Genomic DNA, 576,716 nt, shown 5'->3' on the forward strand with positions numbered 1-576,716 from the left:
GGAAGAAATAACTAGAATGTCCATGATATTTTTAATTTTAAAAAAGTAAGAAATTTGATGATATTTAGTGCACTGGTTGAATTGGCACCCTCTCCGAGGTGACATGAGGCACATGGTAGGCACCTTATTCTGAGAGAAAGGAGGGAGTTTCAAATACAATGGGGACAGGAAGCAGATGGGAGGATTTCCAGGGGCTGGGGAGAGGCTAGAATGGGAAGTGACCATTTAAAAGTACAAAATTTCTTTTTGAGGTGATGGAAACATTCTGTAGTGAATGTTGTAGAACATTGCAAATATGCTGAAAATCACTGAATTGTACACTTCCAAATGTACATAAAATGGTAAATTTTATGTGATGTGAATTTTATCTCAAAAGAAAAAATTTTTAAATACAATGGGATGGCCAAGGCATCCTTACTCATTGACTTGCTGCCCATTCATTGTGAAGGTCTGAAGTTTGAACAGTCAGTTGGGTGGATTTATGGATTATTTATGGATTATGGATTTATTATATTAAATATCAGAATCTGTATAGAATGTCCTGATGTGATGGATAATAATCATGAAACTCTCTTGAACCATACAGGGAAGATCTTGTGGGAAAGAAATTTTTAAAGCAATGAAGCTTAAAGATGACTACCACATTTTTCTATTACTCTAAATAAGGGTTTCAAATTTATTGACCTTTACCAGGATGTCAAGTAATCCTAACTTTTGTTATTTAGCATAAGCTAAAGAAAGCACATAATTTATCCCTTGATGTTAAAAACTTGAAATTTTTTAAATAAATGAGAAATTAACTTCTTTATGAAAGAAATATATATTATGGAGAGAGCTTAGATGTTTGGAAGATTTCTTCGTTGTGCTATTTTTGTTGTAGGAAACAATGTGTATGGGTGACACATAAAAACTTTCATATCTGCATACATGAAAAAATAGAACTGAAATTTTCAAATCTGTTTACCTATCTTTCAAATGAATACATCTTCCAAATGTTACATCTTCTACTTGCTTTATTAGGACACTTTAACATTAAAAGATAGAAATTCACTAGTCAATTTTCAAATCTTTGCTTAATTGGCATATGGCTTGAAAAAAATTATTGTGATAAGTCAATGCAGCCAACAATCCACTTCTTCTTTTTGAATGGGCCTCTTTGTCAATGTCTTTTCCAGCCATGTCAAGTCATTACAACAAAATTTATAAAAATTAGAACCAGATATTCAAATCACCTTTTTACAAAGTATTAAACTAGGTTTATTCCAGTTACGAAAGATTAGGTCCATGTTCAAAAATCAACTGTGATGACCTAGAAGGATGGGATGGGGGAGGGGAGGGAAGCTCCAGAGGAGGGTATATATGTATAATTATGACTGATCAGCATTGTTGTATGGCAGAAACCAACACAACACTGTAAAAATTTTAAAAACAAAACAGTTATTAACTACTTATACTCTTGCTCATCTCTTAAAATAATAAAGGATAGTTTTGTGGGGAAAAATATCAATTCATGTAATCCATCACATTAATAGGCTAAAAGAGAACAATCATATGATCATATCAGTAGATGCAGAAAAGGCATTTGACAAATTCCAGTATCCAGTCATAATTAAAAGCTCTCAGCAAACTATGAATAGGAGGAAAAGTCCTCAACTTGATGAAGAACGTGTATGAGAAACCTACAACTAATATCATTCTTAATGATGAGAAACTTGAAGCTTTCCAACTAAGATTAGGAGCAAAGCAAGGAAGTTCCCTCTCATCACTCATTTTCAACATTGTGTGGAAGTCCTAACTAATGAAATAAGAAAAGAAAAGCAAGTAAAAGGTATACCAATGGGATAGGAGAAATAAAACTGTCTTTGTTTCTAGAAGACATGATTGTAGACATGATTCTACATAGAGTGTAGAAAATCTGAAAGCATAAACAAACAAAAAACTCCCAAAACTAATAAGTGATTTTAGCAAGGTTGTAGGATACAAAAGTCAATATGCAAAAATTAATCATTTTCCTGAACAATAACAGTGAACAAATGGAATTTGAAATTAAAATTTGTTTAAGAAAATAGAATGATTATAGTTTATAGCAGTGATCTAATTTTTTATGTGCATCACATCAGCAAAATATTTATAGAGTATACTTCCTCAGTGAATACCCATTTATCTTTTATAAATTTTATCAGCATTGACTGATTAACACATTGTGCGTTGTTGTTGTTGACTCACTAAGTTGTATCTGACTCTTTGCAACCCCATGGACTTGTAGCCCACCAGGCTCCTCTGTCCATGTGATTTCCCAGGCAAGAATACTGTAGTGGGTTGCCATTTCCTTCTCCAGGGTATCTTCCTGACCCAGGGATTGAACCTGAGAGTCTCCTGCAATGGCACACGGGTTCTTTACCACTGAGCCACCTTTACACATTGTGCACACTATAACAAATAAACTGAAAAATAGCATCCAAAATTTATTTTTATAATATTGCTTTTTTAAAAACTATTTTTAGTGTTTTTTGTTGTGATAAAAGTCACATATTATGAAACATACTCTTTAAGCCCTATTTAACTATATAGTCCAGTGGCACTAAGTAAATTCACATTGTTGTGCAACTCTCACCATCATCCATCTCCCAAATTTTTTCATCTTCCTAAACTTAAACTCTGTCACCACAAACATTAAAAGGGGCAGGGGGTGGGTTGGACTGGGAGATTGGGGTTGACATATGTACACTATTATGTGTGCAGTAGATTGCTAGTGAGGGTCTACTGTATAGCACAGGGGCGAAAAAGGTGCAATCTGTTTGTAGGACATGTATTAAGTTAACTTTAAAAATGCATTCTTGTAGAATATTGCTTATTTTTATGTTTATTTGATACTTTCAGAACTTCTAAGTGTATGTTTTATAGTATATATAATAATCATTAATATAACTTATAAATAAACAAATATGCATACATTAAGGGTAGGCTCAGAATTTTTATTGAAAGGGGTTCAAGTTAGAATCCACCTGCAATGCAGGACACCTGGGTTCAACCCCTGGGTCGGGAAGATCCCCTGGAGAAGGGAATGGCTACACACTCCAGTGCTCTTGCCTGGGAAATCCCATGGACAGAGAAGCATGGTGGGCTACAATTCATAGAGCTGCAAAGAACCAGACAGGACTGAGGGACTAACACTTTCACTTTTTCAAGTTCCAGCAGAAGCAGAGCTGAGACAAAACCTGGGTGCAGATATTTCATCTGCTAGGTGATACTGGAAGCAAGAGTAAAGAAACAGGGTATGTGAGATAGGGAAGATGTCAAAACTAATACATGGTTGAGTTGCTTAACTCTGTGGGCAACTGAGGCTCAGTCCTACTAGGAACCCTCTAAAGAACTAGCAAATGTGCCTTGGAAGTGTTCCTTCAAAGGTGGGAAGCTGAAACATTTACCTGCTGACTCCCGTCTCCCTGTAATGAAAGGTCCCTCCCATCCCTAATGATACCTCCATCCACACACACACTTCCAGATTGCTCTGTCTGGGCTGAATGAGTTCCTGAAAGCAGAGAGAAGAGAGTGACACTTGGGGTGGGACTCTCAATATGTATGGAAACTGTCCATTACAAGCAATGTGGTGTGGAGTACCAAAGGTATTTGCTACAAGGACTATATTAAAACAAAAGTCTGGAGATTCCTAGTTTGTCAAAGAAATGAATATAGGATTCCTCTTCACCCTGTAAAGCACACCCAAGCAAATGTCAATCACATTATGACATTCATTATTATTATTCTTTAAATATACATTTCTTTCCACTGTCCTGAAAGTGGTTTAAGAATGTTCTGACAACACACTGAACTTGTTGAATATTCCCTGATCCTTTTCTTACTGGCTATGTGAGTCTGAGAAAGTTACTTTCTCAGTCTCAGTTTCACCCACTGTACACTAGAGATAATAATGCCTACTTCAAAGCTAAAAGTTAGGATTAAAGTTAGATATATGTGTAAAGGACCTGGCACAAGAACATTGCCAATAAATAAGATTTGTGGTTTTCTTTTTTGATTATTTGCCTCTCTTACACCTGGATGCAGTAGTCATAGGACTTGGGGGTTCAAAGTATAAATCTTAAGACACAAAGGCTTAGTACAGAGCAAGGTTCAGCAAAGTACCAATTTCAGAACCTTGAGCAAGATCTTTCTAATCTTGTTGAAACTCTTTCTAGTGACTTAACCCACTTCTTTGTCTAAGCACATATAGAATATTGAACATAATTTAAACAAGGTGCCTATCACTGTACTTCACACTTGCACCATACATTACTTCTTGATTTTATTTTCTCTCTTGAGATTTAGGATCTCAGTGTCTTGGTTTATCTTTTCTTAAATTATGGAAAATTTTAAATAGATACAAAGAAAGATAATAGTATAATGAGCCCTATTGCCCAACTTCATGGCCTTCCCTAGTGGCTCAGTGGTAAAGAATCCACCTGCCAAAACAGGAGACGCGGATTCAACCCCTGGGTCAGGAAGATCCCCTGGAGAGGGAAATGGCAACCCACTCCAGTATTCTTGCCTAAAGAATCCCATGGACAGAGGAGCCTGGTGGGCTACAGTCCATGGGGTCGCAAAGAGTCGGACATGACCCAGCAACTGAGCAGCAACAAATTGCCCAGTTTCAACAACTACTTTTCTTTCATCTATACCCTCACTCACTTCTTCCTCTCCCATATTATTTTGCAGCAAATCACAAACATAAGATCATCTTATCTGAAAAGTTTCAATATGCATCTCCAAAAGATAAGGATTCTTTAAAATAAAGACTATACTATTATCATACCTTAAAAATTAGTAATTTCTTAAGATTATTGAATATCTAGTCAGTGCTCAAAATTCGTGTATCTTGTAAATCTTTTTAAACAATTTATGTGTTTGAACTACTAAACAAAGTCATCATATTATAATTGAATAATCTTTTACATCCTTTAATTCTGTGGATATACCTTCTCTTTTTTTTCTTTCAATTTGTGAAGACATTGGATTGTTTGTCCTACAGACTCCCCACAGTCTAGATTTTGCTGATTGCATCTTCATGGTGTCATTGAATACCTTTTCTGTTTTCATACTTTCTGTAAATTTGTAGGGGGATCTAGAGATTTGATCTAATTCAGTTTTTCTCTTTTTTAAGAAGACTGCTTCATAAATGGCAGTGCATTCTTCCATCAAGAAGTACATAATATATGATTAATATATGATTCTGTCTTTGTTACCAGCCATTGATCATCAATGCCCAGATCTATTAATTTCCTAGGGGTTCACACTGACATTCTAGGTCAATAATAAAGATTAAATAAGGACCCATCTTATTGCATCTTGGTTAGATACCTCTTTCATAAATTGGAAAGGATCAGAAAGGTGAACTTAAGCAGGATACTTTGCATTATCCCAACATCCTGTAGCTCATGATGTTTGAATCTGCTTGAACTTATTGAAATAACTTCCAAGTCCAGATTCAAATCAAATTTAGTGTGCTGCCAGCAAGCATTTCCTTAGGCTCTGGAACAAACTCATCACTAAATACCAAACATATGACATGTTCCACACTCTCTGAACATAGCATTTCTATACGTTACTGAAAGGGAATAGTTCATTGTGATAACATAAAGTGTTCTTTTTCAAAAACCATTCCAGGGCTTTCTAACTGAGCCAGCTGCAGGGGGAGTGGGCTTTGTTATCAGAAAAGTCCTTAATTAACATCTTTACTAATGACCTAGAGTAGATCAAACTACCCATGTGTGAGTGGCCACTGAACTGGAAATAAGGACAGGTCACGTCTGAAATGGAAAGGAAAATAACAATGTGGTGTGATGTTGTATGTGAACAAATCCCTTGTATAATGGTCTGGTCACAAGGGAATGGGCCAGACCTATTGCTTCACTCCAGGATAGGTAGTAAAGTGACTGGTCTACCAACTGGAAGGAGGTCTGAACTGAAAAAACTGTGTGAGAATTATTTTTTTAATGCCTGTGTAGATCTTACTTAACAAAAACTAAAGAGGGATTGCCTTAGAAATTACCAAACAACGCTTCATTTCTGTTTTTTCAAAAATATGGGAATAACATTGGTGCAAGATAAACTGCTAAGTTATAAGCATAAAATGGATACAGGAAAGTAATCTTCACAGCTTTGTAAGGAATAAACTCAACAGAAATTCCCATCTTAAATCACTGCCTAGACAATATATATAATTGTCCTTGACTAAAGAGCCTTTGATTTTGTCTGAAACAACAGATTCATTAGTAGACTAGAAAAATCCATGTGGTCCAAACCATACAATACTGGGGAAAGGGCACAAGTTCATACCCAGAGACTCATTATGAAAGGAGCAGTCACCAAATAGTGATCTCTTGGCTATGCCAAGCACTTTACAAACTCCAATAACCCTGACAGCTTTGTAAGGTTGCTATTATTATCTCCATTTTATTGATGAAAAATTGAGTCTCAAAGAGGCTAAATGGTTTGCTCAAAGTCCCTCAGCCAGTAAGTGGCACAGCCTATTTTTAAACCCTAGGTCTGTCCATCCAAGCATTTATACTACTCTGCCTTATGACATTTTGGAAACAACACAAGGACATGACATTTATAGAGCATTGTCATCTAAATTGCCCATCAAGGGCTACTACATAGCTTGCTTAAACCTGAACAAATAAACACAGTGATTCTTAACAGCTACAATCTACCACAAGTGGGAAGGTATTACAATACCTCGCACTTGAACAATGACCCTGAAGGTTAGCCTTTAATCCATTAGATGTTAGCTTTTACATCAGTGACCTGGGGGACAGAAGAAGCCTGTTCAACATATTTACACATAACAGCATTCTGGACACGGGGACTCCCAGGGAAGAAGCTACCCTGGAATCTAGGGACTATAGCATTGAAAGCCCCTAGTAAAACTCAAGGAATGGATATAAAGCAAGAGGAAAGAGATCAGCAAAGGTAATTGCTAGGACTCTAGGATTCAATACAATAAAATTCAACAGCCTGTCCATATAGGACTAAAATACTTGCAGACTTAATTCCTAAATGTGTCAGCTAAGTAGTTTTATTATTTAACAAAGGTCCAAGAGAGATATAAGCAGGAATATTGCATACAGGGTTTAAAGGATTTTTTCACTGTAGAGCATCCCCTTCTGATTTCTATCAGTTAAAAATACAGAAAATCTGCATGAAATGTTGTAGAGATGATTGAATAATTCTACTATAAAAGCTACAAAAGAAAGTGCAAGAAACCAGAAGTTTTAAGATAGCCAAAAAGAAAAACAGGAATAACTTAATCATGGGCTCTAAGGAAATTACAGGTTTAATCTTGTTGAAGATATTAGACTACAGCAAATTGAAAAAAAAATTGCTAAGCATTATCTTAATATTAATCCACTATAATTAAATAATTAGCTCTATCAAGCAAATTTTTCTTCTACTCAACCCAAATTCCAGATTTTCTTATTCTTTTTTCCCCTGGAATGGTGTGAGAAAGCAACTTTTTGTATAACTAATTCTTTAATAATCATTTTAATATATTCTGCATTTCTAGCCTCATCATTTTAAATATTCAAAGAAAACTAAAGCAAACTAATTGGGAGAAAGTCCTGTGGGAACTAAAGGTAATAAAATGTGAATATTTCTATTCAAAAAAGAAAGGCCCAAGAGTGAAAATAATCACATAGCACCAACGTTGTAGTCACATTGTTCTTTTCAGATGGGAGGTTGGTTCTAATTTATCCTTTTGGCTTAAGTTTGACTTTGAAACAACCCAGAAACCAAGAGTGAATAAGTGCAACACTAGTTTAGTTTTATAAAGCACTTTAGAATTTATAAATCATTTTTGCATTTTTTCCCATTTGATCAGCAAACTCACTCTCTGAGAGAGATGGTGTGGGAATTTTGGTTCTCTTCTAGCAGATAAAGGCCCTCTTTTCTCAGAAAATGTTGGCAAAATGGTTGAGATAGAACTAACAAGACATTCAATTGTTCCTTGCATTAGGATTCTCCAGAGAAACAGAACCAATAGAAAATGAGATAAACCTATATCTATTGATACATAGATAAAAGGAGATTGATTACAAAGAATTGACTCTGGAGATTATGGAGACTGAGAAGGCCAAAGAGCTACAGTTGGTAAGCTGGCGACCCAAGAGGGCTAATGGCATAGTTCACTTCAGTTCAGTTCAGTCGCGTCCAACTCTTTGTGACCCCATGGACTGCAGCACGCCAAGCCTCCCTGTCCATCACCAACTCCTGGAGTTTATGCAAACTCATGTCCATTGAGTCAGTGATGCCATCCAACCATCTCATCCTCTGTTGTACCCTTCTTCTCCTGCCTTCAATCTTGCCCAGCATCAGGGTCTTTTCAAATGAGTCAGTTTTTTTGCATCAGGTGGCCAAAAGTATTGGAGTTTCAGCTTCAACATCAGTCCTTCCAATGAACATTCAGGACTGATTTCCTTTAGGATGGACTGGTTGGATCTCCTTGCAGTTCAAGGGACTCTCAAGAGTCTTCTCCAACATCACAGTTCAAAAGCATCAATTCTTTGTCGCTCAGCTTTCTTTATAGTCCAACTCTCACATCCATACATCACTACTGGAAAAACAATAGTTTTGACAAGATGGACATTTGTTGGCAAAGTAATGTCTCTGCTTTTTAATATGCTATCTAGGTTGGTCATAACTTTCCTTCCAAGGAGTAAGTGTCTTTTAATTTCATGGCTGCACTCACCATCTGCAGTGATTTTGGAGCCCCCAAAATAAAGTCAGCCACTGTTTCCACTGTTTCCCCATCTATTTGCCATGAAGTGATGGGAAAAGAGGCCATGATCTTCATTTTCTGAATGTTGAGCTTTAAGCCAACTTTTTCACTCTCCTCTTTCACTTTCATCAAGAGGCTTTTTAGTTCTTCTTCAATTTCTGCCATAAGGGTGGTGTCATCTGCATATCTGAGGTTATTGATATTTCTCCTGGCAATCTTAATTCCAGCTTGTACTTCATCAAGCCCAGCATTTCTCATGATGTACTCTGCATAGAAGTTAAATAAGCAGGGTGACAATATACAGCCTTGACGTACTCCTTTTCCCATTTGGAACCGTCTGTTGTTCCATGTCCAGTTCTAACTGTTTCTTCCTAACCTGCATACAGGTTTCTCAAGAGGCAGGTCAGGTCATCTGGTATTTCCATCTCTTGAAGAATTTTCCAGTTTGTTGTGATCCACACAGTCAAAGGCTTTGGCATAGTCAATAAAGCAGAAATAGATGTTTTTCTGGATGGCATAAGTTCCAGCCTACCAATCAGGAGAAGGACTAACAATCAGAGAGCCAATAGCATAATCCCAATTTGAGGCCAAGGAGAAGACTAATGTCTGAACTCAGGTAGAAGAAGCAAATATTCCCTTCCTCCACCTTTTAGTTTTTTTTTGTACCATCAACTGATTGGATGAGGCCCACCTACATTGGGTAGGCCAATCTGCTTTACTCAGTCTATAGATTCAAATGTTAGTCTCAACCAGAATATATATATATATATATATATATATATATATATATATACACACACACACAATGGAATATTACTCAGTCATAAAAAATGAAGATGAATGAAGAAAAAGAATGAAAAAAGAATGAAGTGATGCCATTTGCAGCAACATGGATGGTCCCAGAGATTATCATACTTAAGTGAAGTAAGTCAAACAGAGAAAGATAAATATGATATCATCTATATGTGGAATCTTAAAAACTGATACAAATGAACTTATTTACAAAACAGAAATAGAATCACAGACATAGAAAATAAATTTATGGTTACCAAGGGGGAAAGAGGTAGGAAGAATTTGTAAATTAGGAGTTTGAGATTAACAGATACACACTTCTATATACAAAATACTCAACAAGGACCTACTGTATAACACAGGAAATTATACTCAATATTTTGTAATAACCTATAATGGAAAAGAATCAAAAAAGTGTATGTGTGTCTGTGTGTATATATATATATTCATGTGTATCTACATATATGTATGTATAACTCAATCACTTTGCTGTATACTTGAAACTATTACAACATTGTAACTTTACTTCAATAAAAAATAATGTGATGGTATAAACATGAAAAAAAAATTGACTTCAGAAATCTTAGTTTGCATCATCCAGAAACCCCAGAGAATTCCAGAGTAGGGATAGATGTTAGGGATTTTCTCCACCCTTCAGTAGCTTACCTGTGGGCTCCCACCACTCCAGCACCCTAGCCTTATTGAGCAGGCAGGTGAGTACTGTGCAGAGAAGCAGAGAGTAGGCAAGGACCCATAAGTGCATGGGTCTGAGATAGCTCTGGACAGGGCTGCAATGCCAGTAGGCCTGGTGAGGGAGGAATTCCCAATCTAGACAAAGTGGGTCCCAACCTGGGGCCCCAGAGTGAGTCTGAAGTAGGAAGCAGGAGTGAAGGAGCAAGGCAAGGACCTGGCTTATGGAACTCAGCGTCAAGGCAGGGCCTGGACAGGATGCATGGTCCAGCTCCCAGGAAAACAAGGAGGAAGATAATGGTTACGGATTAGGCTTACCCCGGAACCTGGGGTGAAATCAATCCTGGTTGAACACTAGAGCACACTTCTCAAAGGTTTGTTTTTGTTCTGTTTTGGGGGTTTTGCTTGTCTGTTTGTTTTGGCTATACCTTGCAGCTTGTGGGATCTTAGTTCCCTGACCAGGGAGGAACCTGTACCCCCTGCAATGGAAGCAAGTGTGGAGTTCTAAACACTGGACCTCCAAGGAAGTCCCTCTCAAAGACTAATATGCACATGAATCATCCGGGAATCCTGTTGAAATGCAGATTCTGATTCAGTAGGTCTAGGATGAGGCTTGAAATTTTGCATTTCTAATAAGTTCTCAGGTGATATCCATGGATCACTGGGATTACCAAGAACCTTCTAGAAGATGCACTGCATAGCAGCAGCCAGGTGACCAGGGTGACTCCTGGAACTCTTCAATTATCTGTTTCCTCTGAGTCTGGGTTCAGATGAAGAGAGAAGGGAACAACTCCCAAAATACACATACACACACAACTTTAAAGCCATGGAAATCAATATCCTATAAGCCCTTCTAAGAAACCCACTCCTATTTACTCAGGAATTAAAACACTGCCATAGATGGTGTTGCAAAGAGATTTATGGCTTTTAATCTTCTCATATGGCACAACTGCTAAATACAGCACAATATATGTGACAGGAATTAGTCCAGAATTTATTTAAGACTTTATCCCCTCAGTTCATATGTCAAAAGATTGCCATTTCCAATTATTTATTAGGAATGTGATGTTTTTCAAGGTGGAGGCATTACTGTTGTTATCTGCTTTCAATTAGCTGAGAATTTACTATGCTCAGCCAAATGTCCATTCATCAGCAAATTCCAGATTCCTGGCAGTCTGATTAACTTCCCAGGGATCCTCCTTTGGAGTTAAAATAAATGAGGCTGTCTGTACTCCATACTTTCTTGCTTATGGAAGGAAACAGAGTAGAATTTAGAACTGAGGAAGGAGGAAGAGAAGAAGAGGAGGAGGGGGAAAGGAGGGAAGAAAAAGGCTTCAGGCAATCAGGAAATATTATAAATAGAGATAAATGCCTACCTTAGACCAAAAGCTACTCTATACTAGAGTTTTTTTTCAGCCCTATCAAAGCTAGCAATTCAGTAATACAATGCCTTTAGCCAAGGGTTGAAGGACTTGAACTTGGCACATTATTGCTGGGAGGCAATGAACTCTGGAACCAATGGGGCTTGGCTCTTAAAACTGGGGCACCTGAGCAAAGTTTTCTAAACTCCATTTTAAATGCACTTAGCTTCTTTTTCTGGAAAATCATGGCAATAATGATATCTTCTTGTTTAGTCTCTAAGTCATGTCTGATTCTTTTGCAACCCCATGGACTGCAGCCCACCAGGCTCCTCTGTCCATAGGATTTCCCAGGCAAGAATACTGGAGTGAATTACCATTTCTTCCTCATTGAACCCGCATCTCCTATGGCTCTGCATTGGTAGGCCGATTCTTTACCACTTAGCCACTAGGGAAGCCTGGCAATAATGACTAACTTGCAGTTTTATCATGAATGTAACAATGATGTCTGGAGAAGGCAATGGCACCCCACTCCAGTACTCATGCCTGGAAAATCCCATGGATGGAGGAGCCTGGTGGGCTGCCATCTATGGGGTCGCACAGAGTTGGACACGACTGAAGCGACTTAGCAGCAGCAGCAGCAGCATTAGCAGCAGCAGCAATGATATCAGCTAAGGTAACCCTGCCCCTGAGTTTCAAACAACAGCCAGTGTGTGCCAAGGATCCCCAATCTCTCCCAGTCTCTCTGGGGACTTGAGGAGGAATTGAGGATAAAGGAGTGGGGATGGTGAATGTGTTCCAACCATAGATGACCACAAGCTCTTCTACCTCCCAAATAGTCCTCTTCCAGATTCCTCACCATATGGTCTACACAGGTCACCCCTGCACTGCCCAGTGTGTTAGCAAACATCCCCAAATCAAGCCACTCATGCAAGGTCATGTGTGTGTAGCAGATTTTATTACTGATGGTCTGAGAATAAAGAGGAGGTTTACCTTGCAGCAATCCCATACTTACTATCAAATATTTGCCACTTTGCATTTACCAACCTCCATCGCCATTTTTGTTAACTGACTTAGACCTCTTCTGGCCTTCTCTCTGTCTCTTCTTTCTCTTCTCTCTCCTGGGTCAATGGGGAAGAGGCAATAAGACAAAACCCAAAATATCTTGCCTCCCCTTACTCATATCAGTTTAGCTCTCAACTGGCACTGATCTTACTTTTGGGAGCCCACCTTGATCCTGAGTCTTGACATCTCACTGACTCTTTGATGTGCTCTTCCAAGGAGGCACAGTCCCTCATTCACAGGGGTTTCTGCCTGAGTGGTTCAGATCACTGCATTAGAGCCCAACATCTGTCAAACACACACGGCGCAAGCTTGATACATGGTACATGTTAATTACTGGACAAAAGTCACTCTCACCTTAATGTTTACTGAATACCAGGCCTGCCTTGAGGGGAGGTGGCAAGGCTGGTGAAATGTGCCTTCCATCTGATTTTCTAATTTTTTTCCCGTATTTAATTTCTTAGTATTTTTGTTGTATTTTCTGGGAAAATTATTTTCAACTTTATCTTGCAAAGCCACATACAACAACAAAGAGCCCGTGCACCACAATGAAGACCCAGTGCAGCCAATAAATAAATAATACACCAATATTTTTTTTTTAAGTTTGCGCTAGAATCACTGTTTCCCGAGAAAGACTCTTTTCATTTTCTACTCTTATGACAAAGGTATTAATAGTAAAGAGTGGGAAGAAGAGTGGAGAAACATAAGCCTGGAGGCTGGCACTCTTAGAGTGGGATAGAGAGAGAAAAGAGGTGGGGGTCTCACAGTTGAGCACAGGATCTTCAATTTTTCAGCCTTTCTGGAGTTCTATGTTATAGAGCATAATGTGCTCTACAACAAACTTTAGATCACATAAAGATAACCAGAAAGTCTTGCTAAAATACACATTGCTGGATCTTACTTCTGGAATTCTGATTCACCTGAGGAACTGACACAGCCCTGAGATGTTCTCCTCCACCAAATCCATTGGATAGTTGAAAGTGGCTGATGGGTACGCCACAAGACTATAAAAACAAAAACAGAAAAGTGTCCTCTCTTCCACCATCGACAGCAAATAAACACCCGGGGTGAAAGCGTCCTTCCTCTTGGTTAACAAACACCCCCTTTAAACTATGACCATTCATGGAATGTACCTCATTGAAGAGTGACATCTGTAACCCCTTTTGAGTTTAGAAAGCCTGATGGCTGTTTGGACCAATGGACTAGGTGAATACAAGACTGAGTAATTTCCCACTGTGGGTCAAAAAGATGAAGTAGCTTGTGTTTAGTTCTCCTGAACATTCACTCTTTGATGGTTCTCTGGGGACACTCCCTCTTGAAACTGAGATGCCCTGATCTGATGACCTTGAGCCACATGGAGAGACCACATGTAGGGGCCTCAGTTAACAAACCCTGCTGAGCCCAGCATTCAAGGCCTCCAAGCCCAGGCTCCCACTGGGTGAGTCACCTCCAGGTGACTGCAGCCCTAGCCTTCAAGTCATCCCAGGTGAAGCCCCAGATATCAGGAAGCAGAGACAAGCCATTCCCACCATGTCTTGTCCAAACCTCCAGTCTTCCTGTCCAGGGAAGACTCTTTGCTTCACACCTGCTCAGAGCAGCATGAACGGGAGCTGCAGGTTCACATGGACACAGATGGTGATGAGCCTTTCTCCTTAAGGACTGTGAGGTCAGAGACACACTGCTTTGTTCATTTCTTAAAACGGCACTTGGCATATGTAGAAGGTCAACTATTTCACCTTCTTTATTTATAAATGGAGCACTCTAAGCAAAGCCTCTCAATTACTGTCTTAATAGGTCCAAATTCTGCTCTTCACTTGGCTCAGAAGAACCAGTATTGTCTGGTGCAAGGCTCAGTGGTCACATAGCTGGGCTTTGAGGTTAGTCTCCTTGAATGTGAGGCCTGAGCTCTGCTTCTTTCTGGCTGTGTGACCTTAGCTGAGCTAAATGCCTTTCTGAGCCCCATTTTTCTCTGTAAAATGGAGACAATAATTGTACCTACCTTTTAGAGGCATTGGAAGGATTAGATACGTGTATATGTAATATGCTTAGTAAGCCATTTAACATTTAGTAGATATTCAATGGCTGCTGGTTTGTTTTTTTTTAATTAATAGGCTTTATGTGCATGAGGAAGTAGTTTTAGGTTTATAAAACTAGTGTGAAAAATAGAGTTCCCATATGTCTCCTCACCCACCCTAACTCTGAATTTCCTCTGTTATTAATATCTTGCAGTAATGTGGTACATTTGCTAAAGTTGGTAAACTAATATTGATTCATCAAGAGGGTGTTAGTTGCTCAGTCATATCCAACTCTTTGCAACCCCATGGACTATGTAGCCCACCAGGTTCCTCTGTCCATTGAATACTGGAGTGGGTAGACATTCCCTTCTCCAGGGGATTTTCCCAGCCCAGGGATTGAACCAGAGTCTCCTGCATTGCAGACAGAGTCTTTACCATCTGAGCCACCAGGGAAGTCCATTATGTTTATTTCAAGTCTGTAGTTTACATTAGGGATTACTCTTTGTTTTGTACATTACATGAGTTTTGAGAAATGTATAATGATTGCATCCATTCATTGGTTACAGTGAATATAACCATTTCAGTATCACTCAGAATAAGCCTTCATTTCACAACCCTAAAAATCCTCTGTGTTCCTCCTTATTCATCCTAGCCTTCCTCTCCTCCAACCCCTGCTTTCTTTACTGTCTTCGTAGTTTTTGCCTTTTCCAGAATGTCATATAGTTGGAATCATACAGTACATAATTATATTTGCTTCTTTTGCTTAGCCATATGCACTTCAGTTTCCTCCATGTCTTTTTGTGGCTTGATAGCTCTTTTTTTTTTCTTTAAATCTCTGAATAATATTCCATTGTATGGATGTACCATATTTTATATATCTGTTCACCTACTGTGGGATTTCTTGGTTGCTTCCAAGTTTTGGCAATTATAAATAAAGCTGCTATAGAACATTTGTGCACAGGGTTTTTTGTGGACGTTAAGTTTTCAACTCATTTTGGTAAATACCAAGGGATGTGATTGCTAGGTCATATGTTGAAAGCATGTTTAGGTTTGTAATTACCAAACTGTAGTCCAAAGTGGCGCCACCATTTTGTATTCCCACCCACAATGAATGAGAGTTCCTGCTGCTCCACACTCTTGCTAGGCTGCTAGTTATTTGAATATTATTGTTGTTGTTAGTATTATTACAAGGCAATTCTTCTAGGAATCAAACTGCAAATTCCCCCTTCTCATAAAAGCAGCTCCAAAAGGATGCTCCTGGCTCAGAACCAGCTGTTGCCAGTGCCCATGGCAATTCTCTCCACTGGGTTGTTTTTATGTGTTGGCCTTAGTTCTAAGGGGTCTTATTGAGTTTCCTGCTCAGCATGCATCTGCACATATCACGTGTGGCATTGGGGGCTTGTAAAATCTATTGCTTTTTACACAGTGACTCTTGGGTGTGCAAGAATCACCATGGAAGCTTGCTAAAAATGAAGATTCTAAGGCTCTGTTTTAACCAGTCTGGAGTAGGGCCCAGAAACATGCTCTTTTAATAAATCTCCCCAGGTAGCTCCAACACAGGGGTCCCTGGAAGCTCTGTTTCAGCAGATGGTCTCCTTAAGACAAACATCATCCAAACCTTGACATCACCACTGATGATTCCTCAAATAACTGGATTGGAGCTTTTCTCATTTTTTAACACAGAGTATCCAAAAATTCAAGAACCTCCAAGATAAACATATATTTAAACAATATGTTAGTTTCTATTTCAAATATATGCTCTGTACATTTTTTGCAAACTTCAGAAATCTTCTAAGGTGAAACATCCCTAAATTTAAAGCAATAGGTCCAATAGTTAATCTGAAAAAAGTTATATATAACATATTAAATATATGAACCATAAAGAAGGCTGAGAACTTTCAAATTGTGGTGTTGGAGAAAACTCTTGAGAGTCCCTTGGACTGCAAGGAGATCAAACCAGTCAATCCTAAAGGAAATCAACCCTGAATATTCACTGAAAGGACTGAGGCTGAAGCTGAAGCTCCAGTACTTTGGCCACCTGACTCAAAGAGCCGACTCACTGGAAAAGATCCTGATGCTGGGAAAGATTGAACGCAGGACAAGAAGGGGATGACAAAGGATGAGATAGTTGGATGGCATCACCAATTCAATGCACATGAATTTGAGCAAACTCCAGGAGATAGTGAAGGACAGGGAAGCCTGGCATTCTGCAGTCCATGGGTTTGCAAAAAATCAGACAAGACTGAGCAACTGAACAATAACAACATCACAGAAAGCCTAAAATATCTGGAAACACAGAGAAAAGAGTGTATTTATAAATATAGATTTATCAGTTAATAAATACCCTCTAGAATGTCCAGAAAGTCTAGAAACATTTGAAAATGTAGCTAACATACTGCTTGATAATAAATGTCTCATGTTTCCTGGATGTTCAGACACCTTGTAGAATGTTAATACATCATTATAGCTACATGGTTCTGACATATCAGGGCCCATATCAAGCCTCCCTCCCTCCCTTCCTTTCCTCCTCTCTTCCCTCCCTTCCTTTTCTCCTCCCTTCCATCCCTCTTCCTCTCCTTTCCTTCCTTTCTGCCTCCTTTCCTCCATGTCTTTCTCTTTCCTTCTACAATCATTTCCTGAGCTCATAAAACACACAAAGCACTCTGTTAGACTTGGGTGTAATGAATGTATGGGGATGGCGAGATGTGATCCAAAAAATAAATGGCAGAATCCCTACTCTTAAGGCACATTCTCCTTGGGGTTAAAATGTAAACATATGACACATTTAAATGTTATTATAAGCCAGCATCTCAATTAGGTGAGTGATGCAAAGAGTGTGTGCTATAAAATTCTCGGGCAGAAATGTCAGACTGCCCGGTACAATCCAGATCACTTTCAAGGCATTTCATTATGCTGTGGGTAGACTTTCTTAATTATCTCTCCATCTTGGAAACAATCACATAAAAGTCCAACACCAGACCATAAATGAGCTCTATGATACAATGAAAATGTTTTTCTAATTTTATATGGAAGGAGGTTTTAATTCAAGGGGACTATGCTTAATTTTCCACGCTGTGGGAGACTTGACCCCAATTCAAGGATGAGAACAACAGCATGTCCCCCAGTTTCTATTCCAAGGTTCTGATACAGATTTCACGTTGACATAGGTAGCAAAGTAAAATTGTTTTGATTAAAGTAATATTTATTTGCTTTTAATATTGTTTATGCATAATACTGGGGCTTCCCAGGTGGCGCTAGTGGTAAACAACCTGCCTGCCAATGCAAGGGACATAGATGTAGATTTGATCCCTGGGTCAGGAAGATCCCCTGGAGGAGGGCATGGCAACCCACTCCAGAATTATTGCCTGGAGAATCCCATGGACAGACGGGCCTGGTGGGCTATAGTCCATGGGGTCGCAAAGAGTCAGATAGGACTAAAGCAACTTAACATTCACGCATATATAATATTCACCATATTTACATAATATTACTCTTTTAGGAGGTTGGTTTGTATTCAGTTTTTATTTTTATTTTTTTGAGGCTATGGAGGCTTTTAAAAAATCTACTTATTTTTAATTTGAGGATAATTACTGTACAGTTTGTGTTGGTTTCTGCCTTACATCAACATGAATCAGCCATAGTTGGTTTACAAATATCATGTTAGTTTCAAGGAAGTAAATTTTCACATCTCATTTATTCTGATTCCTTTCATGAGATTATTGCTTTGGGGAGGTGAAGAGGTGAAGGAGATTTCATCTTCAGTCTCCAGAAGGCAGGAGAGAGGAGAATTTCCCTGCTCAAAATTATCATTCATCATTCAGTTATCCTGATTAAGAGAGTCTGCTGAGACAAAGCCTCTGACTTTTTACAGAGATCGTGCAGGATTCCACTCTCCATGAGAATTTGCCCAGAGCAGGGTTTCTCAATTTAGGCATGATTATCATTTGGGGCTGGATAAATCTTTGTTGCAGGGTGCTGTTCTATGTACTGGAGGATGTTTAGCAACATTCCTGGTTTCTACCCACTAAATATCAGTAGTACCCACCCCCAGCTGTGACAACCCCAAAATGTCTCCAGATATTGAAAAATGTTCTCTGGGGGTCAGCAGTTACTCTGGGGAACAAAATCACATCTGGGCTGCACAGTGGAGCCACCAGGGGAGCTTTAGAAAGTACTGGTGCCTGGGACTTTCCCCAAGAATGCCTGATTTGATTTCTCTGGGGGTGGCCTGCACTGCAGAGTTTTTAAACACTTCCCAAGGAATTTGGTGTGGACCAGGGTTAATCTCAGATTCATCTACAAATTCTGACTCTGACTGGGACCTCCTCCCAGATTGGACATCCAGCGCCATGTTAACCTGGTGGTTACCCAAGCTTGCATCCTCCTGCCTTATTGGCACAATGTTGGCTTTGTTCTTTCAGGTTAGAACATTGCCTTTTCCGCAACTGTTTGTCATTCACTTATCATGTCTTACTAAGGAAATTCAGAATCAACATCAGACCAATGGGGGGACATTTGGGGGGCAAGAGGTCTTTGTGACAGTCCTACAAAACACCCCAAGAAGAAGGCTTCTCTTTCCAACCCGTCTTGTGATAGCAAAGGCCGCATGCACATGCCTGGGTATGTGCACAGGAGAAAACACAAGAAGTGAAGCAACGTGGGAAAGATCACAATTTCTCCTCTTGGATTTTTCTGGACCAGCCCTGGTATGGCAACACACCAAAATAATGAGCATCTGTGTTTCCACATCTTTTAACCAAATATCTCCTGAATGATTTAGAACAGCTATTAAATCATCCTACTGCCCCTTATCTTCTGATCTAGGAACTCTACTCCTAGTACTCCACCCAACAGAAATGTGTACTTATATTACCAAAAGAAAAATGTTAGAATGTTCATAGCAGCACTCTCCATAATAGTCATAACTAGGAATTACCCAGATGCCCATCAATAGCAGGATGGAAAAGTAAATTGTGGTGTAGTCACACAAAGGAATACTACACAGCCATGAGAACGAATGAGCAATAACTTCATACAGTACATTGATGAATTTCACAGGTAGAATGTTGAGCCATAGAAACTAGACCCTAAAAGTGGGATATGTTGACAACTGACTTTATATAAGATCCCTCCCTCAAAGAGACAAAACTTATTGATACTGTTAGATATCAGGATAGGGGTGTCCCTCAGGGTTAGGGATAGTGAGTGAAGAGCATGAGGGGGCTTCTGTGATGTTTCAAGTTACAGTTCCTTTCTGGACCTGGGTATTGGCTAGGTGAGTGTGTTCAGTTTGAGAGAATGCATTAATGTGTACATTTATAATTCATGCGCTTTTCTGTTTGTCTTCACTTCAATAAAATATTTAGAAAAATTACCTTTTCTTTCTCAGCTGCTGCTTCCTCACTCCCAAACAGGGAGATTGGGGGCTTTGACATGATACTGATGCGTCAGGAACTGGGAAAGTCTCAGAAAGCCCCATTTGTCCTTGTCATTGTCCCACCCTCACACTGTCATCCTCCACTCAGGTGTCATGCATAGGCTGGAAGCAGATAACAGAAGTGAGGAGACTTGGTGTCCCATGGCCTGACTGCTGGAACCAAAACAATTCTACTGATGATCAACTCCCAAGACCACAAACAGTGTCCAGCTCCAAATTGGACAGAGAGCTATGCAATTTTTTTCTTTTAATTTAGATTGTTTATCCCTAAATCAACAATCTTGCAGCAATGACAGAGTCAGGCTGCAGCTCCAGGGTGGGATCCACTGGTGTGGCCTTTTGGCATGCACCACCCCAGCACGTCACACTCCAGACTGCACACCAACTCTGTCCAAGGGCTCTGCCCATCATGGCAGCTAATGTGTTTTTCCCGCAGATGATACCATTGTGTTTGTCCCAACAGCTGGGTAATATTCTGGATGGCATGCATAAGTGAATCGGGCATTTATTTTACTAGTGAAGTACACCTGCATCATAAATAGTGTATGCTGACATCCTAAATAGTGATGACTCTGCATTGAGACCTGGGTGAGAAGTTGTAAACCCAGGAAGTTCCTCCTTAGCAAGAAGGATCCAAGACTTTCCAATTCAATAAATCTGGATACTATTGAGAGAAGAGAAACATCGTTACAGACAGATAATGGTCCAAAATCCCAGCCAGTGATGATTGGGGAAGCAGATGTAAGCCAGGGTGATTTTTATATGTTCTGATAGCCCCTGCCAGGTGGGAGATGAAGTACGCAGAAAGTCTGATTGATAACTACATTTGGGCCACTGAGCAATTTCAGAGGTAGAAGCAATCATATTGCCTATGCTTGTCTGAGGAAAAGGATGGGGTTGACCTGCTAAAGGCAATTGATTCGTCACATAGCTTTATGTGCTCAGACATTCTCAAGCACAATTATATAATTCACCTAAGATGCTGCCCATTTGGAACAGTTACTGTCCCCCTCCTCAATGTATTCAGTCATTCAGCCAGTACTTCTGACATTAGAAAATAAATTTTTTTAAAGAATATTTATGCATAAAGTGAAGTGCTGGGAATGTGACCCCTGTCCCCTCAATTAGGTTGCTTGGTTATTGCCTGCTACATAAGAAGCCACCCCAAAACTTAGGGTTTCAATATGAGAACAACCAGGGTGACTGTCTTAGTCAGTCCAGGCTGTCCTAACAAATAACATACACTGACTGGGAAGTTTAAACAACAGCAATTTCTTCCCCACGTTCTAGAAGCTGGAAGTTCAAGATCAAAGTGCCAGTAGATTTGGTTCCTGATAAGAACCTGCTGGGCTTCCCACGTGGTGCTATTGGTAAAGGACCAGCCCGCCAATGCAGGAGACTTAAGAGATGTGGGTTCAATCCCTGGATTAGGAAAGATCTCCTGGAGCAGGGCACGACAACCCACTCCAGTATTCTTGCCTGGAGAATTCCATGGACAGAGGAGCCTGGTGGGCTACAGTCCATGGGGGTCACAAAGAGTTGGACATGATTGAGCAACTTTCACTTTCTTTGCCATAAAATGATGGGACCAGATGGAGTTATCTGAGTTTTTTGAATGTTGAGTTTTAAGCTAGTTTTCTCATTCTCCTCTTTCACCCTCAACTAAGAGATTCTTTAGTTCCTCTTCACTTTCTTCCATAAGAATGGTATCATCTGCATACCTGAGGTTGTTGATATTTCTCCCAGCAATCTTGACTCCAGTTTGTGATTCATCCAGCCCAACATTTTGCATGAGGTACTCTGCATGCAAGTTAAATAAGCAGGGTGACAATATATAGGCTTGTCGTACTCCTTCCCCAGTTTTGAACCAGTCAGCTGTTCCATGTAAGGTTACAACTGTTGCTTCTTGACCTGCATACAGGTTTCTCAGAACACAGGTAGGATGGTCTGATATTCCCATCTCTTTAAGAATTTTTCAAGGTTTATTGTGATCTACACAGTCAAAGGCTTTCACGTAGTCAATGATATAGAAGTAGATATTTTTCTGGAATTCCCTTGCTTTCTCTATGATCCAAGGAATGTTGACAGTTTGATCTCTGGTTCAGTAGACAGACTCATGGTATATCTTGGAGGCAGAGCTGATAAGAACAGCTACTTAATTGGATGTGGCACAGGAGAAAAATCAAGGCTGATTTCTAGGTTTAAGGCTTGGGCAACTAGCCAATGATGGTGACTTTTACTAAGAAGGAGAACACTGGAAAGGAGCAGGTTTGGAATACTAAATTTGCTCTCCAAATGTTTTGGGAGCATCTACTACATGCCAGTGGAGGGGTTCAGAATATGTCACCATGACATAATGATTATTTTGAACTGAATATATTTGAGATTCAACAACTGCAGGAAGAGACTTTTTCTAGCCTCCCCCTTATCTTTCTAAAAGCAAAGCCTCCTCAATTAATTCAACTCTCATAAATCTCCTTCCAGGCGTTTCACAATCAGGGACAACTGACTCTTATCACTGAAGAGGAAAAGTAAACACAGGTCAGCATCTGCATAAAAAGTCACTTAAACAGATCAGTTCACTTCAGTTCAGTTCAGTCGCTCAGTTGTGTCCGACTCTGCAACCTGATGGATTGCAGCACGCCAGGCCTCCCTGTCCATCACCAACTCCCAGAGTTTACTCAAACTCATGTCCATCGAGTCGGTGATGCCATCCAGCCATCTCATCCTCTGTTGTCCCCTTCGCCTCTTGCCCCCAATCCCTCCCAGAATCAGGGTCTTTTCAAATGAGTCAACTCTTTACATGAGGGGGCCAAAGTACTGGAGTTTCAGCTTTAGCATCAGTCCTTCCAATGAACACCCAGAATTTATATCCCTTAGAATGGACTGGTTGGATCTCCTTGCAGTCCAAGGGACTCTCAAGAGTCTTCTCCAACACCACAGTTCAAAAGCATCCATTCTTCAGTGTTCAGCTTTCTTCACAGTCCAACTCTCACATCCATACATGACCACTGGAAAAACCATTCCCTTGACTAGATGGACCTTTGTTGGCAAAGTAATGTCTCTGCTTTTTAATATGCTATTTAGGTTGGTCATAACTTTCCTTCCAGGGAGTAAGCATCTTTTAATTTCATGGCTGCAATCACCATCTGCAGTGATTTGGGAGCCCAGAAAAAGAAAGTCTGCCCCTGTTTCAACTGTTTCCCCGTCTATTTCCCATGAAGTGATGGGACCGGATGCCATGATCTTTGTTTTCTGAATGTTGAGCTTTAGGCCAACTTTTTCATTCTCCTCTTTCACTTTCATCAAGAGGCTATTTAGTTCCTCTTTACTTTCTGCCATAAGGGTGGTGTCATCTGCATATCTGAGGTTCTTGATATTTCTCCCAGCAATCTTGATTCCAGCTTGTGCTTCTTCCAGCACAGCGTTTCTCATGATGTACTCTGCATAGAAGTTAAATAAGCAGGGTGACAATATACAGCCTTGACGTACTCCTTTTCCTATTTGGAACCAGTCTGTTGTTCCATGTCCTGTTCTAACTGTTGCTTCCTGACCTGCATATAGGTTTCTCAAGAGGAAGGTCAGGTGGTCTGGTATTCCCATCTGTTTCAGAACTTTCCACAGTTTATTGTGATCCACACAAGCAAAGGCTTTGGCATAGTCAATAAAGAAGAAATAGATGTTTTTCTGGAACTCTCTTGCTTTTTTGATGATCCAGGGGATGTTGGCAATTTGATCTCTGGCTCCTCTGCCTTTTCTAAAACCAGCTTGAACATCTGGAAGTTCACAGTTGATGTATTGCTGAAGCCTGGCTTGGAGAATTTTGAGCATTACTTTAGTAGTGTGTGAGATGAGTGCAATTGTGCAGTAGTTTGAGCATTCTTTGGCATTGCCTTTCTTTGGGATTGGAATGAAAACTGACCTTTTCCAGTCCTGTGGCCACTGTTGAGTTTTCCAAATTTGCTGGCATATGGAGTGCAGCACTTTCACAGCATCATCTTTCAGGATTTGAAATAGCTCAACTGGAATGCCATCACCTCCACTAGCTTTGTTCATAGTGATGCTTTCTAAGGCCCACTTGACTTCACATTCCAGGATGTCTGGCTCTAGGTGAGTGATCACACCATCGTGATTATCTTGGTTATGAAGATCTTTTTTGTACAGTTCTTTTGTGTATTCTTGCCATCTTTTCTTAATATCTTCTGCTTCTGTTAGGTATATACCATTTCTGTCCTTTATCAAGCCCATCTTTGTATGAGATGTTCCGTTGGTATCTCTAATTTTCTTGAAGCGATCTCTAGTCTTTCCCATTCTGTTGTTTTCCTCTATTTCTTTGCATTGATCGCTAAGGAAGACTTTCTTATCTCTTCTTGCTATTCTTTGGAATTCTGCATTCAGATGCTTATATCTTTCCTTTTCTCTTTTGCTTTTTGCTTCTCTTCTTTTCACAGCTATTTGTAAGGCCTCCCCAGACAGCCATTTTGCTTTTTGCATTTCTTTTCCATGGGGATGGTCTTGATCCCTGTCTCCTGTACAATGTCACGTACCTCCTTCCATAGTTCATCAGGCACTCTGTCTATCAGATCTAGTCCCTTAAATCTATTTCTCATTTCCACTGTATAATCATAAGGGATTATGATCATAAGGGTATAATCATAAGGGACTATCATTACTCCCATCTGTTCTCTTAAGTGCCCGTTTGTTTTTACTAAAAGTCATTTGTTCTCCCAGAAGTGCTCCTCTGCCCTCCTCCCATCCCATAAAGGTGATATGTAAAAATTCTAACCACCTCCTCAACTCACATTTGTTTGTGAACTCCTGAGCATAGGTATTTAATGAAATCTGTTTTTCCCCCTCTTGCTAATCTGTCTTTTGTCAGTTTAATTCGCAGACCTCTAATTACTGAACCTAAGATGATAGAGGAAAAGTTTTTCCTTCTCATCAGTAGGCAATGTATTAGGTACTTTGGACATAGGTCTGAGAGACTCAATCTTTTTCACAAGAGGCTGAGCATTGACAATATTGTGGAGCTGTGAAAGTATCGAGAGACATCAAATGTCATCTCTGGGGAGGAGAGGAGTCAAAGAGACAATGTTGAAAAAACTTAGAAGGAATTCTAAACAGTGAAAGAGTTAGCTAGAAAAAGGAGCAGGGAAGTTTATTAAGGTAGCAAGTGCAAATATGCAGCATTGTGAGAAGGCTTAGCCCATAGAGTTTAGAGAGAAGGTAAAAGAAGGGAAAGAATGAAAGGAAAACTTCAGAAGTGGAGAGACCAGCCAAGTGAAGGGTTTTGTAGGCATGCTGCCATGTTTGCCCTTTAGCATAACAGCTAAGGGAGTCACTGAAGGGATTCCCCAAATGCCGTTTCCTTCTCCAGGGGATCGTTAAGGTCTTGGTCTTTGGCTATGCACCCTCTGCTGGATCCCTCTTGAAACCTAGCAGGACCTGTGGGGCTCCTGGGTACAGGAGACTTTTGGTTCAGTCTCCATGACCTTCCCTGAATTCCAATGGGACAGGTTCAAACAGTTGCTAATTAGGGAAGAGAGGGGATGTGGAGACCAGGGAGGAGCAGTCAAGAAACAATAGATCAGCCTTGGGGCATGGTCTTGGTTATGCCTCAAGTGATACACATAACATCATCTTTAAGCATTTCTGCAGAACTGAAACATCCAACAAATGGAAGATGTTAACTACTTGATGAAGCATTCTTCATTCCATTCTACTGATTTCAGTTCAGTTCAGTTCAGTCGCTCAGTCGTGTCCGACTCTTCGCGACCCCATGAATCGCAGCATCCCAGGCCTCCCTGTCCATCACCAACTCTCAGAGTTTACTCAAACTCATGTCCATCGAGTCAGTGATGCCATCCAGCCATCTCATCCTCTGTTGTCCCCTTCACCTCCTGCCCCCAATCCCTCCCAGAATCAGGGTCTTTTCAAATGAGTCAACTCTTTGCATCAGGTGGCCAAAGTATTGGAGTTTCGGCTTTAGCATCAGTCCTTCCAATGAACACCCAGGACTGATCTCCTTTAGAATGGACTGGTTGAATCTCCTTGCAGTCCAAGGGACTTTCAAGAGTCTTCTCCAACACCACAGTTCAAAAGCATCAATTCTTCAGTGTTCAGCTTTCTTCACAGTCCAACTCTCACATCCATACATGACCACTGGAAAAACCATAGCCTTGACTAGACAGACCTTTGTTGGCAAAGTAATGTCTCTGCTTTTTAATATGCTATCTAGATTGGAGATTACCTTAAGACCTGATTAAAGGAGTGGGAGCCCTGAATACACCCTGCTCCTTATCAGCAATACTTCCCTTGAACCATTGCTATAAAATTCCTCACCAAATGCCCCAGGAAAGGACACACAGGTTTAGAGAAAGCCACGAGAGTAGCTTGCCAGATCTTAGTTCTGAGACCAGGGATCGAACCCAGGCCTCCTGCGGTGGAAGTGCAGAGTTCTAAACACTGGACCACCAGGGAAGTCCCAGGGACACACAGTTTCGAAGGACGTGAGCCTACTGTGGCCCCATTTGCCAGGCAAAGCAATAGAGTTACTCTATTCTACTTTACCCAAAACTCTGTCTCTGATATTCGATTTGGTACCAGTGCACAAAGGCCAAGTTTTCAGCATCATTCTCTGCCCTGAAAGCCATAGTTCACTGTGTTTCATTGCTACCCAGCTCTAGGATGCCAAGAGCTGGGCATGGTCTTGGCCTCCCTGCTTCCTGCCAGGCTTTGAGCTCCTTGGCTTGGACTTTTAATTCCAGATTAGAGCCCAACCCAGGGTCCAGAGAATGTAAAATCTACTCAGTAACTGGCTGAACTGATTGCCTTTGAAATGTGAGAGAAGCCTGAAGCCATAGAGAACACACACCACCCATATCCCTGGGAAGAAGGCCCAGCTATACAGTCAGAAGAGAGAAGGCAGTGAAAAGCCATCAAAGACTGTCTAAGAGATCTTCACATCAGCCTCGACCCAGGAACATGGGAGCCGCTTTCCACTGAGTCCAACTACTCTTCAATTTCTGTGCCCTTGAGTCAGCTCTGTTGGGCGCTGGCCAGTGATATAGGCAGTTACCCACATAGACCCACCATACCAAGACCACCAACACATCACAAGACATGGCATTCATTGAAAGGCTGATATGTTTTGCCAATGCAGACCTGGGCTGGCCCTGAACCAATGGCTGGAGGGAGAAGGTGAAAGTTTCCATGTCTCCTTTTCTGCTGTTATTCCCTCTATACATATGGGATTTATTTTTTTACAGGTTTAAATCTTACATTGAAAATAAACTCAAGTGACCCAAATGTTTTACTGAACAATCCATAATAAAGATAAAAGCCACCTGCATTGGAGGAGGCACCAACAGCCAACTTTAATTGCTCTAGAGTTTGGAACTTCCTGAATGAAAATATTAAGTGCTTTCTGAACAATTTAAAGAACTCATCTGTCCAGGGTTGACTAGAACTGTCCCAAACCAGGCTCATTGTACCTCAATCAAACAAAAATGGAAGAAAATAAAACTCCCTGGAAAGATAGAAACAAAATGAAATAAAATACAACAAAGTCACAACTGTCCCCAGTGGATTTGAATAACATGGAGTTTTCTTATTCTTGTACAGAATCTAGCATATATATACATATATATGTATATATGCATGTATGTATGTATATGTGTGTATACACACACATATATACATACAGACACATGTATATACACATATACACAGACACTCATATAATTTCCCTTTTATTCCACTATGAAATCTCAGTCTAAGATCATGACCCCTCCAAAAAAATAGTAATGTAATGAAGAGACCTTTATGGTCATCTCTACTTTTATGGTCATCTTTATGATTGACCTCATAAAGTAATGTGAGTTATATACATACATGTACACATAGGCCAGATTCTCAACTGATGTAATTCTATGGGAATTCACAGAGTTATATTGGTTGAGAATTTGGCTTCAGCTTCACTGATTGTAGTAATTCCCATCAACTAGCCTGAGATGAGGCTCCACGCACATGGCCACAAAGCTTCATAGGCTGAGAATCTGGCTGACAGAGCATAGAATAATGTCCATCTAAACATCGGCTTGAATTTTATCTGGCCTTGATTTCCAGAGCAGCTTGCATGATGGAATGAGCAAATGCCTTTGGCCTCTGGAGCTTTACGAATCAGTGTGACCCAGTATGGAAAGCCCTAGGTTGTCTGTCCATTCTGGAGGGACAGAGTCATCCCCACCTCAGTCTATCCCTACCTGGGAATTGAGTGCAACAATTACTTGCTTGTCCCCTGTTCCTTTGAGCATTTTCTGCTATTTATGGAAATATACTTTGTAAATAGGACTCCCAGAAAATAAGCATTAAGAGCTGGAGTCTGGCATTGGTTGCCAGGGAAAATGCATTTATTTGCTAAGTTAGCAAGTGCCAACACCACTAATTGAATTTGTGCCAAAACATGCATTTTTGAAAATGTTGTTCTGTTCCATTCATTATTTATAGAACATCACCTAAGGGCAGTGCATGCTACAAGCCAAAAATCTCATCCTGCATTTTATCAGAAACCCATTGCAGGGAAGGGGAGAAGGGAGACGGTGGGAAACAATAAAATAAGATTTCTGGAAAAAGCTAAAGGAACTTGTCTGGCGTGTTTTGTCTGGACAAGCAATGCCCACAGGGCAACTTGATAATAATCTCCAAATGCAAGGGGACTGGAAAGAGTGGCTGCTCTCTCTTGTGACTCAGGGTTGAAGAAGAAATGAACCTCCACTGCAGCATGAAAGAGTTAGGTTAGATAGAAAGGAAATGTCTTTAACAGGGAATGCTACCAAGAGAAACTGAGAGCAGAGAAGAACTTCAGATGTGGGAAGTACCCCATATGTCCCAGATACTCTAAGGGTACGAAGTCAATTCAATATTTCCTCAACCCTGAGACAATGGATGTCCCTGGAGGAAACTGTCCTGGTCCTGATGATTTGTCATCTTATTAGAGGCAGAGGGTTTGGTATGAGACTTCTGCTTTGAAACACCACACTGGAGCAAATTACTTGACCTCTCTCTGCCTGCTTAAGCATTTGTAAAATAGGGATAATTATTCATTCAACACTATTACTGCACCAGGCATTGTTCTAGGGTAGGGGGTCCCCATCCCAAGGGCCATGAACTGGTACCAGCCCATGGCCTGTCAGGAACCAGGCCACATAGCAGGTGAGTGGCAGATGAGCAAGCAAGTCTTCATCTGTATTTATAGCTGCTCCTCATCACTCTCATTACCGCCTGAGCCCCACCTCCTGTCAGATCAGTGGCAGCTTTAGATTCTCATAGGAGTGAACCCTACTGTGAACTGCACACGTGACGGACCTAGGTTGTGCACTCCTTATGAGAATCATCCCCAAACCTTCCCTGCCTCTGACCGTGGGAAAATTGTCTTCCACAATTTTGGTGGAAGTCTTTAGTACAGGAAAAAAAAAAAAAGGCTGGGGACCTCTGTTCTAGGGGATGAGGATACAGCAGTAAATACAATAGATTTAAAAAAAAAACCTGCCTAGTCTAATGGGAGAATCAGCTTTATTATAATAATAAAGAATAAAAAAGTAAAATATACAGCACACCAGATGGTGATAAATGCTATGGAGTTAAATTAAGGAGGGAAGTGAATAGAGGTAGGAAAGTTTCCACTTTTAGTAGGATAGAGGAGGATTGCACCCTGAGATGGCATCTTCCAATGAAATATTTGAAGAAAGTGAAGGAGTGAGCTAAGAAGGTGTGGTGGGTTGAATGGTGGCCCCTAGAAGGTCATGTCCATGTTGTGATCCAAGAACCTATGAATGTGGCTTTGTTTGGAAAAATGGTCTTTGCAGATGTGATTAAGTTAAAGCTCTTGAGATGAGATCATCCTGGAGTATCTGGGTGGGCCCTAATGGCAAGCACCCCTATAAGAGAGAAGAGGAGAAGACAAACACAAAGAAGCCATGCGAAGATTGAGGCAGAGAGGGATGTGGTCACAAGTTAGGAAACACCTGGCACCACCAAAAGCTGGAAGAGGCAAGGGAGGATTCTCTCCTAGAGCCTTTGGAGGGACTATGGCCCCCAGAACTGTGAGAGAATCAACTCCTTTCATTTTAAGCCATTGAGCTTGTGTTTTTCATAGCACCCTTTGTCACTGTTCAGTCACTAAGTCATGTTCAACTCTTTGCAACCCCATTCACGGTAGCACACCAGGCTCCTCTGTCCTTCACTACCTCCCAGAGGTGGCTCAGATTCATGTCCAGTGAGTCAGTGATGCTATCTAACCATTGTATCCTCTGCTGCCCCTTTCTCCTTAGGAGCACCCTTAGGAGATTAATAAAGAGGATATCTAAGAAGCGGTTAAGCAAGAAAACAGCCGATGCAAAGGCTCTGAGGCAGATCTTTTGCCTATCTGCTTGGGAAAGAGCAAGGAGTCTTGTGTCTTGACTTTGCAGATGAAGTGGACTCAGAAGGAGTTAACAGCTGAAGATTCTCTGCTAATAGCTCTCCCCACAGAGGGACAGCAACTCTCTTCTGGAAAAGGCAACTCTGTGTTCAACACAAACAGCGAGTCTGGTGATAATGTCACTGCAAAACCATATGACTTGGACTAGGTTGATAGGAGTGGAAGAAATAAGATTCTGAATATATTTTTGAGGCATAGAGACAAGTGGATTTATGGTAGATTGAATATGGGATATAAGATAAAGAGTGGGGTCAAGAATGGCTCCAAGCATTTTGGCCTGAGCAACTAGAAGAATGGAATTGCCATCAGCTAAGTCAGGGAAGGCTGTAGATGGAACAGGTTTGGGGGAAAAGATCAAGAGTTTGCTTTAGGGTACGTTAGATTTAAGATGTTTGTTAAACATCCAAGTGCAGATATCAGATATACATATGGAAGAATTTTTAACTTGCAGAAAAATTCCTTCTTCCTGTTTGTACAGTTTTATGAGCTTTGAAAACTGCACAGTCATATAACTACCACCACAGTTAAAATACAGAACTGTTCCATCATCCTAAAAAAATCCCCCAAGTAACTCCTTTGTTCTCAAACTCACACTTCATCCTCAGCCCTTGGTGACCACTGATCTATTCTCCATCCCTAAGTGTTACATTTTCCAGAATGTTATATAAATGAAATCAAAAGGTATGTAGCATTTTGAATCTGATTTCTTTTGTTAGCACAATTTATTTGAGATTTATCCATGTCAGGTTTATTAATAATCCTTTCCTTCTTATTGCTGAGTATTGGTTCAAAATAGGAAAAGGACTATGTCAAGGCTGTATATTGTCACGCTGCTTATTTCATTTATATGCAGAGTACATCATGAGAAATGCTGGACTGGAAGAAACACAAGCTGGAATCAAGGTTGCCAGGAGAAATATCAATAACCTCAGATATCAATAACCTCAGATATGCAGATGACACCACCCTTATGGCAGAAAGTGAAGAGGAACTAAAAAGCCTCTTGTTGAAAGTGAAAGAGGAGAGTGAAAAAGTTGGCTTAAAGCTCAACATTCAGAAAACAAAGATCATGGCATCTGGTCCCATCACTTCATGGCAAATAGATGGGGAAACAGTGGAAACAGTGTCAGACTATTTTTTGGGCTTCAAAATCACTGCAGATGGTGATTGCAGCTATGAAATTAAAAGATGCTTACTCTTTGGAAGGAAAGTTATGACCAACCTAGATAGCATATTAAAAAGGAGAGACGTTATTTTGCCAACAAATGTCTGTCTAGTCAAGGCTATGGTTTTTCCAGTGGTCATGTATGGATGTGAGAATTGGACTGTGAAGAAAGCTGAGCGCTGAAGAATTGATGCTTTTGAACTGTGGTGTTGGAGAAGACTCTTGAGAGTCCCTTGGACTGCAAGGAGATCCAACCAGTCCATTCTGAAGGAGATCAGTCCTGGGTGTTCATTGGAAGGACTGATGCTAAAGCTGAAACTCCAGTACTTTGGCCCCCTCATGCAAAGAGTTGACTCATTTGAAAAGATCCTGATTCTGGAAGGGATTGGGGGCAGGAAGAGAAGGGGATGGCAGAGGATGAGATGGCTGGATGGCATCACTGACTCGATAGACATGAGTTTGAGTAAACTCTGGGAGTTGGCAATGGACAGGGAGGCCTGGCATGCTGCGATTCATGGGGTCACAAAGAGTCGGACACAACTGAGCGACCGAACTGAACTGACTGAGTATTTCACTCTATGGATGTACTACTGTTTGTTCACAGCAGGACCTGTTTGACAGCAGGACATCTGGGTTGTCTCCCCTTACTAGCAGTTATGATAAAGCTGGTACAAATATTCATGGCATTTTTGTAAACAAAAGTTTTCAGATTTCTAAAATATACAATGAGGAGTAGGATTGTTGGGTCATCCAGTGAGTATATGTTTTCTACACTGCCTACTGTTTTCCAAAGTGGTTGTACCATTTTGTGTTTCCTGCAGGAATTTAAATAATTTTAATAATTTAATAATAATAATTTTAAATTATTTTTTAATGTACTTCTTATCAACTCTAATAGATATATAATAGTATCACTTTGTGGCTTTAATTTGCCTTTCCCTAACGAATAATGAAGTTGAGTGTTTTTTCATGTGCTTATTTTCCATACAAATTTCTTCTTTGGTAAGGTGTCCATTAAAATCTGTGCCCATTGTTTAAATGGGTTATTTGTTTATACACTGTTTAGTATGGACAGTTATTTATATAGTCTGCTTATATGTTTTTTGTCATATGTGTGATTTAGAAATATATTTTCCAAGTGTGTAGTTTGTCTTTTTATTCTTTTAAAAGTGTTTTTGGCAGAGCAAAAGTTTTAAATTTTGATGAAGCCCAGTTTATCATTTTTTTTTCTTTTACAGAACATGATTTTGGTTTCATACTCAAAAACTCATTGCCTAAATCACAGTCACAAAGATATTCTCCTTTATCTTCTTTTAAAAGTCTTACATATTTATGTTTTTTATTTAGGTCTATGAAACATTTTTAGTTTTGTAAGTCTTGAGATATAGTCAAGGTACATTTTTTTTTTTTTTTGCATATTGAGTGTCCAATTGTTCTAGCACCATTTGTTGAATCTCTACTTTCCTTTTTAATTTTAATCTTCTTTAACATCTCCAGATAGGATCATTTCTAATTACCTGTTTTTAAGTTCATTCACTTTTTTCTCTATCATCTCCATTCTGCTATTGAAGTTATCCAGCAATTTTTTAAAAATTTTAAGATGCCATATTTTTCAATCCTAACATTTCAGTTTGGTTTTTTTCTTAATAGTTTCTATTTTCATCTTGAGAGTTTGTATCTTTCCATTCATTTCAAGAATGTTCACCTTTACTTCATGGAACATGTTATGATAGCTGCTTGAAAGTCTTTGCTAATTCAAACATCTGGATCATCATGTTGGCCTCTGTTTATTGTTCTTTCTCTTGAGAATTGGTTAGATTTTTCTGGTTCTTTGTAGGTCAAATAATTTTATATCACTTCCTGGACATGTTTGGAGACTGGGTCCTGTTAAAATCCTCTTGAGAATGGAATGTCAATGGATTTTATTGCTGTTTTTGAAGGAAATAAACACAGGTTAAGACCATAAGTTTTGTCTTACTTTCTGTGGGCAGTGGTTCAAATATCATTTCAGGATTCAATGCCATTGTTTTTATTGCCCCAATATAGGTGACACTTGTGGCTTCCCAGATGGTGCTAGTGGTAAGTAATCTGCCTGCCAATGCAGGAGACATACCAGACTCAGGGTTCAGTCCCTGGGTCGGGAAGATCCCCTGGAGGACGGCATGGCAACTCACTCCAGTATTCTTCCCTGGAAAAGCCCCTGGACAGAGGAGCCTGATGGGCTACAGTCCATGGGGTTGCACAGAGTCGGACATGACTGAAGCGACACGTGCAGGTGACACTCAGGACTGTGTTTGGGACTTTGGAGTGGTTTGTATCATAGCTCAGTTCTCAGAGATTTTACTCTGCTTCTTTTGAGTCTGTTCTGCTCATGCACAGCTTGGGGGTAAGCTCAGGACTTGTGTTAGTTCATACACAGTATTAGAGGGAGTCCCTTTTCCAATTCTTTGCTCTCTGAGATTTTCTCCACATTCTCTGACTTCCGAGATCCCCTTTTCCAATTCTTTTGGTCAGAAAAATGGACTTTTCTCAGACTTTTAGCCCTTGCTCCCCCTACTACACTGTCCTACAGTTCTGGGTCATTGGAGCCACCTTGAGGGAGAAACAGCAAGAAAAATAATAATAATGGGGCTTCCTCCAACACTCTTCACATGGAGGGATTCCTTTTTCCAGTTCCACTAGTTAGAGAGACAAAGTTCAAGTGTCTTCACTACCATGAACATCGTCCTCATAGCATCTGCAACTGGGGCTGCCTCAAACAAAGCCGAGAGAAACAAAAAGAAAAAAATTAGGATCCTCTGCCCACCCACCTGTACTCTTGGCTCTCATCCTCTGGCCAGAAAAAGTGGGATTTTTATTGGAGCTTTGGGTGTCCATCCCTGCTTTAAATTCTGTGACTCTGATCTCCAGGCCACCCTCATATCAAGTCTAGAGAAACAAGAGGGGAAAAAAAGAATCTCAAGCTTACTCTATCTTGGTTGGCCCTAGAAGATCTGGGAATTTTATGCATGTGTGAATGCATGATATTTATGATATTTCAACCGTTTAGATTGGATAGCTATGATATTAAAACAATTATTCAGATTAAATGAGATCACCAAAGCAGTGGGTTTAGATACAAAAGAGAGAAAGGGTACAAGAACTGAGGCCTGGGGCACTATAACAATTAGAAATCAGGTAAATGAGGAAGAAGGAGAAGACCAGAGATAAAAGGTGAACTCAGAAACAAGTGTCCTGGATGATAATAACAGTGTTTCAAGGAGGAGGAGGTGATCCATTGGGTCAATTACTGCCAATAAGTAATAGAAAGACTGAGAATTTGCCTTTGGATAATTCCAGTAGTTGTGGGTGGAATTAAGTGAGATGCTAGGTAGAACAAAATCAGCACAATTCTTTCTAAAACACTAAGGCCATTTTCATAGAAGTAGAGCAAATAACTTTAAAATTTATATGGAAACACAAAAGACCCCAAATAACTAAAACAATCTTGAGAAAGAAGAATGGAACTGGAGGAGTCATGCAAATCAGTTGTATGCTTTGGTTCTATCCTCCATCAGCTTCATCTCTAGATTAGAACCAAGTTTGGGTACATTGGCCATTACTATGATTTATCACTAGCTGATTACCTGATCAATTGTTCCCTTAGTGAAATAAAGTGAGAAAAATCAAATTAACCTTCCATTCAATGGAAGGTATTCAAAATGACAGTTCCCTTCACATGCAAGAGACTTCAGGCAGCTCAGCTGATAACCTGGTATGATCAGCACAGCTGCCCAGCTGGTACAACAGCATTGCCCAAGGACACATCCACCTACAATCATTTAGTGCTTCTCTTTGGCCATGTATGCACACACATTACAAGGCAGCCACAATAAATCAAAATCCCTAACATCAGGCACATGTTTATCCTTCTGTGTTAAGTTACTGTGGGATACTATGATTGTTGTTATTCAAATAAAGGGAGGTTACATTTATTTTCCTGGGTTCAGATAGGCAGGAATGGACATTTAAATCTCTTTAACAAAAATACTAAAAAAGAGTGAAGCCACACTGGTGGTGGAGATGGGAGTAGGGATGGAGGCTTTGGAAGTCAGCATCTCATCCAAATATGGCTTACCCAGAGGCTGACTCAGTCTGCAGGAAAACAGTACTAATGTTCAGTCTTCAGACATGGGATAGGCTTACACTTCTGAGTCCATAAAGCCATTTTAAGTCTAAGATTTGGCCTTGGTATTTCAATTTCAAAGCAACTACATTTCTGACTTGAAATCTGTAGGGGCATAAGGTGTGTCTTTTATCTCAATTGCTAAGAAATCTGCATGCAGGTCAGGAAGCAAAAGTTAGAACTGGACATGGAATAACAGACTGGTTTCAAAAAGGAAAAGGAGTACTTCAACACTGTATATTGTCACCCTGCTTATTTAATTTATATGCAGAGTACATCATGAGAAAAGCTGGGCTGGATGAAGTACAAGCTGGAATCAAGATTGCAGGGAGAAGTATCAATAACCTCAGAAATGCAGATGACACCACCCTTATGGCAGAAAGCGAAGAAGAATTAAAGAGCCTCTTGATGAAAGTGAAAGAGGAGAGTGAAAAAGTTGGCTTAAAACTCAACATTCAGAAAACGAAGATCATGGCATCCGGTCACATAACTTCATGGCAAATAGATGGAGAAACTGGAAACAGTGGCAGACTTTATTTTGGGGGGCTCCAAAATGACTGCAGATGGTAACTGCAACAATGAAATTAAAAGATGCTTACTCCTTGGAAGAAAAGCTATGACCAACCTAGACAGTATATTAAAAAGCAGAGACATTATTTTGCCAAAAAATGTCCATCTAGTCAAAGCTATAGTTTCTCCAGTAGTGATGTATGTATGTGAGAGTTGGACTGTGAAGAAAGCCGAGCACTGAAGAACTGATGCTTTTGAACTGTGGTGTTGGAAAAGACTCTTGAGAGTCCCTTGGACTGCAAGGAGATTCAGCCAGTCCATCCTAAAGGAAATCAGTCCTGAATGTTCATTGGAAGGACTGATGTTGAAGCTGAAACTCCAATACTTTGGCCACCTCATGCGAAGAGCTGACTCATTTGAAAAGACCTTGATGCTGGGAAAGATTGAAGGCAGGAGGAGAAGGGGACAACAGAGGATGAGATGGTTGGATGGCATCACCGACTCAATGTACATGAGTGTGAGTGAACTCTGGGAGTTGGTGATGGACACGGAGGCCTGGCGTGCTGCAATTCATCGGGTTGCAAAGAGTCGGACACAACTGATCAATTGAACTGAACTGAACTGAAGCTCCCTCAAGCCTCTCTCAGCAATCTTGTATGACTGTGGGAAGAGGAAAAGAACTGATAATATTGTTTCAACTAATCCTTATTTCCCAGAAAGCTCCCTGGATTTTACTTTGTTGCACTGAGAATTAGAAGGATTCTGATGCCTTCTTTTATTTCTGAAAGGGAAACTTTGTGGTATGTTCATCATGGGTAACCAGCCTGCAAACATGTTAGCTATCCTTCTCATCAGCACATCATCTCAGCTGGGAATTCAGACTTTCCTAGAGGGAGGAGCCAAATGTCAGGACAGAGCATTCACCCAGGTTGGCTAAAGATGGGCCTATATAGTTCCTTGATACCTATTTCAAAACTCCTCTGCATAAAGCAACATGGGAATATGCTTATAGAGGAAAGCAAAATTTTTAAGTGGCTGGGTTTATTTATTAGAAATTAATATGCCTCTATGGGGACTAGCTTTGTGATGAGTTGTGTCATTTGTAGGACTGGTTGGGGGTCCATACCCCACAGCTATTCATTTTCTCAAGTGCTGTATATTCCCCACGAGATAGTCTTTATCCGCCATTAGTCTCATCCCTAATGGCCTATATTAATTTATAACTGAGGAGTATTGCAAAAATGCACCATGTTTCAAAGAAGCAAGGTGAGCCCTTGCAACTCTCTTTAAGTCATAATAAATTAACCTGCAAAGAATGCCAATATTTATCTTCCATCATTTTTATAGTTACTGCTGCAGTGTTTCTTATGCTACCTTAACTAATATATGTCTTTGAGGGATTAACTTCTGTTGCAAAAAAAAGCAGATTAAAAAAAATAGCTTTGTTTTATTTCTGTGAATAAATAATAGGTACTTTGGGGTTGACCAGATGGTAGAAAGAGGTGGGGAACTCTAGCTTGGGAGTTTCATTCTGTTTCTACCTTATACTAGCCGGGTGATTTGGGTGTTACTTCCCCACCTCTGGGCCTTGGTTCTGGAAAAAAAAAAAGTTGGATTGGTGGTTCTTTGACCACCCCATCCTGTTGATAACTAAGCAATCAAGCCAATGGCAGCCATGTCCATGATGAAACTCACTCAAATAGTTAAAATATGAGTTAGTTTTTAATGACTGAATTGAGTAAGCCACTCAGTATCCAGATAGATTGGTCCACAGCTGGTTGTTATGACAACCAGAAACAATGCTGCAAAAGCCAAGGACTCAGTGGAGATAAAGGGTCATGACCAGTGGCCCCTCTGCTATGGGAGCTTTAAAAGGGCCAAGTTGGCCCTGTGGATTTGCTCTTTCCAGCCCAAGGCCAACACTGGGCCCATTAGTCTTTCTATCTGATATGGGATTTTGTGTTTACTCATTCTACAACAGCTTTGTATTTAATTTACAAAGCAACCCTGAAAAATCCCTTGGTGGAGCGAACCATAGCCTGCTCTTTGAGCTAATTATTTTTCATTGTTTACGAAAAAGTATGCATATGCCTAGTAAATTCTTGTCCATGTACATCTTTATTTTTATTAATTTTATGCAACATAGCTCAAGCAATTAATCAATCTGTCTGGTTACAAAGGACATACAATGCCCTTTTAAGGTTTTATGATCACAAAAGATTCCCCCTGTTTAGTTCCTCTTGAAAAGGCATACTTTTTTTCCAGGTCAAGGAGAAATAACAGAGCAATCCTTCCAGCCAGGCTCTCCTTCAACAGGCCACACTCCACCAAGCAGGACGTTGGCCGTCACCACTTACAGTAAATCACTAGACAGTGGAGCCATCTTTGCCAGTCAGAAATATTTCCCCCCACACTGGTTCTGTTTGATTGGTGCTGGGTTTATGCAGTTCCTGGCACAGGGAGTGCCTTTTCCTCCTCTGCCAGGTTTCTTTCAGCCTTGCTACAGCCTTGTTTCAACTCTGGCTTAGAATCCAACCCACAAAACTACCTTTCCAATTGCTCCTTTTGGCCCAAAGAATGTCATCCAGTTTCCAGTGAAGGCTTCAGTCAAAGGCCTTGTTGTTCTGGGAGCTGGTACCCCAGCAGGATGGGCTGTTGCCAACCACGTCTCCCTCACCCACCCCAGCCCTGGGGACTATTGGGGGACTTTGAGTTCCCACAGCTTCATAAGCAGGCAATGAAGGTCTAGGATGCCATCAGACAAGGTTGCAGGGCATAATTATGGGGTTTTGAAACTCATGACTTATAAAGACCTTGGTCAAGCTGACTCGGAAAATAAAAAAGAAAATGTTTTCAAGCAACAATAGATAATAATAATAATAATATGGATTATGACTCAAACTAACACAAACTAATTTGGAATTTCAGGGCCACTTATTCAGGAAACCTCCCATTCATCTTCCCAGACTCTATCCCTCCCTGTTGTCCACACACAATGTTCCCTTTTTCAGGGAGTAATTTCTGTTAAAAAGCTTTTATTGCTCAGTTTATGGGAATCTCTTACTTGGATTTACAATACTTCTCAGATTCCATACACAGAAGTCATGGGATCTTGATTTCTGAGGAGGGAGTAGCTGCTGGAACCGAGAAAGACATAATGCTGGAAATGCCATGTGGTCAGTGGTGGCTAAACCTCATATGAATTACATCACCTCTCTCCATCCCTGCCCCTCTCATTGCCACTCCCACTTATTTGATAATGGGATTGGAGACATCAGGCCAAATTATTTATTAAGCACATTCTGAATGCCAAACAAAGTCCAAGGCAAAAAGAATAGGGAGAAGGGAATCAAAACTTATAGTTCAGGCCTAGAGCCTAATAAAAGATCTTCATGCTGTTAGCATCTCCTGCATTCTCTAATCCAGTGGTTCTCAAATTTTAGGGGCATCAGATTTACCTGGGGGGAGATTATTATTAAAGCACAGGTTTTGGGGCCTCACCCTCAGATTGTTTGATTCAGCAGATGTGAGGTGGAGACAAGAATTTGCATTATTAAGTTTCCAGATGATGCTTATATTCATGGTCCAAGGACCATACTTTGAGGAGCAGTGCTCTAATCCATTCTTCTCCCTGTTTCCAGAATGATCCTCTAGCATAGGAGTCTAATCAAGTACTCACCATTCAGTCACCATGGAGTAAAGTCTCACCTCAACATGACATTGAGGACCTCCCCAGTGTGGTCCTGGGCTTCCCTGGTGGCTCAGACAGTAAAGAATATGTCTGTAGTATGGGAGATTCAGGTTTAATTCCTGGGTCGGGAAGATCCCCTGGAGAAATAAATGGCAACCCACTCCAGTATTCTTGCCTGGAGAATTCCATGGGCAGAGGAACCTGGCAGGCCCCAGTCTATGGGGTTGTAAAGAGTTGGACACAAATGAGTGACTAACACTCTCACTTTCAACATGGTTCCAGCTGATGTGTGCAGTCACAACCTCACACATACCATTTTTTAGCTTTTAGCCTGGGTTCAGAAGCAAACCTAGAGATAAGGATTTGAAGGGTAATGCCAGGAAGCAATAGTATAGGAGGCATTAATTAAGATGAGAAAAAAAGGAAACTAATACAGAGTTAGTTAAAAAGAAGATTACTGCTATAGATAACTGGGGCCCAGTCTCACTGGGAGCCTGCGGAGGACAGCACAGAACACCGCAGAGTTACCCTACCCAAGAGCTGAAGGACCTGGGGAATTATCCACCAATTTCTGCCAGTCTTTGGTTAACAGATACCTCTAGACCCATTAATTGCCTGTCACTTCCATTGTGTCCACATTAACTAACCATCACTTCTGGTGTGGCCCTGTACAAGTCTAGCTCGCTGTGGAGGCCAGAGAAAGAACTCAGGCAGAGCCCTAGGGGCTTGAAGTAGGAAGCCATCAGGTCAAAGTACATACGAATGCTGAGTTCTGAGGGTTCTTTGATGAGCCACTATCAGCATCTACTCTACAGGTCCTCTTCACATCCAGCTCTTTCACACTTCTCCTGTGCAGAGACATCCACCCCTGCCTTCTCCTGCTCTGGCTCTCTGACAGAGGTTTGGATGGGGCGGAACTGATTTTTTAGGGCTTGGATGGACAGCCGGCTGTGTGTTCCTCGGCTCAGTGCACTCAAGTCTGTGTGAACAGATGAAGTTAAAGAGCCCAGGGCAAGTGATGAACAGAAACAGGAGAACCAAGAGGGCCACAAACGCTAGGGAAAGACTGTGCAGGGTGGCGTGGTGGCATGAGGTGCTGACAAAGCAGCTGAGGATGTGTTTGCAGGCAGTCTTTTTTTTTGGAGGAATATTGTTTTACAGTGCTGTGTTGGTTTCTGTCCTGCTGCTGCTGCTGCTGCGAAGTCACTTTAGTCGTGTTCAACTCTGTGCGACCCCATAGACGGCAGCCCACCAGGCTCCCCCGTCCCTGGGATTCTCCAGGCAAGAACACTGGAGTGGGTTGCCATTTCCTTCTCCAATGCATGAAAGTGAAAAGTGAAAGTGAAGTCGCTCAGTCGTGTCCGACTCTTAGCGACCCCATGGACTTTAGTCCACCAGGCTCCTCCATCCATGGGATTTTCCAGGCAATGCTGCAGTGAGGTGCCATTGGTTTCTGTCCTACAACAACACAAATCAACCATAATTATACCTCTATCACCTACTTCTTGAGCCTCCCTTCCCTCCCCTCAAACCCACCCCTCTAGGTCATCACGGAGCACCAGGCTGGGCTCCCTACACAGGCAGTCTTTTGAAGTCATCCTTTGGGACAAATTTTGAGCCCTTTGACTTTAGGTCAGTGGTGGCCACCTGCTGTGCAGTGATTGTGAAATACTATGAAATGCAAGAGGAAGTAGTATAATTACATTATCCTATTGCCCAAATGGTAAGTCTTAGAGAAGAGCTTGCACAGCACTCATGGATGTGATTACTCTGACCTCCTACCCTGGCACTGAGGTGACGTGCTGCCCCCTCCCAAGTGCTATAGAATCCCCTCCTTCTCAGTCAGTCTTTGCCTCAGGTACTGAGCCTCAGAAATTGTTAATTTTGTGAGAGCTCAACAAGTCGAGAATACTCTCTCCCTTGATTTTCAGACAGACTTCTTGATCTGCTGTCAGGGTTCTAGGAGTGCAGAGTAATGATGGCTTAAAGTGATTTGGGGCAACAAGGGTGTGTAACGTTGATATGTAGGGGTGGGCAAGAAAGACAAGGATAATAAACAACCAAAAATTCCCATTTAATATTACTTTGATACTTAATATTTACTATATTAAAAAAGTCTCCTCTAAAAAGAAAAATAAAAAACATAGAAATTTTTTTCCTAAGGAAATCTTCTGACCAAAACAGTCTCGAGCTCATGAAATGTTAGTGAGTGACTGGTTCATATCCTAATTTTTAATCCCTTTATCCTTTTTAATCACAGTCAGGCATAAGAAAACATAATTTACTTGACATGATTTGGGGAGAGAAAAACTGAAATATATTAAACATCATTTAATCACATTATTTAGAAAGAAGAAAATCAGAGACACTAATTGCCCATGATGGCTATTTATACAGTGCACCACTGGAGTGAAGGGATCCTGGCTGCTCTAGAAATAGGCAGTTTAAATATGATCCAGAAGACAAACAGTGGAGCCAATAAAGACACATTATCTGGGAGGTGACATGTTTTCTCTGTTAAAGTTCAGCTATTGAAAGGGTAAAGAAATAAGAACAGGCCACAGTCAAGTCTCAAGTGAGACCACAGAGTGGAAAAACTTTGCCCCCTTTCCTATCTCATCCTTTTGCCTGATGTCTTTCCTTCAGATGTCCTGAAGATAACCCTGAAGTGTTCCAAACTCAACTGGGTGATGACTTCTGCTTTAGAACAATCCTCTCCTTCCTCCATATCCACCAAAATGCACCTGTTCTATGTCTTAATCTTCAAAAGTTTGCTTTGTGCTTAATTAGCTATCATCTATAATCTAATACACAAAGTCCCCATAAAGAGTCAAGGTCTAATGGTGGCATGAGGAGACTCCATCAATTTCTCATGTAAATTTGGGGATCCCATAGGGAGGTCTTCTTTTTCTTAATGCATCCTGTTACTATGAAAACTAAAACTGAAGTGAATAAATACACCCAAATAAAAATGCCTCAGTGTTTTAAGGATTCTCATACTTCCCAAAGAAGTTGTGGGGATGAATAGGTTCCGTTGTCAAATTATTTTGTTCGTGGTGTTGACATTTGAAGATCCCTATTAGAGAAAGGAGAAAGATCTATTTTCATATTCTTCCAACTATATAGGCTTGCTTGAATTTCTTTAAATATAAGTCTAAGGAAGTTATCTTAGAATTTTTCAGTTCTAGTAAATTGGAAATAAATTTTTATCTTTTTCTGGTGAAATTTAATTTCCAGTTTCCAATTTCTCAAATCATTCCTTTAGGCAGTATACCTGGAATGGCACCAATCTCTCTAAGACTTGAGGTATCTTTCTTTTGACCCACTGACAGGCAATATGAATGTCATCAGGAAAGTAAATGGCCGAAACAGCCACACAAAGGACACTAACTGATTTGTGCCAATGGTATGAAGGCTTACTCCTTAGGTTCTCCAAAAAGGGCCTATACCCACTCTCAGGTGCCCTTCACACCCAAAATACTATTCCTTCGTTCCCAAAGGTGTTGCAATTCACACTGTCAATTAAGATTACTTTGGAGATGGGAACAGAAACTACATCACACTAGTAGTATTAATACCTACAGTATACCAGGCAGTGTACTAAGGTGCATTCATAGACCTTTATTTCATCTACTAGTCCAAAACACTTGTAAAATTGTCATTATAATTCTCTAGTCCTTGAAGAGAAACCTCAAAAAGAAAAGGTGACTTGCCAAATTAAGTAGCAGAACCAAAACCGGCTCCAAGACCCGTGCTATTTTCTCCAAATTCAGTTCAGTTCAGTTCAGTCACTCAATCATGTCCGACTCTTTGACACCTCCTGGACTGCAGAAAGCCAAGCTTCCCTGTCCATCACCAACTCCCGGAGTTCACTCAAACTCATGTCCATCAAGTCGGTGATGCCATCCAACCGTCTTATCCTCTGTCATCCTGTTCTTCTCCTGCCTTCAATCTTTCCCAGCATCAAGGTCTTTTCCAGTGAGTCAGTTCTCATCAGGTGGCGAGAGTATTGGAGTTTCAGCTTCAGCACCAGTCCTTCTAATGAGTATTCAGGACTGATTTCTTTTAGGCTTGACTGGTTTGATCTTGCAGTCCAAGGGACTCTCAAGAGTCTTCTCCAACACCACAGTTCAATTAGTCATTCTCAAATGTGTGATTCCCTGGACTAGCAGCACATTCTCAGGCTTTGCTCCAGCTCCACTGGATGAGAACTCAATGTCAAAAGCTCAGCAATTTGTGTCTTAACAAGCCCTCCAAATGAGGCTGATACTCCTCAAAATTGGAGAAATCCTGTCCTAGAGCACAAATCCACATGCCTATATCCAGAGATGAGCATGGCATGGCCCCTACTAGGGGCGTTTCATTGTGACAAGCTGACTTTTCTGTAACCTCCCTGTTCTCAGATGATCTCTTCCTTAGTCGCAATAGCCATTATTGTCCATATAATCTTATCATCCATTTATCACTTATGTCTCATGACAACTCTTCCACTGGGGCCTGAAACTCTGAGACCTCTGCAGTGATTTCATTTTTCACATCTGTCTTCCACTTAACAGTGCTTGACAAGAGTGGCTTGCATATAGCTACAAGTTCCATAAATACTGGTTTCCATGATGAATGGATATATCAGAAGAATGGATACATGTATATGTATGGCTGAGTCCCTTTGCTATTCACCTGAAACTACCACACATCGTTCATTGATTTTACTCCAATACAAAATGTTTTTGGTGTTAAAAAATAATAATAATAAAAGAACAGAATATGAAATTAGATGTATCATTTCTCTCAACCATGATGAATACTATGCATATAAAATCCTGTAAATAAATGCATTAAAATTTTAATAGTTACTATTCTTGGGAAAAAAAAGAAGCACTAATAACCACCTTATATACCTCAATAACACTGGAATATTCTTCAGTCTGGAGAGCACCTACTAAATGAAATGCTGAGAAATGAGAATGTGTCTTCCCTGAGGCCAGTGCTTCTTAAAGTCTAATGTGCCCACAAACCATTTAAGGATCTTGTTAAGATGCAGATTTCATTCAAGAGTCTAACTTCCTACAAGCTCCCAAGTGATGTCCATACTGTTGGCCCACAGACCCTGCTTTGAGTAGTGTGGTTACAGTGCCCATGATCATGAAGGGTTTGAAAACTGAGACACAGGAGAAATAGTTGTGGTGGAGACCTCTGTGGTTGGATTTGAATATTTGGAGGTGAAGACAAGTCCAGTTACCCTTAGCTGGCCCAAGGGCAGTGAGGGGGCACTATACATTTAGAAGATTCCAATTTTAGCTCAATAAAGAGGAACTTGCAAACAATCAGAATTGTCTATGCAGTAAGTGGATTGCCTGAAAATATCACTGCCTGCCCCACCATCCCCAGCCCTAGAAATGTTGCATGGCAGATGAAGGAGCACTGGGCAGGGGCATCACAGAAGGAAATCCTGAGTGGGACAGTTGGACAAGATGGCCCCAGGGCCGCCGGTCCAGCAGGGTTTAAGTATAGTCTTACCTTCCACAATTGAGAGAAAAGACCACATCTCATTCTTATTAATAAGGTTGTCAATGTTTCTAATATCGGATATGCAGATATGTATGCAAACATACATTCTGAAGAAATTATCAATTCATAAAAATGCAAAGTGAAAAATAAATTACTTCCTATTACCCAACTGCTGTCAACATTATAGACTATTTCCTTCAAACTCTTCTAAGCATATATTTTTAAATGGTTGAAAATTTTTTATACAAATTTTGAACTCTTTTTTTCCCTCTTAGTATTTATATCTTAAGTAATTCCTCATGTTATTAAAAATGTTTCCTAATGCTTCTTAATGGCTGCACCATATTGTCTTGTATGTACTGAAATGGATTTAATCAACCCCTAATCACAGGCTATTTGTGCTATTTCCATATCCTCACTATTTTACATATTACAAAGATTAAGTTAGTGCAAAAATGTTGGTCTGCATATCTGATTATTTCCTTAGGATGCCTTACTAGAGCATGAATATTTTAAGGCTCTAAATATTAATAGATATTCTCCAACTGCTTTTTAGAAAAATTGTACCACCAGAAATGAGAGTAAGTATGGATTCCCCATTGTCTTCAGCAATAGGAAAATTGCCACTTTAAAACTTTTATAACATTTGGTTTCATAGAAATATTAATAGAATCTTATTATAGTAGTTCATTTATATTTCTTTGATTCCACTCAAGGTGAAATACAATTTTAGTTTTATTAACAATTTTTATTTCTTTTTTGTGACTGAGTTCTCTGCTTATTTTTCATTAGTCCTAGAATATTCCTTACCAAATGTGTATAATATTCTTTTTACAGGTGGTGAATCTGATAAACCATAATTTCTTATATCTGTTAAAAAGATTTATTATCTAATGTTACATTTTCGATGTTCCAAAGTTTTAACTGCATTATCAAATCTATTAATCATTTTCTTCTGCCTTCAATTTCTTTTATACTTGGAAAGTCTTCCCCATTCAGAGTATACTTAGTAAATGTTCAACCTTTAAGGCTTGAATTTTGACAGTGAACTTTAATCCACTTATAATTAATGTTCAGGTAGGCTTCCCTGGTGGCTCAGCGATACAGAATCAGCCTGCCAATATAAGAGATGCAGGTTCGATCCCTGGGTCAGGAAGATCCCCTGGAGAAGTGAATGGCAACCCACTCCAGTATTCTTGCCTGGGGAATCCCAAGGACAAAGGAGCCTGGCGGGCTACAGTCCATGGGGTCTCAAAGAGTCGAACATGACTGAGCACAGCACAGCACAGCAGGGCTACATAGGTTTCTTTTCCCAAGAGCTGTTTTCTAATTGATGTATTAAATAATGCATGTGTTCTCCCACTGAATTTTTTTACATTGAAAACTTTTGTTTGTTAAAGGTACAAAAACAGTTTTGTCAGTTTATTAATATTTTTAGTGAGAGCATATGACTATGCATCATTTTTTTAAAAATCTTGATTTAAAATTGGCAATCTTAAAGTCTTAAAACACGTTTACTTCTCAACTTTTCATTTTGAAAAATTTCAAAATTAAAGACAAATTAAAATAATGATACAATGAACACCCATATACTCTTCACGTATATTCACTACTTATTTTTTTTTTACCAATTGTTAATATTTCCTTTAAGTCTATCTGTTCTCTCTCCCCTCCCATCCCCTCCTCCCTCTCTTTTGTTTTGTTTTCCTGAACCACTTGATAGATGCTATCATTTTGACACTTGAACCTCACCCCCAAATCTTCACTATGTATCTCTAAAAACAAGAGCATCTTATTACATACACACACTACTATTATCGAATAAATTGTCCATATTTAAACTTCCTCAACTACATTCTTTATAGTTTTATTTTTCCTAATATAGAATTCAATCAAGGATTATGCATTATATTTAGTTATTGTGGTTCTTTCACCTCCTTTTCTTGTCTCATGATACTGACAGTTTTTCCAAGATTTCAGGCCAGTTATCTTACAGAATGTCTCACAGTCTGGCTGGTCTAAGAGTTTATTCACAAGTAGAAACTAGTTAAATATTTTTGTTAGAAAAACTTCATAGGTGGTATTGTGTCCTTCTCAGAGCATCACATCAGGAGACTCCTATTGATTTTTTAAAATCAGCTTAATCAACATATAATGTACATGCACTAAAATTAGCAAATTGTAAGGGTACAATTGAATGGATATTGACAAACATATAGTCATGTAACCACCACTTCAATCATGATTTACAGCACCTGCAACATCCCAAAAGATTCCCCTGTAGCTCTTTGCGAACAGTCTTCTGCCCACACTCTTGGCATCCACTGATCTGCTCTCTGTTACTATAGTTTTGACTTTTCTACAATGTCATATGAATATATCATACAGACTTTCTTGTCTGTCTTCTTTCCCTTAACATAATGTTTTGGGATTCATCCATGCTGTTGCATGTATCAATAGTTTGTACCTTTACATTGGTGAGTAGTACTCAGTTGTATGAGTGGAACATAGTTTGTTTATTCATTTACTGGTTGACTGACATTTGGAGTCTTTTTTTTTTTTTCCTGCTTTTGTTTCATTCTTTTTTTGGATGCACTGCATGGCTTGTGGGATCTTAGCTTCCTGATCAGGGATCAAACCTGTGCCTCCTACAATGGAAGCACAGAATCCTAACCACTGGGATTCCCTGGAGTCTTTTCAATTTGGGGAACAACAGACTGGTTCCAAATAGGAAAAGGAGTGCGTCAAGGCTGTATATTGTCACCCTGCTTATTTCACTTATATGCAGAGGACATCATGAGAAACACTGGGCTGGAAGAAACACAAACTGGAATCAAGATTGCTGGGAGAAATATCAATAACCTCAGACATGCAGATGACACCACCCTTATGGCAGAAAGTGAAGAGGAACTAAAGACCCTCTTGATGAAAGTGAAAGAGGAGAGTGAAAAAGTTGGCTTAAAGCTCAACATTCAGAAAACGAAGATCATGGCATCTGGTCCCATCACTTCATGGGAAATAGATGGGGAAACAGTGTCAGACTTTATTTTTTGGGCTCCAAAATCACTGCAGATGGTGACTGTAGCCATGAAATTAAAAGACCCTTACTCCTTGGAAGAAAAGTTATGACCAACCTAGATAGCATATTCAAAAGCAGAGACATTACTTTGCCGACTAAGGTCTGTCTAGTCAAGGCTATGGTTTTTCCTGTGGTCATGTATGGATGTGAGAGTTGGACTGTGAAGAAGGCTGAGCACCGAAGAATTGATGCTTTTGAACTGTGGTGTTGGAGAAGACTCTTGAGAGTCCCTTGGACTGCAAGGAGATCCAACCAGTCCATTCTGAAGGAGATCAACCCTGGGATTTCTTTGGAAGGAATGATGCTAAAGCTGAAACTCCAGTACTTTGGCCACCTCATGCGAAGAGTTGACTCATTGGAAAAGACTCTGATGCTGGGAGGGAGTGGGGGCAGGAGGAGAAGAGGACGACAGAGGATGAGCTGGCTGGATGGCATCACTGACTCGATGGACGTGAGTCTGGGTGAAGTCCGGGAGATGGTGATGGACAGGGAGGCCTGGCGTGCTGCGATTCATGGGGTCACAAAGAGTCGGACACGACTGAGCGACTGAACTGAACTGATTCATAGCATACAAAACTGCTATGAATATTTGAATACAAGCCTTTGTGTGGACATATATTTTCATTTCTCTGGGGTATATACTTAGGCATGGGATCAATGGTTCATGTGGTAAATACGTTTAACTTAAAAGAGATTTCCAAACTATTTTGCAACGTGATTGGACCATTTTGCATTTTCACCAACTGTTTTACACCTAGCCAGCATTATTAATATTCTTTTTTAAAATATTAGCTATTCTAATGGGTGTGTAACGGTGACACACTGTGGCTTTAATTTGCATTCCCTTAACAGCAGATAATGTTGAACATCTTTTTGTGTGTTTATTTGCCATTTGAATACTTTCTTTTGTGAAGTACCTCTTCAAGTCTTTGGACCATTTTTTTAAATTGCGTTGTTTGTTTTCCTAATCTTGAGTTTTGAAAGTTTTTTATATACCTGGATAACAGTCTTTTGCTGGATACGCAATTTACAAATATTTCTCCTTGTCTGTGGCTTTCCTTTTAATTTTCTTAACTATAGCTTTTGAAGAACAGAAGTTTTACAGTTTGATCAAATTAAATTAATCATTTTCTTGTGTGTTTCAAATTCACTAATCTTTTTCTTCTGCAGTGTCTAACTTGCTTTTAATCCCATCCAGTTTGTTTTTCACCTCTAGAAATCCCATGCTAGCCTTTGTAATATCTTTCTATCTCCCCAGCATGTTCATGTTTTCCTGTTTTCTTGAGTATAATAGATATATTTATACTAGCTATCTTAGTAATCTTCTTTCCTAGTTCCACCATCACTATTATATCTGGCTTCATTTCTATTGGTTACATTTCCCCTGGTTATGGACCATATTTTCTTGCCTCCTTGCATGCCTAAGTTTTCATTGGATGCTAGACATTTTGAATTTTACTTTGTTGCGTGCTATGCTTTTTAAAATTCCTTTAAGTAGTATTGAACTTTGTTCTGGTGTACCATTAAGTTACTTGGAGTCAGCTGTATCATTTGGTGTCTTGCTTTTAGAATTCATTAGGACAGATCTAGAACAGTCTTTGGTTCAGAATCAGTCTAGAGTTAATTTAGCCTTACTAATACAGCAATATATCTGAGGACTCTAACCAAGTCCTCCACCTGTGACAAGGTCTTTCTACTCTGGATAGAGGAAACACAAATTATTTCAAGCCTTTGAGGATCTCTGGGAATTCTTTGGCCTACTGTTGTCCAGTGATTCTTTCCCCAGACTTGGGTAACTTTTTCTCATCCATTAGAAGATCAGTACTCAGCCAAAGCCAAAGACTAGAGTTGATCCCTCTACAGATGAACAGCTCTCTCTTGCAGCTCCCTCATCTCTAGTACTCTCCCCACACATTCTAGACTCCTTGGTTTTCCTGCGCTTCAACCCTTGTCTCCTAACTTGATGGAACTACCAGGCTCTCTTTGGATTCCTCCTCCCTCTACTGTGGTATGAAAACTGCCTCAAGATAGTAATGAGGGACAATCATAGTTCTCACCTCTCTCAGTTCCTTAGCCTTAGGAATCACAGGCCTGCCCTCTTTATTGATGGATATCTGAAAATCATTGCTTCATCATTAGGTTTTCTAGATTTTTAGTTGTCTAAGGTAAAAGGGTAAATTTGGCCATTTAGTCCATCGTCACCAGGGAAACTGAAGTCTCTTTCCTAATGGTTAATGTTTCCTTTATAGACACACACACACATGCATACCCACATCTGTTATTAATTTCATAGATCTGCAATTTATTATGTTACTATCATACTACTTCAATTATTATAACTTTAAAATTTAGGAAGAGCTTCTGCTCATTAACTTTTCCAATGTCTTGAAACTATTTTTATATTCCAAATACATCATAATCATTTTATTAACTTCTCTCTTTAAACCCCATTGGGACTTTTATTTATGTTAAGCCTACATCTGACATCTTAACCATATTCAAATTTCCTTTTTCTCCACATGTCCTCATTTTTTTAATTGCTAATTCTCAGTGTGTTTCAAATGGTTACTACATGTTTCAAATTAAGGTTATTCTTCCTGGGTCTTTTAGAGGATATTATCTTTATTATAAAAGTGTTTTTTTTAATTGTGTTTTCTAAGTGGGTATTGCTTGTTTACCAGAAAACTGTTGATTTCTATATATTTATCCTATATCCAATATTTTTATGAATTGTCTCATTAATTCTAAGATGATCTTTAAAAATTATTCTCTTGGATTTTCTAGGTAGACTATCTTACCATCTGAAAACAAGATTTATTTTATCATAGGCATTGAAGAAATCTCCTTCTACTCTTACTTTGGTGGGAGTTTTATATCAGGACTAGATATTGGATCTTCTCCAATTCTTTTCCTAAATCTATTTAAATGATCATCCGATTTTTCCTTTTTAATCTTTTACATTAATGGCAGTGATAAACCAACTTTATAATCCTGAAGTAAACTCTATTTGGTCGTGATGTACTGTCATTTTTATAATTACTGGATTCATTTTTCTAAAATTTTGTTAAGAAACTTTGCATCGATATTCATGAAGGATATTGATTTGTAGTTTCTTTTCCTTTGAGTCTCCTTTCTTTCCTTCTTTTTTTAAAATCTGGAGTAATGCTCAACTCTTAGAATGAGTTGGGAAGTATTTCTTTCTTTTCAACTTTCTGGAATAGTTTATGTAGAACCAGTATTATTTCTTCATTAAATGTTTGGTACACCTCCCCAGTGAAGCCATTTTCCTTTTGCCAGAAGGACTACCTTTGCATTTCATATGAATTGTAGAATCAGTTTGTCAGTTTCTACAAAAATGTTTGCTCTCATTGTGATTAGGATTGCACGGAAACTATACATCAATTTGGAGAGAACTGCTTGTGATGAACACTGTCATCTTTCTTTATATCTGATGAAGTATTTTATCTCCCTTTACAAAAGTTTCCAACTAAACCTTTTATTTTTACCTAGTAGTAGATCCAAATGTAATTGTAAGAAACAACACAGAGCAATCCCACATGTCTTATACCCACTTCCACTAGTAATATCTTGAAAAACAATAGTGCTGTATCACAACCAGGATACTGACATTAACAAAATCAAGATACAAAACGTTTTCATCATCACAAGGATTTTTCATGTTGCCTTTTCATAGCCACAATCCATTTCTCCTCCTCTCACCCTCCACACTACCCCCTCTAACCCCTGACAGCCATTGACATGTTCTTAATTTCTATTGACACAATTTTTTTCATTTCAAAAGCATTATGTAAATGGAATAATACACTATGTAACCTTTTGGGATTGACTTTTTTTCAGGCAACAGAATTCTCTGTAGGCTTACCCAACTTGTTGCATTGAATTGATAGTTCATTTCAATTTTTATTGCTGAGTGGTATTCTACAGCACTGAGACTGTAGTTATAAACAAATCATTGCTAACGACTAACCCATTGAAGTTTAGCTGGGTTGTTTCCAATTTGGGACTATTATGAATAAAGATGCTATAAATATCCATATGGACTTCCCTGGTAGCACATATGGACTTCCCTGGTAGCACAGCTGTTAAAGAATCCGCCTACAATGTGGGAGACCCCAGTTCAATTCCCGGGTCAGGAAAATCCCATGGAGAAGGGACAGGCTACCCACTCCAGTATTCTTTGGCTTCCCTGGTGGCTCAGACAGTAAAAAATCTGCCTGCAATGTGGGAGACCTAGGTTCGATCCCTGGGTCAGGAAGATCCCCTGGAGGGCGGAATGGCAACCCACTCCACTATTCTTGCCTGGAGAATCCCCATGGATAGAGGAGCCTTGTGGGGGTCTCTATGGAGCCTCCATGGGGGTCACAAAGAGACAGCTATGACTGAGCAGCTAAGCACAGCACAGCACAAATATCCATATATAGGTTTTTGTAGGAACACATATTTCCATTTCTCTGGATTAAAGAAACTGCCAAGTTGTTTTACAGAGTGGTTGTACCATTTCATATCCCCATCAGCAAAGTGCAAGAGATTCAGCTTTGCCACATACAATAATTGTTATTATCACTATTTTTTTAGGGACTCTGAGAGATGTGTATTAATATTGCACTGTGACTGGTTTGCCTTTCCTTAATGAATAAATCATATTGAGCGTCTTTCTGTGTGCTTAGTTTTGTGTGCTTGTATGTTCTTTTTGTTGAAATCTCTGTTCATGTCTTTTGTTTCTTTTGTAATTGAGTGTTTGAGATTTCTTTACATATATCTTTTGTTGGACATACGTTTTGCAAAGATTTTCTTCTTGGTCTGTACCTTGTCTTCTCATCCTAACAGGGTCTTTTTCAAATCAAATATTTAAATTTGATGAATTTCAATTTATCTTACCTTTTTTTTTATGTAGCATGCTTTTGATATCAAGTCTAAGAACTCATCACATGTCCCTTATCCTGAATATTTTCTCCTGGGTATTTTTTTCTGGAAGTTTTATGGCTTAACATGTTAGATTTAAGTCCATGATCTATCTTGAGGTGATATTTGTATAAACTGTGAAGTTTAATTCAAAGTTTTGATTCTTTTTTTTTTTTGGCTTAAAGCTGTTCAGTTACTTCAGCATCATTTGTTGAAAGGCTGCCCTTCCTCCACTGACTTAGTTTTGTTCATTTGTCAGAGATCAGTTTGGTACCATTTGTTTGGGTCTATTATTGGGTTCTGTCCTCATTTTCATTGATTGATGTGTCTATCATTCCACCAATTACAGTCCAGATGATTATAGGTATATAATAAATCTTTAAATCAGATAGACTGATTCTTCCTACTTTGTCCTTTTTCAAAATTGCTATAGCTATTCTAGTTTTTTTCTTTTTCCATGTAAATTTCAGAATAATGTTGTTTATGGCTCCAAAAATTCATGCTGAAATTTTGATAGGAATTGCACTAAATCAATATACCAATTTGGGAGAATTCACACCTTTAGTATTTTGAGTTTTCCAGTCCATGCTCAACTGATATATTTTTATTGAGGTGAAATTCATAAAACACTGTTTAAAAGTGTAATTTCAGTGGCATTCAGTACATTCACAATTTTATACAATCATCACCTCTCTCTAGTTTCAAAACATTTCCATTGACCCAAAATGAAACTCTATCCATTAAGCAATTGCTCCCCAATCCTTTCTCCTTCGAGTGCACTCTGCATTCTGTCTCTATAGATCTACCTATTCTGGATATTTAATACAAATGAAATCATATGTGACTTTTTCTATCTGCCTTCTTTCATGTAGCATAATGGTTTTGAGGTTCATAGATGGTGTAGCATACATCAATACCTCATTTCTTTTAATGGCTAACTATTAATAATATTCCACTGCATGTTAACACCACAATTGGTTTATCCATTCATCTGTTGATAAACATTTGAGTTGTTTTCATTTTTTAGCGATTGTGAATAATGCTACTATGAATAGTGTATATAAATATTTGTTTGAGTAACTGTTCTGCCTTCATTTTTGAAAGATATGTTCACTGGGCATAGAATTCTACATTATCAGTTTACTATTTCAGTACTTTAAAGATGCTGGTCCACTATCTTCTTCCTTACATTTTTCCTGGTGAAAAAATCTGCTGAAATCCTTATTTTTGTCCCTCTGTGCATAACAGATCATTTTTCTGTAAGTGGTTTTAAGATTTTCACTCTATATCTAGCTGCTGTTTATGATGTTGTTTGGTGTAGTTTTCTTCATATTTCTTGCACTTGGGTTATCTGAGATCCTTACATCTATATGTTACTTATTTTCAAAAAATTCAGAAAATTTTAAGCCATTATTTTCCTTTCTTCTCACTCTATTATAATTGCATATTAGAGTGCTTTAAGTTGTCCTGCAACTCACCAATGAACTGTTCATCTTTTCCCCAATCTTTTCACTCTTTGTGTTTCATTTTGGATACTTTCTATTAGTATGTCTTCAAGTTCATACTTGAACTTTTTTTCTGCAAAGTCTAATCTGTCTTTAACCCATTCATTATATTTTTTATCTCACCTCATCCATTGTACCTTTTATCAATAGAAGTTTGAGCTGGGTCTTTTTTAGTCTTCCATGTCTCTCCTTAACTTTTTAATTACATGGAAACAGCTTAATAGTTGTTTGATTCTCCATTTCTGCTAACTATAACATCTGTGTCAATCTGGATCAGTATCTATTGATTTCTTTTTTCCTCGTTGTGAATTGAACTCTCCTTTTCTGGTATGCCTGGTAATCTTTTATTGGAGGCAAGACCTTGTGAATTTTACCTTCCTTGGGTGCTGACTATTTATATATTTCTATCAACACGCTTACCTTGTAGTAGGAAATGGCACCTCATTCCAATATTCTTGCCTGGAAAATTCCATGGACAGAGAAGCCTAGTAGGCTATATAGTCCATGGGGGTTCAAAGAGTTAGCTAAGTGACTAAGCACACACATCAATAGTCCAGCTTTTTTTCTGAGACACAGTGAAATTATTTGGAAATTGTTTGACCCTTTTAGGTGTTTCTTTTATTTATTTATTTTATTTTTTTAACTTTAAATTTGTTTTAATTAGAGGCTAATTACTTTACATTATGGTAATGATAACCCTGTATGCGAGACAGCAAAAGAGACACAGATGTATAGAACAGTCTTTTGGACTCTGTGGGAGAGGGAGGGGGGGATGATTTGGGAGAATGGCATTAAAACATGTATAATATCATATAAGAAACAAATCACCAGTCCAGGTTCGATGCAGGATACAGGATGCTTGGGGCTGGTGCGCTGGGATGACCCAGAGGGATGGTATGAGGAGGGAGGTGGGAGGGGGGTTCAGGATTGGGAACACGTGTACATACATGGTGGATTCATGTTGATGTAGGTGTTGCTTTTAAAATGTGTTAATTTTAATCTAAAGTTCATTCTTCATTATTGGGGAAAGAAACTTTTGAGTACAATTCTCCATGAATGTTGAGACTTTACAGCCTGGTTTGTTGAGAAGAGGCACTATTATCAGCTTTGTGTGAACACTAAGTACCATTCTCTGCTCCCGTCTTGGGTAGTTTCCTCAGACACATGTGTTGCTCAGTACTCAGCTGAATACTCAAGGAACCGTCTGAAGATCTCTGAAGTTTTGTTTCTGTGCAGTCTCTTCTCAAGTAATATTCCTTCTGAACTCTAGCAAACTTGGTATTTCTAGACTCTCGGTTCCATCTCTTCTAGTCAGAAAGGACATCATATTCTATTTGGTTTCCCTCTTCTTGTGCCATAGGCCAGAAACTTTTTCAAGGCAATAATCTGAGGCTATAAACCCTGCCACTTTGCAACAATATGGATGAACCTTGAAGGTATTATGCTAAATGAAATAAGTCAGACAGAGAAAGCAAATACTGTATAATCTCATTTATATATGGAATCTAAAAAGGTCAAACTCAGAAAAACAGATAGTGGAGAAATGGTTACCAGGGGCTTGGGATGGGGAAATGGTGAGATGTTGGTCAAAGGGTACAAACTTCTAGCTAACAGATGAATAAGTTCTAAGGAATCTAATGTACAGCATGGTAATTACAGTTAAAAACATTGTATTATATATGCTTAAAAGTTTCTAAGAGTAGATCTTAAATGTTTTTTCTGCAACAAAGGGATGGTAATTATGTGATATGATGGAGGTGATACCTAACATTACAATGGTAATCATCCTGCAATATATAAATGTATCAAGTTAATATGCTGTACACATTAAATTGAACAAAGAGAAGAACAAAACTGGAGAACTAAAACTATTAATTTCAAGACTTATTATAAAGCTACAGTAATCAACACACTGTGATATTAATATAGACACATAAATTAATGAAACAGAATAGAAGTCCAGACATAGATCTTCACATATATCAAAAACCAACTTTCAGCAAAGGTACAAAAGCAATTCAATAGAGAAATGATAAATCTTTTCAACAAATGGTACTGTAGCAATTGGATATCCATATGCCAAAAAAAAAAAAAAAACCTTGGAGACATATCTCTTATCATAACAAAAATTAGCTAGAAATGGATTACAAAACTAAGTGAAAAACCTAAAACTATAAAATTTCTAGAAGAAACACAAAAGAAAACCCTTGGGACCTTGGTCTAGCAAAGATTCATTAGGTATACCACCAATAGCACAGCCCATAAAAAATAAATTGATAAAATAGATTTAATTAGAATTTAAAACATTGGCCCTCCTAAACACCCTGTCAAGAGAATGAAGAGACCACCACAGGTTGGGAGAAAATATTTAGAAATCACATATCCAATGAAGGACTTGTATCTAGAACATATAAAGTACTCTCAAAATTCAATAATAAGAAAATAAGCACTCATAACAAGCTACTACTACATATCTATTAGAATGGTTAAAATCAAAAGGATTGGCCATACCAAGTATTTGCAGAAACATGGAGGAACTAGAACTTCCTACAATGCTGGAAAGTAAAATTGTACGATCACTTTGGAAAATAGTTTGTCAGTTACTGAAAAAGTTAAACATTGCTAAAAAGGAGAACATCATGAGAAATGCTGGGCTGGAGGAAGCACAAGCTGGAATCAAGATTGCTGGGAGAAATATCAATAACCTCAGATATGCAGATGACACCACCCTTACGGCAGAAAGTGAAGAGGAAACATGGTCAGACTTTATTTTGGGGGGCTCTAAAATCACTGCAGATAGTGATTGCAGCCATGAAATTAAAAGACACTTACTTCTTGGAAGGAAAGTTATGACCAACCTAGACAGCATATTCAAAAGCAGAGATATTACTTTGCCAACAAAGGTCGTTCTAGTCAAGGCTATGGTTTTTCCAGTGGTTATGTATGGATGTGACAATTGGACTATGAAGAAAGCTGAGCGCTGAAGAATTGATCCTTTTGAACTGTGGTGTTGGAGAAGACTCTTGTGAGTCCCTTGGACTGCAAGGAGATCCAACCAGTCCATCCTAAAAGAGATCAGTCCTGAGTGTTCATTGGAAGGACTGAGGCTAAAGCTGAAACTCCAGTACTTTGGCCACCTCATGTGAAGAGTTGACTCATTGGAAAAGACCCTGATACTGGGAGGGATTGGTTGCAGGAGGAGAAGGGGATGACAGAGGATGAGATAGCTGGATGGTATCACTGACTCAATGGACATGAGTTTGAGTGAATTCCAGGAGTTGGTGATGGACAGGGAGGCTGGGCATGCTGCGATTCATGGGGTTGCAGAGTCGGATACGACTGAGCAACTGAACTGAACTGAGCTGAAAAAGGAGAAAGCAGGAAGAAAATAATGTGCTAAACCCTATGTCAGAAAAACCAAGACTTAATACCTAACCTAATTGCAGTGTTGACCTGCCCCCCAGGAATGTTAACATTTAGCCAGTCAACCTAGAATTATCTAGTCAGCCCTGGTGAGGTAATCTCTCCTCACCCCCGGAATAGGCCCCTTCTGTTCCCCTTAGGGGGTGACCTTCCCTGAAACAATGCACTCCTTGCTAATAATTTATTTTCTCTGCCCCCTTTCCACCTTTAAAAACTTTACCTTTTCTATAGCTCAGCAGAGCTCCTGTGTGCTAGATGAGATGCTGCCCCATTCACGAGTCATTTAATAAAGTCAATTGGGTCTTTAAATATACTCATTTTTGTCAAATTTTTATTTTTTGTCAAAAATTTTGTCAAAATTTTGTTATTTAACAATATGTATCAACCATTAGATCCAGCCATTCTACTCTGCATTCTACTCTGGTTCCATTCCATTCCATTCCAGCCATTCTACTCTGGTTTCCTTAGTGACTCAGTTGGTAAAGAATCCACCTGCAAGGTGGGAGACCTGGGTTTGATCCTCATGTTGGGAAGACCTCCTGGAGGAGGGCATGGCAACCCACTGCCTGGAGAAGCCCCATGGACAGAGGAGCCTGATGGGCTACAGTCCATCGGATCACAAAGAGTCAGACATGACTCAGCAACTAAGCACACATTCTACTCTTAGGTATTTATCTAAGAGAAATGAAAACATATATTCACACATAAACCTGTACACCAAGGTTCACAGCAGTTTTATTTGTAATAGGTAGTTAATTGAAATAACCTAAATTTCCATCGACATCTGAATGAATTAAACTTTGGCATATCTATACAATGGACTCAGCAATAAAATGAAATGAAATACTGGTATATGCAAAAATGTGGATGAATCTCAAAACAATTATGCAGAGTAAAAGAAACCAGACCCCAAAAAAGTACATACTGTATAATTCCATCTATATAAAATTCTAGAGAATGCTAACTTTTCTATAGTGACAGAAAGCAGAGGGTGAAGACTAGCAGAATCACCCCTAAATATTCCTCTTTGGCATAAGAATTATTTTGAGCTGACTAGTCTGAAAAATAATCACAGCAGACACAGGAGAAGTTCTGTAAACGAGCTATCCTTCTGTAGAGACATTTATATCTATAATGGAAATCTCCATTTGTAAGGATGTCTTCCTCTCTGTACCAGGAAGCGAGAATGGCTCAAAATCACAAGAAACTCCTAATAATGAAGAAGGCATTGATTTCTATCTGCAAAACAAATCTTACCCTTGTTTACCTTGCTTTTCCTGATAATCTTCCATAAGGGCTCTCCTCCCCTCAACACACACCTTTATTCTATCTTTAGCTGAAGGTGAGTGGTATTTAAAGTAGTAGCTTAGGTCACCGTGTGCGTGTGCGTGTGTGTGTGTGTGTGTTCTCAGTCATGTTCAACCTTTTGTGTCCCCATCGCCAGGCTCCTCTGCCAATTGGATTTCCCAGGGAAGAATACTGGAGTGGGTTGCCATTTCCTCCTCCAAGGGATCTTCCTGACCCAGGGATCAAACTGTGTCTCCTGTACTGGCAGGTGCATTCTTTACCACTAGCACCACCGGGGACGCACCTAGGACCACTCTGTAGAGTTACTAATATTTTCTGGATATCTCCCACATTCTGGGGTTTTTCCTCTAGTAATCTGTCTTTTATTATATTGGGTTTCACCCGAGAGCTCAGAATGGTGGAGGGAGAATTATTTTTCCTGCCCCACAAGAGGAGGGATTTCAAAGGAGTGTGAGGAAATTTGGAGGGAAGAAGTTCATTATCTTGATTGGGTTGACGTCTCACTGGTATACAGATGTGTGAGTTTATCAACTTGTACACTTTAATATGTACAGTTCATTGTATGACAATAAAACCTCTTTTAAAAACATCAGTAATACACTAGACACTGTGATTCTCAGACAATAAGTACCCCTCTAGCCAATCTTACCTGTGCTCACAATGACCCTCAAACGTGCCAACTTCAGCCCTGGCCATTCTGCAGCCCTGTTCATCCAGTTGCCTTATCAACATCTCCACTTCTCTGTTCCACAGGCACTCTAATTTCCTATGCCCAAGGCAGAATTCTTGACTCCCCCTCAAATCTGATTTTTTCCCAGTATATCCCAGCACAATGATTGGCAACTCCACCTACCCAGCTGCCAAAATGACTCAACCCTAATTTTGATTTCAGCTTCTCCCTCATCTTCAACATCCTGAATGTGTCTGGAATCTATTCACTTTTTAGCAACCTCAAACCAGCCATCACTGCTCTGGCAACAGCCTCCTAGTCGGCCTTCTCACTGCCAAACTCATTCTCGTAGTTCACACACAGAGAGCAGCCAGAGATTTTTAAATGCAGACGTGATCTTTTCATTCTCCAGATTTAAAATCTTTTCAGTAACTTCTCGTGCCCTTAGGATGAAGTTCCAGCTCTTTAATGTGAGTTACACACACAAGGTGGTCCCTATTCTCCTTGGGCTCCTCTCTGCAATGGTCTTATGTCTTGCCATTTCCCTTCTTTCTCTCCACTCTGGTCATGGTTGAAACTGGGGCTATCTGCAGCAGTCTGAAATGGCTTGTCAGCTCCGGTTCTGTATTCAGTGAGTGGCTTCACAGCAAGGGAGAAAAAAGGCAGGCAAAAGTAATTTAATCAAGTTCCTATTTCAGTCAGCTGTTCTTGGACAGGCAAAGTAGGAAAAAAAGGAAACACAAAGATGACTTTGGTAGAACTCTTTATAAAGGAGAATGTATTTTCTGTTTTTCACCAAGCCATCAGCCCCTCTGGATTTTAATATTATAGTGGGGTCATAACAAGCATTTCCTCTATTGTTGGGTTTACACAGAAGCAAAGCGGTGCTCAGGAAGCTGGGAGATTGATGAATAGCTGGTTTGATGTGTTTGAACCATTCACCACTTTGAGTTAAATGTGCATATTCTGTTCAAAATAGACAATGGGGAATGGCGGTCCCTTTTTCCCTCTATAACTTGCATAACATCAGGCCTCACTGCTTAAACTAATGAGTATTTAGAAGTAAAGGCTCCTACTGATTCTAGCCAGTCATTAATTCTCCGCTTGCAGAGCCACTGTGGAGTTTTTCATCAGCCACATTTTTCAGCCGTTTCCAGTTGCTTCTGAGCAGCAGTGCTGACCCTTGGCTTCCTGTGCCATGCACCAGACACACAATGGGCTGGAAAGTTCCCTTGGAAGGAATTTTACTGGGGACCAGGAACAAACGCAAAGAAGATGTACATCCTCGCATTAGAACTCTTAGTTTGGGGCAACTTAATTGAATTTTAAATGAAGATGTTTATTTAAACCAATATATAACCTGGTAGAAGAATGTGAGTGGGTGTGAATTACAATTTCGTTTAAACTAGTTGCACAGTCAGTGCTACCCTTTGTAATAATGTTTGCTCCATTATCACTCCAGGCTTATTTGTTAAATAGCTTCATTGATCTTGCCTCAGTAGGTTTTCCATTTTTATACATCACATTCTCTTGGGAATTAAAAAGTACCATGTTTCCAGATGCTGTCAACTTGAAGAGACTTATTTTTGAAAAAGTCTTAACCTGCTTTCAACTGGAAGCAACACAAATGTGGCCCACACAAATATCAGGGCAGAGACTCATCACTTGAGTTTATGTTTAACACCATCATTTGGAAGCTGTTTGTCTGAAAGATCATTTACAGACCAATTCTGCAGGGTATTCAAATTCAGAAATCTACATTCTTAACCCAAAGCAATATATGGATAATTGGGAACATGACTATTCATTATTCCATGGATTCTGCACTATTCAGCATCATAAATATTTTGTGAAAAACCCTACTATTTCATTAAGCTACTAGTGAAGATGCCAACTGCCAAACTCAAGAGCAAAATCATAATATATGGAAGAATGAGTGGACAAAATGAGGAACAAGTGGAAAAGGCTATGATGAAGCAATCCTCACTCAAATTAAGATAAATAAACTGAAGTTGGAAAGGCAAGGTTGTTTTTTTAAAAATCTGGATATCATCTTGTTCAATAATTCCCTACTATTTTAAAGAAGGAAGGGCAATGTAAATATCCTAAAATGACGACTGAGGTATCCTTAAAGCCTGGAAGCAATATAACCTCCCCCCAAACTGACTTCAAAAAAAGACCGAGAATGGTGTGTGTGACATTAATTGGATCAGAGGCAATGCACACACTAAAGTAGGCAAACTGTTTAAACTACTGTAATACTTAAAAGTTACAATGCTCTTCATCTCTCTATTGTTTAAAATTTTATTTTAGTGAGGATCAGTCAACCAATCGATGAAGCCACTGTGGAAAATAACATGGAGATTCCTCAAAAAACTAAAAATAGAGTTGCCATATGATCCAGCAATCCCACTCCTAGGCATATATCAGGACAAAACTGTAATTCAAAAAGGCCCCATGTTCATAGCAGCAGTGTTTACAAGAGCCAAGACATGGAAACAATCTAAATGTCCACCAACAGATGAGTGGATAAAGAATATGTGATATATTCAACATATATACAATGGAATACTACTCAGCCATAAAAAAGAATAACATAATGTCATTTGCAGCAACATGGATGGACCTAGAGCTTATTATACTGAAGTATATTGTAGTGAAGTAAGTCAGAAAGAGAAAGACAAATACCATATAAGATCACTTATATGTGGAATCTAAAATATGACACAAATGAACTTATCTACAAAGCAGAAATAGAATCACAGACACAGAGAACAGATTTGTGGTTGCCAAGGGGGAGGCACGGTAGGGGAGGGGTGGATTGGGAGTTTGGAAGTTAGCAGATGCAAAGCATTATATGCAGAACGGATAAACAGTAAGGCTGTACTCTATAGCACAGGGAACTATATTCAATATCCTGTGGTAAACCATAATGGAAAATAATATAAGAAGAATATATATGTGTATAACTGAATCACTGTATTATACACCAGAAACTAACACAACATTGTAAATCAACTATACTTCAATACATAAATAAATCGACCAATAAACATAGCCACAAGGCTCTTCAGTTGGGTCCAAATGGTTTAGTTAGGTTAAAAAGCTGGGGGGGAAGGCAAATAAACACTGAAAATTAGTCATTTGCTGACAACATCCATACTTTACAACAATGACTCAGCAAACCATTAAAAGGGAACTGCAACAGCTTTTAATCAGTTTCTTATGAAAAGACACGATTCAATTTGGGCTTTCAAATGACTTTATCAATCATTCCCACAGTTCCAGGAATACTAAAACAAAAGTTAGTTCTTAGTACAAAAGGTTTGCCTATATTAACCTTCAACTCACCCAGACATCAAGAGGCAGCACCAGCTTTTCCATCAAAATGAGAAATATTAGCAGCTAAAAATATAAGTATATGCAAAGGTAGTGAAACTTCTTTAAAATATTATTACCCATGAACAATGACAATAGTTGTGATTTCTCTTCTTCAGAGGAAAGAAAAGAAGCAGCTAATAACCTAAGTGTGTGCAAAGGTGGTGAAACTTTTAAAAGGTATTACTATGGAATATTGATGCTTTCAAATTGTGGTGCTGGAGAAGACTCTTGCGAGTCCCTTCGAGAGCAAGGAGATCAAACCAGTCAATCCTAAAGGAAATCAACCCAGAATATTCATTGGAAGGACTGATGCTGAAGCTCAAATACTTTGGCCACCTGATGCAAAGAATTAACTCACTGGAAAAGACCATAGGATGCTGGGAAAGATTGAAGGCAAATGAAGAAGAGGGTGGCAAAGGATGAGATGGTTAGATAGCATCACTGACTCAGTGTACATGAAATGAGCAAACTCTGGGAGATAGTGAAGGACAGGGAAGCCTGGTGTGCTGCAGTCCATGGGGTCGCAGAGTCAGACATGACTTAGTGATGAACACACACACTCTGGAATAATGGCAATAGTTGGGATTTCCCTTTTTCAGAGGGTAAAGACCAAAATTACAGCCATCTTTCCCACACCTCCCAAAGATTTGAGTCACAGAGTTTATTTGTGTTGAAAACCAGAGTTATCAACAGCTTGAAACCTAAGCAGACTGCGTCAGCATTTCAGGACCACCTGGGACCAAGGAGGTGGGGGCTGGGAGATTTCCAGATGGATTGTAAGACAATTCACTGATATTTACATAACGAGAATAAATGTTTTTCCTAAGATAGCATTTCCCTTCAGTGTCTTGAGACCACCAGCAAAAGAGGGAGGTATAAAAATTCTATTAATAATCTTTGTTTTTATGGCTTTGGCATTTATTAACTAATGGGGGCTGTTTATTGGGTCATAAACTTTACTAATGGGCATATTATCTCTAAATTATAAATCTCCTTCAGTATATAGCTGTTATAAAAAGAATAATCATTTAAAGTGTCTGTATGACTACAATGTATCATGTTTATCCACATGATTCCTATAATGGCCATTTAATTGCTAATTGTGGACTTGTTCTGTGAATAACCAGGGCAGTGACACACACATGTATGTATCAGAACAAGCAGCTGTCATCCTACAAACTCAGGAGCATATCACTGGCTTGCTTCCTTCCCTTTTCTCCTCCCACTTCTCAAATGAACTTTATTACAAGCCTGTATCAGGGCTAAATTATCTACACATTTAAAATCTTGAGGGAAAGACTGAAGAGTTGAATAGGTAAGTGACGAATGTGTCAGCCCGAAAAGTTCCAGGAAAGTGTCATCCTTCTAAAAGCTTACTCTCTGGGGAATGGAAAATCTCAAAGTGACAAAATAGCTTGGCACTGTCAGCTGTCTTAAAGGAAAAAAAAAAAAAACCTGGGACAAAAATCAAGAAGTCAAAATTAGACTTTATGGGTAAATGGTTCTAGTATACAAATTGAGTATTCTAGTTTATTGGAAAATCCTATGAGATCTATTTTAACAATGGCACATGTAGAACTATCCTAGGTTTATATATAGAAATGGTTTACTGATGAACTTCAAATTTTAAAAATGAAGCAGTCATTGTTGTCGAGCAAAGTGGTACATCTGAGTGTCAAGAAGCCAGCTCATTTCTAGGCAAAACACTGCAAACGTAGGGTGAAAGAATAAGAAGATAGAAGAGGCCCTTGAGATGCCGTCAGTTCCTCTTCCTCCTCTCAGAGCAGTCCCTGGGTCAAGTGTTAAAGACCTTTCTCCACAGGCTTCCATCGTCTCTAAAAACACCAGGCAACTGGGTTTATGATACTCAGTACCCAACACTGAAGAACGGGGTAGATTGAGACAAATTTGTCACAGTGAATTCCCAGAGGTCCGTGATTATGAGGTGTAATCAAATGTACACTGCATGACCAAAGCTCTGCTGAGACTCATAATGCATAGTCCTAGAAGAAAAAGAGAACTAGAGAAAAGCAAAAGGGAAACATGTCACAGTCTTAGAATATTAAAACCTCTGGGTGGTTATGTATGTGTACATAATGAACCAAAAACAACCTCTCAGGATCCTCAACATTCGCATCCTTAAATATTTCAGACATAATACAGTTTTGGTCATACTGTAATTATATACACATGCATTAACCCCCTCCAGTATTCTTGCCTGGGAAATCCCATGGACAGAACAGCCTGGTGGGCTATAGTCTGTGGGGTTGCTAAAGAGTGAGATACAACTTAGTGACTAAACAACAACAACAATATATTCCTAAATTGTGTAAGTTTTAAAAAAATAACTGCATATATTCTACTTTCTCAAATTGTGTGTGTGTGTGTTTGTATGTTGTAGGGGAGGGGTCTTTTTTCTTCTTGTAGCTTTGTTAATTTCAGAAAAAATAAATATCTTCACTCTACAGAGGTTTAAGGATTATTTTGAAAAGGTGAATTGTTACAAAGTTTAATTATGTAAGTAATAAGTGTCTGTCAAAAAGATTTCAAAAAATGTTTAATAGAATCACAACTTATTGTTCTGATATAATTTGATTTTATATTGTCTTATATAGCTGTCAAAAGTCATTTTCTTTTTGTGCTGTAATGAATCAAATTACATTGGACAGAAAATTACTGTAAGGTTCTTGGTATTAATAAATCATATATATAATAAAAAAATGCTCAATGTTTCTTTAAATGGCATTTTTAATAGTGCAGGTACATCAGCAATATGAGGTTCTGAAAACCTGAAATGACAAAAGGAGATTAATTTTGGAATATGGATTTTAATTCAATATGAACCTTGTCTCTTTTGTTTAATGGAATTATACCTACTGAAATAAACTTGGCAAAAATTAAAGCAGGAAATTAGAAAATCAAAGGAAGTTAACCAAAACTGCATGGTTACTACTCTTCTAAGCCAAACACATCCTTTAAAAGGTTTAAATAGTAAATGTGTTTCACAGGAATAGGTGATGGCATCCCAAGCCACTCATCTTCACATCTCTGGGAAAAAAACACAAAGAAGGATATAATTAGAACTACATTTGAAAGTACAGTTTTATAAATGCAACATCAAATTGTTTGTTCCTTGTCATTTATATAAGCTCTTGGCTAAGTAGTTTATTTTCCAAGCAGACATTTCACTGACTTTCAGATCATCAGGACTCCGCAGTAGATTGGATTCTTATACTTGGTCCCTTGTCCTTCCCTGTATTAGAATTATATATACTGTGCTCTTTGCCGTGTGAATTTGCCGAACCTCCTATGGAATCCTGTTTCCTAAGGAGTCCTTTTTCCCTTTGGCATGAATTTGGCCACATGGCTGGCTCTGGCCTATGTCATCCTAGCAGATATACCACAAACAGAGGCCTTAATGTGCTAGAATGGTTTGGCTTGGCCTTTGTACCTCTGCCATCACCATGAGAAGAACATGGCCCAAGATGCTGCTGGTCCCAGAACCGCACAGGTGGAGAAAGCCCCCACACATGCATGCATGATATATCATGGGCTTCCCAGGTGGCTCGGTGGTAAATAATCTATTTGCCAATGCAGAAGACCTGGCTTCCATCTGTGGGTGGGGAAGATCCCCCGGAGAAGGAAATGGCAACCAACTCCAGTATTCTTGCCTGGAAAATTCCAAGGACAGAGGAGCTACTGGGCTACAGTACATGGACTCGCAAAGACTTGGACATGACTGAGTGAGTGCATGCGTACATACACACACACACACACACACACACATTATGTGATACATATATGTGTATATATATTTGCTAAACACCTTCACTCTAAAGAGGTTTAAGAATTATTTGCAGGATACAGCATGCTTGGGGCTGGTGCATGGGGATGACCCACAGAGATGTTATGGGGAGGGAGGTGGGAGGGGGATTCATGTTTGGGAACTCATGTAATTAAAGATTTTAAAATTAAAAAAATAAAAAAAATAAATAAAAATTAAATTTAAAAAAAGAATTATTTGGCTAAGGTGGCTTGTAACAAAATGCAATTATGTAATAATAAACGTGTTAAGGAGATTTCAAAAATCTTGTATATATAACTCTATATACACATAGCCATATACATACTTTTATTTATGCTGCAATGGCTAATTAATATTATTATCAATGGTGGAGGAGGTAAGTCCATAACTATAGCTACCTCTATTTCTATTGTCAAGGTTAACTGTTGTATATAAGAGCTGTTAAATCTCTCCTAGTGCCAAATTAGTATCTGGAGCCACAAGGTACCACACAAATACAGGTAAGGGCTCCATATTTCTATGTGATGTGGAAGCAACCTGAGAAAGTGATATTTCACTTGGGCTTTATGGGATGAGGAACAGTTTGTTGATGTGTTGTTTAGCTACTAAGTTGGGTCCGGCTCTTTGTGACCCCATGGACTGTAGCCCTTCAGGCTTCTCTGTCCATGGGATTTCCCAGGCAAGAATACTGGAGTGGGTTGCCATTTACATCTCCAGGGGATCTTCCCAATCCAACGACTGGCGTCTCCTGCATTGCAGGCGGATTCTTTACCACTGAGCCACCAGGGAAGTCTTGAGCAGCAAGCAGTTAAGCAGGGGATTAAAGTGATGAAGGCTGTTCCAGGCATAGAGAATAGTATAAGCAAAGGCCTGGAGACCCAAAAAGTCCTTTTTCAAGAAAGGGTGAGTATCCTGGTTGGTCTGGGGTACAGAGTACAAAGCGAGAAGAGAGACAGTTGGATGGAAAAGGCAGGGCCAAACTTGAAGCCTTCTGTGCTAGTTTATGCTTTATGCTATTGCTAGGGAAAGTCAACGGTGGATCTCAGTGAAACTGGATTAGAAGTTTATTAGGTAACTCATTGGATGTATGAAGAATGAAAGGAAGGAGGACAATCACTTTGGAGGTTACTGCAATAATCCTAGGGAGAGATGACTATGCCATAACCAGTGCAGCTGAGCCTGGGGTGAATAAGAACTAAATCTGAAAGACTCTGCCGCAGTAGAACACACAATACCTGGAAGGTGACTGATGCACAGTGGTGATAAAAGAAAGAGATCAAGTTATAGGTTGAATTGTGTCCCCTCAAAAAAGACATGTTGGAGTCCTAACCCTCTGATATGTCAGAATGTGACCTTATTTGGAAATAAGGTCGTTGCAGATGTAATTAGCTCGATGTGGTCATCCTGGAGTAGGTTAGGCCCCCTAATTCAATATGCTCAGTGACCTTATAAACTAATACAGATAAGGATGGTTCTAAGACTTCTAAATTTGGTAACAGCTGACGATGTCTGTATTAGTTTCCTAGGGCTTCCATAACAAATTACCACAAACTGAGAGGCTTAAAGCCACAAAATGCATTCTGTCACCATGAAGAGACCAGATGTCCAAAATCCAGGTGCTGGTAGGGCTGGCTCTTCCTGGACGCTCTAAGGGAGACTGTCCCATGCCCCTCTCCCAGCTTCCGGGAGTTGATGGCTATCCCTTGAGTTCCTTCGCTTGTAGATACATCACTCCCTTCTCTGCCTCTATCTTGTTCTCCGGGTGTCTGTGTGTGTCTCTGTCATCACATAGCCTTCTTATGACAACAATTACTGGATTTAGGGGCCACTCTAATCCAGTATGAGCTCATTTTAACTTTTAGTAGGTGTTTTAATTATATCTGCAAAGATTCCATTTCCAAATAAGTTCACATTCTGAGGTTTTGGGTAGACAAGAATTGAGCGACGTGTGTTGGGGGGGCAACATTGTAAAGAAAATAAAAAAGCACAAAGAAGATAAGTTTTAAACATATTTAACTGGGAAATAATGATCATAGGGAGAAACTAGGCTCAGTTTGGGGCATTTTAATTTGAGGTACCCCTAAGACAGCGAGGTAAAGATTCTGGTAAATATCTGGAAACAGGGTTCTGTATAGCACAGACCTAAACTCCAGAAATGGGCAAAGAGGTGGAAGTCACTGAAACATGGGTTATATGTAAAATGGTGATAATTAATAATGATGATGCAGAATCAGAATCCAAAGAGCACCAAGAACTGGCATCTCTAACTGAAGCATAAAGTCTTAGTTTAAGAGATGATTGATGATGACAATGATTATAAATTTACTGGTTATTCACAATATGACAGGTATTCTTTTAAGTGATATACTGAGCTATTTAATTGCTGCAGCTTAAAAAATTAATAAACAGAAACTTCAGTTAAATAGAGTCAGGAGACCAGAAGAGGAAGCCTCCATGTTCTCCATTACAAGCAGAACACAAGAGAAGAGGAGCAACTCCTCTTCTTCGCTGGTAAGGACACAGCCAATGAAAAGACATGGACCCTTTGTTTGCTACCACTTTTCCAATTTCCTTTTCCTCTCAAGTGTTCTTCCCTTGCCATGAAGGAACTTGTGCATGGCTTATCATGGCTGCAGACCCCCAAATGCACTTCTCTTCCTGTTGTTGTTTAATCGCTAAGTCATGTCTGACTCTTTGGGTCCCCATGGCAATTCTCTGATGATTGCAAATAAATTCATCTTCGCTGGAGAAGTATCCAGCAATCTATTTGATTTTAAGTCAACACCTGGATTTAGAAAAGGCACCAGAAATCAAATTGCCAACATCCGTTGGATCATCGAAAAAGCAAAAGAGTTCCAGAAAAACATCTACTTCTACTTTATTGACTATGCCAAACCTTTTGACTGTGTGGATCACAACAAACTGTGGGAAATTCTTAAAGAGGTAAGAACACCAGACCACATCACCTGCCTCCTGAGAAATCTGTATGCATGTCAAGAAGCAACAGTTAGAACTGGACATGGAACAACAGACTGGTTCCAAATCAGGAAAGGAGTACATCAAGGCTGTATATTGTCACCCTGCTTATTTAACTTCTATGCAGAGTACAGCATGAGAAATGCTGGGCTGGGTGAAGCACAAGCTGGAATCAAGATTGTTGGGAGAAATATCAATAACCTCAGATATGTAGATGATACCATGTTTATGGCAGAAAGCTAAAAAGAACTAAAAAGCCTCTTGATGAAAGTGAAAGAGGAGAGTGAAAAAGTTGGCTTAAAACTCAACATTCAGAAAACTAAGATCATGGCAATTGTTCCCATCACTTCATGGCAAATAGATGGGGAAACAGTGAAAACAGTGACAGACTTTATTTTCTTGGGCTCCAGAATCCTTGCAGATGGTGACTGCAGCCATGAAATGAAAAGACACTTGCTCCTTGGGAGAAAAGTTATGGCCAACCTAGACAGTATATTAAAAAGCAGAGACATTACTTTGCCAACAAAAGTCTGTCTAGTCAAAGCTATGGGTTTTCCAGTAGTCATGTATGGATGTGAGACTTGGACTATAAAGAAAGCTGAGTGCTGAAGAATTGATGCTTTTGAACTGTGGTGTTGGAGAAGACTCTTGAGAGTTCCCTGAACTGCAAGGAGATCCAACCAGTCCATCCTAAAGAAAATCAGTCCTGAATATTCATTGGAAGGACCGATGCTGAAGCTGAAATGCCAATACTTTGGCCACCTGATGTGAAGAACTGACTCATTTATAAAGACCATGATGCTGGGAAAGATTGAAGGTGGGAGGAGAAGGGGACAACAGAGGATGAGATGGTTGGATGGCATCACTGACTCGATGGACATGAGTCTGAGTAAACTCTGGGAGTTTGTGACAGACAGGGAAGCTTGGCATGCTGCAGTCCATGGTGTTGCAAAGAGTTGGACACGACTGAGTGACTGAAGTGAACTGAACAGCAGCAGAAAACCCTAAGCGGTAGGTATTATTATGATACTCATCTACAGAAAAGGAAACTGAGGCAAGAGAAGGGTTAAGTAGCTTGTCTAAAGTCAAACTGCCAGTAAGTGGAGGAGTCTGGACCGTAACCCCAGTCTGAGGGCTCCAGAGCTCTGCTTATCGGCTGGGCTATCCTCCAAATCCCAGGGAAGGAGCAGGCCTATTCAGAAGCAGCTGGCTCTCATCCTACATGACTACATTTAGTCCCATCATTTTCAACAAGAATAGTCAAGTAGAAAAAACTGTGATTCTTGAAGGGACACTATGCTTCTCTTTCAAGAATGCCTCCTGTTGGATGCTGGAGGCTGAGCCCAGACTACCCAACCAGCTGTGTAAAGAAGGAAATGACTATTCAGATGGATCATGGCTAAACCAACTCCTAGGGTGTATTCTGTGTAATTCATACTACATGGAACTTCAAGAAATGTCTTTCCTATGCCCTAAAGTAGTAAATCACTGTGTGTCTGAATGTGCATATACAAAATATGTGTGTATTTTATATGTGTGCATGTGTGTGTGTATGTGTATATATATATATATATATATATATATATCTTTTTAATCAATGAAGGCTAAGATCAAGTCATCCAATTCAACTATTCAACATGTCCTCAAAAATTTCATTATAAGACTTTAAGCAATTTTCACTCTTAAGTAATAGAGTAGTTCCTCAGTATCTTGGTTCTAGGATCTCCTGCAGATACTAAAATCTAAGGATGCTCATGTCCCTTACATAAAATGGTGGAGTATTCACATACAATCTATGTATATCCTCCTGTATATTTTAAATCATCTCTAGATTACTTAAAATACCTAATACTATGTAAATGTCATGGCAATAGCTGTAAATACAATGTAAACACTATGTAAATAGTTGGTGTGTGGCAGATTCAAGCTTTGCTATTTGGAATTCTCCAGATCTTTTTTTTCCAAATACTGTTGATCCATGGTTGGGTGAATCTGTGGATATGGAAGGCTGACTGTATTTAATTTTACCATGTTATAGAAGAACATTGTACAAATATGTACATTCACAATCACTATTTCCTGATAGGCTTTTTTTAAACAGAAGTTTTCAATACAAAAAAGAAACATACTATGTAACATATAACATTACAATGAAATTATCTTCTCTCATGAAACAGGTCAGTATTAGAAGATCTTCATTCTTTATTCGGCAGCAACATTTTTGAACTGTTTGGTTTAATTTTTGTTTGATTTTTGAGCACGCAATCATGATTTAAATCCTAACAACAAGAGAAAACTAAAGAGAAGAACTTCTATTGGAATAATGATAACTCAAGAGTTTGGAGATGAGAAATTTATTAGCAAAAAGCCAAACCTGGGTAAATGAAACTCAAGGAAAATGCCCTGAGATTTGAAGTGAAGGACAATTTAAGATGAAAAATTAATGTATGGGAGCAAAATCTGCCACCCCAAAATGTGCCTCTGGCATGAGGATTATTTTAAGTTGATTATTTTTAAGAAACAAAAGACTCAGGAAGAGCTTTTACCTCCCCCTTAAGTGCCTAAAAGAATTTAGATAAAGGGCTTGTTCCAAGAGAGCAAATAACTACCTGTGAAGTAGACAGGGAGGAACTGCACAAAGTCTGCTTGTTCAAATTTCTTTCTGTGTTTCATTGTTTCTGCATGGCCCAGCAAAGATTTCTTTACCAAACATTTGCTCTTTTCATCTTCCTGGGAATTGCTTTCCTTCCCTTTTCTTTTGCAGTCCCAGACCCCTAACCCCTTCTCCTTGGTCCTTTAGTCAAGAATGACATCTATAACTCATTCTACCTGTCTTTGGAATCTCTCATGTTTATATGGATTCCTCATATATAAGCAATTGTTTTTTTTTTACTGTTAATCCATCTTAACCTCATTTTAACTATTAAACCAGCCAAAAGAACCTAGAAGGGTGGGAGGAAATGATTTCCTACCCCCAACAACAATAGCCCATTTCTTTTAACTCTGACCACTTTAAATCCTGTGGCTCACACAATGCTTTCCTGACAGCTCCAGCTCCGCTACGCCCTTTCTCTAAAATCAATACCACTTCCCTCAAGTTTATTTACCTTTGTCACTTTTCTCCAGGTTCTAGATGGACATGATGTTTTCTGCCTAACTGCCTGAGTTTGTAGTGCCTGAGGAACCTAATATTTATACATTGGCAATATGATCTGGTGATTTATAGTAAGAAATGTATATTTGGTTTTGTCCCCATTTCTGGCACAGAGCTCTTGAAACTCTTCAGTTCAGTTGCTCAGTCGTGTCCAACTCTTTGTGACCTCATGGATTGCAGCACGCCAGGCCTCCCTGTCTATCACCAACTCACAGAGCTTATTCAAACTCGTGTCCACCAAGTCAGTGATGCCATCCAACCATCTCATCCTGTCATCCCCTTCTCCTCCCGCCTTCAACCATTCCCAGCATCACGGTCTTTATAAATGAGTCCGTTCTTCACATCAAGTGGCCAAAGTATTGGCATTTCAGCTTCAGCATTGGTCCTTCCAATGAATATTCAGGACTGATTTCCTTTAGGATGGACTGGTTGGATCTCCTTGCAGTTCAAGGAACTCTCAAGAGTCTTCTCCAACACCACAGTTCAAAAGCATCAATTCTTCAGCACTCAGCTTTCTTTATAGTCCAAGTCTCACATCCATACATGACTACTGGAAAAACCATAGCCTTGACTAGACAGACTTTTGTTGGCAAAGTAATATCTCTGCTTTTTAATATACTGTCTAGGTTGGCCATAACTTTTCTTCCAAGGAGCAAGTGTCTTTTCATTTCATGGCTGCAGTCACCATCTGCAAGGATTTTGGAGCCCAAGAAAATAAAGTCTGTCACTGTTTTCACTGTTTCCCCATCTATTTGCCATGAAGTGATGGGACCAGATGCCATGATCTTAGTTTTCTGAATGTTGAGTTTTAAGCCAGCTTTTCACTCTCCTCTTTCACCTTCATCAAGAGGCTCTTTAGTTCTTCTTAGCTTTCTGCCATAAGCATGGTGTCATTTGTATATCTCAGGTTATTGATATTTCTCCCAACAATCTTGATTCCAGCTTGTGCTTCATCCAGCCCAGCATTTCTCATGCTGTACTCTGCATAGAAGTTAAATAAGCAGGGTGATGATATACAGCCTCGATGTACTCCTTTCCTGATTTGGAACCAGTCTGTTGTTCCATGTCCAGTTCTAACTGTTGCTTCCTGACCTGCATACAGATTTCTCAAGAGGCAGGTGATGTGGTCCGGTATTCCCATCTCTTTAAGAATTTCCCACAGTTTGTTGTGATCCACACAGTAAAAGGCTTTGGCATAGTCAATAAAGTAGAAGTAGATGTTTTTCTGGAACTCTTTTGCTTTTTTGATGATCTGATGGATGTTGGCAATTTGATCTCTGATTCCTCTGCCTTTTCTAAAACCAGCTTGAGCATCTGGAAGTTCACAGTTCATGTACTATTGAAGCCTGGTTCGGAGGATTTTGAGCATTACTTTGCAAGTGTGTGAGATTAGTGCAATTGTGCGGTAGTTTGAACATTCTTTGGCATTGCCTTTCTTTGGGACTGGAATGAAAACTGACCTTTTCCAGTCCTGAAGCCACTGCTGAGTTTTCCAAATTTCCTGGTATATTGAGTGCAGCACTTTCACAGCATCATCTTTTAGGATTTGAAATAGCTCAACTGCAATTCTATCACATCCACTAGCTTAAAACTCTTGGAATGTCCTAAGTGATGACAGTGATAGGGTCTCATTTCTTATGTTAATGTGACATTTTTGAAAAGCACCTTAATGATGGAGGCTGGTTGCCAAAGGAGCCAACCACATGATTGGAGGGTTAGAACTTTCAGTGCCCCACCTCCACTCCCCACCCCATACCTCCAGGGTGGGGGCAAGGGGCTGAAGAGTGACTTCATTCACCAACAGCGAATGATTTACTCCATCATGCCTTTTTAATGAAACCTCCATAAAACCCCAAAGGTACAGGTTTTGGAGAGTTTCCAGGTTGGTGAACACGTGGAGGTGTGGGGAGAGTAGTTCAGCCCAGAGTGGAAATGGAAACTGCACCATTGCCCCACACTGTGCTTCACGCCTCTCTCCTCCATCTACCTGTTCCTGACTTATGATGTTCAGTTGCTTCAGTTGTGTCCAACTGTTTGAGACCCTATGGACTGTAGCCCACCAGGCTCTTCTGTCCACAGGATTTCCCAGGCAAGAACACTGGAGTGGGTTGCCATTTACTTCTCCAGGGGATCTTCCCAACCCAAGGATTGAACCCGAGTCTCCTGCATTTCAGGCATATTCTTTACCACTGAGCTACCTGGGAAGCCATTCCTGATTTATATCCTTTCATAATAAACAGGTTAAGTTCAGTTCGGTTCAGTTCAGTTGCTCAGTTGTGTCCGACTCTTTGCAACCTCATGGATTGCAGCATGCCAGGCCTCCCTGTCCATCACCAACTCCCAGAGTCTACTCAAACTCATGTCCATTTAGTCAGTGATGCCATCCAGCCATCTAATCCTCTGTCATCCCCTTCTCCTCCTGCAACCAATCCCTCCCAGTATCAGGGTCTTTTCCAATGAGTCAACTCTTCACATGAGGTGGTCAAAGTATTGGAGTTTCAGCGTTAGCATCATTCCTTCCAAAGAAATCCCAGGGCTGAGCTCCTTCAGAATGGACTGGTTGGATCTCCTTGCAGTCCAAGGGACTCTCAAGAGTCTTCTCCAACACCACAGTTCAAAGCATCAATTCTTCGGCACTCAGCTTTCTTCACAGTCCAACTCTCACATCCATACATGAGGTTATCTAATAAGTAAGTTGTTTTTTCTGAGTTATGTGAGCAGCTCAAGCAAGTTACTCAAACCCAAGGAGGAGGACAATGACTCAAGTATGGCTCAGATGGTAAAGCATCTGTCTACAATGCGGGAGACCTGGGTTCGATCCCTGGGTTGGGAAGATTCCCTGGAGAAAGAAATGGCAACCCACTCCAGTATTCTTGCCTGGAAAATCCCATGGATGGAGAAGCCTGGTAGGCTACATCCATGGAATTGCAAAGAGTCGGACACAACTGAGTGACTTCACTTAAGGAGGAGGACATGGGAACCTCCAATCCACAGCCCTTTGGTCAGAAGGACAGGTGACAACTTGGACTTGTGAATGACATCTGAAGGAGGAGAGGTAGTCTTGTAGGACTGAGCCCTTAGCCTGTGGGATCTGATACTATCTCCAGGTAGACAATATTAGAATTCAGCTGACCTGTAGGAGACTCAGCTGGTGCTGAGAACTGCTTGCTATGGGGGAAAACACACATTGGAATTGGTACCAGAATTGCAACTAACCCTCAATTTCTGGTAGATGTTCACAGTACTAGTTTAAATGGACTAACAGTAATCAAGTTGGGATCTAAAAGATGAAGGAAGCAGGACATAAGATTTACGAAACTCAGGGTAATGGGGCATTAATAAATTAGAGGGCAAAGGTATCTTCCTCATAATTTTGTTTGTAATTGGGTCCACCTAAAGGAATCACTCTGCATATAAGTTAAATAAGCACGGTGACAATATACAGCCTTGACGTACTCCTTTCCTGATTTGGAACCAGTCTGTTGTTCCATGTCCAGTTCTAACTACTGCTTCTTGACCTGCATATGCAGAGTACATCATTCGAAGTGCCAGGGTGAATGAAGCACAAGCTGGAGTCAAGATTGCCAGGAAAAATATCAATAACCTCAAATATGCAGATGACACCATCCTTATGGCAGAAAGCTAAGAAGAACTAAAGAGCCTCTTGATGAAAGTGAAAGAGGGGAGTGAAAAAGTTGGCTTAAAACTCAACATTCAGAAAACTAAGATCATGGCATTCGGTCCCATCACTTCATGGCAAATAGATGGGGAAACAGCGGAAACAGTGGCAGACTTTATTTTTGGGGCTCCAAAATCACTGCAGATGGTGAGTACAGTCATGATATTAAAAGACGTTTGCTCCTTGGAAGAAAAGCTATGACCAACCTAGACAGTATATTAAAAAGCAAAGACATTACTTTGCCAACAAAAGTCTGTCTAGTCAAAACTATGGTTTTTCCAGTAGTCAGTATGGATGTGAGAGCTTGACTATAAACAAAGCTGAGCGCTGAAGAACTGATGCTTTTGAACTGTGGTGTTGGAGAAGACTCTTGAGAATCCCTTGGACAGCAAGGAGATCCAACCAATCAGTTGTAAAGGAAATCAGTCCTGAATATTCACCAAAAGGACTAATGCTCAAGCTAAAGCTCCAATACTTTGGCCACTTGATGCGAAGAACTGACTCACTGGAAAAGATCCTGATGCTGGGAAAGATTGAAGGCAGGAGGATATGGGGATGACAGAAGATGAGATGGTTGGATGACATCACCGACTCTAGGGACATGAGTTTGAGTAAGTTCTGGGAGTTCGTGATGGACAGGGAAGCCTGGTGTGCTGCAGTCCATGGTGTCGCAAAGAGTTGGACATGACTGAGCAGCTGAACTGAACTGAAAGGAATCACGTGGCCAATCTCTTTTAGAGGTCTTTGGTAACATGGTAACCCACTCCAGTACTCTTGCTTGGAAAATCCCATGGATGGAGGAGCCTGGTAGGCTATACAGTCCATGGGGTCGTAAAGAGTCAGACATGACTGAGTGACTTCATTTTCTTTCACTTGGTAACGTGAGAAATCCCCTCACTACCATTGCCTAATTGTTCTAATAAATCTGCAAATGTTCCAATCATTACATAATATTTATGACTGGGCAGTGAGTTAAAAATATTCTTTGTCCTCACTGACCTTCTATTCATCCCACGCTACAAAATTCGAAGAAAACTTCAGATTATATTGTTTCCCAGCACCACACAAGTTTTAAATGGAAATAACTGCATGGTGATTTTACAACAAGACAGTTCATCCTCAGCAGTCAATCCCTCCTATTCTGGATGAGGATAAGCCTGCTTGTGTTTCTGTAAAACAGCCTGCCTAAAGGTGCAGGATCAGAATCTTAAATATCTGTATGTATCAGATGTTCTGCCATTACCTGTCCTGTTCCTCTCCCCCTTTCCACTTTGGTGCACACCAACCTAACCTCCAACCATCAGCACCTGCCTTCCTCTCCCCGAGAGCGCCCCTTTGGCCTCTGGGACCTGCTTTGGCTGTCCCTGTGACATGCCACGGGGGCTTCCCAGGTGGCGCTAGTGGTAAAGAACCCTCTTGTCAACGCAGGAGACATAAGAGATGCAGTCTTGATCCCTAGGTTGGGAAGATCCCCTGGAGGGAGGGTACAGCAACCCACCCCAGTATTCTTGCCTAAAGAATCCCATGGACAGAGGAGCCTGGTGGGCTACAGTCCATGGGGTCACAAAGAGTTGGACAAGATTGCAGTGACTTAGCACGCACACGTGATGTGCCACAAGTGCCTGGGAATTCATTATTTCCCCCCACTTCAGCAGCAGCTGTCAAACGATGACTGACAGGAGTTGATGGAGGGGATAACTCTGATGTACATATCAGGTTACTGGATCCCTGTGTTTCCCATAGACATTAAGTCCTAGTCATTCCCATTTTTACTGGTTTGATAATATGCCTTATATTTTTGCTCTTCCATTTCTCACTTCCCTGCTCCCTTGCTAGCATTCCCTTCACTTTGTCCAAAAAACTATTTACATGCAAATCTGTTGTCTCTGAGTCAGCTTCCAGAGGAAGTCAAACAAAGACAGTATGCAATTTTGCATTTATCAAAATTAATAGAATGTCTATGAAAGTCCTGGTACAGCTTGGAACAAAGCAACTTCTTGACAAACTGTGGATGGATCCAGAGTCTCCAATGTGACTGCCAGATAACTCTAGAGACAGTACCTAAATCTCAAAGCAAAATTCAGTGTAATCTGGAGTGTAAACAATATGTGCCACATAGCATTTTCTGGAAGAAGGAAGAACTACGAGATGCAGAGTGAAATTCAATAGTAATACAAAATCATGACTCTAAAATGGCTGGAAATCATTGTCTGCAAGAGGGCCCCATGACATCTTTCAATCTGGCTGTCACTGGAGCTACTTAAGATGTCAGAGAAGTTGGCAATAAATTACTTGTTCATCAATGGTGAAAAAAAAAAACGTAGCTGCCAATCTGTAAAACCACATATTCTTGAAATGGGAAGAAAAGATGGCACTGGATAGAAACCCAGTAAACAGCAGCTGCCCAGTGAGAACAGCAAAGCTGTGTGTGAGCTCATAGGCCCTGGATTTATTTGCTTTGACATTTTTAAAAGGAAATTTAATTGGATTATGTCTCCTTCTAGCTTAAAATTTTCTACTGTAGTACTGGCCACCAGATGCATGCGGGAAAAAGATCAGGAGCCAATTAAATTCCACGCTTCACTGAAACAAGGTTATTTTTATTCCTCCCAAATGTAAGGCTGCTAGAGTCATGTTAGTGATTTCACTCTATTACTCCCTCTTCGCTCAATAAAAAAAAAAAAAAGGATGCTATTTATCTATGAATTTGTAGAAAAATCCAGTGCTGTATGGAACTGAAATTGCTCCTTTCTTGGATTTTCTTTCTTCTACTAGGTTGACATGACCTCAGAAATAATCAAATTAAGTTGATAGAAATCATAAAAACAATTAAATTTCAGTAAATTAAATTGAAATTAATTTGAGGAAGAAATTTTGCAAATACTTGCTAAGATAATCAAGAACATTCTGATGACATAAGGGAAATCTCATATATAAAACCAGGAGACTTGTTTATGTTTCTATCCATTTCTGTCTTTACTATACTGCCAATATTTCACAACTGCATTTCTTTGCCCTACACCAAGCTCCAGTAGTTTTCAATTGTGTGAGTGAGGCTAAAAGTTGTTACTTTTAAACAAGAAAACCTTTCCTTGAAATTGCATTACAGGGCAAGTAAAGTTTTCAAGGAGACATGATTTTTTTTTTTTTAGTTTTAGTGATAAGCTTATTTATACAATTGAAGTAGACATCACCAAACCTTTTAAATGACAGTGGATTCTGGCAGTATTGTTCCCTACTAGGTCATTGCTTTGTGTTATGTAATCAGTATGTGTTTACCAGTTATTTTTTAAATCTAATGAGAATGACTGAAAGTGTTAGCTGCTCAATCATGTCTGACTCTTTGTGACCCCATGGACTGTACCCACCAAGCTCTTCTCTTCTGTCCATGGGGATTCTCTGAGCAAGAATACTGGAGTGGGTATCTGTTCCCTTCTCCAGGGGATCTTCCCGTCCCAAGGATTGAACCTGGGTCTCCTGCGTTGCAGGCAGATTCTTTACCATTTGCACCACCAGGGAAGATCAATGAGAAAGGTTAATAATCTTTTATTTCAACTGTTAAATTCAACCTGAAATATTAGACATAACTTTGCTTAAAGAGGTGGCACTAGCCCTTGACTATATAATCTAGACCTTTAGGAATGCCTTTGAGTCTTAGCTTCCTATCTATAAATTGGTAATGATACTTATTGCCACAATACGGTTGGGAAAATAAAATGCCACAGGGTATTCCACCCTCTACATATCAAAAGATCTTCAAAAGGTGGGGTGTCCAAAGACAGATACCAAGGTGTACCCTACCGTTCCCTATTCTACAATATCAAGGCTATATATCATCCTGTCGTGGCAAGAGAAAACTTCAGAGCCAATTGCTAATGTTTCTGCAGTGCCAGTGCTCATAGAAAGAAGCCACATCCAATTTTTCTCAGAAGTGTCCAAAGATAAGATGCCAGTCACACAGTGTGAGTTATAAAGTTTATATGAGATCCGATTTAGCATAATTTTTTAAAATGTGACTTCTGAGATTAACCAGGCAGGCTCTAAACAGTGGGAAAGCTTTTGCCAGTTTTACAGTTACCGTCTGTGAGCAAGCACAATAGAATGGAATTGGGGTCTCTAGGCTGTGACAGCTCCAGGCAACATGCTGAGACCATAGATAGTCACACAATGGAGTGAGAATTAAATTATTCCAATGGCTGAGGTGGGAGCCAGGCAGAGGCCTGGCTAAGGCAGCTCCTGAGAATCCAGACTACAGGCCACACTCAGCAGCCCTGGTGGGTGACAATAAGTTTCCACCCATCCACACAGGGAAAGTTCTCACCAAATCAAAGCTGGGCTAGCTACTACCACGGTGCTCTCTGAAAATTCTGCTTTTTTGTTGTTGGTCCCCAGTTCTTTCAGCTGATGCTATGTGAGGATCACACATAGGTGAGTCTTACTCGAGTCAGAGGGATCAGTCCTGACATCCAGTAGACCAGGCTTCAGGAGCTGTTCTTCTGGACTTGGCCTTAAACATTGGCTGTGACGGTTGCTCACTAGAGCACAAGTCTTTACTCTGGTAACAGACTGTGCTGGCTCTTTCTCCATTTGTCCCCCAAGACCCATTTTCTGCCCTTCACACCAAGCTCTCTGCCCTGGGAGGCTGACCTCTGCAGATTGCACCACTTCTTGAGCTTTCTCATTCTCTGCCTTCCGGGTGGGTCCAGCCAATGGGAAGCAGCGAGAGATAGGGGTATGGATTCTATTTCTTCTCTCCCTACCTGCTGCCACTGCTCTAGCACTTCTACTGGGCTCCAATAAGACCAGTCCCTCCCTGCTTCTCCAGACCTAGGGAGGGTAAAGGCTTCCCACTCCAGCTAGGCCCTGAGCTCTTCACTGCCCGAATTGGTTCCCTTGACCCTACACACTCCTCTGTCAATAACCCCTGTATTAAATCCATACCCTGACTCTTCTATGAGAGCTGTGAGTCTCGAGCTAGAACCTCAGTGGTATAGGGACTCAGCCTGCTCTTTCCCCTGGCCAGGGCTGAAGGTTTTAGTTCAAACCTGCTGACGGGCCCCCTCTGGTTGCTCAATAGTCCTAATCCCAGGATTCCCCAGCACTGTGCTCCCTGTTCTGGGGAGCCTCTCTGCTAGAGCTCCCTGATATGCTGCCCTTCCAATCCCTAGCCTTGTGTAGCAGACCACTCCCCTACTCAGCTTCTGGTTGGCTAAAGCTCATGGTCCTGTTCCTCTTGTTTTGGTCCCTCACTGCTCCCATTCACTGCAGTTAATCAAGCTTGGGAAGGTGTCCCAAATCCCCACCCCTACCATCCACCCTATCCGTTCATGCTGATGCAAACAGAACTGGTGCTGACTCTAGTACTGGGACCTGCCTAGCTTTCATCAGCTTCGCAGTCTCTTTTCATTTCTCAGTAAGATCCCCATTTCAGGGAAGACACCCTGTTAAGTGGACAATGATCAGCCCAAGAGTATAGTTACACACCCAGGTTCCAAGTGGTAGCTGGTGCCAGTAACTTCTAGAGAGGTGTTCATGATACCTCTAGAACTTCAGCCAGAGCTGACTTGTCCAGCTCATACACTGGGGAGAGCATGCAGCTGCCCCACTGCTGGCCTCCACCAGGGCCACACTTCCACACAGGAGCTCAGCCTGCCATTCCTTGTTCTCAACAGAACTTTAATCTGTCATGTCACAATCAAGGCTGCGTCACTTTCACAACCTGGTGGATCCTGTCCTAAAGTCCTACATTCAGTGTTTTGGCTACAGCAGACTCTCTAAGTATTGGCAATCCCCAAAGCTCTAAGTGAGAGGCTTTCTTTGCCTGAGTGGGCCCCACAGACCTATGCATCTGGTCCAACTACTCGAGCATAACCACTTCCTCTTCCATAACCATGGCATCTTCTAGCATGTCAGTTCCCTGCCACGGGTGAAAGCTCAGAGAGTAACAGAAGAGCAGGTGCATGGAGAAGGCTGTGCCACAGGCCAGGCCCCCAGTTCATACCAAGAACAATCAAGAGTGGTTGGCTGCCAAGACATGACCCATCTAGAATGCTCTTGAGTAAGGACTTGGTGGTCCAGCCTCTAGAAGACCCTTCAGGGGTTGCTTCAGCTACAGAGCTGTCTTGACTGCAAAGAGCCACGCTACCCTTTCTAACTAATTTCTAACTCATTTCTGACTCACTGGAAAAGACCCTGATGCTAGGAAAGATTGAAGGCAGGAGGAGAAGGGGATAACAGAGGATGAGATGGTTGGATGGCATCACCGACTTGATGGACATGAGTTTGAGCAAGCTCTGGGAGTTGGTGATGGACAGGGAAGCCTGGTGTGCTGCAGTCCATGGAGTTGCAAAGAGTCGGACACGACTGAGTGACTGAACTTCACTTACCCTTTCTAAACCAATGCACAGGGATAAAGTCCAGGTCATTTTGTCCTAACTAACTCAGGATGGCTCTGAGAAGCCATTCTAGCTCCAGAGTTCCCTGTGGACCAGCAAAGGCTGCCTTTGGATCTGCATCAAAGCTCAATTCTCCCTCTGTGCACTCCAATGTCCCCCTCTCCCTCCCATAGGTATTGATACCAAGGACATTTCCAAATAAACATCCTGCACATAAAACTCCATCTGCTTCCTGGAGAAGCCAACCTGTGACACAGCTCTGACCCATTGTGTCTCAGGGCATTATCAGATATTAACATTTATGTACACTTGTATGGGTCAGGAGATACTACACTTTTCTTTTTTTCTTTTTATTTTTTTGATACTACACTTTTCATGGCTCATTCTATTGTCTGAACTATGCAAATATTATGGTCAACCCATTCACAGTACATCTTTTCATATAGATTACAGACTCACTGGTAACATTCCCAGGCTATCTAATATCCTTTTTAATGAAATGATAACAAGCTTAGGAGTACCAGAGTGCTTCAGACTCTGCAGTTTAGTTAAATTCTCACTAAAGGTTAAATTGGTCAGGTGCCATTTTATATCTATGTTCTTCCTTTTATTTCTAAAGTGGCTGAAAAAGAACGGCCCCTTCCAAATGTCTCCTGAAGACTAAACTGTTTCCAGGCTTGGTCCTCTGGGATGGTAAGAGATCCTAAGAGTAAAGTTCTTCTCACCATAAATGAGTTAACAACTGGAAGAGTCTACTTACTGCTGAAGCACAGGCCCTTTGTGATGCTACATGCCTGTTCCGTAGCTGTTCTAACTCTTACCTTTAAGGATAGAATCACTGATCTTAGCTTTCAAACTTGACAGCTCAGGGCCCAGCCTCCTGACTTCAGGACTTAAGACATTGCCATTTTACAAACAATAGTAACGGCCACCATGTAAGCTGTTACTGTGGGGTAGGTATTGTGATAACTGTCTCATGTCTACTGACATAAGCACTACTCTTATCTCCATTTTTGAGATGAGGAAACTTGAAAGGTTGACTCACTTACATGAAGTGACCCAGTTAGTCAATCATAGAGCTAAGGATTTGAGTTCAGCTTCCTATGATTCCAGACCTTCCATTTTACACGCTCTCTCTAAAGAACCTGAGGCCCATTGCTCAATAACTATCCCTGCAGACAGAGTAGGTAAAAGATGAAATGGGGGGAGGGGTGGCTAAAGGGAAAGTAGATTTTTGGCTTTTGCACACTGACTCTCCTTCCAATGTAGGTGGTGATCCTTTTGCAGGTCCTTAGATCAATTTAATGGGTAATGGACTATATTCAAAAGAAAGAAAGAAGGTGGGGAGAAAGAAAGGAAATAGGGAGGAAGGAAAAGGATCATACATCATTGCATGTACTTAGAATAATATTGTTTCATGAAACGTTTGTTCTATTGTATATGTGCATGCTGGGTTACTACAGAAAAATGTCTTTCTTACTGTAGGTTGTAGTACCAAAAGGGAATTAAATTTCATTCAAACTCAATAGTCATCGGGAAAATGAAAATTAAAGCAATAAGATACCACATATTTTCAGAGGCAAAAATGTAAAAATAACATTTTTGTGATAACATTTATCACTAAATAACATTTAGTGATAGAGAAATGGATGAATAAATTATTCCATACTCATACTACAGTACTTAAGAATGGCTTAGTGAAGGGAGTGAAGTTGCTCGGTCGTGTCCGACTCTTTGTGACTCTGTGGACGGTAGCCTACCAAGCTCCTCCATCCGTTGGATTTTCCAAGCAAGAGTACTGGAGTGGGTGGCCATTTCCTTCTCTAGGGGATCTTCCCAACCCAGGGACTGAACCCGGGTCTCCCACATTGTAGGCAGATGCTTTACCGTCTGAGCCACCAGGGAAGTCTACACATATTAAACTAGAGAAATGTCCCATGGTGTACAATTAAGAAAAATACACAACAGATAAAATGCATGTGGTACAATTATATTTCTGTGCATTAAAATGATGAAACCCCAAAGCATAGGTAAACATTTGGGTGATGGATTGGGTAGAATAGAAAAGGAGAGAAGGAGAAAGTGAGGAGAAAAACAACAAAGGTAGTTGCTAACTAGCAAAAATAAGTATGTGTATCACTCAGGATCACAAAAGAAATAGAGGATATATGTGGGCTGCGCAAATTGAGAAAAGCTTAATAAAATGACTATTTACAAAGTTGTGGGAAATGTTCAGGAAAACCAACAAGGGATCCTCCAGACCCTCAAGGAGCCATTACCAGCACTTGAGGCTCAAGGGGCATGTGAGGGTGGTTGCAGCTACATGGAGAGAAACTCCAGACAGGTGCTGTGGACCTTGGAGGAGGAGGCAGTCAGGGAAGGAGATGACTTTTTTCTCTTCCCACCCTCCACTCTCCTGCTGGTGCATCCCAATGGCTCCCCCAACTGGAGGCCAGAGGGCTAGGGGACCCACTGATGAAGCTCACAAAGATCAGCTGCCTAGGACTCAGAGCAGGGTAGACGGGGCTGGAGCAAAGTCCCAATGGGACAAATGGATGCTATCCAACACAGAATACTGTAACATTAAATGAAAAGGTAGAACATAAACTCTATCCATCATTGTTCCTTTTACATGTAAAAATTACATATTTGTGTGGCTAAGAAATTAAGAGAGACTTCTCTGGTGACTCAGATGATAAAGAATCTGCCTGTAATGCAGGAGATGCGGGTTCAATCCCTGGGTCAGGAAGATCCCCTGAAGGAGGAAATGGCAACCCACTCCAGTTTGCTTGTCTGGAAAATTCCATGGAAAGAGGAGCCTGGCAGACTCTAGTCCATGAGGTTGCAAAGAATCGGACACAAATGAGCAGTTAACACTTAAAAGGTTACCAAATGACAGCATTAACTTGTTTTTGTGACATTATCTTGAACTTTAGTGAATTAAATCCAGTATCTTCAATAATAATTATATTTAAACGATTTTTTCCTTTTTCACTCTTTGTGGTAAAACAGATCTGAGTTAAAATCCTCACTCTCCCATACATTGGCTGTTCTTCTAACTTCCTCATCTCTAAAATGGGAATGATAAAAGTATCTACCCTCAGAAAGTTGCTCTGAGGATTAAATGAGCAAATAGATTTTGAGGTCTTAGAAGAGAGCTTGACACACAGTAAATGGTTTAAGTGTGTGCTGTTGCTATGGTGACAATGGATCATCAAAGAGCCTCTTAAGGGGTCTACTTGTCTCCTTGTCTTCTCTCCAATCTACTCACCACCCAGCCAGAGCAAGGGCCCTTTAAAGGGCATACCTAATCATGTCACTCTCTTCCTGAACATTTGCTCATGGTCTGCAGACTTTGCAGGATGATATGCAAACCTCACCCATGAGGTTATCTCCAGCCTCATCCCTTTCCTCTTCTCCTCCTTTGTGCCTTCATCCCAGCCGCACCTATTTTTCCTGGTTCTGACCAAGAGTCATGCTGCCCCTTGCCCTGGAGCCTCTGTTGGGAAGGCCACTGGGCATACCATGCCACTCTTCCTATCTAACTCCTACTATTCATCATCAAAATTTCCAGTGTCACCTCCTCTAAGACTTCTTGTCCCCCTGACCCTCCTCAAGGTAGCAAAAATGACTGTCTCTAGACCCCAGGACACAGCACCAAAACTGCTGACAGTGGATACTTAAATGTGACTTGTCTGAGAATTAAATTCATAAATTAATGAGTTAAGTAATTATCCCCAAAGTCACTGAGCTAAGCAAGCAGCAGGGCCAGAATTCAAGCCCAGCTCTGTTTAACTCCAAAGGCCACCAGTGTTTCCCCATCATCTGGAGGTTCTAAGGCTGCCTGACACTCCAGAGGAGCTGCATGCCTGAGGGAACTCCCCAAGGGCACTAGACCAGTTCAGGCCAGAATGAGCTGGTCAGCAGAGACCGGGAGGAATAAATGCCTCCTTTCTGAGAGTATTGACCACATGACATTTGCTTTATCAAGGGACTTTCCCAAGAAAATCAATTTCTGGAGCATGTTAAAACATAAACAAACCGCCACCCACCCATCCACTCCTTAAAGACAATTGGTCCAGAGAGCTTAGAGAATTCAGACAATTCCACAATGTTGAGAGCATCATCTGATCACAAGAACTTTGTTTTCCCTAACCAAGCATTTTTCTACTGAATTTCTATTTTGAATTTGGCCCCACTAGGAAGTATGCATCTCCACACAATACTGCTTCACCCAAGGCAAACCTGTGTGCACCGCCTCAGACACACTGGGTCTTCTTGACATATGCACCACTGAGGTTTGCTCTTGTGGCTTATGATGATATTACCAGAATCCCCTGATAACAGTGTTTATATCTATTTATAACTGTAACCTATAATCCTATTTTCCATATAATTGGGTACAACTTAGGTTAAAAAACATTCAGCTGCATAAGAAAAATCACGCTTTTATAACAGCAGATGTTCGCTCAGCATGGAAAGTGAATTAGCCTTTAACACAAATACTTAGAAATACACAGTGCTCTTTCCAAAAGCACTGATGTTAATATTCTACATTGAAAAATAATTTCAAAATAAAAGATGTTAAAAATGCAAGGGAGGTAGCTATGGCTTGTTTTTAAAACAGGTATTATTGTTAATTTTACCTCTTTAATGTACGATACCACTTCCAATTCAGGCACTGGATTCACTCTCCAGTTCAGGGCACAGAAAAATGACTCGTAATTTATTTGTTTTTCACTGTCTTCAAACCTAAAAATATAATTGTATGATTTGAGTCAATCTGTACAATTCAGGACCAAAATGTCAGCTTAAATCTACCATGAAAACATAATATTAGAAGTGCTTCAATACTGATATTTTTCTTATTTCTTCTTACTTTATATTTTGTTTTTAACGCTCCAGGCTGTAAACTCTTTGAGAGCAGAGACCTCACACATCTAATTCACCCAAGTATCCCCAGGACCTATGACCAACCTAGATAGCATATTAAAAAGCAGAGACATTCTTTGCTGACAAAGGTCCATCAAGTCAAAGCTATAGTTTTTCCAGTAGTCATGTATGGATGTGAGAGTTGGACCACAAGGAAGGCTGAGCGCTGAAGAACTGATGCTTTCAAATCGTGGTGTTGGAGAAGACTCTTGAGAGTCCCTTGGACTGAAAGGAGCTCAAACCAGTCAATCCTAAAGGAAATCAACCCTGAATATTCACTGGAAGGACTGATGCAGAAACTCCAATATTTGGCCACCTGATGGGAAGGGCTGACTCACTGGAAAAGACTCTGAAGTTGGGAAAGATTGAAGGCAGGAGAAGAAGGGGGCAACAGAGGATGAGATGGTTGGATGGCATCACCGATTCCATGGACATAAGTTTGAGCAAACTCTGGGAGACGGTGAAGGACAGGAAAGCTTGCCGTGCTGCAGTCCATTGGGTTGCAAAGAGTCGGACATGAGTTAACAATAACAACAGTTCCATATATGTTATCATGGAAATATTTTAAAAATATATTGTTGAGTGGAAAGGAGGTTATAAAATAGAATGCAGAGTTATGATCTCACTTTAGGTTTATATTTGTACAAAACAGCATTTAAAAAGTCCAGTAACAATACACAGAAGTATTAAGAATAGCTATCTTTGGCAGAGAGATTATAATTGTTGCTTTTTCTTTAAACTTTCTGTATTATTTGAATTCTTTTAAATTTATAATCAGGAAAACTTATGTCCATTTTCATTTTGAAAATTAAAAAAAACACAAATGATTAACCTGCATCATAAAGTTATGGGTCAAAAATAACTAATCTAGTTGTCTACTATTTCCTAATTATAGACATTGTCATAAGTTTATTCTTAACCATAATAGAGTTTTGGCCATTAAGACCTCAAATTTTCAAGGCAATTGCTACAATGTCCCCAACACAAAGTTCTTCTTATTGTAATACCTCAATGTTACCCATTCTGAATTTGACCATGTTCTGCCAATTTCTAAGGCTAAATATATACTGGTTATGTAACATGATTTTTGGAAGAAAAAAAAAAACAAAGGTAGTCACTAAGGCATTGTTCCAAGCACCCTGCTCCAGGTTCCTGCCCTTCTCTCAGCACCTCTAACTCAACATGCTTCCCCTCCCCTCTGCTCCCAACCAGCAAGTGAGGTGTGCAAGTTACTATTGCAGGGATGAACAGAGGATAATTAACTATAAGAAAACTCAGTGATAACAGAAGCAGGAAAAAAATAACTCATAATCAGTCAAAAGGCTTTTTTTCTAAGCATTAAGAAAAGAATAGGTCACATTCATAAACTAACAAAAATTAGCAGTAATAAATGAAATGTTACATGATGAAGTTACATAGACTCATCAACCTAAACAAAGTAAAATAAACAGAGAGATCAGAAGAGGGGAAAGGGAATTCAGTCATTTTTTTGTGTACATTTTCTTTGGCAAAGGATTCTGGGAGACAGCTCCAACATGCTGCCCCCTACCACTGTTTATCCTGTGAATTCTGGCTCACTCGTCATTTGAACGCCTTGAAAGGACATGATCTGTTTATGGAATAGTTTGTAGCCAAAATGCAGGACCATTATGTCTTTTATTTGCTTGTTTTGGGGGAGATGAACTAAAACTCAATCAATGAAAGATGTTTTGTAAGAAGCTTTCCTTTAGCATGCTTACCTCGAAGAAAAGTATTCCCTAATACTCTGAGTATGAGCTGAGATCAGAGAATGAGATCATGGAGTGCCTTTGACTTTCATACTAAGGACAGCTAAGAGCCACTGGAGTACATTGTGCAGAACAGTTATGAGATCTCTGTTATATTTTCTGAAGATCACACTAGTTGATATATTGCAGGTACAATGTAGGGGCAAGGCCACAGTGGCAAGGGTGCTTAGCAGTCTTCTGCAGTTTTCTGGGCAAGAGGTAATGGCAGCCTTGATGACAGTGGAGAGCAGTGAGGAACGCTAAAGCCTGAATATATTTTGAGTGTAGGATTCCTGACAGATTTTATAGTGTATAGGGGAGGTGAGGGGGAAAATGAATAGGAATGGATTCAGGACAACTTCCAGGGTTTTGCTTGAGCAACTGGAGTTTGGTTTTGGATGTGTTACATTTTGATGGGAAGTGAGCAGTTGGGTATATGAGTCTGAAGTTCAGGGAATAGGTTTGAGTTAGAGATCAAAATGCGGCAGTCATTAGCCTACAGATTGTATTTAAAGCCACCAGCCTGGAACACTGAATGAGATCACCAATGAAAGAAGTTTCTCTGTCTGTTCCTACAATACAGAATCTAATTGTTGCTAAATTCCCATCACATCATGACAGGAGGCATGTATTGAGTCCTAGAGGTTTCAGAAGTATAATATCCCAGTGATTAGGAAACCAGTCAAAAGACTATGAAACAGATTTAGAATCAGGTCTGACTTCACCTCTCATATACAGTCCACTAACCAGTTCTGTAGGCTCTAACACCTAAGCATGTCACAAGTCTATTTTTCTACATCTTTTCTATTCTAGTAAGCCACCATCATCTCTGACCTGGGTTACAGGAATAGCATTTGTATCATGGTCTTGCTGCTTCTACTCTTACATCCTCCACCAGAATGGTCTTTCTAAAACACAGATTGGATTAGTTACTTTCTCGCTGACAACTCTACAGTGACTTTCCAATCCACTTAGAACACAAGCTGAACTCCTTACCAGGGTTTATAAAACCACATATAATCTGGTCCCCCGCTGACTTCTCTGATCTCCTCTGAAATCTCTCTCCCTCTTCACCATCTTCCAGGTACACTTGCTTTCTTCATGCTCTCTGATCATACCAAGACTGTTCCCAGCAATGCAAGGCATTTGCATGTTCTGAGCCCTTTGTTTGGAAAGTCTCCATTCAGATGTTACTTCCTTAGAAAGGCCTTCCTGCTTCCACTTATTTAACCGAGTCCCCATGCCTAAGTCAGTCTATATTTGCTCCACATGATGGCACTGGATGGTACAGGAAAACTTCTGGAAGTCACCACTGAAGTCCTATTATCAGACTTCCTTACCAATCTGTCTGATATTTGCCTGTGATCACTTGTCAACCCTGGGCCCCTAGCACTTTTCCCTGCCCAACTCATGATAATGTCTGACTCAACACAATCTAACCATTCACCCATCTCAAAAGATATTTGGGAAGTTATTCTTGACTGAAATAATATTCAGGAAGGATCAAATGGTATTAATCAAAGAATACATACACAGCTTAATAATGATGTCTAAAACCTTTTTGAGGAAAAATGTTTGAAAGATTTAATCTTTCCAAAGTCCAAAGCCAGGCCTCAGGAAAGAGCTGAGCTAACGTGATAAAATGGGCTTCCCTGATGGCTCAGTTGGTAAAGAATCTCCCTGCAGTGCAGGAAGTACCAGTTTGATTCCTCAGTCAGAAAGATCCACTGGAGAGGGGATAGGCTATCCACTCCAGTATTCTTGGGCTTCCCTGGTGGCTCAGCTGGTAAAGAATCCACCTGCAATGCGAGAGACCTGGGTTCCATCCCTGGGTTGGGAAGGATCCCCTGGAGAAGGGAACGGTGACCCAATCCAGTATTCTGGCCTGGAGAATTCCGTGGACTATATAGTCCATGGGGTCACAAAGAGTCAGACATGACTGAGTGAGTTTTCCTTCACTTCACTTCAATGTGATAAAACAGCTCAGTTGATAAAGAATCTGCCTGCAATGCGAGAGACCTGGGTTCCATCCCTGGGTTGGGAAGGATCCCCTGGAGAAGGGAACGGTGACCCAATCCAGTATTCTGGCCTGGAGAATTCCGTGGACTATATAGTCCATGGGGTCACAAAGAGTCAGACATGACTGAGTGAGTTTTCCTTCACTTCACTTCAATGTGATAAAACAGCTCAGTTGATAAAGAATCTGCCTGCAATGCGAGAGACCTGGGTTCCATCCCTGGGTTGGGAAGGATCCCCTGGAGAAGGGAACGGTGACCCAATCCAGTATTCTGGCCTGGAGAATTCCGTGGACTATATAGTCTGTGGGGTCGCAAAGTCGGACACGACTGAGTGAATTTCCCTTCACTTCACTTCAATGTGATAAAACAGCTCAGCTGGTAAAGAATCTGCCTGCAATGCAGGAGACCCCAGTTCGATTCCTGGGTCAGGAAGATCCCCTGGAGAAGGGATAGGCTATGCACTCTAGTATTCTTGGGCTTCCCTGGCAGCCCAGATGGGAAAGAATCCACCTGCAATGTGGGAGACCTGGATTCGATCTCTGGGTTGGGAAGGTCCCCTGGAGGAGGGCATGGCAACCTACTTCGGTATTCTTGCCTGGAGAATCCTCATGGACAGAGGAGCCTGCTGGGCTATAGTTAGACACAACTGAGCGACTAAGCACAATGTGGTAAAATACTCCAAGTTTCTCTTTTCAGTTTTGTCTGTGAGGATTTAACTGGAGGTGGGAATCCCCCCAAAAGAAGCAAGACAGAAAAAGAACAAAGAATCTTTCAATGAAAAAGGATAAAACTATGCAGTGCTTCCTAGGAGAACCCTTTCCTCTTGGGAAGTGGGTAGGATGGCAGTAAATCACAATGGGTCACTCACAAGTACTTATCTCCTTTTTCCACCAAAATCTCACCCAATGACAATAGAGAAATAAAAGCAGGTAGTTTCCTGCAATGACAAAGATAGCTGGCGGGAAAAAGGCAACAGTGAATAAGAAATTTCAAACTCTTTTGCAAGATGGAAATCAGACTGGGATAACTGACTTGGCACAGTGGAGGAAAGGAAGCTGAACTCCAAATGTCTGTGGCAGAGACAGGGAGGGCACTTAAGAGATTAGGCAATGCGGCCTACAAAACTGCTGAGAGGCTCAGCAATTGTAGACTCCAGGTGCCAATAAAGGCAGGGATAAGGTGCTGTGCTTAGTTGCTCAGTCGTGTCCAATTCCTTGCAACCCCGTGGACTGCAGCCTGCCAGGCTCCTCTATCCATGGGGATTCTCCAGGCAAGAATACTGGAGTGGGTTGCCATGCCCTCCTCCAGGGGATCTTCCCGACCCAGGGATCAAACCCAGGTCTCTTGCATTGCAGGTAGATTCTTCACTGACTGAGCCACCAGGGAAGCCCAGGGATAAGGTGGTGGTGGTTTAGTCACTAAGTTGTGCCTGACTCTTGTGACCCCATGGAATGTAGCGTGCCAGGCTCCTCCGTCCATGGGATTCTTCAGGCAAGTATATTGGAGTGGGTTGCCATTTCCTTCTCCAGGAGATCTTCCTGACCCAGGAATAAAACCTAGGTCTCCTGCATTGCAGGCAGATTCTTTACTGATTGAGCTATGAGGGAAGCCCCAGGGATAAGGTGGGGTACTAAAAACAAGGACTGTTTGAAAGCCTGAAAACAGCAAGAGCAGCTGGACCCTCAAGAATCTGTCCTTGTACACTGGACTCTTCACTGTAGGGGATTGGGGCTTGTTTTCCAGAGAAATTCAACTAAAGAAGCTCTAGTCTTGGGTAGATGAAGCACAATGGAGGATTAAGAAGAACATTACCCACTGAACTTGGGTCTCTCAGACCCCTTCCTTCCCCTTTCCTGTTTTCAGAACATCAGTGGCTGTGCTTAATTTCTCCTCCTTTTCCTTAACCCACTTCCCTCCTAACCCTGCGGGAGAAGATAGGATTCTTCTCTTGATGCTCTGAGTCGCCCTGAGAGATCTCCAGATTGTGGTTTCTGAGGATTCCTTAATGAAAATGCAGGCTAGGAGATGACTCATACAGTAAAACCCACTAATCAAGAAGACCCACTCCCCAAAGCTTCCAACATTAAGGACAGAAGTCAAAGCAGCAACAGGGAAAAAAAGCTATCAGGGGACAAAGAAAATTCAGGTAGCAGAGGGAAAGATGTGACATAAGAAGATATGTTACACCCATGAAGAAAGAACAGAAGACTACAAAAAAGGAACCAAAAGTGTGCTCTTGGAATAAAAAATATGATAGTAGTAAAAAGATGCATTAGAAAGGGTGGAATGTAAAGTTGAGGAAACCCCTTGGTAAGGACATCCTAATGACAAAGAAAAACTTAATCCAGATTCAAGAGAGCCAAAATCTTAAAGATAGGAGTTCTCACAAGACAGAAACAAAAAAGGATGGGAGGAAATAATTTAAAAATTAATGGAAAATTTCTCTGAGCCAAAGGACAGTCTCCAGACTGGAAGGGCCCATAAACTGTTAAGCACAATCTATATATAGGCGTGTGCCCCCCCCACACACACACACCCAACAAGGCCCCATCGTGAATTTCCAGAACATCAGGAATAAAGACATGATTCTAAGAGCATCTAGAAAGAACACCAGTAATGGGAATCAATATTATATTAAATTCTCAAGCATCATAACAGGAAATTAGTACTAGTATCTAAAAATGAGAAATCCAGAAATAGCAGAATGTACATGCTATTTTAAGTTCTGTAGAAACAACTAGAAAGACTGAAAGGCTGTTTCTTGAGAATGGGTCTGGGAGGTGGGGAGAGATGTGGCTGGAAACTGCTCTTGTCAGAGTAAGTTTTTTTAGAATGATTTATTTTCTTTACTATAAGCATGTATCCGTTAGGCATAAATGAAAATATAAGAAGTGTGAAAAGCAGATGAGAGACAGTATAGAGTGCTTTCCCAGGTGGTCAATTCATGCATCAGACTTGGAAAGGCAGGAGCACCCTCATTTGGGGCACACTGATAAGGGAATCATCTCCTAGTCTTTCTCCCAGCTCCAAAACTCAGCACAGAGCTTCCTTGCCTGCACCACTGACAGCGTGAGATTTTTCACACCTCCATTTGCTACTATACCCTATATCTACTATATGCTACTGTCAGATGAGGTTGTCAGAGAGACAAGAATAGGATACAAAGGAGCACTCCAGGTTGGAGCAGAAGGAGACAAGGAGGAGCAGTTTAGAGTTGGACACAGGCTCAACTCTTACGGAGTAAGGACAAGTAGGTCAATTTCCCCTGAATATTATCTCCCCAGCAGTCCTCCCTGTCTCCTGACCACTGCAGGTCATCATTCACCAAATCCTATCCATCCTTTCAAAATATTTTGGGAAAGCCTATGTGTCATATAGAAGACAGATCTCTCTTACTTCAGGGTCACGCTGTGCTTCTGTTAAAAAAATGTGAGCATCCTCTTTCTCCACCTGAATCCACTACTTCTCTCCTTGCCAAACAACATTTGACTCTTGCTAAGACTCTGATTCACAGTCAAAGGATGAAGATTTGCCACTCTGGAGGAAATTCCTTTGAAAAGACTGTGAAGGCAATTCCAAAGAAGAACTTTGTATGGCGACATTGTTGGAATGAGTGCACAGCCTTCCAGGGTGACTGCCCTAAAGGGCAACGCTAATTCTGGCTTTTAAGTGTGCCTAAGCTTGTTAAAAAGTCAGCCTGCTTACTTTAAAGTCCTAGCTCACAGTGCTGAAGTGTTTTCCTAAAGCCTCCATAAATTCTTCTTTCCCTTTGATACTTAGGCAAGCCACCATTTCCCTTCCCTACACAAACTAAAGGACATGTTTGTGGAAGAAGAGGGAGGGGAAAGCCGTTTCTCTGGTTCCCCTCTCGATCATAATGACCTCCAAGTAGGCTTCCTGATGCCTTGCTAGGTGGGAGTTCTCAGAAGTGAGTCTAATGTGTCATTTGACGGGTGCTCTTGTTCCCACCTCCCAAAAATGATGAATGGCTTGCAAACCACAGCAGCCATCCATCTCCTTGCCATGGGGAATAATACTGATATGCTTTATTTCCCCCATCTGTGGAGGTAATAGGTGCAGCAGCAGCTGTATTCTGTGCCAGACTAACGTGGGTGTCCCTCTGCCACAAAGACCATCTCATAACTTAGGGGAGAGGGCTGGCGGCATGGCCAGGGCTGAAAGGGAGCAAGGGTAGTGAAGACACATGTTTGACTCACTTGCTTGGGTTTGGTTTCAGTTCATTACCCGACAAACCCCAGGGTGCACACTGAAACATCTGGTGGGAGTCTTAAAGACCAGACACTTGAGGGGAAAAAATGTGGAACTCTGGGCCGCTGTTGCCAGTTGGTCACAACTTAGGAGCTGGCAAGATGGCACTGCCAGGGTGCCAGTGAGTTAAGTTCCGTGATCTCAAATCACCAGGCTTCTAAATTCCAATTGTGATCCCAGCACAGATCTCCTTAGGGACCAAATCGCCTTATATTTGAAAAAGGAGAAACCATCTGTGTGTATGGTCAGGGTAGAGGGTGAGAGAGAAGAGAGGGAGAAGAGATGAACAGGGAAAGAAGGGGGGTTCTCTCTCAAAACTTCCCAGGGCACCGAACACTTTGCAATATGAGCAAGCACAGGGTTCCACCCCTGCCCCTCAGCTTCATGGCCAGGTAGTGCTGGTGAAATTACTTAAGCCCCAACCATGCCTCTGTAAGGGGAACAGGGGGAGAGGCTGGGTAGAACATAATAAGATGATTTGAAAGCCCTGTTAACTTTTTCCATTTTAACTAATACTTCTGGATGAGGCACCAGCTCCCCTGGGAGGCCAGTCCTAAGGCATTCTGTGGAACCCAAAGCCAACTGTAAAAGACTAGCTTGGGGCAGAGCTGCTGGGGAAAGAGTCACACCTGACTTCTAAGTCCCGCTTTGGAAGGCCACAGTCAGGGGAGGAGGGTGCCTCTTCACTCCCCAGGCCCACCAGGAACAGAGAACAGAATGACCTCAAAATTCTCCCCACCTCTTATGGTTTGAGAACCAGAATTTCTTGCTTATTAGTTCTGAGGAAACCTGAACACCCAAATGAAGGCTCAGTGGGGTTTATTCCATTTACAGGGATCACTTGGGCAGAAGGTAGTAGGGTTAGACTTCAGAGGCAGCTCTGATAGGTATAAAGCCCATGTGTTTCTCCCCCCTGCCCAGTGTAATAGCATGGGACACATCTCTGGGACTGCAGGGTTGAATGAGATATCGTCTCTACTCCTAGGGCCTGAGATAGAAACAAAGGTTGAGGGTATCTTAGGGGGCTGTTATTCTAATTCCATCTGGGGCTGAAGTACATTTATTCAGTGAGACAGCCTCCTCAAGAAAAGAGGTATCATGCCTACCATCAGCAAAAATGTAACTTTAAATGTGCTCAAGGATTTACAAAATATTCCAGGGCCCTAGGCACTGTTTCAGTACAGAGTGTCCCTCCTATTATGGGTAATAGCTATCACTACATCAAACACTTACATCTGATGTTCTGTGCATTAGTGAAAAATGACTGTTTGGTAAGGAAGGTGACCTCATACCGGCTGTGTATGCGTGTTAGTCGCTCAAGTGCATCAGACTCTTTGTGACCCCATAGATTGTAGCCCGCCAGGCTCCTCTGTCCATGGGATTCTCCCCGCAAGAATACTGGAGTGGGGAGCCATTCCCTTCTCCAGGGGATCTTCCTGACCCAGGGATAGAACCCAGGTCTCCTGCATTGAAGGCGGACTCTTGACCGTCATACTGGTTTCCACAGCACAAACTGATGGGGGCTGGGGTAACCAGATGTGAAAAGATTTTGAAGTCCTGATTCCAGCACGAGTTGTTCTAATAAGGAAAAGACCTAACTGAATCAGAAGAAAAATAGAAGTGGAGTAGAAGGGAAATCTTAGTACCCAAATGCAGGGTCAGGAGAAATATATAAGCAACAATCCCCGGGTGACAGAAATCATCGGAATCTTTAGCCATATAGTTTTTCATCTCCTGATCTGAATTCATAGGGGCTGTACACCTGCTCACCAGCTGCCCAGCTCCATCCCAAGGCAGGTAAAAATGCCCCTGGGCAGAGTGTGTGCTGAACCAAGTCAACAAACTCTGGGCCTGTCTCCCATGGGAGACTGTAGACGTCAGAGGGGCTCTGGTTTAGCATGCCACAGGAGGGCTGTGCAGAAAGAGAGTCTGGTCAAGGCTCTGGAAAGCCCTGTGGAGTCTGTGGGGAACAATAAGAATGCAGAATATAAATGTAAGCTGCAGGCTGATGGGTCCGTTAGGAATTAGGGCCGTCTTTGAAAGGAATCTGCGGAGATGATGCAAAACATCAAGCATGTGACCCAAATCGTGGCAGGGCATATTGGAGGGAGAGGGGAATGGGAATGAGACATTTTCTAATCTGATTAGCCTGAAGTTTCCCCTGAGTGTGGAGAAGGGTCAGTGCACAATTAGAGGCAAAGTTAGACTGAACATCGCCTGCTTAGTGGCTCAGAGGGATGACCTCCTTGGAGCTAAGCTGGGGCTCGGAGGCGGATGTGATCTGAGACTGAGCTGGCTTCACGGCAAGTTGGGGAATCATCTTTCTGCCTTTCATGTCAAATCGTCAAGGCAAAGACAAAACAGTCTGCTGAGAGGATGAGAGGATGATGACTTGGTGGCCTCAGTGCTGGATAAGAACCATCTAGGTCCCCCAGAGGCCAGGCTCCCACATTACTGGACTTTCCAGGACAACTCATCCCGAGGCCATCAAGAGATAATTTAATAAACATCCGCAGCTTCCTGACTAGAAGACAGCTTAATGTGTGAAAGGCATTCAGATCCAACTGTTTAAAAACAAGGCTTCCTCTATGTAGAAGGACACAGGTCTCTTCCAGTTCATTTCTAAGTCAGAGCGTGTGGTCTATGGTGTCTGATGAACACTTCTCTCCTAGTCTCCAATCAGGACTTAGTACCAGATGCTATGGCACTGGGGAATTTATGTATGTTATCTCAATTTGCCCCAAGAACCACGAGGAAGCAGGTATTGTTATCTCATTCTAGAGGTATGGAATCTGAGGTTCAGGCAGGTCAAAAAACTTGCACAAGATTACACAGCTAGCAAGTAGACTCAAAGAATACAGGAGACAAGGTAAGGGGTAAAATTGTCAAGCTGTGATAACCTGCTGCTTATTTTTAGGCAGTAAATCAAACAGGTTAGAAATAGGTCTCGGTATCTGAGTGGATCAGATGTCTACTCACAAATCTTCATTACAAGGTAAGAGACAAAAAAGAAAAAAAGAAAGAAAGAAACATAAATAGTGTTGTGAGAATCCTTAGCAGGAAATAATCACACCAGCCAACCAAATCCAAGAGGGCTTCATGGATACAGTGCTATGCAAAACAGGTCTCAAATGAAGAACAAGCTTTCAGCAGGTGAAGAAAACTCAAAGCTAGTTCCTACTGAAGAAACAGCAAGAGAAAAGGCAAAAAAGTGGGAAGGTAGGAGGTATACAAGTGAAAAGCTAAATGGGCCATTTGGCTGGACTACTGGGAAGAGGAGCTTTGAGAACGTGGTAACTGTGGAGAAACCAGACTCCTAAGCCTGCACTTCATCTCAAGCCCTTTACACCAGGATGGCCTGTTTATCCCTCATACTGCTGCTAGAAAATAAAAGCAAATAGAGCTGAAAGTCTAGAAGACAACCCCAGGTTATCCAATGCACACACACACAGCCACCTAGATTGGCCTCTTCTTGATCTGCTCCTGATACTAGGAGCAGAAGGACCCTAGCTCTCCCATGTGGGATTTAGTTTTTTGTCTGCTTCCCCTTTTTTTTTTTCTGTCTCAGATGACGATGCCCACTCCAGCCCCTGCTTGAGAATAATGCTCTAATGACAACCCTAAGCCCCACAATGGAGAAGGCGGAAGAGGAGCTCAGAGCTGAGGAAGCTGGTCATTCCTTAGAGAACAAAGAAATGGTACAGAAGGCTTGTGAGTAGAAGAGTGGCACTAGGATATTCTTGCTCTTAGAAGGTACTTAGCTGCTAGATGTAAAGATGGATTTAAAAATTTAGAGGCTGGTGGAAGAAAGGCCAATGTGGGGGCCCTGCAACAGTCAAGAAGAAAAGTAGGTCAGAACAAGAGTGGAGGTGGTGGGAATAGAGGGGAGAGGGAAGATGCAGGCAGTAGAAGTAGCAGGCAGAACAGGCAGGACATTCTAACCTACTGGCTATTTGTAGATAATAATTCAAAATGGTAAGAAGCAGAAGATGTGCATTTTAAAGGTTCAGAGGTTAAGTCACAGTTCTTCTAGACTATGTGACTTTGGGCGAAATCTTATCTCTCTAGACCTCAGCATCCTCATGTAAGATAGGAGGAGAAGAGCTCTGACCTCACCAAGCTATTCTCACAAAGTCAATGAGGTAATGTACTCAAAGCAATGATAACAACGCCTCGAACACAGCCCCAAATGTCAGCATTATCAAGATAAGTCAGACAGAGGAGGGGCTGGTGTCATGCCATGGGAAGCATAAAAGATGACCAGAATCTGGATGGCTAGGAGGGTGGTGCCAGGCAGTCAAAAAGTCAGGTTTGGTACAAGAAGAGAGGTGATTTAGAAAGCAGTTCACTGTGCTTTCCTTTGGCAACATCCTAACCTCTGCACTTGACATCTAGCACTCTTGCTCTGTGCTAATAACACGAGGTCCTCTAATTGCATGTCTTTAGCCATTAGAAACTACTGTTCTGAAAAACCTGTCTTAAATTTTAGATCTAAGACTCACAACCAAAGAAGCAGTTCATTTTCATTTTGTCCCATGAATCTGTGTGCACTTAAGTGCATCTTCATGTTAAAAAGTTCTAACGATAATTCATTAGAGGCTCTGTGACATTCACAATCATGACTAAGTTTTCCTTCTGTAACAATTAAATGGAGATGTGTCATCAGTGAAACAATACTGAGGTAAAGGGTAAATCAAGGGCAGTTAAAGGCAGATGTAAAACCAGGAACTGTCTCCAAAACAAAAACATGCAGGACATGGTCCATGAGCGTGGAGATCTCACCTACCTGGAGAGTAAGGATTCTAGAAGATCTTCATTCAAAGGTAATCTGGAGGACTTGCACAGCCTTTTGATGTCTTTGCTGGGTAACACTTTTTTCCTGCATTAAAACACAGTCAATGAGCTTTTCTATACTTCATGTCTCTTGAGTAATAATTACATGCTAAAGGAAAGAAAACATAGATGTGTCCTAAAAGCGTGTGCATGGAAATAAATACGAAAGCTGGTACTGGAATCATGGTAAGGAAAAACAGTCATATTGCATTTCACCAGCTTGTTTCCATTTCAGAAGTCACTAGATTCTGTCCTTACAAAGGCCGTTCCATCAAGATTCAGATTCTTGGTTGGTGATAGTACAGCCTGTTAAGGCTGCAGCCACGAGTGTTGCTCTAAGTAATCGATCTACATTCTTGACCACTAGTCAAAAATGGTTCTGATATTTGAAAACATCTCTTAATTTGACAGGCATCTAGAGCCTCCATCACAAGTATTATATGACCAGAGGGTGTTTTTCTAGTCTTTTCCTTGGACCCAAATCATATAACCTAGAAGCCCCAACTGGGACCTTAACATTCACCTATTTTTTTTTTTTCTCCAGAGCAGCCCAACAGTCATTTTCCCCAGCCTGCTGGGGCACAGAAATGCTTGTCTAATGTTCTCACCCTGCCAGTGTTCTTCCAGGCATCAGGCAAAATTAGAACTAACAGGAAAGAAAGTGGGCTTCTTTCTTAGCAATAGGTTATAAAATGGTAAGAGAATCTTTATGTCTAGAATTGGAACTTGTTGGATCTGGAAGAACCTCAGAGTTGTCTCATCAACTAGCCCCCTTTTTCCCAACAGGTATTCCTTTAATGAAAGAGGGTCACACTTCTCACCCTGGAGAGGGGTACCACCAGGCTGGAAGGCAAGGCCAGAGTCATACAAAGCTCAGGTAACATGTCTTCCAGGAGGCTCAGAGAAGCTTAAAGATTCAAGGAAGAATACCATTTTTATAGCAACTCAACAAGGGTGTATTATGGATTAGGAGATAAAAAAGATCCCTAGTAAGATAAACTGGGGGCATTCCCAGTAGCACTAGTGGCAAAGAACTCGCCTGTGAATTCAGGAGACACAGGTTGGATCCCTGAGGAAATGGCAATCCAACTCCAGTATTCTTGCCTGGAGACTCCCACAGACAGAGGAGCCTGGCGGGCTACAGTCCATGGGGGGCGGGGGGGGGGGAGGCGGTGGCAGAGAGCTTGACATGACTTAATGACTACAACAACAACAAATTAAGAAAAACCATGGGTCCTTCTAAGATATTTAGGGTACAGACTTTAGGTTTGGGGATGAAGGAAGTAGTAATAGGGTAAAGAGATGACAGTGGTCTGAAGTAACAAAACCAGTGGCTAGAGTTAGACCTAAGATTTTCTAACTCCAGATGAATATGCTCCCCCACCACTATATCAGATCTGTGGGTAAGATGAACACCAAAATCTACTAAGATGGGGCTCCAGTCATTTGTAACAATGACTGAATAAAGTTCAAAGGCAAACATGATAAATGTATTAGAAATACATTATTCAGAGTGTCATTATTTTTGAGAAGAAATAATTTCAAAGAGATTTTATAGAAAGTTTACTTGCAAATCCCCTGTCTGGTATATTATAAAACTCATATTTATAAATCCCACTTATTAATAAAATAGTGTAAAGAGATGCCATCTCAGAATTAAATCTTCTAATACTGATTTACTGTTTCAATTGAAAGCTTCTAGAAACCAATTAGAAAATGCAAAGGGGCCATCCTATTCTTTTGAAGACACAGAACTTCCCCTATTCCATCCACAAGCAAAGTTCACCATCCATCACTATGAAATATGTGTACCCAGATAATCTCCAAAAATGATTTAAGGTGGCTTTGCTACCTAGTGGAGTATGAGGAGACATGACAATTTTCTTTTTGCCCTTTTTGATACCATACAAATTCCTTCATTACTCAGCTTCACAGAAACATAAATGATTTCTTAGAATCAATAAAATAAAAGCTTACTTTTCCCGATCTTGGTATACACACATAGCAACGAGTCTCTCAAAACTCTCAAAACCATTTTTCTTGAGTTGTTCATGGGCCTGTGCAACTAGGACATTCCTATGTGGACACAGGTCCTCAGGCACCCGGTAATGACGTGCAATGGTTATAACTTCTTGGTCTGTGAGTTTCCCGACAGTTAGATTCATCATTATTTCTCTGTTTAAAAAAAATGGGAAAACACTCAAGAAATTATATCTAAGATTATTTTACCTTTCTATTAAACACACACACAAATCCCATTTTACAAAACTTTACCAACGGCCTACAGACAGGTTTTTTTTTTTTTTTAATTTAACTTATCTACTATGAGCAACCAGGAAGGTACTTATGCTAGAATGGAAAACTATAAGCACAGCAGCTTATAAATAAAATGGCACCTTGCCCAGAGTCAAACTTCTATCAGATAATAGCCTATAACCAGGAAGTAAATTCTTAAAGTCCTTGAATGGTCAAAAATTCTGGGACTAAACACATGAGTTCATTCAATGCCTATTAATCTTACTTTACACAAAACAGTAACAGACTTGGGGTTCTGATTTCCCAGGGTATGAAGCTTATAAATCAGTAAGTTAGAAAGATGTTTTGGAGATGGGGAAAGTGATTAAGCATATTTCTGTGGTAAAAAGTAAAAACTGACACATCCTACCCATGAGTGGAGAAAGAAATGGCAACTCACTCCAATACTCTTGCCTGGGAAATCCCATGGACAGAGGAGCCTAGCGGGCTACAGTCCAAGGGGTCGCAAGAGTCAGACATGACTGAGTGACTAAACCACCACCATCACCTCCTACCCATGAGAGAAAAGAGTAAAAACAGCTATGTAAAGGTACAGTTATCTGAATCTTTAGAAGGCAAAGGGCATTGATATCATTTGGCAGAGTAGTTCAGTTCAGTTTAGTTCAGTTGCTCAGTATTGTTTGACTCTTTGCAACTCCATGGATTGTAGCACATCAGGCCTCCCTGTCCATCACCAACTCCCTAGTTCACTCAAACTCCTGTCCATTAAGTCGGTGATGCCATCCAACCATCTCATCCTCTGTTGTCCCCTTCTCCTCCCGCCTTCAATCTTTCCCAGCATCAGAGTCTTTTCAAATGAGTCAATTCTTCGCATCAGGTGGCCAAAATATTGGAGTTTCAGCTTCAACATTAGTCCTTCCAATGAACACCCAGGACTGATATCCTTTAGGATGGACTGGTGGGATCTCCTTGCAGTTCAAGGGACTCTCAAGAGTTTTCTCCAACACCACAGTTCAAAAGGGTCAATTCTTTGGTGCTCAGCTTTCTTTATAGTCCAACTTTCTCATCCATACATGACCATGGGAAAAACCATAGCCTTGACTAGATGGACCTTTGTTGACAAAGTAATGTCTCTGCTTTTTAATATGCTGTCTAGGTTGGTCATAACTTTTCTTCCAAGGAGCAAGCATCTTTTAATTTCATGGCTGCAGTCACCATCTGCAATGATTTTGGAGCCCAAAAAATAAAGTCTGTCACTATTTCCACTGTTTCCCCATCTATTTGCCATGAAGCGATGGGACCAGAGAATAGCAAGAAGAGATAAGAAAGCCTTCTTCAGCGATCAATGCAAAGAAATAGAGGAAAACAATAGAATGGGAAAGACTAGAGATCTCTTCAAGAAAACTAGAGATACCAAGAAAACATTTTATGCAAAGATGGGTTCAATAAAGGACAGAAACGGCAGAGACCTAACAGAAGCAGATGATATTAAGAAGAGGTGGCAAGAATACACGGAAGAACTGTACAAAAAAGAGCTTCATGACCCAGATAATCATGATGGTGTGATCACTCACCTAGAGCCAGACATCCTGGAATGTGAAGTCAAGTGGGCCTTAGGAAGAATCACTACAAACAAAGCTAGTGGAGGTGATGGAATTTCAGTGGAGCTATTTCAAATCCTGAAAGACGATGCTGTGAAAGTGCTGCACTCAATATGCCAGCAAATTTGGAAAACTCAACAGTGACCACAGGACTGGAAGAGGTCAGTTTTCATTCCAATCCCAAAGAAAGGCAATGCCAAAGAATGCTCAAACTACCACACAATTGCACTCATCTCACACACTAGTAAAGTAATGCTTAAAATTCTCAAAGCCAGGCTTCAGCAATACATGAACCACGAACTTCCAGATGTTCAAGCTGGTTTTAGAAAAGGCAGAGGAACCAGAGATCAAATTGCCAACATCCACCAGATCATCAAAAAAGCAAGAGAGTTCCAGGAAAACATCTATTTCTGCTTTATTTACTAGGCCAAAGCCTTTGACTGTGTGGATCACAATAAACTGTGGAAAATTCTGAAAGAGATGGGAACACCAGACCAGCCCACCTGCCTCTTAAGAAATCTGTATGCAGGTCAGGAAGCAACAGTTAGAACTGGACATGGAACAACAGATTGGTCCCAAATAGGAAAAGGAATACATCAAGGCTGTATATTGTCACCCTACTTATTTAACTTATATGCAGAGTACATCACTTCATGGCAAATAGATGGGGAAACAGTGGAAACAGTGGCTGACTTTATTTTTCTGGGCTCCAAAATCACTGCAGATGGTGACTGAAGCCATGAAATTAAAATATGCTTACTCCTTGGAAGGAAAGTTATGACCAACCTAGACAGCATATTAAAAAGCAGAGACATTACTTTGTCAACAAAGGTCCATCTAGTCAAGGCTATGGTTTTTCCAGTGGTCATGTATGGATATGAGAGTTGGACTATAAAGAAAGCTGAGAGCCGAAGAATTGACCCTTTTGAACTGTGGTGTTGGAGAAGACTCTTGAGACTCTCTTGGACTGAAAAGAGATCCAATCAGTCCATCCTAAAGGAGATCAGTTCTGGGTGTTCATTGGAAGGACTGATGTTGAAGCTGAAACTCCAATATTTTGGCCACCTGATGTGAAGAGCTGACTCACTGGAAAAGACCCTGATGCTGGGAGGGATTGGTGGCAGGAGGAGAAGGGGACAACAGAGGATGAGGTGGTTGGATGGCATCACCGACTCAATGGGCATGGGTTTAGGAAGACTCTGTGAGTTCGTGATGGCGTGCTGTGGTTCATAGGGTCGCAAAGAGTCAGACACAACTGAGCGACTGAACTGAACTGATGGGACCAGATGCCTATCACGTGATGGGACCATGATCTTAGTTTTCTGAATGTTGAGCTTTAATCCAACTTTTTCACTCTCCTCTTTCACTTTCATCAACAGGCTTTTTAGTTCCTCTTCACTTTCTGCCATAAGGGTGGTGTCATCTGCATATCTGAGGTTATTGATATTTCTACTGGAAATCTTGATTCCAGCTTGTGCTTCATCCAGCCCAGCGTTTCTCATGATGTACTCTGCATGTAAGTTAAATAAGCAGGGTGACAATATCCAGCCTTGTCACACTCCTTTCCCATTTGCAACCAGTCTGTTGTTCCATGTCCAGTTCTAACTGTGGCTTCCTGACCTGCATACAGGTTTCTCAAGAAGCAGGTCAGGGGGTCTGGTATTCCCATCTCTTTAAGAATTTCCCACAGTTTGTGGTGATCCACACAGTGAAAGGCTTTGGCATAGTCAGTAGAACAGAAATAGATGTTTTGGTAGAGCAAAAAGAAAACAAACGACAACATATTCACATGAGACCTCAGAGCCTAACAAATTGGCTGACATATTTTCAGTACATTCTGTATGGGAAAGCCATAAACCATGTACCAGACATTAGAACGAACTTCAATGAAGTGGTTAAAATGCAAACTGTTATGGTACTTAACCAAAGAAGCTTCCATCATCTAAAAAATCCACTTACTGGAAATATTGGCCTGGCCAAAAAGTTCGTTTGGGTTTTCAATAACATCTTCTTGGGAAGCCTGAAAACACTTTTTGGCCAACCCAATAATTCAGTTTCCAAGAAGTCCAAATAAATGAGGGAATACGAGATTTTATTTATTCTGCTATAGACATGTGTCATGTCTTTTGTAATAATGGCTTTTAGTTCTTTTATATATTTCTTGCCATTTTCACTATCATTTAACAAATCTACAGGTTCTTCTGATCAAGAATTTCCTAAGATAGACGGTAGGAAATCCCACAGCTATGATGTTAACCTACCTAAAGGAACTATATTTCACCTACATCCACTTATTAGAATCTCTGGGTTTTTTATTTCACTTTACTTGTGTCTTCTTAACGGGAAATGAAGACCAAATTCAACCAAGAGGACCCCATCATTGTAGCAAGTCAGTTTGGGTTAGACCATCAATCAGTAACATTGGCCAGGGGCTCAGCAATCAGGAATAACATTATAGATGTTTCGGCATGTATCCTTCCAGTCACTTTTCTGTCAATATATATGTACTGGTATCCTTAGTTTCATTGGGATCATACAACATTGATCAACATAGCATGGACATCTTTCATACCCATAAATGCCAATCAACAGCCTACTTTTCACAGCTGCATGGTGTTCCATTTCGTTCATGTGTCACAACTGGTCATTCCATGACCAGTGTTGTAAATGAGTGAGGGGCTTTCCTTGGAGTGGTTTCACCTCAATATCTCTTAACCATAGAATGGGAAAGACTAGAGATGTCTTCAAGAAAATTGGAGAAAACAAGGGAATATTTCATGTAAAGATGGGCACAAAAAAAGATAGAGGTTATAAGGACCTAACAGAAGCAGAAGAAATTAAGAAGAGATGGCAAGAATACATGGTAGAACTGTACAAAAAAGGTCTTACTGACCTGGATAACCACGATGGCATGGTGACTCACCTAGAGCCAGACATCCCAGAGCGTGAAGTCAAGTGGGCTTGAGGAAGCATCACTATGGAGCAAGCTAGTGGAGGTTATGGAATTGCAGCTGAACTATTTCAAATCCTAAAAGATGATGTTGTTAAAGTGCTGCACTCAGTATGCCAGGAAATTTGGAAAACAGCACTGGCCACAGGACTGGAAAAGGTCAGTTTTTATTCCAATTCCAAAGAATGGCAATGCCAAAGAATTTTCAAACTATCATACAACTGCCCTCACATCATATGCTAGTAAGGCTATGCTCAAAATCCTTCAAGCTAGGCTTTAGCCGTATGTGAACTAAGAAATTCCAGATGCACAAGCTGGGTTTAGAAAAGACAGATGAACCAGAGATCAAATTGCCAACATTTGCTGGATCACAGAGAAAGCAAGGGAATTCTAGAAAAACATCTACTTCTGCTTCATTGACTACGTTAAAGTCTTTGACTGTGTGGATCACAACAACCTGTGGAAAATTCTTAAAGAGATGGGAATACCAGACCACCTTACCTACCTCCTGAGAAATCTGTATGCAGGAGAAGCAACAGCTAGAACTGGACATGGAACAATGGACTGGTTCCAAATAGGGAAAGGAGTATGTCAAGGCTATATATCATCACCCTGCTTATTTAACTTATATGCGGAGTACATCATGCAAAATGCCTGGCTGGATGACTCACAAACTGGAATCAAGATCTCTGGGAGAAATATCAATAGCCTCACATATGCAGATGATACCACCTTTATGGCAGAAAGCCAAGAGGAACTAAAGAGCCTCTTGATGAGGGTGATGGAGGACAGTGAAAATGCTGGCTTAAAACTCAACATTCAAAAACTAAGATCATGGCATCTGGTCCCACCACTCCATGGTAAATAGAAGGGAGAAAAAAAGGAAGCAGTGACAGATTTTATTTTCTTGGGCTCCAAAATCACTGCAGACGGTGACGGCAGCCATGAAATTAAAAGACGCATGCTCCTTGGAAGGAAAGCTCTGACCAACCTAGACAACATATTAAAAAGCAGAGACATCACCTTGCCAACACAGGTCCATATAGTCAAAGCTATGGTTTTTCCAGTAGTCATGTAAGGATGTGAGAGTTGGACAATAAGGAAGGCTGAGTGCTGAAGAACTGATGTTTTCGAATTGTGATAGTGGAGAAGATTCTTGAGAGTCCCTTGGTTGCAAGATCAAGCCAGTCAGTCCTAAGGGAAATCAACACTCAGTATTCATTGGAGGGACTGATGCTGAAGCTGAAGCTCCAACAGTTTGCCCACCCGATGCAAAGAGCCGACTCATTTGAAAAGATCCTAATGCTGGGTAAGATTGAGGGCAGGGAGAGAAGGGGTTAACAGGGGATGAGATGGCTGGATAGCATCACTGATTCAATACAGATGAGTTTGAGTAAACTCAGGGAGACATTGAAGGAAAGGCATGTACAGGACTGTAACCTGGTGTGCTATAGTCCATGGGGTCGCAAACAGTCAGATACAACTTAGCTACCAACAACAAATACCTATACGTAAAATGTCTCTTTTTTGAATTTTTATAATAATCAAATATTACTTTCATTGAAAAAAAAAAGCCTATTTGAAATCTTTTTCCTTTTGTGGGCAGAAAATGACATGAAGAAGTGGCACGCTCCCAAGAATGAGGGAACAGAGCATGTGCAGCAATAACTAGAAACTTTCCACGCACCTTTAACTAAAACTACTCTAGCCTGACCAGGTCATAAAAGTTTATTTTCCTTTTCATTGGATAAACTGAAATTATCCTGGCCTCACTGCAGTGAAACTTTATATTTGCTGGGTTTCTGTCTCCGTGGGTTATAAACAGCTTGGTACTCCATTGCTTTTCTTGACTCCATGTGAGGATTCCAAACAAGCTGCCCCCGACTTAAAACTGCCTTCAGTCGTGGAGGACACCAGGGGCCCCTGAGCAGCTGCCCCAGTAGCCGCTGCACCCACATGAGCCAGGTCCTGGCATCAGGGATCCCATCCAGGCAGTGCAAGCCTTGTCATGCTAAGGTTTTGCTCTGTTTATCACATGTAGCACCCCACCCTGTCAAATGTTACTGGGCTTCACCAAGAATGAAGAATCTTTTCAAAACTTACACATTCCGTTTCTTTTTACTATGGTGAAATATACATAACACAAAATTTACCATTCGTGGCATTTACTGCATTCATAATGTCATGCAACCGCCATGTCTATTTGTTTCAAAGTATTTTCATCACCACAAAGAAGCAATCACTCCAGTTTCTTCCTCCCCTCAACCCCAGTCTCTCTCTGCCTGATCATCACTAATCTGCTTTCTTTCTCTGCAGACTACCAATCTGGACACTTCATATAAATGGAGTCATGCAGTATGGTTTCTTGTGTCTGCTTTTGCTCATTTATCATAGTGTTTTCATGTTCATACATGTTGCAGCAGGCATCAGTACTTCATTCCTTTTTATGGCTGAATACTAGTCCATTGTACAAATATACCACATTTTGCTTATCTATTCATGCGTCAGTGGATATCTGAGTTGTTTCCCCCTTTGGGTTATGGTAAATAGTGCTGCTACAAGTTTTAGTTTGAATATCTGTTTTCAATTCTTTAGGTATTTTTACCTGTGAGTAGAATCACTGGGTCATATAGTGATTTTATGTTTAAATTATTGAGGATCCATCAAACTGCTTTCTGAATACTCCACTTTTGCAAGCCACAGTCATAAAAATGAAGGTCCAACTTCCATCAGATACACCCCTTTCTCACTTAAACCTTCAAGTTGTGCTAGTGGCTCAGTCATGTCAACTCTTTGTGACCCCATGGACTGCAGCCCACCAGGCTCCTCTGTCCATGGGATTTCCCAGGCAAGAATATTGGAGTGGGTTGCCATTTCCTTCTCTAAAACCTTCAAAGTGAACCTCAAATATCATCTGAGAGCAAAGCCTTATCTTGGTACTTCCTGGCCCATCATTTAAGAAAAATAAAAACGCACTTTAAAAAGAAGCTGGAATTGTATTGATCTAGAAGGCAATGGCACCCCACTTCAGTACTCTTGCCTGGAAAATCCCATGGACGGAGGAGCCTGGTGGGCTGTAGTCCATGGGGTCGCGAAGAGTCGGACACGACTGAGCAACTTCACTTTCACTTTTCACTTCCATGCATTGGAGAAGGAAATGGCAACCCACTCCAGTGTTCTTGCCTGGAGAATCCCAGGGATGGGGGAGCCTGGTGGGCTGCCATCTATGGGGTCACACAGAGTCAGACACGACTGAAGCGACGCAGCAGCAGCAGCAGCAGTATTCTGTGATTACTGTTGTTCATCTTAGAGACTCAAGTGGCAATCACCTTTGCCTTTACTCTACATTGCACTATGCTCCTGGCACTAATATTTTATACAGATTATCACAGTATTTAGTTAATCTTATAAAGGATGCTGCCATGATTTTCTCTCCATTTTTGTAATTAAAGCCTAAAAAAAAAAAAAAAAAAAAGCCAAACTGCTCTAGGGTATTGACGTTAACTAGGCAGAATTTAACATGAAATGCTAAACAGTTTTACAAGACATAATTCCATTAAAGTCATCCAGTCCTAATGGTGAATCAAATCTTCATTTTAAAGCTCTGAATCTAAGGGTATTTTGTTACATATTGAATTGTTAAAGTCTAAGCAATGTCTTTCAAACAACAAAAAATAAAGAATCAGTTTCAATGTAAACAAGGGCTTAAGAGACGAAGTTTTGTGTCCTAAGGCTTATAAGAAAATCTAGTTGAGCCTAAATTAAACCAAGAAGCAATTTTAATGACAATTATTTAGCACCCTTTATCGTCTCCTTCAATTTGATATTCAACAAATAAAATGTGTTTCAGTTTTTCTAATCAGAAGCCTGGCACAGCTGCTCACATCCTACATTGCTTCAGGTATTCTGTTACTTATGGGCCTAAGCTGCCTATAGTGAGCAGAAAACCCTGCCTTCCCATAACTTACGTTCCAGCCAGGCACATGATTGGACTAGTGTGCTGCCAGACAGCAGAGAGTAGTAGAGACAGCTGGTAGAATATGTGTTAGTAGAAGAAGAAATGGAAAGATAGATCAAATGGGGCCAGTACAAATGTCTGACCAGATTTTGCTACCAGCCTAACTACAGTTCAAAAGCATTTACAAAGCTCTTCAGTCTCATGGGGGCACAAAGCCATTACATTCAGCCATGTTGGCTGGGTACTGCCCACCTCCAGGGAGAACCTTGATATACTTATGGTATAAATGGTGTCCCCTGGAGTTGTATGACATGGTGGCCTCACCAGAGAAGCCGAAGAACTCCAGACAAAAGGGGGACAAAAAGGTCACCACAAGTGGGAGGTAATGTGGTTCAGAGGGAAAAATGTGAGCTTAGTAAGCTCACACCTAGTAAGCACTTTATATTAAATAGTTCTCTGAACAAATGAAAAATGAGGGTTAAGTTAGCAAAGTATGAAAAGCATTTAGCTTTCTACAGCACTATGTTGTTTTAGTTGCTAAGTCATGTCCAACTCTTTTGCAATCTCATGGCTTGTAGCTCGCCAGGCTCCTCTGTCCATGGGATTTTCCAGGCAAGGATACTGGAGTGGGTTGCCATTTCCTTCTCTACTATAGAACTATATGAATGCTCAATAAATGATAGCAATTTTTATTATTCTCATCATCTCACAATAGAGACAGTTTCATGTTGCATTAAACTGGAAGAGTTACTTCCTTTAAGTAAGTTCATCTTGGAAAAATGTGAAATGTCTTTGATGGATGAAATCTTAGAATTTGTCACAGAATATAAAGGGAAGATGGCACACTTATTTTAAATAGTCAAATTCAGGATTAAAGTCTGAAGTGATAAAGCAATAAGCTCCAGGTGTGCCTCCCTTTATATAATTGAATATATTTGAGAAGCTGCACAAATGCTTAATTCTTACAATTCAAATTACATGTTCCCTTCTACTCTCTATTACATTTAAAGATGCTCTATCTTCATCTTGGTTATTTTTAATTGGCAATGGCACCGAACACCTTAGCTTCAAATTCCTTTAATTTTTGTCAAGTTGTTAATAACAAGCAAGCACACTGAACTCTGAAATAAGTTCTTTGGAAACTAAAGAACCTTTTGACAGTGTAATAATTACTGCCAAATTTCTCTGCTTTGTAAACTGACTTTTTGATGTATTTTCTCAAAGAGAAGTGTATCTGCATTGAAAATCATTGACCTTGTTTTCTCATTCCAAATAAATGTAAGCAGCTTTTAGCTTTCTATTACTGCTCTAATCTTTATTTCACATCAAATTCTATGGCTTTTCCTGTTTTGACATGCAGTGGAATGTACATGATAATTTTGATTTATTTAGTTTGAAATCCAGTATGTCTTGGTGCACTCGACTTTGGGGCTATTTAAGTGTAGCCAAACAAAACGAAATCTTCTCACGCAGTTAACAGTAATTGCTATATATTATTTAAAATATTCTTCAAAGAGGTACAATTTTGGAAAAGCTCATCTAGAATTCTGCTACAATTTGGTACAATATGCATTTAAGTAAATGCTTAATTGCATTTCAGGATTTAGGCCTGAAGTGATAAAACTTTTAACCACTGTTAAAAGACACAGTGGGTTTTTTTGTTTTTTAAATCAGGTCAAGATTTTTTGGTAGAAGCAAATGGATGATGGTGGTTCACTTAAGATTTGGGTCGATACAAATGAATACGCCTTTCATTTACAAGCAAAATGATTTGTTTTCTACCATTTCCTTTTCGTTAGCACCCATCTTGTGTTCAGGGATTATTTGTCTCCAAGCAAACCTCACTTGAAGCTTCCCTGGTGGCTCAGTCAGTAAAGAATCTGCCTACACAGTTCAGGAGACCTGGGTTTGCTCCCCTGGAGAAGGAAATGGCAACCCACTCCAGTATTCCTGCCTGGGAAACCCCATAGACAGAGGATCCTGAAGGGCTGCAGTCCATGGGGTCATAAGAGTTGAACTCGACTTAGTGACTAAACCACCGTCACCACCAAACCTTGTTTGGCCTTTTTTTTAAAAAAACAAAAACAAAAAACAACTCTTTCTCATTGGTTGCCAGATGAGATGCTTTAGAGGCCATACTAATCCCTGTGACAATTAGTGGACCTTAATGGAGGGCAGCCTCATATAAGCCAACAGCTATTTACTGGTTACATGATCAGCTGAACACAAGACCAGATTTGTGCCCTCCAGTACTTCACTTCCCAATTCAAGACTTACTCATGTTAAAACATAGCAAACAAAATAGAATCAGATTCTTAATTCTTTCTGGGCATACACTTTAAAATATAAAATTTCTTGGCTTTACTCCATTATAAAAGGAACACATTTCTAAATATAGAGAATTTGAATAACATATAAAAGGAAGAAAGAAAAATCATAAACACTCACACCATACAAATATAATCAAGTAATCATTCTGGTATATTTCTTCATTCTGGTATATTTCCTCTTTTCTATGCATGAGTATCTTTTTTTCTTAACAGTTGTGAACATATTTTATAGTCTGACTTTTTTCCCTTTAACTAGTACACTTATTATCACTTATTTTTCTGAAACCAAAATGCTAATCCATTCTTCTATTATTGGGTATTTTGTGGGCTTTCCTCAAAATTTTACATAAATAATGTCATAATGCACATATTTATGCAGAAACATCTGTCTGTATTTAAAATTATTTCTGTTAGTATCCCAGAAGTAAAATTAGGTGGACAAAAGAAAAACACATTTAAAGGATCTTGATACATGGTGTTAACTTACTTTTACCATTCCACCAGCCACAAGAGAGGGGCCATAGCAATAGATATTACCCTTTTTAAAGGGGTTTCCTAATTCATCAGGTAAAAATGATGTCTTGTTTTAATCAACAATGATTTAAGTACTAATAAACTTAAATATGTCTTATTTGCTTGTAAATTATGTTTCTTCTCTAGCATTCTGTCAGCACGTGTCCCTTACCTACGTATTCATTCATTCAACACACACTCAGTAAGTCCTTACTCCATGTCAGGCCACATCAACAGATAGAGAATAAGAGAAGAATGGACTAGATTTGAGCCCCAACCCTCAAGGCCCGCACCCTAGAGTAAATCACAGACCAAAAGCAAAGCCAAATCAACAAAGTAGAAAAGGGGCTCTAATAAAGATATGTCCAGTTCAGAAAAAGTACCCCTCATCCAGTCTGGCATGTATACACCTCAAGGGGAAAATCTAGGAAGGATCCATAGCAGAGGTGGCAACAGAGCCACCTTTCTGCAGATGAAAGACAACTTGCTAGTCAGAAAGGTAGGGTGGGGAGGGGAATGAGGTTGGGAGGAATGGGGAAAAAAACCATATCCTCAAGATATTGGGTTGGCCAAAGAGTTAGTTTGGATTTTTCCATACAATTTTATAGAAGAACCTGAATGAAATTTTTGGCCAACCCAGTTCAAGGAGAGCAAGAGGATGGTACATTTTAGGACCTGTACAAAGTACTAAGAATAGGAGCTATCATTTATCACGTGCTTAGTGTACGCCAGACATTGATCTAACTGCTTCACACCAGGCTCCTCCATCCATGGAATTTTCCAAGCAAAAGTACTGGAGTGGGGTGCCATTGCCTTCTCCATTTAACTCCGTAACAGCCCTTTAAGTAGGAACATTGGTTATCCCCATTTTATAGATGAAGAACTAAAGTCCAGAGAGCTCAAGCAAATTGCTGAAGGGCGCATAGCTAGTATGTGGTAGAGCCAAGATTTGAACCCAGGATGGTCAGGATTCTTAGGATGACTGGAACACTGGGAAATGGAACAAGAGATAAATTAGAGAAATGGTAGGTGGGGCCCAATCATGAAAGGTACACATGGGGTGTCTGGGTTTTCTTCCACAGGTGAAGGGAATCTCCTGAAGTGTTTATAAGCAAAGGAACACTATGAATAGAGTTGCATGTCACAGCACTCAGGAAGCAATGAGAGCACAGGCATGCCAGCGAGGGCTGCTGGCCAGAGGAAACACGGTAAGGGGATGAGCTGAGAAGCATCCACTAGGGTTGGGTATGCTTGGCTGAGGATGGGACCTAGGTCTCTCTTTTTGTCCAATGTCTGAGAAACAGGGACATCCTATCCCCTTGGACAGCAGATGGGACATCTTTTCTACTAAGGTGAGAAAGGAGGAATGCAGAGTGCTGGATACAGGGATGTGGGGGAGGTTTGTATCTCAGGACCTCTACACTGTCTGTAAACTTGGAGATGAGGTTTTCTGTGGTGAGTGGGAGGGAAACAGTGAGGTTAGGAACTTAAGAGTGAGAAAATTTGAAACATTCACTGTGGAGAATGGGAAAAGGCATAACTATGCCTTGATCCATCCTTAACTGCTTGTTCATCTGTAATTGCCCAATGATTCATCAACTGTCCAATTTGTCATCTCTGCCTTCGATTTCTTGGTCCCAACTGATCCTTTCTCTTCGGCTTATAGACATGTTCATGTCTCCTGCATCTTTAAAACAAATGGCAAAACCTAGTCATTAATCTTTTAGCCAGCTAAGCCATTCCAGTGGCATCTACCAGCCAGGCAGAACCAGGCTCCCACAGCAGCCTCAGGACAGCAAGGAGCCACACCAGTGGTGGTAGGTAGTGATCTGACCACCCTCTCTGGACAAGTCACCTTCCTGGGGCTCCTGGACAACTAAAGGGGAAGTGAAAGGGAAGAGGCCTCAAAAAGACTATATTGATCATTCCTGATAATATGGCCCATGGGAGCTCAAGAATTAAATGGGAAAATAAAAGAAAGGTGATCATATGCCAGCCTCAAGAAGATGGAATGTGTCATAACGGCTCCAGGGGCGATCAGAGAGTTCACATTTACAGTGGAGGCTTCTCCCAGGACTCCCCACCACCCCATGCATCTTCTTGTTTTATATTTTCACTTTTTTATGTATTATTGCCATTACCTTTTATTGCTACTTGTCTTTTGCCATAAAGACTATACTAGGTTTGCTCTTAGGTTCTGCAATTTTTTTCCTAAAAAGGAACACTGTGTCCTATGCTTGACTTTGTTTCTTAGTGATAGATTTTTAAATAAAATGATATATCAAATTCAAAAAATATAAAAAGTTGTATAACGAATTTCCTCACCACCTCAAGCCCCAATCCCACTCCTCAGAATTCTTTTTCACTCATCTTTATTTGACATATAAATGAGAAAATTATATATATTTAAAGTGTACAATGTGATGATTTGATATACATAAGTACACTGTGAGATTATTATTAGGTTCTGCAAGTCTATTTGGAATTTAATCTTGGTTAAGTTGAAGTTGCCCTAAAATATTTTAAATTTATAACTACCTGATTTTCAAAGATAAACTTGAAATATGATTTTACTCTCAAGATGAAATATGAGGAATTTAGCCCTTAGATTTTTCCCAGCTCTATTTGGCTATTTTTATCTGTGGTATAAACCATGTCATCTTCCATTTTAATTTTTCTAACAATATTCATGTCTTGAAGTAACGTTTTATCCTTGAATTTAGCTGAGTAACCGTGTGTGTGTTTGTGTGTGTGTGTATGAAACCTGTTTAGTGTTCAGTGCTGTTCCAATCTTTCAAGATAAGATGCTCTCCTTGAGTTCTTAATTCTTATTTTCTGTTCATCTTTTAGAGCTGTTCATTAAAGTAATATAGTACTTTGAGTGATGTATTAAAGAGACTATATTATAGTCTGTTTTTTTTTTGAAGATTTGAAAACATTTCTATTGTCTCTATGTACAAAAAAAAAAAAACAAAAAACAACTTATCTCCAATTTGTTTATTCTCAAAGCACTGAAGACTTGATCCATTTTCTCCTCGCATTACTTAAGCCATTTAGGTCACTGGTCCTGCTGCTGCTGGGTGGTATTTTCAAGCTTTATTTTGTGTATGTTTTGCTTTGATGCTCCTTATAAGATTGTTTCTTCATATACGACCTTTAACTTTTTACCAAGGTATCCCTTTTTCATATATTTTGTTTGGAACAGAGTGAAATCTCTCAATTTCCAAACATTTTTTTTTTCACTTAGAAAAGGATTTTCCTTTAAAAACTGTCATTGATTATTACTGTACTTCCAGTTGTTCAGTTCCCTTTCTACCTCCATTACTGCTCTCTTCTTTCTTACCGTTTTAATCTTCTTGATTTGCTCCGTTGGAGGGCTATTTCTAAAGATAGTTCTCTTGAGTCTTCTGCAGTATCCGGTCACCTTTTAGTGCCTCCTGTTTAATGTTTAATTCAGAAAATATGTGTTTTGTCCATTTTAACACAACTCTTTCCCTATTTTGGTCCATGTGCTTCTCAAAATGGTCTGCTCTTGCTAAGACCATCAAACATCTGGTTGTGACCATAACTATGTTCTAGAAACAAATAAACAGAAACAAATTTCTCATATAATAAATCACTTTTAGAATCTGCATGGATTCTCCTACTCTGCACCATTTAGATTCTCTGTGTACAACCTTACAAAGAGGTTTCTAGAGCAGTCTGGGCATTGGTGGGGGGCTGCCTTTAACCAAATTCCACAGGCTCTGTCACAGATGGGGCATGTGTGTCTCTGTGATGGGGGGAGGAATTCAGGCAAGGAGGGATCTAGTCATGCCCATCCTCAATAAATGTGCTCAAGCCAACATGAAAGAGGGAGGGAGACAAGCTTTTGATTTAGAGACCAAGAAGCCAAATTTAGGGTGGGGAACTGGTAGGGAAAGAAAGGAGACTAAGTAGCGGAGAAAAGGCTGGGAGCTTGTCTCAATATCCCAACAGCTGATAGAGGGACTGTAAAGAGCCTCTCCATGCTTGGTGTTTCCAGAGCTGTGCAGTTCACCATCTGTACAACCTTTACAGTGGCCCTTCCCTAAGACAACCTAATGACATTGAAGCCCCAGGAAAGACTCTTTGGCTTATGCTCAACTGACAGATTGTCATTAAGGCAAGTGGGTCTCCTATACCAGGAAACAGATCAGAAAAGGAAGAAATATCTTAGTCCATTGATGAATACAGTGATTTACTTTCTTATCAGAATCTGAAGTAGGAAAATTTCTTACATCTCATTGTTGTGGCCTATTTCTTTAAAATTTGTTCTGGTCTTCTATGAAGAATTCTGAGCTTGGGAGAGGGCAGCACTGAAATGAGAATTAAATCACTGATCTGAATCAGAAGTCATAAACACAACCTAGGCAATTGACTGGACTATTTTGACAGTGGCTGGAACTATTAAACTTTGCAGTGTCAGTAAAAAATCATTTTCCGTCCAGATAATATTAATGAGAACTTGTTTCTGGTTCCTTGTTTTAAACACCTTGTGCTTAAATTATGTAATGAATCTTAATGTGTAACCATAGAACATCAGGTCTAAAAATAGCAGTTTTAAAAGTAATATAAGAAATCCATACATCTCACCCTCTCCTCCCCTCTCCCCATGTCCACAAGCCTATTATCTATGTCTGTTTCTCCATTGCTGCCCTGTAAGAAATCCTTATGCTGACAGCCTTATCTATAAAGCATAAAGGACTCTAAATAAAAAACAAATATGTTCGTCTATTGAGAGTTCGACATTTCTATAAAAAATAAAGAAAAATCAGCAGGAAACATTTAAGATAAAACAAAATAGGGAAGCTAGTTGTCAGTCATCAACCTAACTTCCCTGCCACTTCAGAAGCCACGTTCTCCACTATGGGCAGGAGGAAGTGTCTCCAGCAGGTGCCAGAACATAGTTCCTGTGAAGATACACAGTGGTCCCTCCCAGGGTCAAGTTCCCCCAGAGATAATGTGCAGCAACAGTGACAAGCCAGGGTCAGAATGACTTCATACCTAAGTCTCCTGCAGGCCGAATTAACCCACATGATGGTAGCAGGTACAACCAGAACACGGAAGAAGGGCTTCGCAACCACAGAAAACTCGAAGAGATACACACACCCTAATGTTCATAGCAGCACTATTTACAATAGACAAGACATGTTGTTTGTTGTTCAGTCACTAAGTCTTGTGTGACTCTGTGTGATCCCACGGAATGCAGCATGCCAGGCCTCCCTATCCCTCACCATTTCCCGAGTTTGCCCAAGTGAATTTGGACATGGAAGCAATCTAAATGCCCATTGACAGATGAATGGATAAAGAAGATGTGGTCTGTGTGTGTGTGCATACATACATATATATGCATACACACATGTGCACACACACACACACACACACACACACCAGACTATTACTCAGTCATAAAAAAGAATGAAACAAGGCAACTTCCAGCAACATGGATGGACGTAGACATTATCATATTAAGTGAAGTAGGCCAGACAGAGAAAGACAAATATTATATGATATCATTTATATGTAGAATCTAAAAAAAAAAAAAAAAACGAACTTATTTACAAAATAGAAAAAGACACACAGACATTGAAAACCAACTATGCTTACCAAAGGGGAAAGGGGAGAGGAGGCATAAATTAGGAGCTTGGGATTAAAATCAACATACTAGCATATAAAAAATAGATAACAAACAAGGACCTACTATATATATAGCACAGGGAATTGTACTCAATATTTTGTAATAATCTATATACATATATTTAAATACATATGCACACACATATATTAATATATATGTATACACACACACACATACATATGTATATATAGGGCTTCCCTGGGTCAGCAAGATTATCTGGAGAAGGAAATGGCGTGACTGAGCACATAGCACATTGGCACATATAAATATACATAAATCACTGAGTCACTATGATATACACCTGAAATTAACACAACACTATAAATCAACTATACCTCAACTTACAGCAAAAAGAACAGGGAGGGGCCCCATGGCTCAAAGGGGTAATGAGCTGTTCCCACAGTCATTTCCATCTCCTCTGCAGGATACTGTATCACTGTCCTCAATTCTCCATTTCTCCCTGTACCTGTACCCCTTCCCATGTGCCTCTGTTATTCCACCTTCCAAAAGGGAACAATTTCCTTCCTGCTCCTTGACTACCACAGGGTATGCTCTGGCCAGTATGGTAATGTGGAAGTCAAGGTTTGCCAGTTCTGAGTAGAAGCATGAAGAGGTCGTCCATGTTTCTTATTTCCTGATGGTACTTCTGCCATCACCCTAAAAATTACACGCTCAAGTGCACTCACTGCTTCCTGGAGAGGAATGAGGAACATGGAACAGAGCTGACCCAGACAGGCCCATGGTGTATGATACTTTTTATATATTGCTGAATTCCATTGCTAATATTTTATTGAGTATTTTCCCATCAATATTCATTAGAAATGTTGGCATGTAACTTTTTTTGTAGTGTCTTTGTCTGGTTTTGGTATCAGGGTAACAGTGGCCTCATAAAATGAACTTGGGAGTGTTCTATCCTCTTTAGTTTTTTGTAATAGTTTGAGAAGGATAGGTATTAGCTCTTGAAGAAAGTAGGGAAAACCACTAGGTCATTCAGGTATGATCTAAATCAAACACCTTATGATTATACAGTGGAAGTGACAAATAGATTCAAGGGATTAGATCTGATAGACAGAGTGCTTGAAGAACTATGGATGGAGGTTTGTAACACTGTACAGGAGGCAGTGATCAAAACCAACCCCAAGAAAAAGAAATGCAAAAAGGCAAAATGGTTGTCTGAGGAGGCCTTACAAATAGCTGAGAAAAGAAGAGAAGCTAGAAGAAATGGACAAATTTCTAGAAACATACAACATTCATTTCAAGACTGAATCAGGAACAAATGGACAATCTGAACAGGCCAAACACTAGTAGTAAAATTGAATTTTTGACAATAAAAACGTCAGGAAATAAAAGTTCAGGACCTGAGAACTTCACAAGGGAACTGTACCAAACATATTTGTGGTTTAGTCTCTCAGTCATGTCCAACTCTTTGTGAGCCCATGGACTGCAGCATGCCAGGCTTCCCTGTTTGACACCATCTCCTAGAACTTGCTCAAACTTATGTCCATTGAGTCAGTGATGCCATCCAACCATTTCATCTTCTGTCATTCCCTTCTCCTTTTGCCTTCAATCTTGCCCAGCATCAGGGTTTTTTCTAATGAGTTGGCTCTTTACATTAGGTGGCCAAAGTATTAGAGCTTCAGCTTCAGCATCAGTCTTTCCAATGAATATTCAGGGTTGATTTCCTTTAGGATTGACTGGTTTAATTTCCTTGCAGTCCAAGGGACTCTCAAGAGTCTTTTCCAACACCACAGTTCAAAAGCATCAATTCTTCAGTGCTCAGCCTTCTTTATGTTCTGACTCTCACATCAATATATGACTACCTGTTTTCTGGTTGTTTTTGTAGTTCTTCCCTGTACTATTCTTTCTTTTCTTCCTTTGTGACTTGATTATTTTCTTTAGTGGTACGTTTATATTCCTTTCTTCCTTGTTTTTGTATATCTACTGTAGGTTTTAGATTTGTGGTTACCATGGGGTTCATATATGTTAATGTATATATCTATTTGTGTGTGTGTATATATATAAATTGTTGGTGGGAATGGAAATTGGTGTAGCTGCTGTGGAGAACAGTACAGATGTTCCTGAAAAAACTAAAAAGAGGACTACCATCTCTTGATGGACACTTAGGTTGCTTCCATATCTTGGCAATTGTAAATAATGCTGCTATGAATACTGGGGTGCATGTGACTTTTCAAATTAGTGCTTTGCTTTTTCAGATATATACCAGGAGTGGAATTGCTGGGTCATATGGTAGTCCTATTTTTAGTTTTTTCAGGAACATCTGTACTGTTCTCCACAGCAGCTACACCAATTTCCATTCCCACCAACAATGTATGAGGGTTCCCTTTTCCCCACATCCTCAGCCACATTTGTTATTTGTGTTCTTTTTGACTATACTTTCAACTTCCTAGTTAAAATTCCCATTGTGTTCATCTAGTTTTCCCCTAACCCATTTAGCAGTCTTATTACTCATTCTTTGAATCTTTTTCTGGTAAATTGTTTATTTCTGTTTCAGGAGTTCCCCCCCGCCCCCCGCCAGAGGTTTTCTCTTGTTTCCAATTAAGACAAATTCCTTTCTTCTCATTTAGCTTCTCTTTCTCTGTCTCAATGACATTAGGTGAAACAGTTACCTATTTCTTGAAGATGTCTTGAAGAGGCATCCTTCTGTAGGAGCATCCTTATACAGTCTCTGTGTCCAGTGGCTTTGGTGAGAGAGCTGGATTTGACATGAACTGTGTTCATGTCTTTCCTCAGGGTGTGCTGACAGGTATCACCTTAGTAGGATATGGGACTGGAGAAGGAGGGGCTAGAGCCGAGCAAGGTGTGAGGGGGTATTCTCCTCTGCTCAGGGGCCATCAGCGGTAGAGTCAGGTCCCTAATTATTGAAGCAGAAGCCCTGAGGGTCGGGGCTCAGTTCCTTTTCAGTGTGTGCTGTTCCACCTCCCAGCACCACCACCCTTAGCAAGAGGGGAGCAGTGCTGGAGCAAGAAGGGCTGGTGTGGGTATTTGGTTAGGGTCAGGGCATGGGCTGTGGCAGTCTGGCTACTGCCAGAGATCCAGACTACCTAACCCTAACCACCTGTGTGATCACCAGAAGTGGCTATTCCCTCCTTGCTCAGACTCTGCCTAGGATTTGAGCCACCTCAGCATCTCTTAGCTAGACTTTTTCCTCAGTCACAGCAGCCCTCACTCCAGCGTAGAGCTGCAATGCAAGGCAAGCCATGCTGAAATGTTCTCTCAGCTCAGGCTGGGGGGTATGCCAAGGCAGTCACAGGAAAGCAATCAGCCACTTGTGTAGTTTGAATTCACCCATTCCACCCTGTGCTTCAGGAGCCAGCAAGCATTAATGCACTCCTCATGGGTAGAATCCATGCTTCCTACAGCTTTCCTATTAGCCCCATTGGCCCTCTACCTAGCCAAGAGGGCTTATCTTCTCGTCAGGCCCCAGGGCTGAAGCGCCCAATATGTGGCTCAAATTGCTCCTTTCCTAAGGAGGGTCTCCACCCATGTAATCTCCCTTTTCCTCTGAGTCCCCTTCCAGGAACCCAGGCTCCAACCTGATTGCTTCTGTTCCCTTCCTACCCAATTTTGTGCAGATCTTTCTTAAAGCCATGATTGTACAGGAGTCTTTCTGCTAGTTTTCAGTTTTCAGTGAGAACTGTTCCACATGTACATGTATTTTTTTGTTTGTGCAGGGAGGTGAGTTCCATGTCCTCCTACTCTGCCATCTTGATTTAGTCTCCAAACTTAAGTATTAGCTATTATTAAAATTATCAGTAGGTGGTAGAATGAACTGTCCTTCAAGAAATGTCAAAATCAGTTAAGAATTCCCTTTCTATAGAATCCTAACTACTATGTGAATGAAAGTTGAATCCAAACAAAGGTCATTGCCTTTGTTCATGCATGTATTCATTCACTTATTCTTCAACACACATGCATGAGGGAATAAAAAGACGTGCTGAGAGTGACACTAGCCATAAATACAATGAGACCCAAAAGGCAGGGATCACTGTGAGCTGGGGTGGTCAGGAACATCTTAAAAAATGTAAACTGGAATATCTTCACAAATAAGAGAAAGCTCAACAGTAAAGGAGAGATCCCTTCCAAAATGGTATGAAAAAAGAATGACATAAATTGGGTGGCCCAGAAACAGCAATGCCTGGTCCTACGGTAGCTGATCAAAGTTAAGAGATGAGGCTGGCATCTTCCAAGGGCAGCTTATTCATCTCTGAACATCCATCACCCACCATGGGACCTGACACAGAGTATGTACCTAGCATATATTTATTGAATGAATGATAAATGAACATGTTTAAACACCACACTGAGAGGCACACCCTCCATATCCAGTACTTTGGGTTGCAAAACTTACTTGAATGAAAAACAGCCAGGTAGGGCTTGCCCTAGAGTGTCATTGCCCTCCTGCTCTGTAGTATTCTCTCATTTTACAGCATAATTCTCCCTCTTAGGAACCAAAAATTAGCATATAGCTACTGTTCTCATTTTTTAAAACCAAACTGGGACTCTAATTAAAGAAGACAGCCTGGGTGGCACTAACTTGGTCATTTGTTAGCAACTAATGGCCACACAGTTGCCTTGCTTTTATTCATAGAAACTTCATTTAGAATAGAAACCATTAGAACATTGTATTTTGGATGAAATAGTAGTTTCACTGTTAATGACTTACCCACTCCCACAAGAATATAATCATGGAAAAAGAAATAAAAGAAACACAGTATAAATATATATGTATATATAAAACCTCAGAAAAAGAGTTGGTCCTTTTTCCACTCTTTAGAAACATAAAAAATAGTCTATCTGCTTTGGCACAGCATTATATGGTTTATTTATTCTAAAATGCCAAGAATTTTTTCTAGCATCCCATAAAACTCAAGGCTATAAGAATGGATATGCTTCAAAAATAGAGAAAAGCCTGAGAGTTATTAAGATTTTTAAATAGTGGAGCTGATTTTAAGTAGGTCTACATGAGTGAAGCCAAACCCACTTCAGCTTAGGTATTAATAATGATGTCATATCCCCAATAATGTGTCTAGTCTGTATTTTCTCCAGTGTAATTTTAGAGAGTCCATATAGCATGGTAAAGAGATTATGTGTGGCAAAATGGTAGACGAGATAGCAATTAAAACTCAAACTTCCAGCTGAGCTTGTGAAAAAAGGAGAGGAAATGTCCTAGGTACCAAAGGAAAGAGGTATGCGGTACAGACAGAGAGGAAGGTGTACAAGTTAAGAGGGTGACACCTGGGGAAGGTGGGAATCAAACACTATTAACAAGTAAGAGCATGGATTTTAATGCTCACTCAGGCACAAGAAACAAGGTTTCTGGCCAAAGGGAGTAGCAACGTGAAACTCCTACATATGAAAGCTATGCATAAAGCTAGAACTGTAAAAGGCTGCAATTGAAGTGAAAGGAGGATTGATAAACTCTAACCATTGTCTTAGGCAGCAATGGACCTTTCCTGAGTCTCTGTATACAAAGGGGGAGGACAAAGGAACATAGATAGATTACATGATAGAACTTAAAGCCAATATTCTGCCTAATAAGAATCTGTAGTACAGATTTATTTTACCCACTAACTATAGAAAGTTTCAAGTCAATAAATTAGATCAAAATTAAGATTGAGTTCAGTTTATAAGCCAGCCTGGAGAGGTAAAATCAATACTCTGAAAGTTCTACTTCTAGATGATAAAATTAGTGTTGAAAGCTTGAGAAAAAGCAGGATTTGCATAGTCTCAAAGTATCTCTCTCAAGATATTTATTCACTACAAAAGGAAGGATAGTAACCTTACAATGGAGAAATCTGACAAACACCATCTTAATAGAGAATAAGGTCAATATCCCTATAATGATATATTGATATCAAGAACTCCTTGATGTGATGCACTAAGAAGGTTGATTTATTTCTGTAGAATTCTTGCTCAAAATGCAGAAACTTAGTCCAACCATGAGAAAACATCAGAAAAATACAAATTGAGGGACATTCTACAAAATAACGGATTCAAAAAATGTACTCAAAAATAAAGGCTGAAGAACTGTTATAGATCACAGAAGACTAAGAAGAAACAACAACTAATTCCATGTAAGATAGATCCGGGGGTGGGGGGGAAGACATGTTTGTGGTGTTGTCCTAATGTTAGTTTCCTAGTTTTGATAATAGCACTATGACAAGATGCTAACACTAGGAGAAACTGGGTGAGGTGTTTCACCCTCAACTGGGTGAGGTGAGAGACATGACAGCTCTTCATACTATTTTGGAACTGTTCTAGAAGTCTACAATTAGTTCAAAATAAAAGGGTTTGAAACAAAACAAAAACTACTCTGAAAGGCCAACTCAATTACCAAAGGAACACTGTAGTAGGGGAGGAAAGTTCAGCTTAAGATGAGCAAAAGGAAACAATCCACCATGAGTAAGAGTCAGCAGATGCAACAGAAAGACTAGTACTCCCATAAATTTGGAACAACAGAACAAAAGTCAGCAACGGACTATGAAATCATTGTGTTTAAAAGTACAAAACAGATTTAAAAATAGAGAAACCATAAGAAAGGAACAAGATACCATGGGAAAGAATAGAAATATTTACAACACATATGAGTGCATGCACACATACACAGACATACACACAACTAAATAGCACTTAAGAACTGGAAGGTAAAGTCACTAAATCAATGAACATGATGACAGATATAAGGAAAATTCCAAGAATGCAGCACAGAATAAAAAAATCAATGAAAAGGATGAATAAGAGGTTAAAACACATGGAAAAGAGAAAGAAATTTGATAAGTATTAACAGGAAAACAGAAAACAGCTTGTGAGTTTGAGAAGAAAAACAGAATGGACAAGAGATGACATTTGAAGAGATAATGGCTGAGAATAATTCTTAAATTAAAGAATTACAAATAGTCCCAAGATTCAGTGAAATGAAACCAGAGAACACCAAAAACAAAGAGAAAGGCAATCAGAGGGGAAAAAGGCATATGACTACAAAGGAACAATTATATTAATAGGAGACTTACCAACAACCACAATGGAGGGCAGAAGACAACAGAATAATATATTCAAAAGGTCAAAGGAAAATAACTATAAATCTAGAATTATTTACCAAGTTAAACTTTAAAAGCAAGAAAAAAAATAGATACATTTCAGAAACTAAATTTATTTGTTCCTAGAGTTACTAAGCAAGTCTCAATAAACATCAAAGAACTGGTATCATGCAAACCATATTCTCCAAGTAAATGTAACAAAAAGAGCAAAATGAACTATAAAGCTAACATAACACACATTTGGAAATTTAAAAGCAAACAAATAATTGGCTGTTTTTAGGAAATATTTGCACATGAAGGACAATAACTAAACTAAAAACACTAAAGCTAAAGTAGTACTTACGAGGCAAGTGCATAGCCTCAAGTGCATTTCTCAGAAGACTGATAATCAGTGAAATAAATGTCTAAAGTGAAACAAATGCCCAACTCAAGAAATTAGAAAATAAAAAAAATGGAAAAGAGAACATAATAAAAATAAGAGTAGGAATTTATAAAGTAGAAGCTAAAGGTAAAAAAAGAAGATTAACAAATTGAAATCTGGTTCTTTTTCAAATTAATCAAATAACTAGTAAAATTGATTTTTCAAAAAACAGAAAAGGCACAAACTAATAGGGTTTAAAGGTGATACTTTTTAAAAATTAGACAAAATGGAAAACTTTCTAGAAAATATATATAATTTTCAAAATCAATTCAAGAAAAAACAGAAATCTAGAATAACATGTACTCCTTAGATAAAGTAAATCATTAGTTTAAAATCCACTCACAGGAAAAAAAATGAAATGGCTATATGGTTTTACATGCAACTTCTACAAAACCTTCAGAGAACTAATAATACCAAAATTTTACAGAGAATGAATGCTCTGAAACTTGTTTTATGAGACTATTATAAAATACTGATATCTCAACAGGACAAAGACAGTATGAGAAAGAAAAAGGATAGGCCTATTTCCTGTAAGAACAAAGACGTGAAAATTGTAAATAAAATTTCTGCATCTACCAAAAGCCTATGACCTTAATGGTGAAATATTACTTTCAAAATCAGGAAAATATAAGGATATGTGCTTTTTCTACTTATCACACATAGTACATTGCAGCTTTTAGCCAATATAATTTAAAAAATAGAAAGAAATCATGTAGATTAGAAGGGAAGAAGCAGGGACGTCATAATTTATAGTTTATATGAAGTGGTCCAAAATAAAATCCAAAAGACTCTACATACTCTGAGAACTCAAAAAAGAAAATGAGATCTGCATACAAAAAGTAAAATACTAAAATCAACAGCATTCACATACACCAGCAATAGCCAACTAGAAAGTGTAGTTTTAAAATTAAAAGGCAGTATTTGCAATGACAACAAATATTATAAAACAAGATATATCATATTCACAGATGGGAGATTTCTATTTCATAGTGACAGCAATTCTACCACTAATTAATCTATAAATTCAATATAATTTCAGTCAAAATCCAGTCAGGCTCTTTAAAGAACTAGAAAGTGGTTATAAAATTGATAAGGAAAATTAAAGCCTAAGATTAGTCAGAAGAAGAAAAATTAGAACCCTGCTATATATATCACAACTTATCATGATTCTATAGTAACAAATTTAAATAGACAAGTCGACAAATTTAACAAAATAGAGAACTTAGAAACAGATTCATATGGATATTGGACCATGAAATATGTCAGATGTTTCAACACAAACCTCTGAGGAAAAAAGGATAGACTTAATGCATGGCGCTGGAACAACTGGGAATTCATGTGGTAGTCATAATTTCTTAAAGAGGATGTAAAATTTACAAACCATAAAGGAAAAAAAATCCATAAACTCATCTATAATTAAAAAATTTAAACTTCCACATGTCAAAAGACACAATATAGGAAGTGAAAAGAGAAGCCAGGCACAGAATACATCTGTGATCCACATAACCGACTGGCATACAAAATGTAGCAAGAACAAAAACTTTAAGATTTAAATCTCAACAGAAAAATGAGCAATATGCAAAAGATGAAAATATAAATTGATGGCTCCACTTTCTAAGAAAAATTTAACAATCTTTAGTGAAGTTGAAGATACAGCCTATAGCCTAGCAATTCTACTTTTAGGTTCCTATTCTAGAGAAATTAGCACATATCAATAGACATGGATAAGGATGTTCTCTTGCAGCTGTTTATAACAACAAAATAGCTGTTCACAAGTACAGGAGACTGAAGAATGATCCCCAAAGATATCAGGTTCTAGTCTCTGGTACCTGTGGAGGTGACTTTATTTGGAAAAAGCCTCTTTGCCAATGTGATTAATTTAAGATTATCCTGGTTTATCCTGATGGGCCCAAACTGCCATCACATGTATCCTCACAAGAGACAGCAAGAGATTGCAATCTCTATCTCTCTCTTTTACACACACACACACACACACACACACACACACACGTGTGCGAGGAGAAGGCAATATGAAGTTAAAGACAGAGACTGGAGTAATACCACAAGCCTAGGACTGCCAGCACAGAAACTGAAGAAGTAATAATCAGATTTTCCCAGAGGGAACATCATCCTTCCAGCTCCTTGATTTCCCAGAGATACTCTGGGACTTCTGGGCCCTAGAACTATGAGAGAATAAATTTCTGTTGTTTTAAGTCACCTAGTTTGTTTTTTATTACAAAAACAATTTTTTGTTTTTTATTTCTGTAGCCACAGAAAACTAACATAATAAGTAAGAAACTGGTAAACTGCAATTTATTCATAAAATGACATATTATAAGACAATGGGGATAGTTCAAATGGTAAAGAATCTACCCACAATGCAGGAGACCCAGGTTCGATCCCTTGGTTGGGAAGATTCCCTGGAGAAGGAAATGGCAACCCACTCCAGTATTCTTGCCTGGAGAATCCCATGGACAGAGGAGCCTGATGGGCTACAGTCCATGGGGTCGCAAAAAGTCAGACATGACTGAGCGACTCACATACATATAAAACAATGAGAATAAATGAACTAGGGCTACATGTTTCAACATGGAAATCCTTACCAAAATCATATGTGGACTGAAAACGGCAAGTCACAAAAGGATATAAAGAGTGTTTACCACTATGTACATTTTAAAATGTACAAACAATATTATAAATTGTTTATGGATACATATATATGTGGAAATAATTAAGCATGGGGATTACATACCCATCTTGAAACTGGTATGGGAAAGAGATGTTGAGAGAGCAGGCATTGGTTCTATAATCACTTCTTAATTTTTAAAAAGAGATAAAAAGAAAATGTAGAAAAATGTTCTTTTGTTAGTTCTGGGTAGTAAGTATATAGTGCCTTTCAGCACATTTTAGTATATTTAAAAATTTAATAATGACACTTTCATTTAGGTTTTGAAATAGGACATCTGGAATCAAACAGACTTAGGTCTGAACCCCAGTTCTGCCCTGTGACCTTGAGCTGATAATGACTTTGCCTTGCAGGGCTATTTTAAGAATGAGATGAGTTTTATATAATTGTCTAATACAACCTCAAAGACTAAGAGCAAAGTGTCCCAGGGGGAAAGACTGAGGCCTATGAGAAAGCCTAGTCCTGATGCCCAAGAGAATTATGTATGGCATTGTTTCCAAAACTGCTTAATCAAGAACACCACTTTGTTAAAAAATTTTTGAGTAGTCACCCTCAATATATTTACCACATAGTAATAATATGCTTAAGATATTGTACTTTTATATATAATAAACCATATGTAAAATAATTTAAGGGATTAAATGAAGATAAATGTAAATCATGGGAAAATAAATATGAATAATAGAAAAGACCATTACAATGGAAAATAATAGATAGATCAATCTAGCCTCTTCCTTTTACAAGTAAGGAAATAAAATCCCAACAGGTAAAGTGACCAGGTTACCATTACAGGCAGACAACTCATTCTATGAGGTTTCATGAAAATAGAGGCAAAAACTCAAAACAAAATTTTCACAGATTAAATTACATGTGGAGTACCTCATGTGAAATGCCAGGCTAGATGAAGAACAAGCTGGAATCTAGATTGGTGGGATAAATATCAATAACCTCAGATATGCAGATGACACCACTCTAATGGCAGAAAGCAAAGAGGAACTAAAGAGCCTCTTAATGAGGGTGAAAGAGGAGAGTGAAAAAGCTGGCTTCAAACTCAACATTAAAAAACTAAGGTCATGGACATCCAGTTCAAGATGGTGGAGTAGGATTCTCTTTCTCATCTGCTCATCTCTTCCTGTGAGAGCACCAAAATCACAGCTAGCTGTTGAACAACCATCAACAGGAGGATGCTGGAACCTACCAAAAAAAGGTACCCCATGTCCAAAGACAAAGAAGAACCTGCAGCAAGATGGTAGGAGGGTACAATCATGAAAAAATTAAACCCCATATCCGTGGGGTGGGTGACCCACAAACTGAATAATACCAAAGAAGTTTTCCCACTGTTGTGAAGGTTGAGAACCCCATATCAGACTTCCCAGCCTGGGGACCTGACAAAAGGACTGGGCATCCCTAGAGAATCTGACCTTGAAGGACAGTGGGATTTGATTACAAGACTTCCACAAAATTAGGGGAAAGGGAGACTCCAGTCTTGGAGGGCATAAACAAAACCTTGTACATACCAAGACTCGGAGGAAAGGAGCAGTGACTCTACAGGAAACTGAACCAAAACTACCTGCTGGTTTTAGAGGGTCTCCTGTGGAGGCGAGTCAGCAGAGGTACACCACAGGGATGGGGGGACTGGCAGCAGCTGTCTTGGACAGTCCCTTTGGTGTTAACACTCTTGGAAGTCGCTATTAAGCTAACCATAGAGCCCATAGACCTGAGGGCTGGGTCACCTCAGGCCAAAAAATTACCACGGACGGAGCACAGCCCCATCCATCAGCAAATAATTGAATTAAAGCTCTACTGAGCAAGGCCCTGCCCACCAGAGCAAAAGCCAGATTTTCCCACCACCAGTCCCTTCCCATCCACCGGGTCACAAAGAGTGGGACATGACTGAAGACTAATACTCTAATCTAGTCCTTCCCATGAGGAAGTTGACACAAGCCTCTTGGACTCCTTCATCAGAAGGCAGACAGAAGAAGCAAGAAGAACCACAATCACACAGGGACTAAAACAAAACCACACTACAGAAAGTTAATCAGCATGAAAAAGCAGACAGTTACATGCCAGATGAAAGGACAAGATAAAATCCCAGAAAAACAACTAAATGAATTGGAGACAGGAAACCTTCCAGAAAAAGAAATCAGAATAATGATAGTGAATATGACTCAGGATCTCAGAAAAAGAGTGTAGGCAAAGATTGAGGAGATGCAAGAAATGTTTACCAAAGACCTACAAGAACTAAAGAACAAACAGAGAAGAATAATATGCTACAAGGAATCCACAGTAGAATAACTGAGGCAGAAACATGGATAAATAACCTGGAGGGCAGAACGGTGGAAATTACAGCTGCAGAACAGAATATGGAAAAAAAAAGAATGAAAAGAAATGAAGACAGCCTAAGAGATCTCTGGGATAACATTAAATGCACCAGCATTTGCATTATAGCGGTCCCAGAGAGAGAAAAGAGAGAGAAAGGACTTGAGAAAATATTTTAAAATGTAATAGCTGAAAACTTCCCTAACATGGGAAAGGAAATAAGCAACCAAGTCCAGGAAGCACAGAGAGTCCCAGGCAGGATAAACTCAAGGAGGAACACACCAAGACCCACAGTAATCAAACTGACAGAAATTAAAGACAGAGATAAAATATTAAAAGCAACAAGGAAAAAACAACAAGTAACATACTAGGGAACTCCCATCAGGCTATCAGCTGATTTCTCAGCAGAAACTCTACAAGCCAGGAGGGAATGGCATGATATATCTAAAGTGATGAAAGGGAATAACCTACAACCAAGAATGCTCTACCCAGCAAGACTCTCCTAAGATTTGATGGAGAAATCAAAAGTTTTCCAGACAAGTAAAAGTTAAGAGAGTTCAGCACCACGAAACCAGCTTTACAACAAATGCTAAAGGAACTTCTCTAGGCAGGAAACAAGTGAAGGAAAAGACATACAGAAAATAAACCCAAAACAATAAAGAAAATGGTAACAGGATCATAAGGGCTTCCCTCATAGCTCAGTTGGTAAAGAATCCACCTGTGATGCAGGAGACCCCAGTTTGATTCCTGGGTCAGGAAGATCCACTGGAGAAAGGATAGGCTACCCACTTCAGTGTTCTTGGGCTTCCCTTGTGGCTCACCTGGTAAAGAATCCACCTGCAATGTGAGAGACGTGGGTTCAATTCCTGGGTTGGGAAGATCCCCTGGAGAAGGGAAAGGCTACCCACTCGGTATTCTGGCCTGGAGAAGTCTATGGGGTCGCAAAGAGTCAGACACGAATGAGGGACTTTCACTTTCCAATAAGATCATACACATCAATAATTACCTTAAATGCAAATGGATTAAATGCAACAACCAAAAGACATAGACTGGCTGAGCAGATGAAAACATGTGTATGTACACACTTCTACTTACCACTTCACTCTGCTTGACACCCCAAATTGTATGCAATTATTTTATATTGTTATGTTAATCATGTTCCCTTTATGGCTTGCAATAGTATTTATCTTTTACTTTTTGTTTGGCTACTGATTGTGAAAATTGATAAACATCTTTTACTGTTGTGATTATATAACTATTATTCACTAAATACCACGGTATCATGATTGGTCAACAGAAAAATTATAGAATTCTATATCACAAAACTACCATTTAATAGAAAAACCTATAATCACTTTTTAAAATTCATATGCATATCAAAATATCTTGGAATTTTTTGAAAAATACAAATGCCCAGGTATTGCTTTTTTTGTTCAGAGTTCCAGATATGTTTCTAATGAGTGGTCATGTTTAAAAACAATTGGACTACAGAGGATGTTTTATCTAAATTGTTTCACTTTTTCTATTTCATATTCAGTGCTCCCATTTCATTTAGTTTATGTTTTCCAGTTTCTCCATCTCTTCTTTTATGCTCTTTCTCAAGCCTTTATCAAGCATAGGAGAAAAGCTTTTGTATACATATATATAATATGTTTAATATATATTTTCAAAAACATATGAATTTTTGCCTAGCTAAAAAATGTATGACACTTTGTACTTGTTTGACATAGTATGAATAGAATTTTAGACTTCTAATTTTAAAAAATAGATATGCAATAATGACAAAGGTTTACTCTATAGCACAGGAAACTACAGCCAATATACTGCAATAATCTATAATGGAAAATAATTTCAAAAATATTATATGTGTATATCTAAAACTGAATCACACACAAAAGAATTCTACTTTTTGAAATTTAGTAATTTTTTTTGCCAGTTTTTCTAAACATCCTATGGACATCTAATAACAACATATGAGATACAAAGTTTTAAATATAGGATGTGTGTAGGATATTAATCATATATGGATAGGATATGATTAATATAAATTGAATATAAATCTATTATATCTAAATTATTAACGGCATCATTCAAGATGCTCCTATTATTATTTTTCTGCACTCCATAAAATATTCTCAGAGAAATGTTAATATGTCTCACTATGATTGCATATTTATATTTCTTCTGATTTTTGCTTTATGTACCTTTGTTTCTTTGTTGTTAAGGTGTCTAATGGTTTACAATGTCTATCTTCTTTGTGAATTGTACCTTTTATCATTAAAAACATTCATCTTTGTTTCATTTAAAATAATTTTAAAAAATTAAAATCACGGCATTTGGTCCCATCACTTCATGGCAAATAGATGGAGAAATAATGGAAACAGAGATAGACTTTATTTTCCTGGGTTCCAAAATCACTGTGGACAGAGACTGCAACCATGAAATTAAAAGACGCTTGTTCCTTGGAAGAAAAGCTATGGCAAACCTATACAGCATATTCAAAAGCAGAGACATCACCTTGCCAGCAAAGGTCTGTATAGTCAAAGCTATGGTTTTCCCAGTAGTCATGTATGGATGTGAGAACTGGACCATAAAGAAGGCTGAGTGCCAAAGAATTGATGCTTTCAAACTGTGGTGTTGGAGAAGACTTGAGAGTCCCTTGGACAGTAAGGAGATCAAGCCAGTCAATCCTAAAGGAAATTAATCCTGAATATCCATTGGAAGGAATGATGCTAAAGCTCCAATACTTCAGCCACCTGATGCAAAGAGCTGATTCATTGAAAAAGACCCTCATGCTGGGAAAGACTGAGGGCAGGAAGAGAAGGGGGCAACAGAGGATGAGATGGTTGGATGGCATCATCGACTCAATGGACGTGAGTTTGAGCAAACTCTGGGAGATAGTGAAGGACAGGGAAGCAGTCACAAAGAGTTGACATGACTGAGCGAGTCAACAACAAAAGAAAAGGGAAAACAACATCGTGGCCAAATAAAGTTTATCCCAGAATGCAAGTTTTCACATTTGAAAATCAATCAACATAAGTCATTATATTAATAAAATCTGATCATTTCAATAAATGACTTGACAAAACCTAACACCCAACAACAAAGGAATAACAAGGAACTTTCACAACCTGATTTACCAAAAACTCTTAAGTGACATTACAGTTAATGTTAAAAGAGTATATGCCTACCCCTTAATTTTAGGAACCAGAGAATGATGTTCTCTTTACTGGAACTTCTAGCCAGTGCAAAAAAAGAACAAGAAATCAAATGAATGCAACTTGGAAATAAAGAAGTAAAACTGCCTTTATTTACAGATGACATGACTGCCAAAAAACTCAACGGAATAATAAAGAATGCTATTAGAACAAATAGGTGAGTTTAGCAATGTATCAGGATATAAGATCAATACACAAATAACAATACTTATATATACTAGCAACATACAATTGGAAATTAAAATGAAAAACAATACAATTTCCAAATATGAAATGTTCGTGGATAAATCTGACAAGAGATGTGGAAGAAGACCTGTACACTGAACACTATTATAAAGTATGTCTGAAATAAATTAAATCACAAACAAATGAAGCGATACACTATGTTCATAAGTCAGAAGACTCAATGTTGTCCACAAATTTATCTAAAGATTTAATGCAACTGAGTCAAAATCCCAACAGGGTTTGTTGTATAAATTTACAGGCTACAAATTTGATGCATGAAGCAGGGCACCCAAAGCTGGTGCTCTGGGCCAATCCAGAGGGATGGGGTGGGGAGGGGAGGGAAGTGGGAGGGGGGTTCAGGATGGTGGGACACATGTACACCCATGGCTGATTCATGTTGAGGTATGGCAAAAAACACCACAATATTATAAAGTAATTAGCCTCCAATTAAAATTAATTGATTAGTTAATTAAGAAATAAAATTTAAAAATTGACAGGCTGATTAAAGTTCCAAAGGAAATACAATGACCTAATATAGCCAAAATAACTTTGAAAGAGAAGAACAAAGTTGGAGAATGAACACTACCTGACTTCAACATTTATTATAAAGATATAGTAATCAAGAAAGTGTGGTATCAGTGACAAGGTAGACAGATTGACAGAACATAACAGAAAAAGGCCCATCATATATGGATGCTAATTTACAAAAACAATTCAAAGGCAATCTGGTAGAGAAATGATAGTTTTTTTCCTCAACAAATAGTGCTGAAAAAATGCATATCTACATATAAAAAACATGTACACCCATGGCTGATTCATGTCAATGTATGACAAAACCACTACAATATTGTAATTAGCCTCCAATTAAAATAAATTAATTAAAAAATAAAATCTAAACCTTAGATCTAAAAAAAAAAGAAAAACAAATAAAACTTCAATCCTTATTTCACACCACAAACAAAAAATTAACTTAAAGTGCATCATAGATCTCATTTAAAACTGTAACGCCTCTAGAAGAAAATGTAGAAAACATTCGTGACTTTGGATTAGTCAAAAATTTCTTAGATGTAATACCAAAATCATGATCCACAAAAGCAAAAACTGATAAATAGGACTTAATCAGAATTTAAAACTTTTTCTCTTCAAAAGACAGTTTTTAAAGAAATAAATCACAAGTCATAGACAAATATATTTGGAAATCATATATCTGATAAAGGACTTGTATCCAGAATAAATAAAGAACTCACAAAATAGGAACAAGAAAACAAGAAACTCAAAAAATGTTTGGGAAAAAGACCTGAAATCTCCTCTGGCTTCACCAAAGAAGATTTATGGGTGGCAAAGAAGTTCAAAAAAAACATGTTTAACATCATTAATCATTAGGAAAATTCAAGTAAAAACTGCAAAGAAATACTACTACTCCTCTGTTAGGATGGCTAAAATTAAACAGACAGACCATACCACGTGTGGGAAGCATGTAGAAGAACTGGAACTCTCAAAGACTCTTGGTAAAAATAAAAATGATACAATCACTTTAAAAAACAACTTGAGAAGTAAAAAAGCTGAAGAAACTGAAAAATCAACAACTGTTCTTAGATCCGTCTGAGAAGGGAGGTCACTGGGCAAACCACTGTCCCTCAAATTGAAAAGACAAATAGACACACAGATACAGAGCATCATGACTTAGCAGAAACCCACAAACAGAAACCAGCAGAAGCCTCTGTGGGAACCAGTAGCAGGATAGGAAAATCTGGACTTGGATAAATTTGATGTAATTGATGAATTTCTGGAGACTCCATGTGGACAAATCTAAGAGATAAAAATTCCAGGGGAAGCCAGTCATCAAGGGAGCCCTACATTTCTGTAAGTTTTATCTCCAGGAGCTTAATCAGGTTCTCATAGTGAATATCAAGGAAAAGTCCTCTCTGACTTCTGTTCTTCTTAACAAGGGAAACTATTTTACCAGAGTCTAACCTACTGGGGTTTATCAGAGACTAACCAACCTGGGGGAAGGAAAATACTCAACTCCAGCCCCATGGAACTTTCTACATAAGGGCAGGTAAATACCCATATCTAGCCCCCAATGCCCCCACCCCCGCCCGCCCAGCCATCCTATCACACCTAGAGGAGTGGGAGAGGAAATTAAAAAGTCCTTAAGAAATTCATGGCACGGGGACACGGGCACACTAAAAAGACTGAGGCCTAATCATAGCAATGGAGAACACTTCTCCCTCCATACCTTACCATCATATCACCAAAGGCCTACTTACCAGAGTTTCTTTTATCTAGTATATCATAGTCTGGCTTTCAGCAATAAATTAAAAGGCATACTAAAGGGCAAAAAACAGAGGTTGGAGAGACAGAGCAAACATCAGAACTAGACTCAGATATGGCAGGATATTGTAATTACCACTCTGTGAATTTCAAATGAGTAACATGGTAAAGGCTATCATTCAAAAATCAGACAACATATAAGAATAGATGGGTAACAGAGATGGAAATTCTAAGAAATAATCAAGAAGAAATGGTAGAGCTGAAAAACACTAACAGAAATCAGTGCAATAAAAGATGTAAAAAACAACAACAAGTTTTATAGTTTCTCAGAAAGTTAAACATATGCCTACCATATGATCCAGACATTTTTCATTCCTAGGCATATACTCAAGAGAAAGCATTTTCTCTAATTTGGCTGGGCGGGGGTGGGGTGGGGGGATGTTGGTGGTAAGGAGGCAGCTGTGGTAGGATTGATCTGTATCTTTATTGTGATGGTTGTGGTGGCACAACTCTCAGAATATATCACCATCATAGAACCCTAGGCACCAAAAAAGAGTGAATCTTGGTGTATGTAAATTTAAAAATAAATTAGTGTTTAAAAATTAAATGTGTTCTTGGAAAACGAGACCACATCTTCTTTGGATGGAAAAACATACCTAACTTCACAAAAGTACCCACCCCCACCTCACCTTGCCCAGTTCAGGTAGAAGGAAATTTTACTACTATTCTTCCAGATGGAAGGTACACATACAAAGGATAATTTCGATACTTTTTTTTTCCCCTACCATATTTTGCATATTTTGCACTCTAACTGATCTGGAGATCTTTTCACAAGAGTAACTTCCAAGACATGGCACAGGATTTCTCCACTTCTGCAATTAAAGAACTGGGAAGTCATGACTCTGAGGCACTAAAATATATCAGGCTGTCTCTCAAAAAATTAAACATCAAATACTTAATTCGAGGGCTGCATATTATCAGTATTCTAATTCTTCAAAATGTGTTGCTGCATGCCACTTCAGTAAATATGGCTGCTTAACAAATTGCTCTAAAAATCAACAGCTTAAAACAACTGTTTTGTTATGCTCATGGATTCTGTGGATCAGGAATTCAGACAGGGCACAAAAGAATGTCTGGAGTTTCAAGCTGGAAGATTCTGTAACTGAGGGCTTGAATTATATGAAATCTGTCTGTTTAGTTGCTAAGTCATGTCTGACTCTTTTGCAACCCCATGGACTGTAGCCCACCAGGCTCTTCTGTCCATGGGATTTCCCAGGCAAGAATACTGGAGTGGGTTGCCATTTCCTTCTCCAGGGAATCTTCTTGATCCAGGGATTGAACCTGTGTCTCCTGCACAGCAGTCGTAATCTTGACACCACTGAGCCACCAGGGAAGCCCTGTGTGAAGGTATCTATGCTCATAAATCAAGTGCATAGCAAGAGCCATCAGCTGAGATTTCAGTTTGGGCTGTCACGTGAATTACCATCTACACATGGTCTCCCCATGTAGCTTGGACTACATAGCATGGCACCCTCAAGGTGGTAGAATTCCTTACATGGTAGTACAGGGCTCCAAAAGCAAGTGTCACATCAGACAATTTAGAAATGGCATCATTTTTTCTGACCTGGCCTCAGACGTTACACAGCATCACTTCTGTTGCATTCTATTGGTTAGAAGTGAATCACTAAGCCACTCAACATTCAAGGGGAAATGACACGGATCCCATCTGTCAATGAAAGAATCATTGTCAATGAAAGTTCACATTGTAGATGAACATTTTGGATGGGACACTGTTGTAGCCATCTTTGGAAAATACAATTTGTCACATGTGTAATAGACAGTTTCCTTCAGTTAATCAGACCACTGATACCTGGCATTCCTCAGTTAACTGGGATATTAATGTAGCGAGGATACGTCAATCCTCAAGAAGTGGAAATGTACTATGTAAGGAAATTATTGGAAGTATAAAAGATCAGCACTTCAGTTTCTTTTTCAAAGGAGAATTTGTCATTTTAATAGTCAAAACTAAGTCACACACAGTGGGAGAAGGTGAGTGTGGAATGAATTGATAAAGTAGGCATTAATATATATACACTATCAGATTAAAACAGATAGCTAGTGGAAAGTTGCTATATAACACAGGGAGCTCAGTCTGGCATTCTGTGATGACCTAGAGGGGTGGGATGTGGGGGGTGGAGCGGGGTTGGAGGAAGTTCAAAAGGGAGGGGATATATGTATCTAAATAGGACTAATTCACATTGTTGTATGGCAAAACACACTAATTCACATTGTTGTATGCATTGTAAAGCAATTTTCCACCAACAAAAAAATTTTTTAAAAACTAAGTCACAGAAGAAGGAGAAAATGAAAGGGTAAGATAGTCACTAATTTAATAAGAATTTGAAAACATTTCAAAACTATATTTAAAAGCTCTGGAATTTTTTCCTTTAATATAATATAATCCTGGCATATAATAGAAAATTTTCAAGCAAGCATTTTAAGAATTTAAGTATAATAAACCTTCATGCTTATCCAACAGCATATATAAAATATAATTTGAAATGAATCACAGACTCAAAAGTAAAAGCTAAAATCATAAAGCTATTAGAGAAATATAATAGCACTGCTGCTGCTGCTGTTGCTGCTAAGTCACTTCAGTCGTGACTGACTCTGTGTGACCCCGTAGACGGCAGACCACCAGGCTCCCCCGTCCCTGGGATTCTCCAGGCAAGAACACTGGAGTGGGTTGCCATTTCCTTCTCCAATGCATGGAAGTGAAAAGTGAAAGTGAAGTTGCTCAGTCGTGTCCGACTCTTAGCGACCCCATGGACTGCAGCCCACCAGGCTCCTCCACCCATGGGATTTTCCAGGCAAGAGTACTGGAGTGGGGTGCCAATATAATAGCACAACACACCTCAATAATAATAGAACAAGCAATCAATAAAATTTGGCAAAGGATCTGAAAAGAGACTTCACAAAATACACAAAGAGTCAGTGTTGTTCAGATGCCAAGTGGTGTCCGACTCTTTGCAACCCCATGAATCGCAGCACGCCAGGCCTCCCCATCCATCACCAACTCCCGGAGTTCACTCAGACTCGCATCCATCGAGTCAGTGATGCCATCCAGCCATCTCATCCTCGGTCGTCCCCTTCTCCTCCTGCCCCCAATCCCTCCCAGCATCAGAGTCTTTTCCAATGAGTCAACTCTTCGCATGAGGTGGCCAAAGTACTGGAGTTTCAGCTTTAGCATCATTCCTCCCAAAGAAATCCCAGGGCTGATCTCCATCAGAATGGACTGGTTGGATCTCCTTGTAATTCAAGAGACTCTCAAGAGTCTTCTCCAACACCACAGTTCAAAAGCATCAATTCTTTGGCGCTCAGCTTTCTTCACAGTCCAACTCTCACATCCATAGATGACTACTGGAAAAACCATAGCCTTGACTAGATGGACCTTTGTTGGCAAAGTAATCTCTCTGCTTTTGAATATGCTATCTAGGTTGCTCATAACTTTTCTTCCACGGAGTAAGCGTCTTTTAATTTCATGGCTGCAGTCACCATCTGCAGTGATTTTGGAGCCCCCAAAAATAAAGTCTGACACTGTTTTCCCATCTATTTCCCATGAAGTCATGGGACCAAATGCCATGATCTTCATTTTCTGAATGTTGAGCTTTAAGCCAACTTTTTCACTCTCCTCTTTCACTTTCATCAAGAGGCTTTTTAGTTCCTCTTCACTTTCTGCCATAAGCGTGGTGTCATCTGCATATCTGAGGTTATTGATATTTCTCCTGGCAATCTTGATTCCAGCTTGTGCTTCTTCCAGCCCAGCGTTTCTCATGATGTACTCTGCATTAAGCAGGGTGACAATATACAGCCTTGACGTACTCCTTTTCCTATTTGGAACCAGTCTGTTGTTCCATGTCCAGGTCTAACTGTTGCCAATAAACACATGAAAAAAGTGTTCAACATCAAAGGTTATCAGAAAAATACAAATTAAACTACAACGGGACACTACTACATATCTACCAGATGGTTTACATTAAAAAGCCTAATAATACCAAATTGTTGATAAGGTGGTGAAGCAATTAGACCCTCTGTACATTGTTAGGGGAAATGTAAACTGGTATAACCTCTTTGATAATAAGTCTGGCAGCTTCTTTAAAAACTAAACACATACCTATGGCCCAGCAATTTCATTCATAGTTATATAACCAAGAGAAAAAAATTATGTTCACAGAAATATTTGCATAACAATGTCGAGAGTAGATTTATTCATATTAGCCCAATACTGGAAATAGCCCAGATATTCATCAGCAGGGGAAAGAATAAACAAATTGTAGCATTCACTACTGAGCAGTATGAAGGAATGAATTACTGATACACTCAACAATATGGATTACTCTCAAAATCATACTTAATAAGAGAATCCACAAAAGAATACATGCTGTTTAATTCCATTTATATGAAGTTCTAGAACAGGAAAAATATATTTACTGTGAAAAAAATCAGAAAAGTGATTGCTGCTTGGATGGAGGTGTGGGCAGGGACTGACTAGGATCAGGTGTGAGGGAACTCCCTGGATGATGGTAATGTTGTATGTTTTAACAGGGATTTGGGTTGCACAGGTGTATTTGTCAAAATTAAGCAAATGTATACTTCAGGTTTATCCATTTTATTGACAATAAATTTTACATCAAAAGGGAAAAAATGTAAATAAATGGTAAGCATGCTGATATATTTAGAAGGAAATAACTGAAGTCTGTTAATTTTCTTTGAAATATATTGAAATTAAGATGGATTAATGGGTAGATAGAGGGGTATGCAAATGAAGAGATGCAAGATAAAGCAAATACAGTAAAATATTAGTGATACAGTCTAAGTGGGGAAAATAAAGAAGTAAGACTTTGTTGTTAATTTGATAAGAATTTGGAAGTTATAAAAACTATTCCATCCCAAATTTACTTTCAAAGCTCTGGGATTTAAAAACATAAATAAAAAATATTATAGCCCATAATGCAAGAATTTTAAGTAAGCACATTAAAATTAAATCAATAATCAGAGTAGAGCATCAAGTGGAACAACTCATATCTTGCTTTATGATTCTGAGACTCTTGACTTTTGCTCAAAACATTCTGCCAGCATTTGCCATTAGCTCTTTCTGGAAACTGAAGCAAGAAACAGAAAATGCTCATTGTTCTTTGCCCAGGCTTTTTGGTTCTATTTGCTTGAGCTTTATTTGTTTTTATCTTTTTAATTTTTTTTACAATTGCTCATTGTTTAAAAAATATATCAAAGAATGAGGCAGACTGGTGTGCAGCCTGTTAAGATTTCTTCAAAGGATATACAATCCTTGAAATATTTATATAAATATACATGTACATGTACCTTTAGATTTTTGGCATAAATAGGATCATATTATACAGACTTCTGAATTTTTGCTTTATCTACAAAACAGCATGACATATATATAGTAGCCATTAGTGCTATTTATCTAGCATCTGGTTTCCCTCTTTCTTCTGAATATATGGGTGGAGCCATGTGACTCATACTAGCCAATGAATTGAGAGTATAAATGATGTTTTTCTTCCCAGCTGAGATTTATTGGTCTTGACCCTCCAAAGTTCTCTTCTCTCTCTGGTACATTCCAGGTAGTGCCTGTTCTGTCAACTTCAGTCCTGAGTGACTATAATGAACAAAGCTCTGTCTGACAACAATGGATACACACAGTAACCCTTACTGATTTAATTCCTTGAGATCTGGGGGTTAGTTCCTGCAGTATAACTTAACCGATCCTGACTAACGCACTGAAGATTTTTTCAAGTATGCATATTTGGCATATCTCATCCTTTCTAACCAAGAGCGCAATGGCACCCCACTCCAGTACTCTTGCCTGGAAAATCCCATGGATGGAGGAGCCTGGTAGGCTGCAGTCCACGGGGTCGCTAAGAGTCGGACACAACTGAGTGACTTCACTTTCACTTTTTACTTTCATGCATTGGAGACGGAAATGGCAACCCTCTCCAGTGTTCTTGCCTGGAGAATCCCAGGGGTGGGGAAGCCTGGTGGGCTGATGTCTGTGGGGTCGCACAGAGTCAGACATGACTGAAGTGACTTAGCAGCAGCAGCAGCTTAGCATCATCCTTTCTAAAGGCTAAATAGTGTTAGTCACTTAGTAGTGTCTGATTCTTTATGACCCCATGGACTGTAGCCCGCCAGGCTTCTCTGTCCATGGACTTCTCCAGGCAAGAATACTGGAGTGGGTTGCCATTTCCTTCTCCAGGGAATCTTCCCACCCAGACATCGAGCCCAGGTCTCTCACCTTAGAGGCAGAATCTTTACTGACTGAGCCACTAGGTAAGACCTAATGGCTAAATAGTGCAGTCTTAAACCAAAGCAAAAGAATTTATCCAACTATTCCCCTACTGTTGGACATTTGATTTTTGTCTAAATTTTTGCTATTACAAATTTTGCTGCAATAAATATTGCTTGAGTGCACACACAAACATCTATTACAACCTGTCAAAATTTTTTTGAGTAAAAAGTTTCTAAAAATGCAATTACTAGGTAATAGAGTCTCAGCATTAGATATTGCCAGTTACCCTCCAAAATGCTGAACCTATTTAAACTTCTATCAATAGAAACGGAAAGTACCTGTTATCCCACATGCTCATCTGGAGCCAGTTATATTATTCTTTTTAAATGTTACTAATATAATATGTGGAAACTCTATTTCATTATTGTTTCAGCTTGTGTGATTATTTGGCTTCTTTTCATAGGTTTAAAGGCTATTTGTATTGCTTCTGAGAACTGTTTATTCCTGTCCTTAAGCCATTTTTGTCTGCTGATTTTACAGGCGTTTTCATAAATCCTTAATGTCAATCCCCTGGTTCTTATTCTGGTTGTAACAATTTTCTCTCAGTCTATCCCTTATCTTTTCAGTTTGTTGATAGAGAAATACTTTTTTGATGCAGAGAAATAGAAAATTTTCCTGTAGTGAATATAGTCAATTTTTCCTTTATGTTTTTTGGCAGCTGTGCCCTGCCTACCACAAAATTAAAATGTATTAAATGTTTCCTAATCAACTATCACTAGAACCTTTACTATTAATCTATTTTTTTGTCTACTGATTTGAGAATTTCTCTGTACCTTACAATAAAATCCACAATAATAAATCTTTTATGGGCTTTATACTCTATTTCACTGATAGTTTAATCCTCTATCAGTACATTACAGTGTTTTCAAATATCTATCAATTATATAAATTCTAGTATCTGGACTTTCACATTCTTCCTTTTCAATATTTTTTTCAATCCCTGATTTTTCTTGAGGAACCTCAAAAATCAACGAGCCAATTTCTCTCCCTCAACCCTGCAAAACAAAACCAAATCTAAGAACAGAATTGTAATTCTGATTAGAATCGATTCAAATCTAGATTAATTTGGACAGATTAGAATTTTTTTTTAACCAGGCAGAAGTTTTATTTCCTCCTGATCCCATCATTCCAGGCTCACCTAACTCATCCCAGGAGTGATAAAAAGCCACAAGCAGTAACCAGGAGCACCCATGTAAGGGGGTCCCGACATACAACCCTAGCTTTCTGCTCAGGCCAGGAGGGAAATGTCACTATACACAAAAGTTGCTCCCACTTTTGCTGAAGGCAGCTTTTTGGCTTGCCAGCACTTTGTAAATGAAACACACTTGTCAGTCCTCCTTCAGTTTCAGGTATATTTCCAGCTCTCAAACCCCCAGCCTCAGACAACTGGCAAGGTTACCATTTCTCCTCCCTAAGATTGGGCAAAGAGTGCCTAGGGTTTCCCTCATCAACCCTCCATGCAGGACTCAGCTGAGTTCACTACAAACTGTCAGTGGCTCTCCTGAGGGAGAGGCTGGGAGAGGGACTGGAGGGTCCAGCCACTTCGGTCAGGGGCCTTATATATAGGGACAGAAGCACAGGAAGAGAAGGGGACCTCTCCAAATCCGCCTTCCTCATTAGCATCCCTACAATAATGGACACGGTTTGGTCTGTCTTCTACCAGCGGGAACATTACTTAGAAGAGCACTCTTTCTGTGAAGGAAGGAAGATGCTGGGGCTCAGAGCGGGGTCAGAGGCTAGAAGACACCACACAGCTGACAGATCCATGTCTCTCTGGATCTTCTCATTAGTTTAAAGGATGAAGGTGGGATGCCTCTCTTTGGAGTCAGGCCAAGGTCTGCACACCCCACTATCCAGTCCCTGTGCCCAGGTGGGCCCCTACCTGCTTGAGTAGGAATTGATTCTGGGTGATGGTGTGCAGGGCGATGGTCGGATGGAGGACAGACAGGAGCACCCCGCTGAGTATCGCAGCTTGCATGCACACAGGCAGGAGCGTATAGATGGTATTGATGAAGAACACAGTCCACCAGATGCCCTTGGAGGCACTGTGCGGCTGGAGCAGCAGCAGGCCCACCACCTGGATGGCCAGCACCACGGAGACGAGCACTTAGAAGGCCAGGCCCATGTGGTCCTGGTGGAAGGTGGGGCGGTTGCAGAGCACGGCCATGACGAGGCTCACACCCACGGTAGCCACTAGGATGACTAGGTACGGCAGCTGCAGCGGAAGCCGCGCCGCGCACAAGAGCACCAGCACAGCCATGAGCATCGTGAGGCTGCTCCGGTTCAGACGGAAGTAGCAGCGCCGGTACAGCCGCTCCAGCTTGTCCCAGGGAAACTTCTGTGAGTGGAATATCTGCAGCAGTGCCAGGCAGCAGGCGCCCAGTGACAGCACCGCATCAGGCCCTGCGCCCGAGCCTGCGGTGCTGCCGCCATCCCCGGACCCCTAGTCTTCCTCGTCGGCCGCGCGCGCCCCTTGCCGCGCTCCTCCAGGCCTAGCTCCACCGAACCAGGGCGCACTTCTGTTCCGCCCGTGGTTGCGGCCGCCGCTGCCTGCAGGGGGCGCCCGGGTGCTGCCGCTGCTGGCCAACCTGGAACAGAAGCCAAAGCCCCCAGTCAAACAGACCCCAGCCCCCACTCCTGTCTCTTGGTGGAGCTGCGAGCCGAACCTCAAGAGTAGAATTTTTAAAATAGTGTCTTCCTATTCAGAGAGATAATAAAGTTTTGAAACTGTATTCATTTTGAAAGTGAAGTTGCTCAGTCGTGTCCGACTCTTTGCGACCCCATGGACTATAGCCTACCAGGTTCCACCATCCATGGGATTTTCCAGGCAAGAATACTGGAGTGGGTTGCCATTTCCTTCTCCAGGAGATCTTCCCAACCCAGGGATTGAACCCAGGGCTCCTGCATTGTAGGCAGACGCTTTACAGAGCCACCAGGGAAGTCAAACAAATTTTAATTCTTTTTGGCACAATGACATACACATGTTAGGTAGAAAGTAAATATTAATGTATGTGAAGTGAGTGAAAGTTGCCGTCGTGTCCGAGTCTGCAACCCCATGGACTATACAGTCCGTGGAATTCTCCAGGCCAGAATACTGAAGTGGGTAGTCTTTCCCTTCTCCAGTGGGTCTTCCTGACCCAGGAATTGAACCAGGATCTCCTGCATTACAGGCGGATTATTTATCAGCTGAGCTATCAGAAGTGTATACAACTGTGTTCATATTAGTCTTACACGTTTCTCGTCCAATTTTATTGCACCCAGGTATTTCATAATATTTGTTGTTATAGCAAATAGTATCCCCCATTGCATAAAATCTCATGTTTATTATTAGTATAAAGTAAAACTATTGCTTTCTATGTTAGTTTTCTTGTATTTAGCTACTTTCCTGAATAGTTCTAACCATTTTTAAATTGGGTCTTTTAGATATATAATCACATTTGGGTTCTAATTTAAAAATCAGCCTTCAGTTCTACTTTGAGCTATTTATACAATTATCCCTAATTACCTATTTCCACTATACCTAGGGCACAAAGGGACCTTAAAATTATCCAGTCCAAGGATTACCTAGTTAAGTACCTTCTGGGATATGAAAACAAGATGAATGGGAGAAGGCATAAGACAACAGGGCTTCCCAGGTGGTGCAGTGGTAAAGAATCCGGCTGTCAATTCAGGAGATGGTGGGTTCAATCCCTGGGTTGGGAAGATCCCAGGGAGGAGGAAATGGTACCCCAGTCTAGTATTCTTGCCTGGGAAATCCCAAATTCTTGCAGAGGAGCCTGGTGAGCTACCCACCCCTGGTGGGTCCATGGGGTCCCAAAGGGTTGGACACAACTGAGCACACACATCACACACATTAGACAAGAAGGAATTGTAGGGATTGGGGAAAAAATGCAAAGATCAGGCAGAGTCTGAGAGAGACAGCTGCCATTTACCCTAACTGATTACTGACATGGGGAAATGTAGGCCCACTTTCTATTTTTCAAGAGGAGACAGAAATACAGGTTTTTATCTTTAAACTCTTAATTTAAAAAAATAAACACAAGCCAAACAAAATACAACTGCCAGCTATCAAACTCTATGAACTTGAAAGTAATCCAATGCCTTCAAGGCAATTTAAACTCAGAAAGGTGTGTCAGAGATTGCAAAAGTAGTGGGATATAGGGAAGAAGTCTCTATTTTGTTTAGCTACTTGGGTGGATCAGAACAGTATTTGCAAAGTGCTAAAACCAGGCAAGTGTTTCGTTTGGTTTGTTCACAAACAAAGAGTTCAGTTTCTAATTACTGACATTTTATGACCCCTGTTTGGCTCATCTTGGCTTGAATTTGCCATCATGGTAAATGAAAAGGGTACCTTTTAAATACCCCATCTCTATTTGGGGAAATTACCACATTCTATTCTCCGTCAACCCAACATGGAAGTCAGAGCTTAATTTCCCAGGCTTCCTTGCAGTTAGAAATGTGCCAGTGACCCAGGATCTGCCAATCAGGGAAGCTTACATGAGACTTTGAAGTATAACAGCTAAGTATGGGCCACATTTGGTGTCACAGTCCAACTTTCAGGGGTAGCATCGAACACAAGGTTGCCAAAAGTAGTGATAGTGATGGCTGTGATAAAATTGAGTTCTTGGCAGCAGTGCAAATGTAGCAATGAGTGTGGGTGGTGCAGTAGGAACAGAGGCCATTTTCCCATCAGACAAGTTCTACAACCCACTTCTGGGCACTGTTCCTAGAACAGAGCCTCGAGCTTATTTCTCCAGCCCTTCCAAAGATACTGTGAACCACCCAGGATCCTTTTAGTTAATTCCTTTCCTGCTTAACCTAGCCAGGGATGATTCTGCTTTTTTAAACACTAAGCCTGTCTTCACCAATACAAACAATACCATCAGGCAGTGACAGAAACAAATTAAAGATCTCGGTCTTTTTGAATCCCAGGCCAGCATTTTTTCTTATGACATCACATCGTTTTAGGAAGGTTCAAAATGTTGTTTTCAAAATGCATGCTGGGGCTGGCATCTCAAATATATGGTATGGATGCTGTCAAAGAGTCTATTTGGTTCAAGATAAGAGTACATGTTTCAAAGCTTTTGGAATTTTCCTTTTCCTTCTGTTCATATAGATTCATAGACCAGTGGCTTCCTTAAAAGATGACAGACTTACAATAAAAACACCCATAACAATGTACACAGTGCTGTTAAAAAAAAAAGATCAAAACCACATAAAAGGAGAGATAATTGTATGAGATAAATCAGGATGAGATCATCACAATGCTTTAAGCACTAAATTTATAATCTTCTTCCTTGAAGTTAAAGGACAGTAATGGAGTGGATTAATGTTTCCCAACCTTAGTCCACCAACAATCTTTATTTTCCACCTTCATGGCCTCCAAGTTTTTTAAGGGCTTATTCCAACCTCATTTATTAAAGAATGTTTTCAATGACTCTATCAAGAGTAAATAAACAACTTACGGAAATACTGCAAATAGGACATAGATTTCTACTACTATTTTCAGTTACTATTTTGAACTATTCCAACTCTTGAGATAAAAGGTTTTCATTTTCTACTGTCCACTACAGTGCATTTTCTAGTGCACTACAGTGTATATAGTAAGAATTTTATATATGTTATCAGCTTTATTCATATATTATATGACTATACATTATAACCATCCCCATTTTGTAGGTGAAAACATTCTTCAACAACTTATGCAAGAACATCAGGATGGAAAATGGCAGAGCTGAGATTTGGATGCATGTGTCTGACTCTTGAGACCCCATGGACTGTAGCCTGCCAGCCTCCTCCATCCATGACATTTTCCAGGCAAGAATACTGGAGTGGATTGCCATTCCCTTCTCCAGGGGATCTTTCCAACCCAGGGATTGAACCTGGTCTTCTGCTTGGTAGGCTGATTCTTTATCACTGAGCCACTAGGGTGAAGAAGCTGCCTGCCAAGCAGGAGACATGAGTTTGATTCCTGGGTTAGGAAGATCCCCTGGAGAAGATAATGGCAACCCATTCAAGTATTATTTTCTGGGAAATACCATGGACAGAGGAGCTTGGCGGGCTATAGTCTATGGGGTTGCAAAAGAATCAGACACGACTTAGCGACTAAACAAGTCAAAAATCAGATCTATTTACTACATTATATAACCTCTTTCAGGAAGAATTTTACATTTACAAGAACAAAAATTTCCTTGAGGCTCTAAATCTTAGAAGGAATTTATCACATGGAAACTCACAGGAAATCTCTCGATCCTGCAACTGACAACAGGAGTCTGAGAAAGAATGGTTTAATAATTCATTACATTCACTGCAGCCTGAGACACTGGGTGCTGGAAGCATTTGGGAAAGACACCAGGGTGAACTGGGCATGTGCCCTGCCCTCTAAGGCTGGAGCCCAGGTGGGGAAAAGAAGTGAGCACTGAGCTCACAGAAATCCAAAATACATGCAGGCTACATGGGGCAGGTGTCATCTCTGATGGGGAGATCAAGGCTTGGGGAGGTGGCTGGAGGGAGGGACTGGCCACGTCTTCCCTGGCATAGGGCCCTCCTTGCTGCTGTTGCCTGGGGTTCAGAGTCCAGGGCCCACATCAAGAAGCCTCACTCTACCCATGTTTCCAATTGTACAAAACACTATCCCTGATAAGCCTCGTCCCTGTCTGGCTCCCTGCTAAAATCTGCCCATCAGGAATCAAGGCTCTGAGAAAAGCTCTCTGCACTCCTTCAGTAACAACTGACAGTGTTCACAGGCTCATCTGGCAGACTATGAAAAAAGGGTCCCAGAGAAACAGTTCCAGCCTAGAGGCAGAACCAGTGAATCCCACGAGAAAAGAAACGCTTCCTCCCCAAACTGCCTTCTGTTTCCACCTGTCCCTGTATTCTTCAGGTCCATTTTGAGACAAATAGCTCAGGAAGGCCCACAGGTTAATCCACTAATCCATTATTAACCAGGGCACCTTATGCGGAGACAGGATATTACCTCCTGCCTGGATGGTTTCCTTGAGAATAAAGGAAATGCCCGAGGCTTGGACCATTGTCCAGAGCATCAAGTCTGGGCTCTGAGGCCCAGGTACATACTGAGAGGGCCAGGTATGTAAGCAGGGGAGAGAAGCAGGGCCACAGACGTGAAGCCCAGAGGCCTACACTGCAATCCTGCCTCTGCCATTTCAACACAGATATGAAAAGGGAACATTTTACAAGTGTATTTCTAAACCTACATTTTCCACATTCTTTCCAACATTTATTGCTTATATAGAGTTTTTGATGATGGCCATTCAGATTGGTGTCAGGTGATACCTCACTGTAGTTTTGATTTGCATTTCTCTAATAATCAGCAATGTTGGCCATCTTTTCATGTGTTTACTGGCCATCTGTATGTCTTCTTTGGAGAAATGTCTGTTAAGGTCTTCCACCCACTTTTTGACTGGGTTATTTGTTTTTCTGATATTGAGCTTTATGAGCTGCTCATATATTTTAGAGATTAATCCTTTGTCAAGTTGCTTCATTTATAATTATCTTCTCCCATTCTGAGGGTTGTCTTTTCATCTTGTTCATAGTTTCCTTGAGGATGTGGAGAAAGGGAACCCTATCACATTGTTGGTGGGAATGTAAATTGATACAGCCACTATGGAGAACAGTATGTAGATTTCTTTAAAATCTAGGAATAAAGCTACCATATGGTCTAGCAGTCCCACAACTTGGCCTATACCCTGAGAAAACCACAATTCAAAAAGACTATTTCTCAATGTTCACTGCAGCACTGTTTACAATAGCCAGGACATGGAAGCAACCTCGATGTCCACCAACAGATGAATAAAGAAAATGTGGTACATATATACAATGGAATATTTAGCTATAAAAAGGAATGAATTTGAGTCAGTTGTAGTGAGGTGGATGAAGCTAGAGCCTGTATACAGAGTAAAGTAAGTCAGAAAGAGAAAAACAAATATACATATGGAATCTAGAAAAGTAGTATTGATTAATCTATTTACAGGGAAGAAATGGAGACACAGAAGTAGAGAACAAATCTGTGGGCACAGCGGGGAAAGGAGAGGGTGAGACGAATTGGGAGAGTAGCACTGACATATATACACTACTGTGTGTATAAGAGATAGCTGCTGTATGACACAGGGAGCCCAGCCTGGTACTCTGTGATCACCTAGAGGGGTGGGATGGGACCAGGGAGGGAGGCGCAAGCAGGAGGGGATACATATATAATAATGACTGATTCACACTGTTGCATAGCAGAAACCAACACAACATTGTAAAGCAATTATCTTCCAATTAAAAATTAAAAAAAAAATAAAACCTACATTTGAAGAGTTTCAGAATGTCAGCATCTGAAAGAGGCCTTAGAGATCATTATATGGACAATAGAGTGAGATGCAAGTAGGTGAAGCAAGTTGCCTAAGTCACTTGAATTGTGAGGGTTGGGACTAGCTCTCTCTGATACCCCTACAGTCAGAGACAGAGTTCCCTTTCCCAGTACAAGGTAATCAATTATTTACTTGTTTGCTGCAACCTTTAGACAGAATGTTCCTTGAGAAATAGGACCTTTCATTAAATTATTCAACAAACATCTATTGTACTTGGCAGGAGCCAATTGTGGAGGCAGGGAAGTAAACAAATAACTCAAGAGGGGCTACCAATGGATGATACAGGAAAAGCATTTAACACGTGGTAAGTGCTCGATAAATGGTGACTTCTACAAAAGAATCATTCTTCGAGTGAGATGGAAATAAGGGAAAAGATGTTGGCAAGGGTCAGCTCATGACCAAATTTACAGGAAACACTAACAGGTTGGGGATTTGCCCTAGAGCCAAGGAATGATATGATAAGACTTTAGGGAGGTCATTCTGGCAAAGCTTTGGAGGGTGAGCATTAAGAACAGAAGACCAGTTTTGCAGCTTTCAAGAGAGTAGTGAAAAGATGAAAAGCCAAACTGCAACAGTGAAGCTGGGGATGGAGAGAAGGCGTTTAAGAAATATGATTTCAAGAGGATGGGAGAGGTCAAGGTAGGGGAGAGGGCAAAGACAAGGTAGACCCTGGCTCAGGCCCTGGGGACAAGTCTGGTGGCCTTTACCAAGCTAGGGTCCCCAACTGCAACTGTATGGGGGAAGAAAATGAGGTCAATTTAGGGAAAGTTATTTTGGAAAGCTTAAGGGGCATCCAAAGGGGAGATGTCCTGAAAGCCTTCATATTTCCAGATCTATAATTCAGGAAAAAGGTCTGAGCCTGAGGAGCTAAATGGAGAACTCAACCTTCAGTTAACAGGCAAAGCAGGGCAGACTGGATAAAATAGAGCCACTCAACAAGGCATGGTGAAAAGTGATGAGCCTAAAGCCAAAAACAAGAAAGAGAAGTTCCTTGCCTTCAAAGAGGTTACGTTTTGGGGAGAAGAGCCAGTGTATATCTGTATACATACACATGGAAATAAAAGAAAAATATTTGCTAGTTAAAGCTCCAAGCACAGAATTAAAATAGGAGGTGGTGTGATAGCAACTATGTAGTTCCTTTGCCTTTGCCCAGAAAGAGCAACCAAGGGGGCTGACCTCCAAACTAGAACACCCCTCTCCAAAATAATCCTAGACTCTCACTCTTCCATTTAGGAACTATAATATGTAGTTAGCCCAGTGCAAGGTACTGGTTTTAAGACAGTGAACAGGGGTGTCGAGGACCCTGCCCCTCAAAAAAGCTCACATTCTAGGAGGAAAAGACACACTTAACGACACACACACCAAGTTCAGTTATCTATATAAAGTAACTACAAGGTGTGCCAGGGGTAGTGAAAAATATTGGGTTGGCCAACAAACTTTTTGGCCAACCCAATATAAACACGGGGCTAAGAAAAAATCCACTTTAGGTAAAATAGTCAAAAAGAAAGCCCCTCTGAGGAAGCAACATTTACAGTGAGTCCCAGGGTTTGCCATGAAAAGGATGACGTATGGACATTCACAGCAGAGAGAACTGCATGTGCAGAGGCAGGGAGAACAGAAAGAGCTTAATGTGTTTGAGAAAGTGAGTGACAATCAGCAGGGCCAAAGGACAGGGTGGGAAGAAAAGAAGTGAGGACACTGGAAATACAGAGCGGCATCGCTCAAGGCCCTGCTGGCTGCAATAAAACGTTTGGATCTTATTGTAAGGATGAGCGCAAGCCACTGAAGGGTTTTTCAAGCCAGGTATGGCCTGATCTGATTTCCATCTTAAGGAATTTTTGGCCAGGAGATACCCTAAATATTCACAGTTGTTCTTTCCAAGCATCCGGTGCCTTGAGGTCACCCTCCAATCACACGGTATGGCTGTCCTTTATTCCACCCACAATTAGGGTCAGGCCTCCATCCACGGAGCAACTTACCCTCCTTGGATCTCCTGCCTGGCCTATGTGCTTCCTCCAAAGCCCCATAAACTCACTAAAGTGTTTCCAATAGACACTGCTAAAGTACGAGGAGAATGGATGCTTTTATAAAGAACACAAAATAATAAAAGGAAACCACTCCCTCATTTCTGATGGAAATTTGTTTTCCCCTCCACTGCTATCCATTAGTCCTCGGCCTGAGTAATTGTCTATGCCCTTCACCCCATCCTTCATTTATTTGCCAAAAGGCCAGGAACATGTGTACTGCCATGAACAATAACAAAGAACTATAAATTCTTATTGATCCCAGAAGCTTGGGAATTCTAAACAATAAAAATATGTCCTCTGACTGCTGCGCTCAAAAGAACGTTTTGGAGATACAAAAGAGCTTTGTTGAAAGAACGAATGAGCTCCAGGGACGCTGCGGGCCTCATGGAGGGCTTGGGTCACCAGGTATTCATGCAACAGGCAACTCCAGACACAAAGTCAGAAAGACCTCCCTGCCACGCTCCCCCGGGCTCACATCTTCATTTCTCAGCCGCATCTTGACTGCATCAAGCCGAGTTTCCTATATAGCTTTGGGCCACTATTGTTTTTAGGAGCCAGAATTCTCAGCCTAAAGAGAAAGTCCTCTTTGTCCTCCATCCATGATTTAATTTACATTCTCCTAAACGCTCCATTCACTTTGTTTTCAGGCTAAGAACTCTCACAATTGTACCAGGCCCTGAATTTGAATTTCCCTGTGTTTCTGCTCTTTGGAAATTTGCCTAGTTCAGTCACTGGACAGTCCTAGAAATTCAGCTTAACCTTAGAGAAAAATCTCTATTGTTCATGATTTCTTACAGTACTAACTTCTGTCCTATATTTGCCCTTCAATTTCTACATTTTCATGTCTAAGTACTTAATGTGTTTGTGAGCATACATACACACAGATGAATGCACAGCACCTTTTCTCTGATAATCAGTGACGTCTCCTCTATCTTTTCCAACTGGATGGCATTCTTAGGGAGACATCACTTCTTCATTCCTCACACTTTGAAGGGTGGGGGTGCTCTGAGCTGCACTGCTTTCAGCCTTTCTCATACAGATGCAGCCTTCCTGGCACTCCCCTGATCCTTCAACGCCCTGCATGACTCACAAGACACTGTGTCCAACTGACTTACACTGCTTTTGTCTCTCTGTTCTCCCGTAGGAATTTCTTTTATATGCAAATATATAAAATTCACTAGAAATGGGCAAAACTTGATCACGAAGTAATACGAACATAAAGAAATATCAATTCTTAATTTTTAAAAATAGTATGTAGTAAATTAATGAAGAAACGCTTGGGAAGAAAACATCCTTTCTGTTCTTTGGACAATGAGATAACTGCTAGCAGCCTATGGCTTACCTGAATGTATTAAAATCCACCATCTTTGTGTGCATACAGTCAGCAGTTGTAAACACCTGCTTGAGCTCTCTGGATTTGCATTCTTCTTCTTTTAACTTTTGTAGGATAAGTTCAATGTTGCTCAGGGGAAACTAGGAGGAGGAAATGACAGACATTTAAGATAGGGAGCCCAATCTGTCTGGCGGCCAGCAAAGCTGGCTATGTCTTTCCACAGAAACCAACACAAAGAAGACATGACTAGATTTGTATTTCTTCAGCTAAGGCTCTGGGACAACAAGTGACATTAGCACAGGCCCAGATCTGAGAGAAATGAGCTTACGGGACAGCGGGTCACAGGAATCAAACAAGAATGACTACTTGCACCTCAGCCTCCTCCCTTTGACCCTTGGACTCTGGCCCACCATGTTGGCAGAGCCTAATGGAGAGAATGGGGATTCAAAGTTGCATAAGTGGAACCCACTTTTTCTCCAGATCTTTCGAGTGGGATCCCTGGAACCATCGGCCACCAGGCAATACCCTGGGCAGAGAGAGGATGGGTGCCAAAGGTCTACAGGCACTGCGGTCCCCTACATTCACCCCCCAGGAGGCCCCCAGTTCTTGTCTCCTATACTGTGATTTGGTTTTTGACTCTGAGAATACTTCTTATTCAACTGAGTAAAGCACAAGGCTGTAAGTAATTATATTGACATTATAATATAAGTAATTATATTATAGCAAAGAGCTAGAAAAGACTCATTGTGGAAATATAAACATTGATGGTAACTTAACATAAAGCTCCCCCTCTGCCACTGGGGACTTGTGGGGAGGCGGGGGAGCAGGTCAGTGGCATTCCCTCCCTTTTTTTGATTTCATCTATTTCCATGATAGGATCTATTAGTTCTTACAAAAAGACCCCTCAGACTGATATTAATCTTTCTCTGCTTAGAATGTCCTTGTTAAAGGTAGCTTTAAGAAAATGCAGTTTTTACCTGGGATGCTGATACAAGACAATGTCCTACCTTGCTTTTCTCTTTTGGAAAGGAGAAAAGCCCTTAATGTTTCATATATACATACATATATATATATATATATACACACACATACACATACATACATATTCATGCTATATATTTTTTATATCAAAGTACAGGTGTGCACTGTGTTTAAAAATGGAGCCCTAATTACGATAGCTATTGTAAACTGTACACTGACTGCATCTCCTATGGGCCACATAGAGCTAAGCACTTAAAACAGATTACCGCATGTAATCTTCACAGCAACTCTCTGAAATAGGCACCGTTGGTACTCCCATTTTACAGATGAGGAAAGGGAAGGCACATGTCAAGGCCCCTCAGCTTTTAAGGAGTCAAGTTTCCTGGCCAAGCTTGCTGGTCTCCAGAAATTTAACTGCCGTATTACTGAGCCCCTCACCTGAATTCAGTGCTTTTGAAGAGCTACCCATTCCTGGTACTGTGCGAGTCCAAGTTCCTAATGCTGCAAATGGAGAGGTGGTGTGGCAGCCCCGGGGGGTGCTTCCCTGGCCTGCCCTCAAGAGAGACCACGCAGAGAGGAGTCCTGTTAGCAAACAGTCCCCTGCTGCTGCATCTTCAGGTCACTGGAGTGCTGCAGCTTTCAGAGATTCACCCAGAGGCCACAGTCTCCCCAGATTCTTCCCATCCAGTGATGGAGCAAGATGGAGGCACCAGAGCTGGGCCATTACTGCCTGACATGGGATTTCTCTGGTCCGTAGTGTGTGCTCTGGGGCTCCCTGTGAGACTGGCTCCAATGTGTCTGAGGTTCTTCTCATCCCCATCCTCCCTCCTTCCCTCTCTATTCTCAGGAGTCAGACCTACATCTCAGTCTCCCCACTATTCCTGCTCCCTCCTTTATCCTTCATACAGATTTCCCTCAATACATCTCTTGCACATATCATTCTGCCTTAGGATCTGCTTCTCAGAGGACCAAAACTGATCCAGGTAATATGTTGTACACAGAGACTGATATTAGCAACATCTCCATGAGCATTTGACATGAAATGAAATGGAATTGGCACTGAATCTATATAATTGGCACAGAAGTATTATTATTTACAGGCAGACATTGAAAATAGTTTATAGATAGATTCTTCAATAGTAGGCCATGGTTCTGAAATACACATGCTGGCACATGGAATTCAGTTCAGTTCAGTTGCTCAGTCATGTCCAACTCTTTGGGACCCCATGAATCACAGCACACAAGGCCTCCCTGTCCATCACTATCTCCCGGAGTTCACTTAAACTCATGTCCATCGATTCGGTGATGCCATCCAGCTATCTCATCCTCGGTCGTCCCCTTTTCCTCCTGCCCTCAATCCCTCCCAGCATCAGAGTCTTTTCCAATGAGTCAACTCTTCACACGAGGTGGCCAAAGTACTGGACTTTCAGCTTTAGCATCATTCCTTCCAAAGAACAGCCAGGGCTGATCTCCTCTAGAATGGACTGGTTGGATCTCCTTGCAGTCCAAGGGACTCTCAAGAGTCTTCTCCAACACCACAGTTCAAAAGCATCAATTCTTCGGTGCTCAGCTTTCTTCACAGTCCAACTCTCACATCCATACATGACCACTGAAAAAACCATAGCCTTGACTAGACAGACCTTTGTTGGCAAAGTAATGTCTCATCTTTTCAGTATGCTATCTGAGGTTTGTGACATTGTACAGCAGACAGGAATCAAGACCATCCCCATGGAAAAGAAATGCAAAAAAGCAAAATGGCTGTCTGGAGAGGCCTTACAAATACCTGTGAAAAGAAGAGAAGTGAAAAGCAAAGGAGAAAAGGAAAGATATAAGCATCTGAATGCAGAGTTCCAAAGAATAGCAAGGAGAGATAAGAAAGCCTTCCTCAGTGATCAATGCAAAGAAACAGAGGAAAACAACAGAATGGAAAAGACTAGAGATCTCTACAGACACCAAGGGAACATTTCATGCAAAGATGGGCTCAAAAAAGGACAGAAATGGTAGGGACCTAACAGAAGCAGAAGATATTAAGAAGAGGTGGCAGGAATACACAGAAGAACTATACAAAAAAGACCTTCATGACCCAGATAATCATGATGGTATGATCACTGACCTAGAGCCAGACATCCTGGAATGTGAAGTCAAGTGGGCCTTAGAAAGCATCACTATGAGCAAAGCTAGTGGAGGTGATGGAATTTCAGTGGAGCTATTTCAAATCCTGAAAGATGATGCTGTGAAAGTGCTGCACTCAATATGCCAGCAAATTTAGAAAACTCAGCAGTGGCCACAGGACTGGAAAAGGTCAGTTTGCCAATCCCAAAGAAAGGCAATGCCAAAGAATGCTCAAACTACTGCACAATTGTACTCATTTCACACGCTAGTAAAGTAATGCTCAAAATTCTCCAAGCCAGGCTTCAGCAATACGTGAACCGTGAACTTCCAGATGTTCAAGCTGGTTTTAGAAAAGGCAGAGGAACCAGAGATTAAATTGCCAACATTTACTGGATCATCGGAAAAGCAAGAGAATTCCAGAAAATATCTATTTCTGCTTTATTGACTATGCCAAAGCCTTTGCCTGTGTGGATCACAATAAACTGTGAAAAATTCTGAGAGAGATGGGAATACCAGACCACCTGGCCTGCCTCTTGAGAAACCTATATGCAGGTCAGGAAGCAACAATTAGAACAACAGACTGGTTCCAAATAGGAAAAGGAGTACGTCAAGGCTGTATATTGTCACCCTGCTTATTTAACTTCTATGCAGAGTACATCATGAGAAATGCTGGACTGGAAGAAGCACAAGCTGGAATCAAGATTGCTGGGAGAAATATCTATAACCTCAGATATGCAGATGACATCACCCTTATGACAGAAAGTGAAGAGGAACTAAAAAGCCTTTTGATGAAAGTGAAAGAGGAGAGTGAAAAAGTTGGCTTAAAGCTCAACATTCAGAAAATGAAAATCATGGCATCTGGTCCCATCACTTCATGGGAAATAGATGGGGAAACAGTGGAAATAGTGTCAGACTTTATTTTGGGGGGCTCCAAAATCACTGCAGATGGTGATTGCAGCCATGAAATTAAAAGACACTTTCTCCTTGGAAGGAAAGTTATGACCAACCTAGATAGCATACTGAAAAGCAGAGACATGGAACTCATCCACACTTAAAGTCAAGGTTTTGTGAACATATTTTCAGTGAACAGCATTGTCATAATAGTACTTTCAGTAATAGCACCCATGTGCCATCTCATTTCAAATGGAAAAACTTGTGGAGCTCACTGTTGCCAATTTGTCCTTGGAGTCTCATTTAGGCCTCAGGTGGCCCCTGTTATGGGAAGTTGCAACCCCAGCAACTATCGGGTTCCCTTGGGGTTTCTGTTTGTTCAGGTCTTGGCCTTCTTTGCAGGCCTGTGCCAATTAACTGAGACAGCACAGTGTGTGGCACCAGGTTTTCTTCCTTTCAGACCACTGCTCAATTTCTTTCTGAAAACATTTTCAGCATCAGCAGAAAACCCAGGAAACTTGATTCAACCCTGGGCCTGCCTCCTGCCTGTGCCTGGCATCCGTGATGCTGGGCAGCAGCAAACCCAGCACATAAACAGAGGAGACCAGGCCCTGGCCTCTGTGATGGGACCTGCGGCCAAATCATGCAGATCCATTATTCATGCCCACATGTGTGAATACACAATGTAAAATTGGTTGCAAGGCAAAGAAGAAAAGGCCTGGAGTAAGGAAAACACAGACTGCAGAGTGCTGAGAGGCGAAGTCAAGAATTATACCAAGTGAGTTCACCTTATCTGAATGCCTCTCCATGTAGTTCAAGGTATACTCATCAGCATTGACCAAAAGAAAGAGGTAGCCATTCACGTCCACTTTGGCTCCAACATACAGCTCCTCAGCCTTGATATATTCTGAGAATTCACTTTTAAAGACTTCTTGTCCAGGCTTCTTAACACGAACTCTTTTTAAGAACATCCCTCCAGTATACCCTGTAGAAAAGGAGAAAAGAAGTTAATGAGTAGGTTTTGTTTCTCAAAGAACCAGACAACTTGCCTTTAGAGATACTTCATGCTCAGACACAGACCACAGCTGTGAACTTGTGAACTCATACTATGTATAGTCAGTCTTTAAGGGAAGAAGAATGAGGCAGTGGATGAGAAATGAGACTTCTAGGTGAGTGTGTAAGGAAGAAAAGTGGCATGGCATTCCAGCCTTTTCTTTCTCCATCTTCTCCCTTCCCAATCCAAACACTTAAACATTTAGCGAGGACTTGGTCTATGTCCAGAAGCATCCTGGAAACTGAGACAACAGGAACATCTTCTCAGCCTGCCTGAACTGTATCAGGTAAAAAATTTCTCACCTGAGTTTATTTCCACCTATTTGTCCCAGATGATGTCTTATACACATCTTCTGACATACAGATGAAATGTAAAGATGCCCCATTTCTGGAAAGGTGTTACTTAATTGAAGATAACTATAGGAGTTCCTTTAACTCTTTGTTTCTACAGGCAAAATATTTAAATAATGCTCCATTCTTTTTTTTTTTTTTTACTTCTCAGAATTCTCATCATTTCCTCTGCCCTTTTCTTGGCATTGTTTGGGTTTTGGCAAGCAGTGACCAGAGCTGAATGTGGGACTCCACTATCTTCTAACTGATACCAAACTGAAATCTCCAACCCTGTGGATATATCCTGGGACCAGGTGAGCTCTGGGGAGCAGCTTCCTGACGCTTTTACCACATTCAGAAACCAGAGGTGGTGGAAAGACATAGGCTTTGTAGCCAAAGAGAGCTGGAGTCCATCCTGGTTCTGTCGCTTGCTTGCTGGATGATCTTTAGGAGTCATTTAATCTCTCTGAGCCCCTCCAAATTCTTGCTGGTAAATGGGAATAATATTTGTGGGGGGCTATCAAAATGTACTTCTCAGATTGCTGGCTGTGGGGAACATAGTTGACAGAAGGCTCCAACTGCTATGTTCTGCAATCTATCCTCAGATTTGTGCCAAGGTCATGCTTCCCACAGGCTGCTGCCAACGCATGACTGAGCAAGGTAGGCAGACTAAGGCAGGCAAGATGGGAGCTCCTCGCACTGGTGACTCTGGCTCCAGAACGCCCAGTCAGCCTTGCCAAAATTTTAAGACTTTCACTGTGGTCTAAGACCTTCCCTTTTCCTCTTTCCTCTGTCCTTCACAGGAGTCACACACACACTGCAGTCTGACAGTGCTCCTGGCCTCTTCTGGCTCCTGCCATGTCTTCCCTCACCCGCCATCTCCCTAATAAATCTCTTGTACCTCATCCTGGGCTTTGCCTCTTAAGGACCTAGATTAACACAAGACTTAACCTCATAAAAGTCTTATAAGGATAACAGGAGGTACTCAGCCAGGGCTGTTGTTATTACCAGCAAGCTTCTAGTTGACTGCTATCACCCTGTTTTATGAATGCTGCAATTTGTTTAGCCATATCATCCCTACTCTAGATGTACAGAGGTGATTTTTTGACTTTCAGGAGCATGACTTTATAGGCATCCCTATTTGACTTCATATTTTAAGGTCCATTATTCATATCTGTATAAGTGGAGCCTGACTTACTTATACAAATTATTCGTGATTCATTGTGTACTGAGCGGCTCCTACCAGCCCATAAGGGCTGATAGTTTAATGTTCAGAGATTTGGAAAGCCAGTTGTTAGACTGTTGGTTGCTTGAAATTAGCCATGGTTTGGGTATTTACATCATGGAAATTGACAAACGGTACAAAATAGAGCTTTTAAATTTTTTTCAGAGAGCCGGTTAACCAGTACACCACTGACTATTCTTCCCAAAAGTGTATCTTCAGCATTGATAAAAATTTTAAACATGTTGAGACAAAGGATAGAGCCCTACAGTTCCATAATTTGCTAAGTCAAAATCAATAGCTTTCCTCAGCAATGGCCACCCTATCAGTGCACTGCAGCAAGGCCATCCCATGGGCCTTGGTGCTGGAACCTTGGCACCAGCCTCAACAGCCAGAGGGAAATAGACTCTGAAGATTAAATTTGTTAATCGGGGATTCTTGTCTTATTTTGTAAGTGATATTATCACAAATACAGATTTTATTCTTGTCTTGCTAGCTGTACACAGAATTTGTGGCAGCCAGACCATGATTTTGAAGCCACTGGATTCCACAGAGGTGCCTCAGAGACCACAGAGGAAGTGGGGACAGTGTCAAAAAGGAGGTGTCCTGAATCCCCCAGTCCTCAGCCAACCAAAACTACTCCTCTTTTACCATTTTATATGTCTGGGTTCCCATTTAAGAGGTCTTTGTAAAATGAACTTTTAGTGGTTAAAGAAAAAGAAAGAAAGCCACTCTTTTAGATCATAGGCTACAAAAATGAGATTATATTATATAACTTTCAACATGAAGAGACAGTTCACTGTTCTGAGGAAATTGCTCTGGGTAGTATGTCTCTTACCTGAATTCCTCTCTACGGGTTCAAACACTGAAATTGTGTCATCACGGAGAAAATATGAAATAACAAACATCCTTTCCGCATCAGCACATTTGTGTGTGATTAGTTTTGCAAAAAATCGGAGTATATTGCTTATGTTGCCATAGCTAAATGGAAGAAAAAATGAAGGTTATAGCATTATATAAGTAATCTTTTATATATTACATATGTAAAAAATCCTGCAAAATATATGCCATTTTTATTGATATATAATATTAGTTTCAGGTGTATGACACAATGATCTGATATTTGTATATATTGCAAGATGACCAACACAGTTAAGTCTGGTTTACACTCATCACCACACTTAGCTACAAAAATTTTTTTCTTGTGATGATAGCTTTTAAGATCTATTCTCTCAACAACTTTGAAATATGTACTATAGTATTATTAACTACAGTCACCATGCTATATATCACATTCCTGTGACTTATTTATTTTATAACTGAAAGTGTATACTCTTGACCCCTTTTACCCACCTCCCATCCAAGTGCACTATGGTTTTAAGACAGGGGCATAAACTCTCAGAGGTTGGAAAAAAAAGTTCAACCATTTTCTTATTAGGGCTCTAAATCTATATGCAGAGACATATTCCCAGTTTATTAAAATATCTCTTATTCTTTCAAAGTTCTCTTTCAAAGAGTTCTAAACACTTTTTATCACAATAGACCCAGCACTCAGAAAACATTTAGCATTTTCCCTGCTTGTGATCATACCACCTAGACTGTTCAGTCTGGCTTTCTGGGCCATTAATAGTCTGGGTTCACACACACACACACACACACACACCCATTTGTCCAGGTTAACACAGGGGAAAACGTCCAGGGTAACACATTGGGAAAACGTACCCAAAACAAATGTCATAAACACATTGCTCAAACCATCTGCATTAAATGGCTGTTCTCTGCTCACAAGTTGGACAATAATCACAGCAACCATGTCAGCTAGAAGCACTGCGCCTGGGCCTTGCTGCACCAGGAGGCAAGAGTTTGTGCTTTGCCAGTGCCTGAAGCAACCTCCCCACTTCACTGCCCACTTTCTCAAGCCCATTCCTTATTTTTCCTCCAACCTCACATCGTCTCCTTGCCAAGTCACTCTCCCAGTTCCCCAGCAGCCCCCTAACTCCCTTCAAGGGAAAATTTCCCTTTTCCCTTTTAAATGCTATATTAAATATGACAGACCTTTCATAACACTTATCACCCATATCATAAGTTGCTGTTACAAGTCTCTTTTCTGAGGGCAAGGACTGCATCTTATTAATCGTTGTCTAATACAACATTTTTTTTTGAATTCTAAGTACTTAATGTATGTTTGTAGAAAGTTGTTATAAGATCCATGTAGATTGGAATTTGCACTTAGAATTCTATGTGTGAATAGAATAGTCTTGAAGACTGATGATGAGATCAAATTCTAGAACCTAAAGTTCCCCAAATTGACTGCCTGGTTATGGAATAAATTAATTTATGGTGTGTCAGCAGAAGTATGTCTGTGGATATTAGCTAGTGAAAGGTGGTGCTGTGCTATGCTTAGTCACTCAGTTGTCTCCAACTCTTCGCAACCCCACAGACTGTAGTCCTCCAGGTTCCTCTATCCATGAGATTTTTCAGACAAGAATACTGGAGTGGGTTGCCATTTTCTCCTCCAGGGGATCTTCCCAACCCAGCGATCAAACTCACATCTCCTATATCTCCTGCATTGGAGGTAGATTCATGACAAACACTAAACTCTTTGGGAAGGCTCTGATAATCAAAATCAATACCCCAAGGAAGAACAGAGTAAAATAAACCATGTACTTCATCCCTTCCCTGTCATAAGAGAGGTCCTCACTTTCAGTCTCCAATGCCGAAAATCATTCTTTCCTTTCGGTCACAGTGATTTATAAAGAAACAGACCAAAAAAATATATATTTCTGATTTGCAGAGGCAGAAGGTGTTTTTCTCTGTCCAAGGAGGCAGGATTGAAAAAGCATGGCTCCATGATTCCCAGCTTGAGGCCTCAAGTGAGATGGAAAGTAGCAATTTGGAGGCTAGCCCCAGGGCAGCCCTGGCAAAACAGCCAGACCTCCATAGCTGTTTTCTTAGTCCCTAGTTTCTCAGGCTTCAGACAGACCTCGTACAGCACAGGGAAGGGACAGCTATACCTTTTCGACCATCTTTTCTGGTACATAATTGGATTTAAAAGTAACAAACAGATTTGGTAACCGCCCCCTCTCATGAAAGACCCATACTTTTACAGATGCCTGAAATATCCTTGAAACAACTGAATGAGGTCTAAAGTCAGGCCAAATGAACACAATTGCAAATTTAGCCTCTTAGAACTTACATAAATTTACAAATGTGGATGTTAAGTATGGATTTTTAATGTTTAATATGCCTTTTTAAACGTAATTCTAGTGTTTTAGACAGCTTATCAACCAGGAATACAATCTACTCAAGCAAAATCTTTATCTACACTACAATCTGTAGGTGTCCTCCAGTCCATGGGGTCGCAAAGAGTCGGACATGACTGAGCGACTGAACTGAACTGAACACTACAGACTACTCAAGCAAGATCATTCACAAATGTCATGTGTGAAAGTCACACGGGGAGCTTGTTAAATATACAGAATCCAGAGTCCCACTCCTAGAGATATGGATTCAGTAGTTCACTTGCAGCTCCAGAAACCTACATTTTTAATAAGCTCCCCAAGAGATTCTGATGAAATCGTCCGCAGAGCATGCTTTGAGAAACACTTGCAGGTTATCTTCAGATATTTCTTTGACTAATAAGCTAGTTATCAAAGTTCTCTAAACACTCTTTATCACAATACACCCAGCACTCAGAAAAAATTTAGCATTTTCCCTGCTTCTGATCATATCACCTAGACTACTCAGTCTGGCTTTCTGGGCCATTAATGGTCTGGTTCAGACACACACACACACACACACACACACACACACACACACACACACACACCCCTATTTGTACGACTGCCTATAACACACTCTCTACTCAAATCACATAGTCACTTCACCTAGCGCCCCACACTGAGCGCCCCTCACTTAGCGCCCCACACTGAGCTATATCCAGCCCTTTGCTTTGTGCCATCCCCTCCCCCAGGGTACACTCTCATCCTTTCTTATGCCTGTCCAGAATCCTGCCCATCCATTTGGGCCTCAACCAGTAGAGCTCTCCGTGACCATGGCTGCCTACCCAGCTGATCACCTACCTACTCATGCTTCCTGTACCAAATATTACCTGTGACACCCAATTTAGCATTGTATAGACTTGTATCCTTGACTGTTTTTTTTTAATGTGTTGGTCTCAAAACAAATGATAAATTCCTAAGTCCAGCAGCTATGTCTTAACCTTTTCTCCACACAGCCCAGAGTTACCTATAATCATTGTCTTGAATTCTTCTCTTGACACAAACCTACTCTAACTACAGTCTTTCTCATCTCAGTAGATAGCAACTCCATCTTTCCAGTTGGAGAAATCTTGGGAGTCATTTTTATCTCCTGTTGTATCCAATCTGCCAGGAAACCCTACTGGTTCAACCTTCAAAAATATTTCCAGAATCTGCTATTTCTCACCATTTTCATGGCACTCACCCTGATGGAGCCATCATAACTTTTCTCTTGGGACTACTATAGTCTTGTTTTAACTGGTCTTTACTTCCACCATTGCCCTTCTACACTCTAAGCTCAACACTGTGTCTGGAGTCATTCCTTTAATACATAAATCAGATCAAGTCACTTCTCTGTTCAAATCTCCCAATGAGTCCCCTTATCACCGGAAGTCAAAAGAATCCTTACAATGGTCTGAAAGGCCCTATGTGATCTGATTGCCCATTACTTCTCTTAATCTGTCTACCCTGCCTGTTACTCATCTTTTCTATCCTTGTCAGCTTCCTGCCTATTCTTTGCACATCCCAAGCCTGCTCCTTGCTCACCATCTTTACACCGACTGTTCCTTCTGCCTAGTACAGGTTTCCTCTCCTCAGTAAGGTCTATCCAAACCACACTGTTTAAAATTGAAACCAGCGTTTACTGTTTGTAGATTTTTTGACGATGGCCATCCTGACTGGTGTGAAGTGATACCTCACTGTAATTTTTATTTGCATTTCTCTAATAATGAGTGATGGTGAGCATCTTTTCATGTGTTTGTTCACTATCTGTATGTCTTTGGAGAAAAGCCTGCTTAAGTCTTCCTCCCACTTTTTGATTGGGTTGTTTGTCTTTCTGGTAGATGTCCACTGGCAGATTAATGGGTAAAGAAGTTGTGGTACATATATATTAATACAATGGAATATTACTCAGCCATAAAAAGGAACACATTTGAGTCAGTTCTAATGAGGTGAATAAACCCAGAGCCTGTTATACAGAGTAAAGTCAGAAAGAGAAAAATTTTATATATTAATGCATATATACGGAATCTAGAAAAATGGTACGGATGAACCTATTTTCAGAGCAGGAATAGAGACACAGACACAGAGAACAGACTTTGGATATAGCAGAAGGAGAGGGTGGGACAAATTCAGAGAGTAGCACTGACATATATACACACTACTGTGTGTAAAACAGATAGCCAGTGGGAAGCTTCTGTATAACACAGGTTGTCACAAAACACCGGCTGCTTTGTGACAACCTGGAGGGGTGGGGGGCATCCTGGAGGAAGAGCACATATGTGTTCTTGTAGCTGATTCACTTTGTTGTATGGCAGAAGCCAACACAATATTGTAAAGCAGTTAACCTCCAATTGAAACTACTTTAAAAATTGAAACCCAGGTTGCTCCTCAAGCCTCACATTCTAAGTTCCCATTTATTCTCTTCATAGCTACCTTCTTAATTGTTTTGTGGCACTTTAATGCCTTCCATACACTAGAGAATGTACTTACGTATTATCTTTCAGTTCAGTTCAGTCGCTCAGTCATGTCCGACTCTCTGCGACCCCATGAATCGCAACACACCAGGCCTCCCTGTCCATCACCATCTCCTGGAGTTCACTCAGACCCATGTCCATCGAGTCCGTGATGCCATCCAGCCATCTCATCCTCAGTCGTCCCCTTCTCCTCCTGCCCCCAATCCCTCCCAGCATCAGAGTCTTTTCCAACGTGAGTATTATCTTTATTGCTTATTATCTACCTCCCCTAGCTAAAATGTAAATTCTATGAGGGCAGGGCTCTGTGTCAGTTTTGATCCCAAGCCCCAATATCAGCGTCTGGCACACTGAGGGTAAATGACTGGCTCACCCAAGGCTACATACATAATAAAAACCTTAAAGATAGCTATAGCTATAGTCTTATGGTTAGAAAAGACATGAAGGCTTATTATTACTAATGGGAAAGTGGAAAATAAATGACTGCTGGAGACAACAGATGGACAATATCTGAAACAAGTCAGAGATTAAGATTAAATTGTGAATCTTTAGATGCTATATGATTATGAATAGCAAAAGTCTGGGATAACATCCTTTCTGGTAGGAAGCCATCCATCTCTTCTACCCAGCATTAACAACTAAAAGGGTGAATGTTCATTTTATTTACTCCCTTATTTATCATTCCTCTTCTCTTATGGAGAAAATATTTACTGAATCCCAAGTACACAGCCAGCACTGTTCTAACTCTAAGAAAAGCAATAAAGCCAGTCCTGCCTCAAGGAGCTCTGGGTCTATATATGTAACTGCCACACACCATGATATGTACAGATTCTGGGGCAAAAAAGGTGAACTCCAGGAGTTGATTTCCCTGGGTTCAAATCCTACCTCAACTAAAACTTAGCTGTGTGAGATTGGATAAATTGAATAGACTCTCTGAGCCTCAGTTTCTTCATGTGAAGAATGGGTACAATACTATTTTCTACTTTATGAGGTTGTTTTGAGGATTAAATGAGATCAAGTATTGTAGTTAGCACACTGTAACCACAAACTACTTTTTACTAGTAATAATATTAGAAGTATGATCAGCAGAGTATTATGAGCACACAGAGAACAAAATAACTAATTCAGCCATGTGCAATGAGAAAGATATTTTTCTGGTTCTCCCAAGTCAGCCTGGACAATCTACCCAGCAGGCACCACAGTGAATTTTTACCCAGACAATAAAAGTCTTCATTCCATCAAAATAAAAACCTCATATGCTTTGATCTGAAACTATCTCTCTCCAGTGACTCACCATAGATGACTGTTAACCTCAATCAACAATGAACACAAGTACAATTTTAATAGCAATATATATCATCAATATATGTCTTGTGTGTTGCACGTCTCAATTCACAGTTTATTTATTTGCATTAAGAAACTTTTCTTTGTATGCTTTGTGAGATCATCTTCCTAAGGTTCTCACGGTTTGAAAACCTTGGGTTATTCAAACTCATGTGTAAGTCTCCAGCTGAATGTGCCAGTTTCTAGGAAACAAGGTCACTGTGTGGGAGGAGCTTGAGAGAAGAAGCGTATTCCTGGCACAGAATGAGCAATGGACAGAAAGAAAGGAAATTAGAGCTATTCATGCCTGGACCACCGTTCTCCAGCCACAACAGCATGACAAGAACATGGAATGCTGTCTATAGTCAGTGCTCTGTGGACAAGTTGATGTGGTGCAGACAGAAAAAGACACTAAGGCAACTACTCACAAGGAACACTGTTCCCACTGGATTCCAGAAGCAACACCCTGGATCGTGTTTCATCCTGTGTATTTATAAGAAAAATTCCCTCTCCTTTTACAATAGGGACATTCTTCCTGCCCACCTCCTTCGGGTGGTTGTCCTTAAAAACAGCAGTTAGTGAAAAGTATCCATCAAAGCTATGGTTTTTCCAGTAGTCATGTACAGATATGACAGCTGGGACCATAAAGAAGGCTGAGCAATGAAGAACTGATGCTTTCAAACTGTGGTGCTGGAGAAGACTCTTGAAAGTCCCTTGGATTGCAAGGAGATCCAACCAGTCAATTCTAAAGGAAATCAAACCTGAACATTCATTGGAAAGACTGATACTGAAGCTGAAACTCCAATACTTTGGCCACCTGATGCAAAGAGCTGACTCATTGGAAAAGACCCTGATGCTGGGAAAGATTGAGGGCAAGAGAAGGGGACAACCGAGGATGAGTTGGTTAGACAGTATCACCAACTCAATGGACATGAAATTGAACAAACTCCAGGAGACTGAAAAGCAGGGGAGTCTGGCATGCTGCAGTCCATGGGATCACAAACAGTCAGACATGACTTAACGAGTGAACAACAACAATCCATCAAAAGTCCTGCCCTGCAACTTCACCATAAATACTGCTATCTACAAGGGAGGATGGAGTATGAGTTGGTGTCCCTCTAATGTGATCCGAAATTAGTGGTTCTCAAACCCTGGTGCCCATCACCAGAAACCCCTGGATGTCTTGTTAAAACACAGAGCCAGGCCCCACCCCCAGAGACTGGGCCTCAGTAGGGGACCACACTTTGAGCAGTATCAACTCTGAAACTTAAAAACAAAACTCCCAAGTCCTTACAAATAAAAGATTACTTCTTAAAAGACAAAGGACATCATGTCAAGGCAAATGCAGCCTTTCAGACACTACACAATTCTTAACGCATTTTTACCATGTTTACCGTGATACCAAAACTGTTCCCTCCACCTCAAGATATTCTACAATGGCATCTCATGCCACTGAATTTGATCAAATTCAGGGTGATGCCTTGTTGTTTTCCTTCTCCTGCTCTTACTCCATGTTCTCTTTATCTTTTTTCTCTTTATCTTTTTACTCCATGTTCTCTTTATCTTTTTTCCCCTCACATAGGACTTCAGTGTTTAGTCTGCATCCTATTCAAGCCTCTGCAACATTTTCCCAACCCTCTTCCTCCTCCTACCACAACTTCTTTCTCCAGGGCTCCATTTCCTACAGAAGCAAAAAGTAGCCATGAGTACTACCACATTATACACTTGACTCAGGGGCACATTTTTCCTCACATATATTAGGAACAATTTTGAAAGTCCTTCTTTTGAAATCATATTCCACTACATAAGCAATCTGTGGTTACTGAACTCAACCAAGTCTCTTAAATTAAAATCAATTAACATTCTACAAAACAGTTATAAATCATGGAAGCCACTACAGCCTATGGGCCAAATACAGCCAGTCACCTGTTTCTATATGGCCTGTGAGCTAAGAATGGTTTTTAGGTTTTTAAATGGTTGAAAACACTCAAAGAATAATACTTTCTGATATGTAAAAAATATATGATATTCAAATGTCAGTGTCCATCAGTTCAGTTCAGTTCACTCAGTTGTGTCCGACTCCTTACGACCCCATGAACCGCAGCACACCAGGCCTCTCTGTCCATCACCAACTCCCGGAGTTCACCCAAACCCATGTCCATCGAGTCGGTGATGCCATCCAACCATCTGATCCTCTGTCGTCCCCGACTCCTCCTGCCCTCAATCTTTCCCAGCATCAGGGTCTTTTCCAATGAGTCAACTCTTCACATCAGGTGGCCAAAGTACTGGAGTTTCAGCTTCAACATCAGTCCTTCCAATGAACACCCAGGACTGATCTCCTTTAGGATGGACTGGTTGGATCTCCTTGCAATCCAAGGGACTCTCAAGAGTCTTCTCTAACACCACAGTTCAAAAGCATCAATTCTTCCGTGCTCAGCTTTATTTATAGTCCAGTTCTCACATCCATACATGACGACTAGAAAAACCATAGCTTTGACTAAATGGACCTTTGTTGGCAAAGTAATGTCTCTGCTTTTTAATATGCTATCTAGGTTTGGTCATAACTTTCCTTCCAAGGACTAAGAGTCTTTTAATTTCATGGCTGCAATCACCACCTGCAGTGATTCTGGAGCCCAGAAAAATAAAGTCTGACACTGTTTCTACTGTTTCCCCATCTATTTCCCATGAAGTGATGGGACCAGATGCCATGATCTTAGTTTTCTGAATGTTGAGCTTTAAGCCAACTTTTTCACTCTCCTCTTTCACTTTCATCAAGAGGCTCTTTAGTTCTTCTTCACCCTTCACATAAGGGTGGTGTCATCTGCATATCTGAGGTTATTGATATTTCTCCCAGCAATCTTGATTCCTGCTTGTGCTTCTTCCAGCACAGCGTTTCTCATGATGTACTCTGCATAGAAGTGAAATAAGCAGGGTGACAATATACAGCCTTGATGTACTCCTTTTCTTATTTGGAACCAGTCTGTTGTTCCATGTCCAGTTCTAACTGTTGCTTCCTGACCTGCATATAGGTTTCTCAAGAGGCAGGTCAGGTCAGGTCTGGTATTCCCATCTCTTGAAAAATTTTCCACAGTTTATTGTGATCCACACAGTCAAAGGCTTTGGCATAGTCAATAAAACAGAAATAGATGTTTTTTTCTGGAACTCTCTTGCTTTTTCCATGATCCAGCGGATGTTGGCAATTTGATCTCTGGTTCCTCTGCCTTTTCTAGAACCAGCTTGAACATCTAGAAGTTCACGGTTCATATATTGCTGAAGCCTGGCTTGGAGAATTTTAAGCATTACTTTACTAGTGTGTGAGATGAGTGTACCTGTGTGGTAGTTTGAGCATTCTTTGGCATTGCCTTTCTTTGGGATTGGAATGAAAACTGACCTTTTCCAGTCTTGTGGCCACTGCTGAGTTTTCCAAATTCGCTGGCATATTGAGTGCAGCACTTTCACAGCATCATCTTTCAGGATTTGAAATAGCTCCAGTGGAATTCCATCACCTCCACTAGCCTTGTTCGTAGTGATCCTTCCTAAGGCCCATTTGACTTCACATTCCAGGATGTCTGGCTCTAGGTGAGTGATCACACCATCATGATTATCTGGGTTGTGAAGATCTTTTTTGTACAGTTCTTCTGTGTTTTCTTGCCACCTCTTCTTAATATCTTCTGCTTCTTGCTAGGTCCCTACCATTTCTGTCCTTTATTGTGCCCATCTTTGCATGAAATTTTCCCTTGGTATCTCTAATTTTCTTGAAGAGATCTATAATCTTTCCCATTCTATCGTTTTCATCTATTTTTTGCATTGATTGCTGAGGAAGGCTTTCTTATCTCTTGCTATTCTTTGGAACTCTGCATTCAAATGGGTGTATCTTTCCTTTTATCCTTTGCTTTTCACTTCCCTTCTTTTCTCAGCTATTTGTAAGGCCTCCTCAGACAGCCATTTTGCTTTTTTGCATTTCTTTTTCTCAGGGATGGTCTTGATTCCTATCTCCTGTACAGTGTCATGAACCTCCATCCATAGTTCATCAGGCACTCTGTCTATCAGATCTAGTCCCTTGAAATCTATTTCTCACTTCCACTGTATAGTCATAAGGGATTTAATTTAGGGCATACCTGAATGGTCTAGTGGTTTTCTCCACTTTCTTCAATGTCAGTCTGAATTTGGCAATAAGGAGTTCATGATCTGAGCCACAGTCAGCTCCCAGTCTTGTTTTTGCTGACTGTATAGAGCTTCTCCATCTTTGGCTGCATAGGATATAATCGATCTGATTTTGGTGTCGACCATCTGGTGATGTCCATGTGTAGAGTCTTCTCTTGTGTTGTTGGAAGAGGGTGTTTGCTATGACCAGTGCATTCTCTTGGCAGAACTCTATTAGCCTTTGCCCTGCTTTATTCTGTACTCCAAGGCCAAATCTGCCTGTTACCCCAGGTGTTTTTTGACTTCCTACTTTTGCATTCTGGTCTCCTATAATGAAAAGGACATCTTTTTGCCTGTTAGTTCTAGAAAGTCTTGTATGTCTTCACAGAACCGTTCAACTTCAGCTTCTTCAGCGTTACTGGCTGGGGCATAGACTTGGATTACTGTGATACTGAAAGGTTTGCCTTGGAAACGAACAGAGATCATTCTGTCATTTTTGAGATTGCATCCAAGTACTGCATTTTGGACTCTTTTGTTGACTATGATGGCTACTCTATTTCTTCTAAGCGATTCCTGCCCATAGTAGTAGATATAATGGTCATCTGAGTTAAATTTACCCATTCCAGTCCATTTTAGTTCACTGATTCCTAAAATGTCGATGTTCACTCTTGTCATCTTCTGTTTGACCACTTCCAGTTTGCCTTGATTCATGGACTTAACATTCCAGGTTCCTATGATATTGCTCTTTACAGCATCGAACCCTGCTTCCATCACCAGTCCCATTCACAACTGGCTGTTGTTTTTGCTTTGGCTCCATCCCTTCATTTTTCCTGGAGTTATTTCTCCACTGATCTCCAGTAGCATATTGAGCACCTCCCGACCTGGGGAGTTCATCTTTCAATGTCCTATCTTTTTGCCTTTTCATACTGTTCATGGGGTTCTCAGTGTCCATAAACAGTTTTATTGGAATGTAGTCACACATTTGTTTATGAATTATCTATGGCTGTTTTCATGCTACAATGACAGAGCTAAGCAACTGTGATAGAGGCTGTATGGTCTGCAAAACAGAAAATATTTGTATCTGACCTTTTAAGAAAAAGTCTGATGACCCTTATTCTACACCATTTCCTAGGGATCATCTTGAGGAGATAGATATATATGGAAAAGCATATATATATATATATATATTTACATACACACACATATACATGGAAAGCCAATATAGATTGGAGATAATACAGCTTTGGGGGCTTCCAGATGACATATTAAAATAACCACTCAGTGTGAAGATGTGGGGAACAGAGAACCCTTGTACACTGTTGATGGGAATGTAAATTGGTGCAGCCACTGTGGAAAACAGTAGCATGGAGGGACCTCAAAAAATTAAAAACAGAACTACCATATGACACAGTAATTCTACTTTTGGATATATATATATACACAAAGGAAACAAAATCACTGTCCCCAAAAGATATCTGCACCCCCATGTTCAATGCAGTATTATTTGCAATAGCTAACACAGGGAAACAACACATGTCCACTAACAGGTATATAGATAAAGTGTAAAAAATACATATATATATATATATATATATGTCACACACACATATATATATGTCATACACACACACATATATATATATATGTCACACATACATGGAGCTTCCCAGGTGGCACAGTGGCAAAGAATCTGCCTGCCAATACAGGAGATGTAAGAGACACAAGTTTTAATCCTTGGGTCAGGAAAATCCCCTGGAGCTGGAAATGGCAACCCACTCCAGTTCTTGCCTGGGAAATCCTATGGACAGAGGAGATTGGAATGCTACAGTGCATGGGGTCACAAAGAGTCAGGCAAAACTGAGGACACACACACACACACACACACACACACACAGAGTGGAATATTATTCAATCATCAAAAAGAAGGAAATCCTGCCATTTGCAATAGCATGGATGAAACTTGAGGGCATTATGCTAAGTAAAATAAGTCAAGAGAAAGACAAATACTACATGATCTCACTTATATGTAGAATCTAAAAAAACAAACTCATAGAAACAGGGATCAGACTGGTGACTGTCAGAGGCAGCGGGGTGGGGAGTGGATGGGATAATTGAGTGAAAGTGATCACAAGGAACTAACTTTCTCCTATAAGATAAATAAGTTCTGGGAACATAACATACAGCATGATGATGACAGTAAGTAATAATGTATATTTGAAAGTAAGAGAGTAGAGCTTAAAAATTCTCATCACAAGAAAAAAAAAATCAAACTGTGAGGTAATGGATGTGAACTAATCTTATTGTGGTGATCATTTTTCAATACATACGTATATCCAATCATTATGTTGCATATCTTACACAATGTTTTATGTCAATTATTTCTGAAAAAACCTGGGGAAAAAAGTAAATAAAATAGCCACTGATGTAAGAATCTGTTAATACTTACATATTAATCATCTTCATTAAAGTTATAACAACATGTCCCTGGACTTGAAATCAGATAAATTAAGTGTCATCTGTTTTGTCATGAGGACAATATTACAAACCCCACATACATTTGGGAAAAATCAGATTAAAATAACAGTTCCCTCAAGCACCTGTCAAATTCCATGAACTTCTTGAAGTTCCTCTGATGAGGTGTGGGCATAATGCCTATGCAGGAGCGAAGAGAATCCTCTTCAGAACCGAAGCCGGTATAAGGTGGAAATTTCCTTTCTATTTTTGGAGGAGGTGGGGCCTTGCATGGAATCGAGGTAAAGTTCTCTATAACAAAACAAAGGCAGATGAAACATCAATATTTTTTTTTGCCCTGATTATGGATGTTTTGAAAGGTTTGTTATGTTTTCAAGATGAACATGGAGATCTTTGTAGACTATTTTAAACTCTTTCAAACAAAACACAGCAAAATCCTGAGAGGGTAGGTTTCAATCATGTTTACAAAAACCACAGAACTCACTCAATAATCACCATTGGTTCAAAAGAAAGAAAGAGAGAGAGAGACTGAGTGTGTCAAATAAGTAAATATTTATCTTTTGTCATCACATCCCCATTTCAGAATATTTTTTGTTCTTCCTTGATTTTTCCAATGATATGAAAATTCAAGCTTGAAACTTTATGCTACCCATTCCGTATTTTAACCTGTAATGTAGCTTTCTCCTATCTTTAGTCAACACTCGCTAATTAAATTCCTTTCCAAATAGGACTGACTCCCAGTTGTTTTGCCTTTACCTTCCCCATCTACTGTCTCTTCCTCCTGAGCCCACATTTTAAGCCCTCTCTCTTTCCTCTAACTTAGCTCCAGGCCATGATACTTCACTACCTAGATCAAAACCAAAAACATTTCTTCTCACCAACAGCCCCTCCCGGTTGCCTGTATTACTCCCCAAGAAAAGACTGCAATCGTACTGAAATGTGATACTGCAAAAATTGATAAATAAAACCCAAATCAAACTAACACAACTTTTAAAACCACCACTGCCAAAGGGAGTGGTAAGTGGTAAATACGGTTGACCTTGTTCATTCATTTATCATCTGTGAGGAAGGAGAGATGAAGAGACAGGTGGAGACATATTTGTAATAGCCTGGGAGCTGTTAGGTACTCATTTGTGAGGCTGTACCACCTCTGAGAAGCAAGTGTGCCCTCTGAAGTAGATGACACGTTGACTCAATAGATCCCAATCACCAGTGTTTGCACACCACAAATGGCAAAGATGATGTCTGGATCTTTCTTAAAGCAAAAGAAAGCAAAGCAACCAAACAACCCATGGAATCTCATTTCTACCTCTTCCCCAAAGTTGACCATCCCATAGGTGTTTCCATTAGAGCCTGAAAGGAGTCTTGCATAAGAATAGATTTCCTTTTCCATTGCCAAAGTTCTAATAGAAGGAAGATAACAGATTTAGTACATACCTCTCTAACTGAAAATGTGCACCAATGTGTCATCCAAGGCAGCCTACCTCTTAACATGGAGGGATAGGTTTTTTTCTTTTTTTTGGACTGATTGATCAAAAGGCTAAGGGGCTGTTTCTAACTCTGATTTGAAAACATTTTCAACTTTCACATTTCCTTAGACTTCCTAACAGCCTTTGTGTGGAACCTCCTCAAGCATAATCCCCAAAAGAGTATTGTTCCACCCTGACAGAAACTGCTCACAGAAGACATACTAACAAAGAGAATGCCATCAGATATTTCTCACTGACTTGGTGAAAGGAGGCGGTCAGGCTGCGGGTATGGAAGTGACTGGTGAGACTCTCCTATTGCTATTTTTGTGGCAATTAAAGAGAAGCCTTGGTAATAAAAAGGCAAGTTTAAATATTGGAATTCGTCAGAATTACAGCAGACCCTATCATTCCTAACTGTAACATGAAACACACCACTAACTGGTACCTTCATTTTTAGGAAAAGGACCATAGGGGATGGCAGGAAGAACTGTACGTGATTATTAGAAAATTCAGGCATGATTGGTTTCTTCCAACAGGGGACATATGCCTCCAACTCTATATAATAATCTAAACAGCCTAACCAAAAGAGGACACACGCTGAATCTCAAATTAAGAATGCATTCTACATCTTCCCCTAAAATTACAGGTTTTATAACACACTGTTGTTTTCTCAACTACATCATTTTTGCAACAGATTTAAGTAACAAAAGAATCAATTTAGAGCTTTCCTCTGCACCCACAGTGCCATCTAGTGTATAAATGCTGAGAACTGTTCCACTCCACCATGTCTGATTTTTCCAACAATACAGTCTTTCTGGATACTGTATACTCAAGATTCCATTTTTTATAGGTTAATTGTGTATATTCACAAAGGTTTGGGATTGTGCCTGGATAAGTTTCTGTCTTTGGTTTTCCATTGTTCCACCATCCTGCATGTTTTAGGTGTTAAAAAATATTTGATGAAAAAGTATACACTTTTATTTTTACAAAGCATCTTCCCAAATATCTTCTTTTTTAAAAAATTTTTATTGGAAGATAATTGCTTTACAATATTGTGCAGGTTTCTTCCATATATCAGCATGAATCAGCCACAGGTCCCAAATATCTTCTTACATTGACAGTCTAATAGATCCTAAAACACATCTGCCTTTCAAATAGTCCAATGCTTCTAATTCCGAGACTTGTAAAAACATATATATTGACTGTCCATTCACAACTGACTAGATTCCAACAAATTTACACAGAGGGGACAGACTCTTTTTAAAAAATGTATCTTAATGCTCCTTCACAGTGGTTTACTATTCATCATCTCATTTGGAAATGATTCTGAGAAAAGCCTTCAATTACCTCGATATTCACCTCTGATTTGCTAGTAACCCAGATTTGGACCCAGGTTTTGGGAGGCCTGAAGCTTATTATTTGGGAGAACCTCTGTAAGACAAAAAATGTCAAATAATTAAGATAAAATTAGGCCCAGGGCCTTGGAATGGGGCCCCTGAAAAGAAAAGAACCCTAAAGCTTAAGCTTCATTATTTTTGAGGTTGAATCCACCTCTGCTTGTACCTTATACTCAGGTCAAATGATTTCAGTGGGATGGTCACTTTGGGGTCAAATAATCACATAATTTTCTAGCTCTAGCTAGAAAACCCTTAGAAATCATCTAATTCTCAACCCTCTTCACTGCATACAAGAGGTTTTTTAAAAAAGCAAAATTGTTAGGTCAATCAAAGCCACGTGGTGAGACTAAAAGCAAACTCTACCTCGGCTGCTGCATCTGGGGATGGCTCATTTGTTCAAATGATCATTAGACTCTCAGATGCTCTGTTGTTTCTAACACCAAGAGTTCAGAGATGGCTATAAATGACTCCACAAAATTAAATATGCTTTAAGTTTTTTTGCTTATCCTTAATGGCTTCCCTGGTGGCTCAGATGGTAAAGAATCTGCCTGCAATGCAGGAGACCCAAGTTTGATCCCTGGGTCAGGAAGATCCCCTGGAAAAGGGAATGGCTACCCACTCCAGTGTTCTTGCCTGGAGAATCCCATAGACAGAGGAGTCTGGCAGGCTACAGTCTATGGGGTCACAAGAGTTGGACACGACTGAGCTATTAAGCATGCGCGCGTGCACACACACACACTAGTTTGGTTGTCCCAACCACTAAGAATTGATTGTAACAAAGTCCTCTTATGGACAAAAAAATAATAACCCAAGGCAGGAATTCTAGGTAAGAACAGTTTACATTCAAATCCATGTCCCTTCAGTGAAAGAAACACCTGCTAGAGCCCCTGGAGCCTCTTCCAACCTTCATGCTACAGGAAAGTCCGACAGGCCTCCATCTGCCAGTCCGTGTTCATACACATGAAGTAAGGAGGGAGTGACATGCTCCTGCCTGGCAGGCTAGCCAGGGCCAGCAGGATGGCCAAGCTGCCTAGTGGGGCAGTCACACTGGACTGTTTCATGGAGGAAGTTGCCTTCTCTTTAGAATCCTGAAACGCACAAAAGAATCTCATCTTTTTAGGAGTCCAGATGGGGTTTAACACAGGGGTTTTACATATATATCTCTTGGGATTCTGTCAAGCCCTCTGCTTCTACATAATAGAAAGCTTTCTCATGTGCCTTTCTTGGGACTGTGGCCAACTTCACCTCTTGGTCCGTCTGCTATTTTTTCTCCTCCCAAATATGTTGGGGGTGGCAATAGGTAAGAGAAGGTACTGAGGCACCCAGGCTGTATACTGCATTAGAAATCTCCCCCTGGCTTCCTCTTAGGGAGGTCCCTAGCTGTGTCATTGGCAGTTGTCAGCTTCTTCCGGTGGCGCTGCAGGGTGGTGACACCAGGTTTCTACTGACCACAATTATTGGCAAGGAAGGAAATGTGACCACAATTATTGCCAGGACTCTGTCCTGGTTTGGGCTTCAAGAATATCAAAATATAATGTATAAAATGTGGTTAGTCTTATGAATTTTTAGAGCCAGATGAATTATTTTAAAAAATTTAAATGTCTAAAGAAACTGCATCTATTTAATGTTACCAAAAAGTCAGGAAAAGCAAATTCAAAGATCATCAGAGAATACTGATTCATTCCCCTCCTCCCTGAATCATGGATATAATTTCTAGTCATTAGTTACATTAAGTATACTGTTGTTACTCAAGAAATGTTGTATAATAATGGTGTCTATTAAATGGGATATTTTAACATATTTTAGGAGAAATATAAAAAGTCAGCATGACTATAAAATGTATCATAACTGCATTTGCATAATTTTCTCTTTAAAGACATAATGCTCATGTTATATGAGCTTTAAAGGCACAAACGACTTTTTAAATATAATACAGTAAGTCTCTAGAGAGAGCAAAGAAGTGAGCAGGAAGAAATTAGGCACTAGGACTCAACTGAAACTGACCACAGGACATTTGAAGTTGATACATCTGGTGAGGATGGCTAGATCCGGAGCACACTGGTAGATTTCCTCTGCCTCTGAAAGTTCCCTGTAAACCCATCAAGAGACTAAGAATGTACTGGGTCTCTCCAGTACTATGTTCATTTCCCCAAATACAAACTTTATATTCTCAAAATCAAGTTAACAAACATCAACCAAATGTTGGACTTAATATTTAAGGGATCATATGACCTCACTACATCCTTTGTATTAAGGTAATCTTTCAGTGGGCTTCCCAGGTGGAACAGAGGTAAAGAATCCACCTGCCATGCAGGAGATGCAAGAGACACGGGTTTGATCCCTGGGTTAGGAAGATCCCCTGGAGTAGGAAATGGCAACACCTTCTGGTATTCTTGCCTGGGAAATCCCATGGACATAGGAGCCTGACGGGCTACAGCCCATGGATTCCAATTCTACAAAGAATCGGACATGACTGAGCAGGCACGCATACAATCTTTCAGTAGGTAAATGGAGACATACATAGGTTAAATGTCTTCAGTGACTCATTCTTTTTTTATCAATTTTCAACTCTACACTGAAGACTTGTCAACTCTGAACAGGTACTTACATTTATTAAAAATCAAATTATCCTTCCCAACTATCTAAGGGTCACTAGCAGCTTCTCTATGGCAGCCACTACCTGCACATTCCTGGCTCCTTCTTGTCCTCAGTACCCAAAACAAATATGCCCAACTGTGTCCACCAACAGGACTAATTTTAGAAAATAATATAAGAAGAGGCCACCACTTTGGCCCCATTTTGACTAATCTGGCATGCAGATGCAGTGGAACAAATTCCCTTAGTGAACCAAAGAGAGAAACTGAAAGTCTTTTATATTCCAACCCCTTTGTGTGCTGTGTGTCTTCTTACATAATATAATGATTCCCATGAGGCCAGGAATACTACACAATGGGGACATCAAGACACATAAAGTGGGCCTCGTGTCATCCTAGAGACAAAGCACCCTGTCTTTTAGGAAAAGCTGTGGTTGTTTCTGGCTTCCATCTCATGGCTCAGGGAAGTGAGCTCATATGAATACTCCAATGTTCAGAGAGGAGTAAGCAACCCCCAACCGAGCTCCAACCCCCAATCTGGGAGGTTGGCAACTCCTATCACCCCCACTTAGCCAAGCACCAGCAGGTACCTGAACCCTGGGGTAGAGGGCCCGGGAAGGGGGTAGGGCTGGCCTGCAGGTTTAACAAACGGAGGGGCTTGTTTTTCAGGTTTCATCTCAGATCCTCCCCCTGCTTCTGTGACAGTTATAACACCATGTAACATGCAGCAGATCTCTGCTCCCCTTCCAGCCTAGAAACTCCTTACACAACTCTGCAGCTCCTGTGTCCGCTGCAATGACCTACATCTAGTGGGTGCTTAATAAGTCACTGGCTTCCATTATGAACTGAACTAACCTGATCTGAATGGAATGAGGAGCTAAGAGAGAAGCTGGCAGCCTGGCTGTGCCTCACCAGGAAAGGTAGAGCAGATGGGCACAATTTGCTAGAGAACAAAAATCAGTATAGCCTCTGTGGTAAGCAAGGATTCAGTGGAAAGAAAAGTCTTTGCATTTCCATTTCAACTGCTTGACCACAACAGTGAGGCAGGGGACTGCATGGGAAAACGGCAGCCTTTGGCATCAGGCAGACAAGTTTAAGTTTTTGGCTCACTCTTTACTTGCTGCATGCATGACCTTCGTCCAGGAAACCCCTTATAAGCCATAGTCTCGTCACCTCTAAAATGAGGATGATATTAGGGGAATAAATAAGACAACAAATGCCTGGCAGTTAGCAAATGCTCGATCAACGGTAGCAGCTATTAGAAGCTCAGAGTTTGAAACTCAAAAGTCAGCTCAATCTTAACTAGGGAACAAAGACTCCAAGTTTAAATATTATTTTCTAATTGACAGATGTATCACTTACCAATTCCATATTTAGTCCTATAATAAGTTTTCGTGAAATCATCACAGTCACAAAGGAGCACTTTCCTTCCCCACACATTGATGGTGGTTCCTATGGATAGGTCAGTATCTTTGTAAAACTCTTGGTCTAATTGTCCTAGCTAATAAAAACAAAGGAACATGATGTTGGCACCACAGACCCACCAAAGACCTTGGTATCCCCCCTCTCAAAGGAAAAATGGAAATTTTTAAAAATCCATTACATCACTTACAACCATATTTTTAAAATCAAATCAAAAGACAACCACTCAAAATCAACATTTTAAAACACTCTTTTAGCAAGGTAGTGCTACAAAATGGCAATGCAACGCATATATTTATATGTATACTTAAGCATGTTTATTATTGATAAATGCAACAGTATAGCACATACATTGATATAGTCATCAATGTCGTTCACAACCAGTCTCCCAGAAGAATACGCAACTCAGCCCACATTCCAGGTTTCAGAGAAGCCATACTGGTAACAGTAATAAAACATGACTTACGTTATATTTATCCAACAGGTAGCCATACACTCGGGTCTCTGAGTAGCCACCATACACATTGAGAACTGTCCGGTCTGTTAACTGGCCTGGTTGATAGACTCCAGGGGGGCCATACTAGAAGATATAAATCAAATCAAGATGTGGTAGGTGGGCTCTCACCATAAACATGCTCCTGGTGAGGGGCTCAAGTGGCAAGTGATACCATCTGGTTCTCCTCTATCATCCCGAGCAAGACAGGACACAGACTCCAGCCACCTTTCCCCCATGTTTCCCCACCCCCTGCTGGCTGGTCTACACTCCCCTCATCCTTCAAGGACCTGATGAAGCCCTGTCTTTTCCTTCTGGGCTCTCCCATCCTGCTGGCCAGTCCCCAATCCAAACTTCTACAGCACCTACCTCAGGGTTAAACCACTTGTCATTGCTCTCTAACTGCTTCATCAGCAGTCATCTTTTCACTAAACAACAAGATGCCCTGACGGAGAAACCCTGCCTTGCTTTCTTGACTGGCTCAGCACCCTGCCTGACCCTGAGCAAGGAGGCATTTTTCTGGCTGAGAGAGGCAGTGTGGTGAGGTAGTATGAACAGTGAAGTGCGGTCAGCCTCTCACAGAAACTGTGACCGGGCGCAAGCCAGGGAGGACACTCTTCAGTTTCACCTGTGCTGGAGGTGGTCAGGCAGGAAATAGCAGAACTTACGGAAACTAATTGGTTTATCTCAGCTGAGAAATCAGAATCATCCCTGATACATGTGACATAAACTAAAAGTTAAAATGTGCGAATTTATGAGGTGTAGGGTGTAAGTAAGGCATGTTACAGAGGAAAAAACAACACATTTTTGGATGCAAACTCTCTCATTGCCACTTCTTAGCTATAGGACATGGGGCCAGACATTTATCCTCTCAGAACTTCAGTAGCAACAGTATTTACTCCTTACTTTCTCAAAGGATGTGGCGTCAAGGGAATACCCACTGCTCTTGGATCTCTCCCCCACGAAAATGGAAGCACCATGAGACAGAAAATGGAATTAACCCATTTTCTATCTCATGGTAACCCCAGAGCTGGCACACAGCTGACACTTACTAAATATTTGTTGAATGAATGAATAAATGAAGCAATTGATGTCAAGGAACACTGCAAATGTCAGGTATGTCGTTATTATTTTATATTTAGCCTATTTTTCAAAGCCATTCTAAAAACAGGTTTCCCTGGCTCCTGCCAACCACCTGCTATGCATATGCCAGGAGTTTGCATATGCAAACCCAGTCCCAGCCTCAAGAAGCTACATAGCAGGACTTCTGGTGGAAGACTCTTGAGAATCTGGAAGAGTCTCTTGTGATAAACAAATAACCAGTGGTTATATGCATCAGAAATGAGTATTACATTAATCTTTTCAGTAGCACTAAGAAGTAAGTTTAAAAATATATTATCCAAATAAATAAAGAAAGAAAACATAACATAGAGCTATGAATAAGCCATGATGTTTTCATGTGCCTTATAGGTGTTCATAGGTCTTTGCACGCATCCATGCTAAATTGCTTCAGTCATGTCTGACTCTTTGTGAACCCATGGACTATAGCCCCCCAGGCTCCTCTGTCCATGGGGATTCTCCAGGCAAGAATACTGGAGTGGGTTGCCATGCCCTCCTCCAAGGGATCTTCATGACCCAGGGATCGAACCCAGGTCTCCTATCATCTCTGGTATTGGCAGGTGGGTTCTTTACCAATAATACCACATGGAAGCTCTTACAGATCCTTAGATAGTGCTTTTTACTATATTATCTCATTTAGTCTTTGCAGACCTAGAGCTTCCCTGGTGGCTCAGATGGTAAAGCGTCTGCCTGCAATGCAGGAGACCCAGGTTCGATTCCTGTGTTGGGAAGATCTCCTGGAGAAGGAAATGGCAACCCACTCCAGTATTCTTGCCTGGAGAATCCCACGGATGGAGGAGCCTGGGAGGCTATAGTCCATGGGGTTGCAAAGAGTCGGAAATGACTGAGCGACTTCACTTTCACTTTCAGGAGGGAAGCCTAGTTAACAACATTTTAGAGAGGGAAATGTGCTCAGAGAGGTTAATGACTGGCCTAAGGTCACACAGCTATTAAGCGGCAGATCTACAATTCTAACCCAGGTCTTCTGTCTATGTGCTGTTTCCACTGCACCCAGGTTACATTAGCTCTCAATTGGCCATGAACATGTGTAGAAATCATTTGGACAACTCATTTTTAATAGTAAAGGTGCTAAAGCTATTACTGTTGCTAGCCAGTGGCTAGTTGGTGACTACCTCTCCAAGTGGCTACTCACAGAAGAGTCACTCCTGTGTGTGTGTGTGTGTGTGTGTGTGTGTGTGTGTGTGTTCACAGCCCAGACCAATACAATGGGATCTCCCCAGTAGGCTACAGAGGCCAAAGGCTATTGCTCTTCCCAAGGCCATGAGCAATTCTTTTACTCGAGAGTCATTTACCTTCATAAGACTCACGGTAAACTCAATGACATAGGTAGTTCTCTTGCATTTGATTTTTTCCCTTTATGTGCCTTAAGCCCTGAATCTTCCAATTCCAATTTGTCATATCCTCTGTATTACTTTCATAGATGTATATTAATAGAGGGCACAAAGTGCAAATTTTCTAAATACCAGCACTAATACATAGTGACTCGTCACCAACAGTCATAACACATGACATTCTAGACAGTGACTAGAGTCTTCAGCCCACAAGCAAACTCAGAAAGCAGTCCTGTGTCCACTGCTCACCTTAGGTAGCTTTCTCCTCTGGAGAAACAATGACGTATAATCTCTTCCTGAGTTATGTGGCAAGACTTCTTTGATCTCGATGGTATCATCAGACAGAAAGTAATGCAGGATGAGTTCTCTACGATCCCCAAACACTGAGCCTGAGTCGTCCCACACGCAGAAAAAACGCAAGACCTTCTTATCATACTCGAGGAACTGTTTCAGAGTGTCGAAGGGCTCATAGGGACGTAAGGGCTCCATGCAGTCTAGCTTCTGTCAGTGGAGAAAAGGTTAATGATAGTGGAAGTCTTTCCATAATCGCTTCTCGGATGCAAGCAGTCAAAGAACATAGAAGTATCTTTCCCATAGACTATTCTGTGATATTTTTAAAAATTTCAACTAACAACATATATGATATGCATATATAACTAGTTTCAACCTTAGAAATACAGATAATCAAGTATTAGGAAGCTTTTCATTAAACATTATTTTAACACACTAAAGTATACTTCTATAATGTTTTTGAAAACTGACTCTTCTCAGAGTCTTATCCTTGATATTTAAATGAAATTATGAGATCCCTACTTTCATTGATTATCTTTAATATTTAAATGAAATTATAAGATCTCTATTTTCACTGATAGAGAAAACTTTCTTTGGCATGATAAGGCCTCTAAGAAATCCATTATTGATTACATATCATGGGAGATCTTTTCAGTTCAAGTTAAATTGTTTAATTTTAACTTTACATTTCAAGGCAGCAAACACTGGAGAAGTAAATGAATTAAAGTCAATATAAAAGCCTCTTATTAAACTCCTAATTTTCCACAGACTTCTATATTTATTGAAGAGCTTTCTCCCTGAGGGAATAAATCCTAAAATGATTCTCTCAATCTGAAAGGAAATTATTTAAAACATTTCTTAGCTGTTCTTGGTATTTATTCTTGATTCCTGGAACAGAAGATTTTTTTTTTCCTTATAAACCTATGAAATCATACATTGCTCCTATGTATTTCATATTATGCATCATCACTCACAATCACTATCATGTAATACCAGCTGTTAGTGAATGAGTGTGGCCAGATGCAAAGGGTGATAAATCATATAGATCCATTTCTTTTGGTTTCTCTCTGCTGGTTCTAAAGACTTTTGTATTTATCCAGACTCTTACTTCCAGGGCATTTGGAAAAATAGAAGTGAACCCAAACCATAAATCTCCTTGCATGCCAATACACACAAGAATATTGCCACAAGGATTTCACCTTAGATATTCCAGGATCAACAATCTATATTTCTCAGGAGGGGTATATGTCTACAATATTAAAGGATAATTCTGATGGGGCTAGGAGGCAGGAATAGATGAATGATCCTACACGCAGCTTTTAACAAGAGATCAAAACAGAATCAAAGGAGATTTTTATTCTAAATTTTATGTTATCTTTCTGCAAAGAAGTTAATTACAAGTTTTAGAAACAATAAAAATGAGACCAAACTAATCTATAGGGATAGAAATGAGAATAGTGCTTATCCCTGGGTGGGGGGAAGGACAGATTGGAAAAAGGCATGCAGGAACTTTCTAGGAGAATGGAAATGTTCTAGACTGTGATTTTGGGTGTGAATTACATGGGTGTATACATTTGTTAAGACCCATCAAACTGTATATTTAATTTCTGTGCATTTTACTGTGCATGATCATACGTCAAGAAAAAGAGAAACAAATGAGAATAATTAAAATTAGGATAAGAAGCAAGAGATTTGAGTTCAAGTCCTAGCAAGAAGACTGGTGAGGTAGGTGACCTTCCACATAATAACACCTGCCCTTTTGGGTATTCAGATTTTTCTGTAAAACATAAAATTTGGGCCAAGGGCTCATTTTTTTAAAAAAACAACTCTGGAAAGATTACAATAATACTACTAACACTGATTCTTTCCTCCCTACACTGGCTTGGATCAGACTTTGCCAATAAGCATCCTGTTATCATGGGAGCACATCAAAATCATGGCCCTTCTCATTCTTGAACCTCTCTGCATCTGACATCACCTTAAAGGAAGCTGGGAGTCTTAAGAATGAAAAAGGTGTACCCAAAGCTTGGTTGAGTATATCAGTAGCACAGGAGCAAAGATTTTCCCCAGAGTTAGGCAACTAAAATGGGAAAAGAAAAGCCAGGTAAGAGCAGGCCCAACTGTTTCAGTGTCAGTGACTACAAAGCCAATCCTGAGCTCTTAGAAACCATCCCATATGGGCATCTCATGAAGACTCCCCCTGCCTGGAAGGGCCACTCTCTGTAAAGAGAAGTGGGGGTGAGGGCAGAGAGTGAGTCTTTCCTGCACCAAAGCCAACCCCCAGCCTTCGTCCAGCCCAAAGGAAAAGAGGACAACTCCAGTGACCATGGCCCCCAAGTCCTTTCACCTGGGCATCAGAAGTGCTGATACCATTCACTGATTCTGAACGGATTCTCATCTTGAAGACTAGAGCTCATGGATAGGTCAACTTACCTCTCTCCGTGTTTTCATGTAAGGATCTTCCGGACATTGTCCCGGGGGATTTAATTTGATTCCTATTTTCGTCAAGAAGTTTTTTGTGAATGCATCACAGTTATAAATCTTGAATGTTCGACCATAAAAGACAATGTCGATGTTGACATTAAAGTCATGCACAGTATAAAACTGATCCTCATTAGGAGGTGGGAGAGAAATCCGATGACGCCGGATAAAAATTCCTACAGTGTGAAATAAAACACAATTGTTTCATCATGTGGCTCACCAGCAAGAGATCAGAGCACATCTTTATAACAACCCTGAATGTTTTATCACCATGGTGAAGTGGGCAAAGGACTGGCTCTTGGAGAAGTAGCATCAGAATGTTCAAACTCTGAGGGTTCCACAGGGAGCTGGGGCACCTGAGATTCAGAGTAATTTGACCAGCCTTGTATGTTGTTAGAGTTGCCTAAGTGGTACTAGGGCTTACTCTATTATAAAGTAATCCCAGGTGGTGCTAGTAGTAAAGAACCTGCCTGCCAATGCACGAGGCTTAAGAGACACAGGTTTGATCCCTGGGTCGGGAAGATCCCCTGGAGGAGGGCATGGCAATCCACTCCAATATTTTTGCCTGGGGAATCCCATGGACAGAGAACCTGACCACATACAGTTCATAGGGTTGCACAGAGTCAGACACAACTGAAGCGACTTAGTGTGTGCACACAAAGACTATGGCAGGAGGGAAGGAGAAGGGAGTATTAAACAGGGTGACCCAATGTGCCAGACACTGCCATCACATTTTTCCCCAAAACAAGCATGCTCACTTTTTCACTCACAAGCACTCAACATGAGCACGCTAAACAAGGAACTAAGACGCCCAAACCAGAGTACTCACAAAAATGCACTCTTGACTGAAAAAAGAAAACTACTAAGCTTCACTATGGTAGATGCCAACACCTTGATTTACAGCTTCTATAAGCACGGATGACTCTATGCTGCTTTGAAGCTTCTTGGAATCCTGTTCCTTCTACCAACCTCTTCTCCCTCCGCCTTTCTCTACAGCCTCTGTCCACCTCCACCCAACCACTCCCACAAAGTGAGAGTTAGCACATGCTTCATAGTACCTTCTACTTTCAACCCTATGATACCCATTCACTTTTTTTCTTGAGAGTATGGACCCAGGGTCCCTGAGTACACCCAAATGTTAACTAGCCACTGGAGGTAAAAAAGGCTCCCTAACTAGATGAATGTATCACCTATATCATACCATAACCAGCCAACTTACCCTAACACTGCTGAAACCTGTTGTCAAGAATTATTTAGGGATTGAGATTTTATCCTGCTTGCTAGCTGACAAGTTAGCCTGCCACAATTTCAAGGATGCTGGTAGATGATATGAGATGCTTTGGTGACAGACAAAGGGCAGTTTATTACTCACAGTAATAACAGTACCCAGAACATCAATATTTTGGTACCAGTTTTCTGAGCCCCGATTCCCAAAGAGTGACACAACAAGGGCCAGGTAACTTCTGCACACTGCACACTACAGGACAGGAACCCTGAGCTGAGGGAAACGGAATCTTTTGTAATGGACAATAAGCATCCCTGCCTTTTGTCTCAGAGGGAGAGATTATCTTTATTAATGCATGCATGCTCAATGACTCAGTTGTGTTCAATCCTTTGCAACCCCATGGACTGTAGAATAATGGAACAGAAAACCCACCAGGCTTCACTGTCCATGGGATTCTCCAGGCAAGAATACTGGAATGGGTTGCCATTTCCTTCTCTAGGGGTTTCTACCAACCCAAGGAGAAAACCTGGATCTCCTGTGTCTCCTGCATTGCAGGCAGATTCTTTACTGTCTGAGCCACTGGAGAAGTCCCCTATCTTTACTAGACTGTACAGTAAACATGTCTGCCCTTTATTCTGGAGGGAGACATCACCTCTGTTTTCCAAGGCTGTGAGCAAACTTGCCTTTTGCTCCAGAAGGAGAGACTACCTTTGTCTTCCAAAGCTGTGTGCTCTATCAACATTCTTAAAAAGATAATCCAGAACAAAGAGCAGTCAGTGTCTCTGCTTGCAAGATTCACAGAAATGCAAGATAACCATGGAGGAATGTCTCTCAACATCTGTAAACTGACTTAAGCCTGGGAATCTACTCTAGGAGCAAAGACAAAAGAAGAAAAAGCAAGCAGAGCAAACGGAGGGTCTAATGGTTCAAGAAAAATTGGCTTGTGTAACCTGTACCATAATGGAGGCATTTTATTATAAAGATGTCAAGCAATCTTCCTCATATTTTCTGTAGCACTGAGAATAGTGCCTTTTCCCAAAGTCTAGAAATACTTAGAAATTATTCATTCCTTATTCATTAAAGAACATTTAATGAATATCTTTATGTGCCAGGAACTGTGTTGCGCTCTGTTCCATTATTCTACTAATCATCTTTTCATTCTGTTGAGGGGAAATTAACTAAAATCATTTTCATCTTCTTTTCTTTGTAGCAATTTTTAATTACTTGCTACATTAAATTAAAATAATAAAACTGTAAAATTAAAACTGGCCTAGAATATTTTTAAATGTACTACATAAAAGATGATATAATTTTACTGCAAAAAATTATACTCCAATTAGCCCTTAATTCATGCCACTGAAAACAGTATGCAAATTATTTAATCATTCAAGATTAGACATTTAGAACAAATTGCATACTTGAACACCCTTATAAAAGCATGGGCATTCCAGGTACTTTCACAAACCATTATATATCTCTTTAAAAATACTTATATTTTTAAGTATAGCTGACAGCTTTTAAAATATATAAGATTTATTCAACAGCCAAGAGTTTCTTCAGGAATTCCATCTATCTTGCATGTGTACTTCATTATAGAAATTCAAATAAGCAAATTAGTGCTGATTTCTCTTTAGTAAGACTTCAAATAGGAACCCTATATTTTTCTAAGTGGGAAGAACTGGCCCACCCATTAAACTTTTAAATAATAATCATTATAATCATCATCATACCCCTAGCATATGCTTTCATATATTCTTCTCATTTAATCTTCAATAATTGCATGATGCAGATAATGCATGAAATGCAAATACTCAGTTTATGGATGAGAAAACACAAGATGGTTAAGTGACATGCCCAAGGTTATGCACTCACAAATGGCAGAAAAGTGTCTTGAACCTGGGTTTTTCAAGCCCTAAGTAAGCACCATTGCTCCACAGTCTACACTGAACTGTATTTCACTGTACTACAGCCACAAGTTACTTAAGTGGAGGAGAGGAGGGAATATCTCAGGCAAAACAGGCTAGAAATGTGAAGAAGAGCAGCCAGCCACTGTGAAAGAGATGATGGAGCCACTCTTCCAAAAGAACAGCCTCTCTCTTCCCTAAGAGCTTGTTTCTGGAGAGGGCCCATTTGTCAGTGGCAACAATTCCCCCCTCCAGAGTCAACACCACCGCATCAGCTGTCCCTCCTTGCAGAGCCTGTGTCTCTGCAACCTCCACATGCTTTCTTATGTTAGGTCCCGCATTCTTCTCCCTAGATGGTTCTTACAAGAAGCCAGGGGACTGGCAATTCATTTCACAGTACACCTGTGGCAGATTCATGTTGCTATGTGGCAAAACCAATACAATATTGTAAAGTAACTAGCCTCCAATTAAAATAAATAAATTTATATTTAAAAAAATAATAAAAGAAAAGAAGCCAGGGGAGTTCCTTGTGGTAACAAGAGAGAATCTGGACCATCCACGGGTTGAAAAGAGAAGGCAGATCTAACACTAAATAAGAACATTTTAATAACAAGAAATCCAAGGTCACAATTCCATGTTAATCAAAAACTAATGTGGGGCGTTTGAAAGGTAGTCACACATGAGAGTTTTCACAAATATTAGTAGGATCTCTCAACTGTGTCCTTTGGGGACTGAAATTTCTATTTATTGGTATTTGTATGGTTATAGTCTTTCATGATAAATGGCAGAAACCACCAGTAGGTTGTTCTTCTGAATATCAAAGAAATATGCAGGATGCCATGTCTTCAGCACATGTTGAAGAGCACCTGAGATCAACGTATATAACATGACAAAATGGAAAGTGAGAAGTGTTAGTCAGTCATGTCTGACTCTTTGGGACCCCATGGAAAAACAACAACAAAAGTACTGTATCTGCCCTGAAATTTTCAGATGTTTATTTTCTTAATTGGCCCATAAAGACAATTTGGGGAGATAGCCAGGCATCAGATGTCTGCTTTTCAGCTCTTCCTTATCTTCATATTTTACATGTCTTTCTTTTTAAAGGTCCTGCTCTCTGATTATATTCTACGAGCTTTAACTTTCTAACATTTCCCTGTGGTTTAGATTAAAATGATGATATATTCATTTATGTTGAATGGGTTTTCATTTTGTTCAGTTGGGAATTGCTTTAGATCTCTGCTCATACTACTAAATTTAGTTTTTAGGAATTCACCTTCAAGAATTAAGACTCCAATCTCTTACCTCTAACTTAAGTGTGTTTAGTTCATTTTAGTAACACTGCAGACTTAATGTTAATGAATATACAAGTGGAATTGCCACTTGTCATGTCCGGCTCAGCTGGTAAAGAATCTGCCTGCAATGCGGGAGATCTGGGTTCAATCCCTGGGTTGGGAAGATCCCCTGGAGAAGGGAAAGGCTACCCACTCCAGTATTCTGGTGTGGAGAATTCCATGGACTGCACAGTCCATGGGATGGCAAAGAGTAAGACACGACTGAGCGACTTTCACTTTCACTTTTCATATCTACTAAAGTTTATATCCTAAAAATATTGAGACTACTCATTGTGATCAGAAATGACAGAGTATCTTTTCCTCTTTTGTTCACTCCTTCACTAAAATTAGCATTCCACTTTCAATTTTATAAAACATCATCTTCGGGGAGTTTGATTTCATGGGAATAACTTTTTAAATATAGTTGGCCTGATACTTAGTCTTACAGCAAAAGAATAAAAATTTCTTAATTCTTTATCTCTGATCATTATCCTATGCATCTCCCCTTAGCCACTGAATGAGCCCCAAATGATGGCATGTTGGGTGTTCTGTCCTCTTACATTACCACCTTCTTGCCTAGTTTTCCTCACACATTCTATATCTGCTCCCAAATACCTCCCAACTCCTCTCCTCACTGGGGCTTCCCTGTGGCTCAGAGGGTAAAGAATTTACCTGCAATGCAGGGGACATGGGTTTAATCCCTAGGTCAGGAATATCCCTGGAGAAGGCAATGGCTACCCACTCCAGTATTCTTGCCTGGAGAACTCCATGGACAGAGAAGCTGGCAGGCTACAGTCTATGGGATCACAAAGAGTTGGCCACAACTGAGTGACTGACACTGTCCTCACCACTCTCCTACCTCTTCATCTCATGCTGTTCCTTCTGACTAACATGCCTTCCTCTTCTATCTTGATCTGGAGAAACTTTTGAGGTACTACTCAAATGCCTTATCCTCTAATGGATACTGGTATTTCCACCTCTGACTCCTCAAAGTACCTCATATAATTCATGATGCCTGCATTGTGCTATCATTGTCTATCACTTTCCCTTTCCATTTTCACTCCCTCCTTTTCTTTCTTCTTTTCTTCATCAAACTTACTGAACAGCCACCATGCACCAAGCACCTATCTTCACAGACAATGGCTTACCTCCACTCCTAAATTTTACTCAGCTCCATTTAGTGACAATTCCCTCCCCAAGGTCTACCCTCTGGGGCTGCCAGATTTAGCAAATTGAAAAAGATGAGATGCCTGGTTAAACTTGAATTTCAGATAAATAATGAATAATTTTTAGTATAGGTATGTTCCATACAATGTTGGGGGATGGTGGGGCATAGTTATACTAAGAACTTCAAATTTAACCAGGTATCCTGTATTTTATCTGGCAACCTTACTATCACCCCACCAGTCTACTTTGCTGCTGCTGCTGCTAAGTCACCTCAGTCGTGTCCGACTCTGTGCGACCCGAGAGACAGCAGCCCACCAAGTCCTCCGTCCCTGGGCTTCTCCAGGCAAGAACACTAGAGTGGGTTGCCATTTCCTTCTCCAGTGCATGACAGTGAAAAGTGAAAGTAAAGTCACTCAGTCATGTCCAACTCTTAGCGACCCCATGGACTGCAGCCTACCAGGCTCCTCCATCCATGGGATTTTTCAGGCAAGAGTACTGGAGTGGGTTGCCATTGCCTTCTCCTCCAGTCTACTTTATGGGATGTATATTTAGATACAGCATATGCCCAGTATAAATAAATGCCTTCTATTTTGTGATTACATTTGCCTGATTCAGGTAGATCATCTTAAAGTATAAAATGTAAATATATATAGTACACATTATAGTACATCTATACTTTATATACAGATATATACGTATGAAATACTACCCCATTGAAGAACCAATACAAATCATTAGTGGAGATCAATATTCTTAACCAAGGATACACTGAGAATCAAGTAGAAGTTATTCCTTGACCCCCAGGCCTACCGAATCAGAAATTCTGGGGGTGGATCAGGAGATTCTGATGATGGCACTCCAGTGAGAACTGGTACAGACCCTACCAGAAACTCATGGCATATTTTTAATGGTTATCCTTTCCTTACACTAGATTAGTTTGGACTTGGCAGCATCTGACAAATAATTGTCCTGTTAGACAATCAGAGGTAAAACTATTGGGATCAACCCGACATTCTTGGCTTAGCATCACATTGTTTTAACTATACTCCAGCAGAACAGCAACAAATTCTGTAAATATAATGCATCTACCCAAAAGAGAATGATGCCCTGGCAAGGAATGAAAGCAAGTCTTGATGTGCCTCAGTGACTTGACTTTTCACACACATCTCTCTGCCAACAAGGATTTGTGAATATGTTATTCTGAGGAGGAGCTTCACAAAATTGAATGCCTACTTTGGCACCGTGCTAAGGGGTGCCTCTTTTATTTCTGGCTTATTTCAAATTCCCCTCTCCTTAAAAAAAATTACACGATAAAAGAAGCAGCTAGAAAGGGAGGCTATAATTCATCCAGGTGCACTCATTTCTGAATGGTTGGCTCTACTGAAAAAAACTGGTGCATCTAACCTCTCAGTTCATTCAGAAAATATCAAAACCCTATGGAAGTAACAGGAGCACTGTCAGTGCCCAGCACCTAAATGTGACCCTTAACCTCTTCAAAGGTTCCATATGTGCAAAAAAGCAGTCCCAGGCCACTCAAAGGGCAGATGAAAGAAACACTGCCTACCCATCCCACCGAGCTTGAGCCCCTGGCTCAGTATACTCACTTCCCCCCTCCCAATTGTTTAATTTAGGAAAGCTTGAAGAAGACATACAATGAATTTGCAAAGTATCCTCTGTCCTTAACAAGAATCATATTAAATATTTCAAGAGAGACTGCTCTGTCTCTGAATGAAGCCTGATGATACAGCAGTTATTTCTGTTTGTTTTCCACAGGACTTGTAATAGCCCGCTAAGTATCTCCACTTTGCTAACAAATTCAGCCTTGTTACATATCGTGATTACTATGTATTCTGTTCATACCATTTGATATGTCTCAATTAGTGAAATGTCCTGATCAGAGTGAGCCAATCAAAATTCTGAAAGAGACTTTAAAGTTATCTTTCCCCTCCCCGAGTCTTTATGAACAACATTCCCTCCTATTACATAAAAATTATTTTCAAATCAATCATTATAACTACCTTCAATTTGCCTTTGGAATCTGCCTATGTGAGATTTAAAATCAAGAGGCTTGGAGAATCAAAAGGTCTTAATAAAAGCCTTTCCAAGATCCTCATAGAGGTTACATTTCATTTTTCTTCTTCAAGTTTAATAAAACTAAGATTCACTGGACAGGGGCCAGTGAGCTACAGATAATATGAACTTTTGTCTTAAAGTAATAATAAAAACATAATGCAAGTCATGAATGCAGGTTCAGGATGTCCTATGACCTCCAGTCCATCACTTGTGTAAATCTTATGTCATGTGAGGAGGTAATAAAAAAATAAGCAAAGCTTAGTTAGGGAATATCAGAGTAAAGCATTTAAGTGAAAATTTACAAGAAAATACTTTTTTTGCTAAAACAATAACATCACTTACTTAAACAAATGAACTTAGGCAAAACAGATGTTCATGGAAATTAAAAGCTGTAAATTTTCTTAATATTTTGAAATAAGTATTTAAATGTTTTCTAATACATTATTGTCAATATTTAAGAACTGCATTATATACATTTTAAATGACCATAAATAGACCTATAAATATATGATATTGTTTATATATGGAATCTAAAAAAATAATACAAATGAACTTATTTACAAGATAGACGTAGAGACACAGATGTAGAAAACAATCTTACAGTTACTAGATGGGGAGAGAGAGAGAAATTTGGAGATTGAGATTGATATATACATATTACTATACATAAAACAGAAAACTAATAAGAACATACTTAGCACAGGGAACTCTACTTAATATTCTGTAATGACCTGTATGGGAAAAAAAAATCCTTAAAAAAGAGTGGATATATGTATATGTAACTGATTTGCTTTGCTGTATACCTGAAACTAACATAACATTGTAAATCAATTATACTTCAATACAATTTTTTTAAGTATAAAGTTCTCTTGTTCCTTTACAAAATAAACTGTCACACTTCAACCTTAAAAGTTTGTGAAAATCTTTTCTTAAATATCAAAGCATTTCTATGTTTTCTAAAAGATTCATCATTAAGCCATAGATTCTCCAAACAAATGACACAACAGAAAGAGAGAGAGGATCATTGCCTACCCCAGGCAGGGTAGTCCTCTGACCCACTTGTACCTTGTCCTAAGTGTGTGAACCTCTCTGCCAGAAAATTATTTCTCTTACTGATCAGAAGAGGAAATTAGTCCTCTTCTGACCCCCTATATCCTGTCCATGAGGATATAGAAAACTAGATCATCCCTCTCCCACAGGATAGCCCTTTAGATTCCTTAAGACATTCATCAGGCATACTTGAGTCTTCTGTTTATGGGTAAACATCCCTTTTTACTATTATCTCTTACACATGACAAATCATCAGTCCTTTCATTATCACAGTTGCTCTCCCTTGAAGGCACCCAGAACTTGGCACCATTCCAAGTCAAGGACTTCTACACACAGAAGAAATCAGGCACCTCCCTTGACCTCTGCCATGATTCTACTAAAGCAACCAACAGTTATCTTCTCTTCACATCAGAGAGCTAATTCTTGTCTGGCTGAAGTGGAATATGGATAAAGATGACTGGTATATGTGGGGCAAAGGAGCAATAGCCTTCTCTTGAAGCACTATGAAAGCCTGTACTTAACAGGGATAAAGATGAGGAGACAGTGGTTGAAGCAAATGGCAGTGAATTCAAGAAACGAGAGAGAACCTCAGTCTGTAAGTGGCAGTGGAGATCAGTCTTCTCTGTTCCCCTGAGGGTGTTGTGAAGGAAGTAATGTGGTCATAGCAAAAAGACAAAAAATAGTTTGAAGAACAGAGACAAAGACAGAGGAGTGTTTGCTCATACTAGAGCAACACGTGAAAGGATACAATGATGACAAGACAAGTGAGTGACATGACCAGTGTTGAGGTGTGAGGCACAGAAAGCCAGTAAGTTACCATCAGTAACTACAAGGTAACAGAACGTTTATACTCACCATTGTCAACAAGTTAGATACCCAAGCAGTAGCATGGGGTCTTTAAAAAAGCTAGAGAAAGTAGTACATAAAGGCAGTAGTTAGAAGTGAAAGAACCATAACTCTGCTTTAAACAGATACCTTGAGGCAGTCCACTATTTTTCAACACTGGTTCATTTACTTCAACTGTGTCATCTTCAAGGTAGAAGTAGATTTTATAGCATCTTATTCTATAGTTTTCTTGACTTTTATCAGGCACTTCATCTTCTACATAGGCATCAAATGATAATACCTGTTGGAATCATAATTAGAAACTAAGAAATGAAAAAAAAATTCAGCAAACTTAAAATCAACAAAGCCACTGCCTATATACTTTTTTTTTTAATGTAAAGAAAACAGTTGAGGAAATGTTTGCAGAAAGACATTCTACACATCAGCTATGAGAATGGATATACAATCTAGGTTTGTTGCTGTTTCATTACCATCCAGTTAGAATGAGGAAATGATATTCAAACAATAAATCTATCATTCAACTCTACCATAAATTGAACTAGAATCTGTCTTTGGAACTTCACAGTATGATTCTGTATGTATGTGTTACAGACAAAATAATATTCTTTCCCAGAAGATGAGTGTAAGTTTTGTCATTTTTCTCTCATTAAAAATAATAGAAAGCTATCTTGGTTTCCCTGGGGGCTCAGATGGTAAAGAATTCATCTGCAATACAGGAGACCCAGTTTGATCCCTCAGTCAGGAAGATCCCTTGGAAAAGGAAATGACTACCCACTCCAGTATTCTTGTCTGTAGAATTCCATGGACAGAGGAGACTGGTGGACTCCAGTCCATGAGATCACAAGAGTTGGACACAACTGAGCAACTTCACATACACACATCTTGCTTCTAAGGATAAAATTATTCTGGTTTCTGGTTCTGCTGATGGCTTGCCTTGAGGGAATTCAAACAGGCAGAGCTGAAATTCTTCTAGTGCACTGGAGAGCCCACCCTATACTTGTCTTCAGGAATCTCAAAAAGCCTAGCTTAATGCCAGACCATTTCAAGCTTGGCCTGGGGCACAGGCTCCTTCAGAGTTCCATTTTAATACTTTTTTTTTTGCTCTCATTTTTGTCCAATTTTTATAATTAAAGGAGTAAAAGTTAATTCTGCATATGTTGTAATACCAAGTTAATTCAACACAGACAATATATGTGAGTGAGTCTGTTAGGCACAATCTAACCTCTAGGGGTGGTCAGTGACCCTAATTAGGATTACATGCTCCGGGACTGTTTAGCAAATTTCCATCAGAAGCCCACTTCAGAAGTAGCTCACAAAATGCCTCAGTAATTTATCTCTCATCAACAGAAAAGGCTTTGCTAACTACCATAAAGAATATTAGAAATGAGTTTTAGTTACTGAAATAATCATATTCAATATGAATGGATCAGTTACAAATACTGATCAGGCACTGTCTTTACCAGATAAGGTTTTAGGAATCTAGTGAGCCCAGACATCTATACCTTTCAGGTATCTATACTGGTACCTTTGGCTTCATTATAAAATGGTCCTACATTCAGTTGCTTTCTTAGGGAATTTATCTGGCCTGATTTCAGTTAGAAAGTTAGCCAAACCCAATAATAAAAGGTTGTCATATTTGTGTTGAGTGAACATTTACAGGTATTGTTGGGTGGGTACAGGGTTTCCTTCTGGGATGATGGAAATGTCTTGGAATTAAATAGAGGTGATGGTTGTACAACACTGTAAATATATTAGATACCACTGAACTGCACACTTTAAAACGGCCAATGATTAATTTTATGTCATATAAATTTTACCTCAATTTTTGGAAAAAGATGTGAGATGCTGAATTATATTGAACACTAAAATAGTAAATGTTATATGAGTTATATCTCAATTTTTAAAGGTATGGGGAGGAAGATGTTGCTGGAACACCTAAAAGGACAAAAGAGCTGGGACTCCATCAAGCTTTCAGTAGAGATAGTGAGAAGGAGCAAGATATACCTGCTACCCTAGAATGTGCCACTTTAGCACATGGATTATTTTGAACTAAGGATAAGCAGAGCCCAGCAGACACAGGAAGAATGTTTTACCTCCCCTTTAACTGTATAAAGCTTCCCAGGCGGCTCAGTGGTAAGGAATCTGTTAGGTAGGTAGAATAGGAAAAAGGAATCCAAAATGGCAGTAGCAGACTGGTTCCAAATAGGAAAAGGAGTACGTCAAGGCTGTATATTGTCACCCTGCTTATTTAACTTATATGCAGAGTATATCATGAGAAATGCTGGACTGGAAGAAACACAAGCTGGAATCAAGATTGCTGGGAGAAATATCAATAACCTCAGACATGCAGATGACACCACCCTTATGGCAGAAAGTGAAGAGGAACTAAAAAGCCTCTTGATGAAAGTGAAAGAGGAGAGTGAAAAAGTTGGCTTAAAGCTCAACATTCAGAAAATGAAGATCATGGCATCTGGTCCCATCACTTCATGGGAAATAGATGGGGAAACAGTAGAAACAGTGTCAGACTTTATTTTTGGGGGCTGCAAAATCACTGCAGATGGTGACTGCAGCCATGAAATTAAAAGACGCTTACTCCTTGGAAGAAAAGTTATGACCAACCTAGATAGCATATTGAAAAGCAGAGACATTACTTTGCCAACTAAGGTCCGTCTAGTCAAGGCTATGGTTTTCCCAGTGATCATGTATTGATGTGAGAGTTGGACTGTGAAGAAGGCTGAGCGCCGAAGAACTGATGCTTTTGAACTGTGGTGTTGGAGAAGACTCTTGAGAGACCCTTGGACTGCAAGGAGATCCAACCAGTCCATTCTGAAGGAGATCAACCCTGGGATTTCTTTGGAAGGAATGATGCTAAAGCTGAAACTCCAGTACTTTGGCCACCTCATTGGAAGAGTTGACTCATTGGAAAAGACTCTGATGCTGGGAGGGATTGGGGGCAGGAGGAGAAGGGGATGACAGAGGATGAGATGGCTGGATGGCATCACTGACTCAATGGACATGAGTCTGAGTGAACTCCAGGAGTTGGTGATGGACAGGGAGGCCTGGCATGCTGCGATTCACGGGGTCGCAAAGAGTCAGACACGGCTGAGTGACTGAACTGAACTGAAAAGACAAAGAAGGGCAAAGCCCGTGAAAATAGAACAAAAGAAGGTCCGAGGACCAGAGTGAAGACTTCAGGTAGAACAAACAGCACTCCTGGCTAAGCCCAATTTGCATAGGGCAGGCCCAGTTGGAGGGAAAAAAACATATAAAAGGAGGAGCCAAAGCACTTTCTCTCCCGCATGCATGTGCTCTTTCTCTCTCTCTCCCTCTCTTACTCTCTCTCTCTCCCCCTCCCCCACGCACTCCTCCACTCTCTTCTCTTCGAGTCTTTGGGTTGGCATGCCCTCATGCTTTGAGGATGGATTCTCCTGCTATCTTCTAAATAAAATAGAGCTATAACACTCATTTTCCTGAGAGCTATAACACGGTCTATCGAAGACCTGAGAGCTGTGACACGCCAAGGGCTTTAATGTCCGTCACTCCAAATCTTTGTCATGACACGACAAAGAACCAAGGAACATACACTTGCATGACAAATCCAACTGCCAAAGCAGGAGATGTGGGTTCAATCCCTGGGTCAGGAAGATCCCCTGGAGAAGGAAATGGCAACCATCTCCAGTATTCTTGCCTGGAAAATGCCACGGACAGAGGAGCCTGGTGGGCTACAATCCATGGGGTCACAAAGAGTTGGACACAACTTAGTGACTAAACAACAATAACTAACTGTCTAAAAGAATTTAGATATGAAACCTGCACCAGGAAGAGAGTTACTACCAGAGAAAACCTTTTCTATCAGAAAGCCTTATCAGCATGGCATGGCAAACATTTGTTTACCAAACACTAGCTCTTCTCATTTTCCTGCGAATGATTTTTCTTCTCTTTGAAGCCCCAGACCCCTGTCCCAGTCTCCTTAGCTCCGAATGGTATATAAGCAACAAGAACCCAACTGCTGACACGTCTCATATTTTTATGGGGCTCCCATGTGTACAAAATTTCTTCTTCTTCCATTAATCTTTCGTGTATCAACTTAATTATTAGTCCAGTGTGGTGTTAGAGAAGACTCTTGAGAGTCCCCTGGACAACAAGGAGATCAAATCAGTCCATCCTAAAGGAAATCAACCCTGAATATTCATTGGAAGGACTGATGCTGAAGCTAAACCTCCAATACTTTGGCTACCTGATACAAAGAGCTGACTCATTGGAAAAGACCCTGATGCTGGGAAAGACTGAAGGCAGAAGGGATGAGATAATTGGATGGCATCACTGATTCAATGGACATGAGTTTTGAGCAAACTCCGGGAGATAGTGAAGGACAGGGAAGCCTGGCATGCCGCAGTCCATGGGGTTGCAAAGAGTCGGATAAGACTGAGCAACAACCAGTGAAAGAATCTAGAAGGGAAGAAAGGAAAAGTTATCTACTCCCATAGTAGTGTTCACTTTGAAACTTTCTTTTCTTTGTAAAGTGTAGAGGAAAATGTAGGAAGTGTAGGAAAGTGTAGAGAGCATATTCATATCCCACCTACCTCTATGTATTGAATATTACTGGTATAAATTTGTGCATGACCAAACTGCCAGAGATCAGCTGACAACACTGTCATATATATTATCATTATTTATCAAATAAATGATGCATTGAAAGAGAATAAAGATGCTCACCAGAAACAAAGAGAAAGAAAGATATTATTTTAGGTTGGACTTCAATATTTCTATAAGAGGGGATAGACTGACAGTTCATGTTCTGGCCCCTTGAGAATACAGGACTGACTAACTCCAGCATGATATGTAGAGAGCAAGTCAGAGAAATAGAGACTGAAGGATAGAAAAGGAAGAGGGAGAGAAAATGGCAAAATACTATAGCAAAATAGATGCCAAATAGATTAAAAGTGATCTCACAAAGGTGAAAGAACTAATTGCAATGGAACTTGATGTACCAGGGAATCCAGAGAGAAAGCTCTAAAATAAAAATTGCAAGAAATGAAAATTTATAGAAACATAATAATGATGCAAAGTTTTATCATAATTTATGATGTCAAGCAGAGACTAGATAAATAAGGTCCTAGAGATTGGCTATAATTTTCTTGAAAACCTAATGTAAATGTCATTTGGCAAGGTGTGTGACCTTCCATTCCCCACAGGCCTTCACAAGCCCTGTATTATATAAGGTTATGTGCCTGATCCCCGAGGCATTCAGATTTTTGATGCTAGTCAAGAGGATATAAAATTTGAGATCAATTGGCTTTAAATAACAGATATATGATATTTCCTCCTTATAAAGGAAAAAATTTTAATGTTGATATTTCTGAAATCAGAGTCATCTTACATTAAAGCTAAAAGAAACTTAAAGCAGTCATGAATGCATTTTAATAAGGATTTAATAAAGCATCTAGCTGCAACTTGAAGCAAGGCATAAATTTAACCTTGTAGGGAAGTAATTCTATTTTATTGTCAATTTCATTCTTTGCTTTGCATTGCATATCCCAAATAGCTGGATGTTAACATCAATTTGGATTCCTAATTTTCACTTACAATGTTTTCTAAATATTACTATCTGATGTAGCATTGACACAAAAATAATTGTGTAGAAGATTGTCCATCATGTTCTAGCCAATGCAATCATAAGGCAAAACAATACTCTAATCTCTCAGAATAAATTATACAATTTTAAAAGATGGTGAAGTTAGTATGAACAACGCATGAGTTATAAAGGCTATTACTCAGGAACCAAACATCTAATTGTCTAAAACTTACAGTTGAATTTCTAGAGAAGATGTTAGGAAAGAAAGAAACACCGATAATGTTCAGACATTAATGGAGAGGTACTAAAGAAGGTGTATAACAACAAGGATCAATGCATGCTATTAGAGGTTAGTCAGTAGACAAAAATTTGTGTACATTTAATGCAGTGTTGTTTATTCTTCCTGAAAAAGCTGTTATTAAATCAATGCTTTCTCTTGTGATTATGGAATCATAGTATTAAGGAAATAAATTGTAATGAATTTTGCATTGTGTATATTAGATGGCTCCTTTATACAGGACAATAATATATTTAAAGAAGTTTATCATATGTGAAGGGGAACAGAATAAATCACCCTAAAATATGCCTCTTTGGAATAAGAATTATCTTGAGCTTATTATTTTTAAGAAACAGCAAGAGAAAGGAGAAGCTCTGAAAGCTGAGTAAAAGTCATTCTTGTAAGGGACATTTGGGGCTTCCCAGATGGTTCACTGGGTAAAGAATTCGCCTGTAATGCAGGAGATACAGGAGATGCAGGTTGAGATAAGGGTTGGATCCTGGGTCAGGAAGATCCCCTGGAGAAGGAAATGGCAACTCACTCTAGTATTCCTGCCTGAAAAATCCCATGGACAAAGGAGCCTGGTGGGCTATGGTCCAAAGGATCACAAAGAGTTCAACACCACTAAGCATGCATAGTTTGGTGGTGGTGGTGTTGTTGTTGACAAGGGACATTTACAATGATAAGGGAAATCTCCATTGGTAAGGGTATCTCCCTCTCTGTGCCAGGAAAAGAAAGACTATATCTAAAAAGCAAATCTCTGGAAACTTAACAATGGAGAAAGCATGAACTTAAGTCTGCATAACAACTGCAATGTCCTTTACTGTGCTTTGCCTGATAACCTCCCATAACTGGCTCACCCTGAGGCAGGAGACACATGGGCCCCGCCCAGGGTAAAGCAATTGGTGATTCATTCTCTATTGACTCCAAGACAAGAATAGCAGGATAATTAAGGGAGGAGGCTGGGCCATGCCCAGACCACATATCTCTCATTCCTGAAGTCAGGAGACCACACATGAGCAGAAAAGTTCATTAAACTTTTAAAGTTCATAGAGGAATGATACTAACTAATGCTAGCCTACCCATTCATCTTTTTGGTAAAATCCATCCTGGTTAAGAGATGCGTGCGCACAAATGGAAGGATCCTGAGATATACCAAATATGGACTGTGAACCAGGCAAATCAAAATGATTGGCCAAAGAAAACCTGGAAGAAATACCCCATAAAAGTGATTTAAACTGCCACGATGGTGCAACTCAGGGAATCTCCCTCTGAATCTGCCCATGTCTACCCACATGTACTATACTCTTTTTCCTCCTATAAATACTTTACTTACTTCACTATTTTCTGTTTCTGTAGAAATTCTTTGTAGAAATTCTGCAAAGGCAAAGGAAAAGGGCCAGGGCCCTTGTCACTCACGACTGGTCTAGTGGCTGGGATCTGGTACTTTCATCACCAAATCCAACCTCAGTCTCTGGCTGGGAACCCAGGCCCTTCTCCAAGCAGTTGCAGGGTGAGGGCACCTGAGGTCACCCCCACCCCCAACATCTTTTGCCTTTAGCTGGAGCTAGTAATTAAGGTTGTGGCTTGGGCTATTTGGGAGAGTTACTCAGTTTTCCTAGTATATCCCATGTATACAGGAGATAAACATGCTATTAAACTTGTTTGTTTTTCTCCAGTTAAGCTGTCTTTCATTACAGCAGGCACCTCAGCCAAGAATCTACAAGAATACTGAATACTGGAGTGGGTTGCCATTTCCTTCTCCAGGAGAGCTTCTCAACCCAGGGTTCAAACCCATGTCTCTTAGGTCTCCTGCATTAGCAGGTGGTTTCTTTACCACTAGCACCACCTGAGAAGCCCCATACAGGAGGTAAACATGCTATTAAACTTGTTTGTTTTTCTCCAGTTAAGCTGTCTTTCATTACAGGAGGCACCTCAGCCAAGAACCTAGAAGGGTAAAGGGAAAATTATTTTCCTTCCCTGCACAGGCTAATTTACAAAAAATTCTAATAAATTTGAAATCAGAAAATAGCCATCAATCATCAATACAACTAAAAATATATCATGTAACTATAAATATTATCACCCCTAATTATTATGAGGTGAAGAAATTTTAAAATACAAAAAAATAGGTATAAAATTTAATAAAATTTAAAGAGGTACAAATCTGTAAGATACAAGCAAACCTATAACCTTGGGCAAATTACTAGATTTAGACTATAACGTAAGAGAATTTAAAGACAGCTAACTCAGGTAAATGTACTAACACAGTGATTCTCAGCCTTCTCAGCTTCTCATTAGGAACTGAAAAGAACAAACACCATACTCAAGCCTAAATAAATTAAATTGAAATCTTGGAGGCAATTAAAAAGGTCATTAGTATTTTTTTAAAGCTCTACAAGTAATTCTGAAATGCATTCACTATGAGCAATGGATTGAACAAAAATATTTGAAAATTTGTCATTAGGAAAATAAAGCAAAAAAGGATAAAAGCACAGATAGATATATTTAACAGGAAAAAACAACTGTAATAAGAAAATCCAAAAGAGATTTTTAAATAAATAGGTAAGATTCTAGTGTGTGGATATGTGTGGGGGGTTGGGAATTTCCTTTACCCTTCTAGGTTCTTCTGACTGGTCTAAAGAATTAAACTGAAATGAGAAAAATTAACAGGAAAAAAAAAACAAATTTTATTATGTACATATAGGGGCTTCATAAGAATATAAAGCCCAAGGACATCAGGCAATTAAAGTTTGTATGCCATCTAAGAGAAAGAAAGACATAAGGGTTTAGGTGGCTTCCCCTGTGGCTCAGCTGTAAAAGAATCCACCCGCAATGCAGGAGACGCAAGTTCAATCCCTGGGTTGGGAAGATCCCCCAGAGAAAGGCATAGCAACCCACTCCAGTATTCTTGCCTGGAGAATCCCATGGACAGAGGAGCCTGGTGGGCTACAGTCCATAAATCGTTGCAAAGAGTCAGACATGACTGAAGCAACTTAGTATGCATGCATGCAAAGGGGTTTAGGACTTCAAAGAAGAAGAAGGTAATTCACAAGAAGATGAAAAAAGCAAATGTCCTGTAAACAAACATTTGCTGGGCCATACAGAAACATTGGGACACAGTGAGGAATTTTAACCAACACTTTGCTAGATTTTTCCCTGTCTCCCTTCAAGGAATAGGTCCTCTTATCTAAGTTCTTTTACTCAGTTGAGAGAAGGTTAAAGGTTCTTCTTGAGTCTTTTGGGCCTTGACTGCTTTCAGCTCAAAATAAACTTTATGCCAAAGGTGGCAAATTTTGCTCCCTGCACTAGCAAAGATAAAGAAAGACTGTAAGAACATAAAATCAGAAATGCAATAGTGTATTACAGAGAGATGTAATAAATTAAAGATAGATGTTATCTTATTATAAGTCATTCAAGCTTTTATGAAAATAAATTTTAAAGCCACAATTAAATAAGTGATTTTCTGTAAGAATTGTGAAGTATAAAAACACAATAGCCAAGTGAGAAATTTAAAAATTACCAAAAAATTGCCCCAACAAAGGCTCCAACCAGGATGATTTACTAATGGATTCTTTCAACATTTCAAGGAAAAGAAAATCACCACTTTATATAACTCCCCTAGGATAACAAAAACGCTGGAAAGCCACAAAGGTGAATTTCAATGCCTAACAGACAAGCCATGAAAAAAGTTAACTCTGGAGCAACAGTTCTCACCATGGCTTCACGTTAGAATCACCTGTAGAGCTTTATAAAATCGTGATGTTTGGGCCACATCCACATCTATACACACCCACACACAATGAAATCAGGATGCCTCAGACTGGGCCCAGGTATAAGGGATTTTAAAGCTCCCCAAATGATTACAGTGTGCAAGCCAAGGTTGAAAACTACTGCTCCAGAGCAATTTCACTACTTAATGATTTATAGAGCAAAGATCCTAACTAAAATACAAGCAAACAAAATTCAGGAGTCCATAAGAGTTATAAGCCAACTACACAAAAAGCAGCATTTTCCTCACAGATGCAAAGATGTTTCCAAATAAAGAAGTAAGAGCAAATATATAATGATCTCACACTGTTTCCTACCACATACATTTTAAAATTCGAGCAATTCCTTAACAGGATTAAAAAGCATCTGTTTTAAAACAATAGCCTAAACTTTCAGTACTATATTTAATTTAACTATGTGTCTAACACAATCAGGAACAGAAACAAAAATGCCCCTACCAACATCATGATTTAATATTTTTTTAGGCATCCTGGACAAGGTAAGAAGTACAAATATTAGCAAGAAAGACACAAAGGTGTCATTATAAGGAGACATAATAATGGCACAGGCAAATGCTGAAAAACTACGGATAAATAAAAGATTTTAACATAACCACAACCGAACCAAAAATACCCTTATGTACTAGCAATGCTGCTGTTGCTGCTAAGTCACTTCAGTCTTGTCCGACTCTGTGCAACCCCATAGACAGCCTGAAAATACAGTGGAAGGACAAAATAGGTTCACAATAAATAAAAAATAAAAAAAAATACAAATAGTTTTAATGAAAACTCTGTGACCTAGATATAACTCTAAAAATATTTACTAAAATATATAGAACATGACAAAAATAGGACAGGTGAAGCATATTCTGGATAAACACACTGAAATAACATATTTCAAGTGGATATTTCATTGGTGTCTTCCAAGGACTTGAAAAAATGATCTAATTTCATCTGATAAAAATAAACAGGTCATCCTATTAAGGATAATTATGAAAATTAAACATAATGTAAAAGACATAACTCTCCCAGATTTTATACCTTACTATTATGCCTCGATTATTAAAAGTGTAAAATCAGAGTAATAAGAAACATACTAATGTGTACAAAAGAATAGATGGTCTGGAAATGGGCTCTATTGAAAAGACGAAGTTGAAAATGTGACCCCATGGACTGTAGCCTACCAGGCTCCTCCGTCCATGGGATTTTCCAGACAACAGTACTGGAGTGGATTGCCATTTCCTTCCCAGGGGATCTTCCCAACCTAGGGATAGAACCCAGGTCTTCCACATTGCAGGCAGATGCTTTACCATCTGAGCCACCAGGGAAATTTCTTACATATAGGAATTTAGCACATGATAAAAGAGGAGTCATATTACTAAGTTTAAAAAGTACTAATGTAGAAAAGTATCAATGTATATCTCCACCTAAAATAAATTATAACCCCAAATAAATACCAGACAGATTATAAGATTAAATATAACAAATCGGTTCCTTTTACCCTCCAAAAAAAAGTGTATATGTGTTAAAGCCCTTAAAGAGAGGATGATCATTTCTGAGTTATGAAAAAAAGAGAAAACTATGACAGAAAAATATTAAAATTTAACTATAAAAATAAGTTACTTCAAAAATAAGTTACTAAAATACAAATTAAAAACAAGTAATATACAAATTAAAAATTGTAGGAAATATGACAAAATTTTATTTCATTAAAAATTTCTAATTAATTTTTAAAAGATCCTAAAAAAAAAACAATTTAAAATGTACCAGGGTCAATTTTAAAAAAGGAAAACATTCACTCAAAAATTATCAGATAACAACAAATTATTTGTGAGGCACTAGTTTTGTTTATTTATATTAAATGAGCCTGGTAGGATTATTCATTACCTACGAGATTTTAAATTATTAAAGTTATTCTGAGGTACTGTGACGCTATGAGGAGCCATTTTAAAATTCCTACACTTTGTCTAACTCCATTTTTGGGCATGCAGTCCCGAAGAAACAAACCAAAATATGGAGAAACATATGGCGCAAGGATATTATTTGCAGCATCTTTTTTAATTATAGAAAAAAATTAGAGCGGGGAAATTACAGATCTAACAAGAAGGGAAGGATTTGGTGAATTATGGCACATCCACGTGTTCCATGGAATATTCTGAAGGCACTAGTATAATGTTTTTAAAAACGATGCAGCAGTAAGAGAAATGCTTTTAGGCTACAAAAAAACAGAGTGGAAAAAAAAAGGACTGAAATGATAATAGGCTACAATTATAACTACGTTTTCAAAACCATGTATGTTTAAACTATGTTTTTAAAAACCGTAATTACATTTTTTATTTTTTAAAAAATTGGGGGTTAAAAAAGAAACAAAAAGCCAGCAATGGCTCCAATGGCGGCAGCTCCAACGGTAGGCTGGCTGGGACGCAGGATGTGGGGGGAGGGGCAGCTGTTGGGCAGAGGGAACAGACCTGAGGTAGAGGCAGAAAGGTGGGGCCCAGCTTGGAGGAGTGCTTCCGGTGGCCAGGGCTGGTGGGCGGGATGATCTGTGCCCTTCCCCCACCCTTCTCCAGCACTGGGTTCGGCCCGCTCTCCTGCACTCCGTCGGCTAAATGGACTTCTAGGCCACCAGGCCAGCTCAGGGGCGCCTCTGTGGGGTCCCTAAAGCACCTTGTAGTCTTTTGGAGGGTTATGATATTTCTCGAGGGCCTCGTATTCCAAACCAAATGGAAGTGCTTTCTAGTCACCGGAAGTGCTTTGACACCCGGAAGTAGATCCGTTGGAGGCGGGGGTCGGGGGCGGAATTGGTCCGTGATCCGCGAGGCACGCTGTGGCTTCGGACGCCGAACCCGGCTTTCGGTGAACGTTGGATCTTTGTGACTTTTCCAAATACCTTTGAGATCACGAACTCAGTGGAAGAACCTTGGCATCACTAGAACACTGAGAACTGGGACAGGCGAGTGAAAAAAAGGCGAGCAGAGCGGCCCCGAAGCCGCGGAAGCGGCGCAAGTTCAGCGCTAAGGTAGGATCCCCCAGCAAACGTGGATCCTCTGGTGTCCCAGTGACGTGGCCCCCTCCAGCCGGCCAGTTTAGAACTCTATATTATGTCCCGGGGAGTCTAGCAGCCCCGAGGACCTAAAAGTCCAAAAGGACATTCTTGTGGCCTTCAAGCCGAGGTATCCTGGGCCTCATCCTACCAGGGAATTTCTCCTCCTACCTCTCCCATTCCTTACGCTCCGGTGTGGGTAGAAAAGCCTCCGAAGACTACTGATTCGGAGTGCTTGAGGTTCTTCTCATCTTTGGAATCGCCTTAGCGCCATCTGCATTTGTTCTGCTAGCTGTCGAGAAGAAATGGCTTCTCTAAAGGATGCTAAGGTTAATCCCAAAAACAGTTCCTGTGACTCTGCAAACGCAGAATTTGCAGCCAGAGCTGACGGTCAAAATACTGAGGAAGCAAATGGCGGACAGAGAAAGCAGGGTAGTCAGCAAGACCAAAGCACATCAGTGGTCGACTTGAAGGCAATTCAGGGAGTCCCAGGACCATCAGTGCCAGGAGAGGCTGCCGCTAGTACAAAAGGGAGTGCAGCAGAGCAGCCCAGCCCTGGAGAAAGAGGAGCCAGCAGTATCCCCTTCTCTGGTCGTCACGGAAAAATGTCAGCCTCAGAGGTCAGAGTGGAGAATATAGAGATTGGAGGCGTCTGTGACAAAAGAATGATGATACAGCCTGAGCAGAAGCCACTTGGTGACCCAAAGTCATCCTTTTCTGAAGAAGGCTCTTCTGCCCGAAAATTTTCAGACAGCCATGACCATACTTCAGAAATCCCAAAACACCAAAACCAGGGTGTGGTAACTGAGCACTCTTCTTCAGGATGTGACTGGTCTGATTTGGGTGAGGCTCCTACATTGGGATTCCCTCAGGAAGAGCCAGTCTCACTCAGTATGGCAGAAACTTCAAAGCCTCCATCCTTCACAACTGAGCAGATTACCTACTGGCCTAATTGGTACAGTGGCCCTTGGCATGACTCTGCCAGCTACTGGCCCAGCAGTTCCAGGCCTCCTTGCTACTCTTCCATGGGCCATGGCATCAGCAGCAGCAGCATATACCTGGCTGGAAGGAGCAGCCAGAGCTACTGGAGTGATTATTCCTCCAGTTTTCTAGTGTCCTCCTCAGACTGGTCCAGAGAGTTGATGGCATCAGAAGGTCAGTCTCTAAGTTCTCATTCATTTCTTTTCTCTAAAGGTTCAGAAACCAACGTGAAGGAGGGGACAGGGCATCTCCAAGAGGAGATCCCACCACATCATCAGGGAGGCTATGCATATTATTCCCTGCCAAAGAGCCAGTGGGAACAAAGCCTAGAGTTGGGTTTCATTGATACCCACCTGCCAAAGCACCATTGGCAGCAAAGCCTAGAGGGTTTCATTGATACCCATTGTCACCTGGAAATGCTGTTTTCCAAGCTGTGTTTCAAAGGGACCTTTGGCAAGTTCAGAGAAGTTTATAGCCGCTCCTTCCCTAAGGAATTTCAAGGCTGCATCTCTGATTTCTCTGATCCTCGCACACTAAACAATGGTCTATGGGAGGAGATGTTGAAAGACGACATGACTTGGGGGGCCTTTGGCTGTCACCCCCACTTTGCAAGTTGCTACAATGACATTCAAGAAAGAAGCATTATGCAAGCCTTACGGCACCCCAAGGCTATAGCATATGGAGAAATTGGCTTGGATTATTCCTATAAGTGCAGCACACCTATCCCAGAGCAGCAGAAGATATTTGAGAAGCAGCTACAGCTGGCCGTGTCTCTAAAGAAGCCCATAGTGCTCCACTGCCGAGAAGCTGACAGTGATCTGCTGGGCATCATGAAAAAACTTGTGCCATCTGACTACAAGATCCATAGGCATTGCTTTATTGGTAGTTACCAAGTCATCGAGCCTCTTCTGAACTACTTCCCCAACATGTCCGTGGGCTTCACAGCAGTCCTGACCTACCCTTCTGCCTGGGAGGCCCGGGATGCTCTGAAAAATATCCCGCTGGAGAGAATCCTCGTGGAAACCAATTCTCCCTACTTCCTCCCAAATGGGGTTTCTAAAAGGTCTTGCCGGTATTCCCATCCAGGACTGGCCTTGCATACGATTGAAGAGATTGCCAAAATTAAAGATCAGCCGATCTCTCACACCTTGGTTACCATACGAAAGAACACTAGTCGCGTCTACAATATTTAAGCAGGGAGGGCACAGTCAGGAGTCTTCCAGAAAAGGGAGACCAGCATCCTGACAACATAAACATAGACTTGGTTTGAACTCTGCCTGTGTCCCAGGTCAAGGAGGTGTTTGGCAAACCCATTGGAACAGAAGAAACCAGAACAGGATGTTCTCCTCAAAAGCTCTTCATAAGACTTCTGCTTCTGGCTGGTAGGGTGGGGTGCAATAGGATGGGAGGAGGGCTAAGGGGAACTATCCTTAATGTTATTAGGGGTTTCCTCCTAGCCCAATTGTGCCAGGGTGGTCCATAAAGAAGAAAGAGTTCCATAGGGTTCAAGTTTGCTAATCCAAATGCTTGTTCTCTGCAGCCTGTGTTTTTGAGCAATTGGTGACTAAAGTCACCCTCCTATCTTAAAAAGGGGGGGGGGAGGGGCAAGGAATGTTGAATTTTAGAAATGAGCTAGTGACTTGTTCTGTTTATTGCCAAAATATATTTGTTATTATAGGAGTTCTATAATCCATATGGGTTGTTGTTAAATTCTTAAAATTTGTCACTGTTCAACTTGCAATTTCTAAAGATAAACTACAGTATCGTTTCATCTAAGAGAAAATCAGTTTAGATAAAAATGAGTTAATAGTCATAATAAGGGTGGGGGGGACTGTCGGGTAGCTTAGAATGACAGGAGCCAAACTGGTGAAATCTTAAAACCACTGAGATGGGTTTTGACTCTGAACTGAACTTCCTCACAACACTTGGATAACTAAAGCTCTTCAGATAACCAGCATTTAATAGCAATTCTTCATTCAAATTGTTCTGATTCGTTACAAAGGCAAATGTATACCACTTAGAAAAATCATTCTCCAGAAGGGCAGAAACAGAGAAGAGCTTCAGCTGCCCACTTGGCAAATAGCAGTCCTTGAGAAATTAAAATGAACCCACATTTTAGGGAAAACATTTGAATTAGGAAATTTAATTTTGCCAGCCAAAGCACATACTTAAGTCTAGGAGTCCCATTACTGGATGAGAAATTCCATTTTTAAAATGGAAAATCACTTTTGAAAACTAAATCAATGAAAAGAGGCCTAGCATACTCCAGACTTCTCTAGTTTCCTTTGTGCCTGTTTATGAGGATCCAGAAAATTCAGCTGGCTCTTCACCATCTGGTTCTCAGTTCAGAAGTCTCCTCCACAGAGAAGCCTTCCCTGACCACCAATTTGTAAGTGTTCACCTCATCTAAGAGGAAAAAAATCCTTGGTTTACTATTTTTATTTCATCCTAGCACTTAGCCTTGTTTAAGATTGTATTGTTAATATAATGTGTTCATTGGTTATCTTCCCCACTAGGTTATAAGTTTACATACTTGTGATTCTCCTTCACACTGTACATACACCTGATGTTAGAAAAGTGCCTCGAATAGAGCAGGCACTCAGCAAAGATTTCTTGGAATAATGTGAATGAATAACTGACTTTATTAACAACTGGCAGTAAATGATAATATCTGAGCAAAGGGGCAGATACTAGTAAGAGAATAGAAATTAAGCCATCCTAGTCTAGCACTCCTGTTTAATTTACAAGGCAAGGCAAGGCAAGGTTGAAAGGCCACGTATACTCTGCCAGTAGATGTCATCGATAATAAAAGGAATAAATAAAAAAGATCAAGCCCTACCAGGGACTTGACAGTTCATATTTCCTATGAATAATACTGAGTATAGCATAGATTTCTTTGCTGGGAATCTAGTCATTTGAGAAAAAGAAAGCTGTAGCTAAAGTGCTTCGCTTTCCTTAGAACAAAAGAAGTTGATGCAATGTTAAAGGTGCGATTTAATTATATTATGCAAGACAGAAAACATTCAAAAATTAAGCCAGTGTTTTGAGTTAGGAAGGTTTTTCTTTTTTTCATTTAATGTATGCTTTAGATAGACATTGTTCACAGTGTGTCCCTCAACCCACTGGAGCCCTGAGCTTTTGATAAACAATTTTAGGAAAGAGGGTTTCATGGACACACATACTTGGTAAACAATGAGTTGTACAAAGTTTCTCAGGTTTCTTTTTAATCTCACATGTTCTGTGATATACCAACACGAGCCACAAATACCCAAAAAGATGTTTCTTAAAGTTGCGCTGTGCTTAGTTTAGTTGCCTGTTGTGTCTTTGTGACCCCATGGACTGTAGCCCACCAGGCTCTTCTGACCATGGGGATTCTCCAGGCAAGAATACTGGAGTGGGTAGCCTATCCCGAAATGGCAACCCACTGCAGTATTCATGCCTGGAAAATCCCATGGACAGAGGAGCCTGGTGGGCTACAGTCCATGGGATTGCAAATAGTCAGACACGACTGAGCACACATGCATATGCACAGCACAATTCAGTGAGCTCAAGTTCTTTAGAAACACAAGCTTGGGAAACACAGCCTTAGTCACACTCTTGCTGTTGTGATGCCCTTATCACACTTTGTACAAATCTCTACTCATGACATTCTAACATCCTCTTTCATTTACCTTTCTCACAACATAAGATCTGTGGAGAACACAGTGTCATCAATCTGATCCTAGCAAAGTGACATTACCAAGTGGGCACTTTAAAAACAAGTGTAAATGAATGTTTGCATTTGTAAGCACAAAATCAGGAAGACAAATAGGATATACACATATTAAAGTTCTGTTCCAAAAAAAAAAAAAAATCTCCTTTTTACATGGAGAAAATACTTTTCTTAACCTGCTCATCTCCCTCTACATTTTTGATGACAAATGCATAGACTATACTCTGCAGTGTTTCTAACATGTGAGAGCCTTGCCATTATTTCTTTAGGAATGGAAGTGAGCAATAGTCTTTTTTATATAGTGTAGTATATCCAGAGTGGCAGAAGTCAAAAATCACAATCTTTCTTTTACTTATTTCATGAAAGCAGTAACGAACACTTTATCTGTTAATGTTACTAGTCAAAAATTAAAAGAAAAAAAAAAGAAACAAAAAAAATGAAAAACAAGGAAAAAAAAAAACACAAAAAATCCCACAAAACAAAAACAAACATCATGATCCAGATGTGCAAAATTTGAGCAGTTTGTAAGTCGTTTTCATTAAAGTCATAGATAGTTCATTGAATTGCAGAGACTGATTATTTAGCATTCATGTTTGTATGGCACTTGGTTTGTCTACTGTCCTGTTCTGGAAGTTCAGAGAGCCATGAAGGTAGCCAGGGATCTAGAATTTCAATTTGTCATAAGTGGTCCCTGGGCCATCAGTCAGTCCAGAGTCACCAGGTCTCTCATGCCCATTAATGGGCTGGGCTCTCTGAACCTTGGCAGTCTTTCCACACTGTACATCAATATTTCACTTCACTTAACTTTTAGAAAGGCAGTTATTTCTATCTTTAAAGCTCAAAAGGAACAAATTGCCCACTTTGTCTTGGGAGATGGGAGGATTCTGTTTCTTCAGCTGGTCTTTATTCATATCTGACATCAAAATGAGTACCTGCTTATTGTGGAATTTTTGAGACTACTAAAGAGCACATACAGGGAAAAAAAGTTCAGAATCCTACTACTAGGAAACAGTTTAACAACTGAAGTAGCTCTCTAGAGGTTTCCCCTAACATTTCCATAGTTTTGGCCAGTTCCAGCATTGTACTCCTTGAGTCAGCTTTACTAATTAGTATTTACTATAAAATTCATTTTGCATCATAATTAGCATAAGCAGTGCATTTTACTTCCTCTGAATTTGTGATTTAAATGCATTATTTTGTGTATTATGGTTTGCTTCCCTGAGCAGCAAACGAGAAGTGTGTTACTTCTGTTGTATGTTTTTAAGACTCAACTCTTTGATCTCTTGTTCAGATCTTTTCTGCTTACTGATTTATAAAATGCGGCTTTTAAGTTTTGTTTTTTTCCTTCAGTTCTTGGGTATCTGTTTTTTTGGTACTTTTTTCTAATGCCTTAAGTTTAATTTGGGGGGGAAAGACAAAGTATTAAACACCACAGATTTGCTTTAATTATAACTCTGCTATAGCGATAGGATTTTTATTTTAATGATGTTTATTTTTCCACTAAAAATTAATACATATGCATTACACAAATGTGAAAATAGGAACAGAAAGAAGTATAGGATATTTCCACTACCCCAAACCCACTGTTTTATTAATGTCTTTTCTTAACATAATTGTGATTCTATGTTAAATTATATATACTTTCTAAAAAATTGTATTTTTCTTATTATGTCAAGTTATATATATATTTTTTAAATGCATATGTTCTCATGCCTGTACTCACTGAAGATTTGTATGCCATAAAATCCCACCACCAATCTATATACAATGTTCATGTGTATGTTGAGTAAGCAGAGTTAAAGAATATTTACAGGTCCGAGAGATTTCAATTCTATTGTTTTTAATTTGTAAAGAATTGTCAGTTCAAGTGTTAATTCCAAAAATTAACATCTATTGGAACAATGCCCTTGAATGGACAAAAATAATGTATTTTTTTATTTTTATATCCCTATCTTGCATTTGTCATTTTACTGTTTATTGTGCTTTTATCTTTCAATAAACATTTAAAATATTTACAATCTGTTTTCAACTTTATTTATATTTTGTAATTTACTCATACGTTTGTTTCCATTGCTTACCATTAACCCTTTTATTTTATGACTTCCCCCAAGGTTGAACCATTTAATTTGCTTTATGATTGGCTGGAGTTCAAGCAACTTTCTCAGGAAAAGACTGTGGGTGGCATGTTTATGAGAAATCATATATCTGAGAAAATCTTTCTGCTGCTTTCATTAATAGTACCTTGGCTGAGTCTAGAACTTTTGGGTCACATACATTTTCCTCTAAAAGTTAGAGACAATGCTTCACTGTCTCCTGGTATTTAATTTGCATAGCATTCTGATGTCAACTTCTCTTTATTTGGAGGGTTAAACTACTTTTTCTCTCAGGATGTCAGGTAATTTCTTTGCTTTGCCCTTGAAATTAACATAAAAAAATACCAGACTATATCTGCTTATTGGTCTCTCTTTTATTATTTTCTCTGGTACACACTAAGCATTCAGTCTATAGATCTGTGACTTTTTATAGCTGAGAAAGTTGGTTTTATTATTTTCTTATAGTATGCTTAATTGATTTGATTGCTTTTAATCTAGCTTTTAATTCTTTAGGAGCAACTGTCTATATTATTGGAGAAGGCATGGGCACCCCACCCCAGTACTCTTGCCTGGAAAATCCCATAGACAGAGGAGCCTGGTGGGCTGCTGTCCATGGAGTCGCTAAGAGTTGGACACAAATGAGCGACTTCACTTTCACTTTTCACTTTCATGCATTGGGGAAGGAAATGGCAACCCACTCCGGTGTTCTTGCCTAGAGAATCCCAGGGACGGGGTATCCTGGTGGGCTGCCATCTGTGGGGTAACAGAGTCGGACATGACTGAAGTGACTTAGCAGCAGCAGCAGCAGCCTATATTATAGGAGCTCCACCTTTTGTGCAACCTTTCATTACCTATCTCACTGCTCTCATATCTGACCTTTCCCTCTGCATTCTGGGAGAATTTCTCAAGTTTGCCTCTTCCATATCATTTTCTCCAGTTTCTTTTCTTTCTTTCTTTCTTTTTTTTTTTGTTTTTTGTTTTGTTTTGTTTTGTTTTTTACTATATATAGTGCTTTTTAGTTTCCTCACGTTTCTTCCTCCTTTAGTGAACTCCCTTTGCCTTTTCACCTATGGGCTCATTCAGCAATATTTTAAATGTATTCTCTTGTTCTCTTTTCTCCTTCTAACCTTCACTTCAGTTTGCTTTAACCACTTTGTTTCATATACTTCTTTCCACTTAATAGGAAGCACAAAGCAAATTATCAAAAATATTCATTTTCTTATGGAAAACATCTTTTTAAAATAAATATTTCTCTTCCTCTGCCCCTTAAATACTATGTTCTTCTCCATTTATGTTACAGAGCCTTTTCAGAAACCTTCTGTTGGGTTTCTTTGTTCATTCTTGAATAAAGAACAGTGTATCCAGACTGATGTTTTTCTAAATCTAGGGTGGGCAGGTCTTCTTTCCTTCCTTCACTGCCAGTTCCAATGTTCTGATTCCTCCTGTCAGTGGGAAGCTGGTTGATAGAAATTCATACACAGCCTATTAAAAGAAGCAGGGGCCATGGAGAGTCCTTGCAGGAAAAACTTCAGGTTTTTCCATGCAAGCATTTTATAAATTGACCCGACTTCCACTCTGGGAACAGAGTGTGTATAGCCAGTCCATGTTCATTGCCTGCCACATCAGAGCAACGCCCTAATGCAGGGATTGCTTTTTCCCTGCAGTGTGACTATTACTCAGTGGGCCTCCTAGTAACACTCTTAATCCATCAATAGCTATGAAAGTAAGCCCAGTGGAAGTCCCTGCAGATTGTCAGAACTCCACAACTCCATTCTTGTCACTTCCTTAGGAAGTGAAATTTCACACTGGTTTTGGTATAATTCTTCAAAATGACTTCACCTGCACTGTATCCAGTGGAAATTCTTCACCATTTGCAGCATGAAGATGGAACTTCTCCCTGGCCTCCAAAACTATTATGGACTCTCCACTGCTTGTCAGCCTTTTGGCTAAGATGAAGTGTGACTTCTCCATATTTAAAAATTTTGCAGTCATTTTATTTGGGATTGCGAAGATGGAGATGTTCATCTAAGCATCAATGCCCAAGTTATAACCTCACACCAAATTCTCATTTTTCCCTCATTTCTTTTTTGATAGATTTATGTTCCTATGGATACTGTGTTCAAATAGGCATATCTTATTTTAGAAAATTCAAGTTATACAAATCTGAATCTCATTTAGCTGAACATAAGAGATGGTCAATAAAGGTAAATTCAATAACTAAATAAAAATACAAACTAGAGAAAGATGATTTCTAGAAATTTTTATATGATAAAAAATCATAAATCAATTTATGCTCCAATTTTTTTTGGTCTGATGGGATTTATTTTTTTAATATAAATTTATTTTAATTGGAGGCTGATTACTTTACAATATTGTATTGGTTTTGCCATATATTGACATGAATCCGCCATGGACGTACATGTGTTCCCCATCCTGAACGCCCTTTCCACCTCCCTCCCTATACCATCCCTCTGGGTCATCCCAGTGCACCAGCCCCAAGCACCCTGTACCATGCTTTGAACCTGGACTGATGATTCATTTCACATATGATAATATACATGTTTCAATGCCATTCTTCCAAATCATCCCACCTTCACCCTCTCCCACAGAGTCCAAAACACTGTTCTATACATCTGTGTTTCTTTTGCTGTCTCACACACATGGTTATCATTACCATTTTTCTAAATTTGATATATATGCATTATTATACTGTATTGGTGTTTTTCTTTCTGGCTGACTTCACTCTGTATAATAGGCTCCAGTTTCATCCACCTCATTAGAACTGATTCAAATGTATTCTTTTTAATGGCGGAGTAATACTCCATTGTGTATATGTACCACAGCTTGCTTATCCATTCGTCTGCTGATGGACATCTAGGTTGCTTCCATGTCCTGGCTGTTATAAACAGTGCTGCGATGAACATTGGGGTACATGTGTCTCTTTCAATTCTGGTTTCCTTGGTGTGTATGCCCAGCAGTGGGATTGCTGGGTCATATGGCAGTTCTATTTCCAGTTTTTTAAGGAATCTCCACACTGTTCTCCATAGTGGCTGTACTAGTTTGCATTCCCACCAACACTGTAAGAGGGTTCCCTTTTCTCCACATCCTCTCCAGCATTAATTGCTTGGAGACTTTTGGATCGCAGCCATTCTGACTGGTGTGAAATGGTACCTCATTGTGGTTTTGATTTGCATTTCTCTGATAATGACTGATGTTGAGCATCTTTTCATGTGTTTGTTAGCCATCTGTATGTCTACTTTGGAGAAATGTTTATTTCTTTGCCCATTTTTTGATTGGGTCATTTATTTTTCTGGAATTGAGCTACAGAAGTTGCTTGTATATTTTTGAGATTAATTTTGTCACTTGCTTGGTTTGCTATTATTTTCTCCCATTCTGAAGGCTGTCTTTCCACCTTGCTTATAGTTTCCTTTGTTGTGCAGAAGCTTTTAATTTTAATTATGTCCCATTTGTTTATTTTTGCTTTTATTTCCAGTATTCTGTGAGGTGGGTCATAGAGGATCCTGCTGTGATGTATGTTAGAGAGTGTTTTGCCTATGTTCTTCTCTAGGAGTTTTATAGTTTCTGGTCTTACATTTAGATCTTTAATCCATTTTGAGTTTATTTTTGTATATGGTGCTAGAAAGTGTTCTAGTTTCATTCTTTTACAAGCGGCTGACCAGTTTTCCCAGCACCACTTGTTAAGAGATTGTCTTTGCTCCATTGTATATTCTTGCCTCCTTTGTCAAAGATAAGGTGTCCGTTGGTGTGTGGATTTATCTCTGGGCTTTCTATTTTGTTCCATTGACCTATATTTCTCTTTGTGCCAGTACCATACTGTCTTGATGACTGTGGCTTTGTAGTAGAGCCTGAAGTCAGGCAGGTTGCTTCCTCCAGTTCCATTCTTCTTTGTCAAGATTGCTTTGGCTATTCAAGAATTTTTGTATTTCCATACAAATTGTGAAATTATTTGTTCTAGCTCTGTGAAAAATACCATTGGTAGCTTGATAGGGATTGCATTGAATCTATAGATTGCTTTGGGTAGTATACTCAATTTCACTATATGGATTTTTCCAATCCATGAACACGGTATATTTCTCCATCTGTTAGTGTCCTCTTTGATTTCTTTCTTCAGTGTTTTATAGTTTTCTATATATAGGTCGTTTGTTTCTTTAGGTAGATATATTCCTAAGTATTTTATTATTTTCGTTGCAATCATGAATGGAATTCTTTCCTTAATTTCTTTTTCTATTTTCTCAGTATTAGTGTATAGGAATGCAAGGGATTTTTGTGTGTTGATTTTATATCCTGCAACTTTACTATATTCATTGCTTAGCTCTAGTAATTTTCTGGTGTAGTCTTTAGGGTTTTCTGTGTAGAGGATCATGTCATCTGCAAACAGGGAGAGTTTTACTTCTTTTCCAATCTGGATTCCTTTTATTTCTGTTTCTGCTCTGATTGCTGTGGCCAAAACTTCCAAAACTAAAGTGGTGAGAGTGGGCACCCTTGTCTTGTTCCTGACTTTAGGGGAATGCTTTCAATTTTTCACCATTGAGGATAATGTTTGCTGTGGGTTTGTCAAATATAGCTTTTATTATGTTGAGGTATGTTCCTTCTACTCCTGCTTTCTGGAGAGTTTTTATCATAAATGGATGTTGAATTTTGTCAAAGGCCTTCTCTGCACCTATTGAGATAATCATATGGTTTTTATTTTTCAATTTGTTAATGTGGTGTATTACATTGATTGATTAGCAGATATTGAAGAATCCTTGCATCCCTGGGACCAAAGCCCACTTGGTCATGATGTATGATTTTTTAAATGTGTTGTTGAATTCTGTTTGCTAGAATTTTGTTAAGGATTTTTGCATCTATGTTCATCAGTGATACTGGCTTGTAGTTTTCTTTTTTGTGGCATCTTTGTCAGGTTTTGGTATTAGGGTGATGGTGGCCTCATAGAATGTGTTTGGTGGTTTACCTTCCTCTGCAATTTTCTGGAAGAGTTTGAGTAGGATAGGTGTTAGCTCTTCTCTAAGTTTTTGGTAGAATTCAGCTGTGAAGCCGTCTGGTCCTGGGCTTTTGTTTGCTGGAAGATTTCTGACTACAGTTTCAATTTCCGTGCTTGTGATGGGTCTCTTAAGATTTTCTATTTCTTCCTGGTTCAGTTTTGGAAAGTTGTACTTTTCTAAGAATTTGTCCATTTCTTCCAAGTTGTCCATTTTATTGGCACATAGTTGCTGATAGTAGTCTCTTATGATCCTTTGTATTTCTGTGTTGTCTGTTGTGATCTCTCCATTTTCATTTCTAATTTTATTGATTTGATTTTTCTCCCTTTGTTTCTTGATGAGTCTGGCTAATGGTTTGTCAATTTTATTATCTTTCAAAGAACCAGCTTTTGGCTTTGTTGATTTTTGCTACGGTCTCTTCTGTTTCTTTTGCATTTATTTGTGCCCTAATTTTTAAGATTTCTTTCCTTCTACTAACCCTGGGGTTCTTCATTTCTTCCTTTTCCAGTTGCTTTAGGTGTAGAGTTAGGTTATTTATTTGACTTTTTTCTTGTTTCTTGAGGTATGCCTGTATTGCTATGAACCTTCCCCTTAGCACAGCTTTTACAGTGTCCCACAGGTTTTGGGTTGTTGTGTTTTCATTTTCATTTGCTTCTATGCATATTTTGATTTCTTTTTTTATTTATTCTGTGATTTGTTGGTTACTCAGCAGCATGTTGTTCAGCCTCCATATGTTGGAATTAATAGTTTTTCTCCTGTAATTGAGATCTAATCTTACTGCATTGTGGTCAAAAAACATGCTTGGAATGATTCAATTTTTTTGAATTTACCAAGGCTAGATTTATGGCCCAGGATGTGATCTATCCTGGAGAAGGTTCCATGTGCGCTTGAGAAAAAAGTGAAATTCATTGTTTTGGGGTGAAATGTCCTATAGATATCAATTAGGTCTAACTGGTCTGTTGTATCATTTAAAGTTTGTATTTCCTTGTTAATTTTAATTTTCTGTTTAGTTGATCTATCCATAGGTATGAGTGGGGTATTAACATCTCCCACTATTATTGTGTTATTGTTAATTTCCCCTTTCATACTTGTTAGCATTTGTCTTACATATTGTGGTGCTCCTATGTTGGGGCATATATATTTATAATTGTTGTATCTTCTTCATGGATTGATCCTTTGATTATTATGTAGTGTCCTTCTTTTTCTCTTTTCACAGCTTTTGTTTTAAAGTCTATTTTATCTGATATGAGTATTGCTACTCCTGCTTTCTTTTGGTCTCTATTTGCTTGGAATATCTTTTTCCACTCTTCACTTTCAGTCTGTATGTGTCCCTTGTTTTGAGGTGGGTCTCTTGTAGACAGCATATATAGGGGTCTTGTTTTTGTATCCATTCAGCCAGTCTTTGTCTTTTGGTTGGGGCATTCAACCCATTTACATTTAAGGTAATTATTGATAAGTATGATCCCATTGCTATTTACTTTATTGTTTTGGGTTAGAGTTTATACACCCTTTCTGTGTTTCCTGCCTAGAGAAGATCCTTTAGCATTTGTTGAAGAGCTGGTTTGGTGGTGCTGAATTCTCTCAGCTTTTGCTTGTCTGTAAAGCTTTTGATTTCTCCTTCATATTTGAATGAGATCCTTGCTGGGTACAGTAATCTGGGCTGTAGGTTATTTTCTTTCATCACTTTAAGTATGTCCTGCCATTCCTTCCTGGTCTGAAGAGTTTCTATTGAAAGAACAGCTGTTATCCTTATGGGTATCCCCTTGTGTGTTATTGGTTGTTTTTCCCTGGCTGCTTTTAATATTTGTTCTTTATGTTTGACCTTTGTTAATTTGATTAATATGTGTCTTGGGGTGTTTTGCCTTGGGTTTATCCTGTTTGGGACTCTGCGTTTCTTGGACTTGGGTGGCTGTTTCCTTCCCCATTTTAGGAAAGTTTTCAACTATTATCTCCTCATGTATTTTATCATGGTCTTTTTTTTTTTTTGTCTTCTTCTGGGATTGCTATGGTTTGAATGTTGGGGTGTTTAACATTGTCCCAGAGGTCTCTGGGATTGTCCTCATTTCTTTTAATTCGTTTTCCTTTTTCCTCTCTGATTCACTTATTTCTACCATTCTATCTTCTACCTCACTTATCCTATCTTCTGCCTCCGTTATTCTACTGTTGGTTCCCTCCAGAGTGTTTTTGATCTCATTTATTGCATTATTCATCATATATTGACTCTTTTTAATTTATTCTAGGTCCTTGTTAGACTTGCCTGGTGGCTCAGATGGTAAAGCATCTGCCTACAATGTGGGAAACCCAGGTTCAAATTCTGGGTTGGGAAGATCTCCTGGGGAAGGAAATGGTAACCCACTCCAGTATTCTTGCCTGGAAAATCCCATGGATGGAGGAGCCTGGTAGGCTACAGTCCACGGGGTCGCAAAGATTCGGACACGACTAAGCGAGTTCACTTCTTAGGTCCTTGTTAAACTTTTTTTGCATCTTCTCAATCCTTGTCTCCAGGCTATTTATCTGTAACTCCATTTTGTTTTCAAGATTTTGGATCATAATCACTATCATTATTTGGAATTCTTTATCAGGTAGATTCCCTATCTCTTCCTCTTTTGTTTGGTTTGCCGAGCATTTATCCTGTTCCTTTACCTTCTGGATATTTCTCTGCCTCTTGTTTATATTGCTGTGTTTCGTGTGGCCTGTTGGTATTCTGGCAGTTTGTGGGGTTCTCTTTATTGTGGAGTTTCCTTGCTGTGGGTGGGGTTGGACAGGTGGCTTGTCAAGCTTTCCTGGTTAGGGAAGCTTGTGTTGGTGTTATGGTGGGTGGAGCTGGATTTCTTTACTCTGGAGTGCAATGAAGTGTCCAGTAATGAGTTATGAGATGTCAGTGGGTTTGGTGTGACTTTGGGCAGCCTGTATGTTGAAGCAAAGGGCTATGTTCCTGTGTTGCTGGAGAATTTGCATGGTATGTCTTGCTCTGGAACTTGTTGGCCCTTGGGTGGTGCTTGGTTTCAGTGTAGGTATGGAGGCGTTTGATGAGCTCCTATCAATTAATGTTCCCTGGAGTCAGGAGTTCTCTGATGTTCTCAGGATTTGGAGTTAAGCCTTCTGCCTCTGGTTTTCAGTCTTATTCTTACAGTAGCCTCAAGATTTCTCCATCTGTCACTTCCAGAGTGGTTCCCTCTGTTTTACCTTCTTTTGTTTGCTGGTCTCTTCAGTGTCAAATTTCCACCCTGACACAAGGGGATGGTAGTGGACACTTTCTTAGGCTCACTTGTTCAGTCGTGCTGTGGGGAGGGAGGAACACTGCAAACAAATATCACTGGTGTATGTGGGGAGTGCTCACAGTGTCTCAGCCACACTGGGTTTACTCCTGCTCACAGTGTGTGTGCTTTCTCTGTCTACACTGCTTAGGCTCTAAGTTGCTCTGCTGGGAACTATCTGAGGCCAGCCCTGGGTTGTATGCACTTCCCAGGCCTAAGCTGCTCAGGTTCAGGTTCTTGGGTACTCCTCAAAGGCACAGACTTGGTTGGGCCTGCGTTTTGTGCCCTTCCCAGGTCCAAGCAGGTCGGGTGACCAGGTGTTTGGCGAGCGTGGTCGCTGCAACTTATCAACCTCCCCTGTCCCTGCCGCTCAGTTTTCTGGGTGTACAACCGGCACACCTTCTCAGGTGGATGTCGACCATCCAGAATCCCAAGAAGTCTTGGTTAGCAACGAAGCTTGCTTGCAGTTTGGTATAGGATGCCTCTCTGGGGCCGTGATTGCGCCCTCCCGGCTCTGGCTGCCCTTGCCTGCCTGTCTCCAGCGGGGGATGGGCCAGTCCGCAGCCAGCTATCTCTGCTCAGTCCTTTGTTCTGTGAGCTGGCCTGGAGGTGTCTTCGGTTAGGGCTTTTCACTGGAGAGCTATCCCACAGTCTGGTTTGCTATCTCAAGTTAGTTTCCTCAGATTGCCCATGGGACATTCAGGACTGGTCCTTACTCTAAGCAATGCAGCCTGTGCCTCCTTGCCCAGCCCCCGCTTGCTAGTGGTGGATGCGGGCGTCTGAGCTGCTTCTCCACTGGGAGTTACCACTGGGCATGTAATCTATGGGTTTTAATTATTTATTTACTTTTTCTCCCAGTTATGTTGCCCTCTGAGGTTCCAAGGCTTGCCACAGACCTGGCAGTGAGAGTGTTTCCTGGTGTTTGGAAACTTCTCCCTTTTTTAAGACTTCCTTCCTGGGACGGATCTCCATCCCTACCTCTTTTGTCTCTCTTTTTATCTTTTATATTTTTTCCTACCTCCTTTTGAAGACAGTGGGCTGCTTTTCTGGGTGCCCGATGTACTCTGCCAGCATTCAGAAGTTGTTTTGTGGAATTTACTCAGTTTTCAAATGTTCTGATGAATTTGTAGGGGAGAAAGTGGTCTCCCTGTCCTATTCCTCCACCATCTTAGGACCGCCCTATGGTCTGGTTTTCTTGACTAAATATAGGGTGGGTTTAAAATGAAATGCATCTACATGGACAGGATAAGCCTTCATCAAACTTATTTTTACTTGTTTGTTTCTTCTTGAGACCTGATTTTATGGTGCATAAAGGGGGGAAAGGGGGAGAAAAAGATGGTGGTGGAGTAGGTGGAAGTGGAGTACATCTCTCTCCTCAGATACATCAGAAATACACCTTCAGACACAGAAGTGCATGCAGAATAGAAGCTGAGAGTGGACAAGAGTACCTGACCAGTGGAAAAGAATATACAGAACCATGCAAAACTTGGTAGAATGAAGGAACTGGGGACAAACAGGAGTGTTAGTACAAAGGGACCTGCCCTCAGCGGGTGGGGGAACTGAAGCAGGGGTCCGATCCCCAAATTGGGGCAGTTGTCTAAGTCAGAGGAGAAACATTTAAGGCTGAGAGTGAAACAGCTGATCTGTGGCACCCTAAATGAAATGAGAATCAGACAGTCCTTGCCACAGCCATACACACCCAGGACAGGAATACAGGTCTCCTGGAAGGGGCAGTGGCTGGGAGCTGGAGTTTAGGGATTGTGGAACAATCCCAGGGCAAGGGCTGCTGTTGACTGCAGAGAGGTGAATCTAGGGGATGTGAGGGAGGAGTTCATGGTGGGAAATGCCTGTGGAGGAAAGCCAGGCACACATGGAAGCAAGGCCATACTACTAAGTCACACATAGTGGGTGGAGCTATCACCATAGCCTCTCCCCCTACCCAAGCCAGCACTTGCAGTTGAACAACAGAGAGGCTGGCCCATCAAATCCCTGATGCAGTGAACTGCAGAGTAGGACCCCACCGAGGGTGACCCTTTAAGTGCCTGATGTGCCAATCTACAGAGTAGGACCCTAGCCAGGGGGGGCCCTCTATGTGCCTGAATGGGCAGAGCTATGGAGAAAGACTGGCCAAAGAGGCCTTTTGATCAACAGCTACAAAAGACTGGAAAAAAGACTCATAGGGCCATAACACCTGTGTCAGAGGCAGTCTGTGTGCCTGCACACTTGGTGCCGCTAGGGTCCCCACAAGCCAAGCAGCTGTACCAACTTCATGCTTAACTCTCACTGGGCCAGAGCTACCACAGGCAAAAAAATGTCTTGCATCTATGCGTGTAGGGTCACTTCAGTCAGGTCCAACTCTGCATAACTCTGCAGGCTGTGGCCTGCCAGACTTCTCTGTCAGAGAAGGGGTTCTCCAGACAAGAATACTGGAGTGTATTGGCTAATACTGGTTGCCATACCTTTCTAGAGCACTATATTTCCTGCTGCCCTAGCTGCCAACACCCCCTGAGTACCTGGTTCCGCCAGAACCCCTGCAACCCAAGCAGCTGCACCACCTCCAAATATGGCCCTCATGGGCAAACCCAAGTCCTCCAAGGCAGCCCCAGGAGCAAACACCAGTGGACGACCCATATCCAGAGGTGGAAATTGAAACCCAGGGGCAGTGTGACTAAGAAAGAAGACCCCAAATCTTCCCACCAGCTGTACAAGCTGCAGATTAAATCCACACAATCAACTAAGCAGACTCTGTGTCTATGGAATATATAAAAGGCCAATGAGAGTTCCCACAAAAGAAAACGCACTAGCTCTGATAACTGTAGACAATGGAGGCAGGAACACATAGGAGTAGGACCAGACTAGAATCTGAGCTGCCTCCATAGCAGGTCCAGAGATCAGCAGAGTGTTGGAGGGCATCCTAGAGAGTTAAGATGGACTGTGACTCCCAGCGAGGGAAAGGACTGACAGCAATGATTCAAGAAAAACATTTATTATTCTTATTTTTTGACTTGTTCTATAAATTCTTTCAGATTTTCTTTTCTTTTCTTCCCCCTCTGTTGTAGTTGTAGATTTTATTGGCATGAAGAAATCCAATTAAGTTTTTGAGTTTTTTTTTTCTTTCTCAGCCACATTGCTTATTGTCATAAACCTCTGCCTCTATGTTGGGCTTTTGCAGTTCTGTGGAGTTTTCCTCATTTTTTCTTTTCTTTTTTAATTTTAGTTTTAATGTTTAAATCTTTTATTTTTTCTACATTTATTCCTTTGTTTGCTTTTTCCTACTGTTCTTTCCCCCTTGCAGTTAATCTTTAATGTATATAAATCTACTTTATCTACCTCTATTTAAATTGCATGTCTGTCCTTTCTTTCTTTTCTTTCTCTCCTTTCCTCTCAACATATTTGTTAGTTTTATTTTCATTATTTATTCCCTAATTGGCACCTTGCTTTAGTTTTGTTTTCCAGTTTGTGCTCTAATTAGTTTTGTTCTGGTAGATATAATTTTTGCTTTCCTTTGTTCGCTGGGTCAATCTATTGTACTCTATATTTGTTGGACTGTTCTGATTTTGCCTAGGGGTGTATATGTATATGTGTATATTCAGTCACACTTTCTATTATTATTATAAGCCTCTGCCTCTACATTGGGCTTCTGCAGTTCTGTGGAATTTTCTCTTTTTTTTTCTTTTCTTTTTTCTTTCTTTTTCTGTTTTTTTTTCCTTTTCCCTTTTTTATAATTTTAATTTTTTAAACCTATTATATTTTTTCTACATTTATTCCTTTGTTTACCTTTCCTACCGTTCTTTTCCACTGAGTTAATCTTTAATGTATAAATCTTCATCTACCTCTATTTAACTTTGTATATCTATTCTTTCTTTTTTTTCCTTCTTTCCTTTCCTCTCAACATATTTATTAGATTTGTTTTCATTGCTTTATTTTCCACTTGGTACCTTGCTTTAGTTTTGTTTTCCAGTTTGTGCTTAAGTCAGTTTTGTTCTTAACTGGTACATATAATTTTTGATTTCCTTTGTTAGCTGGGTCAGTCTACTGTACTTTATTTTTGTTGGACTGTTTTCAATTTGATCATGGGTATATATGTAAATGTGTAAATTCCATTATTTTAATTATTATCTGCCTGATTTTGTAACTGCCATTTGTCTGGGATTCATCTTTGGTTTCTCATTTTTTGATATTTGTTTTAATCTCACTTAATGCCATAAGAAACCACTTGTGGAATCTTCATTCCTGACCAGAGATCAAGCCTTGAGCTTTTGGAGTGGAGCACTGACTCCAAGACCCTAGACTACCAGAGAACTAACCCTAGGGAGTATCAAATAGTGAGAACTCACACAAAGGAAACCACTTGAATACAAGACCCAGCATCACCCAGCCACCAGTTGCCCCTGTGCAGAACGCCTCATCTAAAGAACAAAACGAAAATACAAACCCAATCATCAGCAGACAGGATTACCACCTCACTCAGCCTTGCCCATCAGAGGAAAAACAAACATATGAACAAAAACTCAGCACAAATCTCATCCTATACAAAGCTCACACAAACCACTGGACCAACCTGAGGAGAGCAGAAACCAAAAGGAAGAAAGAATTCAACTTTCTTCAAGGAAAGAACTCAACTTTCCTTCAAGCCTGGGAAAAGAAGACCTCAAACACAATAACTAAACAAATAATGAAAAGACAGAGAAATACTACACAAATGAAGGAACAAACTAGAAACACCGAAGTCCAAATAAATGAAGAGGAAATAGGTAAATTACCTGAAAAAGACTTCAGAATAATAATAGTAAAGATGATCAAAAACCTTGAATACAAAATGGAGAAAATGTAAGAATCAGTTAACAAAGACCTAAAGAATTAAAGAATAAATACACAGAGACAAACGACACAATTACTGAAAGTAAAAATACTCTAGAAGGAATCAATAGCAGAATATCTGAAGCAGAAGAACGAATTAGTGAGCTGGAAGATAAAATGGTGGAAATAACTTCTGAAGAGCAGAATAAAGTAAAAAGAATGAAAAGAGCCGAGGAGAGTCTCAGAGACCTCTGGACCATATCAAATGCACCAACATTTGAATTATAGAGGTCCTAGGAGAAGACGAGAAAAAGAAAGTGTATGAGAAAATTTTTGAAGAAATTATAGTTGAAAATTTCCCCAACATGGAAAAGGAAATAGTGAATCAAGTCCAAGAGGCACACAGAGTCCCATACAGGATAAACCCAAGGAGAAACATGCCAAGACACATACTAATCAAACTAACAAAGACTAAACACAAAGAATATTAAAAGCAGCAAGGGAGAAGCAACAAGTAACATACAAAGGAAACCCCATATGCTTAACAGCTGATCTTTCAGCAGAAACTCTGCAGGCCAGAAGGGAATGTCAGGATATATTTAAAGTACTGAAAGGGAAAAATCTACAATCAAGATTGCTATACCCAGCAAGGATCTCATTCAAAATTGATGGAGAAATAAAAAGCTTTTCAGACAAGCAAAAGTTAAGAGAATTCAGTACCACCAAACCAGCTTTACAACAAATTTTAAAGGGATATATATACATATAGTCAAGAAATACAACCAAAGAAAAAAGACCTACAAAATCAACCCCAAACAATTAGAAAATGGCAATAGTAACATATATACCAATAATTACTTTAAACGTAAATGGATTAAATGCTCCAACCAAAAGACACAGATGCTGAATGGATATAAAAACAAGACCCATATATATGCTGTCTACAAGAAACCCACTTCAGACCTCTAGACACATATAGACTGAAAAATGAGAGGATGGAAAAAATATATTCCATGCAAACAGGAAGCAAAAGAAAGATGGAGTAGCAATCCTCATATCAGACAAAACAGACCTTAAAATAAAGATTACAAGAGATAAGGAAGGACACTACATAATAATCAAGGCATCATTCCAAGAGGAAGGAAGACATAACAATCATAAATATCTATGTACCCAACATAGGAGCACCTCAATACATAAGACAAACACTAACAGACATAAAAGGAGAAATTGAGAGTAACACAATAATAGTAGGAGATTTTAACACCTCACTCACACCAATGGACAGATCATCAAAACAGAAAATTAATAAGGAAACACAAGTCTTAACTGATACATTAGATGAGATGGTTCTCATTGATATCTTCAGGACATTCCATCCAAATGCAGATGGAATATACCTTCTTCTCAAGTGCACATGGGACACTCTCCAGGGCAGACTACATCTTAGGTCACAAATAAAACCTCGGCAAATTTATGAAAATTGCAATTATCAAGCATCTTCTCCAAGCATAATGCTATGAGACTAGATATCAATTACAAGGGAAAAAAGTGTAAGAAACACAAACACATGAAGACTAAACAACACGTTTCTAAATAACCAACAGGTTACTGAAGAAATCAAAAGGGAAATTAAAAAATTCTAAAAACAAATGACAATGAAAACACAACAACTCATAACTTATAGGATGCAGCAAAAGCAGTTCTAAAAGGGAAGTTTATAGCAATACAATCCTACCTCAAGAGACAAGAAAAATATCAAACAGACAACCTAACTTTACACCTAAAACAACTGGAAAAAGAAGAACAAAAATCCCCCAAAATTAGTAGAAGGAAAAAAATCATAAAGATCCAAGCAGAAATAAATGAAAAATGAAAGAAACAATAGTAAAAATTAATAAAACTAAAAGCTGGTTCTTTGAGAAGATAAACAAAATTGACAAGCCTTTAGTCAGACTCATCAAGAACAAAAGAGAGACGAATCAAATGAACAAAATTAGAAATGAAAAAGGAGAGGTTACAGCAGACAATGCAGAAATACAAAGGATCATAAGAAACTATTATGAACAACTCTATGGCAATAAAATGGATAACCTGGAAGAAATGTACAGATTCTTAGAAAATTTCAGTCTTCCAAGACTGAACCAGGAAGAAATAGAAATTATGAACAACCCAATTACAAGCACTGAAATAGAAGCTATGATTAAAAAAAAAATCTCCCCAAAAACAAAATCCTCGGACCAGATGGCTTCACAGGAGCTATCCAACATTTAGAGAAGAGCTAATGCCTGCCTATCTTTCTAAAACTCTTTTTAAAAATTGTGGAGGAAGGAACACTTCCAAATTCATTCTATGATGCCACCATCACCCTGACACCAAAACCAGACAAAGACAACACACAAAAAGAAAACTACAGGCCAATATCACTGATGAACATACATGCAAAAATCCTCAACAAAATTTTAGCAAAGAGAATTCAGCAACACATCGAAAAGCTCATATACCATAATCAAGTTGGGTCTATTCCAGGATGCAAAGATTCTTCAATATACAAAAATCAGTCAGTGAGACATACCATATTAACAAATTGAAAGATAAAAACCATATGATCATCTCAATAGATGCAGAAAAAGCCTTTGACAAAATTAAGTACCCATTTATTATTAAAACTCTTCAAAAAAATGGGCACAGAAGGAACCTACCTCAACATAGTAAAGGCCATATATGATAAGCCTACAACAAACATTATTCTCAATGGTAAAAAACTGAAAGCATTCCCCCTAAGATCAGGAACAAGACAAGGGTGTCCACTTTTGCCACTATTATTCAACATAGTTCTGGAAATCCTAGCTACAGCAGAGAAGAGAAAGAAATAAAATGAATCCAGATTGGAGAAGAAGAAGTAAAGCTCTCACTTTTTGCAGATGACATGATATTGTACATAGAAAACCCTAAAGATAGTATCAGAAAATTACTAGAGCTAATCAGTGAATTCAGTAAAGTTGCAGGATACAAAATCAATACACGGAAACCACTTGCATGTCTATATACTAAAAATGAAAAATCAGAGAAATTAAGGAATCTCATTCACCATTGTAACAAAAAGAATTAAATATCTAGGAATAAACCTACCTAAGGAGACAAAAGAACTGTACACATAAAATTATAAGATACTAATGAAAGAAATCAAAGATGACATAAACAGATGGAGAGAGATTTCATCTTCCTGGGTAGGAAGAATCAATATTGTGAAAATGACTATACTACCAAACACAAGCTATAGATTCAATGCAATCCATATCAAATTGCCAACGGCATTTTTCACAGAACTAGAACAAAAAAATTCACAATTCATAAGGAAACACAAAAGACCCTGAACAGCCAAAGCAGTCTTGAGAAAGGTGAATGGAACTGGAGGAATCAACCTTCCTGACTTCAGATTATACTACAAAGCTACAGTCATCAAAACAGTATGGTATTGGCACAAAAACTGAAATATAGACCAATGGAACAAAATAGAAAGCCCACAAATAAACCCATACACTTATAGGTACCTTATTTTTGACAAGAATATACAATGCAAGAGGCAAGAATATACAATGGGGCAAAGACAGCCTCTTCAATAAATGGTGCTGGGAAAACTGGACAGCTACATGTAAAATAATGAAATTACAATACTTCCTAACACTCTACACAAAGATAAGTCAAAATGGATTAAAGAGCTAAATATAAGACCAGAGCTAATAAGACCAGAAACTATAAAGCTCTTAGAGGAAAACATAGGCAGAACACTCGATGACATAAAGCAAGATCCTCTATGACCCACCTCTGAGAGTAATAGAAATAAAAACAAAAGTAAACAAGTGGGACCTGATTAAACTTAAAAGCTTTTGCATAGCAAAGGAAACTATAAGCAAGGTGAAAAGACAACCCTCAGAATGGGAGAAAATAATAGCAAATTAAACAACTGACAAAGGATTAATTTTCAAAATATACAAGCAGCTCATACAACTCAATGCCAGAAAAACAAACAATCCAATCAAAAAGTAGGGAAAAGACCTAAACAGACATTTCTCCAAAGAAGATATATAGACGGCTAACAAACACATAAAAGATGCTCAACATTGCTCATTATTAGAGAAATACAAATAAAAACTACAATGAGATGTCATATTACCTCACAATGGTCAGAATGGCCTCAAAAAGTCTACAAAAAATAAATGCTGGAGAGGGTGTGCAGAAAAGGGAACGCTCTTGCACTGTCGGTGGGAATGTAAATTAATACAGCCACTATGGAGGACGGTATGGAGATTCCTTAAAAAACTAGGAATGAAACTGCCATATGATCCAGCAGTCCCATTCCTAGGCATACACCCTGAGGAAACCAAAATTGAAAGACACACATGTATCCCATTGTTCACTGCAGCACTATTTACAATAGCTAGAACATGGAAGCAACCTAGATGTCCATTGACAGATGAATGGATAAGGAAGTTGTGGTATATATTCACAATGGACTATTACTCAGGCATAAAAAGGAATGCATTTGAGTCAGTTCTAATGAGGTGGATGAACCTGGAACCTATTATACAGAGTGAAGTGAGTCATAAAGAGAAAGATAAATACCATATTCTAATGCATATACATGGAATCTAGAAAAGTGGTACTGAAGAATTTATTTACAGGGCAACAGTGGAGATATAGACATAGAGAACAGACTTATGGACATGGGGGGAGTGGGGGAGGGGTGGGATGTGTGGAGGGAGGAACATGGAGACTTATGTTGCCATGTGTGGAATAGGTAGCAGACCAGAATTTGCTCTGTGGCTTGGGAAACTCAAATGGGCTCTGTATCAACCTAGAGTGATGGGATGGGAAAAGAAATTGGGAGGGAGTTTCAAAAGGGAAGGGATATATGTATACCTATGGCTAACTCATGTTGAGGTTTGACAGAAAACAGCAAAATTTTGTAAAGCAATTATCCTTCAATAAAAAATAATTTTTTAAAAAATTTCAAGAAAAGGGGGGAAGATGTGACTAAAATGCTGGAATATTGCTCTTGTAACATTATTACTAATTAACCAAATAACTGGTGCAAACAACTCAAATTCTTTGTTTGCTGGTTAAACTTTGAGCAAAAATTAGAAAACCAACACTTGCTCACCACAGGACAGTGCAGTACTATTTAAAGGATTTAAAAAAAATATGTATAGATAACAGTGCTTTGGAGAGACAATGAATGTATAAAAATGCTGAATAATATATAAATCAGTATAGGATGCAAAGCTATAAGCTTAAAAATACTGTAAAAACCACATCTAAAATTGTCTTTTCACATCCTTATGGAATCTATTCAGCAAGGCAAGTTAAAAACACATGATATTACTGGGGAGCAGTCCTAAGATGGTGGAGGAATAGGACAGGGAGATCACTTTCTCCCCCACAAATTCATCAAAACATCAATTGAACGCTGAGCAAATTCCACAAAACAATTTCTGAAAGTTGGCAGAGGACACCAGGCACCCAGAAAGGCATCCCATTCTCTTTGAAAGGAGGTCACCTCTATCTCCTCCCTCCACCTTCTCTTCTCTACCTAACTCTGTGAATCTCTTTGCATGTTCCATGCTGTGAAGAACATTTAGGGAACTGATTACTGGTTAGATCTGCCTCTGTCCTTTTGACTCCCTCTATTCTCCTCCTGATCACCTGTATCTCCTTCCTCCCTCTTCTCTTCTCTGTGTAGCTCTGTGAACCTCTCTGAGTGTTCCAGACTATGGAGAGCACATTTGGAATTGATTACTGGCTAGATTGCTCTTTCCCCTTTTGATTCCCCCTCTTCTCCTCCTGGTCACCTCTTCTCCCTCCTCCCTCTTCTCTTCTCCATGTAACTCTGTGAACCTTTCTGGGTGTCCTTCACTGTGGAAAATCTTTTCACCATTAACCTAGATGTTTTACCATCAAATAAAGAAGAATGGATGGAGAAGTCTTGAGGCTACTGTAAGAATATGACTGAAAGCCAGAGGCAGGAGGCTTAAATCCAAAACTTGAGAACACCAGAAAACTCCTGACTCCAGGGAAAATTAATCGACAAAAGCTCATCCAAAAGTCTCCATACCTACACTGAAATCAAGCTCCACCCAAGAGCCAACAAATTTCAGAGCAAGACATAACAAGCTAATTCCCCAACAACACAGGAACACAACCCTGAGTATTAAAATACAGGCGGCCAAAAGTCACACCAAACCCATAGACACCTCAAAACTCACTACTGGACTCTTCATTGCACTCCAGAGAGAAGTGATCCAGCTCAACCCACCAGAACACCAGTGCAACCTTCCCTAACCATAAACCTTGACAAGCCACTCGTCCAACCCCACCCACAGGGAGCAACCTCCACAATAGAGAGGAACCACAAACTTCTAACATACAGAAAGGCCACCCCAAACACAGCAATATAAACAAGATGAAAAGGCAGAGAAATATTCAGCAGGAAGGAAACCTGATAAATGCCCAGCAAATTAAACAAAAGAGGAGGACATAGAAATTCTACCTGAAAAAAATTCAGAATAATGATAGTAAAAATGATCCAAAATCTTGAAAACAAAATGGAGTTACAGATGAATAGACCAGAGACAGGGATTGTGAAGATGCAAGAAATGTTTAACAAGGACCTAGAAGAAATAAAAAAAAAAGTCAATCAACAATGAATAATGCAATAACTCAGTTCAAAAGCACTCTGGAGGGAACCAACAGTAGAATAACGGAGGCAGAAGATAGGATAAGTGAGGTGGAAGATAGAATGGTGGAAATAAATGAAGCAAAGAGGAAAAAAGAAAAAATAATTAAAAGAAATGAGGCCAACCTCAGAGAACTCTGGGACAATGTTAAACGCCCCAACATTTGAATCATAGGAGTCCCAGAAGAAGAAAAAAGAAAGACCATGAGAAAATACTTGAGGAGATAATAGTTGAAAACTTTCCTAAAATGGGGAAGGAAATAGCCACCAAAGTCCAAGAAACCCAGAGAGTCCCAAACAGGATAAACCCAAGGCAAAACACTCCAAGACAAATATTAATCAAATTAATGAAGATCAAACACAAAGAACAAATATTAAATGCAGCAAGGGAAAAACAACAAATAACACACAAGGGGATTCCCATAAGGATAACAGTTGATCTTTCAATAGAAACGCTTCAGGCCAGAAGGGAATGGCAGGACATACTTAAAGTGATGAAAGAGAAAAACCTACAACCCAGATTACTATACTCAGCAAGGATTTCATTCAAATATGAAGGAGAAATCAAAAGCTTTACAGACAAGCAAAAGCTGAGAGAATTCAGCACCACCACACCAGCTCTTCAACAAATGCTAAAGGATCTTCTCTAGACAGGAAACACAGAAAAGGTTTATAAACTTGAATGCAAGACAACAAAGTAAATGGCAATGGGATCATACTTATCAATAATTACCTTAAATGTAAATGGGTTGAATGCCCCAACCAAAAGACAAAGACTAGCTGAATGGATACAAAAACAAGACCCCTATATATGCTGTTTACAAGAGACCCACGTCAAACCAAGGGACACATATAGATTGAAAGTGAAGGTCTGAAAAAAGATATTTCATGCAAATGGAGACCAAAAGAAATCAGGAGTACCAATACTCATATCAGAAGAAAGACTTTGAAATAAAGGCCGTGGAAAGAGACAAAGAAAGACTACATAATGATCAAAGGATCAATCCAAGAAGAAGATATAATAATTATAAATATATATGCCCTCAACATAGGAGCACCAAAATATGTAAGGCAAAGGCTAACAAGTATGAAAGGGGAAATTAACAGCAACACAACAATACTGGGAGACTTTAATTCCCCGCTCACACCTATGGATAGATCAACTAAACAGAAAATTAGCAAGGAAATACAAACTTTAAATGATACAACAGACCAGTTGGACCTAATTGATATCTATAGGACATTTCACCCCAAAACAATGAATTTCACCTTTTTCTCAAGTGCGCACAGAACATTCTCCAAGACAGATCATATTCTGGGCCATAAATCTAGCTTTGGTAAATTCAAAAAAATTCAAATCATTTCAAGCCTCTTTTCTGATCACAATGCAGTAAGATTCGATGTCAACTACAGGAAAGAAACTATTAAAAATACAAATACATGGAGGCTAAACAACACGCTTCTGAATAACCAACAAATCACAGAAGAAATCAAAATATGTATAGAAACAAATGAAAATGAAAACATGACAACCCAAAACCTATGGGATTAAGTAAAAGCAGTGCTAAGGGGAAGGTTCATAGCAGTACAAGCTTACCTCAAGAAACAAGAGTAAAAGCAAATAACCTAACTCTACATCTAAAACAACTAGAAAAAGAAGAAATGAAAAACCCCAGGGTTAGTAGAAGGAAAGAAATCTTAAAAATTAGGGCAGAAATAAAAGAAAAAGAAACAAAGGAGACTATAGGAAAAATCAACAAAACTAAAGTCTGGTTCTTTGAGAAGATAAATAAAATAGACAAACTATTAGCCAGACTCATCAAGAAACAAAGGGAGAAGAATCAAATCAATAAAATTAGAAATGAAAGTAGACAAATCACAACAGATAACACAGAAATACAAAGGATCATAAGAGACTACTATCAGCAACTATATGCCAATAAAATGGACAACTTGGAAGAAATGGACAAATTCTTAGAAAAGTACAACTTTCCAAAACTGAACCAGGAAGAAATAGAAAATCTTAAGAGACCCATCACAAGCACAGAAATTGAAACTGTAATCAGAAATCTTCCAGCAAACAAAAGCCCAGGACCAGACAGCTTCACAGGTGTATTCTACAAACAATTTAGAGAAGAGCAACACCTGTACTACTCAAACTCTTCCAGAAAATTGCAGAGGAGGGTAAACTTCCAAACTCATTCTATGAGGTCACCATCACCCTAATACCAAAACCTGACAAAGATGCCACAAAAAAAGAAAACTACACACCAATATCACTGATGAACATAGATGCAAAAATCCTTAACAAAATTCTAGCAAACAGAATTCAACAACACATTAAAAAAATCATACATCATGACCAAGTGGGCTTTGGTCCCAGGGATGCAAGGATTCTTCAATATTCACAAATCAATCAATGTGATGCATCACATTAACAAATTGAAAGATTAAAAAACATATGATTATCTCAATAGATGTAGAGAAAGCCTTTGATAAAATTCAACATCCATTTATGATAAAAACTCTCCAGAAAGCAGGAATAGAAGGAACATACCGCAACATATTAAAAGCTATATTTGACAAACCCACAGCAAACACCATTATCCTCAATGGTGAAAAATTGAAAGCATTTCCCCTAAAGTCAGGAACAAGACAAGGGTGCCCACTCACCACTACTATTCAACATAGTTTTGGAAGTTTTGGCCACAGCAATCAGAGCAGAAACAAATAAAAGGAATCCAGATTGGAAAAGAAGAAGTAAAACTCTCCCTGTTTGCAGATGACATGATCCTCTACATAGAAAACCCTAAAGACTACACCAGAAAATTACTAGAGCTAATCAATGAATATAGTAAAGTTGCAGGATATAAAATCAACACACAAAAATCCCTTGCATTCCTATACACTAATACTGAGAAAATAGAGAAATTAAGGAAACAATCCCATTCCCCACTGTAACGAAAAGAATAAAATATTTAGGAATAAATCGACCTGAGATGTTATGGGGAGGGAGGTGGGAGGGGGGGTTCATGTTTGGGAATGCATGTACACCCATGGTGGATTCATGTCAATGTATGGCAAAACCAATACAGTATTGTAAAGTAAAATAAAGTAAAAATAAAAATTTAATTAAAAAAGAAACAAAAGACCTATATATAGAAAACTATAAAAACACTGCTGAAAGAAATCAAAGAGGACACAAGTAGATGGAGAAATATACTATGTTCATGGATCGGAAGAATCAATATAGTGAAAATGAGTATACTACCCAAAGCAATCTATAGATTCAATGCAATCCCTATCAAGTTACCAAAAGTATTTTTCAGAGAACTAGAAGAAATAATTTCACAATTTGTATGGAAATACAAATAAACTCAAATAGCCAAAGCAATCTTGAGAAAGAAGAATGGAACTGGAGGAAGCAACCTGCCTGACTTCAGGCTCTACTACAAAGCCACAGTCATTAAGACAGTATGGTACTGGCACAAAGGCAGAAATATAGATCAATGGAACAAAATAGAAAGCCCAGAGATAAATCCACGCAACTTTGGACACCTTATCTTTGACAAAGGAGGCAAGAATATACAATGGAGAAAAGGCAATCTCTTTAACAAGTGGTGCTGGGAAAACTGGTCAACCGCTTGTAAAAGAATGAAACTAAAACATTTTCTAACACCATACACAAAAATATGGATTAAAGATCTAAATGTAAAACCAGAAACTATAAAACTCCTAGAGGAAAACATAGGCAAAACACTCTCTGTCATAAATAACAGCAGGATCCTCTATGACCCACCTCCTAGAGTAATTGAAATAAAAGCAAAAATAAACAAATGGTACCAAATTAAACTTAAAAGTTTTTGCACAATGAAGGAAACTATAAGCAAGGTGAAAAGGCAGCCTTCAGTATGGGAGAAAGTAATAGCAAATGAAGCAAGTGACAAAGAATTAATCTCAAAAATATACAAGCAGCTCATGCAGCTCAATTCCAGAAAAATAAACGACCCAATCAAGAAAATGGGCCAAAGAACTGAACAGACATTTCTCCAAAGAAGACATACAGATGAGTAACAAACACATGAAAAGATGCTCAACATCAGTCATTATCAGAGAAATGCCAATCAAAACCACAATGAGGTACCATCTCATGCTGGTCAGAATGGCTGTTTCCAGAAGTCTACAAACAACAAATGCTGAAGAGGGTGTGGAGAAAAGGGAACCCTCTGACAGTGTTGGTGGGAATGCAAACTAGTACAGCCACTATGGAGAACAGTGTGGAGATGTCTTAAAAATCTGGAAATAGAACTGCCATGCGACCCAGCAATCCTACTGCTGGGCATACACACTGAGGAAACCAGAATTGAAAGAAGCACATGTATCCCAATGTTCATCATAGCACTGTTTACAATAGCCAGGACATGGAAGCAACCTAGATGTCCATCAGTAGACGAATGGATAAGAAAGCTGTGGTACATATATACAATGGAATATTACTCAGCTTTTTAAAAGAATGCATTTGAATCTGTTCTAAAGAGGTGGATGAAACTGGGGCCTATTATACAGAGTGAAGTAAGTCAGAAAGAAAAACACCAATACAGTATATTAATGTATATATATGGAATTTTAAAAGATGGCAACAATGACTCTATATACAAGACAGCAAAAGAGACACAGATGTTAAAGAAAAGATTGTTGGACTCTGTGAGAGAAGGTAAGGGTGGGATGATTTGAGAGAATAGCACTGAACCATGTATATTATCATATATGAAATAGATAGCCAGTCCAGGTTTGATGCATGAGACAGGGTGTTCAGGGCTGGTGCACTGGGATGACCCTGAGTGATGGGATGGGAGGGAGGTGGGAGAAGGGTTCAGGATGGGGAACACATGTACACCCATGGCTGATTCATGTCAATATATGGCAAAAACCACTACAATATTGTAAACAATTAGCCTCCAATTAAAATAAATTGCAGGAGAAGCTTCCCTGGTGGCTCAGATGGTAAAGCGTCTGCCTGCAATGCAGGAGACCTGGGTTCGATCCCTGGGTTGGGAAGATCTCCTGGAGAAGGAAATGGCAACCCACTCCAGTATTCTTGCCTGGAGAATCCCACAGAAGGAGGAGCATGGTAGGCTACAGTCCATGGGGTCGCAAAGAGTCGGACACGACTGAGTGACTTTACTTCACTTATTTCAAAATAAATTAATTTTTAGAAAACACTTGATATTACTAAGAGAAGTGGTTCAGACCCACTGCTTAAAAATCAGTCTTCCTGAAAAAATAATTAGGTTGAGAAGAATCAGGTCACCCTATCCAACAGAAATCACATTGCCAATCATGGGGTTTCATAAAATGAATAGAGAAAAATGAATATACTTATATTTAGTAGTAAAGATACAAATAGCAACCACAATATAAAAGACAAAGGAAAAATATTTTGAAAAATATTGTTTACTAAATATTATATAATATATATTTTCAGAGGTAATAATAATGAGAACCAAGGCAAAAACACTCTTTCATGCCATGAGATGTTGCTGGATTCTACCCAAATGAGTCAGAAGAAAGATGCTTAGATAAGCTGTCTTTTATGTTCTCTAATTGAAAGAATCTATTGTATACTTCTAATAATTACTCAGTAAGCTGGACTCCTCTGTACATTGGATTATCCTATTGGTTTCAAAGTATGTTATTTACTTCCCACAATTTCATCAACAGGTGAGTTCACAAAATGGATATTTGATATGGAAAGGTTCCTCTATCAAAAGCAAAGTAACACAAACCAACCCAGTTACAGAGGAGCTGCTAAGTTCAAAGCTCTATGTGGAGGGTACAACATTCAGTAAAACAATCTCTCCAGCTACAAAGATTACACAGTCAAGTAAGAGAGATTAGACTGTATGCAAATAATTGCAAAACAGGGAAGGGTACCTCCAAACAATTATAAGGCAACAGAGATAAAGTGAAAAGCCATTAGGAAGAACAAAATATTAATAATATTCTTACAAAGCCATTCAGCATAGAGTACTGGGCACTGATGTGTCAGGCACTGTGCTAGGCTCTGAGAATTGAAAGATAAATGGAAATAGCCAACAATGATTAGTTATTAATACACTGGGTCAGGCAATGTGTTAAGTGCTTTTATACTCTATCTCTTTTACTCCTTGCTGCTGCTAAGTCACTGCAGTCGTGTCCGACTCTGTGCGACCCCATAGATGGCCACCCATCAGGCTCCCTTGTCCCTGGGATTCTCCAGGCAAGAGTACTCGAGTGGGGTGCCATTTCCTTCTCCAATGCGTGAAAGTGAAGTCGCTCAGTCATATCTGACTGTTAGCGACCCCATGGACTGCAGCCAACCAGGCTCCTCCATCCATAGGATTTTCCAGGCAAGAGTACTGGAGTGGGGTGCCATTGCCTTCTCCTTACAACACAGTTATAAAACAGGTATCATTGTTATCCTTGTTTTAATGTCTTTCTCAAGGTAAAAGAATAATAGGACAACTGGGGTTAGAACTCGCACTGCCTAGCTTCAGAGGCCACAAATTAACCATTATCTCCCGAACTGTCACAAGATTCCCATCATATTTCAGCTCAGTGAAGGACACAGAGAAGAGTAACAGGATTATTATAACAGGGGTTTGAAAATGCTCCAGTAGGAGGGGCAAGTGCTGAACCACCTGAGAACATAAAGAAGAAAGCATCACAGTGGAGGTGACATGTGAAATGTGTCTTCAAGGATGAGCAATCAAAGAACTGCATTCATGGGCAAGTGGGTAAGGGCATTTTCTATGGAGGGAACAGCAGGTACAAAGTTATAAGAGCATGGTAGTATATAGTATGTGTGGCCCTCTGAAGGTGATCTAATTTATGCTCCATATCGCCTCTTCTCAAAAAAAAAAAAATGCCTTTCCTCTTTTTTGAGGCTTATCAGTCTCACATTTCCTCACCATCAGCCTCTAAGACATCTCCGTCTCTCCCTCCTCACCCCAGTTCTCTCCAGCCCTTCTCCCTTTACATCCCCCAAAGCCTGAGAATCTGACTGAAAAATTTGAAGAATCCTTAAAGGGTGAAGTGAAGTGAAGTCGCTCGGTCATGTCCAACTCTTTGTGACCCCATGGACTGTATCCTACCAGGCTCCTCCATCCATGGGATTTTCCAAGCAAGAATACTGGAGTAGATTGCCATTTCCTTCTCCAGGAGATCTTCCCAACCTAGGAATTGAACCCAGGTCTCCCACATTACAGGCAGATTCTTTAACAGCTGAGCCACCAGGAGGAGAGGGAAAAGTAGAATGAGCAAAGACAAATTTTTGTTCAGCAGGCAGGGCATGGGGATAAGGAGGAAGCTGAGAACACATGTTAATAATATTATCTCCATTACATATCAGTAAGAATCAAAGCTTCAATTAATAAAGCTGACTATAAAAGCCAACTAGACCAGAACTGAAAATAGTTTCATTTTTGAAATTCAAACACACATGTAAAAACAAATGTAGGTCAATAATTATCAGAAAAACACAAACCAAAACCAGTGAGACATCATTTCATACCTGTCAGAATGGCTATCATCAAAAAGTCTACACATAATAAATGTGGCAAGGATGTAGAGAAATGAGAAACCCTGTACACTGCTGGTAGGAATGTAAATTGGTGCAGCCACTATGGAAAACAGTATGGAGGTTCACCAAAAAACTAAAACTAGAACTATCACATGATCCAGAAACTCCACTCCTGAATATATATCTGAAAAAGTGAAAACACTAATTTGAAAAGATATATACACTCCAATGTTCACAGTATCATCATTTAAATATCCAAAATATAGAAGCAATCCAAGTGTTTATCAACAGATGAATGAATGGATAAAGAAGATGTGATATATACATGCACACAATGGAATACTACTCAGCCATACAAAAGAATGTAATTTGGCCATTTGCAACAATGTGGATAGAACTAGAGGATAATTAGGCTTAGTGAAATAAGTCGGAGGAAGACAAATATTACATGTTATCACTTCTATGTGAAATCTAAGAAATAAATGAATATTACAGACAGACTCAAAGATAGCAGCATTGGTCACCAATGGGGAGAGGGGGGACAAGATAGGGATAGGGAATAATTAAGAGATACAAACACTTACATATAAATAAGCAACAAGGATATACAGCATAGGAAAATATAGCCATTATTTATTTTATAATAACCTGAAATGGCATATAATTTATAAAAGTATTAAATCACTGTTATATACCTGAAATTAATATAATATTGTAAATCAACTACATTTCAATTAAAAGTTTAAAAATTTTTCAAAAGTACCCTGAAATACTAGATGAAAAAATCAACAAGTAGAATCAGAGACAGAATAAAATACACTCAAAGACAGATTTCATATTTTAGGCTAAAAAGGAGGGAAACAACAGGGTGGACTACAAAGGAAGTAAAAACTTTGATTAAACATAAAAGGACTACATGAAGTTTCTAGAACTTAGATGATAATGATGTAAGATCTTTGAGTTTAAAATAATCAGAGTGTAAATACAACTGTAGTATTCTATTGCTGACTGCTATTAGTTCAGAATAGTGAAAAATAAAACGATAATAAACATAGTTATCAAACCTTTCTCCTAAAAGACCATTAAGTGAATTTGCTCAAATAGAAGACAAGACAAACCCTCTTATTTAAACAATAGAAAAAAATTTAAACCACCTTAATACCCACAGCATAATGGAACACTGGGGAACAAATGGAAAGAGCAATGCATCAATAGTTTAATGGCTACATTTTTAGAACTTGCTGGTCTCAATGTCAGCACCTCCAGACTGGTTCCTCTGAAATATGGCAGAATTTGTGCCAAAGAAAAATGCAAGAATCCTGCAGCACAGGAGGTAACTGGGATATTCCTAGCTTCACTTCCCCTGGGAACACTGCCCTCGCTAACCCATGTAAGAAAATAAGCCAAGTCTTAAACAAAAGAGGAGTGTTAATTCTTCAGGACTAGGTAGGATGAGCCAGGCACTTGATGTACATTGTCCATCTGATGCTCCCAGTAACTCTAAGACAGGTTTGTTATTCTTACTTGACAGATGAAGGAATTAAGACCAAGAGTGGTTCAAAGTATGGTCCAGGACTTCCCTGGTGGTCCAGTGCTTCCATTTGGAGGAAGGGTTTGATTCCTGGTCAGAGAAGTTCCACATGCCACACAGTATGGCAAAAAAAAAAAGAAAGAAAGAAAGAAAGAAAAGAAAGCCCAGATGAAATAGATAATAAATGGTAAATCCAAGTTTTGAATCCAACTGTCTGACTGAAACCACTGCAGTCTCTACACCTCCTCCCATTATGGGGCACTGCAGGAGGATCATGTTCCTTAGGGTACCCCAACTAATATACAGAGTTCATTTCCAACAACACTCCATTTGAGTCCAATGTACCCTGGGTCCAATCCTAGAGGTAAAGGAAAAGACTCTGGCAATAATCATGATAATGATGATGATCATAATTCTACTTTCCTAAAAAGAGAATTCAACAATTACAAGACCTGGGACAGAGAAAGACAAAGTAGAGAAAGGGAAGGAAGTTAAATAGGGCACACATGATGGAAGATGAATAAAAACGCATGAAAGTAAAGAGAAGGAGGATTGAAGAGATAGACAAAGTCCAGTAAAAGAGAAAAATAGAGGTCAAAAGAATGGAAGGGGAAGGATTAAGGAGGTCGAGAGATGGGATATAAGAAAAGGAAATGGGACAAAATTGAAAAAAAAATGAAGATAAGCATTTCTGCCCCACCTTCAATAATGTAGAATTCATGCCCTCCCGGCCACCTCCCCATTTCTAATGCCCTAGGATGAACAGCCATGTGCTCTCAATTATTTATACCTCTGATAAAAGGTTTATGATAATGACATGTGTCCCTAAAGGATCCTCCTTATTAAAAGAACTATTACCACACTAAACAGCACAATGAATTTCATAGTCAGAATAGGTATTTAAATAGAGGAGCATAACTAAAATAAGCAGAAGGATAGGAACAATTCTAACATGTTTAAATTTAGAAATTGGCAATGCTAAACGTTTTTAAAACCTCTGAAGGGAGTTAGGAGAGTAACTTATTTGAAAAAAAAAAAAACCAGTATGTTTAAAAATAAAGGGATATCAATCCAGAGAATGACAAAAATGATTACACAAATACCCAGAAATCTGCTATGGTGAATTATCACATGTGAATTGGCTGCACTTTGTTTATATACATAGAGAGTATCAAAGCTGTGCCTCAAATCTTAAATCCCAAACAGACTCCAGAGAAGACACACTGTAAGATTCCACTAATATGAAGGTGAAGAACAGGCAAAACTACTCTATTGTGATGGAAGTCAGAGCAATGGAGGAGGGCTGAATGGAAGGCGGCATAAGGGAACTTTCTGTGATGGGAGAGATGTAAATGCTGTCCGGAATGGTGGCTACCTATGTGTACCGGTAGAACTCATGGGACTGTATGCTGAAAGTGGGTACATTTTATTCTAAATAAACTGTATCTCAATAAAGTTGATTAAAATAAAGACTCAAACAATAAAACCCTAAAGGAGTAGAGTTTTCTGTGTCCTGATTGTGGTGGTGGTTACATGAATCTCTGTGATAAAATTTCGCAGAACTATAAACTAATGGGAAAATATGAGTGCATGTAAAAACTGGTGACATTCAATTAAGGTCTGGAAGTTTAGTACTATACCAATGTTAATATCCTGCTTTTGATAATGTACTGCATTTGTCTAAGATAAGATTGGGGAAAGCTAGGGAAAGAGTCTGTGCCATTTTTGTGATTTCTTATAAGTTAAAAATAATTTCAAAAATATTTTTTAAAAAGAACGTGGATTATATAGTTTGTATTTGTACCATTACCCACCATCAGAGTTACAAAAGGGTGAGCTTACTATAGAGCAGAATCCTGCAAGAACAAAATTCAGGAAGGTAAATAATTGTTTAAATGTTTCCAAAAACCTTCAGCTGGTCTGATTTCAGAGGGGGAAAGTACATAAATAAATATTACTCTATAGATGAAAAATTCAGACAAAATATAAATGAGCTTTAAAATATAAGTCAACAAATCAAATAGTAACTATTAGTTCCGAATTTGTGAGCTACAATGTTAACACATGACAAAATTTCTGGGTTAAAAAAAAAATCAGTGTGTACAGAGAACAACCATGCAAAGAGGTAGCAAGAGGGAGGGTCTGCAAGCCAAGGACTGAGGCCTTAAGAGAAATCAACCCTGATAGCACAGTAATCTTGAACTTCTAACCTCCAGAACTGTGAGAAAATTAATTTCTGTGGCTTAAGGCAATCTATGCTATGTTGCTATGGCAGTCCAGAAGATTAATATATTAAACTATAATTTATACTTCATAAAATTTACCTCTTGTAAATATACACTTCAATGACTTTTCATAAATCTATAGAGTTGGGTAATCATCACCACAACCTAGTTTAAAACATTTCCATCACCCCCCTCAAAATTCCCTTTCCTATTGCCAGCCCCAGGCAAACTATTGATCTGCTTTCTCTGATGTAGTTGCCTTTTTTAGGATTTCAGATAGATGGAATCATACAATATGAAGTCTTCTGTGTCTGCTTTCTTAGTAAGTTTTTGAGGCTTATTCACATTGCATTAATACTACACATCAGTAGTTTCTTCCTCTTGACAAATGGTTTCCACTGTGTGGCTGTACCACATTTTGTTTATCCATTCATCAGCTGATGGACATTTGGGTTGTTCCCTGTTTTGGGCTACATATGTTTCAATTTCTCTTAGAAATATATGTAGGAGTAGAATTAACTGAGTCATGTGGTAAGCACATATTTAACTATTTAAGAAACTGTGGCCGGTCTTCCAAAATGGCAATACCATTTTACATTCCTTTCAGAAATATATAAAAGTTTCAGCTTCTTAACAGCCTTGTCAACACTTGGTATGTCAGTCTTTTTAAGTTATAGCCATTCTAATGGGTGTATAGTAGTATCTACTCAGGTTTAAGCTCAAAAAGACAATTTTAACTTTGAGCTAATAAGAATAAGCCACAGGCCTACTACTGCTAAAAAGTTTAACCCTGAGGGGAAGGTCTTAAAATTTTTCTAGTAACTAAAATCTAGTTTTTAGCAAAGAGGGGAGGAAAAACTCTTCAATAAAAGACTCATTTACGAACCTCATTATTTTTATTCTAAAACCATCTATTCCAAATTTGCAGATATTTTTATAAAGTGCCTTTTGAATTTCAAAAGATTAGAGAAAGCCATAATGTATGATGAAACTGGAAATTTTATCAGTTTAACAAATTTAATGAAGGTAATTTTGTGTTTTAATGATAAATACAGAACATATAGTCGGGAATTTGGGATATGAAGTGCTTGATTTCAGGCAAGCCTTTTGATTTCTTCTTTAAAACTAAATAGCTGAAGAGTATGTAATTGTGACTTAAAACATGGATTTAAATGGCAATTATTGTGATTACATTATGTTATATATATTGCTATCTTTTATGAAATGATCCCCATAGGTTTCAGATAACCTGACAATTACATAAACCTATGGAACATTTTTCATTTGACATTTTGGGCATGGTTTAAAGGTATAATATCTGACACATATAATATTTTAATTGTATTTAATTTATATATACTCATTATATTTTGTAAGATTCCTGATTTGGCTTTAGGCAAAACTTTGAGTGTCTATAGTAGTTTATTGTTCTTCACCAATCATATGAAATTCTAACCTACTTGATGGCTCCTTGATCACCCTGCAGGAAAATTGAACATTTTGGCTGGCATTGGATAAGAAAGAGAAAAACAGCCCCTGATATCCAGGAGCCAATCTGACACTATCAGCTGGCTTTGTTGCTGCTACAAGCTGGTCTGCTAAACATGAAAACTTCCAGAGGATACCAATTTTCAGACAAGGCCACTCTGTGACCACAATGGATCAAGATGAAAAAAAGAGAGCGATCAGTCCATAGCTACATCTGAACACAGATAGAACATGAATGTTGTCCAAGCCACAAAACGCCAAATATCCCCCTTTCCTAGGAGTGAGGGCTGCTTCTCTCCCAATCATAGATGTAGCCTTCTAGTCTCCTCTCTCCATAAATGAGATTACTTAAGATACAAAATCTTTTTTAAAAAATGAGCAAAAGAACTGAATAGACACTTTTCCAAAGAGGAAATACAGAGGGCCAACAGGTACATGAAAAGACACTCAACATCCCTTAATCATCAGGAAAATGCAAAACCACAATAAGATATCAACTCATTCCTATCAGAATGACTATGATCACAAAGACAACAAATAACAAGTGTTGGTGAAGATGTGGAGAAAAGTGAACCCTTGTATGCTGTTGGTGGGAATGTAAACTAGTACAGCCACTGTGGAAAACAGTATGGAGGGTTTTCAAAAGCTATAAACAGAACTACCATAGGACCCCTGGTGGCTCAGACCATAAAGCCTCTGCCTACAATGCAGGAGACCTGGGTTCAATCCCTGGGTCAGGAAGATCCTCTGGAGAAGGAAATGGCAACCCACTCCAGCATTCTTGCCTGGAAAATCCCATGGACGGAGGAGCCTGGGGGCTACAGTCCAGGGGGTTGCAAAGAGTAGGACACCACTGAGCGACTTCACTTTCAATTTCACTTTTTCACCATAGGACCCAGCAATTCTACTCCTGGATATACATCTGAAAGACAAACGAAAAACACTAATTTGAAAAGATGCATGCACCTCAATGTTCACAGTGGCATTATTTACAATTGCCAACCTATGAAAACAACCCAAGTGTCCATCAACAAATGACTGAATAAAGAAGCGGGATGTATTTGTGTGTGTGTGTGTGTGTGTGTGTGTGTGTGTGTGTGTATACTAACCTACTTGATCACTCCTTGATCTCCCTGCAGGAAAATGTGTGTGTGTGTGTGTGTGTGTGTATACTAACCTACTTGATCACTCCTTGATCTCCCTGCAGGAAAATGTGTGTATATACACACATATATGACTACTATTGAGCTATAAAAAGAAATTTTGTCATTTGCAGCAACATGAATAGCCTTGCAGGGTACTATGATGAGTGATATAAATCAGACAAACAGTGTATAATATCACTTATATGTGAAAATCTAAAAAATACAATAAACTAGTAAATATACAGAAAGAAGCAGACTCAGATACAGAGAACAAACCAGTGGTTACCAGTGAAGGGAGGAAAGGGGGATGGACAATAAAATAAGCTATAAGGATATATTGTACAACACAAGGAATATATCCAATATTTTATGATAACTATAAATGGAGTATAACCTTTAAAATTATGAATCACTATATTGTACACCTGTAACCTATATACTGTACAACAACTATATTTCAACTTAAAAGATAACATAATCATAGCAGTAACCACACTTCCTGACAGCACCCAATCTAGAGCAAGGCCTCATTTCTTTAAATCCTCTTCAAAATTACCTAACATGAGCCCAAATCTTATAGTAAGTCTTTTCTAACACTTGCTTACTTAGACATCCCACAGTTACTCAGAGTGGATGTTTTTCCTCACTGCAATGAGTAACAAACCAACTTGTTCAATGAAAAACACACATCAAGGTGACCCAAGAGATCAGGTTATATTTTAAATTGTTATTTTTATATTGTTCAAAGCATGAAGAGCCACACAGTGCTACATAAACAATCAGCTCACCATAAACCCCTTATCAACAAATCCAAAGTTATTAAAATTCCAATTCTATGGTCAGTAGTTTTGATTATAGTCATTATGTTCACAGTAGATGGAAAAAATAAAATAATATTTTAAATGCATGCATACCCCATAGGATCAACCTTTTCCCTGCCACTTACTATAATGGAGTCATTTGCAAAGCAGCAAACAAATTAGGCTAACTAGGAGCTATTGACAAATGAAGAGAAATGAAACTATAATTGTAGTCTATGTAAAAGATGCTTAACATCCAGATAAAAGTCATTAAAAAACATTCAGTCATTTGAGTATTTCTAACGAGTCTGACTTTTTATAAAAGCAGCTAACAATAGCAACGGCAGCATATTATAAACTACTAAATGCCAAATTTCAATCAACAATAAAGCAGTAGGTACCTGATGTAATTAGAAAGAGTCCCAGGCCAGGAGATCCAGGGTCTGGGCTTAGTTTTAGGATCAATTTCCTTTAGTCACAGACTACATGCCACAGACTAAGACTCAAGTCTTAGGCACAGACCGCTAAAGGTGAGGGGGTATTAAGCAAGCAGCTAGCCAAGTCCCTGCTCACAGTCAAGGAAACTGAGGCTCAGAGAGGAAAGGTGACAAAGCCACAATCATAAAGATTAGTTAGTTCCAGTGCCTCCAACATGCATCCTCAGAACACTATCTCTGCCCCACTTTTTGTAAATGGTTCCTCATTTAAAGAATGAGAACAGTCATCCATGTTTGCTTCTTCCTGGGATGTTGACTGGAACTAACTTGTTGAGTGAATATGTGCTTGCTTATATTTAAACAATTTCAACGAAATAACTAGTCTTTGGGCAGTGGGTACAGTATCAGGCAAAATTGTGTTTGGGTACTTGCATAAATCCTCCCACTGGCAAGGGTTGTAAAAGCACGTTGGTGGTAGTTTAGTCACTAGGTCATGTCCTACTCCTACAACCCCATGGACTGTAGCCTGCCAGGCTCCTCTGTCCATGGGACACTCCAGAAAAGAATACTGGAGAGTGTTGCCATTTCCTTCTCCAGGGGATCTTCCCAACCCAGGAATCAAACCTGGGTTTCCTGCATTGAAGGCAGGTTCTTTACCAACTGAGCTACAAGGGAAGCTTAAAAACATGTTAGGGCTGTGTCTCTCAATGGGCATGGTATTTGCATTTTAGGTAGAATATTCAGTTGGGGGGTTACCCTCCCCAAGTTGCAGGATGTAAAATACAAGGCTGGGTCCCAGCTATTCAAGTAGCAGCAGCACTTCTGTGTCAGGTCTGGCCGTAGGGCGAGGCAATTGAAAAACATCAAAACTAATGCCAAAAATCCAGGATGAACAAAATACCACCATGTTAAATAAAGATGGAATTAGCACTACTGATTTTCCCTTTTGCCTAAGGCTCCAATATGGCTCAGCATGACACAGTTACTGATCCTGTCTTTATTTAACATGCTATTTTGTTCATCCTGAAATTTTGCATTAATTTTAAAGATACTTCATGGGAACTTGAATAGAATTTGTATCCTACTGTTGTGTGAAAATTGTATAAATCTTAATTATGTTGAATTGGTTCATAGTGCTTTTCAGGTCTACTATATCCTTCTGCTTCTCTGTATATTCAATCTATTGGCTTTTGAGAGTTTGATATTGAAACTCCAACTAAAAATCTTAATTCATCTACTTTAAAAAATAATTGTAATATATAGTGGAAGTATATGTAAACTTGTTCTGTATTTTCCCAAGTTTCTTGTAAATGTGTTGTCATATTTCCATAATTTAAAAAATAAAAAATTATAAGCAAAAAATTTTAAAATTATTTCATTAAAATATTTCCTGGCTGATTACTGAGTTTAGGGGCACCCCTTAAATTCTGTACTCAAGACAAGTGCCTCACTTGTTTTCTCATAGTCCAGTTCTCTTCCTGGTCATTGGGACAACTCAAAACACCTCCAGACATTTCCAAAGGTCTCCCTAGGTTGAGAACCTCTAAAATAGGGGTTTATTTTTCTCATTTAATAGGATGTCCAGAGAGACACGGCTCAGGCCTGAAATGGTAGTCACTTGATGCCATCAGGGCCCTAGATTCCCTTTATCTCTGCTGCATTCACAAGATGGCTGCTGTGCCCCGAGGAATTACGTTCTCCTTCCAGACAGGAAAACACAGCAGGAAAAACATATCAGCTAAGTCTGACACTTTAAATTAGAAAAATCACTTTCCCAAGAGCCCCACCCTTTGGCAACCTGATGCAAAGAGCCGACTCACTGGAAGAGACTCTGATGCTGGGAAAGACTGAAGGCAGAGGAAGAGGGCATGACAGAGGATGAGATGGTTGGATGGCATCACTGACTCGATGGACATGCGTTTGAGCTAGCTCCAGGAGTTGGTGATGGACAGTGAAGCCTGACGTGCTGCAGTCCATGGTGTCGAAAAGAGTTGGACAGGACTGAGTGACTGAACAACCCTAATAAGCTTTAACTCACATGTCATTAGCTAGAAGTGAGCCCAGTGGCCAGCCTTAGCTGTAGGGAGCCTGGGAACACAAAAGTGTGTAAGTGGAGACATCTCCAGCCTGAATAAAACTGGCCTTTTCACCATAAGAATAAAGGGGAGAGTGAAAAAAAGATAAAAGAGCTAGAAATGTCTGCCATGAGGATCACAAATGCTGGCTGTTTTGAGTGACTGCAAATAGTCTCTTCTTTGCTTATAATCTGATGGTCTGCCTGAGCAGAATGTTTTCATGGTCACTTTTAGAATTATGGACAGAAACTGGAATATTATCTCAGGTTGGGCTCCATAGAAGCAGAGTCTGAAACAGGGGTTTAGGTGTGTTTGATTTATTATTAAGGGTATATTATTGGGAGAAACTTGAAAGGGAGTGAGAGGAACAGCCAAGGGAAGGGAAATCATCCAAGGGAGGATGCATTCTCATACGAAATTTTGCCGAGGCTTAATGGACAAGGAGGGCTTCCCTCATGGCTCAGACAGTAAAGAATCTGTCTGCAATGCAGGAGAGCTGGGTTCGATCCTTGGGTCAGGAAGATCCCCTGCAAGAAGGCATGGCAACCAACTCCAGTATTCTTGTCTGGAGAATTCCATATACAGAGGGGACTGGTGGGCTACAATCTATGGGGTCGCAAAGAGTTGGACAAAGCTAAGCAACTAACACTTTACTTTTGTAATGCACAAGGGGCCATGAGCCTAAATCAAGCATGACACAGAATCGTTCCATGTTAAAGAAGCTCAGCCTTTCACCATTGACAAATCAGTCACCCATTTGCTACCCCATCCTATGCTGAAGTAAGTGGCCATGGTAACCTCCCAGGTGAACTCTCTGGGTGATGCAATGTCCACTGGCCGAGATAACACTCCATCGAGGGTGATAGGAATGAGTTGTTAGCCAAAGCACTTGCTGCACTAGCTGTGGGGGGTGGGGTGCCTGTTGGGGGTGGGGAGGATCAAGAGCACTTACTACGGATATTAATTATGATGCACTTTCCAAAAATCTGCCTTTATTTCTACCTTATATTCTTTGAGAATGTAGCCCTAGATATATTGCTATGATTAAAAGCTGTTGGAAAAACTGATTCAAGTTGAAAGTATCTCATTTTCAAGAAAAACGATTAACAGGTGTTGACTTGTTTTGTTAAGCCACAAATGCCAAAAGCACTTTATAATTTGCTCTGGGTATTAACCAGGATCCAATCTGTAGTTCACAATCTCATCAGAGCACGTAAATATTTCATAGTCTTAGTGTCTCATTTAAAGCTCAATGAATATTTAATTGAAGTTGACCAACAAAATAACTGAATTATGTTGCATTTAGTTAGGCCTGAAATGAGCAAGCTCTTCATTTTCTCAAGTAGTTTGAGGCAAAAATTATTCCAACTTCATGAAATAGTCTACACGATTTTATAAGTAATTAAAAGACTGTAAAATAGACTCAAAAGCACATATTAAATATTGAGAAAAACATGAAATAAAATGAATTTTCAACTTTAAATGCAAGAGAATAGTTTAATGTCTTATGGCCTACATTATTTATTAGTTGGTGGATTAAACTATTCTCAATACACTCTTTTTGACATAAATAAAAATAGAATCTTTTCTTTGATGCTTGCAAATTAAATATTCTAGAATGATGATGTGCAAACACCTATAAGATTGATATTAACAGGAAACCATGCATGAGCCACTCAAGTAAGTCAGCAGAAAGTGTTTCTGAACCCTAGGTCCAGCATTAAGCAAGGTATATACTAAAAATAATCCAAAACAGAGAAATATTGAGGACTTCACTGGTGGTCAGGTCCAAAGGTTAAGAATCTGCCTGCCAATGCCAGGGACAAGGGTTCAATCCCTGGTCGGGGAACTAAGATCCCACATGCTACAGAGCAACTAAGCCCACATGCTACAACTTCTGAGCTCACACACCACCTCTAGAAATTCCGTGCAAGATCCCACATGATGCAATGAAGATCCCACATAGCCAAATAAATAAATTTTAAAAAGAGAGAGAGTGAAATATTGGTCCACATTCAAAGTAGAGAAGGTTTCCTAAGAAAGAAGCTTTCCCATGGTCTGTTAAATCTCCATAAGTGTCAGAACTGGACTTCAAAAGAAGTGTGTGCTCTGATTGACCTTAACTTGGATGACATGGAATATGTCACTTCTGCCAAATCTGAAGACATTTTAATTGGAATCAAAGCATTGCCAACCAGTCCCCATGTTAAGGCTGCTAAAAACTACCTGGTAAGTTTAGCATACTAATGTTTGAATTCTTTAGTCCTGAGTTAGTTTCTATTTATAGGACCTAAATAATTGAATAATAAATTCTCAGAAAATAGACCACGGGGCCATGGTGACACAGGGCTGTGTGATAAAACAGAGCATATCCACACAGCTGCCTTGTGGGAAACAACTGGCCACTTTGGGTTTTCTCCCTTTGCTCTTAGTCCCTTTTCAGATATTCAACTGGACTGCCTACTTCAATTGTAAATACCCCAGTATATGTGCATGTGTTATGCACACAAACACACATCACAAAAACTTCAGACTGTTGTCTAATAATGGCACCTCTTTCCTTCACTTCTACAATTCTGGCCCTGTCACCCTTGGTCCTCAAGGATGGGGAACCATAATTAGTATTTTCCTGTTGCATTCAATGGCACATTCAGAATCACACAAAATTCTTTAGTTAATGACAATCACTAAGCAAAAGTGGCAGTCTGACTAGACCCTTACTGTCTATAGAAGGACACTATCCTGTCCAGGACAGGAGATAAGAGAATGGTTGATAAGCATTCATCATGAAAGGTGATGAACATTAGGCATCCTGTGACCAATGTGCCTGGTCAGAAACAGAATCAGGGTAACTTTTCTTTGTTTAGAGTACTTTTATGTCATTTCAGATGAACATTTACATTGAGGACTCATTTCCTCAAATCTACTTAATATTTAGGTACATGTAACATTTTAAGACTGCATGTCTCCCAACGTCATGTGACTTACCTGTTTATCGAAAGCTACCCAAGATGGTGATTCAATTCCCATTCCTTTAGGAAATACACTGTATTTTGGCTTTGTATTCTGTCCGAGAAGCAGTTCTCCACCTATTCCTGGTTTATCTTCACTCACCAGCATCCTAACATTGTTGCAAAAGCCCCAGTGTTGAGATTTGTGGAATTTCTTTTTTCCCATCTGTGAACACAAGAGACAACCCAAAATGGCCAAAGTTATTCTTTCTGCCTTTTCATATTTGTTTTAAAAGGTAAACACATTTCCCATCATTTATTTTTCCCATTACAAAATGCAAATTAGAGTGGCAAATAATTATGATCAATCTTCACCATAAACTTGTGCCTCATTTTAAATTCAATTCATTTTAACAAATTCAAAACCTTGAAAAGCAATAAGAACAAACCCAATGCTCCATGCTATTTAAAACATTTCAAAATAACTGTTACTGCAAGTGAACATTTAGGACATTAACTTGCTAATTGGTCTATTCCATTTATTTGCCAAGAATGCAAACAGGGGGAAAAAAAGAAACTTCTCTGCTTCAGAGTAAAAAATGTAACAGTTTTCCCACAGAAATTGAAATATTATCTTCATCAAAATGGAGAATAAAATCTTTTCTTCATTAAAGTAAGTGTCACAGGAAATTTGTCAGAGCTGACTTTCTCCTCCTAATTGTAGAACCTTGCCCTCCCTCTTCCCCACTTCCCCCTCACATCTTTTCTGAGGATCTGAGCAGAAAGGGCAAAGCCCAGACAATGCTTCCAAGGATTGGCAAAGATGTGGGCCAACACCAATGTGCATGCACTGCTAGTAGAAAAGTAAAGCAGAAAACTCAGTCTGAGGAAAGATATGGTGATACCTAGCAAACTGAAAGGTATATGCTTGTCCAGACACCTAGCATGTCTACTTCTAAATGTCTTCTGTCCCTTACATGGGGAGCTATGTATCAGATTATTTGTTACAGCAGTGTTAGTAAGAGTGAAAAATAGGAAACAATCTAAATGTCTATCAGTAGCAGAAAAGATACCTCAATTGTGTTCTCTTTATAAAATGGAATATAAATACAGAGGTCTAAAATTATATGCATCAATACGGACAAATTTCAAAAACTGTCAACCAAAAAAAAGGTAGTAGGACACAAAATTTGATCACTTCATCTTATATATAAAGTCTGAAAATATTCAAAAATACAGGGTTATTTATGGGTAATATAAGCATACAAATGATAAGCAGCAAATTCAAATTAATATAATACCCATGATAATACATGATATATGATATAATAAATATCACATGGTATTTATATGTGATATATTAATATATTTGTTGTATCATATATCATATTATGAACATCCAGGTACACCACAGCCCTGTAGAAAAAAATAGAACATTTCAGATACAATTAAAGCTCTCTCTCATTCCAAGTTCCTGATTTCAATATCTGTAAGTCTGCTTCTGTTTTGTAAATGAATTCATTTGTATGTTTTTTTAAAAATTAGATTCCACATATGAGTGATATCATATGATTATTTGTGGATGAACACACTACTATATATATGACAGATAACCAACAAGGACCTACTGTATAACACAGGGAACTCTACTTGATATTCTGCAGTAACCTATATGAGAAAAGAATATAGAAAAGAATGAACATATGTATCATACATGTATAACTGAATCACTTTGCTATGTGTGTGTGTGTGTGTGTGTGTGTGTGTGTGTGTGTCTGCTCAGTCATATTCAACTCTTTGTGACCCAATGGACTGTAGCCCGTCAGGCTCCTCTGTCCATGGAATTTTCCAGGCAAGAATATTGGAGCAGATTGTCATCTTCTCCTCCAGGGGATCTTCCCAACCCAGGGATCAAACCCACATCTCTTGCATCTCCTACATTGGCAGGCGGATTCTTTACCACTGAGCCACCTAGGAAGCCCACCATATATGTAAAACTGAATCACTTTGCTGTGTACCTGAAAGTAACACAATCTTGTAAATCAATTATGCTCCAATAAAAATAAAATATTTAAAAAATAAATATAAGCCCTCCCTCAGAGTTCATGCTCCTTGTCTCCCTCTCCAGAGGTAACAAGTATCCTGAATTTGCTGCTTGAACTTGAATATTTTGCCAGGATTATGTAGATTCAGGGCAATAGCCTCTTGCAAAGCATGATGCATTGGCAGGAAGTCTGAAAGGAAGTTCAAAAATACTTTGTTTTATATCCTGCAACTTTACTATATTCATTGATTAGCTCTAGTAATTTTCTGGTGGAGTCTCTAGGGTTTTCTATGTAGAGGATCATGTCATCTGCAAACAATAAGAGTTTTACTTCTTCTTTTCCAATTCAACCACTTGTAAAAGAATGAAACTAGATCACTTTCTAACACCACACACAAAAATAAACTCATAATAGATTAAAGATCTAAATGTAAGATCAGAAACTATAAAACTCCTAGAGGAGAACATAGGCAAAACACTCTCTGACATAAATCACAGCAGGATCCTCTATGATCCACCTCCCAGAATTCTGGAAATAAAAGCAAAAATTAACAAATGGGATCTAATTAAAATTAAAAGCTTCTGCACAACAAAGGAAACTATAAGCAAGGTGAGAAGACAGCCTTCTGAATGGGAGAAAACAATAGCAAATGAAACAACTGACAAACAACTAATCTCAAAAATATACAAGCAACTTCTGCAGCTCAATTCCAGAAAAATAAATGACCCAATCAAAAAATGGGCCAAAGAACTAAATAGACATTTCTCCAAAGAAGACATACGGATGGCTAACAAACACATGAAAAGATGCTCAACATCACTCATTATTAGAGAAATGCAAATCAAAACCACCATGAGGTACCACTTCACACCAGTCAGAATGTCTGTGATCCAAAAATCTGCAAGCAATAAATGTTGGAGAGGGTGTGGAGAAAAGGGAACCCTCCTACACTGTTGGTGGGAATGCAAACTAGTACAGCCACTATGGAGAACAGTGTGGAGATTCCTTAAAAAATTGCAAATAGAACTGCCATATGACCCAGCAATCCTGGGCATACACACCGAGGAAACCAGAATTGAAAGAGACACATGTACTCCAATGTTCATCGCAGCACTGTTTATAATAGCCAGGACATGGAAACAACCTAGATGTCCATCAGCAGATGAATGGATAAGAAAGCTGTGGTACATATACACAATGGAGTATTACTCAGCCGTTAAAAAGAATACATTTGAATCAGTTCTGTTGAGATGGATGAAACTGGAGCCGATTATACAGAGTGAAGTAAGCCAGAAAGAAAAACACCAATACAGTATACTAACACATATATATGGAATTTAGAAAGATGGCAATGATGACCCTGTATGCAAGACAGCAAAAAAGACACAGATGTGTATAGCGGACTTTTGGACTCAGAGGGAGAGGCAGAGGGTGGGATGATTTGGGAGAATGGCATTGAAACATGTATACTATCATGTAAGAATCGAATCACCAGTCTATGTCTGATGCAGGATACAGCATGCTTGGGGCTGGTGCACGAGGATGACCCACAGGGATGTTGTGGGGAGGGAGGTGGGAGGGGGGTTCATGTTTGGGATCGCATGTACACCCATGGTGGATTCATGTCAATGTATGGCAAAACCAATACAGTATTGTAAAGTAAAATAAAGTAAAAATAAAAATTTTAAAAAACAAAAATTAAAAAAAAATACTTTGTTTTAAGGCAACCTATGAAATGGGATAAAATGTTTGCAAATAATATACATGAAAAAGAATTAATATCCAAAATATAAAAAGAACTCATACAACTCAATAACAAAAAATCTGATTAAAAAATGGACAGAGGATGTGAACACATATTTTTCCAAAGAAGATATTCAACTGGCCAACAGGTACATAAGAAGATGTGTAACATCACTAATCATCAAGGAAATGCAAATCAAATCCATAATGAGATACCACCTCACACCTGTTAGGATGGCTATTTTGTCAAAAAGGTAAGAAATAACAACTGTTGGCAAGGATGTGGAGAGAAGGGAACCCTTGTGCACTGGTGGTGAGAATATATATCGGTGTAGCCACTATGGAAAATAGTATGGAAGTTCCTTTAAAAATTAAAAATAGAACTGCCACATGACTCAGCAATTCTACTTCTGGGTATTTATTCAAAGAAAATAAAAATACTAACTTGAAAAGATATGTACACCCCATGTCCATCTGTAGCATTATTTACAATAGCCAAAAGAGAAATAACCTAAAGTGGCTACTGACAGATGAATTAATATTATTATATTATTCAGCCATAAAAAAGAATGAAAACCTGCCACTTGAAGCAACATGGATGAACCCTAAGGGCATAACACTAAGTGAAATGTCAGACAGAGAAAAACAAGTATCATATGATTGCACCTATATGTGGAATCTTAAAAAGAATAAAAAATAAACAAGCTCATAGATACAGAGAACCGACTGGTGGTTGCCAGAGGTGGAGGGTGGGGGTGGGCAAAATGGGTGAAGGTGATCAAAATGTACAAATGTTCAATTATAAAATAAATAAGTCATGGGGATGTAATACACAGCATCGTGACTATAGTTAATACTGTACTATTGGTATATATTTGAGAGTGTCAAATAGAGTAAATCTGGAAAATTCTCATCACCAGAAAACAAAAAACCTCGTAACTATTGTGTGATAGTAGATGCTAACCAGACTTATTGTGATCATTTTGCAATATATACAAAGATGGAATCATTACATTTTATACCTGCAACTAATATAATGTTATATAAAGAAGGCTGAGCACTGAAGAACTGATGCTTTCAAACTGTGGTGCTGGAGAAGACTCTTGAGAGTCTCTTGGACAGCAAAGAGATCAAACTAGTCAATCCTAAAGGAAATCAACCCTGAATACTCATTGGAAGGACTGATGCTGAAGCTCCAATACTTTGGCCACCTGATGCAAAGAGCCAACTCATTGGAAAAGACACACTAATACTGGGAAAGACAGAGGGCAGGAAGAGAAGGGGGTGGCAGAGGATGAAATAGTTGGATGGCATCATCGACTCAATGGAAATAAGTCTGAGCAAACTCTGGGAGATTGTGAAGGACAAGGAGGTCTGGTGTGCTGCAGTCCATGGGGTCACAAAAAATCAGATATGACTTAGCCTCTGAACAACAATGACAAATTAATATTAATAAAAATTAAATACCCAAAAATTAAAAGGAAAATATAAGACCTCATTTTTTCTTATAGTGAAGGCAGCCTCAAAGAACAGGGAAGGGCTTGAGTAGCCTTGCTCAGGAGAGTCGGGGCCCCACAGATGCCCCAGGAAGAAGAACAACCCAGGCAGAAGGCTGCTGGAGGAAAGCTAGAGGCAGTGGTTAGGATGGTGACTGGCAGCCTGGCTCTGTCCCATAGAGAATCCATTGTCACAACCTCCACCACCACCCCACTCCCCTCTGACATACACTCCACTCATAAGTGAGTGAGCGGAATTTACCATAAGTCAGTCCCAAATCACCATAGCAAAGCAAAAGCTGGGTTGGTTAAAATGAATGGTGGAATAACATTGAATTTTATAATAATGTCCCTTTTTCAAAGCAAGTATTTTGGGTAATCACAAACTCATCTTAGGTCAAACCAATAAATGTTTGTTAAACATTTACTATATTCCTAACTTTGTGCCAGATACGCATGCATGCATGCAAAGTCACTTAGTCATGTCCAACTCTTTGCAACCCCATGGACTGTAGCCCACCAGGCTCCTCTGTCCATGGGATTCTCCAGGCAAGAATACTGGAGTGGGTTGCTGTGCCCTCCTCCAGGGAATCTTCCCGACCCAAAGATCAAACCCAGTCTCCTGTGGCTCCTGCATTGGCAGGCAGGTTCTTTACCACTAGTGCCAGCTGGGAAGCCTTGTGCCAGATATAGTATTTAAAATAAGCATAAAACTCAGCCGTGCCTTGAAGAGGAAACCCACCATCTGGCTGAGGAGTCAAGATTTAGATAACTAAAACAACTAGGAAGCAGTGGACTTCCATTTTTGACCACTTACCATGAGCTATACCATTTGCATACATGCTCAGTCGCTCAGTCGTCTCCAACTCTTTGCAACCCCGTGGACTATAGCCTGCCAGGCTCTTCTGTCCATGGGATTTTCCAGGCAAGAATACTGGAGTGGGTTGCCATTTTCTCCTCCAGGGGATATTCCTGACCCAGGGATTGAACCCACATCTCTTGAGTCTCCTGAATTGGCAGGAAGATTCTTTATCACTCTGCAACCTGGGAATCTTTATATGAGTTACCTAATTTTGCCATCTCAAAACTATGTGATAGGCATTATTACAGCCATTTTACAGAGGCAGAGACAAGTTGACTAGCACACCTATGGTTATATGTAAATACTGGAGTCTGCATCTGAATCTAACCTCATTGACCCTAATCTCTGGTAAGTCTATCTACCCTGAGCCATAAACTGATGGGCTGGAGTAATAGTGTTGAGGTCCTTCAGGTAGTTGGATACTGTCTTGAGCCTGGAGAAATGGGATGAATTGGACAGGAGAAGAGGGAAATAGGAACCCTAATGCTCTGCTGATGGGACAGTTAACTATCATTCTGGAAAGCAATGTGGTGCTACTTGGCAAAACTAGGGATGTGTATTCCCTGTAATTCAAGAATCTTACTCCTGGATATGTATCTCAGAGAAATTCTCACAGTAGCCAATAAATGGAGATATATGACAATGTGTAATGGTACAGTAGGTCATCTACATACAAACAAGTTCCATTCAAAGAGCACATTCATAAGTCCAATTTGTAAGTCCAACAAAGTAAGTTTGTAAGTCTAAGCTACAATTTCACTCATGCCTAGTGTTGACAGAACACACATTCACATCTTTGAAAGTCCACAACTTGAAGGGTTGTACATATGGGACATACTGTATTTTGGGAAAGTTGGAGACAACCTCGATAAATATGTTGATGAAATGGATAAGAAAATATAGCTTCATGGATAAGTACACTATGGTGGATCTTCATTTCATTTCACTTCTTTGAAGCAATAAACCAGACGTATGTAGGCTATCATAATAAATGACCATAGATGTCGTGGATGAAACAACAGAAACTAATTTCTCACAGTTCTGGAGCCTGGGAAGTCTAAAACAAGAGTGCTGGCCAATTCAGTTGCCCAGTGAGGGTTCTATTCTTGCCTTGAAGACTACCAATGTCTCCCTGTGTCCTCACAGGGCAGTGAGAGAGACAGCAAGCTCTCTGGTGTCTCTTCTCATAAGGGTATGAATTTCATTATGGGGGCCCCATCCTCATGATCTCATCTAAACCTAATGACCTCATCTCTAAATACCATCACACTGGGGGGTTAGGGTTCAACATATGGATTTGGGAAGGACACATAGGCTTGGAGAGAGAAGGAAATGGCAACCCACTCCAGTGTTCTTGCCTGGAGAATCCTGTGGACAGAGGAGCCTGGTGGGCTGCCGTCTATGGGGTCACACAGAGTTGGACACGACTGAAGCGACTCAGCAGCAACACAGCACTGGATGTACATATAGCAACATAAATTCTTAAAACATACTGTTGGGTGAAAAATGGTATCTGCAGCACACTATATCATTTACACATTTTTAAAAAAATAACACTACATATTTTGCAAGAACACACAGAGATTTAAGAATGTGCATCAGGACTTCCCTGGTGGTCAGTGGATAAGAATCCACCTGCCATTGCAGGGGATACAGGTTCAATCCTTGATCCGGGAAGATCCCACCTGCCATGAAGCAACTAAGCCTGTATGCCACAACCATTGAGTCTGTGCTTTAGAGCCCACAAGCCGCAACTACTAAGCCTGCGTGCCACAACTACTGAAGGCCACATACCCTAGCGCCTCCACTTGAGCTGAAATTACTGAAGCCTGGGCGCCTAGAGCCTATGCTTTGCAACAAGATAAGCCACGGCAATGAGAAGCCTGTGCACCACAATGAAGAGTAGCCCCCAACTGCCACAACTAGAGAAAGCCAGCACACAGCAACAAGGACCCAGCACAGCCAAAAATAAAATTAATTTTTTTAAAATGTGCATCAAATGTGCTTCTGCATTTAAATGTGCATCTGTATGGAAGCCTATATAAAGTTGAAAGGGAAAGAGATTAAGGATTGGGAATGATAAGGAATAAAAATACATAAAACAAGAGAGAGACCTTGCACAAATCAATGGTGGCATTGTGTCATAAATGAAGGAATATAATTAATTCACCTCTTTCCACCTGACATTAAAAGAAAGGATGGATTTGAATGAGAAGTGAGAAGCAGGCAGGTGAGGTTAGCTGCTAGTGCAGCTAAGCAGGTACAAGGTGAGAGAAAAAGGCCTGAAGAGGGTAAATACATTGGGAATGGGAAGGAAAGGGCATCATATGGGACAGAACCTTCAAACCATCATTGAGGAAGGGCAAGTTTGATTGTTTCTTTTCCCAAATCATTTCAGACTGATACTTTATACAATACAATAAAATTAATTATAAAAATTTGAAATAAAAACAAATACATAAAAACTTACAAGCTCACTGATCACACCCTCAGATATCATGGCAAGGTCAATTTGCTACAGAAGTTTCTAAAGACTCTCAGTGTCACAGATACACACCACACTTGGAGAAGCACTGCTACGGTAGACATTGGGTAAAGAAACCAACATGTGTGATCGGGTGTGTTAAGAAAGAAAGAGACATGGGAGGTGACTTGCAAGTTTCATGCCAGCCTCACCTCTACTTGGGAAGGGGTAAGAAGGAGAGCAGAAAAAGCAATAAGGACAACAAAGTACTTCTATCACCTGGCTTCTTAGCCTATATATGGCTGCAGCTCCCAAATATGGATGTAACAGCATTGGCTGAGCTTCTCATTTCTGAAATTTCTGAAGGAAACTAAAGCACTGGATTGAGCCTGAAGAGCCCTCAGCAAGGCTGGCCTTCCCTTTCCTGGTCACCATCACAGCAGCAAGGCAAAGAAAAGAGACTGGAAGAAGCAAAGGGCTTCCCCCACCATACATCTACACAAGTGCTATGAACTCCTGTCAGTACATTTCTGTCCAGCTAGTGACAGCGACTAAGTATATCATACAAGGGGGCCTTTTCTGTAAACTACCAGTGAGATGAAAACTGAAGAGAAATCACAATGTCTAAAGTTCAGAATGTAGTTCAATCAAGTTCCTGCTAAATTGATGAGCAATTTCTCTATGCAGACTATTAGCTAGATATTGTCAAATATTTTCAACTCTTTTGCTAAGTAAAGTCAAGTCGGCCAGACAAGATTCTTGAATACTTTTAACATGAAAGGAACTATTACTAAATGCTTTCCAAAACTCTTGATTTGTGAGTTGTGAATTCACACATCCAAACCCCAATCAACAACAATATACCTATGCTTCCTTAAGTTCAATGATGTCAATTTCCATTGGCATCATTATTTTCATCAGCACAGCATGCAAAAATTCCATTTCTGTACTATCAGAATATTAACTTGAAATTTCAATTCAAAATTCTATAGCTCAGAAACTAATTGCTTGGAGTATTTGTTTGGTGTGATATAAAAGTACATAGGGACCTGTTTCAAATGTTTGCCCCTCCCAACACACACATACATATACACAAGCTTGAGATTTGCCATTACAATCTCTTAGGATCAGATGTCAACCTGCCCTATGCCATGGTAGCTGTGAAATGGTGCTCAATCTCAGTGTAAAGAGATTAGGCAAATGTTTTAGCAAATGATAACATCAGGAACATATTATCCACAGATCCAGTGTTCCTTGATACCTCAACTCCTTGGGTCCCATCACACTTAAGAGTGCCACCACCAGAAAGGGAGCAGCCAAAGCCAGACTCTCCTTGATGTTTCACATCACATTAATAACTGGTACCACCACCCTTTCTCTGTTGCTAGAGATTGGAAGAGCAGTCTATCACATGATTGAATTGATTAGTAAATAATCGTAAGTTGCCAGGCCCACCATAAAAACCATAAAGCTAACCCAAACTAAGAAGCAGGTTATAATCACCAGTATTTGGAGTTGTTTATGCATGTATAATCTCTTTCAGAGCTCCAGCACATCAGAGTCTCTTTGTTTCTACCTAGACTGCATCCAAAGCCCAGATGCTTGACAACCTTGCTATGACCAAGGCAAGAAGAATAAGGTGTTTGGTAAGAACCTGACAGGTCATTAGGGCCACCATTAGTTAGAAGCGCATCTTTGCACATGTAAATACCATTCTCATAGCCAAAAGCTGACATGTGTGGCAGTCCTCTAAGTACTTTAGAAGTGATAGATTCTTTTAATTATCAGAAAAAAATCTCTGAGTAAAGATGGGGATACTCAAGAACAGAGTTTAAGTAATTTGCCCAACGCCAGTCAACTAATAGAAATAGTCAATCCAGGATGAAAACTCAATGCCTGAGCCCACAAATCTTAGGCCTTGCATTGTGTGTGCCCTCTTAGAGAAAAGGAATAGATCTCCCCCTGCTTAAGTCATCAGGGTTGAATTACCACTTTTGCTTTTGACAAAGGTAATAACAAAAACAACCACCATGATGTGGGAGGGAGGGATCAGGTCAGACAATTGGACCTAGACTCAATCTCTTAAAAGCAGAATAGGTATTAGAGAGTACTACAGATACCCTTTTAGAGCCACCAGAAGTTACTAAAAATTCAAGGCCTGAAGAGAGCCAGTTAATATTTAATATTTTAATATATGTCAACAAAACTTACTTTTCTAACTACTTTTTGAGGTTGGTGGAAAATCTGATACCAAATTACCTAAAACTATCATTCATTTTTACATTTATTTATTTATTTTAATTGGAGGATAATTACTTTACAATATCAGGATGGTTTTTGCCATACATCAACATGAATTGGCCATAGGATACATGTGTCCCCTCCATCCTGAACCCTCCTCCCACCTCTCTCCTCACCCTATCCCTTCAGGTTGTCACAGAACACTGGCTTCGGGTGCCTTGCATCATCCATCAAACACACTGCTTATCTATTTTACATATGGTAATATATATGTAAAACTGTCATTCTTAGGTGGACTTCCCAGGTGGCTCAGTGATAAAGAATCCACTCATCAATGCAGGAGACGCAAGAGAAGTGGGTTTAATCTCTGGGTCAGGAAGATCCCCTGGAGGAGGAAATGGCAACCCACTCCAGTATTCTTGCCTGAAAAGTCCCAAAGACAGAGGAGCCTGGCAGGGTACACAGTCCATGGGGTAACACACACACACACACATACACACACACACACATCATTCATAGGTAGTCCTGTCTGACTAGATTTGGGACTAGTTTGTTTCTGTTCCATGAATAGATTGTTTTTTACCTCTCTCTTCAGAGCATATTTATTTTAGAAATTCATTTTTTCTTTTCTTCTTTTCTGTATTTTTATAGAGAAAAAGAAGTAATTGAGCAAATCCTATGAACCTCCCAGAGAAAATAATAACAAAATTGCCTTGGGTAGAGCTCAGGACCAGAGGAGCATGAAAGCTATCATTACTTATTAATAAAGCTAAATCACTCAAAAAGAAACCCAAAATGCAAAAATTTTTAAAAGTCATGTCAAAGAAAACTTCAAATATTTTTAAACTAATTTTTTTCTCTTTCCAAACCTAACCTGGAAAAATGTTGTACTCATGATTCTCAGCCATCAACTCAATGTAACAATAAGGTTGGTTCTATATATTCAATAATGTTATGTAGCCCTTCTTAGAAAACACTTCTTTTTTCCCTCTAAATAATTAAACTCAGAGCACCAATCAATAGAAAGAATTCTAAAGACTTCCACCAAAGTCAGTTAACATCACTGGCTCATTGTAGCTGATTACTACAGGCATGCATGCTAAGTTGCTTCAGTTCAGTTCAGTTACGTTCAGTCACTCAGTCGTGTCCGACTCTGTGACCCCAAGAACTGCAGCACGCCAGGCCTCCCTGTCCATCACCAACTCCCGGAGTTCACTCAAACTCACGTCTTCCAAGTTGGTGATGCCATCCAGCCATCTCATTCTGTCGCTCCTTTCTTCTCCTGCCCCCAATCCCTCCCAGCATCAGAGTCTTTTCCAGTGAGTCAACTCTTCACATGAGGTGGCCAAAGTACTGGAGTTTCAGCTTTAGCATCATTCCTTCCAAAGAACACCCAGGACTGATCTCCTTTAGAATGGACTGGTTGGATCTCCTGGCAATCCAAGGGACTCTCAAGAGTCTTCTCCAAAGCCACAGTTTAAAAGCATCAATTCTTTGGCACTCAGCTTTCTTCACAGTCCAACTCTCACATCCATACATGACCACTGGAAAAACCATAGCCTTGACTAGACGGACCTTTGTTGGGAAAGCATTCTCTCTGCTTTTCAATATGCTATCTAGGTTGGTCATAACTTTCCTTCTAAGGAGTAAGCGTCTTTTAATTTCATGGCTGCAATCACGATCTGCAGTGATTTTGGAGCCCCCCAAAATAAAGTCTGACACTGTTTCCACTGTTTCACCATCTATTTCCCATGAAGTGATGGGACCAGATGCCATGATTTTCATTTTCTGAATGTTGAGCTTTAAGCCAAGTTTTTCACTCTCCTCTTTTACTTTCATCAAGAAGCTTTTAGTTCCTCTCACCATCTGCCATAAGGGTGATGTCATCTGCATATCTGAGGTTATTGATATTTCTCCCGGCAATCTTGATTCCAGCTTGTGCTTCTTCCAGCCCAGCATTTCTCATGATGTATCTGCATAGAAGTTAAATAAGCAGGGTGACAATATACAGCCTTGACGTACTCCTTTTCCTATTTGGAACCAGTCTGTTGTTCCATGTCCAGTTCAAACTGTTGCTTCCTCACCTGCATATAGGTTTCTCAAGAGGCAGGTCAGGTAGTCTGGTATTCCCATCTCTTTCAGAATTTTCCACAGTTTATTGTGATCCACACAGTCAAAGACTTTGGCATCGTCGATAAAGCAGAAATAGATATTTTTCTGGAACTCTCTTGCTTTTTCAATGATCCAGCGGATGTTGGCAATTTGATCTCTGGTTCCTCTGCCTTTTCTAAAACCAGCTTGAACATCAGGAAGTTCATGGTTCACATATTGCTGAAGCCTGGCTTGGAGAATTTTGAGCATTACTTTACTAGTGTGTGAGATGAATGCAATTGTGTGGCAGTTTGAGCATTCTTTGGCATTGCCTTTCTTTGGGATTGGAATGAAAACTGACCTTTTCCAGTCCTGTGGCCACTGCTGAGTTTTCCAAATTTGCTGGCATATTGAGTGCAGCACTTTCACAGCATCATCTTTCAGGATTTGAAATAGCTCTACTGGAATTCCATCACCTCCACTAGCTTTGTTCGTAGTGACGCTTTCTAAGGTACACTTGACTTCACATTCCAGGATGTCTGGCTCTAGGTGAGTGATCACACCATCGTGATTATCTTGGTCGTGAAGATCTTTTTTGTACAGTTCTTCTGTGTATGTTGTTACATCTTCTTAATATCTTCTGCTTCTGTTAGGTCCATACCATTTCTGTCCTTTATCGAGCCCACCTTTGCATGAAATGTTCCCTTGGTATCTCTAATTTTCTTGAAGAGATCTCTAGTCTTTCCCATTCTGTTCTTTTCCTCTATTTCTTTGCACTGATCGCTGAGGAAGGCTTTCTTATCTCTTCTTGCTATTCTTTGGAACTCTGCATTCAGATGCTTATATCTTTCCTTCTCTCCTTTGCTTTTCGCTTCTCTTCTTTTTCACAGCTATTTGTAAGGCCTCCCCAGACAGCCATTTTGCTTTTTTGCATTTCTTTTCCATGGGGATGGTCTTGATGCCTGTCTCCTGTACAATGTCATGAACCTCAGTTCATAGTTCATCAGGCACTCTATCTATGAGATCTAGTCCTTTAAATCTATTTCTCACTTCCACTGTATAATCATAAGGAATCTGATTTAGGTCATACCTGAATGGTCTAGTGGTTTTCCCTACTTTCTTCAATTTCAGTCTGAATTTGGCAATAAGGAGTTCATGATCTGAGGCACATTCAGCTCCAGGTCTTGTTTTTGTTGACTGTATAGAGCTTCTCCATCTTTGGCTGCAAAGGATATAATCAATCTGATTTCAGTGTTGACCATCTGGTGATGTCCATGTGTAGAGTCTTCTCTTGTGTTGTTGGAAGAGGGTGTTTGCTATGACTAGTGTGTTCTCTTGGCAAAACTCTATTGGCCTTTGCCCTGCTTCATTCCGTATTCCAAGGCCAAATTTGCCTGTAATTCCAGGTGTTTCTTGACTTCCCACTTTTGCATTCCAGTCCCCTATAATGAAAAGGACATCTTTTTTGGGTTTTAGTTCTAAAAGGTCTTGTAGGTCTTCATAGAACCATTCAACTTCAGCTTCTTCAGCATTACTGGTTGGGGCATAGACTTAGATTACTGTGATATTGAATGGTTTGCCTTGGAAATGAAGAGATCATTCTGTTGTTTTTGAGATTGCATCCAAGTACTGCATTTTGGACTCTTTTGTTGACCATGATGGCTACTCCATTTCTTCTAAGGGATTCCTGCCCACAGTAGTAGATATAAGCACCGTAGATAATAGTAGTAGTAGTAGATAGTAGTAGATATAAGCAATGGACCATGTGGCAGAAGCACACCGGCTGCAACAGACCTCGCAGAAGCGTGGCTGAGAGGAGCTACCCCCGTCCAAGGCCAGGCGCAGCAGCTGGGAGGAGCTACCCCATGCCCAAGGTCAGGGGTGGCAGCCGAAAGGCACAACCCCACATCCGAGCAGCGGTGGCTGCACGTGCACAGGAGAGCCAAAAGGAGCTACTCTACGTTCAAAGTCAGGAGGAGTGGTGGTGAGGAGATACCCCTCATCCAAGGTAAGGAGCAGCAGTGAAGAGATACCCCACGTCCAAGGTAAGAGAAACCCAAGTAAGACGGTAGGTGTTGCGAGAGGGCATCAAGGGCAGACACACTGAAACCATAATCAGTGTGCTTCAGTCATGTCCAACTCTTTGCCACCCTATGGACTATAGCCCACCAGGCTCCTCTGTCCATTGGATTCTCCAGGCAAGAATACTGGAGTGGGTTGTCATACCATGCTCCAGGGGATCTTCCCAACCCAGGGATCAAACCCACATCTTTTAAGTCTCCTGCATTGGCAGGCGGGTTCTTTACCACTAGTGCTACCTGGGAAGTCCCTAGCAGATTAGTACATCCATTCCCAAATTCCTTCTCCCTTGCTGGACTCCATTTAAAAGCTAGATAAAGCTAAACACTCCACTTGCTTCCTCAGCCTCCTTTTCAGAGTTCTGTTCTGGGATTCTGGAAAAGGCTTTTGTCCTCTTAAGCCAAGGAACAAATACAAGTGATGCTGCCTCTAGCTCACTTTTTCTTGCCTTGAGATATAACATAATGTCTGGAGCTATAGCAGCCATCTTGGGATCATGGCAGGAAGGTGGGTAGGACTGCAGAGATCCTGGCTCAAAGTAGAGCCTTTAAATGTGTGCCAGTAGCCACCTACCTCCAGACTCCCTGCTTGGTGAAAAAAATAAACCCCTTCTTGTTTAAGCCTCTGTTGGTCAGGTATTCCATTACTTGCAATATAAAGTATTACAAATTAATGCATTTAGTCTTTAAAAGCTTGCTTTAATGCCCTTTTTAAACAGAATAAGATTATTAATTGATCTTATGTAAAGCATATGGGTTTCCCAGATTGCCCAGTAGTACAGAATCTGCCTGCCAATGCAGGAGACGCAGTAGATGTGGGTTGGATCCCTGGGTCAGGAAGATCCCCTGGAGGAGGAAATGGCAACCCACTCCAGTATTCCTGCCTGGAGAATCCTATGGACAGAGGAGACTGGCAGGCTAAAGTCCATGAGGAAGCAGAGCTGGACACAAATGAGCAACTAACACACACACATATTACTACAGGAATAAAAACAGTGTGACATTGGCAGAAGGATAGACATAGATCAAAGGAACAGAACAGAGAACAGAATGAAACCCACACAAATATGCTCAAATGATTTTTTTTTACAAAGTTGTAAAAGCAATTAGATGGTGGAAGTCTAGCCTTTTCAACAAATGAATCTCGACCTAAATTTCACACTTTGCACAAAAATTAATTCAGAACAGTTCACAGACTTGCACAGAAAGTGTTAAACTACAAAGATTTTAGGAGAAAGTATAGGAAAAAAAACTTCAGAATCTAGGGCTGGGCAGAGAGCTCTTAGGCTTACTATTGAAGCGTGGCCCATAAAGGGAAAAATTTTGATAAATTAGAGTTGATTAAAACTTGAAAATTTCTTTTGCTCTGCAAAAGACAGTTAATAGGCCAAAAAGACAAGCTACAGATTGGAAGAAAAAAAATGTGCAAACCGCATCTTAGAGAAAGGGCTAGTATCTAGAGTGTATAAAGAATTCTTAAAACTCAACAGTTAAACAAAACAATCCAATTAGAAACAGGCAAAAGACATAAAAAGACATTTCACCAAGGTAGATATACAGATGGCAAATAAGCACATGAAAAGATATTCAACTCATTAGCCATCTAGGTTGAGAAATGACAACTCAACCTAGAATGAGATATCTCTACACACCTATCGAGATAACTGAAATGAAAAACAGTGACAACACTAAATGCTAACTAAGATGCAGAGAAACAAGATCACTCATGCACTGTTGCTGGACTGTAAAATGGTACATTTGCTCTCAAAAACAGCTTGCCAGGTTTTTTTAAATAAAACTAAACAGGCAGTTATCATAAGATCCAGCAATTGCACTCTCAGGCATCTATCCCAGAAAATGAAAACACATGTCCACACAAAAACCTGTACATGAATATTTGTAACAGCTTTATTCATAACAACCAAAAGCTGGAAATAGGCAAGAACTTCTTCAGCAGGTAAACTGTTAAAGAAACTGTGGTACACACACAGAGTACTACTCAGCAATGGAAATGAACAATTGATACATGCAACTACCTGGATAAAACTCCAGAGAATTATGCCGAGTGAGAAAAAAAAAATAATCCCAAGGGGTACATACTTTATGATTTCATTTATGTAATATTTAAAAGTAATAAAATTTTAGAAATGGAGAACAGGGGTTAGGGAAGCCATGGGGAAGAGCAGGACCAGGAGTGGGGGTAAGGGGTGGGGGAGGCTGATGGGAAGGAAGGAAGTATGATTATAAAAGAGCAATAGGAGAGATCTTTGTGATAACAGGAGGGATCCTTGTGATAATGAAATTGATCTGCACCTTCACTGTCAAGATGGCCACAGTAACTGACACATGTGATGAACTGTGGCGATAAAATGCACACATGCAAATGAGTACAAGTATTAATAAAACTGGGAAAATCTGAGTAAGATCGACAGATTATATTAACGTTAATATCCTGGGTGTGCTACTATAGTAGTTTTGCAATATATTACCAATGGGAAAGTGGGTAAAGTATACACAGGATCTCTCTGTATTGTTTCTGATAGCTGCATGTAAATCTACAATCATCTCCATAAAAATTTCCATTAACAATAAAAGGCAAGAGAGGGTTTACTTTCCTCAGTAACAAGGCGAGTTTCTACTCAGGTGCCTTTTATAAGGTATTAAGTATGAACATGAATACAGATGAACAATGAATGACTGACGTCTCACAGAAATGAGATGAAACACGGTCCTATAAATGACAATACAAACATCTCTGTTTCAAATACCAAAGGCAAGTGAAGAAGAGAAGGTGGTCTAAATTAACCATTCAGCCATGTGAACTGACCTGATAGCCCCCCCAAACTCCAGCAGTTCGTGACCATTCCCTTCTTAGGAATGCCAAACATGTAGTCAGAAAAGCAAAGAATCTGTTTGGTCTTCAACTGGCCAAACTTGTCACTTTGTCATAATGGAGTTCCCAGGTCAAAATTGGGCATTCAGGGGCTTTGGTTAATGAGAGAGTGAAAATGTCTGCCTCTCCTTTCTTTTTTGCTTCAGGGAATCCCCCCTACAAAGTTGACTCTGCCCTTCCTACAATGGTAGGAACAGGAAAACCTCCTCAGGAAATGAACCAAGAAATCCCTTTACATTTGCACTCCTGCATACCTGGAATCCTGTTCTTGGGAGACTGGTCTCCTACAGGGCACTGCCTGATCAATGTTCAGAGAAAAAATCTGCTGCCTCCAGAAAAAACCAAACTGAATGCTAACAAGGAAAAAGGAGCATCCCACTGCATGGCAGAGAGGCTTTGGGTCACAACCTGCACGGTGACATCTATGTGATATCCTGGCTGCTTTGTATAAGCCATGCATCCTGAGAGGCTTCTTGCTGATTTATGTCACAAAAGTAAATGTCTTTCTTCTTCCTTTATATTCACTCTTACTAAAATAAGAAGCATTTGTCACATGGCATCAGTGGAAGACACTGGCGAGAAGCATTCCAGAGATGATTCTCCCAAAACTGCATCTATCTCGCTACCTTTTAGGCATGGCTGCTACAGGTAGACAGGAGCAATTGACAGGCACCTATTGAGGGCCTGCCCTGGGTAAGGAAGACCAACCCAAAGGACCTCAATAATGGGTTTCTCAGTTGGCTGAGGGATGTTACAATCACACATTAAGAATGCAAAGCACAACACAGCCAGTAAGGCGGCAAATGAGTAGTCTGGACAATATGAGTGTTCACAGTTATGGAGCCAGAGAGACGGCTTCTGCTGAGATGATCAGGGAAGGTTTTAATTAGGGGGGATAAGAGCCAAGTTTCAAGGGAAGGCTAGCATCTGGATGGAAAGGAGGAAAGGTATGAGAATGCCATTGGGGAAGGGGGCAAGTAAACCAATAGTTGAGTGGAAAAGTCCAAAATATATTCAAAAGATAGATAGTAAGCTCACCGGTCTAACTGGAGTGTTAGGTTTGTTTTTCATTATGAAAAAGAACATTGTTAAGAAAAGATGGTATTGTTTGAATGTTTACAATGATATTAATAATATTCATGCTGTTGTTTAGTTACTAAGTCATGTACGACACTTTCTCAACCCCCTGGGACGGTAGCCCGCCAGGCCCCTCTGTCCATGGGATTTCCCAGGCAAGAATACTGGAGTGAGTTGCCATTTCCTGCTCCAGGAGATCTTCCCAACCCAGGGATCAAACCTGGCTGGGTCTCCTGCATTGTCAGGGGGATTCTTTACCACTGGGAAGCCAGCTGGGAAGCCCCAATACACTCGTGTTACCTGTATAATTTAAAAACTAAAAAGTTTAAAGAAAGGGATGCTAAGGCTGAGAAGAGCATTTAGACTCACAGGTACTGAGTCTGTGGCTGGTGTGGCAAACAAAATTTCCTGGCTCCCAACAGCCATTGTTTGTTCCCTTTTCTCTTTCCCAGCTCCAAAAATAGACGGTGAAAAACCAAGCTCCCAATATTCCTTGTAGCAAAGGCTAGCCAAGTGACTGAAGTTTAGACAATAAGATGCAAGGCAGAAACCTACTGGCAGCCTGGAAACACACTGTTTTCTGATATAAGAGCCTTACCCCATCCCTCCTTCCTGTTTCTCTTGAACATGGTTATAGGAAGTTGTGATGTCTGGAACTGAGGCAACCATATTGCAACCATGAAGTTACAAGCCTAAGAAAGAAAACCCAACATTCTGAAGACAGCAAAATGGAGAGAGAAAAAGAATCTGAGCCATTTATGACATTCATCATCCACTGTCTAAACCTAAAACTGCCACACCTCTAGACTTCTTACCATATGAGATAATTTAGATTAAGTCACTATAAAGTTCAGTACAGAATACAAAAATAACCAAAATACCTGAATAGGCAAAGAGACTTTGCTTTCTGAAATGCAAGTTAATATTTAGGAATAGCAATAAGAGTTTTACATCATTTCCAAAGTATAAACAGCAGTCACAAGAAGTAGCCCAATCTGGAGCTCCCTAGTGATCCAGTGGTTAGGATTAGGCGCTTTCACTGCCATGCCCCAGGTTCAATCCCTGGTCAGGGAATAGGGATCCCACAACCCATGCAGCATGGCAAAAAAAAAAAAAAATGCTCTCAAACAAAGTGGCTCAGTCTGAAATCATGTGATTTCAAGGACATTTCAAAAGTTAACAGGAACGAGTAACTGAAAACTAAATCAAAACAATCCTGTGATCCGGCACAGTAAACATATATCGTTTGACTGTTCAGCAATATACCCCCACCAACTCCTTTCTTTGGCTGTTTTTTTTTTTTTAACAGTTTCATTGAGGTATAATTTATATGTCATATAGTAGTTCTATTTTTAGCATTTTTGAGGAACCTCCATATACTGTTTTCCATAGTGGCTGAACCAATTTACATTCCCACCAGCAGTGTACAAGGGTTTCCTTTTCTCTACATCCTTGCCAACATTTGTTGTTTGTGGTCTTTTTGATGATAGCCATTCCGGCAGATGTGAAGTGATATCTCATTGTGGTTTTGATGTGCATTTCCCTGATGATTAGCAATTTTGAGTATATTCTTCATGTGCCTATTGACCATCTGTGTGTCTTCTTTGGAAAAAATGTCTACTGAGGTGCTTCTGCCCATTTTTGAATCAGACTATTTGAGTTTGTTTTTTTTAATATACATTGAGTTATATAAGCTCTTTATATATTTTGGACATTAATTCCTTATCTGGGTATATATCCAAAGAAGATGTAAACACTTATTCAAAGAGATTTCCTGCACCCTAATGTTCAGTGGCTCAGATGGTAAAGAATCTGCCTGCAGTGCAGGAGACCCAGGTTCAATCCCTGGGTCGGGAAAATACCCTGGAAAAGGGAATAGCTACCCATTCCAGTATTCTTACGTGGAAAATTCCATGGACAGAGGAGCCTGGCTGCTACAGTCCATGGGGTCACAAAGAGTCAGACACAACTGAGCAACTAACATTTTCACTTTTCACTTTTTTGATGTTCATAGCAGAATTATTTACAATAGCTAAGCTATGGAAGCAAAATAAGTGTCTATTGTAAAGTTTACCCACTTAAAATATACAATTCAATGGAGTTCACTATAATTACAAAATTGTGTAATCTTTATCATAATCTGAGTAATTTCATCATAAAAAAAAAAAAAACCCATACCCATTAGCAGTCACTCTCCGCTTCCTCCCTTCATCCACACATACGTCTAGGCAACTACTCATCTTTTTGTTACTATAGATTTGCCTATTCTGTACATTTCACATAAATGAGATCATATAATATGTAGTCTTTTACATATAATATGTGGTATAATACTTTTGAGGTTCATCTATGTTGTGGCATGTATCAGTATTTCATTCCTTTTTATGGCTAAATAATATTCTATTGTATTAATGTACCACATTTTGTTTACCCATTTACCAGTTGACAGACATTGGGATTGCTTCTACTTTTTGTCTACTATGAATAACGCCATTATGAACATTCATGTACACATTTTTTTGTGAATAAATTCTTTTTCTTTTGGGTATATAACTAGGGGTGTTGTGTCATATAGTAACTCCATGTTTAAACTTCTGTGCAACTGCAGACTTTTCTGTATAAGAAGGTTTTAATTACTACATATCTTCATCAACACTTGGTACTATCTTTTTTTTCTTATAACTATGCTTGTGGGTATGAAGCAATATCTCATTGTGGTTTTAATTTACACTTCTCTAATGACTATTCCTAGATGTTCATTGGAAGCACTGATGCTGAGGTTGAAACTCCAATACTTTGGCCACCTTATGTGAAGAGCTGACTCATTGGAAAAGACCCTGATGCTGGGAGGGATTGGGGGCAGGAGAAGAAGGGGACAACAGAGGATGAGATAGCTGGATGGCATCACCAACTCGATGTACATGAGTTTGGGTGAACTCCAGGAGTTGGTGATGGACAGGGAGGCCTGGCGTGCTGTGATTCATGAGGTCACAAAGAGTCAGACATGACTGAGCAACTGAACTGAACTGAATGACTAATGATGCTGGGTCTCCTGAATCGTGGGCAGATTCCTTACTGTCTGAGCCACCAGGGAAGCCTATTATTTATGGTAGGATAAAGCAAATAATTGGGCTTCCCAGATAGTTCAGTGGTAAAGACTCTGCCTGCAATGCAGGAGATATGGGTTCAATCCCTGGGTCAGGAAGATCCCCTGAAGTAGGAAGTGGCAACCCACTCCAGTATTCTTGGCTGGAAAACACCATGGACAGAGGAGCCTGGTGGGCTACAGTCCATGGGGTCGCAAAGAGTCAGAAACAACCAGGCATACGCACGTGCATGCACAAAAGCAAGTAATTATGCTGATGTCTTTATGAATCAAGATTTTCAATGTAAGTAAAGAATCAAAGAAGTTAAAATTTCTGTAATCCTTAATTAGCATTTCAAATATCAGTGTGAATTCATGTGGTATTTTATCTTAAAAAATGTATACATATTTTCTAGACTTGTTTTAAGAGAATGAAAATTCAAGCCACAGACTGGAAGAAAATATTTATAAACCCCATATCCAACAATCTTTTCATGAAATGTTCCCTTGGTATCTCTAATCTTCTTGAAGAGATCTCTAGTCTTTGCCATGCTGTTGTTTACCTCTATTTCTTTGGATTGATTGCTGAGGAAGGCTTTCTTATCTCTCCTTGCTGAGTGATCAATGCAAAGAAATAGAGGAAAAAAACAGAATGGGAAAGACTAGAGATCTCTTCAAGAAAATTAGAGATACCAAGGGAACATTTCATGCAAAGATGGGCTCGATAAAGGACAGAAATGGTATGGACCTAACAGAAGCAGAAGATATTAAGAAGATGTAACAACATACACAGAAGAACTGTACAAAAAAGATCTTCACGACCAAGATAATCACGATGGTGTGATCATTCACCTAGAGCCAGACATCCTGGAATGTGAAGTCAAGTGGACCTTAGAAAGCATCACTACGAACAAAGCTAGTGGAGGTGATGGAATTTCAGTGGAGCTATTTCAAATCCTGAAAGATGATGCTGTGAAAGTGCTGCACTCAATATGCCAGCGAATTTGGAAAACTCAGCAGTGGCCACAGGACTGGAAAAGGTCAGTTTTCATTCCAATCCCAAAGAAAGGCAATGCCAAAGAATGCTCAAACTGTCACACAATTGCACTCATCTCACACACTAGTAAAGGAATACTCAAAATTCTCCAAGACAGGCTTCAGCAATACGTGAACCATGAACTTCCTGTTGTTCAAGCTGGTTTTAGAAAAGGCAGAGGAACCAGAGATCAAATTGCCAACATCTGATGGATCATGGAAAAAGCAAGAGAGTTCCAGAAAAACATCTATTTCTGCTTTATCGATGATGCCAAAGCCTTTGACTGTGTGGATCACAATAAACTGGAAAATTCTGAAAGAGATGGGAATACCAGACTACCTGACCTGCCTCTTGAGAAACCTATATGCAGGTCAGGAAGCAACAGCTAGAACGAGACATGAACAACAGACTGGTTCCAAATAGGAAAAGGAGTACGTCAAGGCTGTATATTGTCACCCTGCTTATTTAACTTATATGCAGAGTACATCATGAGAAATGCTGGACTGGAAGAAACACAAGCTGGAATCAAGATTGCCGGGAGAAATATCAATAACCTCAGATATGCAGATGACACCACCCTTATGGCAGGAAGTGAAGAGGAACTAAAAAGCCTCTTGATGAAAGTGAAAGAGGAGAGTGAAAAAGTTCGCTTAAAGCTCAACATTCAGGAAACGAAAATCATGGCATCTGGTCCCATCAATTCATGGGAAATAGATGAGGAAACAGTGGAAACAGTGTCAGACTTTATTTTTTGGGCTCCAAACTCACTGCAGATGGTGACTGCAGCCATGAAATTAAAAGACACTTACTCCAGAAGGAAACTTATGACCAACCTAGATAGCATATTGAAAAGCAGAGAGATTACTTTGCCAACAAAGGTCCATCTAGTCAAGGCTATGGTTTTTCCAGTGGTCATGTATGGATGTGAGAGTTGGACTGTGAAGAAAGCTGAGCACCAAAGAATTGATGCTTTTGAACTGTGGTGTTGGAGAAGACTCTTGAGAGTCCCTTGGACTGCAAGGAGATCCAACCAGTCCATTCTAAAGGAGATCAGTCCTGGGGGTTCTTTGGAAGGAATGATGCTAAAGCTGAAACTCCAGTACTTTGGCCACCTCATGTGAAGAGCTGACTCACCGGAAAAGACTCTGATGCTGGGAGGGATATGGGGCAGGAGGAGAAGGGGACGATCGAGGATGAGATGGCTGGATGGCATCACTGACTTGATGGACATGAGTTTGAGTGAACTCCGGGAGTTGGTGATGAACAGGGAGGCCTGGGGTGCTGCAATTCACGGGGTCGCAAAGAGTCAGACATGACTGAGTGACTGAACTGAACTGATCCAACGATCGACTTGTATCTGGAATATATAAAGAACTCTCAAAACTCAACAGTAAGGAAAAGACCCAATTAAAGATGGGCAAAAGACATGAACAGACATTACACCAAAGAAGATATACGGATGGCAAATAAGGACATGAAAAGACATTCAATATCATTCTTAAGCCACTGAGGAAATAAAAGTTTAAATCAAGAACTACACACCTGAGGAGGGCGGTCCTAAGATGGCAGAGGAATAGGACAGGGAGGAAACTTTCTCCCCCACAGATTCATCAAAAGAACATTTGAACACTGAGTAAATTCCACAAAACAACTTCTGAATGCTGGCAGAGGACATCGGGCACCCAGAAAAGCAGCCCACTGTCTTCAAAAGGAGGTAGGAAAAAATATAAAAGATAAAAATAAAGACAAAAGAGGTAGGGACAGAGATCCATCCTGGGAAGGGGGTCTTTAAAAAGAGATGTTTCCAAACACCAGGAAACACTCTCACTGCCAAGTCTGTGGCGACCCTTGGACCTCAGAGGGCAATATAACTAGGAGGAAAAATAAATAATTAAAACCCACAGATTACATGCCCAACGATGGTAACTCCCAGTGGAGAAGCAGTGCAGACACTTGAATCAACCACTAGCAAGCGGGGGCTGGGCAGGGAGGCACAGGCTGCATTGCTTAGAGTAAGGACCGGGCCTGAATGCCCCATGGGCAATCTGAGGAAACTAACTTGAAATAGCAAACCGGACTGTGGGATAGCTATCCAGCAAAAAGCCCTAACCCTAGACATCTCCAGACCCGCTCACAGAACAAAGGACTGAGCAGAGCTAGCTGGCTGCGGACTGGCCCATACCCCGCTGGAGACAGGCAGGCGAGGGCAGCCAAAGCCAGAAGGGGGCAATCACGGCCCCAGAGAGGCATCCTATACCAAACTGCAAGCAGGTTTTGTTGCTAACCAAGACTTCTTGGGATTCTGGATGGTCAACATTCACCTGAGAAGGTGTGCTGGTTGTACACCCAGAAAACTGAGTGGCTGGGACGGGGGAGGCGATAAGTCACAGCGACCATGCTCGCCAAACACCTGGTCACCCAAGCTGCTCGGACCTGGGAAGGACACAAAATGCAGGCCCAACTGAGTGTGTGCCTTTGTGGAGTACCCGAGTACTTGAACCTGAGCAGCTTAGTCCTGGGAAGTGCATACAACCCAGGGCTGGCCTCAGACAGTTCCCGGCAGAGCAACCTAAAGCCTAAGCAGTGTAGACAGGGAAAGCACACACCCTTGAGCAGGGGCAAACCCAGTGTGGCTGAGAGACTGGGAGCACACCCCAGTGTTATTTGTTTGCAGCATTCCTCCCTCCCCACTGCACGACTGAACAAGTGAGCCTAAAAATGTGTCCACCACCGCCCCCTTGTGTCAGGGCGGAAATTAGACACTGAAGAGACTAGCAAACAAAAGAAGCTAAAACAGAGGGAACTGCCTTGGAAATGACAGATGGAGAAGTCTTGAGGCTACTGTAAGAATAAGACTGAAAACCAGAAGCAGGAGGCTTAAGTCCAAATGCTGAGAACACCTGAGAACTCCTGACTCCAGGGAATATTAATCGATAGGAGCTCATCAAACGCCTCCATACCTACACTGAAACCAAGCTCCACCCAAGGGCCAACAAGTTCCAGAGCAAGACATACCATGCAAATTCTCCAGCAACACAGGAACATATCCCTGAGCTTCAATATACAGGCTGCCCAAAGTCACACCAAACCCACTGACATCTCATTAACTCATACTGGACACTTCATTGCACTCCAGAGAGAAGAAATCCAGCTCCACTCACCAGAACACTGACATAAGCTTTCTTAACCGGGAAACCTTGACAAGCCACCTGTCCAACCCGACCCACAGTGAGGAAACTCCACGATAAATAGAACTCCATAACTGCCAGAATACGGAAAGGTCACCCAAAACACAGCAATATAAACAAGATGAAAAGGCAGAAAAATACCCAGCAGGTAAAGGAACAGGATAAATGCCCACCAAACCAAACAAAAGAGGAAGAGATAGGGAATCTACCTGATAAAAAAATTCCAAATAATGATAGTGAAAATGATCCAAAATCTTGAAAAAAAAAAGTGTAGTTACAGATAAATAGCTTGGAGACAAGGATTGAGAAGATGCAAGAAAGGTTTAACAAGGACCTAGAAGTAATAAAAGTCAATATATAATAAATAATGCAATAAATGAGATCAAAAACACTCTGGAGGGAACCAACAGTAGAATAACAGAGGCAGAAGATAGCATACCTGAGGTAGAAAATAGAATGGTAGAAATAAATGAATCAGAGAGGAAAAAAGAAAATGAATTAGAAGAAATGAGGACAATCCCAGAGACCTCTGGGACAATGTTAAACGCCCCAACATTCAAATCATAAGAATCCCAGAAGAAGAAGATAAAAAGAAAGACCATGAGAAAATACTTGAGGAGAGAATAGTTGAAAACTTCCCTAAAATGGGGAAGGAAATAGCCACCAAAGTCCAAGAAACCCAGAGAGTTCCAAACAGGATAAACCCAAGGCAAAACACCCCAAGACACATATTAATCAAATTAACAAAGATCAAACACAAAGAACAAATATTAAAAGCAGCAAGGGAAAAACAACAAATAACACACAAGGGGATTCCCATAAGGATAACAGCTGATCTTTCAATAGAAACTCTTCAGGCCAGGAGGGAATGGCAAGACATACTTAAAGTGATGAAAGAGAAAAACCTACAACCCAGATTACTGTACCCAGCAAGGATTTCATTCAAATATGAAGGAGAAATCGAAAGCTTTACACACAACCAAAAGCTGAGAGAATTCAGCACCACCAAACCAGCTCTTCAACAAATGCTAAAGGATCTTCTCTAGGCAGGAAACACAGAAAGGGTGTATAAACTCTAACCCAAAACAGTAAATGGCAATGGGATCATACTTATCAATAATTACCTTAAGTGTAAGTGGGTTGAATGCCCCAACCAAAAGACAAAGACTGGCTGAATGGATACAAAAACAAGACCCCTATATATGCTGTCTACAAGAGACCCACCTCAAAACAAGGGACACATACAGACTGAAAGTGAAGAGTGGAAAAAGATATTCCATGCAAATAGAGACCAAAAGAAAGCAGGAGTAGCAATACTCATATCAGATAAAATAGACTTTAAAACAAAGGCTGTGAAAAGAGACAAAGAAGGACACTACATAATGATCAAAGGATCAATCCATGAAGAAGATACAACAATTATAAATATATATGCACCCAACATAGGAGCACCACAATATGTAAGACAAATGCTAACAAGTATGAAAGGGGGAATTAACAATAACACAATAATAGTGGGAGATGTTAATACCCCACTCATACCTATGGATAGATCAACCAAACAGAAAATTAACAAGGAAACACAAACTTTAAATGATACAATAGACCAGTTAGACCTAATTGATATCTATAGGACATTTCACCACAAAACAATGAATTTCACCTTTTTCTCAAGTGCACATGGAAATGTCTCCAGGATATATCACATCCTGGGCCATAAATCTAGCCTTGGTAAATTCAAAAATTGAAATCATTCCAAGCATCTTTTCTGACCACAATGCAGCAAGATTAGATCTCAATTACAGGAGAAAAACTATTAAAAATTCTGACATATGGAGGTTGAACAACACGCTGCTGAGTAACCAACAAATCACAGAAGAAATTTTAAAAAAAAGAAATCAAAATACGCGTAGAAAGAAATGAAAATGAAAACACAACAACCCAAAACCTATGGGACACTGTAAAAGCTGTGCTAAGGGGAAGGTTCATAGCAATACAGGCATACCTCAAGAAACAAGAAAAAAGTCAAATAAATAACCTAACTCTACACCTAAAGCAACTAGAAAAGGAAGAAATGAAGAACCCCAGGGTTAGTAGAAGGAAAGAAATCTTAAAAATTAGGGCACAAATAAATGCAAAAGAAACAAAAGAGACCACAGCAAAGATCAACAAAGCCAAAAGCTGGTACTTTGAAAGATAAATAAAATTGACAAACCATTAGCCAGACTCATCAAGAAACAAAGGGAGAAAAATCAAATCAATAAAATTAGAAATGAAAATGGAGAGATCACAACAGACAACACAGAAATACAAAGGATCATAAGAGACTACTATCAGCAACTATATGCCAATAAAATGGACAACTTGGAAGAAATGGACAAATTCTTAGAAAAGTACAACTTTCCAAAACTGAACCAGGAAGAAATAGAAAATCTTAAGAGACCCATCACAAGCACGGATTTGAAACAGTAATCAGAAATCTTCCAGCAAACAAAAGCCCAGGACCAGACGGCTTCACAGCTGAATTCTACCAAAAACTTAGAGAAGAGCTAACATCTATCCTACTCAAACTCTTCCAGAAAATTGCAGAGGAAGGTAAGCTGCCAAATGCATTCTATGAGGCCACCATCACCCTAATACCAAAACCTGACAAAGATGCCACAAAAAAAGAAAACTACAAGCCAGTATCACTGATGAACATAGATGCAAAAATCCTTAACAAAATTCTAGCAAACAGAATTCAACAACACATTAAAAAGATCATACATCATGACCAAGTGGGCTTTGGTCCCAGGGATGCAAGGATTCTTCAATATCTGCTAATCAATCAATGTAATACACCACATTAACAAATTGAAAAATAAAAACCATATGATTATCTCAATAGGTGCAGAGAAGGCCTTTGACAAAATTCAACATCCATTTATGATTAAAAAAAAACCCTCCAGAAAGCAGGAATAGAAGGAACATACCTCAACATAATAAAAGCTATCTTTGACAAACCCACAGCAAACATTATCCTCAATGGTGAAAAATTGAAAGCATTTCCCCTAAAGTCAGGAACAAGACAAGGGTGCCCACTCTCACCACTACTATTCAACATAGTTTTGGAAGTTTTGGCCACAGCAATCAGAGCAGAAACAGAAATAAAAGGAATCCAGATTGGAAAAGAAGTAAAACTCTCACTGTCTGCAGATGACACGATCCTCTACACAGAAAACCCTAAAGACTACACCAGAAAATTACTAGAGCTAATCAATGAATATAGTAAAGTTGCAGGATATAAAATCAACACACAGAAATCCCTTGCATTCCTATACACTAATACTGAGAAAATAGAAAGAGAAATTAAGGAAACAATTCCATTCACCATTGCAACAAAAAGAATAAAATACATAGGGATATATCTACCTAAAGAAACAAAAGACCTATATATAGAAAACTATAAAACACTGGTGAAAGAAATCAAAGAGGACACTAACAGATGGAGAAATATACCATGTTCATGGATTGGAAGAATCCATATAGTGAAAATGAGTATACTACCCAAAGTAATCTATGGATTCAATGCAATCCCTATCAAGCTTCCAATGGTATTTTTCACACAGCTAGAACAAATAATTTCACAATTTGTATGGAAATACAAAAAATCTTGAATAGCCAAAGCGATCTTGAGAAAGAAGAATGGAACTGGAGGAATCAGCCTGCCTGACTTCAGGCTCTACTACAAAGCCACAGTCATCAAGACAGTATGGTACTGGCACAAAGACAGAAATATAGATCAATGGAACAAAATAGAAAGCCCAGAGATAAATCCATGCACCTATGGACACCTTATCTTTCACAAAGGAGGCAAGAATATACAATGGAGCAAAGACAATCTCTTTAACAAGTGGTGCTGGGAAAACTGGTCAACCACTTGTAAAAGAATGAAACTAGAACACTTTCTAACACCATACACAAAAATAAACTCAAAATGGAGTAAAGATCTAAATGTAAGATCAGAAACTATAAAACTCCTAGAGGAGAACATAGGCAAAACACTCTCCAACATAAATTACAGCAGGATCCTCTATGATCCACCTCCCAGAATACTGGAAACAAAAGCAAAAATAAACAAATGGGACCCAATTGAAATTAAAAGCTTCTGCACAACAAAGGAAACTATAAGCAAGGTGAAAAGGCACCTTCAGAATGGGAGAAAATAATAGCAAATGAAGCAATTGATAAAAAATTAATCTCAAAAATATACAAGCAGCTCATGCAGCTCAATTCCAGAAAAATAAATGACCCAATCAAAAAATGGGCCAAAGAACTAAACAGACATTTCTCCAAAGAAGACATAAAGATGGCTAACAAACGCATGAAAAGATGTTCAACATCACTCATTATCAGAGAAATGCAAATCAAAACCACAGTGAGGTACCATTTCACGCCAGTCAGAATGGCGGCTATCCAAAAGTCTACAAGCAATAAATGCTGGAGAGGGTGTGGAGAAAAGGGAACCCTCTTACACTGTTGGTGGGAATGCAAACTAGTACAGCCACTGTGGAGAACAGTGTGGAGATTCCTTAAAAAAACTGGAAATAGAACTGCCATATGACCCAGCAATCCCACTGCTGGGCATACACACCAAGGAAACCAGAATTGAAAGAGACACGTGTACCCCAATGTTCACTACAGCACTGTTTACAATAGCCAGGACATGGAAGCAACCTAGATGTCCATCAGCAGACAAATGGATAAGAAAGCGGTGGTATATATACACAATGGAGTATTACTCAGCCATTAAAAAGAATACATTTGAATCAGTTCTAATGAGGTGGATGAAACTGGAACCTATTATACAGAGTGAAGTAAGCCAGAAAGAAAAATACCAATACAATATAATAAATATGGAATTTAGAAAGATAGTAATGATAACCCTGTATGCAAGACAGCAAAAGAGACACAGATGTATAGAACAGTCTTTAGGACTCTGGGAGAGGGCGAGGGTGGGATGATTTGGGAGAATGGCATTGAAACATGTATATTATCATATGTGAAATGAATCACCAATCCAGGGAAACATGTATATTATCATATGTGAAATGAATCACCAATCCAGGTTCAATGCATGATACAGGATGCTCGGGGCTGGTGCACTGGGATGACCCAGAGGGATGGGATGGGGAGGGAGGTGTTAGGGGGTTCAGGATGGGGAACACATGTACACCCATGGCAGATTCATGTCAACATATGGCAAAACCAATACAATATTGTAAAGTAATCAGCCTCCAATTAAAATAAATTTATATTTAAAAAATGTTTTGTAAAATAAATAAAATGAATTTATGATATTAAAAATAAAAAAGAGCTACACACCTATGAGACTGGCTAGAATCCAAAACACTGCCAATGCCAAATGCTCTCAAGAATTTGGAATAATGGGAACTCTCATTCATTGCTGGTGGGAATCCAAAATGGTACAGCCACTTTGGAAGACAGTTCAGCAATTTCTCTTAAAATTAAACACACACATATGACCAGTTCCAAATTTATGTGAAAATCAAGTATCCTGCCATCCATACGAAAGTAGTGAGCATTGTGCTGCAGTTTTTAACTTCTCACAAATACAAGCAAAGCTTTCCTTGTTTAATAAGTATCAAGAGAAAGGTGAGAAACCTCATCTCAGTTGAAAACAAAACGTGTATGTACTTATCTCAAATTTGACTCAGAATTTCATGTCTATATGACAAAATACAAGCCTAGGTTTCACCCTGAAGATCTAATTTTCATTCTTTTGGTTTTTAAAAAAACTATTTTCTTATGTATATAAAGGTCTATAAGATCAAGATTATAATGATTGTATAACTGTTAATATTTGAGTCTGATCATATCAGCCATTAAAAAAAAAACACACAATTTTTAGGTCTCACATAAAATTAAGTCTCAGGCTATATTTTTATTCATATTGCTTTGTCAGTATGATTTTAGGAGTTTTGCTTATTTAACACTATCTATATTTTCATGTTATAAACAGCATTAAGTAAAGTGAACTTACAACCTTTATTTAAATTAAACCAACTATGGTCTGAGGGAACTCCGGGAGTTGGTGATGGACAGGGAGGCCTGGTGGGCTGCGATTCATGGGGTCGCAAAGAGTTGGACACGACTGAGCGACTGAACTGAACTGAACTGAAACCAACTAAGCCTACTTTTTTGAAAAAGTAAATCCCACCTTGGATTAAAATAGTTATTTACCAGAAATGTATCATGCTGCCTTATGAATTTTTTAAAAGTATGAAAAGAAAAGAAAGGTAAGCTAAGCTTAACTACCTGTTTGTTTCTCAAGAAAACCTGGCTGAAAGTCCTTTTTTTCAGTTTTAAATGAGAGAGAAAACTTCTTGCTCATAGCACATTTCACACCTTACTAGCAACCCTCTATAGTAGAAAACGTGAGAGGATTTTTAGGTCTACTTGGGTAAGGAAAAAAGGGGAGAAAATCAAGTAGGAAATTTTACAGTAAGAAAAAAAAAAAAAAGCCCTGATGTTTCCCCTAGGGCACTCCCATTAGAGTTGAGATCCTTTGTGAGAAAAGAAAATCACACAAATCACACAGAGTAGGTGAATTACTTGGCCAAAATCAACAAATCCACAGAAAACCATTATTCTTTACTCAAAAGAGAATTATTATTGGATCACTATATCTACAACTCATGGATCTTGCTAACATACCATGGGCTATAGAAATCATTTTTATGCAGGAGTTCCCCCAAGACCTGAAAATCATTTCAAAGGTTCTCCTGGGGTAAAAAATTGTGAGGGGATGAAAATGTCTTGGAACTAGTTAGATAGAGATGACAGTCACAAAACACTGGATGTACTAAATGCCACTGAATTCTACATTTTGAAATGATGGTTAATGGTCATTTTATATTACATGAGTTTCACCTTCATGAAAAACAAACAAACAAAAGAAAACCACTAAGAAAGACTGACTAGGATCACTTGAGACTTCCTGAATGGTGAGAGACTAGATTTGGCCTTGAAGGATGTTGAAGATGAGAATTTAAACAGAGGCAAGAAACTGGTGAAGATGGCTCTAATGAGAGTGGTTTTCAAACACTGACTGTAGCCACAATAACAAATAGATTCTAGTGCAAGCTAGTTCACTTATACATATATGACACAAAGGTTCATGAAATAATACTTACTCTTCCCAAGCATAATAAACTGATTTTTTAAAATTCTATTCTACGCTATTTTTTTTTTCTTTTTCATTTTTCTCTAAATCCTGGTCATGATTCATTACACTGATCTCACAAAATGAGTGACAGACTCTAATGCCCCGGGGTGTCAAGTTAAGAGGTTTGGACCTGATGCAGGTTATTTTAAGACCATGGAATTGACCACTAAGAACATAGTCAGGAATCTGTAGGCAGAATTTTAGGCTGGAAAACCCTCTACCTTGTGAATAAAGTAATTGTTTTATGATTTTGTCACTGAGATAAATTTAAATTGACTTAGCTAACACCACATGATGAAATCAATATGTATACTATGTATTACTCACAGTTTTTCTCTCTCAGCTGTTTATCATTTAAATTGCTGGTCAATTTCCCAGAGAATGATTTTTCCTATGTTAATATGGAGGCATGCATTAGTCTAGATAAGAATATTCAAGGTATTTCTATGAGACACAAATTCTAAATTTGTTTTATTTTATTGTTGTAAAGTCAAATAATTTCTTTTTCTTATTAAGGAAACAGTTGCTTCATTATAAATTAGAGGATGAACTGTTTACAACATTTATAGAGGATGGACTATTTACAACAAACTCTCCTAAGATGGTGGCGAGGTATCTTCATGAAAAACAGAAAGTGTGCTCCTCATTATTCATTAGAGGCATTCAGGATCAGCTACACAACCATCTGTCTAAAATGCAGAAGAAGGGATTTTCAGCTCTGGCTGGAACTGTCCCTTTTAACTTGAATAGCCTATCATTTTTGACAATATGCCTGAGACTCTCTTAGCTTAATACAAATCCAGCATGTAAATTCTTGGGGGAAAAAAAGGATATTTTGTGTCGGAAATTGTGATCTTTCCCCTAGGTTTGCAATTAATTCACATTATAATAATGTGAACATCATCAGTGATATAAATGCCTATATCTTAGAAAGCACAATACTTCTTGTCCTTCAGAGATGAGAGGAGAGGTTACACATCACTTGGCTGTGGACAGAAATCAATCTATTGTTCATGACTGACTACCAGCAACTAATTAAGATGGGGAGTATGTTCCTTTTTCAATTTCTAAGAAAAAGCAGTAAAAGTTAGTTAGCTTGTGTTATAATTTTAAACCCAAACAGCCAATAATTATGCTATCTCCAGGAGGCCAAGGTTTTTCTCTCAATAATTTAATTCAGCAAGCAGAGCTCTGTAACAAGCAGGAAGGAAGCAGGGATTAAAAAAGGCCAGATTTGGCTTTAGGACTCTGTGACCAATCTGTGCCAGACAGCATCCAACCTTTTAACTAAGTGCAAGTTTTAAAAAATATTAATTTTTTGGCAACATAGCACATTTAGTTCCAAGGCTAGTGTAACAATTTCTTAATGTAGCCACCTGCTTTGGGCACATACTAGGATACTCAATATATAAATACTGATTTGTAGAAGGACAGCCTAAGATATCCAGTAAGTATACTATCACTCCCTAGTTCACACACACACACACACACAGACACACACACACATACTCCTATTTGTCTAAAGCATAAAGTAAATAAATACTTTTTAAAAATACATTCACAAGTCTAAAAGCAGACCCATACATATTTTGGATACTTGATTTATGACAAATATAGCTCTACAGAGAACTGGAAAAAAGTTGGCCATTTCCAAAAATGTGTTAAAAACAACAGGACCCAAATGGAGTTGCTTACGCTAAGCCCTATGTCACCAAACTGAAATTCAACGTTACAATTTCAGCTCTCCCAGAAATAGAATCTTAAACCAGTCAACCATGAATCTCCTGATCTGCATTAGTTAGGTAATCTGCCTGATAAACCCCTGCCATTCCCTATAAGGAAAGTAACCTTACAATAACCAATCCAATTTTTTGCCTAGTAAAACTTTCCAAAATCTCTTGCCTTGTATAGCTCTTTAGAGCTCCTTTCCATCTGCCTGATTCATGAATCACTGAATAAAGTCAATAAGCTCTTTAAAATTTACTCATAATTTTGTTCTTTAACAAATGGTTCTGGGTTAACTGTATAGCTACATGGGGAAAAAATACAACCTGACCCCTACCTCTTTTCACACACACACCTACAAATATATTCAGTTAGATTATAGATCTAAACGTGAAAGGTAAAAACAATCAAATTTCCAGAAGATAACACAGGCAAATATCATCATGAACTTCGTGTAAGGAGCTATTTCTTAAATAGGAAACAAAAAGTACTAATTTAATTGAGGACAAATTCTTCATCAAAAACACCATTAAGAGAGTAAAAAGGCCAACCACAGACTGAAAGATATTTACAACACATACAAAGGAGTCATATTCAAAATCTATACAGAACTCCTACAGATTACTAAGAAAAAGACAGGCAGCCCAATAGAAATTAGACAAAAGACAAATAGGCACCACACAAAAGAAACTATCCAAATGACCAAAAAATGTGGGAAATGTGCTCAATTTCACTAGGAATTGGAGAACCACAGATTAAAATTACAGAGCTGCACTACACCCACTGATCAAAATAACTAAAATTTAGGGCTTCCCTGATGGGTAAGAATCTGCCTTACCCATCCAGCGATTCCACCCCTGGTCCAGGAAGATCCCACATACTGCCTGGCAACTAAGCCCATGCTCCAGAGCCTGGGAGCTGCAACTACCGAAGCCCACACATGCTAGAGCCCGTGCTCCGCAGCAAGAGAAGCCACCACAATGAGAAGCCTGCGCACTACAACTGAAGAATAGCCCCCACTCACTGCAACTACAGAAAAGCCCATGTGCAACAAAAACATGAAGACCCAGCACAGCCAATAAACAAATAAAATTACCTTAAAAACAAATAAATAATAATTAAATTCAAAAGACTAACAGAATTGAGTGTTAGAATATGGTTCAGTCCAGTAGCTCAACTGTGTCCAACTCTTTGTGACCCCATGGACTGCAGCACACCAGGCTTCCCTGCCCATCACCAACTCCCAGAGCTTGCTCAAACTCATGTCCATCGAGTCGGTGATGCCATCCAACCATCTCATCCTCTGTCGTCCCCTTCTCCTCCTGCCTTCAATCCTTCTCAGCATCAGGGTCTTTTCAAATGAGTCAGCTCTTTGTATCAGGTGGCCAAAGTATTGGAGCTTTGGCTTCAGCATCAGTCCTTCCAATGAATATTCAGGACTGATTTCCTTTAGGATTGACTGGTTTGATCTCTTTATAGTCCAAGGGACTTTTAAGAGTCTTCTCCAGCACCGCAGTTCAAAAGCATCAATTCTTTGGTGCTCAGCTTTCTTTATGGTTCAACTCTCACATCCAAACATGACTACTGGAAAAACCATAGCTTTGACTAGACGGACCTTTGTTGGCAAAGGAATGCCTCTGCTTTTTAATATGCTGTCTAGGTTGGTCATAGCTTTTCTTCCGAGGAGCAAGCGTCTCTTAATTTCATGGCTGCAGTCACCATCTGCAGTGATTTTGGAGTCCAAGAAAATAAATGTCACTGTTTCCACTGTTTCCCTATTTGCCATGAAGTGATGGGACCAGATGCCATGATCTTCGTTTTCTGCATGTTGAGTTTTAAGCCAGCTTTTTCATTCTCTTCTTTCACTTTCATCAAGAGGCTTTTTCATTCTTCTTTGCATTCTGCCATAAGGGTGGTGTCATCTGCGTAGCTGAGGTTATTGATATTTCTCCCAGCAATCTTGATTCCAGCTTGTGCTTCATCCAGTCCAGCATTTCACATGATGTGTTCTGCATATATATTAAATAAGCAGGGTGACAATACACAGCCTTGACATACTCCTTTCCCAATCTGGAACCAGTTTGTTGTTCCATGTCTGGTTCTAATTGTTGCTTCTTGACAGGTTTCTCAGGAGGCAGGTAAGGTGATCTGGTATTCCCATCACTTAAAGAATTTTCCAAACTTTGTTGTGATCCAACAGGAAAATAAAATGCTGGTGGGAATTTAAATTTATATAAGCACTATGACCAGTCCATCCTAAAAGAAATCAGTCCTGAATATTCACTGGAAGGGCTGATGCTGAAGCTGAAACTCCAATACTTTGGCCACCTGATGCGAAGAACTGACTCATTTGAAAAGACCCTGATGCTGGGAAAGACTGAAGGCAGGAGAAGGGAATGACAGAGGATGAGATGGTTGGATGGCATCACCGACTCAATGGACATGAGTTTCAGTAGGCTCCAGGAGTTGGCAATGGACAGGGAAGCCTGGCGTGCTGCAGTCCAGGGGGTCACAAAGTGCTGGACACGACTGAGTGACTGAACTGAACTGAAGCACCATGACAGCATCTATCAAAGGTGAACCCAAGAATGCCGTGTGAGAAATTTTAAAATTATATTTAAAAAAAGAACTTGATTTTTAAAAAAAGAATACCATTTGATCTGGCAATTGTACTCAGAGACATGAACAACAGTCACAGCAAACTATTTTTAACAACCCCAAACAAACCTAATCTCTGTCAAGAGTAAACTGTGTATATAAATGATGCCATACCCATACAGTATCTTCCTGTATATATACAGGGCTTCCCTGGTGACTCAGATGGTTAAGAATCTTGCAGCAATGCAGGAGACCTGGGTTCAATTCCTGGGTTAGGAAGATCCCCTGGAGAAGGGAATAGCTACCCACTCCAGTATTCTTGCCTGGGAAATCCCATAGACAGAAGAGCCTGGCCGGTTACAGTCCTTGGGGTTGCAAAGAGTTGGACACGACTGAGGGACTAACACTTTCACTTTCAACACCCATACAGTAGAATATTCTAGAGCAGTGAAAACATACAAACTATCTCTATAGACAGACACATGAACAAATCTCACAAACATAATGCTGAGCTTAAAAAAAAAAAAAAAGCCAGCCACAAAAGAATAAAAACCAGACATTTCCACTGACACAAATTTCAAAAGCAAGCCAAAATGAACTACAGTGATAGCAGCCAGGAGAATAGTTGTCTTCGGAGAATAGAAAAGGTGTAATGACCAGAAAGGGTCATAGGCAGGGTTGCCATGTAAAATACAAGCTGCTCAGTTAAATATGAATTTCAGGTAAACAACAGAGAATCTTTTAATATAAGTAGATCCCATGCACTATTTGGGACATGTATTTTTACTTGCTAAATCTGGCAACCCTAGTCAAGGTTGATGTTTTGGGAGTCCTGGTAATATTTTCCTTCTTGATATCCATTCTATAAGCATTCATAGTGCATTTTTCTGTACATGTGTTATACTTCACAATAAAAAAAAAAACTTTAAAAAAGCAAAAGTACACTCAGTACAGCCTTGCAGATTTTAAAATATCTCATCCAACCACTGTTCTTCCCACTCTTAATCACTGTATGTGAGAGCTGAGGATCTGAAGTGTTGCTATGTCCAAAGCTGTGGGCTCTACATTCAATTTTGATTAGAATTACTTTTACACAGCATGCTTCTTTATTTCTGGAATCCTTTTTCATGCCCTGTCTTTCAGGAGTTTTACTTAATTTGTGACTAGCTTAATCTTACCACAGGCTTCCCAGGTGGCTCAGTGGTAAAGAATCCACCTGCCAATGCAGGAGACACAAGAGACGTGGGTGGGACCCCTGGGTCAGAAAGATCCCCTGAAGTAGGAAATGGCAACCCACTCCAGTATTCTTCCCTGGGAAATCCTAAGGACAGAGGAGTCTGGCGGGCTACAGTCCATGGAGTCACAAAGAATTGGACACAACTAAACAACAATAATCTTACCAAAGGGCAACATTAGGATGGAAGGCCAGCCTCTATCCATCAGCCAAGAAAGCACAAACCAGTGGTCAAGAAACAAGCTGAACTGACCAGCCAACCTGCAGGGGTCAGAATGCACTGGCCTGAAGCTACAAGAAAACTGGTACCGTAGGGCCAACAACTTGGATACAGACACTGTTCAGCATCCATAAAGTCAAATGCTTCAATCTGCAGCCTGTTTTCTAAACTTACCAGAGGTTTACACAAATACCTTGAGTGGTTCCATCAATTTCCCTTCTTACAGATACATCTGGAAAACCCAAGTAACGAGTAGGGACCAGTGCAAACAAAAACCTGAATCATTTTTCTGTTCTGGATTAAAGAAGATGGTATTTGCTGGCAAAAGTTATTGCGTGCTCAGGGTTTTTAATGTTGTGTTGTTTGGTACTTTCATCTTGTTTTGAAATGAACCATTCCCAATCCTAAACGAAGAAAGAACTACAAGTTTGGATCCTGCTCTCTATAATGTTTAGGATCAAACTTTATAGGCCAGTGGAACCCTTATCCACCCCCTACCAGCCTTGAGAGTGCCAGGTTTCTTCACTTTAATAACAAACTCTTTCACAAAGGGTATTAAGGAGAGTGATTAGGTTCTGGGCTGTGGAGACCGGTTGCCTGGAGGAAACCCAGCTTCACCACTGAGACTGTGTAGCTCTGGCCAGTGAGTGACTGACTCATCGCTCTGTGCCTCAGTTTCCTCAACTGTAAAATAGGAATTAAAAATAGCTGATAAAAGGGCTGTTGGGAGCATCTAATGCCGTGTAAGGTGATTAAAGCACAGCCCCTAGCACACCTTCAACGCTCATCGGTGACTATCATCAATCCTACCTTCGAGGGTCTTAGCATCTATAAGGACTCTACGTCTGTATCTAATGTAGGGAAAGCATCTAGATGCAGCTGGACAGAGGGGGAAGGGGAGGTAGTCCAAGAGCCCACAAAGTTAGACCCAAGCTGCGCCCAATCCACAGAAGGCGAAGCAGCGTTAGGAGGCCGGGGTAGTGGTCACACCTGGACCCCAAACTTGGCTGGGACTTCTGACCTCGGGTGCCCTCTCTACTCACATTATGGTTGAAGCTGTTGCCGGGCAGCAGAGGCAGGGCCATGGTTTCGAGCGTCCGAGGGTCAAGGGTCCGAGAAAAGAGGCCAGCAGGCAGCGGCCACCTTTCGGCCGCTTTGTTTGAGCCCCTGCCTCCCCCCCACTCCACGTTACCTAGAGACGGAGGCGGTGTCACGGAAGGAGGAGGGGCTTCCGCGGGCCGGGGGCTCGGGGCGGGGCCGGGGCGGGGCTAGGCGGAAGCTCCGCGCGGGCGCCTCCCCCCGCCCACCCGACCCACTCAGCCGGGGACCGGTCTCCCCCGAGGCTTTTCTCTCCACACGCCTTGTGCACACACAAAGGCTGTCTACCGCACCATTCCCCGCCCCCGCCGCTTGCTGTTTTAACCCTTTGATAGGGCTCAAAGCCCTTCCTGCACTGAAGCTCCTCTGTTTCTTGCACGTTTCTGTTTCTCGCCATTTGGTTATTAAATTGAGTTCATACAGAAGAGTGCAGAAAATAAAATGACACCCGTGTGCTCACAGAAATGTAACACCAGTACACGTTACATTTACATCAGCTTTTACTTTGTAATTAAAACGTTCCAGATGAATCCCAAGCCACACAAACCCCAAGTGTCTCCCACCCCCCTCCCACCACGACCACCGAGAAAATCCATTCAGCGGTAACCACCGTCCTCAGTTCTTCCTCTGTACTTCCGTTTGAACGCAGCATTTTGTAAGATGCTCGTTCCTGGTGCAGTCATGGTGGCCAGGGGCGGAGTCAGGTGGCACAAAAAGTGGCCTCTGTCACTCCACCAGGCTCCCAAGATACCCAAGCCAGCGGCTCCGCTCCCCACACCTACAGCTACTCCCTCCCCGAGTCCTACTCTACTGGTTGGACACTCCGGGTAACTTTCAGCCACCACATCCTCTGTCTCAGTCGAGACCCTATTATTTCTTGTCTGGTTTTCTTTTAAAACAGAAACAAACAAAACACCTAATCTTGCCTCCAGCGCCATCCTCTTATATAATTCATGGTGCACCTGTTACTCTTCAGCTTCAATAGTCTTCTAGCTGTCACGAGGCAGGCCAATTCCTTAGCCTGGTCAGAGCCTATGTCAGTAGGTGCCCACGAACGCCCTCCATCCCTTTCTTTGCCCCGTTCCTCTACTCCAGCTCCGAGGAATCACTGACAGTTTCTAAACCAAACTCTACAGTTTCTGCCCTTTGGGATTTTGCAAATTTCACTAGCTGCTGGAAACACCCTTCCTTGCCATCTCTCACCTGGGTAACCCCTTCTTGTCTTTCAGGGCTTGGTTCAGGGCGGGAGAGAGGTGTGGAAGGCTTTGACATTTCCGGGAAGCGTTCCTCCACCTTCTCCACTCGCCCGATATTAGCTGCCCGTTCTAATGGTGGCTTTTGTGGTACTGCAATGTAATCACCTTTACTTGACCCTCTTCAAATGCCCACCAATTCTCCCAGGGCAGGAACTCTCTCTTTTCTTATTCCTTAAAAATATACATTACGGATTTTCTGTCGTTTTAAATTTCACCCTATGAATTTCTGCTACCTGCTTTTTTCACTTAGGATTTTTTTTTTGAGATTTCTACATGTTAACACATGTAGCTCTGTTTCATTCATTTTAAACGAATTGTATGATTATACCACTAATCAGTGATCCATCTGTTGATGACTATGAGGTTGTTTTCCAATTTTTCACTAGTTATCAATGCTGGAGAGAGCAACCCTCTCCTTTCTTTGGAGATTATCTAGGCTACATATCTAAAGGTGGAATTGTTCACACATTCAACTCTACTGGATCTCCAGAATCTTTAAACCAATTAAGAAAGTTCCCTTTCACCTACATCCTTTCAACAAGTTATTACCAAATTGTGTAGTTTTGAACAATCATTTGAATAAATATGAAATGGTATGCCACTGTTATTTTAATTTGTTTCTCCCTAATTCCTAGTGCAGTTAGTCATCTTTTCACAGGCTTCTTATCTTATTCTGTGACCCGTCCATTCATATCCTTTGCTGATTTTTCTATTTGATCATTTGTAATTTTAAAACTATCTTCTGGATACGAATCTTAGGCATAGCAAATATTTTCTCATCATTTGCAGTTTGGTTTCTCCATTTATAGATTTCTTTATTGTACATGAATATGTCATTTTACTCTACTCAAATAGATCATTCTTTCCTATTATGGTTTGTGCTTTGTACATGAATTCAAAAATACCTATAGAACAAAATTATTCTCCTACATCTTCTTACAAATATTTTTAAATATTTCTTTTTCTTACTTTTTAAATTTGAAATAATTCAAAACCAATAGAAAAGTTGGAAGAATAGTACAAAGAACTCTTGTTTACCCTTCACCCAAATTTCCCCAATTGTTTTATATTTTACCATGTATTTTATCATTTCCTCTGCATACACAAGTTTTCCATTTTAGAGTAAATACCAGATATCATACCCTTTTACCCCTAAATACTACAGTTTATATTTCCTAATAACAAAGACATGCTCTTATATAACTAAAGTACAATAATCAAAATCATAAAGTTGGTATTAATAAAATATTATTTCTCACTATAAATATTTAATGTAAATTTTGCCAATTGTCCCCAAAATGTTCTTTTTAGCAAAAATTAAAAAATAGTTTTAAATATCTGGTCAAGATCTCATCTAACATCACAAATTACTAGCTTTTTGTTTATGGCATTTTGGCAGGAACACCACAAGAGAAAGTCTGTGTTCTTCTCAGTCATCAAAGGAGCAGGTGCATAATGTGTATTTTAACCATCAATGGTGAAGTCAACTTCAGTCACTTGGTTAAGGTACTGTATACCAAGTTTCTCCACTGTAGTGTCTTTTTTTTTTTCTGCCTTTTTTAATTAGTAAGAATTCTGTCAGGAGATCATTTGGAACTATGTAAATACCAAGTTACTCATTAAATTACTAATGTCAATTGATGATTTTGCCCACATCATTTATTACTATTCTGATGGCCAAAGGATGTAACTCCACCATTCCTTCTACATATTTTAGTTGGCATTCTAATACAAGCAATAAATTTTTTCCTAATTATTCATTTATTCATTCATTTATATCAGAATGTTCTATAGGCTCTTGTTTTAGTCAGTGTATTATAATGTTACTATTGTTTATTTTGATGTAAAAAAATGTGCTACGTTTAGTCAGTGAAATTTCCTCCAAGCTGACTCTTCTGTCCTTTTGTCCATTTTTCAAGCACTTCTTTGTACTCTGCCACTACAAGATATTCGAGATATCTGTAGATATAGGTAGATATGCTTCCTTGGTGGCTCAGATGGTAGAGAATCAACCAGCAATGCAGGAGACCTAGGTTCAATCCCTGGGTTGGGAAGATCCCCTGGAGGAGGGCATGGCAACCCAGTATTCTTGCCTGGAAAAATCCCCATGGACAGAGGAGCCTGGTGGGCTATAGATAGGCACAGATAGCTTTATCTCTTTTAATTTCTGTCTTTGGATAGATAGATAGATAGATAGATAGATGGATAGATAGATAGATAGATATTAAAACCCATGAGTTTATACTGATATGTCCAGTTTCAGTCAACACAATGGAGTACATGTTCGAGTTCCCCTTTCCACATCTATAACGCCCTTCTCAAACTGTAAGAAGTCTGATTCCCCTTCAAAATAGTTACTTATTTGCTCAATGCTAAAAGACCCCCCAAAACAGTTACAGAATAGCTAACTCATATCATTGTGAAAACAAGCCTACTAACTAAAGTTCAATATAGGCGTTCAGTCTTTTTTTTTTCTTTCAGGTTTTTTTTTTCCTTTAGTCAATGTATTTAGTCAAAATACTGTGTACCAAAATAACTTGGGTGTGTTTCCCCACTTTGATGCTCCCCTCCCTGTTTAGAGTGATTATGTTACTTCTGTTACTCATTTGAAAAACAGTCAGCTTCATTCATTTTGACTACGCCAAAGCCTTTGGCTGGGTGAATCACAACAAACTATGGAAAATTCTTAATAGAAATGGGAATACCAGACCACCTTACCTGCCTCCTGAGAAACCTGTATGTAGGTCAAGAAGCAACAGTTAGAACCCAACATGGAACAACAGACTGGTTCCAAATTGGGAAAGGAGTACGTCAAGGTTGTATGTTGTCACCCTCCTTATTTAACTTATATGCAGAGTACACCATGTGAAATGCCAGGCTGGATGAAGCACAAGCTGGAATCAAGATTGCCAAGACAAATACCAATAACCTCAGGTGTGCAGATGACACCACCCTTATGGCAGAAAGCGAAGAGGGACAAAAGAGCCTCTTGATGAAAGTGAAAGAAGAGAGTGAAAAAGCTGGCTTAAAACTCAACATTCAAAAAACAAAGATCATGGCATCTGGTCCTATCACTTCATGGAAAATAGATGGGGAAACAATGGAAACAGTGACAGACTTGATTTTCTTGGGCTCCAAAATCACTGCAGATAGTGACGGCAGCCATGAAATTAAAAGACAATTTCTTCTTGGAAGAAAAGCTATGACCAACCTAAGATAGCATATTAAAAAGCAGAGACATTCCTTTGCCAACAAAGGTCCGTCTAGTCAAAGCTATGGTTTTTCCAGTAGTCATGTATGGATGTGAGAGTTGGACTATGAAGAAAGCTGAGCACTGAAGAACTGATGCTTTTGAACTGTGGTGTTGGAGAAGACTCTTGAGAGTTCCTTGGACTGCAAGGAGATCAAACTAGTCAGTTGTAAAGGAAATCAGTTCTGAATATTCATTGAAAGGACTAATGCTCAAGCTGAAGCTCCAGTACTTTGGCCACCTGATGCAAAGAACTGACTAATTAGAAAAGAACCTGATGCTGGAAAGATCGAAGGCAGGAGAAGGAGATGACAGAGGATGAGATGGTTGGATGGCATCACCGACTCAATGGACATGAGTTTGAGCAAACTCTGGGAGATGATGAAAGACAGGGAAGCTTGGCATGCTGCAGTACATGGGGTCGCAAAGAGTTGGACATGATTGAACCATTGAACTGAACTTCGTTCTGTTCCCATTTGTAGCCCACACTCAAGTTTTTTGTTCCATCCTTGTCTATTTCTTCTTTGTCTTTCTTATTTTGTAGTTGTGTTTCTCCCATTTCCATTTGATTAATGTAGCCAGTGGTTTATATATTTTGTTACTTTTTTCAAAGAACCAGAATTTTGATTTATTACTCTGACCTATTGGTTTCTAATCCTAATCTTCACTAATTTTTTACTCTTATCTTCATTTTTTTCTTCCTTGTGCTTTCTTTTGGTTCATTTCTTGTTCTTTCTCTCACTTTTTAAGTTGATACAATTCATTCACTGTTATTTTATTGATGTAAGTGTTTAAGAGTATGAATCTTTCCTCTGATTTCTAAATGTATCCAGTAGTTTCTGGTATGTAGTGTTTTCATACTTTTTTATTCTAGTTTTATTTCACTGTGATAATAAAATGTTGTTTGTAATATTTCCATTATATAGGACCTACTGTAGCTTTCTTTGTGACCTAATATTTGATGGATTTTTGTAACTGTTCTATGTGCAGTTGAGAAGGAAGGCATGCATACTCACTATTATTAGGTCCTAAAGTTCCTTATAGATCAATGAGATCCATTTTATTGATTATGTTGTTTACTTTTTCTGTATCCTTATGTTTCTGCCACTTGATCTATTCTGCACTAGGAATGACCTGTTGAAGTTTCCTACTAGCAATCTATTTCTATCTGTATCATCTTGCATCTATAGTTTCTGCTTTTAAAAGATTTTTAAAGATTCATAAATGTTATACTTAATATTATAAAATTGGATTTTTGCATTATAAGTTATCTGTTTTGTCACAATTAATTATTTTTGACCTGAATTATACTTTATTTGATATCAAGGATCAAAAGCCCCACTGATTTGTTATTTCCGTTGCCCATGTCTTTATTTTTAGCCTGTATGACTCAACTTGGATGTATCTCCATACACCATACATTTGAGTCTTGCTTTTAAGCCATATTGCAAATATTTTTCAGGTTTCCCTGATGGCTCCATGCCAATGCAGAAGACATCAGTTTGATCCCTAGTCCTGGAAGATCCCACATGCCACGGAGCAACTAAGCACGTGTGCCACAACTATTGAGCCTGTGCTCTAGAGCCTGGGTGCTGCAATTACTGAGCTCACGTGCTGCAACTACTGAAGTGTGTGCACCCTAGAGGCCATGCTCCATGATGAGAGAAGCTATCGCGATAAGAACTTTGCACACTGCAACCAAGAGTAGCCCTCTCTGCAACTAGGGAAAGCGCATGTAGCAACAAAGACTCAGCACAACCAAAAATAAATAACTAAAATTATTTTAAGAAAATATTTTTCTTTTAGTAGGTGAGTTAAGCCCATTCACACCTTTTCTAAAGCAAATGTACTGTCTAAGCCTATTCACACATTGATGAAGTGAAAGTGAAAGTCACTCAGTCGCATCCAACTCTTTGCAACCCCATGGACTATACAGTCCATGGAATTCTCCAGGCCAGGATACTGGAGTGGGTAGCCTTTCCCTTCTCCAAGGGATCTTCCCAACCCAGGGATTGAACCCAGGTCTCGAACCCAGGTCTTCTGCATTGCAGGTGGATTCTTTATCAGCTGAGCCACCAGGGAAGCCCTCACACATTGATAGGACGTATTTTTTATCTCAACTCTGATGTACTAGTTTATATTGTAATCAACATGTATACCATGTATATGTACTGTTTTTCTGTCAACTAGTTTTCATTGGTGTGTAGTTTCTTTATGTTGTTAGTTTCTACTGTGCAGCAAAATGAATCAGCCATACATATACATATAACCTGTCCCTTTTGGACTTCCTTCCCACTCAGGTCATCGCAGTGCATTAAGTAGAGATCCCTGTGCTGTACTGCTAAGTCACTTCAGTCGTGTCTGACTCTGTGCGACCCCATAGACAGGAGCCCCCTGTCCCTGGGATTCTCCAGGCAAGAACACTGGAGTGAGGTGCCATTTCCTTCTCCAATGCATGAAAGTGAAAAGCGAAAGTGAAGTTGCTCAGTCGTGCCTGACTCTTCGCGACCCCATGGACTGCAGCCTACCAGGCTCCTCCATCCATGGGATTTTCCAGGCAAGAGTACTGGAGTGGGGTGCCATTGCCTTCTCCGCCTGTGCTGAACAGCAGGTTCTAATTAGTTATCTATTTTGTACATAGTGTATGCATGTCAATCCCAATCTCCACATTCCTCCGATCCTTCCCCTTTCCCCCTTGGTATCTATATATTTGTTCTCCACATCTGTATCTCTATTTCTGCTTTGTAAATAGGATTATCTATACCTAGATAGCATATTCAAAAGCAGAGACATTACTTTGCCGACTAAGGTCCGTCTAGTCAAGGCTATGGTTTTTCCAGTAGTCATGTATGGATGTGAGAGTTGGACTGTGAAGAAGGCTGAGCGCTGAAGAATTGATGCTTTTGAACTGTGGTGTTGGAGAAGACTCTTGAGAGTCCCTTGAACTGCAAGGAGATCCAACCAGTCCATTCTGAAGGAGATCAGCCCTGAGATTTCTCTGGAAGGAATGATGCTAAAGCTGAAACTCCAGTACTTTCTTTGGCCACCTCATGCGAAGAGTTGACTCATTGGAAAAGACTTTGATGCTGGGAGGGATTGGGGGCAGGAGGAGAAGGGGATGACAGAAGATGAGCTGGCTGGATGGCATCACGGGCTCGATGGATGTGAATCTGAGTGAACTCCGGGAGTTGGTGATGGACAGGGAGGCCTGGCATGCTGCGATTCATGGGGTCGCAAAGAGTCGGACACGACTGAGTGACTGAACTGAACTGAACTAATATCATTTTTCTGGGCTTCCCCCATGGCTCAGAGGTAAAGAATCTGCCTGCAATGCAAGAGCCACAGGAGCTGCTGATTCAATCCCTGTGCCCAGAAGATCCCCTGGAGGAGGGCATGGCAACCCCCTCCAGTATTCTTGCCTGGAGAATCCCATGGCCAGAGGAGCCAGGCAGGCTATGGTCCACAGGTTCACAAAGAGTCAGAAACAACTGAAGCAACTTAGCACAGCACAGCACATACCAATTTTCTAGGTTCCACATATATACATTAAAATATGATATTCATTTTTCTCTTTCTGATTTACATCACTCTGTATGACACTCTCTAGGTATATCCATGTAACTGTTTTTTTTTTCCTTCATTATGTGTTTTCTTTGCTATTGTAACTTATAAATTCTGTTAGTGTTCAGGAAGAAACTTGTGATTTTTTTTCTAGTGCTTAATTTTGTACTTATAACTTCTTTAAGACAATTGAGTATCTCCAGTTTTACCAAATAATATTAAATGTTTGAAAAGTGATTATAACCAATACACTGAAAGTTTCATTTCAATAAATATACTTTTATTTCTAGAAGTTTCCCTTCTTCTCTCTAAAACTATATGATCTTGAAAGTGGGATCCTTCTCTTATAATTTCGCTCACTTATTTTATCTTTAATTATTTTTAAAATACTTAGTTTAGGGTTCTTAACCAACAATTCTACCCTTTGATGTTTGTTTTCCCTTTTTCCTGTGTTGGCTGACTCTTATTCATGGACGATTGCTGCCTTGTGTGTTTATAAATGTTTCTGTGGGGCAAGTAGTAGAGCTGGAACTCTCACTTTCTGATTCCAAGTCCAGTGTCCTCTTCAATACACCACATCTCACACAGTCCACATGCAGACGGCCTCTGCCTTCTAAGGGAGGATATTTTCCAAACATAAAAGCAAGTCTAATAAGAATGACTCTCTTAAGGAAGTAACAGAACAAAATATCTTAAATCAAATCTGTCCAAAAAATCTGGGGCCTGAGTCTGACACATCCATCCATCTATTGCCCTGGTTGTTCACATGTGCTATCTCCTCTGAGCATTTTGATTCCTCCACTTTTGTACTTCTATAGGTACTTCCCACATACTGTCTCCTATAAACACATAGAGTCTTAGATTCATTAATTCAAAGGTTTTCCATTTGTGTGTATGCATGCAAAGTTGCATCAGCTGTGCCTGACTCTTTGCAACCCTATGGGCTGTAGCCCTCCAGGCTCCTCCATCCATGGGATTCTCCAGCAAGAATACTGGAGTGGGTAGCCGTTCCCTTCTCCAGGGGACCTTCCTCACCCAGGATCGAACCTGCATCTCTTAGATCTCCTGCATTAGCAGTTGGGCTCTTGACCACTAGCACCACCTAGGAAGACCAGTTTTCCATTTAGCAAATATTTACTGAGCATCCACTCTGATGTGTCAGGACTTCTTCCAAACATTGGGATAAATCAGTGATTAGGACAGAGTGAATACTTCTAAATACCCCAGATCAAAGATTCTCAGTCTTCTGTAACTTGTAACTTTTCTTCTAGCTTTGTTTTCTTTCCATGACACCTAGCTTCCAATTCCTCCTCCTCTGACACATCTACCACAAAGAAACATCTGAAATGGCATGCATCTTTTTTAAGCAAATAAAAACTGAAAGTAAACTAGTTCTGAGAATTCCTAGACACCCCCTGAAGTAACTGAAGACAGTTTGGGGCATGTCAGGACCAGTGCTGGGGAAGCACTGTTATTGATGTTCAAAGAATCTGTTACACACACCCATGGATAAAGAAAGCACAGGAGAGGCCGGCAGAGCTAACACTTTTGAGCAAGCCCGAACTAGCCTGTGAAAAAGGAAAGATATAACTGGTTGGAGAATTTCTTTTGAGGAATGAGGTCATCATGCAGTTTAGAGCCTTTCTACAAGACACAAGAGCCCTTGGCAGCAGGAGGGAGTACCTTTGACAGTATTTCTGCAGGAACTTCCTTTTCTCCTCCACTGAAGCCTTGCCTCTCAAGTCTCCCTTGTCCTGATATCCTCATAAATAGCACTGTCCCATTGCTCTGAGATCCTAAAACTTGATACTTTTCACTATTTTGTGCTCTCTTGGGTTATATCCACATTTCATGTCCTCATACTGAGCATTTAAAGGAAGAATTAGCACCGATCCTTCACAAACTCTTCCAAAACATAGAAGAGAAGGGAACACTTCCTAATTCATTCTATTAGGCCAGTATTACCCTGACACCAAAACCAGATAAAGATATCACAAGAAAATTTATGAATATCCCTGAAGAATAGAGATACAGAAATCCTCAGCAAAATGCTAACAAACCAAATCCAGTAAATATATAAAAAGGATTATGCATCATAACCAAGTGGGAATTATTCCAAGAATGCAAAGTTGGTTTAGCATCTGAAATTTGATGTAACATATCATTTTAATAGAATAAAGAACAAAAACCTCATAAGCATCTCAATAGATACAGAAAAAGCATTTGACAAAATACAACAGCCTTTTTTGATAAAAACCCTTGACAAACTAGGGATAGGAAGGAATTTCCTCAATCTAATTAAAGCCTCTCTCTCTCTCTCTCTCTCTCTCTCTCTCTCTCTCACACACACATACACACACACACACACACAAAGCTACATCATATCTGACAGTGCAATATAAGATGCTCACTCCCTAAGATCAGAAACAAGACAAGAATGTTTATTCTTGCCACTCCATTCAACATTGCTCTCAGGAATACATGATCAATACACAGAAATCAATTGTATTTCTATACATTAACAATGAACTATTTGAAAGCTAAATTAACATTTAAAGTAGCATCAAAAAGAATAAAATACTGAGAAATCAATTTAACTGAAGAAGTACAAGACTTGGACATGTAAACTACAAAATATCAGTGAAAGAAATTAAAAGAGACCTGAGTAAATGGAAAGATATGAACTACATGGATTGGAAGACTTAAGATTTGGAAGACCACAATGCTCTTCAAATTGATATAAAAATTTAATGAGATCACTAACATAATTTAATATGCTTTTTGCAGAAAATCTGATCTGAAAATTCACATGGAAACACAAAGGACAGTCAAAACCATCTTGAAAAAGAAGAACAAAATTGGAAGATACACACTTTCCAATTTCAAAACTTACTACAGAATTATAATAATCAAGGGAGTGTGTCACTGGTATAAAGGTCATATACAGATCAGTGGAATAAAATTGGGTGTCCAGAAATAAACTCTTACATTTATGGGCAATTGATTTTTGACAAGGGTGCCAAGACAATTCAATGTGGGAAAGAATAATCTTTTCAATGTATACTGCTGCAAAACCTGGGTCTCCATATCCTAAGAATGAGTTCGTACCCCTGTTATACACCAACACATGGTCATCACACCATAAACAAAAATTAAGTTGAAATGGACCAAATGCTATATATAAGAATTAAAACTATAAAACTCTTGAATGAAAATATAGGAGTAAAGCTTGGACTTGGTTTAGGCAATGGTTTTCTTGGTATGACACCTAAAGCACAAACAACAAAAGAAAAATAGATAAGTTGCTTTCATCAAATTTTAAAACTTTCATGCTTTGGGGGACATCAAGAAAATGAAAAGACAACTCACAGAAAGGGAGAAAATATTTGAAAATAATATATCTATGAAGGCACTTATATAGAGAATATATAAAGAACTTGTACAATTCAACAAAAAAAGTGACCCAGTTTAAAAATGGACACAGGATTTGAATAAACATTTCTCCAAAGAAGATATACAAATGGCCATAAACACATGACAAAATGTTCACTATCTTTAGTTGTTTGGGAAATGGACATCAAAACCACACACTAGATTGGTTACACTCAAAAAGATGGACAATAACAACTGTTGATGCAGATGTGGAAAATTTTGAACCTGTATATATTTCTTTTTTTTTTTTAATTTTAAAATCTTTCTGATGGGTATTATGCTCAGGAGAATTGAAAACATATGTCCACACAGAAACTTGTAATGAATGTTCATCGTAACATTACTCATAAGAGTTAAAAAGCAGAACTAACTCAAATGTCCATCAGCTGGTGAAAGGATAAGCAAACTATGGTATATGCATACAATGGAGCATTATATGGCCATCAAATTACATAAATTAACTGATATGCATTCATGCATCAGTTGATCAACCTTGAAAACATTATGCAAAGTAAAAAATGCCAGATACAAAAGGCTATATATTGTATAAGTTCCTCATATGAAATATCCAAATAGGCAAATCCGTAGAGAAAGACTGTAGATTAATGGTTGCTGAGGGTTGGGGGCAGGGGAAATGGGTAGTGATTGTGAATGAGTTTCTTTTAGAGATGACATAAATGTGCTAGAATTAATGGTGATCAATGTACAACTTGTGATTATATTAAAATTCAAAAGGTGAAGTTTGCGGTATGTGAATTTTCTTTTAATAAACTATAAGCAAACATCTTTAATTAATTAAACTTAAATTAAAATTTCATTTCCTCAGTTGCACAGGTCACACTTCAAGTGCTCAATGGCCATATTATGGCTAGTAGCTGCCACATTGGATACACACATATAGAACATTTTTTATTATTACAGATAATTTTATTGGACAGTGTTGATATAAGCTTCACTACAAGATCCCAGAGGTTTCAGAAATATATCAAGCACATGCAGTGTAAGGACCTTAATTGAATTCTTATTTGGGCAAACAGTAAAATAAAGCTGAGAAAATGGAGAAATTTTGAATATTGATTGGGTATTTGATTATATTAAAGAATTACTGCTAAATTTTTTAGGTATGACAATAAAATCATGGTTACATTTTCTGAAAGTTCTTAGTTTTTAGAGATTAATACCAAAAATCTACCTGCAGTGCAGGAGACTCAGGTTCAATTCCTAGGTTAGGAAGATTCCCCTGGAGAATGGAAATGGCAACCCACTCCAGTATTCTTGCCTGGAAAATCGCAATCTGTGGGATCATAAAAGAGTCAGACATGACTGGACGACTAAACAACAGTAACAACTAAAGTATTTAAGGATGAAATAATACAGTGTCTGGGATTTGCTTCAAAATAACCCATGGATCAGCAAAAATAGATGTAACTAAGTCGGCCATGAGTCAATAATTGTTGAATTTCGATGATGGATATCAGGGAGCTCTTATGCTCTTCTTTCTAAATATTCTTTCAAAAATATTTGAAATTTTTCATAATAAACAGTCACCAGGCAGCTACTACTTATTCATACCTAATTAGCTATTTACTGCATGAAAACATAGTGTTGTCAGATTTTCTAACTTTCTGAGAGAATTCAGAAATCCAGATCCTTATGTAAAATGTTTGACATTTCATTGTCGTTTGATTTATTTAATTATAAAGCACAAAAAACAATCACATCTGGAGCTTGGGTTCAGCTCACAACCCCCACTCTAAAAAAAGGTCCAATTTAGAATAATCAATAGAATTAATAGATTCCGAGGTCATCCATCATGAAAGTTATTTATTTTGAAAACATAATTAATATTGTGTATCTCATTTTTTAAAATTATGACCTATTTCAAAAAGGCACAAAGAATAATAAAACAATCACTCATGCACCGGCTATGCAGCCTCAACAAACCTTAATATTTAGTTCTATTTGCTTCATAAAGAAATAAAATGTTATAGATACCATTAATGTCCTCTTTCTGCCTCTTCTCAATCTCATTCCCTCTGCCTCTCCGAAAAACACATCCTGAAGGTTGTGTCCATCTTTCCAACCAAATTTATAAAATTTCATTACAGCTATAAGTATTCATAAACAATAAATGTGTTGCTTCTCTGTTTCCAGATGTTAAATAAGCAGTTTCATTTTTTTAAAAGTCAATTGCACTTTTATCTACCAACAACAAAGAGCTAGAAAGCTAACTTCTAAAGAGACCATTTAGAATAAATCAAAAAGCAATATCTATCTAGGAATAAATCTAACAAAAGATAAGCAAGACATTTAGGGAGAATATGATAAACTATATTGAAAGACATTTTAAAAAGACCTAAATAAATAGAGATATATATTACGTTCATGGGCTGGAAGATTCAATATCTGAAGATGCCAATTCTCCTTAACAACCCCAAAAGAGACATAGAATAGAGGGGAGGAAATCAAGTTTCAATGTACAGAATGATCTTTTTACATCAACTTCAAAAACACACAAAAACAATTTATTGCTTAGGTATACAAACATATGTGCAAGCTAAACTGAAAAGTAAGAATATGATAAGAGGAAATACATGGTAAGAGTTACAACTGAGGAAGAAGGGAACAGGAATTCAAAGGTAATGACAATGTTCTGTTTCTTAAACAGAGTGTTATCAACATGAGTGTTCACTGCATGAAAATTCTTTTCATCTTATGCATGCTTCATAAATATTCTTTTGTTTTCAATCAGTATTTAATAAAAAAGCAATTTTTAAAGAATATTGATATACATCTATAACACTACCATGGAAATATTTCAACAACATATATGGTTAAATGATAATGCTGAAAACCTTTATACACTTATACACAACATTAGCTAAGATGTGTACCAAAATGTTAATAGTGGTTGTGTCATATATTACATAGAATATATACAAATTGTTAATAGAGGAACTAAGCACCAAAATGTTCATAGTGCTTATGTATAATATCAAATAAAATATGCACCCAGTTTTAATCATGGTTATGTATAATATTAAATAAAATGTGCACCAAATTGTTAATACTAGTTATGTCCTAGGGAAAGTTTGACTGTCTTTAATTTTCTCTGTTGTATAGGGGATGGATTTTAGTGATTTACCATCAGGAAAAAAAAAACAAACAAAAAGAAAAAATGTAATAACAAAGAATCATAAACTTGCAGGAAATATTCAAGTTACATTATATAAAGAAAAGACCAGGTGAATTACAAGAGAAAAAGCTTGAGAGCAAAGCCAAAAAGGGGGGAGCCTTAAAGTAATCCAGGATTGAGAGAAAATGTGGTGGCCAAGGAACTAAAAAGACAGGGTTAGATTCAAAACTCTTCATGGAGGGGCTCTAGGGGCAATGAGACAAGTAGTGGTAGTAGAAAGTGCCTAAATCTAAGGGGTAAGATACAAAGAGGGAAGATATGCTTTTGTGTGCTTAGTCGCTCAGTTGTGTCTGACCCTTTGTGACCACATGAACTGCAGCCCACCAGGCACCTCTGTCCATAGTGATTCTCCAGGTAAGAATACTAGAGTGGGTTACCATGCCCTTCTCCAGGGTATCTTCCCCATCCAGGGATCGAACCCATGTCTCCCACATTGCAGGCAGATTCTTTACCACTGAACCACCAGGGAAGCCCCATGCGCTTTTAGGGGGAGGTAGAAATTATATCCCATGGATGGAAGAGCCTGGTGGGCTGCAGTCCATGGGGTCGCTAAGAGTCGGACACGACTGAGCGACTTCACTTTCACTGTTCACTTTCATGCATTGGAGAAGGAAATGGCAACCCACTCCAGTGTTCTTGCCTGGAGAATCCCAGGGACGGGGGAGCCTGGTGGGCTGCCGTCTATGGGGTCGCACAGAGTCGGACATGACTGAAGTGACTTAGCAGCAGCAGCAGCAGAAATTATATGTCTGAGATATAAGAGCAAACTTACTTCATTCTCCATAAATGAGAATATAGAGCAACTTGTCCAAGTTACTCAGCTGACAAGTGATAGAAGTAGAATTCAAATCCCTGCTGTCCGCATCCAATGCCTTTGTGCTTAACTGCTACACACCTGTACCTCTTACTATTTGTTAAGCAAAGTCCAGTTCCACTTCTTTGATATTCATGGTCAGGGGAGTTTAAAAGATATGTTAGTACCAAGGACAGAATACAGAGTGCAATCCTTTGTGTGTGTGCGTGATAAGTTGCTTCAGTCATGTCTGACTCTTTGTGACCCCATGGACTGTAACCGGCCAGGTCTGTGTCCATGGGATTTTCCAGGTAAGAGTACTTGATTGGGTGGCCAAGAAATAGCTGTTGAAACTGAAAATGAGTTCTCTGATAGCTTACAAATGATGCAAAGTATAGATCTGAAGAATAAATCTTAGAAAACAGACCTTTTTACTGCTGCTATTATCTTAACAAAGTCAAGTGACTTGATAGAAGTGACAAGATTTAGACAAAGACTTGAGTTCACATTCCAGCTCTGTCACTAGTTAGGTGTTCTCAGGGAAAACTGCATATTCTTATATGTAAAATAGATGGTCATGATAATTACATGAAAATATATGTGAAGTACTTAGTATTATAGCAGTCAGATAGTGGGTGTTCAATAAAATGCCACTTTGTTTTAAATCTTGTGTTAGAAATGCGAAGATCAGAGGCTGAGAAAGTAGTACTTAGTCACATAAACAAATATGTTGACACTCTAAAGAAATGTCCTCTTTCCTGATATTGGTGAAATTACAAAGAAATGTCCTCTTTCCTGATATTTTTATAAAAGTTCTCCATTTCTTATGGCAAGTTAATCTCTCCCTTGCCACCCAGTTACCAAATTATGCATCACTTTACTCATTCATGCATGCTAAGTCACTTCAGTCATGTCCCACTCTTCATCACTCTACAGACTGTAGCCCTCCAGACTGCTCGGTCCATGGGATTCTCCAGGCAAGAATGTTGGAGTGGGTTGCCATGCCTTCCTCCAGGGGATCTTCCCAACCTAAGGATCAAACCCGTGTCTCTTAGGTCTCCTGCATTGGCAGGCAGGTTCTTTACCACAAGCACCACCTGTGTAAACATTACTTTGATTTATTTCCCTTCTATGTAGAGTTGCCTTTTCTTTCTTTTTTTTCTTCTCTAAGTGAGAGAATCATAGGAGTGGTAAAGCAAGGAAATAGAACAGATCTTAGAACCATATCACAAATAAACACTGTAAAATAAATGTGTTAAAGCAATTTTTAAAGTAAAAAGATACAAATTTGAGAACAGTATATTACAGAAAAGAGATAAGGAATAATTGAAATATGAATTCTAGAAATGACAAATGTTATCACTAAAATTAAAAACCTCAATGGACAATTGAAGGAATTAGATATATTTGAAGAGGGACTGGTGACTTGAAAGACATTTCTCAGGAAATTTCCCAGAATGCAACACAAAGACATTAAGAGCTGGGAAATAAAATGAGAGATAAGTTAAGAGGCATGTAGAAAAGCATGAAAGGGTCCAACATACATTTTTTTAAAAATACATTTATTTATTTGGTTTGGGAACCCAAGCGGCCCAGACTGGGCAGGTGATTAAGATGCCCACCTGGGACAGTATGCTAGCCAAGCCCCTACTCGCCTGAGATGCTTGGACGTGGGAAGGGCACAAAATGTACACCCAACTGAGTCTGTGTCCTTGCAAAGTACCCGAAAACCTGAACCTGAACAGCTCAGACCTGGGAAGTGCACGAAATGCAGGGCCCACTTGGGGTAGTACCCCTGCAGAGCAACCTGGAGCCTGAGCAGTGTAGACCAGGAAAGCACAAAACGCTGTGAGCTGGGGCAAACCCAGTGTGGTCCATATACTGTGAGCACTCTTCACACACGCCAGTGATATTTGTTTGCAGTGTTCCTCCCTCCCCACAACACAACTGAACAAGTGAGCCTAAATAAGTGACCACCTTTGTCCCCTTGTGTCAGGGCAGAAATTAGACACTGAAGAGACTTGCAAACAGAGGAAGTCGAAATAAAAAAAGAAGAGGGAACCGCTCTGGAAGTGACAAGTGCAACAGATTAAAACCCTGTAGTTAACATTGACAGAGCATTGGAGGGGTCTATAGACCTTGAGAAGTACAAACTGGAAAAGGAACTATCTGAAACTGAACTGACCCCACACTGCCCTCAACAGCTCCAGAGAAATTCTTAGATATATTTTTATTATCATTTTTTAATTTTTAAATTTTAAGTTCTTTAGTACTTCTTTAATTTTCATTTTTATAACCTACTATTATCTTACAAAAAAGACCCTATTTTAAACTGAAATTTCATATATATGTTTTTTATAATTTTTATGATTGCTTCTGTTTTGTATTTCTAATATTGTATTTTTGAGAGTCTACCCTCTACTCTAGATTTTGGGTATTTGTTATCAATTTTGTACCTTTAAGAATCTAATCTTCAGTGCCCATATTTACTTAGGGGGTGTTATTACTGGCTTGATTGCTCTCTCCCCTTTTGACTCTTCCTTTTCTCCCCCAGGTCACCTCTATCTCCTCAATACCCCTTCTCTTCTCTACTTAACTCTGTGAATCTCTCTGGGTATTCAGGGCTGTGGAGACACTTAGGGAACTGATTACTGGCTAGATTGGTCTCTCCCCTTTTGACTCCTCCTCTTCTCCTCCTGGTCACCTCTATCTCCCTCCTCCTTCTTCTTTTCCCCATGTAACTCTGTGAACTTCTCTGGGTGTCCCTCACTGTGGAAAATCTTTTCTTAACCTAGGTGTTTTATCATCTGTGCTGTATGGATGGAGAAGTCTTGAGGACACTGTAAGAATACAACTGAAAGCCAGAGGCAGGATGCTTAAATTCAAAACTTGAGAACACCAGAAAACTCCTGATTCCAAGGAACATTAATCAACAAGACCTCATTCAAAAGCACCCATACCTACTCTGAAATCAAGCTCCATCCATGAGCCAACAAGTTCCAGAACAAGACATACCATGCTAATTCTCCAGCAACACAGGAACACAGCCATGAGCATTAAAATACAGGCTGCCCAAAGTTATGCCAAACCCATAGACACCCTAAAGTGCACTACTGGACACTTCATTGCACTCCAGAGAGAAGAGATCCAGCTCCACCCACAAGAACACAGATGCAACCTTCCCTAACCAGGGAACCTTTACAAGCCACACATCAGGGACTGCTCCCACCCACGGGGAGCAACCTCCACAATAAAGAGAAACAATAAACTTCCAGCCTACAGAAAGGCGACCCCAAACACAACAATCAAAACAAAATGAAAAGGCAGAGAAATAATCAGCAGGTAAAGGAAACATGATAAACCAAACCAAACAAAAGAGGAGTAGATAGGGAGCCTACCTGAAAAGGAATTCAGAATAATGATAGTAAAGATGATCCAAAATCTTAAAAACAAAATGGAGTTACAGATAAATAGACTAGAGACAGGGATTGAGAAGATGCAAGAAATGTTTAACAAGGACCTAGAAGAAATAAAGAAGAGTCAATAAAAAATGAATAATGCAATAACTGAGATCAAAAGCACTCTGGAGGGAACCAAAAGTAGAATAACCAAGGCAGAAGATATGGTAAGTGAGGTGGAAGATAGAATGGTGGAAATAAATGAAGAAAAGAGGAAAAAAATAATTAAAAGAAATGAGGACAACCTCAGAGACCTCTGGGACAATGTTAAATGCCCCAACATTCAAATTATAGGAGTCCCAAAAGAAGAAAACAAAAAGAAAGGCCATGAGAAAATACTTGAAGAGATAATAGTTCAAAACTTTCCTAAAATAGGGAAAGAAATAGCCACCCAGGTCCAAGAACAGGATAAACCCATGGTAAAACACCCCAAGACACATATTAATTAAATAAATGAAGATCAAATACAGAGAGCAAATATTAAAAGCAGCAAGGGATAAACAACAAATAATGCACAAAGGGATTCCCATAAGGATAACAGTTGATCTTTCAATAGAAACTCTTCAGGCCAGAAGGGAATGGCAGGACATACTTAAAGTGATGAAAGAGAAAAACCTACAACCCAGATTACTATACCCAGCAAGGATCTCATTCAGATATGAAGGAGAAATCAAAAGCTTTATAGACAAGCAAAAGCTGAGAGAATTCAGCACCACCAAACCAGCTCTTCAACAAATGCTAAAGGATCTTCTCTAGATAGAAAACACAGAAAAGGTTTATAAACTTGAACCCAAGACAACAAAGTAAATGGCAATGGGATCATACTTATCAATAATTACCTTAAACATAAATGGGTTGAATGCTCCAACTAAAATACAAAGACTGGCTGAATGGACACAAAAACAAGACCCCTATATATGCTGTTTACAACAGACCCACCTCAAAACAAGGGACACATACAGACTGAAAGTGAAGGACTGGGAAAAGATATTTCATGCAAATGGAGACCAAAACAAAGCAGGAGTACCAATACTCCTATAAGAAAAAAATAGACTTTGAAATAAAGACCTTGAAAAGAGACAAAGAAGGACATTACATAATCATCAGAGAATCAATCCAAGAAGAAGATATAACAATTATAAACATATATGCACCCAACATAAGAGCACCGCAATATGTAACGCAAATGCTAACAAGTATGAAAGGGGACATTAACAGTAACACAATAATAATGGGAGATGTTAATACCCCACTCACACCTATGGATAGATCAACCAAACAGAAAATTAGCAAGGAAACATAAACTTTAAAATGATACAATGGACCAGTTAGACCTAATTGATATCTATAGGACATTTCACCCCAAAACAATCAATGTCACCTTTTTCTCAAGTGCACATGGAACCTTCTCCAGGATAGGTCACATCCCAATACCCAGTTGTGGTTGCGACTGGTGATAGAAGCAAGGTCTCATGCTGTAAAGAGCAATATTGCATAGGAACCTGGAATGTCAGGTCCATGAATCAAGGCAAATTGGAAGTGGTCAAACAGGAGATGGCAAGAGTGAACATTGACATTCTAGGAATCAGCGAACTAAAGCAGACTGGAATGGGTGAATTTAACTCAGATGGCCATTATATCTACTACTGCAGGCAGGAATCCCTCAGAAGAAATGGAGTAGACATCATGGTCAACAAAAGGGTCCAAAATGCAGTACCTGGATGCAATCTCAAAAACGACAGAATGATCTATGTTCGTTTCCAAGGCAAACCATTCAATATCACAGTAATCCAAGTCTATGCCCCAAACAGTAACACTGAAGAAGCTGAAGTTGAACAGTTCTATGAAGACCTACAAGATGTTTTAGAATTAACACCCAAAAAAAGATGTCCTTTTCATTATAGGGGACTGGAATGCAAAAGTAGGAAGTCAAGAAACACCTGGAGTAACAGGCAAATTTGGCCTTGGAATACGGAATGAAGCAGGGCAAAGGCTAATAGAGTTTTGCCAAGAAAATGCACTGGTCATAGCAAACACCCTCTTCCAACAACACAAGAGAAGACTCTACACATGGACATCACCAAAATCAGATTGATTATATCCTTTGCAGCCAAAGATGGAGAAGCTCTATACAGTCAACAAAAACAAGACCAGGAACTGACTGTGGCTCAGATCATGAACTCCTTATTGCCAGATTCAGACTGAAATTGAAGAAAGTAGGGAAAACCACTAAACCATTCAGGTATGACCTAAATCAAATCCCTTATGACTATACAGTGGAAGTGAGAAATAGATTTAAGGGACTAGATCTGATAGATAGAGTGCCTGATGAACTATGGACGGAGGTTTGATACAGTATACTAACACATATATATGGAATTTAGAAAAATGGTAATGATGACCCTATATTTGAGACAGCAAAAGAGACACAGATATAAAGAACAGACTTTTGGACTCTGTGGGAGAAGGCAAGGGTGAGATGATTTGAGAGAACAGCATTGAAACATATATATTACCGTATGTGATATAGATGACCAGTCCATGTTTGATGCATGAAACAGGGCACTGAAAGACAGTGCACTGGAACAACCCTGAGGGATGGGATGGGGAGGGAGGTGGGGGGGTACAGGATGGGGGACATGTGTACACCCATGGCTGGTTCATGTCAATGTATGGCAAAAACCACTACAATATTGTCAAGTAATTAGCCTCCAATTAAAATAAATAAATTTAAAAAATAAAATAAAAATAAAAATAAATTTTTAAAATAAAAATATCTTAGAAAATTGAATCTAGTAACAAACTGAACAAATGATACATCATGACAAGGTAGAGGAGAAAATCCTCAATGACCATTTTAGGCTTTGTTGTTGTTTTAGCTGCTAAGTCACGTCTGTCTCTTTTGTGACCCCATGGACTGTAGTCTGCCAGGTTCTTTCTGTCCATGGAATTTTCCTGGCAAGAATACTGGAGTGGGTTGCCATTTCTCTCTCCAAGGGATCTTCCTACCCAGGGATCGAACCCACACCTCCTGCACTGCCAGATGGATTCTTTACTGCTGAGCTACCAGGGAAACCCATTTTAGGCCTTAGGGAAACTCAGTAAAGCTAAAGCCCATGGTAAGTTGATATAGAACAAAATAAGACAGCTGTGGGGCTAAGGGAAGATGCTATGTACATGCAATGTATTTAAATGTACAGAAAAAGATCTGTGTTTCCATTTCTGACAGTATTAGACTGTAGATATTCTTTAAAATACACCACTAGTGAACATATATAAAGCCTGGATGTATATAAAGTCCTACAATAGCAAGGGAGGTTTCCTTGAGCTGGTCTTTGGATACCTCTCTAGTATCTTTCCACACCAACTGTGCACATTATTTACCAGTAATACCAGTGAGGCTTGCAACAAGACACCCAAACCCCATTTTTTTCTAATCCTTCTATCCTCTACCCCTTTTCTCCTCCTCCCAACTGTGTTCTCTGTGTTCATGAGTCTGTTTTTGACTCATGCTGCTGCTAAGTCACTTCAGTCGTGTCCGACTGTGTGATCCCATAGCATAGATATGCTCATTTGTGTCATATTTTAGATTCTACATGTAAGGGATATCATATATTTGTCTTTGCCTTATTTCACTCAGTATGATGATCTCTAGATCTATCCATGTTGCTGCAAGACATTATTTCATTCTTTTTATAGTTGAGTAGCATTCCATTGTGTATATGGACCACATCTTCTTTATCCATTCATCTGTTGATGGACATTTAGGTTGTTTCCATGTCTTGACTATAGTAAATAGTGCTGCCATGTGTCTTGAATTATTTTTTTGTCTGGGTATATGCCCAGGAGTTGGATTGCTGGATCATATGGTAGTTCTAGTTTTAGTTTTCTGAAGAACCCCCATACTGTTTTCCATAGTGGCTGCACCAATTTACTTTCCCACCAACAGTGTAAGAGGGTTCTCTTATCTCTAGGTCTCAGCCTCTCCTACCCCCAGTCTCCTGGTCAGTTACTACTCTTCCTTGTCATACCCAGGCTCTCTCTCCCAGGAGAACTTCTCCGTTCCCATAGTCTCCTGTATGGATTACCAGCATACATGCTTTTATCCATATGTGTGTTTCTCTCTCCAGTTGAGCTGAAAGCTGCGTAAGAGAAGAAATTCCATCTGACTCAAATGCATCTTAGCATATAGTAGAATAGGCCTTTATTGTCTGAACTGGACCTGAAACACAAAAAGTAAATGTTCTAAAGCAAATATGACATATCTAGGAAGATGCCCTGGAGGAGGGCATGACAACCCGCTCCAGTACTGTTGCCTGGAGAAGTCCATGGACAGAAGAGCCTGGTGGGCTATTCCACGGTGTCACACAGAGTCAAACACGACAGAAGTGACTTAGCACGCACAGTGACATATGGATTTTATAAAAGTGAGAAATGTTCTTTATTTTTAAAAAAATGCCAAGGAATACATCAAAGTACAAAAAGGAAAGCTGCAAATCCCCCTGGTAAGATCCAGTGTCTACAGATCCAATGATGGCAACAGAGAATATAACAGTCCAGATACTCTGAAATCATTTCATAAGAATACAGTGGGACTAGAAATGTTATATCTAATAAAACATAAGAAATGTAACAATGCTTTAACTTAACTTGAGGAAAAAAACCTGAAGTGAATCTGCAGGAATTTTCAGAACCATTCACAAATGTTTCCACATCAGGAGCAGTATTAGTGAGTTTTTAAAAGTGTTTCAAACTCCCAGGTAGATGATCTGCATTTGGCAGAGTAGTTAACAACTTCAATTACTGTATAACTTTGGGACTGGTTAAGGAGTTCCCAAGAGGAAAGAAAAGTTTTACTCAGAAACAAAATGTATTGAGTTAAGCAATTTGAAGTTAAAAAACAATTATTATTAAGAGCTTCACTGTTGTTTTTTTTTTAACTTTACAAAATTGGTTTTCATTACTTGCACTCTTGGTTCAATAAAAAGGCTTTTAAATTGGCTCTGTTTAGAATTTAATAAGCTTCTTAAAAGTGATGCAAATATTTCTTAAATCCTGAAATAAGCTTTCCACTGCATTCAAATGTGCCCATCTGAAAAGGTTGATTTCAATCAATGGAATTTAACAGATGTACCTAACTGAAGAATTACTCAGTGAGATTCTGCACTTCCCTACAAAATACAATGCAGGAGAGCCACTGGGCCTGCCTTTCTGGAACTTACAATCTGGTAGAAATGTGTTCATTTGTTCTTTAAATATTTTTCACAAAAGATGATAATGTGCCCAGCACTGTGCAATACACAGTGGTTGTGATGTCTACATCACACCAAGGGAAAATGATGAGTTAAGAGATCACTTTAGAAAAATACAGTCATAGAGCTCAAGTATCTCATCAGTTCAGTCTCTACCATCATGGTAGTATCAGTTCCCGAGACAAGAGAAGCATAAGGGAAACCAGTTTGGAGTCAATGTTACCAAGATTTTTTCAGTTGTCTGGTCGCACAGCTTCAGGGGATAACTGAATCTGTTTTAAGTAAACTGATTTTGAGATTCCTATGAGGAACTCCGAAGAAAAGTCAATCCCCGGTTCTTACAAAGTCAGCACTCTACTGCAATTGATTTCCAGTCCCTAAACCTGAGGGTCTTGCTTTGCAGATGCTTTCTTAAAAAAGTGATGGACACTACTGTATGTAAAATAGGTAACTCATAAGGACCTACAGTATAGCACAGGGAACTCTACTCAATACTCTGTAATGGCCTATATGGGAAAAGAATCTGAAGAAGAATGGATACACATATATGATTAACTGATTCACTTTGCTGCACACCTGAAACTAACAGAACATTGTAAATCAACTATACTCCAAATAAAAATTAAAAATAAAAAGGAGTGATGGAAAGTTTAAGAATCTGGCCTCTAGAACCAGGGTGTTTGATTTCAGTCCTAGCCTCTCTCACTGGTGAGTTATGTGATTGTGGATTACTTACTAAATTTCTTTGTGCCTCAGCTTCTTCATCTTTAAAATGGGGATAATAATACTACCTATACGATAATTTGAGGCTTCGATTGAATAGCAGATATTTGGTAATTGTTAACTTGTTAACTTGTTTTATTTTTGAAGTGAGGAAATAGAAAGAAAAGAGGCCCATGGATAGAACATGAATGAGTGGGCACACTTACGAGGCAGGGGGGAGATGGAAAGCCAGAGAGGAAAGTAGAGAAAGGACAGAAGAATTGGAAGGTAGAGAACAGATTGTGGTGTTCTAGGAAGCAAGTAAGAGAGAGTCTCCAGAAAGAGGAAGACATTGGCTTCAGACACTGCAGTTTAAGGAAAAAAGATCAATGTATTTGGGGAGTAGGAGGTCCTTGCTGATCTTTAAGAGATCAGCACCACTGGCAAGTACCACTTTCTTGTTACCTGGTTTGCTTTGAAGTAGTACAACTGCTAGCCATTTGTTACTTCCTCTGTGATACTATTTGACTGATTTCTTGAAAGATGAAATACTGTGTAAAGAGATACTGTCTGACTCCATACTGGCTCTAGCAAGAGCTAGAACAGTTTGGTTTTTTTTTAATATTTATTTGACTGTGCCAGGTCTTAGTTTTGGCATGCAGGATTTTTAGTTGTGGCATGTGGTATCTAGTTCCCTGACCAGGGATTGAACCCAGGGCCCCTGCAGAGTCTCAGCCACTCTGAGAAGTTTCAGTTCCTCATCAGGGAAGTCCCTAGAACAATGATTCTTAACTTCTCATTTTCAAAATACCAGAATTTGTATTTTTTTATAATAATACATTAGCTCCCAACGATGACAATGATTAATAATAATGAGTAATGTAGTACTGGGTTTGCTGGTAAAGAATCTGCCTGCAATGCAGGAGACCCCGGTTCAATTCCTGGGTTGGGAAGTTCCTCTGGAGAAGGGATAGGCTACTCACTCCAGTATTCTTGAGCTTCTCTGATGGCTCAGACAATAAGCAATCTGTCTGCAATGCAGGAGGGATGGGTTCAGTCCCTGGGTTGGGAAGATCCCCTGGAGGAGAGCATGGCAACCCACTCCAGTATTCTTATCTGGAGAATCCCCATGAAGAGAGGAGCCTGGCGGGCTACAGTCCATGGGTTCGCAAAGAGTCAGGCACAACTGAACGGCTAAGCACAGCACACAATGTAGTACTAGAAAACAATGCTTGTCAGAAAATTTTCAAAACCACTATCTCACTCAATTTTATCTCAGAGTACCACAGTGAATGCAAGGTCTGGCAAACATAAACATATTGAAATTCATCTATGAATCAACTATATGCCTAGTGATTAATATTATGGAACAAACTGTTTCTGGGTACCTGCTTTTTGTTACACACTAAGATGTGTATTTTGGAAAGAATGATGTTTGGAAGGAATGATGCTAAAGCTGAAACTCCAGTACTTTGGCCACCTCATGCGAAGAGTTGACTCATTGGAAAAGACTCTGATGCTGGGAGGGATTGGGGGCAGGAGGAGAAGGGGACGACAGAGGATGAGATGGCTGGATGGCATCACTGACTTGATGGACGTGAGTTTGAGTGAACTCCAGGAGATGGTGATGGACAGGAAGGCCTGGCATGCTGCAATTCTTGGGGTCGCAAAGAGTTGGACACGACTGAGTGACTGAACTGAACTGAAGATGTGTTCTGGGAATTGGTGGATGGTTTGACCTAGTCCTAAACCTCAAAGTTCAGGAGAGAGAGGTAAACAGTCTTAATGTAACCCAATCAGTCTATGGAAGGCACAAAGTACAATGTGTAAACTGCAGTGCGGGAAACCCGGGTTCGATCCCTGGGTTGGGAAGATCCCCTGGAGGAGGAAATGGCAACCCACTCCAGTACTCTTGCCTGGAAAATTCCATGGACTGAGGAGCCTGGTGGGCTACAGTCCATGGGGTCACAAAGAGTCAGACACGACTGAGTGACTTCACTCACTCACTCAGACTGACAAAAGAAGGTCCCACTTAGCCTGGAGGAGTTTAGAAGTTGAACTAAGGAGGTGACATTTGAACTGAATCTTGAAGGCTGAACAAGGATTTACCAGGTAGAAAAGAGAGAAAAGGAAATCTCACTTTTTAGAAAAGTGAGTCAGATGTCCTGACATCAAAACAGAATGTCCCCAGAGGTTTGTACATACCTACAGATTTTTCATTGGCAATTACAACATTCAGATACTTTTAGATAGAACCAGCTGGTTTATTTCAGGGAAATTTCAACTTCTAATTATATTTTGTTTTCTAGAAGTCTGCATGTAACAATGAGTTCTCTTTTAAAAAAAAAAAAGTAGGCTCTGCTTTGACTGGATATATGTAGCACGTCAAAGAGAAAGATATACTGAGAGAGAGCCTGAGAGTATTAAGCAAGAATGATTTTCAAGTAAGGTCACAAAAGCATCCACATTTTGTGTTAGAGGGTTTATAAGGGGTTCCCAAGTCCACCCCCAGGTTCGATGTTTCATGAGAAGGGATCACAGGACTCAGCATATGTTGTACTCATGTCTTAGAGGTTGTTCTCACGTCTAAGATTTATCACAGTGAAAAGACACAAAGCACAACTGGCACAGGGCAAAGGTGTGTGGGGCAAAGTCCAGGGAAGAGACCTGGGGCACTTTTCCAAGAATTCTCTCCCAGTGGAGTCATAAACAAGTTGTGACAACAATGTGAAATGTTGCCAACTATAGAAGGTCGTTATAGGTATGGTGTCTAGTGTTTCTATTGACTGCTCATCATGTCGGCATCCCTTGCCTGGCACATCCCCAAATGCCACACCCCCAGAAGGAAAGCAGGTGTTCAGCATAAACCTTCATGGTTACACAAACAGTTCAGGCACAATGAACTGCCCTTATCAGTTCTAGAAATGGTGGGAACTCCCCTGATGTCCAAGTTCCCAGACTCCAGCCAAGAACCAACCTTGCTAGCAGGACTTCCCGAGGATAAGCAGTCAGGCACGATATGTTAACTCGTTCTAAAGTTAATATTTGTTCCATGAGTACTTTTTCTTTCTTTCTGGGTTGTTTCATCATTGGATTCTCTTGAGATCTAAAGCACAGGTCTATGAGTAGAACTGAATTAACATTCAATTGGATTTTGAGTGTGTGTGTATGTGTGTGTGTGTGTAAAATAATCATTGTGCCTGAGTCAGCCTAAGCATTAAGAGTTGCAAATGTCTGGTGTCTTTCCTTTATGGCTACTATCTTTTTAAAATTTTACTGAAGTATGTTAATAATTGATTTACAATGTTGTGGTAATTCCTGCTACATAGCAAAGTGACTAAGTTATACACATATATACATTATTTTTTTCATATTCTTTCCTATCATGATTTATCATAGATTATTGAATATAGTTCTATGAGCTATACAGTAGGACTTGTTATTTATCCATTTTATATATGCTAGTTTGTATCTGCTAATCCTAAATTCCCAATCCTTCTCTCTCTACCCCTTGGCAACTATAAGCCTGTTCTTTATGTCTGTGAGTTTGTTTCTGTTCATAGATATGTTCATTTGTGTCATATTTTAGATTCCACATAAAAACCATACCATGTGATATTTGTCTTTCTGACTTACTTCATTTAGTATGATCATCTCCAGGCCCATCCATGTAGTTGCAAATGGCATTATTTGGTTCTTTTTTACAGCTGAGTAGTAATCCATCATGTGTGTGTGTGTGTGTCTTTATCTATCCATCTGTCAATGGACATTTAGGCTTTTACAGGTCTTGGTTATCATAAATAATGCTGCTATGAACATAGGGATGCATATATCTTTTTCAATTATGATTTTCTCTGCATAAAGGCCCAAGAGTGTGGCTTCCCCAGTGGCTCAGTGGTAAAGAATACACCTGTAATGCAGGAGCCACAGGAGACATGGGTTCAATCCCTGGGTTGAGAAGATCCTCTAGAGAAGGGCATGGCAACCCACTCCAGCATTCTTGTCTGAAAAATTCATGGACAGATGAGCCTGGGGGGCTACAGTCCATAGCGTTGCAAAGAGTCGGACACAACTGAAGTAACTTAGCATGCATACACACATGCCCAAGAGTGGGAATTTTGGATCATATGTTAGCTCTATTTTTAGTTTTTTGATGAACTTCCACACTTCTTTCCATAGTAACTGCACCAATTAACATTCCCACCAACAATGTAGGAAGGTTCCCTTTTCTCTACACCCTCTACAGAATTTATTATTCATTGACTTTTTAATGATGGCCATTCTGACCAGTGTGAGGTGGTATCTCATTGTAGTTTTAATTTGCATTTCTCTAAAAATTACAGTTACTACGGTTTGAAGCCCTCACCCAGATGAGTAATTGCAAGAAAGTCTTGTGGCCTACTGTCAATGTGATATTTTAAAAATCATCCTTCAGCCATTAAAATTTGCTTCACCTACTCTTAACAACAGTTTTCTCCATGCAGGTGCTCATGGAGAGAACAAAAGTATATTCTTCTGAGCATCATTTCTTTTTGACTTCAGTCACATTTTTCTCTTTAATGTCCATGCCTCATTTGCTGTGTATGAAACAGTAATTCCATTTTTAGTACTGAGTTTGCTTATGAGTCAGATTTTTACTTCTCTTTCTTTGTTTACTGTGTGGTTGACGTGTATGTAACACACATTCCTGCATAAAGCAAAGTCTTTCCAAGCTGAGAAGAATTTGAAATTGGTGATAATCACATTTTATTGAGGTAAAACTTTTATTTCATTTCCTAAGAATTCTCCTATATCATCTGATGCCCAAATTTTACAAATTACCTTCAATTTTTACTCCTAGATTACAGTATTTCAAATAATGACCCTCCTATATATGTTCTTGAGACTAGAATGAAAACTGACCTTTTCCAGTCCTGTGGACACTGCTGAGTTTTCACTTTAACAGCATCATCTTTTAAGCTTTGAAATAGCTCAACTGGAATTCCATCATCTCCATTAGCTTTGTTCATAATGATGCTTCCTAAGGCCTACTTGACTTCACACTCCAGGATGTCTGGCTCTAGGTGAGTGATCACACCATCGTGGTTATCTGGATCATGAAGATCTTTTTGGTATAGTTCTATGTATTCTTGCCGCCTCTTCTTAATATCTTCTGCTTCTGTTAGGTCCATACCTTTTCTGTCCTCTATTGTGCCTACCTTTCATGAAATGTTCCCTTGGTATCTCTAATTTTTTTTGAAGAGATCTCCAGTCTTCCAGATGTTCAAGCTGGATTTAGGAAAGGCAGAAGAACCAGAGATAAAATTGCCAACATCCACTGGATCATAGAAAAAGCAAGAGACTTCCTAAAAAACATCTATTTCTGCTTTCTTGACTATGCCAAAGCTTTTGACTGTGTGGATCACAACAAACTGTGGAAAATTCTTTAAGAGATGGGAATACCAGCCATCTTACCAGCCTCCTGGGAAATCTGTATTCAGGTCAAGAAACAACAGCTAGAACCGGACATGGAACAACGGACTGGTTCCAAATTGGGAAAGGAGTACGTCGAGGCTGTATATTGCCACCCTGGTTATTTAACTTATATGCAGAGTACATCATGCGAAATGCCAGGCTGAATGAAGCACAAGCTGAAATCAAGATTGCTGGGAGAAATATCAATAACCTCAGATATGCAGATAACATGACCCTTATGGCAGAAAGCGAAGAGGAACTAAAGAGCCTCTTGGTGAAAGTGAAAGAGGAGAGTGAAAAGCTGGATCAAAACTCAACATTCAAGAAACTAAGATCATGGCATCCAGTCCCATCACTTCATGGCAAATAGATGGGGATACAGTGGAAACAGTGACAGATTTATTTTCTTGGGCTCCAAAATCACTGCAGATGGTGACTGCAGCCATGAAATTAAAAGACACTTGCTCCTTGGAAGGAAAGCTATGACCAACCTAGATAGCATATTAAAAAGCAGAAACATTACTTTACCAACAAAGGCCTGTCTAGTCAAAGCTATGGTTTTTCCAGTAGTCGTGAATGATGTGAGAGTTGAACCATAAAGAAAGCTGAGTGCCGAAGAATTGACGCTTTTGAACTGTGGTGTTGGAGAAGACTGTTGAGAGTCCCTGGGCAGCAAGGAGATCCAACCAGTCCATCCTAAAGGAAATCAATCCTGAATATTCACTGGAAGGATTGATGCTAAAGCTGAAGCTCCAATACCTGATGTGAAGAACTGACTCATTGGAAAAGACCCCGATGCTGGGAAATATTGAAGGCAGGAGGAGAAGGGGACGACAGAAGATGAGATGGTTGGATGGCGTCACTGATTTGATGGACATGAGTTTGAGCAAGCTCCGGGAGTTGGTGATGGACAGGGAAGCCTGGTGTGCTGCAGTCCATCTGGTCACAAAGATCTGGACACGACTGAGTGACTAAACAGAACCGATATATGTCCTTCAAATCCTTATTCTCCCCAACACTGATTTCAATTGATTATATATTTATTTTTATTTATTCATGGAATAGGGCTTCCCTGGTGGCTCAGGGGTAAATAATCTGCCTGCAATGCAGGAGACTTGGGTTCAATCCCTGAATCTGGAAGATCCCTTGGAGGAGGGCATGGCAACCCACACCAGTATTCTTGCCTGGAGAATCCTGTGGACAGAAGAGCCTGGTGGCTATAGTCCATAAGGTCACAAAGAGTCAGACATGACTGAGTATGCATGCTTGTTTTTCTGGAATAAATATTTATTTAAAGTATATTACTTGCCTTCTATGTGTTATGTTTACAAATAAAGAAGAAATCAAGGTTACTATTTTCAAAGAATTAAAAATCTAATAGGAAAGTAAAACAGGTTTAAAGAATACAAGTATCTAGAAAATATCAAGTATTCAGGGCATGGAGTAAGTAGAAGGGATACGGTTCAAGAAAGTCAGAAAAACTTGGAGATGCATGAATTTAGTCTTAAAAGATAAGCAGGAATTCATCAGAGGACTTCTAATATTTTGCATATACAATAATTTATACAGGAGGAGAACTTAACCTTTCTTCTCTTGTAGGGTCTTTGGCTGATCTAATGATTAAATTGACATAAGACAGATGAACAGGAGAAAAAATATTTAATTCGTGCTTATAGGAACTCATAGAAATATGAGACTCAAAGAAGTGACCAAAACAGGGAGCTTTCATTTTCATACCTTTTAGACAAAGAGCTGATAGATTCATGAAGAATATACAAGACAAGTTTGGACTTAAGGTAATAAGTTAGTGAAGAAATAACAAGATTTGTTTATATAGCCTTCTCAGCCCTGAATTCCCTATCTCTGGTGATAAGGATGCCCTCTCTCCTCCTGGTACAGAGAGGGTACGTTTTATGTGAGAGATTTATTTCCTGATTTCAGAGGAACAAAGGAGGCTCAGACTGTCTTTCTTTCACTGTGTGTGCTAGGTTGCTTCAGTCATGTCCAACTCTGTGAGACCCGCCAGGCTCCTCTGCTGTGGGTTCCTATTTCTTAATTAATTTTAGTTCAAAATAATGAATATGCCAAAGTGGCATATTTGGGGGTGGCCTGCCCTGAACCCCATCAGTGCCAAAAAAATGGAAACATGAATGGCATGTTCAAGGAGTTGCCAGGAGCTTAGTAAAACTAGCTTGCCAAGGTTGAGGCATGTGACAGGAGGTAGAAATGAAAAGATTATCAGAGACTAGATTATGAAGGGACTTGTAAACTGCTTGTGAATAGAGATGTTGCCCTGCAGGGAATATTTAATTCTTGAAGAAAGAGATATCGTAAGGTTTATGTTTATATATATATCATTCAGGGCAGACTAAAGGGGATGAAAGCAGGAGCTATTGAGTCCAATTAGGAAGATGTTGGCTAATCCTGAAGGGGAATTAGGAGGGCATGACCTAAAGGATAGAATTACTTATTCCTAATTCAAGACCATCTTTTAAGTTGTGTTCAAAAAAGAGACTGTGATGGACTTGGGCAACATCTGTAATACATAATATCCCAGGATCATCTTGAGTAATATATACACATTGTCTAGCAAAGAGTGGCCTAGTCACATGACATGTGCTTTGCAACACTTTCCTTTTTCCATCCCCTATAGGACATCTTAAACTTTTACTTCCCTTTATTCATGTGTCACATGACACTTATATTAGCACATAAGGAACTACCTTGTCCTTTCTCACCAAGGCATAAAATTTCATCATATGATTAAATCATACATCTAACCAGTCCCCTGCTAATGGACTTTCAAGTTGTTGTCATTATTATTTTTATTTTTACTCTCACTGCTATTACAAAGTGTTATAATTCCCATCCTTGCGTGTTTATGTTTGAGTGAGTGCATAAGTATTTCTGAATAATAGAGTCAATAATATATTTCAAACTTTCATAAATAACACTGGGTCTCTTTTGCCCACTGATTCCCAACTGGGTGAGAGAGAGCTGCCCCTCTGTGTTGCCTGGGAAACTTGTCAAAACCACCTGGCACCTACTCCCTCTGGGCCATTCTCACATGCACACCTTGATCAGATTCTGGGGGATGGAGACAGGGGGAAAACAAGGAATATGTGGTTTCCTGGGTATTTTTGTTCCACGCCTTCCTCTCTTGAGGACCATTGCTTTCAGTTCAGTTCAGTCGCTCAGTCGTGTCTGACTCTTTGCGACCCCATGAATCGCAGCACGCCAGGCCTCCCTGGCCATCACCATCTCCCGGAGTTCACTCAGACTCACGTCCATCGAGTCCGTGATGCCATCCAGCCAGCTCATCCTCTGTCGTCCCTTTCTCCTCCTGCCCCCAATCCCTCCCAGCATCAGAGTTTTTTCCAATGAGTCAGCTCTTCGCATGAGGTGGCCAAAGTACTGGAGTTTCAGTTTTAGCATCATTCCTTCCAAAGAAATCCCAGGGTCGATCTCCTTCAGAATGGACTGGTTGGATCTCCTTGCAGTCCAAGGGACTCTCAAGAGTCTTCTCCAACACCACAGTTCAAAAGCATCAATTCTTCAGCGCTCAGCCTTCTTCACAGTCCAACTCTCACATCCATACATGACCACAGGAAAAACCATAGCCTTGACTGGACAGACCTTAGTCGGCAAAGTAATGTCTCTGCTTTTGAATATGCTATCTAAGTTGGTCATAACTTTTCTTCCAAGGAGTAAGCATCTTTTAATTTCATGGCTGCAGTCACCATCTGCAGTGATTTTGGAGCCCAAAAAAACAAACTCTGACACCGTTTCCACTGTTTCCCCATCTATTTCCCATGAAGTGATGGGACCAGATGCCATGATCTTCGTTTTCTGAATGTTGAGCTTTAGGCCAACTTTTTCGCTCTCCTCTTTCACTTTCATCAAGAGGCTCCTCAGCGCCTCTTCACTTTCTGCCATAAGGGTGGTGTCATCTGCATATCTGAAGTTATTGATATTTCTCCCAGCAGTCTTAATTCCAGCTTGTGCTTCATCCAGCCCAGCGTTTCTCATGATGTACTCTGCATATAAGTTCAATAAGCAGGGTGACAATATACAGCCTTGACATACTCCTTTTCCTATTTGGAACCAGTCTGTTGTTCCATGTCCAGTCTAACTAAGAGACTGATGCTCTGAACTAATTCATTTTCTACTGGAGAGAGCTTGTGTTGGCCACAGTCCTCGCAAGAGGAAATGTTCCTTTAATATTTGCAGCTCTCTATTCTTCAAGAAGCAACTCTTTTTTTTTCCCCCAGAGTCAACATTGCTTAATGTGAACACTTCCCAGTTCAAAAGAATAGGTCAGTGATGGTCTACAAAGCAGGATGGAACCCAATAGTTTCTCTTCTTCACTGCAGTCCTCTAGTCAAAACCATATTTAACCACATAGGGCCTAAGTGCCTCACTCACTTCATCCTTTTCCCAACCCTATACTCCAGGTGATTATCCTGAAAACTCATCAATAAGAATGTTAATATTTTGGAAGGAAAAAAAGTTAGTAGACAAAATACTCAGGTTGCTCTCAATAAGGTAAGAACCTGCCTGAAATTGGACATAAAAGGCAAAAGCACTATTAACCCCTTTAACAATTTTCATACAAGCAATTGAATCTTTTTGTAACTTCCCTGGAAAAGAAAATTTAAAGTGTCAACACATTTTACTAGAATTCAAAGGCCCAAGATTTACAAGAAAGAACTAAAGTTTAGAACCTGAGACTAATTATCTAAGAAGAGAGAAAAATGGAAGTTGGAGATATTTTTTAAATAGCTGCCAACCACAGGAAACTCAGCAGTCTGGAGGATAATCAATAGCTGCTCTCCATTTTTACCAGGAATGAGTCACTTAGACATAGATTTGAATTACACATAAAGACAGATTTACCACATTTCTTAAAGCAAATCTTCATTCTAGTTAAAGTACTTAGAGATGCATTTAAGTGAGAGACAATGGATTATCTTTTCCTTTTAGAATGAGAAGCTACATGAAAATTTTATCAAGTTGTACAATTTGGGGCACAATGGCTACCCTTGATGTGTCAGTTTTTCCTACTTCTGACAACGACTCTCTCCTTGACCAAACCTGTGTCAGGCTCTTCTGGGTCCTTGTCTCAACTAGGCCCCAGCCTTGGGTTCTGTCCTTGGCCCACTCAGTCCAGTGTTAGCAAGAATCCTCCTGCTGGGTTGGTTTAACAAAAATCCTCACTCTTGATATCTGACCAAATTCCTTATCCTCCTTCTTCAATATCTTATCACTCTGGCCTTACTGAAGGCAGGAATCTTGTCAAGTCAATTTAACCAAAATCTTCCTTACACTTTGATGCTTCCTCTTAGTAATTCTTCATCCGCGGACCCCCACCGTGCTCTTTGGCTATGAATCTTCACTTGTCCTATTGTATTCAGATTGGAGCTGGATCTCTCACCCTCACTGAAAATCCCTGTTGCAATGGTCCCTGTTGAATAAAGACTTCCTTACTATCTTTAACAAAGCTGTGGAAGGTTATCAGGAAAAGCACAATAAACAAGGATTCAGTTGTTATGCAGATTTAGGTCCTTGTCAACTTCACTGATAAGAGTTCCTAGAGATTTAGTCATCTGACTAAGTGAACACACACACACACACACACACAAACACACACACTTTTCCTGGTACAGAGAAGATACCTTGAAAAATGGAGACCTCCCTTATAAATGTAAATGTCTTTTTCAGAGGGTAACTTCTATGTGATTTTCAGATTTTCTCCTATGCCTTCTTTTTCTTAAAAATAACCAGCTCAAGATAATCCTTACGCCAAAGAGGCATAGTGTCAACTACAAGTTGGCACTTGCCATGGGCACTTGCCGTCTACCTCTACAAGGATTTAATCATGTGCTGCTGCAGCTGCTGACCTTCAGTATCCCCCGAAAGGAGTTCAGGATGGAGAGCAGAAATGAAACAGCCTGTGCTGGGTCGGGGGTGGGGACTAGGACTAGCAGGACAGGTCTTCAGATAGTTAGATATTCTCAGGAGCTGATTTTATGAGACCAATTCTTGTATCTCCTCATATCTAGACAAGTACTAAAATCCTTTACAGTGACAACTGTTTCTCATGACTAGCAAAACCTTCAAGAGACTAGCAGAAACCTTCTGGAAAAATATAGGCTTGATCGCCTGTATTCTCCCTTCACCAAAATCATTTCCCCTAATAAAGTCCTCACACATTTATTCTTGCCTGGGTGTCTGCTTGTCAGAGGATCTGCTCCAAGACAACATTCTTTTGAAATACCCAAACAAACTTTCTGGCCAACCCAGTACATGGCATATGATTGCATTTATGCCAAGTTCTGGAACAAGCAGAACTAGCCTATGGTAGAAGAAAATCAGAGCCATTGTTTATTCTGGGGGCAAAGACTAGAGAAAGGTATAAAGAAAGTTTGCTTTGTATCTTGATAAGGATTGGGGTTACACTGGTGTGTGCATTTGTCAAAACTCTGTAAATGTATACTAAAGATTTGTGCACTTCATTCTATATAAACTTTATATCAAAAGAAAAAAGCATAAATTTTAACTAATGATATGCACTCTGAAGTATTTTTCGGGGTGGGGGGAGTCTTCAATTTACTTTGCAATGCATCAAAAAATAAACGGGAACTTCATACTCATTAGGATGGCTACTACAAGAAAATAGAAAATAGCAATTGTTGACAAAGATGTGGAGAAATTGTATCAGTAAAATGGTGCACCTGCTATGAAAAACATTATGGAAGCTCTTCAATAAAATTAAAAATAGAAATAGAATTATCATATGATCCAGCAATCCCACTTCTGGGTATATTCCCTGCCGGGAGCCAGTGTGAGGAATCCCGCCCGTGACAAGGTCATGAGGAAGGAAGCTGACATACACAAGGCGTGCTCAGACTTCAGGGGCCCCTCTGGAAATTCCTAAGCATGTACCCCAACAAAAATCTGCCGGTTTTTGTGCTCTGCTTTTCCACTCTTCTGACATTTTCTGGAAAAAGTCAATTCAGGGCTTTAGTCTTCTGCATTTGAAAGAGTATTTCAATCCAAAAACCCCTCTGATGGCTTTCTAGCCTGCCTGCAGGACTCGTACAGCTGCGCATGTGATTGTTTGAGGCCTCCTGACCGCAGGAGGCACAGGAAGCTTAAAACATCCTAGGAATGTAGGAGCTTCCGAGGAGTCAAAATCTTTGGAATAGGACTGATTAAAAGTTTCATTTGTTGAGTCAATGCTTGCTGCTGAATTTTCATATCCTTTATTTTTAGATATAGTTGGTATATAGAAAAACAAGTAGTAGACCTTGTATTAGCAACATTAGATCTTTGACTTAAGTACCTTCTTTGTTATAACCCACTGCGCCTTTGTTCTATAGAGATGTAACTTTAGCGCTTTAAGGAGATGTAGATTAAAGAAAAACACTTCAGGGGAAACAAAATTAACATTCATTAAGGAAGAGAGCCAAAAAGTGTTAACAAGCCTCTTGGCCAGAAGATAATGTAAATCACCTGAGACCTTTTGTATACAAAATGATATACGGAAAGAATCTGGGTTGCGAACGCTACATAATTTTGTGTTACCCATTGATCTCCATGTTTTATCAAAAGTATAAAAGGCCTTCTGAACAATAAAGGATGGGACCAGCTTCTCGGACCAGTTTCTCGAACTAGTCTCTCGGCCTGGTTTCTTGGGAATCTGGCTCCCCCCGTGTCTCTCTCTCTCTCTCTTTTTTCTTCTCTCCCTTTCCCTCTCTCTGCTCTTTACTTTAACTTCAGGCAGAATTTTCATCTGGGGCGCGGAGGCTCGCCAGGTCTACTTACTTGCCCTGGCTGTTAAGACCCGCGCCAAAGGGAGCTTAAGGCGAGGCACCCTTAGATATTCATGCGGGCACCGGTGGCCCAACGTAGATGGTGCAAATTCCTTGTCTGGAATTTTATTGGTCTTCCGCGTAAACCAAGCTATTCAGCCCTCTTCCTCCACTTAATCTTCTTACTACACTATAGTTTTTTAATCTAATCTTATATCAATCAATAAACAAGTCTTTCCACGCCAACGCCATCCACCCTTCGAATTCCCTGGATCCACCGGGGCTGGACCCTGGCAATTCCCCAAAGAACTGAAAGCAAGATCTTGAACAGATATTCGTACATCCATGTTCGGAGCACCATTACTCACAATAGCCATGAGGTGGAAGCAACCCAAATGTTCACAGATGGATGAATAGATGAATAAAGTGTAGTGTATACATACAATCAAATACTATTTAGCCTTTAAAAGGAAGGAATTCATGTTGACCTGTGGACATGGAGGGCCAACTAGTAGTTACACTCAGATTTTCAACTGTGTGGAGAGTCAGTGCCCTAACCTCTGTATTTTTCAAAGGTTAACTGTACTTATTAAATATAAGAAATAGTTCAATAGTAATTCTGCTTAAATATGGAATTAGGTAGTTCCTAGTCTTTGGCAGAGATCAAGTATGTGTTGGTGACGAGAGTCAAATAGGACAATTGTCTGCTAGAAATTCCCAGAGCTAACTGGGACACTGGCTCCCCCACCCCCCAAGGTAATGACACAATGGTATGTAAGTTCCCTAGTCAGCTGGCATCCAATTGCAGGGTGTTTTCTCTATTAGGAAGGTCTTTATTATGATCATAAGTGTGTCAGAATCACATGCTTGGTTAGATGCTCCTTGGGAGAGCAGCAGGAGGGTGAGTCCCTTCCCAGGAGCACAACCTGTGATGTATTTAGCAGTTTCCAGCCCAAATACATCATTTCATGAGATGGCAGAAGACAGAGGCGCTGTGTTCTTTCAGCGGCTCATCCTCTGTCTGCGAGTTCTAGCCTGAACCACATAATGCTTGTGATGTTTGCCCAAGTCCTTTACTTAATACTTACTTAGACAATCACCTTGTAAAAACTATCAGAGAGGATTTAGAATGAGTCTGTTGGTCAGATATATGCATTAATACACTTTTAGTTCACTATGGTTCTCATGACTTTAATGCCACCACAAACTGGTGCCTCCCAAAATTATATATCCAGCCTAGACCACTTCCTGTTCTCCAGGTTTATATCCCAAATTGTATATCTAAGAAGCATCTTTTAAAAAATTGAAGTATAGTTGATTTACAATGTTGTGTTAGTTTCAGTTGTACAGCAACGTGATCCTTTTATACATATATATGTTTCTATTATCTATTTATCTATTTCATTTGAGCTTCCCAGGTGGCTCAGTGGTAGAGAATCCACCTGCCAATGTAGAAGACACAGGATATGTGGGTTCAATCCCTGGGTCGGGAAGATCCCCTGGAGTAGGAAATGGCAACCCACTCCAGTATTCTTGCCTGGGAAATCCCATGGCCAGAGGAGCCTGGTGGGATACAGTCCATCAAGACCCACAAGAGTAGCCAGGCTTTGGCTGAATCTCCCAGAGCCTGCATGACAGTCTAGGATGCTCTCCTCCACCTCCCTGCCCTCTCAAATTCCTGCAGGTCAAACTAGCATCACAGCTCATTGATAGATCTCCCAGCCTTGCCAGCCTCTCTTCCTATTTCTGTCAGAGTCATTTCCCCTAGTAAAGTCCACCAACATTTACTGTGGCCTGAGCATCTACTTCTCAGAGGATCCGCTCCAAGGCACATTCTTTTGTGTCAGGTTTCTTTCACTCAGCATATTGTCATCACGATATTTCTTAACTGGCGTTGTCAGAACTAAACACATCAATGGAAACATCACAATTCTCTAAATACACCTCAGGTCGGGTCGATATTTTCTGTGTCCCGGATGTGGGCTTGATCCCTGGTTCAGGAAGAGACCCTGGAGAAGGAAATGGCAACCCACTCCAGTATTCTCTCCTGGAGAATCCCCATGGACAGAGGAGACTGGCAGGTTACAGTCCGTGGGGGTCGCAAAGAGTTGGACATGACTGAGCACAGATGCACACACACACACACACACACACACACGATAGCTGACCCAAGGGAATGATGTATTGGGTTGGCCAAAACATTCATTTTGATTTTTCCATAAATGAACGTTTTGGCCAACCCAGTGTTTTACACTAAATTACCTCAGTCATTCTCATGGATGCTTTTGCTGAGCCTCACCCCCTCCATCCTTCAGCTGCTGGATTTTGGACACAAAGTCAGAGAGGTACCTCTGTCAACTTTTCTTCCTTCATAGAGCAGCAGAAGTGCTATGTACATACAAGGATGTTTGTCCCAGCTGATTGATACACAAATGTGCACAATAGTACAGAGATTAATAATATGGGCTCTACGCTGGTCTACAACACCTATGTGTACCCATGGTGGGGTGAGGCCACAGACTGGGGCTTCATGCTCTCCTCCACGCTGTGTGTGCCCCTCCACCTCCTGGGCTGCCTTCTCGGGGCTAAGGAGACCATGGCTGAGGGCTGGCAGCACCTGACACAGCCTGTCTGGAGCCTTCACAATTGGAGTACAGACTTCCAGACCTGGATGTCAGGGGCCTGACCACCCTGACCCCAATGTCTGAAAGCCACAAAGTGGTGGGGGTAGAGAACATGATGTGACAGACACCTTGGCTCACATCACCAGCTCACCCTCTTGTAGCCATAGCAGCTCCTGTTTTAGTCCCTTACCCATCCAGGGGCCTTGCCTTTCCTTGACAGTTACAGGAGTCTGCCTGAGGTGGGGGAGGGGAGGAAGCACCAGGGTACTTATAACTAAAATAACTTTTTTTCCATTTTTAATAAAATGCCAAAAAATAAAAAAGAACATGGTCTCTGGACCCAAACTACCTGGCCCATATCCCTGCCCCAGTACTGTATCAGCTAGCAGTGCTTTAGGCTACAAGTTACAGAAAAGCAGACCAGGAATGGTTTAAAGAAATAGTTCATTTTTCTCCCATTATACGAAATCTAAAAACAAGCACATCTTGGCCTTGGTTTGCAGGCTCCGCAGTGTCAGATCTGGCATCTCCACAATTCTCTTGGCCTTTCATTTATGCTTGAAAGATGGCTGTGTGTGCATAGTCACTCAGTTGTGTCTGACTCTTTGCGACTTCCTGGACTGTAGTCTGCTAAGCTCCTCCATCCATGGGGATTCTCCAGGCAAGAATCCTGGAGTGGGTTGCCACGCCCTCCTCCAGGGGATCTTCCCAACCCAGGGATATAACCCAGGTCTCCTGCATTGTAGGTAGATTCTTTACCATCCACTTAAATCATTTCTTACATATGAAAGATGGTAAGACATGCAAAGTCTTCGCTAGAAGCAATCAGAAAACTTCTACTTACATTTCATTGGTCTCTCCTAGCTGCAAAGAAGCCTGAGATAGCAGAATTCGGCTTTACTAGGCTAAGGATGGAGGTGGACAAGGGAGAAAGTGTTGGGAATAGGTGTTGAGTTTGGTAACCAATACAGATACTATAGCTGTTCACTACTGGAGGATCTTGGGCAAGTTACTTCCCTCTCTCAACTTAGTTTTCTCATCAATAATGCATATAATAATAAAATTTACTTCATAAATTTTGCTGTGGGGAATAAATCAGCTATTATATACTAATGTTTAGAACTATGCCTGGAACATAGTAAGTCCTTAATTATGGTAGATATTATTTATCACACAGGAAAATCAAACATAACCAAACTGTTTATCACAACAGAATCAATTGCATAAATAAATCCGTCTTTTTTGGGAGAGTATAACAGAATACCATAGAATAGGTGGCTTAAAAACAAGAGAAACTTATTTTTTCACAGTTCTGGATGCTGGGAAGTCCAAGATCAAGGTGTCAGCAAATTTAGTATCTGGTAAGGACCATTTCGGACTCTTAACTTCCAGATGTTCAGGCTGGTTTTCGAAAAGGCAGAGGAACCAGAGATCAAATTGCCAACATCCACTGGATCATCAAAAAAGCAAGAGAGCTCCTGAAAAACATCTATTTCTGCTTTATTGACTATACCAAAGCCTTTGACTGTGTGGATCACAATAAACTGTGGAAAATTCTGAAAGAGATGGGAATACCAGACCACCTGACCTGCCTCTTAAGAAACCTATATGCAGGTCAGGAAGCAACACTTAGAACTGGACATGGAACAACAGACTGGTTCCAAATAGGAAAAGGAGTACGTCAAAGCTGTATATTGTCACCCTGCTTATTTAACTTCTATGCAGATACATCATGAGAAACGCTGGGCTGGAAGAAGCACAAGCTGGAATCAAGATTTCCAGGAGAAATATCAATAACCTCAGATATGCAGATGACACCACCCTTATGGCAGAAAGTGAAGAGGAACTAAAAAGCCTCTTGATGAAAGTGAAAGAGGAGAGTGAAAAAGTTGGCTTAAAGCTCAATATTCAGAAAACAAAGATCATGGCATCTGGTCCCATCACTTCATAGGAAATAGATGGGGAAACAGTGGAAACAGTGTCAGACTTTATTTTTTGGGGCTCCAAAATCACTGCAGATGGTGATTGCAGCCATGACATTAAAAGATGCTTACTCCTTAGAAGGAAAGTTATGACCAACCTAGGTAGCATATTGAAAAACAGAGACATTACTTTGCCAACGAAGGTCCATCTAGTCAAGGCTATGGTTTTTCCAGTAGTCATGTATGGATGTGAGAGTTGGACTGTGAAGAAAGCTGAGCACCAAAGAATAGATGCTTTTGAACTGTGGTGTTGGAGAAGACTCTTGAGAGTCCCTTGGACTACAAGGAGATCCAACCAGTCCATTCTGAAGGAGATCAGCCCTGGGTGTTCTTTGGAAGGGATGATGCTAAAGCTGAAACTCCAGTACTTTGGCCACCTCATGTGAAGAGTTGACTCATTGGTAAAGACCCTGATGCTGAGAGGGATTGGGGGCAGGAGGAGAAGGGGACGACAGAGGATGAGATAGCTGGATGGCATCACTGACTCAATGGACGTGAGTTTGAGTGAACTCCGGGAGATAGTGATGGACAGGGAGGCCTGGCATGCTGCAATTCATGGGGTCACAAAGAGTCGGACACGACTAAACAACTGAACTGATCTGAACTGAAGGACCCACTTCCTGATTTATAGGCAGCCATTTCTCACTGTGTCCTCAACGTGGTAGACTCGTCCAGGAAGCTCCCTGGGGTCTCTTTATAAGGACACTAATCCCATTCATGAGGGCTTCACCCTCATGACCTAATCACCTTCCAAATGCTCCACCTCTAGATACTATCATTTTGGGGATTAGATTTCAACAGATACATTCAGTCTATAGCAGTTCACTGATCCAACAGGCACACTATGTGTAGCCATCAAGATGTCAGTTGATCATGATTGGCATTGTAAGTTTGACCATATATTGTTCAGTGAATATAACAAGTTTTGGACAATACACAAAATATGATCTCTGTTATAAAAAGAAACATCGTTTTTAGGAATCAGAGATCTCCTAAGGCCTCAACTACTTCCTGCTTATGTGACCTTTTTGCCATTTTCAGACAACGAATTGACTTTGTTCTCTGAGGAAATGACTTAAAAAACTTTTCCTAAATGTTCTGAAAGAATTTAAGAAATAACCAAGATGACTCATTTATAATTGTATAACTTAGTCCCCCAGAGAGTGTTTGACTCAATGAGTATGCCCTATATGCTTAAGAATTTGAATTTTTTAAAAATTTTTGGATTTTTTTTAAGGAAGGAAATCAGCTCTTTAAATGACACACCTCACCTTAACTTGAGAAACCAAGTACAGGTTCTCATTTCTGATAAGTCATACAATTTTTCCATAATGAATGCTAATTTAATTTGCATATTCAAATATTAGAATCCTCAGATTTTTTTAAGCAGTCCAAGAAATGTAGGAAATTTGTTTTCTCTGAAAGTATCCTTATGTCTTTGCCCCAAAGGTGGCTCTGATTGCTTTAGGCAGGCCGTTTTATCCTGTCATTGAGTTCCATCATTTCTTCAGCTCATTTTCAGGGCAAATTTTCTGTTACTAAAATAGAAGTGTTGACCAAACTATTTAACAGTAACAGTTTATCAACCTCTAAGCTTGAGCTTCAGTGTAAAGGAGCACTACCTTTCAGGAATTCATTTTCAAGTTTTATCCCCTCTGTAATATAGTCAGTGTGATTTGGAATATCAAATCCTCTGTGGGGTTTGTCGATTTCACAGACCTCTAAACTACTCATGTGTTCAGTGAAGAAAAGAGCAGGTAAAACTTGAAGCTGAAATTTAGATTGGAAAGTATAATTGTAGAGAAGATTTTAATGACACCTGCTAATTTCTAGGAGACCTGGGAGAGCCTTGCAGTGTTAGGCAATATCCAGGAAAAACACACACACACACACAAAGGACTGGAACATAGCATCTAGAAGCATCAGTGGATCCTGTCATAACCCCATCCTCTCCAGGATCTGTCATATATTTTGCTTTCGTATCTCTCTGTAGATGGTGAAGAGGCTTCCCAGGTGGTGTCAGTGGTAAGGAATCTGCCTGCCAGTGCAGGAGATTTGAGAAACGTGGGTTCAGTCCCTGGGTTGGGAGGATCCCCTGGAGCAGGGCATGGCAACCCACTCCAGTATTCTTGCCTGGAGAATCCCATGGACAGAGGAGCTTAATGGGCTACAGTCCACAGGCTTGCAAAAAGTCGGACATGACTAAAGTGACTTAGCACACACATGTAAATGGTGAACACATCGCTGGGGTTCTGGGTAATCACACGCCCTCTGGTAAGAAAAATAGCAACATCGTTCCTCTTTGCACAACACACTGGCCCTCACTCTGAACAAGATGGTGTCTGAATTCCCTGCTGCTCTCATACAGGCGTGTAGAGGGGGATACTTAAGTCGTTGCAGAGCCAGGAGACCAGCATCTTTAAGGCTCAGTGCTGAACATCAAGTTATCCAGCGCCCTGGGCACCGGAGAGGGCCCCAAGTGTCTATACCTCACTTGCCCTCTCCTTTCTCACTTTAGTGCATGCCAGCCTGACCTCGACTTCTAGCACCCTCATTTCTTAGAGTTGAAGGCATTCTCTGGCCACCAGAACCAGCTTTGCTTGCCATGGATTCATGCCCCACCCCTGGCTCAGCAATCTTCACCCAAAGATGCTCAGGAGTGGATGATATACACCGTGCTCTCTAGACAGGATAACTCATTTTCCTAAGTCTTCTTCAGGACTGAACTCCAGTCGCTTCTAGTGGCAACTTGCTCAATAATCGACTATTTTTGGCTGCCTTCTCTTCCTTATCTCCCTTCTGCATTTCCCTACCAGTGGTTCCTAGGATCACCCTCAGAAGAAACTGCTGCTGCTGCTGCTGCTGCTAAGTTGCTTCAATTGTGTCCGCCTCTGTGCGACCCCATAGATGGCAGCCCACCAGGCTCCCTCATCCCTGGGATTCTCCAGGCAAGAACACTGGAGTGGGTTGCCATTTCCTTCTCCAGTGCATGAAAGTGAAAAGTGAAAGTGAAGTCGCTCAGTCATGTCCGACTCTTTGAGACCCCATGGACTACAGCCCACCAGGCTCCTCCGTCCATGGGGTTTTCCAGGCAAGAGTGCTGGAGGGGGGTGCCATTGTCTTCTCCGCGGAAGAAACTACCTGTTTCCAAATCTTTGTCTCAGAATTGCTTCTGGGAAAATCCAAATGAAAACACAGATACTGAAACCAAGTACAGGGAGGAACATAGCAAATATCCCCCATAGCCTGATGAGGCAGTGAAGTAAGTGCAGGCTACAGAGGTGGATATGACTGGTTTCTAATCCCAAACCATCTGTATCCTAAGCCTGTAACTCTGGCCAAGTTATATATGATCTTGGAGTCTCAGTTTACTCACTTGCAATATCCTTCCTCATAGGGCTGTTGTATTAAACAAGGTAACTGATGTAAAGGGCCCAGAATATAGGATGAACTTGAAAGTGGATGAGGAAAAATGGTATAGATGATCTTATTTACAAAAGAGAAATGGAGGCACAGATGTAGAGAACAAATATGTGGACACCAAGAGGGGCAGGGGAGTGTGGGATGAACTGGGAAATTAGGTTTGACATATTTACACTATTGATGCTATGTATAAATTAGATAACTAATGAGAACATACTATATAGCTCAGGGAACTCTACTCAATGCTCTGTGGTGACTCAAATGGGAAGGAAAATCAAAAAAGAGGGGATATATGTATACAAATGGCTGATTGACTTCACTGTACAGTAGAAACTAACACAACATTATGAAGAAACTATACTCCATAAAAATTAATTTAAAAAAAAGAAAGTGGATGAGATTATTATTACTTCAAGCCTCCCAACTCCCACCCCAGGCTATGCAATGGAACAGAAAACTGTGCTTTTTGTTTTAAAGTGGCTTCCCAAAGAGAACTCTCTTTCACACTCATGCACAGTTCCAATTTCTCCCAAACACCAATGTGGAAATGACCCTTACTCCAGCCTGATTCAGGCAAGGAAAATGTTTTAACACATAAGAGATGAAAATTCACCAAGTTTCTTGAAAGGTTAAGAAGTGTTAGTCACTCAGTTGTATCCGACTCTTTGCAACCCTATGGACTATAACTCACTAAGCTTCTCTATCCATGGAATTCTCCAGGCAGAATGCTAGAGTCGGTTGCCATTTCCTTCTCTGGGGGGGTCTTCCCAAGCCAGGGATGGAACCTGGGTCTCCTGTATTGCAGGCAGATTCTTTATTGCCTGAGCCACCAGGGAAGCCCTTGAAAGGTTAACATCTGCCCTAACTCATTACCTGAAAGCAAGCAGATGGTCCTCAGCCACACACATCACTTGCAATTTTTCAACAGAAGCAGCCGTTTACATCAGGGGAGCAACAAAACCCACCCAACGGAAGTGGTAGCCTTCTGGAAATTTGGGGAAGCAGACAAAGTATTTTACTGCCCCAAGGGACCCCAAGATATGCTGTGGTCTCATCTGGTCATCAGGGTATTTGGAGACTGTATTTTGGGACTCCTCTGATGTGTTTTAATGGTAGACATACCACCACTTCTTTTAAGGTTGAATGATAATGATGCTTTGAATTTACATAGCACTTTTACTCCTTTAAGTGTGTTACTATATAGTGGTTTGCTTCATTTTGTATTGCAATAGTTCTGACTTCAAGAAATTGTTCCTCTTTTTCAGTCAGAATTTTTGTAAACCACATCGTATTTCTCATGGCAATGTCCCTTTGGGATTTATAGACCAAATAAAAACCTCCTCTGTGTTAACATCTTTCAATAGTTGTAGATCACAGCTATAGCCCACTCCTCTCCCGCTTTCATGCTTTTATCCATCAAAATCACTTCAAATCCATTTGAAAGTTGGGGGTGGGGCCAAAGAATAGCATTAAGCACCATAAAACTCCATCAGCTATGTCATGTTCCTCATCCTTCTGGCCTGCCATTTCTTATAATTATTTTTGCGCCTTTTCTCTGGTTTCAAGAGAAAATATATATGTTAGGTGAAAATTTCAGCAACATCACAGCAGAAAAGACATTTTCAACTGTCAGGCCTTCACAGTCTCTTTCAGACAAAAACAACTCCAGTCATCTTGGACTTTCTTGTCTTTCTTTGCTTTTCTTCATTTCCAGATGAAGGCACTTAAACCCTTCTGCACCATGTCTACAAAATGAAATAATATAACTAAGGTGGATTCAGTTATTTTTTTCCCTCATAGCCCATTCAGACATCTTAATCTGACAGGCCTAACAGTTGAGAAAACTCCCCTGTCACTGTTCACACACACACACACAACACACACACACACGTGCGCGCGCGCGCACACACACACACACACACACACACACACATCTGCACCATTCCATCTTTCTGCTGCTCACCATCCCATCCTCACTCAGAATCCATTCTCCATGTGGCTGGTCATGGCCAATCTCCCACCAGGCTGTGTCCTAGATTCAGCTTCTGCCTCAATTAACGAAATATGGGAGACAAAGCCGAACTTATTTTTAAATTAAAAAGCATCCTGGCTTCCTCCCTACAGACTGCCCTGAGTGTGCTGCCCTGATCAAAGCCACTTTGAACACTCTTGTGCTCTAGCAAGCAAGGGAGAGTGTTGCCTGTAGAAAATGTTCATGTAAAGAAAGCATTAGAGCATCAGGAAGATGTGAAGGGCAGAAGTCTACGTGGAGAAATCTCAAAAGTTTGTTTTTCTTCATGCCAGGAGATCTCAAAAAACATGATTAAAAATGTGTTTCATGGTTCTAATTCTTTTTACTTATTCTAATTTTTATAGGCTTTTCTTATTTATCATTTATTGTTTGGCTGATTGCTTCTTCTTATCCTTGTCCATTTTCATTCTTTTTTTTTTTTAATTAATTTCCCTCTTGGATTTTCTTTCTCAGAAGCCCCATTTGCTTCATTTTTCACCATTCCTCTATCCTCAGTCTTTCAACTACATCCCCTACTTCACTGTACCTTCTCTACAAAAAGAAAATAAAGAATTGCTGACCCAGTTATCATTTCTTGCCACTTTTCAGCCCCTAAAACTGATTTTAAAAAAAAAAAAAGTAAACTCATGGGAAACAACACAAATATCCCATCAACTGGTGAAATCCATACAATGAAATGCTACTAGCAGTAATAAAGAATGAGCCACTGATAAACACATCATCTTAGGTGAATTTCAAAGTAATTGTCGAGCCAAGACAAAAACAAAGAAACAAAACAAAACACAAAAACAAAATCAATCCAGTCGAAAAATGGCCAGGACTTCCTTGGTGGTCCAGTGGATTAGAATCTGCCTGCCAGTGCAGGGGACACCACTCTGATCCCTGGTCTGGGAAGATCCCATATGCCACGAGGCAAATAAACTCTCACTTTCTAGAGTCTATGCTCTGCAGCAAGAGAAGCCACCACAATGAGAAGCCCACTTGACAAAACTAGAGAGAGTCTGCACACAAAGACCCAGCGCAGCCAAAAATCAATAATTGTTTCTAATTGGCCAGAAGACCTAAATTGACATTTCTTCAAAGAAGACAAACTGATGGCCATTAGGCACAGGAAAAGATGATCAACATCACTTACTATAAAAGAAATGCAAATCAAAAATACAATGAAATACCACCTTACATCAGTCAGAATGGCCATCATTAAAAAGTCTACAAATAACAAATGTAGAGAAAAGGGAACCTTCCTACACTGTTAGTGGGAATGTAAATTAATGCAGCCTTTATGGAAAATAGTATGAAGATTCCTCAAAAATTAAAATATAAAGTTGTCATATGACCCAACAATTCTACTCCTGGTGATATATCCAGATAAAACTAATTCAGAAAGATACGTGGACCCCTATGTTCATAGTAGCACTATTCACAATAGGCAAGACACAGAAACAACCTAAATGTCCATCAATAGAGTGGATAAAGAAGATACAGTACATGTCCATAATGGAATACTACTCAGCTGTAAAAAAAAAGAACAAAAAAATGCCATTTGCAGCAACATGGATAGACTTGGAGATTATCATACTAAGTGAAGTAAATCAAAAAGAGAAAGACAATGATATCAGTTACATGTGGCACAAATGAATTTATGAAACAGAAGCAGACTCACAGATATAGAGAACAGATTCATTGTTGCCATGGGGGAAAGGGGTGATGGAGGGATGGATTGGGAACTTGGGATTAGCAGGTACAAACTATTATATACATAACGGATTAACAACAAGGTCCTACTATATAGCATCGGGAACTATATTCAATATCCTGTAATAAACCAAACTGCAAAAGAATACAAAAAAAATGTATATGTAACTAAATCATTTGCTATATACCAGAAACTAATACAACATTGTGAATCAACTATACTTCAATAAAAAATAAATTTAAAAAAATTGTTGAGCAAAAAAGAAGTCAAAGAGGTATATACTGCATAATTTAATTTATATGAAGTTCAAGAATAGGCAAAATGAAGCTACAGTGATAGAAATCAGAACAGCTGTTGTAGTTCAGTTCAGTTCAGTTCAGTCGCTCAGTCGTGTCCGACTCTTTGCAACCCCATGGACTGCAGCACGCCAGGACTCCCTGTCCATCACCAACTCCCAGAGTTTACTCAAACTCATGTCCATTGTGTCGGTGATGCCATCCAACCATCTCATCCTCTGTCGTCCCCTTCTCCTCCCACCTTCAATCTTTCCCAGCATCAGGGTCTTTTCAAATGAGTCAGTTCTTCAAATCAGGTGGCAGAGTACTGGAGTTTCAGCTTCAGCATCAGTCCTTCCAATGACTGTTCAGGACTGATTTCCTTTAGGGTGGACTAGTTGGATCTCTTTGCAGTCCAAGGGAATCTCAAGGGGCTCCTCCAATGCCACAATTCAAAGGTATCAATTCTTCGGTGCTCAGGTTTCTTTATAATCCAACTCTCACATCCATACATGACTACTGGAAAAATCATAGCTTTGACTAGGCGGACCATTGTTAGCAAAGTAATGTCTCTGCTGTCTAGGTTGGTCATAGCTTTTCTTCCAAGGAGCAAGCATCTTTTAATTTCATGGCTGCAGTCACCACCTGCAGTGATTTTGGGCCCCCAAATATAAAGTCTATCACTGTTTCCACTGTTTCCCCATCTATTTGCCATGAAGTGATGGGACCAGATGCCATGATCTTAATTTTCTGAATGTTGAGCTTTAAGCCGACTTCTTCACTCTCCTCTTTGTTTCATGTCCAGTTCTAACTGTTGCTTCCTGACCTGCATACGGATTTCTTAGGAGGCAGGTCAGGTGGTCTGGTATTCCCATCTCTTTCAGAATTTTCCACAGTTTGTTCTGATCCACAGAATCAAAGTCTTTGGCATATTCAATAAAGCAGAAGTAGATGGTTTTCTGGAACTCTCTTGCCTTTTTGATGATCCAATGGATGTTGGCAATTTGATCTCTGGTTCCTCTGCTTTTTCTAAACCCAGCTTGAACATCTGGAAGTTCATGGTTCATGTACTGTTGAAGCCTGCTTGGAGAATTTTGAGCATTACTTTGCTAGCATGTGACATGAATGCAATTGTGTATGGTAGTTTGAGCATTCTTTGGCATTGCCTTTCTTTGGGGTTAGAATGAAAACTGACTTTTTCAGTCCTGTGGCCATTGCCGAGTTTTCAAAATTTGCTGGCATATTGAGTGCAGCACTTTCACAGCATCATCTTTTAGGATTTGAAAGAGCTCAATTAGAATTCCATCACTCCACTAGCTTTGTTCATTGTGATGCTTCCTAAGGGCCACTTGACTTCACATTCCAGGATGTCTGGCTCTAAGTGAGTGATCACACCACTGTGATTACCTGGGGTCATGAAGATCTTTTTTGTATAGTTCTTCTCTGTCTTCTTGCCACCTCTTCTTAATATCTTCTGCTTTTATTGCTGCTGCTGCTAAGTCACTTCAGTCGTGTCTGACTCTGTGCAGCCCCATAAATGGCAGTCCACCAGGCTCCTCTGTCCCTGGGATTCTCCAGGCAAGAAAACTGAAGTGAGTTGCCATTTCCTTCTCCAATGCATGCATGCATGTTAAGTCGCTTCAGCTGTGTCCAACTCTGTGCAACCCCATGGACAGCAGCCCACCAGGCTCCTCTGTCCATGGGATTCTCCAGGCAAGAATACTGGAGTGGGTTGCCATTTTCTGCTTTTGTTAGGTCCATACCATTTCTATCCTTTATCATTCCTATCTTTGCATGAAAATTTCCCTTGGTATCTCTAATTTTTTGAAGAGATCTCTAGTCTCTCACATTTTGTTATTTTCCTCTATTTCTTTGCACTGATCACTGAGGAAGGCTTTCTTATCTCTCCTTGCTATTCTTTGGAACTCTGCATTCAAATGGGTATATCTTTCTTTTTCTCCTTTGCCTTTCACTTCTCTTCTTTTCACAGCTATTTTTAAGGCCTCTGAGCTGTTGTAGAGAGATAGGGAACTGAATAGGAGGAGACATGAGGGCACTTTTAGAGGTGATGGAAATTTTCTTTATCTTGATTAGGGTGTGTTCACATTTGTCAAAACTCATCAAACTGTATGCTTTAGATCTGTGCATTTTACAGTCTGAAAATTTATCTCAGTTTTAAAAGAAATCTTTTAAAGATTTTTTAAAAGTAGATAACTATTAATTGTGGTAGTTACATAGTATGGCTTACAATGTGACTATTTAAAAATCATTTTATGATCCAATACCAGAAGAGTATTAGAAGGGTGGCCAAAGTGTCAGAGTATGAAAAGTGGCCCAAAGAGCGGTCAAATATTAGAGTGGCCAAAATGTCAGAGTATGAAGACCCTGGACTCAACTGCTTCCACAGGGACACTAAAATTACAACTATTTGCAGAACAACTGTCTATAAGAACAACGTGGAGACTAGCAGAGAATATTTTCCAAAACTAAAGACATAAAAAAAAGAATAATCCGAGATGGATAGAAGTAGAAATGTAGTACCGTCAAGGTACATTACCCTCAAATTACCCACAAAAAGGAGAACAGTCACAATTGCAGAAATTCTCCCCAAGGAGTTGGGGTCCAAGCCCCACCTCAGGCTCTCCAGCCTTGGGGTCCCACACCAGGAAGATAAATCCTCAAGTGTCTGGCTTTGAAGGCCAGTGAAATTTGCCTATAGGAGAGCTGGAAGGCTGCAGGAAACAGAGACTGCTCTTAAAAGGTGCCTGCAAAATCTCACATACTCCGAGTTCCAGCACAGAAGCAGTAATTTGAAAGGAGCCAGGGTCAGACCTACTTGCTGGTCTTAGAAAGCCTCTCAAAGAGGCAGGAGGCAACTGGGGCATTCCCTGGAGATGTAGACATTGGTGGCAGCCATTTGGGGAGCTCATTATATCATGAAGACATTGGTGCTGGAACTCATTATATCATGAAGACATTGGTGCTGACAACTACGATTTTGGAATCCTCCCTGTAGCTTATTCCTACCTGGGCTAGCCAGTTAAGACCAGCCTGAGACCTGCTCTCCCCATCCTTTCCCCCAAGGCCTGCAACAAGCTGCCAAGGCCCCAGCCCCACCCACCAGCAGATGACACCATCAACACAAGGCAAGGCCTGGCAGCCAACCAGCCCCACATACCAGTACATTCACAGTACATCACCGACTCAATGGGCATGAGTTTGAGTAAACTCTGGAAGCTGGCGATGGACAGGGAGGCCTGGCGTGCTACAGTCCATGAGCTACTGAACTGAACTGAACTGACTGAGTCCCACCTCAAGAGAAGGGCCCCCTCAGCCCACATAGGAGGCACTGCTAGATCATATAGCTCTGGTGTGCTTCTGGGCTCCATGAGATGTGTCCAACATAAGGCCACTTCTCGAAGATCAGGAAATATAACTGATTGACCTAATACATACAAATAAGCAGAGAATTCAACAAAATGAAGGGACAAAGGAATATGTTCCAAAGAAAAACCCCAAAAGAAAAACAAAGAAAAATGGAGATAATCACTCTACCTTACAAATAGTTCAAGGTAATAATTATAAAAATGTTCAATGGAGACATCCCTGATGGTCCAGTGGTTAAGACTTTCCCTTTCTCTGCAGGAGGTATACAACAATTACATGAACAAATATAGCACATGAAATTCTGCTCAGTGTTATGTGGCAGCCTGGATGGGAGGGGAGTTTGAGGGATAATGGATATATGTATATGTATGGCTGAGCCCCTTTGCTATTCACCTGAAACTATCACAACATTGTTTGTTAACTGGCTATACTCCAATACAAAATAAAAACTTTAAAAAATGAATAAAAATAAAAGTAGTGCAAGATATATAAAAACAAAAACAATGTCATAACAATTTCAGTAAAATGCTTCACATTAAAAATTTTTTTAAAAATGCTTAATGAACTCAGGGAAAAAAAGGATGAATACAATGAGAAGTTTAACAAAATATAAAGAAGAGGCAAATGGAGCTGAAATAAATAACCAAATAACTGAAATAAATAACCAAATAAATAAATAAATAACAAAATACTCTAGAAGGGTAGATAGTAGATTAGATGATGCAAAGGAACGAACTGGTGATCTGGAAGACAGAGCAGTGGAAATCATGAAAGTTGAGCAGAAAAAAGAAAAAATTTTTAAAACGAGGACAGTTTAAGAGACCTCTAGTATAATATCAAGCATACTAACATTCATATTACAAGGGTCCCAGAAGGAAGAGAGAGATAACAGGGCAGAGAAGTTATTTGAAGAGATAATAGCTGAAAATTTTCCTAATCTAGGAAAAGAAATTGAAACCAAAATCCAGGAAGTTCTCTGGCGGCCTAGAGGTTAGGTATTCTGGGCTTTCACTACTGTGGCCCAGATTCAATCACTGGTTGGGGAACTGAGATCCTGCAAACTGTGAGATGCAGTCAAAAATAGAGAAGTAAGAAATATAGATCTAGGAAGCACAGAGTCCCAAACAAGATCAACCCAAAAAGATCCACACAAAGATACATTATAATTAAAATGGCAAAAATTAAACAGAGAATCTGAAGAGCAGCAAGGGAGAAGCAACTAGTTATATAAAAGGGAGCCCCCATAAGAGTGCCAGCAGACTTTCAGCTGAAACTCTGCAGTCCAGAAGGGAGTTGCACAATATATTTAAAGTGATGAAAGGGAAAAAGCTACCACCAAGAATACTCTACCTGGCAGGGTTTTCATTCATATTTAAAGGACAGATAAAGAGTTTTATACACAAGCAAGAGTTTAAGAGTTCAGGACCACTAAACCAACTTTACAAGAAACGAAGGACCTTCTCTAAGCAGAAAAGATCACAACTAGAAATATAAAAATTACAAAAGGAAAAGTCTCATTGGTAAAGGCATTATACAATAAAGTTGATAGATCAACCACTTATAAAGCTAGCACATGCATGCGGACTGAGTTGCTTCAGTTGGGTCTGACTCTGGGATCCTATGGACGGTAGCCTGCCAGACTCTTCTATCCATGGCATTCTCCAGGCAAGAATACCAGAGTGGGTTGCCATGCCCTCCTTCAGGGGATCTTCCCGACTCAGGGATCAGACCTGCATCTCTTACATCTCCTGCATTGGCAGATAGGTTCTTTATCACTAGTGCCACCTGGGAAGCCCCTATTAAAGCTAGTAGAGAGGTTAAAAGACAAAAGTAGTCAAATCATCTATATCAACAATACATCGTTAAGGGACACACAATACAAAACAATGGGAAGTAGGGCACCAAAAACATTCATTGTGGTGGGGAGGGAGTAAAAATGCAAGATTGTCAGAATGCATTCAAGCTTGAGATTATCAATAGATGAATAGGAAAGAAGATGCGGTGTGTATGTATACAATGGAATGTTATTTTTTGTGTTATTCAGGCCCCCTTCCCCCCAAAACAAGAATGAAATTTTGCCATTTGTAACAACTTGGATGGACCTAGAGGGTATTATGCAGAGTGAAATAAGTCAGACAGAGAAAGACAAATACTATTTGATCTCACTTATACATGGACTCTAAAGAACAAAAGAAAGGAACATAACTAAACAGAAACAGAGTCATAGATACAGAGAAGAGATGGTTGCCAGAAATGAGAAAGCAGGGAGTGGGTGAAAGAGGTGAAATGCCACAAGCTGTATGGCACAGCCAAAAAGAGAGAGAGAAGAGAGAGAAGAAATCCTAAGAGTTCTAATCACAAGGGAAACAATTTCTTTTTCTTTTGTTTTGTGTCTATACAAGATGGTGGCTGTTCACTAAACCTATTGTGATAATCGTTTCATGATGTATGTAAGTCAAATCATTATGCCATACGCCTTAAACTTATGCAGTGCTGTATATCAATTACATCTCAATAAAACTGGAAGGAAAAAAAAGAAATATCCAGTATTCTCCCTCTTCCAAATAGGGAGAATATTGGATATTTCTTCCAAATAATTTTTCTGAAGACTAATAACATGGGGAAATGCTTAATGTGAAAAAGGCAAGATGTGAAATCATACATAAGAATGGCATCTTTTCTCATAGGAAATGTTTTATATAGTACATGCATGGGATACAGTAGAGGAGTTTAAAAAAAATTAATAGTCAATAGCATTCCTCTTCTTTTCATATAAGAGATTTTTCTTTCCCTAATGTTTGATTCTGACAGTTAAGTAAAGTGGGACTTAAAAGGCAATACCACAGGCTGTAGTTCCTTTTTTAGTATGGTCACCTCAAAGTTTGCCCCGGGTTGCACAGAAAATGAATAGATCCTGGAAGATTGCTTTGTTTTCTTCCCAACATCCCTGTGCTTGGTGCAGCAGATCATTCATTTGGTTTCTGTCCTCTTGTCTTAGTGGTCAGAACCCTGTAAATCTACCCTCTTGTGAGCTAATGACCCACTACTTTTTTGCCTCTTAAACCAGACATGGTCAGTCACTCCTCAATTTCTCCTTTCTGGCAACCATCTGTTCTCTGTATCTATGACTGTTTCTATTTGGTTATGTTCTTTTGTTTTGTTCTTTATAGTCCATGTATAAATGAGATCAAATAGTATTTGTCTTTTTCTGTCTGACATTTCACTTTGCATAATACCCTCTAGGTCCATCCAAGTTGTTACAAAGCTGTCAGCATACTTTTTTAAAAAATTTAAGTCAGTAATCTAATCAATTTCAGAAAAAGTTAAATGACTGTGAGAAAGCTGAAATCCTGACAGAAGGCAGGTGATAAGCCATGTGATTTTTCAATAAACACTGATGGGAATGGCAGGTCTTTTTTTCTAGGTCAATTTAGGTAAGAAAGTGCAAAACCTTTAAGAGGTGATGATGGGTTATCTTGGTGATTCGTCAACTTATTTTTTTCAGAGATGATATAAAGAAGCTATCACTCTTGAAAAGACAAAGTAAGAGAATAGCAGCAAGTAAAAAGAACTAAAACATGATGAAGTCTTGACAGATACCAATCAAAGGGAAAGTGAATTTAAAGAAAAGAAAAGAATCAAAACTTGGGAAGGACTGACTCTGTTTTCCCATTCTGTCTTCATTTTCTTAATGTACTTATGAATGTATCTTTAGGAGAGAATCACTTCTCATTTTTGTGGCAATATGGGACTTCTCTTTGATTGACTAGTTCAGTTAGTTTCTCTTGTGAGGAAGGGTGGTGTTCCAGAGGTTAAGATGGAGGGAGAGATGAATAGGTGGAGCACAGAGGATTATTAGGACAGTGAAACTATTCCGTATGATACTATAATGATGGATACATTGTCATTATACATTTGTCTAAATGCATAGAATATAGAACAACAACAATGAACTCTAACGTACACTATGGACTTTGAGTGATAATAATGTCCATGTAGGCTCATCAATCGTAACAAAAGTACCACTCTGTACCTTCTTTTCAATTTTTCAGTGAACCTAAAACTGCTGTAGGAAAATCGAGTCTTCAATAAAGAAATTTTAAAGAAGAAAAAATAATACTGATAAAAAATTTTTTAAAGAAGTGTGGTATCGGAATAGACACTGTTATTCACAATCACAGTATCCATTTCCCCCTTCTTCCATCCTAACAAAATCCAATTCTATTCAGGCATCCTCCTCAGTTTCCCAGAGCCCAGTTGACTCAGGAGAAACTGACTCCTTCCTCAGTTCCAGGAGTAGGTCCTGATTAGTCTCAGCTATTCAAGGTAGTCCCATCATTCTTACAAGTGACTGATTCAGAAATCCAAGTTTAAAGACAATCAGTGCATGGCATTGTCTGAGTGACTGTGGTCACGTGACCATAGCCTACCCAATCACACTGTAGGAAAGGACTTTTAGGATATGTTTGAGAAAGATGCTTTCTTGCTCTCTCCCACTAAACATGAATAAAGAAGCACATTGCCCCAAGTGCTGCTGGCACTAGCAGCCACTTTGCAACCATGAGGAAAGTCCTATTGAAAACAAAAGAAACACATGAAGGAGAGCAGAACCAAGAGAATTGAAAGAATGGTGCCTGGAGCTTGCATTACTTTTGGTCATGGTAGTAGATTTCCTTAATTTTGAAACAGTTTTACCTTATTTTCATTACCTGCTACTGGGAATAATCTGACCAGTACAGGTTGTCCCTACTTGACGCATGTAAATTGGTTTTTACATCATCTTTTGCTCACATATATCCATGATTATTTGCTACACTTGGGCAACCAAGTATTTTCAAAACATATCATACATAGTCAGTTGTGTTAATATAATTATAAGCCTCCAATAAGACTAACCAAAAGCCTAAACTCACAGAATTTGACCAAATCTGCCAAACTGGTCAGTCATGAGTTTATTCATCCAACAAGGAATTATTGACAGCCTAATATGCAGAAAGCATTAAACAATGTGAAGTCCGCTGCACCCTGATTCTGTCCCTTTAAATTATATTTGAGTACAAAGAAAATAGGGCAATCTGTGATTATGCATATATTCATTACAAACTACTGCACAAATATTTGGCTAATAACTATGAGTTAAATGGTATGACATTCCCATGAGAAAATTAATTACTTGAACATGTGTTGCATAAAATATGTCAGATCATTTATTTGGATGTTGTGGATTCAGTATTGGTTTTTAACCAAAGGAAATACATGAGAAATAAACATGAAATGCACACTCTATACATCATAAATGTCATGTTATGCCCAAGGGCTTATTGCAAGTGAACAATTTTTTTCTGGATGAAGAGAGTAGTGTCTGAAAGATCATAAGATCACAGATTCAAAGAAAGGAGCCCTGTTGCAATGAGTTTTTCATGTGTTAAGGTTTGTACCTATTGATAACTTGTCTATTTAAACACTATGTTTCAGATAAATAACTATGTGTAAAGAATGGGTAGATTAATCATTTCAGATACCAAACTGCCTTCTAAAGTAATTTGGAATTCTATCTGCCTGGGAATTTAAAAAGTAGAGATTTATGGTGTGATATGAATATCTACATTCTGATTTTTTTATGGTTTTAGCAATTTTGAGGAAGAAGGGTCTATATAAAGATCTATAGGTTAGAGACTGTAAAAATTGCCACTAAAGATGGACATATTATACTACAATAAATGATGGTGCAAGATAACTAAATGGAAAAAAAGAAACTAATAAAGTCAGATATATACATGAACAAACTGAAGACTCTATTGTTTACTGAGAGCCAAGAAACAGTTCACAAATGGAAAGGAAATTCCCCAGGGAAGCATATGGGCTTCTTACTTTGTATACTCCAGAGAGAATATTCTTATCCAGTCATACAGCAGGACCTTCTCCATATTAATACAGATACAGGATAAGAATGATGCCCGTTCCATAAACTAACCATGTTAGAGCAGGTTTGCTTTGGTTTCAGGCCAAAAGATTTGTCCTTTAAAATATCCAAGCTCACATAACTAGAATGTCTTATATCCAACTTCTGATTCACAAAATGATATTTGTCCTCCCAGTCTCAGACTTGACAAATAGCCTAATTTATTTCTCATTTTCTTAGCTTTGGTACAAGCATTCTCTAGGCTAGAATTATTTATTTGAACACATTTGCGTTGAGATTATACATTTTCTATAGGGCACCAAAGTGCATTCCTCTGCTCTAAGTCTTCTCTTTACATATGAAGGAGTATTGTCACAGTTGCAGTGGATGGGATGATTTCAAGAGTAATGTTTTCAGAGACTGTGGACATTTTGCTTTAGAGCAGTAACAAAAACTTCTATGCCAACTCAGACCCAGCTCATGATTTGAACTACTTTGAAGTATGTGGGTGGAGGTTACAGTATTATGTGGGATATGTGTGAGGTGGAGAGGAGGAATATAAAAAGAAATGTTCTCTGGCAAAACCAGAAACCTACACTTGGACAGTTAATTTTATCAACATTTCTAATAATTATGAACCATTACAAACTTATTCTCTGGTCAAACAGGAAAAAAGACAAATACAGTATGATATCACTTATATATGGAATTCAAAAAGGCCAAACTGATATAACCAGAGAGTAGAATGGCAGTTGCCAGGGGTTGGGGGTGGGGGAAATGAAAAGATAGTGGTCAAAGTTAGTACAAACTCACAGTTATTAGATTAACAAATTCTGAGGAGCTAAGGTACAGCCTGATGATTATAGCTAATGATACTGTATCACATACTTGAATGTTGCTAAGAGACGAAAATTTAAATGTTCTCATCACAAAAAGGAAATGGTAATTATGTGACAGGATGGAGGTGTTAGCTAATGCTACGCTGCTAATCATTTTACAATATATAAGTGCATCAAATCAACACATTACACACCTTAAACTAACACAATATGTCAATTATACTTCAGTAAGGCTGGGGGCAAAAAAAGAATAAGTGAAAGACTAAAAAGTAACTCAAGAAGGTAGGGACTTCCCTGGTGGTACAGTGGATAAGAATCTGCCTGCCAATGCAGGGGACACAGGTTTGATCCCTGGTCCGGGAAGATTCCATAAGCTGAGGAGCAGCTAAGCCCGTGAGCCACAACTACTGAGCCTTCATGCAGCAACTACTGAAGCCTGTGCTGTAGAGCCTCTGCTCAGCAACAAGAGAAGGCACCCCAATGAGCAACCCATGCACCCTAACAAAGAGTAGTTCCCGCTCACTGCAGGAAAAAGCCCGCGCAGCAGTCAACAACCAGTGCAACTAGACACAATAAATAAATAATGCTTTTAAAGTTAGGAATGACATAAGTAGAAGGAAAGGATTTTTAAAAGAAAGAACAAACATCAAAGAAATAGAATATCAAGCCAAATTAAATAGGATCAACAAAATAAAACACTATTTATTTATATGAATATAATGATGACAAATATAACATGCTAGATACACCCAGATAGGCTTATCCTCATATATTTAACTGTCCTGCTAACAGATAATTATTGTTAAAGACTGTGTTTCTTCTCATGTAATTTTATTTTTTCTAAGAAACATTATTAAGTAGAGGGAAAAACCCCAAAGCAAAAACCTATTTTCCAAACAAATACATGTACCTGAAGCCACATGTTTTGGGGGCTGACTATGTAACTCTAATGGCAGAAAGTGAAGAGGAACTAAAGAGCCTCTTGATGATGGTGAAAGAGGAAAGTGAAAAAGCTTGCTTGAAACTCAACTTTCAAAAAATTAAAATTATGTCATCCAGTCCCATCACTTCATGGCAAATAGATGGAGAAAAAGAGGAAGCAGTGACAGATTTTATTTTCTTGGTCTCCAAAATCACTGCAGATGGACCACAGCCATGAAATTAAAAGACACTTGCTTCTTGGAAGGAAAGCTATCACAAATCTAGATAGTGTATTGCAAAACAGAGACATCACTTTGCCAACAAAGGTCTGCTATGTTTTTTCCAGTAGTCACGTACAGATGTGAGAGTTGGACGCTAAAGAATGCTGAGTGTCGAAGAATTGACATTTTTGAATTGCAGTGCTAGAGAATACTCAAGAGTCCCTTGGACTGCAAGGAGATCAAAGCAGTCAATCCTAAAGGAAATCAACCCTGAATATTCACTGGAAGGACTGATGCTGAAGCTGAAGCTCCAATACTTTGGCCACCTGATGCAAAGAGCCGACTCATTGGAAAAGACCCTGTTGCTGGGAAAGAGTGAAGGCAAAAGAAGAGGGCAGCAGAGGATGTGATAGTTGGATGGCATTAGCAACTCAATGAACATGAATTTGAGCAAACTTTGGGATATAGTGAAGAACCAGGAAGTCTGGCGTGCTGCAATCCATGGGGTCACAAAGAGTCAGACACGGCATCGTGACTGAACAACAGCAGCAACAACAAAGTGGGGGTTGGGGATAAGAATTCTGAAAACTAAAGACAAGGGAAAATCTTGAAATCAACGAAATCTTGAAATCAGCGAGAGAAATTACACTTTACCTGTAGCAAAAACAATTTAAATGGCAGTGGATTTCTCATCAGAAATTATGCAGGCCATAAGAAAGTTATATAAAATTTTTCAATTGCTAAAAGAAAAGAACAGTCAGACTAGAATTCTATACCCAGTTGAAACACTCTTTAAGAATAAAGAGGAAATCAAGACATTCTCAGATAAAGAATGTCACCAGCAGACCCACTCTAAAAGAACAGCTAAAGGAAATTCTTGAAAGGAAAAGATATGGTAGAAGAAGGAATATGAAAACATCAGCAAGGAATAAAAAAATAAGGGAAAGGAGTAAAAACAAAGGCAAATGAAAGACACTTTCCTTCTCTTGAGTTTTCTAAAGTTTGACTTTGTAGCAAAAATAGATACCATTATATGATGTGGGTCTCCATGTATATAGAGGAAATATTTAAGATAGTTATAAATGGAGAGTGGAAAACATTTAATAGTGATATAAGATTCTATACTCAAACTGGTAAAATGTAGAGAGTAGTAGATCGTGATGACTTATACATATATAATGTAATATTTAGTGTAACCATTCAAAATCTAAACAAAGAGATATATGGAAAAGGAGTATAGAGTTGGACGGAAGGGGTTGAATTTGCTATCTAGCATCTATATGCTTGTATCCAGCAGTAGATACAAGTTGTATGCTATTACAGTTTCAGAAGCTCTTGTTTGCCCAGACTGCAATGTAAATAGCTCCCCCCTGCAGAGTTGTACAGTACCCAACCAGGATAATTGGTGCCCACAGTCCTAGACTCTCACATACAAATGATCATAAAACACAAGTCACAGATGAATATATACAATATTACAACATTTACATGAAGTTTAAAATATCAAACTGAAGAACATATTATTTCAAGATACATAAAAATAGAGTGAGCCTATAAAGACAAGCAAGGAAATGACAAACACAAAAGTTGAGGAAGGGCTGGAGGAAGTGGTTTTTAAGATCAAAGAAGAACACAGAAACTGAATGGTCTTGGTAATAGTCTGTTGCTTCAGCTAGATGGTAGATTCACAAGTGCTTGTTAGCTATATAACATTTTGTATATACAAAATAATCCACACTCAATTAAGATGGAAAACAAATGACACAAAACAATAGGAAAAGTAAATAGAGGTGAATTCAGGATAGTAGTAGCCTCCGGAATAAAGGAAAGGGATACAACAGGAGAAAGATATACAGGAGATCTAGTAGTATTTATAAAGTTAACTTGGTGAGTACTTGTCATTTTTCTTCATACCTTATACATAGATTACACATCTTTTGTTGGTGGCTGTCAGAAGATGGAGACCACAGAATCAGCAGTGAACGGGATGGTGCCTTAACAAGAATTATTCCCATCTGGGTGTACTTTGTGGTACCCAGAGAGTACACCAATAGAGACAAAGTCAAAACTTTTATTCTAGAAAGGACATACGTAGGTAAGCTTGTAAACAAAGGAGAAATATTCAGCTTCTCCCTCCAGAATTTAAGATGATAGTGTTAAATACAATCTAAACGAAGAGTATTATAATAAATATCATAAAAGTTGAGGTGGGAAGGCATTCAAATGATGAGATATATGTTTTGTACCGAATTTCATCTGAAATGGTTGCAGATATGATCATATCATACCTCTGTGGAAAAAAAATGAGATAAAAACGTCCACTGTTAAGGATCATTCATTGTGTCTATATCATAGTTAAATATAAAAGACCACTCAGGCATGTGAAAGGGAGACCATTTATGTATTTAGACTCTTTCAGTGTAATTGTAACAGCAATTTCGGAAGAGTCTATTTTACTCTTTGGATTTCTAAATTTCCTTCCAGCATTTTCAAGTTTGACTCTGAAGCAACACGGTTTGTCGCATCTTCTCTCTTTTCAGAGAATTGGGGTGGCATTCTAAAGAGGTAGTTTTTGAGAAAACCAGGGGCCCGCATATGAAACCATTTAGGTCATTTGTTGTGACAGTAAATAAGAAATTGAGCCAGCTATACTTCAACAAGGTAAACTTCTCTAACAAAGAGAACAAGGACTCCAAAAGACATTGTGCCAGGATGAAATCTACTCATAGCTCAGTTCTCCACAAAAGCCTTAGCTCTGCTTTCCACAGAGTAGTCCCTGGGTGTAGTGGAACATATTTGTGAGTTACAGGCAATGAATTTTTCCGAGATCTAGTCAAACACATAGGCAAAGGCAGGAGAATGCTTCTAAAACGTTGAGGCAATCTTGAGTAAACAACGGCTAAAGTAGGCTACTGTGGTTTGCCTCTCACTTTTCCTTCTTCTAGAAACAGCTCTCCACATTTAAGATAAACAACTCCATCTCCTGTTGAGCCCAGGTGCTCTCATGGTGGCAACCAGCCATACCTGTGATCAGAGAGATGACCTCACGCCCCATTTCCCCTTTACTTGGAGCAGTCCCTCTCAGAAAGCAAACCTGCTCCAAACCCCTATCATTTCTCACCTGGATTATTACAATATGCAACTGGTTATCCCTACTTCCACACTTGTCTCTCTATAGTTCATTCTCAACACAGAAGCCAGGGCTAAATGAAGATTAGATAATGTTACTCTTCCTTGCCAAACACTCCAGTGGTTGCCCACCTCGTACTCTAAGTCAAAGTCTTTACAATGACCCACAAAGCCCCATGTCATCTGCCTTAGCTCCTTGGCTTTATCTCCCACTACTGTTCCTGTTGTTCACTCCAGTTCAGTCTCAGTGGCCTTACTGGTGTTCCTCACACATGCCAAGAGCACACCCACCTCACGTCCTTTGCCCTTGCCATTATCTCCAACTCCAGTGGCCTTCATGGCTCACCCCTTCTCTTCCTTCAAATCTTTGCTCAAATGTCATTTCCCTCAGAAGGCCTTCCCTGACTGCCCTGTTTAAACTGTAACATCATGGGCCTAGAGAGTATAGTTCTAAGTGAAGTAAGTCAGAAACAGAAAGACAATACCATATGATGTCACTTATATGTGGAATCTAAAATATGATACAAATGAACTTATCTACAAAACAGAAATGGACTCACAGACATAGAGAACAGAATTGTGGTTGCCAAGGGGGAGGGGCAGATTAAGGTGGGGAAAGGATAGATTGGGAGTTTGGGATTAGCAGATACAAACTATTATATCAATATATAGAATGAATAAACAACACAGTCTTACTGTATTGCACAGGGAACTATACTCAATATCCTGTAATAAACTATCATAGAAAACATGTGGAAAAGAATATATATGTATATGTACAACTGAGTCACTGCTGTACAACAGAAACTAATTATAAATCAACTATAATCTGCCTGCAATGCAGGAGATGCAGGAGACATGAGTTGGGTCCCTGGGTCAGGAAGATCTCCTGGAGAAGGAAATGGCAACCCAGTTCAGTATTCTTGCCTGGGAAATCCCATGGACAGAGGAGCCTGGGAGGCTACAGTTGATGGGGTCACAAAGAGTCAGACATGACTGAGTGACTGAGCATACTTCAACAAAATAAATTTTTTTTTAATTGCAACATCCTCCCCAACCCCCAGAACACCCTATCCCCTTCTCTGCTTGATGTTTTCCTTCCATAGCCCTTATTTCTTTTTCATATAGTATCAAATATCCCTCTTTACTTTTGTTTAGTGTCTGAATTTCCTCCCCTGGAATATAAAGAGGGTTTTTTCTCCATCTTTCTTCCCCTGCTATTCCAGAATCTAGAACAATGTCTGGCATGTAATAGGTGCTCCATGGATGTTTGTTTTATTAACTGAGTGAATGAAATACAGAACGATGAGAGCTGGCAGCTGCTGTCCTCAATGATTCAGTCTTTGGGAAAACCTGTCTGAAAAAGGAAAGCTGACACAGAGAAACCAGCAGTCTCCACCCTGTAGGGGACTAGCCTCTGCCACTTTACTCCCAGAAGTCAGCTGCCTCTTTGCCTACCAGGGTTTTCTACATGAGCCAATAAATTCCTACTTTTGCCTAAGGTGATTCCAGGCAAGTTTCTATCATTTGCGACCACGAGGGTTCTAACACGTGAGCATTCATCGCGCTGACATATACAGAGCAAATGTTCCCTTTTACTAAGTAAAAGTCTCTCTGAGTGGTTTACATCCTCAACTCATGCTGTGCTTCATTTTCTGTCCTCAGCTCATCCTGATTCAGTGATGGTACTCGATTCCACACTAGGAGATTTCCATTGCAACATCATTGGCAGTCATTTGAAATCTCTATGTTCACCAACCTTGTGCAAAGTAGGATACAGAGACAGGCAGAGTGCACTACCTCTCACCTCCTGCTCCATTCTATCCAGCCCTTTGCTGACTCAGCTTTATAGTCACCCGCACCTGACCTGGAGCCACTCACATATGCGCCTGTGCTGTCCCACCTCTTCTCTCTTACATTACCACTAACATTACCACACTGTTGGTCAAAAATCGCTAACAAAGAACGAGGAAAACAAAGGTATTGTGACACATCAAGAACATCTTTGGGGCCCATCAAAATGTACCAACTGGTAGGTTGGGAAATAGCAGCTCAGAAAGCACTGCATCTGCTGTTCATTTTGCAAAACAGTCAGCCAGCCAAACGCGAGAGGATTCAGAGGATAAGAGACTGTTTATTGCAAGTGTAATAGTCTGAATAAACACACATGATGTTATCACTGACCTACCTGGTAATTTCTTAGCCAATAGGACTACACACTCACATACCAGCGCTATCGTTCTTCTACCCAACCATTCATTTAACATACATGAATAGAACCCCTGTTATCAGAGTCAGACATTCCCAGGTGCTGGGCCCTGAATGGGGCTCCCAATTTGCAATGAGAGGCAGACACATAAACAGACGCACAGCAACAGCCCAGCAAAGAAGTACGAAGTGAGGAATAATTTGTAAATGCTATGGAGAAACATCTCATCTCATTTTGAGGAGTCCAGAAAAACATCTTAGTGGAGAGAATGCCCAGAGATTCATCTTAAAGAATAAATGAAAGTTAGTACAAGAAAGAAGAGGAGCAACATTCTAAGAGAAAATGTACCACGAGTAAAGGCACGGCTGCTTCAAGCACTTTATTGCTTCAGAGGTATATCTATTTTTTTTTTAATTTATTTGTCTGTACCAGTTTTTAGATGCAGCATGCAGGATCTTTAATTGCTGTCTGCAAACTCTTATTTGCAGCATATGGGATCTAGTTCCCTGACCAGGAACTGAACCCAGGCCCCCTTAGTCACTGGACCAGCAAGGAAGCCTTACTGTGGGGACATAAAGAGATGACAGGAGAGGGAATGGGGACAGGGATAGGGCCCAAAGGGCTGAGAATAGTGTGCTGCACCTTCCAGTCCCCCTACAAGGAAGGACTAATACCCTGGCTGTGTGAGTGCAGTGAGCAAACAGCCCTCAGCCCCTTTAGGCTCTGCCTCAGCTGCAGAGAACCGCCTCGTCCAAAATCACACTATTCTTGGGACAACTCACATACCGTGACTGATTGAGAAAAGGGTATAAAAGCCTGATCACCTTAGCCCAATTGGGGACAACTTTGAAGGGTCATCTAGCTTTAGACCAGCTTCCCTGGTGGCTCAGTGGAAAAGAACCTGCATGCCAGTGCAGGAGATGCAAGAGACACAGGTTTGATCCCTGGAGGAGGAAATGGTAACCCACTCCGGTATTCTTGCCTGGCAAATTCCATAGACAGAGGAGCCTGGTGGGCTACAGTCAGTGTGGTCACAAAGAGTCGGACGTGACTTAGCGACTAAACCAGCATGCTAGGTGCTTGCTAACTTGGTCACTTCTTGCTCTGGAGCTCATCTTTAAGATTATTTTAGAATTCTCAACTGTGGTCATTAAAAAAATCAGGCGAAAGAAATGTTAGTCATAGGAACACAGATGTGCATGGTTTGCCTTGAAATTCCTTAGCTGTTATCTGAGTCAAGACTCTCAAAAAGCACCTTTGTTTGAGGTTTGGCTTCTGACAATGGTGCTTGCTATGAGAGACAGGGCCAACCGAAGGGCTGGCAGAACTCTCTGCAGCTATAGTTACTATTGAAAACCCATACATAGAAATTCTGGACTACCTTGTTTGTGTGATCAATTCTGGGATACAACATGGAAATTCTTGGTTCCAAAATCAAATCTGAAATGTTTGCCCAGAAGTGGCATTCAGTTCAACAACGTTTATGAAGCTCTTTGTGCTGAACAGTGTGTGAATACAAAGTTAAGCAAGGCATATTCCAGCCCCTAGCAAGCCCATGGGCAGATGAGACAAGTCCACAAATGACAATGATGGGCATAATCAATGTAGATGCAAGATACGATAAAGGGAAAAAGAAAAGAACATGGGAAGATCTCACACTTGATCATCTCCTATGCACCAGGCACTTTATCTGCGTTATTCCATTTAATGCCAACAACAATCTTATGAGGTAGTCTTTTTTTCTTATTTTATTGATGAGAAAAACGAAGGAATTCATGGTTAGACAGGTAGTAAGTAAAGGAATCCCAGTCGGCTTGACCCCAAAGTCCAAGCTTTTCCCTGAAAACCTGCCAGCTCCCATACACCATAACAGAAGGATGAAAAGAACATTGCTGGTGGCCTTTCAATGGGAGACCAATGGCTTCCAGCTTCAACAGTCAGGAAAAGCTACCTGGAATAGATGACGTGAGGAGGAGGCCATGAAGTCTGGGTAGTTTTAACTAGCTGAGGATTATAGGAAGGGTGTTCTAGGCGAAGAGAATAATGTGATCAAAGGTCCCAAAGTATGGGAAAGGTCCAAGGACCTACAGGGTGTATTTTATGTCAGGTTTCCCAGGATGCAGACTCTGGGACGTAGTTCAGCATTCTGAAAATGTGTTACGGAGTAACCTGTGGAGGAGTCAAGGAAGTAGGATTAGGTAAAGGAAGGTGTTGGGCTGCAATATGCTGTTGTTATTTAGTTGTGTCCAACTTTTTGCAACCCCATGGACTGTAGTCCATGGGATTTTCCAGGCAAAAATACTGGAGTGGTTTGCCATTCCCTCCTCCAGGGGATTTTCCTGACCCAGGGATCAAATCTGCATCTCCTGCATTGGCAGACAGATTCTTTACCACTGGGCCACCTAGGAAGCCCGGGCTGCAAAATGGTCACACATAAAAAAGGCCTGAGTCAATGTCATGGATTGTTCTGAAACTTGAATGACATTTCAGAGTTGCCTTGCCTTGCAACAAGGGGGATGGGTCTTTATAGCATCCTCTCTCCACTTTTGACCAGTTATTGGATGTAGACTGTCCCTGGGAAAGGAATATGAACCTTGGATGACATGAGTGTCTTCATCTGAAGGACAACATGGGAACCATCATCCATCAACACTCCCGGCAGCTGGGGAGGGGGTACCCCAGTCTTGAAGGGAAATTCTGAATGACTCACCACAAAGTTCACTACAAGATGTGTGCCCTGGGCAGTAAGCAGGCTGCTCGGACAAAACATGAGGGTGCAGGACTAAGGAAAGAATGCGGTTGGAAAGTTGAGAGGGGGTGAACATTGAAAGCCAGACTTTGTGTTTTGGAGAGCAGGAAAAAGGGTTACTGAGTTTTGCATGAGGCAAAGTCATGGCCAGAAAATGCACTTATCATAATGCCTGAGACATCTGAGAATGGGCCAGACCTAAAGGAGAGCCATGGGTTCTTCCATAGTCAAGGCAGAAGGTCAAGAGGGGAGGAACAACCAGGTGGCAGTAGTGATGGCAAGGAGGGAATGCGGATGGCAGAAGTGTTGAAGATGCACAGACATTGCATGCTAAGCACTTTTTACAAAAGGCCTATAAGACTGAAAAAGGCCTACTACCCTGGTTCAACCATTCCATGGAATAGAGTAAGTCCCCTACACGTGAACCTTCAAGTTGCGAACTTTCAAAAATACGAATGTGCCTTCACCTGTCCAATCACGTAAGTCAGTTCACATGTATGGGGTACACTGTCACACACATGCATCCTCTACAAGCGGATGTGCTTTTGTGTACTTTACTGTACAGTACTGGGTAAAGTACTGTAATACAGTATCTATATTTCAAGGCCAGGATGCCCTGAAGCAAGCGTAAAAGCAGTGATATATAGCTGACTGTGTTAGCTGCACGCCTCAGCTAACTGTTAGACTTATGAACAGACTGGACTTACGAATGCACTCTCAGGACAGAACTCCTTCATATGTAAGGGACTTGCTATACTAACCAGCTTTTCAATGTAAAGCCCATGTAGGCAGGGATTTTTGTTTTCCCAGCATCCAGAGAAATGCCTGGCAAATAGCAAGCATTTATATCAGTCAGATGTTGCAGTGATTGGGCCGAGTTATAAAAAGTCCAAAATCTCAGTGACTTATGGCAACAAATGTTTATGTATTGCTTAAGGTTCTACAGGGTTTCCCAGGTAGCCCTAGTGGTAAAGAATCTGTCTCCCAATGCAAGAGAAGCAAGAGACACAGGTTTGATCCCTGGGTCAGAAAGATTCCCTGGAGTAGGAAGCGGCAACTCACTCCAGTATTCTTGCTTGGAAAATTCCAGGGACAGAGGAGCCTGGCAGGCTACAGTCCATAGGGCTGCAAAGAGTTGGACATGACTGAACATCTATATTCAGCTATATTAACTCCGTTTCAGGCTGTGGTCTGGGTTCATATTTGCTCCAAGTATCTTCCTGTGCCAGAGACCAAACTGAAGAACATGGGAAACGTATATTCTTTTAGTGGAAGGTAGGAACTCAAGAAGGCTAGAAGAACTTGCAGTGCCTCTAAAAGCGTCTCGTAGGATCTGGCATGCTGTCACTTCTTATCGTCCACATTCCATCGGCCTAAGTAAGTCATATGAGCAAGATCTGCATCGATGGGACAGGGAAATAGACTGCTCCCCTGAGGAGTTGGGGAAAGCAGCGTGCATATTTGCTGAACAGCAATAAAATCCACAGTAGTGCTCAATAGACATTTGTTGAATGATTGTATGAATAAATCCATGTGAGCTGGTAGGGAAAAATCCCTATCTAACACAGCCTGTTGCGTGAAAAAGGCAAGTTGCAAAGCAATACATACACTATGATCCAATTTATAAACACACATGCCAAAAATAAAATACACTCATATATGCACATATTTTTTCATAAATGCATAGAGAAGGGGCTGAAAGTAGATACACTAGTTACCAGTGTAACTTCCGGAAAGGGGAGTAAAACTGGGTAGGAATAAAAGGGGTTATTTGCTTTTTTATCATTTGAAAACTTTTTATGACAAGAAAGTATTTATACTTTGTATGGTTAAAAAAAAAAGAAAAAACACTGAAAAAAGGAAGAAGAAAAAATAAGGCAATGTTCATTGTGAAGTTCTTCACACAGTCCAGATTGGAAAAATGTCAAATGAGCAATTTGGAGGAAGGAAGTTAATGTCATAGTAAGAATGATAAATTAATAAAATGTGCCCTCTTATAATTGTTCAGTTTCTGCTCTGACATTTAAAAAACATTACAACCTTTATGGTAAGTGCCTTTATCTGGCTTATGAAATGATTATGAAATTACTTTGACTGTATCTTGCACTTAGGTTGTGTAAAAAGGAAAATTTACTTAACCCATGCTATGTACATAGTAAATATTAAAGCGTTTATTGTACTTAATAAGCAAAAATACAAGCAAGTCTATGAATAGCTTAGTATTTCCAAATTGCATAGGAATATCATCTTCTTAATGAAGAGAAATATCTTCTAATTGGCATTTTTTATCTTGAAGATGCTGCAACAGGCTCTACTATAAAATAAATTAGAGATTCAACATTCCACCTCTTTCTAAAACCTCATGTCTTACCAGGGCAGTCACCGATACAAACTTTCTGAAAGAGTGAATCACTTTATCAAGTAAGATCTTAGAACATCTTACCAGGGCTGGGATGGCTATTTTTCATAACTGACACCTCAGCAGCCACACAAAGGATCACTGTTTAGTGGTTGAGGTCTTGGGGAAAAGTAAATAAATCAGTCAGCTCCCAAACCCCCCCTGTCGGCCCACACCACATCCAGGATCTTAGATGAGTGAAACACATTTCAAAGAACAAACACCAAGCCCATTCCTCCCTCAAGAAAAGACAACAAAAGTAATTCTTAGATCTGCTATTTTTAAGCAAACTTTAAGGGGATTTTTTGCTTGCCACTAGACGTTTCTGTTTTGAATGTGATTTTCAAATGTGCAGGTTCAGAAATTCAAACAAGTTAAATTATCCAAGGTTGAGCTCACCAGTTGAACTGGCTTACAACAATTAGATTCACAGGAGGTTCGCTTGTAAATCAGACCATGCATTTATTCCTGCACAGTATCCTACCAAATACCTCCCAGAGCAGGGTCTCACTTGCTATATGTACTCCCTTCCCAGAAAAGAAAGGCTAAATTAAGTCCAAATGACTGGTTGGCAAACACTGGATTCAAGAAGATGGATCTGTGTGGTTTAAATAAAGGTTATTGATTTATGGAACCTTGATCACCTCACTGCTAATAAAAATACCTGCCTGGCTGATTTTATACTTGGGGCAGTCTATCAGAACAAACCTCTTCCTTGATGCTGCCAAGGGACCCTGAAAAACTTTCCCCATCAATTCCTCATTGGGTTTAGTTTAGCCCTCATGAGAGCTGATTTCCAATGTTGGCCTGCAGCTACTGGGTGGTCCCCAAATACCAATTGGTCTTGGTTTCCAATTATGTTAGTGAAGAGGGACTCTTTCAATTAAAAGTATTAGAAAGTTAAAACTCAAACTAGATTAGGTTAAAAAAAATTGCTCATCCCTGAACCAAATGTAGTGGCCAAAGGGATAAAATATGCTGATTGTCTAGGCCTTGGTTTCTCAATCACCCCTAAGATGACTCCTACCTGTAACAAATCACAAGGACTGAGGGAGGACAGAGTTTCTCCAATGGAAAAGAAGAAAGATTGGATGCTGGGCAGGCAATTGATAATAATAATAACAACAGTAAATGTCTACTACAACAACTTTGTACTTGAGATTCTCGGCCCCACTCCCCTCTTCAGCTCAGAGTCACTTTCATTGAGTAGAGGAACATGGACACCTATCACAAGTACAATGATGAATTGTTGATTCCCTCTGGGAGGAAAAGCAAAAACACAAAAAGGGAACATTGGAATAGGCTACAGGCTTAACTTCATCTCAATAATTTTAAGATTTATCTTTCTGTTTGCCTTTTAGCCTATTTTGTTTATCACCTAGTTCTTATCATCCTAGAAGCTCAGCATTCAGAATAGAATATGACAATTTAATACAAAAACAATTAATATAATAATTTAATTATTAATATAATCATTTAATATTATAATTATGCAAGTCCTGTGTACATTGATTTAAAGACTACAGTTTCAAATTTTAAATGTTGATGGATCAACATAATTTATGCCTGGTGAAGATATTAGGAATTAAGACGAACAGGCAAAGTTATGAGAATCAGGGAGTATGGATCATAATATGGTGGACAGACTCAAAGCTAATGTAATGAGCTGGTTTAATGAGCTGGTTCCCTCACTATAAATGAGCTGGTTTAATGAGCTGTTTCCCTCACTATTTGGGGCTAGAATTTTGGCCTAGAAAAGAAGAAGCTCATAACTACTATTACAAACTTGGTTCCAATCTAGGCTTGCCACTTACTAGTAATACAGACTATGATCAAGTTGCTTAAATAATAATTAAAAAAAAAAACATTTCTTAAGCTCTGAGTCGGTACCAAGCACTTTACATACATAATCTTCAGGCTTTCTAAGAACCCTGGAGGGTATTCATTACTAAATCCTTCAAATGCTATCCCAAATATTTTGCGACCCTATGGACTATAGCCCACCAGGCTCCTCTGTCCATGGAATTCTCCAGGGGAGAATACTGGAGTGTGTTGCCATTTCCTTCTCCAGGGGATCTTCCCAACTCAGGAATCAAACTTGCATCTCGTACATATCCTGCATTGGCACACAGATTCTTTACTGCTGAGCCACCTGGAAAGCCTATCAATGATAAGACATGATCAATTTAATAGCAGTTTTATAGGGTGAAAAATATAAGACGGCAGTTATACACTTCCATTTCAAACATTAAAATTAGAAGTGAAAACGAAAGGCTCCTTAGAACACAATAAAATGGAGTGTCACCCATTTTACATGTGAGAACCCTGAGGCCTAAAGAGGTTATGTAACTTATCTGTTCAAAGTCATGCAGCTTATTTCTGGACGTGGAGCCAGAAATCTAATCCAAGTCCATTTGACTTTCACTCACCACACTGTACCTCCAATGTCACAGTTTCTTGGTTTCCGAGAGTATACAATAGGGATTTTCTTGAAAATCAAGATTATCAAGATCCCAAGATTATCATGAAGATCAAATGGTATCTATGAAAACATAAGTGCCTAAGAGGTAATCAGTGCTTATTATTATTTTAAAGAACAAAACAACCATAATAATGTACCAAGTGAATACAAAAGAAGACATTGAGGACTGAAGATTAATAAAATAGAAATCAGGCAGAATTTAATGTGACTTTTGCCTTTGGGCAGGACTTCTTTTAAATATCCTCTGGCCAAGAGATTAGTCTCAGAACAGGGAAAACTCCATATTATAAGTGTGGGTTTCTACTAGTTGAGCTGTAGGTGCCAGGTACTACAATGCTGCTGCTGCTGCTAAGTCGCTTCAGTCGTGTCCGACTCTGTGCTACCCCATAGACGGCAGCCCACCAGGCTCCCCCGTCCCTGGGATTCTCCAGGCAAGAACACTGGAGTGGGTTGCCATTTCCTTCTCCAATGCATGAAAGTGAGAAGTGAAAGTGAAGTCGCTCAGTCGTGTCCGACTCTTCGAGACCTCATGGACTGCAGCCTACCAGGCTCCTCCGTCCATGGGATTTTCCATGCGAGAGTACTGGAGTGGGTTGCCATTGTCTTCTCCAAGGTACTACAATAAGATTGCTCAAATAGCTGAGGATTTCCTTTGCCTAGACTCACCCAAATCAAACAGTGAATTTTTTCCAACTTTACTTGATAAGAATCAGTTTCTTTATTAGAATGTTTAAATTCGCTGATGACTCAGTGGGTAAAGAATCCGCCTGCAATGCAGGAGACACAAGAGACATGGCTTTGATCCTTGGGTTGGGAAGATCCCCTGGAGGAGGGCATGGCAACCCACTCCAGTATTCTTGCCTGGGAAATTCCATGGACAGAGGAGCCTGGCGGGCTACAGTCCATAGGGTCACAAACAGTCGGACAATACTGAAGCAACTGAGCACATAAATGTAAAATTGAAAGAAAAAGAACAAAGTCTGAGCCAAAGATGGTATAAATTCTGAATTATTGGGTTTTTGTCCTCTATTCCTTAACTATTTGCATTCCTAATCCCTTTCTTCTTTTATTCCCATGTTCCACTTTAAAGAGGAAATGCTCACCTACTTAATTCTATGCCAAAAATCTTTCCTTAATACAAGATAAGGCCACTCAACTGACTTAATCTTATTATTTGCTGTGATTACTTTGCTTCTCAACCTACTCCTAACTTGGCTTTATTGTAGTTTTTATTGCTGTTTTCTTTTGATTCATTTAAAGTGACTATTCTCCTTTAAAATGGGCAGAAAATAAGCTTTTTCATTAAAAAAAAAAAAAAAACCATGCACTGCAGATTGCCAGCACATGCTTCCTTTGTCTTTCAATGCTCTGCTCACCCTCTGGCATGATGAAAGTCATAGGGCTTTCTTTATGGTGAGCATCTCTATTAGTTTCCTAGGGTGACACAATGAATTACCATGAACTGAGTGGCTTATAGCAATGAAAAAGTATTATTTCACAGTTTCAGAGGCCAGAAGTCTGAAATCAAAGTGTTAGTAGGGTCATGCTCTATCCAAAGGTTCTAGAAGAGTCCTTCTTTGACTCTTCCAGCTTCTGGTGGCTACTTAGCATTCCTTGGTTTATAGACACGTCACTCCAATCTCTGCCTCCATATTCACGTGGCTTTCCCTTATATTTTCCCACTATTTCTCTTCTAATAAAGGTGCTTGTCTTTAGACTTAGAACCCACCCAGTTAATCTAGAACGATGTCATCTTAAAATCTTTTACTTAACTATATATGCAAAGACTCTTTTTCCAAATAAGATCACATTCAAGGAACCAGGGGCTAGGACTCAGACATATCTTTTGAGGTGCCTCCACTCAATCGGCTATATCATCCCACTCAAAGAGGTATCACTTTTAATCTAATAAACACTTAAATTCTATCATTGTTTCCCCCTTCCTTTTTGTTTACTTTGCTATATTTTTGTTACAAGTATATATTTCCTATACGATGGTATAAAAGATACTTTAAATATATAATCCTTTAAAGTCTACTAGTTTCCACAGAGTGAAGTAAGCCAGAAAGAAAAACACCAATACAGTATACTAACACATATATATGGAATTTAGAAAGACGGTAATGATAACCCTATATGCGAGACAGCAAAAGAGACACAGATGTGTAGAGCGGACTTTTGGACTCTGAGGGAGAGGGAGAGGGTAGGTTGATTTGGGAGAATGGCATTGAAACATGTATACTATCATGTAAGAAACGAATCGCCAGTCTATATTCGATGCAGGATGCAGGATGCTTGGGGCTGGTGCACAGGGATGATCTGGAGAGATGATGTGGGGTGGGAGGTGGGAGGGGGGTTCATGTTTAGGAGCTCATGTACACCCATGGCAGATTCATGTCAATGTATGCCAAAACCGATACAGTATTCTTAAGTAAAATAAAGTAAAAAAAAAAAATAAATAAAGTCTCCTAGTTTCCAATATTTGAACATCACTCAGAAGTTTACAAAATTTCTTTTCATTTATATCTCCTTAAACGCTCCCAGAGATTCTGTGTGACAAGAATTATCACTTTGCTGCTACTGCTAAGTCGCTTCAGTCATGTCTGACTCTATGAGACCCCTAGACGATAGCCCACCAGGCTCCCCCATCCCTGGGATTCTCCAGGCAAGAACACTGGAGTAGGTTGCCATTTCCTTCTCCAATGCATGAAAGTGAAAAGTGAAAAGTGAAAGTGAAGTCACTCAGTCGTGTCCGGCTCTTAGCGACCCCATGAACTGCAGCCCACCAGAAACTGAAGCTCAAACATGGGTTAAAAATCTATCACTACAAGTCAGGATTTCCTGAATCTTCATTTTTTCATTACACTTCAGATAACAAAGGGTGACTTTATAAGTTTTAAATATATACAGAACATAAATACATGGGAGCATCTTAAGTATTCATCTTGATAGAACTGAGAAACTCCACTAGCATTTAATTTTAGGACTTAATTAGCTCACTCAATGGGATGGCAGCCAACACATATTTAGAAACCATTTATTTGTGGTCATCTGGTCAAAACATAACCTCTGACTTCCAGTAGCTCATTCTTATGTAGTTATCTGTCCAATATAGGAATTGCAATAGCCTGAATGGTTTTCATGAGTGTCTTCTCTGCTTCTGAAATCAAGGATGCCTTAGTCCATTCAGGTTGCAATGACAAAACATGGTAGAACCACAGCAGCAAGTAGATAGGCTTAGCAGTAGGAGGATTACCCAAGGAGGGATAGTTTGCAAAATGCACAAAAGATGTGCTTCTCCCTTTCGGAGGTAAAAAGAGTGCTGGAAAGCTGGTATGAAGGAAGAAAATAATTATTATCTTTCCGTGGACTTTAGAGAAAACAATATGTAATTGTCATGAGTAGTGTAACCTTTGGACCCCTCTGGAATGCAATATCCTTTCCAAGTGGGCAAACCCTTGATGGTGTTGATTTAATTTTGTGTTTGCTTCAAATAATAAAAGGGAAATAGATTTCTGGTGGCAGGCAGCCAAGCCATTCATCTAAAGTTTTGGTATGTGTGTATATGTTTGCTTTGAGTTATATAAGTTATTCCCATTTAATCATTTATACCGATTTTAAAGAAGTAAACAGTACCTATGTGAGAAATTAAATTTATCATGTGTGACATTTAGCGATTGCTTCAGAAGTTTCCTTTTTCAAAGAAACAGTAATTTGTCTAATCTCAATCAAATCCAGCATGCATGGAACGGAAGATCACAGAGCCAGAGATGAAATAAATAGCACCAACTGGGTCCTTTGAGAAGCACATAAATTATGAGGGGGGTCTCCAGTAAATATGATGTGAGGCACATCTCTGTGTGCTACCTGTCCTATTGGTCTTTCTTGCTTTTCCTATTCATCTCTCTTTCTCTTTCTCTTTCTCTTTCTCTGTCTCTCTGTAGGTCAAAGGCTCTATGGACTTCCCTCTGGCCTCCATTTCAGCAGTCCAAATGTGCACAGTGCCATATCCTAGGATCCTTTAACAAGAAAACATGCTTGTGTGCCAAGTGTAGTCCACCAGGCTTCTCTGTCCGTGGGATTACCCAGGCAAGAATACTGGAGTGGGTTGCCACGCCTTCCCCCAGGGGATCTCCCCTACCCAACGATCAAACCCACATCTCTTATGTTTCTTGCATTGACAGACAGTTTCTTCACCACTAGAGCCACCTGGGATGCCCTAACAAGAAAACAAGATCTCCCAAACACTAGGGAGATCTCCCAAACACTAGGGGCTTCCCTGAAGGCTCAGACAGTAAAGAATCTGCCTGCAGTGCAGGAGACCTGGGTTTGATCCTGGGTCGGGAAGATCCCCTGGAGAAGGGAATGGCTACCCACTCCAGTCACGACCCAGATAATCACGATGGTGTGATCACTCATCTAGAGCCAGACATCCTGGAATATGAAGTCAAGTGGGCCTTAGAAAGCATCACTATGAACAAAGCTAGTGGAGGTGATGGAATTTCAGTGGAGCTATTTCAAATCCTGAAAGATGATGCTGTGAAAGTGCTGCACTCAATATGCCAGCAAATTTGGAAAACTCAGCAGTGGCCACAGGACTGGAAAAGGTCAGTTTTCATTCCAATCCCAAAGAAAGGCAATGCCAAAGAATGCTCAAACTACCACACAATTGCACTCATCTCACATGCTAGTAAAGTAATGCTCAAAATTCTCCAAGCCAGGCTTCAGCAATACGTGAACCGTGAACTTCCAGATGTTCAAGCTGGTTTTAGAAAAGGCAGAGGAACCAGAGATCAAATTGCCAACATCTGCTGGATCACAGAAAAAGCAAGAGAGTTCCAGAAAAACATCTATTTCTGCTTTATTGACTATGCCAAAGCCTTTGTGTGGATCACAATCAACTGTGGGAAATTCTGAAAGAGATGGGAATACCAGACTACCTGACCTGCCTCTTGAGAAATCTGTATGCAGGTCAGGAAACAACAGTTTGAACTGGCCATGGAACAACAGACTGGTTCCAAATAGGAAAAGGAGTACGTCAAGGCTGTATATTGTCACCCTGCTTATTTAACTTCTATGCAGAGTACACCATGAGAAACGCTGGGCTGGAGGAAGCACAAGCTGGAATCAAGATTGCCAGGAGAAATATCAATAACCAGATATGCAGATGACACCACCCTTATGGCAGAAAGTGAAGAGAAACTAAAAAGCCTCTTGATGCAAGTGAAAGAGGAGAGTGAAAAAGTTGGCTTAAAGCTCAACATTCAGAAAACGAAGATCATGGCATCCGGTCCCATCACTTCATGGGAAATAGATGGGGAAAGAGTGGAAACAGTGTCAGACTTTGCTTTGGGGGGCTCCAAAATCACTGCAGATGATGATTGCAGTCATGAAATTAAAAGACGCTTACTCCTTGGAAGAAAAGTTATGACCAACCTAGATAGCATATTCAAAAGCAGAGACATTACTTTGCCAACTAAGGTCTGTCTAGTCAAGGCTATGGTTTTTCCTGTGGTCATGTATGGATGTGAGAGTTGGACTATGAAGAAGGCTGAGTGCCAAAGAATTGCTGTTTTCGAACTGTGGTGTTGGAGAAGACTCTTGAAAGTCCCTTGGACTGCAAGGAGATCCAACCAGTCCATTCTGAAGGAGATCAGCCCTGGGTGTTCTTTGGAAGGAATGATGCTAAAGCTGAAGCTACAGTACTCTGGCCACCTCATGGGAAGAGTTGACTCACTGGAAAAGACTCTGATGCTGGGACGGACTGGGGGCAAGAGGAGAAGGGGACGACAGAGGATAAGATGGCTGGATGGCATCACTGACTTGATGATGTGAATCTGAGTGAACTCTGGGAGTTGGTGATGGACAGGGAGGCCTGGTGTGCTGCGATTCCTGGGGTCGCAAAGAGTCGGACACGACTGAGTAACTGAACTGAACTGACTGACCCACTCCAGTATTCTTGCCTGGAGAATCTCCACGGACAGAGGAGCCTGGCGGGCTACAGTCCATGGGTTCATAAAGAGTGGGACATGACTGAGCGACTAACACTTTCACTTTCAACACTAGCCTGTTAGTAATTACCACAGCTCACAGCCTAGAGGCATTTACACACACAGACCAGAAGTTCAGTTGCACAGGTTCCCTGGCTGGGCAAAGATGTTAAGCAGACCGATCACAACACTGACCCTTATAATGGACACTGGTGGTGCCTCGCCCACATCCCCTTTTCTGGGCCAATACCCCAGTTCCCCAGCTGCAGGGAACAGTGGTGGCTGAGGGCTCACAACTGCCCCCTTCTCCAGAGAATTGCTCTTGGCTGAATGGAACCATCTGGAAAGGAAGCTTAAAAAGGCAGGTCCCTTGCCTCAAGGCACAGCGAACTGTGTGGGGCAGTCAAGCTGCAGAGCTTCCTGTGGGGTCCAGCTGAAGCTGGTGGGCAGGTGAGACCATCTCATTTCTTAATGTTTTCCTCTGCTCCATCCTTCTCCTGCACTCTTTCTGCTCCTGACAACTCTCCCGCAGTAAACCACTCACCCTAGATTCTCTGTCTCAGGTTCTGCTTCTAGAACCCTTGCTGAAGGCGCGTCTTTTATGTGGAGAGCAAGGGCAATCCCTAGAAAGAAGGATTGCTACCGAGCAGGACTCTGTGCGGTTCCCGGGCACAAAAGCCTTTCTGCTTTTCTTGATTACAGGAAATAGGCTTCCTTCAGCCTCCAGGACCTTCCCTGAGTTGTTCGAACACACTAATTAGGGAGAGATGGGAAGTGGACGGGAACAAGGGAGGAGCAGTCAAGAAACAATAGTGCAGCCTTGGACAGGATCCTGGTTCCCCTCAGTCCAGTTCAGTCACTCAGTTGTGTCCGACTCTTTGTGACCTCATGGACTGCAACACACCAGGCTTCCCTGTCCATCCCCAACTCCAGAGCTTGCTCAAACTCATTTCCATCGAGTTGGTGATGCTATCCAACCAACTCATTCTCTGCCGTCCCCTTCTCTTCCCGCCTTCAATCATTCGCATCAGGGTCTTTTCCAATGAGTCAGTTCTTCACATCAGGTGGCCAAAGTATTGGAGCTTCAGCTTCAGCACCAGTCCTTCCAATGAATATTCAGGACTGATTTCTGCTAGTATTGACTGGTTTGATCTCCTTGCAGTCCATGGGTCTCTCAAGAGTCTTCTCCCTCAAGGGATATACGTAACAATATCTTTGAGCTGTTTTGCAGATATTGAAACCCCCACCAGATGGGAGAAGTTAACGCTATGCTGCCCCAGGAGCACACAGTCCCCAGACCAGTTGGAACCAGAAGGCTGATGATGCTGACTCCCGCTTACCTCACCACCAACCAATCAGAAGAATGTCCATGAGATGATCATGCCCACCTTGAACTATTACTGTAAAACTCCTCACTACCTCCCCCAGGAGAGGACACACAGTGTTTGTTTGTTTATATGTAATTATTTTGATTTTTAAATTAATTTATTTATTTTAATTTGAGGATAATTACTTCACAATACTGTGGTGGGTTTTGCCATACATCGACATGATTCATCCACAGGTGCACATGTGACCCCCATGCCAAACCCCCCTCCCATCTCCCTCCCTACCCCATCCCTCTGGGTTGCCCGACACACAGTTTTGAGGGCGTTAGCCTGTTGTGGCCCCTTTTGCATGGCAAAGCAATAACACTTTTCTGCTTCACCCAAAACTCTTGTCTCAAGATTTAAATCTCAGTGTTGGGATACAGAGGCTTGGTTTGTCTTCGTGTGTGTGCATGCTAAGTTGCTTCAGTCATGTTTGACTCTTTGCAACCCCATGGACTGTAGCCCACCAGGCTCCTCTGTCCATGGGATTCTCCAGGCAAGAATACTGGAGTAGAGTAGGTTGCCATGTCCTCCTCCAGGGAATCTTCCCAACCCGGGAATTGAACCCCACATTTCTTACATCTCCTGCATTGGCAGGTGGGTTCTTTACCACTAGCGCCACCTGGCAAGCCAGGGTTTGGCTTCATTTACTCTCAATTCAAAAGACCCCTGAGCTAAGGAGAGAGCACAGCCAGGTTGTCACCAAAGATATCTTTCCAGCCTCCCCACTAGAAGGACCTACACTCTGACCTCTGACCCAAGTCAGATTCTCCCTCTCTCTCACCCTGTAGTCCATAAGCCAGCAAATAAAACCCCTATCTAAGCAACATCCTGTCATTCTAAGCCCTCCCCAGTCACCACCCCAGTTCAGGCTCTCATGGATTCTTAACCAGCTTAATATCTTGTCTTCCCAACTGGTCTTCCTGACTTCAGGCTTATGAGCTACCTGATGGAATCTTTCTGAATGACAAATTTAGTCATATTACTTTATCCTCAAACAATCTCATGTGCATGCTAAGTCACTTTAGTCATGTCTGACACTTTGTGACCCTATGGACTGTAGCCCGCCTGGCTCCTCTGTCCATGGGGTTCTTCAGACAAGAACACTAAGAGAGGGTTGCCAAGCCCTTCTCTAGGGGATCTTCCCAACCCAGGAATTAAACCCGTGTCTCATATATCTCCTGCATTGGCAGGTGGGTTCTTTAACCACTAGTGCCACCTGAGAAGCCCAACAGTCTCATAGGCTACCTTATTGTTATCAGTGCAATAACAATTGCCACCCTTGTTATCTACTAAGTGATTTACATTCATCTTCCTATCTTATTAAGGAAAACTGCAACAACATTAGAATTTTTTTCTTTCACAGCTAAGAACACTGAGTCTCTGGAAGGGTAAGGAATTCACCCAAGGTCACACAGCTAGTAAAGGGTTGATCTAGAAAGAATTCCACCTGACTCCAAAGCCATGCTCCTAATGTCATCACTAGGTTACCTCTCAATAAATCCAGATTCAGCATTCTGGCTTATAAAGTACTCTGTGGACAGGACCCCAAATACTTTTTCAAATTTATCTCTCCCAATTCATTATCCTCCCCACCCCAGCTACACAAGTCAACTTGCCATTCCTTCAACATACCTCTTTCCTACTTCTGCTGTTCTCTCTGACTAGAAGGCCCCTTGCCCACACCTCCACTCACCACACCCTTATGGCAGTTTACACATTCTCTTTGACAACTTGACCTTGACCCTCTTCCCGTCACAAGATGGAGCCCATGACCCCTTCCCTTAAATCTGAGCTGGCCATAGTGACTTGCTCATTACCATTAGAATGTGACTTCCAAGATGAGTCCACACAACTTCTGCCTGAGACTACCATGCTACAGAGGCCCTGTGTAGGCATTCCAGTGGCAGCCCAGTGGAGGTCCTAGCTGCATTCTCACTGACAGATGGCATTAATGCCAGCCCAGTAAGTGCACCACCTTGAATATCCAGCCACTCCAGGCTTTAGATGACTGCAGCCCCAGTCACATCTGATCATAACCACTTAAGAGACACCAAGCAAGAACTACTCAGCTGACACCATCCTGAATTCCTGAACGTAAGATTTTTTAAGAGTAAAGTGATTGTTTAATGCCACTAAGTTTGGGGGTAAATTGTAACACAACCATAGTAACCATGATAGCCCTACAATCTTCCAGTGCCCTACTTAAATGCCAATTCCTATAGGAATCTTCCCTAGTCTGATTTAATTTCTACCTTCCTGAAACTCTCATAGCAATTAGTTTCTCAAATATTTCACTTATTATGGTTGGCCTCATATTAAAGTTATTTGTGTGCTTGCCTTTTCCCTCTAATCCAGTCATCTTGAGCATAGGAAGAATGCGATATTGGTATTATTAATCTTTATGTTCTGGAACTACTAATCCTGTGGGTTTTATCAAGTAGATACTTAATAAATGTTTGCTGTCCTGAACTAAATTGAGGAGATAAGGAATATCTTATTCTCCACGAACAGGGGAGAGTAATAAATCTCTTGGCCTGATGGAACTACAGTCCTCTGTGACATTCCAGACCCAAATAGAAGAGTAAAAAGCCATCATATAAAGAGTAAAAAGCCCTCATTAAATAGGAGAGCTAGTGTTGTGTTGTATCGTTGAAGAGAATGGGTCCTGCCAGCCTGAGTAAGAGTGTTAGCTCCACCACTTCCTACCTTCATGACCGTGGTAAGCTACTTCTCATCTCAGGATTTCAGTTATCCCTTCTATAAAATGGATTGATAGTGTCCACCTACTAGAGTTCTTCTGAGAAGAAAATCAGATAACCTCTGTAAAGCACTTAGTTTGAAGCTTCAATAATAACCCTTTAATAAATGGTAGCTATTCATATTATAGGTAGCAAGTGTACATTAAAATTCCTGAGATGACATTCATCTCGCAGTTTCATTCTCTTCTACACAATGATTTGTCACATGAATCACTAAAAGCTATTTATAAGACTCCTTTAAAATATATTCACAGACCATAAATAATCCTTTGCCAGACCATTTGTCCTGATTTTTGTTTGAAAAAATATGGTCACCATATCCGTAGACCAGAGGACCAAAATCTCCTGCCTTTGAAGGGTCACACCCTGTACTGTGAGTACCATGAGGGACCAAGCCTTAGTCATGTCCACACAGCAGCAGTGCTCAGAGGAAGGATGGTATCTAAAGCTGGATTTGATTGTCAGCTTCTGCTCTGACAACACTGACCTCAAGTTGTTGTAGCTTCGACTGTAGACAATGCTTCCCAGAGACACGAGATGAGGCAGACTCCAAAAGTGGCACTGGGAAGCAAAATGTGGACTTTACTAAGCAGTGCACAATTCCAGGGCTCATCATTACATTACATGTTGAGTTCCAAGGGGAGCTATTCACGTAGGATATAGTGTAATTACTAGTGTCTTTTGGAGTTGTGCAACACGACAGCCTAGATCCTGGAGCAAGTGCCCTTTACCCAATCTGCCTTCCCTGCTGCAGAAGAAAGTAAAAAAAAAAAACTAAAAGCACACTCTACCCTAATTGGCATCTGTAAGTTCTCTCAAGTGTGGGTACCAAGAAGTACTTTATTCTGGAAAAGAGGATAAATAATTTATGCAATGATTATTTTACAAGATGTGAAGAGATATTCACAAACTATCAGCTAACATAAAAAGCACAAAACAGATCTGGTTTTCTTATTTTTCCAAAGCAAAGAAAATTCGTTCAGCATAAACTTTTCTCAAACAAATATTCCAGTGTTCTTTTCTCAAAGTTCAGTTCAGTTCAGTTGCTCAGTCGTGTCTGAATCTTTGCGACCCCAAGAATCGCAGCATGCCAGGCCTCCCTGTCCATCACCAACTCCTGGAGTTCACTCAGACTAAACAGCCATCAAGTCAGTGATGCCATCCAGCCATCTCATCCTCTGTCATCCCCTTCTCCTCCTGCTCCCAATCCCTCCCAGCATCAGAGTCTTTTCCAATGAGTCAACTCTTCGCATGAGGTGGCCAGAACTGGAGTTTCAGCTTTAGCATCATTCCTTCCAAAGAAATCCCAGGGTTGATCTCCTTCAGAATGGACTGGTTGGATCTCCTTGCAGTCCAAGGGACTCTCAAGAGTCTTCTCCAACACCACAGTTCAAAAGCAGCAATTCTTCGGCGCTCAGCTTTCTTCACAGTCCAACTCTCACATCCATACATGACTACTGGAAAAACCATAGCCTTGACTAGATGGACCTTTGTTGGGAAAGTATTCTCTCTGCTTTTCAATATGCTATCTAGGTTGGTCATAACTTTTCTTCCTAGGAGTAAGCGTCTTTTATTTCATGGCTGCAATCACTATCTGCAGTGATTTTGGAGCCCCCCAAAAATAAAGTCTGACACTGTTTCCACTGTTTCCCCATCTATTTCCCATGAAGTGATGGGACCAGATGCCATGATTTTCATTTTCTGAATGTTGAGCTTTAAGCCAGCTTTTTCATTCCCCTCTTTCACTTTCATCAAGAGACTTTTTAGTTCCTCTTTACTTTCTGCCATAAGGGTGGTGTCATCTGCATATCTGAGGTTATGATATTTCTCCCAGAAATCTTGATTCCAGCTTGTGCTTCTTCCAGCCCAGCATTTCTCATGGTGTACTCTGCATAGAAGTTAAATAAGCAGGGTGACAATATACAGCCTTGACGTACTCCTTTTCCTATTTGAAACAAGTCTGTTGTTCCATGTCCAGTTCTATCTGTTGCTTCCTGACCTGCATATAGGTTTCTCAAGAGGCAGGTCAGGCGGTCTGGTATTCCCATCTCTTTCAGAATTTTCCACAGTTGATTGTGATCCACACAGGCAAAGACTTTGGCATAGTCAATAAAGCAGAAATAGATGTTTTTCTGGAACTCTCTTGCTTTTTCCGTGATCCAGCAGATGTTGGCAATTTGATCTCTGGTTCCTCTGCCTTTTCTAAAACCAGCTTGAACATCTGGAAGTTCACAGTTCACATATTGCTAGAGCCTAGCTTGGAGAATTTTGAGCATTACTTTACTAGCATGTGAGATGAGTGCAATTGTGCAGTAGTTTGAGCATTCTTTGGCATTGCCTTTCTTTGGGATTGGAATGAAAACTGACCTTTTCCAGTCCTGTGGCCACTGCTGAGTTTTCCAAATTTGCTGGCATATTGAGTGCAGCACTTTCACAGCATCATCTTTCAGGATTTGAAATAGCTCCACTGGAATTCCATCACCTCCACTAGCTTTGTTCATAGTGATGCTTTCTAAGGCCCACTTGACTTCACATTCCAGGATGTCTGGCTCTAGGTGAGTGACCACACCATCGTGATTATCTTGGTCATGAAGCTCTTTTTTGTACAGTTCTTCTGTGTATTCTTGCCACCTCTTCTAATATCTTTCGCTTCTGTTAGGTCCATACCATTTCTGTCCTTTATCGAGCCCATCTTTGCATGAAATTTTCCCTTGGTATCTCTAATTTTCTTGAAGAGATCTCTAGTCTTTCCCATTCTGTTGTTTTCCTCTATTTCTTTGCATTGATCACTGAGGAAGACTTTCTTATCTCTTCTTGCTATTGTTTGGAACTCTGCATTCAGATGCTTATATCTTTCCTTTTCTCTTTTGCTTTTTGCTTCTCTTCTTTTCACAGCTATTTGTAAGGCCTCCCCAGGCAGCCATTTTGCTTTTCTGCATTTCTTTTCCATGGGGATGGTCTTGATCCCTGTCTCCTGTACAATGTCACAAACCTCATTCCATAGTTCATCAGGCACTTTATCTATCATATCTAGGCCCTTAAATCTATTTCTCACTTCCACTGTATAATCATAAGGGATTTGATTTAGGTCATACCTGAATGATCAGAGGGCAGACACACTGAAACCATACTCACAGAAAACTAGTCAATCTAATTACACTAGGACCACAGCCTTGTCTAACTCAATGAAACTAAGCCATGCCCGCGGGGCAACCCAAGACGGGCTGGTCATGGTGGAGAGGTCTGACAGAATGTGGTCCACTGGAGAAGGGAATGGCAAACCACTTCAGTATTCTTGCCTTGAAAACCCCATGAACAGTATGAAAGGGCAAAATGATAGGATACTGAAAGAGGAACTCCCCAGGTCAGTAGGTGCCCAATATGCTACTGGAGATCAGTGGAGAAATAACTCCAGAAAGAATGAAGGGATGGAGCCAAAGCAAAAACAACACCCAGTTGTGGATGTGACTGGTGATAGAAGCAAGGTCTGATGCTGTAAAGAGCAATATTACATAGGAACCTGGAATGTCAGGTCCATGAATCAAGGCACATTGGAAGTGGTCAAACAAGAAATAGCAAGAGTGAACATCGACATTCTAGGAATCAGCAAACTAAAATGGACTGGAATGGGTGAATTTAACTCAGATGACCAGTATATCTACTACTGGGGGCAGGAATCCCTCAGAAGAAATGGAGTAGACATCATGGTCAACAAAAGAGTCTGAAATGCAGTACTTGGATGCAATCTCAAAAACGACAGAATGATCCTTGTTCGTTTCCAAGGCAAACCATTCAATATCACGGTAATCCAAGTCTATGCCCCAACCAGTAACACTGAAGAAACTGAAGTTGAACGGTTCTATGAAGACGTACAAGACCTTTTAGAACTAACACCCAAAAAAGATGTCCTTTTCATTATAGGGGACTGGAATGCAAAAGTAGGAAGTCAAGAAACACCTGGAGTGACAGGTAAATTTGGCCTTGGAATACAGAATGAAGCAGGGCACAGACTGATAGGGTTTTGCCAAGAAAATGCACTGGTCACAGCAAACACCCTCGTCCAACAGCACAAGAGAAGGCTCTACACATGGACATCACCAGAGGGTCAACACCGAAATCAGACTGATTATATTCTTTGCAGCCAAAGATGGAGAAGCTCTATACAGCCAACAAAAACAAGACCAGGAGCTGACTGTGGCTCAGATCATGAACTCCTTATTGCCAAATTCAGACTTAAATTGAAGAAAGTAGGGAAAACCACTAGACCATTCTTTTCTCAAAAAGCACCCCTTATTCCACCAAAACAAGCCAAAATATAATGGTTCACAACCCTATTCATTATACAACATCAACATTTATGAGCAGGACAATATTGGGGAATATAATGAAAGAGGAGCATTTGAAATGTACCCCAAATTTTATTTTAAACATAATGAGGGTTTTTAAAAAGTAATCCTGGGAATTCCCTGATGGTCCAGTGGTTAGGACTCAGTGCTTTCCCTGCTGTGGCCCAGGTTTAATCCTTGGTCAGGGAACTAAGATCCTGCAAACTGCAAGGTGCAGCGAAAAAAAAATCCTTGGCTTCATTTCATAATGTGCTCATTTTGTATTCTGTGGGGATTCCTTTGGGTGGCTTAGATAATACAAAGCCAATACTGAAGCATAAAGCTGGAGTACACTCAAATAAACCCAGAGGCAATGTGTTCACAGAATGGAAACTTCTAGCACTGAGGGTCTTTGAAGAGCTAGCTTAAGTCCATCTTAACCCGCTCTGTTCCAGCATCTCCATTTTCTTTTATGTTATCCTCAGTGGAAATGGGAAAACTCTCCACCATTGAAACCCCTTGCTATATAGGTGGTCAGCCTTTCCTCTTGAGTCCGAGTCATTGGGTTCCCAAACATTTACCAGCAGAGAAAACTCTGCCACCCACGCACTCTGGCTTTCTTTTATTGGCTGTTTATGCCAGCCCCTGAATGAAATGGGAGATGAAGGCGGTGAGAGGGGAGTATGGACCTTCATTAGTGAAAAAGAACTGGGGGGCTTCCCTGGAAGTCCAGTAGTTAAGACTTTGCACTTCCACTGCAGGGGATGCAAGTTCAACTTCTGGTCAGGGAACTAAGATCCCACTTGCTGTGCAGCCAAAAAAATAAATAATAAATAAAAATTTAAAAAAGAATTGGAATAGGATGATGTGACTAAGTAGTGAAAAGTGGGGCTATTGAAAATGTAGACCCAAGAGTCCTTCTCCTGGGGCTTCTTCTATACTAAATACATTTTGTAGTTCTGAAACCTTTCATTATAATTGAGGAGAGCTCTTCAATAATAATAATAACCACAATTTCTGCTACCTTTACAATACTCTTTATATAACCCTCACCCAGGACTAAACACACTGAATTTTCATAATAACTTTGCAAGATAGGTATTATTATTGTCGTTGTTTTACTGAAAATGAAACCAAGACTCAGAAAGATAAGGGCATAGAGTTAGAAGGCAGTGGAGCTGAGATTGGGTCTCAAGTGTGCTGATCTGAAAGCCCATAGCAGGCTTCCTCTGGCTTATACAAACCACACTGTAGGTTAGACCACATATCCTCTAAAAGCATTGGTCAAAGCTGGACTCAGAATCTCCCTAGGAATCCCAAATATTCCCCTCCCATCTAGGTATTCTGTGCTTTTTGATTTAAAAAATTGAGACCTTTAATTTTCCTATATCTTAGAAAATACAAACCCTTCCTATCCTTTCCCTTTGGCCATGGCCCTCCCCATCATCTACTTTTCAGCACTCCCTTGTACCCATAGCAAGTGGAAGGGCCATGAGATCAGCGGTCACATGGCCATCGAGATGGAAACAACCTTTTACACAGACAAGTGTCCCAGTTCCTCTGGAAACAAACACATTTTTTACAGTAGGGATGCTGCTGCTGCTGCTGCTAAGTCGCTTCAGTCGTGACCAACTCTGTGCGACCCCATAGACAGCAGCCCACCAGGCTCTGCTGTCCCTGGGATTCTCCAGGCAAGAACACTAGAGTGTGTTGCCATTTCCTTCTCCAGTGCGTGAAAGTGAAGTTGCTCAGTTTTCTCCGACCCTCAGCGACCCCATGGACTGCAGCCTTCCAGGCTCCTCCGTCCATGGGATTTTCCAGGCAAGAGTACTGGAGTGGGGTGCCATTGCCTTCTCCGAAAAGTAGGGATACACAGCTCCAAATACAGTAATAGGATGTGCTCGTGCTTAGTCACCTCCAACTCTTTGCAACCCTTTGGACTGTATCCCTCCAGGGTCTTCTGTCCATGGGATTTTTCAGGCAAGAATACCAGAGTGGCTTGCCATTTCCTACTCCAGGGGATCTTCCTGACCCAGGGGTTGAACACACCTCTCCTGTGTCTCCTGCACTGCAGGGAGATTCTTTATCCACCAAGCCATCTGAGAAGCCCAAGATGGCTCTAGTGGTAAAGAACACACCCGCCAGTGCAGGAGACTTAAGAGTTATGGGTTCAATCCATGGGTGGGGAAGATCCCCTGGAGAAGGCATGGTAACCCACTCATAATTCTTGGCTGGAGAATTCCATAGATAGAGGAGACTGATGGGCTACAGTTCATAGCATCACAAAAAGTCCGACATGGCCAAAGCGACTTAGCATGCACACACACTGCTCCAAATACACTAACACCAAAACAAGACACAGCATATATTCACTCTTTCACTAATACTTGATGAGCAATTAAGATGATAAAATTTTCCCTAACACTTTCTTACATTGCTAGGATGAATCTAAATTGGTGCAACCTCTATGAGACAACTGAACAATATCTATGAAATTTATTTTAAAAATTACATGCGCACCAAGAGATCACAGATTATATGATTTTATTTATATGAAATGTTCAGAATGTCAAATCCATAGAAATAGAAACAGAGTGGTTGGTTGTCAAGGGCTGAGGGATATGACGGCTTACTGGGTATAGTGAAATAAAGATGTTGTGAATACACTAAATGAATTGTATATTTTGAAATGACAAATTTTATGTTACATGAATTTCACCTTAATTTTAAAAAATGTGATTTAACAACAAAAAAATTAGATGTGCACATAACATTTGTCTTAATCTAGGCTCCCTAGAAACAGAGGCTGAAACAGGGATTCTTGTACAAATGAGTTATTAAGGGAATGCTCTCAGAAGAAACCTGCAGAGGAGTAAGGGAAGCAGATTGGTGGGGGGAGGGGATAGGGCAAGATGCGGCTTAAGATCTGTCCAGCCTCAGCCCCATCCCACAAGAGGCTCTTGAGTGAAATTGTACCACAGAGTCTATTCTGCCCAGAGACAAGGAGACTGGCTTGTGATAACCACACATCTGGAAGTCATTGTCCAGGAGACATCTGTGGGCCTGGTAGCAACTGTCAGTCAACAGCAGTTCCCCAGAAAAGAAAGCACATGTGAGGGACTTCCCCAGTAGTCCAGAGGTTAACATTCTGCACTTCCACAGCAGGGAATTTGAGTTCTATCCCATGGTCAGGGAATTAAGATCATCCTGCATGTGGCCAAGAGAAATAAAATTCAGTTAACATTAAGAAAGAAAAAGGAAGCACAGGTGAGATCTTTAGAAGCCAACACCTGGAGCAGCTAAGGAATGGATATACCAGACCCATAAAAGAGATCAGGGCCAGGGGCCAACAACACCTGCCAACATTTGACCAGTGAGTCCATGCCTAGTCACTTATCCTCAGATACATTTGCACACAGGCAAAGTGATGCATATCCAAATTTATTCCATGCAACATTGTTTATAACAGGAAAAGACACTAATAAATGACTGGTTAATTATATTATGGTACATCCATACTATGAAATATTAAGTGGAGATGGGAGAAATAAGAATAAGGAAACTCACCATGTATGAATATGGAATTACTTTCAGTTCAGTTGAGTCACTCAGTCGTGTCCGACTCTTTGCAACTCCATGAACCGCAACGTGCCAGACCTCCCTGTCCATCACCAACTCTCACAGTTTACCCAAACTCATGTCCATTGAGTTGGTGATGCCATCCAGCCATCTCATCCTCTGTTGCCCCCTTCTCCTCCCGCCTTCCATCTTTCCCAACATCAGGGTCTTTTCAAATGAGTCAGCTCTTCGCATCAGGTGGCCAAAATATTGGAGCTTCAGCTTCAACATCAGTCCTTCCAATGAACATTCAGGACTGATTTCCTTTAGGATGGACTGCTTGGATCTCCTTGCAGTGCAAGGGACTCTCAAGAGTCTTCTCCAACACCACAGTTCAAAAGCATCAATTCTTCTGCGCTCAGCTTTCTTATAGTCCAACTCTCACATCCATACATGACTACCGGAAAAACCATAGCCTTGACTAGATGGACCTTTGTTGACAAAGTAATGTCTCTGCTTTTCAATATGCTGTCTAGGTTGGTCATAACTTTCTTTCCAAGGAGTAAGCGTCTTTTAATCACCCTCTGCAGTGATTTGGGAGCCCCCCCAAATAAAGTCAGCCACTGTTTCCACTGTTTCCCCATCTATTTGCCATGAAGTGATGGGACCAGATGCCATGATCTTCGTTTTCTGAATGTTGAGCTTTAAGCCAACTTTTTCACTCTCCTCTTTCACTTTCATCAAGAGGCTCTTTAGTTTACTTTAAATATGTATATTTACTTGAAAAATAGCAAAGTGCAGAACACAATATGTATAATATGTACTATATGTTTTAAGCACATATATATATATTTGCTTCTATGTGCTTAAGTTAACCCTGGGAAAGAGAGATAAGAACTGGAAACACTGCAATTGAAAGACAGAGTGGGAGGGAGAGTTTTCAGTGTATATCACTCTGTTCTTTGTGAATTTTATGCTATATGAATATATTACCTCTTCAAGTGAAAGGAATGAAAATGGATGGATAGGAAAGGTGGGTAAGTAGATAGATAAATTGATTTGCTCTAAGACTCAGCCAGGAGTTTCTGCCACTCCTCTGACCATCAAAAGAAGCAGAACCAAGGGACATTTAAAAACCCAACTGTTTTCCTATCCAGAAGGAACTTCCTTCCTGATGATTACTGATGTATTCCCTGCACTTGTGTGTAATTTCCGGTTGAACTAGTAGCCTCTTATTTTCTGATACAATATTTCAGATCCTTAACTCATCCCCATTATTTGTCCCTCCCCATGGAAGTTTGATTTCTTCATCAAGATGAAGTTAATTAACTATTGCAACTGCAACAGGCTCTATTGCTAAATTCTGAGCCAAGCTATAGTCCCAAGCTACAGGTGGCTCAGACAGTTAAGAATCCACCTGCAATGCAGGAGATTTGGGTTTGATCCCTGGGTTGGGAAGATCCCCTGGAGGAGGGCATGGCACTTCACTCCAGTATTCTTGTTTGGGGAGTCCCTGTGGACAGAGAAGCCTGGTGGGTTACAGTCCATGACATCACAAAGAGTTGGACACAACTGAATGACTAAACACATAGCTGAAAATTTTTATAATTGAAAACTGTATTAATCAGAGTGTTAATTTTATCAATCAGATCCTGATAGATGTCTCAAGACAAAATGGTTCCATGGCTAAATAAATTTGAACTAAATTTATTAGATTTATGTATCTCTGGAGAAGGAAATGGCAGCCCACTCCAGTATTCTTGCCTGGAGAATCCCATGGCTGGAGGAGCCTGGTAGGCTACAGTCCACGGGGTCACAGAGTCGGATATGACTGAGCGACTTCACTTTTATGTATTGCAGGACTTATCAGAGCCTTTAATATTACAATCTGCATTTTCAATCTCCTAAAATGCAGAATTCTCTTCAAAACTATTTGACCACAGAATTGGAGAAGGGCTCAGTTGGACTCTCTCAATAACTGGAGTCATCTAAAGGCTCAAGTGAGCTAGATGTGCAAAACGACTTACTCATACATCTGGCTGTTTGGTTGTTGGTTGAGTGTTCAGTTGGGTTGTCAGCTGAAGTACCTCCAAGTGGCCTCAACAGCATGAGGGGTTGGATTGCTTACATGGCACCTGGCTTCCACCACAGCAAGTACCCCAAGAGAACCAAGTAGACATTGCATTGCCTCAAAAGTTACGTGAATCACTTTTCTGATTCTCCGGATTCTAAATAAGTCTCTAACATCAGTACAGATTAGGATGGAGAGGTCATAGAACCCACCTGGGAAGGGTGTCAAAGGCTTTGCGGACATATTTTAAAACTGCCACAATTCATTATTGGTTTGATTATACAGATGGGACCAAAAATGTATTTGACCAAAAGCAATTGACCCATGCTGCTGAAAAGACAAAGTGGTAGTATACCAATTTCAGCTGCAAATACAGGGTTTCCTTGAGTACTTAGAGGCTGCTGTATAAACATGCATTGCCATTTAATCAAAAGCAAAGTTGGTTTATGCATGGACCTGTTCTGGACTGTGAATCATGCCTATATGTCATAGAACCACACCATGTTTTACCTGTAGGTTTCACTGACTCATTTTTTAAAACTGACAAATAAGACTCATTGCAAGATTAATTACAATGTATAATAAAGAAAGAACTGTCAAGTGTTCTATGTGAGTCTATTTGATAATCAAACCATTTATGGCAACTACAAAGAAATGATAGCATTTCTGATCAATAAATTTCACCATGTATATGAGCACTGAAACTGCATCCTTTCTGAGACTAAAATTTGAGAAGATGAAATAATGCTCTATGGTTTACTTTGACAAATAAAATATTAAAACCCATTAATCTTTAGTATAAGAACATTGAGTTCTCTGTTTAGACCATCATTATTACTTCAATATTTCAATGGTATTTGTCTGCAGAAGAGAAGTTGAACATCTAGATAAAAGAAAATGCTGACTTCCTTTACTATCTGACTAAAGGAAGAAAATACCAGAAGGATTTGATTTCATCAGGACAATAAATCAAAATTGAGGACCCCCAATTAAGCATATTATGGCAGTGAAACTCCCTGTCAGCAAGTCTGAAGATTACGTAACCGCTACAAGTAACTTCTCCCCAGTCCAATAAGATGGCATTAGCAGCAACAGCTCAGAGCATACTCAGTGAGTAATGCATAATTAACACATTTTGAAAAGCACGTGACTGAAGGCAAGCAAACCTTTCACAATGTCTTGACATACAAGGGAGATTTTACAGATTCAGTGAGGTGAGTAAAACAGGCTGACTGAAGGAGAGGTTTCAAAAAGATGGGCTAATTTTCTAAGTGAGAAGGAAGGTATGGGTCTTCGTCCCACATCCTTATGCATTTGGTTTAGTCAATTGGTCAAGGAGACCCAGGGAGCAAAAGTGTTTCTGTCCCCTTCAGGCTCCCAGGGAATAATGCCACCATTCACGAATCAGCACTGAGCAGGGGCAGGAGAACACATCCTCATTGGCAGGTCACAGCGCAAATATCAGGAGGCTGGACCAATGAGAGAGAGCTCAGGATTGGATGGAGGGATGGTTTGATCAGGAAAGCCAGAGTTATGAGAAAAACTGTAGAAACACTGGGCTTTGCCTTCTCATTCACAGGCCAGTGTGCCAGGGGCTCTTGTCACTCAACCAAGAGTTGTTGAACTCCCCAGCCTTTCACATTTTCCTTGCTACTGATGATTCTACCCAGGACGCTCTCTGGACCTTGTTAAAGACTCAGCATACCTCAAAACTGGAAAAGACCCTAGAGATCATTTGGTTCAGCCATTTTCGCTTGAGAAGTGTAGCAATTGTGCTAATTTCCTGGAGGACTTCTGAGAATCACCAGTGCTTTGTACTGGAGGCTTCGGTGACTGTTTCACCAAGCTTCCAGCCTCAGCCCACAGACCCTCACTCCCTCAGCTTCCCCACATCATTCAAGTCGGCCTCTTGGTTTCCTGCAGTCTGTAAAGTGGTTCTGTTTTCCTGACCAAATCCCATCTTCCTGACAAAATTTGTATGGAGAGATGTCCAAACTCTCCCCCTGCGTAGTGAGAACCAAGATTGATACTTCAAAGGGAGTTCTGGAAGGAGGAAATCCCAGAGCAAGGGTGCAGTGGTGCTTGGCACAGGAATCACAAACACACTGGATCACGGAACGCCCCAAAGACAGGTATTCACCACACCTATTTTTTTAAAAATATTTATTTATTTATTTGGCTATACTGAGTCTTAGTTGCCACACGTGGTATCTTCCATCTTCCTTGGATTTTTTAGTTGTGGAATACAAACTCAGTTGCGGCATGTGGGATCTAGTTCTCTGATCTAGATGGAACCCGGGCCCCCTGCACTAGGAGCATGGAGTCTTAGCCACTGGACTACCAGGGAAGTCCCTCACTGAACCTTTTAATTTCTAGTGTCAGAAACCCATTGGAGCTAGCTTAAGCAAAGAGATGAGGGTTGCATCAAACCTGCATCTCTTATGTCTCCTGCATTGGCAGGCGGGTTCTTTACCACTAGCACCATCTGGGAAGTCCCTTCAATAGTGTAGGGAGTTACAAGCTTAGGAAACAGAGGGCATGGATGCCACTTGTATTCAATTTCCTGCTCCCAAAGATATATGGGAGAGGTAGAAGGATACTTAGGTGTGTCCTAAAATTAAAGGAAAAGTCAAACTTTAGGAAAGGCAGAGAAAATGGGAAACTCATGAATTTCTCTCTTCATCTTTTTTGCTTGTCTCTGCATTTCTGCTTTGTTCTTCCCTTTTACTTCAGAAAGGTTTTCTCTCACCCAAGCCAGTGGAAGCAAAGATTCTAGATTGGTTTCTGCAGAAGAAGCAGCTGGAGATAGAAAGAGGGCCAGTCTCCTGCTCCAAACCTTTACTGGGGTCAAGTTCTCAAAAAAATTTGAATGCAGTCAATGCACACAGAGGCAGGAGCCTCAGCCTAGAAAGAAGCCACGGCTGAGGACCCGATAAGAGAGAAGGCTGAGGTAGTGCAGAATCACCGTCCAAGAGATGCCACAGGTGCAGTGTGGAGGTGGTGTTTTCATTCTCCACAGAAAGGAGTTCTTCAATAGTATGTGTACGTGCTAAGTCACCTCAGTCGTGTCCGACTGTTTGTGATCCTATGGACTGTAGCCCGCCAGGCTCCTCTGTCCATTGGATTCTCCAGGCAAGAATACTAGAGAGGGTTGCTGTTTCCACCTTCCCGATACAGGGATCACATTTCTTATGTCTCCTGCGTTGGCAGGGGGGTTCTTTACCACTAGCACCATCTGGGAAGTCCCTTCAATAGAATAGGGAGTTACAAGCTCAGGAAACAGAGGGCGTGGGTGCCACTTGTATTCAATTTCCTGCTGCAAAATGGATACCGAGTGGAGGCAATTGCTAAACCACTCAATGAAGTCAGGATGTAAGTGAAAATAAAACAAATGAAAAGGCACTCCAATGAATGTGCAAACAAAAATCCTAGAGGGCATGAAGAAATCTCATGCTACAGAAAAAAGCATCTAACAAAATAATCGGATATAAATTCAATACAGGTGAAGTCAATGTTACAGAATAGAAAAAAAAATACTTGAAAATAATTATGTTAGGGATGTTCCAGGAGACCAGCGAAGGCATAACATTTATTCAAAGAAAGCAGGCCTCCTTTCCCCTTCCCAGGGCCTCTGACCAGTCAGCACTGCCCCACCTCCTAAGACCCCGCTTCCCTCTCCCTTAAGGTCACGAGGCCCATGTAATATGCCTGGGGCTGGTCCTTTGCTTCTGGGGGCTCTGCTTGGGTGTGGCAGAAGAAATGAACAAAGCCCAGCTTTTCCCAAATGGGCTTCACAGCTCTTCATGATGGTAAGGAAAACAAGATGTGTTCTTGAGGCTCGAAGTGATAAAGAAATGTAAAGACATTTGAAAATGAGAAATTGGCCCAGGAAAAACACGCATGAGGATCATAAATCTGTGGGAACATTGTAGCACCCCTCACTCTCAATCTTCTGCTCAGCCTCTGGCAGTGGTTTGTTCCAAGAGGTCACTGCTATGGTCTCTCTGACTGATTCCGACCTAAAGCAGCTTCTCAGTGAGTCTCCAGAAGGAAGCCCCTTTTGTGATATGGATGATGAGATTCCCACGGGGTGGGATTGGATGAAGAATTCACAATTTTCTTTTCTCTTCAAAAGCCTACCAGTGCCCCTGGAGAAGTGCCGTGAGGAGCCAGTTCACGCTGCCAGAAGCTGAGGGACAGTGCAAAAGGCAGTGCTTCACCCAGGATATCAATGGGATCCAACTGGGCGCAGAGGTACAAACCTGGTAGCTGAGCAAGCAGATTTGTTCTGAGGCACGTGGCCACGTGACTTCATCCCTGCAGTGAAGCAAAAGGGCACCCTGGTCATACTTGCCCCAAGACTTCATCTCTGGGAACCTGTTGGTGGGGGTGCATCTGGAGGAGCCTCTACAGAAATTTAAAGAAGCTATTGGCAGGGCAATGGCATAGCAGATGGCCCAGTACCAGGATGAATGCCAGGTACACACGCAAGCAAAGACTGCAGAGATGCTGCAAGAGGAAAAAGACAAGGAGCAGAGAGAACAGATTTGTTCTGGAAACAAAGAAAAAAAGGGGAGCAGAGCCCAGAAGAAAGGTCAGTAGAATGCTGACATCAGGAAGGTACTCTTTCAGGTGGGAAAGATGGGACCAGAGGATTATGATCTGTAATGAGAGGAGAGCCAGTCTAGGGAGGACTGTATGAATGGTTTGGATGCTGAAGTCCAAACTCTCTGGCCCCAAGGCTGGGTGCACACTAGGTCTCTGTGTAAGGAGAAAGGACCATACCGCGGGTCCCTGACATCCATACTGACTGAGAAGAAAGTAAAGGCTCCTAACACAGTTAAGGCAAAGGTGGGGTTTCCCTGGTGGTCCAGTGGCTAAGACTCTGCACTCCCAATGCAGTGGGCCCAGGTTCAAACCCTGGTTAGGGAACTGCATCTCACGCACTGCAACTAAAGCTCTGACATGCTGCAATGAAGACCTGGTGCAGACAAATACATAAATAGAACAAAGTCAAGGTGAAGGAAACATAGACTAAGCCTCCTAAAAATTTCTCATTCAGGGCTTCCCTGGTGGTACAGTGGCTGAGACTCCTGGCTCCCAGTGCGGGGGTCCTGGGTCCAATGCCTGGTCAGGGAACTAGATCCCATATGCCACAGCTAGGACCCTGGGGCAGCCAAATAAAGAAAGAAAGAACCAGAACAAGTTAAAAAAAAAAAAAGCAGTGGAAAGGTTCTCATTTTATCAGACAGAATGGGCAGCCCCATTGCTTTGTGTAAAAGTCACAGGTCTTCATGTACAAAAGTAAAAAAGAAATTTTCCTAAACCCAGTTTTCCAGACCATCACTCTCTAGCACTCTGTAATCACCCCCTCAATTCTCCAGCTGAGTGGACCGTGGTACTGGAGCAATTTGAGGAGGAAAACCCCAAGAGTTCTAGCTACAAAGTGCTCTCTTGCCAGGCTCCCCTCAGCAAATGTTTCTAGAAGAACAGTGGTCTAAATGGCAGCACCTTAGAAACCAGGCCCAAGTCAATCTTGCATGCAGTCCCTGCGCATCGCAAAGCTCCACGCCATACCTCGCCTAGCTCCATTTGTCAACAGCCTCTCCAAATCTTCTTTCTCCTTCAGCATCCATTCCTCCACAGCAGCCTCTTCAGGAGGCACTTCCATTCCCAGCAGCAGTTCTCCTAAGAACCCAGCTTTAGCCTACACTTCCCTGAGCCACATGGAAAAATGTTGATCCTCCAGCTCTTCAGGGCTACCTTACACATCTCCCCTTGCTGGCTCTAGCTCCCAACACAAGGTTTCTTCTAGCAGCTGTCCTATGGAAGAACAACAATCCAGAGCTCCCCTTCTTCCCAACAACTTGTTCCCATGAGTATATCCTCCCTGCATGGCACAGTCTGTCAATGGACATGTCCCGAGTCCACAGTGAACAATCCTCAGTTCCGTAGAAGCTGGCCAAGTGTGTTAGCTGCTCAGCCATGTCCAACTCTTTATGACCCCATGGACTGCAGCCCGCCAGGCCCCTCTGTCCATGGAATTCTCCAGGCAAGAATACTGGAGGGGGTTGCCATTTCCTTCACCAGGGAATCTTCCTGACTCAAGATTCAAACGAGGTCTCCTGCATTGCAGGCAGATTCCTTACCATCTGAGCCACCAGGGAAAGCCCATGGAAGCTGGCCTTGGGGGTCCAAATGGAGATTCTAGTGATGGGAGCTAGGGAGGAACAAAGCTACTGACCCTGTCCCTGAAACCCATACTCCTCAAAAGGAAGTTTCCTGGTGCTCTGAACTTCATATGTTATGCATGTTGCTAGACGGTTCATGGAAAGACAAATCCTGGGATGGAGAGAATTCTGAGTTTGGAGTGGTATATGTGGTTCTGAGTTCCTTCACTATGATAGATCAGTTGGTACAACTGCATTTTAAATCTGGTAAACATCTTGGCATTTGGTCAGAGTAGCTCATGGAGTCCCATAGGCCAAGGGCTCCTTCTAGCCACAAAAGGATTCATGAGATGGTCATGGTATCCATCTCATCCACAGATACTGGATGAAACCTGGCCTAAAGCCACGACTGAAAGAAGTAGCTTTGTCTCTGAAAATATATTCAGGGCATTTAATACATACTCATTGTAGGAGGCCAATTTCTCCTCTGAACAAGACAATGAAGCTCTTTTAGAGACCAGTGGATCCATCAATTGCAAGACAATTGTGATAGGCCTTTTAAAGACCCTTATGTTGGGTTCAGCTTTTAGCATTACCATTAAATGCATTGGACAGGATAGGACTGTTCATGGCATGTCACATTATGGGAAGACATAATTCCAGTGCCTTTGGAGTGGAGAAGAATTACCTAACTCACATCCTCCATTTCAGTCCTCTGAGCACTTCTCAAAGACCTTTTTAAAAAGATGTCTGTTTTTGAGACAAGCCAGTTTTACTGAGTTGAGCTTTTTAGTTATTCTGTAAATTTGTGCAATCTTGACTTAAAAGATTATCTAATTCCAGAAAGTTTTATTCCCAACCTGGCCAGAGTGCCAGTTATTTTTCCCCTGGAGTTTATACAGGTGAACCCCAGGGCTACAAAGCCCTTGTTGGTCAAATCTTCATCTCTTTATGGGCAGAGGTCAAGTGGCTCAGTGGTAAAGAATCCACCGGCAAATGCAGGAGATAGAGAAGTGGGTTCAATCCCTGAGTCAGGCCACTCCAGTATTCTTGCCTGGAGAATCCCATGGACAGAGGAGCCTGGAGGGCTGCAATCCATAGGGTCCCAAAGAGTTGGACACGACTGAGCAACTGAGCACGAGCAAACACATGAAGAGTTCATTCAAGTCAAAGATAGATATCCCAGTTTGTTTTATTCTTAGAAATCCTCTTGGGTGGGGCCATAGTAACAGACCTTTATGAAGTATCTGCCAGATAGAAATAAGCCTTGAAGTCCTGGAGTTTTCCAAGCACTGGAGGATATGTAAACATAAGGTTAGCATGCATTAAGCTTGAAGGACGGATCAAGGACAGATAAATATTCCAGACTTTCCAAGCCACAAAGCTGTTCACTAAACTAGTGACTGTTTCACAAAGGCCTTTAGAGTGTTTATTTGTACCTGTGAAATGTGTAGGACAAGACGAGTTTGAACAGTCTGCTCTAGCTAAGTGAATTCAAATATGTCAAGTGTAAACTATCTGGGTGAATTTTATGGTTATGTAATTTATGCAAAATCCATAATATGATAGCCTCTATAGAACAACTGACTCATTTTCTTCCACAAATAAGTTATTTTGTTCAGTTGCTAGGTCGTGTCCAGCTCTTTGCAACCCCATGGACAGCAGCATGCCAGGTTTCCCTGTCCTTCGCTATCTCCTGGGATTTGCTCAAATTCAGGCCCATTGAGTTCGTGATGCCATCCAACCCTCTCATCCTCTGTTGTCCCTTCCTCCTGTCCTCAATCTTTCCCAGCATCAGGATATTTTCCAATTAGCTGGCTCTTCACATCAGGTGGCCAAAGTATTGGAACTTCAGCTTAAGCATCAGTCCTTCCAATTCAGAGTTGATTTCCTCTAGGATTGACTGATTTGATCTCCTTGCTGTCCAAGGAGACCACAGTTGGCAAAGTAATTAACCAGCACCACAGTTCAAAAGCATCAGTTCTTTGTCTCTCAGCCTTCTTTATGTCCACCTCTCACATCTGTTGGAGAAGGCAATGGCAACGCACTCCAGTACTCTTGCCTGGAGAATCCCAGGGACAGGAGCCTGGTGGGCTGCCGTCTATGGGGTTGCACAGAGTCAGACACGACTGATGTGACTTAGCAGCAGCAGCTCACATGTGTACATGACTCTTGGAAAAACCATAGCTTTGACTAGTGCACCTTCGTCATCGAAGTAATGTCTCTGCTTTTTAATACGCTGTCTAGGTTGGTCATAACTTTTCTTCTAAGGAGCAAGTGTCTTTTAATTTCATGGCTGCAGTCACCATCAGCAGGGATTTTGGAGTCCAAGAAAATTAAGTCATGACTGTTTCCACTGTTTCCCCATCTATTTGCCATGAAGTGACGGGACATCTATTTCTGCTTTATTGACTATGCCAAAGTCTTTGACTGTGTGGATCACCACAAACTGTGGAAAATTATTATAGAGATAAGAATACCAGACCACCTTAGAGCCTGCCTCTTGAGAAATCTGTATGCAGGTCAGGAAGCAACAGTTAGAACTGGACATGGAACAACAGACTGGTTCCAAATAGGGAAAGGAGTACGTCAAGGCTGTATATTGTCACCCTACTTATTTAATTTATATGCAGAGTACATCATGAGAAACGCTGGGCTGCAAGAAGCACAAGCTGGAATCAAGATTGCCGGGAGAAATATCAATAACCTCAGATATGCAGATGACACCACCCTTATGGCAGAAAACAAAGAACTAAAGAGGCTCTTAATGAAAGTGAAAGAGGAGAGTGAAAACGTTGGCTTAAAGCTCAACATGCAGAAAACTAAGATCATGGCATCTGGTCCCATCACTTCATGGCAAATAGATGGGGAAACAGTGGAAATAGTGGCTGACTTTATTTTTAGGGGGCTCCAAAATCACTGCAGATGGTGAGTGCATCCGTGAAATTAAAAGATGCTTACTCCTTGGAAGGAAAGTTATGACCAACCTAGACAGCATATTAAAAAGCAGAGACATTACTTTGCCAACAAAGGTCCGTCTAGTCAAAGGTATGGTTTTTTCCAGTAGTCACGTATGGATATGAGAGCTGGACTATAAAGAAAGCTGAGTGCCGAAGAACTGATGTTTTTGAACTGTGGTGTTGGATAAGACTCTTGAGAGTCCCTTGGACTGCAAGGAGATCCAACCAGTCCATCCTAAAGGAAATCAGTCCTGAATATTCATTGGAAGGACTGATGGTTTAGCTGAAACTCCAGTACTTTGCCACCTGATTTGAAGAACTGACTCATTTGAAAAGACTCTGGTGCTGGGAAAGACTGAAGGCAGGAGAAGGGGACAACAGAGGATGAGATGGTTGGATGGCATCACTGACTCAATGGACATGAGTTTGAGTGAACTCCGGGAGTTAGTAATGGACAGGGAAGCCTGGCGTGCTGCAGTCCATGGGATCGCAAAGAGTCAGACATGACTGAGTGACTGAACTGAACTGCACTGAACTGATGGGACCAGATGTCATGATCTTAGTTTTTTTGAATGTTGAGTTTTAAGCTAACTTTTTCACTCTCCTCTTTCACCTTCATCAAGAGGCTCTTTAGTTCCTCTTCACTTTCTGTCATAAGGGAGGTATCATCTGCACATCTGAGGTTATGGATATTTCTCCCAGCAATATTGATTCCTGCTTATGCTTCTTCCAGCCCAGCGTTTCTCATGATGTACTCTGCATATAAGTTAAATAAGCAGGGTGACAATATACAGCCTTGACGTACTCCTTTCCCTATTTGGAACCAGTCTGTTGGTCCATGTCTAGTTCTAACTGTTCATTCTTGTTTCTCAGGAGACAGATAAGGGGGTCTGGTATTCCCATTTCTTTAATAATTTTCCAGTTTATTGTGATCCACACAGTCAAAGGCTTTGGCATAGTCAATGAAGCAGAAGTAGATATTTTTCTGGAATTCTCTTGCTTTTTCTGTGACCCAATGGATGTTGGCAATTTGATCTCTGGTTCCTCTGCCTTTTCTAAGTCCAGCTTGTACATCTGGAACTTCTTGGTTCATGTATTGTTGAAGCCCAGCTTGAAGGATTTTGAGCATTACCTTGCTAGCATGTGAAATGAGCACAATTGTACAGTAGTTTGAACATTCTTTGGCATTGCCTTTCTTTGGGATTGGAATGAAAACTGACCTTTCCCAATCCTGTGGCCACTGCTGAGTCTTCCAAACTTGCTGACATATTGAATGCAAGCACTTTAACAGCATCATCTTTTAGGATTTGAAATAGTTCCGCTGGAATTCCATTACCTCTACTAGCTTTGTTCGTAGTGATGCTTCCTAAGGCCCACTTGACTTCACACTCCAGGATGTCTGACTCTAGGTGAGTGACCACACCATTGTAGTTATCTGGGTCACTAAGACCTTTTTTGTTTAGTTCTTCTGTGTATTCCTGCCACCTCTTCTTAATCTCTTCTGCTTCTGTTTGGTCCTTGCCATTTCTATTCTTTATTGGGCTCATCTGCGCATGAAATGTTCTCTTGGTATCTCCAAGTTTCTTGAAGAGATCTCCAGTGCTTCCCATCTTATTGTTTTCCTCTATTTCTTTGCCTTGTTCGCTTAAGAAGGCTTTCTTATCTCCTCTTGATATTCTCTGGAACTCTGCATTCAGTTGGATATATCTTTCCCTTTCTCCTTTGCCTTTTGCTTCTCTTCTTTTATCAGCTATTTGAAAGGCCTCCTCAGACAACCACTTTGCCTTCTTGCATTTCTTTTTCTTGGGGATGGTTTTGGTCTCCACCTCCTGTACAATGTTATGAACCTCTGTCCATAGTTCTTCAGGCACTCTGTCTACCAGATCTAATCCCTTGAATCTATTTGTCACTTCCACTGTATAATCATAAGGGATTTGATTTAGGTCATACTTGAATGGCTTAGTGGTTTTCCCTACTTTCTTCAATTTAAGTCCAAATTTTGTAATAAGGAGCTGATGATCTGAGCCACAGTCAGCTCCCAGTCTTGTTTTTGCTGACTGTATAGAGCTTCTCCACCCTTGGTTACAAAGAATATAATCAATCTGATTTCAGTGTTGACCATCTGGTGATGTTCATATGTAGAGTCATCATTTGCGTTGTTGGAAGAGAGTGTTTACTATGACCAGTGCATTCTCTTAGCAAAATTCTGTAAGCCTGTGCCCTGCTTCATTTTGCACTTCAAGGCCAAACTTTCCTGTTACTCCAGGTATCTCTTGACTTCCTACTTTTGCATTCCAATCCCTTATGATGAAAAGGACATCTTTTGGGGTGTTAGTTCTAGAAGGACTTGTAGGTCTTCATAGAACTGTTCAACTTCAGCTTCTTCGGCATCAGTGGTTGGGGCATTGACTTGGATTACTGTGATGTTGAATGGTTTGCCTTGGAAGCAAACCAAGACAATTTTGTCATTTTTGAGACTGCACCCAAGTACTGCATTTCAGACTTTTTGTTGACTCTAAGGGGTACTCCATTTCTTCTAAGGGATTCTTGCCCACAGTAGTAGATATAATGGTCATCTGAATTAAATTTGCCCATTCCTCTCTATTTTAGTTCACTGATTCCTAAGATGTTGATGTTCACTCTTGTCATCTCCTGCTTGACAACATCCAATTTACCTTGATTCGTGGACCTAACATTCCCAGTTCCTATGCAACACTGTTTTTTAGAGCATTGGGCTTTATTTTCACCACCAGACACATTACAGAGAGGGAAAAAGAGGGAAGGGAAACCTCTAAGCTAAAAGAAACTTAAGATACATATCAACTGAGTGCAATGTGTGAAGCTTGTTAGGATACTAATTTGTCAAAATAAACCTTTTTTAATGAGACAGTGGGAAAAATTAGACCATTTATTGAATGTTTGATGAAAAGAGGAATTGTTTTAATTTTTTAGGTATGATAATGATATTGTGGTTAGGAAGGAAAGGACGGAGGGAGAGAAGGAAGGAAGGAAGGAAGAATGTGGCTGGCTTTTGTTGCCAGTTCCTGGGAGGTAACCTCTAAATCCTTGATGTTTCCTAAGTGACAAGAATGTCTTCATTATTCACGGTGGGTCCTTTAGACCCTGCCTGATAGTTTATGTCAAAGAGATGACTCAGGGTAGGGACTGGGCACACCAGAAAGACCAACTGTGAGTCTCATGGTTTCAGCCTGGGCTCTGGGAGCAGAATGGGGGTGGAGATCAAGTTCAACCACATGGGTGATGATTCAATCAATAATGCCTACATAATGAAATCCCAATAAAAGTCTGAACATCAAAGCCTGGGTGAGCATCCTGGGTTGGCAATACTCCTTGCACATATTGCCACATAACAATGCCAAGAAGGTAACTCATCCCTGTGTCCATGAGAACTTTACATTTGGAACCCTCCCCATCCAAGAGTCTGCCCTGTCTATTTCTTCTAATTTGTATCCTTTTCCTGTAATACAAGTGGTTGTGAATATAATAGGTTTCTGTGAGTTCTATGTGTCCTTCTAGCAAATTATCATACCTGAGGATGGTTTTGAGAAAACACTGAACTCATAGTTAGTGTCAGAAGGACAGTTAGAAAGAAAAGTTCTTGTCTTTAAAGATACATAAGGAAAGATATAAAGATGAATTAGTATGTCATGGATTTACTGAAAAAATAGTCTGGGACAGTGGGGAGAAGGAAATCAAGAGATAGGTGGAACAAGATTAGCCATGTGTAATCACAGAAGCTGGGTGCTGGGGTTCATGAAATTATTTTCTCTTCTTTTGCATATGTCTTAAAATTTCCAAAATAAAAATAAGTAGTCATTCATGGATATGAATCCTTATTTTATGGATCCTTATTTTATATGATATGGTAGGTGGAATTCTAAGATGTCTCCCAAGATCATATGCCCATGGTACACACACACCTTTTCCTAGATATTTATTCAAACACAAAGGGAGGTAGTACTGTTTAGGGGGGTTGCAGATGTAACTAAGATCCCAAATCAGTTGACCTTAAGATAGGGAGATTGGGAATTTCCTGGTGATCCAATGGTTAGGACTCAGTGCTCTCAGTGCCAGGGCCTGGAGTTGAATCCTGGTTGGGGAACTAAGATCCTGCAAGCTGCATAGTGCGGACCAGGGGTAAGGGGGAGTGGTGGAGGGAGGAGATTATCCTGCAAGCTGCATAGTGCGGACCCGGGGTAAGGGGGAGTGGTGGAGGGAGGAGATTATCCTGGGTGGGCGTGACCTCGTCAGGTGAGGGATTGAAAAGCCTCTTCCTGAAGAAGAAATTCTCAGTAAGATAGATTTGACTCATGAGAGAGATTCCAAACACAGGAGATTCTTTGAAGATGGCTTTGAGAGCAGCCTCTGGCTGACAGCCAGCAAAGAAATGAAGACCTCAGTCTTACAGCTGCAAGGGACAAAATTCTGCCACAACCATGTTATCTTTCAAGAGGAGTCCAAGTTCCAGATGACCACATGGACAGTTCACACCTAGATTTCAACCTTGTAAGATTCTCAGTAAAGAAGTCAACTATTTTGTACAAGACTTTTGACCTACAGAACTGTGAACTGATAAATCTGTGCTGTCGTAAACTGCTATATAATTTGTCACATGGCAGTAGAGAATGAAGGTGCACAATCAAAAAATAAATTATAGTCGTGAAAAATAAAACTTTACACATTTCTAACCAAATACAGAAAAATACATTTGTCACCACAGTACAGGGAAGGATGTCTTAACAAACCAAAGGCAAGATTAATAAATTCAACTATATCAAAATGACAAACTTTTGAACTATAAAATGCACCAAAAGATGCAGTGTAAAGAAAATTCATGGACTAAGACATGCCATTTGTAAGACATAAAATTACAAATCATATTTTTAAAAGAAACCCAAGGAAAAACAAATCAACAGAGAAAAACAAGAAACAAGCCAACAGAATATGAATTGATAACTCACATAAGAGAAAGCTTCAGCTCAGTTCAGTTCAGTTCAGTTCAGTTGCTCAGTCGCGTCCGACTCTGTGACCCCATGAATCGCAGCACGCCAGGCCTCCCTGTTCATCACCATCTCCTGGAATTCACTCAGACTAAACAGCCATCAAGTCAGTGATGCCATCCAGCCATCTCATTCTCTGTTGTCCCCTTCTCCTCCTGCCCCCAATCCCTCCCAGCATCAGAGTCTTTTCCAATGAGTCAACTCTTCGCATGAGGTGGCCAGAGTACTGGAGCTTCAGCTTTAGCATCATTCCTTCCAAAGAAATCCCAGGGCTGATCTCCTTCAGAATGGACTGGTTGGATCTCCTTGCGGTCCAAGGAACTCTCAAAAGTCTTCTCCAACACCACAGTTCAAAAGCATCAATTCTTCGGTGCTCAGCTTTCTTCACAGTCCAACTCTCACATCCATACATGACCACTGGAAAAACCATAGCCTTGACTTTGCCAACAAAGTAATGTCTCTGCTTTTGAATATGCTATCTAGGTTAGTCATAACTTTTCTTCCAAGGAGTAAGCGTCTTTTAATTTCATGGCTGCAATCATCATCTGCAGTGATTTTGGAGCCCCCCAAAATAAAGTCTGACACTGTTTCCACTGTTTCCCCATCTATTTCCCATGAAGTGATGGGACCGGATGCCATGATCTTCGTTTTCTGAATGTTGAGCTTTAAGCCAACTTTTTCACTCTCCTCTTTCACTTTCATCAAGAGGCTTTTTAGTTCCTCTTCACCTTCTGCCATAAGGGTGGTGTCATCTGCATATCTGAGGTTATTGATATTTCTCCCAGCAATCTTGATTCCAGCTTGTGCTTCTTGCAGCCCAGTGTTTCTCATGATGTACTCTGTATATAATTTCAATAAGCAGGGTGACAATATACAGCCTTGACATATTCCTTTTCCTATTTAGAACCAGTCTGTTGTTCCATGTCCAGTTCTAACTGTTGCTTCCTGACCTGCATCTTAAAAGCTAACAAATATGTAAAAAGATGTCCAACATGGCTACTCATCAGAGAAATGCAAACAGTAATGAAAGGCAATTTTACCTATAATGAACCAACAAAATTAAAAATCCACATACTCCTGAGTTTTGATGAGGATGTAGAGTAACAAAAGCTCTCATGTTGGACTTCCTTGATGGTCCAGTGGTTAAGAGTCAATGCAGGGGACATGGGTTTGATCCCTGGTCTGGGAAGATCCCACATGCCACGGGGCAACTAAGCCTGTGTGCCACAACTGCTGAGCCCATACTCTAGAGCCTGTGCTCCACAACAAGAGAAGCCATTGCAATGAGAAGCTCATGCACTGCAACTTGAGAAAGCCATCACACAGCACCAAAGACCTGGCACGGTGAAAACGAAATTAATTAATTAAATCTTAAAAAAAGAAACTCTTATGTCTTGCTGATGGGGGTGTAAATTGGTTCAGGATTTTGTAGAGCAATGTGATAATATCTAGTAAATTGATGTATATACCTTTTGACCCAGCAATTCTACTCATGGGAATATATTCCAGAGAAAATCTTCTACATAGGCTCAAGTATCTATAAATACTTGAGTATCTAGAAATATAGACATTAATAATATCTATAATAATGTCTATAAATAATAATATCTATAAATATTGCAACATGATTTGTAATGTTGAAAACTTATAGGCAATCTAAGTGTCCATTGAAAGGAGAATGAAGGTTATTAAATTTTTGTTTCTTTCCATCCTCAGTATTCTCCTTTAATCTTGACTGGCAACCTACCTGCTAATCTGCAAGAGAACCATGCCAGTTGAAAATGAACTGCTTATTTCACTGGTTCTAAGAGTTAACCATAATTCTCTTAATTGTTGTCTTTCACAGGAAAAAATGTTTTCACTGACTGTGATCTTCAAAGAGAGTCTCTGAATCAAGAGGGATCAAAAGTGGCCAATATATCTGGAAACGCACTTCCACCCAAGGATGGAATGACTTTCTAAAGTGAGCTGGAAACTGCTGAGCTGAGAAAGAATATGGCTAATCCAAGTGAGGCAAATGAATGCTCCCTATGCTACTGATAAAAGAGGATTCTTTTGAAACGTGCCCCCAAGTCACATGAGAATTGATTTCATTTAATGAAGTTGATCATAAGCAAAGCTTAGTGTCTAAAAGTCAATCTGTAGGTTCTTCCAAACATACCAGCACAGGATATCATGTCATGCAATTTAGAACACATCCAGATTTTTATATCACCTTCAGAGCCTCCATTTTTATCTTGGTTTTATTTATACTTCCTTATCTCAGATGCGAAAAGTGTGAATAAGACACTGGCTAGTAAAAGTACTCAAAAAGTAGTTTCATATGGATTTTAAAAAATAACAAAAGTGGAGAAAGAAATTTTTGTCTATCTGTCCATGACAAACTTTAAATTTTAAAGCATTTTTACTTTCCATTCTCCCTGGAGAAGAGAATGGCTACCCACTCCAGTATTCTTGCCTGGAAAATCCCATGGACAGAGGAGCTTGGCGGGCTACAGCCTGGGGTTGCAAAGAATCAGACATAATAGAGTTGCACACACATACACAAATACACACACACATATATGCACACACTATCCATTCTAGACCCAATTTATATTTCTTTATTTATATTTGATGTTTATCAAGTAGTACACATTGGAAGCAGATACACACAGTATTATTTATTACTGTATTTCTTGGATACATCTAACACTTTTTATTGCAATAATGGACTAAATTGAACTGGCCGAGATACATTTTTCCATTTTTGCCGATAAGTAGTTGCAACGGAGTAATGTTTTAAAATTCAGATAATATATTTTCCTAAAATATTCCAATGCTATGTATAAGATGCTACAAAGTATATGTGTTTGATTAACAGTTTTATGAATAATCATATCACATAATTTCCCAGATTTATCACAAAATTAAATGAAAATTCTTTGTGGCAGAAGGTTTGTATGAATATCAAAGTGTTGATTTTTGTTCTCATTTGCTCAGTTTGAACCATGCCACATTGTGACTTGCAAAACCATTTTCTCTTTGTGCTAATTATCCAAAAGTAAGTTCAAAGTGCTTTTCCATTTACCTAAGTGTGCAAAATCAAAAACTTAATTACAAAGTCAAAGTGTTAAGCAAAGGCTCTAAATTTCTTTGATTCCAACCCTAATGACTCTTAACATGATGACTATTTTATCAGGCCAAGGAAGGCTCTACTGCTTAAAGCAATTACCGAGCTCAAGGCAGTAGAGTGCCTCATCATAATAAACTGATGAGAGATTAAAATAACAAGTAAGACCCTGCCTTAGTCTGTTTGGGCTGCTGTCACAGAATACCATAGACTGCGTGGCTTATAAATAACAGAAATTTATTTCTCACACTTTCAGAGGCTGGGAAGTCCAAGATCAAGGTGCCGAGCAGATTCAGTGTCTGATGAAAACCCACTTCCTGATTTATATGCAGCCATCTTCTTTCTGTGTCCTCACATGATGGATGGGTCTGGAAAACTCCCTGGGGTCTCTTTATAAGGGCACTAATCCCATTCATGAGGGCTTCAGCCTTATGACCTAATCACTTCCCAAAAGCCCCACCTCCTAATATCATCATCTTAGGGGTTAAGTTGCAGCATGTGAGCTTGGAGAGGACACCAACATTCGGTTTGTCAGTCAGTTCAGTCATTCAGTCGTGTCGGACTCTTTGCGACCCCATGGACTGCAGCATGCCATCACTAACTAACTGTCCATCACTAACTCCTGGAGCTTACTCAAACTTATGTCCATTGAGTCAGAGATGCCATCCAACCATCTCATCCTCTGTTGTCCCCTTCTCCTCACACCTTCAATCTTCCCCAGCATCAGGGTCTTTTCAAATGAGTCAGTGCTTCAAATCAGGTGGCCAAAGTATTGGAGTTTCAGTTTCAGCATCAGTCCTTCCAGTGAATATTCAAGACTGATTTCCTTTAGGATGGACTGGTTGGATCTCCTTGCAGTCCAAGGGACTCTCAAGAGTCTTCTTCAACACCACAGTTCAAAAGCATCAGTTCTTCGGTGCTCAGCTTTCTTTATAGTCCAACTCTCACATCCATACATGACTACTGGAAAAACCATAGTCTTGACTAGAAGGACCTTTGTTGGTAAATTAATGTCTCTGCTTTTTAATATGCTGTCTAGGTTGGTCATAACTTTCCTTCCAAGGAGCAAGCATCTTTTAATTTCACGGCTGTACTCACCATCTGCAGTGATTTTGGAGCCCCCCAAAATAAAGTCTGTCACTGTTTCCACTGTTTCCCCATCTATTTGCCATGAAGTGATGGGATCAGATGCCATGATCTTTAGTTTGTATGTTTACTTTATACAACATTTAGGGGGAAACTGGTAGTATCATATCTTCAAAAGTCAGTACAAGAATTGGAGGGTCTGCCCATGGTAGTCATCCTTTCTGAACCACAGCCCTGCTCCAGTGGACCTGAGCTCTCCTTTTGCCATCATGTGGCCAAAATGTTGGTTGTCACCTTTCTGGCAACCTCCACATGAGTTCCACACCAATTTCTGTTCTCCTGATAATTCAGTTGGGCTAAAGCATTTGGAAGTGACTTGGATTTCCTGAGGTAGATGTAGGAAGGGATTACATCATGCCCAGCAAAGCAAATCCATCTTGCTATGCCTTGCTTCCATGCCCCACTGTTCACCTCACCGCAAGATCACCCCATCCTGACCACCCCCAGCAGGGTTCTATCATCTCCTTTCTTCTGTTTCTCCAGCCTTTTGCTCCAGGTTCTTGCCCCATCCTTAATATCTCAGCTGATTCTTTTTCTTTTTTCTCTTCTTCCAGTTTTATTGAGATATAATTGACATACAGCACTGTATAAGTTTAAGGTGTACAGCATAATGATTTGACTTACATACATCATGAAATGAATATCATAATAAATTCAGTGAATATACATCATCCCATACACACACAAAAATAAATAGAAAGTTGTGTTCAGCTGATTCTTACTAAAGAAGGTTAACCCTCTCAATAGTCCAAACTTGTCCCCCATCATCTATTCAGCAAAGGATCCTCCGTTTATGGGATCCCCCCTCCTTAGGGTCCAGAGAGGGATTTCAATTAAAACTATAAAAATGTTTTGTGTTCTCTCACATCTATCTACCTGCCCTGGCTGCCTCACAGGATTCAGAGATAATACATGTGGAAAAAAATGTTTTAACCATAACACGCTATATACTTTTTCTCTGATTCTTTATTCTGAACTTCACATTTTAAAAATGACACGACTGGAGCCCAGGGAGTTAAATAACTTGCCCAAACAGTTTAAAGACTGACTTTAAACGTGCTCTCTAGTCTTCTGCCCTATTACTCCTCCTATAAATCTGTAATACCTTGGATAATTTATGGGTTTCTCAGCTTTCCCACACTCCATTAATTTGGGGTTGAACATGACCTGCTTCTTGGGGTCTCCACCACACTCATGAACATACATGTGGTCATTTACACAGATCTTATAGTTAAGGAAATGGATGTGAAGGCTATTCACTCTTTTACTAATTCATTTGTTCCACAGATAAGCACCTACTACGTGCCAGGTACTGTTCTAAACTCTGAGGATATAGCAATAAACAGAAGAGTCAGAAAACCCATGCCCTCATGGACTTCATATTCTAGTGGGAAAAAGATACAATAAGCAAATACATAAAATATTTAACATCATGAAAAATGCTATAAAGAAGATAAACCAGGGAAGGGGGATAGGGAGTGTCACAGGGGAGAGGGAGGAGGTTGGAATTTTAAATAAGGTAGTCACAAAAGTGTTCCCTGAGGGGGTGACATTTTACCAAAGAGCAGAAAGAGATGAAGTGTCAAACCATGCAGCTATTGGGAAAAGGGTATTCCTAACAGAAGAAAAAGCCAGTGCAAAGGCCCTGCACAAGAAGCAGGCACTTTCAAGGAGCAATTTGGAGTCAGTGTTGTGAGAACAAAATGAACAAAAGAAAAATCAGCAGAGGAGAGCAAAGGGGTGACAGGGGTATCAGTGTGGAGGCCCTTGTGGGTCATAATAAGGACTCTGGCTTTTAATCTCAATGGCAGGGCAGCCAGTGGAGAGATGTGAATTGAGACACGACTTCCTCTTCCACATCATTCCTGCTGTCTTCTCCCTCTACCACCACCCACTCTAAGTCTCAGGATGAGGGTGTCAAGTCATCCAGGTCCAAGTGGGAAGTTCAAGCATCACTTCTCCTTTCACTGGGATATCTGCTCTTTAAAACTATCGTTCTTGGCAAGAAAAAAGCTTAATTAAAGACTTTTTGAGAATATGGGGAAGTGTTTTCCAAGACCCCTGTGGGTTGCCTGAAGTCTCTTTGCAGAACAAGAGGTTAAAAAAGTAGGAAGTAGGTTAGGAGAGGCAGCTGGCAAAGAAAGCGTTGAGGAAGTTAGGAAACGGGGGTTATTGCACAGGTAAAGGGTAGAAGTGGAGCTAGAACACAAGTAGAGACTCCTTACCCAATACTTCCTTGCCATTGCTTACTGTTTCTATAATAAACTTACAGACATCAAGGGGCAGAGGGAGGGTGGGTTGAACTGGGAGATTGGGATTGACATACATACATTATTACGTATAAGATAGAGGGACTTCCCTGGTAGTACAGTGGCTAAGAATCCACCTACCACTGCAGAGGACATGGGTTCAATCCCTGGTCCAGGAAGATCCCACATGCTGTGTAGAAACTAAGCCCGTGTTCCACAATTACTGAACCCTCGCTCTAGAGCCTGTGAGTAGCAACTACTGAGCCTGGCACCTAAAGCCTGTGATCCACAACAAGAGAAGCCACCACAATGAGAAGCTCATGGACCACAATGAGGAGTAGTTCCCACTCGCTGCAACTAGAGAAAAGCCCACGCAGCAACAAAGATCCAGTACAGCTCTAAATAAATAAATAAAATTAGTTTAAAAAATAGACAACTAATGAGAACATACTATATAGCACAGGGAACTCTATTCAGTACTCTGTGGTGACCGAAGTGGGAAAGAAATATATAAAAGAGAGGATATATGTATGTGTATAGCAGATTCACTTTGCTGTACAGAAGATATTAACACAACATTGAAAACAACTATACTCCAAAAAAATTTTTTTTCTAAATAGACAGAAAATCTAAAATAGATAAGTGAGGCTCACCACACTAAGAAGTTTCTGCTCAGCAAAGAAAACCATCAGCAAAATGAGAGGGACCCTCTGGAATGGGAGAAAATAGATGCAAATCATATATCTGATGAGAGATTAATATCCAAAATATATGAAGAACATAAATAACTCAATAACAACAAAAAATTTTTTTTGTTTAAAAAATGGACAGAGGTAGGATTTCCCTGGCAATTCAGTGGTTGGAACACCAAGCTCCCAATACAGGGGGCACAGTTTCAATTTCTGGACAGGGAACTAAGATCCCACATGCTGCATGGCACAGCCAAAGGAAAAAAAAGAAAATGGGAAGAGGACATGAACAGATATTTTTCCACAGAAGGTATGCAAATGGAAAACAGGTACCTGAAAAAGTGCCCACCGTCACTAACCACCAGGGAAATGCAAATCAAAACCACAAGGAGATTACAACTTAACATCTGTTAGAATGGCTGTCATCAAAAAGACAAGACATAATTATTGGCAAGAATGTGATAAAAAGAAAACCCTGGTCTACTGTTGATAGGAATGTAAATTGGTAGAGCCATTATGAGAAATAGTATGGAGTTTCTTCAAAAAAATAAAAAACTACCATATTATCCAGAAATTCCACTTCTGAGTATATGTGAGAAGGAAATGAAATTGAAGAAACAGATGCATCCTTATATTCACTACAGCATTATTTATGATAGACAAGATACGGAAAAAACCTAGGTGCCCATCAATAGGTAAAGAAAATGTGATATAGATACACAATGGAAAACATAGGCAGTATGTTCTTTGAGATAAATCACAGGAATACCCTCTTCAACCCACCTCCTCGAGTGATGGAAATATAAACAATGGAATATCATTCAGGCAGGAGAAAGGACAGCCTGCCATTTGCAACATGTATGGACCTTGAGGACATTATGCTAAGCGAAATAAGTTAGATGAAGAAAGACAAACACATTACTGCATGATCTCCTATGTGGAATCTAAAAAACTTAAATTCATAGAAACAGATCAGATTGGTGGTTGCCAGAGGCCTGGAAATTGAGAGTAGGGAGAAATGGATGAAGGTGGTCAAAAGGTACAAACTTCCAGTTATAAGAAAAATAAGATCTGGGGACATAATGTACAGCATGCTAACTATCGTTAACAATACTGTATTGTATGCTCAAAAGCTAAGAGAGTAAATCTTAAAATTTCTCATCATAAGAAAAAATAACTACAGAAATTAATGGATGTTAACTTACTGTGATGATCGTTTCACAATATATACAAATGTTAAATTATTATGTTGTACATCTTAAACTAACATAATGTTATATGTCAATTATATCCCAATTGCTGTTGCTAAGTTGCTAAGTTGCTTCAGTCGTGTCCGACTCTGTGTGACCCCAAAGACGGCAGCCCTCCAGGCTCCCCCGTCCCTGGGATTCTCCAGGCAAGAACGCTGGAGTGGGTTGCCATTTCCTTCTCCAATGCATGAAAGTGGAAAGTGAAAGTGAAGTCGCTCAGTCGTGTCCGACTCTTAGCAACCCCATGGACTGCAGCCCACCAAGCTCAATAAAAAATGGGAAAAAAATTAAAATTTTCCATTTATGTAAAAAAAGAGAAACCCATGCCCTTATGGACTTCACATTCTAGTCTATTTATCAACCCTACAAGACACAAAGGTCCTGAAAGGGAATACCGAGGCAGCCCTCCTCAGGAGAGAAGTTCTGTGGTCCATGCTGTGCTGTGCTATGCTTAGTCGCTCAGTTATGTCTGACTCTTTGTGACACTATGGACCTGCTAGGCTCCTCTGTCCATGGGATTCTCCAGGCAAGAATACTGGAGTGGGTTGTCATGCCCTCCTCCAGGGGATCTTCCAACTCAGGGATCGAACCCACGTCTCACGTCTCTTGCACTGGCAGGCGGGTTCTTTACCACTAGCACCACCCATGGGTAGGACTCATCAGAGAGATGGGAGTGACCCCTGAGCACTCTCCTGATGGAACCTGGGAGTGATTCTTCTTCAGGGCAGGATCCATGCTGGCTGATCCAGTGTAGCTTCAGTCTAGACATTGATGTTGGAGCCTGGGTTTCAGCCCAACCTTCCCAGGCATCCTTCTATCAGGTATGTTCAGCTTCTAAAAATCTTTCCTACACTAGGTCCCTTGTCTTACACTAAAGCACTTGTCTCCCACACATTCCCTTATTTCCTTCCGAATCCCTGGAAGTCAGAAAACACAGTCAGAGGGACAAAGTGTTACTGGGGCCTGAGAAGCTGAGTTTCTGGCCTTTAATTAACTTGCTTCCCCTTCCCAGTGAGCCAGAGCTCCTTGACATGGCTGTCCCTATGTATTCTTTGGAAGGAATGATGCTAAAGCTGAAACTCCAGTACTTTAGCCACCTCATGTGAAAAGTTGACTCATTGGAAAAGACTTTGATGCTGGGAGGGGTTGGGGGCAGGAGGAGAAGGGGACAACAGAGGATGAGATGGCTGGATGGCATCACTGACTCGATGGACATGAATCTGAGTGAACTCTGGGAGTTGGTGATGGACAGGGAGGCCTGGCAGGCTGCGATTCATAGGGTTGCAAAGAGTTGGACACGACTGAGCGACTGAACTGAACTGAACTGAGGCATTCTGAGGTTTCTCCATATTTTATTTCTGGAAGAGTATAGTAAAAAAAGTTACCAGTTGATGGCTTTTTTTCTGACAGTTCACCATCAGCCATTACTGTGCATTTAGTTACCACTTAGTGAGAACCTGCTGTGTACATGTCAATAACTGCATTATGTGATTTACATACATTTCTCAAGAACTATGAAGGGCTTGAGGTTATACCCTCCTTGCAAGCTAATAAGTTAGGCTGCCACACTTTGATGGATGCTGCAGAAGACAGGATCGGAGACAAAGCATAGCTTACTACTCCCAACAGAAGCAGTAGACCCTATCATCATTTGCCTGGTTTCCCAAGGTCCAGTTGCCCAAAGGTGAGGTGGCGAAGGCCAGGTGAAGCCTGCACAGACATAGTGGATTGCATTCCAGGAGGGGAACCCCAAGCTTAAGGGACCCAAATCTTTTATAATGGGCATTAAGTCTGCCGGACCTTTGCCCTGGACAGAGACATTGTCCTTATTTATACATGACAGCAAGCAGTCTGCCTGCCCTCTGCTCCAGAGGGCAGTATCTCCAGATACTCCAGAGACAGTATCTCCAGTTTCTAAAGCTGCATGGTCCAGAACCAAAGTTCTCTTTTCATGATCCGCGCCTCTGCTCACAAACCCAGCAGATATGCAAGAGACCTATGGAAATTTGTCTCTCAACAATGTTATCCCATTTAAGCTGACATAAGCATTGTTTCTCCATTTTTCAGATGAGGAAAATGAGGCAAGAAGCTAAATTGTTCAGAACTGAACAATGTAGGTGGCAAGGTCTGTGTGAGCCCAAAGCCGGGGCCACATCCTTGAGTATGCAGGGCAAATAATAGTCAGGCACCCACTGTGTCAGACATGGAAGACACCAAGAACTGAAGGGCACAGCCCTGCCTCTGAAAGGCTTCCAACTAGGAGACAGAATGTGCCCGCCACACCCCTCAACAGCGTGGGTAGACCTGAGTGGACATCCAGAGTCACCTCTAACCACCTCCAGCACAGATGGTCTTTCCCACTTCTCTCTCCCTTTCTCTCTCTCTCACACACACACATACACGCACACACGTGCAAGGACAGCTTGCTAACCTATATTTGTTATAAGTTGTTCTCTCTTTGGTGCTTTCTATTGCTTATCTGCTAGAAGGCAATGAAATAAATAATGAGTAAATCAAATACTAATATATATATAATATATATTATATATACTTTTTCATATTCTTTTCCATTATAAGTTATTATAAGATATTGGCTAAGTTACCTGTGCTACACAGTGGGTCTTGGTTGTTCCTCTATTTTATATATAGTAGTGTGTCTGTTAATCTCAAACTCCTAATTTATCCCTCACCCCTTTCCCCTTTAATAACCATAAATTTTTTTTTCTGTATCAGTGAGTCTAATTCTGTTTTGTAAACAAATTCATTTGTAACTCAGAGGCCATTAAATTCATTTGTAACTCAGAGGCCATTTCTTATCCAGTCTGCCACTTATGGCTATGTGAGTTTAAACAAGCCACTTAACCTCTCTGCATATATGTGAAATGTGGTTAACAATACCTGCCCTGCCTACCTCACAAATTTGTTGGATGAACGAAATGAACATGAAAGAGCTTTGAAAACTACAAAGTGTTACATGACTGAAAGGTGTAAGACATACACAGTCAAATGATTTTCAACAAAGGCACAAAAGCAATCCAATGGCGAAAACAAGCCCTCTCAATAAATGGTGGTGGAGTAACTGGACATCTATATGGAAAACTAAATTAACCTTGCTCCCCTACCTCACACTATACAAATGTACAATGTGGGCTTTTTCACAAACAAACACTTCTGGAAACATTACAGATTCTCCAGTAAATAAAATAGACAATTCATCATTAAATATTACTAATGTGATTTAGTTTTGCTAAGTCAACTGTAAATCATTGGATCCATAAATCTCTGCAATTACCACCCTTCTCTATTATAAAGAGGGTCACTCAAATGATGCCTTACAGGGAGTTTGGGGGAGAACGGATACATGTATATGTATGGCTGAGTCCCTTTGCTGATCACCTGAAACTATCACAACATTTTTTTCTTTTTTAAAATTTATTTATTGTTACTTGAAGGATAATTGCTTTATAGTATTGTGTTGGTTTCTGTATCACAACATTGTTAATCAGCTATACCCCAATACAAAATAAAAAGATTTTTAAAAACAATGCCTTATACTGTTGTCAAGGACCTTAAACACTGATTTCTTTACTTAACTTGTCAGGCTAACCATGTATGTAATAACAGAGCAAAGAGTTAGTTTTCTTATCAAGCAGATAAGATTTACTATCTTTACCTTAGCTAGGTGGAAGAGAGGGGAGCAGAAGGAGAAATTTTCCTACAGTGGATTACATGAACTCTGTGTTTAAATCTTGATTGAAGCAGAGTGGAAAAAAAATTATTGGTGGCTTGGCTCCACTTGTTACTGTTCTGACATCCAGCTGTGGAAGTGCACTCACATTCTGAGATGGAGGGCAGCCCTCAGGCCTTGTCAGGACTGTAGCTTCTTATCAGGGACCCAAATATAGAGCCCCTTCTTTCCCCCAATACTTCTCCGAGATGACATCCAGGCCTCTAGGTGGGCTTTCAAGACTGCACCTGTCCACCCTAGAGAGTTACGGAAATTCCCCACATATCAGGAACTGGGGAGGGGTAATCTGAGTCATGGCTTTTGTCGTTCTCCTCAATTCTCAGGAAGACTCCTCTCTCACAGAGGGAAAGGCAGGAGGAGGGGGGAAAAAAGGCAAGAAAATTCAACTCAACAAGGAACTTGTTAGACTCTCTCAGTGAAAGTGAATTTGTAACCAATGGAAAATATTCAAAACTTGCATGATGTAGTAAGCAATTGTGCGCTTAGTTGCTCAGTTGTGTCCAATTCTTTGTGACCTTTGGATTGCAGGCTGCCAGGCTTCTCTGTCCGTGGAGTTTTCCAGGCAAGAATACTGGAGTGCATTGCCATTTCCTTCTGGAGGGGATCTTCCTGATCCAAGGATCAAACCACTGTCTCTTGTGTCTCCTGCATCACAGGCAGACTCTTTACCTGCTGAGCCATCAGGGAAGCCCTTGTAGTAAGCAACGGAAAATATTAACAAGTTGTGTCATATAGGAGTTTCACGGTTGTTTTCTCATAGCCCTTAGGGAGTCAGTCTCACAAAATTCGATCTTTATTTATTGTTAAGAATTTTCTAGGGCTGCCAGAACAAAGTACTGCATGGCTTAAAACAACAAAAATTTATAGCCTCACAGTTCTGGAGCTTATAAGTCTGAAATTGGGGTGTTGGTGGGGCCATGCTCTCTCTAGAACCTATGGGAGACCTTCCTTGCTTCTTCTAGCTTCTGCCGGTTTGCCAGCAGTCTCTGGCCTCCCACTCCAGTCTCTGTCTTTGTCATCACATGGCACTCTCCCTGTGTCTCCCTCTCTTCACATGCCCGTCTTCCTTTAAGGACACCACTCATGTTGGGTTAGGGGTCCACGCAACTCAAGGATGACTATGCCCTCCTCATATTAACTAATACATCTACAATAACCTTATTTCCAAATCAGGTCACATCCTAAGGTATTGGAGGTTAGGGCTTCCAAGACATCTTTTTTCTTGCCTGCGAGGGGAGAGACGTAGGAGGATACAATTCAGTCTATAACATTATCAAAGGACATCAGCTCATACAAGAAGTCACACACAGGATCCAAAATACATTTTCCTACTTAGAAGGAAAAAATCTAAACTCAAAAAAAAATCATAAACTGTTGTAAGATGCAGAATTTTGAAAACTTAAAGTTTTACAGAAAGAATTCAAGGGCCAGTTGAATATTCCATTCAGGTTAATAGCATGGAGCATATCAGAATGCAAGATTAAAAAGTTGACAAAGAGAGATCAAAAAATAAAGGTCGTATATTATAGTAAAACAGAAAATGAAACAATAGGTAATATAGTCTAGTGTCAAATCAACTTCTGGTTTCAAGCAGTTTACCATGTCTGCAATGCCATAATCTAAACCATTTTCTTCATTTATGATGGCATCTGAGTACTTCCTTTCTAAAGTCAATCACAGAATCCCAACATGGTTATATGTCCACATAATCTGATTTAACATGAAATAATTTGTTTAGATTATGTAGTCAGTGCTACATTTAGCTACCATAACTAGAAAAAGAACAGATGTTGTGAGAGGAGGTCTATTTATTTAGGTTTTTCACTACTGTGAAATTTTAATCCTCAACCTATAAAATGTACCCCAATTAAATTCCTCATGGACAGAACAAATGAGTAAGGACAAACTGCACTATGTGCGTGATTGAATTTTGGTCAACCTCATCATAATATAAACCAAGAGTCAGCAAGCTTTATTTGTAAAAGAGCCAGATAGCAAATGTTTAAGGCTTTGTGGGCCGTATGGTCTCTGTGGCAACTCTCCAGCTCTGCTGTTGTTGTGCAAAAGCAGCCACAGACAATACGTAAATAAATAGGTGGTGTGGCTGTGTTCCAATAAAACTTTATTTAGGAAAACAGACAATCAGACAGAGGTCAACATGTGAAGACACAGGTAGAAGACAGCCATCTACAAGCCAAGGAGAGAGGTCTCAGAAGGAACCAACTCTGCTGATGCCTTGATCTGGGATTTCTAGCCTCCAGAACCATGAGAAAATATATTTCTGCTGTTAAAAAAATCATAGGCATGAGGCTAGATTTGGTACCGGGTCCTAGTTTACTGATCCCTAGATTAAATATACTAAAAGACAGCTTGTCCTGTAAACTAAACTTGTAAGGAGTTCTTTATGACATGAAAAAGTCCTTTCTTCCCCTATTCCCCTACCACCACCACCCCCCACTTTTTAAAAAAACTGAATTTAGAATATTGGATTTGCTTTAAACAAGGCAAACACATACTGAACGTGCTTTCCACTGGAAGGAATCCTGAGCAGTGATTTTGCTTAGTCTCTTCACTTCAAATATACCTGTGCCTAAATTATCTCAGAAAGATGAGGCAGATGAGGATAAAGGCTCACTAAAAGTGGCATAAAAGATTAAAAATGCTGTGCTAAGGCAGCACTGCCTCTAAGAAAGGGCTTGTGGCTTTAAGAGCTGAGAATTTGATGATCCACTAAGGGCTGCAAGAAAGAGAGATCCATAATTGCTTGAATAGTCTATGCCCTACTCAAAATAAAATTATTTTTCCTAATAGCTAATCCCAAACTCTTGGTGCTACTTAAACCCATCGGGCAGCTCTTAAAGCTACAAGCCCTTGCGTAGAGACAGTGATGTCTTAGCACAGCACCTGTAATCTTTTATGCCTCTTTTAGTGAGCCTCTATCCTCATCCAACTCTCCTCCCTGCAACATTCCAAAGGTATAATATTAAAGAAATTAAATCATTATTGGACTGGTTAAAATATGGTTTTAAAATACCCATTATTTAGTCCTTTAACATATTTGGCTTCCTCTGCAAAGCTCATGTGGGAACTTGTGAGAGAGAAGTAGCAAAATCCACAGGGAGGATGGGGTGGGAGGTGGGAGGGAGACTCAAGAGGGAAGGGACATATGTATACCTGTGGCTGATTCACATTGATATATGGCAGAAACCAGCACAATATTGTAAAGCAATTATCTTGCAATAAAAAAATTTTTTTAAGATTTTTTTAAAAAAGAAAGGAAAACAGTCCACAGGGAAATGTAAGGAGACAATCACCTGCAGGAGGAAAGGCTTGGCACAGTTGGTACTCCACTAACCTGGTACATGTGGTTTCCCTGTGAAGCTTCTAGGCCCCTCACTGCATGGCACCTTGCAAGGCCCCAGGGAGGAGTCCAAGCTATGTATTCACACACTCAGACATTTCTGTAAAATCTGCAAAAGTCAGTGTCTTAGTTCAGGCTGATATATATATATATATATATATATATATATATATATATATATATATATATATATTTTTAAAGGTATCATGGAGTGGGTGGCTTAGACAACAAACATTTCTTTCTCACGGTTCCGGAGGCAAGATCAAGGTGCAGGCAGATCCGGTGTGTGGTTAGAGCCCACTTCCTGGTTGGCTGTTTTCTTGTTGTATCCTCATCTGGCACAGAGCAGAGGGAGGGAAAGCAAGCTCTCCTGCATTTTTGGTTTCTTTTTCTTTTTTAAGTTGGAGTATAATGGCCTTACAATGTTGTGTTAGTTTCTCCTTTACAGTGAAGTAAATCAGCCATATGTATACATATATCCCCTCCCTCCTGAATCTCCCTCTCACCCCCTGCCCTCACCCCACCCCTCTCGGCCATCACAGAGCACCAAGCTAAGCTTCCTGTGCTCTACAGCATGTTCCCACTAGCTATTTTACACGTGTGGTGGTGTATACATATCAATCCCCCTCTCCCAATTCGTCCCTGCCTCCCCTTCACTCCTGTATCCACAAGTCCATTCTCTATGTCTCTACCTCTATTTCTGCCCTGGAAATAGTTTCATCTGTACCATTCTTGTAGATTCCATATATATGCGTTAAATCAATGCTGGAGAGGGTATAGGGGAAAAGGAACCAGCTTCCTACACTGTTGGTGGGAATGTAAATTGATACAGCCACTATGGAGAACAGTATGGAGGGCCTTAAAAAAACTAAAAATAAAACTACCCAGCAATCCCACTACTGGGCATATACCCTGAGAAAACCATAATTCAAAGAGACTCATGTACCCCAATGTTCATAGCAGCACTATTTACAATAGCCAGGACATAGAAGCAACCTAGATATTGTCCATCAACAGATGAATGGATAAAGATGTGGTACATGTATACAATGGAATATTGCTCTTGTGATTTTTTATAAGGGTACTAACTCCATTTGTGAGGATTCTGACTTAATTACCTCCCCAAAGCCTCACCTTCTAATCACACTGCAAGTTAGGATTTCAGTATATTAATGGGGGGAGGGGGCACAAACTTTTGGTCCATGGCAGTCAGATACTAAAATTACAAGCAACTACATCACAATAAACTGTGGAAAATTCTGAAAGAGATGGGAATACCAGACCATCTGACCTGCCTCTTGAGAAATCTATATGCAGGTCAGGAAGCAACACTTAGAACTGGACATGGAACAACAGACTGGTTCCAAATAGGAAAAGGAGTATGTCAAGGCTGTATATTGTCACCCTGCTTATTTCACTTCTATGCAGAGTACATCATGAGAAACGCTGGGCTGGAAGAAGCACAGGCTGGAATCAAGATTGCCAGGAGAAATAGCAATAACCTCAGATATGCAGATAACACCACCCTTATGGCAGAAAGTGAAGAGGAACTAAAACGCCTCTTGATGAAAGTGAAAGAGGAGAGTGAAAAAGTTGGCTTAAAGCTCAACATTCAGAAAACGAAGATCATGGCATCTGGTCCCCTCACTTCATGGGAAATAGATGGGGAAACAGTGGAAACAGTGTCAGACTTAATTTTGGGCTCCAAAATCACTGCAGATGGTGATTGCAGCCATGAAATTAAAAGACACTTACTCCTTGGAAGGAAAGTTATGACCAACCTAGATAGCATATTCAAAAGCAGAGACATTACTTTGCCAACAAAGGTCTGTCTAGTCAAGGTTATGGTTTTTCCAGTGGTCATGTATGGATGTGAGAGTTGGACTGTGAAGAAAGCTGAGCGCTGAAGAATTGATGCTTTTGAACTGTGGTGTTGGAGAAGACTCTTGAGAGTCCCTTGGACTGCAAGGAGATCCAACCAGTCCATCCTAAAGGAGATAAGTCCTGAGTGTTCATTGGAAGGACTGATGCTGAAGCTGAAACCCCAATACTTTGGCCACCTGATGCAAAGAGTTGACTCATTGGTAAAGACCCTGATGCTGGGAAGGATTGGGGGCAGGAGGAGAAGGGGATGACAGAGGATGAGATGGCTGGATGGTATCACCGACTCGACGGACATGAGTTTGGGAGTTGGTGATGGACAGGGAGGCCTGGCGTGCTGCGATTCATGGGGTCGCAAGGAGTCGGACATGACTGAGCGACTCAACTGAACTGAACTGAACAAGATATTGAATATAGTTCCCTGTGGCCCTTGTTATTTATCATTCTCCAATGTACTCTTCGTGACACTTTTCCTCCTGTAATGTAGTGGTGGAGTGGCAGTGGACATTCTTAAGAAATATCCGCTTCAAACTGGATTTACTTCTGAATAAATGTTCACACTCAAATCTTAGATATTTTTTCCTTAAAATGAGTTCTCACTCACCCCCAAACACACACACACACACACACACCTGTCTCTGTATCCTGATTATAACCTCAGAAAAAAAAAAAAAAAAGAATGTGGTTGTAACACATTGGACGGAAACGAAATCATCTAGATTGCACCTGTATGGAGAAAATGTGGCCCCCAAAAGGGGCATAGTCAGGCTCCAGACTAGAAAAGGAAGCCCAGAAACCCAAAGTGGGCCATGTTTATCTGACACTAGCTGAGAAGAAACACACACAACCAGGAAGAACAAGTCTTTGAACTTACTCGCCACACCTCCCCTTGGCTCTACCCTTAGTGCTTTCTTACATAACAGCTCACTCATGTCTCCAAATTCCCTCAACGAGAAGTTACTATGGTTAAGAGCCGTGACTCTTCTGGCAACTGAAACAGAATATCCTCCATGCCAAAAAATGGATAAATTGGCATTCTGCCTCTTTCAAACATGGCTAAGCCCCTTCAGAGTATAAACAATGCTGTGACCATGGAAACCACAATTCAGGCTCTAGATCCACAAGACTGAAGCCAACCTGGTCAGCCTGGTCTGGGCAGCTAGCCAAACCCAAGGAACAGTCCTTTATCTTGATGTCGCCACCTCCAAACCATGGCACTTTAGAGAAAAGGTGATATCCGGGAAACCAAATGGACCCTAAAACTGTTTTTAATTAGACCACCACAATCATGCCACCTCCAGGCAGGCAGTCCCCCCAGAAAAAGAGATTAATAAGTTCCCAAAACATATTCATAATTCTTTGGTGATATAAGAGAATCTCAAACTTTGTATGCTGCTGCTGCTGCTAAGTCATTTCAGTCGTGTCCGACTCTGTGCGACCCCACAGATGGCAGCCCGCCAGGCTCCTCCGTCCCTGGGATTCTCCAGGCAGGAACACTGGAGTGGGTTGCCATTTCCTTCTCCAACGCATGCATGCATGCTAAGTTGCTTCAGTCGTGTCCGACTCTATGTGACCCTATGGACAGCAGCCCACCAGGCTCCTCTGTCCACAAGATTCACTAGGCAAGAATACTAGAGTATAGGGAAATAAATTTTCTACTGGTTATCACTGAAGAAAAATCCTCTGCTATGGTTCCAAAGACTGACTCTTTTCAATTCTCCACCTCTTAAGCCTACAACCCTCTCTTCTGATCACAGCTACTATATGCCAGGCACCAAATATATTTTCCATTCTCCCAACTGCCTTGCCAAGTTAATATTATTGCTTACACAGACAATGAAACTAAGTCTCCTAGTAACTGAGTAAAGTGAAAAATGAAAGTCGCTCACTTGTGTCCGACTCTTTGCAACCCCGTGGACTATACAGTCCATGGAGTTTTCCAGGTCAGAATACTGGAGTGGTAGCCTTTCCCTTCTCCAGGGGATCTTCCCAACCCAGGGATCAAACCCAGGTCTCCTGCATTGCAGGTGGATTCTTTACCAGCTGAGCCACAAGGGAAGTTGAGTAACCTGTCCATAATTACAAAACCATGAAGTGGTCGAGCCAAAATTAGAATAATGCTTTTCAAAGTATTCTGCTCTCTCAAAATTGCTAGCATTTTCCAGACTATTTGAATCCAGAGTAAGTGGTGGGATTTCAGTTCTATTGTTTATTCTTTTCTAAAAAGTAAGAATGTATTGACAATAGGTGTTAGGCGCCTAGGAATTCACCTGTGAGTAGAGTGGCAAAAGGGAAAAGGCATAAATGAAAATATGTTACTTAAAAAAAATACTTCTCCAAAGAAGACATACAGATGGCTAAAAAGCATATGAAAAGATGCTCAACATCACTAATTATTAGAGAAATGCAAATCAGAACTATGATGAGGTATCACCTCACACTTGTCAGTCAAAATGGCTATCATCAAAAAATCTACATACAATAAATGCTGGAGAGGGTATGGAGAAAATGGAACTCTCCTACATGGTTGGTTGGGATGTAAATTGGAGAATGCCACTATAGAGAAGAGAATGGAGGTTCTTTAAAAACCTAAATATAGAGCTACCACACGATCCAGCAATTCAACTCCTGGGCCTACATCCAGAGAAAACTATAATTCAAAAAGATACCTGGACACTCCAGTGTTCAGGGCAGCACCATTTACAAAAGCCAGGACATGGAAGCAACCTAAATGTCCATCAACAGCAGAATGGATAAAGAAGTTGTGAAACATATATACAATGGAGTATTACTCAGCTATAAAAAAAAAAGAAGAAAATAACATTATTTGCAGCAACATGGATAGAGTTAGAGATAGTCATACTGAGTAAAGTAAGTCAGAGAAAGATACCATATGATATTGCTTATATGTGGAATCTTTAAAAATGGTACAAATGAAATTGTTCATAAAACAGAAATAGAGTCACAGATGTAGAAAACAAACATTTGGTTACCAGGAAGGAAAGGAACAGGGAGGAGGGATAAATTGGGAGATTGGGATTGACATATACACACCACTATCTATGAAATAGATAACTAATAAGAACCTACTGTACAACACAAGTAACTCTGATGCTCTGTAGTGGCTTCCCTGGTAGCTCAGTGGTAAAGAATCTGCCTGCAATGCAGGAGGCCCGGGTTCAATCCCTGGGTCAGGAAGATCCCCTGGAGAAGAAAAGGGCCACTCCAGTATTCTTGCCTAGGAAATCCCATGGATAGAGGAGCCTCTTGGGCTACAGTTTGTGAGGTCCCAAAGAGTCGGACACTACTACTTTCACTTTCACTTTCACTGGCTTTTATTAGGAGACCATGTCAATACATTCCAGTATTCTTGCATGGAGAATGCCTGGCAATGTATTCTAGTATTCTTGCCTGGAGGAGCCTGGCAGGCTACAGTCCACAGGGTTGCAAAGAGTTGTACACAACTGAAGCAACTGAGCAATCATGCCCAATGGCTTATATGGGAAAAGAATCTAAAAAAGAGTGGATATATGTATATGTATCATTGATTCACCTTGCTGGATACCTGAAACTAGCACAACATTGTAAATCAGCTATACTCCAATAAAAAAATGTGATTAAAAGTAAAATAAAGGTTTTAGATATAATTAAAATTTTTTACTGCCACTTCAAAATTTCAGAAGAGGAAATCTCTTTTAGATGGAAGATTCTTGGCTTCATTAGATACCATGGAACCTCTGGGGTACTGATAACATTCTCTACCTTGATTGGTTTCACAGCTGTATACTTATATGAAAGTTCATGAATTGTGCCCTTTACTGAATGTATATTATATCTCATTTATTTAATAAAGAGCATGGTAGAAGACAGTGTGTACAGAAAACTTGCATTTGCATAAGAAGGAATGGGGAGACTCTAAGTACATGATTGTGTGTGTGTGTATGTGTGTGTGTGTGCTCAGTCACTAGGTCATGTCTGACCCTTTCGCGACACCATGACTGTAGCCTTCCAGGCTCCTCTGTCCATAGGATTTCCCAGGCAAGAATACTGGTGTGGGTTGCCATTTCCTTCTCCAGGGATTGGATTAGGCATATGATGTGTCTGGATTGATGCAGAGAGAGCTGGCAACAATGGTTGTTTGGGGCACTGAGTGATGACATAAGGAGGATGGAGGCTCTTTTGCACTGTATATCCTCCTGCATTTGATGAATTTTTACTATCTGAATGGTTGATCTATATTAAAAATGAGCAAATAAATAATTTCAAGGAAAAAGAAACATATAAAAACCACAAAATGCCCCTGGAGATACCAAAATCAGTCTAGAAAGTTGGCCTGCATTTGTGACGCTTGAGGGAGTGCAATCATAAAGTGGAGATTTTCAGATACACTATTCTGTTTTTGCAGTAGCAGGAGAAATTATGAGGATTTGCACTCCCTCTCTCCACAGAAGTTGTTGTGACACTCAGCTAATGATGGGAGATGAGGGTGAAGTTGGTGGGTATGTGGAAAAGGAACATCTAAATTATTCAGAGGCAAACTCTGTGTTGGTAATTACCATCAATGATAATTGTTTCTGGGTATAATTTTACATTTTTTCTTTCTCTTTCAACTCTTTACTTTCCTTCTATTTTTTTTCTCAAGTATGTGCATATCATAGAAAGTAAAGATGAGAAATTCAGAGCAAACTCTGTTCAGATGATATCAATTGAGATGTTATTGGAGTTAAGGAAATAATGATATACACAAAAACTAGAAAAACAGATCAATCCATGTGTCTCGTTTAGATTCCTATTCCGATATGACTTGTCCCTTTCCTCGCTAACCCCTGAAATGGCTTGTTCATTCGTTAGGAGGTGTATGTGTATGACAGTGGTCATCCTGAAGATGTTGAGTTCTTTATCTCTTGTTATCTGCAGATTTCAGACCCCTTTGCAAGAAAACACTTCTTATTTTATATCTAAATGGAAAAAAAAAAACGAGAAACAGAAGAAATAAAGGATGAGCACAAGATACTTAAGTAAAATAATTTCACAAGCAGAACAAGGACTGTTCAAAAAGTTAAAAAACTTTCCCTGAAGCCTCTGTTTCCCCTTAGTTTTACTGAGCTCTCCTACCGATGTGCTGAAAGAACTTAATACTCCAATTTGTTTCTGGGTATCTCTAAAGATAAGTTTACCATTTCCTACAACAGGTTTCTCAGCCTCAGCATTACTGACATTTTAGGTTGTAACAACCTACAAACAACAAACATTCTTTGTTACAAGGGGCCATCCTGTGCATCTTAGGATGTTTAACAGCATGCCCGGCCTCTACCCTATTAAATGCCAGTAATACACCCAAGTCATAACTACCAAAAATGTCTCCAGATATTGCTAAATTGCCCCTGAGGGGCAAAATTGTTGCTATCTGAGAGCTACTGTCCTAAAGGCCAATATCTAGAGGCCTTTATTCTAGAAAACACACCAGCATCTCTAATTTCCAGAAAACAGACACATGTATGCAGCACTGCATATATACCCACAGACTCCATCCTTTAAGAAGAATCTATAAGCTTTTAAGAGGAGGTGTACTGGTGTCTGGGCTTCCCAGGTGGCGCTAGTGGTAAAGAACCCGCCTGCCAATGCAAGAGAGGCAGGTTCGATCCCTGGGTCGGGAAGATCCCCTGGAGGAGGGCAGAGCAACGCACTCCAGTATTCTTGCCAGGAGAAGCGCATGGACAGAGGAGTCTGGCAGGCAACAGTCCATGGGGTCGCAGAGTCGGACACGACTGAAGCAACTTAGCCCACATGCATGTACTGGTGTCTGTCATTTATTTTGAAATATTTTTTAAAAACATGATGAACTGAGTGATAGATTAATAGATAAATGATAAAACAAGTACAGTAAAGTGGTCATTGTAGAATACAGGCGGTAAGTATATGAGTGGTCACTGCAACATTCTTTCAATTTTTCTGTATGTTTGAAAATTTTTCAGCATAAAAATTAGAAGAAAATATTTTATGAATACTTGGCTGTCACAGCCAGAAAATCAAGAGGTTCATTTTACTTAATTATCTCAGAGAAGGAAAGAGAAAGTTTTCTGCCAAACCATGTTGTGAAATCTAATTAATCTAATCACATGAAAAAACTACCAAATAGTAATGAGTAATTTCAAAATAGTGAGTATTGACTCTAGCTGAAAGAGGACTCAGATTCATTAACTGAAACTAAGTTCATGAGAGAGCAGGCCCTGTATTTTTAAAGAACTTCTTTATACAGGAGTCTTTTTCTCATCTTCTAGCTTTAAGGATTCATGTCATTCAACATTTATTTTTAAATAATCTTAAAAACTATTTCCCCCTGGGAGCCTCATGGCCTAACAAAATAAGGGATACTGAAATATTCAGTATAAATCACCTTCTGAAAAACCCCTCCTATTCTTAGTTATAGTGGCTGTTGCCTTTAAGCATTTCATTAGACCATAACTCAACCAGTGTTTATTCAAACTATCACATGTCGGGAACCGTGTGTACAGTCCTGAACATGAGAGCACGGTGAACTGTAGAGATTTATAGCCAACATGAAATGGCTGTGCTGTTGCCCTGTTGTCCTAAGACTTTGGGCATCAGATGATTCCACAAGTACAAGCTAGGGTCTTTGAGCTTAGGATTTTGCAAATTTTTAAAAAGTTGACATGAAATGAAAGATGCTCAAAAATCATAAGTCATCAGAAAAAATGTAGATTGAAACCACAGTAAGAAATCACTGTGCATAACCCCACCCCCAGAAAGTCTAAAATTCAAACACCTGATAGTTCGAGGTGTTGGCAAGGATGCATACAACCGGAACACTCATACATAACTGACAGGTGTGCACAATGGTACAGCCACTTTGGGAAACAGTTTGGCAACTTGTTACAAAGTTAAGTCTAACCTATCATACAACCCAGAGATTCCACTCCTAGATATTTGCCCAAGAAAAATAAAAATACGTCTAAACAAAGAACTATATGCAAATGCTCATAGCAGCCTTAACATGGCAGCCAAAAGCCAGAAATATTCTGTACTAATCAACAGACAAATAGATAAACTGTGGGAGCACTAGGATGCAACAGCGAGAAACAAACTACTAATACACCCAACACGGATTCATTTCCAAAACATTACACTGAGAGAAGATTTTCACATTTTAAGAACCACTCCTTTACTCCAGTACTTACAGATTATTCAGTTCCACACAGCTACTCATTTTCATGTCTTTTCTCACTGATGCAACAGACATGACATTCCCTGTTAACTACAAGCATATGGCCTAAGAAAGAACTTATAAGCACTGCAGCTGTAGAATCAGTTTTATAACTATAAGGAAATTGTGAGGTCAGCCACCACAACTTCCCAACCTATTTCAAAAATCTCCTTCAGGTGTACCCATTCTGCTTTTCCCCTTGTGAAACCCACGATACTGAAAAACAGGATTTTCATCCGTTTGGGACCCTGCAGTTCTTCCAGCTCTTCATCCAAAATACCAGCTTTTATTTTACAACATGATCCATGTAGGCAGCAGAAGAGATACAGATTTATTGGAATCTTTGTGGTTTCGTTTGATTTCTTATCCTGCAGCTTCCCATCTCTAGGCAGTTCTTTAGGACTTGGTTTCTTTCTTTACCCACTCGCTGGGTCAGTTTATTCTCAAATTAAGAACACTTCTTTATAAGGGTCTTTTTTGTTTTGTTTTGTTTTGTTTTTGCCACTTCTCAGTCAATAAATGACCAAATACTAACAGAGTTTTTATTTGGTTGGTTGCCTTTATGTTGTCTTGCTTTGATATGAGTCTCTAGCTGTAAAAATTCTCTCTATATAATTTTCCATACCTTGACTCTTTCAAATCTTTTCAGACTCTCCAGAAAACTTGCTACTCACATGCCATTTTCCTGACATTTTACTCAATATTTATATAATACTCTCACATAAAATATGTTCTCAAGCAACCCTGGCTTGGGGTGAAAGATTACAAATTAAATTACTACCCTCAGACAGCTAAGCACTGACTATACTAGCCATCTGATCCCACTCATCCATATTTGGCCAAACAGAGTCTATCTCAGCTTCATCTATACTCTCATTTTTGGGGTAGTATTTTTACTTTTTTTTTAAATTGGAATATAATTGTTTTACAATGTTGTGTTAGTTTCTGCTGTACATAACGAGAATCAGCTATACATATAAATATATCCCCTCCCTCTTGAGCCTCCCTCCCACTCCCCATCCCACCCCTCTAGGACATCACAAAACACCAAGCTGAGCCAATTAACTCCTGCTTTACAGAAAACAAAATCACCTCTACTCCTCCCCATTTAAAAATGAACAGGTAATCCATTTCTCAGATTACCAGAAACCCCCCAGAGTAGTTGAGGAAGAAATTTTCCTCAACCTTCTTAAGGTCCTAGGCTGGGTCTGAAAAGTTAAAATGACAAAGAGAGATTAACAGGAGAAAAGCGTACACGTTTATTTAAAGTAAGTTTTACACAACAAGGAACCTTCATAGCAAAATGAAGACCGGAAGAAACAGTGAGACCTGGAAATTTTTATGCTGGGTTTGATCAAGAGTAGACGGTTGTGGAAAAATACGAAAGGCAAGGAGTGTGACGTAAATGTAGCAAACTGGGAAAAGTTTAGCAAGACCTGTTTGCATTCTTCTCAGGGCCGCTTTGTCTCAGAGATAAGGATGCGCCTTTCCTCTGGGTATAGGGAGGGTACCTCTCATGAGGTTTTTATGATCTGCTCATAAAAGGGGGTGTGGAGCAGTGGGTCAGAGTGACCTTCCTGCTTCTGCTCTTTCTCAAACTCCCTCAGCCTAAAATATTCAATACACCAAGGTGCCATATTTGGGGACAGCATGTTCTGAACCCCAATATCAGTCTTTGTTAAAAATAAATGTATTCAGTTCAAGAAGGAGGGGACTTATTTATACTATGGCTGATTCATGTTGTATGGCAGAAACCAACACAACACACTATAAAGCAATTATCCTCCAATAAAAATTAATTTAAAAAATAAAGGGATTCATTCAAAAAGATGAAGTTTCTCCAGCATTTTCTGTAGGAAATTATTGGACTTCCTCAAGCTGAACAGCAAATATGAGGCTCTGTTTCAGCTTTACAGCTTATACTAGTTTAACTTAAAAAAATACAATGTACATTCACATGATTCAAAGATTAAAATAAAAGTGTGGCTATTAAGTCTCACTCACAGTGTGATTTTTTTAACCCTATTTCCTCCCCCATCCCATATAGATAATCACTTCTATTTATTTATTTATTTTTTAAATTTTTTTGGCTACTCCTGTTCTTTGTTGTAGCATGTGGGATCTATTTCCCCGACCAGTGATTGAACCCCGGGCCCCCTGCATTGGGAACACAGAGTCCTAGCCACTCGACCACCAGGGAACTCCCTTTATTTCTTATCTGTATTTTCCTTTTCCTAATATACCCAACCCAATATATATTTGATATATTCCTAACTCTTTCAGAAAAGGAAGCATCCACTACTCTTTACCTTGCTTTTCTCATTTAATAATAACCTCTGTTGATTTTTTATTTCAGTACATGAAGCATTTTTAGAGCTAAATAGTATTCGGGTGTGTGAATACATCATGATTTACTTAATCTGCCTGCAATGCAGGACCCCAAGTTTGATCCCTGGGTTGGGAAGATTCCCTGGAGAAGGGAATGGCTGCCCACTCCAGTATTCTTGCCTGGGAAATCCCATGGACAGAGGACCCAGCCAGGCTACAGTTCATTGGTTACAGTCAGTTAGACTGAGTGACTAACACTTCATTTCACTTCACTTGGGTTGTTTCCAAACTTCTGCTATTATAAAGAATGCTGCAGTAAATAACCTTATGTGTGCTAAATCGCTTCAATTGTGTCTGATTCTTGCAATCCCATGGACTATAGCCCACCTACCTCCTTCTGTCCATGGGATTCTCCAGGCAAGAATACTGGAGTAGGTTGCCATTTCCTTCTCCAGGTGATCTTCCTGACCCAGGGATAGAACCCACGTCTCTTATGTCTCCTGCATTGGCAGTCAAGTTCTCTACCACTAGCGCCACCTGGGAAGCGCAAAATAACCTTATACACATGCCAAGAAAACGTAATCATGATTATCTTATCTCTGGGAAATAATATTATGGATTTGTTTTCATTATCCTTTTCTCCATTTCTCCAGTTCCTTAAAATGAACATGTATTACTTTTATAAGGAAAAGCAATCACTGTTATCATTTTTAAAGAACACACTTTTGAAGTATCTTAAGTATCTAAAAGATACTTAGTATCTAAGTATCTAAAAGATACTTAGTATCTAAGTATCTAAAAGCAAATAGCTTTTAGTTAGAATACTTGTAAATGTTGAAAGCTGGCAGCCTATTCCATAACTTGGTGTGTAGAGCAAATATAAAACACCGGATCCACTCATCTAAAAGCAGCTAAACACACTCCAACCCCTATAACTTCCCCCTCAAAAATAAATAAATAAATATCATCATCAAGCACAATGAGAGACCACTGTCTACAGTGAAGGACAAAAAACCCCCACAAAACTCCAAAATGGTTTGCATTTATCTTCTCATGACATTTTGTGGTACTTATGAATTCCCCTAACTTTAGTGTTCCTGCTGCTTGCCTATGATACAACACATCCTTAAATTAGCAACCACTGCCCACCTCAAACAAAAACAAAAACAGTACATTTAAGAAGAGATAGCTCATCTCTCTCTCTCTCTCTCTCTTTTTTTTTTTTTCTCTGCTTTTTTTGGTCACTCCACAAGGCATGTGGGATTTTTGTTTCCTGACCAGGGATGGAGGCTGTGTTCCTTGCGGTGGAAGAATGGGGTCTTAACCACTGTGCCACCAGGAAAGTCCCTTTCTTTTCTTTTAAATAGTTTTTAGATGTTTACTAATCAAACCAAAAGCAGTTCTGGAGACAAATCAAACCAAAGCATGCATGTCACTCCGTAACAGACCTTGACGTTGCTAATCATTTCTTCTTGTTCTATTTTTAACCATTACTTTGTATTTTTATTAATAACTACTTTTTGTTCTATAAGGTGAAGAATTTTTATGGATTGTGACCAGTAGTAGACTTCGTGTTCCTACACTCAAGGTTCACTTATAAGAAACCCATTAAACTTCCTTGGGCTTAACAATCAAAAGAAACAGAAAGGACATTCTGTTTTATTTTTGAATTATCTGATTCATTTTAAATATTGGAAAATTCCTAATTTGAGAAGGCTCTTTTTCTTGGATGCTTCTGCATCCTTGACTATTTGTTTTATGTTGCAATACTTCTTTATTTAACACTGACACTGACTCACTCAATATTTACTAAGAATCAACAATGTTGGATGGCATTCTTAGAAAAGTTCAGGTAAGGATTGGAGTGAAGCCAGAACTATTCTTCACCAGGTAAAGGAATGATAAACATATTTTATGATAGAAATGGATCAGAGGACATTATTCAGCCAAAGAATGCAATTTTGATATATGTGACAACATACATGGATCATGAAAACATTTTGCTTAGTAATTCAGAAACAGAAGGACAAATAGCGTATGATTCAATTTACCTAGAATAAGGAAATTTATAGAGACAAAGGGCAGAATAGAAAGTACCAGCAGCTGGGGAAGGGTATTGTATAGTAGGTACAGTTTATGTTGGAGATGATAAAAAAGTTTTCAGTATAGAGAGTGGTGATGAGTATACAACATTGTGAATATATTTAATGCCTCTGAATTGTACATTTACAGATGGTTAAAATAAAAAAAATATTATATTATGTATATTTTACATAACAAAATATTTTACACAATTAAAAAATCAATTTTAAAAAAGGGCAAGGAAAAAATACATCGGGACTTCTGGGCCAATGGGAAAGACTGAACACATATGTAACATTCCATCCAATAACACTCAAATTTCATTGATATAACAGAAATTATAATTTTTTAAAGAATAAATAACAATGCTAGGTATAAACTTAACAAGAAAGGTTCAAAACTTATATAAGGAAAAACTCGTAAAGGACCAAAAGTAACCTTAAAACGATGGAAAACAGCATATTTGGAGATAGGCAGTACATAGGGCCACAAAGAGTCATACATGACTGAGCGACTAAGCAGACCTAACATGACAAAAGTGAAAAAAAAAAGTGAAGTTGCTCAGTCATGTCCAACTCTTTGCAACCCACGGACTGTAGCCTGCCAGGCTCCTCTGTCCATGGGATTTTCAAGGCAAGAATACTAGAGTGTTTCCCCATGCCTTCCTCCAGGGGATCTTCCCAATCCAAGAATCAAACCCAGGTCTCCTGCATTGCAGGCAGATTCTTTACTGTCTGAGCCACTAGGGAAGCCCAAGAATAATGGTGTGGGTAGCCTATCCCTTCTCTAGGGGAACTTCCTGACCCAAGAATCAAACCAGGGTCTCCTGCACTGCAGGCATATTCTTCACCAAAGTCTTAGTTGGCCCTTAAACAACACAGGTTTAAATGCATGGGTCCACTTTACAGGTGGATTTTTTTTTTCAGTAAATACACAAAAATACACAAGTAGAGAATTATATGCAAAACTTCCGTAGCAGTGGACAGCCTTTTCCTTAGATAGCCATAAAAGTGAGTGGTATTCAATATAAAATAGTATGTTTATTTTCTTACTGTTTTATAACTTTGATCTCAAAGAATTACATTGTTATGCAGTATGCCTCTCTTTCTCATCATGGGAGAATCTTCATATCAGCCTATGGTCACAGGTAAGTAGTTTTTTAAAAACTGTAACAATTTTCCCAATAGTGTATTATGAGTATGACTGTAACACTCTGTGCACAAAATTTTACAATGACTCATTCATTAGTGTATAGGCTAGGCTACTGTGAAGCAATTGTATCTATCGATCATACTGCTGCTGCTAAGTTGCTTCAGTCGTGTCCGACCCCGTGCGACGCCATAGACGGCAGCCCACCAGGCTCCCCCGTCCCTGGGATTCTCCAGGCAAGAACACTGGAGTGGGTTGCCATTTCCTTCTCCAATGCATGAAAGTGAAAAGTGAAAGGGAAGTCGCTCAGTCGTATTCGACTCTTAGTGACCCCATCGACTGCAGCCTACCAGGCTCCTCCGTCCATGGGATTTTCCAGGCAAGAGTACTGGAGTGGGGTGCCATTGCCTTCTCCGATCGATCATACTAGGCTACCATAAAACAATCATATTACTACTTCTTCACTATCAATGCATGAATTGTTACACCTGTACATAAACATGAATTTCTTTTTCACATTATCTTTTCTTTCTTGATATATAGTGTTAGTAATACATATAACATCTTGGTGTTTTGTAGCATATAACACAATATTGATGTAGGTACTGATAGGCAATTCATCTTATAAACAGATGATGTAAACTTACAGTACCAATAAATGCAGTACAGTGCTGCTAGTGTATTTTCTCTTGCTTATGGTTTTCTTAATAATATTTTTCTTCTCTATATCTTACTTTATTATAAGAATACAAATATAATATACAAAACATATGTTGACTGTTTATGTTATTGATAAGATTCCCAGTCAACAGTAGGCTGTAGTAGTTAAGTCTGGGGGGAGTCGAAATTTATACACAAATTTTCAACTGTGCAGAGGTTCAGTGACCTCAATCCTTGCATTATTCAAGGGTCAACTGTATATATATTTAATATGATCACCATAAAAAATATCATAGGAGGGACTTCCCTGGCAGTCCAGTGGTTAAGACTCTGCATTTCCAATGCAGGAGGCATGGGTCCATCCCAGGTCAGGGGACTAAGATCCCAAATGCCGCAGGATGCACCCCTCCCACCCCAGAAGAAAACACCAGATATTTGTTTCCTGGAATTCATTATAAAGCACTTTAGGAAGGAAAAGCAAGCAAGAGTAGTCAAACACCTGAAAAAGATAGACAGTGATAGGGGCTTGCCCTCTCAGATATCAAAATGTTATATAACCCAAAGCAGAAAATAAATATCCAAGAGTTCATGCTGATAAAAAAATAAGTGATCAAATGAATAAATAAATAAATGGGGAAGAGACAAATCTTTCATGCATTATTCCATGTAATTTGTGTAGATACTCTGACTTCAAGGAAATAGAGCCTAACTCCCCACTTGTTTAGTGTGAGTTGCACATAGTAACTTCTTTTGAAAGAGGACAAAATAAGAAATGAAGGGGGGAAAGAGTAACTTTACAGTGAATAAATCTGACAAACACTACCTCAGCCAAGTGATCAACATCAACAGTGACAAATCATGTTGATACGGGCCCTTTATGTAATGTGATGAGAATGGCCCTTCACCTCTGTGCTGTTCTACCCCAAAGCGCATAACCTCAGTCTAATCATGTGAAAAACATCAGATAAATGAGCCAATAGAGGGGCATTCTCTTATACAATATGCCTGACCAGTGCTCCTCGAAACTATCAAGCTGATAAACCAGGAAAGTCTGAGAAACTGTCACACCAAGAGGAGCCTAAGGAAACATGAATGTCATATCCTGGATGGGATCCTGGAATGGAAAAAGGACATTAGGTAAAAACTAAAGACATCTGAATGAAGTATACAATTTAGTTAAACAATAACGTATCAGTAACTGCATGGGAAATAGATGGGGAAAGAGTGGAAACAGTGTCAGACTTTATTTTGGGGGGCTCCAAAATCACTGCAGATGGTGACTGCAGCCATGAAATTAAAAGACGCTTACTCCTTGGAAGGAAAGCTATGATCAACCTAGATAGCATATTCAAAAGCAGAGACATTACTTTGCCGACTAAGGTCTGTCTAGTCAAGGCTATGGTTTTTCCTGTGGTCATGTATGGATGTGAGAGTTGGACTGTGAAGAAGGCTGAGTGCTGAAGAATTGATGCTTTTGAACTGTGGTGTTGGAGAAGACTCTTGAGAGTCCCCTGGACTGCAAGGAGATCCAACCAGTCCATTCTGAAAGAGATCAACCCTGGGATTTCTTTGGAAGGAATGATACTGAAGCTGAAACTCCAGTACTTTGGCCACCTCATGCCAAGAGTTGACTCATTGGAAAAGACTCTGATGCTGGGAGGGATTGGGGGCAGGAGGAGAAGGGGACGACAGAGGATGAGATGGCTGGATGGCATCACTGACTCGATGGACGTGAGTGTGAGTGAACTCTGGGAGTTGGTGATGGACAGGGAGGCCTGGCGTGCTGCGATTCATGGGGTCGCAAAGAGTCGGACACAACTGAGCCAATGAACTGAACTGAACTGAACTGAACTGAATGGTCGATTACTTGCAGTAAAGGTATCATACTAATGTAAGATGCTAATAAGAGGGGAAACTGTGTGTAGGGTGTAAGGGAACTTTGGAACTCTATATATAATCTTCTCACTTTCTTTTGTAAATCTAAAACTGTCTTTATAAAAGGAGTCTATTAAACACAAAATGCACAAAACAGTTTTGTAGATGTCACCTTGTGGCTTTTGCCATAGGTTAACGGGAAAATGCATCTAGGTGTGAAATTGCTGGATCATACAATTCTGCTTTGCTAGATATTGTCAAATTGATCTTAAAATGCTTACACCAATTTTCATCCCCCCCATCAGTGTATAAGAAATCTAATTCTACCCCTTCTTCCCCGGTAACACTTGTGTCAGCTTTGATTTTTGTATTTTCAGACTTAATTTTTTGAAAATTGACTGGGTGGAAATATGACAGAGATGGTTGTATTAACTTGAATTTTTGTGATTGCTGGTGAGGTGGATTATCTTTTCCTATTTCTTGACCGCTAGGCTGTTCTCTTCTGTGTATTTATGCTTGGTAAGTTTCTTGTCATTCAGTCACTAAGTCGTGTCTGACTCTTTGTGACCCCATGGACTGCAGCACGCTAGGATCCTCTGTCCTCCACTATCTACTGCTCAAACTCATGTCCATTGAGTCAGTGATGCCATCCAACCATCTCATCCTCTCTTGTCCCCTTCTCCTCCTGCCTTCAATCTCTCCCAGCCTTGAGGTCTTTTCTAATGAGTCAGCTCTTCGCATCAGGTGGCCAAAGTATTGGAGCTTCAGCTTCAGCAACAGTTCTTTCAATGAGTATTCAAGGTAAGTTTGACAAGGTTACTATTTAACGAGCTGCCTGTTGTCTTTTACACTGTGATTTCCGGCTCTTTATGTAGTTTAGAACATTTGTATATTATAAATGTGTCAAATGTTTTTAAATCTTTTTAATGGTGTCTTTTATGACAGCAAACTTTTTGAATGTTGATGTAGTTAACATTTTTTTCTTTATGATATATGTATGTATATATATATATACACATTCTGTGTTCCTTTGGATAATCTCTCCAATTGAAATAATAAAGCATTCTTCTGTATTTCCATCTGAAAAAAAATAAAGTGTATAAAAAAGTACATTATAAAGCCTTAATAATTTTTTTTAAAGCCTTAATAATTTAAGGTGGAGTATTGGCACATAGGACTTCCCAGGTGGCGTTCGTGGTAAAGAACCCACCTGCCTATGCAGGAGACATAAGAGATGCAAGTTGGATCCCTGGGTCAGGAAGATCCCCTGGAGGAGGGCATGGAAATCCACTCCAGTATTCTTACCTGGAGAATCCCATGGACAGAGGAGCCTGGCTGACTATGGTCCATAGGGTCACAAAGAGTCAGACACCACCGAAGTGACTTAGGATGCACACACTGGCACATAAGGGGCTTCCCAGGTGGTGCAGTTGGTAAAGAATCCTCCTGCAAATGCAGGAGACCCAAGAGATGTGCATTTGATCCCTGGGTCAGGAAGATCCCCTGGAGTAGGAAATGGCAACCTATTCCAGTATTCTTGCTTGGAGAATCCCATGGACAGAGGAGCTTGGTGAACTACAGTCCACAGGGTCGCAAAGAGTCGGACACTATTGAGCATGCACGCACGCACGCATTGGCACATAAGCAGAGTATCCAGAAATGGACCCACCTGCATATGGAAACTTGGCATATAAAGGTGGCATCTCAGTGCAGTGGAGAAAAGATGGACCTTTAATAAATGGTAGTGGAGTAGCTTGTTAGCTATGTAGAAAATGATAAAATGTGATCTGACAAATTCCAAATACAGCAGAAATTTAAAAGTAAAAAGTTAACCCACAAGTGTCCAGAAGAAATCATAGGTGAATTCTTCTATAAATTAGGAATGTAAAAAAAACTTTCCTAACTAGGATTTAAAACCCAGAAGCAAGAAAAAAACCTATATTGTTTTATTTGACCACATAAAATTATAAAATGAAAATTGCATGCCAAAAAAAAATCACAAACCAAGGAAAAAGACAAATGGCAAGTAAGGAATATTTGCAACTTGTATCACAGATAAAGGTTTAATTTCCTTTAAGTATCTGTTTAAAAATAGATGACTAAAAGGCCATCCTGTTCCATAGGATAAGAGAAAAGAACTCACATTTCAAGAAAAAGAAGTACAAATAGGCTTTAAACTTGAAAAGATGCTCAGCCTCAATGGTAATAAAAGAGATGCAAATTAAGTTACACAAAGATACCTTTTCTCACGTATCAGATTGGCAAAATCCAAAAGTTTGATGATGAACTGGCTGGAGCCCCAGTACAAAGTTGAATAAGAAGCAGTTAAAATTGACTTCCTAGTCTCATGATCTCAATATTTAACCATTAAGTATGATGTAGACTTTTTGTAGATAGACTTTACCAAACTGAGGAAGTTCCCTTCTTAGTTTCTTGAGAGTCTGTATTTTATAATTGTTTAATTTCATTAAATGTTTCTTCTGCATCTGACGAAGTGATAATGTAGTTTTTCCCCTGCAGGTGAAATACATTGATTTGGAAATGTTAAACTGATCTTGTATTCCTGAAATGAACTCCACTTGGTCATTACATATTGTCCTTTTTAACAAATTGCTGGATTCTATTTGCAATTTTTTTCTAGCATTTTGGAGTCAATGTTCATGGAAGATATTAAACTTTAATTTTCATCTTGTAATTTCCCTGTTAGATTAAGATTTTAAGTCTATGATGGCCTCATAAAATAAATTTGGGAGTGTTTCTGCTGTTTCTGTTCTTTGGAAAAGTTTGAATAAGACTGGCATTATTTCTTCTTTAAATTTTGAAAGATTTCACCATTGAAGTGACCTGGGCCTGGACTTTCATTATGGGAGGCTTTAAATTGTGGATTCGATTTCTTTAAAAGACATAAGAATCTTCAGGTTTTATTCAAATTCTCTGTATCTTTGTGAGTAAATTTTCATAAATTGTGTTTTTTGAAAACTTTATCCATTTCATATAAATTTTCATATCCTGCCTTTCATTTAATTAAGTAAATCTAAAAACAACTGAATAGTTGAAGGGGAAACGTTCTTTTTTTCTAAAAGAATTCAAGCTCATAAATTACTTGTTCAAGAACAAATAATGAACTTATAACATCGCTATTTTGTTATCCCCAAATCATAGATATATGCAGTCATTATTAATAGCTGCTCAAACATTATGTAATAAGCTGATGGGAAGTTTAATAATGGTTGGTTTAGGCTGGCAGCACTTGAATCCACTGACCAATTTTAATGCTTCCCAAAGAGAAATAACCAGACATTATGTGTCACCTCTTGCCAAACAACACAAAGTATATACCACTGTATGTTGTGTGTATGCTTAGCCGCTTCAGTCGTGTCTGACTCTTTCCAACCCCATGGACTGTAACCCACCAGGCTTCTCTGTCCATAGAATTCTCCAGATAAGAATACTGTAGTGAGTAGCCGTTTCCTTCTCCAGGGGATCTTCCCGAACCAGGGATCAAACCCTCATATCCTGCATTGCAGATGTATTCTTTACCATCTGAGCCACCAGGGAAGCCCAAATATACCACTACCTATGAACTAGTCTTGCCAAAAAAGAATCAAATTTGAATCTAATTATGTCTGTTGATTTAACTGTCGGTTTACAGGTAACTGTTGTGGTCCAGGCGTGGGTTGGAAAAGAATTTCTAGACATGAGACAGAATGAGAGGGAAATAAAGTTTATTACAATGGGAGATGCTGTTAGAACAGCGGGCCAGCTCAAGGGAGGACCGATGTTGAACAAGGGTCCTTAGTCCACTTTTATAGCCAGGGTACAAGGAGTGGGATAGGGGTCTTGCGGGTCATTTGCTGATTGGATGAAGGGGTAGGGGAAAGAGTAAGGCAAATACCTTCTCTCTATGGGGTAGGAGGGGAGACAGGTTCTACTGTTCCGGAGGACCTGAAATCCATTAATAGTTACAACATGGGGGAGGGAAGGACAATAAGGGTCTGGTTTTTCCGTTCCTTCATTCCAAGACCCTCCTTGGTTTTTATCTGCTCTTTCTTCCTTGGGTCACCACAGTAACATAGAGGCCAAAAGATCATGTTAAATGACACAACAAGGAGGCAATCAGCACTATTTAAAATGAAGTAAGTTCTGTAGGAAAACGACTTGGTTTCTTCAATGAATAAATAGGATGCTTGGGGCTAGTGCACTGGGATGACCCAGAGGGATGGTACAGGGAGGGAGGTGGGAGTGGGGTTCAGGATGGGGAACACGTGTACACCCGCGGCAGATTCATGTTGATATATGGCAAAACCAATACAATATTGTAAAGTAATTAGCCTCCAATTAAAATAAATAAATTTATATTTTAAAAAAGAGGAAGTAGATTTGATAAATTACAAGAAAATTAACAAACTTAATGGCAACCATATACAATGTGTAGACCCTGTTTAGACATTGATTTTTTAAAAATTAACTATAATAAAAAGAAGAAAATGATGTAATTGGGGAAAGCCCCCAATTTCATACTATTAAGGGATTATTGTTAATTTCTTTAGTGTGATAATAGTAATATAGCTTTCTTTAAAGAGTCCTTATCTTTTACAGATACATACAGAAGTATTTACTGGTGAAATTATATTGGGTTGGCCAAAAAGTTCCTTTGGTTTTAAGTAAAAAGAGACACTTTTTTCATCTTCACCAAGAACTTTATTGAACAATGTATTCACCATTTTGTTTCACTGCCTTCTGCCACCTGACATATATTTCCAAATAATTGGGGGTGTGGCTAAAGACAGTGGGGCTGTGTAGCTGAAATAAAATTGTAAGTGTGTTGATTAATATAGAAACTGAGAGATAGGTACATGGGGGGTTGTTGTATTATTCCCTCTACTTTTGTATATGTTTTGAAATTTCCATAATAAAAAGTTTTTAAAAACCATAAGAGTGCCAAAGACCAAATTTTTTGTGAAATTTGAGACATTTGAAAGCAGATGGAATCGGAAGAGGTCAGAGAACAGGAAACCACAGATCAAGTTATCACAATGGCTCTTGCCAAAGCAGCCTTGAGAAAAAGGGTTGAGGAAGCATGCCTTCCCAGCATTATGTGTTTTCAAAATTTAGTGGTAGGAATGGAGACAATTAGGGTCTTTTCTATCCATCTGCCCCTTTTTCCCCTCATCTGAAACATAATTGCTTGGGAAAGACCAAGATTGTTCTCTAAGTAGCCCTAATGAGGGCATAAAACCTTGAGAATGTAGCAATGGCACTATCCCGGGGTCAGGGAATAGAAAACAGAAAACAGGTTCTATCCCTGTAGCTTTCCAGTAAGTTCTCCATGGAACTGCACCTGCCTACTACTCCCTGCCCCCACCAGTCTATAAATAAGGCCCCCTGCTGCTACAACTTGGCCTCACACTGAACCTGCCCCCACTCCTTGTCTTCAAAGGAGCAGCACAGGAAAGCAGACCCGCAGGGCTGCCAAGAAAATCCACTCCAGCTATCAATATCAACCAAAACAATCTTTTTATTCATAAATATAAACTGAAAGTCAGGAGTTGCCAGGTCTTGAAGGAAAACTAGTCCCACAAAAGAAAAGTAAAATACAAAAAGTAAAACAGATTGCAATGAAAAAGAAACAACTAGAGATACAAAAAGGGTTCTTAGCAAATGAATGAATGAATGAATATAATTACTGACCTAAGGCTTTTAATTAATAGGCTGAATGATAAAGCCACCTGAAAAATTCATGGGCTGGAAATAAAACAAAGGAACTATCCCAGAATATAGAGGAAAAAAACAGATGAAGAATATTAAAAAGTTAAGAAGGGAAAATCTAGCACTCCATCTAACTGATCAGTCTTCCAGAAATAAGAGGATAGATATGATGTTGGGGAAGAAATAATAAAAATCACTATTAAAATACAATTTGCTAAACACATTGATGGGGGTATGTCAGAGGGACACAGGAGCCAACAGAAAGGGCTTCCAATGGCTAAAGTTGGAACAATAAGAACAAGAAAATAAAGTCATATTGGATTAGAGCCCAAAGTACAAAATAAGTTTCCATGAATCTTTACTGATATAAATGACTGAACTAATTAATAAATGAGGGAGGAAACACATATCTCCCATGCAGAATTCCAAATACTTTATGTAGATATTCCACACTAAATGTTAGCATAATTCCTCCCCCTTTAAGTGTAGACTGTACATAGTGACTTCCTTCCAAAGTATACAGTAGTGGAAAGTGGAAAGAGTAACGCTCAAAATAGAGAAAGCTAACGCTAGCTCAGTCAGGTGATCAAGGTCAACGTCAGCAGTGGGAAGTCATATTGATGTGTACCCTGATGGGATATGATGAAAATGGCACTTTACCTCAGTGATCTTCTTCCTCAAAGCCTGTAACTCCAGTCTAATCATGAAAACACATCAGAAAAGGACATCAGAAAAGGTTCAATAGAGGGGCATTCTACAATATACTTGGCCATTATTCCTCAAAACTGTCCAAGTCATCAAAAACAAGACAAGTTGAGAAGCTGTCACTTCAAGAGGAGCCTAAGGAGACATGACAACTAAATGTTATGTGATATCCTGGATGGGATCCTGGATTTTTAAAAAGGAATATTAGGTTAAAAACTAAATCTGAATGAAATATAGATATCAGCTAATAACAACTTATCAGGACTGGCTCATTAATTGGAACAAATGTACAACACAAATGTAAGATGTTGGAAGAGGGGGTGTGTGTGTATGTGTGTTACTCGCTCAGTCATGTCTGATTCTTTGTGACCCCATGGACTATAAACCTCCAGGCTTCTCTGTCCATGGAATTTTCCAGGTAAGAACACTGGCACGGGTAGCCATTCCCTTCTCCAGGGGATCTTCCCAATGCAGGGATTGAAACCAGGCCTCCTGCATTGCAGGCAGATTCTTTACAGTCTGAGCCACAGGGAAGCCCTATAGGAGATAGTGAAGGGCAGGAAAGCCTGACATGCTGCAGTTCATGGGGTCACAGAGTCAGACACAACTTAGTAACAACAATGTAAGTTGATACTAATAAGGGAAATGGAGGGCCTGAGGGAGATATATGGGAATATTCTGTACTGTCTGCTCAATTTTTCTATAAACCTAAAGCTGTTCTAAAAAATAAAGTCTATTTAAAAAGTACAATTTGCTTGAAGCAAATTGAGTCTTCAGAATGAAAGGATCTAGAGAATGCTGCATATAATGAAAGAAAAACTGTTTCATTTCCATGATTCTGAATCCCTCCCTCTCATATTTACTGAGCACTTATTTGGGGGCTCTCAATCTCACAATCTATGGCGTGAATTTAGATCTTCCCCACTGGCTTTGGTTTTTAAATGCTAGCTATTGTGTATCTTCTCTAATGACAAGAACACCTGGCAAAAGGACACTAACATGCATTTTTAAAGTTCTCTAATTCAGTTCTTAAAAACTTATGAAATTTCAAAACCCCAGGATAAAAGAAAATCTACAAAGCTTTCAAAAGAAAAGAAATACAAAAGAAAAGGTTACCCAGAAAGGTTCAAAACCAGACTGACATCATGCAACATCAGATAGTAGAATACAATGGAGCAATGTCTTCAAAATTCTAAAGGAAAAGAATTGTCAATCTTGAATTGTATGAGAACAGAAGATATTTTAAGCATATAAGAACTCGAAAAAATTTACCTCCCACACCTATAAGAATTACTCAAGAAAATAGTTCAACCAAAATATAAGTAATCCAAGAAAGAGCACATGATGTAAAAGAAACAGCAGGAACTGTTTGAAACAGTAGGAACAGTAGGTACTGAGTTTGTTCCAGATTAGGGGTAAGGATGGGAGGATTAGAAGGAAAGTTAAAAGAGGCTTTGTTACATCTTGAAGCTTGGAGAATTCTCCACCAAACGGTGAAATTTTATAAACATTTCCTTTTCTGTGCCCCTAATCCCACTACTTAAGTCTATATTGAATGATGTTTATAGAATCACATTGTGAATTCTGTTCATGTTTCTTTTTGAAGTGTGATTACTAATATATATTATTTTTACCATCTTTTATGCTTCCTATTTACTCTGCTTTCTCTATGCTTCTTTATTCTTCCTTTCTTGCCTTCATTTAGATTGCTTATTTGTACGATTGAAATATATTTATCAACAACTAATAGTAATTCACTTAAGGATTGCTCTTAAAATTTGAACAAGCATGAATATTCAAAGTGTGAGGTTAATCAATACATTTTGGAATAATACAAGGACTTTGCATTAAGAACACAAATATTTCAGTTCTGTTGTTGTTGTGTTGCAAAGTCATATCCGACTCTTTGCGACCCCATGGACTGCATGCCAGGCTGCCCTGTCCTTTGCTATCTCCTGGAGTTTGCTCAAATTCACGTCTATTGAGTCGGTGATGTCATCTAACCATTTCATCCTCTTTGCCTCTTTCCTCCTGCCTTTCATCTTTCCCAGCATCAGAGTTTTTTCCAATGAGTCAGCTCTTTACATCAGGTAGTCAATGTATTGGAGCTTCAACTTCAGCCTCAGTCCTTTCAATGAATATTTACGGTTGATTTCCTTTAGGATTGATCTCCTTGCTGTCCAAGGGACTCTCAAGAGTCTTCTCCAGCACCACAGTTTGAAAGCATCAATTCTTCAGCACTCAGCCTTCTTCACAGTCCAACTCTCACATCCATACATGACTACTGGAAAAACCATTGCTTTGATTAGATGGACCTTTATCAGCAAAGTGATGTCTCTGCTTTTTAATATGCTGTCTAGGTTTATCATTGCTTTTCTTCCAAGGAGCAAGCGTCTTTTAATTTCATGGCTGCAGTCATTGTTTGCAGTGACTTTGGAGCCCAAGAAAATAAAATCTGTCACAGTTTCCATTTTTTTCCCCATCTATTTGCCATGAAGTGATGGGGCCAGATGCCATGATCTTAGTTTTTTGCATGTTGAGTTTTAAGCCTGCTTTTTCACTCTCCTTTTTTACTTTCAAGAGGCTCTTTAGTTTCTCTTCAATTTCTGCCATTAGGGTGGTATCATTTGCATACCTGAGGTTATTGATATTTCTCCTGGTAATCTTGATTCCAGCTTGTGAGCCTTCCAGCCAGGCATTTCACATGAGGTACTCTACATCTAAGTTAAATTAGCAAGGTGACAAATATACAGCCTTGACATACTCCTTTCCCAATTCAATTCAGTTCATGTATTGCCCTTCAACCTCCCTGTCCACCCTCCCTCCTTCAACTCCAGAAAATATTTAACTATTGCTTTATACAAGCAATGGCAGTTTAAATTTACCCACTATAGTGGACTGTTGGTGTCCCACCCACATGTTCAGTCTCTAAGCTGTGTCCAACTCTTTGGGACCCCATGGACTGCAGCATGCCAGGCTCCTTTGTCCTCCAATACACTCATTACCCAGCTGTATATTAACCACTAATGGCTGACAATCATACCATTTTCAATGAAAGTTGCTCTCCGCAGGTCACTGCCTCTTTAGCCTGGAGGTTATACAGCCTAATCCCTAAGGGCAGACTGCAGCCAGTGCCTGATTGATAGGGGAATACAAAAAACTAGCTCTCTTGCCACAAGAGGACACAACTCAAGTGATGCCAGTATTAGTTTTTATTGCTGCTATAACAAATGATCACTAACACAGTGGCTTAAAACACAAATTTATTATCTTATAGATGTAGAGGTAAGAAATCGAACGTGGGTCTCACTGAGCTAAAATCAAGGTGTTAGCAGGACTGTGCCTCTTTTTGGAAGCAATGGGGTGGTTTGTTTTCCTGCCTTTTCCAGCTTCAGGAGGCCACCAGCTTTCCTTGGCTCCTGGCCCCATTCCTCAGTCTTCAAAGCCACAACAGCATCTGCCTTATCATTCTTCTTCCATAGTCACATCACTTTCTCTGATGCTCTTCTGCTTTCTTCCTCTTTTAAGGACTCTTGTGATCACACTGGGCCCACGAAGATCCACCAGAAAAACCTCTTTGAGATCAGTTGACTAGCAACTTTAACTCCATCTGCAACCTTCATTCTTTTGTCATGTAACCTAATGTAGTCACAGGTTCAGGGGATTAGGACATGAACATCTTTGCCTGGGGGCAAGGAGCGGGTGTTACGCTGCCACCCACAGTGCCCTTCATGCTGCAGGGCTATTTGCAGGATCAGGCTAATGCTGGATTCTGACTGCAGTCACATAAATGAACCTATAGAAAATTGTGTCCTTATTCAACAGTAAACAATATTTGTCATAATATATAAAACTTTGTAGAAATTTAATAAATTGCTACTACAAAGATAGCAAAAAGAAAGTATTATAGAGTTAAATCCACATCTACCATAATAGGAAGTCCAAGTCTAGTTATTTATTATTTAAAAAGTCCAAGAAATATGGTTTCAGTAAATACCAAGAGAAACAACTAATGTAGTTGAAACTTCTATAGGAAAAGAGCCACCAAATGGAAGAAAGGTACTGGAATTAGTCAAATACCACTTGGCTTCTTGAGCTATTTCATTATTTTCACAAAAATCACTTAAAAAATAAATTCACTGAATAAAGCAGAAATAGCCCCCTAAAATAGCAATACTGATTCTTGGTTCTAAAAAAACAACTTTTGCTACCTATAAAGTAACATGTACTCATTGTAAACACTTCAGATGTCACAAAAATGTTGAAAATACATGAAAATCCACACTATGCTCACCCGCAGTGTTTTTAAAGTGGGGTCATACTTTTTGTAACCTGATTTTATCACTAACAAGAGTCTTTATAGATCAATTTATATATCTCTACATTCCTCTTACTAATTGTATAGAATCCTATCATTTGAATGTACCATTAAAAGTAATAATTTAACAAAACTCAGGAAGCCAGAGGAAACAGGGAGGAGGTACACTTAAATTTTCCTCTTCTTTACTAACAGGAAGTTAACAGGTATTTTGTAAAGCTGGTAACGTAGGATAGAAAAAGCATATCCTTATGGGAATCCCCTTGTGTGTTATTTGTTGTTTTTCCCTTGCTGCTTTTAATATTTGTTCTTTGTGTTTGATCTTTGTTAATTTGATTAATATGTGTCTTGGGGTGTTTCGCCTTGGGTTTATCCTGTTTGGGACTCTCTGGGTTTCTTGGATTTGAGTGAGTAAAGTAAAAAAATAAATAAAAAATAAAGAGCAAAAAAAAAAAAAAAAGAAAGAAAAAGCATAATATTTAAAGCAATAAAGGCATCTACTAGAAAAACTAAAGACATATTAGCAATCGAAAAAAAGGGGGAGGGGACAGTGACTGTGTGCCAAATTCCTTACCTTTCAGAGTGACCATCCAATACGTACTATCTAAACTTGGACCAAAAAAACTAATTACAACATATGCATAAAGAAATTCTCATAATGGTTGTCTCACAAAAGGGGATGAGGATGGGCACGTAAATATTTCTGTCATCATAAATGTACCTATTGTGTGTGCTTAGTTGCTCAGTTGCGTCTGACTCTGTGACCCCATTAAATGTACCTATTATAAAAAGATACTTATAAGTGAAAATAGCTATTTATAAAAGTGTATAAACTATGACTCAATTTTTATACAAAATACACATGTTCATATGTATGTAGAAAAAATTCCACAGGCTATGTACCAAAATACAGATAATCATTTCTAGATACACATTATCAACATCTTATATATTTTTGTTATGTTTTTTTCTATAATAAGCATATTTAAGAAAACATTAAAAATCATCAGTTTTTGTGTGGGAGATTGGGGAGGGCTCTAAGAATAAAAAAATAAAAATTAGTCAAAATGGGGAATTCTCTGATAGTCCAGCAGTTAGGACTCCACACTTTCACTGCTTAGGGCATGGGTGCAATCATCGGGCAGGCAACTGAGATCCTGCAAGCTGTGTGGTGAGACCACAAAGAAAAAAAACAAAAACAACTATCAGTCAAAATGTCCTTATACCTTCCAAAGTCTAAGCCACAAAATATCTATATTCCACATACTCAAGTTTTAATAAATCTTGCAAACAACCTTTATGCCTGCAAACATAAAACCCCCCATTTTAGACAACAGCAGGGCACAGGCTTTTCACTCAGGCTAAGCCCCACCAAGTCATTTCTGATGGAGCTTGATTCAGAACCTTCAGAGAAGGTTTCCTATAGGTTAACACTAACTCTAGCACAGTAATATGCTTTTCACATACTCATTCACAACACTGGCTGGATACCTCCTGTGAGCAAAGCATTACACAGGGGTGTGTCACAAGTTATAGATTAATTAACACCACATATGACTGCATCAGGTAGCATACAACCTTGTGGGGTAACAGTGCAGACAAGAGGCAGAATACGGGGCACCAACAGAGAGGAAACAGTATGGAGAGCACTGACAGTATTTTGCCTTTGGTATATAAATCAACAATCAAAAAATACTTGGAAATGTATATGAGGTGTTCTTTTTCACTTTTCATTCATGTTTGGACTCTGAATGTAGTTATTGTTCCAACTCATTTGCCATTAAATTAAATGCCAGGCTCTCCTTTTTTATTATGTAACTTTTCATATAAGAATATTTAGTCTCCATTTGAGGGCAGTCATTTTTGTGCCCCCCATTTTCCCAATCACATAGAGAAGAGACACTTTGTATTTTCAAGATGAACAAACTGAGCCAGCTACTAGAGCTCCCTGTAGTAGCCTGCCTCACTGCATCAAATGAAAGGTTATCAGGCAGATAGAGCACACAGAAGCACAGTCAAGGTTCCACCTAAGGAGAATACTTTTCCCTTTTAATTTCACAGTAATGAAAAGCTAGGCAAGGAACAAACAGAGCAAAGCTCAAAGAAGAAAAATTAAGTGTTTATAAGCAAAATCACTTCATATTAAGAGAGTCCGAGTTTTATTTAGCATTTTATCTGAGGTGCTAATGAGAGTAAAAGAAGAAAATAAAGATCAATCCCACATTCAATTTTAAGGAGTCTCGTGAGGGTGAAAGGACAAAGACTGGAACAACCCTGAAAGTATGAAACACCTTATGTTTATAATACACAAAAAATACTGTAAGGATTTCCTATCAAAAGGAGATAGTCTGAACATCACAAAGTCTTTTCAACCTGAAGACTCCAACACCCATTGTTCTTTGCTTTTTCCCAATTCTAACCTAGAACTGTACCCCACTAGGCTCTTGTCCATGGATTTTTCCAGGCAAGAATACTGGACTGGGTTGCCATTTCCTTCTCCAGAGATCTTCCCGACCCAGGGATCAAATCCAAGTCTCGTGTTTCCTGAGTTGCAGGCAGATTCTTTACCACTGAGCTACCTGTGATATTGGTCCTGAGAAACAAGTCAACTGGCCTAGTGTTCAATCAACATAATGCTACCGAAAAACCTGAAAGCCTTAAATCCATACTATACTACTTTTTTATTTTTTTCAACTTTTTAAATATAAATTTATTTATTTTAATTGGAGGCTAATTACTTCACAATATTGTATTGGTTTTGCCAAATGATTTTTACCTCTTTGTAAAGAAGGGGTCAGTATATTAATTAGGATTTTTAAAAATGAAATAATGAGATTCACTCAAAGTTAATAAAATGAATCAGTGACCCAACTCTATGTACTCTCAAAATAATTAATTCTATCCAGGCTGCCAGGATAAACAAATGAATAAAAAATTTAGAAGTTTACATACAAGAAGGTATTTTCATAACTACAGACATCAAAAAAACAAAAAAGAGCTTTAGATATGTAGTATTTTCCTAGAGCATTTCTTGAAACTGTTTACTAGTTATTAAATAAGTAAGAACTGTATGAAAAAGCAACCTAAAAATTGGTATTCAATTTGCTTAATATCTTTAATAATTCTATTATCTGTAAATCCTTCCACAAAATGTGTTATAGTTCTTTAGTTTACTGCAAACATATCTTAAAAAAAAAGTCAGCCCTACAGTTGAAGCTATAATACAAAGTGTTAATTATTGGCACTATACTAAAAAAGCACAATGGAAAACATTTTATTTAAATAAAATGAGGATAATATTTTACTGGGGAATACATCCAACAATTCATTTTCTCTCCATATCTACATCCAATAGTAGTGTTTTATAGGCAAATTTTAAACAAACACAAATTCTTAAAAAATAATGGAAGCCATGTTTTGCTCAGGGATACTATTATCCACATACCATACAGGTTATTTTATAGCAGATACTAGTCTGCTAAATTTCAGATGGCAGAATGCTAAGCAGTGAGTTGGGTATTGTCCAGCTAGTTGCTTCTCGTCATCCTGGAGAATCTGTCAATGTGTAATGATGAGACCATCTTGTCACCACCACTTCTCTTCTCAGAGGTGACTTCACTGTGATAGAACATTCATATTCTTAAGATGCAAGGCCTAGCAAAAAGCCTCCCACAAATCCACTGGATATCACAATGTTCTGTTTGACAAATTCTGTTGCCTGAAATAAAGTTTGAAGAAAAATACTCTGAATTATGCTACAACATTGATAAATCTTGAAAACACTAAGTGAAATAGACAAAAATAGACAATGCTATTATAATTTGCACTTACATAAATAGTCAAATTAATCAAGACAGAAAGTAGAACAGAGGTTTCCAAGGGCTACGGAGACAGGTTAATTATAGGAGTTACTGCTTAATGCTTAGAGTTTCTATGTGGAATAATGAAAAAGTTCTGGTAGTAATGATTACATGAAAGTGTGAATATATTTAATGCCAGTGAATTGTGCACTTAAAAATAGTTTAAATGGTAAATTTTATGTTTTATATATTTTACCATAATAAGAAAAAGATAACAAATTTTTAAAAATACTCTTAACTATTAAATCCAGAGCTGAGTATTATTTTTCAGATGTTTTCCTCAATTCAGTTAATATTCAGCAAAAATTCTTGTGTTCCTATTGCAGATACCAACCATCAGGCAAGATGCCAGCGTTGTCTGTTACAAACTGAAGGAGCCTAGAGCCCCCAGCCAGGCCCAGAAGCTTCTTGCTTCTGAGATAACAGGCATATGGACAGCAAAATTCTCACAGATAAAAAGAAATCTCCCTACAGTGTGGGCATAAATGGTCCATTCAGCAAATTATTGACACAAATGATTAATAAATTCCCACAGCATGCACAATGATATTTATTAACTATCAGTCCACCTACCCAGGAGGAAAAAATATATAGGATCAGGAAAATAGCACCTTGATAAAATGTTTAACCCAAATAAAATCATGAAGAAGGAATCAGACAAAGCAAGACTGTGAGATACTCTGCCTAGATACTTTAAAAATGTGTCATGAAATTAAGAAAAACAAAAAGCAGATGAGGGGACCATTTAAAATTAAAGGAGACTTCAAAGACATGACCACCAAATGCAATATGCAATTCTTAATTGGGGGGGGAATATATAAAAATTTTAACATGAACTGTATATTAAGAAATACTATTCTATCACATTAAGTTTGGAGGGATTCATAAGCGTAATTGTATAGGAGAATATCCATACTCTTGGAACATATGTACAGAAGTATTAAAGAATAAAAAGATACAATGTCTTAAATAATTCAGGAATAAAAATGGTAAATCACACACAAAGCAAATGTGAAATGCAAACAATCTGGTGAAGAGTACTTGGGTATTTACTGTTTTTGTCTGTCAACTTTTCAACTAATATAAAATTTTTCAAAATAGAAGTTGGAGAAAGTAAAAGGACAGAATTAAAAGCAAAGGAGCACTCAATTCAATTCTAAATAATGTAAGAATAAAACAGACAAAATATACATAAAAATATTAATAAAACTAATATAGTAATAAAATATATACATTTTCAAACTATTCCACCTCAACAAAAAAAATAGGTAGCTTAGGTTAACAACTAAAAAACAAATGAGTGATTTAAATGGTGACTTGATCCCAAATTTTACTTAACACTCTAGACATGACCAGAAATACCAATCTTTTTTTTAAAGACCACATTCCCTAGTCACATTTTCTGCTGAGATCCATTAAAAAAAAAAGGAGCCAAAAATACACATTGTCTTACTTCTTCTATGATGTTATTGATTTCAGGTGCTGCCTTATTTGCTCGTTTCTTAATCTGTCTTTTTGCTTTGTTTACATCTTTTTCCACCCTCTTCCAGTCGATCTGCACATAGCCACTGTGACTGGCAATCTGCAAAAATGTAATAAGAACGGTTAATTTTAAACCAACTAGGTTGATAATACAATATATGAACATGTCCAACTCTTTGCAACCCCATAGACTATAGCTCTCCAGGCTCCTCTGTCCATGGAATTCTCCAGGCAAAAGTACTGGAGTGGGTAGCCTTCTCCAGAGGATCTTCCTGATCCAGGGATTGAACCCAGGTCTCCTGCACTGCAAGCAGATTCTTTACCATCTGAGCCACTAGGGAAGCCCCTGTATGAACATTTAGATTTCAAGAAATGTATGAAGCTTATGTGTAACAAAGCATAATTTAGTCACTAATTTATTCATTAACACACACTGAGTGCCTATTCTGTGCCAGGCACTGTTCTAGGCCTCAAAGTTATGTCCAAGAACAAGGGAGACCAAAGTCCCCACCCTCAGAGAGCTTACAGTCCATTAGGGAAAACAGACTTAAGCATACAAAATTATTTAGATGTGATGAACACTATGTTAAGAAAAGTACAGTACTTAATAGCAAAAGATTCCAACTGTTCTATAATTTGATCAGAATTTTTGGAATTTAAGAATTAGCTAAAAAGGCAGAGACTACTGAACTTGTACAGCTAATAAAAAAAAAGTACCCTTAATTAAACAGATGATTAATATAAGAGATCAGTAGCCAATCAGTTTTTAGGTCATTAAAGTAGCTTGATAAACTCTCTTCACTAACTCAGACTCTTCAGTCAAATTAAGAATACTTTTTCTGGTAACTGCTTTTGAAAGTGGAATATAAAAGAAGATATGCTCTATACAAATTTTATGTCATAAATACTTTTAATAAAACTACAGCTAAATGCCTACTAACCCTAATGTCTCATATAGTGCTACTGAGACACAGCAAAATCTGAACAGGAACAATAGCATGTGTGTAAGCCAGTACACTAAGTCATCCCTTTAAACAGTACAATCAACATGTAAAGAATCACAAGAGTAGTAAACAATTGTATACCATTATAAATCACTTCTACCAAGCTGACGCTTTCTTTGTAATCTCTTAATGCATCACTTTAAGTACGAAATAACTCAATTGGTAAAAATCTGCCTGCAATGCAGGAGACCCCAGTTCAATCGCTGGGTTGGAAAAATCCCCTGGAAAAGGAAAAGGCTACCCACTCCAGTACTCTGGCCTAGAGAATTCCATGGACTGTATAGTCCAAGAGGTTGCAAAGAGTCGGACACGACTGAGCAACTTTCACTCACTTTTACACATAAAATACTTCAAATTATAAAAATATCTGACTTTATATAAATAGGCTGGGAATCTTAGGTTCCATTTTCACTGTGAATGACTCCAGAGAAGAATCTATTTATCTCCATTTCTTCCTATATTTATTCACCTTATATCAGTTCTAACTCTAGCCTCAGCAAAACAGAGTGATAATCAAAGCAAATGGCAAGTGAAAGGTTTTCCTGGCAATACCTTACATGGTAATCTGGGTTACAGACACGTAAGTGATGATGAACCTTAAGGTCCCTCCCATAGACAGCAACTATAAACCCTGGTTAAAACACAAGGGCTCAGAATAATAAAAGGAAGCACATTTTAAAGAGGAGTTGAAACTTGTAAGACCAATATAAGGTGACTTGCCCATTTTTTTTGGCTTTATCTTGAGGACAAGATGCAGTTGCAGGGTGGCTAAAAGCTGAATAGAGAACATGCCATTTTTCTGGCCTGAAGAACCAGAGGACAGAGCCCAGGAGAAGAACAGCCAGAAAGGACACAGTTATAGAAGGAAAGCCCCAAATTCTATGTGCAAATTATATCCAAGTCCTGAACCACACATCCATGGGGCATAACGAAGTACTCCGGCTAAGGCTAAAAAAGAAAAAAACAGATTTGAGCTACTCTCTACCACAGGTGAAATGGAGTTTGCAATTTGAGTCTAACCAAGTTAACTGCCTACTAAAATCAAAACATGAACAAATTTCAGAGGAATAAAACAGAATCCAGACTCTCCATGACATAACATTCCCAATGCTCAGGGATAAAATCCAAAGTTATCTGATACAATAAAGCAAGAAAATGTGGCCTAGTCTCAAAAGAAAATCAACAGATGCCAACTCTGAGATGACCCATATACTGAAATTATCAGGACTTTAAAGCAGTACCTCAATGAGGTAAAGGAAACTGCACTTGTAATCAATGAAAAGATAAGAATTATCATCAGAAACATAGAAAAATATAAAAAGAAATGAAAATTCTGGAATTGAAAAATATAATATCTGAAATAAATTCACTGGATAAATGGCAGAAGGCAGATGACACAGAATCAGTGCACTTGAAGCTGCTGCTGCTCAGTCGCTTCAGTCGTGTCCGACTCTGTGCGACCCCATAGACGGCAGCCCATCAGGCTCCCTCGTCCCTGGGATTCTCCAGGCAAGAACACTGGAGTGGGTTGCCATTTCCTTCTCCAATGCATGAAAGTGAAAAGTGAAAGTGAAGTCGCTCAGTCGTGTCCGACTCCTAGCGACCCCATGGGCTGCAGCCTATCAGGCTCCTCCACCCATGGGATTTTCCAGGCAGGAGTACTGGAGTGGGGTGCCATTCTAGATCACTAGAAATTATACAATTTTCAAAAAAAGACTGAAAAGGACAGATGAACCTTATCAAAGAGCCTAACATGCATCAGTCAGAGTCATGTTCAGAAGGAAAAGAATAGGAGAAAATATTCAAAGAAATAATGGCCAAAACCTTCCTAAACATACTTAAAGACATTAACTTACAGAATCCAGAAGCTCAGTGAACTCCAGGTAATGATCTAACACAATTATGAAATAACAATACTCAGATGATGCGGGGGTTGGGGCACACAGAAATTCAATAAATGATAGCTAAATTCCCACATTCCATAATGGGAAGCCAACAGTTAATACCTCAAACTGAAAGATAAAGAAATAGCCAATTAATTTGGTTAGGAAAAAGGAAATAAATACCTTAGGAATCAGCTAATAGTTCAAACTGGTTGCCTCAAGAGAGGAAAAATGGGGAGGTAGAGGGAGGCAGAGGATTATTCTAATCTGTATTGAGCATTACACATGTACTTGACCCTCTGAATTATAGGCATGTACAACTTTAAAAAAAAAACCCTGAATTTAAAAGATTAATATACCAACTGTCTATTTTTTAAGATTGCAGTGTGATAAATATATACTGGAAAACACCTGAGCTTTAAATATAAGTAAAGGTAATAAAAATATGGCAGCAAGACTAAATAAAAGGTAATTAGCCTAAAAGCCGTTTGTTTCTTTGTCTTTGTTTCCTTCTATTGAGCTTTCAAGTCAGTCATATTTGTGGGAAAAACTGGTTTGATGCGGAGAGGTTCCGTCTTCTACTCAGGGACTTCAAACATTACGTGGACTAAACATGAAGTAGAAGGTGACAATCATAAAACATGGGTTTGAAGGGACTGAAATGGACTTCTGATAAATGACATGCAGAGTAGACTGAAATATATAATTCCATCTGTGAATATCCCAGGGAACTCTGCTTTGGTAGAGTATCTTTTTCCATCTTTTGAAACTGAGTTTTCAAAACAGCTATAAAATTAACTATCTTGATTCTAGATAACTATATAAATAACTTAATTCTTGGTTCTATATAAACCAAAGTCAAAAATCTGCTTAAATAAAATTCTTTGTACAAATACTGGCATATTCCTCCAAAGGACTAAATTTAGAATATGAATAATTATTTATTTTTACCTTTTACAAGAGATAAGCAATTACTCTTAATAATACCATCAATAGAAAAATATGTATATATAAAATTTTAAAACTGTTTAGTAAACAACTGAAAATCTGTGCTTAATACATATGAATTCAGTCCTTCTGTACATCAAGCAATGACACTGGTTATTACATGATCAATGGCTAGGTGCTGAAGTCAGATTTTGGTTGCTATGACCATCAATCATTTTCAAAACCTGACAGATTTCTGTATCTTCAAAATTGTTGCTAACACGCATTCCCAGAGATTTTTCAAGTTTAGGATTTATTATATTTGATCTTCAGGGAATGATATTTTGGGGAAAATATATGCCAAACAGACATGAATGCCAGATAATATCCTGATAAACAACCTCTAAGAGCAAAGCATTTTTGAACCTTATACTTAGAGGAACATAAACAGGACTAAAATTTCAAATCAACTTGCCTCAGAAATAGGATTATGAATTATTTTTTAAGACCAATTTTTCACTTTTTATATTATTATGGTTTCCTAGTTTTAAAAAACATATTAGAAATTGCTAACAGCAATTTCCTCTGGGAAGGAAAAATGACTAGGAAACAGGGAAGGAAAGAGACTTTTTGATTTTCATATATTGCGTACGAATGTGTGTGAACTTTAAATATATGTTTTAAATTATCAGTATGAACAGGTTATACTATTGATGAAATGTTTATTTGTTAAGCAGAGGCAAGGACTGAAAGCTCTGACATACCTGAAGGAGAAGAAAGCCACCACCTACTGCAGTTGCTGCAAGTTTTCCAACTTTCTGGAACAAAAATCCCGCACACCTTTAGTGGAAGAAATGGCAAAGGATGAAGGCAATCAATGATGTATTAAACTCTCTCTCTTCTAGTTTTCATTACTTTCCTAATAAAATCTTAACGTCTTCCCAGTTCTTTTGACCATGTTCCTCACCTGCTCAGAAACCCTCAATGTTTCCTTTCAGTTATACAGACTAGTCAAAACTGCACAGTCTAAACTGTCTGAGATGTGCTTCAAAATAAGGGATGAAGAGAAGGGAACTGACAGGGGAAAGACTGGCTACTGAAACTGAATGTGAGTACTCAAGGGTTCATTATACTCTTCCTTCTACAGTTGTATTAAGTTGTATTAAGTTGTATTGAAATTCCTCATAACAAAATGCTTAGTTTTATGGGGCTTTTTTTTAAAAATATAGTCAAGATGTTCCACATATCTGGCCAACTCTCACTCTAGCCAAACCTTCTACTCCAATCCAATCAGTTTCCAAACAGGTCACCACTCTTGCTCAAGGTATTAATCCCCGTTTCTCGGGGTTTCTACCTCGCTCCACCTATCTAAAACTTTTCTACCCGTTAAGGTCCAGTAAGAGGTCCATCTTCACGACTATACTTTGGCCCACATTTCTCATGGCTCCCTTTTCTATTTCTATCTCTATATTAAACCTGTTTTGTCTCATCTATCCTGTAAGGATGTTAACCCATACTTTTTTGATTCTCTCCTTCAGTGAATTCATTATTCCCTTCAGCATTCCAGATCCAATGTGCAAAGGAATCTCAGATTTCCAACTCCAGCCTTCTGTACTGGGTTGAATTGTGTCACCCCTGAAATCTATGACCTTCCTACAACCTCAGAATGTGACCTTATTCGGAGTAAATTCATTGCAAAAGCAGTTAATTCAGATGAGGTTATACTAGAGTAGGGTGGGCCCCAAATTCAATATGTCAGAGAGACACACAGAAGGAAGACAGCCATGTAATGGCAGAGGCAAAATTGAGAAGATTTCCTAAAGGAGGAAATGGCAACCCACTCCAGTATTCTTGCCTGGAAACCCCCATGGACAAGAGGAGACTGGTAGGCTACAGTCCATGGGGTCATGAAGAGTTGGACATGACTTAGCAACTGAGCACACATGTCTGCAAGTCAAGGAATGTCAGGGATTGTTGGCAACCACCAGAAGATGGGAGAGAAACGTAACAAATTCTCCCTGAGCCTCCAAGAAGGAACCAACCCTGCTGACACTTTTCAAACTTCTAGTCTCCAGACCTGTGAGAGAATAAGTTTCTCTCATTTTAAGTTACCTAGCTATGGTGCTTTGTTATAACAGCCTGAGGAAACTAACACCCCTTCATAAATGGAAAATGTACGTTTCCAATTACATGACGAGCTTCTCTTGCCACCCAGAACCACATATTCAAAATGTCCCAAAGCAAACACCATCTTTCCAACCAAACCACCTGTTTGCTAAAGTCCCAATTTCTAAGTGATAGCACTATTCTTGAGGCTTCTCACCTCATGTTCATCTCAGACTGCCTTCTTCATCGCCTCTGGGGTCCAAATGATGGCCAATTCTATACACCCAAGTTTCTCTAAAACATTTGATTGTCTTCTTTCCATCCTCAAAGGCATCGCTACCTTGCTTTCAGATCACACTAACGACCCTCTGGCTGATCTTCACACCTCCCATCTCACCTAGCAGCCACCCATTCTGCTGTCAGTTTTAGTTTTTTATTAGGATCAAGAACATATAACTACCTACAGCTAAACATAATTTCCTCAGCTTCCCAATCAAGTCCTGAATTGGTCTGAATTGTTAACTAGCTAACATCTTATTAACCATTCCTCCTTAACATATGCCACAATAGGACATCAGTTTTATACCCTAAAAAAATTGCAAACGTTTATTACGCTGAATCTAAAGTCATTGCAACAAATCACCTGTATAATATTAGAGTCCTATTACACAGCTCCTGGATCAACACCTGGCTATAATCCAAACATATGTGTCCCTCAGTAGGGGAGACAGCAACAAAGACTCAGAAAAGGGAGCAAAGGAGCCAAGCAGCAACCAGGTCTTAACAGTATCCTGGGGACTGTGCTCCACAAGCATGTCTATCCTTTGCTTGAATGGTATGAGAAACTACAATCAATATACTAATGTCCTCTGTTCTGTCTCTAGGCTTTCCAAGCAAACTTCTTCCAATTATGGGGCTTCTCACCAAGTTTGGCCTACAAGGAGAAAACACACAATGATTTAATCCTACTGCTCAATTATTTTTTAGTCTCTTTCAAGATGGGGCTCTAGGCCTGGACTCACATTAACCAATCACCCAAGGCACCAGACTGTGAGCTTATTTAAGTAGAAGGCCAGGCCCTGAATTGTGGGCATCAAAGTATAACCAGCTTGAGAAGAATCATCTGAATAACCAGGGCTCTGACCAGGCAACTGCAGGCTTTTTTCATAAGCAGCACTAATAAGTACACATCATGAATAAATACTGTACCTGTTCATCACAGAATCTTCACAGTGAATGTCTCTACCATAAAATGGCATTTATTTTAAAAAGGCGTTAAAAAAAAAAAGGCATAAAAGAGCGCACCATTGTTCCAAGGTGCAAATAAAACACAAATTAAAACAAACACTTTATACTTATCGAGTTTAAATATGTAAATATTTAAATTAATGTAGGATGAATTTAACCTAGAATCTAAGAAGAAAAAATGATTACTCACAGGTTAAGCACACCCACTAGCTTCAGAAATTCCCTAGGGTCATGAACATTTTCAAAATAAAGGGTCAAACTTCTTTCTGACCCTTGTTATTTGGCTAATCTTTTGAGTCTAAGAATAACAGAATTAGATCTACAGTAGCAATTATATAATCACGTGACCTGAAATGTTAACTGGTGAGGTTAATACTATTAACCTCTCCCCCTTAATGTACTCCACAGTATTATCACCGAGTAATTCCAACAAAGACCCAATGTTCTACAACTCTCCTTCTTCAAAGTATTATCATTTAATTTAAATTGGCCCACAAAATTAACAGAACCATCTGTATCATAATCAGTAATTTTTACTGAGAATTTTACACTGCTTTGCACAGGGCTGATAATCCTGGAGATTAGTTTTACTGTGGGAGTTCTCACAGGGTTTTCAACCGAACAAGTACAAATTATTTACATATAATTAACTCTTCTCTTCTATATTTTTTCCTCTTTACCCACTGGTACTGAATCAGATCCACTACATCTGCTAAATCTGAGAAGGGGGGAAATATGCAAAAAAAAAAAAAATCAAAGGAAGGATGAGGAGGAGGATGATCACCAAAACCCAGCAGAATCTGAGTGTAGATTACACTAATCATATCACCGAGAAAAGTCTCAAGGTACAGCTCTTCTGGGATTAACACTGTAAAACCACTGACTGAGTATGTAGTTGGCCCAGATACAAAAGGGCAGCAGTCAGGCTCCCAGTGAAATTTAACAAAAAAAAAAAAGGATGTTCTCACCAGCCACTCACTCCACCCATTACAATCTGGGTGGCTACCGAGTATTTTTCTACCATAGGTCCGGAACTGTGGCCAAACACGCGATTCCACCAGTGATGTCTTCTGGCATACTCAGTTAAATCCAACACTTCGTAAGAATCATCATCACTTTCATATTCTTGAAAGCAGAAAACGAAAGCAACACATTTTCAGTCAACTGAAAGTTAAAAATGTCGTGTACATTTTCATCTGTTAAAATTCATTGTTACATTGGCATACACCTAAAAACGCCCGGATGTAGACAGTTTCTTAAACCCAATCTCTGAGACTTAGGGCCTTGAGAGTAAAGGGCCTAGCATCCCCTTCCCAAAGAGCTAGACACAGGTCTGGGGGGGCGGGGCAACGTCAGTTACACAGCTGAGCAGTTACACCCCTACCCCAAATCTCTGCAGGGGTGGCTCAGTTTCACAGCAGGGTCTCCCCCAATCTCGGTGGGTAGGTCAGTTTCACAGCATGAAGGGTCACCCCCAAATCTCAGGTTCAGGGTCAGTGCAGGGTCCATTTTCATCAGTGGGAGGAAAAAGGGGGTCTTCCACTGGCCGAACCGGTTAGAGGCCCAGCAAGAAGAAATGACTTCAACAGCAAGACTTAAACGTTAGAAGACGGATAGGAAGGGAGGTGAAGGTAAGACAGGTGGGGCCGTGTTGAGGGCGAGGGTCCAAGAGGGGGAGGGGAGGTCTAGTCTAAAAGAGGTGCTCAAAGAGGTTGCCTCAAGAAAACAGAGCCCCCAGGATCCCTGGGACAGAAGGAAGAGGCGAGCCTGAAGCAAGGTCGAGAGCTGTGAGCCGCCTCTAAGATACTACTTCGGGCCCCGGCCGCTCACCTTGGGGAGGGGGGTTCCGGGTCGCCATGATACCGCCGGCGGCCTGTACTGAGGCGGTCCCAACCCGCCCGCCTCTCGCCCCTACTTTAAAAACCGCTCTAGGCCCAGGTGGAAGTCTATGGTCTCGTTTTTAATCTCCTCCTCCTTTTCCTCCAGGCGCACAGTCCTGTCCCCGCCCCCTCCTCTAAGCGCAGGGCCTTCCGCGCAAGCGCAGGGCAGAGGGGCGCGAGGAGGGGGGAGGGGGGAGACAGGTTGGATACCAGCCCGCAAGGATTTGTGGGAGTTGTAGTCAGTTGCCCTCCGCAACACTGGTTTCCCACCCCTCCCCCCCGAGAATTTCCAGAAGCTAACTTTTGATATTTTGTTTCAAAGGGCCTCACTGGAGGGGAGGGGGCGTCACATGGTGGTTAAACGAAAACCAGCTTGCTATTTGTAACACGGTACCAGAAAGAGGCTTTTAAAAAGAGATAAGAGAAACCCTCTTTCGAACCACACTTTTCAAGCAGTCAAAGGCTCACTAACAGATGGAAAATTTTTCTAACGCGCTGCTGCTAGGAATTGGAACCTTTTCATCTTCTCCACGCGTTTCCTGCCAGGAACCTGAGGGAGGAAGAGGGAAGCCCAGAAAATGACCTGACACGAGTTACTCAAGAGGACATAATTTTTAAACATCATTTTTGTTATTTAAATCTGACAGAGGAACGAGGATAAGTTCTTCACCCAAGAAGCCTCACGGGATTCTGTTGAATGAGAAACCGTGTTGAAAACCAAGCGGTTGACTCAGGTTCACATAAACTGGCCCCGAAACTTGTTTTGAATTTACGTTGCACCCGCATTCGCTGTACATTTAGAACAACCCTATCAGTATTCTTATTCTGAGAATATGGAAATTAAGAAAAATAAGAAATCCTGGTAGAGGCTGCATTACTTAAAATATTAACTTACATAATTGTACTTGGCTTTTCAAGTCCTGGTGCTTTAAATGCAAGGGTTGATGTCTCTCAAGTTCCTCAGCTTGTGCACCTCAAAATACAATTCTAAGACTGGCTGGAGATATTAATCTTCACTTTGTGTGAGATTACTGTCGTGGGCCATGTGCGGATTGGAAAAGAATATCCAGCCAAGAGGCTGAATGAGAGAGGAATAAAGTTTACTAGAGAGGGACACAGGATTACAACACATGTCGGTTCAAGGGAGAGCCCAACCCGTTCGCAGGCTAGCAGCCAATTTTTATGGTCTCAAGATAGAAAATTTCTACTAGAAGGATGGTATTAGGTTATTGGTTAGCATGCCATAGGGAGAAGGCAATGGCAAACCACTCCAGCACTCTTGCCTGGCAAATTCCATGGACAGAGGAGTCTGGTAGGCTGCAGTCCATGGGGTCGCTAGGAATCAGACATGACTGACAGACTTCACTTTCACTTTTCACTTTCATGCATTGGAGAAGGAAATGGCAACCCACTCCAGTATTCTTGCCTGGAGGATCCCAGGGACGGGGGAGCCTGTTGGGCTGCCGTCTATGGGGTCACACAGAGTTGGACACGACTGAAGCGACTTAGCAGCAGCAGCAGGATGCCATATGGGCTTCCCTTGTAGCTCACCTGGTAAAAAATCTGCCTGCAGTGTGGGAGGCTTGGGTTCAATCCCTGGGTTGGGAAGATGCTCTGGAGAAGGGAAAGGCTCCCCACTCCAGTATTCTGGCCTGGAGAATTCCATGGACTGTATAGTTCATGGGGTCGCAAAGAGTCCCACACAACTGAGCAACTTTCACTTTCACTTTAGGATGCTATAGGGTGGGTAATCCAGTAGGTATTTCACCTACTTCGGGTCAGAGAACTGGCTGGTTTAGATCTGGAGGCTCATGGCAACAGTTGCTATGGGCTTTGGTCAGTTCCAGAGATTTTTATTCTGTGGACTGTGAAGAAGGCTGATGTTAGGTTATCGGAAGACTTAGTGAGGTGTGTAACTACATCAGGGACCTGGGACAGTAGCTCCTGCGCTAAACATTCCATAACCAAATAAGGAGGTCAGTAGCTCCTGCGCTAAACATTCCATACCAAATAAGAAAAATCTATAGGGAAGCAGCATCAGGGGAATGTATGAGCTCAGCTTCGCATGTAACCAATCAGGTAGTGCCAACTATGCCTGTTGCTGGACTAAGGGACAAACTGTATATAAACCGCCATACCTCTTTGTTCGGGGTCCAGCCGCATTCTGCTGTGTCAGAGAGGCTAGGACCCTGGCGCGCCAGAAATAAACTCCCTTTATGCCTTTTGCATTACTTTGGTGGACTTGTTCATTCGGTCGGGTAGGGGACACGGACACGGAGCATAACATTTGGGGGCTCGTCCGGGATCTCCGCCCCACCGGAGGAATAATTCCCCTGGTAAGAGGGAGAAGCCCCGCTGAGAGGCAAAGAGCTCTGAACTCCGAAGCACCGGTGCTAATAGTCCAGGCCTAGATTAAGTCCGGGGCCCAGTATCGTACTGGGGAGGCATCTAGGTGTGAGAGACAAGGCAAGCCCAGCGTAAGGCCGAGTCCCCGGTAGCGTACCGGGAAGGCGGCTGGCACTGAGGACGTCCTGACGGTAAGACATTTGCAAATAGAAAAGGGGTCTCTAGTGCTAAAAGAGACTGAATTGGAATCTGTTTGTTGTGTCATTTTTGTGACTCTGTGTGCCGGCACTGTCTGTGTGAGTGTCTTGTTGTCATTGTCTGTGTTCTCTGTACCCATGGGGCAATCTACTTCTACTCCGCTGTCCCTGATGACTGACCATTTTTCTGATTTTAAGTCTAGAGCTCGGAATCTTTCGTTACTAGTAAAGAAGAGCAAACTGGTGACGTTCTGTTCCGCCGAATGGCCCACCTTTGATGTCGGATGGCCACAAGAGGGAACCTTCAATCCCCAGATCATCCAGGCAGTTAAAGAGAGGGTGCTTACTCCTGGTCCTGCTGGGCACCCAGACCAGACTCCCTACATTCTGGTCTGGCAGGATCTAGTGAAGAACCCACCGGAATGGCTTAAACCCTTCGTTCTTGCTTCTCCTAAACCTCCCCGTCCCTCTTCCCCGGCTCCAACCTTACTAAACCCACAGGTGCTAGTCATGAAAGCGTCTGAGAAAACGAAAGAAAACCAGGACGAAAAACGACCCAAGCCGGTGTTCCAGGAATCTTCCTCTCTGTACCCTAATTTGATTGACTTGGAAACCGAACTGTCCCCACCCCCATACGCGGATCCAAATCCACCTTTGCTTCCACAGGTTCCTCAAGTCTCGTCGGGAGAAGCCCAGAGGAGGGCCGAGCCCTCAGCTCCCCCTAGGGGAGGAGGCCCCGCCCAGGGAACTTGGGGAAGGGCAAGGGAGATGGCTAGCGCAGCGGAGGAGGAAGGCCCGGAATTGCCCTCCTCCACTGTTCATGCGTTTCCGGTCCGGGCGGGGCCAGCCAGAGAGGGTGGGGAACGCACATATCAGTACTGGCCTTTTGCTACTAGCGATTTGTACAATTGGAAAACCCAAACCCCCCTATGTGTCAATGTCACAAGATCTGTAAACGGGCCTCTGGCTAGCTGGATGATTCCCCAGATGGGAGGATGGTGGGTATGTTCCAGAACCGGGTTGACCCCTTGTGTACATGAGTCAATTTTTGATCCCAAAGAAGAATTTTGTGTCATGGTAGCAGTAGTACCTAAAATAATATACAGGTCGGAAGAAACTGTGTACGACTATTGGGCCCATAGGTCAACCCTCATTCAGCAAGAAAGAGCATATAGAATTAAAAGAGAACCCCTTACTGCAATTACTATAGCCACTATGTTTGGCTTAGGGATAGCCGGAGCTGGAACTGGAATTACAGCTTTGTCTATGCAAAGTCAAGGATTTAACTCTTTAAGGGCAGCGATAGATGAAGATATCACCCGACTAGAACAGTCTATAAGTCATTTAGAGTCTTCTTTAACTTCCTTGTCTGAAGTAGTTTTGCAAAATAGAAGAGGGCTAGATTTGCTATTTCTACAACAGGGGGGACTTTGTGCCGCCCTGGGAGAGGAATGTTGTTTTTACGCAGACCATACGGGTATAGTTAGAGAATCTATGGCCAAAGTGAGAGAGGGGCTAGCCCAGCGTAAACGAGAGCGGGAGGCCCAACAAGGATGGTTTGAGTCTTGGTTTCAACAATCCCCTTGGCTGACTACTTTAATCTCAACCTTACTAGGACCCTTGATAATCCTTCTAATAATGCTCACGTTCGGTCCCTGCATCATCAACAGACTTGTAGCCTTTGTAAAAGAACGTATTAACACAGTGCAGTTGTTTGTGCTACGGCAACAATATCAAACTATACCACCGGGAACAGAGGAAGATTCCTCTGTATGATCAAAGAACAGGGGGGAATGTTAGGTTATCGGAAGACTTAGTGAGGTGTGTAACTACATCAGGGACCTGGGACAGTAGCTCCTGCGCTAAACATTCCATAACCAAATAAGGAGGTCAGTAGCTCCTGCGCTAAACATTCCATACCAAATAAGAAAAATCTATAGGGAAGCAGCATCAGGGGAATGTATGAGCTCAGCTTCGCATGTAACCAATCAGGTAGTGCCAACTATGCCTGTTGCTGGACTAAGGGACAAACTGTATATAAACCGCCATACCTCTTTGTTCGGGGTCCAGCCGCATTCTGCTGTGTCAGAGAGGCTAGGACCCTGGCGCGCCAGAAATAAACTCCCTTTATGCCTTTTGCATTACTTTGGTGGACTTGTTCATTCGGTCGGGTAGGGGACACGGACACGGAGCATAACAGCTGAGCGCCGAAGAATTGATGCTTTTGAACTGTGGTGTTGGAGAAGACTCTTGAGAGTCCCTTGGACTGCAAGGAGATCCAACCAGTCCATTCTGAAGGAGATCAGCCCTGGGATTTCTCTGGAAGGAATGATGCTAAAGCTGAAACTCCAGTACTTTGGCCACCTCGTGCGAAGAGTTGACTCATTGGAAAAGACTCTGATGCTGGGAGGGATTGGGGGCAGGAGGAAAAGGGGACGACCGATGATGAGATGGCTGGATGGCATCACTGACTCGATGGACGTGAGTCTGAGTGAACTCCGGGAGTTGGTGATGGACAGGGAGGCCTGGTGTGCTGCGATTCATGGTGTCTCAAAGAGTCGGACACAACTGAGCGACTGAACTGAACTGAACTGAACCGAACCTTGGTGGAGGGCTCCATACCTGTGACCTTGGTATGAAAGTGAAAGTTGCTCAGTCATATCCGACTCTTTGCGACCATGAACTATACAGTTCATGGAATTCTCCAGGCCAGAGTACTGGAGTGGGGAGCCTTTCCCTTCTCCAGGGCATCTTCCCAACCCAGGGATCGAACCCACATCTCCCGAATTGCAGGCAGATTCTTTACCAGCTGAGCCACAAGGGAAGGTATAGGGCTCCACAATTACATGTTTTGGAAACAAAATAACTTTCAGGGACATCAGAGGTCGTCACTGAAATTTTTTCCAAGAGTTAACACTTTTGAGTTCATAAACGACTTCCTCCCCATTGCCTCCCCACTCCCAGTGAGGTGCTAACAGATAAGAGAAATAGCAAATGATGGGCCACTGAAAGAAGAGAGAAAAATTACAAATCAGAAGAGCAAAATTACAAATTGGAAGAGGATTGACTGGGCCAATGACATCTAAACACTTTGATCTACTTCTAGCACTATCTGCCAACTACAGAAAGAAGTCACTTTCCTGTTAAGGCAATGATATTTAGCATCAAATGATTATGGAGAAAATAGGGAGAAAACGGAAACAAAACACTGCTCTTAAGATGCCAAAAAATGAACTTTTGAATCTAAAATGCATCCTAAACATGTCCAAAAATGAATTAAAGGCAATTATTTCTGTAGCGCACTTAAGGGTTGAGAAGGAACTTTTTAAACACTCTTCCTTTTGTTTTCTTACAGTGATATGCCCTTGCCATTACCTCAACCAAGTTAGTTGTATAATTTATTTTACTAGTGTGAGTCTTTTCTTTCCCAGTACCAAAAAAGCTGTTATTTTGTTGGCTCAGTGATGAATGGTTTAATGTTTAACAGACTCTAAAAGGTGCTACGATCCTCCTGATTTTTAAAATTAATTCCTATTTTGAATAGGTTTTCTTTTCAGTCAGCACTAATAAGCATTTTCACTGTGAATACTGGTGTCTTACCTACCCACTGTGAAGTGAAAGTGAAAGTCGATCAGTCGTGTCCATGGAGTTCTCCAGGCCAGAATACTGGAGTGGGTAGCCTTTCCCTTCTCCAGGGGAAATTCCCAATCCAGGGATCGAACCCAGGTCTCCCACATTGCAGCAGGATTCTTCACCAGCTGAGCCACAAGGGAATCCCAAGAATACTGGAGTGGGTAGCCTGTCCCTTCTCCAGGGTATCTTCCCAACCCAGGAATTGAACCAGGGTCTCCTGCATTGCAGGCAGATTCTTTACCAACTGAGCTATCAGGGAAGCCCCTACCCACTGTACTAAAACATAATTCATGTAGCCTCCAGTTTTTCAATGGGTTCCAAAAGTTTATGAGTAACTTATTCAAAATAGAGAACAGTTTCTATTTAATCCATAATGAAACTGTCATAAAACTATTCCTTCCTGATCTCTACCTTTCCTCACTGTCTTTGGAAACCTTATTTGTTAAAACATAATTTAGTCAGAATTAAGAAAAGCAAAAAGCAGACATAAAAACAAACAGAAGAACAATTCACAGTCGCTGGGCAATCTAACCTCCCCCATTGGCTACAACTAATCCCAACCCAGTGGAGCCCACTCATCTCACATTTGCATACTTAAAATACTCCAAGACTTAGACTCTAAGTGACCTTTCAAAGCACTGAGGTAATCAATTGCTGATGAGAAAAGTTTAGCAAAGCTGATGCTGCATGCACTAGCTTGTAAGAATATAAGCAAGTAAAAAGTTTGATAATATGTATGCACAATCTTATAGATGCCACTTCATTAATCCCACTAAAGACCAGTGCCAAAGACAATATAAAAGTCCTTATGCATAAAGATATTCATTGTAGGGTTTTTGTTTTGTTTTTCATGATGAAAAGGAGTAGAGACAATAGGGGACAACAGAAAGTGTCCAATAGTAGATGAACAGTTATAGAAATTAGGGAATGTTATGTTTATAAAGATTAAGTGCTTAAGTAAAAAAACTTGTTTACCAAGTTGCACTGACCATTTTATTGCAAGTGAAAGTGAAAGTCTCTCAGTCGTGTCCAACTCTTTATGACTCCATGGACTATACAGTCCATGGAATTCTCCAGGCCAGAATACTGGAGTGGGGAGCCTTTCCCTTCTCCAGGGCATCTTCCCAACCCAGGGATTGAACCCAGGTCTCGCACATTGCAGGCAGATTCTTCGCCAGCTGAGCCACAAGGGAAGCCCAATTGCAAGTGATTTATTCAATTTCTGCTAAAAAATGCAGACTTGATAAAATGGAGTAGATAATGTTGCAAACTTGATTCTAGCCTGTTGGCTATTACTAGACACAGATTCCTGTGCCCCACACACGGTGAGGCCAAACAAACTGAAACATCAGAGTTCAGAGCAAAGAAAGTTTCACTGCAGGGCTATGCAAGGAGATCCAACCAGTCTATTCTGAAGGAGATCAGCCCTGGGATTTCCTTGGAAGGAATGATGCTAAAGCTGAAACTCCAGTACTTTGGCCACCTCATGCAAAGAGTTGACTCATTGGAAAAGACTGTGATGCTGGGAGGGATTGGGGGCAGGAGGAGAAGGGGATGACAGAGGATGAGATGGCTGGATGGCATCACTGACTCGATGGACGTGAGTCTGAGTGAACTCCGGGAGTTGGTGATGGACAGGGAGGCCTGGCGTGCTGCGATTCATGGGGTCGCAAAGAGTTGGACATGACTGAGCAACTGAACTAAACTGAACTGATGCAAAGAGAAGGTGGCTTGTGCTCAAAACCCCCAAACTTCCTGATGGTTTTGATAGGGATAGAAGAAGATAGTTATACAGGTAGTTGTAGAAGTCTCAGTGGGATTATAGATAGAGACAGGAACATAGGGAACTTTGGAAGACCACTGTAAGTTAATGATTGCTCAAGAAAGCTATTGGAATGTTGTGGAATGAAGCTGGCTTGCTTAACTATAGAGTCATAAATAAAAGCATGAGATATACCCCAGGTCATTAAATGAAAGAAAAAGTGTTACCACCCTTCTGCTGATTTGAATAAGCACTATGATGGTCCTAGTGTGACCTCAAATGATCAGACACTCTCCTGCCCAATGCGAAGAAGGAGCTAATGATGTAAGCCTGATGGCTACTCGAACAATAAGGAAGAAGCAGTCTTTTTCCCCAAACCCACTTTCCTTTGATTATAAAAATATAACCCACTTAATCCTTAGGGTAGAGCCTGCTCCCTGCCCTCTTGCATCTCTCAGAAGTGGCCTATATTAATAAATCTACTTCTTACCTATCACTTTGCCTCTCACTGAATTCTTTCTGTGCCAAGACAGAAAAGAGCTTGAGCCTCAGTAAGTCCAGACACCAGGTGAGTGATTCTAATTAAAAGACTATAGGTTCAAGTCCCAATCTGGATTTAGACTGGGTTCGAGTCCCAATCAGAGGTGCATGGTTTCAGTTTAGGGGAAAAGTTTTTATGGGCAAAAGTTACCTGAAATTACTATACTCCACCTGGGTGGGAGCCTTAATTCCTGCAGAACTCAAAGTATTGTTATGTGTAGTCCTTGAAGAGGAATCAGGACCCTGCCCCAAGGCTGCACTATTTTTTTTAAGTTGATTTTTTTTTAAACATAGTTTTATTTTTGCCCTGGTGGCTCAGATGGTAAAGCATCTGCCTACAGTGTGGGAGATCTGGGTTCTATACCTGGGTCAGGAAGATCCTCTGGAGAAGGAAATGGCAGCCCACTCCAGTACTGTTGCCTGGAAAATCCCATGGATGGAGGAGCCTGATAAGCTACAGTCCATGAGGTTGCAAAGAGTCGGACACGACTGAGCGACTTCATTTTTATTTTTGCCTGTGCTGGGTCTTCATTGCTACCTGCAGGCTTTTTCTAGTTGCAGCAAGCAGGGACCACTCTCTAGTTGCAATGCAAGGGCTTCTCACTGCGGTGGTTTCTCTTGTCGTGGAGTATGGGCTCTAGAGCCCAGGGGCTTCAGTAATTGTAGCACATGAGCTCAGTAGTTGTGGCCCTCAGGCTGCAGAGCATGGGTTCAGTAGTTGTGGCACACAGGCTTAGTTGCCCGCCCCCACTCCTGTTGGCATGTAGAATCTTCCCAGAGCAGGGATCGAACTCCTATCTCCTGCACTGGCAAATGAATTCTTTGCCACTGGACCACCAAGGAAGTCCTGCACTATTGTCTCTTGATGTCTCCTCCCTTGTTTCTGCATCAGTTTCCTTCCCTGATTAGCAAATGTTTGAATCTGCCCTTTGGAACTCAGAGAAGGTCAAGGGGGATGAATGAAGCCTATTTCCTATAAACAAGAAATGAGGGACATGATAAGGATTTGTACCAGGGAGGGCCCCATAGAATCCTGCTTGTTTGAGAGATAAATGGTTATAAGATAGTGTTACCAAACCAAACTTGGGTCTGCTTACCTATGCCCAGTAAAACCAAATACTGACATGGTGAAACAGGAGGGAACTGGGCAGGTCACAAATTTTAAAAGAATGACATAGTTCAAGGACTTGACATAAACTGATTAGAATCAAATAGATCCAATTTGAGAGACAGTCAACTTCCACTAGACCTTGAGCCTCATTATATACACATCAACAAGCTAAATGACACACCCACAGGCACCATGACAGTTCCAAGGCCAACCATAAAGGTGAAAAAGTGGGCAGTGGCTCAATTCCTGGAAATCCCCACTGGCTCCCCCAAATAGCTGGAATACTGTTCCCACTAATTAGCCTAAGAAATTACTCAACCCCATAAAAACTGACAATTCCATATCTTAGTGCCGCTTTCACCTTCTGAGCTAGCCCACACTCTGTCTGTGGAGTGTGTTTTTCTCTAAGTAAATCCACTTCTTACCTATCACTTTGTTTCTCCCTGAATTCATTCTGAGATGAGACATCAAGAATCTGAGCTTCAGTAAGTCCTGAGACCAGGTGTAATCTCGTGGGTTCAAGTCCCAATCTGGGTTTGGCCGTGTTCAAGTCCTGGCATGTGAGTTCAAGTCTCAGTCTGAGATGCACAGTTTCACCAGGTTGTGGTAGAAGAAAGTGCAGCATTTAAGTTGCCACACAAGTAGTTCAGGACAGCTAAAGCTCAGAAAGCCTGAACACCCCAGTGGGGCTCAGCAAAGCATTTTTAAAGGCAAGTGGAGGGTTGGACCATAAAGAAAGCTGAGCGCTGAAGAATTTTATGCTTTTGAACTGTGGTGCTGGAGAAGACTCTTGAGAGTCCCTTGGACTGCAAAGAGATCAAACCAGTCAATCTTAAAGGAAATCAACCTTGACTATTCATTGGAAGGACTGATGCTGAAGCTGAAGCTCCAATACTTTGGCTACCTGATGTGAAGAACTGACTCATTAGAAAAGACCCTGATGCTGGGAAAGATTTAAGGCAGGAGGAGAAGGGGACAACAGAGGACGAGATGGCATGGCACCATCGACTCAATGGACATGAGTTTGAGCAGGTTCCAGGAGATGGTGATGGACGGGGGTGCCTGGAGTTCATGGGGTCGCAAAGAGTCGGACGCGACTGAGCCACTGAACAACAGCAACAAGGGGAGGGAGCAGGAGTCCCAGGGCAAGTGATCAGCTCCTGCACAGTTCTCTGATTGGTTGATGGTGAGGTAACACGGGTTAACAGGGTAACTGGGGTCCTTTCAGTTCAGTTCAGTCGCCCAGTCGTGTCAGACTCTTTGTGACTCCATGGACTGCAGCACGCCAGGCCTCCCTGTCCCTCACCAGCTCCTGGAGTTTATTCGAACTCATGTCCATTGAGTCGGTGATGCCATCCAACCATCTCATCCTGTGTCATCCCCTTCTCCTCCCACCTTCAACATTTCCCAGCATCAGGGTCTTTTCAGATGAGTCACTTCTTCACATCAGGTGGCCAAAGTATTCGAGTTTCAGCTGCAGCATCAGTCCTTCCAATGAATATTCAGGACTGATTTCCTTTAGGATGGACTGGTTGGATCTCCTTGCAGTCCAAGGGACTCTCAAGAGTCTTCCCCAACACCACAGTTCAAACACATCAATTCTTCAGTGCTCAGCTTTCTTTATAGTTCAACTCTCACATCCATACATGACTGCTGGAAAAACCATAGCTTTGACTAGATGGACCTTTGTTGGTAATGGTCTCTGCTTTTTAATATGCTATCTAGGTTGGTCATAGCTTTTCTTCCAAGGAACAAGCATCTTTTAATTTCATGGCTGCAGTCACCATCTGCATTGATTTTGGAGCCCAAGAATATAAAGTCTCTCACTGTTTCCATTGTTTCCCCATCTATTTGCCATGAAGTAAGGGGACCGGATGCCCTTAGTTCTCTGAATGTTGAGTTTTAAGCCAACTTTTTCACTCTTTCACTTTCATCAAGAGGCTCTTTAGTTCTTCTTTGCTTTCTGTCATAAGTGTGCTGTCATCTGTGTATCTGAGGTTATTGATATTACTTCCAGCAATCTTGAATCCAGCTTGTGCTTCTTGCAGCCCAGCATTTCTCTTGTACTCTGCATATAAGTTAAATAAGCAGGGTGACAATATACAGCCTTGACGTACTCCTTCGCTGATTTGGAATCAGTCTGTTGTTCCATGTCCATTTCTAACTGTTGTTTCTTTACCTGGATACAGATTTCTCAGGAGGCAGGTCAGGTGGTCTGGTATGCCCATCTCTTTCAGAATTTTCCACAGTTTGCGGTGATCCACACAGTCAAAGGCTTTGGCATAGTCAATAAAGCAGAAGTAGATGTTTTGGGGGAACTCTTTTGCTTTTTTGATGATCCAACGGATGTTGGCAATTTGATCTCTGATTCCTCTACCTTTTCTAAAACCAGCTTGAACATCTGGACGTTCACATGCTATTGAAGCCTGACTAGGAGAATTTTGAGCATTACTTTGCTAGCATGTGAGATGAGTGCAATTGTGTGGTAGTTTGAGCATTCTTTGGCATTGACTTTCTTTGGGATTGGAATGAAAACTGACCTTTTCCAGTCCTGTGGCCATTGTTGAGTTTCCCAAATTTGCTGGCATATTGAGTGCAGCACTTTCACGGCATCATCTTTTAGGATTTGAAAGAGCTCCACTGGAATTCCATCACCTCCACTAGCTTTGTTCGTAGTGATGCTTCCTAAGGCCCACTTGACTTCACATTCCAGGATGTCTGGCTCTAGGTGAGTGATCACACCATCATGATTATCTGGGTCGTGAAGATCTTTTTTATACAGTTCTTCTGTGTATTCTTGCCACCTCTTCTTAATATCTTCTGCTTCTTGATATCAGTCCTTTAGGCACCAGTAGGCCTGGGGCCTACATGCTCATGGTCATCATGTAATTAATTTCTTCCATTTGGTGGAGTTTCTTACATCTGCAAAACAACTCCAGAAATGTGCAACAGACACTATTATCTAGATACTTCACAGAGGAGCTACAACAGAGGATATGGGGGAGGGTTCTGTCCCAGGATAGCCCCATAGGGTCCTGCTTGGTTAAAGTAGTGATAAAAGAGTACAGGGTAGGAAAATAAGTGAAGACAGCCAGAAGAACTCTAAAAAGGAAGAGGAATGAGAGAGGACTAGCCTGGGTGCATATGAAGACGTAATTTTTTAAAGTTACTAATTAAAACAGTGTGATACTAGTGTATGAACAGACAAACTAAGGGACTAGAATAAAAAGTCCAGAAATAAAAACAATATTTACCAGGGAATTCCCTGGCAGTCCAGTGGTTAGGGGGCTTCCTTGGTGGCTCAGACAGTAAAGAATCTGCCTGAAATGCAGCAGACCTGGGTTCAATCCCAGGATTGGGAAGATCCCCTGGAGAAAGGAGCAGCTATCCACTCCACTATTCTGGCCTGGAGAATTCCATGGATGGAGGAGCCTAGCAGGCTACAGTCCTTGGGGTCACAAAAGTGAAAGTGAAAGTGAAGTCACTCAGTCATGCCCCACTCTTTGTGACCCCATAGATAGTATAGCCTGTGCTAAGCTCCTCCGTCCATGGGATTTTCAAGGCAAGAGTACTGGAGTAGGATGCCATTTCCTTCTCCAGGGAATCTTCCCAACCCAGGGATCGAACCCAGGTCTCTCACATTGTAGACAGACGCTTTACCGTCTGAGCCACCAAAAAGTTGGACACAACTGAGCAACTTTCACTTTTAACTTCCTTTCCAGTGGTTAGGATGTGGCATTTTCACTGCCATAGCCCGGGTACAGTCCCTGGTTGGAGAACTAAGATCTCACAAGCCACAGGGCATGCCAAAAAAGAAAAAAAAAAAAAAATTCCAAAACAAAAACAATATATATCAGAAATGAGTATACAATAAAAATGGAATTTCAAGTATTCAGGTAAATATGACCTTCGTTTTAAAATCTGTTGTTTAAACAGCTAAAGCTGATGTCTGACATCTGGAAAAAGATACAGCTGAATCCATACTTTACAATATGTGCCTGGATGAACTCCATTTAAATTTTTAGATATAAAAATTAAAATAATTAAAACTAATTGAAGAAAACTGGGCAGATTCCTTGATAACTTTGCAGCAGGGATGACTTTTTATGAATGACTCAAAATTTGATAAATTTGACTATATAAAAACTCAAACTTAAGCATAAAAAATAAGTAAAATCAAAAGACAAATTACAAACTGAGAATAATCTTTGTAATTTTTATTGAAGGCAAAGGACTAACTTTCCTAATATATAAAAGTTCCTTAAAAAGGGAATTTAAAAAAGACCAACCACCCCAGTAGAATAGCAATAGGCCCATACGCAATTCACAGAAAAAAGAAATATGAATGGCCCTAAAGCACACAAAAAACTTTCAACCTTAATTATAATAATTGGAAATTTTAATTCTCACTTAAGAGATTAGTTAAAATTCATAAGTAATATGATTAGACTTGATATGTTCATGGGATGCAATCACATGTGTGTACAAGCATTCACTGTAGCACTGTCTGGAATAGCAAAAGATTGGAAGAAACCCATGTGTCTAGTCTTAGAGGACTGCTTAATAAACCATAGTATATCTGCACAACCACAGCTATAATAAATAAGTAAATTAAAAAATAAGAACAAGGAATTTATCTATGTTCTGATTTAGAAAGTTTGCTAGAATATATTGCTAAAAGTAAAACAGCAAGATGCAGAACAATGTGCTCACTTTTTCTTTTTTAAAAGCAGCTTTATTGAGATATAACTCATATATTATACAATTTATATGTGCCATTTAAAGTGTTAAATGGTATAAAATATTATACCATTTAAAGTGTACAATTCAGTATTTTTTAGTATATTACATTATTAATTTTTAAAACTGTGGTATGGTAAATACACATACACACATACATATATAATATAAATTTCCATTTTGGTGATCTCAAGAGCATAATTCACTGGTATTAATTACATTCACAAGGTTGTACAACCAACACCACTATGTATTTCTAAAACTTTTTCATCACCTCAAACAGGAACTCTGTAATCATCAAACAACAATTTCTCATTCCTCTTCCCCTCAGCCCCTGGTTACCTCTATTCTACTTTCTGTCTCTATGATTTTTCCTGTTATAGGTACCTCATAAGTGGAATCATGTAATATTTGACCTTTTGCATCTGATTTATTTCACTTAACATAATGTTTTCTAGGTTTATCCATGTTGTAGCATATATGAGAAAATCTTTTTTTTTTTTTGCATAGCTGAGTAATATTCCATTGTATAGATACACTTGATTTCTCCTTTCAAGCTATGAAAGTTCTAGATGGCACCTTCTGAGAAAAGGCTGTTTCTTATACATTGAAAACCTGTTGTTTAGTGTGTGTTAGTTGCTCAGTTGTGTCTGACTCTTTGTGACCACATGGACTGTAGCCCACTAGGCTCCTCTGTCCATGGACTTTTCTAGTGGGTTGCCATTCCCTTAGCCAGGGGATCTTCCTGACTCAAGGATCGAACCCAAGTCTCATGCATTTCAGGCAGTTTCTTTACCGTCTGAGCCACCAGGGAAACCTGGTTGTTGTTGTTTAGTGTAGCCACCTTTATTAACTCCTTAATTTAGATAGATTTTCTGGATAAACTTGCTGCAGCTACTACATCAACACTTGGTTTTTCATCTTGCATTCTTTGTAACAGAGATGGCTTCATTTCTTAAACTTCAGGAACCAACCTCTGCTAGCTTCAGACTTTTCTTCTGCAGCTTCCTCACCTGCTGTCAGCTTTGTAGAATCGAAGAGAGTTAGGGCCTTGCTTTGGGTTATGCTTTAGCTTAAGGGAATGTTGTGGCTGGTCTGATCTTCTCTCCAGACATCTAGAACTTTCTCTATATTAGCAAAGAGTCTATTTAGCTTTCTTACCATTTGTGTGTTCACTGGAATAGTACTTTTAATTTCCTTCAAGAACTTTTCCATTTTATTCACAACTTGGCCAACTGTCTGGCACAAGAAGCCTAGCTTTTGGCCTCTCTCAGCTTTCAACATGACTTCCTCACTATGCTTAATTATTTCTAGCTTTGATTTAAAGTGAGAGCTGTGTGACTCTTTCTTTCAGTTGAACACTTAGAGGCCATTGTAGGGTTATTAATGGTCCCTATTTCAATATTGTTGTGTCTCAGGTTATGGGGAGGACGAAGGAGAAGGAGAGAGATGGGGGAAAGGCTGGTTGATGGAACAATCAGAACACACGCAATGATTATAAATTAAGTTCACTGTTGATATGTGGTTCCCCAAAGTAGATGCAACACCAACACCAAAGATTGCTGTTCACTGATCAATATAACAAAATAATAATAAGGAAAAAGTTTGAAATACTGTGACAACTATTAAAGTGTGATATGGAGACATGAAGTGAGAAAAAGCTGTTAGAAAAATGGCACCAATAGACTTGCTCAATGCAAGGTTGCCATAAACCTTCAATTTGAAGGAAAAAAACCTGCTAACTGAGAAGCACAATTAAGCAAAGCACAATAAAACAAGCTATGCCTGTATTTCTAGTAGATCTAATTACATATACAAATTATAATTCTTAAGCCTTAGAAACTTAATTGTTGGTGAAAATTAAGTAAGCTTATTGCCAAATTCAGACTTAAATAAAAGAAAGTAGGGAAAACCACTAGACCATTCAGGTATGACCTGAATCAAATCCCTTATGATTATATCAAATCCTTTATGATTATACAGTGGAAGGGAGAAATAGATTTAAGGGACTAGATCTGATAGATAGAGTGCCTGATGAACTACAGAATGAGGTTCGTGACATCGTACAGGAGACAGGGATCAAGACCATCCCCATGGAAAAGAAATGCAAAAAAGCAAAATGGCTGTCTGGGGAGGCCTTACAAATAGCTGTGAAAAGAAGAGAAGCAAAAAGCAAAGGAGAAAAGGAAAGATATAAGCATCTGAATGCAGAGTTCCAAAGAATAGCAAGAACAGATAAGAAAGCCTTCCTCAGAGATCAATGCAAAGGAATAGAGGAAAACAATAGAATGGGAAAGACTAGAGATCTCTTCAAGAAAATTAGAGAAACCGAGGGAATATTTCATGCAAAGATGGGCTCGATAAAGGACAGAAATGGTATGGACCTAACAGAAGCAGAAGATATTAAGAAGAGGTGGCAAGAATACACAGGAGAACTGTACAAAAAAGAGCTTCCTGACCAAGATAATCACAATGGTGTGATCACTCATCTAGAGCCAGACATCCTGGAATGCAAAGTCAAGTGGGCCTTAGGAAGCATCACTACGAACAAAGCTAGTGGAGGTGATGGAATTCCAGTTGAGCTATAAATCCTGAAAGATGATGCTGTGAAAGTGCTGCACTCAATATGCCAGCAAATTTGGAAAACTCAGCAGTGGCCACAGGACTGGAAAAGGTCAGTTTTCATTCCAATCCCAAAGAAAGGCAATGCCAAAGAATGCTCAAACTACTGCACAATTGCACTCCTCTCACATGCTAGTAAAGTAATGCTCAAAATTGCCCAAGCCAGGCTTCAGCAATATGTGAACCGTGAACTTCCTGATGTTTAAGCTGGTTTTAGAAAAGGCAGAGGAACCAGGGATCAAATTGCCAACATCCACTGCATCATCAAAAAAGCAAAAGAGTTCCAGAAAAACATCTATTTCTGCTTTAGTGACTATGACAAAGCCTTTGACTGTGTGGATCACAATAAACTGTAGAAAATTCTGAAAGAGATGGGCATACCAGACCACCTGACCTGCCTCTTGAGAAATCTATATGCAGGTCAGGAAGCAACACTTAGGACTGGACATGGACCAACAGACTGCTTCCAAAAAGGAAAAGGAGTGCGTCAAGGCTTCGTATTGTCACCCTGCTTATTTAACTTATATGCAGAGTGCAACATGAGAAATGCTGGGCTGCAAAAAGCACAAGCTGGAATCAAGATTGCCAGGAGAAATATCAACAACCTCAGATATGCAGATGACATCACCCTTATGGCAGACGGTGAAGAGGAACTAAAAAGCCTTTTGATGAAAGTGAAAGAGGAGAGTGAAAAAGTTGGCTTAAAGCTCAACATTCAGAAAACTAAGATCATGGCATCTGGTCCCATCACTTCATGGCAAATAGATGGGGAAACAGTGGAAACAGTGTCAGACTTTATTTTTTTTTTTTGGCTCCAAAATCACTGCAGATGGTGATTGCAGCCATGAAATTAAAAGACGCTTACTTCTTGGAAGAAAAGTTATGACCAACCTAGATAGCATATTCAAAAGCAGAGACATTATTTTGCCAACAAAGGTCCATCTAGTCAAGGCTATGGTTTTTCCAGTAGTCATGTATGGATGTGAGAGTTGGACTATGAAGAAAGCTGAGTGCCAAATAATTGATGCTTTTGAACTGTGGTGTTGGAGAAGACTCTTGAGAGTCCCATGGACTGCAAGGAGATCCAACCAGTCCATTCTGAAGGAGATCAGTCCTGAGTGTTCTTTGGAGGGAATGATGCTAAAGCTGAAACTCCAGTACTTTGGCCACCTCATGCCAAGAGTTGACTCATTGGAAAAGACTCTGATGCTGGGAGGGATTGGGAGCAGGAGGAGAAGGGGATGACAGAGAATGAGATGGCTGGATTGCATCACTGACTCGATGGACATGAGTTTGAGTGAACTCCAGGAGTTGGTGATGGACAGGGAGGCCTGGCGTGCTGCAATTCGTGGGGTTGCAAAGAGTCAGACACGACTGAGCGACTGAACTGAACTGAACTGAACTGTGAACTGTTAACACCGGCATTCTGTACATGGCAAAACTGCAAATACAGTTCATAGTTTCTAGAAGCATGTTCTTCCTCGTAGTAAATTCTTCAATGAGTTACAAAACACATTTACTGAAAAGCCCAAATATCTTTCATTCCTTTGTAAAAAATCAAAGTAGATAAATCTGTGTTCAATAATTAGTATTTCAATATTTAATCTTATTTGGAAATAATATATTTACTCAATGAACATCCATTATTTAACTTAACTTAGTCTCACTCTAAAGTTCAAGTTACCAAAAATATTTTAGAAACTATTTTTAAGAAGACACACCATGAAATATAATTATTGTTGAAAAGTTTATTTATAATCTTATCTTAATTACATCTATTTAATTCACTTGTTCTTAATACTTATATTTAGCTTACTCATGAAAATTTCATGAGACATTGAACAGATATCCATCATCTTAAGTTTTTTCTGTTTCTGGCTAATAAATTATGTAATAAGGATGATACGAACTTATTTTAGTAGAGAACTTGGGTAGAATATAAGTTCCATGTCTGCATTATATTAAATGCTGATAACTCTGAAGACATGCCTATTAAAGTAAAGTCAACAGACTTAAACCAGTGTTTATTTACCTAAGATTGTCCCAGAGCCCATGAACTTAAAAAACACTGGATTAGTTTCTATATTTTTAAAAGTTTTAAGAATACTTAATTTATACATTTCTTTTTCTTTAAAACAAAGCTCTTCACAGATTAATTTTGGCAATACCATACAGAGGTGGAAAAATCACACATCTATAACATGCATATATACATATATGATATACAGAAACATAAAGACAGATGCAGAGATCTTATAGCTTTTGTTCCAAAATTTTAGCCAGTAGATGTAGAAAACAATGCAAAACTCACTAGTTTACAAAAGAACAGTTGGGTGTGACTCAGGGAGCTCAAATCAGGTGCTGTGTGACAACCTAGAGAGGTGTAAAGGGTGGGAGGTGGAAGAGAGGTTCAAGAGGGAAGGGACATATGTTTACCTATGGCTGACTCATGTTGATATATGAAAGAAATCAACCCAATATTGTAAAGTAGCTATTCCCAATTTAAAAAAATTAAATTAAAAAAAAGAACAATTGGGTCCAGACTGTGCTTCTGATGGATAGCATACTGCCCAGATGGCTAAAGTTTTTATTAACATCGACTCAATGGACATTAGTTTGAGCAAACTCCAAAAGATTGTGAAGGACAGGGAAGCCTGGCATGCTGCAGTCCTTGGGGTCACAAAGAATCTGACGTGACTGAGTAACTGAACAACAATAACATTAATAGAGAAGATTTTTAAGGTTTTCATTCCTTGGTATCCAAACAACCTCCCACCACTCTTTTTTTTTTTTTTTTTTTTGCCCTTCTTTTAAGAATTACCTCTCTGTAGTTTGCATTTCCAAAAAATGGCTCTGGGTTCCTAAAGAAGATGAGGTAGAATATTTACATCTCAAAGGCACAGAAGAAGGATATAAGTTTCTCCAAGAAGGATTTTGTTTCCTAAGTCCAGATCTTTTACAATATCTACAAGCCTTTTGAGGTGAGTAAGGGAGGGTTTGGTAAAAAGGATAGATGGGCTTTAAATTGCTTTTAGAGCTGCATTTCTGTTCTTATAAAGAAAGACTCAATTAGTAAGACAAGAAGAGTTGTTTTTAATTCTTCAAATAATTGGGTTGCAATCTGAGTGATATAAGGGGCTGATCCCACTAGATTCTTTTCAATTTGCTTCTTTACATTAGGGAGATTTCCAACTAAGATGGAAATCAAAAGATTCCTATCTTAGGACAGGACATTTAAAAAAAAACAGTTCCTATCAAACTGAACATCAGCTTCCAATGTAGCCAAATTTTGACCATAGAGCTACTTAAAAAAATTCTAGCAAACATCTTATCACTTTTAGTCAAGACAAATAGTAAATATCCCTAGAAGTATCACACAACCTTTTTTGTTTCCTTTTTCTTTTAAACTAAAGGCATATCTGGGCTTGCCTGGTGGCTCAGTTGTTAAAGAATCTGCCAGCACTGCAGGACATGTGGGTTCAATCCCTAGATTGGGAAGATGCCCTGGAGAAGGAAATGGCAATCCACTCCAGTATTCTTGCCTAGAAAATCCCATGGACAGAGGAGCCTGGCAAGCTACAGTCCATAGGGTGGCAAGAGTTGGACATGACTTAGTAACTAATCCACCAAAGGCATATCTATCAAATGACAAAACCAAAACCAATTAGCTCTTTATAGCTTATCCATGGATGCAAAATGTATCCCCATAGAGAGTGAAAAAGATACTACCCTCCCAAGATCTAGGGCCATGGCCAAAGATAACCAAAAGAAAGAGAGCTGGCATGTCAATAACATGCTATCTGCAAATGGAGTACAATCCACATTTTGTCTGGCCATATTTTCAGTGCCCCTAAACTCAGCAGTGGCCACAGGACTGGAAAAGGTCAGTTTTCATTCCAATCCCAAAGAAAGGTAATGCCAAAGAATGCTCAAACTACAGCACAATTGCACTCATCTCACATGCTAGTAAAGTAATGCTCAAAATTCTCCAAGCCAGGCTTCAGCAATATGTGAACCGTGAACTCCCTAATGTTCAAGCTGGTTTTAGAAAAGGCAGAGGAACCAGAGATCAGATTGTCAACATCTGCTGGATCATTGAAAAAGCAAGAGAATTCCAGAAAAACATCTATTTCTGTTTTATTGACTATGCCAAAGCCTTTGCCTATGTGGATCACCACAAACTGTGGAAAATTCTGAAAGAGATGGGAATACCAGACCATCTGACATGCCCCTTGAAAAATCTGTATGCAGGTCAGGAAGCAATAGTTAGAACTGGACATGGACCAACAGACTGGTTCCAAATAGGAAAAGGAGTACATCAAGGCTGTATATTGTCACCCTACTTATTTAACTTATATGCAGAGTACCTCATGAGAAACGCTGGACTGGAAGAAAGATTGGAATCAAGATTGCCAGGAGAAATATCAATAACCTCAGATATGCAGATGACACCACCCCTATGGCAGAAAGTGAAGAGGAACTGAAAAGCCTCTTGATGAAAGTGAAAGAGGAGAGTGAAAAAGTTGGCTTAAAGCTCAACATTCAGAAAACGAAGATCATGGCATCTGGTCCCCTCACTTCATGGGAAATAGATGGGGAAACAGTGGAAACAGTGTCAGACTTTATTTTTTGGGGCTCCAAAATCACTGCAGATGGTGACTGCAGCCATGAAATTAAAAGACGCTTACTCCTTGGAAGAAAAGTTATGACCAACCTAGATAGCATATTCAAAAGCAGAGATATTACTTTGTCAACTAAGATCCGTCTAGTCAAGGCTATGGTTTTTCCAGTAGTCATGTATGGTTGTGAGAGTTGGACTGTGAAGAAAGCTGAATGCCGAAGAATTGATGCTTTTGAACTGTGGTGTTGGAGAAGACTCTTGAGAGTCCCTTGGACTGCAAGGAGATCCAACCAGTCCATTCTGATGGAGATCAGCCCCGGGATTTCTTTGGAAGGAATGATGCTAAAGCTGAAACTCCAGTACTTTGGCCACCTCATGCGAAGAGTTGACTCATTGGAAAAGACTCTGATGCTGGGAGGGATTGGGGGCAGGAGGAGAAGGGGACGACAGAGGATGAGATGGCTGGATGGCATCACGTACTCGATGGACGTGAGTCTGAGTGAACTCCGGGAGTTGGTGATGGACAGGGAGGCCTGACGTGTTGCGATCCATGGGGTCGCAAAGAGTCGGACACGGCTGACTGAACTGAACTGAACCTGACAGTTGAGCCACTTGAATATGCAGAACCAAAAATCTCCATGCCCTGAACACAAAGAAAGTCAAGCCAAGTTTTCAGAACATACAGTGAAACAAACAGGAGAAAAACGGCTGTCCCTGGGTAGGAAAAGTTCAATGACTAATAGGTACCCCCAAACCAAATTTTAATCAGAATCACAATTCAAAGAACTAATTCTTACAAATGTTTTTCTCCTGATAATATGAATTTGGAGAGGAAGGGACAATGTGAAATTTTTACCTTTCTCTCTTGACTGAGAAGTAGACAGAGAGCTGACTTTCATAAAAATTTTTACCCTTCACTGCCTTCTTTCAGTTTTCCAGGATTCCATCTGCAGGCTCTAAAGCAAGCAGAGCATCTCAATCGGTCCCATTTGGGTTGCCAAAACCTCTGTTGAGGAGGAGTGAATAATTTTTCTCTAGCATTCTATTGCTAATTTCTTGTGGGAGCACCCCCCCCCCACCAGTAATAAAAAGATTAACAGGAGAAAAAGAGAAGTTTAATAAGATGTATATACCTCATGTACACAGGGGAGATACCTAGGAAACCTGTGTAAAACCTCTCCCCAAATGGCCCAAGCCATCACCTTATGCGCCAACTCCAGCTAAAGACAAAAGAAGGATGCCATGGACTGGGGAGGTTAGTTATGGAAAGTTATGAGGAAAAACACAGTGAACAAGGAGAAGATTGTCATGCACATTTAAGTCAGGTGCCTCCTCCAGCGAGTTTCTTATTTTTAGTTCATTTTACATTATAATACTGTATTGGTTTTGCCATACATTGACATGAATCCAACACGGGTGTACATGCAATCCCAAACATGAACCCCCCTCCCACCTCCCTCCCCACAGCATCCCTCTGGGTCATCCCCGTGCACCAGCCCCAAGCATGCTGTATCCTGCATCGGACATAGACTGGTGATTCGATTCTTACATGATAGTATACATGTTTCAATGCCATTCTCCCAAATCATCCCACCCTCTCCCTCTCCCTGAGTCCAAAAGTCCGCTATACACATCTGTGTCTTTTTTGCTGTCTTGCATACAGGGTCATCATTGCCATCTTTCTAAATTCCATATATATGTGTTAGTATACTGTATTTATGTTTTTCTTTCTGGCTTGCTTCGCTCTGTATAATCGTGATTTGGAGTCATCCTTCTCTTTTAGGTACAGAGAGGGAGAGATTTCCCTTATAAATGTAAATGTCCCTTACAAAAGGGTAAATTCTACTCTGCTTTCAGAGTGCTTCCTGTGTCTGCAGCCTCTCAAAATAATTATATGAAAATAATCTTTAGGCCAAAGAGGCATATTTTGAAGTGGCATATTCTGCTATTCTTCAACACTAAAAAAAGTGGCTGAGGGTGAGGAAAAGGGTAGGTAGATATGGGGAGTAAGACTTCTCATTAGGTACACCTTTTTATATTGCCTTTAATTTTTGACCATCTTATAGTCCCAAAGCAGAACATTCAAACCTTATGATGTTCTAGAATTACTAACAGCAAGAGACCCATTAATAAGGCAGAAACCCAAGTATGAGGAAGTGTGAAGGGGCAAGGTAAACATGAGTAGCAAGTTATCCACTCTCCAGTTAGTGAACTATTTCTTCAAGTCCAAATTTAGGAAGGAATAATTTAATTTAGTCACTTAATTTTTTAATTTAGTCACTTAATAATTTAATTTAGTCACTTAATTCATTCTTTCAAACCATGTTTATGTTTTCCTTTATGCAAAGGACAAGAATGTCAAATTATGCTGATACTGCTATTTATATTAAAATAATGACACTTGTAAATAGCACACAGCATTGCTAGTAATATTTTTAGAAAAAAATTCACCCTAGTAAATTTGAAGATCTAATTTACCTTATTTGACAATTTATCCCATTTAGCAACTAGAAACATGTTCAGAGGGGTTGTACAAAATGGGACATTTTTATAAGAAGAAAGGTGGGGCAAGGGAACTATTAGCAAAAGAAAGAAAGGATTATTCTTAGACCAGGATCTCCCCTTTGGGGGGGGAAGGGAATGGCAAGGGTTTTATCATGCAGATTGCCCCTTCTTCCTCTAGGGAATGGAGAGGACCCAGCTGGCAGATTACCTCATTGGTGCTGACCAGAAAATTACATATTAGTTGATTAAGATTACATTTGCAGTGAAGGTAGAAATGGCAATTAGTTTAGGTATTAGATCTAGGTTTGGTTTCATGGGCTTTAGCTTAAGTGATGCCATTTTGGTTTTGTTTTTGTTTTTTTTAAATATAAATTTATTTATTTTAATTGAAGGCTAATTACTTTACAATCTTGTATTGGTTTTTCCATACATCAACATGAATCTGCCATGGGTGCACACGTGTTCCCCATCCTGAACCCCTCTCCCACCTCCCTCCTCATACCATCCCTCTGGGTCATCCCAGCACACCAGCCTCGAGCATCCTGTTTCATACATCGAACCTGGACTGGCGATTTGTTTCACATATGATATTATACATGTTTCAATGCCATTCTCCCAAATTATCCCACCCTTGCCCTCTCCCACAGAGTCCAAAAGACTGTTCTAGACATCTGTGTCTCTTTTGCTGTCTCGCATACAGGGTTATCGTTACCATCTTAAGTGATGCCATTTTGGACCTATGGTATTCCTCTTTAACAATGCTATCTAGCTCTTTTTCAAATTACAGTATCCTGGGATGTAAGAAAAGTAGTCTTCATAGGAGGGGAACAGTGGTTGAAGAAAGTCCATTGCACAAGTAAATAAACGAAATAAAAAATAAAGCCAAATTTCCCTGGTTCTGTCTGGAGTAGATAGCCTCGCTGGAGAAATTAACTCACACTGCCTCATACCTCCTTCCAAAAATGTTGAATTTTAATGGTCTAGGACCAGGAAAAGGAGACTGGGAAGCTGTCGTCTTTTACTGTAAACAGAAAGGCCCAGAGCAAGAGAGAAAGCATTCATTTTTCAAAGAAAGGCACAGAAGGAAGCAGGCAAGGTCCATAATAATGTCACCCAATCATTTAACAAAAGGAAAATGAAAGCAGCACTCTTCTCAGATCAGTAAACATGCTATTGTTAAAGAGTATACAGAAGAGAATATTTTTCAGATGAACCAGAGAATGGTGGAGTAAGGAAATAACTCTCAATCAGATACGAATCCTTAAAGTCATAGACAAAATAATTTGCTTCAGCACCTGGCCATTCAGAGGCTATCCAAAGCTTGTTGGCGAGTCCCAGGACAACTCAATCTGTGGCTTTATCTTTTCTGGCCAGTTTCTCTATAACTCAACACACTTCCTCAGGGGACTGAAAGCAAGCATGTGACCAAGGCAGTCAGCCTTGAGTGTATCAGGAGACAGGAAGGCTGCCAAGAGCCCCATTCCCTGATATCAGTCTTCCTGCCCATAAGCAGATTTCAAAATAACCAGAATATCTAGTGCATTCTAACAGTTCATGGAGCAATGGAAGTGAGTCTGTTCTTTGAGGGTGTTTTGAGAGTACACCTCTCACACTGAGTTTTAAGACCCTACATTCATTCAATGGAGAAATATCCAAAACATCAGACCATTAAAAACAAACATACAAGACAAAACAAAAAAATGACCATTTTTTTCAGCAACCCGCTGTGCCATAATCACCTGGCCCTGTCTCCAGGGCTAGGAGCTTAAAAGGGACCATGCCGCACCCAAGGCAGGCAGCCAATTCATTTCCTCTAGATTTGAAATGAGTGTGTGTGTGTGTGTATGTGTGTTAAACCATTGTTATCTGCACAGGAAAAACTAAATAGTCAACTGCCTATAAACTCAGAGCCTCTATCTGACTGATCCAATCATATTGTTGGATCCAAATAGTCCACAAATGGAGGTGGGGCAAAGTGGGAGGGTGGAAGGAGGAAGCTGAGTTGTGCAGGTATTCTCTGAGTTGAAAAGTCATATTGGAGGAAATACTGATCCCTCAATTCTACAAGGGAGCTCATTTCTGTCCTATTGTACTCATAATTATTCAACAATTGGATGAATTTTGAGAAATGCTGTCAGCATTTAAAAAATCTAACTTAGTGCCATGATGTTTTACTTTCATATAAGCAGGTAGTTATCAGCTTGTTTTTAACAGATACTCTGGTGGTGGGGCAGCTTTATGTTTCTTTGTACATAAAAAAGATTTCAAATACTGACATGCAAGGCATCATTCCTGTTATCACTGAAAAAATGAAAAGGATAAACATACCCATCTGCTGATTTTAAAAAGCTCCTTGAGAGCAATTTTAGAGTTGTTTTAAAACCATTTTGAAGCTATTGTATGGGATTTAAGAGACTGGGTGAAGTGGGATTTTTATCTTATTTATGATTTTCTGTATTTTCCAATTTTTCTATGACATTACTTTTAAAAACAATTTGAAAGTAAAGTTTACACTCCTATAATGTAACTGGTATACAAGGATTGTTGCAAAGAACAGCAGTTCCCCAGTCCCACAAAGCCCGTATCTCCAGAGACGACAATTTTCAACTCTTTTGACTGATTGTATTTACCTTGATATCTCCAAATATTCTTGATTTTGTAGTTTCAGGCCCTATCTATTGACTTCCCTCTATAGTAGAAGAGTTTTTACTTCTTTCATACAGGCATGACTCCCATCCTAAAACAGGAGGGAAGGAGACAAGGCACAGCCTTTAAAAGAATGACATAGCCTAAGAACACAATATAAACTGATTAGAACCAAATCCAAGATGGCAGATGAGTCCACTTCCACTAGACCTTGAGCCTCATTATATGCTGATTGTAACATATCAGCAAGCTAAATGACACACCCACAGGCACCATGACATTTCCAAGGCTGACTATGAAGGTCAAAAGTGGGCCCAATTCCTAGAAATCCCCACTGTTTCCTCAAAATAGCTGGAACACTCCTCCCACTCACTAGCCTATGAAATTACCTACTTCTATAAAAACTGACAACTCCATACCCTGGTGACGCTCTTACCTTCTGAGATGGCCTATACCTTCTGGAGTGTGTTTCTCTCTAAATAAATCTAGTTCTTACCTATCTCTCTGTCTCTTACTGAATTCTTTCTGGGATGTGGTATCAATAACCTGAGCTTCATTAAGTCCTGAAATCAGGTGTGTGATCTCAGTTAAAATAGCGTGAGTTCAAGTCCCAATCTGGGTTTTGGCTGGATTCAAGTCCTGGCATGTGGGTTCAAGTCCCAGTTCGAGTTGCACAGTTTCAGCCCCCTTTATAGCCATTGCCTGGAGAATCCCAGGGACAGAGGAGGGTAGTGGGCTGCCATCTATGGGGTCACACAGAGTCAGACACGACTGAAGCAACTTAGCAGGAGCAGCAGCAGCAATATAGTCACAGTATCATTTTGGCTAGATCCTTTAGGTACTTACATTCCTATGACTATATAAATCCTATTGGCCACTGAATATGTTATTTTGTACACAGAAAATGATACTCTTTGTTTTACAATTTGAAGGGGGAAAAAAAATTTACACTGGCCACTTCGGAAATGTAGGTAATTTATCTGTATACTGTGTCACTCAAAGACCAGAAATTTGAGAGAGCTTTTTGGCTGACCATCCATTTGGCACATTGCTGGCACTCAATACATAGTGCCAATACATAGTATGAATGAATGATTAAACACAGGCCTTCAAGTGACATGTTTTGTCTGTTCAAGACTGATTATTTGACCAAGGTACACTATGTGAACAAGACATTTGAAGTCATCGCAATAGTCTTTCCCGACATTATCACTGTCAGACTTTTTTTTAAAATAATCACATTCCTTGTTCCCCAAATTCATGTGGGCAACTTTCCCCTCACCAGGGAACAAATTTCAGTATGGAAAAGCAGGCTTCCAGTTTTTTACATATTGCTCATTTCTTCCCACATGATGCTGAAAAACCACACGATTTAATCACACTCAGAGCTCTTGTTTTTCTTGCAATGCCCAACCAGTCTGGTGGTTTGGTGGTTTCCCATGGATTATTTTCTATAAATACAGCCAACTGTGGATCAGCATCAGGTTGAACCTGTTCCAGGTACACCCCTCACTTTGCCAGGCTACATCATGGCTCATCAAATAAACGCTAGTGAACAAAAACCTCTCTCCTCCCAGAGTATCACGTCTCAGTTAGAACAGAGCAAGCTGTCAGTCAGCCCTTCTCTTCCTGTATGTGCTACATATTTGCTAAGCACTGAGTCATACTTGACACTTCACTGGTTTCGCCTCACTGTAAAGCAAAATAGGAACCTAGTACATGATATTGTTTTTGCCAGTCGCGAATCTGCTTTTTCTTTGAGCATTATATATATAATCTATTTTGAATTTGCTATTACAAGCTTCCAGAAGTAATGTGATTCACGTGTGTGTCGGCCAGAAGAGGGGCTTCCCAGGTGGTGCTAGTGGTAAAGAACCCGCCTGTCAAGGCAGGAGACATAAGAGATGCAGTTTCGATCCCTGGATCAGAAAGATCCCCGGGATGGGGGTGGGGAGTTGGGGGGGGCGGTGAAGAAAGGAAAGAAATGTCCACCCACACCAGTATTCTTGCCTGGAAAATGTTGTGGACAGAGGAGCCTGGCAGGCTACAGTCCATAGGGTCACAAAGAGTTGGACACGACTGAAGTGACTTAGCGTGCATGCATGGCCACAGGAAGGGCGACTTTGGATCATGAGTATTCAGGTTGGTCTTTTCTCTATCCTGAGATATAAAATTCATAATTTACATAGTGGAAAGCATTGTTTTTTACTTGCTTTGAATAAACACGATAAATTTACCGGGGAGATCACCCTGATTTGAAAAATGACAAGAGTTTCAATGTCTTCATCCCACTGTTTAACAAAGTTGCATAATAGGGTGTTTAAGCAGATCACAGGTCCAATAAAATTCAGTTTTCAGATATTGCTCATTACAGTTCCAATTCAAACTTTCCTTTCTCAGCTACTTGTCAGAAGTCATCACTAGCAGATTCACTTGTAGTGGCATTTACAGACTCAACAGTAAAAATTAATTTGGAGCCTGTTGACTATATTTATGATATTATTTTAAGTTGGAGCATTCATATCACTATTTTCATCACTGCTTTTCGATGAAACACTCGTGAATCATTGACCCATTTAGATGAATTGTGGATTCAACATAACAATGTAATGGTAAATAAGAAAAAACACAGATTTACCAAGTGTACTCAATAGCCTGGAAACAATGAGAGATAATATTAGCCAAGCCAAACAATGCTGTTAATGTCAGCAGTAATGAACCAGCTATAATGGTGCTTGCAGAATATGTTTATCTGAAGATATACAAGTTCAGGAACTGAAAGGAAGCATGGCTGAAGTAAGATTTAGGGACTGGGTCCATACCTCTGGTTGAGGGGAGAGCGAGTACCTTAGGAGCACATTAAAAAGACCTAGACCCTTAGGCTACCTAATCCTTGTGTTCAGTTCAGTTCAGTTCAGCCACTCAGTTGTGTCTGACTATTTGTGACCCCATGGACTGCAGCATGCCAGGCTTCACTGCCCATCACCAACTCCCAGAGCTTACTCAAATGCATGTCCATCCAGTCAGTGATGCCATCCAAACATCTCATCCCGTGTCATCTCCTTCTCCTCCTGCCTTCAATCTTTCCCAGCGTCAGGGTCTTTTCCAATGAGTCCATTCTTTGTATCAGGTGGCCAAAGCATTGGAGCTTCAGCTGTATCATCAGTCCTTCCAATGCACATTCAGAACTGATTTTCTTTAGGATTGACTGGTTGGATCTCCTTGCAGTCCAACAGACTCTCAAGAGTCTTCTCCAAACCACAGTTCAAAAACATCAGTTCTTCAGTGCTCAGCTTTCTTTATAGTCCAACTCTCACATCCATATATGACTACTGGAAAAACCATAGCTTGACTAGATGGACCTTTGTTGCTAAAGTAATGTCTCTGCTTGTTAATATGCTGTCTAGGTAGGTCATAGCTTTTCTTCCACGGAACAAGTGGTCTTTTAATTTCATGGCTGCAGTCACCATCTGCACTGATTTTGGAGCCCAAGAAAATAAAGTCTCTCATTGTTTTCATTGTTTCCCCATCTATTTGCTATGAAATGATGGGACTGGATGCCATTATCTTAGTTTTCTGCATGTTGAGTTTTAAGCCAACTTTTCACTCTCTTTCACGTTCATCAAGAGGCTCTTTAGTTCGTCTTTGCTTTATGTCATAAGGGTGGTGTTATCTGTGCATCTGAGGTTATTGATATTACTTCTGGCAACCTTGAATCCAGCTTGTGGTCCATCCAGCCCAGCATTTCTTATGAGGTACTCTGCATATAAGTTAAATAAGCAGGGTGACAACATACAGCCTTGACGTACTTCTTGCTGATTTGGAACCAGTCTGTTGTTCCATATCCACTTCTAAATGTTGCTTCTTGACCTGGATACAGATTCCTCAGGAGGCAGGTCAGGTGGTCTGGTATGCCCATCTCTTTCAGAATTTTCCACAGTTTGTTGTGATCCAAACAGTCAAAGGCTTTGGCATAGTCAATAAAGCAGAAGTAGATGTTTTGGGGGGACTCTCTTACTTTTTCGATGATCCAACCGATGTTGGCAATTTGGTCTCTGGTTCTTCTGCCTTTTCTAAATCGAGCTTGTACAACTGGAATTTCTTGGTTCATGTACTGTTGAAGCCCAGCTTGAAGGATTTTGAGCATTACCTTGCTAGCATGTGAAATGAGTGCAATTGTACCGTAGTTTGAACATTCTTTGGCATTGCCTTTCTTTGGGATTGGAATGAAAACTGACCTTTCCCAATCCTGTAACCACTGCTAAGTCTTCCAAACTTGCTGACATATTGAATGCAAGCACTTTAACAGCATCATCTTTTAGGATTTGAAATAGTTCCGCTGGAATTCCATCACCTCCACTAGCTTTGTTCGTAGTGATGCTTCCTAAGGCCCACTTGACTTCACATTCCTGGATGTCTGGCTCTAGGCGAGTGATCACACCATCGTGATTATCTGGGTCATGAAGATCTTTTTTGTATAGTTCTTCTGTGTATTCTTGCCACCTCTTCTTAATATCTTCTGCTTCTGTTAGGTCCACACTATTTTTGCCTTTTATTGAGCCCATCTTTGCATGAAATCTTACCTTGGTATCTCTAATTTTCTTGACGAGATCTCTAGTCTTTTCCATTCTATTATTTTCCTCTATTTCTTTGCATTGATCACTGAGGAAGGCTTTCTTATCTCTCCTTGCTGTTCTTTGGAACTCTGCATTTAAATGGGTATGTTTCCCTTTCTCCTTTGCCTTTCACTTCTCTTCTTTTCTCAGCTATTTTTAAGGCCTCCTCAGACAAGCACTTTGTCTTCTTGCATTTCTTTTTCTTGGGGATAGTCTTGATCACTGCTTCCTGTACAATGTCATGAACCTCTGTCCATAGTTCTTCAGGCACTCTGTCTATCAGATCTAATCCCTTGAATCTATTTGTCACTTCCACTGTATAATTGTAAGGGACTTGATTTAAATCAGACCTGAATAGTCCAGTGGTTTTCTCTACTTTCTTCAATTTAAGTCTGAATTTGGCAATAAGGAGTTCATGATCTGAGCCACAGTCAGCTCCCAGTCTTGTTTTTGCTGACTGTATAGAGCTTTTCCATCTTCGGCTACAAAGAATATAATCAATCTGGTTTTGGTATTGACCATCTGGTGATGTCCATGTTTAGAGTCTTCTCTTCTGTTGTTGGATGAGGGTGTTTGCTATGATCAATGCATTCTCTTTGCAAAACTGTTAGCCCTTGCCTTGCTTCATTCTGTACTCCAAGGCCAAATTTGCCTGTTACCCCAGGTATCTCTTGACTTCCTCTTTTGCCTCCTACTTCCAGTCCCCTAAGATGAAAAGGATATTTTTTGGGGGTGTTAATTCTAGAAGGTCTTGTAGGTCTTCATAGAACCGTTCAACTTCAGCTTCTTTAGCATTACGGTTGGGGTATAGACTTGGATTACTGTGATAGTAAATGGTTTGCCTTGGAAACAAACAGAGATCATTCTGTCGTTTTTGAGATTGCATCCAAGTACTACATTTTGGACTCTTTTGTTGACTCTGAGGGCTACTCCATTTCTTCTAAGGGATTCTTGTCCACAGTAGTATATATAATGGTCATCTGAGTTAAATTCACCCATTCCAGTCCATTTTACTTCACTGATTCCTAAAATGTCAATGTTCACTCTTGCCATCTCCTGTTTGACCACTTCCAATTTGCCTTGATTCGTGGACCTCACAGTCCATGTTCCTATGCAATATTGCTCTTTACAGCATCGGACTTCCATCACCAGTCACATCCACAACTAGGTGTTGTTTTTGCTTTGGCTCTGTCTCTTCATTCTTTCTGAAATTATTTCTCCACTGTTCCTCAGTAGCAAATTGGGCACCTACTGACCTGGGGAGTTTATCTTTCAGTGTCCTATCTTTTTGCCTTTTCCTACTGTTCATGGGGTTCTCAAGGCATGAATACTGGAGTGGTTTGCCATTCCGTTCTCCAGTGGGCCACATTTTGTCAGAACTCTCCACCATGACCCATCTGTCTTGGGTGGCCCTACATGGCATGGGTCATAGTTTCATTGAGTTAGACAAGACTGTGGTCCATGTGATCAGTTTGGTTAGTTTTCTGAGACTGTAGTTTTCATTCTGTCTGCGATCAGATGGGTAAGGATAAGAGGCTTATGGAAGCTTCCTGGTGGGAAAGCCTGACTGAGGGGGAAAATGGGTCTTGTTCTGATGGGCAGGGCCATGCTTTAATCCCATTTTCTGTTGATGGGCAGGGCTGTGTCCCCTCCCTATTGTTTGACCTGAAGCATGGTGGAGGTGATGAAGATGATGGTGACCTCTTTCAAAAGATCCCGTGCACACACTGCTGTAACTCAGTGCCCCCGACCCTGCAGCAGGCCACTGCTGACCCATGCCTCCGCTGGAGACTCCTGGACACTCATGGGCAAGTCTGGGTAAGTCTCTTGTGGGGTCACTGCTCCTTTCTCCTGGGTCCTGATTCATACAAGGTTTTGTTTTTGCCTTCCAAGAGTCTGTTCTGGCAGCTCTATGGTGGGGTTAATAGTAACCTCCTCCAAGAGGGCTTATGCCATACCCAGGTCTGCTGCACCCAGAGCCCCTGCCCCTGTGGCAGGCCACTTCTGACCTGTACCTCCACAGAAGACACTCAAACACTGAAAGGAAGGTCTAGCTCAGTCTCTGTGGGATCTCCTGGTGTGCATAATGCTTTGTTTGAGCCCTCTGAGCGTCTCTGACAGGTATGGGGTTTGATTCTAAATGTGATTTTGCCCCTCCTATCATCTTGCTAGGGCTTATCCTTTGCCCTTGAACATGGGGTATCTTTTTTTTTGATAGGATACAACATTCTCCTGTCAACAGTTGTTCAGCAGTGAGTTGTAATTTTGGAGTTCTCCCCAGAGAAGATGAGTGCACATCCTTTTACTCCACCATCTTGCAATCTCCTTGTATTAAGGTCTAGCTTTTCCCCACAGTTTCATCTAACAGCTTTTCAGCACAATGTTAACAACTGTCAAGCCAACATGATATCTTAAACATTGCTGAAAAGTTAAACTTTTTGAAGGATCTGCTGAGAGATTTTCTCTACTCACCACTCCTGCATCTCCCAGCTACACTAAAAAGGCAATGCTCATTAAGAAAATGCAGTTGACTAAAGAGTATCATACTAAGTGAAGTAAGTCACACAAAGACAAATTTCATATGATAGCACTTATTTGTGAAGTTTAAAAATATGATACAAAAGAATGTATTCACAAAACAGAAAGGCACTCACAGATATTGAAAACAAACTGGTAACAAATGGTTACCAATGGGAAAAGGTGGAGGGAGGGATAACTTAGGAATATGAGAATAACATAAACAGAGGGCTTCCCTGGTGGCTCAAATGGTAAGGAATTTGCCTGCAATGCAGGAGACCTGTGTTCAAGCCCTGGGTCAGGAAGATGCCCTGGGTCAGGAAGATCCCCTGGAGAAGGAAATGGCAACCCACTACAGTATTCTTGCCTGGAGAATCCCATGGACAGAGGAGCCTGGTGGGCTACAGTCTATGAGGTCGCAGAAACTCAGATACAACTAAGCAATTAACACTTTATGCAAACTACTATATATAAAATAGATAAACAAGAACCTACTGTATAGCACAGCCTCAATATTTTGTAATAACATATATAGAAAAAGAATCTGAAAAAATATATATATATAACTGAATCACTTTGCTGTATACCTGAAACTAACATGTCATTGTAAATCAACTATACTTCAATAAAAAATAAATTTAAAAAAATGAAATGCAGCTGAACCTTTAACAATACTGGTTTGAACTGTATGGATCCACTTATATGGTGGATCAGTGGTAAATACTACAGTACTACACTGTGGTTGAATCCCTGGATGCAGAGGAACCTTGGATAGGGAGGGCTGACTATAAATTGTAGGAGGTTTAATCCTATCATTGTTCAAGGGTCAACTGTAATAGGATCACTGTGAAAATAACAATTAACCTTTTATTTCAACTTTGATGAAAGTGGATGATCAGAATTGTTTCAGTACTTTTTCCTCTGAAGCTACCTCACCATTCACAGACCCACTCCCCCTCAGTCCTCATCCCTTTTTTTGCATTGGTCTGCAATTACATCCCTTTTTTGCATTGGTCTACAATGGATAGCATTTGAAGCACTGCACTATAGTGATTGAGTTTTTACTTTTCTCATTTTCCCTTCCTTCTTTTTCTCCCTTAAGTTAGGGTAGACAATACAGATCATAAGAGATATTTGGGAGACTGCTGTTTCTCATCTGTCTTCAGCTCAAAATGATCCCTATGTCAAAATGACATATTTTGGAGTGGCATATTATAATCCCTTACATGTGTATTATGCTTAGAACAGTGCCTGGCACATAATAAGTATCCAATTCACATGTGTGAGTATTAGTATTAGAGTATTAATATTAGTAATCACCATTGTAAGGTACATGGCACATAAATAATAATAAGTATATGGTGGCTATCATTGCTTTTCTTCTGAACTTCCATGGTACTCTTCTTGTTTCTATCTCTCCTGCAAAAGTTATTGTTATGTTGCCATTAGTTAAGTACATCCTTCCTTGCTGAATTATAAACTTCTTTAGGGCAGGCTGTGTCTCACTCACATTTATGTTTCCAGTTGTATTTGTTATTGTTCAGTTGCTCAGTTGTGTTTGACTCTTTGCGACCGCATGAACTGTAGCATGCAGGCTCCTCTGTCCTCCACTATCTCCCGGTTGTATTCAGTTAGTTCAGTTCAGTCGCTCAGCTGTGTCTTTGACTCTTTGCAACCCCATGGACTGCAGCATGCCAGGCCTCTCTGTCCATCACCAACTCCCGGAGCTTGCTTATACTCATGTCCGTCCAGTTGGTGATGCCATCCAACCACCTCATTCTCTGTCGTTCCCTACTCATCCTGCCTTCAATCTTTTCCAGCATCAGGGTCTTTTCCAATGAGTCCATTCTTTGCATCAGGTGGCCAAAGTATTGGAGTTTCAGCATCAGTCTTTCCAATGAATATTTAGGACTGACCTCCTTTAGGATGGACTGGTTGGATCTCCTTGCAGTCCAAGAGACTCTCAAGAGTCTTCTCCAACACCACAGTTCAAAAGCATCAATTCTTCAGTGCTCAGCTTTCTTTATAGTCCAATTCTCACATCCATACATGACCACTGGAAAAACCATAGCTTTGACAAGATGGACCTTTGTTGGCAAGGTAATGTCTCTGCTTTTTAATATGCTGCCTAGGTTCGTCATAGCTTTCCTTCCAAGGAACAAGCGTCTTTTAATTTCATGGCTGCAGTCACCACCTGCAGTGACTTTGGAGCCCCCAAAAATAAAGTCTGTCACTGTTTCCACTGTTTCTCCATCTATTTGTCATGGAGTAATGGGACCAGATGCCATGATCTTAGTTTTCTGAATGTTGAGTTTTAAGCCAACTTTTTCACTCTCATCTTATACTTTCATTAAGAGGCTCACCAATTGTATTGACCCTCCATATTGATGTGCTAAATAACTTTGTTGTTGTTGTTTTAGTAGCTAAGTAGTTAAATGACTACATGTTTGTAAAATAGACCACTGATGATAACATTACATTTTCTGTGGCCAAAGACTACTATATTGTGAGCAAATACTATCTTTTAATAGCAGTCCTCCCTACAGGAGACTATAATAAGTTCTGGCCTTCCTCTAACACAATATAAAATGCTATAATTAACTAAGTAGATGTTCACTGAAACCACTAGCTGATCCAACCAACAGTTGTCTTCCTTCATCACAGAAGTATAAATTTATTAATTTTCCCTTTTTGGTAGTAGAGCTATAGTCTAACTATAATGTGGTTTGATGCTTTCTATATTTCTATGTCTAATCCAATTTCAATAAGAAATACTTCAAATACGAATAGGTAAAAATGTATTCCTCCTTTTACTAAAAAAAAAAAGATTATACTAGCATATTAATGAAGAAAAGTTGAGAAATGATAGAATTTTAATTCAAAATGGACATTTTATGTCATGCTGTTTTGCTTCTAATGCAACGAGAAATTTTGTGTTTTCAATAAATGCAGACTGCACAGTGACAACAGTTGTAATAAACAGAAAATACAGAGATCCATTTTGTCATTGTGAGTTTCAGATTGTAAACAAATTAAAAGAATGCTATATTTAGCTCCTGAGAAGTCAATAGTAATATTTTGCTTGTTAGGATAAAGAATTTTATTCCTATCCAAAGGAAAAATGAATTCAAAACTCAAATACAATGACAAAACACACATAAACTTAATTCTACACTTTACGCCAATATATGCAGAAATGTCCATGTAGCTGTAACTACAACCCAGGCAGCAGCTGCAAGACTTGGGAGTCAAGAGACTGGAAGGAATTACAGAAACCTATCCAAAATAAAGGTTGCTTTACAGGGTCACCTCCTGAAAGATGGTTTAATTTAACTATACAGTAGTTAAAAACAAAGATGGCTCCTATCTTGAGGGGATTTAAATCTAAAAACTGTAAGCAGAGATGTCTCAGGTATTATTAATAAGCTATGTCAAAAATTAAACTAAGAATCTTCTGTTGTTTTAGATTAACATAAATGGTATCACACTGTACATATTGCGCAACTGGCATTTTTCTCTTGATACTGTACATCTGAAATACGCCTATAGCTCCATTGTACAAGTGCACTACATTTGTTTATCCATTCTGTTATTGATGAATATTTAATTGGTTTATGCATCTCTTCTCAACTCTGTAGTTACTAATGTCAGGAGCTAGAAATCAACCACAATGTATTCACATCTGAGTAATCTACAATGTCAGAAAACAGGGCTCTTTATTCCTCCAAGAGCCAGCAGTCACATATGGACCCACACACTACTGCATATCCTGGTGTTTGTGAGAGGAGCCTCTCTAGATTATAGCCTTAAAAGCTGAATTTAAATTTTATTATATGTCATCTAATTGTCCTGGAAAGTATTTGTACCATTTCATCTTCCCCCCACCAGTGTAAAAGTTTATTTTTTTCAAATTCTCACCAACATTTGGTATTTGTTTCTGTCAAAGTAATGAGTCTGAAATGGTATCACTGGCTTTTGTTTGTTAGTAACTGCCTTATTGAGATATAATTGACTTACAATAATTGCAGTATGTAAAGTGTTCAGTTCAGTTCGGTCTCTCAGGCGTGTCCAACTCTTTGCGACCCCATGAATTACAGCACGCCAGGCCTCCCTGTCCATCACCAACTCCCAGAGTTCACTCAGACTCGCGTCCATCAAGTCAGTGATGCTATCCAGCCATCTCATCCTCTGTCGTCCCCTTCTCCTCCTGCCCCCAATCCCTCCCAGCATCAGAGTCTTTTCCAATGAGTCAACTCTTCGCATGAGGTGGCCAAAGTACTGGAGTTTCAGCTTTAGCATCATTCCCTCCAAAGAAATCCCAGGGCTGATCTCCCTCAGAATGGACTGGTTGGATCTCCTTGCAGTCCAAGGGACTCTCAAGAGTCTCCTCCAACACCACAGTTCAAAAGCATCAATTCTTCAGCGCTCAGCCTTCTTCATAGTCCAACTCTCACATCCATACATGACTACTGGAAAAACCATAGCCTTGACTAGACGGACCTTAGTTGACAAAGTAATGTCTCTGCTTTTGAATATGCTATCTAGGTTGGTCATAACTTTTCTTCCAAGGAATAAGCATCTTTTAATTTCATGGCTGCAATCACCATCCGCAGTGATTTTGGAGCCCCCCAAAATAAAGTCTGACACTGTTTCCACTGTTTCCCCATCTATTTCCCATGAAGTGATGGGACCAGATGCCATGATCTTCGTTTTCTGAATGTTGAGCTTTAAGCCAACTTTTTCACTTTCCTCTTTTACTTCCATCAAGAGGCTTTCTAGTTGTAAAGTGTATAACTTGATTTTTAAGTTTTCATTGATAAGCAATGGCACTCATAAAACCATTGCTGTATTGTGGCAAGAAGTAATGAACATACCTGTCATCACAGAATGTTTCCTTGTGCTCCTTTGTTATCCTCTCATTTCTCTTACACTACCCCCAGGCCAAGTCAATCACTGATCTACTTGATATAACTATTGATTATTTTGCATTATGTAAAATTTATATAAATGGAATTATACAGTGCATATTCTTTTTGGTCTCATTTTTCTCAGTATATTTATTTTGAGATTCATTCATGTTGCTTGTAATTCATTTCTCTTTATTACTAATTAGTATTTCACTGTATGGTTAAGCTACTATTTGTTTATCCATTCATATGTTCACTGATAATTGGGATATTTCTAGCTTTTGGCTTTCACAAATGTCTTTGTGTAGAAATATGTTTTCATTTCTCTTCAGTAAATATTAATACCTAAGGATGGTGTTCCTGGGTCATATCATATGGTAAGCATAGGTTTAATTTTATAAAAAATTGCCAAACTGTTTTCCAAGCAGTTGTGTAATTCAACATTCCCATCAGCAGTGTATGGGAGTTCCAGTTGCTCCGAATCCTTGTCAACACTTGGTTTAGACAGTTTTGGTTTGTTGTTGTTGGGGGTTTTTTGCATTTTAAGTCATCTAATATGTAATAGTAACATCTCATTGTAATCTGCATTTCTCTAATGACTAATAATTTTGAGCATCTCTTCATGTGCTTATTTGCCAGCTCTATGTCTTTTTTGGAGTTCCCAAGTGGCTCAGTGGTAAAGACTCTGCCTACCAATGCAAGAGATCTGGGTTCAATCTGTGGGTCGGGAAGATCCCCTGTAGGAGGAAATGGCAGCCCACTCCAGTATCCTTGCCTGGAAAATCCTATGGACAGAGGAGCCTGGGGTCTATAGTCCAGAGGGTCGCAAAGAGTCAGACATGACTGAGCACACAGCACACATGTCCTTATTGGTGACGTGCTTACTCAAAACTTCCGCTTATTCTTTTGTTGGGTTGCTTGTCTGCTTATTAGTGGGTTTGCGAGTTCTTTAGGTATTCAGAATACAAATCCTTATCAGCTATGTGACTTTTAATTATTTTCTCCCAATTTATGTCTTATATTTTCATCCTCTTAACCACATCTTTTGAAGAACAGAGGTTCTTAATTTTGATGAAGTACAATATATCTTCTTTTCCCTTTTTTTCAATTGCACTTTTGATGCTGTATTTATGACAGCTTTCCTTCATCCAAGATCACAAATATTTCCTCTTATTTATCTGCCCGAGGGGAGAAAAAAGATATATTAGGTAGAAGACTGTTGAGGAACATCTTTAAAGTACTGAATATTATATCAATTGAGGATATCTGTCAAAAGTTAAAGCAAAATAAAGACTTTTTTGAACATACAAAACCTGAAAGAATTCTTTACCAGAAGATCTGCACTGCAGGAAATGTTAAAGAAAGCCCTTCAGGCAAAAGGGATTGTACTACTAGGTGGAAATTTGAATCTACACAAAAGAGTGATGAACACTGTGAATGTATATATATATATATATATATGTATATATACATATATATATATATATATATAGGGGTGTACTAGTTTTCCACTGTTGCTGTAACAAATTACCACAAACTTGGTGACTTAAAATAATAGAAATGTATTCTTTTACAGTTATATATCAGAGGTCTGACACATGTCTCAGCTAAAATCAAGGCGTTGGCAGGACTGTGGTCCTTTTGAATCTGAGCAGGGCCCTGTGGTGCTCCTGGGCACAAAAACCTTTCTGTGTCCCCCATTTCGTTTTTTTCCCCCCATTTCTTGATTGCAGGAAATGAGCTTCATTCAGCTTCTATGACTTTCCCTGAATTCCAACAGTTGCAACAGTTGGGCAGGTTCAAAAAGGTGCTAATCAGGGAAGCGAGGGGATGCAGAGACAGGGGGGAAACAGTCAAGAAACAATAGTGCAGCCTTGGGAGAGGGTCCTGGTTCCCCCTCAAGGGACATTCATAACAATATTTTTGAGCTGTTTTGCAGGTACTGAAACCCCCACCAGATGGGAGAAGTTACTCTTTGCTACCCATGAGCATGCTGACCCCCAGACAGGTTGGAACCAGAAGGCTGATGATGCTGACTCCCACTTACCTCACCACCAACCAATCAGAAGAATGTCCATGAGCTGATCACACCCTCTTTGAATCATCATTATACAACTCCTCACTACCCACTCCAGGTTGGTACATACAATTTGGGGAGCATTAGCCCACTGTGGCACCCTTTGCTTGGCAAAACAATAAAGCTATCCTTTTCTACTTCTTCCAAAACTCTGTCTCTGAGATGTAATTTGGTGTTGGACTGCAGAGGCTGGATTTGGCTTCACTTTTGGGGGCATCTAGGGAAGAATCCATTTCTTTGCCGACTGTAGCAAGGGACTACCCTTAGCTCTTAGAGTTCTTGGTCCTGCACATAACCCTCTACATCTCAGTATCCTCACACTGCCATTTCTCTGATGACTCTTGTGAATAGAATGAGCCCACCTAATAATCCAGGATAATTTCTCCATCTCAAGGTCCTTATCCTTAATCTCATCTATAAAGTCTCTTTTGTGCTATAGGATAACATTCTTAAAGGTTCTTGAAACTGGGACATGGACATCTTTGGGGGGATTAATATTCTGCTTATCATAGTGGTAAATTTGGAAGACTGTTTTCTTTTTATTTAAATAACTTTCAAGATATTTGACTGTTTAAAGCTAAAATAAAAACACTATGTTTTGGGGTTTATAACATGTAAAAGTCAGATATATGACAACAATAGCACATAAGCCTGTAGGGGAGAAAAAGGAGTATAATATAAGGTTCTAATACTATGAAGTGAAGTGAAAGTCACTCAGTTGTGTCCGACTCTTTGGAGTCCATGGGATTCTCCAGGCCAGAATACTGGTGGGTAGCCTTTCCCTTCGCCAGGGGATCTTTCCAACCCAGGGATTGAACCCAGGGCTCCCACACTGCAGGCACATTTTTTACCAGCTGAGCCACAAGGGAAGTCCTCTTAATACTATATATGAAGCCATATACTGAAAGTATTGAAGAGAGATTGAAAAAAATTACATGAGGTTTCCAATTTTACCTAATATGAGAAATGTACATCCTTGTGCATTTTTCCTTGTATTGTGAATGAGGGCTTCTTTAGGTTATCAGTGAAGGAAATTTGTAAGGTCAGAGAGCATGTGCATATTCAGCTTCACTAGAAATACAAAGTAATTGCATTCATTTACAGATTTGTCAGCAATGAATGAGAAGTCCTATTTTATCATGACCTTACTTGATGTTCTCAGATTGTTTAACTTTCATCAACTTCATAGGTAAGAATATGATATCTCATTTCATTTTACATATTAAGCATCTTTTCATACCTTCCACATATTTATTGATTGCTTAGGTTTCTTCATCTATGAAAGCCCTATTGCTCCATTTTATTATTTGTTGGATTTATAGTCATTCTTTATATATCTGTATATTGACTCTCAGTCAGTTACATAAATTGTAAAACCCTTTGCTTAGTCTATGACTTGTTTTTCCATTTTGTTTAAGGGGTCTTTTTTGTATAGATTTTTATATTAGTGCAGTCAAATTTATTGATATTTCTTTGAAGGATTGCATTTATTTTTATGTGTTACTGAAGACACTTATATTTTCTTTTGAAAGTTTCACAAGTCTTCTTCTCACATTTAAGCCTTTAATTTACCTGAAATTCATTTTTGTTTAAAGATCAAATTGGTATTTTGTTTCCATTTGTCCCAGTTGCCCCAATATCAATCCAGTTTCTTGCTTTTGCTTTATAATGCTGCCTCTGCTCTATGTCAAATTTCCATAATTGCGTGAGTTCCTAAATGTTTACTATATTCAATCTATTTATCTATCTCTGATGATTAGCACACTGGTTTATTTTACTATAGCTTTGTAATAAGTCTTAATATTCAGTAGGGAAAATCTCACCTCCTGTTCTACAGGAGATTTGGGGATATTCTATAAAATTTATTCATTGCAGATATAATTTATTATCTTTATTGTAATTTTCTTTGATTGTAAATGAGCACTAATTTGATTAAAAAGCAAATGTCAGTTTTCACCACACGTAGAAAAATGTCTAAATCCCTTAACGCTAACTCACAAAACCCTCTGTGCTCTGTCTCCTATACATTCCATCATTTGCCTTTAATCTTTCATATGGATTTTTAGAATTGGGTTGTCAAGTTCCAAGTAAATTCATGTTTAGCTGTGTTTAAAATTGCATCGCATTTGTAGATTACATCTGTTCTGCAATGCCATAGATTGTAAGACACATCATTATTTTATGTGTCACCAAGAAAGAAAAATTGCTTCCCATTAAACTATGACATAATGCTTTCTTATCACTTAGATTTTTTGTTTTATATGTATTGAAAAAGCTCCCTTAGACTTATTTAGATACATACTTTTATCACATTTTTTTTTCTTGTGGGCCCACAAAAATGAGAATGTAAGTGAAATATAGTGGTTAAGATATCCTTAAAACTTCGTGGCATTCAGAATCTGGCTTTTCTGAATCAATATAAAACTTCAATATCTATTTTTTTTTTCACACAATAATAGCTTCTGTGCCATCAAGGACATTGGTAATGCAGCATTTATTATAAGTAAAGTCCATCCACTTCTGTCTCTGAAATATTCTTCCCAACCACAGTACCAAACATAATTCAGCTTCACATACTTGTGAAATATTTCCCCTTTCTTGGGTCCTTGACTGTTCTTGGCAGGAAAATATGCAATCTCAGTCATTCTTATAATAAAAGAGACTTGCTTCCTTGATATCAAATATATGCCTCCTGCTCTGTTTCTGTATCTTCCTGCATTTACAATAAATTTTCATTTTAATGCTAAATAATAATATTACCATTTTAGGACATTTTAAATAGCTATTCAACTCAACACATGCAGTCCCAAAATGCACATAACTCAACTGAAGTGACAAGAATATGACCAGCTATGATGAAAAGTTTATTCATGTTCAGACAATGACAGCTACATCATAGTCTATCCTGGGTACAAGGTATAAGAAATCACTCATTGTAAGCTACATCCCAACCTTAGAGATGCTTTAAAAAGTATGTTTATAATTGATGAACTATGGTATTTATTATAGTAGAATTGTCACCTTATAATAAATAGAGTTACAGAATTCTTAAATATCATAAATGGAGATTTAATATAGATCTTCTTTGTGTATTTTAATAATGTTTGGTATTTTCTGATAATGTTTTTGGCATTATAAATGCTATATTGTAGTCAATTACATTTTATAGTTGATTATTGGGTTTAGGAATATTACTTTTGTTTTATATATTGATTTTATATTCAGTAATCCTGCTAAACTTTCTTACTAACTCTATAGATTTCCTTAGATTTTTCTATCCAGACAAATAATGTTGTCTACAAAAAACAGCACTATTTCTCTCCTTTGGCAGTCTATACTTCTTAATTACTTTCCCTTTCTGTTTTCACTGGTTAGGACACTAATACAATTTGGAATAGATGTGGTTATAATGAGCATATTTGTCTTGTTTAAAAGTTAATACTTCTTAAATTTCATCACTAAACAAGAAGTTTGCTCTAGGTTTTTCAAATTAAGGCCATTCCCTTATATTACTGGTTTGCTATAAATTTTAATCTTGAATCAGTGTTAAATTTTATCATAGGCCTTTTCTACTAACAGGACCATATATTAATGGTTCTTCTAATTCACTCTGTTAGTGTGAATCCTGTTGATAAAATTTTCTAATTTCGGACAATCCTTGCAATCCTGGCATAAAGCCTACATGGTTGTAATGTATTACTTCTTTATGTAGGATGTCATTTAAGTTGCTATTATTTTATTTAGAATCTTTGAATCCACAATTCCATGTAAGATTAGTCTATAATTTTTCTTATACCTCATAAAATAAAGTATGTAGCTCTCTCTCTTTTTTCTATTCTCTGATACAACTTGTATAAAATGAGCTTGTGGGATTTCATAAAACCTAACCTGTAAAACTTGGAGAAGGAAATGGCAACCTACTCCAGTATTCTTGCCTGGAGAATCCCATGGACAGAGGAGCCTGGCGGCCTACAATCAATGGGGTCCCAAGAGTCGGACACGACTTAGCGAATAAACCACCACCACCACCACCTGTAAAACTGTCTTAATCTGGGACTTTGGTGGAGGTATATTTTATTACCAGTTAAATTGGTTAATAGTCTGCTCAAGTTTTCTATCTCTTCTTGAATCAACTTTGTGTGTGTGTGTATATATGTATATAGTATATATATATATATATATAGTATATATAAATATATATATTATAATTACCCCACCTTTTTCTTTTTGCTGCACTGTGCATCATTTGGGATCTTAGTTCCCTGACCAGGGATCAAACCTCTACCCCCTGCATTGGGAGCACAGAGTCTTAACTACTAAACCCCTTAATTACACATTTATATGTTCTTTCATTTAATGGCATAAATTTGTTAACAGTATTCTCTTACTATTTTTGCATTTCTACATTAACTTAATAAGAAATACTTTTTATTCCTAATTTCATTTCACTCATTTTTTTCTTAATCAGTCTTCTTAGAGATTTGTCTTTAATTTGTAAAAACATTTTCATAAGTGCTTTGCATAAAAATATTGTCTGTTTTTTTTTTCCCCTGGGAATTACTTTTGTAAGTTTTCAGTATCTTTATTGCTGCCTTCTAATTTAAAAATTAATGCTTGGTCAATATTTTAAAATTTCATAAGTAACTGACGTGTTGAATGTAGCAAATGATCTATTTGCTTATTATTCCTTTCAAAAATATGATCTTAGAGTACAGAATGTTTTACTACTTGCTATTATCTGGTATGAATATGCATTTTTTCCAAGTAAAGATATCTTACTTAGAGCAAGGGAAGTATTAACCTTAATGATATCAATTTAAACCTAAACAAAATTAATGAATTTGCTAAGTGTTATTTTTGGCTACAGACATTAGCCTGCAATTTGCCATGTACATTATATTCAGGATGAATCTTACACTTGCTCTGCATGTAAATATTTAATTCTGCCATTTTCACTTGCGGGTATGTGCATTAAAAAACTTCTTTTTTCTTGGCTTGACTTAATAACAGCTCACATTTTGCCCTTAAATATATTAGTTTTGATTTTGATCAATTTTGTCTATAATGTCACTACATTTTTTCATCTTCAAAATATTTGGATTTCTCTTTTTTTTTGGTTTTGGAGCCCCAGTATACTCTCCATGTACACAGCTTCTTGAGAGCAATGGCCTCAGGTCTCCCTGTTTATGAATCTCAAACCTCCAGCACAATGCCTGGACCATGACAGAAGATGACATTATCAATAAGCACCACTCACTGAGCAAGCGCTATATTCCAGGCATTGTGCCAAATGTTTTGTATGCCTTATCAAAATTTGATGAAGTAAGAATTACTTTGTAAAAGTCAGGCCTTCTTAAATCAAAACCACAATGAGATATCACCTCATACCCATTATGATCATCACCATAAAAAAAAAAAGGCAGAAAATAACAAGTATTCGTAAAGATGTGGTGAAATTGAAACCCTTGTGCATTGTTGGTAGGAATGTAAGATGCTGCAACTACTAAGGAAAACAGCAGGGAGGTTCCTTAAAAAAATTAAAAATAAAACTATCATATGATCTAGTAATCCCACTTTTGGGTATATATCTGACATAAGCAGTGTCTTGAAAAGATATTTGCACACTTGTTCTCATTGCTGTGTTACTCATAATAGCCAAGAGGTGGGAGCAACCCAAGTGTCCACAGACAGATGAATGGATAAACAAAATATGGTGTATACATACAGTGGAATATTATGCAGCCACTTTAAAAAATCCTGTTACATGCTATAACATGGATAAACCTTGAAGACATTATACTAAGGGAAATAAACAGGTCATGAAAGGACAAGTACTGTATGAGTTCACTAACATATCTAAAGTAGTCAAATTCTTAAAAGCAGAAAGCAGAGTGGTAGGTGCCAGGGACTGAGGGGAGGAGTAAGAGGGGTATTATTGTTCAATGGACACAGAATTTCAGATTTCCAAGATGCACAAGTTCTGGAGACCTGTTACATATAGCTTACATGAGAAAACTGTTTTTAAAAATGGTTATAATGGTCAGTTTTATGTAATGTTCTCTTTAATATCACAATTAAAATTTTTTAAATGTTTTAGATCAGGCTTTCTGACTTTAAGGATGAAGAAACTAAGATTCAGAACGTTTTGTGGTTCATCCAAGGTCAAAGAACCAACTTCAAAGCACAGAGCAAGAGTGTTCAAGCCACAGAATCCTTTCTTCACTTACTTTAAATTTTGGTTTTATTTTCCTTAGAATCTAACAGAATTCAATACGTACTAAAAATATCCTCGTGTAGATCTTTTAAAGGGAAAAGCAAACCTTTTCATGCTTATTTTTAGTCAACATGACCTTATGATTTGTCTTCCTGAAAAGGTTCACTTCTGGACAAAGCAAAATATGAATGCTTCCAGAGTCAACATTCATTTTCAAATGAAGTGATAAAGGGGTTTTCCAGGTGGTGCATTAGATCCCTGGTTTGGGAAGATCCCCTGGAGGAGGAAATATCCACTTCAATATTCTTGCCTGGAGAATCCCATGAAAAGAAGAGGCTGCCAGGCTACAGTCCACAGCATCACAGAGTCAGACATGACTGAAACAACTTAGCACACACACACACAATAAGATAAAAATAAGTGAATGAGACCATTTAAAATCTTCAAGTATCTTGTATGGGGACTTTTTTTTTTTCAAATTGAGATGTAATTGACATATAACATTATACTGTTTTGAACTGTAAAACATAATGATTTGATATTTGTAGATTGTGCAAAATGGTCACCAGGATTAGTCTAATAACCAGGGTAATATTTTGAAAAAGAAAATAAATAAATTTAGATTAAAGAAAATTTAATAAACTTATTGATATAGAATGTGTGAAGTGTGCCAAGGAAATCAAAATGTGTTCCTCTACCATTTCATTTCATTTCATTGAGATTTCCATTTCATTGAGTTTCTATTAACCTCTCTCCACTGACTGTAAAGAATTGCTGCTTTCTTCTTGCCTCAGTGAACTTTTCTAAATCATTATCCTCCTTCCACCCTCAGGATCTCAATAGCTACTCTTTTCTAAACAGTCTTAACTCTAGTGTGAGAGAGAAAGGGAAGAACTCAATTGGTATTGTAGTAGGTTGACTGATGTTCACCCAAAAATACCCCATCCTCATCCCTGGAATTTGTAAATATCACATAATTTGGAAAAAGGATATTTGCAGATGTGATTAAATCAAGGGTTTTCAAATGAAGCAATAACTCTGATTATCAGGGTGGACCCTAAATGCCACCACATATTTCCTTATATGTGGAACAGAACTCAGGAGGGATCTTACACCTAAGTCCCCACCTCATATAGCAAGTTTGGCTTGGAGACAAAGACTTGTCCGTGAGCTACATGTGTGGGGATTCAGAAGTGCACAGGGATGGGGGAGAGGGCTGCCTAGATCTACAATATTTAAATAGGGAACGTAGAGGCCCTTGTCTGAGTCCCTGAACTTTTGAAATAACGCTAAGGGTGAGGTAGCACAAGACCTAAAGTCTACTATTTGAGTGTGCACAAGAGCAAGTGCTCCTGATCCAGTGAGATCAGAAAACTATTCATTGCTACCTAAATTCCCTAGATCACAAAAATCATATTTAATTGAAGATGACTTAGTGAACTATGGGCTTCACAGGTGGCTCAGTGGTAAAGAATCCACCTACCAATGCAAGAGACCCAGGAGATGTGGGTTCTATCCCTGGGTTGGGAAGATCCCCTGGAGAAGGAAAAGGCAAGCCACTCCAGTATTCTTGCCCAGAAAATTCCATGGACAGAGGAGCCTGGTGGGCTACAGTCCATGGGGTCGCAAAAGAGTCAGACACTACTGAGCATCCACTCAACAGCTAGTGAGCTATAACTATTTACTGAAAGTGGAGAATTGTGTAATGGAGTTTCCTTGACCAAGAAAGCAGAGTATTTTAGAGAGGAGGCTAATAGCTTTTCAATGTTAAACTAAATTTGGTTATATTCATTCTCCTTTAAAGAAAAAAAAAAAAGTAATGAATCTCTCTGAATATCAGTCCCAAGTTCCATGCTTAGAATTTATGGTAACATCTAATCAACTCCTAAGTAGCATACATCATTGTCAGATTATATTTTCTCATTTCAGCGCCTTCATTTTCTGGCTGTCCATCCAGCCTGCTACACATGAGTCTTTATTTTCCATCAGGGTATACCCAGGAACATTCATCTGTAATGTTTCATTTGTTCGTGTCTTATACTTAAATTTGTTTGAGATGAGTAAGCATCTTGCTTGTGCTCTCATTAGGGAGACTACATGTTACCATAGCCATGTGTAGGAGTGTTTTTATTCTTTTATGAGTTCAAAAAAGGGCATCTCCCCAAAAGCCTTATTTGCATGTCCAAGTACAATAAAAAAGCAAACCAATAACTGCAATCCTAGCCATACCAAATATCTATTTTATTCCACTTATTTCCAATGTTAAATGTATGGTCTAAAGAAAAGAAAACAAAGAAGAAACTAATTTTATTATACAGCTAGGCACTCTATATAATTTGGTGCCTGAGAAGACTATAACTGCACAGTCTGAACCTAATAGCCACTCTGTAAGTCTAATCAAACCACAGATCTTCCTTGACTTACAAAGGACTTATGTCCTGGCAAACCCACTGTAAGCAGAAAATGTACCAAGTCAGAAATGCACTTAATACACCTAACCTAAACATCTACAAGAAGATCAAACCAATAAATCCTAAAAGAAATCAGTCCTGAATATTCATTGGAAGGACTGAGGCAGGAGGAGAAGGGGATGACAGAGGATGAGATGGTTGGATGGTATCACTGACTCGATGGACATGAGTTTGAGCAAGCTCTGGGAGATGGTGATGGACACGAGATGGCATGCTGCAGTCCATGGGGTCGCAAAGAGTCGGACACAACTGAGCAACTGAACTGAAACATCATAGTTTAGCCTAACCTACCTTATACGTGCTCAGGACAGTTACATTAGCCTTCAGTAGGGCAAAATCATCTCACACAAAACCTATTTTACATTCAAGTGCTGAATATCTCATGTAATTTACTGAATACTGTACAGAAAGTGAAAAATAGAATGGTTGTATGGGTGCAGAATGGTTATAAGTGTATTGGTTCTTTCCTTTTTTTAAAACGTAAGTTTTATCTCTATCTATTATATCTATCTAACTAGCTGCCCCAGGTCTTAGTTGTAGCATGTAGGATCTTCTAGTTGCGTCATGAGAGCTCTTAGTTGTAGCACGTGGGATCTAGTTCACTGACCAGGGATTACATCCGGGCCCCCTGTATTGGGAGCACAGAGTCTTAGCCACTGGACCACCAGGGAAGTCCCTGTATTGGTTCTTTACCTTTGTGATCATGTAATTGACTAGGAGCTGTGGCTTGCCTCTCCTCTGCCCAACATCATGGGAGTTTTTGTTGTTCAGTTGCTAAGTTGTGTCCAACTCTTTGCAACCCCATGGACTGCAGCTGGCCAGGTTTACTTGTCTATCTTCTGGAGTTTGCTCAGATTCATGCCCATTGACTTGGAGATGCTATCTAAACCATCTCATCCTCTGCCACCCACTTCACCTTTTGCTTTCAATCTTTCCCAGCATAAGGCTCTTTTTCAGTGAGTTGCCTCCCTGCATCAGGTGGCTAAAGCTTCAGGAGTTTCAGCTTCAGCATCATTTCTCCCAGTGAATATTCAGGGTTGATTTCCTTTAGGACTGACTGGTTTGATCTCCTTGCTGTCCAAGGGACTCTCAAGAGTCTTCTCCAGCACCATAGCGCGAAAGCATCAGTTCTTCTGTGCTCAGCCTTCTTTATGATCCAACCCTCACATCCGTACATGACTACTGGAAAAACCATAGCTTTCACTAGATGGACTTTTGTTGGCAAATTAGGTCTCTGTTTTTTAATATGCTGTCTAGGTTTGTCTAGCTTTCCTTCCAAGAAGCAAGTGTCTTTTTATTTCATAGCTGCAGTCACCTTCCGGACTGATTTTGGAGCCCAAGAAAATAAAGTCTGTCACTGTTTCCATTGTTTCCCCATCTATTTGCCATGAAGTGATGGGACTGGATGCCATGATCTTAGTTTTGTGAATGTTGTGTTTTATGCCAGCTTCTTCACTTTCTTTCACCTCATCAAGAGGTTCTTTAGTTTCTCTTAATTTTTTGCCATTAGAGTGGTATCATCTGCATATCTGAGGTTATTGATATTTCTCCCGGCAATCTTGAATCCAGCTTGTGCTTCATCCAGCCTGGCATTTCACATGGTGTACTCTGCATATGAAAAAGTGAAAAGAAAGTGAAAGTCGCTCAATCATGTCCAACTATTTGTGACCCCATGGAATTCTCCAGGCCAGAATATTGGAGTGGGTAGCCTTTCCCTTCTCCAGGGGATCTTCCCAACCCAGGGACTGAACCCAGGTCTCCTGCATTGCAGGTGGATTCTTTACCAGCTGAGCCACTAGGGAAGCCCAAGAATGCTGGAGTGGGTAACCTATCCCTTCTCCATCAGATCTTCCCAACCCGGGAATCGAACTGGGGTCTCCTGCATTGCAGGCAGATTCTTTACCAACTGAGCTACCAGGGGATCATATAAGTTAATATAAGTTAATATGAGTTATATGAGTTAATATGCAAATAAGCAGGGTGACAATATACAGCCTTGTTGTACGCCTTTCCTAATTTTGGTTTTAACTGTAGCTTCTTGACCCACATACAGGTTTCTCAGGAGACAGGTAAGATGGTCTGGTACTCCCATCCAAGAATTTTCAGTTTGTTAAGATCCACATGACCCACAAAGTAAAAGCCTTTTCAAAAAGGCTATTGTCAGTGAAGCGGAAATAGATGTTTTTCTGGAATTCCCTTGTTTTCTCTGTGATCCAGTGAATGTTAGCAATTTAATCTCTGGTTCCTCTGCCTTGGAAGAGATCGAAATTCAAAGTAAAGTTTCTACTGAATGCCTATTGCTTTCACGCCATTGTAAAGTTGAAAACTTGTTAAGTTGAACCATTGCAAGTTAGGGACTATCTTTTTTTATACTCTATGCTGATATAGCGGACCTCAAAATAAAATTATTTCCCTTCTATGTAATCAAGAAAAGAGGAACTAAGTGTTAATGTTGAGAAGTGTTTACTGTTCTTTGATTTAATAATTGATTTTATCTTCGATGCTACTTATAAACATATGTAATTTTCCCAAAGTAAAGCTCCATTTAAACACAAAATAATAAAAAGTGTTTTTCTTATAACACATAAGAAGTTGTTTTTAAGAACTAGAGGCCCAGTCCCTTGAGGATTCTTCAAAGGAGATTTTTCTTATTCTTTTTGTCATTTTCCCCTTTCAAAACATTTATTCTTTACCCTTTAAAAAGAATTTATGCATCTGCTGTTTTGAAAATATTTCAAGGTCTTCTTGGGAATATACATATTATGCTCTCAAATCTTGAAATAGCTAGAATTCTGAAATATTTACCAGATTTGCTTACTTCTGAAGTTCATAAAGTCTTTACTTTCTTCAATTTTTGCATGTTTTCAGTTCTTCTGTTCCTGGGTTTCTGAGCATTATAGTCCTTTTTAAATTGTATTAGTGGATTTGTTTGTTTTTGGCTGTGCTGGGTCTTTGTTGCTGCACAGGCTTTTCTCTAGTTGTGGTGAGCCTGGGCTACTCTTCATTGCAGTGCACAGGGTTCTCATTGTGGTGACATCTCTTGTTTCAGAGCACAGGATCTAGGCCTGCAGGCTTCAGTAGCTGTGGTGCACGAGCTTAGTTGCTCCCTGGCATGTGGAATCTTCCTGGACCAGAGATCGAACCCATGTCCCCCACACTGGCAGGCAGATTCTTATTCACTGCACCACCAGGGAAGTCCTGAGCATTATAGTCTTAAACCATCACTTTCCTTGCTCAGTATATCAGATGGTTATGTCATCAAGTTAGAGTCATGTCTAAGAAATATCTTCTATATTAAGTCCTGACTTAAGCCTTTCATATGATGAGGCTAAGTTTCCTTTGGCCTCATTAAAAGCCCAAAAGGCTGTGGGGTGGAGGCAGACGTTGGTACAAGAGGTATCTTCCATTAGTGCACTTTACTGTCATTCAAGTCCTGTAAAATGTTAAAACTTCTAAAGCTCCAAACATTATCCTTGTTTGTCGATCTAATGCAGTGAGATTAAATGTTTCCAAAGGAGTTTGCTCAAGAATATGCAAACCTATATCTGTGGGATATCTGCTGTTGATTAGTATCCCTTGTGTGGCTCTACAATGGTTTATTTAATCAAATTCCTATTGACAGCCATATGGGTTGCTCCCAAACTTGGGTTTGTTCCACTAAACTCAATAAATAATTTTGTGTAAATGTTTTTTAAAATCTATACAGATGTGATTCACATTTGATTCTTAGAAGTGGGATTACTGGGTCAATCTATAAATGCATTGGCATATTTGTTATATATTACCCACCCCTGCCCATCCCTCATCCCCTGACCCCCCCACCAACACATATACTTTTTTTTTCAAGTTTTTACTGGAGTATTGTTGCTTTACAATGTTGTGTTAGTCTCTGCTGAACAGCAAAGTGAATCAACTATATGTGTACATTTATCCCCTCTTTTTTAGATTTCCTTCCCATTTAGGTCACCACAAAGCATTGAGTAGAGTTCCCTGTTCTGTACAGTAGGTTCTCACTAGTTATCTATTTTATACACAGTATCAATAGTGCATATATGTTACCCACCCACCCTCCATCCCCCCATCTCCCACCAGCACATATACATTTTTTTAATGACTTAAGACCCGCATACAACTCTTGTGTGTGGTTTCTGTGTAGTGTTCTTCCCTGCTCCATAGTGATTCCGGAGCGCTGTAGCCACTCAGTGGTGTAACATTAGAGTCTTCCGGGAAGGACAGGCAAGCATGACCCCCCAGTGTGATGTAGACAACACTTGTCCTCACTTCTTTTCTGTTGCTCTCTGCCTCTGTCAACATCTGTTATGGACTGAATACTTGTGTCCCCCTAAAATTCAAATGTTGAAACCAAGCCCCATGTGGTGGTGTTGTGGGTCTTTGGGAGGTGATTAGGTCTTAAGGTTAGAGCTTTTATGGATGAGATCAATGCCCTTATGAAAGAGACCCCATACATTTATATAATGAAATGTTACTCAGAATGAGATAATGCCATTTGCAGCTACATGGATGGACCTAGAGATTGTCATACTAAGTGAAGTAAGTCAGAGAAAGAGAAATATTGTATGACATACCTTATATGTGGATTCTAAAAAGAAATGATACAAATGAACTTACTTGCAAAACAGAAAGGGACTCACAGACTTAGAAAATGAACTTATGGTTGCCTGTACACACCGCTATATTTAAAATGGATAACCAACAAGGACCTACTTTATAGCACATGGAATTCTGCTCAATGTTATGTGGCAGCCTGGATGGGAGGGGGGTTTGTGGGAGAACGGATACATGTATATGTATGGCTGAGTCCCTTTCAGCTGTTCACCTGAAACTATGACAACATTGTGAATTGGCTATGTCCCAATACAAAATAAAAAGTTTAAAAAAAAAAAAAAGGATAAAGAGAGACCCCAGAGAGCTCCCCACTCCCACCCCTACTATGTGAAGATAGAATGAAAAAATGGCCATCGGCAACCTGGAGAAGGGCAAACTTGACCTTGCTGGTGCCCTGATCTTGGATTTATAGCCCCTAGAACTCTGAAGAAAAAAATGTTTGCTGTTTGTAAGCCACTCAGCCTATGATACTGGTTTGGCCAAAATTCTGTTTACAGAAAAACCCAAACAAACCTTTTGGCCAACCCAATACTTTGTTATAGCAGCCTCAGCAGACTAAGACAGTGTTATTATTCTCTTCAAGGCCTTTGTGAGACACCAATGCTCCCCTCCCCTGGCCCCACCCAGGGCACCCTGGCAATGTTTCATCCATCCCTGCCCTCTCTCTGGTAACTCAGAATGACCCTCTGACTTCATCAGAAAGCATCTCTTACTTTCCCAATGGACACCTTGTGTGAAGATTTAGAAACAATTCACAACATCATGTATTACTACTGGTGGGCCTAGTGACAGTCACCGCTCTATAGGGAGCCTTTGCTCCTGCTCTGTTATCTCCACTTGAAGACGAGGTGCTGGGTGCTTTCCTCCCAGTCCTCTTCAACCATGTGCCAGCACAAAGGATGCATTGCTTGTTTGTGCTGAATAAATTCCTGGATTATTAAGTTTGATCATAGAAATATGGCCTGGCGCCTGGTGAAAGAGTAGTTTCCATGCTCATTTTTTAATAAACTAGCCACAATCCTACCAGAAAACTATGTTTTAGGGAATTGACCTTATGAAGAGCTTAGATCTGATGACTGATGAATCAGCAAGGAGATAAATTCATTCCTTTTTTTTTTTTTGCTTTCTCCCTCTTCCTCCTGCTTCCACCAGCCAAGAAAGTCCTAACATACAGATGATAGAGATTTGGGTGTCCTGCACATACTGATCAAGCAAATATTGCGCTTAGAGGTGACCAGCTTGATAACACACCCTTGTATTGACTCTCTCTTCTCTGCTTCACTTGCCCAAAGAGGTAACAGCATATACGACTTCTGCTTCAGGCTTTGCTTTCCAGGGAAACCAATTTAAGACTTAAAAGGAAAAAAGGAGTAACAGGAGTTATAGCGTAGCTAAAATCTCTGATTCTAATTGAGAAGGGCTCATGAGAAGAAAGGAATCAGACTTTGGTGAGCAATGACTCAGAGAAGGATATAGTTCAGGAAGGTTTGTTGGGCTGGGAGCATCACGAATTCTTGTGCATTAAAAACTGAAGGAGAAAAAAACATTTTACATGGCAAAAAGCCATGGATATTGTTCAAGAAATAAAAGAAACAGAAAAAGTATTTGCAAATTATATATTGAAAAAGCTCTTTACAATTGAGAAAAAAAAAAGTAGGAAAATAGATAAAAGATCAGAAGGTTCCTATGAAAAGAAAAGCAAAGAATCTTAAACATGAAAAAGTGCTCAACTTCACCATAATAAGAGAAATGCAAATTAGAACTACACTGAAACGCCATGTCTTGTTTATCAGATTGGCAAACATTCAAGATTGAAAATGCACTCTGTTGGCAAGCTTGTGGGGAAACAGGCACTCTTATGCATTGCTGGTGGGAGTACAAAATGTTACAGCCCCTATAAAGGGGAATTTGGCAATACCTAGCAAAAATGTAAATGCATTTACAGTTTGACCCAGCAATCTCACTTCTGAGAATTAAATGCAAATTATACCGGAACAGACTTGAAAGAACACGCACAATGTTATTTACTGAGCATTATTTGTACAAACAAAAATTTGGGAGCAACCCACATGTCCATCAATAGGCAATTGACTGAGTAAACCATTGTATAGCCACACAAGGGATACTATGCAGTTATTAAAGCAAAAGAGGAATAAGAAAGATCTCTGTATTAGTTTATTGTGATTGCCTTAATAAATGATCACAAGCTTGGTGGCCTAAAGCAATAGAAATGTATTCTCTCATATTTCTGGAAGCTCGAAGTCCAAACTTAAGGTGTCAATAAAGTTGGTTCCTTCTGGAGGTTCTGGGGGAGAATCCATTCCATGCTTCTTTCCTAGTTTCTGGTCACTGACCACAGTCTTGGGTGTTCCTTGACTTGTAGCCGTCTCACTCTAATCTCTGCCTCAGCATTCATATGAGCTTCTTCTCTGTGTTTCAAATTTCCCTTTCCTTTCTCTTGTATCTACACTCATGACTGAATTTAGGGCTCAATCTAATTCAAGATGATCTCATCTTAAGATCTTGGCCTTAATTCTATCTCCAAAGACCCGTATTCTAAATAAAAACACATTCTAAGTCTCCAGGTGGACATCGTTTTTGGAAGACACGATTCAGCCCACTACAATCTCCATGTAATACTATGAATTAATTTCTAGAATATGTCTAGCTAAAGAAGCAAAGGGCAGAGCAATGTTCATAGTATGCTATATTTTAATGTGAGAAAGGAGGAGATATAAGAATACACACACACACATATGTATATACACATGTATATATTTTCAAACAGTGACAGTGGGATAATAAGCCAGAAACTAATCACAATGGTTAACTTTGTGGGTGGGGAGGGAGGTGACAAGACAGGAATAGAAGGGAGACTTACGAATACACCTTTGAGTATATAAGTATTGTTTCGGTTTTTGAAACATAAATGTTCTACCTATACAAAAATAAAATTTAATATTTTTAAAACCCTAAAGCAGAAGACGAATTTGAGTAAATGAACCTAACTCTTTATCAGATAATATTACTACACAGAGAAAATCATTATTGATGTGACATTATAATACTGAAATCTGTATCTCTTCATTGGGACATATTCTGAGATTAAAAAAGCTATAACAAATACTTAACTTCATTCCATATTTTCTTAGTAGTAACATTAGTGTCATTGTTTAAAACCCATTTTATGTATATTGTAAGAGACAGCAAATAAATAATTATGTTAATATTATTAGGAACCAATATGTTCAATGTAAGAGAAAAGAGATACAAGTAAAACTTCTTTTAACTCTTTTCTAGCTCGATTGAGATATAACTGACATATAACATTGTATAAGTTTAAGGTGTACTACATGACAATTTGATATATGTCTATTGCAAAATAATTACCACAATAAAGGTGGTTAATACATCCATCACCTCACATAATTACCTTTTGAGTCTCTGTGTGTGTGTGTGGTGAGCACTTAAATTTAAGATATATTCTCTTAACAACTTTCATGTATATAATACAGTATTGTTAACAATAGTCACCATGCTGTACAGTAGAGCCCCAGAATTTTTTCATCCTATAACTGGAAGTTTGTGCCTTTTGACCAACATCTCCCATTTCTCTAATCCCTCTACCCTCTGGCAGCCACCAATCTACTCTTTGCTTCTCTGGGTTTGGCTTTTGTAGATTCCACATATAAGTGAGATCATACAGCATTTGTCTTTCTCTATCTAATATATTTCACTTAGCAGAATATCTTCAAAGTCTTTCTATGTTACTGCAATTAGCAGGATTTCCTTCTTATGATTAAATAATATTCCATTTTCTATTTCAGGAGTAGAAAAATAGTCCCAGACATAAGGGAAAGCTCTTCATTTATGCAAAACATCTGCTAATAAACAGAGAAGAATTGATAACATTAGAACAATGTTTTTCTACCTTCAGGGAAATAATAGGTTCAGACAAAAATCATTGAAATCATTACATCTCTGTTACCTCATGGAGAACTGGATAGTCCCATGGTATCACAGATAACTTGCTCAATACGATTTTCTTTTAATGTTAACTTAATAATGGAGAGATGTAGAGTATAGGAAAAACTGTGAAAGGCTTTGGAATGGACCAAAGATTCCATTCTTCAAAGGAAAAGTAAATGTCATACAGGTCATCTGATTCTATTGGGTCTCTAGGTCTTACTTTCATTGTCTTTGAGCTATTTTATGACTCTTTAAATTGTACAATACTGAGACTGCAGATGATTCTTGTCTACAAAAGTGGAACTTGTCTATTAGAAATACAGTTGGCTGTTTCCCTATGGATATTGACCAATTTACAGCCTGTATATGTGTCTGCTCTTTGGATTTTCCTTTGAACCAGCTGTAGCATCTTATTGGTTCCCTCATTAAAGAATAAGTTAAATAAAATCTTTGACACATATTCATTTAATATTTGTCTGAGAGTCCTGAGTTTACCCTTGTCAAAAATCAAAGTGCTTCTGGTGTTTAAAAAAATAAATACATAAAAATTGTCCTTTAATAATCAGGAATCATTCTAACCCAGCAAATAAAGTTAGCATAATTAATAATGGACACATTAAAAAATAGGCTTTTTGAAGTGACATATATGAAGCATACAACATCACCTCTATAGTGTTCTTTAAAAGAATGTTTAACCTAAATCTAATCAAGCCTTTAAATCTAACTTTCATTTATAAATCAACTGTGGGAAAAGAAACATTTTAAAGGCTCCAACAGAAAAACAATGATACAAAGTCAGAAAGTGAGACATTATATGAAATATTTGATCGTTCTCTTCCAAAAGTCAGTGCCATGAAATTTGGGGAAAAAGGTCTAAATTTAAAAAGACTAAAGAGTGGCTTTTCTCGTGGCTCAGTGGTAAATAATTTGCCTGCAATGCAGGAGATGCAGGCAGAAGATGCAGGTTCAATTCCTGGGTCGAGAAGATCCCCTGCAGTAGGAAATGACAACTCGTTCGTTCCAGTATTCTTGCCTGGCAAAAAATCCATGGGATTGGAAGAGAGTCTGGGCAATTAAACAACAAGTGTATATGTGTGAGTGAAAAAGACTGAAAAGACATGATTACAAAGATCTTTGACTGGATTCTAACTCTAAAAAAAGTGATCAATTGGGGGCACTAGTAAAGGAAATGAGTATTTTGTGATCATAAGAATTACTTCTTTTCTTAGTATTATGATGATGCTATGTGAAAGAAAGGTATCTATTTGGAGAAAGATGCTAAAGTTTTTAGAAGTGAAGTATCGTGGTAACCATACTCTACAAAAGTTTAGAAATGAAGCAAATAAGGCAAAACGTTTAGTTGTTGCAACTTCAATTTCCTCTTCTTTCTATTTTTGCTGTTGTAGAGGAAGAAAAGCAAATTTCTTTCCTCCTATCTAGGTTCTTGACTGAGATATCCCCTGCTATCAACACAGATTAGCAGGAGAAAAACAAAAGAAGTTTAGTAATATGTATATCTCCTGCACAGATGGGAGATACCCAGGAAAATTGAGTTCCTCATTGAAGTAGCCCAAGCTACCACCTTAAATAGTATCTCCAGCTAAAGAGAAAGGAAGATGTTGTGGAGGAAGGGTAGGGCAGTTACCAGGCAAAGCACAGTAAACAAGGGAATGACTGTTAGGCAGATTTAAATCTTTGATTTCCCCATTGACAAGAGTTTCTAAAGATTTAGTCATCCTCTTCTAAGTACACAGGGGGAAACACCCTTACAAATGGGAATTTCCTTTATAAATATAAAAGTCTCTACAAAAGGCAACTTCTGCTGGATTTTCAGAGCTTCTCTTGTATCTGCTCTTCTTCAAAAATAACCAGCTCAAGATAATCCTTATACTAAAAGAGGATGTTTCTGGGGTGGCAGATTCTGCTCTCCTTCGTTGTATGTTTGAAATATATCATAATAAAAGTGAGAATAAAAGAAATCCCTTTGTGTGGAGGCAACATGGTTGAAAACAACCATGAGTTGGGAAGATAGTCTCAGTCACGTTTGTTTTCCAATTTTATGATGGGATGTTAATAAAATTAATGGTGATCAATTTATAATGATATAATTATCTGTGTTCTATTTCATTAGTAACTTTTAAGTGCTAATCCCATTTAGCAGGAACCTGGCAACAGAAGTAGTAATGATGGGTGGTCTATTAATCATGTGTACTGTTAAAGTTTTGCCAAGGAAACACACTGGTCATAGCAAACACCCTCTTTAAACAACACAAGAGAAAACTCTATACATGGGCATCACCAGGTGGTCAATACCGCAATCAGACTGATCATAGTCTTTGCAGCCAAATGTGGAGAAGCTCTATACAGTCAGCAAAACAAGACTTGGAGCTGACTGTGCCTCAGATCAGGAACTCCTTATTGCCAAATTCAGGCTAAAATTGAGGAAAGTAGGGAAAACCACTGGACCATTCAGGTATGACCTAAATCAAATCCCTTTCAGTTATACAGTGGAACTGAGAAATAGATTCAAGGGATTAGATCTGATAGACAGAGTACCTGAAAAAACTATGGGCAGAGGTTCATGACATTGTACAGGAGGCAGTGATCAAGCCCATCCCCAGGAAAAAGACATGCAAACAGGCAAAATGGTTGTCTGAGGAGGCCTTACAAATAGCTGAGGAAAAAAAGAGAAGTGAAAAGAAAAGGAGAAAAGGAAAGATATACCCATTTGAATGCAGAGTTCCAAAGAATAGCAAGGAGAGATAAGAAAGCCTTACTCAGTGATCAATGCAAAGAAATAGAGGAAAACAATAGAATGGGAAAGACTAGAGATCTCTTCAAGAAAACTAGAGATACCAATGGGACATTTCATACAAAGATGGGCACAATAAAGGACAGAAATGGTATGGACCTAACAGAAGCAGAAGATATTAAGAAGAGGTGGCAAGAATACACAGAAGAACTGTACAAAAAAGATCTTCATGACCCAGATAACCACGATGGTGTGATCACTCACTTAGAGCTAGACATCCTGGAATCCAAAGTCAAGTGGGCCTTAGAAAGCATCACTATGAACAAAGCTAGTGGAGATGATGGAATTTCAGTTGAGCTATTTCAAATCCTAAAAGATGTTTTGAAAGTGCTGCACTCAATATGCCAGCAAATTTGGAAAACTCAGCAGTGGCCGCAGGACTGGAAAAGGTCACTTTTCATTCCAAAACCAAAGAAAGGCAATGCCAAAGAATGCTCCAACTACCGCACAATTGCACTCATCTCACACGCTGGTAATGTTCAAAATTCTCCAAGCCAGGCTTCAACAGTATATGAACCATGAATTTCATGGAGTCAGCAATGCCAGAAACCAGGTATACTGACTTTCAGTGTATTATGTATATTATTTCTTATATTACCCAATGGTTCTCAACAGGAAGGCCCACCTAGGGGACACTTGGAAAGGTGTTACAGATGGGAGGGTGTGGGTTGTCACAATGACTTGGGGTTGCTAATGGCATTTAGTAGCTAAAGGTTCGGAGAAGGCAATGTCACCCCACTCCGGTACTCTTGCCTGGAAAATCCCATGGACGGAGGAGCCTGGTAGGCTTCAATCCATGGGGTCGCGAAGAGTCAGACACGACTGAGCGACTTCACTTTTACTTTTCACTTTCATGCCTTGGAGAAGGAAATGGCAACTCACTCCAGTGTTGTTGCCTGGAAAATCCCAGGGACAGCAGAGCCTGGTGGGCTGCTGTTTATGGGGTCACACAGAGTCGGACACGAATGACGCGACTTAGCAGCACCAGCTAAAGGTTATGGATGCTAAAAATGCTACATTTCCAGAGGGCATGTACGGCAATAAAGGGCTATCCTACCTCGGATGCCACTAGTGCACTCTCCTCCCCCACCACACACACACACTGAGAAAATACTACTCAAGTACAACTTAATGCCAATTTGGCTGATTAAATGCACAATGTAATCCCAAGAAAATTCAAAACAGGCAAGAAAAAGATAATTTACTCTTAGCCATTATTATTTTAAGACTCAAACTCTATTCATACTGAAACTTGTTTCATGTTTTTACTAAATGTTACCTGGATTTTCTAGTCATATACCAAATGGAAGAATTGTGAAGCCCTAAAGCATGCTGGGGCAATCTTGAGATTAAAACTATTTCATAAAAAACTTATGTTGACATAAGTTGTGAACCAAAACTGGAATGAACGAAACTAATTTACTAAGGAGCAACCCCTCCCCCCACAATAAAACAAATAAAGACAAATAAGAGAAAATAAACCAACCTAGAGAACTCATTTGCCTTGAAATTGAAACCACTTTTGTTTTCCAAACATAGCAAACCAAAGGGGGAAAAGGAATCACAATATATTCAGAACAAACCAGTATTTCATTCTGTTTAAGACCACATAAATGAACAATAACATGTGTCAAAGGGCTGTGGTTAACTAGAACCCATAACTGTTCTGTGTATTATAGGCCTGTGGGCTTATAATATGAATGCGCTTCTTATGAATGGGCTTCCCAGGTGGTGCAGTGGTAAAGAATTATCTGCAATGCGGGAGACGCAAGTTCAATCCCTGGGTCGGGTAGATTCCCTGGAGAAAGAAATGGCATCCCACTCCAGTATTCTTGACTGGGAAATGCCGTGGACAGAGAAAACTGGCAGGCTACAGTCCATGAGGGTCACAAAGATTTGGATGTGACTCAGCAACTAAACAACAGCAATGTTATGAATAATATAGCTGTCACATTTTGCATTTATCTTACCATCCAGTGTTCAGCAAATATGCCTTAATTTATTTTAGAGATAAGAACGTGGAAGCAGAATGCATAAAGTGTTCCAGAATACACTTAGTAGTTCTGAAATGCTATGGTATATTCATTAATTTAACTCTCAGCTGAGTACCTGCTTGTTGCCAGACTGTCTGGCATATCGATAAGCACTGGAAATGAAGTGTCTACAAAGGGTTGGAAATGAAGTGTCTACAAAGAGTTGGAAATGAAGTGTCTACAAAGAGTCGGAAATGACTGAGCAACTGAGCACACACATGCACACACACACACACAATATCAGGGACAAAATATAGAAATACCTTTGGCATTCAAGAATTTGGCAAATTTGTAACTGATTAGTGATACCAACAAGGTTTTAATTAATGGATCAATACCCACCAGGGTGAAAATCTTTCAGATCATATCTATCCTTGGTCAGTTATCTTCAGCACTTTTACTAGCAATGTAAATGAAGATAAAAAGACTTTTAAAAATGATAGCACTATAAAGATTTTAAAATTAAAAAAATAAAAAACTAAAAAAAAAATGATAGCACTAGCAAGAATAAGGCTCAGAAGGACAGCATCATCAGTGTGAGGTTATAGAGAGAAATTCACAGGCTGAAATGATATGCCCCGTAAGAAAGATGAAATTTAAGAGGAATAAATTCAATGTACATTTCCATGTTTAGTTTAAATAATTCCATTATACAAGTTCAGAATAGAGAAGACAAGGCAGTTTGGGTATTTTAAAAAATTAAGAATTTTATTTCCATATAATATCAACTTAAACCAATGCTTTGATGTTGCCCCTAAAACTTAACTGAAAACAGAGCCCTGTTAAAAGAAACAAAGTATCAAAATCATGAATTTGCAATCCTTTCTATCCCAACACCCCAAGGGCTAAGACAATCAGAAAACCAGGGCCATATCTTTATCTTAAAAGTGTATCATATATCACTTATATGTGGAATCTATAATATGACACAGTTGAACCTGTCTATGAAACAGACTCACGAACATAGAGAACAGACTGCCTGGGGGAGGGGGTTGGGGGAGGGATGGAGTAGGAGGCTAGCAGATGTTAGCATTTATACATAGAATGAATAAACAACAAGGTCTTACTGTATAGCACAGGGAACTATATTCTATATCCTATGATAAACTATAATGGAAAATAATTTTTTAAAAGAATATATACATATGTATATGTGTTAGTCACTGAATTTTGTCCAATTCTCTTGGACCTCATCGACTGTAGTCCTCCAGGCTCCTGTGTCCATGGGATTCTCCAGGTAAGAATACTGGAGTGGGTAGCCGTTCCCTTCTCCAGGGGACCTTTCAGACCCAGGGATTGAACCTGGGTCTCCTGCATCACAGGTAGATCCTCTACAGTGTGAGCCACTAGGGAAGCTCTTATGTACATGTAACTGAATCAAATATTGAATTACTTTGCTGTACAGCAGAAAGTAACACAACATTGTAAATCAACTATACTTCAGTTAAAAAAGCAAGTGTATCATAAGGGGGTGGAGGGAAAGGAGACAAATTAATGGGCCAATGGGGTTTTAAAGAACTTATTGGATGACTGATTCTTTTTTTTGCATGATTAGTGTTTTTCTTTATTTCTATCATTGTTTTTTTTAATTTAATTTTATTATTTTTTTTAGTTTTTACTTTACAATATTGTATTGGCTTTGCCATACATCAACATGACTGATTCTTGAACTTATCTTCCTCACTCTGATATAGACTCAGGTGGGTAATAGTTCCATAATACATTCTAGGAAGAATATTGACAACCAAGATAAGTTCTGAGGAGAGAAATTGGGAGAGTGGGCACTTGACAATTCATAAAATGATAACTAGAAGGAAATGTTTATCTTTATTTTTTTTAGAGGGGCCTTGTGTTATATCAGATCTTAGTTCCCCAATCAGGGATTGAACCTGCACCCCCTGCATTGAAAGCAGGGTGTATTAACCAGTGGACAGCCAGAAACGTCTCAGGAAATGTTTATCTTTAAAAAAAAAAAAAGATGAGAGGATCCATAAAACAGTGTATTATGGTGGATCACAGCCTAAACTCTGGGCTTAAGGAGACTTGGGTTCAAATCCAGCTCTACCAGCTCATACTATGAGTTATGAGAAGAGACAGGATTAAATAGAAATGTATGGAATCCAGAACCCAACTAGGGGCAAAAAGAGTTAGCTGCCACCAGAGTGGGGTTGCAGCTTTCCAGCTAGCCAAATTCAGGTGGCTAAAACTTTGTAGCAAAATGTATGGCATTGAACTCCCCCATGAACCAAGTGACTATAAAAACAGAGTTCCTTTTGTACTTGGTGGCTAAGGTAGAATCATCTGAGAAGCATGAAGCTCTAAAATACTATATCTTGGTCTTAATATCTGACTAATGAGGAAACATACCCTGATGGCCAAAGCCATCTTCTAACTTCAGTTCAATTCACCTGATATGGTAAACCTGCTACTCTTATTTGAGTGACTTTTCAACACTGGGGCGGATTTCGAATGATATAATGAAGGGCTCAGACAGTAAAGAATCTGCCTGCAAATTGGGAGACCTGGGTTCAATTCCTGAGTTGGGAAGATCCCTTGGAAAAAGGAATGGCAACTCACTTCAGTATTCTCGCCTGGAGAATCCCATGGACAGAGGCGCCTGGCAAACTACAGTCCATGGGGTCACAAAGAGTTGGACATGACTAAGCGACTATTATACACACACATGCACTCACACACACACACACACACACACACACAATGAAGTAAATAACCATCATAGAAATGCTTTTGTGTGAATTAAAACTCACATTTTATAATGTTGAAGAGAATCTGCCATTTTAGGAAATCTGTCAGATTAAAAAAAGTATAACAGAATTTCACTCAGTGCATACACAGTATTGAAATGTTTAACAGAACTCAAGATTCAACAGACTTCCAGGCTTATTATCTTCACTGAGTCATTTAATCACCTAGTTAGTAGGATTTTATTTGTTAGGATTATACTTATGCCTTGCCAGGCATTTGAAGGGTTTTATAAGTTCAAATATGTTAAATATATGAGAATAGTTTTAAAAGGGGAATTAAGTAAGTTTATAAATGAGATTAATTGTTTAAAGTGAACTTAATCTTTTTGAATTGTGTTGACTATTAATCAGAGAACAAATGAAAGTAATTGCCCTTATTTTTTACAGCAATTACAAGATTTGTAAATAGCATAACCAGCAATATTCTCGCTCTGAATTTAGCACTTTGAGGAAAACAGAAAATGTAAGTTTAAAAAATCAAATATTAATATAATCCCAACAAACTGTAGATAGTCCAAGAGTTTCCCTAGCCTAGGTCATTAACATAGATTGACATTGCCCTCAACATGTCACCTTGTCACCTAGATAGCAGTCTCATCTATAAAATTCCTAAAGTTTTTTTGAAGATTAAATGAGATGATGTATCTAAATCCAGATATTTAGTCAGTATCTCTCACAAAGTTTCACTTGACAGAGCTTTCTGTGTATAAAAGTCCTCAAAAATATGGATTTAAATATGTAGATTCATTGTCAGGTGGAAGAGGAACCAAATGCATTCTGTAATGTCCTGGAGAATGGAGTTGGTAATTCCATGGAGATGAATAATATAGGTTTTCAGATTCTGGGTACTTATTTATGTTCCAAGCAATCTGCTAAGTGATTTACATATGTCATTTTGTTGATTCCTTACAATGCAGTGGTATTTTAGAGTGTGATCAGAGAAGCAGAATCCCTGTAAGTAATATAAGAGATTTATTCTTGGGATAAGACCTTATTGTCATGGGAGCTGTATCGCCTATGTATAGCTCTTACTTCTGTATCTGATGTTGGGCCTGAAGTCAGCCTGGCCAGTGGTGGAGAAGGGAAGGCGGCTTGAAGGAGTGGGGAGAGCAAGAAGGAGTTGAAATCCACACCTGTCTCTCATCAGAACATATTGGCGGGGCCTTCCCCGGTGGTCCAGTGGCTAAGACTCTGAGCTCCCAATGCAGGGGGCCCAGGTTTGATCCCTGGTCAGGGAACTAGATCCCACACGCCACAACTAAGAATTTGCATGCCACAATGAAGATTGAAGATCCTGCATGCTGCAACTAAGACCTGGTGCAGTCAAATTAAAAACAAAAAATAGCTTTTTAAAAAAAGTCAAATTGGGACTTCCCTGGTGGTCAAGTGGTTAAGACTACACCCTTCCATAGCAGGGGGCCTGAGTTCAATTCTTGGTCAGGGAACTAGATCCTGTATGCCACAACTAAGACCCAGCACAGCCAGATAAATAAATATATATATTTTTTAAAAAGTCAAATTGGCAATAGTGGTCTCACACTGAAACCTCTGTTGATCTCTAACCCTCCATCTTCGACGATGCAGGGGACCTGCCAAAGAGCCGGCACACTTTGCCGTGGAATTGCACACAGAGTTGGTCCAGAATTCTGAGAAGCTGAAGGAGAAGATCTGGCAAGACCTGGATGAGCTGCAGGTCTAGTCCTGCCACACATGAATGACGCAAACCAGAAGGTCTGTGACGATGCCGGGGACCTGCAATAGCACTCCCCCTACACTCTTGTTGCCTCACTCTGCCCTCCAATTTCTCTGGTAAGTTAGCAGCCCGAGCCCAGAACCAGCCAAGGAAGAGAATTCAAGGACTCTCAGTTCCAACCTAGCAAATTTGATGTAATGCTAAGCCACCACTGTCCTGTAAGCCCTAGAGAAACAAACTGGATTAGGAAGTTTAATTTATGCAAGGGCACACAGATAGTAAGGGAGGGAGCCAGAATGTGAACTATGAACTGGCCCAGAACCTGGGAACTTAACCACTGCCTTCTACTGCCTCTCTCTAATGTCTGAAAACTAGAGGAAAGCAAGTTTAGGCTCAATGGAAAGATTACCTGTTTAACAGTAGGAGTTCACCCACATTGCGGCAAGCTGCCTTGCAAAGGAGATGGTTCCCTGTCTCAGATGATGTTCAAACACAGACTGGTGGCCATCTGTCAGAGACTTTACACAAGAGAGTGCTCACCAGGAAGGAGAAGGAACAGGGTGGCTATTAATGGCACTTTCAACTCCAAGATTCTATATTTCCACAATATACAGTTCAGAGCAAAGATCTAAACTCACAGTGTATAAGGAAAGTAATAGAAGAGAAGTGGAAGACAGAAGCCTTTAAGGGTGGGCAGGAAAGAGATTTGGCCAAGCTATGCCCAATAGTGCCAAAACCCACTGCGAGGAAAATAAAAATTATGGTCAACCCAAGAGCTGTTTTTTACACACAGGATGCCGCACAATAGCTATACTGTGGTGGTTTTTTTTTTTCCCTGTAAGTTGATTTGATTTCACTGAACGGACAGGCCATTTTTCTTATTGTGTAGACATGATCTTTAAAAGTCTGATGAAGAATTGCAAATTCAGCACACCATGCTCAGACTCTTTAAAATGAAATTTTAATCAATTGAAGGCATGACAAAAAGTTTGAAGCAAATATCCAAATATTTCAAAGAACTGCTTAGAAATGAATTTTCACATTTGAAGCTCTGCCAGCATAAACACATAATAACGAAACATGTCTTGGTAACAGTTTAAAAAATTAAAGTAAAAAGGCAGTGACTAGTCCAACATTTCTGCAGCAGATGTATCCTCATGACATCTTTCCAAAGCAGATCTTATAATAATTTTCTTTTTCTTCCCTCAAATTCTATACCAGCTGGTTAACCAATGATACAAATTGGAGGTCATGGAATACCTACACATATTAGATAGTTGACTTCTCACCAAGATAAACCATAAATGTGTAAAGTTTATAGATGAACATTTAAAAAATCTCCAAGTTGATAGATGGAAATCCCCTGAGAAACGTTACTGTGATATGAGGATATCTCTCTCCACCCTCTCCCCTCACTCTCCACCCAGGAGGCTGACCCGAATGGAGCACATCAGCGGCACCATTGTTGTCTGGCTTCCAATGGGAAGCACATAAGCAGCACTAGAAAACCAGAGGGCGGAAGCCCTGATGGTACCCTGGCACTCTTCTCACAGGGTTGCCTTGGGTTAACTGGGTCCCTTGACCCAAGACTGTGTTCCATTTGGGACTTCCCTGGTGGTTCAGTGGTGAGACTCGGCACTCTCACTGCTGAGGGCTCAGGTTCAATCCCTAGTCAGGGAACTAAGATCCCACAAGTCAAGTGGTACAGCTAAATAAATAAGATTGTGTTCCCTTTAACTGTCTCTCTCTTTCCTCATCCCTTTGGGCCCAGAGTAGGTATACACTCACCACCATTAAAAGCCTCAGAGAACTACCCTACCTTGTGATGGTCCTACTCCCTGTCCCATACGTTTGTCAAAAATTGGCTTACTGAACACTCCTCAGATTCTATTAATTAGAGGATGCGTTTTGTTTCCTGCTGGTGTAGCCAAAATTCGACCTCTGTATCAGACTGAATCTCAGAGACAGAATTTTGGGTGAAGTAGAAAAGAACAGCTTTACTGCTTTGCCAGGCAAGGAGGGGCCAGCAGACTCATGCCCTCAAAACCATATGTCCCTCCCTGGAGAGTGTAGTGAGAAGTTTCATAGTAATGGTTCAAAAAGGGTGTGATTGTCATTGAAACCTCAGCTTCTCTGTACATGGGTGCCAAATAAAAGCTCAGAGACAGAGTTTTGGGTGAGGTAGAAAAGGATAGTTTTTATTGCTTTGACAGGCAAACAGAGACACACCAGGCTTCTGCCTCAAAAAACTATGTGTCTCCACCCCCAGAGAACTTGAGGGGTTTTATAATGGGTGAGACTGTGGGGTCTCTGACAAGATTAGGGTGTGAGCAGGGCTTCCACTCCCTTAACCTCATCTCAGATGGTTATTCTCCTAATGGTTAGATGAGCTGTTCCTTTAATCTTGCCTCAGGGTTTCTTGGCAGCTCCTCTCTTGATCAGCAGCTTTTCCAATCTGCCCTTTGGAACTTGAGGAAGGTCAAAATGGCTGAAGTCTTGCCTGGGAGCTCCGCAGGGCCGTACTCAGTTTCACTTTCAGCATATGGACGTTCTTCTGACTGGTTGGTGCTGAGGTAAGTGGGAGTCAGCATCATCAACCTTCTGGTTCCAACCTGTCTGGGGTCTACTGTGCTTGTGGGCAGCATAGAGTTAACTTCTCCCACTGGAAGGGATTTCAGTATCTGCAAAATAGCTCGAAGCTATCGTTATGTATATCCCTTGAGGGACCCTGCCCCAAGGCTGCAATATTGTTTCTTGGCTTGTTGTTGTTCAGTCACAGTCATGTCTGACTCTTTGCGACCCCATGGACTACAGCATGCCAGGCTTCTCTCTCCTTCACTAGAACCTGGAGTTTACTCAGACGCATGTCCATTGAGTCAATGATGCCATCCAACCATCTCATCCTCTGTCGTCCCCTTTTCCTCCCGCTCTAAATCTTTCCCAGCATAAGGCTCTTTTCCAATGAGTCGGCTCTGTGCATCAGGTGGCCAAAGTATTGGAGCTTCAGCTTCACCATCAGTCCTTCCAATGAATATTCAGGGTTGATTTCCTTTAGGATAGACTGGTTGGATCTCCTTGCTGTCCAAAGGACTCTCAAGAGTCTTCTCCAGCACCACAGTTCAAAAGTATCAATTCTTTGTCCTCAGCCTTGTTTGTGGTCCAACTCTCACATCCATACATGATTACTGGAAAAACCATAGCTTTGACTAGACAGACCTTTGTTGGCAAAGTGATGTCTCTGCTTTTTAATATGCTGTCTAGGTTTGTCATAACTTTCCTTCCAAGGAGTATGTGTCTTAATTTCAAGGCTGCAGTCACCATCTGCAGTGATTCTGGAGCTGAAGAAAATATAGTCTGTCACTGTTTCCATTGTTTCCCCATCTATTTGCCATGAAGTGATGGGACCGGATGCCATAATCTTAATTTTTTGAATGTTGAGTTTTAAGCCAGCTTTTTCACTGTCCTCTTTCACCTTCATCAAGAGGCTCTTTAGTTCCTCTTCACTTTCTGCCATTAGAGTGGTATCATCTGCATATCTGAGGTTATTTGTATTTCTCCTAGTAATCTTGATTCTAGCTTGTAATTCATCTAGCCAGGCATTTCACATGATGTACTCTGCATAGAAGTTAAATAAGCAGGGTGACAATGTACAGCCTTTCCCAGTTTGGAACCAGTCTGTTGTTCCATGTCCAGTTCTAACTTGCTTCTTGACCTGCATACAGGTTTCTCAGGAAGCATGTAAGGCATCATAATAACCATTTGTATGAGTTATTTTACAACGGGAGGTCCTAGTAAGGAACACGGAATCCACAAGCCACCACCAACCAGAAGAATTTCGGAAAGGTCAAAGGAGATATCACATGTCCTACCACCTCCCAGATTCTTTCTCACTGGCATCCATCTTGACTGAGAAATATGCATGCCACCAGGAAGAACCCTGAGTCAGAATGATTGGCCAAAGAAAGCCCAGAAACTGACCCCATCACCATAGAACCCAAGACTGTGAGCCACACGGCAGAGCAGTTATCCCTTTCCAATAAACTCTCTTGCTTTGTCAGCTCATGTATCTCCTTTGACAATTCATTTCCGAGTGTTAGACAAGAGCCCACTCTCAGGCCCTGGAAGGTATCCCGCCTTCCTGCAACAAATTCATTGCAAGGGCAGCACTGAAATTGTTTACCTTTATACGATAATTCCTTCCCTCAAGAAGCAGAAGGGTCTTCAGAAAGTTCAGAGACCACATAAACTCAAAGCCTGAATGTCTTATTAGTGTCCCAGAAAAGAAACTGGAGAAGGAAGACTTGGATAAGTGAGAGGTGTTGCATCAGGGGACTCCACATAGAAGATGGGGCTCCAGGGTGGAGAGAGAAGGAAAGAAGAGAAAAAGAAAGAGGAGCAGAGAGGATCACCTTGGCAGGAGGGAGTATACTAGCAAAGGCTACCAAAATTGTATACACCACAGTGTCAGGCATGTTCTAATACATTTACATGTATTAACATATTAATATACACCATCACCCCACATGAAGTAGGGATTATTGTTACTTCTCTTCCATATGAAGAAACTAAGCACAGTCAGGTTAAGCAACGTGACCAAGGTCATACAGCTAATAAGAGGCAGTCTGTCTCCACAGACAGTTCTCCTAATATCTAGAAAAAAGTTTCTTGCAGTGGAGCAGGCAGAAATAGTGATGAAGTAAGTGAAAGCCAGGGAGTGGAGAGCCTTGGAAGCCAGATTAAGGAGTTGCTAATTACAGATGATGTAAAAGACAGAAAGTCAAGAGTCAGGAGAGTTTCAGGCCAGGAAATCCCTTGCTGTTGGGTCACGGGGTCAAGGGAACTATTGCTGCATAATAAACCATCCTCCAACTTAGTGACTTCAAACAGCAACTCTTCATTTGCTCCCAGTCAATCTAGCTGGAGACTGGCAGAGATAATACATCTTTGCTCTGTGTGATATTGTCTGGAGTGGGTCATGTGGCTACATTGAGCTGGGAGCTGGGCTGGAGCTGGAATGTGGCCTCACTCACATGTCTGGTGCCTCAGCTTGGGTTGCAGGAGTGACTACTGTACACTTGAGTTCTCCACCTGACCTCTGTCTCTCTCTCTTCCAAGTTGTTGCTCATCATTCAGAAGTCTGGTCCAAGTTTCTGTCCATAACAGCTGGTTTCCAAGAAAGCGAAAGCTAAAGTTGCCAAGTCTCTTAAGGCCTAGGCTTGGAATTGGCACCATGTCACTTCTACCATATTCTATTGGCCAAAGTGAGTCCCAAGTTTAGCTCATTTTCAAGTGGAGGGAAATGGATCTCACATCCTGATGAGAGGTGCAGCAAACCTATGTAAGAATGGGAGGGATTGCTGACAGCCATGTTTGCAAGCCATCTGCCTCAGGGACCAATGACACCATTTGTTACTCTTGTTCTCTCATTCTCTAATGCTGTCATGAATGGCATTGTTTCAGCAGATGCCTAAATTCATTGAAGGATATCATATCAACATATCTTGTGCACTTATGAAACCAAGCAGGACCTTGTGGAGCTCCTGGGCACAAAGGCCTTTCTATGTCCCCCATTTTATTTTAAGTTGAATCTTTAGTTGTGGCATGTGAAGTCTTAGCTGCATCATGTGGGATCTAGTTCCCTAACCAGGAATCACACCTGGGACCCCTGCATTGCAAGCGTGGAGTCTTAGCCACGGGATCACCAGGAAAGTCCTCCCATTTCTTGATAATGGGAAGTAGGCTTTATTCAGTCTCCTTGATCTTCCCAGAGTTCCAACAGGCAGATGCAAAAAGTTGCTAACTAGAGAAGGGAGGGGATGTGAGATCAGGGAAGAGCAGTCAAGAGGAATAGTAGTACAGCAGTAGGGCAGAGTCCTGGTTCTCCCTTAAGGGATATACATAGCAATAGCTTTGAACTATTTTCTGATACAGAAACCCCCACCAGGTTGGAGAAGTTAACTCTACGCTGCCCATAAGCACATAGGCTCCAGACAGGTTGGAACCAGGCTGATCTTGCTGACCCCCCACTGCCTCACCATCAACCAGTCAGAAGAATATCCATGAGCTGATCATGCCCCCTTTGAACCATTGCTATAAAACTCCTCACTACCCTCTCCAAGTAAGGACATTAGCCTGTTGTGGCCCCCTTTGCCTGGCAAAGCAATAAAGGTATCCCTTCTACACAAAAATCTCTGTGTCCAAGACTGAATTCAGTGTTGGGGTACAGAGGCCAGATTTGGCTTCCCTTACTCTTCCCTGGTGGCTCAGAGGTTAAAGCGTCTGCCTGGAATGCGGGATACCAGGGTTCAATCCCTGGATCAGGAAGATCCCCTGGAGAAGGAAATGGCAACCCACTCCAGTACTCTTGGCTGGAGAATCCCATGGAGGGAGGAGCCTGGTAGGCTATAGTCCATGGGGTCGCAAAGAGTCAGACACGACTGAGCGACTTCACTCACTCTCAATCCAAAAGACTTTTGAGCTAGGGAAAGAGCATAGCCAGGTTGTCACCAGGGAAAATCATTTCAGATATCACAGCAATCCCATGGGAGAGCTCAGCTCGAGTCGGGAGAGCCAGAGCACCAAGCACAGATTAGGGGGCTGGTGCACTGTGAGAACATTGATTTGACTCTATGGCATAGGTGGGCAAGACTACAGCCCTCTGGCAAAATCCTGCCACCAGCCCTTTTTTGGAGATAAAGTTTTATTGGAGCACACCCATGCTTGATCATTTATGTGTTATCTATAGCTACTTTAGCACTAAAAGAGCAGAGTTGAGTAGTTGCAACAGAAACTACATGGTCCATAACACCTAAAATACATACCCTCTGCCCTTTAGAGAAAAGATTTTACAACTGAGTCACTGATTGTATATATTCAGTGATGGTACTTTTTCTCATACTTAATTTTGTCACCTGAAATTACATTGATCCCAGGGTTTACCATTAACTGGCAGAAATAGGCCCTGGGCCACTCCATACAATTCCTTGAAGAGGGAATGTAAAGCTTTCAATAATAGAATATTAAGATGGAAAATCTACATGATGCTTTTAAGTCAAACCAATTTTGTGCCCTTAATTACTTTTAGAACCTGTCCTTTGGCTCACTCTCTCCATGCAACCATCACACTCTCCCCAGGGAAGAGACTTACAGTAGTTTTCCTATGTTCAGAGATTTTTAAAAAGATCATTCAATAGGCGAATTGGACATCCTCAGTGGAAAATCACCGTGCCAATTCACAGTCAAGAGAACCCAACAGAGCTCCAAAACTCCGTTAACCTAGCAGTACTTGAGCTTTCTGAAAAATTCAAGGTAATTATAGAGGCCTGCCCTTTTGCCTTCACTTGGTTGATACATGAAGGATTTTTTAAAAAACAGTTAACTTAAAAGAACATTTCATAATGTTTAATTGTGTTGTTCCATGATAAATTATTTTGACTATGTTTTCATATGCAAAGTACAACTAAAAGATGAGTTTTAACACACTATTTCCCTGGAACCCTTGAAGTTCTGCTCCCATATATATTTTTGAACTTTTATGCTTAAAAAGTTCTCAAACTCACATATTCACTGACCCAGCAATTCTGGTTCTTGAGTTTTATCTGCAGTTCATGATATGGTATAGTTTAAAGTTATTCATGGCAGAAATATTTATAATAGCAGGAAATCATAAATAGCCTAAATATCCATAAATAAGGGACTGGTGTGAAAGCAGTAGTAGATAATACATAGGTAAATGGGCATGGCTGTGTTCAACAATTTATTTAATTATAGTAAATCCACATGATGAATCAAAAGGAATGAGGAAGATCTTTGGAATCTTATAAAGAACAAATTCCAGCATTATTGCTCAGTGAAAAAAAGCAAAATGCAGAATAGTATGTATTTTATCACTTATTAAAAAATATGGGAGGGATAGAAGAGAAATAATTTGCTCATATGTACATTAAATAACTGGAAGGACCCACATAAGAAACTGATCATTTTATCTGTTTCTAGGAGTGATTGTCAGTCAGGGTCCCAGTCTGAGAAATCACTCTAGGGACTTCATTCAGAGGAATTTTAATACTTTAAACTGGTTACACAGGTTAAAAAAAAAAAAAGAGTTAAGATGCTTAATAAGAGACTATAAGGTAGCCCAGAAGTTATTAATAGCAAAATATGTCTACTATTCCTGGGACTGGGGCGAACCAGGGAGGAAGTGGTGTTAGCAGATCTGAGAAGCTAGGCCGGTGCAGCAGTAGTAGAACCATGGCGGGGACTGCCCAGAGGGAGCTGGGACCACAGAGGCGGAGGCTGACTCACCCTCTGCCCACAGTGTAGGAGGTAAAGCCAAAAAGAAGCTGCAGCAACTGCAGGAAGTTCTGCTCAAGTAGGAGGGGAGAGAAAAACACATTGGATCTGCCCTGCTCCCACCCTCCAGTCTTAACCAGTGTCCCTCCTTCCATTGCAGGAGACCCCGGTTGGATTCCTGGGTCAGGAAGATCCCCTGGAAAAGGGATAGGCTACCCGCTACAGTATTCTTGGGTTTCCTTTAAAGCTCAGCTGGTAAAGAATCCACCTGCAATGAGGGGGACCTGGGTTTGATCCCTGGGTTGGGAAGATCCCCTGGAGAAGGAAAAGGCTACCCACCCTAGTATTCTGGCCTGGAGAATTCCATGGACTGTATAGTCCATGGGGTCGCAAAGAGTCAGACACGACTTTCACTTTCACTTTCTCCTCCCATTGCCTGAAGCTACTCATAAGCCATCAGGTAAGGGAGTCTGGGAAATGTACTTTCGTGCAGTACAGAGCTGAGCAAAGGGCAGTGAATGGATTTGTGAAGCAGGTAAATGACCAGTTCAAAAGGACATATGTTGACCTGGGAGACAGCAATGATAGGGAAACATTTTAATGTTTACCCTCTTAAGCTTTCTGATTTTTGAATCTTGTGAATATATTGCTATCAAAATGAAAAAATTTTAAATAAAAATGATAAATTAAATGTATAATGGCGTGTGTGTTTTTTATTAGAAGATGAGATTTCAAGCTAAAAGTTACTAAACGTTCACTATCAGGGGAATGGTAAAAATATAGTGCACATGTACAATAAAATGTGCTGCGTGTGCTCAGTCACTTCAGTTGTGTCCAACTCTGCGACCCCATGGACTATAGCCCACCAAGCGCCTTTGTCCATGAGATTCTCCAGGCAAGAATACTGGAGTGGGTAACCATTCCCTTCTGAGGATTTTCTTGACCCAGTGATCAAACCTGCATCTCCTGCATTGCAGGTGGATTCTTTACCATCTGAACCACCAGAAAAGCTCATACAATAACATACCACACAGCTATTCAAAAGAATGAATCATAGAATATCTACGAAGGACACACAGGAAAGTACTATCAATTCATGTCCAGGGGGAGATAGGCTGGATGGTTGCCAGGACAGGTAACAAGACTGGGAAACAAGCAAAGCACTTGTATCCTTTGTACCTTCCAATTTTGGTGCCACATGTATGTATTACCTATTCAAATTGGAAATCAAAAAATCTTTAATTGTGGTAAAAATACACATAACATAAAATTGCTCACTTTAATCATTTTTAAATGGTTTTAAATGTACAGTTCAGTAATGCTAATGTATTCACATTGTTGCCCTCCAGAAAATTTTCATTTTGCAAATCTGAAACTCTGTGCCCGTTAAACAGCTCCTTCCACTTTCCCCTCCCCCGGCCCCTGGCAGCCACCATTCTACTTTCCATCTATGATTTTGACGACCTTAAGTACATCACCTACTCAATGGACATGAGTTTGGCAAACTCCGGGAGTTGGTGATAGACAGGGAAGCCTGGTGTGCTGCAGTCTGTGGGGTTGCAAAGAGTCAGATATGACTGAGTGACTGAACAGGTTGAACCTCATGTAAGTGCTACCATATTTGTACTCACATCATATTTATTCTTTTGTAAGTGTGTGTATGTGTGTTCTAAGCCGCTTCAGTTGTGTCTGACTCTGTGACGCTATGGACTGTAGCCCGCCAGGCTCCTCTGTCCATGGGATTCTCCAGGCAAGAATACTGGATTGTGCTGCCATGCCCTTTTCTAGGGTATCTTCCTGACCCAGGAATCAAACCTGTGTCTCTTACATCTCCTGTGTTGGCAGGTGGGTTCTTTACCACTAGCACCACTTGAGAAACCCCGTATTCTTTTGTGACTAGATTATTTCACCTAACATAATGTTGTCAAGTTTCATCCATGTTGTAGCATGCATCAGAAATTCCTTCCTTTTAAAGACTGATATATTCTATGGCTTGTATAAACCACATTTATTTCCCCATATATCTGTTGAAATGCCTTCACCTTTGGTGTCTTTTTTTTTTTTTTTAAGGCCATTCTTCTCGTGGTGACAATACACTCAGAAAGATGGGGCTCTTTTCATGGCATCAAATGACCCACGTGACTTCTCTGAAACAGACAACCAGAGCAGCTGCCACCCTCCCCCAACAAACTCAGGTCCACAGCATGTTTCTAACATCTTTCCTAGATAGGTCTTTAGTCAAAATACCATAGGGGAAGAACTCACCGATAAGCCAAGTGTTTCAGAATTATTAAATAAAGTCACTCTTACTGAATCTTCTTTTTTTAAAAAAATAAAAGACTTAAAATGTATTTTAATAAGTTCATGTTGCATTATTTCATTTCTCAGAAAAACTTCAAAGGTATTAGGGACAAATCAAACATGGTACACCAATAAAAAATGCACAGCATAACTACCTAAGATAGGCAAAGCTAAGAGCTATCGTCTGACATTCAGCATACAGCAACCCTGTTCTCAAGATTGTACTAGGCCTATCAAAGCTGTGAATGGCAACATCACAGACACAAAAGGGCCATTTCTGGGTTGTCCTTACCCAAGAAAAAGATGGAGGCAAGTTTAACACAAGATTTTTTAAAGATACACTAAATGAAAATCTCTAAGAGAAAATGTCTTCCTTGGGACATGAAAGGGTAGTATATGGGACATAACAGAACCGTATGTATGTTGTCTGTGACCTCTGTGGACATGTGCCTGAATTCCCACCTGGGAGTGATTGAAACAGTGGGGCCAAAGTCATTGGGGAATGTTTGGTTTTTGTGGTATATGTGGCAGGATCTCTGGGGTAAGACAGTGCACTAAGTCGTGTCCAACTCTTGTGACCCCATGGACTGTAGCCTGCCAGGCTCCTCTGTCTACAGGATTCTCCAGGCAAGAATACTGGAGTGGGTTGCCATTTCCTTCTCCAGGTTACTGAATCTTCTTGTGCAATCCTGAAAATAAAAAATGCAAAGATAAAGCATCTTATAATAAAAATATAAAAGTACTAACATCAGATTCCTAATCTCTAATGACTATTAAATTATTTTAACTAAGCAAAAACAGATTTTCCTGATTTCTATTTCTTCCCTCCATGTGGGATCGTTCACCAACTTGTTTATTCTCTTAACCTTCCACCTTCTGAAGGTGGACATTTCTTCCTTTATTTTTATTTGAGTGAACAGATGAGAATAAATTACTTTAAACTGTAGCTTGAGTCAAAGATTTTAAGGATTCTTTTCACAATTCAAATTAGCCATTCAAAAGATGGAAAATGGGGACCTTCTTGGTGGTCCAGTGGTAAAGACTCCATGTTTCCAATGCAGAGGGCAGGGAGTCAATCCCCAGTCCAGGAACTAAGATCCCGCATACAGTGCCTCACAGCCAAAAGAAAAAGAAAGAAAGAAAATGAAATCAAAGGTTTTCTTATGTTTAATGCCAAACATTTTCACAATGAATATTTTTGAAAAGACAGATAACAAAAGTTATGTACAGTATGATTCCAATTTGGGGAGAAAAAATATATATTATAGATGCACAGGAAAAGTGCCTCCAGATGAGAAATGGAGATCTTCAGACAGATGGAAAAAAGAGAGCTCTAAAGATAGACAAGATCTGGAAAATGGGTTGGGTTTTAACATTAACATGGGTATAAGAGAAGATGAAAAATCCGGGTCCTTGATGGCACTGAGGGGTCCTTAATTTAACCCACCTCAGTGCTGTCTATCCCTGGATTTATTGTTAATGGGAATGAAAACTTTTCTGGATGTTTAAACCAATTCTGATTATGTTTTCTGCTCCATTCCAGTCTTACTTAATAGAATCTTCTGCATTTTACAAGTTGTTATCCTCTTATGTTTCATTATATCCTCATATATTCCATTATATGTTGATGTCCCCTTAATTATCACTAAAATATGTTAAATTTCTTATTTAGCTTTACTTATATTTTTACAAATTCCTTTTTTCTCATGCTTTCCAAAGAAATTCTTATATCTTTCTTCAGCTCTTTCTTCCTCATGAAACTGCTTTGCTTTTTGTCTCAGCAATGATTTGTTCATGGTAATTTGTTGGTGTTTGCCTGTAAATGTTTTTATGTAGCACTCTTGATTGAATGATGGTTTAACTGCATAATGAATTCCTTTGACTAACATAAGTCAAGAAATTGGAATCATCCTGTTCTACATAAATCCAGGTCCTTGAAGGGATGAACCATTAGTAAAAGGAAGGAAAGGGAAAAACCCACCTGCTGGAGCAAACTGACAATGAAGAGTCTTTTCTTTCTTTCCTCGGCCTCTGTGTAGGAAAAAAGTCTTCCCTAAAGAATATGTAACCCTGTGCTTCATCATGGTCCAGGAATATCTAAAAAGAAAAATTCACATAAAAATTCTTCTCAGTCTCACAGCCCTATGTTCATAGCAGCACTGTTCACAATAGCCAGGATATAGAAACAACTTAAATGTCCATCAACAGATTAATGGATAAAGAAGGTGTGGTACATGTATATGATGAAATACTACTCAGCCATAAAAAAGAACAAAATAATGCCATTTGCAGCTACGTGAATGGACCTAGAGAGTATCATACTAAGTGAAGTAAGTCAGGAAGTGAAAGACAAACATCAAATGATATCACTTAACATGCAGAATCTAAAATACAACACAAATGAACATATCCGTCATGTTTGGATGTGAGAGTTGGACTATAAAGAAAGCTGAGCACCAAAGAATTGATGCTTTTGAACTGTGGTGTTGGAGAAGACTCTTGAGAGTCCCTTGGACAGCGAGGAGATCCAACCATTCCATCCTAAAGGAAATCATTTCTGAATATTCTTTGGAAAGACTGTTACTGAAGCTGAAACTCCAATACTTTGGCCACCTGATGCGAAGAACTGACTCATTTGAAAAGACCCTGATGCTGGGAAAGATTGAAGGCAGGAGAAGAAGGGGATGACAGAGGATGAGATGGTTGGATGGCATGACTGACTTAATGGGCATGAGTTCAAGCAAGCTCTGGGAGTTGGTGATGGACAGGGAAGCCTGGCATGCTGCAGTCCATGGGTTCGCAAAGAGTCAGACATGACTGAGCGACTGAACTGACTGATGAAATAGAAACAGACTCAGAGACACAGAGAACCACAGAGATTTGAAATTACCAAGGAGGAAGAAAGGAGGGGACAAATGGATTGGAAGTTTGGGGTTAGCAGATACAAACTATTGTATATAGAATGGATAAACAATAAGGTCCCACTGTATAACACAGGGAACTATGTTCAATATCCATGATAAACCAGAATGCAAAAGATATGAAAAAGAATATATATATATATATGTGTGTGTGTAACTGAATCGCTTTGTTCTATGCCTGAAACTAACATAATATTGCAAATCAACTATAGTTCAATGTTTTTAAAAAATAGACAAAGGAAAAAAAAATTCTTCCAAGTCTCTATTGCCTGGGAGAAACAAATGCAAAAATGTTTTGGAGACCTCTATCCCAAATCTGAGATGGATAGTATCACACAGATAAAGCTCCACTGATGTGAAGTTTAAATTTCAAATTATAAGTCATAAGAGAGAAAGACTTCACTGTGAGTAAAAGTGGGCACATAACTAGCAGATCTATATCTCTAATATACTTCAGGTACTAGAATAACCTAATACAGAGGATAACCTAATACAGAGGATAACCTAATACAGAGGATAACCTAATACAGAGGATAAAATAAGTATGTTTTAAAAGTAAAGACATAAAGCCAGCACTGTAATCCATAAAAACAAGTCACTATTTTAAACATAACAAGCATATTTTGAACCAAACTAATCTCCTAAAATTTAAAGAGACAATTACTGAAGTTTAAAACTCAATGAACTTTTAAATTAGATTTAACATCGCTGTAGAGAATTACTAAACTCTCTGGAGAATATACCTGAAGAATTTATTCAAAATGCAACACAGCTAGATAAAAAGATAGAAATATGAATTATGGAGTATATGAAAAAGAGATTATGAGGTATCAAGGATAGAATTAGATAGTCAACTATATATCTAATGGGAATTCCCTAAGGAAAGAATAGAAAAATTGTGGGGATAAGAGAGTTATGGAGAGTCAGTATTTTAAGATATAATGGCTGATAATTTTTTTTCTATTCATTAAAGTCTTAAACCTCAATTTTAAAAAGTACATCCACATCAAGCAGGAAAAATAAAAAACAAACCCAAACCTAGACACATTGTAAAGAAACATCAACAACCAAAGTGAAATAGAAAATCTTAAAAGCCATCAGTGAGAAATAACAGAGCATTTTAAAAAACAAGATCAACAATTAAACTGAGAAGAAGCATTGCAACAGGAACATTACAGGCCAGAAGATAATGAAATAACATCTTCACAGGGTTGAGAGATGACAGCTGTGAGGTTGGAATTCTATATCCAACTTAATCATCATTTAATCAAGACATTTTCCAACACACTGAGAGAGTTTACTACAAACAGATCCTTGCTGAAAAGGAAGCCAAAAAAAAAAAAAATGTTACCAGAGATAAAGAGGAATGTTTCATAATGATAAAGGGGTCAATTCATCAGAAGACATACATCCTAAATGAATACGCACCAAACATCAGAGCTTCAAAAGAGTTGAAACAAAACCTGAGGAAATTTTAAGAAAAAATAGACAAATCTACAGCTGTTAGTCAGGATTTCAACACTCCTTTCTCAATAATAATTAATAGATCAAGTAGACAGAAAATAAGTAAGGATATAGAAGACTTAAATGCCATCGACCAACTTGACATAATTGACATTTATAGAAAACTCTACTCAACAACAACAAAATATACATTCCTTTTCAAGTACACATGAAAGAGTTATCAAGGCAGATTATATGCTATGCCATAAAAAAAGTGTCAATAAACTTAAATGGATTGGAATCATAGTGTGTGTCCTATGACCACAACGAAATAAAATTAGCAATCAGTGATAGAAAGATAACTGAAAAAGTTTCCAAATATTTGGACACTAAAAGTTTACTTTTAAGAAACCAATGGGTCAAAGAAGACATTTTTAAGAATTCAAAATGAATAAAAGTAAAAATATCAAGTTTTGAGATACTGGCCATTTGCAACTGGGTTGACCTAGAGAGTATTATGCTTAGTGAAACAAGTCAGACAAAGAAAGACAAATACTATGTTATTACTTATATGTGAAATATAAAAAATAAATGAATGTATATAACAAAACAGAAACAGACTCACAGATACACAAAACAAACTAGTAGATACCAGTGGGGAAAGGGAAGTGGGAAGGGGCAAGATAGGAGTAGGGGATTGAGAAATATGAACTACTATATATAAAATAAACAGCACAGATATATTGTACAGCACAGGAAATGACAACCATTATTTTGCAATAACTTTAAATAGAGTATAATTTATAAAAATTCTGAATCACTATGCTATTACACCTGAAACTAATACAATGGTATGAATCAACTATATGTCAATTTAAAAAAAAGAAAAAATGTGGGGGATGCTGTAAAAGCATTGGTTAGAGGAAAAAAAAATCTATAGGCATGATGCTTATTTTAGAAAAAAGAAGGGTTCAAAGTCAATTATCTAAGTTTCCACCATAAGAAGCTAGAAAAGGAAGAGCAATCTAAATTCAAAGAAATGAAGAAATGACAAAGCTAAGAATAAAGATCACTGACCACCAATAAACAATTGGAAACTGAAATGTTAAAAAATACAATTTACAAATGGCAACAAAGAAATGAGGTAGATTTAACAAAATGTGCAAAACTTTTACACTGAAAATGATAAAGCATAGTTGTGAGAAATTAAGACAATTAATTTAAATTAAAAATAGAACAAGACAAAAATTACTATGGCTTGGAACATTCAATAGTGTTAAGATGTAAATTCTCCCCAAATTGATATAGCTATTCAATGCACTCTCAGTTAAAATCCTAGCAGGCTCTTTATTAGAACTGATAAACGATTATAAAATTTATGTGAAAATGTAAAAGGACCAAGAGTATCCGAAACAATTTTGGAAAAGAAGAACAAATTTGAAGGTCTTACAGGACTTATGCTAAAGCTACAGTCATCAAAACAGTTAAATATTGGCCTGAGGACAGACATATACATTAATGAAACAGAATAGGGAGTCCAGAAATAGACCCACATATATATGATCAAGTGATCTTTGGAAAAGGAGACAAAGTAATCCTGAAATGTTGTTGTTCAGTCGCTAAGTCGTGTTTGACTCTTCCTGACCCCATGGACTGCAGCATGCCAGGCTTCCCTGTCCTAGGTATCCATATTTTGAAAAACTGATCTCAGTGCTCACCAAATAAAGAGTCAAATGGATGATGGATCTAAAAATGAAAGTTAACCTACAAAACATACGGAATAGAACATAAGCGGGAATAACCTGGCAGTCCAGTGGTTAGGACTCTGCACTTCCACTGCTAGGGGCTTGGGTTCTATCCCTCCCAATGCCCTAATCTTCACTGCAAAAACAACAACAACAAGAAAAACACAAAATATTTGTGTACTTCAGGGTAGGAAAGATGTCTTAGGACACAAAAGCACTACCCCCCCCCCGAAAAAAAAAGATAAATTGGGCTTAATCAAAATTTAAAACTGCTATCTGAAACATATCTTTAAGAAAATAAAAATGCAAGCCACAAGCTAGTGGGAAATATTCATGATTTCATATGTCTGACAAAGAACTTGCATCCAGAACACGTAAAGAACTCTTTCAACTCAATTGTAAGAAGAAAAACAAATCACATTGAAAAATGGGCAAAATATTTAAATAGACCAGGAAATCTACTCCTAGGCATTTATACAAGAGAAGGAATACTTCGATACAATGACTGATAGATGAATGTATGCAATGACTATTCATGATAGCTAAATAATGTGAACACCTCTAATGTTCATTAACAGGAGAATGGATAAGCAAATTGTGATATATCTCATGGTGTGGACTACTACTCAGCAATAAAAAGGATGAACTATTGACACATACAGTAACATACATAAATCTCAAAATTCTTAGACCGAGTGAAAATAACCAGACACAAGAGAGTACAATTCTGTATGATTCCATTAACATAGAATTTTAGAACTGTCAAATCTAATCTATATTGACAGAAAACAGATCAATGGTTGCCTGGAGCTGAGGGTGAGAGGGGGCAGAAGGGAACTTTTGCAGGGGATGGAAGTATTCTATATCCTGATTGTGCTGCTGGTTACTGATTGCATGTACATAACTCTGTAACAGTTGTCAAACCACATCAAATTATATGCTTTAAATAGGCTTAAAATCGGTTCGTGTCATTGTAAATTACACCTCAACAAAGCTGATTTAAAAACAAAAACAAATGCTTTGTGGTGGGTTTGTCATTTGTCAGCTTGGCTAAGTTGAATTGCATTTCCCAGGGTTCCCCTTCCGGTATGTTTCCAGTGAAACCCATGGGTGAGATTTGAAAGGCAGAAGTGAAATGGTAGCCATTTCGTGATTCACACATGTTGTCACTTGTCTTGTGGCTCATCTTGTTGGTGTGACGCAGTGGCAGCAAGTGATCCATCAAGGTCAGTGGCAACAAGAACTAACATGGGCTTCAGTCTGTTCTCATGGGCTCAAGCCTGTGTTTGTGGTTCTGACTTGTTCTTGCACTCCCCTGCTTTTCATCCGTCTTCCCTTACCAACTGCTTGCCTTATGAACTTGAATTTCCAGCATGAGACGTGAAGACAACTTTAAAGAGTCTTTTTTACCAGCTTCCATGATTGCATAAGATTAAATCCCTGTAACAAATTCATACATGTAAATATATTCATTCCCTGTAGTTCTGCTTCTCTGATTGAACCATTATTGTTAAACCTGCTTTAGGAAAAAAAAAAAAAAACTCATTCAGCCACTGTCATTGTTATTATGAATAATATGTTCCAAAGGAAAAAAATATGTAACACCACTGTGCTGCTGCTGCTGCTGTTAAGTCGCTTCAGTCGTGTCCGACTCTGTGCGACCCCATAGATGGCAGTCCATCAGGCTCCCCCGTCCCTGGGATTCTCCAGGCAAGAACACTGGAGTGGGTTGCCAAGTCTATATTATAGAAAAAGGAAAATAAGTGAGCAATCCACAAGCTGGTTACTACTAGCATCATTATTTAATTTCTACTTTAACTCTTTCACCCCCCAAATATACGAATTGTTTAACAAAAAGAGACAAATTCAATAACAGGGAAACACTGAGAAAACAAGGGAGACCATAGCTATGTCAATAATAAAGGCCACTATAGGATGGATGAGAGAGGTCTGAGCTCCCTAAACTAAGACCCAGAGGGAAAGAAAACAAATATATATATATATATACTTACATACACTAAAATAAGGAAAAAACACTCATAACTATTTATTTTACTTCATCAGGGTCCAACACAGGTTGCAGAATACACTTTGATGCAAATCACAGCATTACTTTTTTGAATTTGTTTCCTAAGACAAAGGATACAAAAGCAAAAGTAAGCAAACGGGATCTAATTAAACTTCAAAGCTTTTGTATAGCAAAGGAAACCATCAACGAAAGAAAAGACAACCTCCTAAATGAGAGAAAATATTTCCAACTGATATGATTGATAAGGGGTTAATATCTAAAACATATAAATAGCTCATACAACTCAACATAAAAAAAAAATTAAAAAATGGACAGAAGACTTGAAAAGACATTTTCCAAAGAAGACATACAGATAGCCAATAGGCACATGAAAAGATGTTCGACATCATTACTCATTACAGAAATGCTAATCAAAACTACAATGAGATATCACCTCATACCTGCCATAATGGCTATCATCAAAAAGACCACAAATAGCAAATGATGGCAAAGATGTGGAGAAAAGGGAACCCTCCTACACTGTTGGTGGAAATGTAAATTGGTGCAGCCATTGTGGAAAACAGTATAGAGCTTCCTCAAAAAAACTAAAAATAAAACTACCATATGATCCAGCAATCCCACCTCTGGGCATATGCTGGAAGAAAATGAAAACACTAATTTGAAAAGATACGTGCACCCCAGTGCAATGCCAAAATATGGAACCAATTGAAGCACCCATAAAAAGATGAATGGATAAAGAAGACATGGTATATATACACAATGAAATACTACTCAGCCCTGAAAAAGAATGAAATGTTGCCATTTGCAGCATCATGATGGACTTGGAAGGTATTATATTAAGTTAAATAAGTCAGAGAAAAACAAATGCTGTATGATATCACTTATTTGTGAAATCAAGATAATAAAACAAACTAATAAATATAACAAAAAAGAAACTGACTCACAGGGCTGGAGAACATACTAGTGGTTACCAGTGGGGAGAGGGAAATGGGAAGGGCATGACAGAGGTAGGAGATTAAGAGGTACAAATTACTATGTATTAAAATAAATAAGCTAAAGGATATCTTGTACACCACAGGGAATATAGCCAATATTTTATAATAAATATAAAGAAGAACAACCTTTAAAAATTGTGAATCACTATGTTGTAAACCTGAAACTTCTATAATATTGTATATCAGTTGTACCTCAATTTTTTAAAAAGAAAGAAGGAAAAAAAAGAACTGATAAGAGATTTCAGTCTGCCCTTGTGAGCTCCTGCTTGTGCTTGTGGGTTGAGTGTTGTCTTTGATCTTTTCCCATTTGGCATCCATCTTCCCTTCCCCACTGTCTGCCCCTAGACTTCAAGTTGGGAGGACAGTGGTCTTACAGCTTCTACAATCAAACCTCTGTAACAAATACTTATCTTCTAATGGTTCTGCTCTTCTGATTTAATCTTGACTGTTACATGAAACATTATAGACACTTCCTTTAAACTCAAGAACAAGAAAACAAACCCATATCACTATTTTATTTAATATTGCATTAGTGATTCTTACCAGTAAATTAAAAGAAGAAAAATAATTAAAATATGTTAGAAACAAAACTTGCAGATGATATGATTATGTATATGGAATTAACAAACTATTAGAACTAATGAGATTGTTCAACAAAGTTGTTGAGTATAAATCTCAAATATAAAAGCAATTTCCCCCTTCTCTACTATCATCAAAAATTATAAAATGTAATTTTTAAAAAGATAACATTTAAGATAGCAATAGAACCTAAAGTTCTTTGAAATAAGTCTAACAAATTCAGAAACACATACTGGTAGATGGAAATTCTCAGCATCATAAAGATATATAGTATGCCCACACTAACCCATAAATTCAATGTGATTTCAGTCAAAATCTCAACAGGATCTTTCATGGAATGCAACAATCTCAACTTAAAATTCCTTAAGAAAGATAGAGGACCAGGAATAGCCAAGGCAATCTTAAAGAGAGAAGGGAAAATTTGCTTTCAGATGTTAAAACCTATTATGAAGCTATAGTAATTAAAAGTATTGTTATTAGTGCAAAGATAAATTAATCTGCCATGAGATGGTGAATACAGAGCACAGAAACGGGCCCACATATGTTAATAACATGCCTAAAAGTCTGAAAACACTATTGGTAAGGATCTGAAGCTATAAGAGCCTTCAGATGAGTGATTTGGGGAGCAGACTGACCATATGTAACAAAGCTGATTATGTGTCTACCCAACAACTCTAAGTTTCACTTGTCAGTATCCACCTTGGAGCAACTCCCCCAAATGCGCCCAAGTAAACATGTATACCTGTTTATGGCAGCACTGCAATTGTGGGGGCAGGTGGAAATACATCTCACTTCCATCAGTTTAGGGATCAATAAATAAATAGCTGACATTTATCATTTTTCAGTGGATTTATATGTGTACAAGAACACTGCACACCCACTTTAAAATCCTGATTTTCTTTAGGGATGAAAAGGAGGGGAAGGGAATGGGATAAAGGCTTGGCTAAAGCCAAATCTTCTTCTTTTTTTATTTTGTTTCATTTTATTCTAAGAGAATAAAGTCACCTGTGTTAATCTCTGTTTTGTTTTGTGGTAAACTATATGTAAGTGTTGATTGCTCTGTCTCTTTGTATATTTTTCATGCTCTGCAGCAAAATATTTTAAAGCCAACAAATCTCTACTGTTTTGATTTACACCATGTCAAATGATAAGTGGGACTCTTTTGTTGTTTCCCACTAAAATAACTATTTTGGAGTAGCATAAATGGGGCCAAAGTCACACATCAGCTAGAACACTTGAACATTCTTGACCATTCCCTTAAAAACAACTCATTTAGAAAAATAAAGCTAAGGGCAATGTTTTACTTTATCTTCATCTAAACATTTGCCTTGGCATTTACAAGAGCCTAGAATCTTGTGAAGGTGTGATTATAAAACTTTCAGTTTCTGGCCTAGATTTAGCATCTATTAGCAGTTCTACATCCAAACAAGGGAGGAATTTTCCCAACAAACAAGCCATAAACAAAAATATGGCTTAGAAACATGTGGGGTAGAGGGTAGGGTGACAGTTGTGGAAGCTTCCACTTTCCTAGAGAAAATCCGTTTTCTTATTACTGTGGCAAGCAGTTCTAAGACAATGCTATTATTTTAATATTACTTTTGAGCATTATCTTGGTTTCATGTTGATTTAAGAAATAATTCATTAGAATGGCTAGTACCCACTTGGAAAAAAAAAAAAAGGAGATTATTGGAGCCACAAGACCAGGTCTTAAGATTCCTAGAGACAGAAATAACTGAGAAGACGGAACACTAATATAGTTACTTTACTGTACAAATCAGCATCATCAAGGAGGTTTGATTACGACCCCACCCCTCTCCACTGTGGGTGAAAGATTTCCTGTACTCCCCACATGTCCTAACCCCAACCCCATGAAAACATGTGGCTTAAGTAAACTTTGGCCTTGCACTTTCAAGATCAAAGAACAAATGGCTAGATCATAAAATCGTTAGGTAGCATCCTAAGAATATGTCTATTTGTATCAACAGAGTTGTCCAAGAGCTCAAACCCCATTATAGACAGTGGAATGGTCATAAAACACGAAATACGCAAAGGATTGGCAAGGAAAGAAACATACCACGGGTTTTTCCTTCTTCAGAATTAAAGCTCTAAGTTAGACAGGGGGAAGACAAATGCAACATGAGCTCTGATTTATTCTTTTTTATTTATACAATTCAGCAGTTCATTGTTGCCTTATCTCCTGGAGGTTGAAACTAATGAGAGGCTGAATAATTTCATATAAATCAAGAAAATGGAAATTGGATATGTTTGGAACAGTCATTGCATAAAATACGGTTGTTTTTGTTGCTTTTAACTTTTGCTCAGTAGACCATCTTGTTAATTCAATTAAAAAATTTATGAAGGTGAATGAATAATTTTGTAAGTGTCTTTAACTTTCTTAGATGAAAGGGGCCATATAAAAACAAAGTATACTGTGTTGCATTATTATTTTATTTCATAAGCTCAGTAGCATAAAAAGTTATAGATAAAATCTCTCAATGTTTTCAGGAGCCTGAACATTATCTTCCTAATCTTGGGAATAGATCTTCAGGCTTTTGTGAAAGTAGCAATGCCTATTTTTTATTACTGCTCAAGTTTTCTGTGCTCAGAGGCAGATTTTGATAGGCAAAGTTTTGTTGAAGTTTTGTGAATGGAGTGTGTGTGTGTGTGTGTGAACTCAGATGAGAAATGGGTCCCACAGAGGATGAGTCAGATATTCAATTAGGTGTCAGTTTACGATCAATATTTATTTTGGATTGCTAGTGTGCATTGCTATTCTGAAATTGGTATATTGTTTTTTAAAACAGACAATTTGGGGGATTTATATTCAGGGTCCAGAAATTGATGAGAAAAATTTGTGTCTTGTCATCTCATGACATCACTGAAATTTATGTCATGATCCAGAATTAAATTGCTCAACAAAGATAAATTGAATATTGTTATGAAATTCTCACATAATCGCAAGCTGTGTTTAGTGAATTAGGAAATTTAATACAAGTTGAAAACCCTAAGTTTAGAAGGTGAGGAGAGCTTCTCTAGTGGCTCAGACAGTAAAGCATCCACCTGCATTGAGGGAGACCTAGGTTCAATCCCTGGGTTGGCAAGATCCCCTGGAAGAGGGCATGGCAACCCACCCCAGTATTCTTGTCTGGCGAATCCCTATGAACAGAGGAACCTGGCAGGCTACAGTCCACGGGGTTGCAAAAAGTTGGGCACGGCTGAGTGACTAAGCACAGCACAGCACAGTACAGGAGAAGGGAGGCAAAGCAGATGGGCATCAGAAGTTAAATAACTACAATAGATAATATATGTCAAAGTTGCCAAATGAGTAACATGAGCATGTACAGATGCTGTGTTCAGAGGTAAAAGTGGAGAAGCCACCAAAGAATCTGGGATAAATGGACAGCAGAGTCCTCAGATGGTGAGTATTTTTTCCTTATTTTAATGTGTATAAGCTTATATCACCTTAAAATAATATAATAAATTGTTCTTCATTTTTTTCCTCATTTATGATTATCATCAATTGTTTATTTCCATTAAGCTCTCTCCCTTTTCAGGTTTTGTCTTTAAGTCTCTAAATATTAATATGTATGCTGCCCAGGAGGGCGAAACAGTTGGTCTTGCTTCTTCAATAAGTACAAAAGAAACAGGTGATAACAAGCAATCTTGGTTGATGGTGATAATGTTGAAAACATTTTATTTTATATTGAATGCTTTCCTGATTTTTTATCCAACAGGCTCATGACACTGTCAGCCACCCTGAAACACTTTATATATTTGTCATATCTCTTTCTAATTCTTTTCATCTTAATAGTCTGGATCTGCTGTCAGCAGTCTTGAATGTTTGAAAACAAAATCAAAGAGATATGGAGAAATCAGAACCCTCATACATTGCTGGTGAGAATGTAAAATAGTGCAGCTGCTGTGGAAAATACTTTTGCAGCTCTTCAAAATGTTGGACATGGAGTTACCCTTTGATCCAGCGATTCCACACCTAGATATATACCTAAGAGAAGTGAAAACACACATAAACACAGAAACTTGTACACGCATGTTCATGGTGGCATTATGCACAGCAGCCAAAAAAATCAGAAACCGCTCAAATGTCTATGAACTGATGAATGGATAAAGATGTGATGATGGTGTAGTCGCTAAGTCATGTCCTACTTTTGCGACCCCATGGACTGTAGCCTGCCGGGCTCCTCTGTCCGTGGGATTCTCCAGGGGAGAATACTGGAGTGTGTTGCCATTCCCTTCTCCAGGGGATCTTCCTAATCCAGAATCAAACCCGGGTCTGCTGCATTGCAGGCAGACTCTTTACCATCTGAGCCACCAGGGAAGCCTAAAGATATGGTATACCATAGAATAGAATATTCTTCAGCCATACAAAGGAAGAAGCACTGATACTTGCTATAATATGGGTAAACCTTAAAAACATTCTGCTAAATGAAAGAAGCCACTCACAAAGGACCGCATGTTGTATGATTCCACTTATATGTATGTTCTGAATAGGCAAATCTATAGAGACAGAAGGTAGACTAGTGGTTGCCTAAAACAAGGGCAGAGGAGATTTTGAGAGGAATGGGTGGGAGCTAGGGGTGGGGGATGACTGATAAAGTGCTTCTTTTAAGAGTAATGTAAATATTCTAAAATTAGATTTTTGTGATGGTTGCATACTGTGAATACATTCAAAACCATTGACCTGTACACTTTAAATGAGTAGTTGTATATTATGCAGTTCATAATATACAGCTCAGTAAAGCTGTTTTAAAAAATGAAACATAGTAAGATTTTTTTACAACCTTTTCTTGCTTTGTTTTTTTGGCTCTTCCTCTTGGTAGTCTCGTCCTCCTGCTAATGGCCGTACAACAGTTATTTTATGCTACCTATTTTCCTCTATAATTTCCCTGAATCATGCATTTTTATTCTAGACACTTCTGGAACACTCTTAGTAATCTCAGGGTTTGACTTCTTTTCTGCATCAAATGATTAAAAGGAATAAAAGAGAGCAACTGTGCTTTTATAAATTCTTCTTTATGCTCAGAAATTTAAATTGGTTTCTTACCAAATGTGGTATCAAGGAAATGACATTATTTTTACAACAGAAAACCCAATGTTTCTGATGAAAGCTGAGAGTTTATTGTTTAAATGAGATAAGATGTAAAATTATACATGTGTTTTGAAACAAGCACGCTAGAATGTACACTTCTAAGAAGGTTTGCTAAGAAGATTTAGCAGCCTTCTAGATAGTCTTTTTATGATGCTTTCTATTAATGCCAAGATTGATGAAATCATGAAACTTTTATTATGCTAGGTTTGCCTTGAAATCATGATATGGGATTTTTAAAATATACTGAAAGGCAATACATTTCTGTCCTTTAATAGTGATTTCGTAGTCAAAAGCCACTCATGCTTGATAAGTAGGTCAAAAGACCAACCTGAAGAATATTTTTTATTGTCAGAAATGCAATATGACTCTAGGGTAATGAAGTTTTTCTTTCCCCAGTAACTCAAACTAAATCTGAAGGCACTTTGCTGCACTACAGTAACCAACATAGCATTGTAAGTCAACTATGCTTCAATAATTTAAAAAAATAATAAAAATTTAAAAGATGTACAATAAGGACATAATAGCTATCTACCCTTCTATGCTAAACTATATCAATATTAAAATACGAGAAATATCTTTTTTAAAATTAGTCACTTTCCTTTCCTCTCAGAATGGTTTACAATTTTCATTTTCTAATTCTACCTGCTGTATGTATGTCCACACTTGAAACTGGGCTAAGTCTTCATCAAAGAAATGAGGCTTTTCTGCCCTTTCAAGCATCCTTTCTTACCTCTTCATCTCAGATATAGAAATAGAAAATAGAAAGTTCAACCTGGCAAAATCTGAGTGCAGCACCTTTCTCTTCTAATAACACCAAAACTTCTCATTTACCCTAGGTCAAATTTGTCACAAGTTCATAGTCAGTGGAATCCAAATTAGTGAGGGTTTGCCTTGTTTCCTCTCTGAGGTCCTTGGAAGGCCCCCATGCCATGCATCCTGTAACAGTGCTTTTTGACTTATGAAATCAGAAAACATAGCCAAGGGAGCAAGGCCAAAGAAAGGTATTAGGAGGATAATGTTGACACCAATAAGAAATTTAAAACCATGAATATAGCTAGGGAACTGTCCATCCAGAAATAAGCATATTAATGTAAATGAATTAAGAGTCAGAAATTAATGAAGTCTATTAATCGAGTTGATTCCTGTAATCTGGTAAAATTCAAATAGCATCTTCTTTTAATTGGTCCATAAACTGCCTGAATGAATACCACTAGAACCATCAGAAAGCAGGTTTGGCTTAAAAATAGAACAATATTTAAAATCTTTTAGCAGAGCCACAGCAAGGGTAGCTGAACCACCACTTGGCTTTAGAGCCATGGGTTCTTGGAATTAACAAGAGTAATAATAATAGCCAACATTTATACAGTAGTGAGTGAAAAGTGTTAGTCGCTCAGTCATGTCTGCTTCTTGCAACCCCATGGCTCTTCTGTCCATGGAATTCTCCAGGCAAGAATACTGGAGTGGGTTGCCATTCTCTTCTCCAGGGTAACTTCCCAACCCAGGGATCAAACCCAATCTCCTGCATTGCAAGCAGATTCTTTACCATCTCAGCCACCAGAGAAGCCTAGCACCTATGTGCTAAGAATTGTTCTAAGCTGACTTCTTTAATCTCCATAGATGTTCAGGAGATGCCATTACCATCATCCCCATTTTACAGGTGAAGATTTCAAGGTATGGGTAGGTTAAGTGATTTACCCAGAGTCACACAGCTAATAAGTAGTAAAACCAGAATGAATTTTATTTCTCATTTTATTTTTTTATGGAAGTATAGTTGATTAACAATGCTGTGTTAATTTCTGCTGTAGAGCAAAGTGACTCAGTTAATCACATATATACTTAAATATTCTTTTCCATTATGTTTTATCACAGGATATTGAATATAGTTCCTCATACTACACTGTAGGACCTTGTTGTTTATCCACTTAAATATAATAGTTTGCCTGCAGTAACCCCAAACTCCCAGTCTATCCCTCTCCTTCCCCGCATATCCCTAGGCCATTATCAATCTGTTCTCTTATGTGTGTGAGTCTGTCTCCTAGATAACTTCATTTGTGTTGTATATTAGATTCCACGTACACGTGATATCATACGGTATTTGTCTGTCTCTTTCTGACTTACTTCACTTAGTATGGTGACCTCTAGTTGCATCCATGTAAAACTAGGATTTAAATGTGTTCTAAACCATTACACTGCAAGGCCTCTCTTCATGCTATGCTGCCTCTAATGTGAAGTGGCTTGACAGAGGACAGGGCTGACAGCTACAGTCTCTTTTTCATGGGTCAGAAAACTTTTGCCGAATGCTATATTCATAAGTTTATATTAAAAAAAAAAAAAGCATGAATCTTCAAACACACATGGTTGGAAGAATCTGCCTTCTAATGAGAAAAAAAGTCTTTCACCCCTTGCTAATTGAGTCCCTTGTGGTGGGTTGTATTATTCCAACACGTCTTCCCTCCCTGCATCCATTTCCCTTGCCATGTAACTTTGCAGTTCCTCTCACTAGAGAAGAGTGGCTGCAGCCTAACGGCTGCTAGTTCATAGGCATTCTCCTTCCTAAGTGCCTTTAGGGCTCAGGACTCACAATTATTGGAGGGCTGCAATAATTGAAGACTGTGACATCCTTGTTTACTGCTATGACAGGAAATACTCCATTTCTCAGTACCAATTCCTTCCACCTGTGAAACCCATTCAGACACATTCACCCATATTTTTTAAATAGCAAATACCGCCGTCTTTCCCTCTTCCATCCCCTTTCTCCTTAATATGGCTTTATACCACCGCACTCATCTTTCCCCCCCCCCCCCTTAGTACTTCTGCTTGCTCCACAACCACGTCTATGATGCGATTGGTGCTACTGTGACCCTGGAGGTAACGCAACTGGTCACCATTCTCTGCTCTTATGCACACTGCCATCTTATTGGTAAAATAATCCAAACAAGTATGTTCAGAAGGAAAATACAGAGGCCAGTTTTCAAAAGCCAACAGCTCGCTGATTCTCTTAATCTGGTTTATGAGCTGATTCTAAGGGACCATACAAAATTTCCAACTAGTATGAATTTAATCAATCACTAATGTACCTTTTCAATAAATGTGCCCGTAGCAGTCATGGACATCTTGGTGGAAACCTAAGTCACTCTTCTAAAAGGATACTGTGTTTAAGTGACTCCTCCAGAAGTATTTATATTCAATTTATGTTTCAGTTCAATTTAGTCGTTCAGTCGTGTCTGACTCTTTGCAACCCCATGGACTGCAGGACTCCAGACCTCCCTGTCCATCGCCAACTCCTGGAATTTACTCAAACTCATGACCATTGAGCTGGTGATGCCATCCAACCATCTCATCCTCTGTCATCCCCTTCTCCTCCTGCCCTCAATCTTTCCCAGCATCAGGGTCTTTTCCAATGAGTCAGTTCTTCACATCAGGAGTTTCAGCTTCAGCATTAGTCCTTCCAAAGAATATTCAGGACTGATTTCCTTTAGGACAGACTGGTTGGATCTCCTTTGCAGTCCAAGGGACTCTCAAGAGTCTTCTCCAACACCACAGTTCAAAAGCATTGATTCTTTGGCACTCAGCTTTCTTTATAGTCCAACTCTCACATCCATACATGACTAATGGAAAAACCATAGCCTTGACTAGATGGACCTTTGTTGGCAAAATAATGTCTCTGCTTTTTAATATGCTATCTAGGTTGTTCATAGCTTTTCTTCCAAGGAGCAATTATCTTAATTTCATGGCTGCAGTCACCATCTACAGTGATTTTGGAGCCCCCCAAAATAAAGTCTGTCACTGTTTCCACTGGTTCCCCATCTCTTTGCCATGAAGTTATATTTAAGTAATTTCAAACACACTCAGAAAAGTTTCAAGAAGAATACAATAAAATCCCAATCAACCTTCACCCACATTCAGCAATGAACATTTTGCCACATTTGCTTTATCGTTGTCTCCTTTTCTCTCTCTATTTTTTCCTGAACCATTTGAAAGTAAATGGTAGATATCATAACTCCTTGCTCTTAAATTCTTCAGTGTGCATTTCCCAAGAGCAAAGACATTCTTTTGCATGATTACAGCTAAATTATTCAAATTGGAACACTTAGTCTTGATGTCATGCTATAGTATGATATACAATCTGTATTCAAATTTTGCCAATTTCCCAATAATATCCTTTATGGACTATTTTCCCCTTCTTTGGATTCCTTGAATCCAATTCAGGATCACAGATGGCAATTAATTGGCGCATCTCTCTAGTCTCTTTTAATCTAGAACAGCTCCTTAGCCCCTCCTTGGCTTTCATGACCCTGGCATTTGGGGTCATGCATTTTTAGCAAGAATACCACATTGGTTGCATTTACATTTAAAATTTTATTTCTAATTGTGATGAAAACAACATGCAGTATAAATTAAAGGGTCTAGCAAGTGAAGAATAATTTTTGAGGGCAGAAGAAGTTGGGCATTCTACCTATATTTTAAGCCAATATTATTTCTCTGTGGTATGGTCATTGTGACCTAGAAGAATAGTCAACTTTAACAAGAGCATACTGTAATTACTGTCATGTGGTAATTGCAGAAAGATTTTGGCTCTGCACAATTTTCTAAGTTTTGGGGCCACAGAAAGATGTTTTCAATTTTGTGAGCTCTATAACTCTGAGCACCTGTGCTGAGGAAGGCAGGGATCCCTAACCATTTTGGCATCAGACCAGGACTGTACTAGATAACCACTAAGGTGCTTACTGACCCTGATATGTGCTTCAGGAAAGCTAATGTCTACATTCACTCTAACTTTCTAGTTTCAGGTAAGGATATCACTCTTTGAGTCAACAAGAAATTTTTTAACATGTCAAGAGTCTGCATGAAAAGATGCTCAATTTTCTCAGTTTTAAAAATGAAAATTAAAACTGTGCTAAGATACCATCTTTTACCTATGAGATTAGCAAAAATCTAAAAGTTTAATAATAAAACTGTGTTGATGAGTGTATGGGGAAATAAACACTTTCATGTATTCCTGGTGAGAATCTAAACTGTTATATAACCTCTCTGAAAAATAATTTAGTAATAGCTATCAAAATTATAAATTTATTTGCCCTTTAATGAGCAACAAAACTTTGGGGAGTTTATTCTAATATAAGTACAAGGTCACTCTTCAGATGAAGCACCATTTGTAACTGCAACAGATTAAAAACAATGCAAATGCGCATCAGTAGGGAACTGGTTAAATAAATGTCTATTTACCCAACCAATGGAATACCACGCAGGTTTCAATAAAAGGGTAGAGTGGGGGAAGGAAGCTTGCTACTTACTGATTTAGAAAGAGCTCTACATAGCAACACTATTCACAGTAGCTGTTTCTGTGAAACAACCTAAATGTCCATTGACAGATGAATGGATAAAGAAGATTTGGTACGTGTGTGTATAATGTATGTGTATGTGTGTATATATATATGCATGTGTGTGTATACACATATACATATATAAAAAAGAATGAAATGATGCCATTTGCAGCAACATGGATGGATCTGGAGATTATCATACTAAGTGAAGTAAGTGAGACAGAGACAAATATCATATGCTATCACTTACACGTGGAATATAAAATATGATCCAAATGAATTTATTTACAGAACAGAAAGACTCACAGACATAGAGAACAGATTTGTGGTTGCCAAGGGGGAGGGGGTGTAAGAGGAAAGTATTGGGGATTGGGATAGCAGATGCAAACATATATAGGATGGATAAATAAGGTCCTACTGTATAGCACAAGGAACTATAGTCAATATACTATAATACACCATAATGGGAAAGAATGTGAAAAAATGTGTGTACATATATGTGTGTGTGTGTGTATATGTATAAATGAATCACTTTGCTGTAAGGTAGAAATTAACACAACACTGTAAATCAACTATAGTCCAATAAAAAAGAAAGAGTGAAAAATGCAAGTTTTTATATGTAGCACCACTTTTATACTATTCTATCTTTGGTATACGAGGGAGGGGACTAAAAGACTATCTTTATATTTGCTTGCTTGTCCACATATAAACTAAGAATAGTAGTGAGAGGAGATCTTGGCAGATGAGGAGTTGGGGGGCAAAGATTAGCAAAAGGCTTTCACCATCTATCCTTTGTACTTTCAGGCTTTTGAACCACATAAACCTATCCAAAAGCTCAATTTAAAAAGAAATAAACAATGAACAGAAAACGGTAAAATAAAAACAAACAAAAAAAGAATCTATGTTTTTCTTCCTGCTTGCCTATTTATGAACACCAGAGGCAACTTTCCAGTATTTAGGACTTTTTCTCTGTCAAATATGATAACAATGAGCCCCAGGTATAAAAGGCATTGTCAATTGTGTGTGTGTGTGTGTGTGTGTGTGTGTGTATGAGAGAGAGAGAGTCTAAATTTGTTTTCTTCCAGGAAATCAAATCCCAATACATTTATATAAGCATGGTGTAGTCTCCCCTGTTGCTCTATGCTGATCCCCTTGGGAATCCCTTCTATATTGTGACAGCCCCCACCATTCCCAACTGCTGTGTGCTCTGCCTATAATGGTCTGCACCTGCGACATTCTTTGGAGACCTGCCCTTGGCCTGTTCCAGCTACTTTGCTCTCTTGTGCGGACAGCAAGAAATGCCTGGAAATCTACTTCCCCTGGGGCAGACTTAACCAATGATCTACCAGTGTGGAAGTGTGAAATCCTAGCTCCTTGCCTCGGATCTGAATAGACTTGAAGGTATAATTTATGTTCTGGTGCTCTCCACAAGATCAGGCTGAGGCTAGGACTTCACTGGAAATTGTTTCCTTGGCTTCTTTCCCTTCCAGGTTCTAGTTCTCCCACTACTTGACTCGTTTTTTCTAGGAATACTTTTTTCATAAGCCATTTGTATGTGAATCCACGTCTCAGGATCCCTTTCTGAAGAACATGACCAAAGACATGAGTTGTTTGATTTGGAGTGGCTGTAACATGACACCAAAATTTTTTCCCCCGAAGATAGATTTGAGAAGTTGAGGAATCATTATTATAAATTCCAATCTCACCTTTGATACATTGCAAATACTCCAGGTGATACCTCATTATGCAATTATTTAATGATGTATAATAATTTAAATAACTTGCTTCTATGAGCCAATGGGTTTCAACACACACCTAATCATACTACCAATTTAATGCAGAAGTCCTGCCCTTAGGGTCTGGTATTTTAAAAGACTGTAAATGGAATTTGTAGTGCTCCAGGTAGATCAACAAGAAGGTAACAAAAGAAAAAAATCTCCCACACCATCTTGGGTTATCTGCTAACATCCTGAAGCATGAGATCTTATTACTCCTATCATTATTTTTGCCTGCCTACCTAAGGATGTCAAGAAAGCTCAAAGTAGAACATAGCTAATTTAATAGCTGCATGTTTGCATTTCTCCCTGTAAAAGCTTGTTTTCTCAAATATAACACATCTTAGCTCTTACAAAAGAACCAGTTTCCTGGGCAACATTTTCTATTTCTTCCTTCCCCATAAACACCACCTTGCTATCTGGAATTTTCCTACATGTAAGGGCTTTTGTCAAATGTTTGATTCTTTTAAGAAGTACATCCATAGTACGGCAAACGTCAGAGAAAACACCCTTGTCCTTCACAGGCTTCCAGTCTGAAGTGAGAAGGATCAACATCTACACGAGAGACCAGCAAACAGCAACCTCCAGGCCAAATCTAGCCTACTGCCTGTTTTTGTATCAAGCCATGAGCTCAGAATAATCTATACATTTTAAAATCATTGAAAAAATTAAAAAGAAGAATATACATTTTTGACAAAATTATGTGAAATTCAGATTTCAGTGTTCATAAATAAAGTTTTGTTGGAACATTGCATCACTCACTTGTTTACATATTGCCTATGGTGGCTTTCGGTGTAGCAGTTGTGACAGAGACCGTGTGAACCTCTGTGGTCCGCAAAATAGTGCTTTAGCCTGGGAATCTGTAAATATGTGACTTGACATGACAAAGAGACTTTGCAAATATAATTAAGGTTACAAACCTTTTTTAAAAAAATCAAAGTATAATTGATGTATATTTTATATGTTATAGGTGTACAATATAGTGATTCATAATTTTTAAAAGTTAGATTCCATTTATATCTAACTTTGAAAAATATTGGCTATATTTCCTGTGCTGTACAAGTGTAGCGCTTTTTTTTTTAAACATTATTTATTCATTTTTGGCCGCGCTAGGTCTTCATTGCTTTGCAGGGGCTTCCTCTAGTTGTGGTGAGCGGGGGCTACTCTTGATTGTAGTGCATGGGCTTCTCATTGTGGTGGTTTCTCTTGCTGCAGAGCACAGACTCTAGGTGTGTGAGCTTCAGCAGTTGCAGCACATGGGGTCAGTAGTTGGGGCTCACAGACTTAGCTGCTTTACAGTGTGCACAATTTTCCCAGAACCAGGGATCAAACCTATGTCTCCTGCATTGGCAGGCGGATTCCTATTCACTGCACCACCAGGAAAGTCCCTTTGTAGCTTATTTTATACATTGTAGTTTGCATTTCTCAATCTCCTCCCCCTATCTCATCCCTCCACCTTCCCTCTCCGCACAGGTAACCTCTAGTTTGTTCTGCATATCTGTGAGTCTGCTTCTTTTCTGTTATATGCATTAGTTTGTTGTATGTGTTACATATAAATGATATCATACAGTATTTCTCTTTCTCTGTCTGACTAATGTTGAATGAAATAAGGCTACAGACCTTAAGGTGAAGAGATTATCCTAGATTATCCAAGTAGGTCTGATCTAATCACATGAGCTCTTAAAAGCAGAGAATTCTCTCCAGTTGGAGTCAGAGAGATATGACAGAAGGGAAAGTCAGAGAGATTTGGAGTATGTGAAGGATTTGAGGTGTTGTTGCTGGTTTGAAGATGAAGGGGACAACGTGATAAGAACCGTAGGTTATGTTAAGGAGCTGAGAGAAGCTGACAGCCAGCAAGGAAGTGGGGCATCTAGCTACATTGGATTGGGTTCTGCCAGCCACCTGAATGAACTGAGAAGCAGCTTCTGCCCTCGGAGTCTCCAGGAAAGTGGCTCAGCCAACACTTTGACTTCTGTCTTTTGAGACAATAACCTGCTGAGCCGATCATTCAACCAAAGAACTATGAGGTTATAAAAAAATCTAAAAATAATATTATTGTGTGAAAATTGTCTAAGTCCTAATTATGTTGAGTTGGTTCACAGTGCTTTCCAGGTTTACCATATCCTTCGACTTCTCTGCATATGTGGTCTATGAATTTTTGAGAGTTTGATATTGAAACACCAACTAAAAATCTTAATTTATCTACTTAATAATTGTAATATGTAGAACTATATATGACATTCTGTATTTTCCAAGTCTCCTATAAATGTATTATACTTTCATAATTTAAATAAACATATATATATATATATATATATATATAACATATAACCTTGTAAAAAATCTTTAAAGAACTATAAGGTGATAAATGAGTATTAAATTTAAGCTGCTAAATTTTGATAAAGTAATTGGATTAGGCCCAAGATGGAGTCACTCATGCTAAGCCTCATATCAGTAAATCAAACTAACTTAACTAAGTTTCCACGGTTCACTTTCCTGGAAAAGGAAGGCTTAGGTTGGCCAATCAGTGCTTGCCTGCTCCACGCAAGATACTAGACCTGGCCCAAGACTTCCCTTTGCACCATATGACCAATCAGCAAATATCTAGTATGACTTCCTTGTCCCTGCTCACTTTGGTCCATAAAAATCTCTCACCCTATTCAGCTCTGCAGAGTTCCTTTCTGTCTGCTAGCTGGAATGTTGCCTACTTATGAATCACTAAATAAAAGTCTACTAGATCAGAAGATGGGCTCGATAAAGGACAGAAATGGTATGCACCTAACAGAAGCAGAAGATATTAAGAAGAGGTGGCAAGAATACACAGAAGAACTGTATAAAAAAGATCTTCACGACCAAGATAACCACAATGGTGTGATCACTCACCTAGAGCCAGGCATCCTGGAATGTGAAGTCAAGTGGGCCTTAGGAAGCATCACTACAAACAAAGCTAGTGGAGGTGATGGAATTCCAGTGGAGCTATTTCAAATCCTGAAAGATGATGCTGTGAAAGTGCTGCACTCAATATGCCAGCAAATTTGGAAAACTCAGCAGTGGCCACAGAACTGGAAAAGGTCAGTTTTCATTCTAATCCCAAAGAAAGGTAATGCCAAAGAATGCTCAAACTACAACACAATTGCACTCATCTCACATGCTAGTAAAGTAATGCTCAAAATTCTCCAAGCCAGGCTTCAGCAATATGTGAACCGTGAACTTCCAGATGTTCAAGCTGGTTCTAGAAAAGGCAGAGGAAACAGAGATCAAATTGCCAACATCTGCTGGATCATCGAAAAAGCAAGAGAGTTCCAGAAAAACATCTATTTCTGCTTTATTGACTATGCTAAAGCCTTTGACTGTGTGGATCACAATAAACTGTGGAAAATTCTGAAAGAGGTGGGAATACCAGACCACCTGACCTGCCTCTTGAGAAACCTATATGCAGGTCAGGAAGCAACAGTTAGAACTGGACATGGAACAACAGACTAGTTCCAAATAGGAAAAGGAGTACATCAAGGCTGTATATTGTCACCCTGCTTATTGAACTTATACGCAGAGTACATCATGAGAAACGCTGGGCTGGAAGAAGCACAAGCTGGAATCAAGATTGCCAGGAGAAATATCAATAACCTCAGATATGCAGATGACACCACCCTTATGGCAGAAAGTGAAGAGGAACTAAAAAGCCTCTTGATGAAAGTGAAAGAGGAGAGTGAAAAAGTTGGCTTAAAGCTCAACATTCAGAAAATGAAGATCATGGCATCTAGTCCCATCACGTCATGGGAAATAGATGGGGAAAGAGTGGAAACAGTGTCAGACTTAATTTTGGGGGGCTCCAAAATCACTGCAGATAGTGATTGCAGCCATGAAATTAAGAGACGCTTACTACTTGGAAGAAAAGTTATGAGCAACCTAGATAGCATATTCAAAAGCAGAAAAACATTACTTTGCCAACAAAGGTCCATCTAGTCAAGGCTATGGTTTTTCTTGTGGTCATGTATGGATGTGAGAGTTGGGCTGTGAAGAAGGCTGAGCGCCGAAGAATTGATGCTTTTGAACTGTGGTGTTGGAGAAGACTCTTGAGAGTCCCTTGGACTGTAAGGAGATCCAACCAGTCTATTCTGAAGGAGATCAGCCCTGGGATTTCTTTGGAGGGAATGATGCTAAAGCTGAAACTCCAGTACTTTGGCCACCTCATGCGAAGAGTTGACTCATTGGAAAAGACTCTGATGCTGGGAGGGATTGGGGGCAGGAGGAGAAGAGGACGACAGAGGATGAGATGGCTGGATGGCATCACTGACTTGATGGACGTGAATCTGAGTGAACTCCAGGAGTTGGTGATGGACAGGGAGGCCTGGCGTGCTGGGATTCATGGGATCGTAAAGAGTTGGACACGACTGAGCGAGTGAACTGAACTGAGATCAGAACATTTCTGGGGAAAATTTTCATATAACAGTTTGAAGCAATTTATTACAGGGGAAATAGAAAACTAATACATCCTCAAAGCTTAACATATCTACTATCTAGACCTTTCCAGATAAAGTTTGCCAAACCTTGATCTGAAACCTTGCTCTCCAAATTTCGGATACTCAGATCAGCAGCATTGGTATCAACTCTTGAGCTTAATAGAATTGCAGAATCTCTTAATTAACCAGATGGAAGAGAGTTTCTCACAACATATATCAAATCACCACAATGTGCATTTTAAATATCTTACAATTTTACGTGTCAATTATCTTCTATAAAAGTGAAATTAAGGCAAATAAAGATTAAACAAAAAACCTCAGTACCCATATGATATATGCCCATTATGTGAGTTCATTCAATGTTTTTTTTTAATAGGAATACAGAACTCATTGAGCCGTACTGAATTAGGATCTGTATTCTAACAAGATCCCTAAGGGATTCTTTGCACATTCAAATCTGAGAAGCACTGGTCTAGATTTCATTTTGCTGTTGTCTTAGCTGTTACCAAGATTGTCTTAGCTGCCTTTGTCTGGATGGAGAGTTAAGCAGAGATGTACACAGAAATAGTGTTAGCGAAAAGCTGGAAGCTGGACTTAGCTGGATATTTTATAGTTACTGCAGTCACAGCATCGTCATCTTCATCCTTGGCATTATCATCACCACATTCATCAGGCCAAAGCAGCCTCGAGAACCAATTTCTGGCACCTGCACTGCAATTATAGCCTATATTACTTGACTCTTTCAATTCCCCAGAAAGTCACCTTATTATTAGTTCCTTTGTTGTTGTTGTCTAGTTGCTAAGTCATGTCCAATTACTAATAGTTCCTTAGGGCCCCTGTAACAAATCACCATAACTGGATAGCTTAAAATAACAGAAATGTATTCTGACAGGTTTGTAAGCCAGAAGTCAGAAATCAACATGTTGGCAGGATTGGTTCCTCCTGGAGGCTCTAAGGAAGAATCTGTTCCATGCCTCTCTCCTAGTTTCTGGCAACTTTGTGTTTCCTTGACATACATAACTCTAATCCCTGCCCCTACCTTCAGATCATCTTGTCCTTTGTGTCTCCAATCTCCCTCTGCCTATCTCTTATAAAGTGAAAGTGAAGTCGCTCAGTCGTGTCCGACTCTTAGCGACCCCATGGACTGCAGCCTACCAGGCTCCTCCATCCATGGGATTCTCCAGGCCAGAGTACTGGAGTGGGGTGCCGTTGCCTTCTCTTATAAGAACACCTGTTATTGGATTTAGGGCCCACTCTGAATCTAGAATGACCTCATCTCAAGACTCTTAATTACATCTGCAAAGACTCTTTTTCTAAATAAGGTCACATTCACAGGTTCCCGGGAGTTGGAGTAGGGGCCTTTGGATGGGGACATATCTTTTCAGTGGTCACCATTCAACCCACTACAACCACTTGTTGTTGTTTAGTCGCTCAGTCATGTCTGACTCTTTGCAACCCCATGGACTATCCTCTGTCCTCTGTCCATGGGTTTTCCCAGACAAGAACGCTGGAGTGGGTTGCCAACATCCTCCTCCAGGGGGTCTTCCCAACCCAGGGGTTGAACTCACATCTCCTGCACTGCCGGTGAATTCTTTACCACTGAGCCACTGGGGAAGCTGACTGCAATCACTGTAAGCTGGTTAGTCAAAGCAAAGATGACTCACCACAGTGAGGATGAACCCATCCTTACTGAGTCTTAATGAAATGTCCCCAAAGGGGAAAATGAACAGAGGTTAGTTAAAGGTTTTTAAGGCCTGGAGTGGGTGATTTTAAGAGGAGTCTTGCAAAGCAGAGTATGGGTTGAGATTGGGCAGAGTTTGAAAGTGAAAGTGTTAGTTACTCAGTCGTGCCCAACTCTTTACAACCCAGGGGACAGTAGCCCACCAGGCTCCTCTGTCCATGGAATTCTCCAGGCAAGAATGCTGGAGTGGGTTGCATTTTTCTACTCCAGGGCATCTTCCCGACCCAGCGATCAAGCCCGGGTCTCCTGCATTGCAGGCAGATTCTTTAGCAACTGAGCCACTCCCTGGGCAGAGTTTATGACATAATAAATTTGAATTGGAGAACACAGGGAGGAAAGCCTTGATGATCAAGCTTGTCATTTAACAGCCTAAGTTTCCACAATCATAAACTTCTTCCAGGCCTCAGATCTATCTTCTATATAATGAAAGCCTGCTGGAAAGGTAGATGAAGCTCTTTCAGTTATTTATACCTCAACAGTGTTGAGTTTATCTGATAGCTTTCAGAGAGTTCACTTTGATAGGGTAAAATGAACTTGAACCATGATTCAGGCTAAAGGAGAAGGAAACCTCATAAATAGCCAGATCCTTTATTTGGTTATCCAGACAAGCTACCTCTTTCCCTTCAGTAAAGCAAAATTCTAATCTCTCAGTATTCAGGGGGCACTGATCATATGTTAGATGTAACTGGGGAGAAAATGTATGTTCTATTCACTTATGTATAGGTACCACTTGAAAAATAGAATTAACTTGTTTTACATATTTATTATCCATTTTCTTCTACTGGAACATATTCTTTTGTAAGGGACTTCTGTCTTGTTTATCATTCCAATCTGAGAACTCTTTCCTGGTGCAAATAAAGTGCCTGATAAATATTTGTAAGATAGATGAAAATAGGCTATAGCTATTTGAACAAACACATTAAAATACTATAGGATATATATGGACAAAGGAGTCAGGCAGAAAATGTCGCCTACTTGCTTATATCTTGAAAGTGAAATAAGTCAGTTTCTAGTTAAGATGTCTTCAAATCCCACTGATTATGATAGTAGAGATGTTTTAGAAGAGAAAGGTGGTAATAGACTTTTGAAATAGAATACATATTTTGGTTCTTATTCTATTCTTACAAGATTTAAGGTAAGGTGAACTGAAACTGCATCTGAACTGCAGGATGAAAATAAAGCTCTGAAATCAAATCAGAACATATAGAACCCAAACTGCTTTTCATAACAAAAGTGGAAGCCAGTCTGTAGGATCCTCTTTAAAGTAGCTAGTGTATGTCAAGGCAGAGGAAATGATTATAATGATTGATTTTAATTTAGTACAAGTCTGTCTTTAATAAATGAAGTATTTTCTCTTACAAGAAATCTAAAATATCTTGGAGAGGTTGTCAAGAGAGGAGAGAGTTAAACTTTGCCAGAAAACAGAGAATGATGTTCTTATGGGGAATTCTGAAGAGTGTTAAAATTGACTAATTCATTAGAAGAGACTTTTGTGAGCTTATTACAAGTTCTTCATTATTGCAGGTCTTCCAAAAGAGCTTAAAGGGCTTTTTAATGCAAAATGAAGAGTACATCTTGCCTTGATGTTCCTTAAATATCTAACTTTTGGAAAATAGAATAAGTAGATATAAAAGCCATACACATTTTCAGCTTCTCCAATGATTTTAAATGTTATTTTCTTCGATTCAAATAGTTCAGCAATTTGTTCATCGCTATTTCACTTTGTTCTATAAAATCTTTTGTCTTGTACACAAAATACTTCTATTAGTCTGTACAAATATGTTTTGTTAACTTCTTTTTTTCCTCCAGTTTTGAGATATAAATGACATAATTGATATAATTGATATAACTTGACAGACAACACTGTATAAGTTTAATGCATACAGTATATTAATTTGATTTAATATACCATGAAGTGATTATCACAATAAGTTTAGTGAATATCCATCATCTCATATAGGTACAATTTCTTTCTTATGATGAGAACTCTTAGGATTTACTCTCCTAACTTCCATATATAACATACAGCTGTGTTAATTATATTTACTATGTTGCACATTACATCCCTTGTACTTAGTAATCTTAAAACTGAAAATTTGTACCTTTTGACTACCTTCATCTAATTCCGCCTCCCCCACCTCAGTTTATTAACTTTTAATATACTCCAAGTTGGAGGGGCATTTGGGGGGAAATGGATACATGTATATATGTATGGCTGAGTCCCTTTGCTGTCCACCTAAAATTATCACAACATTGTTAGCTGGCTATAACCCAATACAAAATTAAAAGTTTAAATGTAAAAAAATGCAATTCAATGCTTCTCTGATATTAGCACCATCACAATTCCCTCATTCTTAACAGGACCACGGTTCATTGTAAAACCACGTTCATTGTAAAACTACATAAATGCGAAAAAAAAAAAAATAGGTCTTCTTTCTCTTCACTGATTGTTGTTAGGTCAGTTCCCCAGGGGTCTGATGCACATAAGGCTATTTGAAAAATCTGCCTTGAAAAGATGCTCAACATCTTTCATTAGTAGAGAAATGCAAATCAAAACTATAATTAGGTATCACCTCACATCAGTCAGAATAGACAGAATCAAAAAGTCTACAAATAATAAATGCTAGAGAGGGTGTGGAGAAAAAGGAACCCTCCTAAGCCATTGGTGGGGATGTAAATTGGTAAAATCACTATGGAGAACAGTATAGAGTTTCTTTACAAAATTAAAAATACAGCCACCATATGATCCAGCAATCCCACTCCTGAACATATATGCAGAAAAGTTAAAAACTCTAAATTGAAAAAAATGCATGCACCCCAATGTTCATGGACTTCCCTGGTGGCTCAGCTGGTAGAGAATTCCCCTGCGATGTGGGATACCTGGGTTCAATCCCTGGGTTGGGAAGATCCCCTGGAGAAGGGAACAGCTACTCACTCCAGTATTCTGGCCTGGAAAATTCCATGAACTGTATAGTCCATGGTGTCACAAAGAGTCAGACACAACTGAGCGACTTTCACTTTCCAATGCTCATGGCAGTACTACTCCCGATTGCCAAGACATAGAACAAGCTAAATGTCCATCAAGAGGTGAATGGATAAAGAAGATGCAGTGATATGCATACCATATTATTATAATTTCCATTATATATAATATATTATATGCTATAATGTATAATATATATTGAAATACATATAGTGGAATATTATATATTATACATAATGGAATATTATTCAGCCATAAAAAGAATGAAATAATGCCATTTGCAACAACTTGGATCAACTTAGAGATTATCATACTCAATTAAGTCAGACAGAGAAAGACAAATATATATCACTTATAGGTAAAATCTAAAAAAAAAAATACAAATGAACTTATTTACAAAACAGAAACAAACTCACAGACTTAGAAAACAAACTTACGGTTACCAAGGGGAAAAATGAGGAGAAGGGATAAATTAAGAATTTGGGAGTAACATATACACAGTACTATATATAAACTAGATAAACACCAAGGACCTACTGTATAGCACAGGGGACTATACTTGTTATTTTATAACAATCTATATGGGAAAAGAATCAGAAAAAAATATGCAATATAGCTGAATCACTTTACTATACACTTGAAACTAACACAATGTTGTAAATCAACTATACTCCAATAAAAAATAGATTTTTTAAAAAAGAGATATCTTAAAGAAAAAAGAAAACTTCTCTTACATTTAAACCTTGCATCTTCTCTTTAAGTTTTCAGTTTATATGCCCCCAAATGATTTACATTCTCCATCTAGTCACTGTTAAGAAAAACTATACTTAACTTAGAGACAAATCAAAAAGGGAGGCACCTCATCCTTTCACTATATTAACAGTACAGAGAAGAAAGCTCAGCCAAGGATTATCTAGGGAAATGTACTTTTCTCACTTTATCATTGATTGAAAGTCAAAGACTTCATAAAGTTACACAAAAACTTAAAGAATTTTGTCCAGGAGAGATGCAAATGATTTTTGTCCAGCAGAAAAAAATAATTTTGCTGTGAAGGAAAGGTTTGTATCTGACACAGCCATTTTAACATAACTTTCCTTTTGTTAAGTTACCTATATACACTGAGCTCTTCACATATTCTTCAAACTAGTCTTTTAAATTTTTTAAATTTATTTTTTAGTTGGTGGAAATTTGATTTACAGTTTTTTCTAATATAAATTTATTGATTTTAATTGGGGTTAATTACTTTACAATATTTTATTGGTTTTGCCATACATCAATGTGAATCTGCCACAGGTATACACGTGTTCCCCATCCTGAACCCCCCTCCCTCCTCCTGCCCCGTTTTGTGTTGGGTTTTGCTGTACATCAATGCAAATCAGTCATAATTATATGTA

At 39.8% G+C, this 576,716-nt stretch overlaps 3 protein-coding genes, 1 long non-coding RNA gene, 1 other non-coding gene and 1 pseudogene across 9 annotated transcripts; 4 read left to right on the plus strand and 2 right to left on the minus strand.

Annotated features, from left to right (window-relative positions):
- Positions 1–65,407: 65,407 nt before the first annotated feature.
- On the minus strand, positions 65,408–299,980 carry EFHC2 (EF-hand domain containing 2). 5 transcript variants are annotated; one of them, XR_011446121.1, is made up of 16 exons: positions 299,612–299,939; positions 259,302–259,490; positions 199,937–200,087; positions 190,164–190,387; positions 187,689–187,940; positions 184,942–185,055; positions 184,416–184,554; positions 177,719–177,884; positions 164,763–164,905; positions 162,108–162,304; positions 157,345–157,475; positions 147,486–148,191; positions 103,743–103,940; positions 101,719–101,811; positions 88,594–88,699; positions 66,667–66,986 (listed from the first exon to the last, which is right to left on the minus strand). XR_011446121.1 is itself a non-coding variant. In XM_070289922.1 (15 exons), the coding sequence occupies exons 2-15, from the start codon at positions 259,488–259,490 to the stop codon at positions 66,888–66,890; spliced, it is 2,202 nt and encodes a 733-aa protein (XP_070146023.1). In that variant the 5' UTR covers positions 299,761–299,980; the 3' UTR covers positions 65,408–66,887. The 5 variants fall into 5 exon arrangements, 3 of the variants coding, with proteins under 3 accessions (XP_070146023.1, XP_070146022.1, XP_070146024.1); XR_011446120.1 differs by lacking the exon at positions 147,486–148,191 and having other exon boundaries at positions 66,669–66,727; positions 66,816–66,986; XM_070289922.1 differs by lacking the exon at positions 147,486–148,191 and having other exon boundaries at positions 65,408–66,986; positions 299,761–299,980.
- Positions 211,968–214,646, plus strand: LOC138930082 (putative deoxyribonuclease TATDN2). The gene is made up of 5 exons (XM_070289668.1): positions 211,968–212,291; positions 212,363–212,448; positions 212,549–212,602; positions 212,741–213,789; positions 213,838–214,646. Exons 1-5 carry the CDS (start codon positions 211,968–211,970, stop codon positions 214,644–214,646), a joined length of 2,322 nt encoding a protein of 773 aa, XP_070145769.1.
- A 96,185-nt stretch (positions 299,981–396,165) lies between the features above and the next one.
- Positions 396,166–399,060, plus strand: LOC138930705 (ubinuclein-1 pseudogene; annotated as a pseudogene).
- TRNAG-CCC (transfer RNA glycine (anticodon CCC)) lies at positions 399,039–399,111 on the plus strand. The gene has a single exon. It is a non-coding gene; the product is annotated as a tRNA-Gly (tRNA).
- A 54,848-nt stretch (positions 399,112–453,959) lies between these two features.
- Positions 453,960–466,379, minus strand: FUNDC1 (FUN14 domain containing 1). The gene is made up of 5 exons (XM_070289917.1): positions 466,158–466,379; positions 465,296–465,452; positions 461,738–461,813; positions 457,131–457,259; positions 453,960–455,535 (listed from the first exon to the last, which is right to left on the minus strand). Exons 1-5 carry the CDS (start codon positions 466,183–466,185, stop codon positions 455,458–455,460), a joined length of 468 nt encoding a protein of 155 aa, XP_070146018.1. The 5' UTR covers positions 466,186–466,379; the 3' UTR covers positions 453,960–455,457.
- A 69,735-nt stretch (positions 466,380–536,114) lies between these two features.
- Positions 536,115–544,273, plus strand: LOC138929905 (uncharacterized). The gene is made up of 2 exons (XR_011446071.1): positions 536,115–536,203; positions 543,990–544,273. It is a non-coding gene; the product is annotated as an uncharacterized lncRNA (long non-coding RNA).
- The last annotated feature ends 32,443 nt before the right edge of the window (positions 544,274–576,716 follow it).

This window comes from Ovis canadensis, chromosome X, assembly GCF_042477335.2.
Source record: "Ovis canadensis isolate MfBH-ARS-UI-01 breed Bighorn chromosome X, ARS-UI_OviCan_v2, whole genome shotgun sequence".
Lineage (NCBI taxonomy): Eukaryota > Metazoa > Chordata > Mammalia > Artiodactyla > Bovidae > Ovis > Ovis canadensis.

Excerpts from the sequence above, each read along its gene's own strand:
- LOC138930082 (XM_070289668.1), top strand. The coding sequence starts at position 211,968 with ATGATCTGTGCCCTTCCCCCACCCTTCTCCAGCACTGGGTTCGGCCCG. Across the intron at positions 212,449-212,548 it reads GGCGCAAGTTCAGCGCTAAG|CAGCCCCGAGGACCTAAAAG; the intron begins GTAGGATCCCCC and ends CGGGGAGTCTAG. Across the intron at positions 212,603-212,740 it reads CTTGTGGCCTTCAAGCCGAG|CGCCATCTGCATTTGTTCTG; the intron begins GTATCCTGGGCC and ends GAATCGCCTTAG.
- EFHC2 (XM_070289921.1), bottom strand. The coding sequence starts at position 299,653 with ATGGCCCTGCCTCTGCTGCCCGGCAACAGCTTCAACCATAAT. Across the intron at positions 101,812-103,742 it reads GTATACCAAGATCGGGAAAA|GAAAAAAGTGTTACCCAGCA; the intron begins GTAAGCTTTTAT and ends GTTTTAATGCAG. Across the intron at positions 66,987-88,593 it reads TGGTATCGTACATTAAAGAG|AGATGTGAAGATGAGTGGCT; the intron begins GTAAAATTAACA and ends TTTTTTTCCCAG.
- FUNDC1 (XM_070289917.1), bottom strand. The coding sequence starts at position 466,185 with ATGGCGACCCGGAACCCCCCTCCCCAAG. Across the intron at positions 465,453-466,157 it reads CCGGAACCCCCCTCCCCAAG|AATATGAAAGTGATGATGAT; the intron begins GTGAGCGGCCGG and ends TCTGCTTTCAAG. Across the intron at positions 455,536-457,130 it reads TCAATAACATCATAGAAGAA|GCAACAGAATTTGTCAAACA; the intron begins GTAAGACAATGT and ends ACTTTATTTCAG.